Source organism: Sarcophilus harrisii, chromosome 3, assembly GCF_902635505.1.
Source record: "Sarcophilus harrisii chromosome 3, mSarHar1.11, whole genome shotgun sequence".
Classification (NCBI taxonomy): Eukaryota; Metazoa; Chordata; class Mammalia; order Dasyuromorphia; family Dasyuridae; genus Sarcophilus; species Sarcophilus harrisii.
Window position 1 is genome coordinate 293,517,967 of NC_045428.1, and position 487,436 is coordinate 294,005,402.

Here is a 487,436-nt window from a genome sequence, read left to right on the forward strand (position 1 = left end):
ATGCTAGATTAGAAGTCAGAAGAAAAGGCAGATCTCAGAATTATCTGCATTTAAAATGTAGAAAATATAGAAGCTGATGGTATCATGTTATTACTGGGGAAATCTAAAGGAAAGATATCAGTTCAAAATTCCGTTTCTAAAGATACATGAACCATTTAAAAAAAAATCTACTTCTGTTCCTCCAAATCTTAAGAAGAGCAAAGATATTTGTAGCCAGTGGTTATGTGAAATCTATGACATCACTTTTTTATGTTATATGCACAGTAATAATATGTATTACTGCTAGAGCCCCTTGTGTACATATATAAGGAAAATATCTATTACATTACCTACTACTGTGTGGCAGAACACTTTGCTAGGTGCTAGTTTAGCTAAATCATAAACTTTACTTTCCTGGAATAGAGATGGCTAAGAAAACACAAATAAAATGGAAAATATAAGTATACAATAAACAGAATCATTTTTACAGGAATTGTATAGAATTGAAAGCATACTAGTCTGGGTTTGGAGCCAGGCCTCCATCCCAGCCTTGTCTTCAAATAGCTAGTATGACCTCGGGCCAAACCCAGTAACTTTCCAGGCTTCTGTTTCTTTAGGAGAACAGGTAGACTAGATGGTCTTTTAAGTTTTACAACTGTAAAATTCTGTTAACAGAATATAATGTTGCTCTTAATTTACTACAGCATGTGGTTATCTTACCTTTGCTTTTATGACACGTTGTTGGCCTTATCTATGATATATTTGATGCCAGGCACACATGTTATACCATGGTCTACAACAGCTTCCAAGAACACAGTGTGATAAAATGCAGGACGTGCCTATAAGTAAACTTCAAGGACAATTTCAGTTTGGGAGACAAAAGTAATCAGAATCAAAGACACTTTACAATGCAAAAATGCAAAGTTTATTTTCTTAAATAAAATACTATATTCATATCTATACAAATAATTATTACAACCATTAAAGTGTTACATTTAACAATAAAAATTTCAAAACTTTAAACAAGAGCATGGTTTAGAATATTCACACCCTAATGCAATGTATCTATAAAAAGATGTCAAAATAAACAGGACACAATCTTATTTACAATTGTATGACGTTCCTGATATGATACATTTCTGTTCTGGATTCCATTACAAAAAGGAAACTAGAATTTCCATTAGAATTATAAATCAGGTAATTTACAATTATAAGACATGTTGCACAGCAGATTCTGCTGGCTTTGTATAGATACAAATAATTACACTATTGAAAGAAATGCATTTAATTTCTCTTCATGACTGCCATATAAGTAATCTTCTCAGGCAGTATATGTAAAAATCTGTGAAGATAATTGTTATTTCTACCTCACTGTCCTCCACCCTGTTATCAAAACGAAATATTTTATGTGTGAAAAGTGGAAGTCAAGCCATTCTCCTTCACACTAAAACAGCAGCAGCATCTTAAACAACACTGTATGGTCCCATCCTACTTGGAAAAGAAATAATTCAACTTCCCCTAAAGAGAATTCACCATAGTATAGTCCAGTGCCTCAATGACCCCACATAAGAAGAATGACTTATAAGACTTGAGGAAACAATGGGATCTTTAAAAGCAAAGTAGTGAAAACTTCAAGTTTCTAGGACAAAGTCAAAAGTGTCCCATTATATAGAACAAAAGGATCTAGAAAATAAAGGCCACCTGTTTTGGAGTATGTGTTAAAACTATAAATGGAGACAGCCCTCCAAATTCTCCATTTGTAAGATCACATCATCTACAATGATATATTAAACATTTTGCAGTAATCCAAAAATGACATTTCCATACTATACAATTAAAAAAAAAAAATCTGATTAGTTGGATAAGATGTATCTGACCATTCCCACCTTCTTTACATAGGATCCATGGGCCACAGAAAGAGGAAGATCAATGTTGATGGGGTTCTTTAAACCTAAAGCCACTAATTTGAAATGCCATCACAAACAAGTTCCCAGTTTAAAGTTTTGCTACTATTAACTGTTTCTGACAAGACCAGTATCAAAGATGGCTCAGTAAGATAAGGCAACAGTGAAAAACAAGAGCTGGACTTCTTTTGGTGAGGGGGAAAGCATTCAATGATATGATAGATATAACTTTGGCTGTTCCTTTGCTTTTTTTTTTTTTTTTTTTTTTTTTGGAATGACTGGGTGGGTGATATGTTCCAATATATAGGTCTAAGGACTAGAGGCACAGTTGCAGTTAAAGTGCAGTACTGTTGCAAGAGGATGCTGGTACAGAATTAGTCATTGGGAAGATCTTCACTTTCTATAAATTTAACTGGATTGCCTCAGATTGATTTTGGAATCACCCCTGCAAATAAACTCCAGTATTCTTCCAGGGTCCACATAAGTTTAGAAGACAGAAAAGAAGGCATCGAAAAAAAGAAAATGGCCGTTTTAACTTTGGACAGGAAAGGGAAAGCAACATTCAGCAAAACAGGTATCTTCAGAAAGGGTTGTAACCTTCATTTCAATGTCATAAAATCCGTCAAAAATATTAACTCCAGTAGTCTCAAATGGCCATTGGATGTCACTGTTGCCCCCCAGAGGTACAGAGCCCTAACGCATTTCAACTGGGGGCAAATATGAGATTTACCTGTGCTTGTAAATCAGTAAACTGGAAAAAAGATTCCTGAACTTTTGGAATTGCATTCAAAAGCTGCTACTGAGTTTGTGGCCTCCCTTCCCCACTTTTTCTAACCCTTGCTCTCCCTACTCAATTCTACCACCTCTAAAACAAATTTAATGCAAGGTGACACTTTTTAAAAAATGAAATCCATTTTAATTTGGTTTTGAGAATTTCTTTACAACCCTTTGTTATAAATAACTGAGTCAAGCTGGGTCAACAAAACCAGATACTGGAAATCACTGATCTAGGAATATAGCACACCAACTCTATAAACTATCAGGCCAATGGCCTTTTCATGACAAAAGAAAGCTTCATTCTGCTAAGAGAATGCCTAGGCTAATTGATTGCCATTCACATGACATGGAATGGTAAGGGAGGAAAACGTATGCATACCCATGTATCAGGACAGAAAGGGGAAAGATGGACAGAAACATTTTTGAAGTTCCTGTTTTTGACAATGTTTTAAACTGCACTCACATTCCATTACATTATCACATTATTAAAGCTGGGTTTTAGTCTTACCCCCTTTTAGAGAGACAGCTAAGAAGGCATATGTAAATAGTTAAAATATTGAAGACAAATAGTAATTGCCTTAAAATGCATAACTGTTTTGTATATTTCAAGTAAGATGACTTAAAGAGTTAATTTTGGTTCCAGTTCAGCGTAAGCATTGTTAGTTACATGAGTGAGATTTGTTGGTAAAGGAATGTTCTGCCTTTCCCCAAACCCAGCTTCCAATTCTCTTTTTTTTCACAGTTCAGTTATGTTACGTTTTACAAAGCAAATTCATCATTGATTTTTCACTCATTATTTTGAAAATTAGGGACAGGTCTCATACTTCCAAATATTCCAACAAAAAAGAAAAGCATAATCATCATAAAAGACCACCTTCCCTGCACCTTCATTAACTTGTGTGACAAAGCCAATGATGGTATCAAACACGAGTACTTTCATCTTTGACAATTACATAAAAATTACACACAAACCGAAATCTCAACTTTTCATTCCATTAAAAGGCAATTATACTTTAAAAAAATGAAATGCTTCAATGTTAATTTTTCCATAAGCAATTTCTAAACCAATACTGAAACAAAGACAAAAAAAAAAAAAAAAATCCATGAGTTAATGGATAATCATCTCCCTGGGCAACTATGGAGTTGGTTGTTAGTTGGAGTTAGTTGGAGTTAGTTAACCTTGAATAATAAAGAGATTATAAAATCATCTCCAGAACTGGGTTCAATCTCCGACTCTGAACTAATAAACCAATTGTTAGCTTAAAATTTTTTTTCCAGAAAAATAACCCATATGTGTTCCCTTGCCCAAAAATTTCAACAATTAGCTAATACCAAATCACTCATTATTATAGAATCAATTGCCAAGATTTGTATATCACATATTTAATACTGCTTCAATACATTACCATAGGCACTGATGTTTTAAATTCAAATAAGAACATGTACATTAATATATAAATTAAATACACAATTTACTTTTAGATTTAAGCCCTTAATCAGAATGTTCCCCATAGAATCGAGATAAATGTAAGCACATAAACATAAGTAAAACAGCTCATAACAGGGAAAACACCTCCCCTCCATTTGTGGTCACATCATTTTTGAGATAATTAGGGAAAGAATGGGCCTTGACCAAATAAAGAGATTTAGTCACTCAAAAATCAAAATAGCTACATACCTAAAGCTAAATGTAATGCAAATAAATAAGTGCCTCTGGCCAGACCTGAGCTGAATAAAGCAATAAGCTTGTTAGAAGGTACTTGGGAACATTTATGGATTTTGAGGACTTTTTAGGAAAAAAGCAGCTTAATTAGTTGCTACTTAAATTTATAGCTATTCTGCTTACCTTTCAGGCTTTGAATAGTCCTAAATGATTGTAGAGAAGTGCATATTCACATATGGTCTATATTTCAAAACCTGCTCAGTTTTTGAACTGGTAAATGGAAGCTGATAAATTTGATTTTAAGGATTTACATCTGAAAATAAGTTCAAAAACATAGCTTGTCCTCCTTCCTGTTACAGTTTACTATATTCATCATCTATCCATTGCCCTTAAGTTCACACATACCCCAATCCATCCCTGTATTATGGAGAAAATATAGGATTGAGGAGATTGAAAATAATAGCTTGCATTTAGGTAAGTTTACAAAAAGTTTCACAAACATTATCTCATTTAACCTTCACAACAACTACAACCTCCCCCATGTCTAGGAGGCTGCTTTCTACTGGTGACAAAAACAATTGAGTTTGGCCAGAGCAGCTAAAGAGGCACAAATGACCCTATTGATGAAAGAGTCTTTGGAAGAGATATTAACAGGGATGAACTGTCCTGACCAAAAACTTCAGAGAAACTACTAAGGGAAGAAAAATATTCTGTAGAAGCTGTGGTCCCTTGGGTTTACCCCATTACCATAGCAGTGGGAATAATTAACCACAAGCCCCTCCCCATCACCAATTCACTTGTAGCATTAAAATACCTGCTAAAAAAGCCAGGGAAATTATGAGGGAACATGGTAATTTCTTTGTTAATTAGCCATACTAAATTATGTTTCTGAAATAGGCATTTTTTTATCCAATAAACTTTTTAAAAGCTTTTTCTCATTCCTTTAGCAGGTTCCAATCAATAGATTTGTACAGAGGCAGACCTATTAATTATCCAGGTTCTGCATATAAGCCTGTGTGTGTATGTACATTTATATATATTTTCTTTCCAAATACAAAGATAATGGTCTTTCCAAATGCGGATTAAACTCCTTAACATCCACAGCAGAAAAAAAAAATAGTAAATTCCCAAAGAGAATTCTGTGTAGTTCTACTGTGAAGTGCATCATTTTTTAGAGAAACCAAAAGGGATAGGGGTAGGCTATGAATCAATAAGGACAGATTGGACCTGTGATTTTAATCATATAAGGTACAAAGAGATGAGGTAACTCCCTCTTCCAGTGAGGATCAGTAACTTCAACAACTTATAGTCTTAAGAGAGTTGCCTAGAATACTGAGAGGTTAAATGACTTGTCAATGGTCATATAGTATATGTCAGAGGCGAAACCTGAATCCAGATCCTCCTACTTTCAGAGCTGGCTCTCTATTTATTATGTAATGTGAAAATATTTCTCAGATGAGAAATGAAAAATTCAACCAATCTTATGAAATTCAATATATTATCATTAACAGGAACTAATGATCAACAAATACAAAGGAAATTAGTTCAAACAGAATGATGAGTCTAATTAATCAAGCATTTTACTGTGTATTTATGCCTTTATGAAATAGCACTACTTTACAAAAAGGAGGAAGAACAATTAGCAAATTCAATTATGGATTTTAAAAAAAATCTTGGAAAATTAGTGGCCCTTAGTCTCCTCTGGTGTAAATGAGAGGGTTGGTTTAGACATAAACTATAGGGTTCCTTCTAGCTCTAATTCTATTCTATTGCTGAGGCTAATAATATCTAAATAAAGGCTTTTGACTTTAGGAGTAAACATTTTTAAGTATCTATTGAATTTGGCTCCCTGTTTTGAAATGCAAGACTTATAAAATCCAAATGATTTTTAATTTCCTGTAGCTTTTATAAATCAAGGCAATAACTTTTTTCTTAAACCAATTATTGAGGGAGGAAGGAATTAAATAAGTACAATTCACATATTTGTTCATGGTTCTTTCATTATGGACATCAGCCAGAATTTGATCACTAGCCATAATGTTTTTACTACCTATGGATTATCTATAAAAATAGGTTTTGACAATGGGCTCTCTTTTACCCACTACTCAATACAAGGCTAAGCTATGTCTAATATCAGTTGATTTATACCCAAGAAATACAAAGCACTCTAACTGAAACTTGAGAAATCCACTGGGGGGAAAAGTCATAGTGCATTTCAAGATTAAGTGTAATTTCTTTCAATAAGTCACTTTTCTTTTTTGGATTATCTCTGTTGCTTCCCTATTGTGGATAACAGAAAATGAACTATACACACATGCACACATGAATATATATATATATATATACATATATATATATACATATAGATACATATAAACAAATATATAATCTCACCCATCACATTTAGTTTTTATCAGTGTTTAGACTGCTGAACTGCAATCATGACCTAGAATATGGCTTATGTTGTGGGCAGGTCTGTTTGAGGTCTGCTTGGAAGAGTCAGACGCTGAGGAATTTGCAATTGTAAGCAAAGGAGACATTGCTGAGCCATCAGGAAGAGCAGTGGCTATCTCTGGAAACAAAGATGTCATGTTAAAATTGGACAAGTGAGAGTTGGTCATGTGCATCGGTGGCATATCAGGGAGAAGAGGAAAACTTGGTTGAGCAAATCCAACAGGCCTGGGAGGAGATAATATTGTTCCAAATCGGTTATTTAAACCTCCACTGTTTACCTTTTCTGTGCTAGGATTTGAGAACATCTGATTGGAAAAATAAGGGATTGAAATATCATTGGACAGCGTAGGGTGAGCCGGTGAATAAGGTGGATAGAAAGAAGGCAATGTATTCTGGGGATCTACCGGGATGAGTGCTGGAGTCCTAGTGGCACTGGGCTGAGTAACCTGTGGAATGAAAGAAGTATTGGCATTTATTGGTGGATTCATACCACCCTCTGGAATAAATGGGAATCCAAAATTTTGGGACAAAGTGTGTTGGTCTGGGGCTGCACTCTCATTAGATACTTGGGGACTATCAGGCATAAAACGAACAATACTTCCTCTCTTCTCTGTAGAGGATTGCTGACGTCCAATAATCATACTGCCACTGGTAGATAGAGGGAGGTGGGGAAGACTAGGATCAAAGACATTATTATGTCTTTGGTTTCCAGAACGATTCCTTTCAGCTTGACGGATTTTGGAACCACCACTGCTGTCTTGTAGGGGATGCCTTGATCTCTGGGTAACTGAAGAATTAGGCTGGCGAACTGAAGGAGGTCCTTGATCAGCACTCCCATGAGACACAGCTGGATGAGGCAGACTTGGCCGTGCTACCCCATGAATATTACTAGTAACTGGGGGATTCATGTGGCCCTTGGTTCCATGACTTTCAGTCATTCTCATGGGATTAGACTTTTGTACAGAAACATTGGGGCTTGTGTTTCGACCCTGAATATCCCCTGAGGAAGAAGAGCTTGAAAAAGGGATAGTCAAAGAACTGTTTCTGGTATTAATAGCACCCAACGACATATCACAGCTTTCTCTATTTTGAGTTTCACTTTCTCTTCGAATATGGATGCTCTCATGGGCCGGGGGACAATTATATTCAATTGTAGAAGATGGGCCACACTGTGTATTCCTCTGATGTTCTGTGATTGATCGTTGGCTCCCAATGACTTGATCACCAAGGTGAGGGGCAAGCAAACTCTGCATAAAGCTCTGGTGACAAGCATTTTCATTGTCTCTTGGAGGAATGGTGTTTCCAGCTGGAAGGCTCTGAACTGGTGGATAAGGTAATCTCTTTTGTCGGTCAATAGGTGGCCCATTATTTTGACTAATTCGAAAGGCCTGGGATTGCATGCCTCTCAGTGATGACACAGGATTACCTATTTCATTATTTCTTGAAGACTGGACTTCAAAATTGCTCTGGGGCTGTTGGCTAGCTCCACTCGGCTTAAATGTCTGACAATCAGAAAGACGAACTTCTGAGGCAACTGTATGATCTACACGACTCTGCATATTATGAATGGCTAAACCCTTATTTCTTGGAACATCAAGGTAACTTCTCATTTCAAGCTGATCTGAAACCCTAGGACCCTGAACTGATATGCCCATTCTCTGCTCTGAATTAGATGAAGTTTTCCCAATGAGTGCCTCTGCAGAATAACTTGAAACTCTATTTCTTTCTGGCCTATGTGGCGTACAGGTCATATCTGAAGACCTCGTTACAATACTTGGCTGGGATACCATTTGTTGCTCTAACCCTCTAGGTGGCATAAGTCTTTGCATTGGATTGTGTGCAGTTACATGCTCAGAAGAAACTCCTGAACTTTGCTGCCTACTTCCAACATCCTGTTGCTGATGCATAATGTCTTGATTTAAATGGTTTTGTGGGTGGTTATGGTGAGTCCGGCTTGTTGAAGGGTTCTCGCAGCTTTTTTCTGATTGGGAATTTCCAAAATGCTGTTGCATCTGTTGCTGCATCTGCTGATGGTGGGGGTGAGGTTGCCCACCCTTGGGTCGTGACTGGTCACTTCCATGATGCTTCTGCTGTATGGAAAGTTGAGGGGCTTGAGTTCCCTGGACAAGATTCCTCTTCTTTTGCATTTGAACTTCCTGCTGTATAGTCCTCTGCTGATGCACACCATGAGACTGGGAATGAATGGAGCTGTCTGCATGAGGTACATGATGCTGCAGTTGGTATAAGTGATGTCTTTCTCTTAACTGTCCTGCTTGCTGTTGCTGCTTTAAATACGGATGATTATTATGAAGGTGAGATATGCCTTGAGCAGGAGGTACATGTTGCTGCTGCAAGGACTGCAGATGTTGACTTCCTGCCTGGCTTTGTTGTTGCTCAGTCATTGAAGGCTGTGAATTGCACTGAACTTCAGGTTGTCTCAAAGCAGATGTGACAAAGTTGTTGGGTGGGAATAACCGAGAAAGGTCATCCACATGCCCTGGGTTGCTAACAGGTACCACTGAGTTTGAAGAGTTAGGAGGGATTTGACCAACCATCATTTGAGTTTGATCAGCAATGTTGTCAGGTGTCCGGCTCATTAGAGACATACCTTCAAGTCTGAGGGGTGCTGGCTGACAATGTTTTTGCCTTTTAGCTGTAGAAAGTAAAAGATCATCTTGAACAGGACGTTTGGCAGGATCCTTACGACTTTCATGACTTGACTTTAAGTGTGATTCTTGAATTTGTGAATTTGGTATATTAGTCATGGTATTTAACTGGTCTTGAGAATATTCAGCCATTAGAGATGGTTCAGGAGGTTGAGTGACATAGGAACTAGATGAAACTGAGAGATTCACTGTTGCAGGAATAGCTGGTTGCTCTGAGCAGCTAACTAAAGGATGGTTGATACTACTCTGATGAATAAGATTATTAACACTTAAACTAGAAATGCTTGGTGACTGAGAAGTTGAAACCTGTATAGAGGCATGTGATGTTTCAGTTGATACTGAACAACTTGGTTTTTCAAGAGACCTATCCACATTTGCTTGAACGGAATCCTGGGAACTAAATTCATTTGCTGTTGCTTCTACCTGTCCTGTAGCATTTTCCTTTGCTGCCTGGGTTTTGAAAGGCTGCTCTCCCTCTAAAGATGAAGCTTCAGATGGCTTGGAAGTAGTTTCCTGTATATCAGTCTGGACACCAACTCTTCCCTTCTCAAGGTTCTCTTGATCAAAAATAGCTCTTGCTGCAAGTGCTACTATATCAGTTTGTTCTGCAAAGGTACAATTGTCGCATGTACTAGCTGATGTACTGTTGGTAACATCTTCTCTCGTGGTATCAGGAAGCATGGATGCAACTGAGAAACCACGACTACTGCCAGAGCTGGTTGACATGGGGGAATCTGTCTGCCTGCTGGCAAGCAAAGAGCTATTAATGGCCTCTTGATCAGGAATACAGGAATGATGCTGTGATAAATTCCCACCTTCACCATTCATTAGTAATAGTTCCTGTTTCTGAGGCAATTCAATACTTGATCCAACAATTTTAGAGTTTTCTGAAGGAAAGTTCGGATGGTCCACTTGAGCTGAAAGAGGGGTTTTCTGACCCTCTTTTTCCTTTGTAAGGTCAGAGAGCAATGCAGTCAAACCATGTCCTTTTAATAAACCTGTGGCTTGCACTGCAGCTGATGAATCCTGTCTACATGGCTCAGAAATAATTTCCACTCCTGAAGCACCACTGGTACTTGTGGTGCTTTGGGTGGATGAGGATCCAGGAATCTGAGAAACCAAAATATGTGGATCACTTGGAGAGGGAATCAAGAGACCAGATGAAATACAGGACCTGGAAGAGTCTGACACCTCAGGACTAGTTGCTGGCTTACTTTGAGATCTTCCTGATTGCAAAGTGGACACAGAATCTCGAGGATCCGGTGAGGTCAAAACAAAATGTTCACTTGTAATGGGTTCTTGGGAGGGTGAATGTGACACCTCTAATGAATGAGACTCTGACACTAAAGGTTCAGAACTGACACCCTCAAAGGAATGAGAATCAGAGGCATTCACACTGTTTGCTTGAGTTTCAGTAGCAGGAGTTAATGCCACAGGTAGGCTTTCTAGCAGCCCATCAGCACACGATTGTGGAGTTGATCCTTCTGTGTTGGCACAATCTAATTTCCCTGAATCCCTATTGGGATTTACTGGGCATGCTGATTTGTTAGCTACATGTTTTTTGGGGCCTGGCTTTTTGATCACTCTTTTTGATTTCACATTAGAAGGCAAACTAGCTAGAGCTTTCACTGGAGAAATGTTCATATGATTAGCAGTGTTGGATAGAACTGCTGTGTTATCAGTAGTTAGAGGAGATGCTGCAGTAGTTGGTAATGAAACACAGTTAACTGGGGTGACCCGACTAGTAGTAGCAGGTGGAGGATTGGCAGGCTGGCCGATAGCCAATTGTACACAGCTTTGCCCAGCCATCTGCGAAATGCTTTGATTGAGGCTGGCCAAAGCACCAAATGTATTCAGGGCAACATTGGTATTTGGATCTTCGCTGGTGGTGGGTTGAATGATTTGCATAGGGGTTTGATTCGTAGCTCCTGATGAGGACATTACAGGCTGCAAAGCAAATAACTGTCCATTTAAAGAAATAGTCTGAGGCTGCTGTTGATTTGACATTGTAACAGAAAAAGTTTGTGTAGAATTAGAAGATGATGACGATGATGAAGGCCTCGGTAATATATGGACGAGGTGTTTTCCTCCAAATGTCTGTGGAGCCGAAACATTTTGCACTGAATTATTAGACACTACTACAGGATTGGCTCCGTTAACAGAGACACGAACAGAACCAGGAGGTGGAGCAGAGAGAAGTGGCAAAGGATTCTGATTAGCTGCCTGTATAATCACTATCTGTTGACCAACTGTTTGATTGGGAACTTCGGCTCTCATAACTCCTGGGCACGGTGTGGTACTGGGTGGCTGAAGAATGATAACATTCTGATTAGCTGAACCTGCATTAACAGCTGACCCAACTGGCTGAGCCATCTGAATTACTTGCATTGTTGAATTATATGGAAGGATATTTGGGGGAGGCTGAGTTTTAATTGGTGGTTGAGCAATTAGTGGCTGCATAGGTAAAGATGGACAAGAAGGCAAAGTCACAACTACTTGCTCAACCTGCTGTCCATCTGAAGGATATGAGCCATTCAAGACACACGTAGCCATGTGTCTATTGTGGTTGGGAGCTGAAGTACTACTGCCCGGCTCATTTAATATTGGGGTTACAATAGTGGATGGTGTCTGGCTTAATGGCTGAACAGTGTTTCCTGCTAGTTGCAATGTAGTCCATGTTGTCTGCGTGTTTCCAGATGAGGGGATGCGAGTAAGGCTGTTTATGTTTTTCAAATCAGAAGCATTAACACTTGAAGAAGGCAAAGAGCAAGAAAGAGACCAACCACTGTCTAAATGGCTTGCAGAGACTGTGCTTATAGCAGTTGTAGCCTTGACTGCTAGAGCCACAGAAGGTGCCTCTACACCAGCACTGCTTGTTAAATCTGTGTTCTTACTAATGTTCACTGGAGAGGAATTCCTAGGGATTGAAGGTCTCAGAGGTTGGGAGCAAGCTGTATCAGCAACTGGTACCACAAAGTTGTCCTGACAATCACTTCTAAAATCCTGTAAGCTTAGACAGGATTTGTTTCCAGGTTGCACTTGAAAAGAAAGTACAGAAGTGCTGGGGGAAATGCTGGTAGCACAGGACATGGGTCTCTTGGGTAACTTGGGGCTCTCTTGTCCATTTTTGCTTTCAGAAGCATTATGCCCACTTAGTGGCATACTTGATGAACTTAGTTGGTTGGATTCAGATCCAGATGGAACAGTAATCTGCGAGCTGTTAGAACTAAGCACACTTGACTCATTTTCTGAGGTGGAAATTTCAAGAATGTTCTGAGCAGGAATGGCAGCAGGAAGACAAAGGGGAACAGACTGGTTAGCAGTCAAGGAGGAAACTGGAGTCTGATGCCATGGCTTATTTTCAGGGGGAAAAACTCCAGAAAGGGACACAGGAGTCACCAGATTGCAAGACCTTTGAACTGGCACAACATTAGCTGTCTGTTTTTGTAAATTATGACCAACATTAAATGTAATTCCCTGAACAGCTGTCGCTTGGTTGTTTCCACCAGGTTGACTTCCATTTGAATAGACAATGATGTTCTTCTGAATCTGGTCACTAGGAATAACGACAGAAACTTTGGCATTTTTGAGATTTCCTTTCCAGTGGATTGTAGGGTCATCATACAGGCAAATATCATTTGCTTTCAGTAATTCAATGTATCGACCATTTTCCCTTTGGGTTTCTTCAAGCTGTTTCCGCAGTTTTTTAATTTCTTCAGCTACAAAATTTTTAAAAAATTATAAGAATAAATTATGAATGTCAATTTAGGATAATCTTAGGAATACAAATTACAAGTTAGTGAAATTGCCAATGTGAATTGTTCTGAATTCCTCACTACAGTACTGGAAATCTTAAGTTCTCTTCTTATATAAATTAGAGGGCTAGATTTGGCCAGCAGAGGACTAGGATCCAACTCAGCCTCTGCCACTTATTACTTGCCATAGAACTTTTAGGAGCCTGTGTTTCTTCACCTATAAAATGAGGACATTAAATGAGATGAGTATATAAGGTTCCTTCCAGCTCTAACTCTATGTTCCTATGATCCTACCATGGGCAAGTACAAGATAAGTCACTTACCACTTCGGAAAAATGCCAATTTCTCTTAGTCTGTCTCTGTGAGGTTTAATTTTTGACAAGAAAACAACTTGACACAGTATAGAGGCTATCATTATGGCTTAATTTGCTCTAGGTTCAAATTCTGCTTAATACTTCATAACTGTATGATGAGGAACAAGTCGACCTCTCTGAGTTTCAGTACCTACATCTGAAAATAGGAATAATGATACTTCACTCATAGTTTTTAGGAAGCTAAAAGCAAACATTGATTACAAAGAATTCTGCAAACTTGAGAGGACTATAGATTAGCTATTATGTTTATATCGGCTCCATGAATTTTTTTTGTAATATTTTTCCCAATATATTTAAGGTAACTTTTAACACTCATTTTTACAAAATTATAAGTTCTGAAATTTTCTCTCTTCCTTCTTCCCCCCTTCTTGTAGGTTCTTTCCCCTGTTTTGTGATCTCCTTGGGACACAGAACTACTACTGGCATAGCTGTGTTCATTGGACTTCAATCCTCATTTCTACACCGATGATTCCTGAATCTCAATGTCTATCTGTCTCTTTCTTTCTATGTCTGTCTGTCTGTCTCTCCTTCATCTTTCTATCCCCAGCCCTAATCTCTCTCTTGAAGTGATCATCTATTTCATATATATGCAAATATTCCCAATTCTTTCTTCCCTCATCCTCCTTATCTAATCAATTACTAAGACTTAAAGCTTCTACTGCCCTCCTATCTCTTACAGTTGTCTCCATTTCTTTAACAAAATCTCAGTACTAGTTCAGGCTCTGACCATATCTTAGGCTGTTTAATAACCTCCTACTTGGTCTCTCTCTTTCTAATTTCCCTCTTCTTCAAACAATCTTCCATAAAGCTATTGTTCAAAGGAAGACATACAAATTCCTCAGCCTGGCATTTAAAGTTCTACCTCCTTTTCTCATCTTCTTTCACATAATTTCCCTTGACACAATCTAGAATCTAGTCAAATTAGACTAGGAATTGCTTCTTGACCAAAACCTTGATGTATCTGCACATACTAGGCACTGATTCCCCCACCACTACCTCCTTCCCTCTCTATTTCTCTCTCCATCTCTGTGTCTGTGTCTGTGTGTCTGTCTCTCTCTCTCTCTCTCTTCCTTGTCTTTGAGACAAAAATATTGTAGTCTCAGAGCCTAACCCAATACCTTATACACAACAGACATTTAGTAATCGCTTGCTTAACTGAATTTTCTGATTACTAAAGTAATGTTTTTGGCATTAAAAATAAAATTGTCCTTGTTACTGAAGTTTAATTCTTTAGGACTGGTGCAGTTAAGTAATACAAGGTCAATTGAGGAGTGAGAAAAAGAAATAACTTATAAGGAATACAGATAAGGCTCTTTTAAGGAAGTGGCACCTCAGCTGAATCTCAAAGACAAGGCTGGTAAAGTAGGTAATAGTACTTATTACTGTTAAATATCTACTGTAAATCAACTTGAAAACACTTATCTTTAGCAGTAACCAGCACAAAAGAAAGAAAGCTACATAGTATTAGAGAAATTTTCACTAACTGCCCATAAGGAGTCAATATATGGATATTTATGGAAGTTTAATTGGTTTCTGGCTGATAACATAGGTGTACATTAAGATATCATCTTAATCAAGGGCTTCTCTTCCTTGTTTCTACCTCTATCTGAGTCATATACTATACTAACTTTGATGGTTTTCCACCTTTGTATATACATAAAATGAAATTCCTAGAGTGTGTGTTGTATATATAGCTAAAAGGAGGTATCCCAGTGAAGGGATAATAGACAACCTAACTGCTGAACTGGTATACATGAAACAGTAAAAGAACCAAAAAAGTTATTCTAATATCCTAGTCCATTGCACAGATGCTATACAGAAGACTTACAAAAAGAAAGGAATAAATTGTTAATCAAATTAAAAATGGAATATGAAATATGGAATTGTGTACAAAATGTTTTGCTGGAAAGTAGAAAGAAAGGCACTTAAGAATTAAAGAATCTATTTTCACGTTTAAATTTCACTACAGTGCCTTCCTAGTTTGTAAAATGTACATAACTGTATTTACTATCTTACAGGATTGGTGCAAAGACAGCCACTTTGTAAGCTGAAAGGTTCCATGTAACTGCTACCTTTTATAGATGATTGATTTGCTGGAAGAACTAAAAAAAAAAAAAAAAAAAAAAAAAAAAGGCAATACCACCACTACATCTGATACTTCCTATTCACTACTTCACAACTGACCTCTTGTAAATTTGGGATTTGATCTCACTTTCCTATAGGAGAGTTACTAAAACTTGTTTAAAAGTCCAACATCACATTTACTACAGTGGATAAATTCTCCCTCCTGTTCCCACCTAAATCAATAGCTGGCTAACTGGACTGTTTGCAACCACAACAGGCTTCCTTTTTGTTCTCATCAAAGCTACAAATACAGATCCAATCTAAACTTGTCTGCCAGGTTAATCTTCCCATTCCTAGGCAAGTTGTTTTAGCAATCATTAAAAAAATTTTTTTTCTCTGTGGAAAAATTGAAATTGTTTTGTAATAGTAAAAATCACCTCTATTTCAAAAGCCAGAAAGTATCACATTTCTTATAAACGCAATAATTAAATCATTTAATAAGCTTCTTCCACTGACACAGATAGCAACATAACTTTTTTTATGCTCTTATAGATGGTTTCCATGAGTTACTATGACCCAAAAAAGACATTCCTTGTGGACATCCTTTTGATAAGGAGCCTAACCACACTTTGCGATGTTGGTCTTTTAACAATTACACAACCCAAGGTCAGGCTCAAATTTGAAGCTTTTACAAATTGTATAAGTATAAAAATGGGCAGGTAGAGCTTGGGCTCTGCTAGTGTGATCTCCAAAAACTGCTGGTCACTTCTATAGCATCATGAAGTATCAGTTATTTCTGTCCCTAAGAGTCATATGAGGAGATATGAGTAGGCAGTCATAATAACTGATCCTGGTTTCAATTTAAACTGAGCAGAATCTGCCCTACAACCTTCTGGAATTGCCCTAACTGGAAGATATACAATAACAAAAAGAAATAAGTATTCCTAGTTTATTATTATTTAAGAAAATTTGCAAAAACCTGGAGAATATTCACTACCCATCTGATTATATAAAAATGATGAAACCATGATAGGTGTAAAGTGGAAAAGAGGTGAAAATTATGGCTGAATGTATATACATTTGAAAGAAATGTATATATTTACCTTGTTCATGGTTGCCTCCATTGAGTAAGAGTTCATCATTTTGCCTTTTTAATTCTGTTATGTACTTAAAGGCTTGATCCAGGATCATGTTCTTGCTCTGCCAGAGAAACCCAAATTTTAAAAAATTGTCATAAAAAAAAAAATACCATTAAATGATAAGAAATAGTCACAAACTTCTAAAAGTAGGCTTACTAGGTTTACATTTGTTCTAAACAAGCATGTGAGAAAATGCAGTCTATTCATAGCTTTACAACAATGCTATCCTCAAACACATTTCATGTTGTTATATCTGTGTAACCACCATTATAAATTTATTATCCAGCATACTAAAAAAAAATTTTCTCTAAAGAAAGTTAGTGTCATACCCTAACTTTCTCTATGCCTAGATTATCTCAAGACAATTATGTCTTACATCAGCATATCTTGAAGTGTTGAGATATTCTGATATTCAACACCTCAAAGCCATTACAAAAACCTCTCCATAAGAATGACTGTCTTTTTTTTATCTTTATATCCCAAAGGCTTAACACAATATACAGTACATAGTAGGTGATTCGTAATTATTAAAGACATCACAATGTGGTGGAAAGAACACTGAGCACCATCAGATTGTAAAGTTTTAAGTTCTGACTCAGCTTCTTCCCAGATAAGTGATTTTGGACAAATTATCTAGCTTCACTGAGCTCCAATTTCATTATTTGTGAAAAAGAAAAAAAAAAGCAGTAATATCTGTAATATGGTCTCAGTTTTAAGTTTTTAACACTATTAAGCTTAAAAATGCACCAAGACTTTTGTGATACCCTCATTATTTATCTCTTTTTTTTTTTGGGGGGGGGGGGGGGAGAAGGTGAGGCAATTGGGATTAATTGACTTGCCCAGGGCCATATCTAGTGAGTGTTAAGTGTCTGAATCTGGATTTGAACTCAGGTCCACCTGAAAACAGGGCCAGCACTCTATCTACTGCACCATCTAGCTGCCTCCCCTATATTATTTATTTCAAAGTGATTGTGATGATCTAATGCAATGATATATTCAAATGTTACATAAATGAAAAGCACTTTCCTATTACTGCCCTAGCTCACTTATAGTTGAATCTTGGACTTTAGGAAAATGTATGGCACAGTAAGTACTCTTGGGCAAAGAGGGATTTTTCTAAATTCAAGCCAAGTAAACTAAAATTTTAATAATTAGCCCTAGCAGAGATTTGCTATATAATCCTAAGCAATTCTTTTAATATACAATGGGGAAAATCATGCTATTTTATCTTACAAGGCTGCTATACAAATAGGCACACAAACAATTAATGAAGTTTACCTGCCAATTCCCTCTGGTTGACTGCCCACAAGTTTCTACATCACAAATAAGTTTGCAAGAACTGTCTGCATGTAGCAGTAGTGGAGAGTCCAAAATGGAGAAAAGGAGTCATCTGGAAGGCATCTACAGCTCTTCTCCATAATGATTCCAGAATTTTATCCACTCTTGCTTTCAGGTGCCAAAGACTGGGTTCCATTTGGAATTTAGAGGAATGGGGGTGGGAAGGGAGAGAGAAGCGGGGTCATAGTTCCTCCCTTGCACCTGTCCTTGGGGACAGCCAAGAGGTGAATATCTAGACCAGGACCTGACAGGACAGAAACCATATGAGGGAGCTTCCAACAAATTCACTGTGTATTTTTTAGAAAAAAAAAAAGGAATAAGAGAACATATTGCTTTCTCTCAAACATATTTAGGGAGACAATATATACATCAAACAACTAAAACTAATTGTAAACAATGTGTACAAGTTCAAATTAATAGAAGACAAAGTATTTAGGTGGTGAAGAAAGGCACAGTCATGAATATTAGTTAATAAGACAAAATTCTGGGTGTTTTGTTTCTATAAATAGTAAAGAATAATCACAACTACTCAAATATCTCAAACATCATGAGCTTTAAGAGAGGAGAACCTATTCTAATTTTAAGAAATGGTCCAAAGTGTAAAGGAACAATTGAAGCATTTCCTGAACAATGAATGTAAGCATAAATGACTGTTTACCTGCTTCAGTGCAGGTGAACATGGTACAAGTTCTCCAATTCGGTTGATTCCCGCATTAATTTTCTTCTTTCGATGTCTCTCCACTAAACAGAAAGAAAGGTAACCACAGAACTAATGAACTGTCACATCTATTCAACATATAAGTGCTGTCTAACCTTATTTCCTATCTAGATAAGGAAATTTTGAAGAAATGACTATTAAGACATATTTGTACTAGTCAAAGGTTTACAAAGAGCTTTTCTGTCATTTCGAGCCTATGAAATAGGAAACAGTATGATTAACCCCAATTTTTTTTTTTACCTATGAGAAAACTGGGGCTTTGGGAGGTTAATTAGCAGAGCTGCCTAGAGCCACACAATTAGCATCAATCAAGATGCAAACTCAAGTCTCTGAAATTCAAGTCTGATATTCTTAATACTACCCACACAGAAGGCATTCTTGAACAGGCATTAATTGGGGTATAGAGTCTCTTTAAACTCTTTTAAAGAGTCTGTGTTGGATAAACAGAAGAACAGATACCCTTCTTTATGTGATCTTTAAGAAGTTTGTGCATATCAAGGCATAATAGAAAACTGACATGACAAATAAAAATTACAAAAAGAAAGAATGGTTGTGTTGATATTCTACATTCACTAGTCTATTTATTATGTGGCATTTTCTTTCAAAACTAACAATTAATAAACACCTTAACAAATGATGAATCTCAGGAGCTCATAATCAAAGTAAGACATCAGAAACTAACACAGCTTTAGGAAACGTGTAACTTTACACAAGGAACACAAATTTTAACTGTTAGCTGCCATGCTAGACATAACAACCTGGTTTAAAAAAAAAAAAGATATTTAACTAGATAGCCAATTAGGTGGAGAAATGCTTATTGCACATGGCTTAAAACAACCAAATGATTTCTGCTTCTAGACTTGTCCCTTCTCCATGAGATCAGTATTGCCTGCCCACTCTAGGCCTGTAGGATTCTCATCACTTCCATATAAAATTCTGTGATGTTATTTCTCTAATTGATTTAAGAAACCATTATATGAGAATACAGCAAAATCTGGCTGGCTGTCCAAGGTTGGAGGAAAATATATGATATTAATTTCCTATATGATAATGGAAACCCTGAATCTCTTTAATTGCATGAAAATTTAGATAAGTAACATCACAAATATCAGTTTTTGTCAACACCTTAAATAAAATCCATCTCTTTAGTAATAATGTTTCTAAGAACTTCTAAGTCTGAGAGGCTGCACCAGGAAAGCAGACACTAATCCAGCTGAACGGAAGGAAAAAGTCAATGAAGTCAGTGAAGTCAGGGAACTCTAACAATGAATCAAGAAAACATGGATCCTATCATAACAGGTAACTATGTCTGTTTTATAGTAGATATCTTTGTTGCCTCCTGATCTATAGTTGAGAACATCAAGTTATTAACTAGCCTCTAATTACTTTCCCAGAATAAGTTGCTGTTAGAGTAAGGCAGCTCCACAATATCCCTACCAACTGGAATAAATTTACATAGCTGGAAATCAAAGCAACACAGTATAAATGAAGCATTCTCTTGATTTTCCCCGAATTCCCTGGCATTGGATACACAGAAGATATTTAGGAAAAGATTTTTTTAAGGGATAAGAATAAGAACTAGACAACAATTTTGATGGCGCAGGGAACTCCCATTTGAGGAAAACTCCCTCTAAGAAAGTAGGTTGGCACCCAATCCTGACCTATCACTTGCAATTTCCTATTTCCAATTGCTTATTGGACATTCTGACCTAAAAACTCAACTGTTGAAAACTGAACTCATCAGGCTGATTTCAGAAAAGCCTAGAAAGACTTACATGAATTGATGCTAAGTGAGTTGAGAAGAACCAAAAAAACACTATACACAGCAACAAGAAGATTATGTGATGATAGATTCTGATGGATGTGCCTCTTTTCAACAATGGACTAACTTGGGCCAATTCCCACAGAATTATGATGGTGAAAGCCATCTGCATACTGAGAGCGGACTATGGAGATTGAATGTGGATCACAGAATAATATTTTCACCTTTTGTTGTTGTTTGCTTGTTTGTTTTTTTTCATTCTCATTTTTTTTCCCCTTTTGATCTGATTTTTCTTGCCCAGTATGATAAAGGTGGAAATATGTTTAGAAGAACTGTACATGTTTACCTTATACTGGGATTACTTGCTGTCCAGGGGAAGGGAGAAAAATTTGGAACACAAGATTTTGCAAGGGTGAATGTTGGAAACTATCTTTGCATGTACTTTGGAAAGATAAAAAGCTATTATTATTTTAAAAAGAAAGAAAAAAAAAGAAAACCGAACTAATTATCTTTCCCCCAAAACCCTCCTTTCTTCCAAACTTCCCTTTACCATCAAGGGTTCCACCCTGCCCCCAGTTACAAAGGCTCACAACTTGGCTGTTACCCTCAGCTCTTTACTCTCACCCCCTCATCATCAGTTACCAATTCAAAATCCTTTGAATTCTCTCCCCTGATGCTCCCACTATGCTGGCTCAGGATTTCATCCTCTCAAATAGCATGCTGGCTGCTCTTCTCACTTCAAGTCTCTCTTCATTCCATGCCATACTCCACTCAATTGGCAAGGTTATCTGCCACGTTGAGGATGCTTCTTCAACTCTGCTAGGTGGCACAGTGAGCAGAGTGCTAAGCAGGAGGAAGATCTGACTTTAAATCTGATCTCCAACACTAGCTATGTAACCCTGGGCAAGTCACTTAACGTGGTTACCTCAATTTCCTCAACTATAAAATGGGAATAATGACAAAATCTATCTCCCAGGGTAGTGGTGAGCATCAAATGGAACAATACTTGTAAATTGCTTAGCACAATGCCTGGTACACAGGAGATGCTTAGTTTCCAGAGATGCCCACACAGATTATGAATTTGACACGTACATTTTCAGAGCCACTTCAGTGTCTGGGAGGTCATAAATAGACGCATGGGAGATAAGAGCTATTAGGTGACCCACCAAACTGAAGTTCTACAGAGCCATGGGGCTGATCTCATTGTTGAATGGCTGGGAAACCTGGACAGTCTACCAGCACCATGCCAGGAAATGAGCTGCTTCTATCTAAAGTGTCTTCATATTCTGAAGCTCACCAGGCAAGATCAGGTGCAGATCCTGAGATCTCTCCTGAGCTGAACTGCCAAGCACTCAGCCCCTGCTACAGTGCGCACAACAGACATGGACTAGCCACAGCCCAAATGCCAAATGTACTTACAACTCAGACAATACCACAAAGAAAAGAAAAAATTGGACAAGGACCCTCCCAAGGTCTTTCTGAAGAAATTCAGTATCAATTCTAAGACATTGAAGATCCTGGCCCAGGACTGCCCAACATGACATGCCCAAAGAAGGTGCTGTGCTCTGTGAGCAAAACACAGAGGAAACATGAGGTGCGCAAACCTGGAGACATCTCCTTCCTATTTTTTAAGTAGACCACTTGGGCCAGACATGCAGGAGAGCCTTCTGAGCTTGTAATGGTCTGATCAACCACAGTTGAACACAAAGAATGCTGACTCCAACATCAGCACATTTTTGAGTACAAATGAAAAACAATTACAGATTATACAAGTGCTTATTCCTTCTCCCACTTCATAAGTACAGGTCTGACCCTATTTAAAAGATTCCAGTGGCTTCTTATGAGCTAGAAAATCCTTTATTTAGTGTTAATGTATGCATATATATATATATATATATATATATATATATATAGTTTGTACACAGTTGTTTTAATGTTACTTGCCCCCTTAAAGGCAGAGACTATCTTTGGCCTTTCTTTGTATTCACAGAGATTAGCATAGTGTTTGGCACACAGAAGGTGTTCAATAAATCCTTGCTGGCTCACTGATTAGAGATGCAGGAGGCACTAAAATATTAAGTCACAGAACTAGGAGAGGACTTAGACCCTGGTTTCCTGGTTTCAAGGTTGATTCTCTATCTACCACACATTCTTTTTTTTTTTTTTTTTTTTTGATGAAGATGAGGGGAAATAATGAGCAAACTTTATTTCTCTTCCTACCCCCTAGTTTCAAACATTGTTGTTGTTGTTTTTCAGCAATAACAGAATATATATAATTGAAGTCCAAAGTCTTTAACACTAAAGATATTTCTCTGCTTGGAGAGGAATAATCTCTTATTGGACTATTCACAAATTTCCCTATAACAGTAGGGTTTTCCTGGGTCTTTAATGGAATGATGAGAGGACCCTTAAGAAAAAAAAGTTTCTTCTGGCTCTGTACAATGATATAAATAAAAGGTTACTTAGCTTGAAACATTATAAGTCTAAGCACAATAAACTCAGAAATCTCCATTTAAGATCTAAAGAAATCTTTAAGGTATACATTTTGTAAAACTCCTTTTCCTATATATATATATATATATATATATATATATATATATGCCTTTCAATTACTGTGGGATTTTTCTCAATTGATGCTATTCATCTAAGTCATTGGAAATGAAAGATTGCAGGGCTTCATGAGCCTTCAGATTTTAGTATTTAAAGAAATAGTGAATCAGAAGTAGGTTGAGCACTTTAACACTTGACACTTTAAAGTCATTTATAATAATTGTTACAAAGGAACATCTTTTAATAATTTAATTATTATAAGGGGCTTATTATAGATCTCTCATAATAACTAAATACAGTAAAATTGTACTTTTTTATGACTAAATGAACAATTCTCCTAGATTTCAGAGTATAAAAACTTGCCTTCCAAAGTCAATAACTTGATTCAGAGGATGAAAATAACAAATATAAAAGTGAAACTCATATTCTTACCTGCATTGTGTGTCTCCCGGTTTTTCTTTCTGTAAGAAAAAAATATAAAATAGGTTGCATATAAATAATAGGCAAAGATTTTTACCAAATCACATAAATGAACATCTGATTTGTCAAGTAAGGAACAAGCCAAAATGAAGATAAATTTCTTTCCAAAGAGTAGATATTTCAAAATGAAATAGAAGTCACAATGTTGTGGGAAGGGGGAGGGATTCTCATGCCCCAAAAAATTCACAGGAAGAGAAACTTTTATTGAGGGATTTGTCATAAATTCATAATGTCTGTTCTTAGCGTAAGCCTTAGGCAAGAATGAGTGTATTCATGTGTGTTTAAGCATCTAACCTTTTGGGGGGCTGAGGTGGGAGGGGAATGAGGAGGAATAGGATGCACACAAGTGACAAGAGCACAATAGAAACAACCAATTTATGTGTCACTCATAAAAGATCCTTTTGTCTCCTCAACATGAATATCACAAGTTGCCATTCTATGTTTGAAGTCGAATAACTTAAAGACTGGATCCCTCCTTTTGCTATATAATATCTATATTATTATATTATAATATATAATGTTTTATATATATATATATATAAAACATTATATATTATAATATAATAATAACAAAATAAACACAGCTTGCTAGTTGATCAAAAAAGAGAAAAATAATAGTAACATCATCTCCACCTTAATTCTAGGTACAAAAATGGCACAGGGGGCTCAAAACCAAAAAAGGTCTAAGAAAAATATGCTAAAGAAGCAAAAATTGGCTGCAATAAGATAAAATATCTATATAAACTATTTAAATCAGCACATGTTGCCTCAGACCTAAAAAAGAAATCAGACAGTCAAACAGCTTGTTCTAAGCTTAAGTAAAGACTTAAATAAAAATTAAATATGAGATATAGTGCTGTTATACCAATGTTCATTATCATTTGATACAAAAACAAGGCTATGAATAAAAATAAAGTAGGTAAAAATATGGCCATCTATCCATTTTTGCTATTCTACTTGTGTTCATAAAAATTTCAAAAGAAAAATAATAATGGTTTTCATGTCATCAAAATTAACAGTTTCACGTTATAAAAATCAACATCTACATGAGAATTATAAAATAATCTATATTTCCCCTAAACTGGACTTTCCTGCTTTTCTGTCCCAAGTGATCTCATCTGATTCTAGGGATTCAATTATCACCCATATGTAGATGGCAATCAAATCAACAAATCAATTGTGATCTCCCTCTCAAATCCTAGTCCTGAAACTATTTTCGGGATATTTCCACCTAGAAATTTCATTGGCATCTCAAACTCAGCATGTTCAAAACTGAATCTATCATCTTCCTGAAAATTCCTTCCTTGAAATCAAAATCTCAGGGACAACCCCTAAACCCAATCTTGCCACGTGCTGCTGGTTCTATTGTCATACTTTTATCTTCTTTTTGTCACTCACATGGCCCCCTAAATAGGTCGGGCTCTTTGACTCCTTTGCCTGGGCTTGCTCAAGTTGCTCCGGGACTCAAAAACTTTCAGTGGCTCTCTATTTCTTTTAGAATAAAAACCAAACTCTCCTGTTTGATCTCTCAGGCTCTCTACAACCTATTTTTTTAGTCCATAAACTATATGGTACATCACTTTACAAATCTGTATTATGGTCAAACTGGACAATTGTTATGTTCCCTGAACTAGACCTTCCTTCTGTCTCTTCTCCTCCATGTATTTATACAAGCTATCTATCTCCCATGCTGGTGATGTGCTCTCTCCTAATCTCTCTCTGAAATCTTATCTTTAGTCAAAGTTTAGTTGAGGTGCAACCTGCTCTATGAAACTTTCTCTGCCATTTCTAAATGTTAGTATTCTCTATTATTTAATATTATTCTCCATTATTCAATATTTACTTATTTTTGTGCACATTATAAACCTTCTAAGAAAAGGTAAGTTCTTTCAATATGAGCTATCTTGCTTTTATCTTTGTCACTAGTACCTAGCACAGAGCTCTACAGAGCAAATTGAATTAATTAAAAAATTAAATGAAAACTTGAGCAAATATTTGCAATTAAGCAAACATTGATTTCTCAACACCTTCTATCTTTTGTTAGAGATGATAGGGATGTGAAGAACTATGGAGACAGAATGTGGTATATACTGTCAGATACAATTAGGTTGGCAGTTAGTTTTGCTTAAATATTTCTGTCACAAGCAAGAATTCAGCAGCTCAGAGAGGTAAATACAAAGTGAAAATGATTGGTACACAAACAAATAATAAGAATAAAAAAGAATTTGAAGAGAAAAATAAAATAAGTGGTTTATGAAAAGAACCAAATTGCTAGACTGGCTACCCAATATGTTGTCTCCATATTAGTTCCTTACCGGTGCTGCTTCTTTGTAGGAGTTTCATTTTCTGTCATCTCTGGCATGGTTACAGAGAGGAGGACCTGGAAGGATGTGAAAAGATATAATGACAATTAAAAACTTTCCAGAACTTTCCAACTCAGAAAACCAACTTGAATTGGAATAAACTGCATGTCTATTCTAGGGAAGGAACTATGCCAAGTGCTTCAAAAAGAGTCATAAGACAATAATATCTTTAAGGAGCTTATGCTTAGTTGAAAAAAATAGGATATAAACAGAAAAATACAAGGTAGCATATGCTAAGTGTGAAATGAAAAATAAAGGCAGCAAATACCAGAAGAGCTCAGAAGCAGAGACTTCTATAGGATAGATCAGTTGAATAAAGTTTCATAGAATGGGTGAAACTGAGCCTTGAAAGACAAGTAGTTTTAAGGAGAGACAGAGAGACAGACAGAGGAGACAGAGAAATAGAGAGAGGAGACAGAGAAAGACAGACACAGAGGCAGAGACAGAGAGACACACAGAGAGACAGAAATAGAGAGACAGAGAGACAAAAAAAGAGAGAGACAGAGACAACGACAGAGATAGAGACAGAGAGAAGCAGAGATAGAGAGAGAGAGACAGAGAAAGGAGACAGAAAGAGAGAGGAGACAGAGAAAGAGAGACAGAGACAGAGAGAGAGAGAGAGAGAAAGAGAGGGAGACAGAGAGACAGAGACAGAGAGTGAGAAGGCACTACATTCCTTGTGACATTTTTCTGGGTACTGCACAAATTAAAATAGCAGTCCCCTCTCCACTAAAGTTTAAATTTTCCAAGTATAGATAATAATAATAATAATAATAAACTTTTCTATGGTTCTCTGAAGACATTTCAAGTTGTACCTTAGATTTGTAGAATAAAACAAGAATAAAGTAGGATGTATTTAAAGGAGGAAAACAGTCATAAGAGCAAAAAAATGACTGAAGTTCTACTCTCCAATTAAGTATCCAGAATGAAGTACCATTAAGGGCATAGAAGAATTCAGAAAAGGACGAAATTTCTCTGAGTTGAAAACTTGAAGAAAGCTGGAAGGAGAGCCCTGCCTGAAGGCTAAATAGGGAAGCTAGTTGGTGCAGTGGATAGAGTGTTGGGTCGAGTGTGAGGAAAACTCATCTTCCTGAATTCAAATCTGGCCTCAGACATTTACTAGCTGTGTGACTCTGGGTACATCACTAAAACTCCATTTGCCTCAATTTCCTCATCTGTACAATGAGCCAGAGAAGGAAATGGCAAACCCACATATTTAAACCCATATCAGATTGCTTACTGTCTTGGAGAAGGGGAGGGGGGTAAGCAAAGGAGAGAGGGAGAAAAATTAACAACACAAAGTTATACAAAAATGTATGATGAAAACTATTTTTACATGTATTTGGAAAAACAAAATATTATTGGGAGAAAAGAAAACAGCAAGCTACTCTGATATCTTTGTCAAGAAAATCCCAAATGAGAGACTTACACGAACTGATGCTGAGTGAAATGAGCAGGACCAGGAGATCATTATATACTTCAACAATAATACTATATGATGACCAGTTCTGATGGACCTGGCCATCCTCAGCAACAAGATCAACCAAATCATTTCCAATGGAGCAGTAATGAACTGAACCAGCTATGCCCAGAAAAAGAACTCTGGGAGATGACTAAAAACCATTACATTGAATTCCCAATCCCTATATTTATGCACGCCAGCATTTTTTATTTCCTTCACACGCTAATTGTACAATATTTCAGAGTCTGATTCTTTTTGTACAGCAAAATAACATTTTGGTCATGTATACTTATTGTGTATCTAATTTATATTTTAATATATTTAACATCTACTGGTCATCCTGCCATTTAGGGGAAGGGGCGGGGGGGTAAGAGGTAAAAAATTGGAACAAGAGGTTTGGCAATTGTTAACGCTGTAAAGTTACCCATGCATATATCCTGTAAATAAAAGGCTATTAAAAAAAAAAAAAAAATCCCAAATGGGGCATGAAGAGTTGGACACAACTGAAAATGACTTAACAACAAAGTTAAACAAATAAATCAGACCCAAGGAAAAGGATGTGCTCAAGAATCATTTCCAGAAGCTTATTACAACTTCTGCCAGATATCTGTTAAGATAATAATCACCTAAAAACAATGCATCTGAGAATCATAATGCCTAGCATTTAAGGCTATTCGATCACCTTTCTCATCCAAAGGCTCACAGAATTTCTTCACTTTGGATTCCTGGTTTCCAACTTCTTACTTCTGTTTCTGATCCATATGTATCATCTTCTATCAGGAGATTATCTATATATTATAATTTCTTCTTACTATCAAGAGAAAAAAAAAATATTTACAATTCCTGGGTCTCTGAAGAGAAAATATAGGATAAGGATAAATACGGGTGTGCCAAGATGGCATGCAGGTTGCCAAGGCTTCTTCCTTACTATTTGGGAGACATTACTGCTCTTTGAGTAATATCATCCCTCTTCAGAAACAAGATCAAAATTCTCCTCAGGTGCTTATGCTACTAAAGAAATCTTTAGAAAACTCTCATTATATCCTTTCCATAATCCTTTTCTGAATGGCATTCTTTCCTGTTCCATAGGTACCTAGTATTCTCAAGACTTTCTAATCCCACTCACAATTTAAACTACCTCCTCAATGAAAATAAATTCAGGTGAAATGGTTGGAAGAAAAAAAAAAGACAAACAAAATTATATACTGTTCACAGTGAAGTTTCTTGAGGACAGGTCTACATCTTTTTTTTTCCTTTAAAGGAGCTAATATACCTAGCACAGAATATACACTGTACAGAATAGATATTAAATAAATGACTATTAAATCTCTAAATGAAAGTCTTCCCCAGAAACAGCTGCATTTTAAAAAGGCCTTTTGAAAATTCAATTCTCAAATTGGTGAGATTTTGGGCCGTACGGCAAAGAAAAAAAGAGAATTATAGGCAGACTAGGCTGTGAAACTTTCCAAAGACTTTCTCCCCACAAATCATATTTTTTCTATCTAGGGCTAAAACAGGACTTTAGCTCACCACTATACCGCCATTCCCTAATAACAGTTCGAAATATTACTCTACATTTTCTGGAAATTGGTATCTATTCATTGATATCTCCCAAACAAGCTGTAATAAAGAGTCAGAATCTTAATATGTCATTTGTGAAAGACTGATAAATTTCAATTAAGGATGTTGCAATTGTGACAGAAGTCCTAAGTTCTAACTTTATAAAACTTCAAAGTTAAACTAAAAGGTTGAAAAGGCCTACAGAGAAAAGAGGCATGTTATGCACTCACTAAACACCACAAAAGGAGTAAAGGAGTTGAGCTAAAGGATGAAATCACTTTGTAAACCCTGAAGTACTTATTACACTACTTATTATACCATTATCCAAACATTTTAATTAATACCATTTAATCTTCAGATTAATTCAATAAGGTAAAGACAAAATGATAAATCACAGAGATGTACCGTATTCTACAAAATACTGTGATTTTTCATTCGATCTATGATAGAGCTTATTATAGAAATTCCCTTCAAAATACAGCTCTTAAGTCATTCATGAAAATTCATCCAAAGATTCTGGCCCATGATATTCTCTACATCCATCACTGGGATCCCACTCAGATCCTTCCTCTAAGTCACTTGATAATATATGCACATCAAGCTATTATCTCATTCTTGCTATGTGACCCACTAACTTGCTTTTCTGATCATATAGCTTCTTTATGCAACTATTACCTCATGTCTTGTGAGCAATTCTCCACAGGTAATATACTGCTGCCTACTTAGATTCTGAATTACCATCCAGAAGACCCGCATTATGGTACTCAATAGTTCAAAGCCATGTAAAAATAAGTGCTTGTTGATATGGCATCGGAATATTGGTGCAGAAAAGATGGCTCTTTGTTTTAGAAAGAATCTTATAGTCATTAAAAGTACAGTATATAAAGCAATTCCATCCATTCTCTAACTTCTATTCAATCCTCAGTCCAGTTCATTCTCCTGCAGCATCTGTTCAGAAGCTTTGTAGTGACAGACCAGCTCTATGAGTTAATCTGGACAACAGGGTGTCTTCATCTGATTGGGATTCTTCCTGTGAAAATAGGCCAAACTCTTCTGAGTGCTAATTTGCTACTGACTAACTTGGTCAAGTTAGTTTCTCTTAGCCAGAATTCTACCACTTGGCTTTGGTACCTTTTTATATTTTCTCATTGACCATTAAGAACTGGTATGATAGCATTATTTGGAGAACTGCGCTGCGAATGATTGCTAACTAAACATAGTGCTGCTGGTGTACATACTTTTTTTAAAAAAAATTATATAAACCAGTACTGGATAAATGGGGGCAAGAGGCAGAAAAAATTTTAATTAACAAAAGATTCTTTCCTTTACAAAAAGAGCTCATTTAGTTAATCTGTGAAGTATCTAAATACAGATTATTGAGTACTACTTAAAATGAGGTGAGGATGTGGATATCTGAGATTTAGAGTGCAGAGAATTTGAAGTTGGAGTTCTTTACCTGGGGTCTCTGGACACATTTCAAGGAGGTCCATGAACTCGCATAAGGAAAAAAAAAAGTCCAGTTTATTTTCAATTACCCTAGGTTTCTTTTGTAATCCTATGTCTTTTATTTTATGCACTTAAAAATCTTATCTGGATATGGGCTTCATCAGACTCAAAAGCATCCATGACACAAAAAAAGGTTAAGAAGCCCTGGTCTAAACCTAATTTTACAGATGAGCAAACTGAAATTTAAATAAGGAAAGTAGTTGCCTAAAGTCAAGAAGAGGATGAACTCTTCTTCCCTTATGGTTTTTTGGTTTGAGCATATGGGAATTTTTCTTTTCTAAGACATTTCTAAGGATCACTGCTTTGTTATCTAAACATTAAGAGTCATAGTGGTACTTTGCTTCTAAATGTAAAGAACAAAAGCTGAGCTATCTTAGGCAGGGCAGTATATCTGTCAGAAGAACAATATAGATGTTAATTTGGCAAACCCTTAAAATCACAGGTACATACAGTTCAAGGTCCTCTCCACCACTCACCAGCCATGTGGCATAGAGCAAATCTCCTGCTGGCAGCACCATTCCTTCATTTAAAAATGAGGAAATTGCACCAAATAGTCTTGAATGTCCATTCCAACTTGAATAGTTGGTGATTCTACGACTTTAAAAAATTAACCTGATTATCTTTAATTTCAAATATCATATAGGCTGTTAATTTTACTTTACATGATTTTTTTCCCATAGCTTAAGGAAGGCTTTCTAATCTCATTATGCGTAATTTTTTTATTAGATGCTCATGAGGATTGTTTTTTGTAAAGTCTGAAATTTTCACAATTATTGGCAATAGCTTTATAAAAGAATGATGTTATTTTAGATTACATATATCTACCAGTTTTCTGTATTTGCTATTTCTTCATTAATAAACTTTAATGTACTACCAATCTTCCCAAAATTAATGGATCAATCAAGCATTTATTCAGGCCAACTATATTCTGGTTTTGTGGTAGACACTAGGAATACAAAGACAAAAATTAAACAGTCTCTCCCCTTAAGATGCTTATATTCTATTGAGGAAAAAAAGTACACATATGAGTAGTTATGAAATGCGTACAAAGCCAATTACAATGTAAATTCAAGGTTCTACTGCAAAATTAGGAAAGAACTGATCTAGAACCTTCAAGTATTTTTTTTGTTAAAACTCCTTAATGTCTCACATTCAGTCCATTAGCAAGTCCTGACACTAATTTCTCTGTAACATTTTTCAGGTCAGTTCTATTTTTAAAATCACAACCCAATCTATAACGCTAACTGATCAAGTAAATACTGAAATTATATCACAACTAAACTAAAAATTCCAGTCCAAGTTCAATCTAATTGCAAACATGCCACTGTTTCATGGCTGATTTTCCCACGTCCAATTTATCTTATACTTAGAAAATCATTTTGCTCAAAACATTTTGATCATATAATTTGCTTCTCAAAAGATCTCAAACATAATTGAAACTCTTAATTCTTGGTTGCAAGCCTCTTTACCACCAAGCTCCCCTTTTGCTTATGCCTTCCCCAGTTTCTACTACAATCCCAGTGCATATTCTGTTTCTAAGTCTTACAATCACCACAAATAATTGACTTGATTTTCCCTTGTGAAATTTTGGTCATTTTCCCATTAAAAATTCCCACTCTGACAAATCAAATCCCTCTTCTTTTGCAAAACACTAATCAAGTTTCCTTTCTATGAAACTCCATTTGGCTTATCACGATCACCTGGGCAATCCCAACACTTCTGCAGAGTTCTCCTTGGTTACATGTACCCAACCTGAGTAGTATTTGTCACTATAAAGCCATTCTTTTTTCCCCCCCTGAGACAACTGGGATTAAATGACTTGCCCAGGGTCACACAGCTAGGAAGTGTTGTGTCTGAGGCCACATTTGAACTCAGGTCTCCCGACTTCAGCACTGGTGCTCTATCCACTGCACCACCTACCAGCCCCTACAAAGTCAATCTTAAAAGTCTTAGCCAGAAGATTGCTACAAGTGAGCCCATAAAGTTAAAAGGGGGAGGAGGAGAGAAGACTCTTTCATTATACCTTTTAGTACAGAGCTAAGTCATGATAGAACTGGAAAAAAAGAACTTTAACTAAACCTGTAATTCTTTCTGATTCCAAACCTATATTATAATTCTTTCAAATTCAAAAAATACAACTCAAATAACATTGGATTTTTATGAATTTTTGCCCCCAGCAAAGTTTTTCTTTTTTAATAACTGAACAGACCTTCTGTTCAGTTATATGTACATATATATGTATCTGTAAGCATATAGCTATATACGATCCCTCTAAAGAACAAAAAATAAAAATTGGGCCTGTGATTTGATGGGTAAAAGAATCTTAAGATACTATGAAGTTTAAGCTCATCAATCTTGCAAAATTTATAACTACTACAGGCTGAATGGGCAAGTAGGTGCTAAGCCTTGTATCAGGAAGACCTATCAAAATCCAGCCTCTGACACTTACTAGTTGTATGACCTTAAGTCACTTAACCCTGTCGACCTTATCTGTAAAATGAGGAAAGGGCAAACCACTCTAGTATCTTTGCCAAGAAAATCCCAAACTAAACAGAAATGAGCTGTAAAATGCATATCATAAGCACTCAATGGAGCAGCTAGGTGGCCAGTAGACTGAGTGCTAGACCTGGAATAAAAAAAAGATTTAAGTTCAGATCCTGACATTTACTAGCTATATGATGCTGAGAAAATCATATTATCTAACTGCTTTAGCACCCTCATTTGTAAAATAAGGGGGTTACACTCACAACCCTCTAAGGTCCTTTACAGCTCTAAAGCTATGATCCTGTTAAATATTTGTTAACTAATTACATTGATTAAATCTATTAATCAACAAGTCTTTATTAAGCTCCTACTATGTGCTAGGTGCTATGTTAAACACTGGGGATACAGAGAAAAACAAAAACAGTCCCTGTACTCAAGAAAGATAATACATAATGGTGAAAGAGAACACAGATAAGCAGAAAAGAGATGAGAAGGAAGGGTATCCAGAACAAAGCCAAGAGGAAGACCCACAGAGAAAAAAAAAAAAAATGGCTGCACTAAGCCCTTCCTTAAATGGAAGGCCTGAAATGAGCTCTTCAATGTCCACCTGCCAACACCTCCAATCAAAGGAAGAGAAGGATCGCAGGGTCAGGGGATATCGAAGTGATGTCAATTTCAGAGTTGATATATTTTTGCAGGAAGATGAGTTACTGCAGACAATGATGAAGACCAGACCTTATTTTAGGTTCCACCAATCACATATATTAAATATGGTTATGGTTAAAGATAAAAGTCTCATAGAATCTGAATCAATTTTGTTAAAAGATGTATGCTGCTATCTTGTTTTTATATTGTCTTCATTTTCCAAAACAACCCCTTTTCCCCCAAGCAGATTTACATCCCATAAATAAAAGACAAAGAAGCAGTCCAGCAAAATCAAGCAATGCAACTATTGAATCCAGCAGCAATGTAGAGTTGTACACATCAACACTTCACCTCTGCAAAGAAGGGAGGTATGTTCTCATATCTCTTCTTCAGGGTCAAGCTTGGTCATTATAATTACATAGCATTCAGTTTCAATTGTGTTGTTGCTATATTTAATCTAGTATAGTCATTGTGTCCATCATTTATTGGTTTTGCTGCCCATATTCTTCATACTCATTATTTCTTACCACACAGTAATATTCCATTACAATTTCACTATTCCCCCCCCCTCCCAAATGATTATCTTTTCCATTTTTTGGCCACAAGTTGTTATGAATATTTTAGTTATCTATGAGATCTTTCCTTCTTTAATTTTCTTAGGATATATTCTTAACAATGTGACCAGTGGATTGAAAAGTGTAGACATCCTCACTTTCTTAACATAATTCCACATTGCTTTCCAAAACAGATGTTGCAATTCACAGTTCTCCCCAAAGAACATTAATATGGCTATCTTTCTATATAACCCTTTCAACATCATCATTTCTGACATCTTGGCTATTTTGCTGACCATGAAGGAAAACCTCAGAGTTATTCTAATTTGATTCTTTTTCTTATAAGGGATTAGAAGCAAACTTATATATGGCTGTTAACAGCCAGTCACTGTTCTTTCTTTTGACAAATATTTGTTCATATCCTTAAACCATACGTTGTACAATGGTATAGGATGTTTGATATTTATGAATATACAATATAGATAATTAACACATCATTCATACACGTATGTATATCCTGTGATTGCTAAAGATATGTCTAAGTTTCTTGGCATCAGCTCCTTATGAGAGATATTTGATATAAAGGTATTTTTCCCCCAATTAACCACTTCTCTTCTTAACCTAATTGTGTTGATTTTTTTAGTACAAAGCTTTTCAATTTCAAACATAGCTAATTTTAGTTCACATATACACATACACATGTGCAAATACTCACATGAGGTAACTAGGTGGCAGAATGGATGGAGTGCCAGGCCAGGAGTCAGAAGATTCCTCTTCCCAAGTCCAAATCTGACCTCAGACATTTATTAGCAGTGTAACCCTGAACAAGAACCCTGTTTGCCTCAGTTTTCCTCATCTATGAAATGAGCTGGAGAAGGAAATGGCAAGCTACTCTGGAATTATTTCCAAGAAAACCCCAAAGGGGTCACAAAGAATTGTACATGACTGAACACTGAACAACATACACACATACATATGTGTATGTATATATATATATATATATATATATATATAGTGCTAAAAGTTACCAAAAAAAGTAAAAAGAATATTTCTTTACCGTTAATGAATTTGAATTAAGTATCAGTAACTAAATGCTTATTTGTTTTGAAAATTGGCAGAACCAAATTCCATTGCAATAAATTGTGGTTTTGATTTCTTAGTTTCAACAAAAAGTCTAAAATCCCCCAAATGCACATAACAAAATGGGCAATAAATGACAAATGTTAACAAAGCCTTAGAAAGATGGTCTCAGCACAACCCTGGAATATTCTCTTGGTGACAGCTCAATTATACATCGTCTCCTAAATGGCATGGCTCTACAGGGAGCCACATTATTAGGAGGCACTTGTAAGAGATGTCTACCGTGATACTAACTTCTCTAACAATAACATCTTTCCCAGACCCATTTAAGAAGCTTTCTGCTTCAACCCTTCCTATCATTTCATTTATGACATCATAAATGTTTTCCTAGCTGTCCTAAGAGGATCATTTATCCTCATATTCACTTTTAACACATTTCTGCCTCTACACTTATTCTCTCATCTTCTTCAGTCTTAAATGAATAAACTTTTTTTTTTTTAAATACTAAATCCTCTCCTCTATAGTAATCTATTTCCCTTACCACCACCCTCAATTGCTTAGCAGGTTTTCATGCCACTCCTCATCCTTGGATCGCCTTCACCATCTTTTTCTTCTCAGGTTCTAGACTGTTGCTAGAACTATACAGATTTAGCCAACTATGATTTAAACAAGCCAACAAGTGGTTTAAACCATTAATTGGTAAGGCTGATTTGAGTATTAGCAAGGATTTGCTAATTTGATTACAGTATACTGAAAAGTACATTGGGCTTGAAGTTAGGAGGTTTAGATTATAATCCTTGTCCTGCCACTTATTATCTGTAGGAACATGGAGAAGTCAAATATCCAGCTGTCACATCTTTCATTTGTAAAATTAAAGCATATAACTAAATTATGTCTATGGTCCTTTTAAATCCCATGAACTTCTCACCCAAGAAACTTCATAAAATAACTGTTGTGCAGGCCCAGCAAGGTCCCTAATTTCTCTTCCTTCTCATTCTCAGAAGATGATCTGATGTCAAAGGGGGTTGTATGCCTTTCTGTTCATTTTTATACATCTGCTTCCATCTATTTCTTAATTCTTCCTTATAGTCTTAGAGTAAATGAATCCCTGCTACTTTCTAACATTTACCTCTCCACTTGTGCCCTCTGTCCCACATTTTTCTCCTCCCTCTCCAATAGCTCTCTTCTGTTCTCAAAATATACAGGCTTCTTCAAACCAGTAGTTAACTCAATTATCTTCTTCAGTTATCATCCTTTCTTCCTTACTGACAGATTTCTCAAAGGCATACTTTTTATATAAATATATAAATATAATGTGTGTATGTGTGTGTACCTCACAAAATCTATAAGATAGTTCTTATTTTTCTTTTCTACAAACACTTTTCTGCTAACCTTTTTTCAGTTCTGTTATCTATTACACAAAATTTTCTATATCTAACCACTCTATGATTCTGCTTTCTTCCATCTACTTCCATACATATTCAACATTTCCCTTAGAAATAGCATGATGAAGAAAAAAAGAGCACTAGATTTGGAGCCAAAGACCTAAATTTGAACCCTGGTTCACTGCTACCTGCGTAACCTTGAGCATATATAAGAAGTGGGTTGGATTTCTGTTGTTAAGGCAGGGCCTTAACAAGTAACTGCTGAATAAACACTGATATCTAATGGTCCCTCTTTGTCTTTTTCTTTCATTGGTCCCTTCTTCAAAGGCTCTACTCAGCATCTCCCTAACCTAGACCTCTTTCTCGTCTTACAGCCTGGCCTTGCAGTCCTAGAGCCTGGGCTCAAATCCCTATTTCTTATTAACTGTGTAGCCCTGGGCAAGTCACTTGATCTTACTTTTTCTTCATCTGAAAAATGAGACTGTCACCACTCCCCTAACTGAAGCCCATCTGCTTGGTCAATTAAAACCTAACTAGTCTTCCCTGCTTTCAGCCTACAACACTACCATAAACTTCCTGGAGCACACACTTTACCACATCACTCCTCTGCTCAAAAACCTCCCACAGTTCTCTTTTGTCTCCGGGATAAAACCCAAACTCCTTGGTTGGGCATCTAAGTCACCCATAATTTGGATCTTTGCCTATCTTTTTAGGTCTCCCAACCTTCCTAGGTACTCTATGGCTTAACTATATTTTACTCTTAACTGTTCTCTGGATTTGACTCTCCTCTGAACTCCTTCAAATCACTTTTCAGAATCCCTATCTTCCCTCAAGGGTTAGTTGAGGTGCTACTTCCTCTATGAAAACCTTTCCTCTCTTTCAATCTAAAGCTATTAGAATTCTCTCTCTTCTCAATTTATCTTATCTTATATTTATGCACACAACCCAGGAATAGTTTCATTTTTATCTTTTTCTCCCTAAAGTCTATCATGGTAGTTTTTAAATAGTATTTAAATAATATCTGTTTAACTGAATGACATCCAAATCTATATCTCTACTTCTGGTCTCATACAACTCAACTCAAGTCAATTTTGTCTCCAGCACATTTCCATTTGAACGTCATCCAATTGTTTCAAATTCAACATGCCCCAAACTGAGATTATTCTCCCTTCTAAACCAATCTCACTCTCAATTTCTCCATTTTAGTCAATACCCCCGTTTTCTGATTTACTGAGATAAGAATTAATCTTTCTGCTTCTCTCTCACCAATTCCTGACAATTCTTCCTTCCCAATCATCCTTAGGGTTCATCTTTTCCATCCAATTCCATTAAGTTAGTCCAGGCTCTATTCATTTCATGTCTAAATTATGAAAATACTTCAATGTCTCTGCTTCAGAAGTTTCTTCTCTCTTCCTTTCTTGAAAAAAAAAAAAAAATCCTAGACTCCATTGCCACAATTTTCCTAAAATACAATATCCCATCATTATGGTACCCTTGCTTTAAAAAAAAAAAAAAAAAAAAAAAAAAAAAATCTGTAATTTTTCCCTTCCTACTACCTGTTGGATAAAACCTGATGATACTCATCCTAGAGGGAAAAAATGCTACATCAACTGGCCCCTCATTCCCAATCTTATAACTGAAATTTCCCATTAAGTATCCTCTTCCTCACTAAGAGCAGTATCCTTATAAACCTGTTCTGTTCTTAAATTTGCTTTATGTTTCCCGATTAGAATGCTCTTTCTACTGCAGTTTATTCAAATCCTATTAAGAATCATCCCAAATTCCATCTCCTTACTAAGCTCTCCTTAACAACTCTAATTTATACTAATCTATTATTTCTCTCAATATCTATCATACCTTACTACACACTTGGGTGACTATTCTGTACAGATACATATTATTCTTTTTACTGTTTCATGCATATCTTATTTACCTCTGTGATAAGCTTGTAAATGCCTTGAAACACAGGGCGTCTTGCCTGCTTTTTTTCCCTGTCTACAGCAACTAACAGTTCTAAGTATGTGCTCCATAAATAATTGCTGAATTGAACTTAAAACATAACAATATATAGGCATTAATAGCAGCTACTTATCACAGCCTACCATTATAATTAGAAGATTAGGCCTTCTGAGGCAATGCAACTGCAACCATATGTAAAATTTAATGAGAAAAAGAATAATCATCCAACTGGACAGTTAATAGCCCTACTCTTAGGAGACATTTCACAAGCTCTTTATTGATTACAAGAACCAACCTTTGGAACTCTGGATGAAAGATTCAAGATGCACAAATAGGTAGAGTGGGAAAAGACAAGGTGAACCTAAGGGTGTCTGTCACTTTCCTAGGGCCCCTAATATGGCACAATTGGAAACAAGGGACATCATAAGATTATTTCATTGCCAAAGCCAGCTAACATTAAGCTATCTTCCTATTCTTCACTTATATCAGAGGGCAGGAATGTGGTTTGTTTGTTTTTCGAAGTCCTCTTTGTACACTTAGTTCAGCATATCTTACACTTCTGTGACCTACCAGGACCCTGGACTCCAGAGATCCCTTTCCTTTAAGAAGGAGCAGACAGCTCTGCCACTGGTTCATTCCTTATCTTCACCCTACAAATCTTTCTCAAGGATAATCAAATTAATATCATCACTACCCTTCTGTTACACTTGGACTTGTGTGAGTGGGGTACTAGACTGCCTCTGGCAAAATACTCTTCCCCTGCCACTACTCCCCATTCATTCATTTACAACTATCCATGTGAGTGTCACCCCTCCCATGTCCCAATTCTACTTTACTGTATCCTTCCATTGTGATGTCAGGTATGTACTTCCCTCTACCTCCTCACCTCCATTGTTAATAAACTGCCCTCAGTATTAGATATATGCCTTCTCCTTAAAAATTACTAAGTATTTCTTTTGTCTTCAACTTTCTTTGTACAAGTTGCTTCTGAATAGAATCTAAACTCCGTGAGGGTTGGTGCTGTTTTATTTGTTTTTTAATTCCCAAAATCTTGTACAGTGCCAAATATTTAGATGGCATGTGATACAGCTTTTCTTAATTGAATTCAAAACTAAAGAATTAAACAAAGAACTCTAAGGACACCTGAAATACACTAAGTCAAAAGTGTAATTTCAACCAAAACATCCCAATAATGGCAAATAGGTTCAAAATGAAACAAAATCCACGTATTGATAAAACTACTAAACCTGAACAGAAAAATAGAGTATCAAAAATATATTTAAACCAAACTGATTATTTCAAATAATCAAAAAAATAAGGACCAAGCATCATCAGCAAAGAATGTGCTAAAAGCTGTAGACGAACTGAAAAAATTTAGATGTGTTCCTTATTCTCTTTCAATGGAGTTATAGACTCATAATCTAGTTAGAGAATTAAAAAGTTACATACATGAAAAGTTAATAATGTTCAAGAAAAAAAATGGTACAGACAATGGCTAGATGAATACTTGTGGACTAAAAGTAATCTAGTTATAGACTCATAAATCTAGTTAGAGAATTAAAAAGTTACTAGAGAATTAAAAAGTTACATATATGAAGAGTTAAAAAATAATGTTCAAGAAAAAATAAGTACAGACAATGGCTAGAGAAATACTTGTGGACTAAAAGTCAAGAAAATTTAATTCTAATTCCAATTCTTCCAATAACTATCTGTGGGACACTTTACTTTTCAGAGTTTCAGCAGCCCTATTTGCAAAATTAGGGGGTTGCTCTTTATAATCTCTAAAATCTCTTTCAGCTCTAAAATTCTATTGTCTAAATTTTAAGAAGAAATGACTGTGGACTCCAGGAATCTAGGAGAATTTCTCAAAAGAAAAGGACGGATTTGAGGGACAAGCCTTTAAAGAAAAAGCATTCCAAAAAAAGGGAAATGATATAAACAAGGTTTAAAACAGTTTAAAAACCAATTTAGGAACTAAGTTTAAGCCCTCTATATTCAGTCGCTACTAAAATAGTTAACTTTAATAGTCTTCTCTTGTATGTAAAAGTTTTTTCTCTTTATCTAAATTATACTGCCTTTCAGTTCTGTGACAGACTACTAAACTAAACTAACCAAAGTTGTATTGGCCAATCACCAATCCATCTAATTAAACTTGAAAAAGTACATAGGTAGAAGGCTGGCTACCAGTTGATAAATTAGGGAAGGGGGGGGGGGGGGAAGAAGGAGGTATCTCAAGGGGAGCATCAACTCATGTCATCTCCTGTGTGTGAGGACTGTAATCATCATCATCTTTAGAAATATTTGAAATACAGAAAACAAAGCTAAGCTTTTGGAACAGGAAAAAAAAAAAAGTCAATTCTTTTTACATGATTGGTTCACTGATTGCATAGTGTACAATTTCAGAATTGCTATTTTCAAGGCATCTCTTTGACAAGTAAGAGAAAATTGCTATTTCAGAACTATGGTGAACACCATTTGTCAGTGATTTTCCTATACTGTAAACAAGCATGAGTCAGACATAACATAAAAGTCTAGTTTTTAACTGATTCCTTTAAACACTGAGAAAACTTAGTATTCAGGACGCATGTTCCTTGCGTAGAATATGGGATCTATAAATCCACTCCAATAAGCATTTAAAGTCATTCAACAAGCCTATTATTAAGAGGTGAACTATGATTTAAAAAAAATTTTAAAGCATTTTACAAAAATAAACAGATACTAAAATCAATGTGCTCTTGTTTGTGACCTCTCTCATTTTACAACTTCTCATTATATAAATCATGCAGTCTAGCTGAAAAAATTCAACAGGATATGTGGAATTCAAGTCACACTGCTGAATTTATCATTCAAGAAATGGGGAGTTTTTCTTCTTAACATAAAATTGTACTGACAGTTATTTCGGCTATGTTTTTAGTACAAAATTTAAATTCATTAACTCTGTATTCTTGTTCACCTACTGTACAAAAGAACCAATCCACTTTGTCATTCAGAGAGTATACTGGCCATGTCTGTCTGTCTTGAGTTCTACAGGGCACTTAGGAAGCTGGGGCTGCTTATTAATAATATGGCAAATAGATTAGGTTGGGTATAGGGAGTCCCAGAGGACAAGGTGACAGGAGCACGAGCCGAAAGAAAACATCCCCGTTTCCGAGATCAGAGATCCGTTTGAGTAGTGCAGGGGAATGAATGAGAATCCAATTTTGCAATTTTCCTTGTTTCGCCTTTCTTTGCATCTCCAAAACTCAGCTCAGTACCTGGCACACGCTAAGTGCTGCTTCATGAATGCCTGTGGACTGAGTTGCACAGGAGTCCCGTTTCGGGAGCTTGATAACTCTCGGGAGCGAGGGACCCCGGAGTGAAAGAGCAAACCCTAACGGCAAAGTCGGAGACAAGGAGGCGTGCAGGGAATTAGGAAATTGAGGAAAGACCGCAAAGTAGGATGCCAGAAAGGATGAGGCGGTTCACAGAGATCTCAAAGCGCCTGGGCAGGTTAGTGAAAGGGGGGAAGGAGGGAAGGGAAGCGGGAAGGGGGAAGGGGAGGGGGAGATGGAGCCAGCCCGTCTGAAAGAAAGGCAAGCTGGGTGCGGTAGGACCGAGAGATGGAGGGGGTGGGGGACGTCAACAGGGTGGCTGGAATTTATCATTCTCCAGGAAAGGAAAGCAAAGCAGGGATGGGGAGAAATGGGATGCAAAAAAAAGGAAGAGGGGCAGAAGAGGAAGAAAAAGGCGCCCCAGCGCTCTCCCCCTTCCCGCGCCCTCCCCCAGCCCCAGAAGCCGGGGGTCTCCTCCCCTGCCCCCGCCCCCACGCCCCGGGAAGGATCACACTTTCCTTCTCCCCTCCACACTCCGGCAGCGCTGGGAGGCTCTGGTCCCCAGTCCACCCCTCCCTCCCTCCCTCCCAGCGCTGCCCTGGGGGCGGCGGCAGCTGACAGCGGTGCCTCCCCTCGCACACTCACCGGCCGGCAGGGAGCTCCTGGCCGCAGCGGCAGCTGCCCCAGCCCCGGCCATGATCCCCGGCGGCGACGGGGTGAGGGGGTGTGTGTGTAGGGGGGGGGGTGTCCGGTCGCCGGGATGGGTCCGTCCGTTTGTCCTTTCCTTTGCCTCGGCCTCCTCCGGGGCTGGGGGAGCGCGGGCCCCGGCCCCTCTCCCCCCGCCCCCAGCCGCTTCTTCTAGCGGCCGCTAAGAGGCCCCAAGGCCGGAGACCCCGGCGGCAGCGCAGCCTCAACTCTCCCAGCCCCCCCTCCCCTTTTCCCTCCCCCCTCCCCTTTCCCCCCTCCCGCGGCAACCACTCGGCATGTGCGGAACCTAACTTGATGGTTTGGGTTCCCGTCCCCACCATCCAGTCGACCAACCCGCCGGCAGTGAATCAACTGTACTGACCAATAGGAGGCTAGAATACCTTGAGGAGGAGGTGGAGGGAAGACTGAGGAGTCAACGAACCCTAGTTGGCCCAATGAGGGAACCGAAGAGGCGGAGCCGCTCAAGTTGAGTTGCAGTACACAGGAAATATTCTAAAGACAAGGTGATTGGCAGAAAGCAGAGCCAGCGGGCAAACGGGGAAGAGGTGGGACCAAATCCTTTAAAGGGGACGCTCAAAGAATGTAGTGTAAGAAACTTCCCAGATTCTCTCTTTTTTTAAGCATCGTATATACACTAAAGAGTAATGCATTCATTAATGAAAATGGACCAGACTAGGGTGCAAGTGATAAGGAGAACATTAGGAAAGAGACGGTGGAAATAGTGTTTTCGTAAAGTTGGTTAGGGTTGGAGGCAGAGGCTGCTACCTTTCATCCCTATCCCGAAAGGAAAAGACTTCTGGGAAAATCTTTCGGCTACTTATGCTAGCATCCAGCTGTGGCCTCTGTCGTTGTCCTGTGTCTGAATCACTGCGAAAACTGACTTTGAGCCATGAGACCCCACCGAGTTCTGACGGGTCACATGTGGGAGATAACTCGTCCATGTCCTGAACCAGGTAGATTTGCCACAGCACGCATTTGGATCAAGGCAACCCATACAACAAGCATGCAAAACTTTTTTTCTTAAACTGGAAAATATATATATATAGATGCAGAACTTTTTTTCTTAAACTGGAAAAAATATATATATAGATGTGGGTGCGTGTGCGTGTGTATCAGCATCAACCATTCTGGGTCTGCCAATCCAGTGAGAGTACAATCGTCATGAGCAGAGAATCCAATTAATAAATGCCGATTGGATTAAATTGGGGAGAGAGGCGTGTCTTCGAGTAGTTGTGCAGGGACTAGAGATCATGAAAGACCCGAGTTTAAGTTCTGCCTCTGCTTACGTGGTGACCCTTGCCAAGTCATTTACTCTCTCTCTTCCATAGGCCCCACTAAAGTTTTAAAACTGCAGAAAAGGTGCAGAGGTTCGAACGGTGAGGCAATTTCTGCACATTAAACTCTCAGGTGCTAGACCTTTTTTGACTCATTTCGATGATGTCGGTCTAATTTGGAGAGGGAATTTGTTCATCTTGAAATAATGTAAACCAATGAAATCACAGGTCCAGTCCCTATTCCTTGTCCAGGTGTATATAGTTTAGTGTATTATACTCACTGTATAAGAGCAGATGGATGGATGTAGCTTGTGGATAGAGGAAAATTGTTATAAACGCAAGGTGGAGGGTTTGTTTCTTTATAATTTTAACTCTACTGCCCAATGAGTAGTAGCTTTAAATGTTTGAATGGAGACTTGAACCTTCAATAACTGCTTGCTAGCCCTGAAGTCTGAGGCAATTTACTAATCCTTCAGCCTAAATTTACAAATTCTCCATCTATAATCATGCAGTGCTGAATATTAAATGTCAGGATTCTAATTTTTTGCATTCTGTACATCTCATCTACATCTATGGGTATTATAGATCTTCCCCCAACCTACTAGGGTTACACTGGAACCTTGAGGGGTACAGTAGCCAGTTGCTATCAAATCCATCTCATATAAGAGTTGATTGGAAATTAAACACATGCTATAGGCACTTGGATATGGGATCTTAAGGAATATTTGATCTTTTTTTCCCCGTGAGGCAATTGGGGGTTAAGTGACTTGCCCAGGGTCACACAGCTAGTGTTAGGTATTTTTTTGAGCTTAAATTTGAACTCAAGTCCTCCTAACTTCAGGGCTGGCACTTTATCCATTGTGCCACCTAGCTGCCCCTGGGAATTTCATTTTTTCATGTCTTCATTGCCTGTTGAGTCAATGGTACATAGCATATGGTTCATACAATATTGACTGAAATCATGTTTGTGTGTATATTATATACACATGTAAATATATATGTACAAACACCAAAAAAAATCTCCATTCCTGTTCCCCTTCAAGTCTTTTACCTTATTTTACTACATTTTCATTCTAACTAGTATCTCTTATCTAGTATCTCAATCTCTAATCCTTCATACTGCTAAGATATTACTAATCCATGGTTTCCCCTTGCTCATAGGAAATCTTTTCTACCCAGTATTCAAGGCCTGTTGCATTTTGGGTGAACAGCTTTATTTCACTCTTCCCAGTCTAATAGGTTTGGTCTCTTCCTACCACTATCCCCTCCCATATAGGCAGGCTACCATTCCTTATAAATTGTTCCACGTTACAGATTTAAATCCAAATGCCTTTTTTCTTTTAAACAAATGAGGAACCAAGCCAGTGAAGTTACTTACTTCACAGGTGGGATTCACAGCCAGACTTTGAATGCAGCATCAGGTGCTAACCTCAATAAAAATCTTTTTTTTTTTTTTAAGAGCTCTTACTATACTAAGTACTTAGTAGAGGATAAAAGTACTGTGGTTTACTAGAACGCTGAATTTGAGAAAGGGAAGCAAGAGTTTGAATCTGGCCTCAGTTCTTCCCTGGTTGGGAAAGTCAGTTTTCAGCCTCAACATTCTTAATATATGAGAACAGCTAGATTTTATTGGATTAGGAAAATGCCAGATAAGACGACTTCCTCTCCCAATACAGGCTAACAACAAATGACTTGCCTAGTGATAGCTAGGATGTATTAGCACGGAAGAATTTGAGCATGGGTCTTCCAGAATTCAAGGGCAGCTACCTTTTGGTTTCAGGTTGTTACACTATATAATCTGCCAATTTAAGGAAAAAAAAAAAAATAGTGATAAAACCTTACTGCACATAACTGGTATGTGGGAGGGGAGGGATTTTTAATGGTCAGGGTCATTACCTCTAGGTGATTGTATTGATAGTTTACCAGTCAATCTCTTATTTCTGATTGAAACAAGAAATAGATTGATCTTTTCTCCTTACTTCCTTAAGCACAAACCTTTGTTAAGGACAGTTGCTCCTTTATGCCCAGAAAATGACTGACCAATCTTTGCACTGGTCTGAATTTCAGAGTAACATCATCTCTTCAAATTTTGTTAGCAGGGTTATGAAAACAATCTCAAGAAATGGTCTTTCTGGCTTTATCCAGAGAAAATGACATTTTGCTGAAATCATCTCCTGCACTTAGAAGTATAGAAATTATACTCTGGTGTAAGAGTCCCTTTGGAGATCCCAGGCCCTAATCCCAATTGTCAGATGTTAGCTGCGATATCTCAGGCCAAATCACAATTTCTCAGGGCACAATCATCTTTAAAATGAAGTAAAGTCAAATTTTGTTCCTTTTACATCTATTGGGTTTTTGATTCCCTTTTATTCTAAACAGGTAAGCATTCCTTTCCTTAAGGTTCCAAACAATCAGTTAACACAAATATTAGTCCTAGTGTTTAAATCTCAGCACCAGTCCCTTCAACAAACCATCATTCTAACAGGATGATTAATAATGCAGAAATATCAAGTCTCATCTTTTCTATTAAGGGCAATTTAATCAAATTAGACAACCTAACAAGCTCTGAATTCTATTCCAAATTGCACAAAAGATATCTAGGATTTGAATATTGAGCTATACAATTCAACAAAATTTTTAAGAGAATGGCAACAGGCAATAACAAAAAGACCTATCAACTTGGAAACATTCAATGTTTTATTAGTTGAGGTTCTGCCATTATAGAAGCAAACTGTAACTTCTAATCCACTTTTCTTAGCCAATGGCCTAAATTTCTTTTCTTACAATGTTAAGGAAGTAGTCTCTGCTTAGCATAGTGTAGACATGTAGTAAACACTTAGGGAATGCTTAAGAATTTGGTCTCTTTGTAATGTCAGGTAAAAATCAGGAAAGTCATGGAAGTTCTTCCAATTCTTAGGAAGACATCAATCGCGTCACTGCACAGCATTGAAAATTATGGCAAGTAGGTGGCTCAGTAGATAAAAGCACATGGCCTGGAGTCAGCAATACCTGGATTCAAGCTCTCATGCTGCATTTTTGTGACCCTGAACAAAGTGCATAATGTCTGCTTAGTCTACAGGAAAGAGAAATGGCAAATCACTTCAGTATCATTGTCAAGAAAACCCATATGGGATCACAAAGAGTTGCACTGACTGAAAAATAGCAATGCTTTTGCATATTCAAATCATCTACTTTAAACATCTACAGCAAATTGCTATCAAGTTGAATTTAGTTCATTATGGATTAAATTCTACAATGGTTTTAAAGGAGAGTCTATAAAAATAATTTCGTTCCGATGTTTAAAATAAGCAGGCAATTAACTGGGGATTTGAAAGTGTTTTTGCTTAAGTTTTATATTCTTGGGATTTAATATGTATTTATAGTTTCAGAAAAAATCAGTTGCCAAGTCTTCATTTGTGTAGTTAACGACTAGCAAACCTAGAGAGAAAAAATGAAGAACTATAAATTATAGGCATAGTTAAAAACTATGCTTTGATTTCTATTAACATCTCTAGTTTCCTTACATTTCAAAAGTGTGAGGAATAAAGAACCATTTTCCACACAATATTTAAAACATTCTAATTATTTCCGTAAAGTATCACTAAACTTAATTATCACTAAATTAATCTATTACTAAATTTAAGATGAAGCCTAGTCATAACTCAAGATGAAACCAGTGAACATTCCTATCCTGTGTATTAGTATCCCAAGACTAACAATTAAATTTCCACAAAAACTGATAGTCCATTATCTGATTCTTCAGGTTTTTTCCAGTGCCAACAACTTTTGGCTCTTAGCTAATTCTGTAACTCAAATCATTTCAGAGTGATGTAAAATCACATCAGTCACCCCAGAATTTCAAGTAAATTTAAATTTGTATAAGGCACACATTTCCAGGAAAAAAATACTTTGAACATAACTTTTGTGTATTAGACTTTCCCAGCAGATTTTGGTCTTTAACATGGTTATTCTAATTCTTTGAACTTCAGAGCAGGTCATTTTAAAACACCGAGACAGTATAAAATAAAACACATCAAGCAAAGGAGTCTTTTTCTCATCTTTGCTTAAGAGATTCAAGTATTAATAGCAAGTTGAGACTTTTAACCAATTATGCTCCATTTTTCAATATTTTAAACATCTTCCTCCTGTTCTACAATATCCATTCCTTTCCACATGGCTCACATATTTCATGGCATCATAAAAATGATTAAATTTGTCAAACCTAAACTTGCAGAGAAAAAGGACTGGACTTCCTGGCTATGTGATCTTAAGCAAGTCACCTCAGGGATGATACAAAATTGATCCTCAGGTCCCTTTCCCGATTACCTCAAACACCTTTCCTCCACAGCTCAAAATCCAGAATCTTTTTGCCAAACTGTTTAACTTTTTGAAAGCCAAATGCAATATAGATTCCTTAAGGAATGGCCATTTTAATAACTGAACTTGGAAATTTTCTTTTGGCTTTGAGAAGACACTAAATGGTATCTTGCATTCCTTTCTTGTGGTGATATTAAGTTCAGATTTTGCCTTGTAAACCTAAAAAGTAAAGTTAAATGTAGGATATTATTCTAGCCATCTATGAAGTGTAGTCAATAATGTGAAATTAGTACCTAATCCAAATTCTGTGCTGATAAAAATCAATTTTCTACCTAATTGTTAATCAAAGGGCCTATATTGTTAAGAGCCAAGTTTTATCTCTGAAAACACACAAAAAAACCTTTCTACAACAGTACTGTGACAACTTTTTTTCTTTTTACTGAGGTAATTGGAGTTAAGTGACTTGCCCAGGGTCACACAGCTAGGAAGTGTTAAGTGTCTGAGACCAAATTTGAACTGGGGTCCTCCTAACTTCAAGACTGGTGCTGTATCCACTGCAGCAACTAGCTGCCCCCTCCCCCTCCCCAGCTTCTTATAGTATTAACCACTTTCTTAACTCTTAGAGATCACATAAAAGTGCAAAAGTTCTAAGCAATGGCTCATATTTATATAGTGCATTATGATACTCACGTTAATTGAGGGACGCTAATACCAACCAATCAATAATCCATCCTTACTTTTTACTGCCTTTACAATTCTCAAATTATAATTTCTTGCTTATTTCATGAAATTTCTGAAAAAATAAGTACCTAAAATCACCTGGATAATTTGTCCATAAGAAATAGCAGACTATTTTAAATGGTCTACATTCCAAATTAAAAATTTTTTTTTAATCATTTTACTCCTCCTGAATATTTTCTAGTGAGTTCCTCCAGACCAAGAATTGTCTTTTCCTTTTGTGTTCCCAGGACTTAATAGGACACAGAAGGCATTTAATAAGTTGTATTGAGTTCCATTTTTTATTGTATAAAAAATGAGGTAGAATTCCAATTAGACTGACTTGAATACTACACTGGGTTATGAGAATGTGAGATTTTACTAACAATAGGTAGGAGGAACAAACTTTTTTTAAAAAAACCAGATATTTGAAAGTATTCTTTTTAAAGCAAAAAAAAAAAAAAAAAAAAATGTTACCTTCACATTTATTCATTAAACTAGAAGACCTGACTTTATCAAGTTTGGAATAAAACTGATGTTATCTAGAAGTAATTTTTTACTTCTTTAGAGATTTTTTTTTGCTTTTCATCTTTAGATCTGTACTTCTACATAAACAGTAACCCTGATCATTAAGTGCTTTAATAAGTCCCTGTACTCTCCCAACCTGAATATTTGTAATCACATTCATCATGACTAATTTGAATTCAATGAGAAAGTCCCAATGCAGAGTGAAAATTTCTAGTTAAGGGGCCACCTAAAAGCCAAAAAGCTTATTAGATAGAATAGCATAAAACTCCACAAGCAACATACTAGAGCTTAAATCAAATTTTTTTCACTGAAATTGCACATTGGGTAAATATTCTTTTAAAAAGTGGCATACTTGAAAAAGGAAAACATACAAATAGCAAAACATGCATAACTCAGAATGCATTTACTCTGACTTAAGTTTGGTGTTTTGAATTTCAAAGGGGGAGGAGCTATGAAAAACATGCTTGATGAAAAAATTTTATAGTAACTTGCAATATGGTGATCGTTTAATGTTTATCTCAACAAGATGTTCTAGATAATGATTTTATGTTATATGTACACTCCCTACCCAACTTTAAATTTTATATGTACATACACATATATTGTAATAAATCTGAGTTAGGAATTCACAATAAAATGAAGAGTAGTGTCTCTAGTTGAAATTTTAAAAGAACAAGAAAGTCAAGAAATTGTTTACAAAACACTTAATGGGCATACCTATGAACTTCAGAATGTAGTGGAAGAGTTTCAATTTAGTTTACCAGACATCACAGGGCACTACCAGAACAAAACATCACTTAAGTTTATTTCAGATGTAACAGCAATGTCATGTTAAAATTGACAGGTTTAATCCTTAACTGCACCAAGTAAACTCAGCCACTTAAGTATTTTTAAAAAGTTATTCCCTCCCCAAAAATGAGGGAGCTTTTCTTTCCCACTGCCCTGCAGCACAGTTTCCTGGTATTTGTGTGTATGGACAACATATTCTTTATTGTTTCAACTGGTGACTAAGTTGCTGGGAAAATTTGACAGCAATTTTCCTCACAATCTCTATCTGAATGAATGTTATTTGCATAGATTTTTCTTTGCATGCTCTTCCCCCTGGAAACTTTGATTAAGATCCTATATAAATTTGTAACTGTTAAAGCACTAATGGATGTTTTTTGGTGATTTTCCAATTAATGGGATTCCTCCTTTCTTACTAAATGCCAGAGGTAATATTTTATTACGTACCCAAATAATAGTTCCATACTGGACACTGCATTTCAGCCTTCTGTTGATCTCACTAAGAACCATTCTTTACTTCCTTTTCTCTCAAATTGGCCTCTCCCTCAGTGGACAAATTTGATATCAATACCAATTTCACGACCAATACTGCCTCTTTTACTTCCCCTCAAAATTTTCTATTATGAAAGCTTTCAAATTAAACTGGGGGGGGGGGGGGGGGGGAGGAAGAGGAAGCAGAGGGAAACTGTCCCTACAAGAGGTTACTTATATATTAAACTTGGGTTTTTTCTTTCCCCTTTATATATGTACTTGTGGTTCACAGTGAGACAACTCCTCTTTCATATAGTTTGTCAATAACCACTTTTAGGGACACATTCACAGAAGTAATGATGGTTCACTGTTTTAGAAATGAGGAGTAAAATTATCTCAGATTAGTCATATACATATTACAATCTATACTGAATTCTGGAAGCTTACAAAAAACCTGAAGTTCTGTGATCTGAATGTTTTACAGCTCAAACAGTCAGTTTTCTTAATAACCATAATCTGAATTTTATCTACATATGAATATTAGGGCCTCTTTTATGCACAACTTAGGCTTTAAGTTGCTGTAGACTGTGGATCAGGAACTCATTTGTAGATATCCAGTGTGTGGTCAATGACTAGAATCAGTACTCTCATTAAGGATCTTCCTTTTTGGTAGCATTTAATTATGGCACCCAAGATGATCCTAGGTGAATAAAGTTATGATTTCATACAGTATCTCTTGAACAGATGGCTATGAAATGTGTGACAAAGGACCTGTGGAATCTGTCACCTCTTCAAATGTGTAAAAACTTTACATAAAAGGACAAAAATATAATTCGACTGTATCCTTAAAAACAAAGGACAAACAGTTCAAACCCTATGTATTATATCTCCAAGAGTCTAAATAATAACATTTGCATTATTAAGCATCAACATTGGCAACTCAAAATTAAAATATATAGGGAGTAGGATCATGAGGGAAGCATGAAATCATGTGCAAATATTCTAATTTTCATAGACCTATTTCCCATAGCTCTTGGTTAGCACAAAAATAATGTATTATAGTCAACCAGTCAATATCCTCTTTTTACATGCCATAAAATGATATGGCATAAAACCAGTTCAGTGGGCAGAAGCAGTCACAGTGACATTTGCATTATTTAACACCTTCTAGGAGAACAATTTTCAAGAGTAGAAACATGTTTAACACCTCCATTCCCTAATGTCCTGTAACAAAAACAAGGCAGGCACATGGTGTAAGCAAATTTGGGATGTTTCCTGGTAGGTTATGGGTAAGCATAGGATTCCTGTGATATAATTCTCAGAACAATTATTTGCACACATTCTTTGCCCTGCACCTCAAATCCCAGTGGCCACAGGTTTAGGAGTTTGCATCAGCTGAATTTTAAGGGGGGGGGAAAGCTGACAAATGCACAGACCATCATGCATAAGCCCATCTAAACCTCACTTCAGATATTGTGAATAAATGATGAGCAGTCCCTTAATAACCCAAGTATCTGCACATCCAGATTAATTTAGGATTGACTTATATATAAGGGTGTTCGCTCAATTCCAAGGCTGGGACTGACCACTGTCAAGGATTCCAAAAGCAGACAAGGTGTTTGCAGAAAATAGGAAAGCGAGTCACACCAAACCTTTTAGGTCAATTAAGGAAAACATACTTAGCTGGGATGTAAGAACTTCATTCACATCTTACCAGCCCACATACACCAAAAATAATGCCACTAGTAACAATCAGCAGCAGGTAGGATAAGCCTGCAAGACAACCAGTCCACTCATCAGCAAAAGCAGAGAAGCTTAACTCAAAAATACTGAGACCAAAGGACTTAACACTTTTCACCCCCTTTCAAAGATTAGGGGGAAATATTTGCTTTAAAAAAAAAAAATGGATCAAGCTTAATATTTCTTACAGGGTTAACAATGCTCCAAACTCCTGAGAAATATCTCAGAAGGGTTGAAAGGTGGAGTGCAAGGCAATGTTTCAGGGGATTAAGTATCCCACAGATTTTTTTTTTTTTAAATCCCAAACACCACAAACACACAAAACTTGTCTGTGAATTAGAGGACAAGATATTGCTATTTTGGGAGGGGAGAAGGAGAAAAGAGAAATACACAAACAATTTGTTAATATCTGCCCTTCAATGTGAAAGCAGGACATAAAAATCACTCAAAAGTAAATCTGAAATTATGACATCCAATTTTTTTAGGACCATCTATCCCCTCCAACTGTAAAACTAAAAGAGATAAGATACCTCTTCCACCCTTTACCCACCCAACCCTCACAAAAAAAAAAAAAAAAAAGAAAGAAAGAAAAGAAAAAACCCAAACAAACAAAAAACCCAAACATGATTAATTTTACAGTCCTTGGAAGAAGTATTAAAATTTTGGAGGGAAAGGAACAAAGGAGAGAAAGAGAAATAAGGTTAAGAAGGGGGGGAAAAAAAGATTTTAAAAGGGGGAGGAGGGAAGAGAAATCAAAGGGCCTCTCTTTTATTTGGCGACAAGCAAGTGCAAGAAAGTTCATTCGTAATTTGTTCAGTTGTCGGTCTTTTGCACATCTGCATTCTGGCCAAGAGAAGGAACTTTGAGGTTTTTCTGTAGCACATGAGCATCCGCCGGTTCTATCCTCTTGTAATAGTTTTTCTTCGTCTCAATGATCTCAAAGCCAAATTTCCTGTAGAAGTCAATTGCTGACTCATTGCTGATCTGGACATGTCTAAAGTATAAAAAGATATCATGAAGAACATTCTTAAATATAGATTTCATGAGCAGCTAAATCTGCCAGCCCACAGGTGTCTACATAACTGTCTCAAAATCAAATGGGTAAAAATGGGACTTGGCACTTAACTAGAATCTTATAAATTAATAAGTATTTATACAATATTACACAATTAGTAAGGTTTAAGTTTACAATTTTTATGATAGTGATGGTAAAAATCTACACTTACCACCTTTACAGTTTTGCTGAGGTTATTAGGGGGTACAATAAAATTTCTCTATTCCCAAGTTACAAAAGTCAAGGAAATTTTGAGTTAAGAAGGGGACCTAAAATTCAGCCTGGACACAGACTTAAGGCAGCTACACCAATCTAACAGAGTCATAGTAGAGCTGTGATGACCAACCATTGTGGGAAGTACTTTGTAGTTGTGGGTTAAAAAAAAAAAAAAAAAAAAAAAAAAAAAAAAAAAAAAGATTATAATGTCCCAGAATACCCAACTGCTGAACATATAATTCAAAGAAGTCAAAAACAAAAAACATAATATCTAACAAAAATATCATATCAACACTTTTCATAGTACTAAGATACCCAATGACAAAAGAAATTACTAAAATTGGATACAGAACTATATAAGAATATTACTCAACTATTAAGAAAAGGTAATGATGAATTCAGAGAATTCTGGTTAAGATTTATATGAACTGATGCAAAGTGCCATAAGCAGAAGCAGGAAAACTGCATGTACCTCCAAACGAAAAACAAAAAACAAAATATAACTCCCTCACTTTGTGGCATACACTATCAGCTTTGGCCTGATAGCGTTTGCCTACTTTGCTTTTGAATATATATTTTTTAAATGATTTGGCTTATAGTGGATGGGAGAAGAATATATGCTAAAAATAAAGGTGATACAAAAAGCTTTAAAATGACATTTATAAAATCTTCATCACAAAGGAAGGGTATTGGGAAGTGACAGCAATTTTTTTCAAGAATGAATGAAAACACACACACACACACACACACACACACACACACACACACAACTAGATAGCTCACAAAAGAATAAGAACACTACAAGCTGGGAAAGAAGTAAACTGATTCCTCAAGCTCTTCAATCTTTATTCTTTGATAAATATCTATCTCTTCAGAAAAGCAGGAGGGACTGCAGGGGGTGGCTGGGGAACAAGGCAGGGGAAGCCCAACTATTTCCATTTTCTTTTCCCTATTGAATATACATTAAATAGCTTCACAATGAAAGAGTTGGAAGAGAGGAAATTTTTATTTCACCAATAGGCTTTGACAGGGCAAGTTTCATTTACACTTGATTTCCTTTAACATGTTAATAAGTAGTTCCATCCAGCCTTAACTTTCTAAAAAACATGATAACCCTTAAGAACAAAATATCCCATCAGCTGAATATGTTCAAATCTTTGATCATTAATATCTCCAAAGTCAGTGATAATCCTAAATGAAAAATACAATATGTCATTCTAGCATCTCAGTTTTCTCATCTATGAAAGAGTAATAAATAATCTATGTAAAGGAACTTTTAAGATATGAAAATCATTCCACAAATACTAAGCTATTATTTCCAACATGATGGTTCTTTAAACAAAGATATATAATTTACTTACAGATAGATGTTATCAAAAGTGCCATCTTTTTCACAGATGTTTAAGACATGATTCAACATTTTAGTTCCTGTAAACAAGTAAAATACATTTAAGAACTATATTGAAACAAAACCAATTTCAAACCTTGTACCTGTACCCTACACCTGGAGGCACAGAGCTTCATTTTGGGAAATTAGAAGTATGACTAATATTTATCCCAAACAAATTTTGAGAGCTCACAAGTTCCATTCTCAACTTTTCCTCTTAAATGTTTTAACTACCTCAAAAACTAACATTTTATTTTACAATCCCCAAACTTGAATAATATTAATTTTAAGAATTTCAAGAGATCAGTAAATGGTTCTCCAGTTTTTCTACTATAAAGGCATCTAACAAAATTGGCAAGACAAACACCTATATTCATTTACATTTCAGGATCTTAGATCTGTATTCATGGGGACTAAATAAATTAAAGAGCTGGGAGTATAACTTTCTACAGGTCGGAGAAGCTTCAGAAAAAGAAATAAAGGAAAAAGAAGTAACATAAGCCAACTGATGTTTACGATATTGTAGCCAATCCTCCAAAAGCAAAATTCCATTCAGGATTAAATGAAATGTGTAATCAACTGACCAATTAAGCCACAATTTCAAATGAGATCCTATGAATGTGAATTTTTAGAACATAAGAGAAATCAGTTAGCCTTAGTTATATATTAATACTAATTATACCTTACTCTGATCTACAACACTGGCCAGTATTCTCTTTGAAAATCTGTACAAAAGATCCCCAGGACCAGATGGATTCACATGTGAATTCTACCAAACATTTAAAGAACAATTAACTCCAATGCTATTTAAAACTATTTGAAAAAATAGGAGTTCTACCAAATTACTTTTATGACACAGACATGGTACTGATACTTAAGTCAGGTAGGTTGAAAACAGAGAAAGAAAATTATAGAGCAATCTCCCTAATGAATATTGAATCTTAAATAAATCTTAAATCTTAAATAAAATATTAGCAAAAAGATTACAGAAAATCATCTCCAAGATAATACACCATGACCAAGTAGGATTTATACCACGAATGCAAGACTGGCTCAATACTAGGAAAACTATTAGCATAATTGACTATATCAATAACCAAATTAACAAAAACCATATGATCATCAATAGATGCAGAAAAAGCATTTGATAAAATCCAACATCCATTCCTAATAAAAACACTTGCTTATGCTCTCAAGGAATAAATGGACTTTTCCTTAAAATAATCAGGAGCAGCTATTTAAAACCATCAGTAAGCATCATATGTAATGGGGATAAATTGGAACCATTCCCACTAAGACCAGGAGTGAAACAAGATTGCCCACTATATCACCATTACTATTCAATATTGTATTAAAAACGCTAGCTTTGGCAATAAGAGTTGAGAAAGATTAAAAGAATTGGAGTAGGTAATGAGGAAACAAAATTATTATTCTTTGCAGATGATATGATGATATACTTAGAGAACCCCAGAGATTCTACTAAAAAGCTATTAGAAATAATCCTTAACTTTAGCAAAGTTGCAGGATACAAAACAAATTCACATAAATACTTAGCATTTTTATACATCACCAACAAAATCCAATAACATGAGACACAAAGAGAAATTCCACTTAAAATAATTGTCGATAGCATAAAATATTTGGGAATCTATCTGCCAAAGGAAAGTCAGGAATTATATGAGCAAAACTACAAAACACTTTCCACCCAAATAAGTCAGATTTAAACAATTAGAAAAATAGTAAGTGCTCTTGGATAGGTCAAGTAGACATAATAAAGATGACAATACTCCCTAATTTATTTAGTGCTATACCAATCAGACTCCCAAGAAAATATTTTAATGATCTAGAAAAAATGACAACAAAATTCATCTGGAAGAACAAAAGGTCAAGAATTTCAAGGGAATTAATGAAGAGAAAAGCAAATGAAGGTGACCTAGCTATACCTGATCTAAAACTATATTATAAAGCAGTGGTGATAGACTAAATGATCAGTGGAATAGGTTAGGTTCACAGGACAAAATAGTCAATCTAATGTTTGACAGACCCAAAGATCCTAACTTTTGGGATAAGAATTCACTATTTGACAAAAACTGCTGGGAAAACTGGAAATCAGTATGGCAGAAACTAGACATGGACACACACTTAACACCGTACACCAAGATAAGATCCAAATGGGTTCATGATTCAGGCATAAAGAACGAGATTATAAATAAATTAGAGGAACATAGGATAGTTTACCTCTCAGACTTGTGGAAGAGAAAGGAATTTGTGACCAAAGAAGAATCATAGATCATTACTGATCACAAAATAGAAATTTTGATGATATCAAGTTAAAAAGTTTTATACAAACAAAACTAATGCAAACAAGATTAGAAGGGAAGCAATAATCTAGGAAAACATTTTCACAATTAGAGATTCTGATAAAGTCCTCATTTCTAAAATAAATAGAGAATTTACTCTAACTTATAAGAAATCAAGTCATTCTCTCCAATTGATAAATGGTCAAAGGATATGAACAGACAATTTTTAAACTATTTCTATTCATATGAAATGGGTGTCCTAAATCACTACTGATCAGAGAAATGCAACTTAAGACAACTCTGAGATACCACTACACATCTGTCAGATTGGCTAAGATGACAGGAAAAGATAGTGATGAACGTTGCAGGGATGCAAGAAAACTGGACACCGATACATTGTTGGTGGAGTTGTGAACAGCTCCAATCATTCTGGAGAGCAATTTGGAACTATGCTCAAAAAATTGTCAAACTGTGCATACCCTTTAATCCAGCAGTGTTACCACTGGGCTTTTATCCCAAAGAGATATTAAAAGAAGGGAAAGGGACCTGATGTGCCAAAATGTTTGTGGCAGCCTTTTTCACAGTGGCTAGAAACTGGAAACTGAATGGATGCCCATCAATTGGAGAATGGTTGGGTAAATTGTGATATATGAATGTTATACAATATTATTTTGTTCTGTAAGAAATGACCAGCAGGATGAATACAGAGAAGCTTGGAGAGACTTACATCAACTAATGCTAAGTGAAATGAGCAAAACCAGGAGATCATTATACACTTCAACAACAATACTGTATGAGGATGTATTCTGATGGAAGTGGATATCTTCGACAGAGAGAAGATTCAATTCAGTTCCAATTGATCAATGATGGACAGAATCAGCTACAGCCAGAGAAGGAACACTGGGAAATGAATGTGGACTACTTGTATTTTTCTTTTTCTTCCCAGGTTATTTTTACCTTCTGAATCCAATTTTTTTTTTTTGTTCAACAAGAGACCTGCACGGATCTGCACATATATATCTAAGATATACTTTAACATATTTAACATGTATGAGACTGCCAGACTGCCTGCCATCTAGGAGAGGGGGTGGAGGGAGAGAAGGGAAAAACTGGAACAGAAGTAAGTGCAAGTGAAAGAACAATGTTGAAAAATTACCATGCATCTTATGTTCTATGAAGAAAGGGAAGAAAGGGAAGAAAGGGAAGAAAGGGAAGAAAGAAAAGAAAGAAAAGAAAGAAAAGAAAGAAAAGAAAGAAAAGAAAGAAAAGAAAGAAAAGAAAGGAAGGAAGGAAGGAAGGAAGGAAGGAAGGAAGGAAGGAAGGAAGGAAGGAAGGAAGGAAGGAAGGAAGGAAGGAAGGAAGGGAGGGAAGAAAGGGAAGAAAGGGAAGAAAGGGAAGAAACGGAAGAAAGAAAGAAAAAAAGAAAGAAAGAGAGAAAGAGAGAAAGAGAGAGAGAGGAGGAGAGGAGAGAAGGAGAGAAAAAGAGAAAGAAAGAGGAAGGAAGGAAGGAAGGAAGGAAGGAAGGAAAGGGAGGGGAAGGGAGGGGAGGGAAGGAAGGAAGAGAGAGAGAGAGAGAGAGAGAGAGAGAGAGAGAGAGAAAGAAAGAAAATCTGTACAAAAGGGAAGAAAAAATGTATTTAAATATACCATACCATCCCCCTTACAAGATGTGTCAGCCAAAGAGGCAATATGTTCAAATTTCTTTCAGGAGAAGAAAAAAAAAATTTTTTTTTTTTTACCTATTCCTAGCCTTCGGTAAGGTGCCAGACATCCTAGTGTCATGATGTAAAGTCTTTTCTGATTCTGTGAATGATCCACCCTACAGCATACTGCGCCCACTGCAATATCATTGAAATAAGCTGCATGAAAGAATACAAAATAAAGGTATGAGGGTTCAACAGACAATTTTAAGTAAATATTAATTGGTCCCCTTCCTCCCATCAGTAGTTCTTCGGTTTTCTTGGTTAGAACAAAAAATTTCTTATCATTGTAGGGAAATTCCTGTGTGGGCAGGTGACATGTCCACAGTGACTAATGATATCAGAGAAGATCTGAAGCAAGGTTTTCTTTGATTCTTAAGATCCTCCCTACCTAATAAACCACATTGCCTCATTGTTATCAAAATTAATCTTTGCCAAACTAAATTACAATGGGTTTTATTTGTACAAAAGTACACAACTCTAATATTTCAATGTCAAAAACATGAATTAAACACAAACCACATACCAAGTTTTGCTAGTTCGCCAACCTCCAGCACATCCTTGTAGAATTTGTCATTGTAGCTGACTGGAAAGATGACCTGGTTTAACCTCTTCAACTGCTTAATGTTGTGTGGTGTCACGTCTCCCAGCTCGATCCGGCTACTGGAACAAACCAAAATGTGCTCAATACCCCACAATGACAGTTATTGGTACCATTTTAGTACCAAGCCAAATGAATTAATAGCTTCCATATGAATAATGAACTTATATTCCTATGTGAGAATTAAAAAATTCAACATAAACTTTTTTCAAGTAGTCATGGTAAGTAATAATTACAGAAAAGCATAATTATTTTATTGGCTATTATAAGACAAATATTGTTCAGAGCACATTGAATTAAAATGACAGCCTGGTAATAGTTTGTATTTAGTGAAACAACTTTTTCAACCTAATTTTAAATCCAAGATTAAACAATAAAATATTCATTTACTTTAAAAGGTTGCCATAGGACAACCCATCTAAAAGAAATGAACAAAATAATCAACAAAGTTGAAAACTTAAGGCAGAAGTTGCTGAATAAAGCTGCAGCTTTCAGGTATTAAGTGAACACAAAAGTTAGGGAAGCAGTATTTTAATATTTTATGGATGTGTAACACGGACTCTCCTAACACTTTTGATCATAATCTCTCTAAATTTAGCAGATCCAAATGTAAAAAAAAAAAAAAAAAAAAGTTACCTGGCCGTCAGTCAACCAGGTTAATTAGCCTAAGGAAAGAATATTACTGAAATACTGAATTTTGTTGTTTCACTGTCCAATTGACATTGACTTAACCCCCTTTGGGGGTTTTCTTGGAAAGTACTGGAGAGTGGTTTGTCCTTTCCTTCTCCAGTTCATTTTAGAGTTGAGGAAACCAAGGCAAACAGAGTTAGGTGACCCACTTAGGATCACAGAGCTAGTAAGTGTTTAAGGAGGGATTTGAACCTTGGTCTTTCTAACTCCAGACTTTGTACTCTACCCACTGTCATTTAGCTATTCTATATATCGATTTAAAATATGAATAAACAGGCACCAATATTGCAATATTTACCAATAGCCTTTACCAAAAATGTAAGATGACAACTCTTTTAAGGGCTTTTAGATTAGTGGACTTAGGCATCTAGAAGTACCAATGGATGATAAGTTCAGAAAAAATGTCAACTTCATGATAATCAGACCCACCTAATAGGGGATTGGACAAGAGACTGCTTAGCCACAGGCAAGACAGGACAGATGAACAAAGGCTGTGGTAAAAGAAATTCTTGAATTTGGAAGATTTGGTTTAGATGACCTCTCAGGTCCCTTCCACTCAAAGAGTTTATACTTTTTTGGTATCAAAAATTGCCTTTTATGGCAAATAATGCTTGGTGGTTATTCTTTGTTCTTGAAGAGAACAAAAATTATCTCACTATATTAAGAGTCAAGTTATAGTGTTTCTGACTATGGTTGATCAGATCAGTATGCTCTGAAATATTCTGTCACAGTTGGACACGAATAGTCCATATGAACATTTGGGATGGCTTCTCTAACTGGTGCATCTCACATTTCTTTTGTGCTACCTACTTCAGTTCTGGGTCACTCAGCTCCTTCTCTGATGAGGGCACGCCATGCTGGCTAGTCTTGTGCCATGTCTTTCATGTCACACAATCAATTCTAAAATTCTTAAGAAAGACCTTGAGAGTGCCCTTCTATCATTTTTTTTCTGAACACCAAGTGAATGCTTACCCCAAGTTCTCCATAAAATAGTCTTTTAGGCAAGCACTCGTTTGACATTTTAACAATGTGGCCAACCCAATGGAGTTTGAATGCTTGGCAGTTGAGTTTAAGAAAGGACCTCAGTGTCTAGGTATTTTCTCCTGCCAGACAATCTTCAGAATCTTCCTAAGACAATTCAAATGGAAGCAATTCAGTTTCCTGAGCCGGCATTGATATACTGTTCCTTCCGGTTTCATAGACAGCACAACAATGTTCACAAAAAAGTGAACATATTTCAAATTTCACAACGAAATAACCTTTCTAAGAAAATAAACTTTAGACAACTTTTAGCTCTACAAAAAATTCTGAATGGATCCCAAATGAAATATTTTAATTAAAAAAAATTCCTTTCACACACACACACACACACACACAAATAAAAATAAAAAACTCAATGGCCTAAGACTTATGATTAACCATTATCCCATCTCACCATCCCCATCTGACTTCAATGGTGGTACCATTACCCAAATTCCCAATACCTTAATATCAGCTTCTTAGTATTTCCTTTCCCCTCAATAATTTAAATATTACAAAAATGTTCTTATTCTACCTTTTCAAATATTTCATATCCTCAAATTCTTGACAATACTCTACTCTAGGCCCGTATTATAACTCTTCTGTATTACTGCAATTAACTTAAAAGGTCTTCACACTTTTATCCTTCAGTAATTTAACTTATCTAACTTATTATCATTCTTGTCCTCATAAATCTTTTAAAGGCTATCAATATTAGGTAATATTAAATAAATGAGGTGGCCAAATGTGGAAGATATCTATATGCTTAATAAACTTAGAAATCACATAACCTGTGTCTGATTCACCTATCATAAAATGTGACAAAGAGTTTGAACTAGATAACCTCTAAAATCCTTTCCTAGGATATTATACAACATCTAACACAAATTACAATAAAACATACTTTTAAAAAAAATCTAAGGATTGTATATTTTTGTTTCTCTTAAAACTGTTCAGTCAAACTTTAAACCTTTTATTTTTCTCTACTCCTCACTCCCACCGTTTATCCCTAAACAAATTACCTTTTACTTAGTTTTTAAACAGTAAGGATAAGGGGGGAGGGGGAGGGGAAGAAACCATCTTTCTTGAAGCAATTCAAAAAGACCAGCAAAAAGCATTTCAAAATAACAAATGACAATATGATATTAAATTCTTTTAAGATCAATATCATAAAATTTTATCAAGAAGCATAATAAGCCCAATATATTCAAAATGAGTTTCTTATATATTAATTCATTCAACCCATCATCATTGAAGAAACAATAATTGCACTGAATATGACAGTCTTTTTATAGTTTTTTAAGAGTATCATGGCCAAAAAATAAATCATCAAATGGTCTCTCCACACTTCACTAAGTTTTTCTAAAAGCAGAAAAAGGACTATTAGGATTATAATCAAAGCTTTTCTATTGTACAATAGAGCCTGCTAGAGCCAGTGATCCTCTGGCAAATACTCTGACAAACTGAAGGTCACCAAAGAGAATGACTTTGTTATGTACAGGCATAGCATAACAAAATGTTGCCTCATGCCAGTAACATGAACACACTGCAACAAATCCTTGTTGTACTCACCTTTTCTTTCTTCCCCCCCCATAACTTTCTTCAAGAGGCAAATCTGGTCAGAAAATGGTTGTTGGGCAAAAGTTAAGGGAGGAAGTGATTCCCTTCTCTTTCAGAAAAATAAAAATTTTTAACCTGATATTCCCCTATTTTTAAAGCATTTCTTCTGGTGGCTTCCAAATAGAATTTGATTTATAACACTGCTTTTATTAATCAAATACTGTGTTTTGAAGTAATCCATTCCACTTCTGAATAGTTCCAATTTAGTTATTCCTTTTACATTTCACCTTATGTCAAGATCTTAGATCTTGATTTTGTGAACTAATATTAATTATCTATCTAGTCTCGGACACTAGATATCCTGGGCAAGTCACTTAACTGTGTCTGCCTCAGTTTTCTAGGGTTGTGGCAAAACAAGATAACGATAAAGCACTTTGAAAAATTTAAAAGTGACATGTAAATGTTGGCCATTGTTTTTTTCTAATTTAGTATCTTCTAATAATTTGCTAACAATGTCATATTTATATCTTTATGTGGAATATTCTTTGACAGATCAATAGTCACTAAAGCAAGATGACTTTGTTTTGTATGGGTATGTCATACAATAATGTTGCCCCCACCAATATTGTACTCGCTGATAAAAACATTAAATATAACAGAGCCCTGAAAGAGCATTCCGAAGGCGATACCCATCTTCCAAGTTAACAGTAGCCCATTAATGACTACTCTTTCCTTGGCTCACTTTTCACTATTTTATTAAAAACATTTTTTTTAAACTTACATTTACATAGACTTGTAATCCTCTGAGTTTTGTATTTTACAGGACGAAATAAATTCAAAGATCACTTATGTGACTTGGTTCATGATCACCAAGCTAAGATAGCCCCTAGATTTCTTCTAATAAAAAATATATTATTTTGTTCCCGTAGTTTTCTTACCATTAAGATCCAAAATAAGCAAGTCATAGTCTAGTTTGTTAGGCTGATCGTTATACTCCTAACTAGTCTTTAAGTAGATGAAATATTACATAAAAGGAACAGACTTGCTATCCCTCATTTTTACTAAGAGAGATGGGGAAGGGTAAAGAGTTTATATTACAGCAAGAATATTTTAGTTTTAGAACTTCTTGACAAGGCAGCTTCAGTGTGATTAAAAACAGCAGTAGAGGCTAGCCAGGAAGTTGAGCAAAAAGGATATTGAAAATAAGACAATGTTTAACCACTGTAGAATAGATTTCTGTAGAAAGTAGACAGCATTAAAGCTTTATCATCACTAGAATACCAGAGATTGGATAGACATTCTTATTAAACAGAATCCTCATCAGCAAAATACTAACTTCAAATATAGTTCCCTTAGAGAGAGGTCTGATTGAAATAGATACTTCTGTAACTGATCATGGCTCAAATTTAAGCCTGTGGGTATTTTAAATATAGCAGAGCAGTATCATCAACTTGTAAAATATACCTTAGCAATCAGATCATGCTACATTAAAAGCACAAACCAGCACAAAGCATTAGATTATACCAGCAAATGTATCTTTGAAATGACTTTACATAAGCTTATCCTCTAAAGACGTTTATGAAAACACACAAGTCATTTTAGAAAACTGAAAATCTGTAAATAAAAAGTTCTAGATTAGGATTATCAAATTGTGTTTAAATTTACTGTATAGAGTTCAAAAGTCCAAGAAAGTGATAATGTCGCCATCCCCACTGAAAAGTAAATGAGAAAAATTAGAATGCATGGGTTGCCTCCCACTGGCTCTCTTCTCTTTCGGTTCTGCTGGAATTATGAACAGCAGATATAATCTAGTTAGAAACCTGACTCTCATAGTGAAGTCTGTTGAATTCAGGCTTACCATTTCCCCAAAGCTATTTATTTAGTATAGGTGTAAGTAACTGTGATAACTGAATGCTTCACAAAAATTCTATTCTGACGGTTTAAAGGATAGAGGTTGGTTGAGTTTTCTATAGCTATTATAAGTCAAATTCAAACACTGTTGAGTTCTACAACACTAGCAAAGTTTTATTTCAGTCTGAGAATTTTATCAACACATGGCAGATCAGTAAATATTGAATTCTTTGTGTATATATATGCATACACACACACACACACAGAGAGAGTGTGTGTATGTGTGTGTGTGTGAGTCTTTCATTCTGGATTAATCCTCATTCAAATCTGAAGTAACTGGTCAAGTTAAAGAAAAGGGGAAGTGCTTAAGAATCAGTTTTTAGACTATCACAAACATTTCCTTAACTGTTGGTACTTTTTATAAACCCCAAATCTTGAGCAATGACCAAGTGAACATTTTATTGGAGGAGCTAAAATCAATTGTGTCATTCATGCTATTAAGAAAAAGAAGTTGCAGCTAGAAAGTTTGCTGATTTTCCATGAAGAAATATGAAAGACGTCAGTTGGAATAGGTTTTAATATGCTTTCAAAGGCAATGAAAAACATTTCATGAGATTCTTTGCCACCTCATATTGAAGTACTACTCAAAATGTTCACTGCTTAAAAAACAAACAAACAAAAAAAAAAACCCACCATGAGGATAATTCTAGTTTATAATCAAGCATTTGTTATAGAGATAAAAGAGGTAAATAAATTCCAAAAATACTCCATTAAGACACTCCAAACAAAAATCCACAAAAACTTTGATTCTCAGTAACTGAAATGCTAAAGGTGGGCAAAGAGAGGAATAGCAAAAAATTATATACAGCTTAGGAAAAAGGAAAGCAAAGGTTTGAAAATTATGAATTTCAGCAAAATAAGCAACAAATAACATTGTACAAAATAAAAAAAACTGACACTAACTCAAGACAGAAATGCTAGGCTACTAATGTAAAATACTGATGTAGAACATACATACATCCTCTGCTAATTTGTTAAAATCAAGATTAGACAATATTAAACTAGAATGGAAAAAAAAAGATATGGTATATAATTGAAGCATTTTATAAATTGCTAGTGGAGAAAAATGGAAAATGGATAAAAGGAGATATACACCGACAAGGACTAGTACTATTTCCTAAAATGTGGGTGTTCTTTTCCCAAAACACAGCCAGGTGATAAAAGTTCAAATCTTTTATTATTTTCTCAATATAGCCCAAATAGCTCAGAGCCCTTCCTCCCAGAGTGCTCTGTCTCCGACCCCAATCGATGTTCCCCAGAAAACTCTCAAGTAAACTCTCTCAAGAAACTCTATGTATATGTGTATATATATATATATATATATATATATATATATATATATATATATATATATATATATATATGTGTATGTGGGTGTGTATATGATCTCCCAAAGGTTAACTCCGCCTTCTGGAGGGAGAGGGATTCTGGGTTATCTCCCAGAGTGATCTCTGACCCTAAGGGAGGTGAAGGTAGTATCTCATACTAAGCCTTCAATCTCCCAAACGTGTGAACTCCATTGAGTACTTCAATACTTATGAACTCTAAAGGAAACAAGCATTGTTTCCATCAGTTGTACTTAGTACCTGTTTCAGGTTCTGGCCCAAAATAACTCCTTCTAAGATCAAATCAATCATATTGAACCATGCCAAATTAGATAATTATTGTCTCTATCGACTCTAATGGCTTAACACTTTGTAAAGATAACAACAATAAAAAGTATCTAGAAACTTTCTGATAGCATAACACTTGATCCTTGCCAAGCATAAAGATCTGAAATCCAATGATACCACTGGCTTAGGATTTAAGCCTATTTTAGAATCTCATAGGAATTAATAACTGAATAATATCATCTTAAAATACTAATTGAAAAAACAAATTTGTAGGAAGTCTGTTTAGAGATCAGTAAGAGGATAGGAAAGAATAAAAGTGGCAGGAAAACAGACAAAAATGTCAATAACTTCCTTCTACTATCACATATGAATTTTTAAGGTCATATTTCCTGAAATGCTATCAATTAAACCAATAAATAAAGCACTAAGTTAAATGCTGGGGATACAAAGAAAAAAAGAAGGCAACTAGTCCCTACTCTTAAGGAATTCACATTCTAATGAGGAAAACACAGATGGAAGTTGTCAAGCAGCAAGTTCGACAGAAAGACTACAACAGTGGCAAAGCAGATGGTAATCTCTTCTTTGATGTCATTTCAACTAATAAAATAACATCAGTTGAACCATTAAATAGGGCTAAGGACTTTGGTGACAAAAACTGTCCTGAGTCTTTGATAACTCTGGCTGGAGCACCAACAAGAACAGCAGTTGCCAGGTTGCAGCTCCCCAGAGGTTGTTTCCCAAGATGATGGCTGAGCTAGAAGAACTGGTATTCCCAAGTCTCTTGGGGGTTTAGGTCTTTTGCTGTGTCCATCAGATTTCCAGAGGAGCAAGCAGTCAAGGTGGTTGTGGTGGCCTGAATTGCCTAAAATCTGCTGCCTCCAGTCTCTCTCAAGATATTCTAAAGCTTCATTGAGGCTGGCTTGCCTGTCTCATAAATGACAGTTGGTGAGGATGGCTGGTCCCTTCCCCTTAGGAGCTGACTCCCCGGGAGAATAACTGTGAAGGTTGGGTTGGAAGCAGGAGCAGTGATATGAATGTGCTGTCACTCCCAAAGCTCTTGTGCCTATTTACAAGGACAAATGGCATTCAAGAAAACCATTCAGGAAGAATGGTTGTCTTCAACCTTATATACAGAGAACTCTGCTAGAGAAGACAACTGGAAGGACAACGAAAGATCAATTTTCAGCATACCTAACTGAATGACATGTTTGGGAGGAAAATGATAATGTCCATCAAAACAGAAAAATAACAACTACCAATCAATAAAATGCACCTTTTCTGATTTTTATAAAATATTGGAGACTCTTAAATGAGTTCTATAATTACTCAAGACAAAAGTAATATACAAAGCTAGGAAGCCACAGGGGTAGTATTCTTGCCTATACATAGGAAGAACTAAATTCACCATATAAATAACCTGTTCAGGAAGTACAAAGAACATACCTATACTCCACAGTGGGGCAAGAATTATTTCTGCATGGAATTACCTACCACTTACCCCATTTTCTGATAAGGTATTTTCTTATTTCTTTTACATATTGCCTCCAACTCTCAAAGCTATTTATTTCTTCAATTTAAGAGATACAACAAGCCTTTTCACAAAGAACCATATGTTCGTAATGTCATATATATGGAAGTGTATAATACTCCTTGATCTTTTAAATTCTAGAATATGCTTAAGTATTTAAAGTGTTTACATAGGAGAAAGGAATCGGCTTTTAAAGTGTGTGGTTTATGCTTAAATTAAGAATATAATTCATTTGCTAACAATTACTTTTAGTAGGTTCTTCAATTTGCTCTATTCTTAACTAGCACTCGCACATTTGGGTTTTTTCCTGATGAAAGATTTCTACATACAATACTGTGTAGTGTCCAACCATATTATATCAGGAACCAAGAGAATGGTTCTAATTAGGCTCCATAATTAAGTTACTCTGTGACCTACTACATGGTACAACTTCTCTTTATTTCACTTTCCTTAGTATAATGGTCAGTCTCCTTTTAACTCAACATTCTATGGCATAAGAAAAACTGAGTTATAATAAAAGAGTAGCAGCAAAGAGAGCAGCCATAGTGATTTGGTTCTGAAACCCTAAGAATGTAAAAGTAGCATGCAGATTACAGAGGATCTGTTTTGTTTTTAGAAAACTTGGCTGTATTTATGGCAATTCCTGTCCTGAAGAGCAGTCTTATTATATCAAAGGTCAATCTTAGAAAAACATTATATATATATAGAATGTTGATTAATGAAATTATCAAAAACCAGAAACACAATTTACAGTTACAAGACTGTAAAATCTAACAACTTTGAAAGCACTCAGATGAATGCAATGTTCAACCATAAGACCGAAAAACTCATGGGATGAAAGCTATGCACTCTATATATCTCAGTGTTGGTACATGAATCAAAATGCAATTGTACATAAAATAGTATACAAATATCACTTGTTATCAATATTATTATTACTTAAGTAAACGAAGTGCCAGAAGTTAAGTAACTGGCCTAAGGTCACACAAAAGTCAGAAACAGAGTAAATATCCTAATAGCAGTGTACAGACTAGACTGAAAAGAGGTATGGAGAAGGGATGGGAATCAAGGTGATTAATTCTAAGTTGAGAAGTTGGAAAGTCCAATAGACAAGCAGTATCAAACCCAAATAGAACAGGGGGCCACTAAACTTCACACAAGGATCTCTGTGTGCTGCATATTGACAGGAAATTATACATTTATTTATTTCCCTTTCTTAATCACACTAACACATTAAAATCAGATTAACATCCATTTCACTTGGGAGTATTGTGGCCAGAATGCTCTTCCCGGCTACACATTTATCACTTCTGCAGCAGATCCAGAAAATAAGATCCGAATGCAGGGAGAGGCATAAAATATAGGGATTCAAGTTATCAGCAAAGATAAATATTGTTTTAGTGCCTACTGTGGTCTATTAGTTTTGAAGCCAAATATTGGGATATCTATCCACTATACCAGGGCTCATTTAGGAGTAAAGAATACTAGATGAGAGGTTGGGGGAAGGCTTAAAATTAATGCAAGTATCAAATGAAGAGTTTTAAATCAAATCCTTAATTTCTAAAGAGAAAAAGTAATTAAAATAGAAATGACTAAAGGTAAGGTTAGCCAAAATTCAACGATCTTCAGATATAAGGTGATGAGAACCTAGAAAAAAGCGCAATAGCACTTGCAATTCCTAGGAAAACTGAACAATTTTTGAAATTATAAAGGAAAAGCTGCCAGAAAAAAATTTGAAAATATATCAAAGGATGTCCATAATGAAAGAAAATAAGGGACAAATGTCTGCTCACACTTCCCAAAATGTCAGGGATTGTGACACAAAGGTAACTTGGTCAAAGTTGAAAGATAAATATAAGAAGATTCTGTTTTTTATGTTTCACAGTAACAATTCCAAGATAAACTTGGAAGCAAAATTTGGGCTCATTAAGCAAAAAAAGAAAAGCTATACAACATGCTGGATAGCCAGATAGTTTTAAATTTAAGCCTTGCTTTGGACAAATACTGGTAGCCAGATTGTAGGCAAGTCACTTAACATCTGTTTCACACAATCTCCCTAAAACTAAATTAGCAGAACTGTCAATCTGCATTACAGGAGTTTCCTAAACCAATAAAATCCCAGTCTGATTTAAAATAAAAACAAAAAACAAACTACATTGGTGTTGTTAACCACCTCCCCCAAAAAGATCCACTGAGCAGTATAATTGGAAAACAAATTAGTATTATCCATGTGTATTTTATTTTCATTTATTTTGGTTTGCATTTTTGTAATGGCCCAAGACCATGAGTTTGACACCTCTGCGTTACATAACTTACTATATAGTAATCATGTAACCCTGGAAATCTATTATATAATTCAGAAATTAGAACTTTCTTAGTGTTATAGATTATTTATGGAAAAGGATCTACAAAGATCTTAAAAGTTCTTAACTCAGGGTTACAGATGAGTATTGTACTTCACAATATCATTACTTCTCAGTAAATGGTGAACCTCATTACTCTTCATGGCAAATATTGATATATAAAATACCAATAAGTTAACATTACTACTTGGTAAATGGTGAATCAGATTGTTCTTCACAGTAAACATAGATGTATAAGTATCAAGTCCAAACAAAGTTCTTTATAAAGAAGAATGCTTTGTTATAGCTTGCATATATAATACTATAGACACTTAAGTTTGATGTAATCCACCTAAATAATCTGAAATGATAGACTAAAATGACTTATGAAAGCAATACAATTTTATTTTAATTCAAATTCAATTACAATTATGCAAACTAAGTTAGATTTATTTTAAAAAAGTAACAAGTAATTTTATCATTAGTTTTGTTTTTTTTACACTGGTAATATTAAGCAGAAATAACTTTTCTTTCTTTCTTTCTTTTTTTTTTTTTTTTTTGGCAGAGGCAATTGGGGTTAAACGAGTGGCCCAGGGTCACACAGCTAGGAAGTGGTGTCTGAGGTTATATTTGAACTCAGGTCCTCTTTTGACTTCAGGGCCAGTGCTCTAACCACTGTAGCATCTAGCTGCCCCTCAGAAATAACTTTTATAAGAAATTTTAGTTCTAAACTGAACTTGATGGAAAATTTTTCAGTCCCCTAAGATTGTAACAACACTCAAAGAATGATTCTGAAACTTTAAAATCTCTTACACACAAGGCTTTTCTTCAATATATACTATAGTTGACTACATTTCTATCTGAAAAAAGCCAATCAACATAAACATAACTTTTTTTTTGTATTCAAAAAAATTTTAAGTTTTTATAGAAGAGGCTGAGATCCTTTCCTTATTAACAAGGTCAACATACTCTATTTATCTGAATAATATTTTCCCAACTTTGTCCTTCTCCCTTGTCTACTCACTGGCAGATGGAAAAATAAAGTATTTGTCCTGCCTGATCCGATTTCACATTCCCTCGCTGTATCTACTATTCTGATAAAGGATGATAATCTGCAAGTCACTCAAAGGAGTTAAAATCATATTTCCTCATTTGGAGCTTAAACATTGAATGTTCAAGTTTTAACAACAATAAATTCCCTGACCTGAATTTAATTTGTTTTATAAATTATTAGGTGCACGTATGATGTACACTGTGCTAGGCACTAAATATACAAAGATAAATAAGAAAGGCTAGCCTCAAGAAGCTTATAATCTAATAAAGACAAAAAATACACATAGTAAGTTAAAAATATAAGTACACAGGATGATTCAAATATCACAGTATGCCATCTAAGAAGGCACAGATCAGAAATGAGTAACAAAGTCACCTGGGTCCAACAAAATCTCTTCCTCCAGATTAGAATCTCTGATTTGGCATAGATTCTCTTTCTTAAACTGGTTCTAGACGCTATATATGGTCTAATAACTGAATGTGTGTATTGGGGGGGAGGGGAGGAGAGAAGGGGAAGGGAAGAGAAAATGTCACAAAATTACAATTATCAGTGTTTTATTTGTATACCTATTTAACATTTATACACTCAGGATCACATAAAAATTTCTCAAGCAAAAAAGGGGTCACAAGTGGAAAAAGTTTAATAAGTCCTGGACTAGATGACCAAAACTATTTCAGACTCAATTCCTTTAATAGGCCTAAGAAAGCAATTTTGAGTTTTCCTTCTCCATCTTCTTAACTGCCTTTCTTTCTTCCCCTCTTTCTCCCTTTCCCTTGGCTCCCATTTAACAACTCCAGGTCTAAATTCAGTTCACCACATGAGGTTAAATAGGCAACAACATAGCTAGCTAGGTTTGAAACCTACCCATGCTGTTCAAGGAAAAAAAAAGATCTGATCCCCAGCAGATCAAAACCAGATTTGAGACTAGTTCTAAAAAGATGTTATAGAAATAAACATGCATTACCAATAATGGCTTCAAATCTATCACTAGAGTATCTAGCATAAGAAAAACAAGTGATTAGTTGCTATTGTGCTTGATACTCTATTAATAGCCATTCTTCAATCACTAGAATAGTATTTAAACAAGAGCTTACTATATATAGCTTAGTGTAGTTATCTAGAGTTTAAAAAAAAAAGTGGTACAAAAATGTTTAGAGGAGCTCTTTGTAGTGTCAAGGAATTGGAAATCAAGGGGATACCCATCAATTGGGGAACAGCTGAATAAGTTGTGATATATGAATGCAATTGAAAACTATTGTGCAATAAGAAATGATGAGCAGGCAAATTTCAGAAAAGCCTGGAAAGACTTACATAAACTCCTGTAAGGTGAAGTAAACAAAAGAGAAGAATACTAGAAGAAACCAGTAACAGCAATATTTTGACAGACTTTGTTCTTTTCAACAATTCCAAAAGACTCATGATCAAAAACACTATTCAGGTCCAGAGAAAGAACTATAATGTCTGAAAGCAGATAGAAGCATACATACTATTTTCACTTCATTTTTCTTTCCTGTGGTTTTTCTCCTTTGTTCAGATTCTTCTTTCACAACAAGATTAATGTGGTAATCTTTAATATGATTGTACATGTTTAACCTATATCAGATTACTTGCCATCTTTGACAGAGGCGGGTACAAGGAAGACAAAAATGGAAATCAAAAATTTATGAAAGTAAATGTTGAAAACTATCTCTACATGTAATTGGAACAAATAAAAGATTATTAAGTGAGGAAAATAAATGATTTAACATAATTTATATTTTTGTCTATGTTAGTAGCTGTACAATTTTGTCTTTTTTATTTTTGCTACTTGCATTTATACCTTCAACTAAGGACCAATTTAATTTCAATTTGCTTAAATCCATCTTCACTGAGATTGAAGGGCAAATCGGTGGCCATCTGCTTTTTGGTTTTGGCCAATCCACATTTTTCATCATCAAGGAATCACTTTTATGTTTACCTAATGCATATTCCCTTGCTTAAAATTAATTTAAAGTCATTTTAACACTAACAAAAAATATGTAAGAGTTAGTGTGACACAATGGGGGGAAAAATGGCTTTGGAGTCAGAGGACTCAACTTCTGCCTCTGACTTAGCTGTGTAGTCTTGGGCAAGTCACTTCTGGGCTCCAGTATTGTTACTGGCAAAATGAGAAGGCTGGACCAGATCTAGACCTGGGAGATCTCTTCTAGCTCTAGTTTTATGATCCTATGACAAAATTCAAGAATAGCATACACTGTCCAGGAAATAAGCTGCTCCATAAAGTGGAATATGATATAATAGTAAGACTGTATCCAAAGCAAACCCAATAGACCTTGGACAGAAATTGCCATCTGCATCCAGAAAAAGAACTATGGAGATTGAATGTAAATCAACATACACTATCTTCAGTTTTGTTTTATTTTTCCTCCTCTCCCATAGTTCCCTTTTGCTCTGATTTTTCTCTCTCAACATGATTCATGTATTCATATAAGCAATGTATATTAAAAATTAATTAAAAAACAAAAACAGTAAGACTGTAACATTTGTGGGTACTAAAGTATTAAACAAGCTAGTGATGTTCATGTATTTTACTTATAATATTCACCTTATCTACTTTGAATTTGTTTCAGTCACTTAAACTATTTGATCTGATTTGATCAATTTCAGTAGTCATACACTGTACACTGTCTCCTAAGAGACATTAGACTATTCAATCTTCAGGCAGCAGAAATAACAAAATCACAGTGGCAACAGCATAAATTGTCAGACTCTTAAGTGCTCAGCACTTCCAATTTTTCTCATGAGCAAAATCTGGATGTATCATTTAACAAATAATCTCCCCGATTATGCCAAAGGAATAGAATTAATTGAAATACTCTCCCACCTTACTTATCCAAGCATTTGTTATTTCTCTCCCTCACATGTCCCCTCCATAAAAATCAAAATAAAAAGTCACTTGCCTTTCACTAGTCTCATCTATAAACGACCTGGATTTCTAAGGTCTTTTCCACTCCAACTCCTACAATCCAATCCTTAAATTTAGTAGAGATGAAGCATAGTTTCAGTACCTCATTGGATGCCCCTAAAATTAGGGTAAAAAAACTCAAGCAAATAAGTTTTCTTAGAGACATCCAAGAAATATGCTTCTTCATATTTACTTTGCGATAAAACAAAAAGAACTTTGTACCTTTGCTCCTCTACACTAACTATGGATATTTCAAAAATTAAAGCTGAATGAGACAAGAAAATTAGTTCTTTCTGCATATGAAAAGTGACAAACATGAACATATGATAAAGCAGTTTCTTAGTTTTTGCTAACAATGTAAATTTTCTTTATTTGTCCAGTTTTCATTAGCCTATGTGAAAATTATAATCATATTCTTTTGAAATCTAACACGTAAATCTCTGCTTTAACTTGTTTTTAACAATTTTTCCCATAAAGAAGTTTTAGATTTCATACCATACTATTCTTAGATTTCAATGAAATGCAATAAGGGATAGAAGAAAAATTAATATTCTACTCTAACTTTTCCCACCATACCCCCTCTACCCAACTCTCAAAACTAAAATTTCCTGAGAATGATCCAGTTCTATATAGTAAAATAGATTTTCAGCCACACTAAGATAAGGAAAAGAAACTACAAGAGCTATATCTATTTATGAACACTAGAATGGACAAAAAATAAGTCATAAATATGTCCAAGAAAAAAATAAAGATAGCTAACCATACTAATGCACCTTAGTTAAATGAGTGCCAAATATTGAACTATTTATTATTCTCTCCAGTCTTTCCTGTTCATCTTTTTCTCAAATATCTATTTCGGAATATTTCCTAAAAGGGGAGAGGGAGAGAAAGAGGAAGACCTCTTTGACAAAACAAACATTTTCTTGAACTTCAACTGCAGGTTTTAGGCATATGGAGATCACATTTATGTCACTTCATATTTAGGAATTGTGGTCTGCACTGAATTAAATCATATATTTCAAAAAGTTTTTCTAGGATTTATTGAAAGTTATTGAAAAAGCAACATGAAGGTGGGGACACATGTATGCTGACCTGCATTCTGTATATTTTGTTTGGGGTGGTATTAGAAGGTGGCAACTATGTTTCAAAAAGTTTACCATTAAATCTGAGATTTTTTATTACAATTCACCAATATCAAGTTAACTCTCAATCTAGTCTTTCTCCCCTTAGCAAAAGTTTTATAAATGTTTTTGTAAAATAGACACAAACACAAGAACATGATGTCTAAGTGATAGAAAGGGGATACTCATTTAATTTTTCATGTTAAGAATCTGAAAATTCAGTCAAGCTTACTTTTCAAGAAGAAAGAGAAACACAGAACACAGTGAAGAGGACACAGAAGAATGCTGACTGGTTCTCAACTTTTCCACCAAGACCTACTTTAACATAACTCTTTTTGCTCTAGTAAAAAAGAAAGTATGTTCTGCTTGAAGAAGTCTCTGATGGCATTAAGGTTCTTTGATGAGGTGTGCTGAGGTGAAAATAACATTCTCCTTATTTTAGCCTCAAATAGCATAGGCAAAAGGGTTAGGCACAAAAATATGCAAACATGTGAATACTACAAAGAAACCCATTTCTTTTATTGTATCCAAAACAAAACATCTATTTAACAGCATATTTTAAAAATAAATAATACTGCTTCCCTAGTCATTAGGTAGGGCATAACATAAGGGGTTGGTTTGGATGAATTATACACACCCCTTTTCAATAAATGATATTATTTCAATTCCTTTTACTAGAATTATCACTGAAATTCCACAATTACTGAATCCCCAATATGCATATTGGCAGAAGCTATGCTATATAGATGTTATTTTACTCTTACTTCATAAATTAGTTAACACTAATAGCCAACTATGATCAGGTTTGAAAGTTCCAGAAGTGAAATACTAGCTTAGGAAAGAACTGACCTAAAGTGACTTAAGAGCTTTATGTATGAACTATTATTCTATATCAGGTTTGGGGCATTTATGTGGTGCAACGGATAGTTTTGGCCCTGGAGGACCTGAGTTCAAATCCACTCCCTAACTGATCCAACCCTGGGAAAGTCACTCAAACTTATTTGCCTCCATTTCCTTACCTGTAAAATGAGCTGGTGAAGGAAATGGCAAACCAACAGCTAGGTGACTCAGGGGATAGAGCACTGGGCCAAGAATCAGGAAGACTTGAGTTCAAATCAGGCTTCAAACACTCACCTTGGGCAAATCACTTAACTAACGAGCTTTTATCCAGTAGAGAAGAAAATGACAAACCACTCCAGTATGTTTGCCAAGAATACCCATATGGGGGCCATAAAGAGAAAGGATGGAAACAACGACAAAACAGATTTGCAGCACAGGTTGCATTCAGCATTTTTCCAGAACTAGGGTTGGGTGATAGGTTGCAAAGAAAGGGCACAGATGAAGTGGAAGAGAAAGGAAAGCATTAGAAAATGTATGCAGTATATGTTTATCAAGATTGAGCACAAATTTGACATGAAAAATCTAAGAATCTTGAAATACTTCTCCCATGTATTTATTTAATTGGAGACACTCTTATTAAAGACTGGATACTTCAGATATGTAAAGTCTTACTCTATGTAAAATTGTAGATATTATTCCTTTTAAGCAATTAAAAAAAATTTTTTTTGGCATTATTCCTAAGAAGTTCCTAAAAGAGCACATTTTGACACTGAATTTAGTGTCAAAGTACTTTGGTTCCCATCCCCACTGTCATTACTTGTTGGGCTCAAGTCACTTAAGGTCCATAGGGCCTTAGTTCAAGTGTTATCTCTTACAAGAGGCTTTTCCAGTTAGTACCCAATTACTACCTGAAAGCAGAAACTCTTTCATTTTTTTCTTTAATTCCCAATGCCTAGCACTGCAGGGTCATAACAAACATTTTTGAATTGAATGCCATCAATCAACAAGCATTTATTAAGTATCTACTATTCACCAGAAAGGTAGGTGATATTTGAGACCTGGACATACAGGTAATACTGAACCTAAAAGAGTTTATAAGAATGGAAAAGAGAACACAAACACATACACAAAAGCAGCACTGGCAGCTGGAAGAAATCCAGTAACCAAGGTGGACTAAATCAGGGCATCTTAAACTGGGATTCTACAAATAAATAGATCTATTTCAAAGGATCTGTGAACTTTGTTGGGTATAAAAAAAATCTTTATTTTTACTAACCTCTAAATTTAGGGTTTCCATCAATTATGTTTATGCAACAAACTTTATTCTGAAGGGGACCAAACTGCCAAAGAGGTCCATGACACACAAAAAATTTTAGAACATAAAGCAGGTGATTTTTCAGATTCCCCCTCTCCTGGTATAAATCTATGATCCTAAATGGAAAAACAAGAAAAATTTAAAGAGTGAAAGATTTGGAGTCAAGAGTTCATATCCTTTTTCTGAAAGACAACTTTTCTAGGTCTACCTGCTCATCTAAAAAATGAGAAAGTTGAACTAGAAAGCCAAGATCTGTTCCAGCTCTCAATCTATGATATTAATCAAAATAAGATTGATGATCATACATGGTTCCTTAGTCACTCAATGTAACGACTTAAAAGGAATTCAAGTGCCAAAGAATATACAAAGTTCACCACCTTTTCCACATTTTTCATGCTAATTAGTGGTTCCTAACTAAAAAAAATCTAAAAAACACCTTTTGGGATAAAAGACATTAATAGTCCCAATTTTACCTTCCAGTTCTACCGTTAAATTTTCATGGGCAACAATAAATATGCAGTTAAGCCAACTCAAAGACAAAGTTGCTAGATCAATCATAACAGTTAACAACTTTAAAGTCTGAAAAATGTTTTAAATCTATTTCACCTTATCTGACCTCTTGCTGAAGATACTGACAACAGCAGGAGGCAGGCGTAGATGGTGTAGAATACCCTAGGAAAAATTTCTGTCTGGACAAAAATTTTTTTTAACTTATAAAAAGTTGATTAGAAATCAATAAATTACCATCATAACCATAATTTTAGAATTAAAATTTTTAAAAAGAAAAAAGTGCAACAAAACTAAAGCTAAATCAAATGACCAAAACTTTTAATAATCCCACTTAAAGGTTGGTAACTCATTCCAACTATAAATTTTGACTAAGCTGCTTATATTACAAAAAAAGAAAGTTTAGTAACTGGTCTTAACCATAGATTGTGAACAATCTGCTTAATTACTATCCAAAAACCATAGGTGCACAACTTTAAACGGAAAAATGAGAACTTTCATTTTACTAAAGTCTATTTGAGGAGTTTATTTCCAAAGGACTTCACTCAACAATTTAAAATTTTAAATCTTTTCTAGATACAAGCATATTCTGGTTTATCTTGTTTTTTGAAATAACAGAGCAATCAGGATGCTTTAATCAGGATGAAGGAAAAAGAAGCAGTTTGTCCAAGTGCAATTACTGGAGCAATCGCAGGTCCGGACGCAAGAAACTCCCGAGTTCGAAGTTTGTTTCGTGCCCAGACAAAGCCGGTGTCCGGCCCGCGTCCAGTACGTGTCAGCTAAGTGGTCAGACCCAGCGAGAGGGAAGAGCTCCACCTACTGAAGCGCCCGCTCCACTTCCTCCAGCACTTGGCACTCCTCCTCCGGCTCCGGGCTCTCCTCCCCCCGCTCGCCTGACACCCGAATCTCCGGTCAAACCACGAGCTCCCCTTCCTGCCCAACTTCTTTACCGGGTGGGCCATTGCCCACAACTGCCTCTCGGCTCCCCGGAGTCTGGATACACACGGGGCGGCAACGCCGGCCGTTCCAGGGCCCCGCTTTGGTCACTCGTTCCCTCCTCCAGATGAACTCCCTCTGCTCCCGGGACGCCCCCTCAGCGCGTCCCCGAGGGCCTTATCCCAGGCCCAGGCCCTGCTCCCTGCCTCGGCCTCTAGTCTCCCTTCGCCCCGCGCCCGGGGTTTCTCTGGCCGCTGGGACCAGGCCTCCTTCCCCGCCATGGAGGCTGCCTCCCTCAGGCCGGAGGCAGAGCGAAGCATGTCTCGCACTCGCCACTTTCCTCTTCCTCCTGGCCGTCGTCCCACCCAAGGGTTGCCGGGTGCCCCTGCCTCACCCTTTCATCTTCCCCGCCTGCCGTGGCCGTCTTTACCGCCGATCCCGCCGCCGTCGCCGCCGCCGCGCCCCGAGCCCGGGAGCGACCCTACTCCACACACCGGCCTCCGCCTCCTCAGCCGTTGCCGCCACCGCCTCCGGGCTGGAGGCCGGGCACGATTCGCTAGGGACCACCGCGGCCTTAGAGGGCGTCTCAGGCCGCTGCCCTGGGGCTGGGGCTGCCGCCGCTCCTCCACATGTGCACACGGGGCCGCTCGCAGCGCTCCAGCCCGCCTGCCCGCCAGCCAGCCAAGACCCGCCGCCGCGCCGTCGTGACCTTTCACCCCGCCCCCTCCGCGCGCGCCGACGCGCACGCAGCTTCGCAGCTCCCTGCTCCTTTCGCTCGCTCGCTCTCGCACGCTCGCCTTCCTCTCCCCGCCCCTGCCTAGATCTCTTAGGAAACCGTCCACCTCCTGGACCGTACCATCTGTCATGCCACCTTCCTTTTACCCCCTCTCACGAATTTCATTGGATTGGCCCGCCGTGCCCAAAGCAGTAAAATCCGGATTTTTCTACCCTTCCCTCTACCGTTCCTTCTTTCAGCTCCTGAGACTGGATCCAGCCAGCCCACCCCTGCTTTTCTCGGGTTTTTGGATTATTCCGCCTGCTTCTAGGGTGACCTTCGAACTTTATAATACCGAATGACTTATTTGCCTCTGTTCTTCCATTATAAGGTTATAGATAACGCGAAATAATGACCTTTAAAAAAAGTTAATTAGAAACATTACATTCTGATACCTTGCCTACCCCCAACCCGAGCCTTTTCGGTCACGTGATCTGTGCACCCTCTAAGAACTAGGGTTATTAAAACCAGAATCAGCGGGATGGAATCCCCGTCTCCATTTCCGTTCATCGCAGAAAAACGTCATTTCCTTAGCAATACCCTTTAACCCCGTCCCCCATCGCGCTCAAATTGTATAAATGGAAAGCGGTTGTTTTCCTTTCCTCACAACGTGTATGTTTCTGAACGACTAAAAACAATAACAAGGGACCCATATACAAAGAGAATAACTTTCTAAAGACAATGCCAAATAAAAGAGAAATTCCCGAGATGCAATGCGCGGGGGGGGGGGGCGGATTGGTAGAAGGGGTGGGGCTTAGCGGAATCATTTGACTCGCGAGGCTCCGCCCCCTCTGCTGCTGCTCCTTGAGTCGCCTAGGTCCGCAGTGACAGAGCTGAAGGGCTTCTCTCCCCGGCCGCTCGCCCGCTTCTCGGCAGCTCGCGCCTCAGTAGGTGAGCACCAGACGGACGGACGGAGGGAGGGAGGGAGGGCGGACGGGTGTGCCGTACAGGGCCTCGGCGGCGTCGGCGGCACCGGAGGGAGATGCCGTTCCGCACCTGCTTAGGGCTTATCTCGTAGCTGCTCAGTGAGACCTCCCCGGGGCCGCCGCAGCCCCGTTCGGGCCGGTCACGGCGTCGGGCTCTCCCCAGGGGCGGAGGCGAGCGCGGCCGGCCGTTATGACTTCGTTGGGGACCCGCAGACCCCGCAGAGGGAGACTGGCCGGGACCCGGCCCTCCCGGGAGCTCCATTCCGGGCTGCAGCTCTGCGGCTGGGGCGGGGGTGGGGCGGGGGGAGGTCTCCTCGGCTTGGGGAGTCACCTGGCTCGGGGAGCGGCTGTCCTCGGCCTGCAGCCTGCATCCCAAAAGTATTTAGGTATTTTCAACTTCCCAAACTACAAGGAAAGGCTAAAAGTGGGGTCTTTTGAAATGCAAATCTTTTATTTCCCTGCCTTGAAAACAAGAGAATCATGTCACATTATATGTTTACGGACGTATGTATGTATACACATAACTACATATACGTACATATGCGACTACATGTGTGTATGTATATTTAAATAAACATTAAACTGCATCCTTAAATAGGAGATAGTGATGCGTCAGTCCAGATGGGATGGGGAGGAGTTGAAGAACATGGTATTGCAGCATCTTGGTCTGTAGGAGGCCCCATGAAGTGAGTTGCCATTGATTTATCTTGGATCATAAAAGAAAGACAATGTTAATTTGCTGGATCGAGGATTAGAATATAAACCAAATGTTTATTAAACAGTTCTCTATCTTAATTTTAGATTATATGCCTATGCTTCTTCCTATCTTGGACCTTTCTGGGGTGTTGGTCTGTTCTTAGATATTTTTTACTGGGTTGGTTTGTTGGGTTTTTTTTTTTAACCCTCCTCCCTGTATCCCCTCCCTATTTGATTTAGACCTTAGTAGCTGCTCTTAGCCACTAAGAAATAATGATAAAGGAATCAGGCTCATTTTTTTTTTTTTTTTTTTTTTTTGGTAATTTGTGGATAACCCCCGTCACCTTTCTTTTAAATTTCCTAGCTGTAAAATTCCAGATTACCTAGCTAGGTTGTCAGGAGTGGTATTTTATAAAGCTACAGAATTCAAAGCATTTTATTTACAAAACACAAGCCTCCGTCATTCCAGAACAGCTAGGCATTTTGTACTGCTGTAGGTACTTGCTGATACTTCAAATGGAATATGTGTTATTCCCCAAACAGCACTGCATTAGAGAGGGGTATATTTTAGTTTGGGGATAAACTATGTCCATTATGCAAAACAAACTTAAAACAATAACTTTAATTCTCCTCTCCCTTCCCTTCACAAGCTATGCTATGAAAATACTGATTTAATTTTCAAATTTAAGAAGATTCACTTTTCTTGCTATAACTATGATGATTGGATTAGTAAAGTCTATCAAATAAATGTAATTTAAGGACAGATGTTCAAGAAAACAAAAATTATATAAAATTTAGTTTGGGTAAATAATTGTATTAAATCCAAAAGAAGAAAAGACTTGCCATGTTGAATAATTGGGTTCCACAAGAAAGTTGAAAGGTCTGATTCAACTCCATTTTCCTCCTACTTCCCACAAGTTTTCATTCTTTGTATTCTCTGTGCTGACACATTGTTAGATTAGATCTATAATCTAGAAAGGACTCTTCCTTCACTACCAGGAGTAGACATTTCTCAGCCAGAAGTATGTTTCAGGCACCATGCTAAGCATTGAGGATACAAAAAAAGAAGCAAAAGACAGTCGCTATCCTCCAGAAACTCACAATGTAATGGAAGAGACGCCAAGCAAACAAATATATAGAAATAAGCTGTATACAAGATAAATAGGAAATAATTTGTGGAAGGTAAATACTAGAATTAAGAGAGTCTGGGAAATAAATACTTCCTATGGACGGTGGCATTTTAGTTGATTTAGTAGTGAAGGAAGTCAGGAGGCTGAAATGAGGGTGAGCACGAGCATACCAGGCATTTGAGGAAAGCTAGAGAAACTATTGGGGAACTGAGAGATGGAATGTTTTGAGGAACAGCTAAAAAACTATTCTTAATGGATCAGAGTTCATTCATGAGAAGTGGTTACAGTTTAAGACTAGAATGGTAGAGGGAGACTGGGTTTTGATGGGCTTAGAATGCCAAACATAGAATTTTTGTGTTTTAAACCTTGAAGTGAGTGGAGTCTGTTGATTAGGCAATGACATGGTCAACCTTTACTTGCCAAGATTTACTTGGAGAACAGATTGAATTGGGCAAAAACATGTGATAGCCAGATCCACCAGCAGGCCATTATTGCAGTTGTCAGGTCTGAGATGTCAGGAGATCAAGACCTGCATTAGATTGGTGGTAAAGTCAGAGAAGAGAAAGGAGGATAATAGATGTTGCAAAGGTGAAAACAACTGACTTTTGAGGAGTGACAAGAGAGAATGATGAGTCCAATATTTCACTTGGGTTATGAGCGGGGCTGCCTGACAATCATAGGGAAATTCGAAAGGAGGAGTGTTTAGGGGGAAAATGATGAGCTTAGTTCTGCTGGACATTCAGTTCAAGATGTCTGAAAGGTAATTGGAGATGATTCCACATCAGTGGAGGTCAGTTTAGATTAAAAAACATGCTGCTTAAATCCATGGGAGCAGAGATCATCAAAGGAAGCTAATATGGATGGGATTTTAGAGTTGCCTGGGATTCCAAAAGATTAAGTGATTTGACTGTACTCATATTGTCAAATAAGTGTTATGAATAGAACTTGAACACACAGGTGTTGTTCACTTTTAATAGCAGTCCCTCTATCCGTTATGGCAAGCTCCTTTTCAGCTTGTTGACTTGTACTGACAAGTGCCCTAACCTAACTTTTATAACTAAACTCCCGGAAGGTATGGAAAGAGCTCTTCTGATGTGTGTAAGAGATAGCACCTACCAATTAGAGGATCTCCTCTGACCTCTAAATAGAGGACAAAAAAAAATGCAGGAAAGTATTACTTCATTGCCCAGTTGAATATTCAAATAAGGATTATTTCCTCAAGGTTTCTGAAAGATCTGAGCCAGTCCCAGACTGAGACAAAAATAGTGTAATCAGGAAAGCCATTTCAATCTGGCTGATATCATTAGCATTATATATATAATGTTTGTTGTGTTAAATTTAGTTTAAGAAATAAGGGAAAGAATTTTAGTGTAAGAAACATGGCCGTAAAGAAAAGGGTGAATAATTATTCAATTTGATTTCTGGAGCATCCCCAAATTCCTAATTAAGGGATTCTCTACATAAAAGTGGAATTTACAGCAGATCCCTAATCTGATGATTAGCCCAACCTACATTTGAGAACTACTTTAGTTAAAGAGATCCACCACACTCGGCCTCCAGGCTAGCAGAGATTCCAGGTGTGCACCAGGTGTACACCACACACCAATTCATACAACTATTTTTATAAACCAGTATTTATGTTACCTGAGCCCCTGAGGATATGGATACCTAAACCCCATAGCTACAGGGTTTTGTATTGCTGACTGAAAGGTGCATTTCAGCTGATAAGCATTTTACTAGAAGTATTTAGATAGGTACATACAGGCACACACCAAAATCTCTTCCAGTGAAATTCGGACTAGCCCAATTGTGATCCACGTGAGTAGTTTTCTGTGAGCCAATTCTATAAGAAATATTTTATTTATTATTATTGAATGTATCTTGTATTTAGAGTTTGTTTTAGTTTAGTCAATTTGTTGGGTCTGAATCTTTGGGATTTAGAGTTTGAAGATACTTTCTTCCTCCTTGATTTACAGATGAAGTAATTAAGGAATTATCACTTGGTCACGTAGGTCATGTACTAAATGTCAGGGTAAAAGAATTTGTTTAATACTTATGAGATGAACAAGCAGGTATAGGATTAATATTAACTAGTGCTAAAGATTTCCTATGTAAAGTACAGCTGTGCTGACTATCGTTGGGTGGAGTAGGTAGCTTGACTTGATTTTCTAGAAATGTTCACTAGAGCCACCCACCTTTTGTCTCCTTGTAATAAATAGCTTGCTTTGTAAAATAATTCATTGGTATTAAGGGTGTGGTCTGAAAAACAACCTGAATTTTTCTTTGTGATAAGTTAACTGGGATGAAACTATGGCCCACCTAAATTAACTGGATTGTCCAAGTGCTTATAATTACCATACCTTTTCTAATTAAGATTCAAAACACTTTTATTATTCAGTTTCTTAAGTCTTCACTATATTTTTGCAAAGTTAATTGTATAAGAGAATCCAATTGGTTATTTCTAACAATAATGGTAATCATGTATGTGCTGTTTTTAAAAATTGGTTCCGAAAATGTATAGTAACTAAAACAATTGCACATTTAATTGGAGCATAAAACACCAAGAACTATTACCAGCTATTAGCTCACAAATATATAAGCTTCAACCTGAATATTTTAGGGGGAAAAAAATCTAACATATATTGGGTCAGAGTTATTAAAACTTTCTGGTGTTTTGCTATTGATTTTAATCCAGAATACTGTCAAATGTTGATTTGGCTATTCCACAAAACATTTTGAAAATCTACAATACTGTCTCTGCTACTGTTTGAAATAAGGTAAGGAAATTAATCAAAAAATGAAAATTTTTCTACATACTATTCAAACAATAATAACCTCAGCAAAATATTTCAAATTACCAAGCCATTTGTTTGAGAGAAGTAGATTGATAATCAGTGGAAAGAACACATAGGACTTAAAATCAAGAAACCCCAGCTTGAATCCCAGCCATACTTGCATGTGATATTAGACAATTCACTTTTAGCTCTGTAAGCATCATCTCTTCATCTGTAAAAGGGAGAATACTATATTTGGGAATCAAATCAAATAATGTGTGTGAAACATTTTGCAAACTTTGAAATGTTGTAGTAATGTTGGTTACTATTACTTGGAAGTAGTGAGACACCTATACTGAAGTATACTTGAAGCATTTTAGTGTTTTCTGAAGCCGAAAAATGGGCATGGTCTCCAAGGGAATTCATGGCCTTTAAGCTCTTATTAGTTTTAATCTTTTCTTTGAACACTGAGTGGAATTTGCATTAAACCACTGGGGAAGGTGGAGAAGATTCATATGTTCATACATTCAAATATATATGTTGATGTGTTTTAATTCCCTGGTATATGTTCATGCATTCATATGTATATTGCTATGTTTTTAAAATCTTTTTATACTCAAAACCACTATATGAGTTAGACACATGAGGAAAATGAACTACTTGAACCCAAGTAGATTTTTCCATTTCCTGAAAAGGGATGAGTCTTTTTGGGATTGGGGGAGAGAGAAAGGGTTAGAAAATTGTTGAATTTAGATCAAATGTTAGTTTGAACTGTCACATGTTTGTGTTTCACTGTACTCCTGAGGAAAGTGTTAGTAATTTATTCTCATAAAAGAATGATTTTGTTACTATTTTCTTTAGTGTTGGTACCTTTTCAACAAACATTTATTAAGCATCTACTCTGGTAGGCAAAAAAAAAAAAAAAAAGAGGGAGGAAGGGAACAACCTGCTCTTCAGGTGTTTACAGTAAGATAAGGAAATACATAATAATAGATTAAAATAATATATTGGAGGGGGGATCCTGACAACTGAGCCTCAGAAAAGGCATTGTGTAAAAATTGGCACCTAAATTGAGTCTTTCTGGAAACTGAGCAATTTAAAAATCTATTGGATAAGAACACTCCAGCTTTCTATGAGGGACAGGGAAAAGAAGGCTAGGTTTGGAGTCAGTTGATCTAGGTAGATGATCTTAGACACATCTCCATTCTTGTTAATTATTTTGTTAAACATTTCTTCATTACTTTTTAACCCAGCAGTTTTACAGCTTTAAGATTTCTCCCAGCTGTACATTGGATCCTGTGATATACTTAAGACATGTGTGTGGATACATATATGTTTATATGTATTCAGAATTTCTGGACACAGAGGCAGCGTATAGAATATATTTTCATAGTAATAAAATCTACCATTCATTGGCAGCTTCGAAAATTATGGTCAAATAAAGTATGATTAATAATCTCTAATCTTTTCTATAAATGCTTTGAAATGATCAGTAACTACTGTGGTGTATGTGTTGAAAATTTTTTTCTATGTAGAATTTAGTTCCTAACTTGGACATATTCATTCCTAATAATGGAACATTTCGAAATTACTCTTTAGCCTTGGGAATATGCCCCTTTTTCACTATAAACTAACTTTTATGAATAGCATTAAAATAAATATTGCAAGTACATCTAGATTTTTCCCAGCTTTTTCTCGAGTTCTGTATTTGAATCTCTGTTTTTTTTGTTTTTGTTTTTTTTGTTTTGTTTTGTTTTAATCTCTTTGGTCTCTCAGCTTTATATTATGCTTTTATGTTAGAACTCTGCCACCATCCTCAAGAAAGTATAAGCTCCTTAAAGGCAGAACAATCTTTTAAACATCTTTATTCCCCCCCGCCCCCAAGAATAACCCGTTGCATTTATGTTATGGGAACTTGAACTTTTATTGATTTAAATTATTCACATTCTAAAATGTTTTAAAATGACCAAGTCTTATTATTTTATAGTCATAACTTTTATGAAACCAATATGCAGCTGCTATCAGACTAACCCTATGTATCACTTTCATCATATCACTCCTCTTTTAGGATTTCTAAAATAATAGCTGGCATTTGGTGTTTTAAAGGTGACAAAATGTTTTTGTACAGTATCTCATTTGATCCTCAAAACAAAACCTTATCAGGTTAGTGCAAGTATTATACCCATTTTATACATGAAATAAGAGAGAGACAGGTAAAAAGCAGAGAATCTAGCATTCTTTTAATTGTACCAGGTATTTGATTTCCTAGATTTCCAGACTCTGTAATTTATTCCCAGAAAACTGATCTATTGCTACTCCCTTATATTTTCCAACATATAGCATCTTTGCCAATGACCTGCTCTGTTCACTTGTCCCTTGCCAGGCTGTAGGCCCAAGCTGTTGATTTAGTAATTCTATGTACCTCAAATGTCTTCTTTCTTTTCCTCTGCCTCCAAATTCTCTTCATTTTTCTAACAACAATTCTGCTTCATGTCCCCAAGAAGCATTTTGGCTACAGCAACCTTCTCTTTAATGAGTGCTGTACATTGAGAATTAGAAAATGTCCAAGTCAAAAGAGAATCTTAACCTGATTTTTTACACAGGAAGAAACTGAGCTACCCAGAGGCAGGTGGAGATCACAGTAGATAAAGGCACTGTCTTTGCTTCCAGAGGCAAAGGAGGTAGACCTTGTTTGATTCTTTTTTCAGATCCTTATTAACTGTGTGACCTCCGAAGTCATTGGACCCTGTCAGCTTCTTCTCCTTATCTATAAATTCAGGGCTTAGTCTCAATAGCCTCCAAGGCTTCTTCTAGCACTAAACAAGGCTTTTCAACTTGCTCTCTCTATTTTTCCCATTTATAAAAGAGAGATAATCATTCCATTGATGAAAATGCAGATTAATTGGGAATATTGAATAATGTTTGTTAAATTTCAATCTTTTTTTTGCCCCCAATAAATAATGTAATTATGTAAAAAAAAATTTAAACACTGCATATTGAGAGGCAAATAACTCTGGGGAGTTGCCCCTGATAGATAATGAGCTTATAATTTTGCCTTTCTCCTTGAGATTCCAAGTTGTAGGGAAGAGGTGAGGTGGACCTTCTTTAAGTGAGGGCATTTTCTCCTTGGATTGAACTCTATGTTATTATTTCTTAATTCCAGTTTTAGTCCTTCTCCATATTGGTACATCTCATTTAATTAATTTGGAATTATCTTTGGAATATCACATCAATGGCTGTATCTTAAGTTCCCATAACTTAGATAGAGTAGAATAAGAAAGCGTTTTTTTGCATCATGGAGCTTACTGTCTAGTTGGAGAGAAGACTGAAAAGATAGCTAATTAGGCTTAATCACTGTCCCCATCACATGTCATTCATTAGTTTTCACTGGCTTTTCAGAGTGTGGATTGCATTAGTGCCTTGTAGTTAGAAAGTGTGAGAGCTCTAGGCCTAGTTCATATCTGACTTTTACTGGCTGCATGACCATGGGTGAAACATTTAACTGTGGTCCACCTCAGTTTCCCCAACTCTAAAATAAGAAGAGCATCTCCTAGAGTTGTTGTGAAGATCAGATAAGCTATTTATAAAGCCTTTAGTGTGGTACCAGACACATTGTTGGTCCTTTATAAATGCTGTTATTATAATTATGAAACATAGTAAGTTAGTCTGGGAAAACAGGCACATAAATAGTGCTACAAAGTAACAGACACTATTTCCTACCTATGTGGCAGTGGGCAAGTGATGGAGTCTTCTTAAACCTCAATTACCTTTTCTGGAAAGTGTGGGGTTAGACTAGAGCAAAGATTCTTTTTTATTTATTTATTTATTTTTATTATAGCTTTTTATTTACAAAACACGTGCATGGGTAATTTTTCAACACTGACCCTTGCAAAATCCAATGTTCCAAATTTTCCCTCCTTCCCCTAGATGGCAGATAGTCCAATACATGTTAAATAGATTAAAATATGTTAAATCCAACATGTATACATATTTATATGCAGCAAGTTATCTTGCTGCACAAGAAAAATCAGCTCTAGAAAGAAAAAACAGAAGGAAAACAAAAATGCAAGTAAACAACAACAAAAAAAAAAACCAGAAAGAGTGAAAACGCTATGCTGTAGCCCGCACTCTGTTCCCATAGTCCTCTCTGAGCATATATCGCTCTCTTCATTACTGAACAATTGGAATTGGTTTGACATCTCATTGTTGAAGAGAGCCACGTCCATCAGAATTGGGTATTGTATAATCTTGTTGCCGTGTATAATGATCTCCTGGTTTTGTTCATTTAGCATCAGTTCATGTAGGTCTCTCCAAGCCTCTCTGACATCCTGCTGGTTGTTTCTTACAGAACAATAATATTCCATAATATTTATATACCACAATTTATTCAGCCATTCTCTAATTGATGGGCATTCATTCAGTTTCTAGTTTCTTGCCACTACAAAAAGGAGTGCCACAAACAATTTTGCACATGTGGGTCCTTTTCCCTCCTTTAAGATCTCTTTGGGATATAAGCCCAGTAGTAACACTGCTGGATCAAAAGGTATGCGCAGTTTGATAACTTTTTGAGCATAATTCCAAATTAGAGCAAAGATTCTTAAGCTTTTTTGTAACCCAAGGCAGTCAGATGAAGCCTGTGGGAACTCTTTCTCAGGAAAAAAAAAAATGTCTTTCACTGCATTAAATACTTAGAATTTATAAAGGAAACATTTGTTAAAGTGTAATTGTTAACAATATTTTAATTAAGTTCATGGACCCCTAGTTAAAGAACTCCTGGATTAGATATCTTCAAGGCCCCTCCCAAATCTAATTCTTTGCTGCTTCAGATTGCTAAAAGAATAGCACAGGCAATAAGTTTATTAAATAATATGTAAATCAATTTATTAGACAATAAGATACAGTTCAAAGCATTTGCTGAAGGGGCAGATAGATGATGCCGTGGATAGAGTGCCAGCCCTGAAGTCAGGAGGACCTGAGTTCAAATCCAGCCTCAGACATTTAATACTTCCTAGCTGTGTTAACCCCAATTGCCTCAGGTGGGGAAAAAAAAGCATTTGCTAAGTGACTTGTGTGCTATTCCCATTGAAAGCCTTAATGGAGATTACAAAGATTAATCATCATTTTTATGATTTAAGATTTGTCTTAATCATAGGATCATTTTAACCTTTCCTCAATGCTAGGAGCTAGGTACTAAATTCCCATTTTACTGATGAAGAAAGTAAAGCACTTGGGAGTTTAAGGGAGTTAGCCCCAAGTCACACAGCTAATACATATCTGAAGCATGATTTGAATTGAGGTCTGCCTGATTCCTGGTTCAGCATTGTGTGCATTGTGCCACTCAGCTAGGAGGAGGGACCAGCTACCACCTGATAATAGCATTTAATTCTAATTCTAAAAAAATTTTCCTTGGCATGAAGGTGAAATTTGCCCCAACTTCCAACCATTACTTGTAGTTCTGCTCAGTATGGACAGCATGAACAAATTCCTACTTCTATGTGATATTATTATTATGAACACATCTTTTCCCCCCCATAATTCTGATCCAAGGTGTAAATATCCCAATTTCTCTATATATGCTTCTCTGTCATGGCTGCTCTCCTCTATATGCACTCCTGGTACCTCATTATTTTCCTTAAAATTGTGCTGCCCAGAATAGAATATAATACTTGCTATGGAGTCTGACCAGGGCAAGGTACAAAGGGAGCATCACTTCTCTATTCCTGGAAACTTTTCCATTGAATACCTAAACAGGATTTTTGGTTGTGACATTACATTGCTAACTTGATTTGTGTACATTAAAAACCCTCAGATCTTTTTCTGAGAAACTAACAAATCCGTATCCATCCTATACTTGTGAAATCAGTTTTTTTGTTTTTGTGTTTGTTTTTTAGCCACATGTAAGACTTTATTTTATTAGGACCAACAGAGTGTTCTAAACTACTTAGATTCTTTTGGATCCTAGGTATGTCTTCCCAGGTATTAGCTGTTCCGAGCATTGCGTCCATCTGCAGATTTGTTGCACAGTCACCCTGTATATTATCTTTTTGGATATTGATAAATGTTAACCAGTTTAGATCCTGGAACATACAGCTGGAACTTTTCAATAGAGGTAACCTTGAAGCATTAAGGACAAATGAGACGAACCAATCAGTTTTGAATCTTTCTAATTGTATTATTATCTAGGCATTATCTGTCTGTTTTCTTTACAAGAATAGTATAAAGTTTTTTATCTAACTTGCTGAAATCAAAGTAAATCTCTATAGCGATCCTCTGATATATGATAGATTCTGAGAGAATTTAATGCCAATGTGAATGATTAAAGAAAATGCTTTGGAGTATATATTAAGAATTTGTGTTGATTCTGCCAGTAATTCACTCACATTACATTATACAAGTAATATTTCCTCACTGGATTTCATTTTCCTCTGGTAAGAAAAAAAAAATGAGGAATTGGATTAAATTCTCAGAAAACTATTTTTGGGAATGGTTAAAGAATGATAAGTTCATAAACTATATGGATTTTGTTTCTTTAAGTCTGGACCTATGGTTTCAGAATTCTTTTGTAACTTGATTTTAAAAAATTATTTTCCTGGGAAATGAACTGATTTACCTCACCTTGGTCAATTTCATCTCTAGCTTAGAAATTTTTGGCAAGTAAAATATTGTTTCATTTATTGTATTTATAATCACCCTCTGACATAGTAGATTAACAATAAATATTTGTTGATTGAATAATTTATTAGTAGCAAGACAAACTCAGATCTTTCTTTCATACTCCAAAATCAGCCTGGCCACATGCTTGAACATATAAAATTAGACACTTGAATCATCTCAGTTTTTACAGTTATTTGGTTATTCCAAGCTGGTGGGTTTTTTAAAAAGATCATCCAGATAATTATGTCGATTCTCTACTTCGTTTTGTGTAGTAAATACAAGCTTAGATTAGTAGGATATTAACATTTAAAAAAGTCAAAAGAAACTGAAATATAAACACCAGTGTGTTTGTTTTAAGTTGGTGGTTCTGGTAAACCATTGAGAAATGGTTTCTTGCCCTTGAAGCAAACTGTTGCACAAGTTTGGCTTGGGTCACATGACTCCTAATCATATGACAGCATTTACATCAGGAAATGTGAAGGTTTGGAATGAGTAACATTTCTATAAATTTTATAATTACATTATAAGTTTATTTCCCTCAAATTAAGTATTAAGCATAGTTTCCAATAGAAATGTATGTATAATATAAGAAAGGGAAATCAAAATTATTTAATACACAATTTTAAGCTTCTTTTAAAAGCATTGCATAATTAAGAGTTTAAGAGTAATAACTTTTTTTAGATTACTATTTACCATGCACCCTATGGAAGCCCAGTAAACATTAATTCATTCTGATATAATGATTTTGTTAAAAGATTATATTGGTAATTAATAGTTTCTGTTTATTCAGTGAAATCTACAGCTAAAGATCTTAAGACTCAGGAGTTTCTGCTTGCATTGAAATATATAGGATTTTTTGGATAGAATCCTTTTTTTGTATTGTCCTTTAATTTCCTTGCTAAATATCCTTTTAGAATTAAAAAAAATATATATCTTAAATTGATTGACTATGCCTCCCAAATATATGGCAGTCTCAACAGTAATATTTAGCCCATGAATTTCCTAATTCATTTTTCTTTCCCCACTTGAGAACTGCATTTTTTGAAGAGAAGTCTGAATTTTTTGGCATTTTTATTAATATTGAAAAGGTCTTTTTTTTTTTCTTTTTATAAATGTATTCTGTATGATCTATCATGATAAGTTCTGGTCTATTTGACATTACCTTTTGTTTTTTGGTAAAAATTAAAGCAGTCTACTTTAAGAAACAAAACCTTTTCTGTCAGAAAAACTTTTTTTTTTTCGGGGGTGAAGGGAGAGACTGGGTCTTAGCACCAAGTACACAGAAATAGCTCCATTTAGGCCTTGAGCCAATTCACCCCTTATTTGGAAGCAGCCTTCTCTTCATGTGACTGGCAATGATATATTTCCTCTTTAATATCTATTAGACTACTGACTGTTCCACAGATTGTTCCTGGAAATATTCTGCAGGCCACTTTGAGCCACCATTGACACCGCCCTGATTCCGTTATACTATTATTTGGACAATATTTGCATTTAAGAGATCTTTTTTGATGCAAGAATCATTAAAATCACTCCAAGGTTTCACAAATGCAATCCAGTCTGCTTTCTTTGATATTCCCTAAAGAAAAAAGCTAATTGTCAAGAAAATATCAATATGCTTTCAAGTACAGGCTATGAAGAGTAGTTGGATTTGGAACTGTGTGCCATAAAGGGACATAGTCTAAAAGCTAGAGGGAAAAAATCTGAATTCAAGCTCTCTTTTAAGACATATTATTTGTAGAACTCTGGACATAACACTTTAAGCTCTCAGTGCTCCGGGTAATAGAAACTCAGAAGGCTCTGAGTTACAGAGTCCAATATGGTAGTAGAGGAAGCTTCATCAGGAATTCACTTTGCCAGTAAAATCACAGATCCAGTTCTACTTTCTTTCCTCCCCTCTTTATCCTATATTTAGGACAGGCAATAAAAGTAGAGTGTGTTATTATTGTAGAAAATTAAAATATATTCTCTTTAAAACATTCATTAAGGGTGTCAGCATTGCTCTAAATCAGATTTTTAGATAATTGATAATCCTCAAAAATAAGTCATCTCAGAATTCCATGTGTTTAATTTATATCGGATTACTTGCTATTTAGGCTTTGGGAGAGGTTAGGAAGGGAGAAATTTGGGACACAAAGTTTTATAAGGGTGAATGTTAAAAATTATGTTTGCATGTATTTTGAAAAATAAAAAGCTATTATTTAAAAAATAAATCATCATAACTTGTTAAATTGTCAAGCTCCTGAGAATAGGAATTATTTATTACTTTTTTTTTACAAATGTGTATCCCCAACTCATGATGTGGTTGCTGGCCTATAGTAGACTTAAGAAATGTTTATTAAATTCAGTTACTTATAGAGAGTAGCCTTTACCTGAGCCAGGTGGCATCATCCATAACTTAACACAGTAAATGTTTGTCATAGTCTTGAAAGACTGTATAAAAGTATTTTTAAGCATAATTTTACCAAGAAGGTGGGGGTAAGATGATACTATGATAAAGAATCCAAGTAGCCTACAAATTAGGGGGTACTCACTGTAATTTAGTGAGTGTGTGGCCTGCTGCAGATTACAATGTATTGGGTAAATGTTTAAACAAAATAGATAAAAATTCAACACAGTGGAAATAATGTTATTTTGTGGTTTTCTAAGTCAACATGCCTAGATTTTAACACCATTGTCTTAAAGTATCTGGAATATGGACAAAGATTGGCTTTAGGTTATTATTATTATTATTATTATTAACTATTAGGTTAGGTTTCAAGGTAGGTATCAAAGACTTCTGAAGTGCTTATGATTTCTCCTCTCTCTTACCAACTTGGTAGTCTATATGTTAAATGATAATGCAAGTGGTATATTTAGTTTCCATAAAAGAGAGTTAATTAACTTTTAATACACAAAGATTCTAACAAGGGACTAAGACCATATCAGTCTATGTATAAATGTACATATATTCCCAAGGCAAACAATATTGAATCATTTATACTCCTCAAGGTGACAATAGCACTTGCAGTTACAGAATTTTTAAAAAGCAAAATTAAAACCTTAAAAATACATAAGAAGGAAAATCATAGAGACCACAAATCAAGACAATACAAAGGGAAATAAAACAAGCAGTCTTAACAGACCCCTACAACCTAAGTCTCCTGACTGGAGTCCAATTTGAATTTTTCTGTAGACGGTTTTTAATCATTTAAGTGATCCTTAGCAGATCACATTTCTAGCCTAAGCTTTCTGTAAAATACATCCTACTGCTTCTTTAGCTCCCAAGAATTTTAGATATCTAGAAAGCATTTTGAGTTATTTGTGATAAAGTACCATTATTGTTCATTTATTTTCTATAATTATATTTCCCTGAGTAATTTTTCTGATGCTCAACTTTTAACTGAAATATATATATTTATATTTTAAATCACTAAACACATATATATGGTAGGAGAAAGAGTATGTCCTTGTAATCAATCACTCACATATTCCTCTAGACTCAGAATTTTTATAGTTATTGAAAAAGGAAGTTCAGAGTTCGGAAATTCACCATCTGAATGACTTGAAATTTCTGTCTCTAGTCATGAGATTTTTCTTCCTGTTTTTCTTCAACTACTGCTGTAAGAGGGTTATAGATTTAGCTTGAGAAAGGGATCTTTAAGTCCTCTAGTCTACAGGCCTCAAACTAGAGGCCCACAAAACTCAGCAGCAGAGTTTTTACATTTTCTGAAGGGGAAAATAACTCTATTGAAAATAATTGGACTAATTGGAATCTAGATTGATTTTTTTTGTTGTTGGGTTTTGTTTGTTTGTTTTTCAAAACCGAATTAATTTTTTTCTCAGCAAAGCATTTTGCTGCTTGTTAGAGCAAAAGATTTTAAAGAGATAACAACTTGGTTTTTTTAAATTGAAAGTCTCAAGTAGCTGTCAATCAAATAGAAGTTATTCAGTACCATACATCTATACATGCGTGCGCACCAGAAGCTGTGCTAAGTGCATTACAAATATTATCTTTTTTTGATCCTCGAAACAACCTTGGAAGTTAGGTACTATTATCCCCATTTTATACTTGAGGAAACTGAGGAAGTTAGAGTTTTAAGGGACATCGCTACTGATGTCTGAGGCTACTATAGCTGCTGGTATCTTTCTCTGTTCTCCCTCCCTGCTGAAAGTACCTGGTATTTATTTGTTTATGCTGGTTATATAAATGTTACCATTCTTTTTTCCTCCTTCCCTTTTGGCACATGATAAGTACCTATTTGATATCACTTAATCGAAATACTTGATAATATTGAATAAATTGATTCAGAATAGATTTGAGTGAGGTATTTCAAAATTGTTCCTGTATAAAATTACCTTATAGATTTTTCAATGTTGTTGGTTATTTTGAAGCCTTATTTTTAGCAGCATACAAATCCTGAATTTAAATCTTTCTCTTTTTTGTTATGTCATCATCTGGATTAGCCAAAATAGCACCAGTGATCTGGGACTTGCTTATTTGTTTTGTTTTGTTTTGTTTTTTGAGGTCCCATGTTGTCAGGGAGTAGGTTAAACTCTGAAACTAAAGGATCCCCTGCATAAATAAATTTGAAGATTGTTTTGTAAATTGTCACATATATATAAGTGTGAGTTGAGAGCAGCAACTTGAACAATCAGGAAAGAAACAAATTGTGTAGATGGAATGGTTTCTTTTCCCATCTTTATGTTTGAGGGATTCTTGGGGAATTACCATGAAACTAGCCATTTATTCCTTGAAGTAAGGCTACAGCTATATAGGGAAGACTGGGAATAAGGGAAAAGAATATGATCCTTGTGATCCCTCTTTCTCTCTTCTGTATCCTAACTTCCCAGGTAATTGGTAAACCACATTATTGGATTTAGAGAAGGAAATAAGGCCAGAAATTGGATGACTCCCCTAAGAGAAGATGAAAGCGAATAAGTTAAGACAATGATTTAATAGTTTTAGTTAATAATTCAAAGACTTGAACCCTAGTGATGTGATCAATTTTGTGAAGGTGCCATGTCATCCTGAAAAAATATGTATTTTCTCAGATTCTAGCAAATAGGTCCTCATGTTTGTCTTGCCATTATTACTTCAAAGTCACTGTCTTAAGACCAAACTTCAACTTTATCAGTTCTTTTAACTGGTCATGCTTCCTTTGGTCTCTTCCCTTACCACCAACTACTGAATCCATCCATACATTACCAATCAACAACAAACATTAATTAGAATCACACTGTATACTAGAAACTCTGCTAAATACATATTGGGTGGTGACACAAATGGTAATGTCTTGAATAGAATAGAAGTACTTAGGAGAGGTACAATTAGGGGGAAAGATAATGAATTTTCTTTTGGACCTATTGAATTTGAAATGTATATGCAGCACAGAGGTAGAGATAGCTAGTTGGTAGTTTGAATTATGAAAATGAAGACCACAAGAAACCTAAGTGCTAGGGGTATACATTTTACACCTGTGAGACCTGATCAGATCATGTGGAGTAAAGTGAAGACCTAGAATGGAGCCCTGGGATACATATAATACTTTTAAGACCGAAATGAGGAATATTTACCCTCAACTATAAAATAGGGATAATAATAGCCCAGGTGATAAAAATCTCAAGGTTTTTATGAGGATCAAATGAAATGTTCATTAAAAATTCTAGCTAATTATTGTTACGTGACTCAGGAAAACTGTTGCCATATCCTAAATGCCTAAGATAGAGAAGTGGTCAATAATGTCAAGAATTTACAGAGAGATCATGAACACTGAGAAAGGGCCATTAGATTTATTAATACAGATAATTGGTGATTTCAAAAATAGAGAAGTTTGTTGCAATTCCTTGAGAAGTGATACAAGAAGGTGGAGATAGAAAGTTTTAGTTGTTGTTTTTAAGAAATTTGCTTGATTCTGAAATACTGCTTGAAAGGCTTATAAAGATAAATGTTTTTTAAGCAATGGTGAGAAGATGTGGGTAGGGTGGTAGACAATAGAAAAGGAACCAGTAAATAAAGAGAGAAAAAAGAGATGGGAGATCATAGATCCAAAGGAGGTAAGTTCGTCATTGAGATGCTTAAAGGGGGGAGGGGGGAAACCAGGGTTACAGCTAGAAGAATTGGTGTTGCAGGAGATGTGCCCACTGTACCCTTTGAAGAGCAGAACAAAGGAGAGAATAAGGTATGAAAAAGCATATAGTAGGATTAACCTCATATGGAAATTTAAAAAGGAATAAAACAGTGAGGCCAGAGATTTGAAGGTGGAAGGACAGTGTGTGGCTGAAATGGCTAACTGGCTACCTTAAAAATTCAGGATTATGAAGGGAGGAAAATGAGGCCAGGCCAGGGATGATGGCTTAGGAAACCATGGGGAAGGGCACAGGGTCTATTTGCTATAGAGTTAGCAGAGAGTTAGAACAGAACAGGAGGTTATGGCCCAAGGGAATTTTAAGGCTAGGCATTGTGACTGTGGAACCCAATTATTATCAATAAGTTTAGATAGAATGATGAGATGAGATGGAGTGATTAACTCAGGGAAAATCAAAATTACATGAAACAAGGAGAGGGGATCAAGAGAGTGGCGTCTCACTCTTTATCTTAAGTAGTCAAAGGAAGAAAGAATATAAAACATACATATACTGTTTCCATGCAGAAATACATTTTACATTAAATAGGATAGAAAAAAAAGAGAAAGAATCAAATAGATTTAAAAAGGATTAGTCCTAAACATAGCAAACTGCTAAGATTGTTCAAACAAGTTTAAAGCTCTTTTTCCAATGGAAATTGAGAGGCTGCCTATTAATTGAGGAATGACTGGACAAGTTATGGAATATAAATGTGATAGAATGCTACTGTACTCCCAGAGCATAAATGAAGAAAGTGGGAATAACTGAGTGAAGTGAACAGAATCAGGAAAACAGTTTGTACAATGACTACAATTTTGAAAGACTTAAGAATTCTGATGGATCAGTGACCAACCAGAAGACTCATGATGAAACAACATTCAGGCTACCTATTAATAGAGAATTGAAGAAATAAATGAAGAATGAGAAATATATCTAGATAGGGGAAAAACATTTTCTGTTTATAAACATGCATAGTTAAGCACAACTAATTTACACATTGATCAAAATTTGCATCCTTTTGGGTGGTGTTCTCTTATATAATATAAGATGGTTCTCTGTGAGAGCAGGTTTCTCTGGGAGGTTTTCAGGAGGCAGCCTTAGTTTCAGTTCCAAATAATAGTCACCTCAAATACAGCCAGCTGAATAAAATCCAAACGTTTTATTTCTTCTCTCTTTCCAAGCCTGGTTAGCTTTCTTAGAGACCTCTTGCTCTCCTTAGTTCTAAGAGCTCTTGCAGCTTTGTCCATTGCTTCTGCCTCTGCTTTCTTCAGTCTCCAGCCAGAAGAGTGGAAATTGGAATGAATCTGACTCCATCTCTGAGAGTGGGCTTGTGGGCTTCCTCCCAGAGCGCTCTGCTCTCTGACTCCTGGCAATGTTCGGGACTAACTCTTGACTGAGCCTCTGTCAGCTTCTTATATATGATCTCTCAAAATGTTGACTCCTCCTCTGAGGGAAGGATTAAGGGAGGTGTGAATTCACAAAGTTACAAAGTTAACTTTGTGAATCTCCCATACTTGTGAACTCCAATGAGTACTTAAATACATTAGTGAGTTAGAGAATTTGCTAAGTACCATGCTAAATTAGATAATTATTGTCTCTATCAACTCTAATGAGTTAACACTTTGTAAGGATTCCAACACCTTTGAGCAGAGCACCCACAGATAAGGGTAGGATTCATAGGATGTAGACAGAAGGGAAGGGAAAGAAGAAAAGAGCTGTGTTGCCCAATTAGTCATTTCCAGTCGAGTCCCCATTAGGGCATCTCCTACCCACAGAGGCTCTTGTTTGTCCTTAGTTTTCCAAGTGGAAAGGGAAAGGGAATACCATGACATTCAAGTGAATTGGGTTTAAATGAGGGACAGTTGTGCAAAGTCACTTGCCTCACTTTTTCCTCCAGAATTGTTTGAGTTCAGTGGCACAATATAGATTAGGACAACTGCAGATGGTCCTGTATGCAGTGGGAGACCTTGGCTTTTTTAAGCTAAAGTCTTTAACAGATTTCAGGTTAAAGCAGTGCCCAACCAATGATGAAATCTATCTAAGAAATGAGGCAGAGAATGTTCCCTTTTGCCCCCCCCCCAAAAAAAAAAAATCAGTCTAAAGGGGGGAGACCTTTATGGTTTCTGGCCAAAACGGCAATGATTGCTACTTAGATTCACTCTGAGCCAATTAAAGCCCAAACTATGACCAAGTGGGACTTGGCCTGGGATCTGGTAATTTGGATTTAAATGATAAGACCCTGGTCCCAGCCAGTCAACTTGAAGGTATCTTGTGAGTTTTATGAATAAGAATTTACAGATTTCTTTGGGCAGTACTACCACGTTGTATCTTTACTTCTCTGATGGTCTTGGGCCAAGTGACTTAACTTCTATGAGCTTTAATTTTCCATCTATGAAATGAGTTTATGAAATGGGTAGTATCCCAGAACCTTTCAACTCTAAATATTTGATTTTTTGCTTTGTTTCTGTATAGGTAAATTAGCAAGATGGATTTTTCCCGACTACCCAAAATCCGTGATGAAGAGCAAGAAAATATATTTGGCTATGTATATGGAGTCTCAGGACCTGGTAAGGATTGCTTCTTTATTTCATTGTTGAGTTTGTTCTTTTATTAGTATATAGACCACTCACAGGTAAGCCTATTTGGCATCCTCTCTACATATTCAAATTCCATCTGCCTTTCAAGAACCAGCTCAACTTTACTTTGTCAGTTTTTCCCTGACCACCTTATCCTTCAGTGACCTCTCCTTCCTCAGAACTTTTATATGTTATATATGCTCATGTGACCTTTTTCAATTGTCTTGAATTGTTCTTTAAATCTCTTAGCAGTTTATTTGCTCATTTAAATCTCTACTTCACAACAAAGTTGAAATTTTCTTGAATAGAAATCAAGGGTTTTTTTTTTCCCTCACAAAATTTTACATGTAAAGATGCTTAATAAGAATTTGGACCTAGGAGATCATTATATACTTCAACAACAATACTAGATGATGACCAGTTCTGATGGATCAGGCCATCCTCAGCAACAAGATCAACCAAATCATTTCTAATGGAGCAGTAATGAACTGAACTAGCTATACCCAGAAAAAGAACTCTGGAAGATGACTAAAAACCATTACATTGAATTCCCAATCCCTATATTTATGCACACCTGCATTTTTGATTTCCTTCACAAGCTAACTGTACAATATTTCAGAGTCTGATTCTTTTTGTACAGCAAAATAATGTTTTGGTCATGTATACTTATTGTGTATCTAAGTTATATTTTAATATATTTAACATCTACTGGTCATCCTGCCATTTAGGGGAGGGGGTGGGGGGGTAAGAGGTGAAAAATTGGAACAAGAGGTTTGGCAGTTGTTAATGCTGTAAAGTTACCCATGTATATATCCTGTAAATAAAAGGCTATTAAATAAAAAAGAAAAGAAAAGAAAAAAAAAAAAAAAAGAATTTGGACCTTCAAAATTACCATAGCAATTGACCCTCTGAATTTGAGAAGTTTTAAAATAAAAGAAATTTAAAAGTTTTTTTTCCCCCTACCTATTTTATTTTCTCCATCTGGTGACAGATCTCTCAGATTAATTGATTATGTGGTAACCCATATCCAATAGAGAGGATGAAAGGAAGAAGCTTATAAAAGACTTACATGGATAGTCAATCAAACAAGCATTTATTAGGCGCTTTCTCTATAGTTGCTGATCTAAGTACTAAGACTAGAGATAAAAAAGAATAAAACAGTCCTTAGAAGATTTACCTTACAACTAGATGGAAACCATAAGAAGATTCTTTTGGTCCTCTAATTTCTTTGTATTCAGATTGGATTACTTGGCAGTTATTTCCAAAGTTGACTTCCTAGCCTTCCATTTTGTATAGGAAAACTCTCATATCTGACATGTAGTAGAAATGTTCTCTTCTTTTTGGAGGTTCCAGAATGGTATTACTTTCTCTTCAAGATCTAAGTAAGTGTTTTAAATATATTATCTCATTTGACCCGCACACAGAGAGATAGGTGCTATTTTTATCCACATTTTACTGAAGAAGCAATTGAGACAAACCAAAGTGATTTACTTTCTCAAGGTGTCTCAGTGTCTGAACTCAGGTTTTCTCAACTCCAGGAAAGTATATCTGAAATCAGCCAAAATCCTTATTTTTCCCCATGGTCTCAAAATCCTTTTTCTTCCCCACGGTCTCTTTCCTATGAACCCACTATGAAGTCAGTATACTAAACTGTAGGACTTTGTTTTCCCTAGTTTATTATAAGTCTGCCTTACCATATGTTATTTAACCCACTTCTCTCAATCTTTTCCACAAGGGTTATAATGAGAAATTGTCAAATGCCATGATTATGTATTTTATCAATATATTGTACTAATTCACCTAGAATAAAAAACCCTCTTTAACAGCTTGTCTGCAATCTTTGGGCTTTCTTGTTTGTCCTCAGAGTGTCCCTAGGCTATGGTTTCTCTATATTTACTAGGTCTGGTCCATTTTAGCTAATTAAAAGGCAGGTTTTCAGTTTCCATTTCTAGATTTCCAGATCAGATCACAAAGGGACATGAGTTAATTATGTTGCAGGTCCTTCTAGGTCCCATGTCCAGAAGATCCTCTGTTTACTATTTCAGCCTGTTTAATTCAACAAGTTTGATATTTGAATCCTTGATACAATTTGTTAGTCTTTGTGTTATAAGAAAAACTTACCTTTCAGAATTGTTTTAATTAAAGAAATTGTCCCTTATAGGAAATTAAAAAACAAGGTTTTAAATTGGTTCCACTATAGATCTAACATGAATTCTTGCTCCATTGACTCGATATTTGACTTTGCTCATATTGCTTGGTTTTTGTTTCCAGTGCTTTCCCTTATTCTAAATCCTATGCATCTGGCTCCTCTAAATCCTCTCACTTCACCCTAAAAAGCCTAAAGATATATCACCAAAAACCAAATTTCTAAAAACAGCAATTCATTAGATATTGCAAATTTTTAAAAATTTAATTATGTAAATTAGAAACACAAACAGAAGACGCCATCATTCACATGATGAAACAGCACCAGTAATACAATATCCTCTTGTCTTTATAGATGTTTTAGAGAAAGTAAAAGAAAACTTAGTTTAGCCTTTAGATCTTTGGAGAAAATGGAAAATAATAGAATAAATAGTCTAGAACTAGAATCAGCACCCTATCCCTTCACGAACTGATAGCACTAGCATCTGTGGTAACGAAGATAAGAGTATGGTGTTTGAAGGACAACAAAGCAGGCCAGTATGGCTGGATCATGGAGTGTATAAAAAGAGGAGGTGAATGGCACAGTGATAGCAGATAGTTGAAAGAAAACAGCTATTCATTTCATAGTTTGCTTTTCTTCTTTGTTAAGAAGAAATGCCTTTGGACTCTAAAAGAGCAAAAGTAACTAGTTGTAGGTATCTGAGTGAGATAGAGTGGAAAGAACACTGGCCTTTTTGGTCAGAGAACCCAGATTCAAACCCAATTCTGGCACTTAGTTAACTACTGTCCTGATCTTGGGTGAATCATTGGGCCTCAGTTTTCTATTTTATACAATGAGGGAATTATACCAAATGACCTTAAAGGTTCCTTTCAGTTCTAAATTGTCATTTCTAGCTACATCTAAAAATAGAAGTTATTAGGTACAGTGTCATGTATATAATAGGCAATGTTAGAGGTAAACTGGAAAAGATAGCATTTCTTCCTTTCCCTTGTTTACTGACTAGGTGAAACATTGGCTTTAAATTTTTTCAAGTTCATTTTTTATAAATTTGATGATTTTGTTGAATGAATTTAAACTTTTTTGTATAATTACATCCATCCCTGGAAACTATTTTCCATTAATAGCTTTTCGTTTGTAAAATAACTTCTCTTCCACAATGTAATCATTGTGTTGATTTGTTTTGTTTCATAATATTTATTTATTGGGAAGTGGGCAGATTATATTGGTGGGATGTGTTGCTAGATAGTGATAGAGATGCCAAAAAGAACAAATCACATGAAAACAGTTCAGAAAGGTACAAACAATGGCAGTTTTATAACTATCTCATTAAATATAATATACACACTAACAAGTTCATATGTTCATGTAGTCTTTTTTTTTTTTTAATTATTAAAATTTGGGAGTTTGATTCATAGTTTAAAAAAAAAAAAGATGCTTCCTGTTCATAGTAATGAGTGTCCAAGTTACCAGATGCTGATATTTAATTTTTTTATTTCACACTTATTTTTAGACTGATTACCAGCACCTACGACTTTATAACTGACAATGTTCTATAATAACAGTTAATTAAAATGCTTATATTAAACCTAGGTTTTACTATAATTCTTCTTTAAACATTTGCTATTATGTATTAAAGCAGCAAATATTATAGGAGGCCTAATACTAGCAGACTTACTTCAGTTTACATCTGAAAAAAAGTAAATCTCTTCCGTCCTTCTACCCTAGCAACCCCAAAATCACAATAAGCAGCCTCTTATTTTGATTTACTTGGCATTGTTATCTTGCCTATGTATCTTAAATAGTGATTCAGAATTTGTCTGGGCATTTTTAGGGTCATTGTGATGAGATGCTGCTTTAATCGAAAGAAACTATTTCATATCAAATGTTGGTAATAGAATAGTCTAGCATCCTCAACTGGACCTCTGTTGAATAGCTTCAATTTCTGTTTTTATCATTCTAATTCTTTGAAAACTGGCTATCTTTGCATCTAATTCATCTCTATTAAGTAGATATACCATTAGAAGATGGTCATTATAATAATACTAATTATAATTACATAAATAAATATCATTTACTTTTTACTTTTCAAAGTATTCATTCTCATATGCATTATCTAAAAGATCTCAACAATATCTATTTGTCCCTTGTGTTTCTGAAAGTGAATTGTTATATCCACTTATTATAAATAAATGTTCCTTAGTCCACAGTTGCTACTTTGCTTTAAAACAAAAGGAATAAAATTTTTATCATGTTAACTTTAGTTTTAATTATAACTTTTAATTTTAGATAAAAGTATATGACAGTTTTTTTTTTTTTTTGTTACAGTGGTCACTGCCTGTAATATGGCTGGTGCAGCTATGTATGAACTGGTAAGAGTGGGTCATAGTGAACTGGTTGGAGAGATTATTCGGTTGGAAGGTGATATGGCCACTATCCAGGTGTATGAAGAAACCTGTATCCTTCTTCTTAATGGAAAAACATTGCCTTTTTGACAATATTAACATTTTTATATCAAAGGCAGAAGCAACATATATGTTTTTCAGATTTTAATTTACAGAATCGGAAGCATGGTATTTAAAATATACACAAATGTAAACACACAAAACCCTCTTCTGGTGTGTGACAAAATAGGTTGAGGAGACTGGAAAAGGGATATAAACTACTAGAAATATAATGATTTTTCTCCAGAAAGATTTGTAAGAAATATTTCTTAAAATGAAAAAAATTTGGTTTTAAGTTCTGTACTAACATGATAAGTCAAATTAAAAACCATGCAAATGAATGTTAATAATATACAATAATAACCTTTGAGAATCATAATTTTAACAACCTAAATATATGTTTGCAATTTTCAAATTGAAAAAAAGAAAGAAAGACTTAATAAGAAATTATTACTTATTTTTGCATGTAATTGTAAAAATGACTTCAAATTTTGCTTTATTATTTTATGTGGTTACATGGATTTGTACAAGATTTGTTTAGCATTGCTTTTTTTATAGTGCTAAGTTGCATATCAAGATATATGTTGACCCAATTTGAAGGATTTTATCAGATTCTTCGTCTCAATTTTTTCATATTTTTTTTCCCCCTGAGGCCATTGGGGTTAAGTGACTGACTTGCCCAGGGTCACACAGTTAGAAGTTTTAAGTGTCTGAGATCAGATTTGAACTCGGGTCCTCCTGACTTCAGAGCTGGTGTTCTGTCCACTGCACCATCTAGCTGCCCTAATTTTTTCATCTTCTTTAAGTTAGTTGGTATGTAAATGGTGGTCTGTTTGCATATACCTATAATAAGCACTTTAGGTTAGAGTCACCATAAAATGATGTTTCTCATTGCCTTGAGTCATCTCAAACTAAAATTTCACCTGGAACTTACTCCATTGCAGAGAGAGCAGCTTGGTAGCATAAAAGATGATGGAGTAAGGAGCAGTTTGGAGAACAGCAATGTAGAGACTGGTGGGAGGCAATGACAGTACAAAAAGTCCATTGGGAGGGAAGGACAGTCTTGTGGAACTAGGGACAGTACTCCATCAACGTGCCTGTTCTTCAAGATAGTTGTTCTCGCATCTCCAAAGGACTATGCAGCAAATTGTAGAAACAGCATTCACAGAAATCTTGGGAAGGAGATTATCCTCCCTTCCCTTTAAGTACCTATGGAAAAATCTCATTCATCCTGTGCTACTTCCTGCTATTGTTTGGTTATATGAAAAATTTAACTGTCAGTTTCTCTGCATCTTCTAACTCCATAATGAGATGTCCCCATTTCCTCACTACCCACTTATTCCACAGCCCTTTGCAATCTGGCTTCCTACCATAGCAATTCACAGAATCTATTCTCTTAAAATTTGCCATGGATCCAATTAATTGCTAAAAATGGTAGGCTTGTAAGAAATTTATTAAAAGTTGCTTGTCTTTTAAAAAGCAAATTATTCTTGCAAGACCTAGCTTATATTCTATATTTGTTTTGTCTTTGTAACCCTAGTGCACAAGTACTGGGCTTATAAGAAACTTATTAAAAAGCCTTGCAAATAGTCTACATTTAATAAATTTTTAGGAATTTTAGGAAACTATAGCTCAAAGTATTGTGATTCAGAAAATGTACCATAGGAAATAGCTATGAAACTAGGCGTTGTAAAGTCTATAAATTTTCTCATCATTTTTCACTCACTTTCTGAATTTTTTATCTCCTTAGCTCCATTTTTCTGTGGTTTTTATCTTTTCTCCTCATATAAATCATTTTCCAATTCTTAAGATTTTTCAGTATAATTTTAATTTGTGAGTTTTGAACTTATTACTATGAATTGGACTTAACTGCAGACCCTAATATTAAATATTAAAGTATATACTCATCATTCATGATTTTCTTTCTACTGTAATCTGGTACTTCTTCATTTCATAATATGTATGTATACAATGTGTAGTGCTTTTATTTCTGCTAAAACTTTTAAAATATCAAGTTTTTCCTTAGCTTATTGTTTTCAGCTGGTGTATCTGTTGGTGATCCAGTCCTCCGGACTGGCAAACCCCTCTCCGTGGAGCTAGGTCCTGGTATAATGGGAGCCATTTTTGATGGTATTCAGAGGCCTTTGTCAGACATCAGCCATCAGACACAAAGCATTTATATTCCCAGAGGAGTCAATGTATCTGCTCTTAGCAGAGATATCAAATGGGAATTTACACCTTCTAAAAACCTTCGGGTATGTTGTGGTTCAGTGACCAAGATCTTTTAATGTTTTGGCAAAGATGATCAAAGGTTTAGAGCTAGAAGGGGTGAGAGGTTAGATTGAAGGAAATGACACTAGAAAATTCCATATAATTATAATGTAATCCCAAATAAACTACAAAGCATCTTTCGAATTTTTTTGTGTTTTATATAGCAATCATATTAAGTAAAATGATAGCAGTAAAATTAAGATCACAGAATTATTCCACTGGAGGTGAACTAATTGCCATTTGTTTTACAACAACTATGTGTTCCCTAGGTTGGCAGTCATATCACTGGTGGAGATATTTATGGATTAGTAAATGAGAACTCCCTCATCAAACACAAATTAATGCTGCCACCCCGCAACCGAGGGACAGTGACATACATTGCTCCACCTGGCAACTATGATACCTCAGTAAGTATCTTCCAAATGTTTTGGACAATGTAATTCTTATCCTGATACTGTCTTTGTCTTTTGCTTCAATTAATACTCAATAAGTAAAACTTAACTTTGAAAAGAATTCTTGTAATTTTTATTTTAATCAGAATTATTTAACAGAGTAAGTCTTGGAAAGGGGGCTACAAAATCTTATTTGGCTTGGTTAAGAAACAGGAGAAATTTCTCATTCATTTTTCCCTCTTAAACTGTCTTTTTGAAGTTCTGCTCCTGTAGAAATCCAGCAGACCCTTTTCTTCTCTCATCTGTCTATATTTGTATACTTAAGTAATGATGATATACAAGTACAAATACAGGGATGAAACTTTTCCAAAAAATTATAGTTTAATATTGTTCAAATTATTCTTGGTTCTCATGTTGAGGTATATCACATACTTAGTTTAAAAGTTACAATTTATCATTTTGTTACAATTAGAATAAGAAACAATCGATTTGATAGCAAATATTGTCCTTTTATAGGATGTTGTCTTGGAACTTGAATTTGAGGGGATAAAAGAAAAGTTCACCATGATCCAAGTGTGGCCTGTCCGTCAAGTCCGACCTGTCACTGAGAAGTTACCTGCCAATCACCCTTTATTAACTGGCCAGCGAGTCCTTGATGCCCTTTTCCCGTAAGCACACCGGGTTTTATTTATTTGTTTGGTTGGTTGGTTTTTAATGCACATCGCTTTATGAATCATGTTGGGAAAGAAAAATTGGAGCAAAAGGGGAAAACCGTGGGAGAGATTAAAAAAAAAAAAGAAAAAGAGACATAGTGTTTTTTTACATTTAGTCTCCTTAGTTCATTTTCTGGATGCAGATAGCTTTTTCTATCCAAAGTTTATTTGGGATTGCCTTGGATCACTGAACCATTGAGAAGAACCAAGTCTTTCAAAGTTGATCATCACACAATTTTCTTGTTACTGTGTACAATATATACCTAGGTCTGTTTGTTTCACTCAGCATCAGTTCATGTAAATCTTTACAGGCCTTTCCAAAATCAGCTTGTTCTCCATTTTTTATAGAACAATGATATTTCATTACCTTCATATGCCACAACTTGTTTAGCCATTCCCCAATTGATAGGCCTCTACTCATTTTCCAATTCTTTGTTACCACAAAAAGAGCTACTACAAACATTTTTGCACATGTGGGTCCTTTTCCTGCTTTTATGATGTCCTTGGGATACAGAGCAGAACTTCTGGGTCAAAGGATATACACAGTTTTATAGCCTTTTGAGCATAGTTCCAAATAAGCATACTGTTGTTGATTAATGCTGAATTGTGGTTTGTGGTAATCTTGCCATAGATTATCCATATGCCATACTAACAAGAGTGCAGACCCTTAGGTAGCAATTTTAAGTTTTCTAAATGTTGTTTGTGTATTTTCATGTGATCCTCATATGTACTTAGGGAGGTGGATGATTATGAGGCTACCCATTTTACAGATTAGGGAACTGAGACTAAGAAAGAAAAACATTTAATATTTTGTCCTTGGTATTATAGCCAGTAATTCCGACTTGGAATTCCAAATCCAAGTCTCCTATCTAAATAGTAGAACTTGTTCTTACCTGTAGAAAAGTTTGCAATAATCTATAGGCAAATAAATACATTGTTTTTAAGATTCAAAAGAAGAGTATTTTATAAAATTTCCAGGAAAAAAAAGTTATTTGTCTGAAAAGCATTGCAATTCTCTTTTAAAAGTTCCTTCAAACTGTCTAGAAAATGTGATTTATTTATTTAATATTTTTGTTTTTTCTCAATTACATTTAAAACATTTTTTCAAAAACATTTTTTTTTTAAACTTTTGAGTTCTAGATTCTCTCCCTCTCCCAGCCCCCACTAAGAAACCACATGTGAAGTTAGGTAAAACATTTCCATAGAAATCATTTTATAAAAGAAAACACAGATCTCCCCCCTAAAATAAAAACCCTCAAGAAAAATAAAATGAGAGAGAATGCTTCAATCTGAATTGTTCAGAAACAATTGGTTCTTTCTCTGAGTATGGATAGGATTTTTCATCATAACTCTTTGAGAGTTGTATTGCTGAGAATAGCAAAGTCATTCACAGCTGATCATCTAAATCATTGCTGTTACTTTGCACATAGTACACATTTCACTTTGTTTGAGTTCGTGGAGGATTTTCCAGATTTTTTCTGAGAGCATTCTGCTCATTATTTCTCCTCACTCATCTCTTTCCCCCCCCCCCCCCCCCAAATTTATTCGGTTCTCTCTCTCCTTTCACTCTGTAAGTATTTTGCTACTGATCATTCCCTCCTCCAATATGCCCTCTCTTTTATCACTCTTCCCCATTCCCCTTCTGTTTTGCTTCAGGGTAAGATAGATTTCTATACCCATATTCTGCTTTGAACCAGTTTTAATGAGAGTAAGATTCACTCACTCACTCACCCTCTTTTCCCCCTTTTCTTCTCCACTATAAAACTTTTTCCTGCCTCATTTTATGGCAGATAATTTATAACATTCCACTTCTTACTTTTCCTTTATTCTAGTACATTCCTCTCACCTCTCAATTTCATTTTTTTAGATAATATCCCTTCATACTTAATTCATACTTGTGCCTCCTGCCTATATATACTTCTTCAAAGTGCCATGATAAATAAGTTACAAGTATCATCCATGTAGGAAAATCTTATTAAGTACCTTATAATAAAAAGTGATTTCTTTTATAAATATAGATTAAAAAAACAACAACAAAACATAGGCAATAGGCTTTCTTCATTATTTAGGTATTTTTAGTTTCTTAGGACTAGAAATGCTATATTGAAATATATGATTTTCTTATTTCACTAGAAACCAAAGCAAACAGTCTAAAAACCATTGTGATTTTTTGTTGTTGTTTGTTTTGTTTTGTTTTGTTTTGTTTTTGTCCAGGTGTGTACAAGGAGGAACTACTGCTATCCCTGGGGCCTTTGGCTGTGGAAAAACTGTGATATCACAGTCTTTATCAAAGTATTCCAACAGTGATGTAATCATCTATGTGGGTTGTGGAGAAAGAGGAAATGAAATGTCTGAAGTCCTCAGAGACTTCCCAGAGGTTAGTATCAACCAAGCAGAGCATCACATAGTGCTTGGGAGAAACCACACTGATGCATGGTCATTATGTGGCCACTAGGACCCCACAGACTAGAAATAACCTCTTACCTTTTAATGCAGTGAAGAATTTCCACTTAAGAAATAAGTTTAAATGAAAAATTATATTTTTTTCAAATCATTTATACAAAAAGAAAAACCATTGGAGTTTGATGGTTTTTAATTCTTAGGAAAAAAATAAAGGAAGTGAGCTGCAAATTTTTTACTTGTAATCTTGATGTTGAGTATTCTTTTAATATGTGACACTTAGTAGATTTATTTTCAAGTAAATAGTTCATTTTTAAAATTAAGTTGCATTTTTCACAGCAGTAGTGTGAAGAGGCTGTTGATATGACTGTACTGTGACTGGGTGGGTATAGGATGTTTTTAAGATTGAATCTTATGGGTAATTGCCAGTTCAATTCAGTAAACATTTATTAAGTGCAGACCGTCTGCCAGGCACTGTGCTAAGTGCTAGCGATAAAAATAAGAAAAAGAAACACATTTCCTACCCTTGAAGAATTTACAGTGGAATGGGAGAGGCAAAATAAGAAACTGAGAAGTAGGGATTTTCAGTAGAGTCAAATCAAGCAGAAATACTAATGGAAAATAGTTACCATAAAAGTTCTGAGCCCTCTATAAGGAAGGCTTTAGAAGCCATAGATATTCATCTCATTAATAAGATGACATTGTCAGCGTCCCCTTTGTCAGACTATGTTATAACAGAAGCTGTTGCAACTTCAGTTCTTCCAGCTTTCCAAGGACTGTAGTACCTTGTACCAGATCTATGACAGTCCTCTTAGGGCCTTATACCCAACACTCTTCTTGCCTCTCCAGTCATATCCTACAAAGTAAATATATTACTGCTTGCTGTTATTGCTGGACAACTTGAAAAGTCCATTAGCTTCTTGTTGACACAGCTGGTAGTATAGCATGTACTACTCCAGTATAGTATTTAATGGGTAATACTTTGTTGTGAAAATCACAGGATCTAGTTTAGAATAGGACTTAGAAGTCCTGCTTTTATAGAAGAGGAAGTTGAGGCTTAGGAGAGAGACTTGCCTAAGAATGCCCAGGTGGGAACAGTTGGAAATTTAAGTTCCAGAGCTATAAAGAGACATAAGTATTAGTGATTACAGTTTCTGGTTCATCCCTCTCATTTCACAGAGGGGGAAATTAGGACCCAAAAAGTTGCAAATAGCACTGTTCCATGTTCACCCAGGTTGGCAAGCTGGGATTGAAACCCAGGTCCTCAGAATGAGTGAATGATATTAATGTATGAAATTTTCTAAGATAAAACCTGTTTCAATGAGTGACTCAGTCTGACTTAGAAATTAGGAGAATTCTAAACAGATACTTTCTTTGTAGCTAACAATGGAAGTTGATGGGAAAGTGGAATCTATAATGAAAAGAACAGCTTTGGTGGCTAACACCTCCAACATGCCTGTAGCTGCTAGAGAAGCTTCTATTTACACTGGTGAGTCTAAAATTATTCTTTATCTGTTTTCAAAAGATTTTGTGCTAGGTTTTAACCTTACTTCTCTTTTTGATTTTTCTTTTGTCCCTCCAAATCTTAATTCTATTAACATGGTTTATTTGTTTTTGTTTTTTAATTTATAAAATTGAGCCTTTCACATTTTCATCCTGTGCATGATTTTATTTTTTGGCTTTATTTTTGGCTTATCGGCATACATGTAGCACACAACGTTGGTGACATATCATCAAAAGCCATATGTAAGTGCTCTCAGCAAATTGATAATTACTTTTTTTGTATGTATGTGTTTCTAATCATTTAAAACAGAATTTCTTAAATTGATTTACTTAAATTCAAGTTTTTTGACAATATATATTTGGTAACCAAAAGACATTTTTGCTATTCTAAAAAGCTATCAGTATCAAAATAAATATTAATGGGGTGAAAATTTAGAAGAGAGATAAATAACAGAGTAGCTAGCACTTTTTATCTTTTTGAGTTTTACTTTGAAACTTCATCCAAAATATTTGTGGTTGTTATTTTTTCCAAAAGTATCTAATTTAGTATACATACTGTTAGAAAGTGTTAGTGTATCTTAAATGTTAGTAGCTGAAATCCTTTTTGAGACATGTTTGAATAGCTTTTTTGAAAATAACTATATTGCCTTTTTTAATCATGTAATCGTTTGGTATTCAATCACTGATTGCTTTCAGATTTTTCTAGACTAATGAATATAATTTAATATTTGGGGGGAAATTTGTATGAACACTTGTCAGCTGTGATAGATGTTTTCATTTCTATCCATTTAGCTATTGAAATAATTTCTAAAAAATAAGCAAATCACAATTTTATTGTATGCCCTTCCTATTTAATTTAATTCATTTATTTATTTATTTTATTTGTTTGCTGAGGCAATTGGGGTTAAGTGACTTGCCCAAGGTCACACAGCTAGGAAGTGTTAAGTGTCTAAGGCTAGATTTGAACTCAGGTCCTCCTGACTTCAGGGCTGGTGCTCTATACACTGCACCACCTAGCTGCCCTCCCTGCCTATTTAATTTAGAAGTGAAACAAAAATAAAATTTCTTTGAGCTTTGGTTACCTTGTGTTTTAAAAAAAAAAAAAATCTTAGGAATTTAACTACCTTATGTTCAAAGATTTTAGGAACTTAACTGCCTTATATACAAAAATTCTACAAAATTAACTTAAAATTTTACATAGTGTTATAATAGGAAATATAATACATGACCTACTGTTTACTTTCTATAGAAACTTTGGTGCTTAGCACATAATGTTGAACATCTTGAATGGTCTTCCCTAAATTCCTCTTTGGGCCCTTTATAACATGCTGCCAGGATACAGTATTACCAAATTATTTTCCAAAATATAGTTTTCCTTGTTATTAGCTACCTGTACTTAGCCATGTATGGTTTTGAAGTCAGCCATTTGAGAGCATGCAAAAAGGATGTGTTTCCTTTAAGTTGAATTAACTATAGGGCATAATGGAGAGATTGGCTAAGTTCAAAGTCATCTAAGTTTGGTTTGATTTCTGACTCTAGTTTTGTGTCAGTTCACTCAGTTTCCTCATCTGTAAAATGGGAAAAATAATATTTAACTTTTGCAGGGTTTTTCGGAGGAAATCACTTTACCAGCTCCAAAGCATGCTATAAATGTGAGCTATTAATATTCTGAGTTATACCTCAATTTCCTCCTTCTGTATCAGCATAGGCATTCTTGAAGCCTTTCATTTTGTGTGTGTGTGTGTGTTTATAAGCAATTATAAAATGCAAGAATTAATTAAATGTCTACTGAACAAATTTTCAGTTATTTTATAGTACAGCCTATATAAATATACGAATTAGGATCATTCACAATCTTGATATTCAAAAATAAGGTTACCAAGTTCAAGCCTCCCACACAGTACAAAATATTAGTATGTAAACTGATAAACTGAGACTTTCTCATAGAAAGTTAGTCTCTTAGATGGTCTCTGAAGAAACAGCAGATTTTTATCATACTGTTATTGGTTTCATTTCATATAAACTCTCATATAATTCTCCCAGAATGCTGGCAAAAAAGAAAGAATTTGTATACCATCAATTATGTGCCAGATGCTAAGTGTCCTACAAATATTATCTCATTTGATACTCATAATAACCCTGAAAGGTAGGTGCTGTTATTATTCCCATTTTTACAGTTGAGGAAACTGAGATAGACAAGGGACATGCCCAAGATCACACAGTAAGTGTCTGAGATTGGATTTGAACTTCGATCTTCCTGACTCCAGACCCTGTCCTTTGTCCACTGAACTACCAACCTGTCTCTGGAAAGTATTACTTTTATCAGCATATACTCATTGTGGTAATAAAAGAATCATTGTATTATTTTTCAAGTACCTGACTCTGAAAGTCACTAACTCTGTGACCTTGAGTGAGTCAGTTTAATTGGAAGAGTCTCACATATATGAAGTGTAGATCCTCTCTGCTTTGCTTAAAATCAAGATGGTTCTGAAAGTCCTATAAAATAATATCTGGGAAAGTACTCCATCCATTTTAAAGTACAATACAGATTTAAGATGACATTTTTTTATAATTCCTATTTCATAGATAGGAAAACCAAAACTCATAAAAATTGATTTTTCTATGATGTGCAGATAATATGTGACAAAGCTAGTGGTTTCTGGCTCTTAGCTCACTATTCTTTCCATTAGTTTGTAATCTCATCCGAGCATTTAAATATATATAAATATATAGAAGAGTGACTATTACATAATAGAACTTACTCAAGTGAATGAGGTCAAGTGATAATTTAATAGTTGATAGGTTTCTCGTTAAGAGGAAAAAATGTTAATAGACAAGATTTGTATAGGAAATAGAACCTTTGGCCTTGAGTCAGGGAATCCTGAATTCAGATGTGGACTCATACACATAACTGTATTGCCTTGGCCAAGTCACTTAACCTATCTACCTCAGTTTCTTCAACTGTCAGTAAGGATAATAATAATAATACTTCTTTCACAAGGTTGTTGTAATAATCAAATGAGATAGTATTTGTTAGCAGCAATAGTGCCTAACACATCATAGATTTTTAATAAATGCTTGTTTCCTTCCTTCCTAAATAAAAATCATTTCAGATTCTCAATGAGTTTTATTGTAAAGAATATGGAAAAGTTTGACTTTGTTCTTAATCTGTATTTGTTGCTTTAAAATTTACACATCATAGATTTTTAATAAATGCTTGTTTCCTTCCTTCCTAAATAAAAATCATTTCAGATTCTCAATGAGTTTTATTGTAAAGAATATGGAAAAGTTTGACTTTGTTCTTAATCTGTATTTGTTGCTTTAAAATTTTTGTACTCTTCTGAATAAAAGGACTTTGGTTATATTTCATTAGCCTTACAATTTTTTTCTCCGTTATCCCCCAAATCCAGGAATTACTCTGTCTGAATACTTCCGTGACATGGGCTATAATGTCAGTATGATGGCTGACTCTACCTCTAGATGGGCTGAAGCCCTTAGAGAAATCTCAGGTCGCTTAGCTGAAATGCCTGCTGGTGAGTTTTCATATCATTTTTTAATCTAATCCAAGTACTTTGGTGTATGTGTTTCAGGGGGGGGGTTTGTTTGTTTTTTGTTTTTTTAACTGATCCTCTTTGCTGATTTTGCAGACAGTGGTTATCCTGCATATCTTGGTGCCCGTTTGGCCTCTTTTTATGAGCGAGCTGGGAGAGTAAAATGTCTTGGGAACCCAGAAAGGGAAGGAAGTGTCAGCATTGTAGGAGCGTAAGTGTACAAAAATCTGTTTTTCAATTGAAAAGGCTTTTTTTTTTTTTTAAATAATCATTAACATTTAAACTTTATGATGTTTTATTATTGCCTTATAATTTTTGGAACTTTTACATATCATGGGACTAATTACTGAAATAAAAATGTACTGAGTTTTTCAGCTTTTGGTTTTGTTTAAAATACTCAGCTAGTTGGTGCACTTGATAGAGCACTAGCCCTAAAGTCAGGAGGATTTGAGTTCAAAGTAGACCTCAGACACTTAACACTTATTAGCTGTGTGCCCCTGAGCAAGTTATTTGCTTCCCAGAAAATGAAATAAAAGAAAATGCTCTGTCTTAATCAGTTGGGTGTACATATTGTCCCATTCAATGTTTGTTTCATTCTGTTTTGATTCTCCTTTGTTAATACTCCAACACATACAAAGTAGGTGACCTATATAATGTTTTCCAGGATGCCCTTAGGGGAAAAACCATGAAATCTGAATATTATTATCTTTTCAAATATTTTAGATTTTCTAACTGTTGTCCTATATCTTTGTTTTAAGTAATTTTTCTGTCTTCAAAAAATACATGCATACATATTTGTACATATATCTCAGTAAAAATGTCAAATAAGGAATACAATTATAGGTAAAAACAATTTATCGGTTTCCAATGTGAAAAATAGACATTATTCATATGTATAGTCTTATCAGAATAATTACCATGAAATCATAATTGTTTTATAAAGTATTTTTTATCAGATTTTTGAGCCTTTGCTTTTATGTAGTTTGTGTTGTTTTCTTTCTATTATTCAGCCTGCCTTTTTGTATATGCCTTCATTTTTGTCATTTTTATGATACAGTAATATTCCCTTATAGTGATGCAGAACAATTTATCCATTCGCCAATCATTGAATATATAAACTATTTCTAGTTTTTCCAGAAAATAAAAATATTATTAATATTTTGGAACATAATTTTTTTCCTTTTAGTAATATTCTTAAGAAAGAATCCTAGTACCTACCATGATCTCAAAAGCATGCATCTAATATCCCTGCTTTTTTTGCATTTGTGAGGTTTTTATGGCCTAATATGTGGTTAGTTTTGGGGTAGGTGCCATGTACTGTAAAAAGATATCAAAATCAGCTTATATTCATATACGTTGAATCCTACCCTACAATAATGGTTCCATTTCTAATAGTATTTCTGGATTGTTTTTTCTGAGTGTGTGTGAATTCGTCCTCATGGGTGTTTGTAATAATTAGTTTTTCTCTTTGGTTTTTCCCCTTAGTGTTTCTCCTCCTGGTGGTGATTTCTCTGATCCTGTCACATCTGCCACTCTTGGTATTGTTCAGGTATGTTCTTCTTTGGTAGAATCAATATTTGAACATTTTCTTTAAGCTATTAATTTTGAGTGTTACTTAAATTCAGCTATAAAATATGAACATTAGTAAATAACCAGATTTGTTCTAAATATGCTTCAGAAGTATACCTTGTATTGAACATCATTAATATTCAGGATAAAATGTGTGTGTTGAAAAAATATATATCTGCTACCTAAAGGCCTTTAGAGTTGTATTTTATGAATATATGTAAAATGTTTGCAAAGAGTCTTCCTCCGTGTAGTGTAGCTAGTCGGCTAAATACTTTGACACCAGTGGGAATAACAATAATTACTGTTGCGAATGTCAACATCTCATGTGTCTACATCTAAGCCAACAGTAAACATATGGTGAGCTCATACAATAAAGCCTAGGAAGTCGATGAATGTTATTGCTCACACTATTCCCATATAACCTGCATAGTAAGTGACAATGTGGAGGTAATTCTGAAGCCTGGTAGAATTAGAATGTAGAATTGACTGCTCTTATCACATGGGTCTTGGTTATTGCCTAAATATGATTGGATATGATGGATATTCCCATCTACCAACAACTCAAAAATACAATGATACAGTAACTCAATACAAACTACTACACTAATTCCAACAGCTACAATTGTCTCAGCCATACTTCTTCCCCTAACCCCTATTCATCACACTCTCATAACTAAGAACTACAAGACTCTACCTTGCATCACTCGAACACAAATGGAACACTTTTTGAATGTTTTCAGATAGAGCAACTGATAATCTTATACAAATGTGACCATACTGTACAATTTATAATTCATGATGGAACCATTACTATAGGGTAGGATTCAATGTATATGAATATAAGCTGATTTTGATATCTTTTTTGTAGTACATGGCACCTACACAAAAACTAACCACATATTAGAGCTTAAAAACCTCACGAATGCAAAAAAAAAAAAAAAAAAAAAAAAAAAGGAGAAATATTAGATGCATGCTTTTTAGATCATGGTATAATAAAAATTATGTGTAATAAAGGGCCAAGGAAAAATAGACCAAAAATCAATTGGAGACTAATTATTCTAATCCTAAAGAATGGGTTGGGTAAGACAAGTCATAGGGGCATCTTTTTTAAAAAATGGTTTAAATATGGTTTGTTCTTCTGAACAGGTGTTTTGGGGCTTAGATAAGAAATTAGCTCAGCGAAAGCACTTCCCTTCAGTAAACTGGCTGATCAGCTATAGCAAGTACATGCGTGCCCTGGATGAATACTACGACAAGCATTTTACAGAGTTTGTCCCTCTGAGGACCAAGGCCAAGGAGATTCTGCAGGAAGAAGAGGATTTGGCAGAGATTGTACAGCTTGTGGGGAAGGTATGCTATTAACACCTAGGTTTAGAAAGTGGGTGAGATTTTGATAGTGATATTAGGTTAAGTGGGAATTAATATATCTCATTCATCATTTACCTGCTATAGATTTCCACATTGCCAGTTCACTTATTAATTCAGCACATAATTATTGAATGCTTGCCACTCTTCAAGAGATGACAAAATGTGGAATATAAATACACATGTTCTTACAATCTATACTGCTGTGAGACTCATGTTTTTTCTGCTTCTAAGAAAGGAAAAATGAAAGGGAAGAGGATTAGCAATAGGATTGCCAAAAAGAAAAGAAGATCATTGAATCCTAACAAAGGCAAGAAGGAACTCAAAGCAGAGCAGTTTTGAAAATTCTGTGTCAATTCATAACATATTTGAAAGGAAAAGCAAGCTGTACATAACAGAAATTCAGAATTTCATATAGACTCTTCAGTCTTTTATATGGAAATGCTTATTTTATTTGGCTTTTGTTAAACTCAGAATAAAAATAATCCAAAACTTTTCTTAGACAATTAGGAATCTGCTATATCAGTAAGTTTTTATTGAAAGGATAAGAACATGGTTAAAAGAAAAACTCAAATTGGTAGACTGTCATCACTATAATTTGGAACTTTCATTTGGGTACCTCTAAAATAGATAAATATTCCAGATTCAAAAAATGTTTACCTAATAAATAAGTATGCCAAGATATAGTGGTACTAAAGGATTTTTTTTTTTACCTCAATCTTAAAACATTTTTGAGTGCCTAATACCCATGTTGTTGTATTAACAGGTGTGAAGTTTCAGCTAAAATGATATCTTTATTTAGTTATCTGTTCTATAATTTAAAATATTATGGGCCTTCTATTTTATAGGCCTCTTTAGCAGAAACAGATAAAATTACCTTGGAGGTAGCAAAACTTATCAAAGATGACTTCCTGCAGCAAAATGGATATACTCCTTATGACAGGTGAGCCACTGTCATTTCTATTCTTTTGTTGTTATTTTAGAACAGTAAGGTTAAGAGCCTTTCTGTTCATCAGTTAACAAGTAACCAGTGGTAAAGTTTGCTATCACAGGAAGAGTAAAAAGAATACCTTCCTACTATTTAACTAGCATTTTTTAATTGCCCATTTGTCCAACCTCAAGGATCTTAGCTGCTCAGGGAATACTCACTGAGGAGATATTTCACAAACTTAAAAGATAATTTTGAAATCATTTACTGTTACCTTTCCTCCCCCTCTTTCCCAAAGACTTTTCCTCACCCTAAGCTAACTTACCTCTCTACTTATTAATTTAAAGGTCTTTGTTTTTCACCTTCCTTAGTCATAACAATTGAACAATAAAAAAAAAGAATTTACAAAAATCCTGTTACTCATTCTTCTTCTGTACCAAATATTCTTGGGAGCTTCAAACCTCTTATTCTTTCTATGCAACCATATAAGCATACATATACGTGAACACATGTACTCGTGTTTAAAGTCTTAAATTTGCCTTCCCTAATTCCAACCAACTATAAAACTAAAGAGGCTAGCCATAGAAAAATTGCTGGGCAAGAAAGTTGTTTTCAATGGCAAAAATAATAGAAAATCCAGCATATTATAGTGACCTCTTTGTGTAGTGTACATCAATATGTGACTCATAGATGTCAGAATGGGTTGATTATATGAATATTTTGTGCCAATCAGTGTGGCATAGGCCCTCCACCCATATAAGTCACAGCCCATAGATGTGATCTTAACCTGTGTATTTTTTGTTAATCTCATTCCATAGTTTCTATCAGCCACATAGTTATATCACATTTTACAATTTTTAAAGTTGCTTTTTTGAAACAACTAGCCCATAGGAGCTAGTTTTATTTTTTAAAAGCCTGAATTGCTTGTTTATTACTCATTAGGTTTTGTTCCGCTATCTCAAGGGAGTCCGTAATACTTATTATCCTTTGAATTGCTTCTTAAACATCAGAGCACCCGAACAAGACTCCAGAGAGTAATTAAATTTTACCAGTAATATTCCATCTCTCTTTCTATTTGACTCTCTAACTCTGAAAAATAAATATCTGTAAGTATGGTTCTACCATACTATATAGAAGACAAACAAAAGTCATTCGTTTTGAGTTTTTTGCCTTGAAAAGGCATTGGTCTAAATTCTGGGGTTTTTTTTTTTTTTCTAATTTACCTCATCATTGAAAAGAATGTACCTTTACTATTTTATAGATTTAAATGATGAAACTATAACTTTCTGATAGCTTTTGGATTAAGTTTCTTGCCGTACTAACTTTAAGCCCATCATCTTGGGATTTAAATTTTTTAAATCATGTTATTCCATTTGCCCTAGGTTCTGCCCATTCTACAAGACTGTAGGTATGCTCTCCAATATGATTGCTTTTTATGATATGGCACGCAGAGCAATCGAGACTACTGCCCAGAGTGATAATAAAATCACATGGTCCATTATCCGAGAACACATGGGGGAGGTTCTCTATAAACTTTCCTCCATGAAATTCAAGGTATGTTATATTGTTATATGGCATTCTTGAGAGTTTTCCCAGTATTCTTTACTAGGATTTTTTTTTTTTTTTTTTTTTTTTTTTTTTTTTTTTTTTTTTTTTTTTTTTTTGGTCTTAAGTCCTAAATACTGTGTCTGAGATATACAAATTTTCCCATATCTTTATACCCAAGTTCTGAAAAACTAGTCCAGGCCTAAAAATTATGCAGCAATTGGCATCTATGTTTGTACAAATTTAAGAATGTGCTTCCCATTTTGCCTTAGTAGGAAAAAGTTGAAGATCTGGACAAATACTTAGTATTTGGGTGGCTATGGGTAGATTACTTATCTACTCTATGCCCCAGGCAACGTTCTTAAGGTAAAGTGCAGCTAAATTACTGATCTATTTTTGGAGAGAGAAATTCCACACCCAGATCTCCTTGCACTGATAAAAATCACATGTCCAAATTTCTTAAAAATAGAATTTACTTAATTTTTATCAGAACTAACTTTAAGCCCAACATTTTGGGGTTTAAATTTATTAATTATGTTACTCCATTTGCTTTAGGTTCTGCCCATTCTATAAAACTATAGTCATACTGTCCAATACTCTATATCCCTATTACATAGTCTTTACTTCATTTTATACAATTGCAAGAGTAAGGGCATTCTCTCTGATTAAGTAAGATTCTTGTAAATCTTGCATAAATAAATGAAATAGATGTAAATTACTAGTAGGATTTTATATATAAAGACTTATCAGTGAAATATTTTTTAAAAACAAAGAAATTTGTTGTAGACAAACAGGACAATTTTGTTGTGTTGAATTGTGTGTGTGTGTGTGTGTTTTAAACCATCTTAAGTCCACTGTTACCTTTACAATCCTTTTTTTCTGTTCTTTATTATTGAAATATTCATAGGGATTTTCAAAGTTCATAATAAAATAATTATAGTTCATGATAAAAAGTAATCATAAAATATATAGTAATATAGAACATATATTAACTTATATTAAACATATAAATAAAATAATAGCATAATAATTTCAGTGTAAATCACTCTTAGAAATAAGGAATTGCATAATAGTTGACTAGCATCAATTGCTAAGTGCCTCTTGTATACAGAATTTCTTTTAAACTCTGATTGTATAGTTCTAGATTACAACATTTGTTGAAGAATCTATTTTACACCCCCATCTTTAAATTCATTACTGCTTTTTTGGTAGACATTGACACCCAGTGTTCCCTGCCCCTGTAATTAGCAATACTTTCCAGTAGTGTCAAGAATACGACTTCATAATTGTGTGTATATAGTTAGAAGCCAAGATCAAAATAAGGTGTTTTTCTTTCTCTTAAATTAAACACATTTCCTGTTATGTATCAATGGCAGTCAGCCACTGCAAATGATAATTATATGACTTTTGCTGACTTTATTCAAAATGTTATGAAATACATGTAACTTAGCAAGAAAATACAATGTTGTTTAAATTAATATATCTTATTTTCAGGATCCAGTAAAAGATGGAGAAGCCAAGATCAAGGCTGACTATGCTCAACTTTTTGAAGATATGCAGAATGCATTCCGAAGCCTAGAAGACTAAAACTGTACTTTTCTCCTCCTCTCCCTCGACCAGCTCTCATGTGTTCTCATCTCTTTAAATTCCACATCTCTTCCCCTTTGCTTCTTCATTGTGCATCATTGAGACCAATACGTGTGTGTGTGTGTGTGTGTGGTGTGTGAGATCATTTGTTTTCCTGTTCATATTTGATAGGTCTTACATAAAACAAAACATTCCTTGGTTTCAGTGTTTGAATGGGCTTCCTTGATTCTTTGTCTGAAGTGTCAAATATAATGACTGGACTATCTCTGGTACAAAGTGGGAACGACTACACGAAAATTAATTTGGATAGAGGATGATTTAATGACTTTTCCCCTTTCTCCTAATTTTTCCTTTTCCCCAAGTTCCAGACAGGAGTGATACAGGTTTTGGTTTTTTTTTTAAGTAAATGTTTTGGTATGAAAGGCCTTGCCCCTGTTACCTTTTGGCAGGGAGTCAGTACATGGAATGACTCATCGTTCTCTGTGGTGAGGGTGTTTGCAGCTTAGCTTTTTGCTAGGTGCCTTCTATGCAGAAAATTGTGGTTTCTGTTTTTTAGTAATGAGATTGATTAATGTATTGTTCCAATTATGGGTTGCTTCTACTAATAAAAAATCAGGAATATTTGTAGAAAATTGTGGAGAATTACTCTGTTTCTCCAGTTGTGCCTGAAGCAGGGTGAATGCATTAAAAAGGCAGTTGTGGGGCTCAGCAAAATATTTGAATCAGTACCAAAAAGGAGAGGGGAACCAGGTTGCCAGCTTTACCTTAACATATTTTGAAATAATATTGTTTTTCTGGAGGTAAATATATCATATCAAGAACTATTGTACTGTGCTGATGTTTTTTAAAAGTGTGCTTCAAATAATCATCAGGGTCATGTGTCACCCTTGCTCCCTTTCTTTCCTCAACAACCATTTTAGAGACCTAAGCTCTTTTTAAGTTTTGTAGAGTACATATGAGTAGTAAGATGCAGAGAGAATGGTGGATCAGTGGCTATTTGGGACCATTAAGGAAAAATTTGACTGTAAAAATTCTACCCTGGCCCCAAAAATCACGTTTTCTTTGGAATGGATTACCTGTTTACTACATTGTGTGCATGTGTTTTGTTTTTGGTTTTTTTTTTAATGTATTAAATTTGCCAGTTTGGGGGGGGGGGGGGAACTTATTTGAGAGCATTTTTTTTCTTGTGGCCAGTAATACTGGCTCTGGTTTTTCCCATTATTGGCACAAGAGATTCCCCAGAATGTCTGCTTATAGCCATAGAGACATGACTTTAAACGTTCGCCTCCATTTTGTAGGGCTGAGGGAAATAGTAGTTTCTTGTGTTTCCCTAAAGATGTTAGTGACAGTGGCCTTTACATTCCACTCTCTAGAGAAACAAGTCATCTTAAAAAGAAGGTGGTTTCATCCTGTCTCTTATTATACATTTTTAAATGTGCTTGTGGGGTACATAAGGAAGGAAAACTACAGAGCAACTCTTGAGAATAGCAGAATAGCATTCCCATTAATTATTACTTGCCAAAAGTTCTGGCACGAATACTTCAGAATGAATAAATTTTAGGAGGAAAGGGGGAAATTTCTTTGAAGGGAGCACTTGTAGCTATCTCAAGTAGTTGTAAAAGTCCAGATAAAGTAATACTTATTTCAGTGTCTTTTTGTTGGCCTATTAAGGGTAGGTGCAATCATTTGAAGTTTTACTTGCAGTTTTGTTTATCCATTAGATTGCATATTCTTGTGGTGGCCTACTGCTCAAGAAAGGTGTTCTTTTCATAAAACTTTTCTGAAACCTTTTCAGTGTACTGCCAGATAAAAGAAATTATGCATTGGATTGTTGTTGACCTGTCAACTTCATGGTGCTGCTTAATCAGTTTGCTTCCAATATGACCTCCTACCTATTGACCCTAAGACCAACAGAAATTTAAAAAAAAAAAATATATATTTCCACACATCAAAAATTCTTTCTTATTCCACCATAAACCAACAGGCAAACTGAAATTGTGCCAGTAATCAATGGTCTTATGAAGGAGAAGTGACCAAGATTGTACTGTTATTAAACTTCCAGTGTATGCATGCATCTCCTTTTAAGAGTGTTGATGTATGAGTATGAGAAGTTCTTGTGGAAACCATTCTCCTTCATGGCTTGGTGCCCCTTCACCACTGTACCATGTCATAGAATTTCAGATTAGGGAACTGGTCTTATTTCTTTAATAGGGTTGAGGTTAACTTAAAACAATCTTTTTTCAAAAAAGATGATGCAGTTCTATATTTATTGTGCTGTATGTGGCCCAGATGGAGCCAGTTTAACCAGTTTAATTTGTATTTTTTCCAGTGTTAAATCTCACATTGTGCCCATTAAGAAATTATCTCCCCACTTCAGGAATGAGGCAATATTGCCCCTTTTCTCCTTGAGATTTCACTACTTTTGTGTTGTAAGTTGTGTATAATTGTTCATCTATAAGAGAATTAAAAGTAGATTTAAAGTAATCTGGGTTTTCCTTTTTTTTTTGTGATCAGATCTACTAAAGTTATACTATACAGAATGTTTAAATTTATAGTCAATTTTTAATGATAATTTTTACAATTAGCTTACAGGTGAACTCTGTCTTTTGTTGTAAGAGAATAAGAATACAACTTGTTCCTTATGGCTAAGTATTAGAACAGTGGGCTCCAGAGTACCAAAATAGCTTCTCTTCTCCCCCCCCCCCCCCCCCCCCCCCCCCCCCCCCCCCCCCCCCCCCCCAGGGAAAAAAATGTGTTCCTTTGGTTTTAAAAATAGCACCTAAACCTGCCTAAATCTTAGCATTTGCTGTTCTCAGTGTTGTGTCTTAATGGAAAAATCTAAACAGTCTCTAAAACAGTACTTATATTTCAGAAGAGGTCTATGAGACAAGTAAAAAGTAAAACCTTATAAATAATTTAGTTTCTAAGTAATAAGGAAGCATAGGAAATTACATGGATGTTTATTTAAATACTATTTTGTTATTTATTCTTCCAATTACCAAACATCTCTTGGAAGAAAAATCTAAATTTTTCTAGAGAGTAAACATTAAATAAAAGTAACTCATGGGAAGAGATCTTTATAAAAGGCCCTTAACTTGGTCTCTTAGTCCTTTGAAAATACTTTGAGAACATTTGGTAATGCCATAGTATGAGAGCATCTTAGTCTAAACCTGCTAAAAGAAAGCATCTAAGATAAAGTCATGAAATAGGTTAGAGCAAGGCTTCTTAAAACTTTTTCTATTTGTCTTTTCACCTGAAACCTCGGGTATACAAAAATAGGCATATAAATGAAACACAGAAAATTTAGTTTTTCAACAATTTTAAAATTCAAAGCAGGAGGTACAAAAGTCAGATGTGAGATTGTGACACCTGTAGAATCAAACACTTTTAGAACTAGGAGAGATTTTACAAATCATCTTGCCAACAGCCTCATTTTGCAAACTACACACACACAGGCCCCAAAATATTTAATAACTTATCCAAGATTTCAGAGTTAGAATTGGAGAATAGAGGTCTGGACCTGGAGTCAGGAGAATCAGTTCAATTCAGATGCATTCTCACTTTGTGACCTTGGTAAAGTCATTTAACCTCTATCTGCCTCAGTTTCCTCTCTGTTAAATAAGAATAATAATATCACTCATCTCCCAGAATTATGAAGAGAAAATGAAATATTTAGAAATTACTTTGAAGTCTTAAGAGTTCTTTAATTATTTTAAACCACTTAATTCCAAGCCCCGTAGTTCTTCTATTCCTTTTTTAGTTTTTTAAAATTAGAAACCAAAGAAAACTCCTTGTCTGATAAATGAAGAAGGAAAGTAAAGAGGCAATTTCCAAAGAAAATCCACACAATAAACAGCTCTGTGGGGCAAAATATGTTCCAAGCACTCATTATTAAAAGAAATGCAAATTCAAGCAATTGTAAGATTCTACCTTACAGTTATCAGATTAAAAACAATGACAAAAAAAAAAAAAAATGAAAATGACAGGTTATGGAGGGGCTGTGGGGAAAAAAAAAAGTACATCATAGGGTTGGTGGAACTGAATTAATTCCAGCAATTCTGGACGATTTGGAAATGCGTTCCAAAACAGTCATTAAATGTGTGTGCCCTTTCACCCAAAAGTACCACTGCTAGACTTATGTCCCACAGAGATCTAAGAAAAAGGAAGAGATTCCATAAGTATAACAATTTATAGCACCTCTTTTTATAGTAACAACTAGAAGTTAAGGGAGAATGACTTAAGTTACAGCATATGAATGTAATGGAATATTTTTGTAATTACTATAAAAATTGACAAAAGGTTTCAGAGAATCCTGAAAAGACTTGTATGATGGAGTGTTGCAGAACAGTTTCTACAACAGCTGTAACATTGTAAAATAATAATTGAGGAACAGTGGTTAAAATAATGTCCAAGCATGATTCTGGAGGATTGCTGATTAAGTATGCTGCCCACCTCCTGAAATAGAAGTGATACAATCAAGGTACACAAGATGTATTAGTGTATTAGCACATAGCTAATGCAGGAATTTTTTTTTTTTTTTTTTTTTTTTTTTTTTTTGGCACAGGGAGAGGGAAGAGGAGATAGGACAGGGGGAAAAAAAATAAACTAAAGAAATTTGGGAAAAGAATTAAAACTAGTTTTCTCATGCTAATTATATAAGAATACTCAAGAGTGTCACCAAAATCATTCCCTCTGAAAAAAGTAAGACGTGGTGAGAAACTGCCATGAATTTGAAATCAAGTTAATGGCAGAATGATCTATAGATTGCTTTTCTCTATACAGGTATGTCTTAGTCTCAAATGTAAAAGATATATAAAATTTAATCACTGTGGATATTTTGTTATATTGTAACTTCGATGTGACTTATAAGATTTTTTTCAAGAGAGTTGCTATGGCTGAAAAATTAATCACGGTTTTCCATGAAATGACAAACATACTGGGCCTGTCATGTCACTCAAGGTCTTTTTAACTTAGCAGTACCTGCCAGTGAGAAGCCAGGGTCCCCTTAACACCCTGATAAAGTCCTGGAGTAGCTCTTTATTAGAGGTCTGAAGGAAAGATGGTATAGAGAAGAAACTGGGAGCCGAGTTAACCTAGCTTTACGTCCTCCCTCAAACTTGTGGTTTTACCTCTGCTGGACTGTTTTCTCTGTAAGAGATTTAAACAATGGTCATTGAGTTTAAGGTATTTTCCAGCTCTTAAGACTGAATGACATTTTTTAAAATGACGTAGGAAAGATACCTAAGCAGAGAATTTCTGTAATTTTAAAGATAATCTTATCTAATTGCTGGGCTTTTTTTTTTTTTAAATAGTTGGGATCTGTCCTGCCATTCAGTTATTGGAAAGAAACAAATAGTAACAGCAGCAAAAACCCCAGAGATGAGACACATTGAGAAAGCACATCGATCTTTGTAACAAACTCAGAATAGACAATTTAGATGGCTCCATTACTAGAGCCAAACTGACCTACATGGATGTCTTAATCCAGAATCTAGTTCTTAAAGGGTTCACAGGTGGCTGACAGTTTTAAGTATATGTATAATAAAATGATCACTGCAGACAGTATGATATTATTACAGAAGCCTAGAGAATTAATTATAAAACTAATTAAAGAAAACAACCTGCATGTAAAACCCATATAAATCACCAATATTTTTATACATTATTTAAAACCCAGTAGTAAAAAATAGAAATGGAAATTCTATAACATGATAATGTAATAGAAATTCCGAAACAAAACATTTAGGAGTCTACCTGCCGATTCAAACACAGAAACTATATAAATACAGTTACAAAATACTTTTTACACGAATATAGACATCTAAACAATTAAAGAAATATTAATTACTCATAGGTAGGTTGAGCAAATATAAAAAAATGAAAATTTTACCTAAATTAATTTGTTTACTTCTATATCAACTAAACTTATCAAAAAATTAAAGAGGGAGAAAAAAAATAAATCATCAGAACAAAAGAGCAAGAATTTCAAGAGAATTAGCAAAAATAAAATGAAGGAAGATAGTTTAGGAGTACCAGATTTCAAAGCAGTAATCATGAAATCTGATATTGGCTAAGAAACAGAGGGGTGGGTCAGTAAAAGAGATTAGGTACACAAAACAAAGATGTGAATGTTGGTAAGATGTCTAGTATCTGATAAACCCACATTTTGGGACAAGAACTCACTGATTTGACAAAAATTGCTGGAAAACTAGAAAGCAATTTGGTCGAAAAGTATAGAACAACATCTCATACTGTATAACAAATTAAGGGCAAAATGGGTTCGTGGTTTAGTCATAAAGGGTAATAAAGAAAAATATGAAAATATTTTCTGTTGTTTTTATGGATAAGGGAAGAATTTATGACCCAACAAAAGATTTAGAGGATCACAGGAAGGAAAACAGATTATTTTAATTACATTAAAAGGGTTTTACACAAACAGAATCAATGTAACAAAGATTGGAAAGAAAGCAGTAAACTGGGGAAAAATTTTTTTTAAGTAAGTTTCTATGATAAAGACCACATTTCTCAAATTTGGCCAGGGAAGTGAGCCAAATTTATAAAAATATGAGTTATTCCCCAGTGATAAATGGGCAAAGGATATGAGGGGGCAGTTTTCAGAAGATAAAGCTATCATCACATAAAAAAAAAAAAAGCTCCAAATCATTAGATAAATGCAGATTTTTTTTTTTTTTAAATTTAATAGCCTTTTATTTACAGGATATATACATGGGTAACTTTACAGCATTAACAATTGCCAAACCTCTTGTTCCAATTTTTCACCTCTTACCCCCCCCACCCCCTCCCCTAAATGTCAGGATGACCAGTAGATGTTAAATATATTAAAATATAACTTAGATACACAATAAGTATACATGACCAAAACATTATTTTGCTGTACAAAAAGAATCAGACTCTGAAATATTGTACAATTAGCTTGTGAAGGAAATCAAAAATGCAGGTGTGCATAAATATAGGGATTGGGAATTCAATGTAATGGTTTTTAGTCATCTCCCAGAGTTCTTTTTCTGGGCATAGCTAGTTCAGTTCATTACTGCTCCATTAGAAATGATTTGGTTGATCTCGTTGCTGAGGATGGCCTGGTCCATCAGAACTGGTCATCATATAGTATTGTTGTTGAAGTATATAATGATCTCCTGGTCCTGCTCATTTCACTCAGCATCAGTTCGTGTAAGTCTCTCCAGGCCTTTCTGAAATCATCCTGTTGGTCATTTCTTACAGAACAGTAATATTCCATAATATTCATATACCACAATTTATTCAGCCATTCTCCAACTGATGGACATCCATTCAGTTTCCAGTTTCTAGCCACTACAAAAAGGGCTGCCACAAACATTCGTGCACATACAGGTCCCTTTCCCTTCTTTATAATCTCTTTGGGATATAATCCCAGTAGTAACACTGCTGGATCAAAGGGTATGCACAGTTTGATAACTTTTTGAGCATAGTTCCAAACTACTCTCCAAAATGGTTGGATTCGTTCACAACTCCACCAACAATGCATCAATGTCCCAGTTTTCCCACATCCCCTCCAACAATCATCATTATTTTTTCCTGTCATCTTAGCCAATCTGACAGGTGTGTAGTGGTATCTTAGAGTTGTCTTAATTTGCATTTCTCTGATTAATAATGACTTGGAGCATCTTTTCATATGACTAGAAATAGTTTCAATTTCTTCATCTGAGAATTGTCTGTTCATATCCTTTGACCATTTTTCAATTGGAGAATGGCTTGATTTTTTATAAATTAGAGTTAATTCTCTATATATTTTGGAAATGAGGCCTTTATCAGAACCTTTGACTGTAAAAATATTTTCCCAGTTTATTGCTTCCCTTCTAATCTTGTCTGCATTAGTTTTGTTTGTACAAAAACTTTTCAGTTTGGTATAATCGAAATTTTCTTTTTTGTGATCAGTAATGATCTCTAGTTCTGCTTTGGTCATAAAGACCTTCCCCTTCCACAGGTCTGAGAGGTAAACTATCCTATGTTCCTCTAATTTATTAATAATTTCATTCTTTATGCCTAGGTCATGAACCCATTTTGACCTTATCTTGGTGTACGGCGTTAAGTATGGATCAATGCCTAGTTTCTGCCATATTAGTTTCCAATTTTCCCAGCAATTTTTATCAAACAGTAAGTTCTTATCCCAAAAGCTGGGATCTTTGGGTTTGTCAAAGACTAGGTTGCTATATTTGTTGACTGTTTTATCCCTTGAACCTAATCTATTCCACTGATCAACTAATCTATTCCTTAGCCAATACCAAATAGTTTTGGTAACTGCTGCTCTATAATATAATTTTAGATCTGGTACAGCTAAGCCACCATCATTTGATTTTTTTTTCATTAATTCCCTTGAAATTCTTGACCTTTTGTTTTTCCATATGAACTTTGTTGTTATTTTTTCTAGGTCATTAAAATAGTTTTTTGGGAGTCTGATTGGTATAGCGCTAAATAAATAGATTAGTTTAGGTAATATTGTCATCTTTATTATATTTGCTCGCCCTATCCAAGAGCATTTAATATTTTTCCAATTGGTTAGATCAGACTTAATTTGTGTGAAAAGTGGTCTGTAATTTTGCTCATAAAGTTTCTGATTTTCCCTTGGCAGATAGATTCCTAAATATTTTATATTATCAGTAGTTACTTTAAATGGAATTTCTCTTTGTAACTCTGACTGTTGGATTTTGTTAGTGATATATAAGAATGCTGATGACTTATGTGGGTTTATTTTATAACCAGCAACTTTGCTAAAGTTGTGGATTATTTCTAATAACTTTTTAGCAGAATCTCTGGGGTTCTCTAAGTATACCATCATGTCATCGGCAAAGAGTGATAATTTGGCTTCCTCATTGCCTATTCTTATTCCTTTAATCTCTTTCTCAGCTCTTATTGCTATAGCTAGCGTTTCTAATACAATATTAAATAGTAACGGTGATAGTGGGCAACCTTGTTTCACTCCAGATCTTATTGGGAATGGTTGCAGTTTGTCTCCATTACATATGATGCTTACTGATGGTTTTAAATAGATGCTGCTGATTATTTTAAGGAAAAGTCCATTTATTCCTATACTCTCAAGTGTTTTTAATAGGAATGGATGTTGGATTTTATCAAATGCTTTTTCTGCATCTATTTGAGATGATCATATGGTTTTTGTTAATTTGGTTATTAACATGGCCAAAGATAAATGCAGATTTAACTGAGATATACTACCTCATCTAGAATTAGATCGGCTAATATGACAGAAAAGGAATATGATAAAGGGGATACGAAAAAATCGGGACACTAATATATCTTAATGAATCACAAAGTTTTACTCAGTGGAAAAATTGTGTTGGAGTCTAGTTGGTGCTGGAGCAATGATGGGCAAAAATGTATAATGTAGCAAAATTTAAAGCTGGTGGCAATAAACATATCATTTTTACTCACTGCATGATATATCAAGAAGCACTCATAGCCAAAAATAACAATTCACCAGAATTAGATGTGCTTCTCAATGCTATCAAAATCATTGCTTTCATTAAAAGTTATGTTCTTAATAGTTGTTTGTTTTCACACCTTTGCAAAGACATGGATTCTGATTACAAAACCTTATCATTACATGCAGAGTCAAGATGGCTCTCAAGGGTGAAATTTAAACAGATTACTAGAACTGAAAGATGTAGTTGTTAATATTTTTGACTGAGCAGAAATCCAATTTTATCAATTTTTTAAATAATGGCTTATGGCTTTCAAACTTATTTGTCAGATATTTTTGAAAAACAATCATTTATCTATCATGTTGCTTCAAGGACAAAATTGTAATTATGTTATAATAAAATTGAAAGTTTTATGTTAAAAACATAGGAAATTTGCCTGGTCATATTTCTTAACATATGAAAGAATAAGATGGAAAATGATTCTTTAATTGAAATAACTTTCCCAAAACTTTAATTGTAAAAGTTATAATTGATCATTTGAAGTACTCAGAGACAAAGTTTCAAAAATATTTCCCTTCAAATTTTGATTTTAAAAAAACAAATTGGGTTACATAAACCAAAGTCGATTAAAATCAAAAAAATCAATTATCTGCCATTAAAAGCTCAAAAATTTTGCCAAGTTATCAAGTGACATAGGTTTAAAACTTGAGTTTCTTTTTAAAAAGTCATTAAATGAATTTTGGCTTAGGATAAGAACAGAATTTCCAACAATTTCTGAAATGGCCCTAAAAATATTTCTTCCATTTTGTACTACATATTTATGGAAAGTGGTGTTCTCAGTACTGATGATTATAAGATCAAAATATCAATCAACTTTGAAAAATGTTGAAGATGCTATGTCCTGCAGATCAAATATTCTGCCAAAATGTAATTATGTTTATAAAAATAAACAAGCACATCCATCTCAGTATGCAAATTTGCTTTCACCTTTAATAAATGGTTAAATTATATGTGTACTAAAGAATTGTTTTAAAATAAATTTCTTTATGATTTATTATTAGTAAATATTTGATTTGTATACCTGTATATCCAGGGTCTTATAAAAATTTCTCAGGCAAAGAAGAGTTGCAAATAGAAAAAGTTTAAGAAGCCTGATTTAGAGCATTTTTTGGTAAGACTGTATAATTTTGATTTCTTCATCAAAAATTTACCTGGTCATATTCCTTAACCATTTATCAATTGTAGAAATGACTTAAATTCTTAAAAACTTGACAAAGTTCTCTATATATTTGAAATACTAATCCTTTATCTGAGAATATCTGTTTATATTTTTTTTTCTCCCAGCTTCAAAGTTTTTATGTCCTAATTACAGGGGTCCTCAAACTTTTTAAATAGGGGGCCAGTTCACTGTCCCTCAGACTGTTGGAGGGCCAGAGTATAGTAAAAACAAAAACTTTGTTTTGTAGGTCTTTAAATAAAGAAACTTCATAGCCCTGGGTGAGGGGGATAATTGTCCTCAGCTGCCAAATCTGGCCCTCGGGCCGTAGTTTGAGGACCCCTGCGATATGGTCAGTTTTTATATAAGTATCATACTATTGAAAAAAAGATGTATATTTCTAGTTTCATTTAATCCTCTACATACATATATATATATATATATAGCTTGTCTAAGATTCTATTTACCTCCTTAACTTTTTTCTGATTTACTTTTTGGTTAGATTTATCTAGTTCTGAAAGAGGAAAGTACAAGTCCCCCACTATTATAGTATTAGTCTATTTCCACATGTTTTTTATTTATTCATTTCATCCATTTTCCTTTAAAAATGTAAGTGCTGTAGTATTTCATACATATAGATTTAGTTCCAATATTACTTCATTTTCTATCATCCATTTTATCATAATATAGTTTCCCTGTTTACTTCTTTTAATTGAATCTATTTTAGCTTTAACTTTGTCTGAGGTCATGATTGGTGTTTATGTGATTTTTTTTTTTTTTTACATCAGCTGAAGCATAATAAATTCTACTCCAGCCCTTTATTTTTACTTTATATATGTCTCTCAGTTTTAAATGTGTTTCTTGTAAACAACATATTGTCTGATTTTTAACCCATTCTGTTATCCATTTCCATTTCATGAGTGAGTTCATCTTATTCATTTTCAAAGTTATAATTACTAGTTTTGTATTTCTCTCCATCTTATTTAGGGTCTCTATTTTCCTTCTCACCTTTTTTTTTTTTTTTTTTTTTTTACTCTATCTTTCCTCATACACCTGATTTACTTCTAATCACTATCTCCAATCAACATCCTTTTTAAAAATCTCTCCTTTAGATATTAACAGACAATTTTCAGATGAAGAAATTAAAGCCATTTATACTCAGTCATGTGAAAAAATGCTCTAAATCACTTGATTAGAGAAATGCAAATTAAGACAACTCTGTGATACTAATTCACACCTCTCAGGTTGGTTAAGATATCAGGAAAAGAAAATAATGAATGTTGGAAGGCATGTGGTAAAACTAGGTCACTAATGCTTTGGTGGTGGAGTTGTGAAGGTATGCAACCATTCTGGAGAGCAATTTGAAACTATGCCCTAAGGGCTATGGAACTGTGTATACCCTTTGATCCAGCAGTGTCACTACTGCATCTGTATCCATCAAAGAGATCATAGAAGAGGGAAAAGGACCCATATGTGCAAGCTCTTTTTGTAGTGGCAAGATGTTGGGAATTAAGTGGATGCCCATCAGTTGGATACTGGCTGAATAAGTTCTGATATGTGAATGTAATATTGTTCTATAAGCAATGATGATTTCAGAAAAGCCTGGAAAGACTTTCATAAACTGATTTCGAGTGAGTCGAAGAGGACATTGTACACACCAATGGCAAAATTATGAGATGATCAACAGTGTTGGATTTGGCTCTTCTCAGCAATGTGGTTATTCAAGAGAATTCCAATAGATGTGGGATAGAGGGTCCATTTGCATCCAGAGAGAGAAGAACTATGAAGACTGGGTCTGAATTGAGGCATAGTATTCTCACCTTTTTATTTGTTTGCTTGCTTTTTCTTTCTTGTGTTTTTTTCCCCTTTTGGTCTGGTTTTTCTTGCACAACATGACCAATATGTTTAACTTATACTGGATTGTTTGCTGTCTTGGGGAGGAGAGAGATTGCAGAGGGAGAGAGAATTGGAGCATTAAGTCTTGTAAGGGGTGAATGTTAGACTGTTTTTACATTTGTTTGGAGGAGAGATAAAATACTATTTTTTTTTTTTGGTGTTTTTTAATTTTTAAAGCTTTTTATTTTCAAAATATATGCACGGATAATTTGACATTGACCCTTGTTTTTTTTTTTTTTTTTTTTGGTGTTTTTTAATTTTTAAAGCTTTTTATTTTCAAAATATATGCACGGATAATTTGACATTGACCCTTGCATAGCTTTGTGTTTCAGATTTTCTCCTCCCATCCCCTCCCCTAGATGGCAAGTAAATAAAATACTATTAAGAAAAAAATTCCTACTTTATTCTCTCTCCTTATCATCCTATTCTTTAACACCCCTCTAAGAATCCCTCCTATTTTTTTTTAAATGAATTTAGAAGACTTTTAAATCCTTTTAGATGTTTATATTATTTCCCCTTTAATACAGTTCCAATGAAAATAAGCTTCTAACATTACCAGCCTTCCATCCCTCTCTTCTTCCACTGTAACAATGCTTCATTTGTATGAGATGATTTCTTCATTTTAACTCTCCCTACCCAATTTTGCTTTTTAGAATCATTCTATCATACTCAGTCGCAAGCCTTTTGTCTTTTTATGTTCTTCGAAATTACCAAAGCAAGGATAGATAACATTCTTAAAAGTATAGAAGACATTTTCCCATATAAGAAGAGTATAAAAGAGTTTGGCCTTATTGAATGCCTTATAATCTTTAGTATTATATCTTAAGTTTTACCTTGAACTTATATGTAAAATTCTGGTGTTTTTTGTCACAAATACATGAAAAAAACTTTCAATTTATTAAATCTTTTTTTCCATTCAGGATTATATTCAGCTTTACTGGGCAAGTTATTCTTGGTTATAAACCCAGCTCCTTTGCTCTTTAAAATATAATCTTCCAAGCACTTCAGCCTTTTAATATAGAAGCTTTTAGATCTTATGTTATTCTAATTGTAGCACAATATTTAATTTTTTCCCTTTGTTACTTGTATTTTCTCCTTAATCCAGGAGATTCAAACTTGGGTATGATATTCCTATGACTTTTCATCTTGGGATCTCTTTCAGGTACTGATTGATAGATTTCTATTTCTATTTTACCCTCTCATTCTAGAACTTTGGGGCAGTTTTCCTTAATAATTGCTTATAACATCATATCTAAATTCTTTTTTTATCATAGCTTTTAGATAATCCAACAGTGTTGTGTATCCTTGATCTGCTCTTTTTCTAATGAGATGTTTAACTTCTATTTTTTATTCTTTTGATTTTGTTTTATTATAGTGTAGGGTATATTCAGGAAAGACTAGTACCTCAAATTTGAGGACTACTGAACCCTTTTCAGAGCTGCTTTCTACCTTTGGTGTCCAACTGATCCACCCAGTTTTCACCTGGATTCCAAGAAGCTGCAGTATGCATAATGGTCATACCCCAGATGAGCTAGACCAGGTTGAGGGAAACTGAAAGGGCTAAAATCCTTCAGTAATATAAGAAGGTGTACCCCAAGTATGGGAAGACTTCTTTAATGGAATGGATAAATGAGAGCAATTTGTTCCAGTGACCACAAAGGTAGTTAAGCATTTAGAACTTGGTTAGATATTGAAGACACCAAGGAAATGCACTGCATCCTGACTCATCACCAATCGTTTTGGCTTTGTCTTGCCACTGGAATGTGATGACTCTGGAAGAGAGAGTTAGGCCTAAACTTCACACAATTCTGTCTTACTTAAATCCAATTTATGCATGAGTCAAAAGATATCACTCCTACCATTTTACCATTTTTACCTATCTCAAATTCCTGTGGCAACAGGCAAATATTAAAATAACAGATGTAGATGCACTGAGATTTGTCGTCACAATTTTGCACATGGGTGACCTGGGCCATACAATCATCTCACTGGAAGCATCAGTGGGATTCAACTGTCCTTTGGGTATTGGAGAAGTCTTTTAAGGACCATTCTGCTCACCTCCTATTATAAGAAAGGGGCTAGAAAAGTTGCCCTAAAAATTATCTGCTTTCTTGCTGTCTTTGACCTGAGGCCCTGCCTGCTATTATTAGTGAGGGTGCTATTACTCTATGACTCATATTAAATAGTTACTTAAAAATCTCATTTGGAGTGGCCTGTATCCAGCTTTGAAAGTGAAAAATTTTAACAATCTAATATGTGAGAGTAAAGATGGTGTAAAGGGTTGCACTTATTCATCTGCATCAGAACAATTGCAAACATCAAGATTGGTTTGATAAAAATGATGAGGAAATACATTTAAGTCCATCAAAAGTAAAGTACAGAAAAATGCATGATTCAGTTTACACTGGTAGTAACAATCCAAAACATTTTTGTGATGTTCTGAGGGCATCTTAGTATGAAACTTTGCCTCTGATAACTAAATTGACTTTTGGTTTCTTAGTTACAAATGGAAATTGAGCTTTTCAGATTGGAATGAAGGTTTTACTGAGCTATAATACCATAAAATACCATATCCCAAATAGTTTTCTAATGTTAAAAAACATGAATATAAAGAAACTGTTATTAGTGAGGGTGCTATTACTCTATGACTCATATTAAATAGTTACTTAAAAATCTCATTTGGAGTGGCCTGTATCCAGCTTTGAAAGTGAAAAATTTTAACAATCTAATATGTGAGAGTAAAGATGGTGATTGTCAATAGAAAAAAAAGATTCAAGGTAGATAGTTGAAATAAAAATCAGAAAAGGTTACAATGGAAATACCAAAAAAGCAGTAAAACTAACAGGAATCCTCAAAAGGAATGTTTTAAAATTTCTGAGACTGAATAAACTAAGGATCAAAACAATTTCTAAAAACATTACTCTTTAGAAGAAGCCTACATAAAAATTTATTTCAGTACTTCAAGGTTTTGTAATTTCATCAATGTGAGAAAATTATAGTGATAAAATCTCACAAAGATTCTATCACAATCCCTCTTTAACTTAATAAAATGTCTGAGAGTTGCTGTGCCCCAAAAATTTATGCCAGCATTTCACATGATCCCTATATATATTCAATGATATAACCAAGATCAATTACTTATTTGTTCCCTTTCTACTCTTGCTCCCATACTGCCCTACTGAAGGGGGAGGGAAACTGTGTTCCCTTTAAAATTATCACTCTGAAACTGTGTTCCCTTTTAATCTCAAGCCCTCCTGGGGAAGACATAACCCGCCCCCCCTCCGATAAGTTAAAGCACTTCATTGATCTTTTTAGGATGCCAGACCCTTTGAATTTCTATTGGAGATCTAGGCCAGACCAATAAGCATCTAGGCCTGGGAACTTTGGGTTTCTTTCAACCTGAAATCTGAAGCCTCAAGACTCCTTTTAAAGGGCAATTTCTGAATGCACTCTTTGCAGACGGTCCAAAGCAACTTGCTCTGCTTCTAGGACCCTTCCCGCTGAGAAGGCATTCTCTTCTCAGTGCCAGCCTCCATTTCCCTAATAGGACTTTGCCACTAAAGAAGTCAGTCTCTTAGCAAAACTGGCTTCCTGTCCAACAATAAACTTTCATTTTTACCAATTAACATTTTGGGTTTCCATTTCATTGAATTCCCAATCCCTATATTTATGCCCACCTGCATTTCTGATTTCCTTCACAAGCTAATTGTACAATATTTCAGAGTCTGATTCTTTTTGTACAGCAAAATAACAGTTTGGTCATGTATACTTATTGTGTATCTAAGTTATATTTTAATATATTTAACATCTACTGGTCATCCTGCCATCTGGGGGAGGGGGTGGGAGGTAAGAGGTGAAAAATTGGAACAACAGGTTTGGCAATTGTTAATGCTGTAAAGTTACTCATACATATAACCTGTAAATAAAAGGCTATTAAATAAAATAAAAAAAAATATTTTGGATTTCATGAATTCTTTCATGAAGAACCTGTGCATCTACCAGAAGGGGATTTTAACAACTCTGACTGCCACTAACCTTATCACCACAAACCTCATCACTATGACTTGTACTTTCCAGAGGTTATTTTATGTAACCTTTGTAACCTGTAAATTTTACAGGTTATAAAGGCTATTAAATTAAAAAAAAATTGGGGGGGGGGGATTTCATGAATTCTTTCATGAAGAACCTGTGCATCTACCAAAAGGGGATTTTAACAACTCTCTGACTGCCACTAACCTTATCACCACAAACCTCATCACTATGACTTTATTGTATTTTCCCCCAAAATTCCCCAGAGCCCTCAGTTGCTGCCTGTTGAAATCCTGCTCATCCTTCAAAAGCCAGTTTGGTTGCTCCTATGTCATGAATACTTCAAAGAATTTGCTTTTCTGAATTTCTTCATCACTCTGTACTTCACATGTATATTTTGCATACAGCCTTACAAAGAATAGGTATTTACCTTTTTATCTCTTTTACTGCATACAATTCAATTCAACTAATGAAGCATTTTTACTTGCCTGTCATAATACAAAGACAAAAATTGTTTCTGCTTTCACATTCTTCGAAGGAGATAAAAGACCTTTGTAGATAATTTCTGTAGTGAAAAAGAATACTAACACATGGAAACAGAAAATTTCCTGGTAGAGAAAGTATCTGAACTGAGCCTGAGATAGGGCAGAAAGGAGGTGATAGAGGGCAGGGAAATAATTAGAGAATAGATCACCTGTTCCAAAGGAAGGATCACAGGGCTGTTCAAGTTCCTTTCCTTTGTGTCTACAGCTTTCCTGGGTATCGCCAGTTAATAAACTACATTACTTTCTCTCTAAGGCTTTCCCTTACTAAATAAAAGGGCCTATTTCATTTATTGTTGTTCAGTCATATCTGACTCTATATTATCCTATGGATAAAGTTCATGGCAAAGATGCTGACGTAGTTTGCTATTTCCTTCTCCAATGTGTCCCCATTGTACAAATGAAGAACTGTGGGGCAAATAGGGGTTAAGTGACTTGCCTGGAGTTACATAAGAAGTAAATGTCTGAATCTAATTTTTTTTTAGCATTGACTAATTTATCTAAATCCTTTGTGAAGCTCTATTGTAGTCCCAGCAGTGTATAGGCTCCTCAAAATGTTAGTGAAACACTGTCATAATATAGAAACCAATTATATAATTCAGCACATAAAAAAGAGAACTTAGTACAACATACTTTATCCATATAATAGGCATTTCACAAATGTTTATTGAATTTGTTAAATTTTAACCCTTCAGCCTTGTTCAAAAATGAATTTTGACCTTCGCTTGACCTTCCTATGTATTAAAAATCTCAAGTTGGCATTACATTGAACAAATATGAGTATACTTGGAACTTATTGCTTCTTAGAAAAACATCTGCCTCTTTGCCACATATCAACAATGCTCTTTTTGAGTCCAGTAATAATAATAATAATAATAATAATAAAAACTAGTTGAAGCAAATGAAAATTAGGTTGATTTTGGTTTTATTTTCATTTCATAACTTTGATGTATATTTATCCTCAAAATTACTCATTTGTAGAAAATCTGGATCATTTTAGTATGAAATAATGTGCCTTAACTGTAATGTCTCTGTTACTACCTCAAAGGATTGTTTTAAGATTAAATATATTTTTCTGGACATAAAGAACTTCCTGACATCAGACCCCCTAAATTACTATTGTCACTACCCTAATGATTTGTTAGTGGAGTTTCCTAATCAAAGAATCTTAGGCAGGAAGAAAGTACAGAAAGCAGATGTTCTGTATGATATCCTTTACCTACTAAGAAGTTACTTATGAAGGTTGTTAAGACATAATCTTGATATAATGAATATGCTCTTACTAATTCTTAGAGCCAAGCTAGCTATGTCACTCTCAGACTTCTAAGGGTACCCTGAAGAGTTTGGGGTTTATTTCTTCTCTTGTCATGGACCAAAGTCCCTATTGGCTATTTCTCCCACTCCTACCCCACTCACAGTTCCACTTACCTATTTTATAAAAATTATCTTTTTTTTAAGGGACATTTATTTTAAAGTTATAGAGATAACAAATGTACAAACATTTCCTCCCCAGAACCCCAGGGGGTATATTCTTCCCTATCTCACCTCAATCTTTGGGGAAAGTGAGCACAGTTTAGCTCATTGGTGCCCAAGTTCATGTACAGATGACATCCTCAGGATTGCACAGTCAGCATCTGTGTTCACATTTGAACCCAGGTCTTCCTAACACTAGACCTGCTGCTCTATCCACTGAACTACCTAGATGCCCAATTAATATCTCTCAAATGTCACTGACATTTAACATTCAATCATCAACTAAATCTAATTTTTCTTCAATATTAATTATCTAACTAACTGCAATAAGCTTTCATAAATATTTACTAAAAAGTCAGAGCAAGAATCCAAGTATAAAAACATCTCAAACAAGAGTGCTCTGAAACAATAAAGTGATTAATACAAATTTATCAAATTTTTTTCTGAATGTAGCATGGCCCAGGGAAGGAGTTTCTATTTGTGGGAAATGGTATCTCAGGTGGATCCAAAGTGGGGTTAAGTTAAGCAGATTGTTTCTCAAATGGATACATGACCTAATATAAAAGTTTCCATCATAAATAATTATTGGAGCAACAACAACAACAAAAATTACCTTTTGGATCTATGGATAAGAGTTCATGCCTAACAAGGAATTGTAAGATTCACTTAAGATAAGGTAGAACATTTTTGAATATATAAAATTTAAAACAAAACTAATATAAAAATTAGAAGGAAAACGAATTAACTAGAAAAAAAAATCTTTGCAACAGACTACTCATATCCAAGAAATGTAAGGAACTGACTCAAATTTATAATACTAAAAACAATTTCCCAATAGATAAATGGTCAAAAGGTATGAACTGTCAATTTACAAAAGAAGAGATATAAGGTATTAGTAATCATATAAAAATTATCTAAATCACTATTAATTGCAGAAATGTAAATTAAAACAAATCTGAAAATTAAAGTAAAATTAAGTATACATTAAAGCACTCACACCTAGCAGACTGGCAAAAGTGACAGGGAAAAAAAAAGACAAATAGAAGGACTATGACAAAACATACACTAGAGTATTGTTGTTAAATCTGTGAATTGATCCAACCACTCTTCAAATTAATTTGGACCTATGCCCAGAAAATTACTAAGTTGAATATGCCATTTGACCAAGCAATATCACTTTTTAAGCTTATAGCTCAAATAAATAAATGAAAGAAGAAAAGGAACTAATGTATAAAAATATTTATAGGAGTTCTTTTCATGGTAGCCCAAAATTGAAAAGTAAGGTTTTTCCTTACTTTGTTTTTCCTATTGGGGAATGGCTAAACAAACTATGGTATATTAATGTAATACAATATTACTGTGCCATAAGAAATTATCAAACACAGTTTTAGAGGAAATTAGACTTTTAACTGATGTAGATTGGAATAAGCAAAACTAAGAACGATTTACTAGTAGAGAGCATTTATATGGTGCTTTAGCTTCTTTTCACATGTTAGTAAACTCATTTGAGTCTCATAACAATCCTGTAAAATCCTCATTTTACAGATAAGAAAATTGAGTATACAGTTATACAGTGATTAAATAACTTGCTCAGGTCACAGAGATAAAAGGAGCAACTGAGGCAGTATTCAAATTCAAGTTTTCTAACTGAAGTCTTGCATTCTATCTACTGACCATCTAAAACTACTTTACTCACCTCCTGACAGAAAGACTTTAAAAAAAAAAAAAAAAAAAGTGAAGTGTATTTTTGTACTTTGCTATGTGGGAATTTTTTTTTGCTGGGCTTAGCAGCCATATATTGAGGGATTTATTTTGCAATTTTTTTTTTTATTTGCACAATGGAGGGGCTGAGGGTAGTGGTAGTGCAGGTTAATTTTTTAAATGCTTGTTATTTGAAAAAAAAAAAAATATTTAAAAAAACACAACTTGTTCCTTATTTCTGTTGCAGACACACCAGGCTCAGAAACAGGTAAACTCCAGTATATAGGTCTCAGCTGTTGAACCCCTGATGGCTCTATCAACCTTTCAAAGCCCACCATAGCTTGGTCATTTTGTCCCTTACATTTCTTTCCCTATGAGCAAGAAAGAACAGTTACCACATAATCAGAAGCACAGGATCATGTGTTCTTGTGCCAAAGCAGGGAGTATTAGCTGCTAATCCCTAGCTCTTTCTCCCCCCACTAAAAGGCTTACAGAAGTCCTTGTTCAGTCACCATTAGGAAAAGAGACTTCAGTTTGGCTTGATCAGGGCTTTTTCTACGAACAGTCAGTTCTGGCTCAGCAAGGGATAAAAAGACTTTTCTTCCCTCAGTAAGCAGATGGGTAACAGTCACTGTGACAAAATACCTTCTTGTGTTCTAAAGTGGAGAGCTGGGCCTCTATTTCAAATTTTCACAAACTTCCAGAAAGAAGCAAGCTCCTTAAGTATCCACACAGATTGCCTGAAAATAGAGCCTTTCATTTGCTTCTGGGATTGGGTTGCACAATTTATCTACTCTCAATTACATTATTATAATTTGTTATGCTAATTATTTCCCTAATATTAAACCATCTTAAATTAAATTTGGCAATTATGAAAATTTTTATATTGCTGTATTCTATTCAAAAGTATTTTATTTTTGCATCAGTAGTATCAATATTATATGTAATATTTAATAATTTTATAATATTTAAATTGACATTGAAGCAAGTTTTCAGGATAAAATAACATATTATTAACAATGACTTGCTATAATTATTATTGAAGTGGGTGAGTTCAACCACCTCAGCAAGACCAAGGACCTTATGTGATGGAAAAAATATTTTTTATTGAGACCTGAAAGGAATGAAGGTTTGGGACAGTTGGTAAACCTTATCAGCTGTAGAAAGTGGGTTCATCTTGAAGGATGACATCAGCCTTCTCTGACATTTAAGAAGTGTTCATTGATTTATGGGCCTCAACTGCTTCTAGTGATGTTGGCTAGAAAATTAAAATCATCCCAATCAGAATTGTGCCCATGAAAAGAGGAAACCACTTCTAATATTGACCAGGAGAGACAAGGCTAGGAAAGCTACCTGGGGAGAGGCCCAGATTAACCTGTTTTTTTTTGTTTACAGGTAAATAAAATAGGAGGCCCAGGTTAAACTGTTTAACAAAAAAGTTGGGGTGGGTGGGGGGAAGGCAGGGTGGGGTAGGCTAGTTGAAAGCTATAATAAATACTCCCTTTCATTTTTTTTTAATTAAAGCTTTTTATTTTCAAATCCTATATATGGCTAATAATGGTTTTGCAAACCATTTGCAAAAACTTGGTTCCTCCCCCATCCCTAGATGTCAAGTAATCCAATAAACATGTTAAAATATGTTAAATGTGTGTATATATATATATACACTTTTTCCTGCCCAAGAAAAATCAGATTAAAAAGGAAAAAAATGAGAAAGAAAACAAAATGCAAGCAAACAACAAAGAGTGAAAATGCTATGTGGTGATCCACACTCAGTTCCTACAGTCCTCTCTCTAGATGAAATACTCCCTTTAGATCATGCCTTTTAATCCAAATTCAGATAGTAGGGATACACAGCATTTTTAAGGCAGATGCTGATATTTCTAAAAATAAATGCAGCATACATACTAATTATATTATAAAATAAATACAGTAGAGGTCAGAAGTAATATTAATTTTTATCTCTAATAATACTTTATAGGAAGAATTGGGTCGAATATCTTTATTTTTGAAAGCTATTTACATAGCATCAAAATTATTTTTTTTAACTATTATGTAGAATTCATTCCTAAACACGTATGGTCCTAAACATGCTTTTTTTTTTTTTTAACAGTGGTTTATTGATAACGTGTTCCTTTTTTTTTCTGAAATAGCTTTATTTTTATCTATTTTTTATTTTGTCAGTTTGGATACTTTATATATAGATATGTATTTATGTGTATTCATATGTATTATATGCATTCATATTATTTTATATCTCTAGTTTTGTTGTTATATAACTGTGATATTACTGGGTTTAAAAATTTTTCATCACTATTCATTGTGATTGTCTATTTTAAATTTTTCAATTTTCAATTGGTTTTCCTAACTTTCCTTTTCAGTTCATTACTTTATAGGTTTTTTTAAAATAGCTCTTTATTTTGTGTATTAATTATATTTATCTTTGAACCCATTATTTTTCTCTTTTGAATTTCTTAATCTATTCTTTTATAACTATTTTGAGAATATTATTTATTTTTAGCTCCTTAAACTGCAAGCAACTCTTATTAACATATACATTTAGAGAAAAAGTTACATTTAAGAGTTTATTTAGTTGCATACTTTACATTTTGATATCAATTAATCAAGTGTTTTTATAAAGCACCTACTATGAACCAGGCATTGTACAAGGTACTAAAAATGCAAAAACAAAAATAAACAGCCTCAGCTTTCAAGGAACTTAGATTTGATCAGAAGAGAAAACTGTGGGGAAAAAACTTGGTTGCCATTGAACCTAGTCCTAAATGGTTGAAAAACCAGATCCCCTAGAAACCAGACAAGTTTAATGCTTAACTTAGATCCTGGGTCATGCTGCCCAGAAGCCCAGTTAGATCTGAAGATTGGTGCTTCAAGGAATGTAAGGAATTTTCATAAACATCTCAAGCAACTTAAGTCATCTGGAAACTGCCTCTGTGTTACCCAATAATTTACTATTTCCTTGTTCCTTTGGTTGAATCCTCTATCTTGTGTAACTTACAGTCACTGAAGTAGGCATCCTTTTTCTGACTCTTCTGGACTCTTTAATAAACATCTAAATTATGTCAGTTGTGGATTTTGTTCTCAGCTAACAGTTGGTGCCATTGTCTGAAGGATGATCCTAGAGTTGGACTTTGACCCAGATGAGATTACTCTGCAAAACGAGAAGTGGGTGAGTACCCCAGTGGTTCAGGTGGAACACAGTTGAACTGCCTCTAATTCCGGGCTAGGTTCAGGACTGACAACTTTTCATGTCCTGGGAAATTACTCAAGGAAGGTTACAACTAGCATGTCTATCCTTATAGGCAAATGAATAGTTCTCTTGGGCCCATCAACCAAGAGCCACCATTTGTTAACTGAGCCAGTCCTCCAGCATTTCTTTCTCTTTTCTCTCTCTTTCTTTTCCTCTTCCTGTACTTTTACCCATTTGTGACTATTAGAAAATAAGCTAAACATTGGGTCTGTAACTGTACTGGAGATAGCAAACACAAGGCCATCAACCAAACCACAGGATCTCTAGGGAGGGAATCTTTATCTGTTAAATTGATTGAGCAAACTAGAAGAGGTGGCCTAACATTAAGTAACACTCATTCACTCAGAATGACCCTAGGTTAATGAGATAAACTCCTTCTATTAGTTAAATGAACTGTTATCCAAAATGGAATCATTAGTGAACCTAATGCTCATATCCTAATAGTAGGGAATCTCTCTTTTCCCTTTTATATTCTCTTTACAAGCATCTCAGGAAAATCTTTGTCTTGTACTATGTCTAGTATTATTTGTAAATTATGCTATCTTGGAAGATTTTTAAGAGGAAAATGCAGCCAGCCCCAAAAGTTGCTGTAAAAAAAAAAAAATGCAGTGAGAGTTTAGAATACTGAGGAAGATTAATGAAGTTTCTTCTAGCATCTTCTGATGCTAAACTCTCTGTCCCAATAAGAATTTCAGTAGGAGATAAGTTTTTGGAAGAGAAAAAAAGAAAAGAAAAAACTTGTAAGATACTTTCTGTCACATCAGCTCTGAGGATTATGGAGATAAAATCAGACAAGCAAGGAAAGAAAACCCTTCCCTGGTTTGTAAAAATGTATGCCATTATAAACTAATTAGAGGGTAACTTTGTAATTGAAGTGTAATATCTCTGCTGCAAATTTCTAAATTATGGCTTGAAGATTTTTATAAATGCTGAAATATTTTAAGAAGGAGAATGTGAGACTCCCACTAGAAATCTTAGGAATAGAGCTAACTGAAAGCAGTGAGTAGGCTCTATAATTTGAGATGCTGACAGCTAATGGTCTTTGGGAAAATTGAGATTTTGAATGATACCATTTGTAATTGGAGGTCCAGATTGAAATTAATTGAGTTTGTCCTAAAACTAACTTATAAGGTAGTCCCATTTATAGTGAGATAATTATGGTGTTTGACCCTCTATTGGTAGATCAGACCTCAGACCTTAATGAAAAATACACTTGCTAACTGGCACTAAGATGATATGTATGAAATAAGAATTAAACATATAATTACTCTATACTAGTTTTTGAATGTGATTAGTATAGAATGCCAAATTAATAGCTGGATAAAGGGATTTACTTTGTGAAATGATTTGGACATGTATTCAACCAAATTAATGTTACTTAATAGGCTTCTAGGTGAGAAATGCCAACTCTGGAGTCAGACTCATTTTTATAAGTTCAAAATCTGGCTACAGACACTAGGTGTATGAACCTAGGCAAATCACTTTTCCCAACTGGCTTCTTTTTCTTCATGTGTAAAACGAACTGGAAAAAGAAATGGCAAACCACTTCAGTTTCTTTCCTAAGAAAACTTTAAAAGAGGTCCCAAAAGGTTAGACATGATTGAAAAACAACTAAACAACAAAAAACAATTGGCAAAAACTTCTATGGTATGTTTTAAAAATTCATAATATTTATGCTTTTGTTAGGCTTCTAATTTCTCTTGTATTATGATTTTGGGGAAATCATTGTATAAGAAATGCTGTTAATTTGAAAATTGATACTCAGAGGGTAGTACAATTGTGTTGCTGGAAAACTAACACCTTTTTGATAGAAACTATCATATTTTTTAAAAAGATTACTGTCAAGTACTTGTGTATATTTTCCTTAACATAAATAACAATCACTAAGATCTTGAGGAAGTACTATACAATTATGAATTATCTGAATTCTTTAGGGACTTTCCAGATTTTTTTTCCTCTGAATCTTCAGCTTTTTTAGAGTTACAGATTTTAATTAGCACTTTGAGAGAAGTTACTGAAAGAATATTGTGAAGTTCTGATGAGAACCAAGATCTCTCACAACTGAAGTAAGGGTGTTCACAAATCTATTTTATAAAGAATAAATTTTATCTGATAAATTGCTTGGCCATTGCTTATAAAATTTATGCAAATACACCTGGAATTGAAGTTTCTGCTATATATTGAAGTTACAATTTTGAAACAAATAAAGATTGATAGATCCAAGTTTTAAAGATCTTATTTTGGCCTTTTGGGGTCAATATGCAATACCATTAAATATGTATATCTGTCAGTTTCAAGACTTATTATAGCCAGTGTCTTTCTGGGTTTTGTATGAACTATCATGTATTTATTATATATGTGTAATCACAGAATATAATTATTTTCTTAATTTCTGATGAATAATGTTTGCTTTGAGATGGATTTAAACAAGAAAGCATATATAAAGGTTTTAGATATTTATTGTTAAGTTAGGACACAGTAGATAAAGCATAGGGCCTGGATTTAATCTGCCCTTAAACATTTATTTTTTTTTTCTTTTTTTTTTTTATTTTTTTTTTTATTTAATAGCCTTTAATTTACAGGATATATACATGGGTAACTTTACAGCATTAACAATTGCCAAACCTCTTGTTCCAATTTTTCACCTCTTACCCCCCCCCACCCCCTCCCCTAAATGGCAGGATGACCAGTAGATGTTAAATATATTAAAATATAACTTAGATACACAATAAGTATACATGACCAAAACATTATTTTGCTGTACAAAAAGAATCAGACTCTGAATTATTGTACAATTAGCTTGTGAAGGAAATCAAAGATGCAGGTGTGCATAAATATAGGGACTGGGAATTCAATGTAATGGTCCCTTAAACATTTATTGTCTCTGTCACTTAACCCTGTTTGCCTTGATTTCCTCATCTGTAAAATAAGTTGGAGAAGAAAATGTATATTTTACAGATGAGGAAATCAAGGCAAACAGGGTTAAGTGACAGAGCCAATAACAATAAATACCTAAAATCCTTATAAATGCTATATATAATAGATGTGGTTTCCCAGCCATGTTAGGCTCTAACAATGGAATAATTTTTTGTCATGATTTCCCTCTTTGGGGAGCTTAAAGCCCAACATCCTTATATTATAAATTGAAAACAACTGAACAACAATTGCAATAATCTGATTTTCTGATTTGAATTTCTAAAGGAAAATGTTTCTAACTATCTGATAGCTACATGGGACAGCTGAGACTCAAGATGAAATAAATTGATTAAATGTAGTTTAATTTATAACCTGAGTTAGTTTCCTTAGGGGATCAATGAAATTATGACTCTACTTAACTAAGTTCAATTTTTATGACACCAAACTAAGAATGGGGAAATGAGCAGTGAAGGAGACTCTTTTACTGACTCAGGTTATTTGAAATCTTAAATTAGCTATCCATTTCTGTAATTGTGCTTCTGCACAATATAAGAATATTTTTGAATAAGAATAGCCGTGCAAAGCGGGAAATCGTGGCAAAGCATTATTCCACTGTTAGAACCTAGCATGCCTGGGAAACCAGATCTATTATTTAGGGACCAATTGTGTTTAATATTTAACTCATGATCTAGCTTATTGACCAGATCTGAAGGCTGATTGAAGGAATCTAAGGAGTTTTCTCCTATTGTATCTCTCAAGTAATCCACCTATCTTATCTTGAAACTGCATTTTTGCAGGTCAGTCATCTATTGTTTCCTTATTCCTTTGAATCCTTAACTTACAGATATTCAGGGAGAGTGGGCCACTTTTTCGAGCTCTTTTCTCTGTTTTTTTTCTGAATTAATTTCAGTTCTGGATTTTTTTTTCTTATAAACATAATATTATATAAGTATACACAGAATAAATACAAAATATAAGGCAATTAATTAAGAAGGAAGGACATTAGTCATTGAAGCTCAGCTCACATCTCATTTCTCACCTGGATGCATTGGGACTTCTGACTTAATATTGGGAGTACCTCCCTTCCTACTTTTCAGCTTCTGCTATGTGTAGCCTTTCATTAAATTGTAAGCTTCTTGAAGGCAGAAGCTATTTTTCTTTTTTTTTTTTTTTAATTTGTATCCTCAGCACTTAGCATAGTGTCTGGCTTGTCGTATGTCACTTAAAAAATATTAAGTGACATATATAAATTAAATATTAAGTGATGAGGCTCAGGAGGGAGACTGGGAATAGATAGGTATTTCTGGGATATATCTGCACAAGAGACTTGATGATTAAACCCATGTGACAGTCATGAAGTGAGAGAGTATATAGTGAAAATAGAAGGGGATCAAGAATAGAACTTTAGGGTTCTATTACCTATGCATCTATACAGATGATGATCCAGCAAAAAAGACCATGGGGTAGTTAGATGGGTAGGAAGAGAACCAGAAGCAGCTGATAGAATCATCTAATAGAATTATCAGCCAAGAGGAAGAATGTATTTGTCATTTTCCTTTTTAGTTTAGCGCTCAGGGACCTAATACTGAGAGTTCTAGGAAGATAGACCCTTCAAAATATAAGAGTCAAATATAAGGGGAAACTTTTCAACTGCTTTTCTATCTATAAAAAGGAGAAATATGTCAGTTCTCAGATCACTGGATATGGCCAACTTTTTCTCTTCAGAAAAGTCATCATTTCTTGGCACTGATATGTTTTAGAACATAGAACAGTCAGCCAGATAATTAGCAGCCACTGGCATTTAATTTGTCTTTGGAACTTACTCCTTTTCACCATAAGGTATACCTCTTTGTCAAAGTCTTTATCTGACTTAGAAAGAAAAAGTCCTTGAAAATTAGTTACTTAGTTACATTATGGGGAATCTGTGCCCTAAAACATTTCAAGAGGAAGTCTACCAAAAAAAATCTCCACAAAAATTATAGGCATCTCAGGGTTCTCAGTTTTTCCTAAATCTGAAAATGATTTGCAACTCCCATGCAAAGGAATTGGAGAGAGATGGGGGGGGAACAAAAACCCTGGAACTCCCTTATCTTCTTTCATCTTAATCCTCTGTTCCAGGATTTTATTATGTGTCTATAGCCAGCAATAAACCTCCTCAACTTCGAGTCACATTACAAATATCTCTTATTAGATACATTCTATTCCTGACCTGTCATCTTGATCTTTTAATAAAAAAATAAAACAGTAGGAAATTACATTTATTTGTGGAACAAAATAAAACATCCAGGAATTTTTAAAAAATGTGTATGTATGTGTGTTGTCAACTGGGCAAAGTCCACTTTTCAGAATGCAGAGGAATTCAGCTGAATTGAAAGCAGAAAAATTTCATTAGGAGGAATATCAGACACAAATATCAAGGCACCCTAGTATAAAGTATGAGGGAACTCATAGTCTAGGAGAGGCAGAAGAAATTTATGCTTAAAAACCACAAAGGAGTTTGAGGAGTTGGGGAAAAGAATGGACAATCTTCTCTAAGAATAGGTGGGACACAGAAGCAAAATGTTTTGTAGGAATAGTGGACCACAAGTGGGCTACTTGTGGGGTACAAACTCAGATTAGTGAAAAAAACGCCAGCAAAGATATCTGTGAGTGAACAAGACTGACTCTGTAAGCTCCTGAGTAGCCCCTTTTGGCAAACCTGTATTCTGTCCAGACTACTTACTGTGGTAAGATAACTCATAGAAAATAGGCATATTAATCTAAAGAATATTTCCATATTTCTGGTTTTGGTCAAGATGGCTACAGAGTCCAGTGATGAATAAGGAGTCATGATCTGTTACCTTGTGTGGTTTCCGTCTGCACAGATCTATGGGTATGAGGTTCCCAATTTTTTCTAGGACTAGAAGCAGAGTATTGAGCAGTGTTGGGATTCCTCCCCTACCTTGTCAGTGAGGAAAGTAGAAAGGAAGAAAAAAACACAAGACAAGCAATAAGAATCAGGAACAAAAGAAAAATACAAAGTGACTGTTTGGTGGTCAGGTGTGCCATATACTCAACCCATGCTGGAATCTTAGGAAGGTAGAATCTTGAGGAATCTCCTCAAAATGTCACAAGCTTCAGGGCTCACTTGAAGTGGACCTTGAGGTCCTCAACAGGTTTGATGGTCCACTTAGGGACTGGAGGTTTATTTAGATGATCCAGGATTCTACATCCTCAAATTCTGCAGCTGTGGGAATAATCAGAAGAACCTGGTAGGGGTCCTTAGATTGAGGAGGAGTGGACAGTTGCAATTTCTTGAATTCAAAAAACTGTCTCACTCTCCAGATATCTGTAAGATGGTAACAATAATCAATTGATCAGTATGGGGCCAGATAAGATATGATTTGCTTAAGATGTACAATTGTGAAAAAAAACTCTTTGCATCAATCTTTGGATCTGACTAAAAGTTTCTGGTTAACATAATTTAGGTCTTTGGTTAAGACCTTCTAAACATCATATAGAGATGATTCAGTTTGCTAGCCACATAGGGCAAGATTCAAACAATGCAACAAAAATTTCCCTCAATTCCCAGTTGAATACAATTTTCTTCCAAGACAGAACTTGGATTAAACCTATAATTAAATAGATACTAAGCTAGTTCCAGGATTGAGTCACAAGATGAAGTAAGTGTGGTTCACTCAGTTTCCACTATTAACTACTTGATGTCCTAATCCTTTCAATTCATTCAATTTCCTCTTTTTTTTCTTTTTGGAGAAGTGGGCAACCCATTCCCTCCATGGATCACTTATTCTATATGCCAATTCTATAAGATTTATCATAAATTCATAATCATAATTACATTAAGCCAGGTTATATTAATGTCAGGTTATAGATCAAACTGCTTCGAAGGATCACAATGGACTAATTTTGAGAAGAGAGATTCACATATCGCCAAGGTAGCCAAGAAATCTGAAATACACACCTCATGAAACAAAAGAAAAAAGCAATACAATTACGATCAATGTTAATAATATCAAGTATCCTTATAGTCTAGTAACTCATTCTCAATGTCCATTTAGTCAACACATTTTGAGTTCCAGATGTCTCAAGTAATCAATCATCTGGTTTTTTCTTGGACTTCATTGGCTACATTCTGAGTACAGCTTTAAGGGGGGAGAGAAGGGAAGAGACTTATTGTTTGCTTTGTGCTTCATCTTTTCACACCTGTTTTTGTGGATCCTGCTACTTCTGTCATGGCTCTTTTTCCCCCCCTTTTTGCTTTACTCATTGACAAGGTAGGGGAGGGAATCCAAGTGCTCAGGACTCTTTCAAGTCCTAGAAAAAATTATAGAAGCTTTACACCTTGTTAGAGCTATGTGAAGGGAAATGGCATAGGGTAGCAACAGACTATGCAAATTGCCTCTCTGGTTCCAAATCTAGGGGTTCCTATATAATTCTACTAGTAACAAACCTTAATGCAATTTAGTACAATCATTTAAATCTGGTTCTCCAATCTTGAAACTTTGAGAATTTCAGTTTATATTATCATTTGTTGTTTCTATGCTTAGAAATTTCTTTTTCAGAAAAACAAAACAAAAAATAACGAAGAAGTAGAGTCAAGAAGATCCTACTTTAGGCTATGCCAAGGCTATTTCTAAAACTTTTCCCAGACACAGACATCCACTTTTAGTCAATCCCACATTGCAGCACATGTCTTTTATTGACTTCATGACAATTCAGATAATTGTCCCTATTATCAAAATTGAAAACAATAGTAAATTACAATTCCAGGAATTTTTGCCTCAAATAGCAAAATTTCACTAACCGCAATTTAGGGCTTGAATAACTTTACCTATGTTCCCCTAACACTTAACATTTCATTCATTCTTTATTTATAAATTAAAACTAATCATATTTTGGGGCTTCAGACATACAGCAAATACCTGATAATTGGCTTCTTTTTAATACATTGAAGCTAAATTTTTAAACTATCCTGAATATTTTCATAATAGCCAATTTTTTCCAAATAGAAATTTACTATGTAATAAAATTGTTTTTATGTTCAAAACAAAATATCTCATTGAATATTTAACATAACATTTTAAAAATATTTATTTTATCACATCCTTTAAAAAAAACATAATTTAACTGTATGAAGATTAAAAATGAAGTTGTTTTGTCTAATAGCATTTTCACAACATAAGAGAATTTATAAATAATAACATAATATCATGTATTTAAAACATGAAACAAAGCTTCATATGATATAAATTCAATTAATTACATTTCCAAATTATCCCACATAAAAATCATTAACCTTATTACCTTTTGCATTTTAAAACCACTTTAGAGATATCAGACATGGAACAATTACATTTAATGAAAGAAATAATAATATAGTGCTTACCATAGATCAATCATTATATTAAGAACTTTACAGTACATTATTTTGATCTTCACAACAATGGTGGGTAGGTACGTTATTATTTCTATCTATACAGATCAGGAAACTGAGACAAACAGAAGTAAGAAAATTCAAAATTCCACAGATAATAAATTTCTGCAACTGAAATGTGACTCGTTTGCCTGCATTTTTCCAACACCTTTATTTGGGAACCTGGTCTGGTTAACAGAGATAAGAGAAAGAGGATTCTGAATAGGGGAGTCACAGGATATCTTTGGTTTAAATACTCTTTTTTCTTTTGTGGTCAAGGAAGAGGCTATAAAGTGCAAACCTTATATCTTTGAAATCACTGCTTCATTTTGTTACCTTACTTCCTTATCCTAAAACAATGAGGCTATTAGTCTTCTGATGGCAATTAGTTAGGTGCCATTTATTATTATAGAAATTATTTTTCCTTAAATCAATTTCTACAGAGTAGTGCCCTAATACTCAGATATATCAGAATTTAAAAGTCAGTTTAATTACCCAAAGTCCAGGCATTTTCCCTTGAATTCTTAAAATGATTCTTCAAACCTGCAAAATTTGCTAAGATGTTTGTAGCAGTTCTACAATTTTGATTATCAGATTTTATTTCTGTAATTCCAAAGTGACTAAGGCATTTTTTTTTTCTTATAACTTCCATCACTCATGGAAAGTCTAAAATGGGAGTTTGTCTTGCTTGCTAGGACAATTGCTTCAGGTATTGAAAGTTCATTAACCTTTCTCAGTATTTTAAACTTTGCAGCCTCTTAACATTTTTTTTTCCCTTAGTGGCTAAATTTTCCCTTTTTAGAAATTTTTCAAGATAACAGAAATAAAAACATAATGCAATACAAAGATTTTCTTACATTTTACAAGGATACAAACACAGGCAAAACAAGACAGACACAGACAAGGACACAGAGGTCCCTACAATCTTGGGAGATTAATTTCTCTAAGTTTGTCCTTAAAGGAATCCAAATTTTAAAAAGCCTTCTGACTTGATGGTTTTGAATAGTCACTTATTAAAAATATCTCATTCATTCAGGGTATTTAATTTTCTTGTCATTAAAGCATTTCTTAAAAGTGATGTATTTTATCCTAATCAAATATGCTAGCCAACAATGATGAGGGCTGTCGATCTCTTAAAAGCCTTACTTCTCTCTTAGGACATTTCCCTTGCATTAACCTTCTTCCCATCTTGACTCCTTTATGTACCAATTTAACTTTATACTGCTCTCTCAAATTCCTAGCTGCCTTATCATTTTACTGATTATGCCCAACCACTCCTCTGTTTTGGATCACTTCCACCATTCATCAACTTCATGCCTACACATGTGCACCTACATGAAATGGGGAAAATCATACAACATTTTGATGTGGTCCACTCTAAATTATTACACACCTTTGATTGGGCCCCCTACTGCTGCTGTACAATTCTACTATATGTCCTTTATCAAATCACTATCCCACTGTCCAAGTAGCTCTTTCAAACTTTTTCATCTTCCCTTAAACCTCTCATGCTTCCCCTTCTTTTCACTGAGAACTCACTTTTTATAAAAAAAAAAAAAAAAATTGAGGTTCTTTGCAATGAACCCTCTCTTCAGTTTTTCCTATCACAAAGGTGCCTTCTACTCTTCTCTTTCACCCCTGTCTCACATGATAAAGTGGCCTTATTGCCTACCAGAACTAACCCCTCTACTTGTTCAAGTGAAGTACTTGATTAGGGGCATGGCATTCACAACCAGGAAAATCCAATTAAATTTTTTGACCCTCCCTTTCAGAGAAGTCTGAACTTCCTTTTTTTGTTGTTTGGGTTTTTTTGTTTTTTATCTTTATGAGATGTTTACAATATCTTATTAAAATTTGGATTGACATAATACAGTACTAAACATATATTTTATTCATTTCTGATTTTCTAAATTTTTTCTGTCATCTCTTGTGACAGCTTCACAAAATTCCCCCAAATCCCCACTGCATTTCTTATGCCGATCAGCAATATAGTGAAATTACAATAAGGAAAGTTGTGAGATAAAGGATAACTGTAGTTATTGATGCAGTGACATGGACTACTTCATGTTCCATAAACAGAACACTACATCTCTGGGCATTTTAACTGGCTGTTCTCCATTCCTGGAAAGCTCTCCTCCTCCTTTTAGACTACTGATCTCTCTACCTTCTTTAAGTCCCAACTAAATCCCACCTTCTACTTAATTTTGGTGTCTTTCTCTTTTAATTACTTCCTGCTTATCCTGTATATAGTTTATTTTGTATGTATTAAATTAAAAAAAAAAATTTTTTTAAATTATGTTTTCTTGACTATTAGAGACTTTCAGTTGTATCCTTTGAACACAGTGCCTGTTGCATGGTAGGCACTTATTGTGTAATGATTTAGTTCAAATTGCCTCAGATACTTAACTGCTGTGTGATCCTGGGCAAGTCATTTAAATTCTGTTTGCTTCAATTTCTTCAATTGTAAAAGTTTCTTCAACTGTTTAGATCTGACTTTATTTGTGTGGAAAGTGTTTTGTAGTTTTGCTCATATAGTTCCTGACTTTCCCTTGGCAGATCGATTCCCAAATATTTTATACTATCAACAGTTATTTTAAATGGAATTTCTTTTTGTATCTCTTGTCATTGGGTTTTATTAGTGATGTATAAAAATGCTGATGATTTATGTGTATTAGTCCCTTTTCTTTCACCTTTATCATACTTTTTCTGGGGAGAAAATCTTTTCTTCAAACTCATAGCACACAAAGTTTTATCCAATTCCTACAAACACACATACATACACATACACATACCGAAACCACATATATACGTATATATCCATACATAAATTTGTATATGTGAGGTTAGCATTTACTAACTCAAGAAGACAATTTTAAAAATTTCAATAGTATTTTATTTTTCCAATTACATGTAAAGATAATTTTCAACATTCCATTTTTGTAAGATTATGAAGTCTAAACTTTTTTCTCCTTTCCTCCTCTACCTCCCCCTTCCCCAAGACCAAAAAAAAAAAAAAAAAGGTGAAAATAGTATGTTCATTCTGCATTCATTCTCCATAATTCTCTCTGGGGATGCAGATGGCATCTTCTATTCCAAGTCTATTGGAATTGAAGAAAACAAATTTTGAAAGAAAGATCTTATCATCTGGTAAAAATTGTTGGAAAAACTAAAAAGTAGCATGATTAAAAATATGCTGAAGCTAATACATAATAAAATATATAACAACAAATGCCAACTTGATCAATGATCGATCATTTTTAAAAATAATAAAAAAGGTGTGTTTGTTATTTCATTGTTGGAAGGATTATAAAAAGGTGTAAGATATTGTGAGGACTATCTGTCAATGTATATCAATTACAGAACTCATTGTTCCCTTTAACATAATAATATTACTACTATATCTTTAGGTGGTTATTGAAAGGTCAAAAAGGACCTCTCTGTAAACAAATAAATAAATATTTTTATCTTTTATAGATAAATGAAAAATTGATAAAAAATTTTAATCCTTGTCTAATAACTAGGAAGTAGCTGAATAAATTATAATTAATATTATGCTGTCAAAAATGCCAAATTAGAAGAATATAAAGAACTATGGAAAGATCAGTATTTTTTTAAAACTAAAACAAAGATAGCAACATGTACACTGATTGAAATTATCAGCAGCAAAAAATAAAAACTTTATAGGCAATCTTATGGAAAAGAACAAAAAATTGGAAAAGAGAACCAATATATTGTTATTTGTCAAAATTTACATTGTAATATTCATATTTTTTGGTCTTTTTTTTTCATAATTATAACTTTTTATTGACAGAACATGCCTGAGTAATTTTTTACAACATTATCCCTTGTACTCACTTCTGTTCTGATTTTTCCCTTCTCTCCCTTCACCCCCTCCCCCAGATGGGAAGCAGTCCTATACATGTTAAATAGATTCCAGTAGATCTTGGATACAATATATATGTGCAGAACCGAACAGTTCTCTTGTTGCACAGGAAGAATTGGATTCAGAAAGTAAAAATAACCCGGGAAGAAAACAAAAATGCAAACAGTTTACATTCATTTCCCAGTGTTCTTTCTTTGGGTGTAACTGCTTCTGTCCATCATTGATCGATTGAAACTGAGTTAGATCTTCTCTTTGTTGAAGAAATCCACTTCCATCAGAATACAACCTCATACAGTATTGTTGTTGAGGTATATAATGATCTGGTTCTGCTCATTTCACTTAGCATCAGTTCATGTAAGTCTCTCCAATCCTCTCTGTATTCATCCTGCTGGTCATTTCTTACAGAACAATAATATTCCATAACATTCATATACCACAATTTACCTAACCATTCTCCAATTGATGGGCATCCATTCATTTTCCAGTTTCTAGCCACGACAAACAGGGCTGCCACAAACATTTTGGCGCATACAGGTCCCTTTCCCTTCTTTAGTATCTCTGGGATATAAGCCCAGTACTGCTGGATTAAAGGGTATGCACAGTTTAATAACTTTTTGAGCATAGTTTTTTTTGGTCTCTTTTAAAAATAAGGTAAATATTTCACATTTTATTGTTTTATTTGGTCAACATACTGCTGAATAACAGTAGTTCCCTCTCCTCCTCTTCATGTCTCCTAAATATGTCCCCCCTTCCTTGTCATGTACACCTTATTCAAATATGGTGGAAAACTTGTCCAATGGAGTAAGTTGGTTAATACACAATTGGTCTATTAAGCACGCTCATCCCCCATTTGCCTTTGCCATGTCTTTGACCCTGACTAGTTTGGGCTACATTGAGATCTATCATAAGATTGTGATTGTAGAGGATACATGGACCCATTTCTGATTGGTTGGATCCACTTATTAAACAACCTTGTTAATTATTATCATAATTCTCAGAATTGTAGCTCTCTATGGAAAACAAACTGTTTTGTTACCCCATCCTGGCATTCATCAATTATTACATTAGGAAGCATTTCCCCAGGGCTTCCTTTCTGGGATGATGGTGGGACACTGGGCTGAAGAACTGATCTTTCTTTTTGGGTTCAGGGTTCTGGGCTATTTCTTTCAAGATCTAAGGGGAGATGGAGCTCAAGGTGATTGTGGTGATTTGACTTCCCTGGCACATGCAGTCTGTCTCTGCTTCAGAACTAAGCTGGCTTTCCTGCCTACAAGTGGCAGTTATTTGGCAGTTGATGAGTTGGCTGTCTCCTCTACAGGAGGTGCTCCCTTGATTGAGGACTGTAAGTGTTAGGCTGGAAGCAGGTCTATATGGGTCTGATGAAGTACCTATCTGCCAATGGTCTAGCAGTTATTGCTGGTACTGATGAAGAGGATGTTGGGTCCCTTCTCCTTAAAGATGTCTGCCAATGATGATCCCCTTCAATGGGGCTGGAAGTAGGTCTGGTGGTTGTTAAACACTGCCATTCCCCAGGTTCTTGGATTCAGGGTCAACATCTTAAATTCAACATGTCTAAACTGAACTCATTATTTTCCCCCACAGAGCCTTCATTCTTCTTAACTTCCTTCATACTGTTCAAGATAGTACTGCCTCCCCATGTGGGACAATGGTCCTTACCTAAATTAAAATCAGAGACTTTCAAGGTAAAAAATTAAAAGAATTTATTATAATCTTGAGAGAAAGGGCAGCTCCCAACAACAGCAGTATCAGTATAGGAGTGCAAAACTTGCAAAACACAGGATTATAAAGACCCCGATGAGGAAGACCTCACTCCCTTCTGACCTTTTATCCCATTGTCTGGAAGTCCAGGCTTACATTCTAAAATGTGGAAATCTACTGAGAGATTAAAAATCTACCTAGAGACAAAGAATACTAGCCAATGACACACTCTACCGTATTATAAACTTATTGCTAATTGTGGCGCAAAGGGCAGGGGGAACAGTAGGGAAATTGTTTAAGATAAGTGACTGCAGCTTTTGGCTATAACACTATTATTGCAAAGTTTCAAGTTATAATTAGGTTATAGGTTGAGGACACATTCTTATGAGAGGTCTTTACTCAGTTTATCCTATTCATTCCTGGCCACCTAGACTCATATTAACTCCTCCTTCTCACCCCATCCCCATCCCTCTCCATAACTAATCTGTTGGCAACTTTGGCAGTATTCTTCATTCTATCCTTCCTGGTTTGAGATTTCTCTTTCTTATTTGTCTTACCATCTACCATGACATTAATTTTGTAATTCACTTATTTTTACATAAAATTAAAGTCATGTCTCAAATGAATGTTCTTATCAATCTTCAGGATTGTCCCGCCCTTTTGATTAAAATGAGGGAATTTTTATAATTATCAAGATATGTGTAATGAATATACTAATAATTTAGAATTCTCAGAGCTGCTTCTTCTGGTCTGGGAATCAAAGACTTATAGTTCTGCTTGAAATGATCAATCAATTCTTGACAATGTTGTCCTGTGTATGTTAAGTGAAGTGAATCAAAGATTGTAGAACCTGTTCCCATTATAGAACTCTGCTCCCCCTACCAAACAATAACCTCCATGATTTGAAATAATCACTTATGAACTGTTCCCACAAATTGGAGGACACTCATATTCTCTTGCATTATTCGGGGGCTTGTCATGAGAAATTACTCCACCTTCTTCTTACCTTCCCATTTATGATTTGTATATACAGTTTCTACCTTTCCTATAACAGAAGGAGGTCTCCTGCCCAGGAGAACTTCCAATGTGCAAACTATTCCTCACTCTGAAAGTGTTTTATTCAACTGCTACTTGATCTCTAAAACATGTCTTTGCTTTGTGCAGCTCCAGTTACCTACAATTTGGAAACCAACAGAGCAAAATTCAATTAACAATCCTCACAACAACATTGAGAAGCAGATATTGTTGAGACTGGGGAAGGGACCCCAAAAAAGGCTGGAGTCATAAACCAGTGCCTTGAAGTGTCTCAAAAGAATTTGCAGGCTTGAACCCATATCCAAGTCAAGGGGCAAAGTTTACTGTAATTGTAATCAATTGAAGTGAGCCAAAGTCCAGAAGATTTAGCAAGGAACCTGAAGCAAGGAGACACATTTATCTAATTCTTCATATTATTGATATGCTAATTTTATGGCCTAGGGGTACAAACAAGGAGTGGTATCAAGAATTTGATTATCACTGACCCACAGACAATAATGGCCAGAAGACTTGAAATTATTGACAGATTGTTGGAACAATAGTCTCAGGATTACTAATATATCTTACCTAAAGTCTAAAGAAAGAAATATTATTATATTCCTAGGCCAGAGGACTTTTATAATCATTGTCAGAATAGCATTCTTAAATCAGAGGTTCTCAGGATCACAGATTCAAAAGCCAGAATATTTAGAATAACAGATTGTTAGAACAGAAGCACCCTAAGGTCAGGGACCTTAAAATTATTGCTGTCTTCCCTAGAGGCTATCTTACATCAATACTGTTATTATAATACTCATTTTACAGATGAGGAAATGGAGGCTGAGGTTAAGGATGTTGTTTAGGTTTACACAGCTAGTAAGTATCTCAGAGTGAATTAGAATTTAGATCTTCTTGACTCTAGCTCTCTTTCTCTCTTCCTCCCTCCCTCTCAGTTCTCTCTCTCTTCCAATTCTATTTGCCAGCTAGTGAAGATATTGTGAAACTGTGTTCCCTTTAAAATTATGTCTGAAACTCTGTCTCCTTTGATTCCTCACCCCCAGGCTCCGAAGAGTCTATGAGAGCATATCCTCTTGGCTGGCCTTTTCTAAGGTAAATCACCCCCCATTGATATCCTGATAAGATTCCCCATTCAAATTCTTTTGAATTTGGGGCTGAATATTGATAAACATCTAGGCCTGGGGATTTTGGCTTTCTTTTCAACCTGAAACCTGAGCCTCAAGATTCCTTTTTAAAGGGCAATTTCTAAACTCATTCTTTGCAGAATGTCCAAAGCAGGACTATGTCTTGTCCCTTGGTAGAGCTGGCTGTCGGGTCCCTACCCACTGAGAAGGCATTCTCTTCTCAGTACCAACCTCCATTTCCTTAATAGGACTTTGCCACTGAAAAAGTCAGTTTTTCTAGCAAAGCTGACTTCTCATCCAACAATAAACTTCCATTTTTGCCACTTAATATTTTGGGTTCATGAATTCTTTCACAAAAGACCTGCATAGACCAAAAGGGGATTTCCACAACTCTCTGTCACTAACCTCATCACTAGTACGCAATGAGATCTCTATTCAGAGTTTAAGAGGATTCCAAACTACTAATGAATTATTCACTTGATTGATAACTTGAATTGGAAAATTTCATCTTTACATATTTTATTATGAGAAAGGAGGCATAAGTCTCTCTTTCATCCCTTTATTAAATCACAAGCACATTTTAATTTAGGATGACAATTTAGAACCAGCTCCATTAGACTTTGATTCAAACCTTGGAAAAAGGTTTTAAAAAATCTAAATAAAGTTTGTTGAGGTTTAAAAGGATCTCTTAAGAGGTTGGGGTTGCAGACCGGTGCCAGAGGTGTCTCAAAAGAATTTGCAAGCTTGAACTCACATCCAAGTCAAGGGACAAGGTTTATTATAATTATGACCCAAGTGAAGCAGGCTAAATTCCAAAAGGATTTAGGAAAGAATCAGGAGCAAAGAGACAAATTTATCCAGGTCTTCATATCACTTTTATGCTAATTTTATAGCCCAGAGATTGAATTGAGAAATGGACTGATTGGATGAAGTATTTCTCAGTATTGTGTCACAGATTCCTGTTCCCAGAACTGGGACCTTGGGGAGGTCATTTGATCTCTGGAGGGATGAACTTTGAACCTGGAGATACAGAAAGTTGTAGGAAGTGACATGACCTGTGGGAGGCAGCCAACACTGGTGACCATTGGTCAAGGATAGTCACGTCCTTTTACTCCATCCAATGAGAAGGCGCAAGTCTTTTGCTTTTAAACCCTGGACAAGCTAGAAGCTGGCCAGGTTCCAGGAGCACGAGTTGGGATGGCTCCCAGGTATGTCTGGGCCTCTCCCTGCAGGGATTAAAAAAATGCTTTCTCTTTGTATCTGATGTTGTTTCTGATCAGTTAATTGGGAAAGAGGTCTTGTACCTGACCTGTCCCACACACTACTGTCTCAGGAATTTGGTTATCACTAATTAGCAGATTATCTCTCTGACAGTCAGCCATGTTTGTAGAAATATCCTAAAGCCAGAAGACTTTATAATCATTGACAGATTATTAGAACAAAAGAATTCTAAGGTCAGGGGAGCTCATCAATGCTGTTTCCTCTAGAAGCTGTACCCCATCAAGTTTACTGGTAGTTACCCTTTCTACATACTTATTTACCTCCTTAAAGAATGACAGTTATGATTTCTCTTTCCTATTACAGAAACAAGGTTGATCTCTCCAAAATATATTACACCATTATTTATCTTTTTGGCAGTTTTGACATTTATTATACATGCCATTGGTTTGCCAGATTTTTAAATTAACTTATCTCTTACTTAGTTTGGATTGAATTTTGTAAATTATAAATTTGAAAATAACATGATATTGGACATCTCATTTTAAAAAATATGGTCCCTGAAGCTTAAAGAGGCAGCTAAATGGCTGAATGGATAGAGCTCTGGCTCTGAAGTCAGAAAAACTTGAATTTAAATTCAGCTTCAGAGACTTACTAGCCATGTGATTCAGAACCAGTCAGTTTCTGTTTGATTCAATTTCCTCAAATATAAAGTGGGAATAAAATTGTTGGTGTTCAAAGGAAACTCCAAAAATGTTGGGGTTCTAGATCAGTGTCATGAGGTGTCTCAAAAGAATTTGCAGGCTTGGAGCCATCTCCAAGTCAAGAAGCACAATTTATTATAATTGTGACATCAATTGAGGCAGGCTAAATTCTAAAGGAATTTAGCAAAAAGCTAGAAGCAAGAAGATAATTCTATAGGAAAGAGGAACAAAGATCAGGTTCAAGTAACTGATATGCTAAAATTTGCTTAGAGGTACAATTGTGGAGTGCTAGAAATGGGGTTGCACCTATTAACTGAATTCTATGGCTGGAAGAGTATTAAATAGAACTGGAGCAGCTCCCATCATTGAATTCTATGGCTTACTGACCAACTGATTGTTCTCTGACAGCCAGCATTATTTGTGTCACTCCCAAGGTCAGGTAGCCTCAGGGTTTCTCAGAAATTACTATGTTCTCCCTAGAACTATACCTCATCAATATGAGCATCTATCTCTCAGGGATGTTTTGAGGATCAAATAAGATATTTTTTAAAAGTTTTTTTTTTTTTTAAAGCACATGGTAGATGCTATGTAAATGTAAGCTATTATTATTATCACAAAAGCCCTAAATTCAAAAGACATTGTTTCAGATATCAAGGAAGAAATATAAATTAGAAATAATGAGAAGTGGGGTTGAGAAACAGTAGTCAGGAGCGATACTGTTGAGGTTAGGAAGAGGGACCCTCAAAGATTGGGATTACAGACTAGTGTCTCGAGGTATCTCAAAAGAATTTGCAAGGCTTGAACCCATTTCCTTGTCAAGGGGCAAAGTTTATTGTAATTATAATGCCAATTACAAGTGGACTAAACTCCAAAAGAAATTAGCAAGTCCTAAGAAAGAGGACACCCCTTTATCCAGCTTTTTATCCTTGAAGTGCTAGTTCTATGGCCAGGAATAGTCTCCAGTATTTGAATCTCATTGACCAGATTACCACTGATCAGATTATCATTCAGCAATGAATTGAGGAGTAGTCCATTCAGAATCAGACAGATTGGGCATGGAAGCTTCCTGAGGCAGATTCCAAAATCAGAAGATTTAGGATTTGCTGACATTATTAGAACAGAAGCCCCACCGGAATCAGGGGACTTCAAATGCTATATTACATCAGTACCACATGACAAGGGGGAGGAGGTAAGGAAAAAGACATACATAGGGGACTGACCCAAAGGAAGGCATTGAGTATGGCAGTGAGTATAGGGAAAATTTACTCTCAGGGACATAACTGGGATTTCTCAGTGATGTGGGGAATGACAGTGCTCGTAGGGAGGATGTAGTAATAACCACGCAGCCTTGGGAGTGCCAGAAATAATGCTGGCTATCAGATAACAATCTGTTGGTCAATAATAACAAAGTTTACAATCTGAGACATGAAATTCATTAATGGGGTGCAACTCCACCTCTAAGCCCTAGATTCGGTACTCCTCAATTCTCCCTCTGCAACCACTCCTCAATTCAATTATAGGTGCACCTCTACCACTCAATTCTACCTCTTAGGCTATACAATTAGCATATCAATGACTTGAAGAACCTCATCTTTTTATCTTTTTCTATAAATTTATCTTCTTCTTGGTCTTTGCTAAATTCTATTGGAAATTAACCCCATTAGCAACATAATAAATCTTTGCCTTTAACTTGGAGACAAACTGAATTTACAAAATCTTTCTTCATTTTGGGACCCTAACACTGCAGGGGTGTCTATCTCAACAACAAGACATGGAAAGGTGAGGCTGTCCAAGAAAGTGGGCCTTAGAGGTGTGACATAACAGGTTTCTGACTACGATTTCCCCAGAGAATGCAACCATTGAGCTACACTAATCTCTTTCAGTGCATTGCCTCATCAATCAAATTGGTAATCTGCATCAGTATAATGCCCATCACATAGTAAGCACGATAAATGTTAGCTTTTATCTGAATATTCAGACACGAGCTGTGTGACCTTAGGCAAGTCAGTTTCACCTCAGTTCTTTTATAAAACGGGGTTAATATCAGAGTTGTGAGGATGAAATGAGCTAACATGTAAAAGTGCTACATAATTGCGAGCTATTATTATATGGCTCTGCGGTCGTGGCTTTAACCTCAGTCCCATCATGATTCAAGTCATTGCTGTTACAAAAAAAATCACATCATCCCCGTCATATTTGTCTCTATGCAGAATGTTCCAAAAGTCTCAACGGTGCCGTTTTAAAAATTATTAAAACCTTTCATCGTGTCTCACTCCATCTTGTTCCTTGGCCTAACAGCTCTCTCTCCTTCTACTCCCTCTTTCAATGAACAAAAACCCCCCAACATCCTCAGAGCCAATTAAGTATAATCAGAGAATTAATTTCCCCCCGACGAACAAGTGTTTTCTCTTCTTCCCCTTGGAGGAGAAACACCAAACCAAATTCTTGTGATAGATACGCAGTCAAGGACTCCCTCCCCGCATGAACCTTTTCCCTTCTTTCCATCGGAGCGACGTCCCCCTCTCACAAAGTAACATCCCACCCCCGTGTACAAGCATGTATTTCTCTTGTCTTCTAAAGGGAGGAAACTCCTCCCCCCCCCCAAAAAAAATCCTCGTAACAAATATGCGGAGTCAAAAAGGGATTTCCCCCCCTAAGGACAAGCGCTTTATCTTCTCCGGGCGGGAAAAAGCCAAGCCAACCAAGTTCTTCTCACCAACGGGCAGTCCCGCAGACAAGTCCCTGCGGAGGGCGGCTTCCGTAAGGGGGACACCTCCGGGGCGGGCGTGGAACTCGGGGTCCGAGGCGGCCGGGCACGGAGCGGCAGCGACTCTCAGCCGGGGGAGGAAAACAGACCCCGGGAAGCCGCAAGAGCGGAAGGAAGGAAGTAGAAGCTCGGAGGCCGCACGTGCCGCCAGACTGGTTCTCAACCGCCGCCGCTAGGGGGAGCGCGAGCGCCCACGTGCTCCGCGAGGGGCAGTCAGGGGGCCCGGCTCTACGAGGCGAGCTGAGAAGGGAAGCGGTAGAGATGCGCGTGCGCACACGCTTTCCCAATTGGAGGGTCACCTATGGGGCTTGTGTGTGGTGCGAGGGCGCGGGAGGCAGGGAGGATGGTAGTAGCGGCGGGATGATTCTCAGGGCAGGGGCGCCTGCGCAGTGCCGCCCGGGCAGGAGGAGGGCCGAGATGGAGGGAGCTTTGACAGCTCAGCAGGTAAGCGCGGGCTCTGGCCCTCGGAGGAGCCCAAGGCGCGGAGCCGGTGGGGAGCAGGGGCTTATTACTCTCTGGCTTTGAGTGTCCCCTTTGCCCTTCTTTTTTTCTTGTGATTCCCCGACTCCGCGCCCGTCTCCCCCTAACTCCCCCTTCTGTTTTCCACGTTTTCGTTTTGAAGAAGTGATTTTCTGCCCCAACTGACTGCCTTCCTCCCCCTTCTCCGTCTGCCCTCCTACGTCGGGCCCGCTGCCCGGATCTGGTTCTGATGTGACCCTTGCACTATCTACACCGTGTTGTGGTTGAAGAAAAAGTTCTAATCCTGAAACACTTAGATTTCACTTAAAAAGCATTTATCTGAATGTCTGCCATGCGCCGAGGACTGGGCTAGGTGCCAGGAAGTGGTAAGAAATAAAACTGAACTGAAAAAGCATCCATGTGCCCGCGCTGTGCCGGCTGGTGTTCAAGGTGATGTGGGTTTTAAAAAGAGACTCCAAAAAATATCGCGTTTAAGTTCGCACCGTGTTAAGGGTAGATAGGTGTCGGAGATGAGTTCGACCCCAGTTACTTATAAGCTGTGAGGAGACTCTGGACTAATCAACCATTTTTGCCTCAGTTTCCTCATCTGTAAAATGAGTGAGACGGAAATGGCAAAAACACTCCAATATCTTCCAAGAAAAGCCCAAATGGAGTTATGAAAAGTCGAATTGGATTGAACAACAAGTGTGCTAGCTTGGGGCGGAAAGAACAATAAAAAACAAAATAGAATCCTCAAAGCATTTAAGTGCTATGCTATATCTAAAGTCTTATGTTAAATGTGTAGGGAACGGGTAGTTTTAAAAACGATTCAAAAAAAAAGTTTAAGTAGGTCAACAAATTCAATGTGTCCAGAAAAACAAGTTCTTCATCTTTTTACCACTGCTGGTGCTCCCTTTGGATTTTCTTCTGTCAAATAGTTCTCCATAATCCTCTCCGTTATCCAGAAGAAATGGGTCTACTACTACATTGATGAAATCCCAAAATCTGGACCATTAAGATTAATTGATAATGTCACATGTTCTTCCTTCGCTAGGGCTACAGCAGTACACTCTGAACTATTCTTTGTATCTAACATCTATCTAGATTCTGTCTGCTCTGTATATATACTGCTTTGCTGCCCATTGTCCAAAACTTCATGACTTGCCAATAATATGATTCATACTTCACACAAATCCTCTGTTTTAGAATAAAGCTTCTTAAACTGTGGGTCAGGACCCCATATGTGGAGTTGAATAGCTGAATGTGGGGATCCAGAAAAATTTGACAACAGTAAAAAGCTTCAAATATTCCCAGATGTAGTTAGTTCTTTGTGTAAAACTAAACAAGCACATTAATCTAATTAGTATGCAAATTTGTGTTAATCTTTAATAAATGGTAAAATTATAGGTATATCAAAGAATTGTATTAGAATAAATTTCTTTATTTTTTATTATCAGTAAACATTTGCTTTATATGCTCATTTTATATGCCTATACACCCTGAGGAGACATAAACATTTCTCTGGTAAACTGGAAAAAGTTTAAAAAAAAACCCTATTATATACAATTGTAGCATTCATTGAATATGTTTTGCTCTTTTCTAACTCCTTGACTTTATTTTGCTTTTCTGAATTACTCATCTATAAAGCTGTTCAGAGGCAGTTGGTGATACAGGTCTAGAGCAGAGGAGAATTATTATGATTAGCTAGATCAGTATGAGAATCATCTTCAGACGTATGATAATTGAGCCCATAGTAGTTGTTGGTGAGTTCACCAAGTAGGATAATATAGAGGGAAAAGAGAAAAGGGCCTAAAACAGAGCCTGGAGGAACACCTAGAGGATTGTGACCTAGATAAAAATCTAGCAAAATAGTCTGAGGAGTGGTCAGACAAATAGTTACATAGAGTATCTAAGAAAATATGTTTTAAGTGTGAAAGGTTGCTGTGACGTCAACAAAATCAGGATTTCATCAGTTGGTCAGTAAACATTTTATGCAATGCCAGTTATATGCCTGCCATTGTGCTAAGCACTGGCGATACAAAGAGAAGTCAGAGACAAAACCTGCTTTTAAAGAGTTCACAGTCCAGTGGTGGAGATAACATGTAAACAATTATTTACAAACAATTTATGGGATAAATTGGAATTAATCAACAAAGGAAAGACACTAGATTAAGTAAGAGGGATCAGATCCCTTTATATAGAAGATGGGATTTTAAACTAGCTGGGATTTAAAGGAAGCCAGGCAATCCCAAGAAAGCTGATTTGTTTTCCTTTGCTACAAACATGTGTAGTCAAACTAGATAAATTCCGCCATTGGCTATATCTAGGAACAAATATCATTCTGCAACTTGAGTTCATCATTTTTCTATTAAGAGATGGGTGGCTGGCCTCATCACCAGTCCTCTAGAATCATGCATTGATCAGGGTTCACAAGTCTTTCAGAAGTGTTTGTCTATTATAAATTGTATAAATTTGTTTTCCTGTTCTTACTTGATATTGACATCAGTTCATAAAGTCTTTTTAGGTTTCTCTGAAAACAACCCTAGTATCATTTCTTTCTTTCTTCCCCCCATCCCAAAGACAGAATAGGTAAAACCTTATTTGAAGATTAATAATCATTTAAGATATTAATCTGAATTAAAGAATCATAGAATTTACTGTAATCTATATCTAATTCAAAATGAACAAATTAGATTTCTAAATCTGACAGAAAAAAATTTGTAACGAAACATGTTACTTGTTTTTAAAATTATTTCTACTGTGTGTTTGAGAGTATAAAACCCTACAAATGATAGTTTCAGTTATCTTCCAAAGATTTCACTTTACACATTGCTCAAAATAAGAATTAACATCAACTTTTTTGAAAAGTTAGTTTATTGCTGAAGAAAAGAAACTCAAATCTACAAATGATAAAGGTTGTCCTCTTCAAAAAATATGCTTTCCAAATAGAAGATGTATCTATAGAAGATACTTGACAGATCATTTTTCTGGTCATTTTGCAACTTCTGATTTAGTTTACAGACTTTTTTACCCACATCGTCAACATTTTTCAACAAATCTTTGCAAACAGATATCCGTTTTTGGAAGGATCTCCATTCTAATACCATTTTATGAGAATTAACTATTAGCTGGTTAATTATGTTCTACATTATTGTAATAAAATGGCCACATTGTTTAATTTCAGCATAAAATTGAGAAACTCATCAGTCCTGATTTCCAAGTTTTACTTTAATCAACTCTCCAAATTTTATGGCCTCTGCCTATTCTTTATCAGCATCCAGAATTTTTTGTGGGTCTCTAACATTAATAATTTCATTTTCCATCGTCTTTCTTTTTCATCATCAAAAGTTGTAGGGTTATGATTCTTTCATTTAGTAATTCTGTCATAGGATAAAAATCCTTTAAAAATACTTCTAGATTGTGAAATGCTATATATGAATTAAATTTATGGTATTTTCCTGTATCGTCATACATTGTTAAAAGTCTATATGTAGCTTCCTCTCTGCAGCTTTCCTTGCAATAGATTCATAATAAAAAAAAGCTCTGAATGTTTATTTCCTTTAGCAGTCTTTTTAGTTTCTTTCCATTTGTGGTTTGTACTGTTTTATTAGTTCAAGCAACTTCAAATCTGGACTTGTATCATCTTGATGAGCTGCCCTCATTAAAGATATATAGCCATTTTCATCTTGAGTATTTATTTCTGCTCCATGAGCAACAAGGAGAACAACAACCTAAGGGATGGCCTTCTAAAGCTGCATACATGGTCATACATTTTCTGCAAGTAACATTTGGATTAGATTTTCTTGAAAGTAACAGTTGTACCGTCTTTAAAATCTGATCCTCTGAAGCATGTAAAGTACATGCAGCTATCAAATAGTATATTGGTCTTTATGAAATGTTACATTAGTCTCTCTGTCCAAGAAGATAGTCACACACTACTCCACATTAGCAACATTAGCATAATATGTAAGAAGAATCCAGCTAAAATTAAAATTGGATTTCACACATTCCATAATTTAGAGTTTCTTCAACCAGTGAAGCATATCTTGAAGTGAAAGGTTTCTTAAAGTTTCATCCTTTCCCCCTCCCCCCAATCACTAATGAACTTTCGTTGTCAAAGGTGCCTGATCCTTGTACCCAATATCTCAGTAGTCCTCTTCATTATCGCTGCTCTTACTTCTACTTGCTAGGATTAAGCAACCTAGAGAAACCCATCATCTTTGACTAACCCATGTGCCTCCTAGACCTTGCCTCTTCTGCCCAGCACAGCTTCTTTTATTGTTTCTTACAAAGCAATAATATTTCAATACCTTCATATAACATAATTTGTTCAACCACTTCCCAGTTAAATGGGCACATTCATTAGTTTCTAGCTCTTTGCTTTACTTTTTGTATATGTGAATCCTTTTCTTTCTTTGATCTTAATAGGATATGAATCTATTATTTAAATTTCTATTACAACTGATGAAGATCCAGAAAAGAAAATTCTTGTTATCAAAGTCGTTGGCACTGTTTAAATGATTTAACATCAGAAATTTTTATCAGTGGAAATGACATTAAAGAATAGTCATTACCATTTGCTTTGACCTTTTCATCTGACTTAGCTAAAACCTTTCATATTTAGAATGAGTTGCTTGAGAGTAGGAACTAGCTTGATTTTCTTTTTGTATCCCAGTGCTTTGCTTATAGTAAGCACTTAATAAATGCATTTCCATTCATTTATTCATTTCATTCTTTCATTCATTTCTAAGTCAAAGGAATTCCACAATTTGATGACTTTTTGGCTGTCCTTAGAAAATGTCAATTTGTAGTTTTATCTGCAGTATATCAGTGCACTTTCTTTTTTACCTTGGCCTTGTTTAGCAATCTGAGTTTTTATATTATCAATGTTTTTATATTATCTTTAGATTATTTAGAGTTTTTATATTATCAAAGTTGTCTATCTTCTTTCATCCTTTTCTATCCTTTGTTTGTTCCCTCCCCTCCCCAATCTATAACTGTGAAAGATATCTTCTTCTTTACCCTTTGATTTATTTGTAGTGGAGCTAGTAGAATGATGAAAATAATATTGGATATTATTTTAAAACGCCGTTGGTAATCCAAAGAGAGCCACTTTAATTGGAAGCCAAATTGCAAAGGTTTGAAAAATGAATGGGAGGTGAGAAATTGGAGGCATTGAATGGATCACTGAATCGTTTAGATCTGCATTTAGAGCTGGAAGGTATCTGGAAGATTATCTAGTCCAACTCCCTCATTTTACAAATGAGAAAAAGAACATTAATGTGCCCTTGATCCCATCCCCTCTTCTCTTCTCCAGTAGATTACTCCCTTAACCATCCTCTTTCCTTCTTTCTACTCTTCACTCTTTTCTACTTGTTCTTTCCCAACTGCTTACTAATGTTCCCAAGTCTCTAATACGCTTAAAAACTTCCAATAGACTCCACAATCCCTTTAACCTATCTTCCTATATCTCTTGTTTCTTTCTCAATTAGACTTCTAGAAAAAAACTACCTAAATATATTGCTTCCACTTCCTTTTCTCTTTCACCCTAGTCTATGATCCCATTACTTAACTGAAACTACTCTCTCCAGTGTTGCTAGTGATCATGCTAATTGCTACATCTGATGGTTTTTTTTTTTCCTCAGTGGTCATCCTTTTTTTTCCCCAATATCAATGAATTCTCATTGTCAAAGATGTTGACTGAAATGAATGAATATCTTTCAAAATGTAAAATACTCAGATTGATAGGATAAGAAATAGTGAATTTAAATAGTCCATTCTCAGGAAAAAAAAAATTTGAGATATAAATGACTTCCTAAAGAAAATACATTAGACTAGATGGATTTATAGGTAAATCCTATAAAACTTATAAAGAACAACTAGTTCAAGAATTATATAAGTTGTTTGCAAAAATAGAAAAAGAAAGAGCCTATCAAATTTTTTCTTATAGCAAATATGTTTTTATAATCTAAGCAAGGAAAGAAAAGCAGAGAAAGAAAACATTAGAATAATATCTCTAATGAATAGTTATATAATTTTTTTTAAATAGAAAAAGACAGCAGCAATGTATCAGTATAATAAATACATTAGCAATGTATTTATAATTATAAGTTATGACCAGATTAGATTTATTCTAGGAATTCAGGGTTGGTTTAGTGTTAGAAAAACTGTAAACATGATAGACCATATTGGTAATAAAGAATAATTGGTTTTATAATTGTATCAGTAGATGCAGAAAAAACTTCACAATATGTAACACTTCTTTCTTTTTCATTTATTTATTTTTATTAAATAACTTTTTATTGACAGAACCCATGCCAGCATAATTTTTTACAACATTATCCCTTGCACTCACTTCTGTTCCGATTTTTCCCCTCCCTCCCTTCACCCTCTCCCCAAGATGGCAAGCAGTCCTATACATGTTAAATAGATTACAGTAGATCTTGGATACAATATATATGTGCAGAACCAAACAGTTTTCTTGTGGCTCAGGGAGAATTGGATTTAGAAGGTATAAATAATGTGGGAAGAAGAACAAAAATGCAAGCAGTTTACATTCATTTCCTAGTGTTCTTTCTTTGGGTGTAGCTGCTTCTGTCCATCCTTGATCAATTGAAACTAAGTTAGATCTTGTCTTTGTTGAAGAAATCCACTTCCATCAGAATACATCCTCATACAGTATCGTTGTTGAGGTATATAATGATTTCCTGGTTCTGCTCATTTCGCTCAGCATCAGTTCATGTAAGTCTCGCCAATCCTCTCTGTATTCGTCCTGCTGGTCATTTCTTACAGAACAATAATATTCCATAACATTCATATACCACAATTTACTCAACCATTCTCCAATTGATGGGCATCCATTCATTTTCCAGCTTCTGGCCACTACAAACAGGGCTGCCACAAACATTTTGGCACATACAGGTCCCTTTCCCTTTTTTAGTATCTCTTTGGGGTATAAGCCCAGTAGAGACACTGCTGGATCAAAGGGTATGCACAGTTTGATAACTTTTTGGGCATAGTTCCAAATTGCTCTCCAGAATGGCTGGATGTGTTCACAATTCCACCAACAATGTATCAGTGTCCCTGTTTTCCCACATCCCCTCCAACATTCTGCATTATCTTTCCCTGTCATTCTGGCCAATCTGACAGGTGTATAGTGGTATCTCAGAGTTGTCTTAATTTGCATTTCTCTGATCAATAGTGATTTGGAACACTCTTTCATATGAGTAGTAATAGTTTTAATTTCATCATCTGAAAATTGTCTGTTCATATCCTTTGACCATTTATCAATTGGAGAATGGCTTGATTTCTTATAAATTAGAGTCAATTCTCTATATATTTTGGAAATGAGTCCTTTATCAGAACCTTTGACTGTAAAAATGTTTTCCCAGTTTATTGTTTCCCTTCTAATCTTGCCTGCATTAGTTTTGTTTGTACAAAAACTTTTCAATTTGATATAATCAAAATTTTCAATTTTGTAGTCAATAGTGATCTCTAGTTCTTCTTTGGTCATAAATTCCTTCCTCTTCCACAGGTCTGAGAGGTAAACTATCCTATGCTCTTCCAATTTATTTATGATCTCATTCTTTATGCCTAGATCATGAACCCATTTTGACCTTATCTTGGTGTACGGTGTTAAGTGTGGGTCAATGCCTAGTTTCTGCCATACTAATTTCCAATTTTCCCAGCAATTTTTGTCAAATAATGCATTCTTATCCCAAAACTGGGGTCTTTGGGTTTGTCAAACACTAGATAATTAAAGTTATTGGCTGTTTTGTCCTTTGAACCTAACCTATTCCATTGATCAACTAGTCTATTTCTTAGCCAATACCAGATAGTTTTAGTAACTGCTGCCTTATAATATAATTTTAGATCTGGTACAGCTAGGCCACCTTCATTTGATTTTTTTTCATTAATTCCCTTGAAATTCTTGATCTTTTGTTTTTCCATATGAACTTTGTTGTTATTTTTTCTAGGTCATCAAAATAGTTTTTGGGAAGTCTGATTGGTATACCGCTAAATAAATACATTAGTTTAGATAGTATTGTCATCTTTATTATATTTGCTCGCCCAATCCAAGAGCATTTGATATTTTTCCAGTTAGTTAGATCAGACTTAATTTGTGTGGCAAGTGTTTTGTAGTTTTGCTCATAAAGTTTCTGATTTTCCCTTGGCAGATAGATTCCTAAATATTTTATACTATCAATAGTTACTTTAAATGGGATTTCTCTTTGTAACTCTGACTGTTGGATTTTGTTAGTGATATATAAGAATGCTGATGACTTATGTGGGCTTATTTTATAACCAGCAACTTTGCTAAAATTGTGGATTATTTCTAATAACTTTTTTGTAGAATCTCTGGGGTTCTCTAAGTATACCATCATATCATCAGCAAAGAGTGATAATTTGGTTTCCTCATTGCCTATTCTTATTCCTTTAATATCTTTCTCAGCTTTTATTGCCATAGCTAGCATTTCTAATACAATATTAAATAGTAATGGTGATAGTGGGCAACCTTGTTTCACTCCTGATATTATTGGGAATGGTGGCAGTTTGTCCCCATTACATATGATGCTTACTGCTGGTTTTGTAACACTTATTTCTATTAAAAACATTACATAGCTTCAGAAGAATTGGATGTATTGATTGCTTAAGTTTAGATTTTTGAACTACAATGGGAATACAGCCAAGGGTCTGCACTAAGTTTGGCACCAATTTGATTTCACCATTCTCTGGGAATGACTATAAGGATATGTAAGATGAGGTAAACCGTCTCAGATTGGAAATGCTGCCAACCAAAACCTTTGTGTTGATCAATAATGAGATTAAAGCAATATGTGGCTGCTGCACCTTTAGCTTGGAGCTGAAATAGAGAGGCCTCCTCTCAAAATAAACAAACTCATTTCCCAAAACATAAGAATAATGAATTATTCCTTAATATGGTAAGTAGTGACCTATCCAAAACCAGGAATTAGCTAAAGTAGAGAAAAAGGTCTCTCCAATAAGATAAAAGATGGAATAAGGTTGTTTATTCTTGGCCTTATTATTTATAGTTCTAGAAATGCTAGATTAAATAATTAAATAAGGTATATTGAATATACCTTATATTTATTTACAAAAAAAACCTAAAGAACAAACAAAAACCAAAATCCAAAACCTCCCCAACAACAATAAATAGAAAACCAATTTCATTAAAAATAGTATGTTTGGGACTCTACTTTCCAAGACACATAGGAGTTAAAAAAAAGAATACAATTACAAAACAATCTTGATAGAAATAAATCAGACTTAGATAATTGGAGAGAAGTTAGTTACTTATAATTTTACCATGCCAATAATAACATTATCTAAATCCATTTACAAATTCAATTATATACTAATCATACCATCAAAAGGTTGTTTTACATAACTAGAAAAAATAATATACTTCATTTGAAAGAACAAACGATCTTGAAACTCAAGGGAAATGATGAAAACAATTAGAAAGTAAACAGGCCTACCACTGCCAAATCTTAAACTATGAAGCAGTAATTATTAAAACTGGTACTGTTTTAAAAAAACAGCAGAGTTTGTTAATAGAATGGAATAGGCATATCTTGGAGCAAAAGAGCATAGTAGCATAATTTTTGTTAAGCCTCAGATTAGGCTCACTAACAAAAAGTCTTAGACAGGCTGGAAAGTGTTCTGACAGAAATGAGCATTAGTTTAAAATCTCACATATTATACCACAGTAAGTTCCATGGATATTTGACCTGGATCTAAAGGATCATGTCATAAATAAGTTAGAGGAACAGGAAAGACAATACCTTTCTATATTATCCTTTATGGATCAAGGAAGAGTTCTTGATCAAAGGATAGCAAAAGTATGACCGGAGATAAAATGAAAATTGAAATATTTTTGTATTTATAAACTTTTATATAAGAACAGAAAGCATTTCTTAATAGTGAAATGGTGTAATACATAACTAGACAAAATAATACATTTCATAATATATTTGAGCACTTCTCAAAAGAAGAAAGATAGCTATCAAGAACCATATGAAAAAAATGCTACTATCAGATTAAAAGAACTCAATCTTATTCATCAGATTGACAAAAATCACAACAGAAAAAAATGTCAGTTGTTGGAGGGGTTGTGGGAACACTAAAATGATATGAATTGCTCCAGCCATTTTGAAAAGCAATTTAGAACTATACTCTAAATTTTACTAAACCATGTATAACTGAAACATAATAGGCTTTATATAAATGGTAACTATTATTATTAATTATTACTTGCTTTAACTTAATGATGCCATTGCTAGGGATTTACTCTAAGAGGTCAAAGAAAGTAAAAGATGTACAAAGCAAAAATGTACAAAATTTTCCATAATAATATTTTTAGTTGTAACAAAGAAATTGAAACAAAGTATCTGCCAATCACTTGGGAAATTACTGGACAAATTATGATATGTGAATCAGCTAGAATATTTATGAAATGAACAGCTTCATAGAAATATAGAAAGACTTATATAAATTAATTTAGAATGAAATGGACAAAACCAGAACAATATGTATGACAACAATTTGTATTTTTTAAAGAAAACAATTTTGAATGACTCAAGAATTAAGAGCAATACAATCTGACCACAATCCCAGAATACCAATAGTGAAATATCATCCTTCCTTGACAGTGAGGCAGTGGATTAGAGGTGCAGAAGAAAGCTTACATTTTCAGACATGGCCAATGTGGTACAATTCATTTTGTTTGTTCAATATACAGGAAAGCTTGTGTTTTTGTTTTTTTTTAATGTGAAGTTGAAAGGGGGGAGTTGGGAAATGAAGTGACTAGTTTTAGTGATGCCAAAAAGAGAAGAAAAGGAAAAAAAATAATTGAAACATTTTTAAAATTCACAGAAGAGAATAGAAAGTTCAGGGTAAGATGCAGATAAACAGGACTGCTTTGAACCTAAAGTATTCAACTTGTTATGTACTTTAATGTTTTTACTTAATAGTATTTTATTTTTTCCAATTATATATAAAGATAATTTTCAACATTCTCACTTGTAAGATTAAATTCTAATTTTTTTTCTCTTTCTCTTTCCTCCCTCCTCCCTTTTCTGTCCCCAAGATAGCAAGCAAACTGAAATAGGTTATATACATACAATCATTTTAAACATTTTTTCCATATTAGTCACGTTATGAAAGAAAAATTAAAACAAAAGAGAAAAACCATGAGAAAGAAAAAACAATACAAAAAGGAATGCTTTGATCCTCATTCAGTCGCCATAGTTCCCTATGTCGATGTGGATGGCATTTGTTCTATAAGAAAACATGTACAGGTTGATTTCAGAAAAGCCTGCAAAGATTTAAATGAACTGATGCTGAATGAAGTAAGCAGAAGCAGGAGAACATTGTAAATAATAACAGCAAAATTGTGTGATAATCTAGTATAACAGACTTAACTCTTTTCTGCAATATAGTGATCCAAGACAATTCCAATAGGCTTGGGATGGAAAAAGCCATCTATTGGCAAAAGGAGAAAAGGATGGGAAAAGATAAGAGATGGTATCATTGGAAGCAATAAATATAAGCATAGACAGACTTAATGAGATAGTGAAGGACAGAAGGGCTTAGAGTGCTATAATTCATTGAGGGCACAAAGAATTGAACATGACTGAACAACAACCCCTTAGAATTGTGAGGAAATATGAAATTTGTGTATTGTGCAAAATCATATAAATATGAGTATTATGAGCTGATGCTCATAGTGATGAATTTTGATACTAAGAATAGTTTACATGATACTTAGCATCTTTTCTTAAAAATGGTGGGGAGTAGTTACCTGTTTTTTGTTTTTTTTTTTTTAATGGTCACTATCACTTTATTTTTATTATTTTTTTTATTTATTTAATAGCCTTTTATTTATAGGATATATACATGGGTAACTTTACAGCATTAACAATTGCCAAACCTCTTGTTCCAATTCTTCACCTCTTACCCCCCCCCCACTCCCCTAGATGGCAGGATGACCTGTAGATGTTAAATATATTAAAATATAACTTAGATACACAATAAGTATACATGACCAAAACATTATTTTGCTGTACAAAAAGAACCAGACTCTGAATTATTGTACAATTAGCTTGTGAAGGAAATCAAAAATGCATGTTGCATAAATATAGGGATTGGGAATTTAATGTAATGGTTTTTAGTCATCTCCCAGAGTTGTTTTTCTGGCATAGCTAGTTCAGTTCATTACTGCTCCATTAGAAATGATTTGGTTGATCTCGTTGCCAAGGATGGCCTGATCCATCAGAACTGGTCATCATCCAGTACCGTTGTTGAAGTATATAACGATCTCCTGGTCCTGCTCATTTCACTCAGCATCAGTTCGTGTAAGTCTCTCCAGGCCTTTCTGAAATCATCCTGTTGGTCATTTCTTACAGAACAGTAATATTCCATAATTTTCATATACCACAACTTATTCAGCCATTCTCCAACTGATGGACATCCATTCAGTTTCCAGTTTCTAGCCATTACAAAAAGGGCTGCCACAAACATTCGTGCACATACAGGTCCCTTTCCCTTCTTTATAATCTCTTTGGGATATAATCCTAGTAGTAACACTGCTGGATCAAAGGGTATGCACAGTTTGATAACTTTTTGAGCATAGTTCCAAACTACTTCTCAAAATGGTTGGATTTGTTCACAACTCCACCAACAATGCATCAATGTCCCAGTTTTCCCGCATCCCTCCAACAATCATCATTATTTTTCCTGTCATCTTAGCCAATCTGACAGGTGTGTAGTGGTATCTTAGAGTTGTCTTAATTTGCATTTCTCTGATTAATAATGACTTGGAGCATCTTTTCATATGACTAGAAATAGTTCCAATTTCTTCATCTGAGAATTGTCTGTTCATATCCTTTGACCATTTTTCAATTGAGAATGGCTTGATTTTTTATAAATTAGAGTTAATTCTCTATATATTTTGGAAATGAGGCCTTTATCAGAACCTTTGACTGTAAAAATATTTTCCCAGTTTATTGCTTCCTTCTAATCTTGTCTGCATTAGTTTTGTTTGTACAAAAACTTTTCAGTTTGGTATAATCGAAATTTTCTATTTTGTGATCAGTAATGATCTCTAGTTCTGCTTTGGTCATAAAGACCTTCCCTTCCACAGGTCTGAGAGGTAAACTATCCTATGTTCCTCTAATTTATTAATAATTTCATTCTTTATGCCTAGGTCATGAACCCATTTTGACCTTATCTTGGTGTACATGCGTAAGTATGGATCAATGCCTAGTTTCTGCCATATTAGTTTCCAATTTTCCCAGCAATTTTATCAAACAGTAAGTTCTTATCCCAAAAGCTGGGATCTTTGGGTTTGTCAAAGACTAGGTTGCTATATTTGTTGACTGTTTTGTCCCTTGAACCTAATCTATTCCACTGATCAACTAATCTATTCCTTAGCCAATACAAAATAGTTTTGGTAACTGCTGCTCTATAATATAATTTTAGATCTGGTACAGCTAAGCCACCATTATTTGATTTTTTTCATTAATTCCCTTGAAATTCTTGACCTTTTGTTTTTCCATATGAACTTTGTTGTTATTTTTCTAGGTCATTAAAATAGTTTTTGGAGTCTGATTGGTATAGCGCTAAATAAATAGATTAGTTTAGGTAATATTGTCATCTTTATTATATTTGCTCACTATCCAAGAGCATTTAATATTTTTCCAATTGGTTAGATCAGACTTAATTTGTGTGAAAAGTGGTCTGTAATTTTGCTCATAAAGTTTCTGATTTTCCCTTGGCAGATAGATTCCTAAATATTTTATATTATCAGTAGTTACTTTAAATGGAATTTCTCTTTGTAACTCTGACTGTTGGATTTTGTTAGTGATATATAAGAATGCTGATGACTTATGTGGGTTTATTTTATAACCAGCAACTTTGCTAAAGTTGTGGATTATTTCTAATAACTTTTTAGCAGAATCTCTGGGGTTCTCTAAGTATACCATCATGTCATCGGCAAAGAGTGATAATTTGGCTTCAGTAGTTACCTGTTTTAAGAGTATCATAAAAATGTTTGAAATACAAATGTTGTTTGAAGGTAAGTATCTTCAAGTTTTAAGTTAATCAAGAGCATTCACTTATGTGAAGGGCCTTATTCTCTAATAGTGGATGAGCACTAGAATTTATGATGCTTAAATAAAAAGCATAATAGAAATTTAAATATACAGATTTTAATAATAGGTTTTCTAATTTAATGTGTTACTGACTCTACTTCAGTTTATTCTTTTCAAAGGACAGCAGCAAATATTCTGTATTCTGTATTCTGGTGGGAAAGTAGATAAAGAGTGGTGGTAGTGCCAGAACCCTTGCTTTTGTATACTATAAATGGACAGAATTTCTGGGGCTAGGGCACATAGCAGCACATGGTCTAAAAATTAATCCCTTCTGTTCTTAATCTTGAAGGAAAAGAGAAGCAATTCTTAAACAACTGTATTTTTGTTTTATTTTGGTAATACCTTTGTTGTTTTTTATTATAATGTTTTAAATTTTGTATTTTATCATCATAGGTAAATAGAATAAGTACAACAATGATATTGCTTTTAATTCTTAAGAATAAAGATATGGTATTCTTTTTAAATTAATTGTTTTCAATTAACCAAAATCTGTCTTTTCTCCTACCTACCACCCTCCAACAAGCAACTGAAAAAAAAATAACAAATCCTCATAACAAATATATATCAAGTAAAGCAAATTTCTACATTAGCAGTGTGATGGTGTCCTTCTGAAAGCAACTCGTTTTTGGAAATTGATTATTTTGTTTTTTAACACTAACATGAAATTAACTTTATTTTATTTTATTTTATTTTACTTTTGCTACATTACATTAAGTACTTATTTTTGGTTCCTGTTCACAGACGATACAAGAAGATACTGTCTTTATCAGTGAGCTACTGGAAGATGTGGAAGAAAAACTCAGTCCAGCTGTAGAAGAAAATAGTATAACGGCAATTAAGAAACAAGGCACTAATTTATACAATCGGAGCACTGACTGGAGCTTTTGGGTAACTCAGCAGGTTTTTCTCCATCTTATTATTAGTTTTTTCATAATTTGTTATCTTTAGACAGAAGTTTATTTAATATTCCTCTGTGGATATGGTGCCTTAATTTTATACTTAGGTTTTAAAGTAAATTGTATGTGGTTGCCAAGATAGTTCTCAGAATGATAATCTTTACTATTATTCTTTGGCCACTAGACTGTGCTGTTGTCTTCTTTGATGTTATGGGAAATCATCTGCTTAAATTTCCTCCCAAGGAAACTATATACCACAGACCAGTAATCTTGATATGCTGTCATTTTCTGCATATACCAGAAATGAAATTTATATACAAACTCTATTTCTCTGTAATATTAGTAAGAAACTTATTTTAAATAGTTCTTTTGATTTTAAAAGATTTCCTAAAAAAGAATGTGTAACTTTATAACATAAAAAATAAACTTGGGATTAGGCGTTTCAGATTCTATTTGTATGACACTGATGAAAATACATAACCTAGAAGTGCCTCTGGTTTCTTTCTCAGGGGTAAAATGAGAATATAGTCTGTTGGTCAGGTACATTGAAATCCTTCCCTATTTTGTGGGCCGGAATAAAACATGATTGCTATTCATATAACTTTTTGTTATAATGGAGTCATTACTTTTCTCTACCAGTATTTTTGGTGGTTGCAAAATAGTCTGTTAAAAACCTGTTTCAACACATTTCTTATGCCAAAACAAATTATATGTCATTATGAAGAAAACTTTTTTTGTGTGTGTTAAAGAATAAAGGGAACATTGTTGTTCAGTTTTTCAGTTGTCTCTGACTCTTCATGACCCCCTGGGCCAAAATGTGCCAGGCCTTCCATCTTTCATTGTCTCCCAAAATCTGTCCAAGCTTATCTTTGTTGCTTCCATTATACTACCTATCCATATCACCTGAAGTCTATCCAAGCTTATATTTGTTGTTTCCATTATACTACCTATCCATATCACCTTCTACCATCCCCTTTTCCTTTTGCCTTCAAACTTTCCCATCATCAGAGTCTTTTCCAATGAGTACTGTCTTCTCATTATGTGGCTAAAGTATTTCAGCTTTACTTTTTGTCCTTCCAGTGAATAATTAATTTCTATGCTGCTGTTAATTTTTTTTGTTGTTTTTTTGTATCTGCTTCTTAGAGGTGTACCTTGTACATTGTAGTCACTTAATAAATGTTGAATTGAGTCAAAGATAGTCTTTTAGGGGTAATGTATACTTAATGATATGATTTATTTTATAATTTGGAAAGATTAAGAAAGTGAAAATATTCATAATATGAATAGGACTAAGAAGTAAAGATTGGTTCATATCTATGCACAGTTGTAACTTCAATTTATTGAAGTATCATTATGATGTTTAACCTTTAAATGACTGTAAGCTTAACTCTTCCTTCCCCATGAGGCTTCCAATTATGAGGTAAAATTTTAAGATATATAAGTATGATGTAAAATAGTCACTGATCTTAAAAGTCATCTCAACTATCTTTTTAATTATATTTTTTGTTTTTAGAATAACTAGCTTACTATTTTGTCCCTTGTCTTGGGAATTGTTGATGCTTTTAATAGCCTTTATTTCATTTTAATTTTTTATAATTATATTTTACTTTAAAATTGATTTAAAAAATTTTGAGTTCCCAGTTCTGTCCTCCAGCTCTCCTCCCATCTATTGACAAGACAGGAAATATGATACCAGTTATTCATTTGAAGTCATCTAAAACATTTCCATATTAGTCACGTTGCAAAAACAACAACAACAACAACAACAAAAACATGACAATTTAAGTGAAAAAAATATGCTTTAACCTGTTCTCAGTGCATCAGTTCTCTCTCTGTATGAAGATAGCTTTTTTATGAGTCCTTTGGAATTTTCTTGGATCCTTGTATTGATTAAAGTGTCTTAAGTTCTTTGCAGTTGATCATCATTACACTATTTACAGCCTATATATATAGGCTGTAAATAGTGTAATATATATATATATATAGTGAGTTTTTGTGGTATTTTTATTTTTTAATAATAGTAATAATAATAATAATAGCTTTTTACTTTTCAAAATACATGCCCACATACACCCTTGTAAAACCTTGTGTTCTATCTTCCCATCTCTCCCCTCCCCAAGACAGCAAGTAATCCAATATAGGTTACATAGGTGCAGTTCTTCAAAATATATACACATTTATCATGTTGCACAAGAAAAATCAGATCAAAAAGAAAAAAAATGGGGAAAAAAGAAAAGTGAACAACTACAACAACAAAGGTGAAAGTACTATGTTCTGATGCACATTCAGTTCCCATAGTCCTCTCTCTGGATGAGGATGGCACTTTCTATCACAAGTCTTTTGGAATTGGCCTGAATCACCTCATTGTTGAAAAAATCCATGTCCATTACAGTTGATCATCACATAATCTTGTTGCTGTGTGCAATGTTCTCTTGATAGTACTCTTTTTTTGATTTACATTCCATTTCTTTTTTTCCTAGTAAATTTATTTATTTTTAATGCACATTATTTTATGAATCATATGGGAAAGGAAAATCAGAACAAAAAGGAAAAACCATGGGAAAGATAAAAAAAGAGAAAAAAAAGTAGACATAGCATGTGTTGATTTATATTCAATCTCTCAAAAAAGTTCTTTTTCTGGATGCAGATGGCATTTTCTGTCCAAAGTCTATTGGGATTGTTTTGTAGGTTCTATTGACTTCACTTAGCATCACTTCATGTAAGTCTCTTCAGGCCTTTCTGAAATCAACCTGTACAGCCTAATTTTTTTTTTTTTAAATGTGTAATAACAACTTGAATTTTGAGGGCTGCCAGCAGGATTAAGCTGTGTCTGTGGATGCTGCTACTGGAACTAAGCAAGAAGAAAAAAAAATATGGAAAGGAAGAAGCAAATGCCTGGCACATTGTTTTGTTGGGGAATTTCTTGGGAGATGCAGACTGGTCCTCAGGAGTCTGATAACTGTGAATGAATGATAGGAGATCAAATGGAAATTTTTAGCATACTAAAGAAGAGTGCTCTTAATAATAGCTTTAGCTTCCTAGGGTACAGATTTGTTTTTTATAACTTTTCATACTCATTTAGAGGCCATAGCCAATCAGAATTTAGCAATAACTTAGGATGGATAAATAAAACATTTCACAAGAGACATAGAGGTAGAGAAAGCAGGATCATTCAAGGGAGAGATTATCATCAGATTGAGAAAACATTCCCTGTTAAAGGGAAGATGACTAAACACTTTTAGAATTGTGAAAAAGTCCTTTAAGACAAAACTGTAGGTTGAGGTAGCCATTTACTTGAAGCTACAGGTATTTCTTTTTTTTGTTGTTTTTGTTTTTGCTGAGGCAATTGGGGCTGAGTGACTTGCCCAGGGTCACACAGCTGGGAAATGTTAAGTATCTGAGGCCAGATTTGAACTCAGGTCCTCCTGACTTCAGGGCTGGTGCTCTATCCACTGCAGCACCTAGCTGCCCCTGGAAATGTCTCTTCACCATTTAAATACAAGTATTTGTTACATCAATAGATTAATTTATCTGTTTTACTCTGTCCTCGTATGGTAAGATTCTATTTCTCCGGTAGTGCTCTGGTACTTTTCAATATTAGGCTGCCAGCTAGTTGGGAAATTTCTACATTGTTAATTAATCAAGATGATTGTATTTGTTTTCTGTGTTAGACACTTAATGAGCAAAAGGGGGAGAAGGAAAAAGAAAACATTCCTTTTGTTGGATAATAATTTAATTTTACCAATATTTTTCTTAGGTGCCACTCAGTTGTAATAATACCTTCAGTGATTATGCTTGTGTTTGTTTGTCTTTGGAGTAGCAGCATTTTGCTCCATTTTTGTATTCATTGTTATTGTTTTACTTTGACAAAATTCACATTTATTGTTGCATTTTGAGGTTCACACTTTTTTTTCCTACAGCTTCTGAGCAGGTAGTGCAAGTATTAACATCTGAAGTTTACTGATAGGAAACTGAGGCTCCAAGGAGTTAAATGATTTATCTAAGGTCATATAACTAGAAGTGTTGGAGCTAGAATCTAAGTTGTGGTCTGTTGATTGTGAAGTCTTTTCATTACTCCACCATGCTGGACAGAAACACTTGCACAGAGGTTGCTTATTTAGTAAACTCTTGTGTGGTATGTCGTTGGGAACTCTTGAAACAACTTTGTAAAGGTCTTTATCAGTTAAAGTAGATATTACAATTATCTGTTGATGTTCTTTGTTATTTACTCCTAGGAAAGCCTCTTAGAATCCATTTCCTCATATTTACATATGTTAATTATAATTTTAGATATTTTATTTCTTACCCTGTAGCAGAAGAAAAGCAAGTTACTGTTGGGAGGAGAAAGAAGAAACTGCTGGAAGCAGTTGCAGTGATGATAGCAACAAGAAACAACCATTTACAGCAAGGGAGAACATGCATACTAAACAATAAAAAAGCAGACATAACATAAAAAGAGCCACAACCTGAATTTGAGCTGGAATAGGAATTCAAAAGTAAATGAAGAGTACATTCTATGCATAGGAAGCAGTGTGAATAAAGCCAAGGAACTGTGAAAATGTGTTTGGGGAGAATGAGAATAATTCCATTTGGTTAGAATAGTTTATTTTTTTCCACATGATTTGAGTTGGAACGGTCCTGATAAGGCTATCAACCAATTGTCTAACCCAAAGAGGGGCACATGGAAGCAAGAAGCACTGAGAAGCACTGGGAAAATTGGATGGTACCAAATTGTTGAGGGCCTTGAATGCCAGACTGAAAAATTTTAATTTTACATGATAGGCAATGGTGGTGGTTCTTCATTCTTAAAGAGGACCAAAATTAAGTTACAGTGTGTCTGACTCTGCTTGATCAGACCAATACAAGTTTGGAATGCTCCACCACAGGTCAGGCTCAAATAGTATGTGTGAACAGTTCTCTAAATTTGCACATCTCAAGTTTCTTTGGAGCTACTTCAATTCTGCTTTGCTCATGAAGCACAACACCTTTGAAGAGGGTATGCTATGCTGGGCGATCCTGTGTCAGTGTTTCCCATATTGTACAATCAATTCCAGAGTTCTTCAGAGAGACTTTGAAAGTGTCCTTGAATTGCCTTTTCTGACCACCATGTGAGTGCTTGTCCTGTGTGAATTTTCTATAAAGTAGTTTTTTTGACAAATGCACAGTTAGCATTGACAACATGGCCTTCTCATCAAAGTCATACTTTGCAGTAGAGCTGGAATGCTTGGTAGTTTAGTTCAAGAAAGAACCTCAGTGTCTGTTACCTTCTCCTGCTAGATGATCTTCAGAATCTTCCTAAAACAATTCAAATGTAAGCAGTTCAGTTCCCTGGCATGGCACTGGTAGGCTGTTCAGGGTCCATAGTAATACAACAATGAGGTCAGAATAACAGATTTGTCAACCTTCAGTTTGGTAGGGAGTCTAATCCTTTTTCTTTCCCTCACTTGCCTTTGTAGTCTCCTAAATGCTAAGCTAGCTGTGTATTAATCTCATTATCAGTGTGTACATCCCTGGAAAGTATGCTGCCATGGTAAGTGAACTTATCTTCCACATTCAAAACTTCTACATTTTCTGTATCTGATGGTTTTACATAATGGATGATGTAGTGCTGACTGATGGAGCACCTGTGTTTTTAAAATTAGCATAAACAGTAGAGAATCAATCCCTATTTTGTTACATCTCAGCTTCACAGGCTGCATTTATTGCATAATCATTTGTAAACAAAAAATCATGCACCAACAACACTCCCTCCACTCTAGGCTTAGTTTATAACTTTTTTAAGTTAAAAAATTTATCATCAGTGCACTAGCTGACCTTGATGCTGTGCTCATTCTCATTGAAGGCATTTGACAACATGGCTGAAAATGGTCATACTAAAAAAAAAAGCATGGGAGCAAGCACACAGCTTTCTTTCACTCCATTGGTGACTGGGAAAGTGCAAGAGTATTGTCCATTATTTAGAATCCTGGGCAAGCATGCCATCATGAAATTGGTGTATAGTACTGATGAACTATTCTGGGCAATAAAATTTTGACATAATTTTCCATCAGTCTTTGCAATTTACATTTTCATAGGTAGGCAGTAAGAAACTAGTAAAGATTTTTTTGAGCAAAGGAGTTTGACATGATCAGATCTTTGCCTGAAACATTACTCTGGCAACACTCTAAAGTGGGCAGAGAATGAAGGTAGGGAATGTGAGGAGGCAGTTGTGATAGTAGGTAGTAAAAAAAACAATAAAGGATGGTCACAAACTGAAATAAAGTGGAGACATATGAGAGATGTTACAGAGATGGAATTGTCAGGACTTGATAAGGGATTAGATATAGGTTCTTTTGGATTTTTTTGTTTTTGTTTTAATATATTTTCCCTCCAGTTACATGTAAAAATAGTTTTTAATATTTGTTTTTTTTAAATTTTGAATTCTAAATTCTTTCCCTCCTTTCTTCTCCTTCCCGCTCATTGAAAAGGCAAGCATTTGATATAGGTTATATATGTATAGTCATGCAAAACATTACAAAGCAATGCTATGAAAGAAAATACAAACAAGTCACCTCAAGAAAAATAAAATTTAAAAAAAATATGCTTTGACCTGCTTTCAGAAACCATCAATTTTTTTCTCTGGAGATTTATAGTATTTTTCATCAAAAGTTCTTTAGAATTGTCTTGGATCCTTCTATTTGCAGAGAATAGCTGAATCATTCACACAATTGATCATTATGCAATATTTCTGTTATTGTGTTCAATGTTCTTCTGGTTTTACTCATTTCATTTTGCATCAGTCTATGTGATTTCTTTCCAGGCTTTTCTGAGAGCATCCTGCTCATTATTTCTTTTTCTTTCTTTTTTTATAGCTTTTTATTTACAAAACATTTATACATGGGTAATTTTTTCAACATTGACCCGTCTGTTCCAAATTTTCCCCTTCTTCCCCCATCCTCTTCTCTAGATGAGTGGTAGTCCAATACATGTTAAATATATATGTTAAATCCAATATACGTGTAAATATTTATACAGTTACCTTGCTGCACAAGAAAAATCAGATCAAGAAGGAAGGAAAAAAAACTGCGAAAGAAAACAAAATGCAAGCAAACAATAACAGAAAGAGTGAAAATGGGATGTTGTGATCCACATTCAGTTCCCATAGTCCTCTTTCTGGGTGTAAATGGCTCTCTTCATCACTCCACAATTGGAACTGGTTTGAATCATCTCATTGTTGAAGAGAACCGCGTCCATCAGAATTGATCATTGTATACAATCTTCTTGTTGCTGTGTATCAATGATCTCCTGGTCCTGCTCATTTCACTTAGCATTAGTTCATGTAAGTCTTTCCAGGCCTCTCTGAAATCATCTGATTGTTTCTTACTGAACAATAATATTCCATAACGTTTATATACCATAATTTATTCAGCCTTTCTCCAATTGATGGGCAGCCATTCATTTTCAGTTTCTTACCACTACAAAAAGGGCTGTCACAAACATTTTTGCACATATGGGTCCCTTTCCCTCCTTTAAAATCTCTTTGGGATGTAAGCCCAGTAACACTTTGGGGTCAAAGAGTATGCATAGTTTGATAACTTTTTGCTGCTCATCACTTGTTACAGTACAGTAATATTCCATTACAATCTTGTACCATAACTTGTTCAGCTATCCTCAAATTGCTGGACATTCCCTTAATTTCCAATTCTTTGGCACCATAAAAAGAGCTGAAATAAATATTTTTGGGGTACTTTTCCTTTTTGCTTTTTATAGATTATTATTAGATCTATGGGATACAGATTTAGTAATGGTCTATATTTCTGGGTGAAAGTATGGGATTTTTTTTTTAGCCCTTTGGGCATTGTTACAAATTATTTTTCAGAATAGTTGGATCAATTCTCAGCTCTACTAATGGTGCATTAGTGTCAATTTTCTCATAATCCCTCCAACATTTGTCATTTTCCTTTTCTATCATATTAGTCATTCTAATAGATGTGGGGCATTACCCCAGAGCTGTTTTAATTTGCTTTTCTCTAATCAATAGTAATTTAGAGCAGTCTTTCATAGGACTACAGATTGCTTTGATTACTTGGTCTGAAAACTGCCTGTTTATATCATTTAATTATTTATTACCGGGGTGGATTTTATTATTATAAATTTGACTTAGTTCTTGGCTTAGGAAGCCTTTATCAGAGAAACTTGGTGTAAATTTTTTTTCAGTTGGTTACTGTATATTTTCCTCCAGTCTATTTCTCCTTCATTTATTCTAATATCTTTCCTCTGTCTATCCTCAAAAGTGTTTTGAATCTGACTTTTACCTCTCCCAATCTGCCCTCCCATTTCTTAGCATTTTCTTCTTCTCTTATCCTTTCCCTACTTTCCTGTAGGGTAAGATAGAATTTTATACCCAATTGAGTGTATATGTTATTCCCTCTTTGAGCCAATTCCAATGAAAGTATTTTCAAGGTTCAAGCATTTCACCTCACTTTCTCCATCTTCCCCTTCATTATAAAAGTCCTTTTGTACTGTACCTCTTTTATGTGAGATAATTTATCCCATTCTACCTCTGTCTTTCCTCCTCTCCCAGTGCATTCCTCTTTTTTACAACTTAATTTAATTTTTTAAGACACTATCCCATCATATTCAACTCACACTCATGCTATTTATGTATGCTTTTTCTAATTGTCCTAAATAAAGAGGAAGTTCATAAGCATTACAAGTATGATCTTTCCATGTAGGAATGTAAATACTTTAACCTTATTGAATCCCTTATGATTTCTCTTTCCTGTTTACCTTTTTATGTATCTTTGAATCTTGTATTTGAAAGTCAAACTTTCTCTTCCGTTCTGGCCCTTTCATCATAAATTCTTGAAAGTCCTCTATTTCATTAAATATCTACCTTTTCCCCTGAAGAATTATACTCAGTTTTTCTGAATAAGTAATTATTGGTTATTATTTTTATTATATTATTATAGATAATATAATATGTTATATTATATTTTATTAAATAATCCTAGTTTCTTTGCTTTTCGGAATATTATATTCTAAGTTCTTCAGTCCTTTAATGTACAAACTGTTAAATCTTGTGTTATACTGACTGTGGTTCCGTGATAGTTGAATTTTTCTTTGTAGGTACTTGTAATGTTTTCTTCTTGATTTGGGGAGATCTAGAACTTGGCTATAATATTCCTAGGTGTTTTCGTTTTTGGATATTTTCAGATATCCATTTTATCCTCTGGTTCCAGAATAGTAGGGCAATTTTCCTTGATAATTTCTTGAAAGATGATGTCAAGCCTTTATTTTGATCATGATTTTCAGATAGACCATTAATTTTGAAATTACTTCTTTTTGATTTGTTTTCCAGGTCTATTATTTTTCCATTGAAGCATTTCATATTTTTTCAATTTTTTTTCATTCTTTTCATTTTATTTGAGTATTTCTTGATGTCTCATGGATTTATTAGCTTCCACTTGCCCAATTCTAATTTTTAAGGAATTATTTTTTAAAATGAGTTTTGTATCTTCTTTCCCATGTGGTTAACTCTACTTGTTAAGTCCTTCATGTTAGTGAATTTTTGAGCCTCTTTTACCATTTGGCCTGTTTTGCTTTTATTAAGATATCATTTTAAAAAATATTTTTGGTGCCTCCTTTATCAAATTGTTGGCTTATTTTCCATGATTTTCTTGCTTTACTCTCGTTTCTTTACTCAACTTTAACACTCTTTCTTATTTGACTTTTAAAATATCTTTTGAATTATTTCAAAATTCTTTTTTTAATGATCTGAGACCAGTTCACATTTTTCTTTGAGATTTTGGCTGTAGCAATTTTGACTTTGTCTTTTTTTGAATTTGTATTTTGATCTTCCCTATCACTATAACAACTTTCTATGACCAGTTTATTTTTTGTTGTTTGATCATTTTCCCAGTTTATTTTTTGATTTTCAACATTATGGTAAAGTTGGGTTCTGCTCCTGGGACAAAGGGGTCACTGACCCAAGCTTCAGGTTTTTTTGTGCGGTTGTTTTCTTTTTTCTTTCTTTTTCTTTTTTTAAAAATTTTAAATAGCTTTTTATTTACAAATTATATGTATGGGTAATTTTACAGCATTGACAATTGCCAAACCTTTTGTTCCAATTTTTCCCCTCCTTTCTCCCACCCCCTCCCCTAGATGGCAGGATGACCAGTAGATGTTAAATATATTAAAATATAAATTAGATACACAATAAGTATACATGACCAAACCATTATTTTGCTGTACAAAAAGAATCGGACTCTGAAATAATGTACAATTAGCCTGTGAAGGAAATCCAAAATGCAGGAAGACAAAAATATAGGGATTGGGAATTCAATGTAATGGTTCTTGGTCATCTCCCAGAGTTCTTTCGCTGGGTATAGCTGGTTCAGTTCATTACTGCTCCATTGGAACTGATTTTGTTCATCTCATTGCTGAAGATGGTCAGGTCCATCAGAATTGCTCATCATATAGTATTGTTGGTGAAGTATATAATGATCTCCTGGCCCTTGTGCAGTTGTTTTCAAACCTAGTTCTGGGGGTCTGTAAGTTTTCAGTTCTTCCAAATAGTGTGATCTAAAGATATGTGTGTTTATTATTCTTCTGATCTATGCTCTGGTCTGTAGGTGACTACAGACATTCTCTTCTGCTTTGGAATTGTAGCCAGGGTCTCCACTTCCCTGCAGTTGTAAATTATGGTGTACTGTTGCTCCTCCTCACCTTGGGACTGTGACCCAGGACAGGAATCTGAATCAGTGTATAGGCAATGGAAGTGAGTTCTACACTCAGTGCTACCAAAGCAACAGCTACACCCTATAATTTCCTTCTGACCAGTTCCCCAACCCCTTAAACCTGTGGATTGGGAGCTCCTGAACTCATTCAGTTGCCTTTTTAGGTCTGCTGCAGCATTGTCTATCCTGGACTGTGCTCCACTCTCACTCTGAAACGACAGACCTTTCCTGTCAGCCTTCCAAGTTGTCTTGGGCTAGAAAATTGTTTCACTCTATCTTTTTTTTTTTTTTTTTTTTTTTACTTGCTCCTCAGGAATTTGTTTTGAGGCATTATTTAAGATTGTTTGGAGGGAAATTTTGGAGATCTTAGGCTAATGCCTATTCTTTTTTCCCTGCCATATTCAGGGATTAGATATGTGAAATGATTGCTTTGGCAGTACATATACTAAAATTAGAACAATACAGAGAAAATTAGCATGGCCCCTGTGCAAGGATGATAATGCAGATTTGTGAAGCATTTCATATTTTTAGGGGAAGGAGAAAGATTTGGAACACAAAATTTTGCAAAGGTGAATCTTGAAAACTATCTTTGCATGTATTTGGAAAAATAAAATAATATTTAAAAATAAATGAAAGTATGATTCTTCTTTTTGAAACAATGAGATAATTCCAACCAGTTCCAATTGTTCAGTGTTGAAGAGAGCCATCTACACCCAGACAGAGGACTGTGAGAACTGATTGTGGAACACAACATAGCGTTCTCACTCTTCCTGTTGTTGTTTGCTTGCATTTTGTTTTCTTTCTCAGTTTTTTTTTCCCTTCTTGATCAGATTTTTCTTGCGCAGCAAGACAGCTGTATAAATTTGTATGCATATATTGGATTTAACATATATTTTAACATATTTAAAATGTATGGACTACCTGCCATCTAGGGGAGGGAGTGGGGGAAAGGAGGGGAAAATTTGGAACAGAAGGTTTTGCAAGGTCAATGTTGAAAAATTACCCATGCATATGTTTTGTAAATAAAAAGCTATAATAAAATTTTTTAAAACCACCTCTACAGATGATAGTAATAATAATAATAAAAAAGAAAGTGAGATAAGCAGGTTTAGATTTTGAATTTCAGTATTAGTGTTACACAAAAATCAGAAATATATTTCTTTCAAGTTTTTTCTTTTACATTTTCTCATATAATTAGTGAAGGATTTCTTTTTTAAAAAAATTTTTGGATCATTCTGAAACAACCAAGGAATTGTTTAGTTAGTTGAATGAAATTTTTTTTAGTAAAGTTTAAAAGCTTATACAATTTGGTTTCAATTATATAATCATGGATTATAGTCCTAGAGTTGGAAGGTAATTAAAAAGTCATCCAACTCCTCCAGCCCTCATTTAATTTGGTTAATAAAATTTACCACCCTTTTTTCTTTTAAAAGCAAAACAAAGACAATATCTCTTTTCCCCTGTTGAAATAGTTTATTCCAGGTGAGCTAAGGTCTCATGGGAGGACAGACAATAAACATTGATCTGTAGCAATATATTTGTACGATGTTACTTCTCTTAGTGACTAAGTTAGCAACTTAAGCAACTACTGGGAGTAGAAAAAGCCTTTGAGATTTTCAACCCTTGTGTTTAGATGTTACATTTAAGCCTGTTTTTTTGAATAGCATAATTTTATTTTGTTTAAAAGCTAATTATTTGAAAGTTTCATTTAAGATATCGAAAGGTACAGTATATCTTTTAAATTGGCTAGCTAAAGTTCACTTCTTTCAATTAGGGACTAGGGATTGGTTCCTTAACATGTTTTCTGGGTTAGTGTGTTTGAGAACCTCATCAGTGAAATAAATATAAAGAAACTGATAATTATAAAATCTTATATTGTGAATCTGGAAAGAAGAGAAAGAGGAAAATTATACATTTCTAGGAGAAGTTGAAGTTGAACTTTATATTCTGAAATTTTCTGTTAAAATGAAATTTTCTGTTTAATGTTTAAACATTATGAAAATGTTTAAAAATGAAATAGCCAAATTGCTATTAGAATATCTTCTCTCTGTACAAAATCAAAATTAACTGGTAGATATTTCTAGATAAGACATTTGGATCTAGATTTTTTTTTTTTGTGATATGAAAATTCTGGCTTTGTGCTGTGTCTTTGTCTTATTGTCTTACCTCACTACTTACTTTTTTTTTTTTATAGGTAAGTTCTTTGACTTTTAAATAGTGATGATAATACTTGCTATTAGCTTCATTTACAAGGATGTCATGAGGATTAATTAATGTTGGCCCTGCCAAATTTTAAAAAATAAACTCAGGAGTATTCATTAGTGAGTTTATAAGGTACATTGGCAATTTAAGATAAAAAGTTTTATATATTCATTATATTGTCTTTTAATATAAACATGAAAGGCATTTACATGTTTTCTTTGGACTCGAGCAAAAAGCAAACACATTTCAGATTAAAAGTTTATTTAGTTCATTTCTTTCATTTTTAAGCATTTTTATCTGATTATGTTTTCTCTTCTCTTCCTCCCTCTCCCCTATTTGGATTTAAAGTATTAAAATTTATGTCAGAAAAGAAATTAAGATTTAAGAATCAGAAAAGATGTTGGATACAATTCCACATGAATTATTTGCCCAGTTATTGACATATAATCTTCCTCTGTGAAATCTCACTGGTACTTACCAAAGAATAAATAATAATAATAAAAATTTTCTTTTTGAATTTTACCAGAAACAAGTCCAGAAAACTATAACATCACCAAGAAAATACAATTATGGGTTTTTTTTTTTTTGGTTTGTTTTGCAAAAGGCAATTGGGATTAATTGACTTGCCCAGGGTCACACAGCTAGGAAGTTTTAAATGTCAGAAGTTGGATTTGAAGTCAGGTACTCCTGAATCCAGGACTAGATAGAATATCCACTCTATCATCTTGCTGCTCTGAAGAATAATGATGATAGTGAAAAAAGGTGATCACAAAGATATGTAAAAATCATTTGAAAATAACATATCTAGAAAATCACTTAGAAGACCAACAATTAAAAAAAGTCTTTAGAAAAGATCTACTAAATTGTCATTTACTTCTGTAGTAAAAAAGAACTTATTTCCTTTTGTTTATCCACATTGATAGATAAATTGAGTACCATGGCTCATAAGATCACAGTTTGAGGGCTCCAGAGGCTTCCAAGATCACTCTGACTAAGCCCATTTATGACTAAGGAAAGTTAGGACTGTCTAAGGTTATACTCAGAGACAGATCTACACAGGATTCAAATCAAGAACCTCCAACTCCACAGCTGTAGTAGACTTTCTACTGTGTTATAATGGATGAATCAAGTGCAGGATGGTAATGGGTTCGTAACTAGAGAGTTTGATGCTGGACTTAGTGCAGCTACTTGGCTTAGTCCCTGAGTCAAGAGATCTGTCTGCTGACCTTAGATTTCTCAGTGTCAGGGATTATGGGAGTATGCTGCCACAGTTGGTCTCTCAATTCAATTCATCACCTACAAGTTAGTCACTGTAGTTGTCTGAAGATACAAAGATACAATTTAAATAGTCCCTGTCCTCAAGGAGCCTACATTCTACTTTTCGTATGTGTGTTATAGCATGTATGATGGATAAGTAAATATAAGGTGATTTGAGGAAAGAAAAAATATTAATCAGAGGCAACCAGGTAGCCCAGAAGATGGAATGCTGGAGTTAGTCAGAAAGACCTGTGTTCAAATGCTTTCTCAGCTACATATTAGCGGTTTGTCCCTGAGCCAAGCTTTTAACCTGGAGTCTTCTCTTTAGTCTTTACTTCCCTCTTTACATAGAAGAAGAAAGTGGGAGAAAGAAAAAGAATGTTATCAACGTCAATAATCTGTCATTGAAGTGTTTAGTTCCATTCTTCTATTTCTCCTTCTTGGCTAATCTGAGTCCTAATCTTTGTTCTTTTATAGGTTTGGTTTTTTTCTTTTTTGCTTTTGATCCCCCTCTTTGTGGTTGAAGTTTTTTTGCCTGTGACTATTCACTTTCTGATTTTGCTTTCCTTCTTAAATCCCTCATCCTAGCCTCGATCTTGTCAAATATAATGAGCTAGGGTTATAATGGACTCATAGGCTCATAATGAACTAGTAAGAAGTTATGTTAAAATATAGTTAGGATTTCAATTCCAAAACAGTCCTCACTACTCCTTGTAAAAAGGAGTAAGTAGTGCAAAGATTTCCTGTGATCAGTATCTTAACCTTGAATAGAAAAAAGAAAACTGTTTTTTTTTTTTTTTTGGATTTGTGGTACCTATACCTTCTGGCGGAGGTGGGGAAGAGGCAAAAATTTTACTTTTGTTCTACTAAAAAGAATAGTCTGGAAAGCATTTTAGGCTGGAGAAAATATTAATATTTTCAGTTGAGCTTGAAAAGCAGTATTTAATATGCTTCTATAGGGAAATAAAGTATAATTAACCTGGGAATATAGATTTGAAACTAGATCTTGAAGGGTTTTAAATTACAGAGGAATTGTATTTTATCTTCAGAGAGGGAGAATCCCTGAAGATTCTTGAACAAGGAAGTAACATAGGTAGACCTATGTTTTGGGAATATGGATAAATGGATAAATTTATGGATAAATCTGGTTAAGTAGAGAGACTTATGAATCTTTTAAATGTGGTGAGCTAGGAAACAGATGAACAAGTAGTATGTATGTCGGTCATAGGATTTAGGGAGGTAAGGGATCTTTATTTATTTTATTTTTTAAAAAATTTATTTATTTAATAGCCTTTAATTTCCAGGTTATATGCATGGGTAACTTTACAGCATTAACAATTGCCAAACCTCTTGTTCCAATTTTTCACCTCTTACCCCCCACCCCCTCCCCCAGATGGCAGGATGACCAGTAGATGTTAAATATATTAAAATATAAATTAGATACGCAATAAGTATACATGACCAAACCGTTATTTTGCTGTACAAAAAGAATCAGACTCTGAAATATTGTACAATTAGCTTGTGAAGGAAATCAAAAATGCAGGTGGGCATAAATATAGGGATTGGGAATTCAATGTAATGGTTTTTAGTCATCTCCCAGAGTTCTTTTTCTGGGTATAGCTAGTTCAGTTCATTACTGCTCCACTGGAAATGATTTGGTTGATCTCGTTGCTGAGGATGGCCAGGTCCATCAGCACTGGTCATCATATAGTATTGTTGTTGAAGTATATAATGATCTCCTGGTCCTGCTCATTTCACTCAGCATCAGTTCGTGTAAGTCTCTCCAGGCCTTTCTGAAATCATCCTGTTGGTCATTTCGGTAAGGGATCTTTAACTACACTATCTAATTTATGACATGTATTATGCTCCAGTAAATGTTGATTGGTATTTATCTTTATGTCATCTTACATACTTTGTGGTACTATATAAGAGAGCAAGGATTTGAGTTAAAAAAAAAAAAAGTTGATATTAAAAAAAAAAAAAAAACACTTAAAGATAAGGTGACAAAGTACTACCACTGATAGGAAAGTTCACAAGGAAGAGTATAGTGATTTTTTTTCTTTTCATTTGAGACTCATTGTTAAAATCATTGAAATTTCCTTTGAAAATACTTTAGAGGGGCAGCTAGGTGGCACAGTGGATAGAACACAAGCCCTGAAGTCAGAAGGACCAGTCTCAGACACTTAATATTTCCTAGCTGTGTGAACCTGGGCAGTCACTTAACCCCAACTGCCTCAGCAAAAAAGAGAGAGAATACCTTAAAGTGACTTTTATTTTGAAACACTTTATTTTCTGTCATACCTTTGCTCAGTAGCATTTCACAAAGACTTTTGTGGTATATATCTTAAATATAAGTGAAACAAACCTAATCATTAAATAAATAAGTAAAAAATAAAAATATCTTAGAATTATTTGTCTCACAGCCCTTTTTGTAGTTGCATGTTGCCCATCAGTTGGAGAATAGCTGAATAAATTATGGTATATGAATGTTATGGAATATTATTGTTCCATCAATCAGCACGATGTTTCAGAGAGGCCTGGAGAGACTTACTTACATGAACTGATGCTAAGTGAAAAGAGCAGAATCAGGAGATCATTATACATGGCAACAAGAAGATTATATGATGATCAATTCTGATAGGCGTGGCTCTTTTTAACTATGAGATTATTCAGTCTAGTTCTAATAATTTTGTAATGAAGAGAGCCATCTACACCCACAGAGAGGACTGTAAAACCTGAGGGTGGATCACAACATAGCATTTTCATTCTTTTAATGGTTGCTAGCTTGCATTTTATGCTCTTTCTCATTTTATTCCTTTTTGATCTGATTTTTCTTGTACAGCAAGAAAATTGTACAAATATAAGCATATATTGGATTTAACATATATATTTTTAACATGTTTACTACATATTGGATTACTTGCCATCTAGGAAAAGGATAAGGGGAAAGAGGGAAATAAACAAGGTTTTGCAAGGGCCAATGTTGAAAAATTATCCATGTATATATTTTGAAAATAAAAAACTTAAAAAAAATATTTACCTTAGTTTTAGTGGTTTCATGGTATTGGTGCTGGTGTTTCTCCTTAGTGAGAGCTCTCACTAAGGAGAAACACCAGCACCAAGATTGCATCTGAGCTTTTGAATTCATAAGAAATAAAAGGAAACTTTCTAGGTTATTGTTCAGTAAGTTCTGTTTCCGAAATTTGGCTACCTTAATGACAGCAATGAAGTTGAAGAGGAAAAACTTTCTCTAATATTGACAGTCTTTCATTAGTTCCTCTTTGATGTTAACAATGAAGTATATCAATTAGATTGTCATGGGGACAACCTTCACTTCCACTGCAATTTTTATTCTTGGTGACTTTTTAAAAAATAGCTTTTTATTTTTCAAAAACATGCAAAGATAATTTTAAACATTCACCCTTACAAAATTTCATGTCCCAAAATTTTCTCCCTTCCTCTTCACCTTGCCCCTCCCCTAGACAGCAAGTAATCTAATGAAGTTAAACATGTGCAATTCTTTTAAATATATTTCCACATTTATCATGATGCACAAGAAAAATCAGATCAAAAAGGAAAAAAAAATGAGAAAGAAAAAAAAAACAAGCAAACAACAACAAAAGGGGAAAATACTATGTTGTAATCCAGATTATTCAATTTTTATAGTCCCCTCTCTGTATGCAAATAGCTCTCTATATATCATAAATCTATTGGAATTGGCCTGAATCACTTCATTGCTAAAGAGAGTCAAGTCCATTTCATTTAATTATCACATAATTTTGTTGTTTCTGCATACAATGTTCTCATGGTTCTACTCACTTCACTTAGTATCAGTTCACATAAGCCTCTCTAGACTTTTCTGAAATCATCCTGCTGATCATTTCTTATAGAGCAATTATATTCATATTTCATAACTTATTCAGTCATTCCACAACTGATAGACCTCCATTCAGTTTCAGTTCCTTGCCACTACAAAAAGAGCTACTACAAACATTTTTGCACATGTGGGTCCTTTTCCTTTTGTTCAATGATCTCTTTGGGATACAGACCCAGTAGATAAGCTGCTGGATCAAAGGGCACAGTTTGATAACCCTTTGGGCATAGTTCCAGATTGCTCTCCAGAATGGTTGAATCAGTTTACAACTCCATCAGCAATGTATCACAGTTTTCTCACATCCCTTCAACATTTATCATTATTTTTTCCTGTCATTTTAGCCATTCTGAGAGGTACAGTATAGTAATACCTCAGGGATGTCTTAATTTTCATTTCTCTCATCAATAGTAATTTAGAGGATTTTTTCATATGACTAGAAATGACTTTAATTTTTTCATCTGAAAATTGTTCATATCCTTTGACCTTTTATCTACTGGAGAATAACTTGTATTATAAATTTGAGTCAGTGCTCTATATATTTTAGAAATTAGGCTTTTTTTAGAACTCTTGAATGTAAATTCTCCCCCTCCCTCCAGTTTTCTGCTTCCTTTCTAATCTTGGCTGCATTAGTTTTGTGTGCATAAAACCTTTTTAATTTAATATAATCAAAATTATCCATTTTGCATTTTATACTATACTATAATTATTCTTTGGCCATAAATTTCTTCCTTCTCCACAGATCTGAGAGGTTGACTATCCTTTGTTCTCTTAATGTGCTTAAAGTGTTAATTTTTTGGCAGTTTGATTGGTATGGCACTAAGTAAGTACATTAATTTATGTAGAATTGTCATTTATATTATATTAGCTTAGCCTACCCATGAGCATTTGATATTCTTTCAGTTGTTTAGATCTAACTTTATTTATGTGAAAAGTGTTTTGCAATTGTATTCATGTAGTTCATAGCTTTGTCTGTAATATTCTCCTCTAAAATGTAATGTTCTCTGGGAGCAGGTTTCTTGTGGGGGGGTGGGGGGGTGGGGGAAGGGAGAGGCTTCTGGAGGCAGCCTTTGTTTCAGTTCAGTAATCACAAATGCAGCCAGGGATTAAAGTCCAAATCCTTTATTGTCTCTTTCCAAGCCTTGTCTCCTTTCCTGGGGCCTGCTTAGTTTTCTTAGAGGCCTATCTCGCTCTTTGGTTCCGAGAGTTTAAGCTCCTGCTGCCAGTCCTTTGTCTTCTCTGCTTCTGCCAGCTTCTTGAGGTCCTCCTGAATGTGTCTTGGTTTCTGTGGGACAGGCAGGAAGACTGCCACCACTTCTCTGGTCTTCCCTAGTTCTCCTTTACTGAATCCTGGCTGAGGCTCCGAGAGCTTCTAGTGTGCTTTTTTCCCCTTCTGGCCCTGAGATCTTCTTGCTTATCTGCTGTACACTGAGTATACACCAATCATAATATCACTAGGAAACCATTATTTGTGATAGGATTAAATCAATGCCAAACTAAATTTAACCATTGTTTCTTCAATTCCCCTTAGTACCTTGTTTCAAGTTCTGGCCCATAACATCTCCTTGTAGGATTAAATCAATCATACTGAACCATGCTAAATTAGATAATTATTGTCTCTATCAATTCCAATGATTTAGCACCTTGTTTCAATCCTTTATTTCAGGTTCACAGTTCTGGCCCATAACATCAGTCTTGGCAGGTAGATTCCCAAATATATTATTATCTACAGTTAATTTAAATGGAATTGCTCTTTCTATCTCTTGCTGCTGGACTTTGTTGGTAGCATGTTGAAATGCCAATGATTTTTGTGGATGTATTTTGTATCTTGAAACTTTGTTAAAGTTATTGTTTCTAGGAGTTTTTTAGTTGGTCCTCTAGGATTCTTTAAGCATATCATCATATCATCTGCAAGAATATCTGCAAGAAATCTGCAATTTTGTTTCCTTATTACCTACTCTTATTTCTTCAATTTCTTTTTCTTCTCATTGATAAGATTAACATTTCTAATACAATCCCTTTTTATAGCCCTTCCCCTTTTCTTATCCCTTTCTCCTTCTACTTCTGTTCTCCTTTCTGCTACCTGCCCTTTTCCTTTCCCCTTTCTCCTCCTACTTCCTTACAGGATGAGACAGCTTTCTATATCAAACTAAATGTGTCTGATAATTTTTCTTTGAGCCAAATCCAATGAGATTAAAGTTCACACAATGCTTATCCCCCTCCTTTCTTTCCCTCAACTATAATAGGTCTTTTTTTGCCTCTTCATCTGATGTAATTCACTCCATTTTATCTTCCTTTTCCTCTTCCAGTACAATATCTTTTCTACTCCTAGTTTCTTTTTTATATCATCACAGTAAAGTCCAATTATACCTATATTCTCTAAGTATACTAATGAAGATATTCTTTTTTTTTTTTTTTAATTTAATAGCCTTTAATTTACAGGATATATACATGGGTAACTTTACAGCATTAACAATTGCCAAACCTCTTGTTCCAATTTTTCACCTCTTACCCCCCCCACCCCCTCCCCTAAATGGCAGGATGACCAGTAGATGTTAAATATATTAAAATATAGCTTAGATACACAATAAGTATACATGACCAAAACATTATTTTGCTGTACAAAAAGAATCAGACTCTGAATTATTGTACAATTAGCTTGTGAAGGAAATCAAAGATGCAGGTGTGCATAAATATAGGGACTGGGAATTCAATGTAATGGTTTTTAGTCATCTCCCAGAGTTCTTTTTAATGAAGATATTCTCAAAAAAACATATCATCTTCCCAAATAGGAATGTAAACATTTTAACCTTTAAAAAACATAATATTATTTTTTTCTTCCCTTTTTCCTTTTTTATGCTTCTCTTCTGTATTTTCTCTTCAGCTCTGGTCTTTTCACCAAAAAACAAAACAAAACAAAACAAAACAACAACAACAAAAAAAAAAACCAACCAAAAAAACCCCTAATTCCCTATTTCATTGAATGTCCGTTTTTTTTTTTTCCTGAAAAATAAAATGCTGGATAGTTGATTCTTGGCTGCAGTCCAAGTTCCTTTGTCCTCTGGAATATCATATTCTAGGCCATTTGATCCTTTAAAATGTAAGCTGCTAGGTCCTGGGCAATCCTCATTGTGGTTTCTTGATATATTGTTTCTTTCTTGCTGCTTGTAGTATTTTCTCCTTGATCTGATAATTCTGAAATTTAACTACAATATTCCTTGGAGTTTTCATTTTGGGGTCTCTTTCAGGAGATGATTGGTGAATTCTTTCAATGGCTGTTTTACCCTCTGGTTCTAGGACATCTGGACAGTTTTCCTTGATGATTTGTTTATTTGTTTGTTTTTACATCATTGGAATTATTCACCATATACATTCCTTTCCCCCATCAGAGAGCCATTACAATTAGCAAATAATTTCAGAGAAAAAAAGAAAAAATACATAAATATTTACATACTTATAATACATAAGTAAAACAAATCAAAATAGTGAAAAAGTTTGGAAATGGATACAATGTTTCACATTAATAGACCTTCCACTTCTCCAAAGGTGTGGTATGGGAATATCTTCTTGTATGCCTTCTTTTAGGCTATTGTCTTTTGTAAGTTTTAAGCAATTTTTTAAAAAATAAAAGTTTTTTTTTTATTTTCAAAATACATGGAAAGATAGTTTTCAATTTTCACCCTTGTAAAACCTTGTGTTTCAAATTTTTTCTCCCTCCTTCTCCCACTTCCTCCCCTAGATAGTAAGTAATCCAATATATGGATTACTTATGTATAATTCTATGCATATTTCTACATTTATCATGCTGCACAAGAAAAATCATATCAAAAGGGAACAAAATGAGAAAGAAAAACAAATAAGCAAACAACAACAACAACAAAAGATGAAAATACTATGTTGTGATCCATACTCAGTCCCCACAGTCCTCTCTGGGTGCAGATGACTGTCTCTATCACAGGCTTCATACAGGCCACAATGGCTTCATGCTACTCTGGGACTGGACCTGCTGACTTCCTTCTTGCACTAAGTTAAGTGTGGCTAAGTGCTACTTGTTTTGTTGGAATTCAGGGGCTTATTATTTGCCTTCTGTAACTGTGTTGAAGGTCTCACAACTAGTCTGCTGCTCCACTGGCTTCTGAATCAGGACAGAGTAGCAAATGCTGCTGTATTTTGGCAAAGAACCTTCCATTATCCCCACTCTGTGCCATAGTGGCTTTTATACCCTAGGTCTCCTTCACTGAGTCTGTGCTGGGCTGCACCCTCCACCCTTTTCTATCCATTGAGACACACTTTTTCTGAAGTTCTTCCTAAACATCTTCTGCTGGAAATTTGTTACACGCCAAATATTTGTGGGTTCTCTCATTCTAAAACCTGTTCAGAGGCTTGATATGGTATTGATCTGAGGAAAGACAGAAAGAGCTCAAAGACTTGTCTGCTTTCTGACATCTTGGCTCCACCTCCGATTGAGCCATTTTTAAACAAAATTTCTCAGACTTCTAATCCAACCTAGTTTTCCATCAAAGCATATTTCCCCCCAGTAGTAGCTTAGATTTATCAGTCTAATACTAGCATTCTCTCTATAGTACAAAATCATTATCTCTTAATATTGAAAGGTTATTAAGTTGAATTATTAACTTAAATATGAGTCCTCTCTACAATATGTGGGACAAATAGTTAGCTGGTCTCTATTTGACTATGCTCAGTATTGAGGTACTTCTTACTTCTTGAGACATTCTGTAAAGGGCTGAAACTCTTGAGTTGATGTACTGAGGTCAGACAACCAAGCACTTAAGGCTAATTACCAATTGGACAATACTCTATTAGCATATGCTTGGAAAATGGCCCTTCCCACTATTCTGTGATGGTTCAATCTTTTGGTGTATACAGAGAATTGTGGGAAGGATTAGGGGATAGAGTAAGACAAGCCAGTGTCACTTTTGGCAGTAGATGAAGAGAAGGAAGATCGTAGAAATCCTGTGTCCATCCTGTTCACTTCTGCCCCTAAAGACAAAGAATAAAGACCAAGGACTTTTGCTTATCCTGACTCTGGCTGATTCTAAGGCATCCAAGGTGCTAACTCAGTCTTTACATTTGGTGCCCAATGTTTGGACCAAGGATCCTAATTTCACTGAAGAAGTCCCTGGTGACCAGGAAATAGGGTGAGTATTTTAATAGACAAACAGGGAATTTACTTTGTTAAGGGCTAAACTAGTAGCCTTTTCTAGCTGAAATGGGCAGATATTAGGAAAAGATTCTCCCCCTTCCCCAGCCCCACCCTTACCCCTACACTGAGGGGGTGCTATAGAAAGCATACTTAAGTTGACCAAGGGACAAGGCTTAATTGTAACTTGGGAGCAGATCGCTAGATTCTTGGATACAATAGAACGAATGTCCCCTTGATTCTTAAAGGAGGAAGATATATAGGACCAGATAATTGGAAACTAGTAGGAAATCAACTATGTGAATACTACAATGATAAAGGTCCTGGTTCAATTTCCAAGGAAACATTCTATGTATACAACATAGTACAATGAGCCTTAAGAGAACCCTGAAAGTTATAGAAAAAAGAAAAGTTTTAAGAACAGCCAGATGAGGAAGTGTGAGGAAAAAGAGGAAGACAAAGGACAGATTAGTGGCAATATCGCCAGAGGTCATGAGGAGTTGGGTGAACCTGAAGGGCATGGTGATTCTGGCTCTCACAAGGCAGCTTCAACCCCACCTAAACCAGAACTGGTTCTTGACATGCTCCCATCAACTTCACCTTCCAGGATGGAGGGAGGAGGAAGAGAAGGAGGGGGAGTGATATCACTAGTACCTCCACCCCAGAAATCACCCCCTCCTATGACTAGATTGCAAAAGGCACTAATTAAAGCCACAGAAGAAGGGCAGGATATAGCTGATTTGAAAATAGGAATGTATCCTGTGACTCAACAGTTTAGCTGTTTAGGTCAAGAAAGTAGAAGATACACTCTTTTTGATATAGAAATCCTCAAAGACCTGAAAAAGGCTTGCACTCTTTATGGGGCTACATCAGCTTATGTTAAGATGTTATTACAGAATTTGGCTTATGAAGTCTTAACCCCTAAGACTAGAAATCTATAGCAAGGACATGCTTAGAACCTGGACAAAACTTGTAGTTTTCTGAATATAATGAGCTCTGTAGGATAGAAGCCCAACAAAATAATCATAGTGGAGTTAATCCTCCAATCACCTATGACCAACGAACAGGTGTAGGTTCTTATGCAGACATTTCAGTACAGATTAATTACCCCATAGCAGCATATGAGCAAATTGCTGCTGCTATCAAAGCATGGGCTTTTCTCTCCTGTAAAAACGGCAAGAGTGAAGCCTTCACAAAAATTGTACAAGGGCCAAATGAACCCTTTGCTGATTTTGTGGGACATTTGCAGACAGCTGTCATTTGAACTAATGATGAAAATGCAGTAACAGAAATTATGATAAGACAACTTGCTAAAGAAAATGCTAATGAGGTTTGTAGGAAGAATTATACTAGGACTACACAAGGATGCTCCTTTAGAGGAGATCATAACACCCTGTGCCTCAGTGGGTACAAATACCTTTTATAGCCAGGTTGTGATGCAGACTTCCCCAAATCCAAACATGGGAAGACAGAGTCCCTTTTGGCAAGGGACTTCCAGAGAGACTCGTTAATGCTTTCAATGTGGTAAAGTAGGGCATCTGAAAGCTCAATGTTGGCATAGAGACTGAGTGAGAAAACAAGGTGGGAGAACAAGACCCAATACCCCATGTCCAAAATGCAACAGAGGCTTCCATTGGGCCTCAGAATGTAGACTGATTCAGGGAAATGGGAGGAGGGGCCCAGCCACAGGGCCCAAGGCAAAAAACACTTGGGGCATGATGGCAGCCGATTCTACACCGAAAGAGTACCTAGAAGTTCAATACCCAGGCATGACTGATCAGCCAGGAAGCAATCTGATGGGAGAAAGGGATTACACAATCAATCAGCCAGTAAGGGAGGAAGGGATTAAAATTTGGGAGAATAGAGTTGTATGCAGCTTGGACAACTGAGATACCTCCTGGAGAGATACTTCCTCTCCAGCCTATGGATCTCTTGCCTCCAGGCACAGGAGGCTTGACCATTTCACCTCCTGAGAATACTTACAAAACAGTATCCATCCATACACTGATGTGGGAAACTGGGGAATGTGTAGATAATATCCCAGTCACTAATACAGGTAGACAATGTGTGACTTACCAACTAGGAGAAATAGTAGCATCAAGTTTAATAATACAGACTCTTAATAAGTATTCTGGTGATAGTCGCCCAGATTCTGACTCTAAGCAACAAAATCCAGGAATATACTGGACAGGACAGCTGACCGACCTATGCTCATTATCTATATAAATGGCATACCATTAGAAGGATTGGTAGACACTGGTGAAGATTGTACAGTCATTAGAGGTGCCAACTGGCCCAGTCACAGGCCAAAGATTAAGGCAGATACCTATATGTCTGGCATGGAAGGATCAATAGAGGCTGAAGTTAGTGCTACCCCTTTGAGATGGATATTTGAAGGTGAAACAGGAGTTTTTACTCCTTTTATAGTTGAAAAATTCCCCTTCAATCTGTGGGGAAGAGACATTTTTACAACAATTAGGATTACAAATGAGTATTTCGGTTTTTTAGGCAGGGCTGCTATTGAAGGCCTTCACCTGTTCCTATCCAATGGAAAACTGATACACCAGTATGGATAGAACAGTGGCCCTTAGCTAGCGATAAAATTCATGCCTTATTAGATATAGTACAGGAGCAACTTGACCAAAGATACTTACAACCTTCTCTAAGTTCTTGGAATTTCCCAGCATTTGTTGTAAGAAAGAAATCTAGAAAATGGAGGATATTGACTGGTTTAAGAAAGGTAAATGAACAGATGGAAACTATGGGAACTCTTCAGCTTGGGCTTTCATCTCCTACTCAGTTGCCTAGAGAATGGCCTCTTTGGGTTATAGACATTAAGGATTGTTTCTGTTCTATCCCTCTAGATATTAAGGAGGATACAAAAAGATTTGCCTTTTAAGTGCCCAGCGCTGAGCCTTATAAAAGATATGAATGGACAGTTTTACCACAGGGAATGAAAAACAGCCTTACTATCTGTCAAATGTATGTTGCTGCTGCTTTTACTCCAGTAAGAAAAGCATTTCCAAAAGTAATGTTATTACATTACATGCATGATATATTGGGATGTGCACCTGAGGAACAAATGTTAGAAGCATGTCTAGAGAAAACCATAGAAACACTAAGGAACTACAAATTGCACATAGCTCCAGAAAAAATTCAAAGATATGCTTCCTTTCAATATTTAGGATATGAAATATACCCTAAGGTGCTTACAGTACAAAAACTTTCCTTAAGACCAGAGAAGCCAAACACCTTATATTAACTTTCAGAAATTGATAGGAGATATCCAATGGATGTGCTCAGTGTTAGGCTTGACTACCTATCAATTGTAACCATCATATGACATTTTAAGGGGAGACAGCACTTTAAACTCACCTCGTCAGTTTACAAAAGAAGCTCAAGAGACTTTGCGATAAACTGTACTGGCTTTATCCAATGTGGTTGAAAGAGTCACTCAAAAACTCTTGGAAATATCAGTTTTTGCTACAGAAGAGGCACCCACAGCAGTCCTTCATCAAGGAGACAGTGTGATAGAGTAGGTGAACCTCCCAGTACAACTAGAACAAAGCCTTACTCCTTATCCAGTACTTGTGGCTAGAATTTTATTAAAGGCTATTAAGTGAGCAATACAATTATCTGGAATAAGATCTGACAAGATATACATGTTTTATACTAATGCACAAATTAATGTATGCTGTGAAACCATCCCAGAGTGACAAATTTTATTGACCACAGCTCCAAATTTTACACACGGGTCTCTATTAAAGATAACCAGACTATAACATAATTGGCAATGGATTCTTGAAGAAAAAGTTTCTAAAGTTTTTCTTAAAGGACCAACTATCTTTACAGATGCATCAAAACATAATATTTGTGTTATACACTCTCGTGACTTAACTATAAAGAGAGTAGTCAGAACTCCTCAGTCCACTCAGCAGAATGAATTGTATGCATTCATTTTAGCTCTTACTTATTATCCAGGAGATATAAATATAATATCTGATTCTGCCTATTTAGTAGATGTGGTACAAAGAATTGCCACAGCCCAAATAAAATTTGTAGCCTCTAATATATATCAGTTCTTTAAGGAACTTCAAGAGCAAGTGAGAAAGCATCCAGGTAAGATTTATATCTTGCATGTCCACTCTCATGGTGGACTTCCAGGTCCTATTTTTGATGGTAATTCAAAGGCAGATAGCCTTCTAGCTATGTTGGCTAATACTCCTTTATTTTAAGAAGCCCAAAAATCTCATTTTAAATATCATCAGGCTGCTCGAGCTTTACGTCTACAATTTGGAATAACAAGAGGAGCATAGCAAAAGCATGTACAGCTTGCCTTCCTTTCCATACTCCTACATTGCCTCCAGGGAAGATCCCTCATAGTTTGAGACCCATTGAAATTTGGCAAGTGGATGTGACTCATTACAAATCTTTTGGTTGTCTGTCTTTTATCCATGTTGTGATAGACACCTTTTCAGGATTCACTTTTGTAATACCAACAGCAAAAGAGACAGCCCAAGTGTTCACTAAATTCCTTATACAAGCATTTGCAATTATGGGTGTGCCACAAGAAATAAAAACAGATAATGGACCTATATATACTTCTAAACATTTTGAACACTTTTGTGCACACTATAAGATTTTACGCACTATTGGTATACCCTTTAATCCTCAAGGACAGGCAATAGTAGAGAGGAGAAACAGACATTAAGATGCTCCTCCAAAAACAAAAGAAAGGGGGAACCACAGGTAACCCTAGAGAACTTCTAAATCTAGCTCTTTATATTATTAAACTTCTTGATTTTTGACAGAGATGCACTAGTTCTGGCAGACATGTTTTATAACCCACTGGAAGGGCAGTGTCCAGTGCAAGCATCTCCACCATCTTTAGATAATCGCCAGGTGATGTGGAGAGACTCAGAAAGTGGTGAATGGAAGGGACCAGATAAGTTAACTGCTTGGGGGAGAGGGTTTGCTTGTATCTCTGCAGATGGAGAAGGAATCAGATGGATGCCAACAAGCTATATTAACCTTGTCCATCAGAGAAAGATGGAGCAGATCCTTGAAAAGAAGGAGAAGACCCAAGAAACATTGGGTGGTTCCATTGCTGACTGTGCCCACCACTGAAAGAGCATGGCAGTTATGGCATTTGACTCATGGACATCAAAAATTGTTGGACTTCCCCAAAAAGTTATCAAACTGTGCATATCCTTTGATATGTGCTACTACTGGGCTTATACCCCAAAGAGATACTAAAGAAGGGAAAGGGACTTGTATGTGCCAAAATGTTTGTGGCATCCCTGTTTGTAGTGGCTAGAAACTGGAAAATGAATGAATGCCCATCAATTGGAGAATAGTTGGGTAAATTGTGGTATATGAATGTTATGGAATATTATTATTCTGTAAGAAATGACCGGCAGGATGAATACAGAGAGGCCTGGGGAGACTTACATGAACTGATGCTAAGCAGAACCAGGAGATCATTATATACCTCAACAACAATACTGTATGAGGATGTATTCTGATGGAAGTGGATTTCTTCAACAAAGAGAAGATCTAACTCAGTTTCAATTGATCAATGATGGACAGAAGCAGCTACACCCAAAAAAAGAACACTGGGAAATGAATGCAAACTGTTTGCATTTAGGTTTTTATTCCTGGGTTATTTTTACCTTCTGAATCCATTTCTTCCTGTGAAACAAGAGAACTGTTTGGTTCTGCATACAAATATTGTATCTAGGATATACTGTGACATATTTAACATTTATAGGACTGCTTGCCATCTTGGGGAGGGGGTAGAGGGAGGGAAGGGAAAAGTCAGAACAGAAGTGAGTGCAAGGGATAATGTTGTAAAAATTACCCAGGCATGGGTTCTGTCAATAAAAAGTTATAATTATTTTTAAAAATAAATAAATAAATTGTTGGACTTCAAAACCTATTGTAGGACATCAAAACCCTCAGGAATCATTGGATTCTCTGAGACATGATATAACTGTTGTAGGACTTGAAAACCCTCAGGAATCATTGGATTTTCTGAAAAATGATAAGCCTGTTGCAGGACTTCAAAATCTGCAGGAATCATTGGATTCCCTAACACATAAAAAAGACTGTTGCAGGACTTCAAAAACTTGTGGGGATCATTGGATTCCATAACACGTGAAACAATAGACCACAGATTGGTTTTGGACTATCTCTTGGCTGCTGAAGAAGGCATATGTGTGACTGTTGTTTACATACAACATAGAGTCCTAGAAGGAGGTTTCTAGGACTTCTGGAAATCTTCTACACCACCATATGATTTATATTTTTTGTTATACCACTACTTGCATGTACAATTCATGTTTGTCACACCACATTGAGCCTGCACTGGCTATGGGGAGGGTCATCACTAATAGGCTGTGTGTTATTGCTATGTGCTTGTGTAATACCTTCCATGCTGATGGGTTTGTGCATACCTGTTTCTAGTAAGACCCTTCAGCCCAGAAACCCGCTAGCAATACCCACTTCCCTTTGGTCCTTTTCATCTCCCTTCCTAAGATGTCAGGGAGGGCTTGATCATCTCCTTTTTAGTGCTTTCACCTCCCTTCCTGAGAAGTCAGGGGTGGGGCGTGATCACCTCCTTTTTGGGCTTCTCATCTCCCTGAGAAGTCAGGAATGATGTGACCACCTGTGTTCTAAAACAAAAGAAAGTGGGAGATGTAAAGGACTGAAACTCTGAGTTGGTTCACTGAGGTCAGACAACCGAGCACTTAAGGCTAATTACCGATTAGACAATACTTTATTAGCATTTGCTTGGAAAATGACCCTTCCCATTATTCTGTGCTGGTTCAATCTTTTGGTGTATACAGAGAATTGTGGGAAGGATTAGGGGGTGGAGTAAGACAAGCCAGGATCACTTTGGCAGTAGAAGAAGAGAAGGAAGGTCCCGTGTCCATCCTGTTCACTTCTACCCCTAAAGACCAAGAATAAAGACCAAGGACTTTTGCTTATCCTAACTCCGGCTGATTCTAAGGCATCCAGGTGCTAACTTGGTCTTCACAACATTTCACTCCATTTTTGAACAGTCCTAATTATTAGGAAATTCTTCCTTTCAACAAACTAAAAATCCATTTCATATTGGTATTAATTATGTACTTGGGGACTTTTTAGAATAGTCCAGTGCTACTTCTGTGTGATAGCTCTGCAGATATTTTTAAAAAGCTAAAATCACTTCATATCTTTGGGAGAAGTCTGCCTTAAATCTTTTCCAGGTTTATATTTATATTGTATCCCAGGTTCCTTCAAGGGACTCTTCTGTGACTTAGTTACAAACCTTCTCATTCTCTTGGCCCCCTTAATCTGAATGCTTAAACTGGTTAATTTCTCTGTTAAGCTATAGTGCTCAGAACTAAACATGATATTCAGCAAATGGTCTGACAGTTATAAGAATACAGTTAAGATCCTTAGCTCACTGTTGAGGATTTTATATTTAGTAATAATAGCTATAACTGTTTTAATCATTTTAAAAAATAAATTAAAAATTTCTCAACTAAAGAAGAATATTTCTGTATATGCTTCAGAACACAAAAGGAGGATTAGATATAAAACTATGAATCCCATTTCATGTTACTTTTAAAAATAATTCTACATTTTAATCTATCTTTTATTGAACTTCCTTCTGTTCTCTTCCTTACATTTTAAGAAACATTTTTTACAATGGCTCTATTTTTTCTTTTTTTTAAAATTTTCTTTAAAAAATGTTTTTATATATATAGAAAAATTGCACATATTTAACATGTATTGGATTACTTGCCATCTGGAGCAGGGGGAAGGAAGAGAGAAAAAATATGGAACACAAGGTTTTGCAAGGGTGAATGTTGAAAATTATCTATGTATATGTTTTGAAAATTAAAAGCTTTAAATTTTATTTTTTGTTTTATTATTATTAAAGCTTTTTATTTTCAAAACAAATGCATGGTTTACAACATTCACCCTTGTAAAACCTTGTGTTCCAATTTTTTTTTCTCTTCCTTTCCTCCATCCTCTACCTTAGATGACAGTTAATCCAATATATGTTAAATGTGCAATTCATCTATACATATTTTCACAATTATGATGCCCAAGAAAATTATAAAAAGGAAAAAAAATGAGAAAGAAAACAAAATGCAAGCAAACAATAACAAAAAAGTGAAAATACTATGTTGAGATCCACATTCAATCCTCACAGTCTTTTCTCTATGTTCAGATGGCTCTCTCCATAACAAGACCATTGGAATTGGAATGGATCTATTTTTTTTTATTTATTTAATAGCCTTTTATTTACAGGATATATGCATGGGTAACTTTACAGCATTAACAACTGCCAACCCTCTTGTTCCAATTTTTCAACTCTTACCCCCCCCCCCACCCCCTCCACTAGATGGCAGGATGACCAGTAGATGTTAAATATATTAAAATATAAATTAGATACACAATAAGTATACCTGACCAAAACGTTATTTTGCTGTAGAAAAAGAATCAGACTCTGAAATATTGTACAATTAGCTTGTGAAGGAAATCAAAAATGCAGGTGTGCATAAATATAGGGATTGGGAATTCAATGTAATGGTTTTTAGTCATCTCCCAGAGTTCTTTTTCTGGGCATAGCTAGTTCAGTTCATTACTGCTCCATTAGAAATGATTTGGTTGATCTCGTTGCTGAGGATGGCCTGATCCATCAGCACTGGTCATCATATAGTATTGTTGTTGAAGTATATAATGATCTCCTGGTCCTGCTCATTTCACTCAGCATCAGTTCATGTAAGTCTCTCCAGGCCTTTCTGAAATTATCCTGTTGGTCATTTCTTACAGAACAGTAATATTCCATAATTTTCATATACCACAATTTATTCAACCATTCTCCAACTGATGGACATCCGGAATGGATCTATTTTTTTAAAAAATTATTATTAATTTTCCTCCCCCTAAGCTCTTTTCCACCACAATGAAAAATCAAGAGAAAGAGAGGAAGGAAGGAAGTAAAAAAGAATGCAATCTTGTAACAAAGAAGCAGAGTTAAACAAATTAAATCTGTAACAATGGAAATATCCAATAGAAATATCTTTCTATACCTTATTTCTATAGAGATTTAGTCATTGTATTGATTAGAATTTTTAAGTTTTTCATAGTAGTGTTTCTTTATAGTATTATTGTCATGATATGAATTATTTACCTAATTCTCATTTCATTCTGTAAAGGTTTATTCTGTTCAGGATTCTGTGAAATCATTTTTCATTATTTCAGTAATATTTTGATAACATTCCATTGTATTCATGTACTAGCATTTATTTAGTCATTTTATCTAAGAGGAAGTTGGGGAGGTTGCTCAGACATTGAAGATGCCAAAGTCATCCACTGCATCTTGTACCATGGCTAGTTGCCTTGACTTTTGTTTTGTCACTGGACTTTGATGATTCTGAAAGAGAGTGAGACTGATGACCTAGTGCAACTCTGTCTTAAAGCCAATTCACTTAGGAGCCAAGACATCATCTGTGATGTCATTACTTCTCTTTGAAAATGAAGGACAAACAAGAGACAATCAAGTATCCCCCTTAAATTCTAGTCCTTCTTCTCTGCTCCCACCCACTCATCCCACTGCCCCTGACTTTCCAAACAATTAAATCTCTTCTTCAAGATGAATATACTTGTTTTGCTAGTGACAATCCCAAAGTAAGGATAACTAAGTGGCACAGTGGATGGAGTGCCAGACCTGGAATCAGGAGGTCTTCTTTCTGAGTTTAAAGGGCCTCAGACCCTTACTAGCTGTATGATCCTAGGCAAGTCACCTAACCCTGTTTTGCCTCAGTGTCCTCATCTGTAAAATATATTAGAGAAGGAAATAGCAGTATCTTTGCAAGAAAATTGCAAATGAGTTCATGAAGAATTTCCATTACTGGAAAATAATTAAACAACAGTTCCAAACTTGGTATTATATATCCTTTAAAAATCCCATCTCTGATAGTAGTTTACTGAGTTGAATATATTTCTACACCAAGCTGTGTGTATGTGTATTCAGGTTTTTTTTGTTCACTTCAGAAAAGTATAAGTTTTATCTATTATCTATTTCTCCCACCACTTCTAGGTTTATCTGCTTTTCTTATATACCCCAGTTTTGAGAAATAGAAAGTTATTTCTCCTCCCCTAACTCTTTATACACTAACTAGAATATTCCTTTTACCTCTTTTATCTTCTCTATTCCAAACCTCCAGAATGAAATCATTCTAGCTGTAGGGATTCTTTTTCTTATTTAACTCCATTAATGCCCTCTGAAGACATTTAGGTTCTGAAGGGACACTTATTGCTTCTCTATTAGGAGAAAGGTAATGAATATTTACATAAAATTTGCTATGTGATCGACACAGTGCTAAGTGTTTTACAATATTATTTCATTTGAGTGTCAAAACAACACTGGAGTATGGGTGCTATTATTATCCCTATTTGACATATGAGGACTCTGAAGCAGGTTAAGTGTTAAATCACAAATTTGAACTCAGATCTTCTTGACTCCAGGTCCAGGATTTTATTCACTTTGCCACCCATCTACCTAGAATTATCAAAGTAACTATTATAATTATGTTATTAATATGTATTTGAAACTAGCACTGAATCATCATATAGTTCCTTCTAGTTCAAATAAATTTTCTTCTGGGTTTTATAAATTCTTTGTGTTTCTATTTCCCAACTTCTTATCCAGCTCTGATATTTGCAACAGAAATGTTTGCAAGTTTATAGTTCTATTAAAGGTTCATTATTCCTCAATTTGGGGGGCTAAGTTATTCTTAGTTGAAAAATTTTTATCTTTTCTCCTTTTAAAATGTCATACTTAAGATCTTCTTAGGTCTTCTTAGAACTACAAGCACTGGTGTTTCTTGATACTTGAATTACCTCTTTCTGGATGAGTGTAGCACGAGTGTAGCAAATTTTTCTTTGACATGAATGCTTTGGATTTTGGATAGGATATTTTTGGATAGGACTTCTTCTTTTGAGACTTAATCGGGAAATGATTGATGAATTCTATCTTTGCTCTCTGGCTCTCTCTTTGGACAGGTTTCATTTATGATTTCTTGAAATTTGTAGCCTCTTGGGGCAGCTAGGTGATGCAGTGAATAGAGTACCAAACCCTGAAGTCAGGAAGACCTGAGTTCAAATGTGACCTCAGACACTTAACACTTCTTAGCTGTGACCTTGGGCAAGTCACAACCAGGAAAAAAAAAAACAGAAAGAAAGAAATTTGTTGCCTCTTTAAGATAAATTTGCTTTATCATTGAAGAAATTGTGAGGGATAGAAGGATGGTGAAATAAAAGAAGCCCCTAAAATGCTTTGTTATGATCATTTGAAATTTTTGGCTTCTATATTGAGAATACTTGTTAAGGTCAAGCTTAATGACTTAGAGTTCTTAGAAAGCCAATACTGGAATGTTTACTGATTCCCAGGCCAAAGTACTTGCTAGAATGCCACGCTACTTCTACTGAGGAAAGAAAGATTTTGATTTAAATGGATATATAATTTTAGTCAGTAATCAAGAAAATGAGTTAATGTCTGCCTTGTTGACCAGAATACATTTTTGTTTGACATAATCTAACTAATATTCACAACTCAAATAGACAGAACATGCCTATATAAAGGATATATTCTAGATATTTAAAAAATATTTGATTTATTCATTTTGAAGCTATATCTGAAAGTTGAGAGGCATCCTGGTGTAGAGCACAGAGTCAGCCTTGGAATCAAAAAGACCTAGGTCATGTTCCATTTCTGATAGATACTTGCTATATAATCTTGGACAAAATCTTTGGCAAGATAGTTTTGTTTGTTTAATTTTTTAAAATGAGTTTTCATTGATGTCTTCTATTCTTTACATCATCATAGTTTTTCCCAGTATTCCTTCTTTTTCCCATCCCAGAGTGCCATTCTGTATAATAATAGTTAAGGTATTTTTAAAGACAGAAAAAAAGAGAGGAAGATGGAGAAAAATCAGGATAACCAATGAATACATAGGAAAAGTCTGAAAACATATGTAATATGGTATATCTGTGGATCTCCCCCTTCACAGAGGGGTGGATTAGAGACTGTCTTATTTTCTAAACTGAATCATTCTTGATTTTTATAATTTTGGTGCATTCACTTTTGATTTCTTTTGTGGAATTCTTTTCATTTGCTTTGGTATAATTTTGTAGATTGTTTTCTTGGCTCTGCTTGCTTCTTCCTACATTAATTTGCTTAGAGTTTCTATATGTCTCTATTTCTAATATTGGGTTGGTTGGTTATTTAAGGTTATATTTTTTCCCTTCTTCTGCTGTAAAAACAATACTAAATTCCTTCAATTATTTTACTCTGATTTTTTTAAAAGATGGCCCTACTCTCATTGGCTCTTTTCTCTGTACCACTTATCCCTGCTTCCCATTGGTAATCCCTTTCCTTTTGAAGTTTTATTAGTTCCTTCTCCCCTGAAACCCCCACCTCTGCCCTTGTTTTTGTCTAGTTATTTAATTCTTAGTCTTTCTTTTCCATTGTTAGTTGCCTTTTCCTTGCTTCTTCTTCAAGTAGTCCTATTTGTTAGTTTTTAAAATTTCTTTTTTTTTTCATCCCTTAACAGAAGAAATTTCTCTCCCTCTTAATTACCTTTCTTCTATTTATATCTACTCTAGACTCTCCTACCCTGGTTAATTTAATAATTTAGCCAGTTCTTCTCTATTCTCTTCATTGCTCATGGAATCAAAACTTCAAAGGTAGATATTGTAGGTGTTCCCCTCTATACTCTTTCTGCCATTGACTTGTAAAGCTTGCTTTTAGCTTGCCATTGTGTCTCACTTCCCAGAAAAATGCTAATTCTTATAAGTGAAGAAAGGATACCTTCCTGTCCTCCATCTCTTGTGTCTCCACTTATACAGCCCACCACTAATCTTTACTCTCCCCTGCCACCTTCTTTCTTTGTTAACCTTAAAAATCTCCTTCCTGGGTCCATGCCCTCTCACTCCGCTTGGTGTCAGTTGCTCTCTGGAGCTCTAATTATTCCCTTTCTAAGGCGGATAATGGGTCTTCTCAAGCACCAGATCTCCACACACAATAGCCAGTATAAGATCTCCATCTTCCTTCATGAAAGAGCTTTGCTCATAAAAACATTCTTCAGTAGAACTTTCTCCCACCACCAGAATAAGACTTTCCTTTTTTCTTTCTTTAAAAAAAAATATATTTACTTAAAACTTAAATGAATAATAAGAAAAAAACAAAATAGGAAAAAAAGAAAAAAAATTGTCATGTGCCCAACAGAACATCAGGGAAAATTCAAAATATGTAACAATAAATTTCCATTTCAAGAAAGTATATATAATAACAGAAGACATTGTATTCATAAATCTCTACCTTTGCTTCTTTGTAAGTTTTCTTTTGTTTTCTGCTGTGTACTTTTTACTTTATTCTTTTTTTTATATCTCACTCCCCACACCTATCCTAAGAAAGATACAATTAAGCATAGATATATTTAAGTATACACACATACATACATACATATGTAAATAACACACACATATATACACCTATATATATATCCATATACATATATACACACACATACATATACCTACCTACATACACACATATACGTAGACATGTATGATATGTATATAGAACACACATATAAAACAATATTAAAATCACTGACATAAGATAAATTTCTATCTTGATTGAATCTTTTTAAAGTTTGGCTTTGTGTGAGATCAATGTTTATTACCTCTACTTTTTTTTTTTCTAATAAGTTCTACCCTAGATCATTGTTGTGTTTTTGTCTATCTCTTTCTTGCTATTTCTGCTAACTCTTCTACTTTACTTCTGCCCATTAACTTGCCTTGCTGTCATTTAACCTCTTTCCCACCCTCAACCTTATCTTTGTCTTCTCCCCGCTCATCTTTCTCCTTCCTCTTTATCCCATTTCCATTAATCTACTCTCCTCTAGACCCCATCTTATCCTACTCTCTTATTTCTTTATAGAATGGATTGCCATTTTTTTCTCCAGTTCATTTTATAGATGAAAATATGGAGGCAAAATAGGATTAAGTTACTAGGATTATATAGATTCTAAGTTTCTGAGATCACATCTGAACTCAGGTCTTTCTGATTCCAAGCCTGGTGATCTATCTATTGTGTCCCAGGGCTGCCACAATATTTTTATATGATGTTAATTTTTTTCCCCTTATTTTTTGCTCATGTTTACTTTCTGACTCTCTCCCCTCTGATAGTGGGTTTCTCTGGGTATTGGATCTCAAGAGTGTCTGAGCCACCTCCTATTTGGGACAATTCACAATTCCTAGAGCTCTGCTTTAAGTGACTTGCTGGACAAGCCATTTAACCTCTTACTGCCTGACCTAAGTAACACTTTAAGATTGCATGTTATAGAATAATTCCTAGTCTTCACTGGGCAGAAGAAGTTCCTTACAAGGAGCTCCTTATTCTAGTAAAATTATAGGCCTTATTTTAAAAAAATAGTGATTTGTTTATTGATAGTATTTACCTAAAGTGATCAAAATAGGCATTTAAGTTGCTTTATTTAAATGAAATCAACAAAATTAAATATTTTGAACATTTTTCTTCAGGAACAAATGTATTTATTTTAATAAGCAAATGACTAGTTACAAATACAAAATATATGGTTGTGTTCATTAATTAGCTGACCAGTACATATAAGGAATTTAAAATATTAGGTTATGCATTAAATCTAGCCTATGCTTTCATTTTCATGGGATCATAAATTTAGAGCTGGAAAGCATCTTAGAGATACTCCCTTCCCATTATTATGCAGTTGAGGAGATTGAGGTTGACTGCCCAAAACCATACAAGTTACAAATATCTGAAACAAGATTTGAATTCAGGTCTTTCTAAATTCAACTCCAGTATCAACTTCTTTACATAAATACAAAAGAAAGATGACTTCTTATATTTTCTCCATTTTTTTCACTTCCCAAATGATTCTTATAAGGATTTGTCTGTAGAAAAGTATGATGTGAGACATCCTTCCATCAATAGCAGAGTAGTTTGTAACCAATTTAAAATAGCAAGTAAGACCTCAGACTGAGGGAAGACAAAGAAATTAGGGTGTTCACATGATGGAAAGAATGCTAGATTTTTAATCAGAGGATTCAGATTTAAATGTTTTTTTGATCATTACTATCTTTGAACTACATTTTGAACTAGTTGTAAATTGAAGTAGTTGGGCTAGATAATTTCAAAGGTCCTTTCCTTCTCTAACTCTAGACTCTTGAGAAGAGGATTGCTCATTTTCCCAGTTACTGTGTGTCAGAAATAGCACTTGAATTTAGGTGTTTCTTACTCCAAACCTAACCCCCTATCCATTACCCCACGTTGATTCTAAGGAAGTTGTTTAAAAATAAGTCATCTGTTTATTTTACTTTTTCTCATAATTTATGAATTTTCTTTTATATTTTATACACACACACACACACACACACACACACACATATTTCAATTAGTGTAACTGGAAAGCTTGACAGGTAAATTGTAAGGTCTAGATTGACAACAATAGGCCAAAGAAGGAAATAAGATATGGTTTATTCGAAGGGGGCTGTTAAAAGGTTAAAGTAGTGCTATATGAAAAAACAGACATAATGACCAGGGACAATAAAGTTTGCACTCTGTGTGTGTGTGTATGTGTGTGTGTGTGTGTGTGTGTGTGTATATTTATGATTTTATATGTAGTGCAGAGAGTAATACTGTCAGTGTGATAGTAAATGTTTAACTTTTACTAAAAATATTATCAAGATACTCAAAACTTCACAGTTATAAGATACCCAGAGTTTGAGGGGGTTCCTCAATATTTAAATATAATACTTAAAATACTTAAAAATAAGTATTTTTAGCATTCAGAAATTTATACTCATTTGGGGCAGTGTCATATGAAAATGAAGTAGTGAAAATATACAAATAATTTCATATTATGGCACTGCCAGATCTGCTGAAAGAGATTATTTTTATTGGTTCTAAATTTGTTTTCTCAGAGGCTCATAATTTAATACCTTTTAACAGATAGCATAGAAGAGGAAGACAGGTAACCATTATCACACAGTTTTCCTACTTCACCTGGGTATCTGCTGCGCTTACCTGGTTTGTTATTATCATTGTGATTTCATTTATCTTCGTTATTTCAGTGGCATTTTAATTTCTTTTGTTGAAACAGCTCTACAAAATTCTAGGTCTTCTACATAGATTAAAAAAATATATCTGAATTAGCTAAACACAATTTTATCATTCCTATTTTTAAAACATTTTATCTCTGGGGAAAAAAAAAAATGTGGCTCCTCTATTAATTACATGTTTCTTTATTTTCCCCTAGTCTTACCTAGACTCGGTGGTAGAAGTTAAAGGAGACACATTTCAATTCAGCCTAATAAGTAACTTCCTAATAGGGCTATTGAAAAATGCAACAGGGTGCATTGTTTGATAATGAATTTTCTATCATGAGAGTTGTCTGATGTTCTATGGAGAAATTATGGATAAGGGTCTTCAATTCTGTAACCTTCAAGGTCCTTCCCAACTTTAAGATACTATAATTCTGTGACCTCTGTGTAAATCTTCCTATCACTCATGGCCTGGTCAATGTTATCTCTTCCATAAAGCCTTCTCTAGTTGCCCTAGCTAAAAATGAATTCTATGGTAGACTTTACTTTTGGTGTCATTGTTGTGATGTTTATCACACTGTTTAATATCATTTTTATGTAGGTGCTTGCATTTTCTTTCTTACTAATTTGTAAGCTCCCAGAGTATGACACTTGGGTGCTTTATTAAAAATTCCTTTCCTTTTGTAGTACAATACATCACACATAGTGAGCATTCAACTCAACATTGTTGGGTGGGAGAATGAATGAATGAGTATATGAATGAATAGTTGGCCTATGTCTCTTTTCTTCTTAGCATACAAATGCCCATGAGAAATTAAGTGATGCTAAACAGATTGCTCATCAAGGGTATAGAGTGAAGGAGAACAAGAGAATGTAGATTTCTCAAGGGGATGTGTTTGTCAAGCTGTGACAGTAATGAGTCACTTCCCTTCTTGAGCAATACTATATTTTTCCCGATGAATAATTATTATTAAATTAATTGACAATGTATTATGATTCCTGACATATAGTAAGCGTTTAATAAATGCTTTAACTGTAATTATACAATTACTAATAGTTACTCATATAATACATTTAAATTTCTCACATATGAGTTTTTAAAAAATCATAGTACTAGATCCTTTGAAAGACATATATATGTATATATTTTTTCCTAAAAATGTTGCGAATTGGTATTTTTATACAAAGAGTTTTATTTCCTTGACTTCTCCTTTTCTAATCATTTCTCATTATCTTCTTTTTAAAGTCATCTGTCAGGTTAGATCCTTGTCACTTACACACAGTTAAACCCTTAATCAACCAGAAAAAAAGTGTTTATCTATCATATTTGTCCAAAATAGTTAATTAGTATTTCTATCATTATTTTGATATTTGTATTTAAATATAATTGTTCTCTTTGTAGTCAATTCCTTATAGCTTATATGTTTAAAAACACAATTCTGAGAAAGGGTCCATCGCCTTCTCCAGATTTCCAAAAATAGATTAATTACTTTTTAGAAGAAAAATTATCTGGGCTGAGCTAAACTCAGATAGTTCCATTCCTCTGTAAAAGTGGATATGACTAATTAGGGCATCCTAAAGGTTAACTTTTTCTATGTCGATTTATCTTTTAGTAAAGTCTCTGCCGCTCTTGATCGAGCCATAAACCAACTAGTTCAGTCATTCTAGAAAGCAATTGGAACTATATCCAAATAGCTATTCTACTGTGCATACTTTTTGACCCAGTGGCACTGGTTCAAAGTCTGTACCCCAAAGAAATTGAATAAAGACAAAAAGGACTGATAATTTGCAAAAATATTTATTGCAGGTTTTTTTTTTTTTTTTTTTTTAGTGTAGCAAAGAATTGGCAACTGAGGGAATGCCTACTGAGGAATGGCTGAATAAGTTATAGTACATGAATAGGATAGGGTACTATTGTGCTGTAAGAAATTATGAAGGGGATGGATAGTTTTAGGAAAGTCTGGGAAGATTTGTATAAACTGAAGCAAAGCAAAGGAAGCAAAACTAAAAAAAATAATTTACAAAATAATTACAATGCTGTAAAATATAATCAACTTTGAAAGATTGAGGAATATTGAACAACACAATGACTAGCCACATTCCAAAAGTCTTAGGGTGAAACATTGTTCACCTTCAGATAGAGAACTGATAAGATTCAGAATAAAGAGTGAAATATATTTTCTTTTCTTTTTTTTTCTTTTTTAGACACGACTAATACAGGGATTTGTTTTGCATGACCATACATATTTGAAATAGATTTTATTTTTTCTTGCCTTCTCAATAGGTGGTAGTAGGGAAGAAAATAAAATTCAGAACAGAAATGAATTAAATTTTAAAAACATGTAGCAAAAAAATTATACATGACAATTAAATATAAAGTCTCTGTTAGACAACTGACCATGGATATGCTGCATTATATCAAAGTGAAGGGATGCCTTGGGTCTAACACTGAGGCAGATCTTCCAGGGAACAAGCCAAGGCAGGTAGTGTTCCTTCTTTACAGGTATAAAATTAAATCTCAGAGAGATTAGAGGAGTTACCCAAAATCATAAAAATGCCATGTGTCAGATAGAGGGTGAGAATTCAGGTGTTGTAATGTCTAATCTAGAGCCCTTTCTTTGGACTATATCATTTGATAACAAATAAGAAATGGATTCTAAATAAATGCTTTAATGTCAATTACCACTTATTACTTTTCCATATATCTTCTGGAATAATGTCTCTGAAAACAATTAGTAATTGTATAACTGGTTATTTTACCTTCTGAGTCACTTAAATGTAGAATAAATGATAAGAAGCAGATGAATAATTTTTTTTTTTTAATTCACAAAGCATGTATATGTGGTTACTATTATTTGGAATGAAAGACTCCTGATAGAAATTACTATGATCTAGGTTTCTTTTTTTTTCTTTTTCTTTTTTTATTTGTGCACAAATTTTAAATTTAATATAATCAAAATTATCCAATTAATATCTTATAATGCTCTTTATCTCTTGTTTGGTCATAAATTCTTTCCTTATGCATAGATCTGATAGATAAAACTTCCATTCTCCCCTAATTTGTTTATGATATCACCCATTATTGTAATGTTCTCTGTTTTGGTTTTCTTGGGGTCTCTGGGAGCAGCCTTCATTTCAGTTCAGTAATCACCACAAGAGTAGCCAGGTGTTAAAGTCCAAATCCTTTATTGTCTCCTTCAAAATACTATCTCCTTCACTTGGAGTTTAGCTAGTTTTCTTAGAGGTCTACCTCTCTCCTTAGTTCCAAGAGCTTGAGCTCCCACCTGTCTTCTCTGCCTTCTGAATCTCTCCCAGTCCAAGGGATTGTGCTTCAGCCTCCAGCCACTACAAAGGTGGAAGATGGAATGAATCTGTCTTAGCCTCCGAGAGCTTCTAGTGCGCTTGTCTTCTCTGGCTCTGTGAATCTCTCTGAATCTACCTGGCTGAGTCTTCTAGCTTATATGCTCTACACTGAGTATAAACCAGTCATTCTACCACTAGGAAACCATTATTTGTGGTTAAGATTAAATCTATCATACTGAACTATACTAAACTAGATAACTATTGTCTCTATCAATTCCACTGATTTGGTACCTTGTAAGAATCCTGTTTCAAGTTCAGAGTTCTGGCCCATAACACATTATGTCTAAATCATGTATCAATTTTGACTATCTTGGTATATGATGTAATATGTTGGTCTATTCCTTGTTTCTGCCATACTGTTTTCCAGTTTTCTCAGTAATTTTATCATACAGTGAATTTTTCTCTCCCAAATTGGGTCTTTGGGATTATCAAATACTAGATTATTATGACCATTTTCTACTATGTAGTGTGCACCTAATCTGTGCCATGGACCACTTTATTTCTTTGTCAGTATCAGATTGTTTTATAACCTAGGCTTCTGGATGACTTTAGCACAGTAAGTTGTTTCCAAAGTAGTGGTTATGTATCTTAAATATTTTTGTATCTTTCTTTCCCTAATAATTGCACATAATAATTTGCAGATTTGTTGAATGATTGAATTTCAAAAAATCTGCCTTGAGTAGTCTGAGAGAACTATTAAGAATCCTAAGCAAAAGATATTTTAGAAACAAAGCATCCAGAAAGAATATACATATATTTTCTTTGTATTGGTATTTTTAGTATTATAGAGTTGGCTAATTTTTTTGTTTACCTAGTGAATTTAATGCTTTAATTCTGATGTTGACTAGTATTAGACTACTTTAATATGTTCTCCAATTGATGGGTATTCATTCAATTTCTAGTTTCTAGCCACTACAAAAAGGGCTGTCACAAACATTTTTGCACATATAGGTCTCGCTGGTTCCTTTCTTTAATAGCTCTTTGGGATATAAGCCCAGTAGTAACACTGCTGGATCAAAGGGTATGCACAGTTTAATAACTTTTTGAGCATAGTTCCAAATTGCTCTCCAGAATGGTTGGATCCGTTCACAATTCCACAAACAATTATTAGATACAGATACATGTTGACTCTTATGACGTAATTTTTTTTTAAAAAATCTTTTATAAACATTAGTATCACTTACTCATTTAAAGGATAGAATTGATAGTGCAATTTATCTTCCTGAAACCCTGATTTGTTTGGCTACTGACATATTTCTTTTTTCTTTTTCTTTCTCTCTCATTTTTTTTTCTTTTTACAAAATGACTATTTTATTAGGCATACTTAAGGGAATATTTGTAGCTTAATTAGAGACTCTTTAAGGCTAGCATCAAGGAAAAAGAGGCGATGATAGAAGGACTAGAGGGATTAATATCTCCTCCTGCCAAATCAAGGTAGTAGCTACCATTTCCTTTTTTTTCTTTTTTTTTTTTTATTATATCTTTTTATTTACAAAACATATGCATGGGTAATTTTTTCAATATTGACCCTTGCAAAATCTTCTGTTCCAAATTTTTTCCTCCTTCCCCCATTCCCTCCCCTAGATTGCAGATAGTCCAATACATGTTAAATATATTAAATTATAAGTCCAATATATGTATACATATTTATACAGTGCTGCACAAGGAAAAAAAAAAACTGAGAAGGAAAACAAAAATTCAAGCAAACAAAAACAGAAAGAGTGAAAATGCGATGTTGTGGTCCACAATCAGTTCCAACAGTCCTCTCTCTGGGTGTAGATGACTCTCTTCATTAAATCAACTCATTGTTGAAGAGAGCCACATCCATTAGAATTGATCATCATATAGTCTTGTTGTTGCCGAATATAATGATCTGGTTCTGCTCATTTCACTTTGCCTCAGTTCATGTAAGTCTCTCCAGGCCTCTCTGAAATCATCCTGTTGGTCATTTTTTACAGAACAATAATATGACATATTATTCAGCCATTCTCCAATTAATGGGCACCATTCAGTTTTCAGTTTCCAGTTTCTTGCCACTACGAAAAGGGCTGTCACAAACATTTTTGCACATGCCTACCGTTTTCTTCAAAAAAAAATTTTCTCCATTAGTATTTTATTTTTACAAATATATATAAAGATAGTTTTCAAAAAAATTTTTTTGACTAGTATAGAATTTTTTTTATTGAAGCTTTTTATTTTCAAAACATATGCAAGGATTCTTTTTCTTTTTTTTTTAAATTATTATAGTTTTTTATTTACAGAACATATGCATGGGTAATCTTTCAACATTGACCCTTGCAAACATTTCTGTTCTAACTTTTCCCTTCCTTCCCTCTATCCCCTCCCCTAGATGGCAGGCAATCTCATACATGTTAAAAACATGTTAAAGTATATCTTAAATACAATATATGTGTACATATTTATACAGTTCTCTCGTTGCACAAGAAAAAGATTTAGAAAGGTAAAAATAATCTGGAAAGAAAAACAAAAATATAAATAGCCCACACTCATTTCCCAGTGTTCTTTTGCTATGTGTAGCTGGTTCTGTTCATCACTGATCAATTGGAACTGAATTGGATCCTCTCATTGCCCAAGATAGCCACTTTAATCAGAATTGATCCTCATATAGTATTGTTGTTGAAGTGTACAAAGATCTCCAGGTTCTGCTCATTTCACTTAGCATTAGTTCATGTGAAGTCTCTCCAAGCCTCTCTGTTATAGAACAATAATATTCCATGACATTCATATACCATACTTTACTCAGCCATTCTCCAATTGATGGGTATTCATTCAATTTCTAGTTTCTAGCCACTACAAAAAGGGCTGTCACAAACACTTTTTTACATATAGGTCTCGTTCCTTTCTTTAATAGCTCTTTGGGATATAAGCCCAGTAGTAACACTGCTGGATCAAAGGGTATGCACAGTTTAATAACTTTTTGAGCATAGTTCCAAATTGCTCTCCAAAATGGTTCCGTTCACAATTCCAGAAACAATGCATCAGTGTCCCAGTTGTCCCACATCCCCTTCAATATTCATCATTATCTTTTCCTATCATCTCAGCCAATCTGAGAGGTGTGTAGTGGTATCTCGGAGTCTTAATTTGTATTTCTCAGATCAATAATGATTTGGAACACCTTTTCATATGAATACAAATAGTTTCAATTTCTTCATCTGAAAATTGTCTGTTCATATCCTTTGACATATCAATTGGAAAATGGCTTGATTTCTTATAAATTAGAGTCAATTCTCTATATATTTTGGAAATGAGGCCTTTATCAGAACCTTTAACTGTAAAATGTTTTCCCAATTTATTGCTTCCCTTCTAATCTTGTTTGCATTAGTTTTGTTTGTACAAAAGCTTTTTAACTTAATATAATCAAAATTTTCTATTTTATGATCAATGATGATCTCTAGTCACAATTCTTTGGTCACAAATTCCTTTCTCCTCCACAAGTCTGAGAGGTAAACTATCCTATGTTCTTCTAATTTATTTATAATCTCATTCTTTATGCCTAAATCTTGAACTCATTTTGATCTTAAATGGTGTATGATGTTAAGGGTGGGTTCATGCCTAGTTTCTGCCATACTAATTTCCAATTTTCCTAGCAGTTTTTGTCAAATAGTGAATTCTTATTCCAAAAGTTGGGGTCTTTAGGTTTGTCAAACATTAGATGCTATAGTTATTGACTATTTTGTCCTGTGAACCTAACCTATTCCACTGATCAACTAGTCTATTTCTTAGCCAATACCAAATGCTTTTGGTGACCGCTGCTTTATAATATAGTTTTTTATCAGGTACAGCTAGGCCACTTTCATTTGATTTTTTTTTTCATTAGTTCCCTTGAAATTCTTGATCTTTTGTTCTTCCATATGAATTTTGTTGTTATTTTTTCTAGGTCATTAAAATAGTTTGCAAGGATTATTTTTCAACACTGACCCTTGCAAAACTTTGTATTCCAATTCCCTCTCCCCCTCCCCCTTCATCCTATCCCCTCCTCTAGAGGGAAGTAATCCAATATATCAACATTCATTTTTGTAAAACTTTGTGTTCTAAATTTTTGTCCCTCCCTTTCTTACCTTCCCCCTCCCCAAGACAGCAAGCAATCTGATATAGGTTAAATATGTGCAATCTTTTTTAAACATATTTCCATATTTGTCTTACAAATAAAAAAAAAAAAAAACCAGAGCAAAAGGGAAAAAAAACATAAATAGCTGCCATTTTTAATCGTATCGGATGGGACAGGTAAAGATATAACAAAGAATGTTGTCTCTACTAATGTATTTCTTTGTGTTTTCCAAATATATACAAAAATCCATAAGTTTTTTCATATAAAGATATATTTCTCAGTGTATTAATTCAGTACTCAAATGGATTCTTGTTTTTTTCTTTTTGGGGGACATGAGAAAATATATGTAACAAAACTGTATTTTTGTATTCATGGCATTTAGGGAAAATTGACTAGGATTTTCATTCTTAAATTGTGACTTTTTAAATGTGTCTTCAGTAACAAATGTCTCTTTCAGAATCTACTATTTATGTGGCCGGTTCAGGCATTGAGTTGTTGCATTATCATTATAATACATTTTCATAGACCTCTAACTTTTACCTTCATTTAATAGAGATTGGGGTGCAAAGAGGTTAAGATTTGTCTCAGGTCACACAGAGGCTTAATGGCTGAACTCCAGATAAAATAGGTCTTCTGATCCCTAGCCCACTCCATTGTCTATGCTGCTCTTTGCTCTTTAAGAATGCCCTAAATATGTGTTAGGATTTCTTTCTCTCCACATTTTCTTAAAGGATACACTCTGTATTATGCTTATTTTCAAATGTCATCTCCCTCTGATCTTTCTTTATAGCCCCTTGGAGCACATGCCTTCCCCACCTACTTCCTCCAGAAAAACTCATGTAGGCTTGAATTACTCTTTGTAATTCATAAGACCTACCCACTCCTACCCACCACATATGTGCTTTTACTAGAACATCAAATCAAAGATCTTAATGAATTATCACAAATAAACAAGAAGATCCTCCCCTTGAACACTCTCACATATATAACTAGACTACCAGGTGAAGGCACACACTGAATTAGGACCATTTATTGCAGCAGTTTGAGTGTTTGCTGTTTCTGAGTTGGAAGATTTTCAAAATGAGGAAATTTCTTTAGTTTCTCCTACCTATTTCAGTGTCTACTTTTTGTGGCAAAGATTGATTGATTGTGTGGTAACTCAGTGTCAGTACTAGGGAAAGAAAAACCTATACATAAATTTTTTATATCTAAAATCTATTTATTGGGAAGTATTCTTTATAACTGACTGGAAAAAAAAATAGGGCTTGCAAACTTCCTGATTGTGACAGTAGTGTGGCAGCCTTTCTAAAAAATGGCCTTCTGTTTTTTTTTTTTTTTAAATAGGATAAGTTCCATCTCAAGAATGTATTAGAAATGTTCCCTGCTTTTTGGGAGTTCCAGGATTATGTTTTGTGAGAAACAAGCTATTGTCTCTTTCCTAGTTTTCAGTTATGTGCTTTGGTATCTTTGAACATAGTACTTGGCTGAAGAAAAGAATATGTGATTTTAATGTTTCCCAGCTTACTCAAGAGCAGCTAACAAGGGTGTTCTGTAGGATATCCATGATCCCAGCCACTTCGTCCTAGGTGAACATTTATGTATGAAGTTATAATTTAGGAAATAGTGGAGATAGCTTCCCAAATGCTTTCCTGGGTAAAAGCAAAAGAAAGCAAAGAAAATTAAAATTATGTAAGCATGTGGTACAGTAAGCCATTTAAGATAGATTTTTCCATGAATTTTTGTCAAATTTCCTAGATAAGTCCCAGGAAGATGGCCTAGGTTTATTTGAGTGAGTATCAGAGGACTTGCTGGAAATGCTTACAATATTGTTGGGTTTTTTTTTTTTTTTACTTGGGATTTCATTTGTCAATATTAACTAAGGTTCTATAAAGAAGGAAAAGATTAGACTTCCAAAAAAATCTTGCTTTTAACATGGGAAAAGACCTCAGTAATTAATAAAGTATGTATATGTATTCAAATATATACTCTCTAGCAAGAAATAACAATTGATTTGCATTCCTCAAATCAAGAATGATGTTTTTCTCTACAAGATGCTTATTTATCTTTATACTTAAATCATAAGAAAAGTCATTAAAAACCAGACACTATGAAATCATATGTTATAGTCTAATGGGGCAACATGGTGGTACAGTGGATAGAGTGCCAGGCCAGGAGTCAGAAAGACCAGAGTTAAAATCTGGCTTTAGATATTGTGTGAACCAGGGCAGGACATTTAATATCTGCTTACTTCAATTATTTCATCTTTAAAATGGAAATAATGATAATACCTACTTCTTAGATTGACGGTAAGGATCAAATGAACTAATTTATTATTATTATTATTTTTTTTTTTTTTGCTGAGGCAATTGGGGTTAAGTGACTTGCCCAGGGTCACACAGCTAGGAATGAGGCTAAATTTGAACTCAGGTTCTCCTGACTTCAGGGCTGGTGTTCTATCTACTGTACTATTGTGCTGCCCTTAACTAGGGGCACTAACATAATAATAATTTTATAATAATAATTATTAATAATATTTCATAATAATTTAAAAATGCTTAGCATGATGCATGGAGCATAGAAGGTAAGCACTTTATAAATGTTAGCTTTTAAGTTAACGGATCCTACAGCATATAAAAACAACATAGGTTGGACTCATGTATATACATAGAGAATATTTGTGACCAGGCACATTCCTGGTTAGGGAGATACATAGTTCTCATGCCAATAATGGTCTTTAGGAATATTATTGTGTTGCTTTCAGCTGCTGAGTATGTGTTTTTCATTCCTGACTATCTATTTCATCATAACTATTGGTTGTTATGGAGCACCTCCACTAGTCTCATCATCATTGAAATTCTATCTGCTGCCTTGGTGCAATGACTAAAAGAAAAAGAAAAAGCCTTTCTTTGATCCTTATCATTAGGTTTTAAATTCTTTGTTTATAGCTTAAGCTATGAACTATCATACCCAACCAAGGAGCTATTGAAACAAACAAACAAAAAAGCCAGGCAGCAAGACCCTAGGTTAAGATCAGGGTGGTGGTGGTTTTTTTTAAACTCGCTGTGGCTGTGATTGAATTTGAGTTCATTTCCCAGACAACACTTTGATTTAGAGTTAGAAATTCCTGAGATCATGAGTGGTATTGATATGGCATTAAAATAAATTTTAGCTATAACAGAATATAATGCCAGGCAATAGCATAGTCCTACACTCTCCTGGTTGAAATTCCAGCTTATTTTTCTGTCTTATCTGTCACTGTGGTTTTGGTGTTTTATTTTGGCCAGCAGAAAAAGTTGTCTTCATTATTATAGGCTCCTTGAAGTCAAGGACTCTCTTTAGTTTTTCAGCTTTGTAGCTCCAGCACCTAGAACATTGCATAATATGTAGTAAATCCTTAATAAATGTTTATTGAATTGAATTAATAAAATATTTATTCATCTGTATGCCACATTCAAATTTTCCTAACTAAATGGGGGAGAGAGAAAAGGAAACAATTAAAATGGTATATAATAGAAATGTAGAAAAATTATAGTTTTAAAGAAATTAAGCTTTACCTCCTTTTATATATATATATCTAATATATAAATCAAAATGGATTCACCAGGTGCTTCCCATGATCTATCTTGAGGGAATTGCTCTAATAGAAAAATAATTATGAGCTTTAATTAATATATCAGTGTTAAATGGAGATACCTACTGTGCTTGAGGGTCCTTAAAAATTGTTCACCTAAGTGTTTTCATTATTTCCCTAGGCAGTATGATCTAGAAGAAGAATATTAGTCATTATCTCATCTGCTTCTTTTCCTTTCATCATGTATATTAAAGACAAAGTGGACACATCTGTTTTCTCATGCTTCAGTGTAAGGGCTCTGGAGATTAGTTGGTCAACAAGGATTTACTAAATATTAATTATGTATCAGACACTGTATTAAGCACTAAGGAAAATAAAGAAAGGCTAAAACATGGTGCTTATCTTTAAAGGCATTCACATTCTTATGAAAGAGACGAAACAAAAAATTGTACACATAAAATACATAAATATATGCCTATGTGTAAACGTATTATAAATGGGAGTTAATCTCACTGGCAATTGGATATATTAGAAAAGACCTTAATTATGCCAATCCTCTTGTATTTTAGATTCAATATTGGAACAAAATAAGACACTTGGGAGATTATTCAACTAATAACAAAAAGGGTTTTATTTACCCATAGCAGGAAGATATTCAACAAGTTTAGGCACTGAGGAACATCTTAAACTGATAAGCTTCCTTGTCCGAGTTGTCCATTTTGATAATTACATAGATTATTTTTATAGAGATAAAAAAAATAGTCATAGTATCTGAGTTGGTAATCAATCATTTTTAAAAGTAGTAATGATGTTATGATGTCTGATTTCTCCTCCCCTCAGTTATTTTATATATTTCTCTTTTCAGCAGTCTTGAGAACTAGTCCCTCAACATGCTCAAAATGGTATCCTCTATGGTGACCTACTTTGATATTCTTGATCTTGTTCTTAGTTATTCTTCCCATTTTTTAAGAGTCATTCTCTGCTTCCTCATGAGATTCATTAAATATGATGATGGAGTCCAAATGTAGTGACATAACATAATTTCATATTTCAATATACATAATTTCATTATGGCAGTGTTGTATTGTATTAGTACTTTTGTATTTTAGTTGTATTTGCATTTTGAATCTTTAAAGTATTATCTCTTCCTTTTTCAGTTTTATTTGAGCTTTGCATGTTTTTTTCCCCCTTTGGTTAAGAAAATTGGCTAATGATCACATTATTTTTGCTTCTCACAAGGAAACCTAGCCATCAGATTTATTTGTAAATAAAGCACAAATTAAAATTTAAGGCATAAATTGAAATTGAAAAGTTTTTTCCCTCACAAATAAATCTAAAAAAGCTAATATTAAAAGCTAAACAGTTAATTGGGAAAACATTGTTATATCAAGTTTCTCTGATAAAGGTCTAAGTTTCTCTGATAAAGGTCTCCTTTCCAGAATATATATGGAATTAAACCAAATTTATGACAAAAAGACAATTGCTGATTTTTTTTCTTTTTCCTTTTTTATTAAAAAAAAAATCTATTTGTTTTATAGGATAGCTCTTTGGGATGGGGATAGTGCAGAAAACTATGATGATGTTTAAAAAAAAAAAGGCAAACTATTTAAATATAACCATTAAAAAATGAGAACCATTCTGCAGTTGATAAATGGCTTGCAGACATGAACAGACAGTTCTCAAAAGAAGAAACCTCTGTCATCTGTAGCCATATGAAATAATGTTCCAAAATCTCTTCTAATTAGAGAAATGCAAATTAAAACCACTCTTTAAAAAAAAAAAAAAAAAACTACTCTTAATTTCTATCACATAATCTATCTGAATAACAAAGATGACAAAAAAAAAAGAAAGAAAAGAAAATAGTAAATGCTAAAATGTCTGTGGAAAATCAGGCACATTTGTAGAGATATGATTGGGTATAAGCATTCCTGCAAGCAATTTGGAATTATACACAAAAAAGTTACTAAATATCATATCCTTTGGTACCTGGAGGCAAGTAGGTAGTGCAGTGAATAGAGAGAGTACTGGGGCTGAAGTTGGGAAGATCTGAGTACAAATGAGGCCTGAGGAATTTGCTAGCTGTGTGATCCTAGAAAAGTCATTTAATCCTTATTTACCTCAGTTCTTCATCTGAAAGTGAGGACACGCTAGAGAAAAGAAATAGCAAACTATCCCAGTATCTTTGCCAAGAAAACTTAATGGGGAAAGTTCATGGAGTCACGTAGATTTGGATTAAAAAGCAACAATAATTTAAAAAAAAAAGAAAGAAAAATATTTGCCCTTTGACCCAGCTGTCATGCCACACTGTTAGGCTCTATACTCAAAAGATATCAAAGAAAGAGGAAAAAGTCCTTCAGGAACATATTATGTATATATTGGTGATAGCTCTTTTTGTGGTAACAAAAAAACTGGAAATTAAGGAAATGCCCATGAGTTAATTAGTAGCTGATTAAAATGAAGTATTTGAATATAATCGAATGATGCTATGCTGTTAGAAATGAGGAAATTGATGGTTTAAAAAAAAATGGAGAGACTTATATGTAGTGATGTAGAGTGAAGTGAGCAAAACCAGGAAAACAGTTTATATAGTAACAACATTAAACAAACAAACATGTAAGAACTGTGATCAACATAATAACTATTTGTGATTCCAAAGTACTAATGTTGAAACATACTGTTCTTGACAGAGAGATGATGGATTTGGGTTGCAGAATAAGGCTTGTATGTATGTGTGTATGCACTCATGCATATGTGAAAGTATATGTATGTGTGTATGTACACATATGCATGTGCATGTATGTATGTGCATATATATGTATATACACACACATGTAATTTTTGTTTTGTATATAGCCAAAGAGGGAATTTATTTTTCTTATATGTTTTTCACAAGGAATTTGTTTCTATTTTTTCCCCAAGTTGGGAGGGAGAAAAATAGATTTCTGTTTATAAAGTAAAAAAAAAAAAATAGAGATGATAGTATAGATATGAAATGTTGCCTGTACTTTCAGAAGGCATCCCTGTGTTATAATTTTTACTTTGTTTTACTTTGTTGGAAGAGACTTCTTAGGGAATGGTACTAATCTATAGATGTTTGTAATGTGAAAATAAAGTAAAACACAAAATACAACAAAACAAAATTAAGACATAAGGACCTTGTTCCATTTTGTAAGCTAATTAAATGGATATTTATTGTATTTCATTTATCTCTCAGAATACAGATTCTTTTCCTGAGATCTTTAGCCCAGTTGGCATATATCTATAGCTGAAGGGTTGATAAGCTTCATACACAAAGAAATGCCCTTCCTTGTGTATTCCTAATGGAAATACATAACAAGGATATTCTACTTTCTTTAAGGAAAAGATTAACCATTGTCTGAACTTAGTACAGATATCTACTGTTTGTAGATAAAAAGATAAATAAAAATACTAATAATAAACATAAATGTGTACACAGAGCAATGAAAGAGGCAGAGTTTCATAGCAATAACATAGTAAAATTTTATTTTTTGACCTTGAGCTACTCTAACCCAACCTGTTTTTATTTAAATGTTATGTTATTTAGGGTAAGATATCTATGCCTATCAGTTTTATTAAAGAATTTGTTCTTAGCTCATAATTGATTTCTTGTGAGCAAAACTGATTAAAGCTGGGAAACTATGTTAACTAAGCTCTACACATTAAGTAGTCTCTTAAGAAGAAAAGTATATCCTGCTCCTCATTTAGCAGAACCAAAAGGCAGTTCATTGTACTGAATGCAATACTCCAGATTGTGATGTGATCTCATCAGGATAGAGTACCATGTTCTTTATCAGTCTATACACATGCATTTCTTTTCTTTTCTTTTTTTAATTTTCCAAATTTATTTTATTTGAAGAAATAGAATAAGCAAAAAAAACAAAAACAAAAATGGAAAAGCAATATAAAACAAATGAGAACATTATCATCTGCCCAGCAGAACATCAGAGAGGATTCAAAATATAAAACAAATACCAATTTAAAAAATTATATATATTAGTAGAAGAATTTATATTCATAAGTGTATTTTTTCTTTACCTCCTTGTAAATTATTCTTTTGTTCTCTTCTGTTACCTTACTTATTTTATTCTTTTTCTCCCCTTTCATCCCCCACCCCGACTCCCCAAGCAGGCCATTGTGCATTTCTTAATGGACCCTAAAAGTGAGTTAGCTTTTTGGGCCATGAAACAAAACAAGACAATAAATTTACAATCTAACACTTGGGATGTTTATGTAAGAAAAGTTTACAAATTTGTATGAGGCCTATGCTAAGATCATTTTTCACTTAAGGCATCATGGAAAATCTTCAAGGGGAAGGTAGCATTTGAGCTAGGTCTTGGTGGGTAGAATTTTTTTTTTTATTATGGCTTTTTATTTACAAGCTATATGCATGAGTAATTTTTCAGCATTGATAACTGCAAAACCTTTTGTTCCAATTTTTCCCCTCCTTCTCCCCACCCCCTCCCCCAGATGGCAGGTTGATCAATACATGTACAATATGTTAAAATATAAGTTAAATACAATATATGTATACATGTTCATACAGTTATTTTGCTGTACAAAAAGAATTGGACTTGGCAATAGCGTACAATTAACCTGTGAAGGAAATCAAAAATGCAGATGGACAAAAATAGAGGGATTGGGAATTTTATGTAGTGGTTCATAGTCATATCCCAGGGTTCTTTCAGAAAATTTTTTTTAATGTAGAGAAGAGGGGAAGGGCATAGATGTATAGGAAACAGTGAATGAAGAGTAGAAAATGCAAGAAACATTATATGGCTTGATGAGAAGATTCAGTTTTATTGGAGTACTGAGTTAATGGGGAATATTTTGAAATATAGCTGGAAAGTGGGGTAGTTGCAGATTATGAAATGACTTTGAATGTCACACTAGGAATTTTGGCTTTTATTTTGTAAACATTAGGAAGTGAGTGAACCAAAGAAATGGAGTGACTAGATCATAATATGTATGGGAATGATGGCAGAATAGAATAGAAAGTTAGGCATTGGGATTTCAATAAGTAGAGAAATGTAGCTTTGAGACAAGAGGTGATCAGATTGCATAATTTAAGCTTTATACTTGGTCTAAAGAGGAGAGATTTTTCCATAAGAAAAGATCTTTTTTTCATCTTTTGTTCTTTACCGTATAGTTTTTTTTTCTCCCTCCCAACCCTGTCTAGCTTAGCTTAGAGAAGCTAAGAGACTAGCTTAGATACAAATTCTATATAAATGTAAATCCATACTGTACATATTTCTATTTATCAGTTCTTTTTCTTGATGTGGATAGCATTTTTCTTTATAGGTCATTTGTAGTTTGAACATTTTTAATATTCAAAATAACTAGTCACTCAAAATTATTCTTATAATGATTTTCCTGTTACTATGCATGGCAATCTTGTTGTTTTGATCATTTTACTATTCATTATTTATGCAAGTTTTTCCATGTTTTTCTGAAATTCTGCCCTTATTTCTTATTGCACAGCAGTATTGCATTACAGTCATATACCACAACTTATTTAGCCATTCCCCAATTGATGGACATTCCTTCAATTTCCACTTCTTTACCACCATAAAGAAAGCTGTTATAAATATTTTTAAAACATATATGTTCTTTTCCTTTTCCTTTTCCTTCATCACTTTGGGAAATAGAGCTAACAGTGGTGTTGGTGGATCAAAGGGTATACACAGTTTTATAACTCTTTGGGATAATTCCAGATTGTCATCTAGAACTGTTAGATCAGTTCACAGTTTCACCAGCAGTGAATTAGTGTCCAATTTTTCCGTATCCCCTCTAACATTTGTCTCTCCTTCTATCCATTTTGGCCAATCTGATAGATATAAGGTGATATCTCAGTTATTTTAATTTGCATTTCTTTATTCAATACTGTTTAGAGTGCTTTTTTCATATGCCCATATAATGTTTTGTTTTTTTTTTCATCTAAAAGCTGCCTGTTCACAACATTTATCAGTTGGTAAAGGACATATATTCTTACAACTTTAGAAAAGTTTCTTATTTATTTGAGAAATAAAACCTTTATCTAAGAAATTGTCTATAAAATTTTCTCCTAATTTTCTGTTTTCCTTCTAATCTTGGCTATTAGAATAATTTGAGAATAAGCAGTCCAGAACCAATGTTCTCAAATTTTAATTATCTAGTTATTATTTATCTGGAATGTTGGATTATCTAAAGTCTTTCATCTTTTAAAAGTGTTTTCTCTTTTTAAAATTATGAACTTTACAAACATTAAGAATGAACAACTTCATATACACAGGATAAAAAAAGACAGTTGTGTTATATACAGTTTTCTATCTTTCCAATATGATTATCATTATTTAAATTCAGAATTGAACTGATATTTTGAGTTTTTCTTTAAGCATTTGAAATAATCAGATTGTCAATTAAGAGCATTAGAAATATATTGGATCATATAATATTAAGCTTAAAGAATTATGAATTTTAGATCTGGAAGGGGCTTTTATAGGACATCTTGTCTAATCTCATTTTAAAACTAAAGAAACTGAGGCCCATATAGGTTAAATGATGACACAAGGTCACCAAAGTCATACTCATTAGAGGTAACATCTGATCCCAGGTCTTCTGATAATAGAATAAATATTATGTTACTAATAACTCATATTTATAGAATCTTTTCTTGATTTTCTTATTTCTTACATTACATTGTAAAGGTAATATTTTATGGATCACTAATGATAATTAAATCTATTAAGCTGAAATTAATTTAACTTTTTTTTTTACTATTTTCAGATTTCAAGTTCCACCTATAAATATAGAAATGAAGAATTCAAAAGACAATTCTCCCATCTTCCTGAGTCAGAGAGGCTAGTAGTTGGTAAGAAGGTGAAAAGTTCTTGAAAAATTATATTTTTTGCTGATGTTGCTAAAACAGAACTGAAGAATATAAATAGATAATTTCAGCTTTTTTTCTAGATCACAAATATTTTTCAAATAAGTAGAATCCTAATGGTTTGAGATATTCTGAATCTGTATAAAAATGTGGGTTGAAGTATTTTATAAATTTTTAAGTATTAAATATTAGTTAAAAAAGGTGTTCAAGAGAAAAATGACCAAGCACTTTCTTACTCATTTCACTTTGTTTTGGAGAAAGAATTTAAACTTGATATCCAACATAGCTTCTTTTTGCCGTTTTTTTTTTATTTTTTAAGGAAAATATCCTCCTTTTAAGGAAATGACTGCTAACACATATGATACTGATGAAAATTTTTTTATTACTAAATTTAGAACAAATTCAAACCTTCCCCTATATAAAGGTTAAAAAAATGAAACCATGAATGCATATTACAGCTTATTTTAAACATTTAATTAAACTTAACAAGATAGTAACACCCTTCTGAACTTTTATTTTTTATTGGTTTGTTTATTTATTTATTTATTTAAAAAATTTTTTTTTAAATTTTTATTAAATAACTTTTTATTGACAGAACCCATGCCAGGGTAATTTTTTACAACATTATCCCTTGTACTCACTTCTGTTACGATTTTTCCCCTCCCTCCCTCTACCCTCTCCCCAAGATGGCAAGCAGTCCTATACATGTTAAATAGATTACAGTAGATCTTGGATACAATATATGTGTGCAGAACCGAACAGTTTTCTTGTTGCTCAGGGAGAATTGGATTTAGAAGGTATAAATAATGTGGGAAGAAGAACAAAAATGCAAGCAGTTTACATTCATTTCCTTGTGTTCTTTCTTTGGGTGTAGCTGCTTCTGTCCATCCTTGATCAATTGAAACTAAGTTAGATCTTGTCTTTGTTGAAGAAATCCACTTCCATCAGAATACATCCTCATACAGTATCGTTGTTGAGGTATATAATGATTTCCTGGTTCTGTTCATTTCGCTCAGCATCAGTTTATGTAGTTCTCGCCAATCCTCTCTGTATTCGTCCTGCTGGTCATTTCTTACAGAACAATAATATTCCATAACATTCATATACCACAATTTACTCAACCATTCTCCAATTGATGGGTATCCATTCATTTTCCAGCTTCTGGCCACTACAAACAGGGCTGCCACAAACATTTTGGCACATACAGGTCCCTTTCCCTTTTTTAGTATCTCTTTGGGGTATAAGCCCAGTAGAGACACTGCTGGATCAAAGGGTATGCACAGTTTGATAACTTTTTGGGCGTAGTTCCAAATTGCTCTCCAGAATGGCTGGATGTATTCACAACTGAACTTTTATTGATGTTCTTTTCTTTTTTTGGCGGAGTGAGGAGAAATAGGATGTTTGTTACTTCTTACTAATTTATCCTCCCAGATCCCCCCATAGAAGTCCTTGCTACAAGAAATAGGTATGTTAGGCAAAGCAAAATTATATAGTGCTCATGTCTGGAAATCTTTGCTTCATTCTGAATCTTCAGTCCATCACTTTTCTTCTAGGAGACATGTTTTTATCATAATTCTGAAGTCTTGATTGGATATTCCTAGTGACCCTGGGCAAGTCACTTAATCCCAGTTGCCTGAGGGGGGGGGGGAAGAAGGGGAGGGGAATCAATTTAAGCATATTTTTGTTCCTATAAAAATGTATTATGATATAATCTTTATACTATTTTATATATAATCTAGTACTATGGATATGATAACAAGAACATCTTTATTACTAAGAACCTACTACTTATAGTTACCACTTCAGTTAAGGCACTCATCACCTCTTGCTTAGATCATTACAACAAATCTTCTAACTGGTTTTACCTCAAGAATCTTCCTTCCAATTTGTAGCACATTGCTGCTACATTTGCACAAAGCATCTATCCTACTTCTTAGAAATAATTTATAATCAACCAATGAGTGTTAATTGAATGTCTATGATTATGGAGGTTACAGAAAAATTATGCTAAAAGAGACATCTAAAGCCATCTGAAGGCATTTGGGGATAGCTAAGTGGCCTAATGGATAGAGTGTCAGGCCTGGAGTTAGAAAAACCTAAGTTCAAATCCACACTTAGTGGCTATGTAAATCAGGGCAATTCATTTTACCTGCATTTGCTTCTGTTTGCTCTTCTATAAAATGGGAACAATAAAAGCACCTACTTCTGAAGGTTATTTTGAAGATCTAGTGAGGTAATAGTTGTAAAACACTTAGCACAATACCTGATACATAGTAGAAGTAATTATTTTTATTATTATTATTATGTTTGACTTGTACTTTAATAAGAATTCCATGATGCAGATCGCTGCATTATCCCCTCTCAGCTTATGCTATTCCTTATGTTTGGAATGCCTTTCTCTGAACATGCCCATTCCCACATCTCTTTTTAAAGTCTGACCTATCCTTTAAGGTCCTATCTCAAATGCCACCTCTTTCAGGGAGCTTTTCCTTGATCTTTTCTAGTTGTTCATGATCTTCCCTCCTTTAAACCCCATATAAAACTTCGGTTTTTGCTTGCATCTTTTATAAATTCTTAGTTGTTGAGTTTGAAAGAGCCTCTGATGTCATTTAGATTCTATAATATTCTAGAAAGATTTCCTCTGCCTACAAGGCATTCTACTCTAGTTTTGGGTTTTTTTCCTCCTATATTTAGCAAAAACCTAATTTTCTAGAAGGTCCACCTATTGTTTTTAATTCTCTTAGAACTTTAATCCCTCTTCCATATAACAACACTTTAAATTCTTGTATGTGATTATCATGACCCACTTCAGTTTTTTTTTTCCACATTGAACATTCTTTCTTCACTTTCATATGGCATGATTTAAAGTCCATTGACCATCCTGGTTGCCCCTTTCTACTTGGATCCCAGCTCGTCAATTTGTATAATATAGTAAACAAAGCAGAATTCAGCATGACTGACTTATTATCTTCCTTGCTATAGACTCTGTGTTCCTGTTAATATGAATTAAGATTACATTAATGTTTTTAGATATCACATTGTTGTCTCAAATTGAGCTTGCAAGACACTAAAATTCTTAGATTTTTTTCCCTACATGGTGTATTTGTCTAGTCATACTGCACTGATTCTATATTTGTACAGTTGATTTTTTTTTTTAGCTCAAATGGAGGGGTTTACATGTATTCCTTTTAAATTTAATCCTAGTGGATGAAACTAGTGAATGTTTTAGCTTATCAATTTTTAAATCTATTTTAGTTTTATGTGTCTGAAAATCTGATAAGCATCCCAATTGTTCTTTTGTTCAATCATTGATTTAAAAAAAAATATATATATGTATTTTCCATTGGAACTTATCTCTATCTAATGTTCAAATAATGCTTACTGTATGACAAGGACAGTGTTAAGTAAGCGCATTACAATTATTGTCTTATTTGATCCTCACAACCACCCTGGGAAGGTATTACTCCCCATTTTACAGATGAAGAGACTGATACAAACAGAGGTAAAATGATTTACTTAACAGTCACATAACAATTAAATTTCAATGCCAAATTTGAGTAAATTGATGCAACTTTTCCTAGGATGATAGAGTCTGAGTAGCCAAGCAGCTGGGGAAAAGATGGTAGGGAATAAAGTGAAACATGACAGGAGCTGGCCTGACAATTGCTAATCAAAACATTTGCAAGTCTATTTGGTTTCATGGTAATTTGTCAAGGGATGGCAACTTGTTTTTTGAAAAGAGAATGAGCTTCTATGGTAATGATGATTATCATATCATCTTTTCAGTTGCCTCTTAATTATTTTCATCTTGCATTTTCCTATTAGAAAATCATTTTCCATGGTAGAAAAAAAAGAGAAATAAAATAAGTTTTAAGTATCTAGTCCATTTATCTCAAGCAGAAATAGTATACCCCCCTTTTTTTCTTGTCATCAAAGCTGCTTTAAAGCACTCTTTTTTGTTGTCCTTTGAGTTGATTTACATCCTTAGCTTATTCTTGGACTTAGTATTACTGATGTTATTATCAGATTAAAAAAATTATCCTTATTTACCTTCTTTTATTTCCTTCTTCATTACTTAACTTTAAAATTTAAGTTGGTTGATGAGATTCTTCTTCACATTAATCTGTTTAGAAAGGTCCTAATTTTCTTTTTTATTAGAGCCATTTGTATTTATGTCATTAGAATTATTTTCATGAGAATCTTATTCTTCTTTTCTTCACATTTGCTATAGAATTTTAGGCCATGGGATACTAAATATTCTTTTCTATATTTCTCAAGAACTCAGCAATACCTTCCTTCCAAAGTTTAGGTTATTTCTATTTTGGTAACTATTTCTTCTTTGTTAGTAAAAAATCATGCCCAGGATAACATTGTCCTTATTGTTTTTGTCATCCCCTGAAAGATGAAATTAGTAAGAGAAGTCAATAATGTATCAGTTGCTTTGTTTTTTAACAGAAAAAAATAGTATTAACATACTAATGCCATAATATTTTTTCTGTTTCTCCCTCCATTCTCTATCACACTTTTCTTTGCTATAGTTCCTACCATTCCATGCAGAAATAGATTTTTGCATGTTTTGCTCTACTGGGCCTTTCTTTAGTCATTATTTTTAAAAATTTTTTTAAATGAATTATGTCCTCTCATTGACATAATCATGATAAAGCCATATTTATTCCTTTGTTTTTAGTTTATTGACCTCTGAGCAATTTTTAATCCTGATTAAGATTTCATCATTTCTGTTTCTTATACCCTGGTCCAGAAATTCAAGGCCTATATTCTAACATTTTCTTTACCAACTGTTTATTTCACACTTTTTTTTGCAGTTATTATGTGTCACTTTATATCTTAATGTCAGGGCACATCCATTTTAGTTGCTAAGGTTGAAGGTCTGGAATGATGAAGACAGAACCTTAGAATTGCAAAGGAAACATCTCATATCTTTGAACAAAACTAAGGGGAGAATAGCTTAAATGAATAAGAAATGGTCAGCCAAATAATGAACTTGATTCTATACCCAGACTATTTATGCCTTTCCCTATCCCTTTTTGCTACACCAGAAACAGCAAGAATCTGGGTTTATCATCATAAGTAAAGTTGTTTTCCCTCACTGAGGGAAGCCACTTTTATCCAGAAAGAGCTGTCAAACAGAAAGATCAGATCTATTCTATCTCCTACCTGGATGTGGTCAACTTCAGGCCCCATTAAAGAGGATTGACTTTGCCCAATTCTAGACCTTAAGAGATTCTGGTTCAGTTTTAAAAAAGAACAATAAAACTTTTCATGCCAGTATATGAGAGTGGCGAAACATGACTGACTGCCTAGTGATGAGCCCAGAGTCCCATTGATGGAACCCAGTGATCTGCTCTGTCTGGAAAGGGCTTCTCTTCTGATAACTTTGCCACATGCTGCAAAGAACATAGTGAGGACTGGTGAAAGAAAGGCCTTGGTATAGCATTTGTGAGTTTTGAGTTGCCTTTACCAGGTGTGTGTCCTCCACATGTGTCGAAGGACCATCATACTAGGAGTTTATTTCTCACCTCTGGACTCTGTGTCTATTAGTGGGGGAGAAATGCTATTAGTAGTAGCAACTATTGTTCTTATGAGGCTGTTTGAGTAAATAAATGCCTTTGTAAGTTCTAATTAAGAGAACAGAAATGACTCCTTCTCTAAGGAGCCTGGGTAAGGCTGAGGGAAATGAGCATAGAGGACAAAAAAGGAGTTGAACAATTTGTCATTGTTCACTTATTGGGCTGTACACTCTGTGAAGGCACAACTCATGTCTTGTCTAATGTTGTAATGTGTATACTTAATAGATGTTTTAAACATTAAATGTGTTGCTACATATAGAGATTTTCTAAAGATAAAATGAGAAAATGTATGCAGACCATTTATAGTATCTATACCCATTTAAAGGGTAAATAAATATCAGCTAATATTGTGTGACAAATCAAAGTAGTGAGAGTACAAAAAATTCATGCATACCAAATCAGTATTGTTATTAAAATTAAATACTTCTGAAGGGTAGATATTTATTCTATTAATGTTGTGATTGCTTAACATACTTCTAGAGTGCCTCTTGTGGAATTGTCTTTAAAGACAGAAGCATATTCTTTTAAATATGTGGAATGATTGATGGCAAATCATCATCTTATATGGATGAATTTGATTTTTTTTAAACAGCCAGAAGTTTTTTGGAACTAAGTCTGAGTGTATCATCAAGCTGAACAGTGCTATTTTTGGTTAAAATAAGATATGGTTAAAAAGTTAGGATACTTTTAAAATATGTGGATTCTAAGCCATATCTAAAAGCTATTTTAAAAGATAAACAAAAAATATTTTGTGCAATGATACTAACTTCATTATAAGTTTTCCAAAATGATTACTATCTTAGTTATGCCAATGATAATTTATACACATGTACACAGTGTGCAAATTGTTTTACATATATCATTTCATTTGATCCTCATAATATCTTGATGACCTAAAGATATTAAGTGATTCCAACACAGTTCTTATTTCAAGTCCAACACTCTATCCATTATACCTTTTGTATAATATATTTTGCTGGTTTTATTTATAAAAAGTGCCATTACCTTGTAAATGCAACTCAGATTGGTACACTTAAGTTGTTCAGTGAACAACTTACATATAAATGTTTAGTTTATCTAATTCATCCCTTCACATATTTAGTGGCTTAAAGTTTTAAAAAAATCCTTATCTATATATATATGTAGTGGGAAAATGGAGCTCAGTGCCATGTAAAAAATATAAAGCCATCAATGCCACAAGTTTCTCACTGCACTCAGAAGTATAATGTCTTCCTCATTCCTAGAGGTTTGGAAAACCAAAATCTCTTGAGAGGTAAGAAAAGAAATAAACATGAATAGGGGTGGGTGGAAGTAGGGGCACCTGGAGGCCAGGTGGCTACTGCTAGCTCTCCTGCTATCACTCTTCATCCTGGGCCCAGTGAAATTATGTCACATAAATTAGCAGAGGATCCAAGAAGAATAGTTTTCATGAAAGGGTAACTCCTTATTCTTTTCATAGGATAATTTCCTATTTCTAGAATGGTTTCTCTCTTTTCATCTTTCCTTCTAGGGGAATCTTCATCTCCTTTAAGACTCAACTCACATGTTCTATCTTTCAAGATATTCCTTATTGTTCCCTTCCACCTCAGTTCCCCAGTTGTAGGCGCTTATTTTGTGTATATATGCTCTTTATTGACTTCTCTGTGAGACAGTGTGTTATAGAAAAGAGAGCGCTTGGGAGACAGCAGTTTGGGGAGCACTTACTTGGTGACTCTAGGCTAGTCACTTAATATTTTTCAGTCCCAGTTCCTGGAGGAAGTTGGGTTAGATATTCTCCTAAATCTATGATTAAATTTGTGTTTGTGTCCCCTAAGTGTAATATAATACTTTGAATAGGCCTGTGATAAATTCTTCTTGATTGATTGATTAAAATAGCTTTTAAAAAACTTATTGATAATTGTGTTGGAAACTGACCAGTCAATAATAGCAAGGGATATTATTAGATTTTAATCTGTTGCATTTAATAGACAGTTCCTTCAGTAACTTCTGATATTTCTAATTCTGACTTTTATAAATACTTATTATAAAATGAAATGCTTTTAAAACTGTGAAATATATAGAACCTAGCCATTTATTTGATATACAATCTGTAAATGCTTGTTATGAAAAGCTTTTAAAACGGTGAAATGTGTAAATCATCTATTTATTTGATATCCACCCTTTTTCTAGGGCTTTTTTGATGAATCAAATGATATTGACATCAATTTCATCGAGAAACATAGAAATAATTCATTTCATTAGGTAATCTGTTATTAAAATGACTTTTCACATGGGAATCCCTTTGGTTCTTAAATGTTCTGCTAATTTTGTTACATATTTGTCTTTTGAAGGAAGTGTATAAGAATTGAAAATGAATGTTTTCCTAGCATTGATAAAATAAAGGTATTTAGTCTTTAAAACAAAATAATGTAACATTAAGGTTTTAGGTAAATACTGATTCATATGCTTGAGTACCCTGCATAAGTAAGCACTCAAAAAATATTTGTTGCATTGACTTGCTATATTATCTGACAAAGGATGCTTTAGCTGTAGTTGTAGTTGTTTAAAAAAACAATTGACCAATCATTTGAGAATAACTGAAAAGATTGTCAACCAAAATCATGTTGTTTAAATCAATGCTATGGAAATTCCAAATAATGTAAGCTAAATTAATGAAAAGTTCAATGTTTTGGATTAAAATTTCAGGAAGCTTCATTGTAGCCACCAATTTCATCATAGAAAGGTAGTTATGCATACTAAGTGAGTAACCTGTCTGCTTCATTATTTCATAGGACTATTTTTGTTTGAGGATTTAAAGACCTTCCCCTTGCAATCCATTTGCTATCATAATCAATATGAATAATTAGCTTTTTTGTGAAATATAGATTTTGCTTGATTACATACAGATTTCAGAGTATTTATTCAGAAATTTAATAAAATTTGATTTTTGCTTTTTAGGTACTTTTGGATTGGTAGAGCTGTTTTTTTTTTTAAATACATCTTTTTTATACTTAAAAATTCAGTGGTTAAGATAAGATTATTCATTCCAAACTATTATCTTGTCACTGTAGATAATCCAGGAATTAATTCTCACAGGGAGAAAAAAAAAAGGAGAAAAATCTTAGATTTTAAAGTAGAACAAATTTTTAAAAATATTATTGATTTGTTTGTTATCTCTGTTAGGACACATGGTGAAATTCTTGTGGGAATGTATCAAACTCTGATTCTTTGCCTCTTTAGTGAAAAGGTGGAGATTTGGAAGAGGAAAATCTGTTCATTTCTTTATAATTTTGAAATTAGATATTTTTTTTCCCTTTTGACAAGTGGCAGTAATGATTTTGTATTTTGAAATACCATACATTTTTTTCAAGTTGCTGCTAAATTTTTGGATCAACTCCTTCCCTGTCTTTGTGTGTTCAGATTATGCCTGTGCTCTTCAGAAGGACATTCTGCTTCAGGGACGCCTCTACCTTTCAGAAAACTGGCTCTGTTTCCATAGCAACATCTTTAGATGGGAAACTACTGTAAGACATATTATGATTTCAATGTATTAAAACAATTATCTGAGAAACTTCTTTGGTTTCATAATTTCAAATAGCAAATGAAAAGGTTGTTGATCACCTAGGTGGTACAATATTTATTTACTATGTTAATTATGTTAAATCTTATTATTTAAAACCATGCCAAGCCTCATACTGCTTGTCTCAACTTTGAGGAGTTTTCCCCAAAAACTACTTCATTCCACAATCTTAGCCAAAATCATCAGAGTTTTATATATGCTCATTGACTGGATAGCAGAATTTTTTACCCCAAAAAATATTGAGAATGGAATGACCTATATTGAATAGAAGAGAGAATGAGAGTTGATTTATTCTATTTCCATATGTTTATAGACATCCACAATCAACAGTTATCATTGACAGCCACTATTTGGAATTGACTTTAACATCATATTGACTCAGTAGTTCTGTGGCCAGGTCATATTTTCTCAGTTTGTTTTTCAATTTGCAAGACCTAATAAAACCTTGATCCAATCAAGATAGATTTTATGGATGAATTTTAAGGATTAACCCTATTTTTTATAACTTTCAACTGGAAAATATTAGTTAAAGGTCCCTTATGCTATATCAGAAATGTAACAACACTAACATAATCCTTACAGTGTCATAGTTTCTATGTCTAAAGATTTTTTTAGTTAATACCAATTTTATTTTGGAGGTGGACTATTCAAGGGAAATAAGATAGGCAATCTATAGCAACATATAGAATATAGAAAATTTTTCTCTATACTATGCTTTAGATTATAAAGTATTTTGGAATGTAAAGATACATTTGATCTGTAGAAATGTTGATTTGTGTATGCATGAACATGCATGCAGTTATAAAGACCAGCCTTTATGTTTAACATTTTCCTTTTTTATTTGACATTTTTTAGCTCAATTTGCATATTTAGTTGAGATTTGATAATAGGCTTCCAGTTAAAAAAAAGCTTATTGCATTTTTCTTGATGATATTGCTAGAAAGATGTTTTATGTGGTAGACTGTATTGGTCTGGTTATTTGTAAATTAATTCATTATTTAAACATCCATATGTCTTTTATATGTTGTCTGATGTCAGAAATAGAGAGCTGGTTAAGGAGAGAGATACTTGAAAGGATGCTTAATTGTCTACTCTGTTTCTCTCAGAGAATAATAATATGTTTTATTAATGCATTGTAAGTTTATTTTGCTTAAATATTAACTATTAGACTAATATTAAACTAAAATTTTAGTGTATATATTTTGTTGTACAATACATTTTAATATCTAATTTTTGTGTGTGTGTGTGTTTAGATTTCCATTGCTTTGAAGGACATAACCTTTATGACCAAGGAGAAGACTGCTCGACTCATTCCCAATGCCATTCAGATTGTTACAGAAAGTGAAAAGGTTCAAAAAATTCTGCAAATTCTTGTACTCACTCTCTCCTTTTTTCTTCTCCTTCTCTGAAAATGTTATTTATAATTTTATAAGTCAACTGCTGATTGATTTCTCTAAATTTAACCTTATAGTTTATTCAATAGCTCCTAATTAATGTTGACAATTAAGAGAACTGTATGCTGTTGGAAACAGAATTGGGCCCAGATTTGTGGTTTCATTCATGTGAGGAACTTCTGGTAAGGACTTATACCAATACAGATGTACAGCTGTTTTGTAGCTTATAATTTTAGAGAGCTGCCTGGAGTGCTGAAAGGATTAGCAACTTGCTACAGGTCACATATGAGGGTTCTGTTCCAGATGTGGGTCTTGAATCCAGATCTTCCTGCCATAATATTTAATGTAGCATAGTCTGAAAATAAATACTAGTTGGGATATTCATGTTATTGGCCTTATATTTGGGAGAGGCAATTTAGCATAACCATCCTCATAGGGAGACGGCCTGGGTTTATTATGTATAACATTTGAAGTAGCCTGGCTGTGTGACCTAAGATAAGTCACTTTCAATCTCAGTGATCCAGGCAATTCTCTAAGACTAGAAGTTGCTAAGAAGGCGCTGATATGCATTACTAGAGTGAGTTTCTTTCACAAAAATCCCCATACTAATGAAATCATAGGTCTAGTCTCTTTTCATACTTTTATGATCTTTTTTTCTTGTTGTATCATAAGTATTAAAAACAATGAATAATTTGCTTTGACTTTTCATAGGAGCACACCTAGATCATAGGTACCTCATCTCTTTCAGTGTCCTTTTCTTCAAGGCTTTGTTGCTCTTTCATCTAGGAAACTTTTTCTAATTCCCCATATCATATTAATGGTCTCCACTTGTCTGTATTCTGCCTCTTCACTTCATTATAGACATCTTGAGAGTAGGAAGGCTTGAAAGTTAAAAAGTATTAAAAAGAAAATTTGAAGTGCTATTAGGAGGCTAGACAGGAGAGTTTAGATGAGATTACAAGTTTTAGTAATATCAGCGACCCTACAACTTGTTTTTACAATTATTGTTAGAAAACAAAGCAAAGTTATCTGTGCTAAAAAAAAAAAAGCCTATTACTATTATTTTCTATATTATATAACTATATTCTATTCAGCCCATTTAGATAGGGATAAAGTACATAAATAAATTAGAAAAGGATTCTGGCTTAGTTTGAGAATAATTATTTGAGAATTTTGACTAAAAATATTTTATAAAACCATAGTATTATTATTTTGACAGAGCCATGATTAGGGAGAGGCAACTTGAGTGTAGATATTTAAGGGACATAGTCTAGAGACTACCACATTAAGAGTCCCTTCAATGTGGTATTCCTTTTCCTGGGGATACCACTTTACCCCCATTTCTGTCATAAGCATGGACTAGATGTCCTAGAGGAATAGCTGCTTCCTCTTCCAATGTGATTATCCCCATGGTTGCACTGTCCTACACTGCTGTCTCCTGCTCAATTGTTTTGTCTTAGGTATATAATTACTATTATATACCTTTATATTATATTATAACTTTGGATTTTGATATTTCATTTGATAAACTAAGAATTTAACAGGGCAGAAAAACTGAATTATTTCCTTATTCTTCAATATAACTTCCCTGTAATAATAAATGAGGCCATAGATTGTGAGATTTAAGATGAATTTGTATTGCCTGCTTTATATATAAATGAAGTATTATATTTCTAGTGCTATGATCTGTCACTTTTTATAACTGTAGTCTATTAAAATATTGCTTGGTAAATATTAATTGAATTCAAAGAAAAATTATCACTAGAAGCAAGCACATATTAGAAATAATAAAACATGAATAAAATCATGTTTGTAAACTTAAGAAAAACTACTCAATTATCTATTTGAAAAGATGCTTTTTTTCTTTATATGTAACCTCTTTACTTTTAATACAATAAAGAGTATAAATAAGGCATATTGTAAGTAGTAATGAATTCTAATAATAATATCCTTAGATCAGAGGAAGTCCCAATTTGCTTTTGTGACAATGATATCTTCCTTTTGTTTTCTATGTTACTAAAATTGTTCTATTATTTTCCATGCAGTTTTTCTTTACATCCTTTGGTGCCAGAGATAGAAGTTACCTCAGTATCTTTAGATTGTGGCAGAATGTATTACTAGACAAGGTAAGATTTCAGATGGATGGTGATTGTCAATTTTCTGGTTTTTAACTGGAGAGTGTTAGAATTGAAGAGATTTGTCTGATATGTCTGTGGACTTGCCCACAGAGATCAGGAAATCTTCAAACAAATTCAAACAAACTTAATTATAGTACTCCAGAACATTGTTATCAGTTCTATAAATCAGTAATTTTATTTTAATGTTTACATAAAATGTAAATTCTGAACATTATATTCATGATTATGGACAAATTATTATTAATGAAATTTCAATTTGCCTCAATATTTATCTCTTTGCATGAGAGTATTCTGAATACAGAAAGGTAAGATAATAAGAATTGATTGTAACCATGCAATTTGCATTTTTTAATATGACAAAAAAGTTAGTAAGGAGGGATTTAAAATGAAATCAACTATCAGGATATATACAAGGTTTATTAAAAATTTAATAATTTTTATTGTTGTATTTGTGGTATAAAAGGTATAATGAGAATTGATGTTCAGAATGACCAAGGTGATGCAAGATCCTTCCTTAGTCATCAAAGAAAAACTAAATGATATTCAATATACTCTATTTTCTAAAACAGAAAAGTATGCCAAATACTTTATAACTATTTTCAGTGAATTTTTTCAATCAAAAAAATTTTTTTTAAATCACTGGAGAATTCATTTAACCAATATGCTTCATTTTCTATGTGTTCTATGATTTTAATACTAGCTTAAACCATGTTCTCCAGAAGATTGCACTCTCAAATGATCTCTCTGTCTAAACTTCAGCCTTTCCCTGTCTACTGATTCCTGGTATATATCCTTAAACAATCTTGATTAGGCCCTACTTTCTCCTCAAGCTTTGTTCTATATTTGTTCTCCTTTTATCATCCACACTCTGAATAAACTATTTATTTTTGTTGCTCCATTCTTTTTCTCTCATTTCTCAATCCTTTACAGTTTGACTTACTCCAAAGTTATGAAAGATTTCTTAATTGTCAATCAGATGAACTTTCCTCATTGCTTATCCTTCTGGACTTCTCTTCTGCACTTGATACTGTTGAACATGTCTTTTGAATAGTCTGCTCTCTCTAGGTTTTGTGACACTTCTTCTTGTTTTCTTCTACCTGTGTGACTAACTTTCTCCACTTCCTTTGCTGGCCTCTCATCCAGATCTGTGTCTCTAACTGTAGGTGACCTACAGGTTCTGTATTGGGCCCTCTTCTTTTTTCTTTCTATATCTCATCAGCTCCTGTGGGTTTAACTATTATCTCTAAGAAGCTTTCTCAAAGATATATATGTCTATATGTACATATGTGTATAAATAGGTGGTTAGGTGGAGCAGTATATAGAGTCCCAGACTTTCCATCCAGATCAGGATGATTCATTTTCCTGAGTTCAAATTTGGCTTCAGACATTTGCTAGCTGTGTGGCTCTTGGAAAGTCACTTAAACTTTTTTACCTCAGTTTCCTTATCTGGAAAATGAGCTAGAAAAGGAAATGGCAAACCATTCCAGTATCTGTTGCCATGAAGTCACAAAGAGTCAGGAGTGACTAAAGATAACTGAACAAGAAAATTAAAATGTATATAAATGCTTGTCTCCACACACATACATAGGTATGTGTTCAGGAGGATGTATATGTAAAGATCAAAATATATGCAGCCTGTCTTTCCTCTTATCTTCAATTCTGCATCAATGACCCCTTGGAAATTTAAAAATGGATGTCCTAGAAACATATCAAATTTCTCATGTTTGTAACAGAACTTTATCTTTGCCTCCAACCAGTCATCTTCCAAACTTTCCTATTTCTTTCAAAGATATCACCATTCTTCAGGTTTATAACCTTAGTGACTTTTCGTTACTCTTTACCCTGAGAGTAATGAAAAGTCACTAAGGTTATAAATATTTTACCCTGAAATATTTTGTCACTTCCAGTATTAATGCCTTTTATTTTTTTTTTCTTTTCTCCCTTTTGAAAATTTGATTTTTTTTCAATAAATAAAATTTTTTCTTTCCCTTCTCCCTTCCTCTGCCGACTAACTCCCCATTGCAGAAAAAGAAAAGCAAAACCATTTTAACAAATATACATACTCAAACAAAATTAATTCCCACACTGACCATGTTAAAAAATATATACATATCTCAGTCTGCTCCTTGAGTCTGTCACATCTCTGTCAAGAGGTAGCTAGAATTTGTCCTAATGGGTTCCCAGAATGGTGGTTTGACATTGCATTGTTCAGAGTTGTTAAATCTTTCAAAGTCTTTTGTATTTATAATATTATTGTGGGGCAGCAAGATGGCACAATGGTTAGAGTATTTTGCTTTTCTACTGATCTTACTGGAAAGGCGCAGAAGTTGGAGCCACTGTCAGGGGTTAAATTTTCAGTGTAAGCATTCAGTATGTAAATGTCTCAGGATTCAGCAATCTGCAAAACAAGATTTGATATATTGCTTTGTTTTGTTTTTTAATCTAGACTTAAGTGTTAATAATAGAGATTAAACTTAAAGTTTATCTGCCTTTTTGGGGAACCAGTTGGTAAATAATTACCAATGTGCCACTCTGGAAAGGCTTTTAGTTTTATACTTATTGCAAATAACACTGCCCTTTAATTTTGTTAGATACCACTTATTATATTAAGGAAAGATCCATTTAATCCCATGCTTTCTTACATTTAGAAGGATAGAAGTTGTATCTTGTCCAAAGCTTTTTCTGTATCTGTTGATATAATCACATGATTTTTGTTGTTCTTGTTATTAATATAGTCTGTTATGTTAATAGGACAGCTTAGAGGCACAGCTAGCTCTGGAGTAAGACTCATCTTCATGAGTTCAAATATGGCTTCAAGTACTTACTAGCTTTGTGACTGTAGACAAGTCCTAGTATAGACCCCCATCATCTCACATCTGGATTTGATGGTGACACTATGTATGTGTTAAAATGATCTTTCTAAAGCTAAGTCTGAAAATATATCATACCCACTCCTACCAACCCTACCTTCCAACTTAGTAAACTCTACTGGCTCCCTATCATGTCTGGATAGAGCCAGTTTTCTACAAGTTGACTGGACCCTCTTTGTTTTCTAGTTCCTCTAAACTAAGAATGTTATCTCTAGTAATATGTTATTTTTACTATAAGTAAAAAAAAATATTGGATGGAAATCATTAAAGTGGGATCCTGGAGTCAGGAAGACCTGAATTCAAATTCAGGGTCTCATTTAATAACTAGTTAGTATGACAATGGGCAAGTCACATAACCCCAATTACCTTCAAAATAAAAAAGATGCTTAGCATACCGAGAGGTTAAGTGAGTTATCCCTGCTTACAGAGGTAGTATATGTCAGGGGCAGGATTTGAACTTGATCCACTATTCTGTGTTGCCTCAAATTATAAAATACAATTGACTTATTAAACCAGAAAGAACTTGTACCATTTTTCAAGGGACAGAATTCCTGACAGGATATATTATAATCTTTTTATTTGTTTAAACATTCTCAAGTACTTAAGTTATTGCCCTGTATTATTGTCCTGTATGGCCTGTTTTTCTGCAATCTTCTGACATTCCATTTACAGTTACTCAAGGTTTAGAAGTATGCACTAAGAATAAGAGTAAAAGGCATTCAATAGAATTTTGATGGCAACCTTTTGTTAGCACTAAAATAATACATAGTGATAACATAGTTTATATTGGGAATTATATTGGAAATATTTATTTTGGGATATAATTGGATGTTTTTATTTAGTTTGAATGGAAATGCTTGGTAGGAGAACCATGATTTACACAGTACAATCCAGAAGATTCTTAATTACAAAAATTAATTTAAAATGATATTAGAATAAATATTGTATATAAAGTGAAAGCAAGTTATTTGTTCCTTTGTAAACTAATAGTTTAATTTAACCAAAGAAAATAGGAACTGTGTCTTTAAAAAAACCCTGTTTACCTGTCCCTCTTCTAGTAGGAGTGGCTTAGGAACCAGTTGAGGGAGGTAAAGCCTCCAATTCAGTATACCAGCTACCTTGAGGAGAAAGCTGATCCTATAGCCAGGAAGTTAGAAATAAATAAGCTTCTAAGCCCACATTAGAATTCGTCTTTTCTAACTAAAAGCATCTCATGACAAAATAAGGAGATTGAAAATGGCAAATTTATACCTGTCATCAAATTTTTGGAGCCCTGTGTAATAACTGAAGTATTTTGTGACTTCTTTGGAATATAAAGCTTCCTAGGCCGAAAATTGATCTTCTGACTTTTGAAACTTATCTGATAACTTCACGCCTCGTCAAGACCCTTTGGGTGAAACATTGAGACTGTTCTTTGTTTAAAGGTAGATACTCTATTTTCTTTATAAATGTCATTTTTTTTCTAAGTTTATGCATATTAGTGCTAGATACAAAAATATCACTTCTGTTACTGTTTGTTTAAATATTTAGGAAATACATGCTGATAATATAATTGAAGTTTGAATTTGAAGCTAGCTTATAAATGACAAGTTTTTTGTGACTTCTGGACTACTTCATAGAAAAATTTACATTTTTGATGGAACAGGATACTTTGAGTTAAAGGAATAGTCTAAACCAGCCCCCAATTTTTTTTTAATCAGAGGAAGGAATTGAGGCATATAGATGTTAGTGATTTTTCTGAAATCATCTAAGTACAAGTCAATAGCAAATCCAGAATTTGAACTCAAATCCAGATATGAAAATACACATTGGATTTATATTTAGTTAAATGAAAGAATATTGGATTTATAATCACAAGACTTGGTTTTAAATCCTATTTTTTCTACTTATTACCTCTATGAATTTAGAAAGGTTGGGAGAAGATACAACTTTTTTTGGTCTGTAAAATTTGGAGTGGATGATTTCCAAGGCCATTCTAGATCTAAATCCAAGTTTATTTGTGTCACGAATCCCTTTGGTTGTCTAGAGAAGTCTATGGCTGGACCTCTTTTCAAAATTATATTTTTAAAAGCATAAAATAAAAGACATGAGCCTCACATTAAGAATTCTTAATTCCAGCTCTAAACCTTTTGTTCCTCTGCCTTCAAATCCAATTTCTTTCCATTAGCTAGAAGTGACCATGACTTACACACATCCTATTGGCTTAAAAAAAAATACTTAATACAAAAACTCCACAACCAAATATTCATTTTCTGGTAGCACGTTTTCATTTATATATTTATATTTATGTTTCCATTATTTTTTCGATAGATGAATACTTTTAGTATGAGCATTCTAATTCTAGTATAAATTTCAGTTCACTTATTTCAGTGAGTATTTTTTTTTTATTATTGTTTCGTGCCATTACTTAAGCCTATCTTTGTTTCATTTTGAAGCCCGACATTTTACAAAGTGCTGTCTGACATGTTAGCCTTAGGGAGATAAAGCTTGTTTTTATTTTAAGTCAACAGCCTTTTTGACTGTTAGGGCTCTGATAATGTTTCAAGAAAAATGTCTGGGGAGCATCAGCTTACTATAAAAATAAGAATTATAGCCTTATGTAATGAAAGCATTGTAAAGAAAATTCTATGAATAGTTCTAATGGATTAGAAGATTTGCTTTCACATGTGCTTGATTTTAGGTATAGGATAGAAGCTTGGGATAACTTGGAAAAAAGTGAAGGTTTCATCTTTTATAGGATAATTCAAAAAATACTTGACCTAAACCAGCCTGGGGTTAGTAAATGCTTTGTCTTGAGTGTCTGGAGTGCCCTTAGTGCCACTGATGGGCCTAAGCTGGATGAAGGCAGAAAGAAAGAAAAAAAGAAAGAAAAGAGGAGAAATAATGAAGAGAGAAGCACATTCTAGGGACTGGTATTCAAAGGATTTAAAGTCCTTTAATCTGCTGCAGTTTTAACTCTTATTATTTATTCTGCAGTAAAATTCCTCATTTCCAGGTAGGCTGGTTTCTTTCCTATTCCCATTTCATTCCTATTTTTCTTTTGTGGTATTGTTCCCTCTCATTCCTTTTATTTCCCTTCCCTTCTTGAAAAGATCTTCATTTTCCCCTTTTTAAACCCTATCCAGTTTTTAGGACCTTACTCTAATACCATTTCTTCCACAAACTTCCCCTAGTCACTCTGGCCCATAGGAATATTTTCACTTAGTCTGAATGCCTCATTTGGTGCATTAAGACTGACTTATTGTATTTAATTTTGTACACGTTTGAGTCATTTATCCCTCATGAGATAACAAACTCTTTGAAATTAGAAGACTGCATATTGTGGTGGAAAACACTGATATAAAAATGAAAGGTTTAATGATAGAATCCCTGCTTTACCATTTACTTCCTTTCTGACATTGAGCAGATCATTGTCCCTCATGGAGCCTCAGTTTCCTCATTTGTAAAATGAGAACTAGATAATTTTGCAGGTTACTTCTGATTGTATCTACTACTCTAGTAGAACCAATGCTTCTTTATATCCCCCATGGTACTGTGTACATAGGTGCTCAATATCTTTTGAACGAATGAATGAATGACGGAACCTTGCCAACAATGATGTCAGATGCCTTGGATTGCCTACCCCAACCTAAACTTTTCTTAATAGTTATAAATAAGACTACCAACCAAAATGTATTGTCTAAAATGATATCTGAAAGTTATTTTTTCAAGAATCCAGATTGCTAAAGACTCTATGAAGACATTTCTTTTTAAAGGAGATAATCAAAGTAAGAACACTTTGTAGCTGTAAAGTGCTACATAAATGGGCGCATAATGATTATGTTTTGCTGAGTAATGTAGCAGTTTCTTAATCTTCCTTATTTGACAATCTCAGACTACTAGTTTATCTAGACTATTCATTCTTCCATAGCAGAGGAAAGATGTTGAAGGGAAGAAATTGATAGTTTGTATTTCATGAAAGTAATAATAAGTTCATATTGTCAAGTTAAAGGAACCTTTCTGTTAATGACAAAAAAAATTTTTTTAGAGGAATGCACTTTGTAAATGGGTTTTCTTGTTGGTAAAATGTCTGTTGTGCCAAAACAAATTATGTCAGTAAATTTAAGATAAAAAACAAATAATAATGTAAGTTTATGTTGTTATGGAAAATTATTTTCAGTAATAATAATGCAATGTTTTATTTTAAGTTTCAGTGTACAGTGTGATTTTGTTGTTTCAGAGCTTGACCAAACAGGAATTCTGGCAGTTGGTCCAGCAGAGCTATGGCACTGAGCTTGGTTTGAATGCTGAAGAGATGGAAAACTTGTCATTGTCACTTGAAGATAATGAGCAGCCAAGGTACTTAACATTTAAAGGTGTCTACAGGTCTTTACATAATACAGCTAAACCTAATTAATTTGAATTCCACCAATTCAAAATGTATGATAATTTAGCATCTACTTCTGTTCAGTAATTGGAGTTGGAGGGCTGGGTGGGAATATGTTTAATTTTATACAAATTAAAACATGAAAAAAATGAAGAAATACCTCAATCATCAATTCAAGACTGATTTTAGTAAATAATGATTGAGAAGAGAAAATACCTAGTAAAATCTCCCAACTTTATAAATGATGTTAAGATTTACAAATAGAAAAAGATTTAAAACAGGGAAAAATGAAGGAAGAAATCACAAAACTCAGTAAGGGTGCATAAAAATGGCAAATGAGCTTTAATGCATACCAGTATAAAGTAATATAATTTTTAAAAAAGTAATTCAAACTATAGAGATAGAATTATGAGCTTTCCTCTGTCACTTTCAATCCAGTAAAAGAATTTGAAGTCAAAATAAACTGTTCCTCAGAAATGTTAGCCTAGCCTGTTTAAACAAACTAAAAGACCAGTATAATGCTGGTTATCTATTATCAAGAATAATATTGACAACAAAAAAGTAAAAACCATCATGTATGTATGCAGTAGTTGATATTGTATATTAATCAAGAGAAACATCATGAGAAAAGAGGATGAAAGTTGAGCTTGATAGAGTCGGGAGAAAACCTTGTGAAAAAGGTTCCCTTCCTAGTCATCACTGGGAAGTGGCATAAATTTCCTATAAATAAACTGAACTATTTAATCTTTAGCTCCTGTAGCTTGAACTAAGGGGAGAATGTGCTAAAATTTTATAAAATCATAAAATGAATCCAGACTAATTTATCCAATTGTTGAGTATTACAGCAAAAAGTCACCCTTAGGAGCTTGAAAGAGATAGCTTGAACCAATACAAGAAATTTAGTAAGTAATAAACTTATAGAACTTTTTACCTGACTGAGTGATAATTCACTACACATTGGAGACAGCTAGATAATGCAGTGGATAGACTGCTGGGCCTGGAGTCAGGAAGACTTGAGTTCAAATGCAGCTTCAGATACTTAATATCTGGGTGATGCTGGACAAGTCACTTATCTCTGTAATTGTCTTAATTTCCTCATTTGTAAAATGAGCTAGAGAAAGAAATGGCAAACCATTCCAGTATTTTTGCCAAGAAAACCCCAAATGAGGTCATGAACTGAAACGATTGAACAACATTGGCCAAATTCAAATATCTCTCCATTTCTCCTTTACACAAACGAAGTAATTTCTCACCTGTTTGAATGCTTTCAGTAATTTATGTATTTTTCTTGTGTTATTTTTACATTCTTCTTTGTGTTATGTTTGTTTTCATACATGTCTTATTTTCCATGTTATTATGTAAGCTCCTTATTGGCAGGTACTTTGCCTTATTTACATTTGTATCTTTCTCAGCTCTCAGAAGAGTGCCATGTACATTACTATACTCCAGACAGAATTTGATAAACTTTTGGAGGATAGATATATCTATTAAGGGTCACTAATGCTATCTTGAAGTATATTCCTTTCATAAGAACCTTTGAAGGTTGACATCATGGATTGTGGTTATACACTACCATATAATGTCACCTGGTTTCACAGGCTAGTTAATTATATGAACCATAGGTCTGATGTAGTATGCTTTCTAATACTTAGTTTACTAAATCATGAAGCTGCTTCATGAGACTGCTTCAGGAATATTTAGCTGCTAAAGTGGATGTTCTACAGGTTTTTCTATTTATTTATTTCAAGAACAGTAGATTTTTTAAGGTTTAGAATATTCTATAAGACATGAAGGGCTAGATACCTTTCTTACCAAACTTTTAATTGTTTTATTACTTTAAGTAATAAAGATATATTTCTTTGAAATGTTCTGACAGACTTTTTTTTTTTTTGTCAAAGTAATTTCCCCAGGTCACAGCAAATCTTAAGTTTTTAGTATACATCAATAATGAGATTGCTGTATAGATTATTCATAATCTAAAATTAAAAAGAAACTCTAGCTCCTTGGCAGAGATTAGTATTCTTTGAAAATGGGCAAGCAGGTATTTTTAGGGGCAGAGTTAATCTCCCATGAAACCTTAACCACCAGTGCTTATGTGACTGTCCTATTACTAGAAGGGCTTAACCATTGTCTTGTGACTATAGTGACACGGTGATTCATGCCTCTCCTACATACTTAGGCCTTGTAATGGTGAAAGAGTCTCAGAGAAAAGATGACTTTCCTCTGAAATGGGGAAATAATGCTATTGAGTGCTTGGAAATACCAGATCTTACCTTTCCTTAACTTTAGAGTGACTAGCTAAAGCATCTGCTATTCAGGGAATCTGAGAAGCTCCCTATAAAAATATTTGTCAGAAATTTCACTAGTATTTTCTAATAATTCCTTCCTGGTTTCATGATTAATTTAATATACATACATATATACATACATGTATATCTATACGTATATACACAGATACACATATATGTAAACAAGTTACAAATCATTTTTCTCTACTGAGTATAGTATATGTCAAAGAAGGATGCACAGTAAGATTTCTTTACGTTAAGGAAATCACAGGTTCAATTTTTATTTTTAAAGAATCATATTATTTATTTCTTTATTCCAAGGAAGTTTGGCAACAGAAGTCTGTACAGCTTTGAAAAGAGCAAGAACTCCAGGGTCTCTTAGAACCCAAATTCTTTGACTCAAGTGGACTCAGAACAGATAGTACTTATTCTATACACTGCTGAGCTCTGAACTGTATGCCCAGGACCTCTCTGAATATTCCTTGCTTATCTTCTCCCTATGGAGAGAGGTCATATTTAAGCCCCAGTGGCCTTATTATCATGAGCATTCAAAACTCTTGCCTAAATTTGACTCTTGAAGTTGGAGGTGATGAAAAAAGGGAACATGAGCTCAGAAATTTTGTCCTAGGACAACAAGACAGACTCCTCTTTTAAGGAGCAGCTAGTAGCAAACATTCTGATGTGGCTGACATTGTGAATAGGAACTTAAAATATACCTTTGTTGCTAATCAGTGCATAGTTCCACATTCTACCATATAATTTGACAAATTTAAAGCAAATTTTTAAGTGTACCTTTCATTTATTTGTTGGGTAATTTTATATTGTTTCTCTAAGGTTTAGAGAAATCTCTCAGAGAAATTATGTATTCTATACCAAACATTCATCAGATGCTTGCTGTGTATAAGGTAAAGTGCTAGTTAGATACTGGGCAAATAAACATGAAGAACAGTACAGCAACCTTGCTCAAAGAAATTATGTTTCATTTGGGGAATAATAAATGCACATAAGTGATACAACTCAGAATTTGATAAGGACAAGGGAAAGATCCAATTATGGTGCCAAAAGACAATTTAAGGAGGGGAGATCACTTTCTGCTGGGGAGAGGAGGGAAGGCTTCATGAAGGGGATGATACCTGAGCCAAAGCTTTAAAAGAAGAGAAGGGTTTCAACAGTCAGGGAAGAGGAGAGAATGCAGATTTGCAGGATGCCGTTTGTGGATGCAAGGAGGTGGGTGAGCGCAGGATTCTAGTAGGGAATAGTTAGTAATTGCTGAGCTGAAGCCTAATGAATGAATGTTAAAACAAGACCAAGAACATGTATTCATTCCAGACTGGAGGACTTCTTAAATACCTGCCCGAGGAATTTTTATTGTATCCTGTAGATTCTCACAGGGTGTAGGGAGCCATTGGAGTAGGGGAGGGACATATTCACATATCAGCCTTCTCACTGGGAAGATACATTTCAAAATTCCATAGGAGTTTGTAGGCAGGGGGACTAGTTAAGTACATGTTAACATTTCCAGAGAGAGATAAGTCCCTGAACTAAAGTGCTAGTGATCTGAATGGGGTGACAGGCAGACAGATTGGAGAAAGAGTCATAAAGTAGAATTTAAATCCGGCACCCAGTTGGATGTGAAGGATGGTGGAAAATGAGGGAAAGGGAAAAGTTGCAGATTGATTTTGGTATTGTGAACTTAGGTCATTGGAAGGATGATAGATAGCACCATCAACTAAAAATAGGGAGATCAGAATGAGAGGCAGCTTATTTGGGCAAGATGACAAGTTAAGATTGGCACATGCAGAGTATGAGGAAATGACAAGATCCTGAGATAGAGATGTCCAGTAGGAATCAAAAATCAAGGAGTGGAAGGACCTTTGTATTTGCAGTTGGAAGACCAAGGTTCAATTCTGGTTTTCTGCAACTTTAATCTGTACTGCTACAGAATCTTCCATTATGGTTCCTTTATAGTTAAATAGAGACTATTCTGTTTGGTTCTTAAAGCCTCCTGTGGTTTGGTTCCAGATTCCTTTTCCAGACTGTTATTATTATTTCTCACCAAAAACTTAATATCTCAGCCAACCCTGACCCTGTTGCCTGTAGCAAACATTCCAGTTCAGGATCCTGAGCCTTTGTGCAATCAGTTTCTATTTCTTATTCTCCTTCCTTCCTTCCTCTCTAACCCTTAAAATCTCTTGTTTACTTCAAGACTCAGTGAGGCTGAAACCTAGTGTGTGAGTATTAAGACAAACATGAGAATGGAGATTCAAGTGCCACTTACTTTGAGTCCTTTCCCAGTTTCCCCAGTTGTTTGTTCTCCCCTTCCACCCACTTCATATATATTCTGTGTTTATTTACCTGTGAACTTTAGAAAGTTCTTTGGAGACTATCTCTGAAGAACTTTGGAACTGATAGTGAAACAGGGAGACACTGGCACAGGATTACTCTCCATATGGAAGCCCATATCAAAGAAGGCACTGTGCTCTATCAGCAAAGAATAATTTAAAAACATTTATACTCCAAATGTTCATATTTGTGCCCAACCTTTGGTAGAGCCTTTTGAATTCATCTTGCTCTGATCAGCCACAGTTGTATACACTGTACCTTGACCTCAATGTAGTTATGCCATTTTGGTCTTCTGCAAGTACAAAGAACAACCACCAACCAATCTATGAACTATCTTAAGTGTTTTATCTACTTAGCAGAATATACGTTATATGAGGACAAGGATGGTCTTACTTTTGGAATCTTACTATTTAGTGCAGTACTTGGAACATTGTAGGCATTTCATAAATGCTTGTTCATTAATGCTCATTATTTGTGAGATTTTGTGTTAGTCATCTGATTTTAGTCTATTCACCACTCAAATAAGAGGGATTAGATGACATCAAAGGAATTTTTTAGTTTTAAAACCTATGATTTCATGAAATGATGGATTGTAGCTTATGGGGAAATTTAGGACTGGCTACATAGAATTGAAGGTCATCTGTATAGAGATAGTAACTGATGCTGGCAGAGTAATGTTGGAAGAGATAGAGGAGAAAAAGAATCTAGATGGAGAGAAGGAAAGAGAAAAGAGAGTATGAGAAGAGTGGTAAGGTCAGAGCTTTTTGGGATACCTACACTTGAGGATAATAGAGAGACAGTGAACCAGTGAAGGAGAATGGGAAAGGGCAGTATCACAAATAGAAGGGGAACTAAAGGAGATTTGTACTGTGGAAGCTAAGAGGGGAAAGATTCAGAAGAAGAATACTTTATTTTTTAAATCTCTTTTAAAATTTTTTATTTAATATTTTCCCCCAGATATATTCAAAACAATTTGTTTTTGAGATTTTTGAGTTCTAAGTTCTCTCCTTTATCCCTACTCACAATTAAGAAACCATATGTAAAGTTATGCAAAACTTTTCCCTAAAAGTGAAGTTGTAAAAGAAAACAGATATCTCACCTTAATGAAAATAAAAATCCTCAAGAAAAATTAAGTTAAAAATAGAGACAGAGAGAGAAATAGAGAATGCTTTGATCTGTATTCATACTTGATCAGTTCCGTCTCTAGATATGGATAGGATTTTTCATCATAAGTCCTTCAGTAGTTGTGGATGATTGTACTACTGAGAATCAACCTAGAACATTGCTATTGCTTTGTATACAGTATATTTCACTTTATTCATGGAAGACTTTCCAGGTGTTTTTTTTTTTTCCCTGAGAGCATCCTGCTCATCATTTCTCAGAGAACAGTAATATTCCATAAGAGAAACTTGCTTAGAAATTTTTTTTTTATAATTACTATTGCTAATTGTATTTACCTTCATTTATTCTCTCTCTCCTTTCACCTTGTCCCTCCTCAAGTGATTTGCTACTGACCACTCCCTCCCCCAATATGCCCTCTCTTTTATCATCTTTCCCCCTTCCCATACCTCATTCTCCTCCTATTTTCCTGCAGAGTAAGATAGAATTCTATATCCCTTTTGAGTATGTTCCTATTTAAGCCAATTCTGACAAAAGTAAGATTTACTCCTCACCCTCTCTTTCCCTTCTTCCCCTCCACTGTAAAAGCTTTTTTTTGATTCTTTTTTTTTTATTAAAGTTTTTTTTATTTTCAAAACATATGCATAACATTGACCCTTGAAAAACTTTGTATTCCAAATTTTTTCCTTCTCTTCTTCCCACCCCCTCCCCTAGACAGCAAGCAATGCAAAATATGTTAAATATGTGCAATTCTTCTATATATATTTCTACAAATTTTCTGCACAAGAAAAATCAGATAAAAAAGGAAAAAGAATGAAAGAGAAAGAAAAAATGCAAGTAAACAACAACAAAAAGAGTGAAAATACTATGTTGTGATCCATACTCAGCTCCCATAGTCCTCTCTCTGGATGTAGATGAATCTCTTAATCCCAAGACCATTGGAACTGTCCTGTCTCTTTTTAAAGTCAGATATGGCAGTACATTTCTCTTTCATCCCTTAGTTTCATCATTTAAAAAAAAAAGATATTATCCTTTCATATTCAACTCACACCAATGCCTTCTGTCCATGTGTACACACCTTCTAACTGCCATAATAATGACAACATTCTAATGAGTTACAAGTATCATCCTCCCATATAAGAATGTAAACAGATAAACCTTATTAAGTACCTTATGATATCACCTTCCTGATTACCTCCTTATGCTTCTCCTGAATCTTTTATTTGGAAATCAAATTTTCTATTCAGCTCTGGTCTTTTCATCATAAATGCTTGAAAATCCTTTATTTTATTGAATTTCCACCTTTTCCCCAAGAATAATATTCAGTTTTGTTGGGAAGGTAATTCTTGGTTGCAATCCTAGTTTCACTGCTCTTCAGAATATCATATTCCAAGGCTTCTAGTCCTTTAATGTAGAAGCTGCTAAATCTTGTGTAATCCTGATTATGTTTCCACTGTACTTGAATTGTTTCTTTCTGTAATGTAATGTTTTCTCTTTGAACTGGAATTTCCTGAAATTTGGCTATAATATTCCTGGAAGTTTTAATTTTGGAATCTCTTTAGAAGGTCATCAGTGCATTCTTTCAATTTCTGGTTTATTCTCCAGTTCTAGAATATCAGGACAGTTTTCTTTGATAATTTCTTGAAAGATGATGTCCAGACTCTTTTTTTGATCATGACTTTCAGGTAGACCAATCATTTTAAAATTCTCTCTTCTGGATTTGTTTTTCCAGGTCAGTTGTTTTTCCAATGAGATATTTCACTTTTTTTTCCTATTTTTTCATTTTTTGTTTTGCTTTATTGTATCTTGATTAAAGTCATTAGCTTCCATTTGCTCAATTCTATTTTTTAAGGAATTATTTTCCTCTGTGAGCTTTTTTATTTCCTTTCCCAATTGGCAAATTTTGCTTTTTAAGGCATTCTTTTCCTCATTTGCTTCTTCTATTTCCTTTTGCATTTCTCTCAATTCTTTCCCTAATTTTTTCTTCTATTTCTCTTATTTGATTTTCAAAGTCCCCTTTGAGCTCTTCCATGGCCTGAACCCAATTCTTATTTTTCTTGAAGATTTTGGTTATGGAAGCTTTCACTTAGTTATCATCTTCTGAGTGTGTTTTGATCTTCCTTGTTACCATAATAACTTTCAATGGTCAGAAACTTTTGTGTTTTCTGCTCATTTTCCTAGCTTGATTTTAACTCTTTGTTAAAGTAGGGTTCTGTTTCCAGGCAAAGGATGTACTGTCCCAAGTTTCAGGAGGTTGTGCATCTGTTTTCAGAAATCCTTCTTGGAATCTGACTATAAGCATTCTTTTCTGCCTTGGAGCTATTAGGTGTATTCCTGCCCCACAGTAGAGGTAAGATCTAGTGTGCTGGCCTGCATCTCTGCTGACTGGGACTGCCCTGGGACTGCATACCAGACTCCCACTTCATTGCCACAAACCCTCTCCATTGACCTTCTGAGTTCTCCCTGGTGTCCCTAGATTGAGAGGTCCAGAAGCCTCCAGCACTTTGCTGATTCAGAAATCCCACCTCGCTGAAGATAGGATTGGGGTGGAGCTGGGGTTGGGTGGAGCCAAGGTAGACCTGCACCAGGACTGAATGCTGGACTCCCACCCTGATGTCACAGATCTTTTCTGCTGAGCTTCTAGGTTGCCTTCAGCTAGAAAATGTTCTACTCTATTTTTGGAGGTGTTCTGATGTTCTAAACTTTGTTATTATTTAAAGGAATTTGGAGCAGTTTGGGGGGAAAGGTTGGCAAGTTCCTGCCTTTACACCACCATCTTGGCTCTGCCTCTACTAGAATACTCTTTTTGACATTTATTTAAATGGAAAAAGATTTCCATATAAGTGATACTTCTGAGAACCAATTTAAAAAAAAAAAAATTGCAGTTGTAATTGATGAAATGCCTCCTATGTGGTTTATTGTATCCGTGCAGCTCTTTCATCTCTGTTGTATTCTATTCTCCTCCTCACCACCTCTTCAGTGGTCTTGTCATGGAGGATTTAGATCTTGTATACCTGAAATTCCATAGTTCCAGATTGGTGGGTACCTCCTATAAATCCCACTTTATCAGGCTAACAGTTCATAAGCTCATAATTATAGGAAAAAGAGGCCTCAGCCATTTAATCCAATCCATTTTGTAGATGAAGAAACTTTAATCTAGAATTTCCAAGTCATTTGTCCAAGGTCACAGAGGTTGGGAGGGAGTGTCAGAGGTGAGATTTGAACCCAGGTCTTCCTGAATTAAAATAAGTACTCCATCTTCTCTCTTCCTCTCCTTTTTGTTTCCTATTTTCTCCATCCTTTTCCATTGTTAATGAGTGGAAGATATATTTTCTTACAGAAGTCCAGGAAGAAGCAGCTTGGAAGAATTTGGAGAAAGAGATGAAAAATTATCAAGATCAATCAGTTTTACTCATGAACCCATTTGTAGGGTTCCAGAGACAGAGTCATTTAATGGAAGTACACCTAAAATGGTTAGTATTGAACCTCTGTGTGCCCTGGAATGTTCTTCCTTATCTTCACCTCTTAGAGGTCTCTGCCCCAGGATTTGGCTTGAACAACACCTTCTACTACATGAAGCCTTTGCTAATGCCCCCCCCACCTTCCTCCCAGCTACTAGGGCACTCCCTTCTCAAATTACCTTTAATTGATTTTGTAGATTTTTTTGTTTATACTTACCATATGTGTACATTTCTCTCCAGTCAGAATATATACTCCTTGAGCATAGGGATTTTTTCATTTATCTTCAGAACATCACATAGCACTTTTCATTTTTTAATTTTTTGCTCCTTTCTAATATGGTTATCTTCTGTTGTCATGTGCTACAGCTATTGATATGTATCATACTTCTTTACTAGTATATAAATTCCATTTATTAATTTGTTCATTTATTAGAGAGATAAAGTACATATTAAGTGCTTATTGTGAACTAGGCACAGTGTTAAGTGCAAGCTAAAAGAATGAGCTTATATTTAGACAAAGGAAGACAATACACAAAAAGGATTTGAAAAAAAGGGTGAGGGAGACGTACCATTAGGCAAGATGGCAGTGTTGTCTGGGGAGATAGGTTAAGAATGAGCATGGTGGACATAAATATGGCCTCAAATGGAGCTTCCCAGGAATGCTTCACTTCCTAATAGAGGAAAAAAGTTGGTGCTTAACTCTCCAGCCCTCCAGTTTTTTGTCACCACTTGTGCCTTTTCATACTTGTTGTTAGTGACTTCCCATTACAAGCTGTTCTCTAAGTTCTGGAGCTGTCTTCCCACCTAGCACATCTGCCTAGGATTTGGGACAACTGAGGGGCTGTCCGTCATTTTCCTCTTCTTAAAAGAAGGGGCTGGTTTAGATAGAGAATTTAGGTTCCTCTTAACTCCTAACATTTATAATTCTATATGTGATTTATTGAGTAGATGAGAGAAAACTAGAAATAGTAGTTTTTGTTCCTAGTTTTATCATTGATATGCTGAGTAACTCTTTAGTTTAAAATTCTTTAATATTATTTGTAATGTGGGAGTGATTTATGGATTTCATTTATGAAGATTCATGAACCAGTTTATGTTAAGATCATAAGTTTTTAAGAAAATGATCCTTTTGTTATATTTTATCATTATTATTCTTCATTTCTTAATAAAATTCCTGATAAGAATCCTTTGGTGTAGTAGATAGAGTTCTGGACAAGAATTGAGACCTGTATTTAGAACCCGCTTCTGACCTTAACTGGGTGACTTCCTGAGCAAGTCACTTAACTTACTGTGCATGTCAGGCAATTTCCCAGAACTCATTTACTCAGCTAGAGGTAGAATAGTACAGTGAAGAGAGTTGAGTTTAGTGTCATAGGGCAAGAATTAGAATCCTTGTCCATTTTCTGCCTGTGTGCTCTTGGGTAAGTCACTTTACCTTTATGTACCTTAGTTTCTTCAACTGTAAAATGAGGGCTTTGGACTGGATGACTCCAGAGGGTCTTCAAACATCAAAAAAAAATTGTAAGGCTTAAAGTATTATGTAAATTTTAATTATTACTAGTAATATAAATCACAATCTTACTATCCTAGTGTTACAATCTGTGTTGTTGGAGAACATCCCCATACTGTTAATCCCCTATTCTGACAAAATGATGATCCCAGAATCTACAAGCTAGAAAGGACCCAAGAGTTTATCTAGCCTAACCCTTAACAGCACTTAGCACTGTACCTGGAGCATAGTAAGTGTTTAATAAATGTTTATTGATTGATTGATTTTTATTAGGACAAGAATTTCTTCTAAAACATCCCCAGAAAATTGTTAGTAGTAATTATTATTTGCTAAACAACCAGAAAATTACTATTATATTGCAAATAACAGGAATATTCCAACAAATCTCTATTGTCTCATTCTTAAGACTATTACTTGGTGCAAAACTTATTAAGAACTTAGGTACTTACTTACCAAGTATTCAAGTATATTGAAACTCAGTAAAAATGTTCTGTTTCTGCCTCTGGTAACATGATATAGTTGATAGAGAACTGGCCTTGAGATCAGAAAACTATTGCTGACTCTACCTTTGGTCAGTAGATGCTGACCCTCTCCCTTCTTTGGCCATTTTGCAGTGCTCTTCCACCAGTGAAACCACGGATGCTGTTTTCTCCATTGTAGACATGTTGTCAACAAGCATTAGAAACCATTTCATTCTAATATGAACAGCTTAGGAGTGTAAATCAAGAGCTAGAAGGGATGTTAGAGGTTATTTCTTCCAGTATACTCATTTTATAGATGAGGAAACTAAGGTACCCAAAGGATTAATGCCTTGGCCAAGGTAACATTTGTGGAAGAAATGGGAGTCAGACTCAGTTTTTTCAACTGGCAATTCAGTACCCTTTGCTCAGAGAATTCAACATCAGTGGTTGTGTACTTTTTTTCATGAATAACACTTTAAAAAAGGTAGGCTTATCCTTCATATAAGCCTGTGTTTGGTTCCATTTGTTGTCTCAAAGGAGAGTAAGCAATCATATACTTTACATATTAGTTTATCTCATTTTTTGAGCACTGATATTTTGTCAAATCAGAAAGTAATCATACTTTACATAGACTATTAAAATCTTCCCCCACCCTCAAATAAGAAATGGACTATGTCTAGAACTCTGTTAAGAGATTTTAATGTGATTGGATTACTTGTTGGTTAGGGGAGGAGAGTAAGTGAAGGGAGGGAGAAAAATTTGGAACACAAAGTTTTACAAGGATGAATGTTGAAAACTATCTTTGTATGAATTTTGAAAATAAAAAACTTGTTATTTAAAAAAGTGATTTTAATATGGAAAAATTATTTCTTATATGTTTTTGTTTTTAACATTTAGTTGTTCACTCTTCCTTTTAGGGATTACGTAAAGAAGATTCCCAAAGTCCAACACAGGACAAAAAAAACCCTTTACTGATTTCAGAAAGAAAACTAAATAGGTCTCCACCCAAGGCCCTGGACCTGAACAAGAATGAATACCTTTCTCTAGATAAAAGCAGTACTTCAGATTCTGTTGATGAAGGTAAAAAATATTTTGAATTTAAATAAAATTTCACCCACATCTTTGAATATTTATCTTTCCTGAGCTTATCTACAAGTTGAAAGGATAGAACATTTAAAATTAGACCCATAAAGAATCAGCCATCAAGGAAAATGAGAGCACAAAATAATGAGAGATTAAGTGAGGAGAGTTCACTGCCTTTTTTATTCTTATTCCTTTTCATTTTCATGATTCCTTCCTTTTTACATATGCCAAGGAAAAAAGAAGTATATATTTCAAATTAGGATTGTAGGAATGGAAAAGCTACCCTCAGGTTATTTTTTAAGTACCTTGATAGAGTGTAAGGATAGTAGAAGAAATATGTACTCATGAATTTCAAAACCTCCCTCAACTTTCCCAATTTAAAGTTTTAGAATAGTTTTGGGAAGCATTAGTAGGTGAGCAAATAAACAAATATTTATTAAATATCTTCTCTGGGCAGAGCAATTAAGGAAATATTGATTAAATACCTATTATGCACATACTTGAGCCCAGGTCTTCCTGGCTTGAAGGCCTTTGTCTATCCTCAATGTCATGCTGATGCTTAGGGCTCATTCTAGTCCACAGTAATAAAATTAATCTGTAGAGGAAGTGTTGACTTGCCTTGGTAGAAGAACTTTCCTCGCACAGTAGTTCCCCATATTGGTAAAGTTACAGGTACCCTAGCATATCCTTTTATGTAAGGATGCAAAAGCTAGGGTTCAGAAACTGTGCTGAAATGTCATGGTTTAGACAAAGAGACACACTACTTACTTCTGCAGACTCACCCTGTCTCGAATTCTTAAAACACCAACAAGATAAGAGATTTGTCAAGGCTTGAAAGCTAGCTCCCTCTCCTCCAGGCTCCACTACTTCTTGGGTATATGAAACTCCAAAAAATCCTGCCCATAGTCAAGAGGACATTTGTCCAGAGGTTTACATCATAACCATAGTATGCAAAGTGACTAGAAGAGAGTTTAAGGAAGGAGAAAAAATTTTGATAAAAGAAAGGGGTGAGATGGTTTTCTTCAGAAATGAATATGATAAAGAAGCAGAAGGAATCAATGCAAATAGTTGTTTTCTTGGTTTTTTTTTTAAAGTGTCAACACAGATTCAGCTCTGTTTCTGATGCCTTTTCCTATATAGAAAAGTAATGAAATCCTGAACTTGGAATCAAGTTCCAGTCCTATGTCAGATACTTCCTGAATGGGCACCCTTCATCTTGCTAGTCCTTGGCTTTTCATTTCCAAAGTAAGGGAGGGGTGCATTAATGGCTTTACTTTTACCAATAATATTTTCAGATCTTATCTGTCCATTCTTTAGAAGAAAAGTGAAATAGATGACCATCCAGACATCTGAATTTCTAGTTTTTCTATTTGTTGGCTTAATATATTGCAACAACAGTAATTATGATAATAATTGGATGGGAGATTTTAAAGCAATAACACCATGCACCATTAAAACTTAATAAGTTTTAAGGTCCCTACAATTCTAAAACTATTACTTTGTGATGCTCGGTTCAAACTCTTAGCCCTGAGGCACTTTTAGATCCCAAACTGTCTTTAAAATAAATATGTTTTTCAACATAGTTTCAGGATCACACACATTGTATTATATACTAATTCTTCGAAAATGAACTCATATTTTAGAAGATTCCCTTAATTAGAATATTCAGTTAACTAAAATATACCATTCCCAGATGGACTGTCCTAGATAAATTGAAATCTCCTATATTCATTTGATGTTCCCTTTCTAATTGTGAAGTTATTTCTTAAAAAAAAAAAAAAAAGCTTTTAGTATTAGTAAATGGATTGACTTTTTTGGATTTCAAGATTGATTAATTGTGTAGATCATTTTTCATTCCTTCATTTTAATAAAAACCAAGTTCATGCAACAGAAGTAAAAATGCCACATTTTGTGATCAGTCATAAAATTTTTGAAGAAAAATGATACTGAATTATTCTTCAAAAAGTAAAATGATTAAATTGGTTTATAGATAAGAATGTTTTTTTAAAAAGGGTCATATTGCATCAACAGTTAGAATTCTCATAGGTAGGAATTTAATTTATGAATCAGTATAGAGAAGGGTATGAACTAGTTATTCCAGTACAATGCCAAAACTAAAGTTATGACTTCAAGTAGATCTACTATGGCACCCAGTGGCCAAATAGGCAAGTGACAACAAAGTAAAGGATATTTTTGGCTTTATTTCCCATTTTTCTTTGGAAAAATAATTGATTATTAGTAAGTGGCAAAATAGATAGTAGTATGACATATTGGGAAATAGAAAATTATTATCAGTTTGGCACAAATCCAGAATTTGAGAAAGAGCAGTAGTCAGATGGGTTTGTGTATAGCTACCAATTGATTACTTTTTCTTGCTTCCTAGGATCACTTACTTCATAGAACTTTTCATTATAAACTAGCAAGAAATAAAATATTTCTGACCATCAGTATGACATAATAAAAACAGCACTACTTCTGAAATGGAAGTGTCTGAGTGAAAAAAGCCCATTTCATGTAATACCCGGCCTTGGACAGGTTATGTTATGTCCCTGAGCCTTAGTTTTTTTATCTATAAAATGAGAGGAGTGGACAAGATGAATTCTCAGGTCTCATTCAATTCTAGATCCTGAGTTGATTATTCCATTGTTAGAAGATGTTATACTTATAATGAAGTGAAACATATATATATATAGGCCAAATTTGTCAATTAATAGGAGACTTGGATAAATGTGTATAAATGAAGTAAAGTGGGTAGTCATGTCATTGATCTAAGAAGGATTTTTTTTTTAAATCTAAATGTCCATCCTTTTTTTCCCCTGAGGCAATTGGAATTAAGTTACTTGCCCAGGGTCACACAGCTTAGAAGTCTTAAGTGTCAGACCAGATTTAAATTCAAGTCCTCCTGATTTCAGGGCTGGTGCTCAATTCACTGTGCCATTTAGTGGCTCCTAAATGCCCATACCTTTAATCAACCATTGTGTAATAGGGACAGGAGTAAGGGAATAAGGGAGTGGGGGGGAAGCTGTTTTTTTTTTTCTCCATATGTTTCCTCCACTCTTATGCACTGCTTTAGTCTTAGTGGGAGAGACTTTAAGAAATCAACCTGGGTATTACCTGTGAGCAAGCCCCCCATCTTCCCTGAATTATATCAGCAAAACACTTGGAAGAAAGATCTTGTTATGGGCCATCTTATATTTTTTTTCTGAAAGAGAAAGAGATTCCAGCTGTTAATAAATTGTTAATAAACTATTAGGTGTTTTGTATTTTGTGTACTATTGTATTGCCTGTTCTAACAGCATTGGTAATCTACAGAGCAACTTGAGTCAAGTGGTCAGTCTGTAGCAGTCTGGGGATAGTATCTCCTCCTGCCTTATATTGCCTGATCAATTAAGGGGGAAAGAATGACCTTTTCCTGGAGTTGAGAGCATCTGGGGAAAATCTGTAAATCTTCTGGTAGATTAGGGAGTTGGCAAGTCTGATAAAAGCCCAAATGTGCAAGAAAAGAGTTGGCCCAATTTTAAAGAACATAATATGTCTTCTCTGCTGGCCCTGGCTTTGTTCCCCTATCAAGGGCAATTGATTGCCAGAATTGTCTGCTTTTCCCTCCTCTATATTATGAGCTGTTATTGGGGAATATCTGCCATAAGAAGCAAAGCTTAGGGTGTGAGACTTGACAAACTGGCTTTAGGAATGCTGTCCAAAGCTGTGTAAAAGCAAAAATTAAAATCAGGAGATGAAATTGAATATTAAGTTAGCAGCAAAATTGGGGATAGAAATAAGAGTCACTTGGTCACCAATTTAGAATTAGGAATGTAAAGAATGGGGCCTATATGTCTGAAGACATATTTGATAGGTAGCTAAAATATGGGCTTCATTTCCATAAGAAAGTTTCCGGGCTCTACTTTTACCAATAATATTTTCAGGTCTTATCTGTCCATTCTTTAGAAGAAAAGTGAAATAGATGACCATCCAGACATCTGAATTTCTAGTTTTTCTATTTGTAGGCTTAATATATTGCAACAACAGTAATTATGATAATAATTGGATGGGAGATTTTAAAGCAGTAACACCATGAAATTTTTAATGAGTAGTCTAATGTAGAAATCTTTCATAACCCTGTTGACTTCCTTTAAACTTACATAGCAAAGACATTTTCTTCCCTTCTTATTTACAAAGTCCCACAGCTACTTCTCCACAAATTAGTCTTGATATAGTCTTATCTTATAATTAAATACAGAGAAGAACATATTTCATACTTACAGTATTGGAAATAATTATATGAGAAAAATGCATCTGTTTTCTACAGCTTACTTTTGTTTATCCTTTAACTATGAAAAGAGAATTTTTGTTTTACCTTTAGGATTCTCATTTCTAAGTCCTCAAAATAAGTGAAAGTAAGTCCAATGCTTCCTAATCATTTTGGAAAATTTGACTATCTTTCTTCTCCCCCAAATCAATTTCATTCTAGATTGAAAAGAAATGTTCCTTCTATATATCTTCTAGAAGACTGGAATTACAATGATAACTGCATGCTCCAGTGAAGTATCTTTAAAGAGATAAGGCAGATGAATGTCTAGCTAAAAAAATAGTTTACTTAGTAAAGCTTATTTTCATAATGATAAAGCACTAGCCCTTTAAAAGGCAGCTGGTAAGGATGAATAGAAAAAAATCCAATATTCAGAAATTTAGAACCCATGAGAGAAAATAATTTACCCAGAAAATGATGGACATTTTAGGGAAAATTAAAATTATGCTGTATTAGATTTTTCATGTGTCCTTTATAGATGGATTAAAATTAATTTTGGTTTAGGCAAATAAACATGCTTTAATAAGATAATTTATTCAAATAGTAATTGGAAATTAATTGAATTTACATTTAAATGTTCAACTCTTATAAATGGAGCTAAACTGGTAAACTTTAAGGAATTTTATAATCTCTTAGATTTTTCCAGTTTATGAGACCAGAAAACTTGAGAAAAAAAATCTTTTATGACAAGTAGTTACTCACATTTTCTACACTTAGTGTTCTTCATCTATCATAAGACGTAGAGCTCTTTAAAAAGAAGCATTCCAAATAGTATTTACTTACAGAAAAGAAACTGAAGAAAGCCAAATTCGTTGAAAAGAACTTGTAGCTTTATAAAACTTTCTTCTATTGATCTTATTTTCTTAGTTCCCATTTTCTTCTATTTCAGCTTCATTTGATGCTTTGTTTTTTGGGTTTTTTTTTTTTCATCATTTTCATAAACTTCCAAAAGCTAAAGTTTTTCTCAGATTAAAACTAGATTTTCCCAGATTGAGACAAGGATTCTCTATGCTTTCATATGTTAGTTCATGTCTTAGTTTTTTATTTTTGAATTTCTGAACACAAACCAATTTCTTTCATATGCTGCAAAATTCTGTCAGAGAGATTTAAAATCAGAATTTTTGCTATGCAAAGTACTTTATGAACAAGGATTGACTGCATTGTTGTGATGAACATCTATTTGCAGTTCTTAAAGAAAGAGCAAAGGAGTGGTGAATAAGTGGGGGAGAGCATCAGGAAGGACTCTGAAGTACTCTCACACTGCTTACTTGATTTGCTGAATTTAGAGTCAAGAAGACTTGAGTTCAAATCCTGCATCAGACCATTTGTAAAATGGAGAAAATAAGAGCGTATACATAATGTTATTGTTAGGATCAGATGAAATAATGTATATTAGGTATTTTACAAACCTTAAAGCACTGTATAAAATTTGCTGTTGTTATTATTATCAAATTGGATATTTCTTAACTTATAAAGAATTAGTAGCCTCAGTCCTGACACTAATGCCAGTGATATCCTTTACAGTTTCACCTTTGATGAATTCAATTTGATCCCTGCTGAATAGCCTTAGAAGAATGCACAGACACTTGATCTTTGTGTTCTTTTGGGTGGGATAAGAGGCTCCTTATCCACTTGCCTATGTAGTTCTGTTAAAAAAAAAATTATTGGATACTTTTTGTCTTTATATCCCAGAGGGGAAATCATGTATTTCATATCCAGATTGAAATCTCCTTTATCACAAGGAACAATTAAGCAAAAAACAAAACAAAACAAAACAAACAAAAAAAAAACCATGGTGACTAGAAGGACAGAAATAGAGAAATCTGGGAGAGAACAGGATTGCTCAGGAAGAAGAAGATAATGAATTCTGTGTGGGATATTTTCAGTTTGAGAATCCTATGGAATATCCATTTTTAAATGCCTCATATGCAGAAATACCACTATTAAGCATATATTTTATAAAATAACTTGAAATTATACCTAAAAAGTCACCAAATTCCTCTTTCATGTAGCAATATCATTATTCTCTCCCCAAAGTAAAAAAAAAAAAAAATGAAAGGAAATAGGTATATATGTACAAAAATATAAAAGTATTTTTTTATTATAGTAAAGAATTGTAAAACATGGTGGTTGCCCATTAGTTGGAAAACGGGTAAACAAGTTATAATATAGAGGTAAGTAGAAAACACAGTGAGTAGATTATTGAGAATACAGTCATAATGGCCTAGGTTCATATCTGGCCTCAGATCTTTAGTAGCTACTGGATCTTGGGCAAGTCAACCTTAGTTTCCTCAGCTGTATAATGGGGAAATTATTATACTTATATATTTCATTAAATTGTAGTATAATTGCCATAAGAAATTATTAGAAAGAATGGGAAGACATAAACAGAGCTCCTGAAATTCTTTCCCTTTTTATCTGCATTTTCTGCCTTCTCTGTCTTCCTTCAGGCCTAGTGAAAATTCCAATAGGATTTTCTTTCTGATTTCACTTAATGCCATTGTCTTCCATCTTTTGATTATATCCAATTTATCTTGATGTTTTTCTTGGTTTTTTGTATGTTGTCTTCACCATTAGGTTGTGAGCTCCTTGAGAGCAAAGACCTCCTTTTTACCTTTGTTTGTATCTCTACTTCTTAGAGCAGTACTTTATTGTCTGACTTAACTGAAGTAAGTAGAACCAGGAAAATAGAATAGATAATAATTGCAACATTGTGAATGGAAGAAACTACAACAAAACTATCCTGAATGCTGTGTAATTGTAACAGCTGTGCTTGTCTCAAAAAGCAGAGATTAGAGAATGGCACCTGCTTGTCCTTTACTGGAGAAACATCACTCAGCATAGGTTTAGTACCTTACATCATTACACCAATGTATTAGCTTTGTTGAATTGCATTCTTCTCTCCTTTCCCCTCCCTTCTTTATTTGTTTGTTTATTATTACAGGGGAGAGTTCACAAGTTGAAGGGGAAGGCATACATTTGAAGATCTAAGCAATTAAACACAAAAGCTATCAGTAAAAATTAAAATATTTTTAAAAAGATATTACTTTGTAAATATTTTGTGTTTAGTTATCATTGTACATATTGTATCTCTATAGTAAATTACTTAAAGCTTTCTAGAATCTTTGGTTTTTATCTTTGTATCCCCAGAGATGTGTCTTGAACATGATAAGATCATAATAAATGTGTCTAGAATGGAATGGATTGAAATGACCAAAATATCTGCCAGAGGGACTACTTTGTGATTATGTCTTCAAAGTTAATGTTTTCTGAATTTCCCCACTTGTTACCTTCTCCTTTCACTCTCATAGGTGCTGTGAAACTTTCATGTAATAAAAATTAAGTTTTGTTGCTTATTTTATATTTTACAAAAAGGCAAATATTTGGGAAAGATAATAGTGTTTTGTATAATATTTAACTTTTAGGTCTTTTACTCTCTCTTTACAATTCTTGAATGCTAGTTAAGTTCTTGTTCTGATCATCCTTTCTCCTTTGTTAGGGTAAAGTCACCAAGTTGTACAGGAATCACTAAATTTTAGATGCCAGGTTCTCTCTACCATGGGCTTTAAGTATAGTATCTTGGGATCCATATTAATATTTACTGAGCACCCATTATGTTCTTAGATTTAAAAGAAGATCTTTTGGAAAAGTAGAATGGGCCTAGAAAAGAGAGAGGAAACAATTAAATAATCAGAAACACCTAGAAATGCATTCTAGACCTGGAAAGTAGTGTGAACAAATGTTTAAGAGAGAGAATTGATGAACATTCAATATCTGGTTATTCTAAGTTTTTAGCTGAGACCCTTTATATGCTGGGAGATAAGAAAAATTTAGGAATTATTTCCCAGAGGAAAATAATAATAAAACAATATGAGACAAGTATTTTCCCGGTAGTCTCTATCCAAAGATGCCAACTGCAGTGATGAGATACCCTAGAAAATTCATCTAATGGCCTTTTTGAGTGATGTATTATTGGGAGTTTAGTATTGACCAAGTTTAATATTCCCATAACTGTTGGCTTTAATTGATTGAAAATATGGACTTTGCTTAGTTTAGCAATCCAGTATTTTTCTGGTATACTGATATATACTGATCATTGTACTAGATTTAAAATATTTAACTATCTAATATCTATTAGACTTTTATTGTGGAAAACTTGAATTTGCTTTTCTTCATTCTTTTTCTTTTGTGTTTTCCCCCCCACAGTTGAAGAAAATATTCCTGAGAGAGACCTTAATGGAAGACTTTTTATAAATTGTGTTTTTCATATCAGTGCTGATAGAATGTTTGAATTGCTTTTCACCAGTTCACGCTTCATGCAGAGATTCACCAATTCCAGGAATATAATAGGTTTGTTCATTTGTCCTTACCTAATAGTAAATTTCAGGGAATTTCATTGTTAGGTTTAGTGAAATGAACTAGAATCATACTAGGATGAAAGCAATTGATGCATTCAGAGGGAAACACAATTGGACTTACTTTGGTCTTGAGGATTAGATAACAGCTAAATTGTTAATAGTTTCCATTAAATTCACAAATAGACTAATTGTTTGATCAGTCATATTCCACTTATTCATTCCTCCCTCTAAGTAAACAACTGCTTTGATGATCATTTAACCCATAAAGTTCAAAAGGATCCCATTTAGAAAGTTTACTGTAACATATAATTTACTTTTAAGGATTTCTTTGATTATATGTAATAGTTTCCTGCATTGTTAAAAGTCTCAAGTGACAGCATTGTAAGGCCATGAACTATGATACTGAAATGATGTTGTAATTTTACAAGCACTTGGTAAATTTATGACTAATAGGTAGCACAGAATTTTCCTTATTCAGTAAGTGGAAAAAACTAGAATGTAAAGAAGCCAAATGGTTTGTCTAAAATCAGGGGTTAGGTGAAGATGCCTTTCTATTTCATTTAATGAGATAGTAGCTCTTCTTCCATCCATGAATGAGTTTCACAAAAAGCAATTGTAATGCCTTTAAAAGTAATATTCAGTTGATCTGCTCTACTTATTTCTAGGAAGAGAAAGTCAGTGTGCTTTTCTCATTTCATCATTCAGCACAGAACTTAGCCAAGAAGTTTCCATTTCATTGCTACTAATTGAATTTTTTACTTATCTTAGAAAAGGTTTTGGATTTTAAAAACAGTAAATTCATACATATTTTGCCCATTATTGTATTTCTTTAGCTTAAGAATCATAGAATAATTGAAGACATATAGGATTTTTTTTCCTTTAAAATGATAAAATTAAACAGCCTTCAGTTTGAAAGACCCCTTAGAGATAGTAACAATGGAGTTCATATTTATGTGTAGCTTATAGTTTACAAACTGCTTTCCTTGAAAAAACTCTGTAAGGTAAGTAATAAAAGTACCAATATTCTGATTTCATAGAAAAGGAAATGAGGGCTTATGAGGTTAAGTTACTTGACAGTGTTTATCCAGTGAGTTAGAAGCAGAGCTGAAACTAGAACCTGACTGTCCTAATTTTCCCTGCATCATTTTCCTTTCCATCACACTATACTTTTTTCCCTTTGCTTCAAAATTTAACCTCTCAGTGTCCTAGCAGATAGATGGAGTTTACACAACAGAAATTCCCTGTACTGAAGGTATTATAGAGCTAAATTAAAATGAAAAAAAAATTTTTTTTAAATTTTCTGATTCCCCCCCCCACATTGTTTTATTATTACCCATTCTCAATTGGAAAACTTTTCTAAGAGTGTGTGTGTGTATATATATATATATATATATATATATATATATATATATATATATATATTAATGTGTGTATGTGTACATATATATAAATATATATATAATATATTCTTTTTAATTTTCTAAGACAGTGCTAATTGATAGTATATTACCACTTGATAGCAAAAGAGAAGAAAACTTCATATTGTCTAATGTATATCCTAAAAATTATATTTCAGGGGGTTTAGGGAAAATTTGGGTAAGATCCAATGACCCAGTACTTTGAAGAGATAAATAGATGAAGGTGGAGATGGGATATTCTCAAGAATTAAATTTTGGTGAGGATGAGAATGTTTCTGATTATGAAGAAAAAGATGAGTTATCTGAAAAGACCAATGGGACTACATAGAGAATTTATTCATCAGTTGATTTATTTTATTTTTTGTGGCAGTCAGGATTAAGTGACTCTCCACTTGGTTTTTAAGATGTACTGAAAATACAGAAGTAGTTTATACAAAATAATAATATGGTTCTGCATTAATGGTATCAGGAGTAGCCTAGAATGAGTTGAGGCTGGTGAGGAATGACAAATTAAGGAGAACAAAAAAAAAGGCTTATTTTTTTTTAAAACTTAGGGGCAAAAGGAAAACCAAAGAAGAGATGATAATGAAGAGATCTTGATAATGATGGAAGGCAAGATGATATCAGATCATGGTGGAAATAATGAATTATCCAACTCTGATTTTGTTTCCATTTTAGTTCTCAAGAAAAAATTTCTTTTAAATTGCAATGATAGTACACGAATGTGTAACAGGGAGTTAAGAGCCTAGATCAATAAAGAGATAATAAGAAAGTATCTCTTTGCTCTCAGTGAGTATAAATTATTGGAGATGAATGATCTACATCCTATAGCCTTAAATGACTTGGCAAATGTTGATTGCTGTCATTGTTCATGTGGGAGGTGTGCCACAGGACTGTGAAAAGCCAAATGTTCTGATTTTCTAAAGTGGAAAGATAGTGGAATCTTAAATTATCAAAGAATGTTTATTGAATATTTGTAAGGGGAAATAATGAGTTCTGAAAGCCAGCATGAATTTATCATGCTATTTTCTTTTTCTATAAGATAACTAGCCTCATTTGCATTGAACACTGTTATGTTTGTAAATAGGAGAGCAACTTAATAGATTGTTTTTGTTGTTTAGTTGTTTTTCAACCATGTTCAATTCTTCATAACTCCATTTGGAGTTTTTTGGGGTTTTTTTTTTTTTTTGGCAGAGTGTTTTCGTCATTTCCTTCTCCAGCTCATTTTATAAATGAGGAAAGCAAACAGGGTTAAGTCGCTTGTCTAGGGTCACACAATGAGTAAGTGTCTGAGGCCAGATTTAAATCCAGGAAGATTATTCTCAATACCAGGCTTGGTGTTATATCCACTGTGCCACCTGGCTGTCCTAAAGATAACATAATTGCCTTTAAATATCTGAAGGACTGCCCTGTAGAAATAGAATAAGGTATATTATGCCTGGCATCAGAATGCAAATCAGGAGCAATGGGTAGAAGTGTCAGAAAGACAGATTTTAATATGATATAAGGAAAAACTATTGGGATTATCCCCAAATAGAATAGTCTCCCTCAGTGGGTAGAGAATTTCCCCTCCTTGGAAGTCTTCAAGGAGAATTATTCTGATTGCTTCTCAAGGATGTTGTAGAGGGTTTTGGTGAGGTGTTGGACCAAATGGTTCCTTTTCACTCTGAAATTCTGTGATCTACTGTACTATGCTTATTCTGCAGTTATCCATGGTTATTTATGTCACTTTTTCAATAATAAATAGTTTTGATATGATAGGTTTTAATTTTTTAAATTTCTTTTTATTATTATGAGCCAGACATCAGCAATCATGAACACTTCCAAATACAAAGAAGAGAAAAAAATATCAAGCAAGAAGTTACAATTCTTTGCTATCTCACAGCCTTTTAAACTTAATGATATATTAAATTTAAGCTTGTAGTACCCTTTCATCTGCTTTTGTAATATTCCATTAATAATATTTTTTCTTTTTTTTCCATTATTTCTAATTACCTTATATGATTCTGCTATTTTCCTATTCCCCCATAATAATTTTTTTCCATCCTCCCCAAATTAGAGCCCTCTCTTTAATAAATAAGTCAATTGATGAAAAACAAATTCACAGATTGACTAAGTTTGAAAATGGTGTGTTGTTTTGGACTTTTACTCCATCACCTTTCTACTGAAGAGTGGAAAACAATTCATCAGGTATCTTCGGGGGTTGTGATTGGTCATTGCATTGATCAGAGTTCTTATGTCCTTCCAAATTGTTTTCCTTCACTATAGTGTAGTAGAAGAAATTGTATAATGGATTTTATTTACTTCACACTTCTTTAGGTCATACAGATCCTTCTAGAAATTTCTTTGAATCTATCCTCTTTCATAAAGTGCAATAATACCCCATTATGTTTATGTACCATAATTTATTCATCCATTCCCCAATTTATGAATACCCATTTTGTTTCCATTTCTTTTGCCTCAATGAAAAACTCCTGATTTTTTTTTCTGTGAGAGATACCTTTATTTTAGTCTTCCCAATAATACTTTTTTTTTTTAATTAAAGCTTTTTGTTTAGAAAACATGAGTAATTTTTCAACATTGACCTTGCAAAACCTTCTGTTCCAAGTTTTCCCCTTCTTTCCCCCACTCCCTCCCCTAGATGGCAAGTAGTCCAATACATGTTAAATATAAAATTGCTGATTTAAATTTTTTTGTATGTGTGGGTTTGTTCTTTCTTTGAAGGCTTGTATCTATAGTCTAGGTCTCTAGCAGCGGTATTGCTGGGAAACACTTTAATGAGTTTGATAGCATCCTCAGTTACTTCCTAGAATGGTTGAACCTCTTCAGACCTCTGCCATTAGTGTGTTTTTCTTCTTATACTCACTTCCCATACTTGTCATTTTTTCATCGTGGCAATTATCAGAGGTGAGGTATATCTTCAGAGTTGGTCTGATGGGCATTTATCTTGTTAGTGTTTTGGAACTTTTTCCAAATATGATTATTTACTTTTTGTCTCAACAATTCTCTGTTGATGTTGTTTGGCCATTTATCTGTTGCTTTTATGTATTTATATCAATTCCCTCTGCATCTTGAATATCAGAGATATCAGAGTATCAGAATATTGAGATATCAAATTTGTTTCAAGGTAAGTTCCTAGTTAAATGTTGCTTTTCTAGTAATTATTTCATTGATTTGTGTGTATACCTATGTTTGCAGAAGATTTTTAATTTTTTATAATCAAAATCGTTTACTTTATCTCCTGCGATCTTTTCTATCCTCTATTTGGTCAAGAATTCTTCTATCTGCAATTATAAAAGTCCTATAAAGGAGAAAGGAACTTTTTCCTTCTCTGGCCCTTATGTTTATGATATGAGCTTTTGTATGTAGATCATGTATTTCTTTGAGATGTGAAATGTTGGTCTAACTGTAATTTCTGCTCATTTATGTGAACTTATTTGGCTGCCATGGTGCATGTGGTACTTTTACCCACTGATTACAGATGTCCAATCATTTTTTTGGAGCTCTCCTTGGATTTGCTAGTGTGACCCATTTATCAGCCTCAGCTGGCTTTTTGTGCAGTTCTAGACTGGATTACTTATGTTTCTCTGTGCCTTTTTTTTTTTTTTTTTTTTTTTTTTTTTTTTTTTTTTTTTTTTTTTGTCTTGGCACTATTCAAGACCTTTCTCCAATATTTGCTAGGATGTGTGGGAGAGCAGAGTTCTTTTATAATTTTTCATGTTTCCAGAAGTTTGTTTGACTTTTTTTGCACATAATATTTCCTGGCATGATGTTAGTTACCTAATAAATTGTGAGGTTTTTCTAGGTATCCAAAATGTTATTTTCATATCATCTCTTATGTTGAATTATCAAACATGACGATATAGAAAATACTATGACAGGATTACATTTTATACTTGTGATGAAAGGAATAGGCTAGACAAGGTTTTATCCATTTTGATGTAACTAATTAAACTAGATAGAGAAGTTGATAAATTTATTGGAGTAGCCACTCTTACAGAGTAGATGTTAAAGGCATCAAATGTTTTTGCTTGATCACTTTATACAGAGCATGGTATTGTTCCCAAATATTTCTTTTATTTGAATTTTGAAAGAAACAAGGGAAGGCACTGAGTCAGTGCAAAAGTAAGTTATATGGTAGATGGAATGTTTGAGTTGCTATAAGTAAGTCAATATAGTTGGACCTTGGAGTGTGTGGAGGGAAGTAAAGTATAAGAGTACTGGAAAAGTAGGAAGGGATCAGATGATGAAGAGCTTTACAAGCCAAATAAAAGAGTTTATATTTGATCCTGGAAGTAGTAGAGCGCTACTGGACCTCATTGGGCAAGAGGTGTTGACATAGGCATATGCTTTAGAAAAATTAGCTTGGTATCTGAACAGAAGATGGATTGGAATAAGGACAACTTTTAGCAGGAAGACAAGTTAGCGAGTTATTGTATTAGTCAAGGCAAAGGGTGATTAATGAGGCCCTGAAGAAGGTTGGTGGCTATGTGAGTGGACTGAAAGGAATGCATATAGGAGATACTGAAGAGTGGAAAATGATGGAATGTGTGGATTGAGTGAGAATTAAGAAGAATGGAGGGTAACATTGAGATTATTTAGTGGGATAACTAAAAGAGATGGTGTCCTGGACTGCAGCAGGGAAATTCTGTATCATTTGGTTTCTCTCAATTGCTTTTATTTATTATATAGGAGGATAGTATTGGGTGAGACAGAGGGAGGGCTAGGACAAAGATTTTGTCATATGTCTGTTGTATTAAAAAAAAAAAACTTGCCTTTTTAGTTTGAGGCATCAATAAAAGTTTTTGTGTCTAATTTTTTTATTGGTTTCATTTTTTTGGTTATGTTTTCAGTTTTGAGTTGTCTCCTCTCTCCCTGCTCTTCCCAAATCCATGTTAGAAAAGGTCAACATTTGATAATTGATATATATGTAAAATGAATATGAATAATCATATTACTCAGAATTTCTAAGTCATTCACAGTTACTCTTTGAAAAATATTGCTACTTTGTATAACATTTTCTAGTTTTTTTCTCATTTCATTCTTTCATGCAAGGCTTCCCCTATTTTTCTAAAACCAATCTTATTATTTCTTATAGTATAGTAGTATTCTATCACAATCATAAACCACAACTTATTCAGTCATTCCCCAAAGTATAGATATCCTCTTTATTTTCCAGTTCTTTGATATCACAAAGAGAACTGATTTAAATATTTTAGAAGATATATGTTTTCCTTTTTCCCTGCAGACCTTGGGAAACAAACCTATGTTTTCTGGTCAAAAAATATACTCAGTTTTGTAACTCTTTGGCCATAATTCTCAATTGTTCTCCAAAATGGTTTAAATTTTCTTGTTTTTAAAGAAAGTCAGTGAGTCAGTAAGCAAGTTCCTGCTTTATCCCAGATAATTGTACTTTCATTAAATGCTATGCTTAAAAGCAAATAGAAAGTTAGTAAGAGCCTTTAGAATATTTTAAAACTGTAAAACAATTTTGATTCAGTTTTTAAAGTTTCATAATATATATTCCTGAATCTATCTAATTATGTATATTTTCTAAATTTAGATGTAGTTTCTACTCCTTGGAATATTGAAACTGGTGGTGATCAACTACGGACTATGACATACACTATAGTTCTCAACAATCCACTTACTGGAAAGTTCACTTCAGCCACTGAAAAGCAGGTATTGTATGGCTTAATATTCAGTATTTTGAGAGAATTGTAGGTGTAGAGGAGTGATAGGTATTGTGCTGTGAACATCTATGGTAAATCACCAACCTTTGGGACCATTTAACTCTAAGAATTCTCAACGCACCTTGAATATAGAATGTCATATTTGCTGTTAGATGCTGTTACCATCAATAGCTTTCCTTAATCCTTTTGTTTTTTCGATTGTGGTAAGAGGATAGTATTTAAAAAAATGTTTATCATGTAAAAACAAAAGGATTTTAATAATTGTTTGTTAATTAAGATTGAGTATTTAATTTGTAGAGTTTCAGGCTTCAACTTTAAAAATGAGATTGCTACAGTCTGTATCATATTGAATTTATATATAATCCTCAGATAAATATAAATTTGCTGACGTTAATTTTATAATTCTAGAATATATCAGGAGTACTCAAGAGATCCCAAGAGATGGTGATAATAGCAATAATAATAATGCTGCTACTCCTTTTTCTCCTCCTCTTACTATTACTACTACTAATTGTATTTATGTAACTGTAAGGTTTCCAAAGCATTTTACAAATGTTATATTATTTGATACAACAATCCTGAGTTGTTGTTCTTCAGTTGTTTCAATCACCCTTGATTCTTCACTCCATTTGGGGCTTTCTTGGCACAGTGGTTTGCAATTTCCTTCTCTAGTTCATTTTACAGATGAAGAAACTGAGGCAAATAGGGAGAGGTGTCTTGCCCAGGGTCACACAACCAGGAAAGGACCCCACAATCCTGGGAGGTGGGTGCTATTATTAACCCCATTTTACAGATGAGCAAAATAAGGCAGAAGAGTTTGAGTGACTTGACTAGGGTCACACAACTAGGAAGTGTCCCAGACTGACTTTGAACTCTTCCTTCTGACTCCAGGCCTGGTACTCCAACCTCTGTCATGTAATATTCTTCTCTAAAATGTAATAGTCTCTTGTTGGGGTTTTCTTGGGTTTCTCTGGGAGCAGCCTTCGTTTCAGTTCAGTACTTACCACAAGTGCAGCCAGGAGTTAAAGTCCAATCCTTTATTATCTCCTTCAGTCTTGTCTCCTTCACTTGGGGCTTGGTTAGTTTTTCTGGAGTCCTGTCTCTCTCCTTGGTTCCATGGGCTTGAGCTCCCACCTGCCTTCTCTGGCTTCTGAATTTCCCCAACTGACTCCTGCTGAGGCTCCAAGAGTTTCTAGTGTGCTTGTCCTTCTGGCCTTGAGAGCTTCTCCTTATATGTCCCAATATACACCAATAATTATATCACTAGGAAACCATTATTTGTTGTAGGATTAAATAAATGCTAAACTAGATTTAACCATTGTCTCCTCAATTCCACTTAGTACCTTGTTTCAAGTTCTGGCCCATAACATCTGCTTATAGGATCAGATCAATCATACTGAACCACGCTAAATTAGATAATTATTGTCTCTATCAATTCCACTGACTTAAGTTAGTACCTTGTAAGAATCCTTTGCTTCAAGTTCAGAGTTCTGGTCCATAACAGTCACCTCACTGTCTTTTAAGGATCATAGAATCTTAGAGTTGGAAGAAGCCTTAGAGGTTACCTATTCCAACCACTACCTGAAGTAGTAGCAGCTGCTAAAGGGGCCAAAACAAGAGGGTATTGAAAGTGGCATAGAGGGGGCTTTCAAGGAACCAGTTAGACAAATGCCTACAATAACCAGAATGAAAGGAGTTGACTTATCAATATTAGTTCTGTGTTCTTAAAAAAATGTATTTTCACTGTGGCTAGCAAGTGAGCCAGAGGCTTTCTAGTGGTATGAGTATACTTTGAACTCTCTATGCAGAATTAACTGTATAATGTGTGTATTATTTGCAAATATACATAAGAGAATTTTCCAAATTCAAATTAATTTCTGCCATCCTGTCACTAGTTTTATTTTTCAACAATTCTTTTTTATTAAGTGATTTATGTACTAGGCATTGTGGATACAATGAAAAACAATATGGATTTTACTCTCACATTTTGACAGTCTAGTCTTGGGTTATAAGATGTTCACAGAAAACTCTAATACAAGTTAGAATCTGATATATGCATTGGGGAGTCATGCATATTTTGATAAGTTCATCTTTCTGGGGTTTTTTTTTTTCATTGTTAACTATGGGATGTGGGAAAGAGAGCACTGGTTAGTGTAGAAGAGGTGTGGTTAAGTCTAGGAGAACTTGTCAAACAATTCTTTTCATGAGTTAAGAGTTTTGAAAACCTACACTTTCCAGGTTGAAGTCTATTTAGGGGGAAATATTTTTTCTTTTCTTTATTTCAGTCATCAGAAGGTTAAATTTTGAAAGTAAAGTGTTTTCTTAAATTGGCTTTTTTTTTTTTTTACTGTCATTGAAACATCTGAGATCATGTAAACAGTCATTTATGTAAAAGATAATTACAATTCAAACTTAGTATTTTGTAATGGGAGGTAGATATTATTGGTATCATGGTATACTTTACAATCAAGGAAACTGTGCTCCAGAGTTAAAGTAACTTACTCATGGTTACACAGTTAATGCAAAGTGAGAACCAGATTTTGAAAACAGTTATTCCCAATTTCAAGGCCAGTTCTCTGTGTAACTTACTATATTGCAACAGTTATATCATGAAAACACAATAAAATATTTCATGAGAAGTCAAGGCAAGTTATTTAGATGTGTCTTATTTTATGGAAATAAGTCTTCCTATTTGGAGAAAAGTTTGGGTAAGGTTTTTCTAACTGTAAATAGTTCCTTGTTGGCTTTCTCTGAAAGTGGATTATATAATAGATATTCAGTGATTCACGAGACCTGGAAAATGTCTTTTTCAGTCTTAATATTATGAGTATCTTTCTCAAAAGCTAATGTGGAATCCTTTGCTATCACTTGACAAATGATTGTTGGAACTAAAAGTTTGAGTATGAGTGTTTGTTCTAGAGTGAATAGTACTAAAGGATATATAGGTATATAGAAGATGTCCACTAATTTTATTTTGCTTTATTTTTATAGATATTATATAAAGAAAGTCAGGAAGCGCGATTTTATTTGGTAGATTCAGAAGTTCTGACACATGATGTTCCCTACCATGATTATTTCTACACTTTGAATAGATACTGTATCACTCGTTCTTCAAAACAGAAATGCAGACTACGGTAAGCCACAGCTGGGAAAAACTGAAAAATATTAGCACATTAAACACAGAGGACTAGGCCTTCATGTGCTTTGTCCTGTCATGCCCAATTACTGAATCTATTTTCAATTAATTTATTTCCATTAAGCTTTCTTTAAAAGTTTCTGAGAAATTTGTGTTTGATTTTTGTTTGTTTTAATGTGTTTTTTAACTTATGAAAAAGGCTAGTGAGATTGAGGAAGCAGTATAACTAGAAAAAGAAAATTGGTAAAAGAATAATTTTGTGTGTTTTTGAAAGTGATAACTCTTTGTCATTAGGTTTTCTTCATCTCAGTAATTCTCTTTGAATATCTATGATATGTATCTATAATGTAATAATTATGATATATAATTATTTATATATATGTAATTATAATGTATCTATAAGATGATGTGAATTCAAGGCACTTTTTAATAATAATGCTTATTTTTTAATAGTTATTATTTATAAATGATCATAACCCTCTCTATCATTCATCTAATTATCTTTTATTCCCATATTCTATATTAGAGTTTCTTCAGAGTTGAAATATAGAAAACAGCCATGGGGTCTTATAAAGACTTTAATTGAAAAGAACTCTTGGAGCTCCTTGGAAGATTATTTCAAACAACTTGGTTTGTATATAAAATTTTATTTTATTTAATTTCTAAAAGTAGTATTTATTGTTTATATTACAATCAACAGATTTCATTGAGGTGTGGTTTTCAGGGTAGAATATAAGATTTAGTGAAAATGGCTCCCATGGAATGCTGATATCTGTCACTGGTGCCCCGCATATCTTAGGTTCCTAAGGAAGAGTGCCATTCTCTTCAGATTCTATTGAATCATTTACCAATACTAATTGTACATGTGGATAGAGATCAGAGGACTGATGTGTTTGTGATGTTTACATGCTTTAAGTTCTCCTTTAAATATATTAGGAGATAATTCATTTAATCTTGATGATCACTCAGTTGAGGGTTATTTAAAAGTTTAATATCTAACTTGAGTATTATTTAGGTTCAGTTAACCTTTTGACATTTCAATAAGCAAAGCACTGTGTTAGGTGATTTATAAAAACCAACATATCACCTGGCCTTAAAGAGCTTACATTCTAGTAGAGCAGGGGTCCTCAAACTAAGGCCTGTGGGCCAGATGTGGCACCTGAGGACAATTATCCCCCTCACCCAGGGCTATGAAGTTTCTTTATTTAAAGGCCTACAAAACAAAACTTTACTATAGTCCGGCCCTCCAACAGTCTGAGGGACAGTGAACTGGCCCCCTATTTTAAAAGATTGAGGACCCCTGAAGGAAAATGTTTTATACAAAAGGTAGAGTGTGATAAAAGCAAAGAAGAGAACCAAACACTAACAAAATTTGAAGTGATAAAGAACACTTTTAGTTGAGGGGATTAGGGAACTATATGGTGGAGTGGCCTAAGAATTGAGTTTTTAAGGAAGGAGAAATTAGAGGAGGAGGAAGGAATGCATTTCAGAAATATGGGATTGCCTATAAATGCTTAGAGGTAGAATAAGTCTGAAAGGAATGGCTCTTATTCTTATACATTTGACTCGGTTCATTTTGGAAATACCTTTATCAGAGAAATTTACAGCAAAGATTTTTCCAAAATTTCTTGCTTTTCTTTTAATTTTAGCTGCATTGGTTTTAAATAATCCACTTTACTTCTTGTGGACCTCCTTATCTCTTGTTTAGTCTTAGATTTGACAAATAACTTTTTCTCTGCTAATTTGCTTATATCATCTTTTATTTCTAACTCCATGCCCATCTTAAACTTATGTTGGTATATGGTGTGACATGTGAGTCTATGCTTAGTTTCTGTCAAGATTATTTTCCAGGTTTCTGAACAGTTTTTGTCAAATAGAGTTTGTCTCAATATCTGGGTAGTAAAACATTTGCAATCTAATCAAGTGCCGTTACTTGAGAAAATTTTCTTTTCACTAGGATAAGTGGACAGTCTATTATTTCTATGGCTAACACAGCAATATGGTAAATATGAACTAGAGATCCTCATTATTTATTGATATAGATTATTCTTGTTAGAATGATGAAAGCTCATTGTGGAGTCATTGCACTCTCATATAGCTTTTTATACATAGGGAAGATTTAATCCATTACATGGATTTGAATTTGAGGAAAATTTAAGGAAGTTGCCATAGATGACTTAATATGCTCTGAATTGTACGTTAAGAAAGGACTTTCCATTTTTTTTCCAGGTCCCATCTCTTGAGTCATAGAATTGTCTTACCTACTTCTAAGTGCAAATAAAAAAAAAAAAAAACTCTAGGCTCTTTTTCTCTCTTTTCAGAATCAGATCTGTTAATGGAAGAATCTTTGCTAAAGCAGCCTGTTGAAGATACTGGAAAACCCAGTGGCTTACGGAGGAGAAGACGGACATGTAATCGAAATATGGCAGAAATGCTTCCTAAACATTCTTCTCCACGCCCTTCAGGGACCATAGGCCTGGACTCCAAAGGAGACATTAAAGGTAGGTATTCCCTGGTCAGAAATCTTGTATTTTATTATACAAGGCAAAAGGAACTTTTTGAATATGAGAGAAAAAACTAGACTATGAGTGGAAGGTACCGATTCTACCTTCTCTGTTATTCTCTGGCCTTTAAAAAGCCATTTAATGTCTTTGTTCTTAAATTTCTTCATTTATTACACATGTTTTTGTGCAATTTTACAAGGATTCACTTATATAATGGTAACAAAACTCTGGGAGTTCCTTATAAATAGCTCTTGTACAATTAAGTGCAGTTTAACCCTAGCAATAGATATTGTGAAGGGGGAAGTTATATTTTAATTCCTATTTTAAAAATGAGGGGGCAGCTGAGTGGCATGGTGGATAGAGCAACAGTCCTGGAGTAGAGTCGACTTTTGAGTTTAAATCTGACCTCAGACACTTACTAGTTGTGTGACTTTGGACATATCATTTAACTCTGCTTCCAAAAACCAAAATCAACTCTCCTGCCCTTCCCCCTCACCCCACAGAAAAAAATTACTGGCCCTGAACTTAGATAAAGTTCTAAATTTAACTTTAGAAAATACAAATTTCTCTTTCAAATACAAGTTTCAGCTTTCCCTGTTTGGACCTTGTCCTCTTGGTATCATCCCATCCTTATATCCTGGAAGCCTACTCCCTCATTTTCAAAACTTACTTTTAGTTTGAATGATTTTGTCAGTTATCTAATCTTACCACTCTTGGGGGTGTTATTTGCATTTTAATAAAAGACAAAAAAACTTAAGCCAAAGGAATGAATCTTATTATGGCATTTGGAAGTTCTGTCATCACATTACTGCAGGTAGAAGAGACATGAAAGGAAAAGGGAAAGAAGTGAAAACTAAGGCTTTTCCAGAATCCCCAGGAAACCTTAATATGTAGGCACTGCCTCTATGAATACCTTGTATATGTTATATTAGATAACATAAAACAAGGATTAAAAAAATTTTTTTGTCATTTTAGTGGTACATAAACATAGGCCATAGGTATTTTTGCTAATTGCTTATTTAAATATATATTATATATTACAAGACAGTAAATTTACAGAACTGATGTTGAGTTTTTCTAATGTGATCTTTCCTATGATCTATAGGAAGAAAAAGGGACAATGAAAGCCGTAACATTGCCATTATTGTGATGATGAGTGTCTTGTAAGTATTGATTGCTTGATCACAGATTAGATAATCAGCTACTTTATGCAAAGTACATTCCTAAATTAAGTCCTTTTCGGAGAAGACTTAAAACTGATTTGGGAGGTTATATCTACAAAATGAAATCACCTGACTTCCGTCACTCCTACTTGTATCATTAATTTTACCGCAGCTTTTAGACATTTCTGGAAATGCTGTTTTAGAAATCAGGTGGTAATATAACAAGTATTTCCTTAGAGACAGTGATAAAAAGCTCCCTATGCTTTAAGGGAGGTTTGTATATATAGGCTGGTGGATTAGTGATAATCCCATTTATACCTTTTCACACTCTGTTGCCTAGGCAGTCAGGCTAGATCAGGACATTCTACAAGAATATACTCAATCAGGTTCTATTTAACAATTTCTATGGCTTCATTTGTAAGAAGCATTAAGTGTGAGGTAGGCAATATTTTTGTCCATATTTTTCTTTAGCATACACTAAGAAAAAGTAAACATACTGTCAAAGCATCTTAAATATGCATATATGCAAGTGTGTGTATGTGTGTGTATGTGTGTGCATGTAACATAGTCTGGAATTAAGTATTCTTCCATCTGGCAGTCAGTATTTATAGGATGGATACCTTTGTCTAAATGAAATTAACTATAAATTATGTGACAATCAAAACTTATTTCACATGAAAAGTGACAAGATAAATATATCACTTTTATTTATCATCCCTAACCTGGTATAGAGACTTGTGAAGTGACTTGTTACTGTCTACTGTCTTCAATAGTAGGTTCCACAATTTAAAAGGCTTTTGAAGAGGTTAGATGATAATATCATAAATAAAGGATTAAAAAGTAGGATTGATGAAGAAAGGTAAATAAAAGATAAGAGTTACTATTAGATATGCTTATATTTTGTTTGTGTCATATAGAAGTTAGTAGTCCCCTATTTGCCATTTTAATCAAAAACCTAAAAGAAAATGTAATTAAATTGCATCAGGTTTAAATTTAGGATATATTTTTTTAAACCTACAATGCACAATCTTCTTATTGTAGAGTTGTTAAATAATACAAATGAATTAGTCGTTTAAACTTTTTGTTAAAAAAAGTCTTAGGAAAAGAACAGATTAATATAGTTGGAATTGATAAAAATCTGTCTAGAGTCAAGGAATCAGATTAAATGTATCCCTAAATTTATTTATAGTTTATACTTGTACAAACACTCTCTCTCTCTCTCTTTCACATACACACACATACACATACACCCACTCTCATATAGAATGATTGCAGAATGGTCTTAATGATTAAATAGCCCTAGAATTAAGTTATGTGTAGCATGAAGGAAACTTTTTTCTTTTTTTTTTCTCAGTGGTATTTTATTTTTTCCATATATATATGTAAAGAGATAATTTTCAACATTCCTAACCTCCCCTCCAAGGCAGCAAAACAGTTTGATATAGATTAGATATGTGTTATTCTTTTAAACATATTGAAATATTTGCCATGTTGTGCAAGAAAAATTAGATCAAAAAGGGAAAAAAAAAGCTTGAGAAAGAAAAAAATAAAAAAGGTGAAAATACTATGTTTTGATATACATTCACTCTCCATTGTTCTCTCTTTGAGTGAGATTCCATTTTCCATCTCAATGTTATACTGTGTAACAAGATTCTCAGTATCAGTTCATGTAGGTCTTTCCAGGCTTTTCTGAAATCAGCCTGCTCATCATTTCTCATAGAACAATAATATTCCTTTAGAAGGATAATTTTTTTTAAAGAATTAGAATATGGTAAAATATACTTAACATTTAGCCGAACAGAGCAATCTTGGATGGTTCATAAACCACAGAATTTAATAGCATCCCAGATTCACCAATGTTAACTTAAGATCATCTCATTAGACTACAAATGTGGGTACCATAAAGTTTAGAGATGAGGAAATTAGATTCAGAGAAATTAAGTATAGGCAATTAATAAATCTTCCCTGACTCTTTGATATACCGTAGAAATTGTTTCTTCTAATATATCTCTGAAGATTCACTTATGTCATTTGTCTGTTTTTCCATACAAGTAGAATTCATAAATCATTTGAAACATAAAAGACCTTTAGGGTTCAACTAATCTAGATTTCTCATTTTACAGATTTGGAAACTTAGGCCTAGAGAGGTTGTTATTTGTTCATTGTTAAATTATACTAGGATTGGGATTTGAATTCATGTCTTTTTCAAAATTCAGTGCTTTCCCCAACCATATGGCCACAGAGAATATATAAAAACAAAACCTACTGCACTCTTTTGTTTTTGAGCTGCTTTCTTTCTTTCTTTCTTTCTTTCTTTCTTTCTTTCTTTCTTTCTTTCTTTCTTTCTTTCTTTCTTTCTTTCTTTCTTTCTTTTTTGTAGTTTGGATTTCTTAGTAAATAGAAATCTACTATATTGAATTCATTTTCACAATTTTGAATAATAAGTACATTTGTGATCTGTTGAATCTCTTTGATATTTCAACCCAAATGCTTGTTGCTAGGTGGTCTTATTCTAGATCTTTTTTTGGTTAAAGAATATACTACAAAGGTTACTAAAAATGTAAGAAGGAGGAAACAAATGGGAGAAAAACAGCTTTTAGAAAGAAACAATACTAAATGTATTTTGTATGTGTTTTTAATGAGGTTACCATTCATTTGAAAGGTTGTTATAGAAACCAACATTATGAGGTTGTTTTAGCATACAAAATTTTAGATATGATGATACCATGACTGTATTTGGGATCATGCAAGCTGGACAAAAATTCTGTAGGTGATTTAATTTTTCTACTTAAATCTTGGTTTTCACAGGGATACTGAAACCTTATTCCTATTCTAAAGTGATTATATCTTGGTTACTCATTTAAAGCTAGTTTTTCCTCGATCTTGATTTGGTTTGAGTATAGTCATCCAATTAAATTCCTTATGATCTGGGTCCCTATGTTATGATTGTATTTAAAAGCTAAAGTTTTACTCAGTAGATCTCCAAGCCAGATGCCACTAACACATATGCTTCCCCATTATACACTCATTATGTCAACTGAAATGCCATTTTTGATTTATTATCAAGGTTATTTTATTCAAGTAATTATACTGGCATTACAAAGTGACTGAGTCATGTAGGCTGCTAGCTGGTACAGTGGATAGAGTGTCAAGACTTGGGAGTCAGGAAGACCTAAATTCAAATCCAATATTTGACTCTGGGCAAGTCACTTAATCTGTCTCAAACTGTTTCGTCAACTAAGATGGTACTAATAATGGCACTTCACTAAATTGTATGGATCAAATAATACATATAAAATGCTTTGCAAACTTTATAGTAATATATATGTATATGTATATATATTTATTAGCTATTTATTTTATTTTATTATTATTATTTTTTGCTGAGGCAATTGGGGTTAAGTGACTTGCCCAGGGTCACACAACTAGGAAGTGTTAAGTGTCGGAGATCAGATCTGAACTCAGATCCTCCTGACTTCAGGGCTGGTGCTCTATCCACTGTGCTACCTAGCTACCCCTCTAGCTATTATTATTACACAGGGATTGAATAAAGAGCTTGGATTTACCATGTTTAACTTGCTTTGTATCTAGTTTGCTGTTGCTAGTCTTGTTGAATGTGACCCTCTTTCTCAAGCTGTCCAAGATAGAGCATGCAGCTCAATCATTTTACCATCTCCATGTCCAGGAAGAAAAATTTGGGAAGTAAGTAAATTTCTTTCTTGATTACTTGCTCTTACTGGTTCTCATCAGATTATTTGTTATTTTTGAGTTGAAGAAAATTTTATTCATTCTCTTAAATATCATAACAATTGGTCTGCTAACTATTCTTTGTTCACAAGCCATTTTTGCAAATTCATGTGTCACACTGAAGAATTTTGGAAATAAAAGATCAGCTGATAATTGAACTCGTTTCAAAAATGGTATTGTTCTTTTAGTTCAGCCTCTGATGTGGTATCAAAAGGAGAAAATACTCAGAAGAACAAAGACCAGTCCTATCGATTGAAGGGAGTTCTTAGAGACTCTATAAACATGCTTGAACAGGTAGGGGAGTCTGCAGTACTTTTGTCTGTCTTAGTGTGAATTAGTTCTTGTTCTGATTACTAAGTAGATCATATAATTATATAATTATGTTTAAGAATTTGGCTAAAGAATGTACTAAAGAATGAATTTTAAGGAATCCAGAAGATTAAAACTAAATACATTTGTGATGATGCAGATATACATTTGGAAAAATAAATGTTTGCTGAATTTGAATAAAAAAAAAAACACTACTAAGGCAGAATAAATTTAATTAAGCTTCAAGCTACCCTTTAAGCAATAGGCAGAATACCATCCCAAGTTAGGTCCATTATGTGAAAGTCAGAATGAAGTTGAACATACAAAGAAATGAGAATAAAGGGATGGCTGGAGTAGAAGTTAAGAACTTCTTAAAAATATTCTGAATATTCCATATTTATATATTTAATAATAGTATCAAAATTTTGTGCAAATCTGTTTAATAATTTAAGACTTTAAAAAAGTAGTTATATGGATAAGACCTTTAATCCTAAGAGAACTATACTTTCTGAGACAATCTAAAGAACAAAGAAAGCTTTCAATTAATTCAACTTTTATTGAGCAACTGGGCAAGGAATGGGAAGCAGGGAGAGGGAAGATGATGTAGAAATCACAATCTTGCCTTCAGGAAGCTTATAATTCTGTTGGAGACCAGATACATACTGCAGAAATATTTGACTAAAAAGATAATAAAGTATACATGTAATACCAAATTGAATGATGGATATAAGTCTTACAGATGTTGAGAGAAGGGGTGAATGAGATGGAACAATAGTTGGGGGAAAAAAACAATTGGAGATGGCTGTAAGAATGATTTATTTGGAAAACAGTGAAGAAATCATTAAAACTGGCCTGATCTTAGAAATCATTTAGGAACATTATTCTCTTGGTTTATTTGATTAATAGAATAAAAATTTGGGAGGAGTAGAGTCAACAGGAACTAACAGCAAGAGACCCACTGTGGCCCAGAAAAAGGGGGAAAGATTTATACAGCAATCAGCTTGGCACAAATTATGGTCATGAAGGACAGATTAAAAATGGATGTGTAATGTTTGATTATAAATATTCCAACATTATATTCTCATTTTGGGGCTCAAGTAATGTGTAATATGTTATCCAATTATATATATTTTCGTAATTATATGAAAAATAAAAATTATCATTAGCACTCAAAATGGCCAAATTTGAAAAGTTATATCTGATTGTGAAAATAAATTTTATTTTTTTCTCTGGGAATTATATGTTTACAGCTGAAGAGTTCTCTCATTATGCTCCAGAGAACCTTTGATCTCCTGAATAAGAACAAGACTGGTGTTTCTGTGAAAAGCTAGCAATCTTAGGGTCTAAAAATCCTCTGAACTGAGACAATGAATGAAGAGATCTGGAAATTATCCAAAGAAGAAGGATTTTACTTGTCATGGCAACATCTGCATTGGGCTCTTTCTTCCCTCATTGATTTCTTGTGTTAATAAAAGGGATATTTTGAGTATTTATTTAATAATTATGTCACCTTTGACATTGAGAATATATCCTTTTGTTTCTTGCACATATTTTTAAGCTGTGAATTTCTAGGATGAACAGGTAGAACTGTTGTACCATTGAATTTCTGTGACTTAAACAAAAAATGCAAAGCACTTTCAATTGTGGCCCATTACTTTCTCTAGTGAGAGTTGAGTTTTAAGACTGAATTTAAATGTCATCACCAATTAAAAAGCTAATGTCAAATAATATGTTTTTCCATCAGAAATATTCCCAATATCAAGCAAAATTGGGGAAAATTTCTTTATTCTTTGTGTTAAAGGAAAAGTATAGGTCTTTTTGGTGAGTTATTTCTAAGTTTATTTACTATAAACATTTTTTATAATTCTTCCATTATTCAGTGTGGAAGTTCAGATAATTAAATCCTTTTGGGTTTGAGCCTGAGTACTAATTTTTCCAAAGGTCTGGCCAGTTCATCTGATGTGGCTAATAACTCTATAAAGAAATACTTGCTTTTTATAAAAATGGCTATTAGAGATAACAAAGCTCTTTATATGAATAATGGCAGAACATCCTTTCAGGCAAACTGAATAGAAAAGTAGATTAATAGAAAACAAAATGAAGATTCCTAATCTAAATTTCAAAAGTTGGCACACTTCTGCTATTAAAATCTAGGCATTTATTGATGGATAAGGAAGACTTGAACTAAGAGCTTAGCTTTATTTTAGCAGCTTTCCCTAACTGATGGAACTGAACCAACTGATTGCTAATGTCAGGCATTACTTTCAATGGCTCTGTATGTAGGTGCTTTGTTTTAGCAGATAAGATACAAGCTAGACACGTTTTGGCTTCTTTATATAGACTTTCTGTCTCAGTGTATGAATGCATTCTTATATAAGTGTGCTATGAACAGAATAAGAACCTAGAGTTTCTTCAGGAGTTACTGTATCGAAATAGAAAAGTCTAGGGGGAGAGGAGCTCTGCGTTTTTACACTAGAATGCTAGAAAAATACAGGATAAGAATTTGCTTTTATAAATTCTTATTCTAGTTGATGAGCTTTAGGTTTGAGTTAAACTTTTCATGATTTCCAGTCATAGAAATCCCATGGGATTATTACAACCTTTCCTTAAAAGGGAAAATTGTGGTTATAGTATGTTAATTCTATCTTTCCATTCTACAAGTTGTGTCTGAGTACCTGTAGTGAAGAATTCCCAAAGAGGGTAGGACTGAGGTTATAAATAGTTACTGAATTTTAAAAGGAGAGCTGGATGATTGGTGATGTTTGTTATGGGCACAAGAAAGACAAATGACAGACTAAACATTTTCTGTAGTGCTTCTTGAACCATAGAGATTGTCCTTATAATATACCTCAAAGCAAATGATCAAACCAAGTTCTTTTATAAATTCACACTAAATATTTATGTACAAGTTATGAAATTTCTAAGAAAATTTGAACTTGTCATGTAATTTGACTATCAATAAAACACTTAAAATTCTTGAATTTCATCTCTTGTCCTTTTTCAAAGAAAAAAAATCCATAAAAGCTGCAAAGAAAAAAAGAATCAAACCATCTATCTATCACACTAATGGTTACTTTTCAAAGATTTTATTCATCAATATTTTTAGTATTACATGGAAGCTTCTAAAAGCTTGACAAAATGTCATGTTTTTTGTTAGTATATCAGTTATTTCTGGGGGGCAGTGGGAAACCCCACAGATTGAATCCTATGTAACAAAGATAACTAAGCAAGAATATCCACTATAGTCACTGCATCTATCAGTGATTATAAAGTTCTTGTTTAAACGTTCTGTCCTTGGGACCATGATCAATTTTTAATTTACTTTTTAAAAATTCTTGTTTAATAATTAAATCAAACTTAAGGCATCTCCTTCAGGAAAGATTCCTGGATTCATGGATAAAGGTGGGGTTCACAATACTCTCCTGCAGCCATTCCCCACTTTCAATTCTGGCTTAAGGCCAGAAGAGAACTGCAAAAATAAGGGAAAACATAGATGGGTTATCCTCCCCTCATCCCTCCAATCCTCTTTTCTTACCAGAATCTGTGTTCTAAATCCTGTTAAACTACTGAAAGAATCTAGGTATGAATTCCTAAGGATTAAATTAGGATGCGGAAAGGAGGATATTAAACCTATTGTATTTTAGAGGATCAACATCAAAACTGAGGAATTCCAAACGTGGGTGACTTGGGAAATGGCACCACTACCGTAAAGAAGGGGAATAAATTGTTATATGTGAGGCTCAAAAATAAAGTGCCATCTCAGGAAACCTTCCCTCATGCTCTGTAGACAGTAATCATCATCATGTCTGTCTCCCTCATCAAATTTCTTCTAATGCATCTCGAATTATAGCATGACAGAGATAGAAGCTTTTTATTTTACAAATGAGGAAAAACATACCAGTTTTTATTCTAGTCTTGTGAGTATGCTCAAAAGCAGTATTACTTTTTTTAATTCACCTTTTTTTTTTTAAACATAGGGTTTAAAAACCCTATGGAAAAAAGAAAGGTGGTGAGATGCACAGAAATAAACCTTCCATAATTAAAAATCCTCTCAAAAATAAGATTAAGGAGATTTGCTTCGACTAGTTGGACTGCTGGGGGCCAGGGAAGTAGAAAAGCTGAATGCAGAAGTAACACTTCTCTGTGAAATGAGAAAAGGGGGAGGCAAAGAGGGTCTGTTCGGGAGCTTTTCCACTAACCTCGAATTTTCTTCCGTTGACTTTTCACCACTCCCACTACCATGAACGGTAGCATAAATACCACCAGTAGGTGAGACCTGAGGCGAACCCGGTCCCACACTCTGGCAAGAGAAAGGAAAGAGGGGAAAAGCTTACCCTCTTGATCGTACCTCCACCATATGGGGGAGATGCGTTTCTGTCTATAATCACTAGCTTATTTTCACACAGAAACATTACACGCTGTGGTAAGGCTCCATAGCACTTTAATATGGCCCAGCGTTTTAGATACATTAATTATTAAGTAAGGTTTTATAGGTGGTCCGAGAACCATTTAATCGGCATTAAAAAAAAAAAAAAAAAAAAAAAAAGGGAATTTCACCGGGAGAATGAATTGGGGAAACGATCCCTTTTTTGTGTGTGCGCGCGCGCGCGCGTGTGTACTAAGGTTTATCTTTTTTTTTTCGGCCTCTAAGAATAAGGTATTGATTGCTCACTCAAAAGCTACGTAGACTTAAGGAATTAGATGGACTACAAACCCTTAACAGATTATCAAGAGAATGGTGAGGATGCATCTCTAACATTTCTGTGCTTGAAATCAGAAGGGGTGCGCACTTAGATCTCACAAGTCCCTATGGTCAACCAATAAACACTGACTAAAGTTCCTACTGTGTGCCAACGCTGGGAACACAAAAACGGGCAAAAGGCGGTCTCCGTAGTCTAGAAGCCTCTGGCAGGGGCATTGACCTTCAGCGATCCACGGATCCGATCTGGTGTTGGAAGTTCGTGTTTGTGACATAAGGGTGTCCAGTGGCTTAACGGGATTTCCTCTCCTACAAAATCCTTCGTGCCGGAGGAAGCCGGAGTTCTTCAGTTCTTCCCTTCACCGTGAACAGCTTCAAGGCATCATGAGGATTTCCTCAAGTTCCGTGGCGGGGGGCGCCCCTGGCTGCACTGCCCTCGGCTCCTGCCCCCACGCCGGTCGGCTCTTTCCAGCCTCCGCCCCCAGCCCCGCCGCCAGCTCTCCTCCTCCTCGGTCCCCAGCCCCCGCCCCATCCTCCCCTCAACGCCTGCCCCGCCCCTTCCCGCAGCCCCCACCCCCACCAGCGCAGGCCCGACGGCGGGAAAACCCCGTGGCTTTCGCTAGACGGGGAGGGGTCCGCCAGCTGCTCTGAGCCCGGGAAAGCCTCACACGTGGGGATTTTTCCGCAAGGCGGGGAAGGAGCAGGAGGAAGAAAAGGAGGTGGTGGGGGGGGGGGGGGGGGATTCCCGACGTCAGGGGGCGGGGCACCCGGAAGCTCCGAGGGCCGCGGAGGAGACGGCGGGGGCGGGGGCGCCGGCTCGGGCCAGGCTGGAGGAGGAGGAGGAGGCAGAGGCGGCAAAGTCCGGGGCAAACGTCGGAAGCCGCCGCCGCCGCCGCCGCCGCCGCCCGAGGGCTGCGCTTGAGTTTGAGCTTGAAACTGAACCTGAGCGTGGGCCGCCTGTGGCTGCCAGGTGAGCGGCGGCGGCGGCGGCGGGGCGGCGGGGCACCGGCTCCCGGACTGCCGCTTCCGCGGGTCCGCAGCCCGGGGGAACCGCGCCGCCGCCTCCGCTTGCTGCTTCTCTCCAGAAAGGTAACTACAACTCGGCGTCCAAGGTCAAGGGCGCATCGGGGCGGGGCCGCAGCCCGGGGGAGCTAGGTTTGCGGGGGAGGGCCGGTCCTGGGCTGCTTCCCCGCACCTCCACTCCCCCTACCCCACGCCCACGCTCTGTGGCTCTGCGGGGAGGGAGAACGGGGTTCGAATCCTGATGTGCTTTGGCGCTGTGTATGTGACCTTGGGCGAGTCACCGCCCCTTTTCTGAGCCTCAGCTTTATCGTCTGTGAAATGGGAATAGTGATTGCACCCTCTCTTCTCTTCCACCCTCCCTCGGGATGTCGCGAGCGTCAAATTCGGTTAGGTGCAGAAAGCCCTCTCTGAGCCTCTATACAGCAACGACAGTCGTCATTATGTCCTGACATCCAGAAAACCCAATCGGGAAGGTGTCTTTCCAATACCCCCCACCCCGGGCTTGAGCTGTGTGCCAGCAAGGTGACCTCCTCACCCTTTTTCAGAAGAGCGTGACTTTTCCCCCTCCGCGGGATTTCCCGGCCCGGGCCGTCACGCCCTTCTCGCCCCGCCCACTCCCTTACCTTTTCTGGACGTCAGGTGTGTTGGGGCCGCTTCTGCCCTGGCTCTCGGCTTCCTCCCGGGCCTGGCTTCTGGGAGCGTGGTCCGCTGTCGCCATGGGAACAGTAAGCATCCCTGGACCAGAGGGAGGGGGGAGCGCTGGAGGCAGTAGATGAATAAATAGTAAAGGCCTGACAAGCCCCTCTCTCTCTCTCTCTCTCTCTCTTACCAGGCTTAAAAGAGAAACCCTAAACCTGGGAGAAGGTGATTTCCCTCTCTCCTCTTTTATGCTGGAGTGTATTTAGGTGTTGACTGTGTCAGTTATGGTTGCTAAAAGTAACCAGAGATAGCTAGGATAGTGATTGTTTTGACTAGAAGGTGTACTCAGTTGTACTCTTTCCTCTTAGAGGGCCCTTCTCCTCATGCTGACAGGGCCTGGTCATGGCACCAAAGGTGAATAGGAAAACTGTAAAGAAAAAGAAAACGGAAGAGCCTGAGTTGGAACCCCTTTGCTGCTGTGAATACATAGATCGAAATGGGGAAAAGAACCATCTGGTGGCTAGTTTTTGTGATTGCCAAGACCTTGACGAAGGTTGTGAAAGGTAAGAGTCCATTTCTTTCCCCCTCTATACCTGTGCCTTCACCCCTGGGAAGGCTATTCTCTTCCCCAATCCAGATCACTGAATCTTCTGCCCTTTACAATTCCAGATGTACAGCCACACTTGAATCTAAAGCTTTCTGATTCAGAGGCCAACTCTACCCATTACCTCTTTGAGTTGTTATTTCATATTTTAGCCATTTAGACTCTGAGAATTTACCTTTGTACTACTTTTGAGACATCTGAGGGCTTTCCTAGTATTTTAACTCCTTATATCAAATAATGTATTTGTGGGAAGTAAATTGCTCATTCCATTATTGCATAACTATATGATTAGGTGAGATTAGCAGTTAGCATTTATAAAAGGTTTGTAAAACACTTTGCAAATGTTATCTTATTTGATCCTGACACTAACCCTGGGAAGTAAGTGCTGTTGTATCCATTTTGACAAATGAGGAAACTGAGATAAGGGTTAAATGATTTACTCGGGGCCACACATCTACTAAGTGTCAGGCTGGATTTGAACTCAGATTTTCCTGCCTCTATGTCCAGTGTTCCATCCGTTTTGATACCTTGGAATAGGGATAAGGATGATAAATTGGCTGAGGCAAAATGAATGCATAAACAAAATGTGAGTAAGCTTTGTCTGTTAGGTCAGGTTTGATAGATCTGGCTCTGGCCCTTGAGCAGATTTTTATGTTCACACATATACCCCAGGAAACTCACTCAGAGTTTTCTTTATTGGAGAGGCTAGCTGTATGATGAATGCATAGCTTTCACAAAGAGCCCTGTGGTACTCTGCAGACATCATTTTCAATTTTGAAACATGATTCCAGAGAACCAGTGATGAAACATGCTTTCATTACAGAGAAATAATGGATGCAGAATGAGATACACATACAAATTTTGTGTATATGTATTATGTATGCACTGTCATTGGGCTAATTTGTTTTCCTTGATTGCATATTTGTTATAAGAAATTCCTGTTTTTTCCCTACTTTTTTCAATGGGATGAGGGTGGTGTGTAGGAGAGAAAATATTTCTGTCAATTTAAAAAATGGCTGGGAAGTGGAAAGAAGAGAGGACTAGGCTTCAGATATAGAATATTACATATATTTTCAAATGAAGTCATCATATAGTTTTGCTTAACTGTTTGCTTTGTACAAGAGGTCTCTCACAGAGTGGGAATATATAAATGTTGGAAAGGGAAAATTGAAACACATCAATAAAACTTAAAACAATGGAGACCCCAATTATTTTCCTGTCAGTCAAACTTGGGGCAAGTATTTAGTGCAGTGTAGGGGAAGGAGCATTGGGCCTGAATTTCAGAAGACCTGAGTTCAAATATTGCCTCAGATACTCTGGGAAAGTCATTTAACTTCTGCCTCAGTTTTCTCATCTATAAAATGTAGATAATAACACTTAGCTCCCAAGGTTGTTATGAGGATGAAATAATAATTGTAAATAGCTTAGCACAGTAGATAGTAGGCACTATACTGCTGATTCCTTTTCCTTTGGCTTACCTTAGTTTCCTCAGTGGTAAAAAGAGGTAAAAATAGCACCTACCCTGTTGGAGGAACAATGAAAGAAGGTGCTTAATAAATGCTTGTTCATTCCCTTCCTCCCCCTCAAGTAGGCTGGATGATGTTAGGGTAAGCAAGCAACATTGCAGAGTATTATAATATCACTTTGCTTTCAATTTTTTTGATGCTCTAGACCCTGAGATGGAATGTACTTTTTAAAAAGGTAACCATTAAAAACCATTTAGAAATAGCTTTTTGTACTCAGCAGTAATAATATGGGTTAGATCCACTCTTCACATAATTATAAATGTTTTAAAATTGCTCCCATGTGGGAGACATAAGGTGAGAAGAGTAGCGATGTTGAAAACCTATTTTTTTTTCCTTATATAACTCTTTTGAGGTGAAGAAGTCATGCAGTTGCAAATTGCTGAATTGATAGAACCTGTGATGATTTGAGGAGAAAAAAATTAAATAGCTGTAGTTTCTAGGTACATTTGGTACATTCATGTAGCCATTTTGGACAATCTTTTAAGCTCAACATGCTCTTCTTTTATTTTCAGACAGGTACCATTCTAGTTCAGATCACTTATCACGTCTTCCTTGGGTTATTGTAATTCTCTCTTAATTGATCTCTGCCTCAGTTCTCCCTCCTCTGTAGTCCTTATACACTGTTCTGGTGAAGTAATTTTTCTGAAGCTCTGCATTGATCACAGCACTCCTCTCCTCCATCAACTTCAGTTACTCTCTCATACAGTCTTTAGGATAAAATATCAGCTCCTCTTTTAGCTTTTAATGCCCTTCACAATTGTGCTCATACTTATCCTTATCTTTGTAGCCTCATTGAATGAGATTCCCAGTCTAATCAAATCATCTTTCTCTCTGTTCCTCACTTCATGCCCCATCTCTTTGCATTAGCTCTTTCCCATTACCTCTGTCTCATAGGATCTCTCTCCCTTCAAGATACAGTGCAAGTACCATCTTCTATGTGGGTTTTTCCCCCCCCTTAATTATTAGCACTCCCCTTTTTGAACAACTTAATCTTTAGCTACCTTTTATATTTTCTGTATATTCTTTTCATGTTTGGTCTCTCTCTCTCCCTCTGTAAATTTTATATATACACACTCACACATATAAAATTGTTTTCTATTTTAAAATATTAAACTATTAATTTATCTAATTTAATTTATTAAAAAAACAATTTACAGAAATCTATTTTCTCTCCTTTCCCCTCATCCCCATTAAAGAGAAAAAAAAATCCAGAACAGATTTCTTGTAATAAATATGTAAAGTTAGGTATTAAAACATAAGCTATTTGTGAGTAGGAATTATTTCACTCACTGTATTTGTATCCTCTGTACTTAATGTATTTGCATATGGTAGGTATTTAAAAAAATACTTGTTGATTATTATAGTAATTGCAGTGACCCATGCTTGAAAATAAACCAACATTTAAAAAAAAAAAAATGCTGTTTTTGAGAGGTGGTTTAATATAGGTTCTGTCTAGTTGATGGTTCAAAATCTGTATTAAATAATGTAAGTAATTAGTAAGTTTGATTGTTCTTTCTCCCTACTTAGGTTTAGTGACTTGAGACAATACTTGTTCAATAGCCTGAAAGCTCAGATTTCATTTTTTTTTTTAAGCTCTTCTACATGTATATTGACTTTCCCTTGACTGAAAGCTTTTTGACAACAGGGATCCATGTTTTTTTAGGCATCTTTCCCGGTCTCCAGCTTTGTTCTGCCTTGTGACATTTTCCCCTCTCCCAGTAATTTCATTTCTGTAGGCGAGAGCTCCCTGATGAAAAAATTCCCTTTACCAATGAAGACAAGACTCTTCTGAAACTTAAAGGTGTATGATCTGTATGATCTGTCTGGGTCCTATACCCTGAGAGCACACAGCCAATATATGTCAGAAGATGACCTCGACCCCAGGAAATTCCAACTCCTAAGCTGCATCTCATCAACTACAACATACCACCTCTCACTTTGCACAGTCAGTTCTTTTATTGTTCTTTCTTCCCTTCTTTGGTCTTGGAAAACTCTTTTCTTAGTGGAGCATATCACTGCTATGTTGAGAATTCCCAAATCAGCTACTCCAGCTCTCTCTTGAGTTACAGTTTTATAGTACTAGTTGCTTATGTATTTTTCACTTAGCTGTCTCAGACTTAATGTCTACATATGTTTTCATCTTTTTCTACAAATTGTTTCTCCTTTCAAGCTTCCTTTTTATACTTCTGACTACAGCCTCTCTCAATCTGCCTTCCCTTCTATTAGTCCCTTCTCTCTATTTTCTTTTCTCTGCTTTTTATCAATACTATCATTTTCAACACTTTGGAGCCACATTAGCTCTTCTTTTCTTCCTTTTCCTTCTGCTTCTATATCTGATAACTCATGTTTTGACTTTTTCTTGATGGTATTACCTCTATCAATTCTTTTCTGTTTCTTTTGGCAGGCCCACACACAACTTCATACCTAAATTGCAATACCTTCCTATTTGGTATGTCCACTTTAATTTACTCTAATTTGTCTTTAGTTACTACTTCAGATTAATCTTCTTAAAAATTTATTATTATTCTTATTCCCTAAAACCTCTTAGTGGTCCTCTTTTCATTAAAATGGTGAGGGACTATGGGCCTAGAGTATTTTAAAATTATAATTTGTTTTTAACATTCATTATCTAAAACTTTTGAGTTACAAATTCTCTGCATCCTTTCCTCCTCTCCCTCACTTATGAAAAGGTAAGCAATATGTCCATTAAACATGTGAAATCATGGAGAAAATATTTCCATATTAGCCATGTTTCTTTAAAAAAGGGGGGGGCAAAAAAATAAAGTGGAAAAAATTATATACTTCAATCTGCTTTCAGAAGTTCATCAGTTTGTTTTTTTTGGAGATGGATAGCATTTTTCATCAAGAATCCTTTAGAAATTGTTTTGAATCATTGGCTTAATCATAATAACTTAATCTTTCACAGTTGATCATCATACACTATTGCTGTATGATGATCTCCTGGTTCTTCTCACTTCACTTTGAATCAGTTCATATAAGTCTTCTCAGATTTTTTCTGAAACCATCTCCCTGATCTTTTTTTATAGACCAATAATTTTTCATCACAATTGCATATCTCAAGACTATTCAGTAAAAATCATAGTTATTGACGGTCTTTGTAGCTGAGTGGTGCAGTGAATAGAGTGTTGAATTCTGATACTTATTAGCTCTGTGATCCTGGGCAAATCAGTTATTTAACCTCTGCCTTAATTTTTTTTTCATCTGTAAAATGGGACTAATAGTAGCCCCTGCCTACCAGGGTTGTTAGGATAAGCTATGTAAGTGCTATAAAAACTTGTGATGGAAAAAGCCATCTGCATAGAGAATAAGGACTATGGAGACTGAATGTGGATCACGATATGTAGATCACAAAAATATGAAAATATTTGTTGTTGTTTACTTGCTTTTTCTTTCTCATTTTTTTCTTTTTGATTCAATTTTTCTTGTGCAGCATGATAAATGTAGAAATAAGTTTAGAAGAAATACAAAATAAAAGTGCTATTTAAAAATCTAGCTGTTATTGGAGGAAGCTAGGTTCTGAATTTGATGTCAGGAAAATCTGAGTTCAAATCCCACCTTAGATACTCTGTATTTTTGGGCAAGTCATTCTTATCTGTAAAGTTGAGATGATAATAATAATAATAAATATCTGCTTCACAGTATTGTTGTGTGGATCAAATGAAGCTACAGGTAGGTCCATTGCCTTGCAAATCTTTTTTTTTTTTTTTAATTAAAGCTTTTTATTTATAAAACATATGCATGTGTAATTTTTCAACATTGACCCATGCAAAATCTTTTGTCCAAATTTTCCCCTCCTCCCTACCCTTCTGTAGCTGGAAGTCCAATACATGTTAAATGTGTTAAAATATATGTTAAATCCAATATATGTATACATATTTATACAGTTATTTTGCTGCACAAGAAAAAACAGATCAAAAAAGAAGGGAAAAAAACTGAGAAAAATGCAAGCAAACAACAATAGGAAGAGTGAGAATGCTATGTTGTATTCCACACTCAGTTCCCACAGTTCTCTCTCTGGGTGTAGATGGCTCATTACTGAACAAGTAGAACTGGTTTGAATCATCTCAATGTTGAAGAGAGCCACATTCATCAGAATTGATCATCATATAATCTTGTTGCCGCGTATAATGATTTCCTGGTTCTGCTCCTTTCACTTAGCATCAGTTCATGGAAGTCTCCTCAAATCTTTTTGAAATCATCCTGCTGGTCATTTCTTACAGAACAATAACATTCCCTAACATTCACATGCCACAGTTTATTCAACTATTCTCTAATTGATGGGCATCCACTCAGTTTCCAGTTTCTGGCCACTACAAAGAGGGCTGCCACAAACATTTTTGTACATAAGGGTCCCTTTCCCTCCTTTAAGATCTCTTTGGGATATAAGCCCAGTAGTAACATTGATGGATCAAAGGGTATGTACAGTTTGATAATTTTTTAAGCATAGTTCCAAACTGCTATCTAGAATGGTTGGATCCATTCATAAGTTCCACCAACAATGTATCAGTATCCCAGTTTTCCCACATCCCCTCCAACATTTGTCATTATCTTTTCCTGTCATCTTAGCCAATCTGACATTGCTTTGCAAATCTTAAAACTCTTTGCATTGTTTAAAGGTTGACTATTATTATGCATTATTCTGTCTTTGTAATGTTCTATCTCTGCAAGCCATCAAGCCATCTGATTCTGCTTCCTCTAGGATTAATAAATGTTCATATAGCTTTTTTCTCTCCTTTGTTAACTATTCTGGTCTCCTTGATGTTTCCCCATATATTCTACCTCTCATTTTCATGTTGTCTTCAAAATTTACCCCAATTACTACCTCCTACAAGAAGCCTTTCCCGATTTCCCCAATTAGTGGTCTCCTCATTTTTAATATTTCCTTACCTGTATATGTATATCTCCCTCGATTAAAAGTCTTCTGTAAGGGGACTTTTTTTTTTTTTTTAAGTATGTATTCCTTGTACCTAACTCACTGCCTCTAATACAGTAGGTACTTAATAAATAGTAGTCATAAATATTATTTAGCTTTCCATGCATCTTGTCTTTATGGGCCTTAATGTTTTAAAACTGCACTAAGACTTTTGGATCACTCAGCACATAATTGCAGATCCCTTATGTTATCTGGTTGTGTACATTATGCACCGCAAACGTGGCTTCCGTTTGTTAATTAGAAGAATAGCCTTTTTCATATAGCTCTTGCAAATATTTTCCCTTCATCAGAAATAAGTACTACCTGAACCAAAAAATTGTTTCAAGATTGTGTGTGACCCAGGTTAGTTTCTAGTCTCCTCATGCCTTACTCCTCTCTCTCCCAGCCCCCAGTTTATTGTTCCTCAGATAAGATACTTTCTCTCCTGATTTCATCATGCTTGGAGTTCTTTTCTACCTCCTGACTTCTCTGGCTCCCTTCAAGTTCTATTTAAAACGCTCCCTTTATAAGATGACTTCCCCAGTCCCCCTTTATGGAGTGCCTTCTCTTGTTGATATGATACTTGGTTGTTTTCATGTGGTCTTCTGCTTTATAGACTGAGCTTCTCCAAGCAGAGATTTTTTTTTTTTTTGTTTAGTTTTGCTTTGTTTTGTTTTGTTTTTGTATCTCCAGAGCTTAACTCAGTACCTGGCAGATAATAGGCACTTAATAAATGTTTATTGACTATCATAGTAGGTGCTTAATAAATGCTTATTGACTTGACCTAGCCTTCAGTTTTTTGTGTTTTTGATTTTCTTTTTGAGAGAGGACATATGTTCTTTTTCCTTACAGGTGGATTACATGCAAATCCTTGCAACCAGAGACTTTTGAGAGAATTATGGACACAATATCAGATCGATTCCGAATTCCCTGGCTTAGGGGGGCCAAAAAGGTCAATATTAGCATTATCCCACCGCTTATTCTCCTGCCACTTTTTCTCCATGTAGCTTCTTGGCATCTTCTGTTGGGCATTATCATCTTGACCTCCCTTCCTGCCCTGACACTGGGGTATTACTACCTCACCCACAGGAGGAAAGACCGGACCCTGTTTTTTCTGAGCTTGGGGTTATTCTCCTTGGGCTACATGTACTACGTGTTCCTTAAAGAAGTGGCCCCTAAAGGCCGGGTGGGACAAGGGCAGCTGGTTATTCTCACTTGTGGATTATTTCTAATACTCATAGCCCTACGTCAAGCCAAGAAGAATCCTGGCTACCTCAAAAGTCCAGTACAAAATGGCAGCCTTCCAAACAACGGCCCAGTTGAATTATTAAACAGGAAAGGGCAGGAGAAAGTAAAAGGATATCCTGGAGATTCACTGGGCAATGTCAACAATCGAATAGTAAAGGATGACCCCAAGACCTATTCTAGGACATCGGTTGAGAGCCCCAACAAAGTGAAGGAAGACTGGTGTGCCAAATGCCAGTTGGTAAGGCCTGCCCGTGCATGGCATTGTCGGATATGTGGAGTGTGTGTGAGAAGAATGGATCATCATTGCATCTGGTAAGTTCTGGGAGCTTGGAATGAGGCTTTAAATTAAGCTTCATGAAATTGAATTAAAGTTAAATTAAGTTTTAACCAAGGGTTTGTGAACTTTTTTTTTTTTTAAAGCATTTTTATAGCAATGTGATTGATTTTCTTTCTTAATTCTGTGCTTTTTTATGCATTTAAAAACATTTTAAGAATGTGTAGACAGATTCTACCAGATTACCAAAGGGATCCATGGAACAGAAAGGGTTAAGAACCCCTGCTTTAAGCTAAAATGGGTTGTAAGACTCTGAACTACATTTGTTCTTTCCCTTCCTTAGTCTTTAGCTTCCTGCCTTTTACACCTCTCAGATATTTGTAGATTGTTACATGTTCCCACTTAGTCATCACAGAGTTGTACAGATTTAGCTCTTCAGTCATTTGCCTTAAGTCAGTCCTTTGATTCCTGGGATTGTCATTTTAGCGACTCTCCCTGAATCTGCTCCCAATTTGTCAGCAGCTTTTTGAGGAGACCCAGAGTTAAATCCACTTTCAAAATTGGCTCTGTATGAATCTGTGGAGTGTGATTCCTTCTGAATATGTAGGCTTTGGTAGCTTGCTCTCCTCCTTTACTCCTTCCCTTTTCTCTTCTCTTCCTCTTCTCTTCTCTTCTCTTCTCTTCTCTTCTCTTCTCTTCTCTTCTCTTCTCTTCTCTTCTCTTCTCTTCTCTTCTCTTCTCTTCTCTTCTCTTCTCTTCTCTTCTCCCTTTTTCTTACCTTTTCTACCCCTTTCTCCTCTTTCCCCCCTCTCCTTTTCTCCCCTCTTCTTCCCTCCTACCCATCTTCATTTTAACTGGGCCTTTTGTATCAACAGTGCATTAAAATACTTTACTAACCATTTTCTTCACCCCAAGCTAGCATAATTACTTTGGCTGCTCCATGCTGATTTCAACAGCTGATAAAAAAGCTGCAAGCTAAAGCTCTTTAGATTTACCACTGATTTGGAGCAGTGGTCCCCTTTGGTACTACTACTGTTTTATCAGTACTACTGATAAAACAAGAGGGAAGGCACATGTAACTTTGCAATCTTTTATAAATGATTGAGGTTTCTTGAACAGATTAGAGCACAGATTTGCTACCTTTTCTGAATACACATACATGTTAAAAGACAAACTTATATAAGTATAGATTCAAATTTTTTTTTTTTCAGGTCTAAATGTTACATACTATTCATTGTGCAATCAGACTGCTTAAGAGTGACACTTTCAATGAAAGAGTGAACTAAACCTGAATATTCTATTGGTGTTGGGTTTTTTCTCCATTGTGATATAAACTTAAATTTTACATACACACACACACACAAAACGGAAGGGAAAAAAACACCATCATTATAAATAAATTATTATTTACTAATTCTAGAAGTTATCTGAGTAGCTTTTTCATTGAGTAGTTTTTCACTGAGTAGTTTTTCATTGGATATAGGGATGTTATTTTTGTTTTTGTATCTCCATTGTATAGCATGATACCTGGTACATAGTTGGCACTTAATAAGTATTAGTTGATTGATTAATTGGTTACTTAATCATTTAGAGGAATCTGAATGAACTTGGGTTTGAGAATAGCTGTGTTTCTTTCTTCCAAGCTTGCTATGGGAGATACATATACATATACATATACATACATACATGTGTGTGTGTGTATATATGTATATATGTATATATATAAAGTGAAAATTCTTGTGCTGCTGGCATTTACTTTCAGGTGCAACCATACTTTTAGGGGGCATGTTTTCCCCAAAGAGTTTTCAGGTTTTTCTCTCTTGACACTTATATTTTAGTACTATTCTGTCATTGATTATATGTATATACAGCAAGGGTGTTTCTATATGAAAAAGTAGATGTGATTTACATGCATGTTCTATTTTGGACAAGGGGTTATTTGTAGATGGGCAGAAGCCCTGCATATACATTGAAAGAAGATCTTTTTAATGCTTGAGTCTGCCTATTTACAAATGGACAAAGGGGACCAGCAAAAATAGGCTTCACTATAAATGACATGTAAATTTTTTTCATGATTATCCTCAGATTATGTATTTGCAAGTTTTAAGTCCTATTTTCTATTCTTGTTTTTGTTTTTGAACCTTTCTGGATCTGTTATATTTTTTTTTTACTGATGTTGAAAGCACCTCTTAATTTAGTATTTGCACATTTTCATTAAGGTGATATTTATTTTCCCTTTCTTATGATGTTAATAATGTTAAAATTATAAACAGGTTTGGGAGCCATGTTCTACTTCTCATTTGAACTAATGGTGTAAATAATGGTAACAGAACATTAATAAGGAACCATATTCCTAAGTCTCTAAATATTTTTGTTAGTCTGTGATATTGACAGATAAGGCACATACTTATTTCTGGCATGTTTTGCCTCTATGACCCAGACAGTTCTCTTAGATTCTCAAATATGCATTGCTGTTTGTGATAAGGGACTTATCTGGATAGTTTTTAAAAATATGTTTTTCCCCCTTCACCTCTTTTGAGGATAAATAGTTGTGTTGGAGAATCCAATCATCAAGCATTCATCCTTGCACTGTCAATCTTCTTAGTCACCTCTGTGTATGGGATTACCCTGGCCTTGGACACCATCTGTAGAGACAGAAGCATCTTCACAGCTCTTTTCTACTGTCCAGGAGTTTACACAAACTACAGGTGAGAAATGGGTACTAGGGGAGAGGCTATGGGAAGGGAGAATGGGTTTTGTCCTTTAAGAGGACAAAAGAATACCTTTGGACTTAGAATTTTCTGCATAAAACAATCAAAGCCATCTAATCTGGTCATTTGACATATGGAGTTTCTAAGCATGATAATAATAACTGACATAGTGCTTTAAAGTAAATAACTTTCAACTTGTGCTTTCTAACCTAAGATTAATTTCCTATTATCCTTTCAAGTCCTGGTGGTAGAGTTTCCCATGACTGTCTTTTCTTCTTTATAGTCTCATTGGAGGCTATAGCCTAAGACTTTGACCTGGGTCCTCAATACCTCTGTCATCTTACCAGCTCTCAGGAGTTCAGGGTTATCATCTTTATACAGATGGCCATTGAGATTTCTCTCTCCATCCCCAGTCTCTCTTTCTTTCTTTCTTTTTTTTTTTTTTAATTTAATAGCCTTTTATTTACAAGATATATGCATGGGTAACTTTATAGCATTAACAATTGCCAAACCTCTTGTTCCAATTTTTCACCTCTTACCCCTCACCCCCTCCCCCAGATGGCAGGATGACCAGTAGATGTTAAATACATTAAAATATAAATTAGATACACAATAAGTATACATGACCAAAACGTTATTTTGCTGTACAAAAAGAATCAGACTCTGAAATATTGTACAATTAGCTTGTGAAGGAAACCCAGTCTCTCTTTCTATGCTTCAGTGCTGTTTCAGCAGTTTTCTGTTGGGCATTTCCTATTGGATGTCCAACAGGCATCTCTCACTCTCAGCTTCATTCAAACACAAGTTGTCATGTTCCCCAAACTACATCTCCTCCTAACTTCAGAGTGTCTCTTGAGGATACCACCATTTTTCCAGTTAACCTCTATTTGCAAGCTTGGTGTCATTACAGTGCTTTCTCTTTCATCATTTCCATATCCAGTCAGCTGCCAAATTCTTCTTCCTAACTTCTCAGTGTCTCTGGAGGGTACCATTATTTTTCCTGTTAACCTCCACTTGCGAGCTTGGAGTCATTACAGTGCTTCTCCTTTCATCTCTTCCATATCCAGTCATTTGCCAAGTCTTGTGGATTCTTCCTCCCCAGTGTCTTTAATATCCAGTTATTTTAATAATCCATCTGTTTCTTTCTATTCATATAGCTACTCCCTTGATTCCTGTCCTCTGTACTTCTTATGTGGACTATTGCAATAGTTTATTGCAAAATTGTTTCTCCTCTAAGATCAAACCCAAACTATTGTTTTGCTTTAAACTCCTCACAATTTGGTTTCAGCTGAACTTTCTGGGTTTATTATACATCATTCCTTTATATACACTACATTCTACCCAAACTGTTTTACTATTTATTTATTTGTTTATTTTTTAATACACATTGCTTTATGAATCATGTTTGGAGAGAAAAATCAGAACAAAAGGGAAAAGCCATGGGAGAGGAAAAAAAAAAAGCAGAAAAAAGAAGTGAACATAGCATGTATTGATTTACATTCGGTCTCCTTGGTTCTTTTTCTGGATGCAGATGGTATTTTCTTTTCAAAGTCTATTGGGACTGCTTTTGATCGCTGAATCACTGAGAAGAACCAAGTCTTTCATCGCACATTCTTGCTGTTACTGTGTACAATGTTTTCCTGATTCTCCTTGTTTCCCTCAGCATCAGTTCATGTAAATCTTTCCAGGCCTTTAAAAAATGAGCTTATTCATCATTTTTTATAGAGCAATAATATTCCATTACCTTCATGTACCACAACTTATTCAGCCATTCCCCAATTTGACCATTCTCCAGTTGATGGGCATCTACTAATTTTTCAATTCTTTGCTTCCACAGAAAGCTGCTACAAAACATTTTTGCACATGTGGGTCATTTTCCCTTCCTTATGATTTCCTTGGGATACAGACCCTGTAATGGCACTGCTGGGTCGAAGGGTATGCACACAAAGTTTTACTTTGAGAGAAATTATTATTGTATTGTTGTATTAATAACCAATTGTTAAATTGGGATCCATTTCTCCTCCATTTCCTCATTAAGGCCCAGCTCTTGTTAAAGTCAGTCTCTGAAAGACATTACTCTTAGCCCTGAAGAGCCCTTAGCTCTTCAATATTGGGTGGGACCTCATCCAACTAGGACATCTAACTTTTGTTTAGCATATAAACAGAATCCAGACTGGGTTATTCCTTACCTGGACTCCTCATTTAGAGTTTAGGGTAACCCAGTTCATGATGGAGAAAACCAACCCAGAGTAGTCTTGGTAGAAAAGGACTTCCTGCTGGAGGCAGCTGACTCTCATGATGAAATCAGCAAGAGGAGCTGAAGATTTTCATCCTGCTTCCCCATTAAATATCTATCGGTCAGGATTGATTGTTCACTTGTCAAAGGAATTCCCTTTCAGAAGTGTTATTTAAGGCTTTCAGGGTCTCCACTGGGGTCTTTGATTATGAAGAGAAACCACTGTCATCAATATATTATCAGCTAGCTTAATTAATAAATTGATTATTCCTGGATTATTGCCCAGAAACTTTGTCTCTTGAGGTTTTCATTTGTCATGACTTATTACTATTCCTTACTCACAAGAGTCCATCTCCCATTTTGGGGTCTTTACTTGGAATATACCCCTTTGCTTACCTCTTCCTTTTTTATACCTCTCTAGCTTCCTTCAAAGTTTGGCTCAGGCTCTACTTCCTACAAGAAACTTTTCCTGATTCCCTCCACCCCTCTAGTGCTAGTTGCTAGTGTCCTTCCACCTCCACTCCCAGTTCTGCCCTTAACAAGTAAAATAACCCTAATCCCTTTTTTTAGGTAAGGAGACTCCAAAAAATTTGAAGATGTTTATTTTTCTAGACTCAATATCCCCAGGTCCTTTGAAAATCTAGAAGAGGATTACAGATGAACTAGGTGGTTCAGTGGCTAGAGAATGGAGTTTGGAGTCAGGAAGACTCATCTAAGTAAATTCAATTCTGGTCTCAGACACACTATCTGTGAGACCCTGGGCATGTCACTTAGCTCTGTTTGTCTCAATTTCCTCATATTTAAGATTAACTGAAAAAGGAAGTGGCAAAGCACTCCAGTGTCTCTGTCAGGAAAACCTGAAGTGGGGTTGTGAAAAGTCATGCAAGATTGAAATGATTCAATAATAACAAAGAGGGATCATATTTTAAGGTCACCAACTTATGCTATTGACTCATATTGATCTTTCATTACAGATCTTCTCTCACTCCTTTTCTGCTATCCTATACTAGTACAATTGAAACTCAGTTTTATGACTTAACATTTATCCTTATTTAAATTTCATGATATTGGAGGTGGCCCATTATTTCACTTATTACAGTGTTTTTGGATCTTGATTCTGTCATACATTATATTAGTCATTCCTCATAGCCACAAGCTGGCCATAAATTTGGTCAACTAACCCTTCCAAGGAACTGATAAAAATGTTGGGAAGATCAGAGTCTTTCAAGACTTATGTGTCTTTTACCTATAGGTATTCCTTAGCATTATTATACTATAGAGAAATAATAGACATTTAATTAATGATATTGGCTGAATGGATTTATTCCTTGGTTTCCTTTCTAGAGTGTGCTTGAATCTACAGCGGGGTTTTAGTGAAGAAACCAAGCACTTATTAAGCACCTGTTATATGCCGGGCATTGTGATAAGCACTGGCATTTTAAATAATGGCAAAAGACAGCTTCAGGGAGCTCACAATCTAGTGGGGGGGGATGGGACAGCGTACTGACAATGTTGCACAAACAAGATATCTGTATGTGGTAAATTGGAGAGAATCCCAGAGGGAAGATGCTAGCTTTAAGGGAAGATAGGGAAAGGTGAAAGTGTAGAAGATGCAGTCTTATAGGAACTTGGAAGAAGTCCAGGGGAGCCCATTTATGGAGATAGGTAGGGAGAGAATTCCTCCCAGTGTCTTAGCTTTCTTATCTATGAAATGGGTAACAGTATTTCTTGCTTGCCTTTGGAATCCCCCACTGAAGAACACCCAATACATTGTATTAGAAGGTTAGGATAATTTGTGGCAAATGACAATGCTAAATGCTCTTTTTTTTCCTTCTACCAGCACTGCTCTCTCCTTTACCTGTGTATGGTACTCTGTGATCATAACAGCAGGCATGGCCTATATTTTCCTGATCCAACTGATAAACATCAGTTACAATGTGACTGAGAGGGAGGTTCAGCAAGCCCTCCGGGAGAAGACTGGGCGCCGACTCCTCTGTGGGCTGATCGTGGACACAGGCCAGTATAACCGGGGCTTCCTACGGAACTGGCATCAGTTTTCCACCCTGGGCACACGCACACTCCACCCCCCTGCCGAGGACATTGTCTGAAATGCCTTCTGTGCCAGTCTCAGGCATGGATGGTGCCTCTGGGATCGCACTTAACTCTTTGGTGTCCTTTGCAGGCTTCTCATTCTAACACCAGTTTCCTAAAAGGCACTTGGAGGCTGAGTTCAGGTTTTTGAGAGTATAACACAAAGAAGTTAAATACCTTCTTAACCTCACAATTTAGAGATTTTTATATTCAAATAGTGAAAGAGCCATTCATTTCCAAGCACCTCCCTAATGAATTCTCCATCGCCAGGAACTGAAAATGATAGAGATTGAGGAGTACAGCCAAGAAAATTAAATTTTCACCCAGTAAAATGAAAACTATTTCATAATCCGGGGTGATGTATTGACAAATCCTAAGAATTAAGGGTGAGCCAATGGAGGATGATTTGTATATAGTGAATATGCAAGAATTTATTTGCATAGGGACAAAAGTTAAAAAGTGACCACTAATTTTCACATTTCTGAGTGGAAAGTGGATTGCAAATTTATCTCCTGGTATTCAGAGAGCACAGTTTTCTAGGGATAATTATATAGTAATTATCACTTTATAAAGTACAAGGCATTAGAAAGCAGGGTAGAGACTTAAATGAACCAAGGGCTTAATCTAAATGCTACACATCTAATTGAGAAGGAAGGACAATCAAATATAATTATAAAGACAATTAATACAGTCAATATTCTGTATAGCAGTAATTTTTAAGTAAAATTTTAATTTAAGAATTTTAATGTATGTGTGTGTATGTATGTGTGTATGTGTGTGTGTGTGTGTATTTTTCTAGCTAAGAATGTATTTGTTTAATATAAATAACAATAATAGGAATTCAAGATTTCCATGGTTCACCTTGTAAGGTGTTAGTACAAGATTGTCATGATTTCCGCAAAAGGAGAAGTACTTGCTTCTGTCTGTGGGGTGACTAATACCAAGAGCTTAAATTTTTTTCCAATCTAAGTATTTAAAAAGTTAACAATTTTTAGCACTACATTACAGAACCCATGCATTAATACTCCACCTGTTATTCCAGCATGACTCTCTTTTTGGGAAGTTAGTTCCACTTTTAATGTTGTTTTCCATTTACCCTTTTTACATCTTTTCCATATCTAGAGAAGAGAAGAAAACAGGGTATATACTATTTCCTCTAATGAGTGAATCATTGCTTTTTTCCTGGTTGTTTCCCAAAACGCCACTTATTTGCACTTAAGAAAATTAAGATGGTTAAAAGAAATAGCATTTCTGCGGAAGGGATTATTCAGTATTAGAAATATGATGTAGAAATCGGATGATTCAATTCGGGGGAGGGAATAATACTCTTGGGAATATTTGATGTCATGGATACAACCTTTTTGTAAGCCCAAAGATAACCAGTAACTCCTTAAAGATGTTTACAGCCAGTGAAGGGAAAATACTGCCACCTTTTTTAGTCTTTCTATGAATGTTATTTTAGAGAGTTTTTATTATATCTATCTCCATAAACTGTACATAAGTCATTACTTCCTATAACTTTCATCTGCAACTATGTCTGTCCCTGGTCTCTCGGTGTTAGCTGACAGTTTTTAGCTCATTAAAACGACCAGATTTCACACAGGCCTGTAACTTGACTCCTGGTGAGAAATTGCTTCCTGTGGCAACTGACTATAGTTGTTTATTTAACAGTGGTAAAAGAGAAGTCCCATTGGGATAAGTACAGGAAGGCAACATTGGGAACTTAGCTGCAGCTATAATTCTCAAATACATAGTCTCTTTCTTGGTCAAGTGTGCCAGGGAGGGAAAAGATATTTTATACATCTTAGAAACTTTTAAGATTTGAAGCCAGTTATTGTCTGTACAAATTTTTTTTTTTGATAAAGAAAAATGGATTTTGTTATTTACCACTTCTCTTGAGTGCCAGATATATGGTATAGTTCCTTATTTTAGACTATGAATTATATTTTCTTACTAGTTATCTTATTGGAACTGTTAATGGGCAAGTTTTCCCTTATTATAGTCTTGCAAAGGTGAAAATGAACTGCAATATGACTAAAGGCAGTTGTAATTCAAAAGGTATGGATCAGTCCTTAAGACCAGAAACTGACATTCAAATATTTAAAAAATATAGTTTCATTTTCTATAAAGTAACAAAAAACCAGGAACTGACATTCAAATATTTAAAAAATATAGTTTCATCTTCTATAAAGTAACAATCCTTCCACTTGGGAAGGAGCTGATTCCTTGATGTTACTCTGTCTTTTTGGCATTCACTAAGTAGAGGTGTGGCATTTCACCCCCTCCCATAGATAATTGTTTATTGGCATTCGAGGATTTGGGAGTTTTGGATCAGCAATTTCTAAAAAAAAAAAAAATCAGCAAAAAATATAAAAATCTATTCAAATTTGAGCTAAAATGTTGACATGTCTGTTTATTCCTATTAATCAGCCATTCAGGAGGGTGTCCAGTAATCATAGTATTTACATTAATTCATAAGCAGGCGTATACAGGGATCCCTTTTTGGTCTACAGCTGTATATAGGGAATTTTCTGTTTTAAGTTTAGATGAGAAGTTCTTCTATAGCAGTTTCCTAGTTGTATTTTTAGCAGTCCTAAGAGCCAAGTAGCTACTATCTGCAGTAATAACCCCATTTAATAGATGAAGATACTGGGACTCTTTTAGAAGTTGTGACTTCTCTATTAGACACTCAGCTGAAATTGCAATTGAAACCACGACTTTCAACGTCCAGTGCTCTTTCCACTAAATAACACTGCCTCTCACCACCATGATTGCCTAAGGAAAATTGCAGAAATTTGAAAACCACATGATACAAAAATGAACTTTGGGTCCTCCTTATAGTTTTATCAAGAACCCATAGAGTATTTTTCCCATATGGGAAAAATCCACTTATTCTAAGGCACTCTAGACTGAGGCCTTGAACCTCCTATGTAGTCCCAGACTAGAAAAGGTCACGTCTCACTTTAATCCAGAGCCAAAATCAGTGATAGTCCCATGGTTCAATGACTATAAGTAATAGATACGAAGCATAATTAATAATTTCCTTTCCTTTTTTAACTTTTAAGGAAAATAATGCCATGTAAATGTGCCCTTAAAAGTCTCATGTAGTCATGCTGCTGTCCCAGAGAAAGGAAGAGAAAAACAAAATCAGCTAGGATTCAGAGGAGCAATTTAGTAAAGAACTGTGAAAAGCCCAGTAAAATAATATAAATGTGATGCACGGGAAGCACTTTGTGCTTTATTAAGGGCCTACTCTAATAATGCACTATTAGCAACATAATTTCTTTCTATTTTCTGGGTACCCTTGATGAGAAAGTATAACCACGGGTATGTTTGTTGGAGATATTTTGCCTTTAACTATGCTGATTGTTTTTTCTTAACTGTGATATTTGTATTTTTTTGGTAGAAAATTCAGTGTTTTATAAATCTGGATCCTACTTCATGAACACCATTTTATTTTTCCTACCATACTGTATGTAACAGTGGTGCTTTCTCATTGTGATCTGATTAAGGTCTCTTTGACCAAATGCAAAAAAGAAAAATTGTGTCTTTTTTTACTTCTGTAGTCCCAAGGACAGTAATATTGCTTGCAAGGAAGAATATTCCATTGGGAGCGGGGGGAAGGGGAGGGAGAGGGTAGAGACGGTTCAGTGCCAGAAAATGCAAAGCCAGTGATCTGTTAACAGATCACTCTGGGGAGGCAGGGAGCTCACCTTCTCTTGTGTTTGTATGTGCAATTTATAAAAGTAGAAAATGTGATCTAGAAGCACATTTTCTAATAGAATATTTTTTCTTCTGTGAGGTTTCCAGGCTTCTTGAGTTTAGACAAATTAAATAGGTTTACATGGTCTTAATTCACTTTTAGCCATAAGTTACTACTTAAGAGTCAGAGAACTGGATAATTTCACAAGACAAGCAATGGATTATAAAAAGCCTTTCACTTCAGGTTACTGTTTGAAATCCAGTTTGCCTTTTTATGTGTTTCTGTATAATGCCTATTCTTGTAGAGTATAAGCAGCTTATTAACAAGTGTGCCATTTTATTTAAAAAAAAAAAAAAAACACAAAGGGGGTGGGGGAAAAGGAAGATAGCCATGTCTAGCTTATTGCTGATTGAAATGCACTCCTACCTTGTAAATGTTTGCTGTGACTGATGTGAAACGAGCTGCTGGATTCATCTTTATTCCCCATGGATAGTTGTCACTATTTGCAACCCGGCTCCTAGTGGACAACTATCCACATTACAGTGGGTACTATGAGTTTTAGCAGTATTCAGTCAACAAACATTTACTAAGCGCTCACTATGTGCCCAGCACTGTGCTAAGCACTACTGTTGTATCCACAAGAGGCCAAAGACTAAATGGCTAATGGGGTAGCTTTCTTTGAGAGCTGGTACCTACCAGTCAGGCTTGAGGCATATTATGCGAGTTTTTTTTTCCCCTTAAGTCTAACAAGCATTTATTAAGCGCCTACTCTATGCAAGGCCCTCCCCTTGCATATCCTAAACCTGTACTGTGGTACCTTTCACCTATAACCATTTCATGTTGTAAAGGAAAAAAAATAAAAGCTTTACAACCAGAGATAGAGCCTATTGTGGGAAGTAAAATTGTATGGTCTTCAAAGAAAAAAATGTCTGACCATCCTTTGAAGCCACTGAAAGATGTAATATCACATAGCTTGCAAATGCCATCAGTTGTGATCTGGTAAAGTGGGTGTCGGACTGCTTTAGTTGGTGTGACTGTTGAGCCCTTTCATATAAAATTTACCTTCCTGGTTCTAATCGTTGACTTCAGACTGAAGGAAAGCCAGGAATTTTCCATTTTAACAAACAGATGAACATATGCAGAATTAAGCCTCACTTGCTCATGCTGTGGAAGTGTGTACTATGTACAATTTGCACTGTTTTTTGTTTTTTTTTAATATTTCTTGTATTGATATGATTTTATCACCTCAGATACAGAGCCTTTAAATGATGATTTCAAAATAACTGCCATTTATGTAAAATACTGTTGTGTTGTGACCAAATTGTTTAAGTGGAAATAAAGTTTTCTTAAAAGGAAAAGAGCTGTATTCTGATTTATATTAAAAGAACATATTGCATTATGTTTAGAATTTTCTTTTGTGTTTGTGTGTTGTGCTCTAAAAAAAATAGATACAATGCTGTACCCATGCTGCTTTTATAGATTATAGGCCCAAAGCTCTGGAGATAAAAAGGATTTAATTTAGTGATGATCTTCTTCATTTTGTAGAGGAGAAAACTGAGGTCAGCGTAGTTCAATTTCAGCATTGTCTTCATTGTGCCACACTTCCCATTTCAAAGTATTATCAATGAACTATCTACTAGTCTTGCAAGTAAAAAGTAAGTCTTAGAAGCTCCACCTTAAGTTGTTTTTCTGCAACACTAGTATTCTTTTCTGCAGTTCTTTTATTCATTAACTAAACTGGTGAGGCAGCCCAAACAAAATGGATTTTACCCTTGCAGGGATAAAGACTAAACTCCAGTTGATGATTGTGATGAGAGGGGGGGAAAAAATCTATAAATTTATTCCTTATTTTGTTTAGCCCTCTGTAAGACCTGTATTTGAATTTTTTCCCTGACAGGTGGCCAGAACAAATGAAGATAATATTTTCTTTGCTTGTCTTCAAACTTTGATATACAATAATAGTGATACCTGATAAATTTAAGATTTACAGAGTGCTTTACAAATATTATTCTATTTTATCCTCAAAGCAACCTTCAGAGTTAAGTACCGATATCATCCCCATTTTACAAAGTTTGAGGAAACACAAACAGATTTTGTTAGGTGACTTGCCTAGGGTCACACAGCTAGTAAGTTTCCAAAACCAGATTTCTAGTCAGGTCTTTTTGATTCCAGGGCTATCTATCATGCCATCTAGCTGCTTCGGTTAGTTAAGAGTTCTTAACCTCTCTGTGTTTGTCACAGAGCCTTTTTGTAATCTGGTAAAATCTTTTGCATTTTTACTTTTTAAATAAAAGAAAATGCTAAATTTCAGTGAAAAGTTAGTAAAAATAAAAATGTAAATTTTTTTTTTCCCTATCCAGGTTCATGGGCCCTTTTGAAATCTAAAACTCCAGGTTAAGAAACCCTGATCTAGAGGATATAATGACAGAAAAGTAGAAGAAAAACCAAATGTACTTCTAGGTATAGCAGATATATATATATTTTTTAATTCAAGAGTTAGCATTTGGCTAGCTAATGTAGGAGAGGCATTTCTCTTTTATAGCTAGGGAAGAAATCTAGTCCCACTGATGCCTAAAAGCAAACGTCTTTACATCTCCATTAAGTGGTCATCCAGCCTTTGGAAGCCAACCAAAGACTCCTGTCAGGACCACGAGTCCTGAGAATAATGTATTCTAGGAATTATGTGAGAAGGCAAGCCAGGGTACTTAGAGTGATGCTATTACTCTTTCATCAGTCTTCAGAGTATTAGTTACACTTGTCAAGTTGCACTGAAGGTAGTTGTTTCATGCTTCCTTTTTCACTGTGAGATGGAAAGAGAACCTTCACAGACACTGTTTTTACCTTGCTACGAATAACACTTTTTCATGATCGCCTATTATCGGGCATTTTTAAAGGATGTGGGAAAGTGTTGTCCCTTCTCTTGACACTAATCAGCCACAAGAGTAAATGTCAATCTCTAAAGAGAGTATTCAGTGCTGCCATTCCAGAAATATTTTATTTATAGGTAGGGTTATATTACAGCATACTTTGTCAGATTATCAAGACTCATTTTTCCCCCATATGTCACATTGATGTCATAAAATCAGGCAGTCTGCATGTAAAGAGTGGTTCCAAGTGATAATGGGAAGTATTTATATTTATACGTGTATATATATATATATTTGTCAATTTATGAAATTCTTTTGCAATGGAGTGACCCCTTTGAGGTAAAGGTCCTGGAAAGCTCCTTTGATTCAAAGTAATGCAGCAGAAATCAAGGAGGAAAATTTAAGATCGCAGAATGTTTCCTAGTTGTACTTTGTTTCAAATAATTTCTGGCAAACAAATTAAGTAATAAGAACTAAACAGACCTTAGGGGCCAATGATACTTCTCCCAAAGGCCCCACACTTATTGATGTTTTTTCTCTGGCACTGAGAGGTCATTCATCTACAAGATGACTGAGCCTAACATTTCTTATTTCACTCATCTTCACACAGAGCTTGTAGTCCTGAAGTCTGGAAGGATTTCAGCTACTTTCTTGCGCAATTCTTCCCTCCTTTCCTCCTTTAATTTTTCTTCTTTCATAAGTTTTGGAAATTTTTTCCATGTCTGAAATGTGGTTAAAAGAATCTTCCTTTAGGAAACAGAAAAAGCAAAACACAAAGGAAAAGGTTACATTCTACTTTGCAAACTTTAAAAATACAATATTGTGAATGAGACTTGCATAGCAAACTTTGTTGACAGAACATCTCCCTCTAATTGTCCAGTACCTTGCTTTGGGCCAAGCACTATTCTAGAGGATGTAGAAGAGCTTAGACAAGATACTCTCTTCTCTCCTGAAACTTGTAGCGTGATCAGGACAGAAAACATGCAAAATAGACAGATTTAGAAGAACCTGGAGTAATTTAATGATCTATACAGATCAAATGAACAGAAACAGGATTTATACAATATACCTATTGTAAAGAAAAACCATAAGAACCTTTGAAACTTTGATCAATGCAATGATTAATCATGATTCCAGACAACTGATGAGGAAGCATATTCCCTTCTTGGTGGAGAGATGATGGGAAAGAAGAGCATAATTAGACATACAACTTTTAGTATATGGTCTACACAGAAATTTGTTGTGCAAAACTATCTTATTTGTTACTAGGTAAAGTTTTTTTGTTTTTTTTTTTTTAAAGGTATGGCTGGGTAGTGATGATACTAAAAAAGAAAGAAAAAAGTAACAATGAAACATAAAAATACACAAAAGAGAGCTGAATAAAGTTCAAATGGAACCCAAGAAGCAAGTCAATGCTGGGAATACTATATTAAACTATTTATAAAAACAAAACAAAAAAAAAAAACCTCCTAAGATATACATAGTGGGGGAAAAAACTTCATAACATAAATATGAAGTTTCATACACATTTCATACAAATGTGGAGTTTCATCCTTTTTTTTTCTTTATATGCTGAGATGCTTATATTTGTTGATGTTTAAGTACATAATCAAAAAGAATTTTTATTTACTTTTTAGTTCTTAGTTAAATTCTTGACCCATCCATCCCTCATCAAAAATGTCAGAAAAGATCCAATCAATTTAGGACCAAGCCACGATTATTCCAGCATTTCTGATCTTGAACTAGCAAGCTCACTCACCTCAAAGGTAACTGACACAAAGTAGAAGATTTAGAAAGAGAAAAGATTGTCTTTTCTTGTTTTATATTTCTTTTAAGCTTTCTTCTAATGCTGTAACTTTTACTTGATCCTCCCTTGTTCCTTTTGTTCTCTCTCTTCTGTGTAGGTGTAGATTTAAAGTTCAAATCCCTTCATTTTGCAGATAAGAACACTTAGGGTGAGGATTATAAATAACTTGCCCCAAGTCACTAAGTAGTAATTGGCAAAACTGAAACCGAGATTGTAACACCAAAAAAAAAAAGGGTCAATATTTATTATGTGCCTAGGTATGCAAAAAAGGTCAAAAAGTCCCTATCCACAAGCTTATAACCTAATGGGGAAGACAACATGTAAAAAAACCCACACAAAGCAAGCTATATATGGAATAAAAAAGGAAATAAGTAATAGAGGGACGGAATTAAGAAGTGTTGGTGAAAACTTTCAGTAAAAGAAGAGATTTTTAGTTGGGATTTAAACGAAGCTAGAGTGTAATTGGAACAGAACAGGGGGAACATCCCAGGAATGGGGGACAGTCAGAGAAAATGCCTGGAGTCATGGGATGGAGTGTCTTGTTTGGGAAACAGCCAGGAAGCCAGTGTCACTCAATTGAAGGGAGTACGGTAAGAAGGAAGGCTGATGAAGACTGGAAAGATAGGAGGAGGGTAAGTTATGAAGAACATTTTGTACGGAAACAATAGGAAGCCACTGGAGTTTATTGAGTAGGGAGAGGACATGATTGAACTTCAATTCCAATGCTTTTTTCACTGTCCTTGTGCTGACTGTCCTTTTCTATTATAATCTTCTCTATGTCACTTCCAAAGGGATGAAGAAGAGATTGAATTTTCAGGAAGTCTGTAAAAATTGGTTAGGGACAAAGCCAGAAAAACCAAATAAAGTGAAGTTTGTCTCTGGTAATTGTAATTAGCCTTGAGCTCAGTTTTTTTTTTTTTTTTTTTTTTTTTTTTAATAGCTTTTTATGCATGGGTAATTTCACAGCATTGACAATTGCCAAACCTTTTGTCCCAACTTTTCCCCTCCTTCCCCCCATCCCCACCCCACGATGGCAGGTTGACCAATACATGTTAAATATGTTAAAGTATAAATTAAATACAATATAAGTATACATGTCCTAACATATTTTGTTGTACAAAAAAAATTGGACTTTGAAATGGTGTACAATTAGCCTGTGAAGGAAATAAAAAATGCAGGCGGACAAAAATAGAGGGATTGGGAATTCTAAGTAGTGGTTCATAGTCATCTCCCAAAATTTTTCGCTGCTTATAGCTGATTCAGTTCATTACTGCTCTATTGGAAGTGATTTGTTTCATCTCATTGTTGAGGTATATAATGATTTCCTGGTCCTGCCCATTTCACTCAGCATCAGTTCACGTAAGACTCTCCAGGCCTTTCTGAAATCATCCTGTTGGTCATTTCTTACCAAACAATAATATTCCATAATATTCATATACCACAATTTATTCAGCCATTCTCCAACTGATGGGCATCCACTCAGTTTCCAGTTTCTAGCCACTACAAAGAGAGCTGCCACAAACATTCGTGCACATACAGGTCCCTTTCCCTTCTTTATGATCTCTTTGGGATATAAGCCCAGTAGTAACACTGCTGGACCAAAGGGTATGCACAGTTTGATAACTTTTTGGAGTTCAGTTTTTTTGTGGGGATTTCAGGTTTGTTTTTGTTTTTTTTTTAAATTGCTGATTGCTTGTTGTCTCTTTTGTTAAAGTGTCTTTTGCTCATTTGTGTATCCCTAATTGCTTACTTAGCACAGTGCCTGGAGCTTAAGAAATGGTTTGGATTTTGTTGTTATTGTTTTTGTTGTTTTTGAGTGGGTTGACCCTCTTTATTTGCTCTGATAAGGGGAATTTCTACTCAGGGAATTTTTTAAACTAATGAAATCACAGGCCCAATCCAAAAGAAAAAAAAAATGTAATATGGGGAATATAAAATCTTTAAATGACAATCTCCTATTTCTAGGAGCTTGAAATCTGGGACAGAGGATGAGACAAGTATGTGGTTCCTATTCCTGACTTCTTTATTTCTGTTAATGATGCTATGATTTAATTAAACACCTTAGTTCTAAATCTCAGTCAGAATTTCTGATTCTATCTCTCTCATCTTACCATATTTACTGATATCAGGTCCTGTCAAATCTTTTATTTATTTTCTGTTTCTGCCAAAGAAAACATTGCTATAACCTTCTCTTTGCATTTTGCATCCAGATTGTTGCAATGATTTAAGTGATCCCCCTGAACACCTCCTACTCACTACCACCACCTGATCAGACTCCTCCAAACTTTTCCTGGTTGCCTAACACTTAGGGGAAAAAGTCCAAACCTCTTGTGTGGGATTTTAAAGCCTTATACAAAGTGTTCCTTCCCAACTTTATCTTTATATGCTCCCCTATATAATCTCTTCATTCCAGCAAAACAAGGTTTTACTGAATCTCAAACCAACCTAGCGTTTGGCTCCCTCTACATCTATGTGTGGATGCTTTCTCCCTGCCAGAAATAACCCTCCTTTCTCCTCTCTACTTATTATGGGATTTCTACTTATTCTTTAATAGCATCTCCATTAAACCTACTTTGACTACTTAGATGAAAGTGATTTTTTTTTTCCTCCTCTGAACCCATGACACTCTTATTTATCTGGCATTTAGCCCCAGACAGCTATTAAATTGTGTATACATGCAGTTTTACTACACGTCTTTCTCTAATGAAACTTCGATTTTTTGGAGGGATGCGTCCATGTCCTAGACTTTTATTTTCTCTACAATGTCTAAAACAGTGCCTTACATTAAATAAGATATGCTTATTTTTCTTATTTAGAGTGTGGGTTTCTGGTTTCTCTATTAATGTCCATGTATTATTTTATGAGCCAAGTTAAATAGAATCAAACTGGAGTCTCAGTTCTGATTATAGAACTTCAAAATAATGGTGTTGATATTATGAGAGAAATGTTCCCCTGCCCTCTGGTTCCAGCATGTAAAAATAGAAGATATATAGAATGCTTTGGAAGAGATGTAAATTCCAGATTATTATCAACCTACACATTCTTGCAGATTAAAAACTCAATTCTGAGAATATTCAATCCTTGGTACTATTGCACATTGTTCTATTGCAATGAGACTGGGAAAAATGAGATTATCAATGGCCTCTATAGAATAATGAAACACTGCAGAATGTCAATATTATTGTTTGATTATTTTATAATTCCTCTTTTAAGTGTAACAAACCTATTAAAGCTGCACTTTTGCAAATGACACACCTGAAAGGACACCTGTGCCCACAGTGGTAGACTGTCCTGAGTTAGTACTTCACAATCTCTTCGGGCTGTTCCTCTACAGACCAAATGGATGTACTTGTGTGAATTCATCCCCACCCTATACTGAAGACCTAGATTCTAGGGGGGTCCTCAAACTATGCTCGAGGGCCAGATGCAGCAGCTGAGGATGATTATCCCCCTCACCCTATGGGCTATGAAGTTTCTTTATTTAAAGGCCCACAAAACAAAGTTTTTGTTTTTACTATAGTCTGGCCCTCCAATAGTCTGAGGGACGGTGAACTGGCCCCCTATTTAAAAAGTTTGAGGATTCCTGACCAGAAGGTGGCTCTGAAACACTCCAGTATCCTCCAGCTGTGGGAGTGTGCAGGAGTATGTATGGAAGCCTTGAGGAACAATCACAAAGCTGGAGATTAGAGCATCCAATCCTATCATTTGACAAATGAGAGGGAAGTGAGACCAGAAAGATGAAGAACCTTCTCAATCAAAATCTCAGTACTATCTATGTCTAGTGCTATTGAATCCTCATTCTGTGCAGTTTTCACTCTGCTAAACTGACGAAATGGGATTAAGGGAAAAAATGGGAGATGGAGAATTTGGTGATGTGCCAAAGAGATACTTTCTGTTACCTTTCCAGTTTGGTGTAAGCAAACATTTCCCCAGAAAAATAGTCCTGTGATTAAATAAAGTGCTCTATCAATTGTTATACCAAACATCTCAGGGGACATTTATCTGGTAATCTCATTACCTAGAAAGTAGCTTTTCTATAACTAGAAGAAGAAAAAAAAAAGTTGCTAAAATAGCTAAAACAGATATTCAAAAGTCTTTTTATTTTTTTCTTTTAAATTTAATATATAGCTGGTTACTTGGCTTCTCAGCCCAAAGCAGATTAGAAACTACACAGATGGAGAGGCCATCCTCTCCTCACTCTACATCCACTCTAATCAACATCCTCAGATTTTCATCCTCCCTGCCCTACATTCACATTGGACTATATCCTGGGGCCCCCTGACTCTGATAGGTGACCTTTTGTCTCCTTTTGCCCAGAAACAAGTGCTAATAATGTACAGTAAAATAATGTTCATAATAATGATCCTGAGTTATCTAAGAAATATAAAGTTATGTCCAGAATCTTCTATGTAAGGAGATGAGGAAATTGTTTACTCCATTTAAAAAAGATTTTCGCCAAGGATGGTTAAAATAAAATTTTTTGCCATTTAAAGGTAGACTTCAGTTCTAAAGATTTTATTCCTTCCACGATGGGATAGGGACAGGACCTGTGATGTCATTGGTATAAGGAACCTCCAGGTAAGGTCATTTCCTCCATCAATGCAAATTGGCACTTTCCCTGCCTGGAACATAACAGATGCTTAATAAATGTTTACTGATTGTTAGAAAGCACTAGGTTAGGTGGCTTGCCCAGGATTACAAAGCCACTAGGTATTAACTGGTCCCACTTGAACCTGGGCCTTCCTGGCTCTGTGATCAGCTGTTTATCTACTGTACCACATTTATATTTTCATTATCTCATGAAGTAGGATAAAGGTGTTTCTTTATAATAAATAGTATTATAACAACAATAACAATAAATAGCACCTGCTTATACTTGGATAAGCTTCTTCCTTTTTCATTTATATTAACACATTATCCTATTACCATCTCCTATGGAATAGAGAAATCCATTTTGCAGATGGGGAAATGAGTCCAAAATTTAAATGCTGAGGTCTAAAACCAGAATCCTAACGCCACTATAGTGGCAGTTTCTTTGCTTCTCTATTTCTTTCTGCTCCTCTTGCAATCAATGGTTGGGATGCATTCCAGTTCAATACATTCCCGTCTGTACAGCAAAGTGCAAGGTTATCGACCGTTTTTAGAATGCTGGACAGGCTTACCTTGTATTATGCTCCATGGCAATCTGAAGCTTCTTCTGAGCAGCAATCTTCTCCTCCCGGACTAAATTAAGCCATGACATAAAAATGTTCTTCTGAAGAAATGCAGCACTAAGTTTTCTTGCTTTTTCTTCTGCAATACTTAGAAAATCTTTGTACTACAAAGAGGAGAAAAGAACAGAGGTGAGAAATGTGACTTAACCCCTTGTTGCTTTAGGCAATTCTCTAAAAGAATAAATTTGAGAGAAGATATTACTCCTTCATTAGTACACAACTGTAGTTCTCAAAGCATGATCTAGGGACTTCCAGGGTTCTTGAGACCCTTTGGAGAGGGCATAAGTTAAAATGTTTTATTAAGACTTTTCAATTTCTACCGTGGTAAGTTGCCATTAATTGTATCTGACTCTTCATGTCCCCATTTGGGATTTTCTTGGCAAAGGTACTGGAGTGGTTTGCCATTTCCTTCTCCAGCTCATTTTACAGATGAAGAAACTGAGGCAAAAAAGTGACTTGTACAGGGTCACACATCTAGTAAGTGTCTGAGGCCATATTTGAATTCATACAGATGAATCTTCCTGACTATAGGTCTGATATTCTTAGCTGCCCTAACATGGTATCACCATATACAAAAACTCCTTGGAGCAGGGGGAGATTCTCAACAATGAAGAGTCTATAGTGGTCCTGAGACTGAAAAGAGAACCGCTAGTATAGTGAAGGTCTGCATGAGGGAATTCTCCACCAATACAATCCTTTTTATTAGAGAAGAAAAATCCATTGAAGAAAATAAATGCATTTGTAAAGAATTAGAGAAAATAAAAATTGTGGTGTCTCAGGGAAGAAAATCTCTGCAAAGGCTATGGAAACCTAGAGAGTATGAACTCTCTAAACCAGGAGTCCTCAAACTTTTTAAATAGGGGGCCAGTTCACTGTCCCTCAGACTGTTGATGGCTGGACTATAGTAAAAACAAAAACTTTGTTTTGTGAGCCTGTAAATAAAGAAACTTCATAGTCCTGGGCGAGGGGGCTAAATGTCCTCAGCTGCTGCATCTGACCCACGGGACCCCCTACATTAAAAGCCAGAATGAAAGAATAGCCACATATAAAGATAACAGGAAAAGATTACATTAAGGATGTGTTCAGAGATATGGAGTGAGAAACAAAAATGACCTAAGAATGAGGACTAAACTGACTTAAAAAAAAAAAATTTATATATATATTTAAATATTTGTTTTATTTTAAATATTTAATTTATTAATTTAAATATTTAAATTTTATTTTAAATATTTCCATATTTATCATGTTGTAAAAGAAAAATCAGAACAATAGGGGAAAAAGCCTCAAGAAAGAAAAAGCAGGCAAACAAAAAAAAAGGTGAAAATAGTATATTTCGATCTTTCTTCACTGCAGTTTGTAGTATATATTTTTTGATCTAAAGGTTCTTAGGAGTTTTAAGAAGTTTTTTTTTTTTTAATATTTTCATTTTTCTTTTTATCTCTCCCTGTAATAGAGTGTCTTGAAAGTAAACGCATGTTGCTCAATTAGTTTTTAAAAAAAGAAAGAAAAAAGTATTCTTCAATCCACATTCTGTCTCCACAGTTCTCCCTCTAGATGTGAAAGGTATTTCCATCTCAAGTCTGTTGAAATTGTTTTGGATCAAGGCACTGCTGAGAAGAGTTAAGTCTATCATAGTTAACAAAAGTGAGGATAATTTTAAAGCAATCTTAATTAGAAGGATTTCCATTTTTTATGCAAAAAGAATATTATGCTCCAGTTGATATATAAAAGTACTATCTGCAATTGGATATTATCTTCCTGAACTGTCTGGATCATTTCTATCTGTAAAAAATTCCTAGTACATGATGAATTAGAGACAAACTAGGTTCAGTTTGCTTTTCATTTCATTAAACAGCAATCAAACCCTCTGATTTATTTTTCTTTTGGCCTTACCTCTAACCAGTTCCTAAAGGCTTTCTTAAGCAGGTTCTTGGAATAAAGCTTATCTGCTTGGGCCTTCTTCTCAGCCAGGCTTTCTTGGTTATAATGGAACCAGGTTAATAGATATTTCCTCTTAATTGTGGAACAATAATGATTTTCTGCCATCTGGACATTTTTGGAAAGTAAGAAAAGGAAGTTATTTTTAGAAACACACATTGTCAAAATAAATAAATAGATAAATAAATAAAAGGGGACAGCTAGATGGCTCAATGGACAGAGCACCAATCCTGAAATCTAGCTATATATATTTGGCTGAGGCAATTGGGGTAAAGTGACTTGCCCACGGTCACACAACTAAGAAGTGTTAAGTAAATGTTAAGGAAGTGTCAAATCTGAGACCAGATTTGAACAAAGGTCTTCCTGACTTCAGGGCTGGTACTCTATCCACTGCACCATCTAGCTGCCCCAGCCATAGATATTTAATTCTAACTAGCTGTGGCTAGTTACTGGGCAAGTCACTTAATTGCAATTGCCTTGGGGGAAAAAAAAGAACTCAAATTGTCTTTGCAAATTTCTCCACAACTTTATTAGCTATGTATAGATGCTAGTAAGATAATTCAGGTGGTATTCAAAGGGCTTCCTTGGTCATACTTTTCAGTTAAGAATTATATTCTGACCTTGAAATGCCAATTCAAATCAATAGACATTTATTAAAACCTACTATGTGCAAAAATGCTGGTGACAGAAAAACAAAAAAAAAAGTCTTCCTTCAAGGAGCTCACAGTCTAATAAAGAGGGGAAAAATAAAGGGTTTATTGTCCCCAAGTCTGATTGTTTATTAACGATTTTGACTAAGTAGCTGTCAGTTAGTTACACTCTTTCAATGATTAGAGGTCAAGATATAAGAAGCTGGGATCATCTGAGTCTCCTTCTTTGGGGGCATCAACTCCAAATGAGTTTACATTTCTTATGAACTTACATACCTTACCTCCACCTAAGAGAGCGCTTCTTTTCCTTTGAGGTGCAGCTCAGGAATGATCTTCTGCATAAAGTTTTTGTTGCTCTCCTAGGCTATTGCTATTGCTATCCCTATTGCTACTGCCTCTATGGCAAACTACATTGTCTTTAACTACTGTCTATATGTGTGTATTTATCAACTTTATGCTTTATGTATTTAATTTTTGCTTATAATCTCTCCCATCACAATATTAGTTCATTGACAATAGAGACTGTATTCTTTGTATTTGTACTCTTTAGCATATAGGACAGTTCCTAGAATATAAAAGGTTATTTGTTGATTACAGTGACACAACTGAAAAAAAAAAACCCAATTATTCAAACATACACTTTGTAATTTAAATGTTATTATTGAAATGACAATTTTAGAGTTGGAAGGAACTTTAGCAACCATATATATGATTCAGAGACATTCTCTCCATTCTGCATAATTCACATGCTACTTGTAGATTGATGACCTCTAATGGCTAGAAGCCCACAACTTCCTAAGATAGTCCATCACACTTTTGGGACAGATCTTCCTTTTTTAAGACTCCCCCCCACTCCTTGCTAAATCCCAAGCCTAAATCTTCCTTTTGGCAACTTACACCTGGTTCTACCCTCAGAACCAATTGAAGAAGTCTAATTCTCTTCCACATGAGGATTCTTAAAATAAGTGAAGATAGCTATCACTAGGCTAAAAATATCTCCAGTTTCTTTGGTTTGGGCTTGTGGCATAATCTCAAGATCCTTCATTCACTATGTGGCTTAATAACGAATGTCTTTCCTAACACATGGGGCTCAGAATTACCCAGAACAACCATGCATGGCCATTTGATGGGGATATTAGACTGTCTACAAACAATAATTTAACTCTTAGCAATCTAAATATGAGATTTTTCACTACTGAAGGAACTGAAAAATATCAGTATTGAAACCAAAAGGAAAAATGAAGTTATAGCTTAACAGAATCAGGGAATAACAAGTCCAGAGTTTTATTTCCAGATATTTTCTGGTTGGTAGAGATAGCTAATAGATGAAAAACTCAGGCTCTGAGAAGAAAGATAGAGTCTTTTAAAAATAAATTATAAGCCACTTTTCTGCATGTTAAATATAAATACAAAGCTCACTAGAAAGAGAAAGAAAAAGAAATTCTGTTCAAGATAACTTTTGAATATATTAAGTATCTTTCAAGATAACAAAATTCTACGAATATGACTACAAAATCTTTATAGAAAAAAGAAAGATTTAAATAATTGGAAAAATATAAATTGCTCATGCTTGGATTGTGCCAATGTAACAAAAATAAAATCAGGATCTGATTTAGTTTAGAGAGCCAATGTCACACAATCAGAATACCAAAGGGTTATTTACAGACGTAGTAAGAATAATAACAAATAATAACAAAAAAAATAATAACCTGGAGAAACAAAAGGTCAAAAATCTCAAAGTAAGGGGGATAAAAGTGGTAAAGGCTGCTTCTAAAAGGACTGGATCTCAAATTATATTACAAAACTATTATTATCACCAGTATCATAGCCAGCAGTTATATATCTCTTTAAGGTGGGCAAAACATATTACAATCATTATCTCATTTGATTCTCAGAAAACCCTGGGAGGCAGGTGCTATTATCCACCCCCATTTTACAGAGAAGGCAACTGAAGCAGAGTTTAATTGATATGCCCAGTAATTGAGGCGGGATTTGAACTCAGATTTCCTGACTCCAAGTTCAGAGCATTATCAACTGCACCACACACCTGCAGTTAGAATTAGAAGCATAGTGGATAATTACACTTGGAATAGAAAAGATATGAGTCTGAGTCCTTCCTCTGTACTGACTTATTCTCTATTTCTCTACTGACTACAAACATGCATGCTCATGACATCCTTTAAAAAACTCATTCTATCCAAGCAATCCACCTATCAGGGGTCCTCAAACTATGGCCCGTGGGCCAGATGCAGCAGCTGAGGATGTTTATCCCTCTCACCCAGGGCTATGAAGCTTCTTTATTTAAAAGCCCACAAAACAAAGTTTTTGTTTTTACTATAGTCTGGCCCTCCAACAGTCTTAAGGACAATGAACTTTGAGGACCGCTGCATATTACCCCATATTTCTCATCCCTTCTGTGGCAAAACTCCTTGAGAAGATCATCTACAATAGGTGCCTTTACTTTCTCTCTCTTCTTAACTCTTTGACTTCTGAGTTTATCATTTAACCAAAACTGCTCTCTCCAAAGTTACCAGTAATCTCTCCACTGCCAAATCCAATGAATTTTTCTCAGTCTCCACTCTTCTTGAACTCACTGCAGCCTTTGACATTGTCAGTCACCCTTTTCTCTTTCCTGATTCTCCTTCTATTAATCTGACTGCTCTTTCTCACTCTTTCCATAATGTCTGCTAATCTAGGGTTCTAGCCAGGGCCCCTTTCTCTTTCTCTCTGTTATTTCTCCTGGTGATTTCCTCAGCTCCCTTGGATTCAACTATCTCTATGCTGATGATTCTCAAATCTACTTAACTACCCCAAACTTTTCAGATAACCTTCAGTCTTGCACTGCCAATTGCCAAGTGGATGCCTTAGAGACATCTTAAACTCAATATATTCTTTTTTAAAACTTTATTTTCCCTAGTTAATGTAGAAAACAATTTTTTTGGTTATACATGTACATTTTTTTTTAACATACTTCCTTATGAATCATGTTGGGAGAAAAAAATCAGAAGAAAAGGAAAAAATCACAAGAGAAAGAAGAGAAAAAAAAAACTGAACATATCATGTATTTACATTCAGTCTCCATTGTTCTCTTTTTGGATGCAGGTGGCATTTTTCCATCTGAGTTTATTAGGATTGCCTTGGATCTCCGAAATGCTGAGAAGAACCAAGTTTGTTATAGTTGATCATTCCACATTCTTGCTGTTGCTGTGTACAGTGTTTTCCTGGTTCTACTTGTTTTGCTCAGTCCTTTCCAGGACTTTCTAAAATCAACCTGTTCAACATTTTTTCAGAACAATAATATTCCATTATGTTCATATACTGTAACTTATTCAACCCAATTGATGGGCATCCACTAATTTTCCAACTCTTTGCTGCTACAAATATTTTTGCACATTTGGGTCCTTTTCCCTCTTTTATGATTTCTTTGGGATACAGACCCAGTAATGGCACTGCTGGGTCAAAGGATATGTATTGTTTTATAACTCTTTGGGCATAGTTTGAAATTACTTTCCAGAATGGTTAGATCAGTTCACAACTCCACTAACAATGCATTAGTCCCTCAGTTTTCCCCCATCCCCTCTGAACATTTATCATTACTTTTTCCCACCATTTTAGCCAATGTGAGAGATATGAAGTGGTACCTCAGAATTGTTTCAATTTGTATTTCTCTAAGCAATAGTGATTTAGAGCATTTTCCCACAGGATTATAGATGGCTTTAATTTCTTCATCTGAAAATTGTCTGCTTATAATCTTTGACCATTTCTCAATTGTATTTTTATAAATTTGATTCAGTTCTTTATATATCTTAGAAATGAGACCTTTATTGGAAACAGTGGCTATAAATTTTTTTCCCCAGCTTTCTGTTCTCTTTTAATTTTAGCTGTGTTGGTTTTGTTTGTGCAAAACCTTTTTAATTTAATGGAATCAAAGTTGTTCATTTTGTATTTCATATGCTCTCTAGTTCTTCTTTGGCCATAAATTCCTCCCTTCTCTGAAGATGTGATAAGTAAACTATCCCTTGCTCTCCTAATTTGCTTATAGTACAAATCATGGAACCATTATGACTTTATTTTGGTATTGGGTATGAGAGGTAGGTCTATGCCAAGTTTCTGACATTATTTTCCAGTTTTCCTAGCAATTTTTGTGAAATAGTATTAAACTCAACAATATTCAAAACTGAACTCCAAATTCTCTCCCCTTCTAAACTGTCAAAGACATCAAAATAGTCTCAATCATCTAGATTTGCAAACTCAATATCATCTTCCACCTTCATATGTTTTCATCTCATATATCCAATCTGTTGCCAAGTTTAGTCATTTTTACTTTAACAACATATCTCAAATATGGCTCCTCTCTCCAATCATACTTACCATGCTCTTGCTCAGCAGCCCCTCATACTAGAGTAATATTCTGCTACTGTTACAAGTCTCTCCCCAGTCCATTCTTCCACTCAGCGGGTAAAGTAATTTTTCTAAAGTGTAGAGCTCACCTTGTCACCCCTCTTAACAAATTTCAGTGGCTTCTCATAACTTCTAGGACCAAACTGAAAATCCTCTGTTTCATGTTCAAAGCCCTTTATAAGTTTAGACAGCCAACCTCCCCTTCCCCTCCATGCTTTTTCAGTCTTCTTATACCTAACTCCATCATACTCTGATCCAGTAACACTATTCTTTTAGCCATTACTTGAACCAGACCCTCCATCTTTCTTGCTCAGGGCATTTTCCCTGGCTGTCCCTCATACCTGGAATGTTCTTCTTTCTCATTTCCATCTTCAGGTTTACCTGATCTCCTCCTTCAAGTCCTCATTAAAATCCTACCTTCTATAGAAGTTTTTCCCAATTCTCTTTAATTCTTGGGTCTTCCCTCTATTGATTATTTCCAATTAATTCTCTATATAGCTTGTTTGTACATAGTGGTTGGCATATTGTCTCCCCCAGGTGAGCTCCTCAAGAGGAGAGACTGTCTTTTGCCTTTCTTTGTATGCCCAACACATTGTGGGTATTTAACAAATGTTTACCGACTGAATGACTAATCAATTTAATGAGAATCTGCCCAAATTGATCAAGAAGAATGTCAATTGGGTCCACATTACAGGTCTCTTTTATAGAGTCCCACATGGTTAATTTTCAAGATCAATTTTGAGCAACTTAGTTTTTTCATTGACTATTATGTTGCTCAACTCTAACTTGATGTAAGAATCTGAAGAATACCAGTAGCTTCTATTTCATATGAATTCATATATGTCCATTATGTCTTTTCTTTACCTTGCAAAAAAGATACTCTCAACCAGGGGAGCTTATGCTTTTTTTGTGTCATGAATTCCTCTGGCAATCTGGTGAAACATATGGACCCTTTCTCAGAATAATAGTTTTTTTAAAAATTTATAATGGGAAGGAAATGCTAAATTTCCATGAAGAGGTTAGTGAAAAGTAAGGCTATTATCTATGTGTATATTTTTATATCTGTGTGTGTGTGTGTGTGTGTGTGTGTTTAACTGAAATTCTCCACAATGGAAATATATATGTATATATATGTGTGTATAAATATATAAATTTCAGTTAGAGGTTATTGAAAATAAAAATATATCTCTATACATATATATAAATTTCAGTTAGAAGTTGGTGAAAATAAAGGTATACTTAAATAAATTTCAGTTAGAGGTAAGCAAATAAAGATATGTATAAATATATCAAATAAAGGTACATAAATAAATATCAATGTAGAGATAGCTGTGTGTACATATATATATGAAGTGTCACACACAGAACTATAACTTCATTTGTGTATAGCATAAACACAGAGAGATATTTTTAATTTCAGTAACCTCTAACTGAAATTTATCATTTTCTTTAATTCTGAATTTAAAAAAAATATTATTCCAAAAAGGGCTCCATATGCTTCATCAGTCTGCCAAAGGAGTGAGTCCATGACACAAAAAAAGCACAAGCTTCTTTGATCAAAAGTTTATATGGATCCATGTAAAAAGATTCTAGATCAGGACTGATTAATCCTTTTTAATGTGTCATAGATGGGAACTCTGATGAGAAATATATGTATATATATAAAATCTATATTTATCATCTATAATTTATATATTTCTATCAATCTGTCTGTATTTGTTATCCATCTGTTATCTGTCTACCTATCTGTATATATGTCTCTCTATCAATCTATTATGTCTGTTTCTCTATCTGTGGGTATGTTGGTTATCTATCTACATTATGTGTCATCTATTTATGTATCTACCTGTCTGTCTACTTAACTCTGTCTCTTATCATCTATCTGTTTGACTTCTATTTGTCTCTATCAATCATGTCTATCTCTGTATCTATCTTTTTATCTGTATTCACCTGATTAATCTGTCATCTATATCTATCTTTACCATCTATCTGTCTGCCTATCTGCTTGCCTGTTTATTTTTCTATCTAATCTATCTATATCTGTCTCTATCAATATATTCATCTATATCTGTCTTTTTATCTGTTGCTATTATCCATCCATCCATCCATTCATCCATCCATCGATAGATTTTTGCTATCATCCATCCTTCTATCTATTATCTGTATCTGTCTTTACCATCTATGTCTGCCTATCTGTTTATCTGTCTGTATCTAATCTATCTGTCTTTCTTTCTATATATATCTATCTATCTCTGTTACTACCACCCATCCATTCATCTATCTCTGTCTCTACTATCCATCCATCCATCCATCTCTCTGTATCTCTCTGTCTCTGTGTGTGTGTCTCTCTCTCTGTTTCCTTCATTCCCTCCCCCCTTCTTCCTCTCCCCTTTGTATCTCTGCATCTATCTATGGGTTTTCCCCATCCAGGTTCTCAGCCCTTGTGACAATGACCTCCAGACCCACAGGATAACCCCTGTCCCAGACAGAGAAGTCCTCTCACCTCCATGTGGTACTTGGTTTGACTCAGAAGTCTCTTCCATGGCTCTAGGCCCTTCCTCTGCAGCAGGATCCGCTCGTAATGGTCCTTAGCCATTGCCTGGAGTTGTTGGCTCCTCTCAGCTCTCCTCTGCTTCTCCAGCTCTCTCTGGAGAAAGAAGGAACCCCAAGACTTTTTGGTGGCCATGGTGGGGTGGGCTGGCCCCAGCAGAGAGGAGGTCTGGGTATCCCGGCTTAGACCACTGCTCTAAGTAGTAGAGCCCAGGGGTGGGCTTACTTCCTCCTCCCCCTTCCAAGGCCTCCTGCCCGTTTGCCCCACCAAAAGGCAGGAGGCCTTGGAAGGGGGAAGGTCCAGGCTTGACCTGTTTGGCCACAGCAGAGACAGGGGAGAGGAGTCCCTGATCAGTTGGGAAGCAGCTCTGGATGGGCCCACCTCCCTTCTTTTCTTCCCCCCTCTTTCCCCAGCAGTTTCTTCAGAGCCAGGAACAGGTAGGCAGGAGGAAAGGGGAGGAGGGGAGGGGAAAGGGGGGGTCACACTGGCCCCATCCTCCCTGACCACAGGGCACAGGCCTGTCTTTTATTGGAGCACTAGCGAGCAAGTGCACGTACACACAGACACACACACAGACATACATGCACATATGGACACCGACATCTAGGCTCAGAGACATGCACAGATATACATGCGCCTGAGGAACAAGAGACCCAGACACACACACACACACACACACACACACACACACACACACCCCACCCCCGTAGATGAGCAGGGCACGTGGCACAGTGGGCCTTCCCAGGCCAGAGTGATCCTTTTGACAGGCAGCAATGGCAGTGTGTGATCATTCCTGGTAAAGGGCCTGCAGGCAGACAATCAGATGGCACCCCGAGGGCCTTTGGGGAGACCGGCCCTTTTTTCTATTCTTCCTCTATGAAAACAGCCTCTGAAAAAATCTTAAGGACAGAAATTGTCCATAGTGAATAATACAAGCCAGCCAGTGTCCTGAGCCCCTGGGATGCCCCCAGGTACAGTGCCAGCCGAGGCAAGAACAAAAGCCTCCCTGGAGATTGAGCCTGTGGCCAAAGAACAACAATCAGAGGGTTGCTGTTTCCCACTATCTTGTCTCTCACACTTGGCCTTAGTGAGGGAGGGCTGGCAGGTAAGGGGCCCTCCTAAGTCCTCTCCTCTGCATCTGAGCGATAAAAGGGGATTGAAGAGCACGACTCCCTGTAGGGGACGGGAGAACAAAAAAGCCAGGCCAGAACCACTGTGGCCACGCTCTGAAAACAGTGGGAGGGAAGACTGTGCATGGGGAGGGGGAGAAAGGGGGGGATTCTGCCTCTGTGAGGCTGTGAGATGAAAGAAACCTCGCCGAGCCCGCTGGGAGCACGGAACCCCTCTCGGACTCTGAGAACCTACGAGGCGCCACTTGTTAGACTGAAACAGGCAGGAGTCAGACCCCATCAGAAAGGGGTTTACAATGGTTTCTCCTTTTAAACACGAAGATGGAGTGAAGTGAGGAGGGATGGGGCATGTTGGATAAACTTAAGTTTCTCAGTCTAGCAAGATAAAACAACAAAAGGAGAATCTGATGAGAAAATAAGCTCTTCTGGGGAAGGAGGAGTTTCAGTGACAAAATCAAATATGTCCCAATGCTTGTGAGTGGGTCTCCTCAAAGTCTGTCTGTGTAACTTATTCTCTGGAAAGAGTTAAGTGATGATCGTAATGCTGTGGGCACCAAATGGAAAAGCAGCCTTTGTTCAAATGAATAGTTCCCTTCTTAATAAAGCTGGTATAATAACAGTTATAATGGTGTTGATGATAATAATAACAATAGTAGTGGTAATAAAAAATAGATAGCATTTACATAGCAGTTTAAAGTTTGCCAAATGCTTTAAATATATTATCTAATTTAATTCCCACAACAACCTCAGGAGCAGGGGTTTGCTGGCAAAATGTTCAATTGGTTCCCTAGGGGAGAAAATGTACTCTTGGCACACTTTTAAGTTTAAAATACGTTATTAACATTTTCTCTGTCACTTTCTTAGGTCTCCACAGTTAACAAAACAATAAATCAGCCCTGATTTGTAGTGTTTTCTGATCTCTGAGGTGTAAATGCTCATAATGAATATGCAATAATCAGTTCACTAACTGATAAAAGCTGGTTCCAGCACATTCTTGCTTGGGTGGCAGGTGTTATTATTACCCTCAATATACAGGTGAAAAAACTCAGACAGACAATGGTTAAAGGGGCCCAGAGGCAAAGCTAATTAGTGACTGCAGCAGGACTTCTGACTCCAAGTCCATAACGCTATCTATTGTACCACCTAACTAATTTTTAAGTGTATCACTCTACATAGAGATGTTTCTGAATTAAGTGTAGTACACAGAAATACTTGTACTGTATGATTTTGGGGATAGGGTGAGGATGGGAGGGGTATATGAAGAATCTTATGCCTACATGCTTATCATGAAAGTAATATATATCCAAAAGAATCACCACTGATGTGAATTTTAAGTCGCAGAATTGAATTAATTATGGCTTGAGGCTTTTAACCTGTCCATCTGGCACAAGCTGTTGACTAGGATCCCATGAGAAAAGGTTAGCAGCTGTAACAATGCTGTATATTTATTTATTTATATAGTACGTGACAGAAAAGTTGGAAGCATTTTAGTCCCAAACTTAACTTAGCTGGATTGCTTGGGAATAGGATGTTCTGATTAAGTTTTATGGTTATCTGAGGGTCAATTAAAATTTCTGATTAGCTAAAGGTTAAGAAAAAATGTCCATCTTATTTTGCTTCTTGAGAGAAAATGAGACAAGAAAGTTAGACCAAAGCAGAGGTGATAGAATGAAAGAATAGTCAGGAAAGGAAGGACTAGAGCCCACAATGAGAAGAAATAAGGCAGAGACAAAGACAGAAGCATAAGAGAATAGAATAGAAGGGATTTTTTTTAATAGTTTAAAATTATAGAAGTATCGATTATGGCTAATGGTGAGTTCAAAAGTAAGCTATAGGCAGAAAAGTGCCCGTAAATGTTTAACAATTGTCCCTTCCCCCCCCAAAAAAAGTGTGCCCAACATAGTGTAATCTGCAATTATTAACATTAGACAATCAACAAAACAATAAACCAAGCCCCGATTTGTTGTTTGCTATTTCTGAGTGTAACTGCTCACACTGAAAATTGTTAAAATTGGCAGAATCCTGAAACACCCCAGATGTAGTCCATAGAAATAAAAGGTCAGGATGTTTCAGGGGATGTATTGTGGAGAGGAAGACTGTGACCAAAGGGATTGAACTCATTGAAAAAGAAAAGTGTCATGAAGGCAAATAAATTGCTGCAACAGGATTAATAAATCAGGTCATTACACAGAAGGATAGAATGAACCATAAGGGAGAAGTTACTGAGTGTCAAAAAGCTCTCAACGTAAGATCTAGAGATGGCCAAGTGGAGTAAGGAGTATGATGATGCCTCCTCCTGGGGACATCACAAGAGAAAGAATATCCAGCCCAGAACTGGAAAAGTAGCCAGGGACAATGATTTTCACCTGGGCAGATGGTAATTAGGACACTGATTACAGAAGCATTTTGAGGCTTTTTCCTTCACTTTATAATATTCATTTAATTCTAAAAGGCACTAAAGGTAATAGAAAAAAAAATTTCTCCTCCTCCATTAAGGCACCAGAATCTGAATTTGTTCATTTGATGTCTCCCAAATTACAACTGATATTGCTCTGCCAAAATGAACTTCATGGATTCCAGTCAAAGCAGTGTTATGCCAGGATAGGAAGGTAAAGAGGTTTTTTGTACTAAGGTCATAGATCTAAGGAATACTCACAGAACATAAGTTGGTTTGGGCAAAAAGCTATATGGAGTTTTCTCTAGTCTCAATTGTCAAGTAAGCATTATAAGCAAATGAAAACTTTTTTTGCATATTTCTCTTTGACAGATCTCACTGTTTTTTTTGTTTGTTTGTTTGTTTTGTTTTTTGGTGGGGGCCAGTCAAAAATAATTTGGGGCACAAAATTTGGTTCTACTACAGTGGTGTTTTGAAAAACATAAGTACTGGGCTAGGATCAATGTGATTAAACCCATTTGCTTTGCAAATACTTTATCTATCAATCATCCATTAAGCAAAGAAAGTTTCTTTACAACCCATGCATGTAAGTGAAAAAGTGTTATCAGTAGCAAAGTATTCAAAGACATATCATTATAAAGTTAAAGATGATTCAGCAAAAATTGTAGGATATAAAATTAACCCACAAAAATCATTAGCATTTCTCTACATATTACCCCCCCCCCCAAAGTCCAACAGGAAAAGATATAAAGAGAATTCCATTTAAAATAACTATAAACAATATAAAATACTTGGGAGTCTACCTGCCAAGAAAAAAATCCAGGAACTATATAAACACAACTAAAAATACTTTTTATAGAAATAAAGTCAAATCTAAATAACTGAAGAATCATTTAATTGCTCATGGGTAGGCTGACCCAATATAATAAAAATGTTAATTCTACCTAAATTAATTTATTCAGTGAATAATTTATTTATTCAGAGAAATATGAAAAATAATGACAAAATTTATCTGGAAGAACAACAGGTAAAAACTATCAGAGGGAACAATGGAAAAAAAAAAGTGAAGGAAGGTGGCTTAGCAGTACCAAATCTTAAACTACTGAAAAGAAGTAATAATGAAAACAATCTAGTAATAGCAAAGAAATGAGTGGTGGCTCAATAAAGTAGATTAGATACACAATACAAAGTAATAAATAGTCATCTAGTGTTTGATAAACCCAAAGATCCAAGATTTGGGGAGAGGAACTTAATATTTGACAAAAATTGCTGTGAAACTGGAAAATAATTTGACAGAAACCAGGTGTAGACCAACACCTCACATCATATACCAATACAAGGTTAAAATGGATATATAATTTAGACATAAAGCAAATCATAAGCAAATTAGGGGAGAACAGAAAATTTAACCTGTTAGATCTTTGGATATGGGAAGAATTTATAATTAAAGTACAGAGCACATTACAGGATGTAAAATAGCTAATTCAGATTACATTAAATTAGAAAGATTTTGTACAAACAAAAGCAATGTAACCAAGACTGGAAAAAAAAAAGTTAAAAATAGGAAAATGGGAAAAAAGTTTTTACAGCAATTTTTTTAATAAAGGTCTCATTTCTCAAATATATAGAGAACTGAGTCAAATTTATAAGAATATGAATCATTTCCCAAATGATAAATGGTCAAAGGATATGAACAGGCCATTTTCAGAAGAAGCAATCAAAGCTATCATATTAAAAAATGCTCTAACTATTGATTAGAGCTGTGCAAATTAAAACAACTCTGAGTTACTACCTCATATTTATCAGATTGTCCAATATGACAGAAAAGGAAAATGACAAATGGAGGAGGGAATGTGGAAAAATTGGTGGAGCTGTGAACTGATCTAACCATTCTAGAGAACAATTTGGAACTATGCTCAAAGGGCTTTAAAATTGTTAATACCTATTGGTCAAGCAATATCATTACTAGGTCTGTATCACAAAGACATATAAGAAAAGTGAATAGGACATTTATGTACAAAAATATTAATAGTAGTATTTATATGATGGCAAATGGGATCCATCAATTGGAGAATGACTGAACAAGTTGTGGTATATAATCGTAATGAAATACTATTGTGCTATAAGAAATGATGAGCAGGATTGTTTCAGAAAAATCTGGGAAGGCTTATATGATACAAAATGAAATGAGCAGAACCAGGAGAATATTGTACACAAAAATTGTATGATGCAGTATTGCATGTGATCAAATATGGATAACTTAGCTACTATGAACATACAATGATCCAAAATAATTCTAAAGGACTTCTAATGAAAAATGCTATTCATCTCCAGAGGGAAAAAAACTGACAGAGTCTGAACGCAGATTGAAGCATAGTTTTTTCATTTTCTTTATTTTTCTAATATTTTGACTAATATCAAAATATATTTTGCAGACTTCAAAAATATAATCTATCTCAAATTGCTTGTCTTTTCAAAGAGGGGAGAGAAGAGGAAGAGAGAGAAAGAGAGAATTTGGAACTCAACATTGTTTAAAACAAATATTAAAAATATATTTTATGTGTAATTGAGAAAAAATAAAATGAGAGGAAAAAAGTTAAATTTGGGTTGGTTTTATTTAAAGTGATTTCTGTACTACTAAAAAGTGCTAGACAAAAGGCTAAATTTAAATTTTAAAAACCCAGGTTTTGATAAAAAGATTTGCAGGAAATATAACAGCTACAAATCTGATAAAAAAAAAAAAAAACTCTACAGAACTCACACTTCTCTATAAGAATAATAATATGGACTTCCCAATCCAGTTTAATTCAGCAATTTATTAAGATGCTACTATGTTCCAGGGCATTGTTGCTAGGCACTGCAAATGCAAAGACAAAAATGAAAAGTCTCTGTTCTCAAGCAGTTTATATGGTGCTGGGGGGTTTAACACACACACACACACACACACACACACACACACACACACACACAAAAGCTAGAAATGCATTTTTTTCAACTCTGATGGGCTGGTCAAGTTGTTCAAATGCCAAATGTATGCTTGCTTAAAAGACTATTTTATGGAGCATTCGCCCAAGGCAAGTGTTCACATGGCGGTCAGAAGAAGTAATACAAGGATCCTCTCAAGGTCTCTCTGAAGAACTTTAGAACTGATTGCATGACATGGGAGACGGTGACACAGGACCGGCCAATATGGCGTGCCCTCAGCAGAGAAGGTGCTGTGCTCTAAAATAGCTCAAAAGAAACATGGGATGCACAAATTTAAAGAATCCTGGACTACTTGTGCCTGACCTATGGCAGAGCACTCTGAGCTCGTGTAAGCTGGCCAGCCACAGTCAGACACACTGAGATGTGACTAACATAGTTATGTCACTTTGCTGTTCTTCAAAAACAAGGATAACCAACCAACCATAAGTGAGTAAATAGTACTCTCAATACTTCAATGGCTTGCTGATTTCACTGATGCTGTTGAGACTCCATTGACTCAAATGGGAATACATCTTTTCCTGCTTATCCTATTCTACTCTTGTCCAAGTTTCCCCTAAATCTGCTGCAGGTGTTCCACCCAGGATGCGGGAAGCCTTCTCCTACATTTTTGGAAATTGTGTGGAAATCAATGAAGCTTGTAAACTCTCTATGGTTTATGCCTTCACTCTTGTTACTTGATCAACTCTTTTTTTTTGGTTATATATTTCTTTATGCACTTTTCCTGAATGATCCTTTGTTTCCTCCTAACATTATGAGAACAGCAATGAAATACTCTGGCTGGCTGTTCACCACTTACCCTTCACCCTTGCCATAGAACCAGCCCTCTTCTCTTCCTATTATATCTTTCCTTAATGACATCTTTTATTCCTGTTCTTCTTTGAAGTTCCTCATTGAAGTTCCTCATTACTTATATATAACATTGGTTATTTAAAGGCACTGTACTCAATAAATATTTACTGCTTAATAGGTATGTTATACTTACCATTTTTTTCAGTCTCTTTTCTTCTCGCTTCTTTTCAATTTGGAGCTCTTTTTCTTCTGCTTCTTTTCTCTGACGTGCTTCCTCTTGAGCCTTCAACTGAGCCTATTTAAAAAGAAAATCTATAGAAGAACCCAGATTCCCCAATTTTTCACCTGTGACCTTTGCAATGAAACTGGATTTATTAGACTGGAAAAAATTAGACTGCTTCTTCCACACGAAGATATCTACTGTCTCTGAGAGAAGCCCCTATTTATAAAATTATAATAATATATATAATATAATATATATATAATAATATAGAATTAAAACAAAAAGAGACCTGAGAGACCTACTTAATACAAAAGGAGCAAAAAAGTGATATATTTAATGTCATGATGGGGGTGAAAGTGGATTTCTTTCAGAAAGAGTCAGTTTATGTTCTTGATATGTGAAAATGAACATGGATGGACAATTTTTAGTCATAAACTAAATTGCTTTCTCCCTGTGACTTTCAGAATCTGACTTAGGTGCTGTATAAAAACTGTTTTCCTTTATTTAACCAGAATCATTGTGTCATCCATATGGCAATTCCTCCAACATAAATCTAGTGGTTGGAAGCCAGAGATCATTAGCACTGCACAGAGGTCAATTATACATTCAGGATTTCCCTCCGTTGGAACTGTGACTCTCAGTAAGATGTTCCTTTTTGGTTACTTATTCCTCTGATGACATCTTTTAGACATCTTTATTTCCACAATTCTTCATGATGGGCTGCAATCTCTTCATGCCCGCCATGCCCCCTGTCCATTGTCAGTGACTGACAACCTTAATTTTTTGGAGGCTGTGGTTTTCAATGATGTGTAGTTATTACTTACTCTAAATTTGTCAGCCTATCATTATCATTTCATTTTACCAAGAAACTTGTCTGTAATTGTAGTTCTTTTTTTCTTGGCACATACATAGGTTTTCTTATTACAGGCGTCCCTTGACTCACAGCACCAAGATATGTCTGGTAATCACCCTTATACTAGGATTGTAGTAAAAGAAATCCCTAATATCAGGGGTTCTTAGCTGGAATATGCTAACTAATGCAATCTTATAAATTACATTCCTCAAATTTCCTAAAAATTCTTTTAGTAGTTTCCTCCTACCCAAAGTATATTTTATTATTAATGAAATTAATAATATTTTCCATTTGGCCAGTATGTTGTTACCTTGTCTAAGCAAGGTTTTATTTCCATAGGTAGCCTAAATATCATTGTCCCAAAAAGCTTGATAAGCAAAGCCGTTTTTAATTAAAAAAAACTGCAACACCCCACAAACTCCATTTCTGGTCTCAAGTAAACTTCCATTTTTATTACCAATTTCTCCTCTTCTTGTTTTTTCTTGATCTCTGCTAAGATTTTCTTACGTTCACTCCTCTGAAGAGCTCTCTCCTCCATGGCTGGAAAATAGTAACAAGGAAATTCAGTACTTCATACCAGAAGGATAATATAAAAGAAAGGCCTGCACTTTATGGTATAAGAGATGTTTCTCTCTTGGAAATTTATTAAATATTGAGTATAAATATATTCATATATAATATATGCATTATATATTTATCATGTAAGATATATGTAATACATAATTATATAAAATATATAATATATAATATATGTGTATATGTATTACGAACACACATTGTATACATTTCTGTAGACATTTGTGCTAGGTAAGAACAGTTAGAAAAATGTATTGTTTTCCTGTTTAAACTTCATTAATGGTTAAAGTAAAAGTCTGCGATTTGATTATAGGTCCTGCATAAAATAAAATCTGTGTTTTCACAAGTACTTTTGATTTTTACTGGCTTTTTTCTCATACTGGATAATTTTCACTAGATGTGGAAATACCTATGATTGAGAAATAGATTCAATTAAACAAAATGACTATAGTACATAGAAACAACTAGAAGTCTATACCCCACCTTCATCCCTCAAATACCCAACTAGAGTTTGCTAACTGTTCTTTTCAATATGTACATAGTTGTAGTGACTGTGTCCATGTATGCATAGCAAAAAATGATATATCTAATTTATCAGTGATTTCTGGGAAGACAAAGGATTACTAGAACTCATCATCTAGTGCTATGATACTAAAACATGTGTTTATATATGTATGTGAGGAGAGAGAAAGAGAGGGATTGTAAGAGAGAGAGAGAAGGAAAGGAGAGGAGAGAACTTTAGGGTCATGATAAATATATTTTAATCCAACTTTACGTTTCAGATTACCCAGATGGGTACAGGGGATGGAATTGTACCAGACATTTAGAAAACTGGCATCTGAAAAATGTTGACTGTTGGTCTCATCTTCTTGCCAGTCTACTAAATATCTAGCCAAAAAGTAAAATGTGTAAGATGCTTTGCTAACAGAAATCTGTCATCAATTAGGCTTTCATGGTGTGAGGGGGGTGGGTTTCCAGATACTTTTCACCTCTGCCAGTTGACAGCAGATTTCAGTTTTTTTTGGCCATGCCACCAACAAATGAGTATTAGAAATGAGGTTCTGCCATAAGTTTGGTGGAATAAATCCCAGTACCAGTTAAAAATAAGCAAAAAACAAAAAATAAAAAATAAAAAAACCCTCACCTGGAACACAGAGCATTTCTGGTTCTGCCCTTAAGGATGATCAAAAATTTAAATCTTTTCTATATGGTGGGAAGATTTACAGGTCAATACCACACTGATATAGTGGGGGAAAATAAGTGTCAAGTGAGCACCTATTTTTCTAAAGGAGGAATAAGTATACTGCTGCAGTCTGAGTTAAATAATTTTTTTTGAGTAAGCAAATACATGACATGACAAAAGTGAACCATTAAGAAGCATTATGTCTCTAATAATGGTTCTCTTTTCCCTTCTATCTTGAATTAAAAATAGAGGGCTACTCTTAAAAAGCTTCTCTGGTCCAAAAATACTAAAAATAGATATGAACTCTAGAAACAATACTTCAAAAAAAATCCATATTAGAGTTTTTGTACTCCCAAAGTGCTCAATCAGATGCTTCTTAATTACTCAAAAGTAAAATGGGAAGACAGTGGCAATGGAAAGACTGCCCACCACTCCTGTCATGGTTTTAATTCTATAGCAATGTTTAAAAATCAGTAGTCTGATGACTACATAATTGCAGAAAGCCCATTGGAAGCCTCAGAATTTTATGGAACACAAAATCCTATAAGACCCTAATTTTGATAACTATAATAACTTGATTGATAGGTTGATTCTGGTGTAGTGCTAATCTTGCCCACTTTTTAATTTGTGCAAGTTCTAAGGTTATTCTCATCTGTATAAATGTACCATTTTTGCAGAGCCATAAACTTGTTATAAAAATAGGGTTTTGGCCAAAAATTGATATATATCAAATTTAGTAGTGGTTTCTGCTAAATAGTTTAGCAGTATGGTCTTAGCTAAATACTACGTGATTTCTGCAGGAGAATCAAGGATTACCAGAACCAGTGTGATGAGATTCTACACATTCTTGAACTCTAGGGGAAAATTATGTGACTTGTGGAGAATCACACAGCTAATAAGTGAAGGAGGTAAGATCCATCAAATCTAGGTGTTTTGATTACAAACAGAGCAGTTCTTCTATGATACAATTCTCAGCTTTGTGTTATCTATAGAGCTGTCTTTTTCCATCTTAAGTATCCTAATTTCTGGCCCTTTCCATGGAGAAGCGTGTTTAAGATCTTCAAGGCCTTTGGTGTGGTGAAAGGGGACAAGAGAACCAAATTAAGTTAAAATTCTCATAGATCTAGAGCTGGAAGAAACCTAAGAGACTCTCTATAGTTTAATCTTATCATTTTAGAGATGAAGAAACAGAGGCAAGACAGGTTAAGATACTTGCTCAAGGTAACACAGGAAGTAAAGGAGCAAAGGTAGGATGCATACTAAGGACCTCTGACTCCAAAAGCAGTGAATATCCCTTCCAATCTACTATAATCTCTCTTGAAATCTTATATTTTTGCCTCAAGACTCTTCTAAGGTGGTATTTAGGAAACAGTCAAGAGAACAGTTAATGTGAACACAGCATGAATACAAAGAATTTAGTGACACATAGGAAGACTTGTGTGAAGTAATATGGAGCAAAGTTAAGAGAGCAATATATCACAATAATTACAACAATGGAAATAAAGTCAACTCTCCTTTAGCTAAAAAAGCCAAAAAGGTCCTAAAAGTCTTAGTTAACATATTCTATGTAGAAAAAAGACTCCTGCCTTTTAAAATAGGGTGTGGTGTTACCAATTGCTTTGACTTCTTTTTGGATGCATAAGGGGAACTTTGAGAATCAATCTTAGGGCTGTTAATCACAGAGGATGGACCAGATGAGCTGTAAAAAAAAAAAAATAATCAAGATTTAGTCATTAGGCCTCCAAGAATTCTTTGGCAGATGATCCCAAAGCATTAGGTAAACTTTAGTTAATCTTTACTCCAAAAAGTAATGAAATTATTATGAGGTCCATTCTATAAACTGGTGTAATGAGGGATATTGATGCTGATGACCCCATTTTAATGCTCTGGTCATGACCATTTCCTAAATGTTCCATGTATAACTACAAGCCCAAATAAAGTTTTTAATGGTTATTAAAGTGATTTTATGGAGTCACTGTATACTTCAACAGGATGAGAAGTTTCTATAGTTATTGTAAATGAGTTATTCTGGATCTCAGTCCACAGGCTGGGGTTCGGGGATTATGCCATTTAGAATACATTCTGGAGACAGCTAGCAGGTGCAGTGGACAGAAATCTGGCCCTGATAAAATTTCAAATCTCACCTCAGAAACTCATTGTGTAATCCTGGGTAAGTCACTTAACCTCCCCCCTACCCCCAAAAAAGAATACATTCTGCTCTACTTTTTTTTTTTCAGTCTCTAAAAAGAAACAATTAGAGCAGATTGTGATTTTTCTCTTTCACAGTATATTAACTGGGCAAATTCATTATAAGAAAGTATGTCAGAGAAGCTAACTGGGGTACAGATTCATCTTGGAGACATACCTGTCTCCAACTATACCTGTGCCTCGATATACCCTTCTGTTACTTAGTCTAACTGGACTTCTCAAAGTGGATGCTGGTCTAAGCAGAAAGGAGCGACAGAAAGATGCAAGAAAAAAAAAGGCAGAGAAGGAATTGTGAATTTGGAGGTTTTGTGAAAAGACAAGGGCATCTATTTCTTCTGAAAGACTGAAGACAAAGGAGATTTCCCAGACAGAAATATCACAAAGTGAAACCAGTCTCCAGCCCAGTTCGGTGGTGCTCTAATGACCTGACATACATTGACATCATCTGGCGCCCCTTCTTGGACTTCTCCTCTCTGGGGTTTGACTTCAGCCGGGTGAGAGCTGCCGTCACTGCCGTAGCCCACTTCGCCTCGTCTCTTGCCTCCCTTAGTCTCTGGTTTTCTTGCAGCTCAAGGATTATTTTCTGTTGTTCCTGGAGTTTCTTCTTTTGTTCTTCAATCACTTGTTTCTGGAAAATGTGGCGGTTGTGGAAGTGGTTCATGTAAGGGGACATGGGTTTCTGGTTGGCAGTCCTGATTGGCTGACTGCTACAAATCTGATGCAAGGACTCACAACTTGGGTTCTTGGCCTGAGAAAGCTCTGGTGAGTTCGGAGGGACTTGGAAGACAGACTTGGGGTTTTTGCATAAAGGAGGACTGGCTATGTAACCATCACTCCCCGAAGGCTTCTCCTGGGAAAAGGCCACTCCTGGCATCTGAAAGGGAAAAGTTCATTACAATTCACTGGATGCAAAGGAGATAATACATTTAGGCTAGTGGGGCTTTGAGCATTTGCCTTTAACTCCATTCCACTATATGCCACGGGGTACCACTGACTCCACTGACCCCCCTGACCCCGGTCAACTTTCTCTATATCCCTAATCCTGTGCAGGCCATTGTTAAGATAACAATTACAAAAGGGATACAGGAAAATATAGATAGATCATTGAAAGTATGTCCCCAGGTCAGTTGTAGTGTCATCTTCACATGTGAAAAAGGATGCTTTCAATCAAAACCAACACTTGAAATTATTTGTTTTAGCATGGGACACAAAAGAATGAGATTAACTCCAGATACGAAGTCCAAGGACTTTTATTATGCACATTATGCCAAGTATGGTTACTGATCTTTGGTAGTAAATTGGTCATCTAATATTTTTTCCTTTAAAATATCTTAAAGCTAAATAATATCTTAGCAAATCAAATATCACTTTGCTTTTTGGTTCTAAAATTTATTCATTCAACAGATATTTGCTTAAAAAAAAAACCCTTGTGTACACTGCAGAATTTAAAAAGCTTAGCTAAAACACCATCCCTACTCTTTAAGGATTTTGTAGTCTAGGGAAATAAGATAAAAATACAGAATACTATTATGACATAATACCTGTACAACACAAGTGCATTAGGGAATTATAGAATTATGTTGGGTTACAGGAGAAGGCTATTATCAACCCGGGGGAAGAATGGAAGCCTTCAGAGATGATGGCATTTGAATTAATACTTTAAAAGATGGAAAATAATTACTGCAGGCGTTGAGAGCAATGTGATGGAAGGCATGGAGGCAAGAGAGTGAATGGTGTCTTTGGTGGCTGAGAGTACTTCAGTTAGGTTGGGGAAGAGAATATATGGAATAGAGCAAAAGAATCAATTCTGGGTGGTGCCTGATTGGCCAGGACATTGAATATCAGACAAATGATTGTAAACTTTGACCAGGGATCCTTGATAGGAAGGCACCGAAAAATTTTGAGTTGAAAAGTGACAAGAACTATGTTTAATAAAATTTATCCTGACAGCAGCCTGAAAGACAGATTAGAGGGGAAGGGGAAAAAATGAAGGCAGAAGATGTTAGGAGGTAGTTATAGTATTGGTGGTTGGTAACAAGGAACTGTATCAGGGGAATAGCTGTGGAAATGGAAGGGAGAGCAATCGAGACCAATGTGTATAGGCAGTAGGGAAGCAGCCAATAAACAGGGAGAGACTGAAGATAAGAGAATAGGGATGACGGGGAAATCTAGATAAAATGCTATGGAATGGGATTGCTTGGTCAGGTACAAAAGGTTAACTTCAGCCAAGAGAGGGACCATTCATTTTGTGAGACAAAGGTGAAGAAGGAGAAAGTGGCAAGAATGGAAAACAGACTGGTGTAGGGAGAGATCTGTGGCAGACAGAACAACCAGACAGAACAACAAACAGGAGATGAGGGTCTATACCAGAGTAGTGACGATATTAGAGGAATTAAAAGGTTTTTTTGAGAGAAGCTGCAAAGGTAAAATTAATGGACCTTGGCAACAATTGAGTATAGGGATTAAGAGAGTGAGGAGCTGAGGATGATACCAAAGTTGCAATCCTGGAGTACTAGATAGTGCTGCTTTTGACAGTATCAGGGAAGTTGGAAAGTGAGGTTATTTTGGGGGGAAAGTTAATGAATTCTGTTTTGGACGTGTTGTCCATACGATATTTAAAACTGGTTAGTTCGAAATGTCCAAAAGGTAGCTGACGACTGAGAGTGGAGATCAGCACAGGATTTAGGGATGGATAAGTAGATGTGAGAGTCGTCAGCACAAAGATGATCATTAAATCCATGGGAGCTGATGAGATCATTAAGTGAAATAGCATAAAGGGAAAAGAGGATCCAGGATAGGGTCCTGTTGAATGCCCAGGATTAATAGGCACGCCTTGGATGAAAAGCTAGCAAAGGAGAACAAGAAGAAGTGGTCAAATAGGTAGGAGGAAAATCAAGAGAGAATGGTGTCATAAAACAAAGGACCAAGGAGAAGAGAGTGACAGTATTAGATGGCTTAAAGAAGTCAAGATGGATGAGGATTAAGAAAAGGCCAATAGATTTGATAATTAAGAGACCATTGGCAACTTAAGAAGGTGAAGTTTCAGTTGAATAATGAAGTCAGAAGTTATATTGCAGAGTTAAAAAGAGAGAAGAGAAAAAATGAAGGCATCTATGGTGACAGCCTTTTCAGTTTTAACCATTCAGGAGAGATATAGAACAACAGTGGATCAACTGAGAGATTTTTTTTTTTGAAGATTGGGGAGCAATAGACAAGCTGCCAGTATACAAGGAAAGACTGAAAATAAGAGAATAGGGATGACAGAAAGGGAAATCTGGATAAGATGCTCTGGAATGGCATCACTTGTATAGGTAGGAAGGTTAACTCCAGAAAAAAGAAAGACCATTTATTTTGTAAGAAAAAGGTGAAGGAGAAAATGGCAAGAAGAACCTGAGTGATGATATGAGATGAAGAGAAGGGAAGAAAAGGGAGCTCTTGGTGAGTGGCCCTAATTTTTTCACTAAAATATGAGTCAAGAATATTGTGAGATAATCAACTCTGATTGACTTAGCTCTTCATAGCAATAAAATGATCCAAGACAAGACAAAAACTTAGGATGAAAAACACTATATTCAGAGAAAGAACAGATAATATTAATGTATATCAAAGCATACTATTTTCACTTTTTTTGGTGGATTTTCTTTTTGTTTGGTTTTTTCTTTTATAACATGACTAATTTGGATATATGTTTCAAATGATTACACATATATAATCTATATCAAATTATTTGCCATTTTATGAAAGAGGAAGGAGAATTGATAGAGAAAATTTGAAACTCAAAATTTTATTTAAAAATGTTTTAAATTGTATTTCCATGTAATTAAAAAAAAACTATTTAAAATATGGGAAAAGGTTCCCAAATGAGTATGGGAAGAGTAGCTGTGGGATGTTCTGGGCGGGATAGAAGGGTTTGTAAGAGCTACTGTGGTTAATGGAATAGTGAGAGAATACCAGAGGAGCAGAAATTCCTAGCAACAGTGTGGGTCTAATTGATGTTATGTAACATTACTTTTGTAATGGACCCAGGTAGAATAGTTGCATGATTTTTTCTTCATTCAGCAGCACCTGTGTGGGAGTGAAGGCAGTGAATGGGAGTAATTAAGGCTGAGGCTAGACATTGATGATATGATAAGGGGGTAAGGGATTTAAAAGATGTGTTGAACTTATTCACCCAGGTGTCACCATGGGGAAAGGAAGAATGTGTGGCTAGTGTAGGAATGATGGCAGGAGAGAGAACTGAGGTTTTGAGGAACAGAGGAAAAAAGGAGGTTTTGAGGTTCTGCCGTGCAGAAGAAAAGCTGAGTTTAGTATGAGAAGGCATAGCTTTGGTAGAAAAGCTAATAGATTGGGATCAGATAAGGGAACTGCAGAACCCATAAACACAGAGGAGGTGCATTTGTGGGTGATGGAAAAATCAAAAGTATGGTCAACTTGTTGGCTGTTTGAGGTGAGGTGAAATAGCTTGGAGGAAATCAGCAGGTTGAGGAACTTGGAAGTTTGGCTGTTTGAAGATATATCAATATATATGCTGAAATCCCCTTGTATGAGAGGAGAGAAAGATTGTGAACCAGGCACTGAATTCTTCAAGAAGGAAGGGGAATGTCTTAGAGTTCTGAAGACAACAGTTACCAGGATTCTGATTGGGTAATAGATGTAAATTGTATGAATTTCAAAGGAGGAAAGGTTACTGAGTGATGGTGATAAAGGGGAAAAACTGTAAGTGGCAGTGGGGAACTAGGAAAATTCCAATTCTCTTACCTCAACCAATGAACTGAGGAGAATGAGTGAAAGTGCATCTAGTCCTGGAAAGAATCAGGAAGGCTATGTCATTAGGAGCAATCCTGATCTTAGTGAGAGGCAAAAGATGGAAGGAATGAGAAAGGGAAGAGATTTATGAGGATTGAAATCAAGAGTTGGAACAGAAGGAATAGTGATAACTTCCTGCCTCAGGGCAGGAAGCCAGGTTGGAAACTTGATAGAATGGTACCCTTTCCCCATACCTTGACAATGGGTATCTGGTAAAATGGAATGGCGCTTTTCCCTTTGCCACAGAAGGCTGGAGAGACCAGACAGGAGAAAAATGGGATATGAAGGTGGCCACTTCTCCAAGTCATAATTCCTCTCCCCTAACCTGCCTAGGGCCTTAAATGTATAATCTTATTTAAGTCTCACTGTGAGCTAGAAAGGATACTACAATATATAATATCGTAATGTATTGTAATACAAAATATACTCCTCTATTACAGATAAGGGAACTGAGGTTTACAGAGATGAAGTGACTTTCTTGGGGTCACACAGCTAGTAAGTACTGGAGTTGGCATTCAAATGCAGATTTCTCTTGAATCTAAGTTTAGCATTCTTAACACTTCATCAGGGTGCCTTTCAAAATTCATCAGTTTTAAAAGCTGCCAAGAGGTTGAGGTGTTTGAGAACTGAAAAAAGGTCATTGAACTTGGTGATTAGGGTGTCTTCAGTGAAAGCAGCTTCAACAGAGTGAGGGGTGCAAGATGCCAGAAAAAGTAAGTGATGAAGAAGTTGATATATTCAGCAGATACAATTTTTTTTTCAAGAAGTTTAGCTGTGAGAAGAAAAATGGAACAATGGTTGATGAGGCTAAAAAGGGTCAAAGGAAGACTTTTGTAAGTTTGGGAAACCCTAAACATGTTAGTAAGCACAGCCAGTGTTTAAAGAAATGCTGAAGATCCATGAAAGAGAGGATGGATATAACTTGTGGAAAATAAAGTTGGGAAGGAAGGGGCTTAAAGGATTAATACAAATTCCCCCCTTCCCCCAATTTTTTTTCTTTCTATGACTAAAGGATAAAAAGGACTGTGATGACTGAGAAGTTCTGAGGACTGGAGGAGGTGGTCATCTCACTTTTCTCAGTGAAGTTGTCTACTCTAAGTGTGAGAGATGGGGAGGAGAGACTCAGGATGGAAGAAGAGAAAAGAAGGATTTTGGGATGCAAAGTGTGAGGAATGAGAAGTCACAAAGGCAAAGTAAGATTGAAGAGTAGTAGGAAGGACCTAGATGAAGTTCTGTGACATGAGGCTGTAGCAGGTGAAGTCACCTTCCTTTTGCAGTCCTCCCTATTGATTCTCAGCAATCTTGGAACAGAATAAAGAAATCATTTGGTGGGAAGAACACAAAAAAAGAAGATTCATAGGTTGGGAAAGACTTAAGTTTAATGGAGCAAGGGATTCTAAAGAATTAGTGAATCATCAAAGTGTAATAAATAGTGTAATGCCAAAACTGGGGATGGGGGCAATTGAAATTATTAAAAAATTACAAGTTTACCATAAAGTAGCCTGACATGCCTGGGGTCCTCTGGAATAAAATGTGTTTCTAAAGCTTGGGATCACTGGGATCTGCCAACTTAAGATGGCAGATTTAGTAAATGAGGCTTAGACAGGTTGAGCGATTTGCTCAAAGACATGCAGGTAGCCAGTGACAAAACCAAAATTTTAGCTCAGGTTCTCTAACTCCAAATCTAGAATTCTTTTCATTATATCACTCTGCCTTCCCATTTTCTTCAATCATCAGTCAGAAGTGGCTAACTCTGAACAGCTATCATGTAACCATGGTATTTAATAGTATGCTTCCACAGGGCTCTGTACATGTCAAATATCTTTATATGTATTATGCCATTCAAAAGCTTGAGGCTTTCAGATTTAGTTCCAGGAAGAGGGTGGAAAGGAAGGAAAGAAAATCTCCCTAGTGAACTTATCTACTGCCAAAACAATCTTGTAATTAAAATTGTCCTTCTCAAATCCTTTGATTCCACATAGTCCAAGGTCTGACCAGCTTTTGTGTCTACCATCTGTGGCAGTGGGAGGGCAGGAGACAATAAACTGATTTACATTGAGTTTCTAAGTCATTCTGTTGCTAGAATAGTGCCATGCACCATGCTTAAAAATAATTTTGAAGTCTTTTCTAAAGATCCAAATGAGGTAAAAAGATGTGCTATATGGAAGTTTACCATGTGATTCAGACCTTTGCATGTAACTTTTCATTTCAGAAATGTCAGAGGACAGCTATTCCTAGGAATGGTGACACCTGTTCACATAATTTAGCAACAAGCTGAGTTTGTGTTTTAGGGTTCTTTTAAACTTTGTGGTAATAATATATTATTAAGTCAGCAAGACTGAGTAAAAGCTCGGAGTACAGCCACAAGATTTCTTTTGAATTATGGTGACTTTTTTATTTGTAAAGCTAAAAATTAAAAAAAAACCTATAATGGTACAGATTGTTCTTAATAATACAAGGCCAAGCAATCTGGCTTAATTAGAGAAAATCACCCACCATCCAACTGATAATTTTGAACATTTTCAAGGCACAATATTCTTAGTATACTTAACTGTTCTTAGTAAACCAGTTCCTATAATTACATAATCAGAGAACGTCTAAAGATTCCACATTCTCATTGGTATGTATTATATTTTTCATCTAAGAGAATATCATGGTTTTTTTGATTACCAGTTTTGGATATGATAACCTTTTATTTTCATTTGCCTTATTTTTTGAGAGCATTATCCTTTGTTGATGAAATTTTCTCTTCTTGGTCACAGTTTTTTGGAGATGATTAAATCTAAGAAATTAACACTTTAACAAGGTTTTCATGAACTAAAATATCTTAAACAAATTAACATCTTAAACAAGACTGCTTTCATTTTTAAGAGAACTAGACAACGCAATACGGAATCTTTTGTTAAGTGTTGAAAGGATTTCCTAGAGTAACCATACCTGTCACATCAAGGCAAAATTTAAATATAAAAAAAATAGAATAAGCAAAAAAAAAATACCTCTTCTTTTTTGATAGATGAATTTTGGGATTTCTGCTTTTCCCCATTTCTTATGTCACAAGATTCATTTGAACTTAGTTTCCCCAGGGATGCTGCCTTTAGCAACTCATCCATTTTCTTCCGAGTTTCTTCCTTTTTCAATTCTTGCTGTTTCCTTCCATATTCTTTTCTATGTAAGTGTTGCCACTGCAGAAAATAGTGTCCTACAATTCTCCTCCAGTTGAAATCTGTTGCCAGTTGTTGTTTTCTAGATAATAAGACATAAGGGTGCTGAAACTCAGTTTTATGCTCATAAAAAGATCACATAAAACACATGTCCATCCTGATTCCAACACATTTTTTCATACTGTACTATCCTGGATCATCTTATATATTCCCTCAGCTTAAGTCTCTTGCTGCAAGAATAGAGCCATTAAGATATTCACTGTATGGAAAAAGGTGATTGTTTTATTAGAATAAACCATAAAAATGTATTTAAAAGTTGTTTGAGATTACTGTGAATAACTTGTAATACACGACAGAGAGGTAGAATAATAAATAGAAATTTTGGTGCTCCTTAAAATATGCCGAGGCAAGTAGTATAAAAGGCATATTCAAATCAACTTTTGAAGATAAATTCAAGAGTAAAAGTGGGTGCTAGGTAGAGAGAGCTGACTTTGCAAAGGTTGGAAAGAGAAAACAAGCCTAGGATACTGTCCCCATAATGGTGTTTAGAGGAGAGACAGAAATCTGGGTCACTAAGTGGTTAAGGGAAGGGAAGGGAATAAGGTAAGGCAAGACTAAGTGCCTTTGTATGTATAGCAGCAGAAGGAGAAAGTATACCACATGCCAATTTCTTATTTTTACTAATTATTTTTGCTAACTACATACTAAAATCTGTTGTTTCTACTTGTTGAAAGAGTATAAATGCTATCCATACCTTCTACCTTTCAAAATCTTTAATCAAAATTCCAATTGCCCTATTTTAGTTATGACAGGAGAGGAATAGGGTAAGAGTTCTATGATCAACTCATCTAAACATTTTAAAAAGTGAGGTAAAAAGAGATGTTCAGATATAATAAGAAAATTGAATATAAATGCTTAGAGAAAAAGAAAAACAACTACACTATTAATATATTTTAAAATAAGTAAAAGAGGAAAGCAGCCATTTGGTTAAAGTTTTACAAAGGAAATAGATCTCACTTTCCTTTCAATATGAGTAACACTCTTACAACTTGGCACATTTGCTTAGGTTATTCCTTATCCTTGGGAACAGCTTTTCTCTTTATTTGTTGACTTCCTATAAAGCCCAAGTCCTTTATGAAACCTTTCCTGGGCTTTCTAATTGATAACAAAATTCCTTAAAGAGTGGGGCCATTTATAACATAAATTTTACATACCTCATTTTTTAGTTTTATACTTAATAAATATTTATCATATCATCAAATTATAATTGCCTTGAGCTTTGCCAGAAAAAGAAAATTTCTTTAACGGTAAATAGGCTCTATTAGAGTTATCCTGTACTATACACCAGTCCACAAAGTCTCCAAACGCTTTGCTCGTGCACTCCTATCATTACAGCATTTCAGAATATGCTACATATTTAAATTTATCATTGTTCAATTGTTTTTCAGTGTCGTCTGATTCTTTGTGACCATACTTGGAGTTTTCTTGGCAAAGATGTTGGAGTGGTTTACCATTTCCTTCTCTAGCTCATTTTATTAAAGAGGAAAATGAGGCAGACAGGGTTAAGTGACTTGCTCAGGGATACACAACTAATAAGTGTCTGAGATGTATATTTGAACTCAGTAAGATGAGTCTTCCTGACTCCACACCCTAGTATATTTAAATACAGCATACTTATGCGAATGCATAAGTCAATATGTACATTTTTATTACTTATATATGAGACATACATACTACTGTACCAATAATTATTTTCACCATATAATTTATACAAAACAATTTTAAAGGATGAGATAAAGATTAAATAGCATTTGATTCTAGAGTCAACAGGGAGCTATGAAGTTTGTCATTTAACTCAATCCATAGCTACAACCCAATTAAAATCTTGATAGCTGTTTGTCCACAGATATCTAGAATACGCCCCTTTTTTCCTTAATGAATTCAGCTCCTGGTTCATAATTTTTCTCTCCTCCTTATAACTTCTTCCTTCAAATTAGGGAACTTCAAGATATCTATATTTATATATTCTCCTTCAAATACCCAAGTATCACCTTTCTTCAGCTTAATCACTTCCCATGCACTATTCCTCCACCCTTTTTAGACACATGGTTATGCCCTTGATCTTGCAACCACCTATAAATGCAACACTTTTATGTTCTTGAACACTGAAATTCTCTTATCTGATCACAATCTATTATCATTCCCTTTCTCCATCCGCTTGGCAATCCCTAACCCTGTTCTTCATCCTCAATGTGACCTTCACACCCTTCAATTCTTTCCCAGGCCATCTCTCTAGTATTTTCTATTCCCTTCTACATCTTGACTCCTTGTTGACTCCAGCCCAACTATACTTTCCTCTTCTTGGTAGTGATGAGAGATAATCCATTTTACCTTGCCAAGGCTCAGTCTTGGATGACCCCCAAAACATTGTCTGTTTTGATACATGTATTGTAGAACTAAACTGAAGAAAATCACAAAACTATGCTGACTGATTCACTACAAATTTATGTTCCAAAACCTCAAATGGTTCCTCTTTGCTGTAAGGCCATCCTTTTATACCTTCCTAATAAACCCACTATCGCATTCACCACTGTGATTCTTCCAAACCTTTTCACTTCTCCTCAAATCTACCCCTGACTCTCCTTTCCTCTGTTCACTCAACTTTGCCTCATATTTTATTTATTTAAAAAATTTTATATAAAGTTTTTTATTTTAAAAATATATGCATAGATAATTTTCAACTTTCACTCTTGCAAAAGTTTGTATTCCAATTTTTTCCTTCCCTTCCTCCCATTTTCTCCCCAGATAACAAATAATCCAATATATGTTAAACATATGCAATTCTTCTATACATATTTTCACAATTATCATGCTACACAAGAAAAATCAGATCAAAAAGGAAAGAAAATAAAGAAAACAAAAAGCAAGCAAAACAACAACAACAAAGTGAAAATACTATGTTGCAATCCACACTCGGTCTCTACAGTTCTCTCTCTGGGTGCAGATGGCTCTCTCCATCACAAAACCATTAGAACTTTGTCTCAGATTTTATTGAAAAATTTTAAGCCATTCTGCAAGAGCTCTCTCTTTCCCTACCTCATGATCCCACATCATCCAGATATCTTGTTATTATCTTTCTTCCTGTCCCACACGGTCCTTTTCCTTGCCAAGGAAAATGCCTCTACCTGCATAGGTGATGCTCTTTCATTCCATCATCTTCTGCAAATTGCCTCCTATCTCACCCCTACTCCCTCATTTCCATCTTTCTCTGCCTAATGGTTGCTTCTCTACTGCTTATGAACATATCCTTGACTCTCCTATTCCTTCACTTGATCCTTTCTTCCTCACTAGCAATGATCTCTCCTCCCTTTTGTGGCTCAACTTTTTGAGAAAGCTGTCTGCAACAGGGGGCCTCCATTTTCTTTCCTATCATTCTCTTCTTGACTCTATATAGTCTGGCTTTTGACATCATTCAATCAAAACTATTCTCTCTAGAGATGTTAATATCTATTAATTGCCAAACTCACTGTTCTTTTTTCAGTTCTTATTATTTTAGACATCTCCCACTAGCCTTTGGCTCTGTTATCTGCTCCTAATTTCTCTTCTGACCCAGATTCCCAAATCCAACTGCTGATCTGATAGAAGTTCCATAACCATCTTAAACTTCATTTATCCAAAACTGAACTCATTATCTTTCCTCTCAGACCCTCCCCTTTTCCTAAATTCCTTATTATTGCTGCAGGGAGCACCATCTTCCCAGTCCCTCATGTTTACAATTTAGATTAATTTTTGACTCCTCATTTTTTTTTTTTTTTACCCCTCACTCCAATCTGTTGCTAAAACCTGTTGATTTCATCTTCAATGCATCTCTTACATACTCTCCCTTTTAATTAGGTACTGCTCTCATCAGTTGGTCTTCTTGTCACCAGTGTTTCTTCCAAACCATTCCCCACTGAAGTGACAAAGTGATCTTCCCAGAGTGCAAGTCTGACCATGGGATGACCCTTCACCCACCATTCAACAAGTTCCTTATCACCTTCAGGACCAGGTAGAAAATTATTCAGAGGTCTTCTTTACCTGGTCCATTCTACCTTTCCAGATTTCTTACATGGTACCTCCCCCCCTATACTCTATGATACAGTAAACTAGTCAACAGTCTTCCTCAATAGTCAACAAGCTAGACACAGCATTCCCATTTGGGCTATTTTTCCGAGTCAGCCCCCATGCATGGAATATTTTCTTTTCTCATCTCTACCTCAGATTTCCCTGACTTCTTTAATGTCCCAGCTAAAATCCCACTTTTTACAGGAAGCTTTTCCCAATCCCATTTAATTCAATTACCTCCTCTCTTTTGATTGTTCCCAGTTTATCCTATGTATAGCTTGCTTGAAAATAGTTGTTTATATTTCTCTCCCATTATATTGTGAGCTTCTAGAAAATGAGGGACTTTCCTTTATCTTTCTTCAACTCCCCATCCCTTAGCACAGCACCTGGAACAGGTGCTTAATGTTTGTTTATTGACTGACAACAATTTGCATTAGAGGTAGGAGGAGTTCTATCTTGGGAAATCTTCTGCTGATGAAATGACTGGTCTACTTTTTAAAAAATCTTTTATGCCACTTATTAAATGTAATGTAAATTTCATTAATACTATGCTATATCTTTGCATTTGCCATACAGTTCCCTATTCTCCTTTGGGGAATCTGTGGTTTCCATTCTTTTGAGATTTTGATGTTCCACATTTTACTAATATATAGTGGAAGGATATGGTTGTTAAAAAAAAAAATTGGGATTGTGTGTCAAGGAACAGCTTGGAATCATTAAAAGCACTGTGAAGGATTGAAGACCAGCCAATAAAGAAAAGAAAGGAAAAAGTACAGTCTGGTACAGCCCAGCTTCCCCAAAAGCCACAGCAAGAATGGACCAAGATAAATACTAGGCCATTGATAGTAATCAAAGGAGAAGAAATCAAATTAGAACTTAATCCCTGAGTTTCAGACTTGTTTCTCCCTAGGCTATTGTATAAGGTTTTCCAGAGAGAGCAAAATCTCAGAGACAGCCCTCAGACCTCCCAAAGAGACCAGAAGCACCAATGCTGCCCAGAAAAAATCACCAAAAGAATGACTAAATGAGAAAAAGATGAAGACTTATTGTGAAGTCTGGGATGCCCAAGTCCCAAACCCAAAAACAGAGATTAACTCCAAAAATCTAGAAGAAAAGCCTCAAAGGAAAACACAGTTGTTCTTAAGACCAATTAGAATTCCTAGAAGAAATTATTCAGGAGTTTAAAAATGAATTTTTAAATGATCTTATAAATGATAATGATAGATTAAGGAATTAAAAAAGAAATGAGAGCTATGGAGAAAACACATGGAAAGAGAATTAACAGCCTAGCATAAAAAGTTACAAAATTGTATCCAGGGGCAGCTAAGTGGCGCAGTGGATAGGGTACCAGCCCTGAGTCAGGAGGACCTGAGTTCAAATCTGACCTCAGACACTTAATACTTCCTAGCTGTGTGACCCTGGCCAAGTCACTTAACCCCAATTGCCTCAGGAAAAATAATTGTATCCAAATAACAGACTTTCTGAAAATTAAAATGAAGCAAATTAAATTCAATGACTCCATGAAACAAGAAATGTTAAAGTAAAAAAAAAAAATGAAAAAAATAGAAGAAAATGTAAGGTGTCTCATGTAAAAAACAATATCTGAAAAACACATTAAAGAGAAATACTTTAAGAATCACTCCACTGGAGTACATTAAAATAATAACCAAAAAATCTGCATATTGTACTTCAAGAAATCATTATAGAAATCTATAATTAGATTTCTTAGAACTTAGAACCAGAGAGGTCAAATTAAAATAGAAAGATTCCACTGGTCCTCTCTGGAAAGAAACTCTAAAATGAAAACTCCCAGGAATGTCATAGCCAAAATCTTTAAGGCCAAAGAAAAAATACTGCAAGCAGTCAGAAAAAATTAATTCAGGTAGTAAGAAGACAAGTAGAATCACACACAATTTAGCAGCTACTATGATAAAGGAAGACAAAGCATGGAATACAATATTCTAAAAGGCAGAAAATTTAGAGGTTTTTCAACCAAGAATAACTTACCCAGAAGTATTTTTTTGGTATACATATATTACTATTTATTAAAGATGAAAGCAAATTTGCATACTAAGGAGATGAATGTGCTTGCTTATTTTTACATAAAGAATTAAATCTTGGGGAATCAACTAGGTGGGGCAGTGGATAGAACACTAGCCTTGAAGTCCAGGAGGATCTGAGTCACTTAATCCCTCCCCCCCCTCAAAAAGAATTAAATTTTAGGAGAATATTTGATATCTTTTCACAACCCTCATATTCAGTTATATGGCCTTATATGGGGTCGTGATCCAATTTTTTAATTTTAATAATAGCTTTTTATTTTCAAAATACTTGCAAAGATGGTTTCAAACATTTACCCTTGAAAAACCATGTGTTCCAATTTTTTCTCCCTCCTTTCTCTCTCTCCCCCTCCCTAGATAGCAAATTTGACCAATATAGGTCAAACATGTACATTTTTTCCAAACACATTTCTACATTTATCATATTGCACAAGAAGAATCAGATCAAAAAGGGAAAAGGAAGGAAGCAAATAACAACAAAAAAGGTTTAACAACTATGCTGTGATCCACATTCAGTTCTCATAGTTCTCTTTCTGGATGCAGATGGCTCTCTTCATCACAAGTCTATTGGAATTGACCCCAGAAGTAATTTTAATGAAAAGGTTAGAGTTGAGTATCATTTTCTTGGGTTTGCTAATTTCATATATATATATATATTGCTGAAGCAGTTGGGGTTGGCTTACCTAGGGTCACACAACTAGAAGGTGTTAAGTGTTTGAGGCCAAATTTGAATTCAGTTCTTCCTGACTTCAGGGCTGGTACTAGCTGCCCCTGGTTTTGCTAATTTTATGTTGCAATAGTTCATTTATGTTTTCTTGTGTTTCCTATATTCTTCATATTAATTGTTTCTTAAAGCATAATAATATTTCATTACAATTACTTATTTATTTAGTCATTCCCCATATATTTTGTTTACAAGTTTTTTTTTTTTGCCACTGCAAAAAGTGTATTATAAATAATTATTTTGATGTATAGAGGATCTTTATCTTTGACCTTGGTATATAGAAATATATATATATATATATATATATATATATATATATATACAGAAGCTCTGGGTCAAAATGTAAACACATTTTAATCACTTTCTTAGCAAAATTACAAATTGCCTTTTAGCTTTCACAGTTCTACCAATAGTCTACTAATGAGCTTGTTATTTCTACAACCCTCTAACAATGATTATTCATCTTTGCCAATTTGCTTCCTGGGTGTTGAAACCTCAGAGTTTTGATTTGCATTTATCTTACTAGTTATTTGGAGCAATTTTTCATATGATTGTTAGTAGTCTGCAATTCCTCTTTGGAGGACTTTTCATTCACATTTTTTGGTCAAAATTTACCCATTGGAGAAGGTCTTGCTAAATCTTCTGCAGACTCATTTTTCCCTCCATTGCCTTTTGCAATGACGATTCACTATCTGATGAGAAGAAAGTGTTTATATCTTCTGCTATCTTTCTTCTGTAACATTTTGTAAATGAGTTTGTATTCTACATAGTGCTATATGTGGCTTTTTAGACTCTCCATTTGGTAAGGAGATCATGTATTTGTTTACTGATGTGGTTTCTGGGTTCTTTGGCATCCTTTTGATGGATTTTGCTTCTATCAGTTAAATTTCTATAGAAAAGGATGACAGTTTTCAGTATCTTTTATTTTTCCCATTTCTCAGAGTCTCTCACTTGCTTTATTAGGACAGGTTGAAGCTATTGTCACTTCTTTAAGGTTCTTCTTACCTTGACCTTTTTCATTAGTTTGGTATTGCTTTAGATCAGGGGTCCTCAAACTTTTTAAATAGGGGGCCAGTTCACTGTCCCTCAGACTGTTGGTGGAGGGCCAGACTGTAGTAAAAACAAAAACTTTGTTTTGTGGGCCTTTAAATAAAGAAGCTTCATAGCCCTGGGTGAGGGGGATAATCATCCTCAGCTGCCGCATCTGGCCCTCGGGCAGTAGTTTGAGGACCCTTGCTCTAGATTATGGTCTAACCAGTCAGTGGTGTGACTGCATACAGACAACTAATTTGAAAACAACTTCCACATATATAACCAATTGTTTCCTGTCTGTTAAATAAGATTCAATTTCTTTTCCTACCTTTTTTTTCTTTTCTTTTTTTGTGGTGATGGCATCTGGAGCTCAGCCTGCCCAGTACCTTCTAACTCCTTTCTAGAAGAAAGTATTTATGATATACTTACTCTGAGAAGTCTACCAGTCCTTGGCTTCTTTTTAATTTATTAATGCTGACCTCTATTTTCCAAAGTGTTTTTTTTTTTAAATTCTCCTTTATGTTTCCCTTCATAGTGAAATCAATGCCTGTGCATTGGAGTGTATGCTACACTAGTTGGAGGGTAATGTCAAGTGCTTCATAGAATTATTTTGTCTCTTCATTTTTTATAACCGATGTTCATGAATGTTATAATTCTCTTCACGGTCATTTTTAAACTTAGGCTCATCATTAATATTATAAGGCAAATATGACCAAGCATCCCACAAGATGATGTTTCTTATTGGCTTTGAGAGCATAATTAAATCAATTCCACCAATTCTGTCATTTGATTCTCCAAGAGATATCTGCAAAATATCCTTCCATTTGGCTGCACTTTCTGTATGACTTTTGGTTTCATTTATAGCAATACTGTGAATCGATATTGATAGTTATTTACATGATATTGTCAGTTTTATTTGTTTAGTTCCTTCAGTAATATATTGAGCCATTGGACAAGGATATCACAGAGTGTTAATAGTTAATGTTTACAGGAGGGCTAAAAATTGTGTGATTTTTGTCATCTTCGCCCCTTACTCTGCCACAGAATAGGAGGCGGCCACCTAGGATTCAAGGTAAATTTGGAGTTTTTTTGTTTGTTTAGTGGGTTGCCATGATTCAATAAGTCATCAAGCCACTTTGGACTCCGGCTGGTCTCCATGATGGTCTCCAAAGCTTTCCGGACAAGTAGAAGTTCCTAGCTAGAGCTTGTGCTCTGCTCCTCAGTAGCCTTAAGGACTTCCTAAGTAGCCTTCAAGAATTCAGCCTTCAAGTTGTATTGTGAAAATTCAAGTAGCCCCCAAAAGTGAGGCCCCGAAGTAGGACTTTTGTGGAGAAAACCTACAAGTCATTATAAATACAGAGTGTTACAAAGATCACTTATCTTATCCCAGTGAGGGAAAATCATCCATTTCCACAGTATAGTAGCTGTAAGTTTCTCTCTGATTAATGTGAAATTTAATTTACATCAATCTGGCTTGGGAAGGGGGAGTGTGAAATTCACCTGATGTGTTAATTTCTTATTTTTTTACAGTAGGAATTGCTGAAAGCAATCTTGGCCATCAGAAGAGGGATCATGTGGACTGTATGAAAAGCAAAAATATTTCTGTAAATAAAAAAGACTAAGTTAAACAGCAAGGGAAACAGATAGAAGGTCCACTCAGTAAAAAGGATTGCAGCTCATTTAATGATGGTTATCTATGATATTGGAACATCCAAATATATCCACATATTTCCCTTAGGTAGAAGAAGAAACACGGAGGCTGGAAACCCAGAATAAAGCTGTATTCCTATCCATTTCTAGGTAACATCGGATGCCTTCTGAACGTATTATTTCCCATCGGCAAAGCAACGACTCTCCCGACTAGCCCCTGGAAAAGGCTGTTGTTGAAACTACAATTAATTCAAAGCAGGTAGGCTAAAAGTAAAAGGTATCCTGAAGATTAATAATTACTCAGGGATAGACTATTTCTTCCCCAAATACCCTGATCCAGTGCTTTTCAAAAGCCAGTACTGGGTAACCACAGACAAAAATAACTCAGCTGATCACAAACGTCATGAAAATATAGAGAAGAAAAGAGAAAAGAAAAGAGGGCAGTGGCAACAAATATACATACAGAAACATAATTTGTAACAGAAACAGGTTGAAAAGAACTTGGTGGTATCCACGTGAAAATGCTGAAATAGATAGTAGAGCACAGTGTTTTTACACATAGTAGGTGCCTGATGAATATTTGTGGAAGGAATAAGTAAATAGATGTCTATGACCATAAATGGGTTCAGGAACAATTCAACCCCAACCTACCTTTTAATTTAACTTGACCTTTATTCTAGTGCCGATCATATTCAAGGCCATCTTGCTAGGGCCTGGGATACAACAATAAAAGCAACTTTTAATCTTCTCTCCAGTCAAACTAGCTTTCTCATTTTCCTCCAAAAATATCATGTCCATTTCTGAGTTTAAGCTTTTGCTCTACATGTGAGTTTCCTTTTGTCTCTCCTCCTCAAGTAATTTTGGATAATACCTATGCAATTCTACCTATCCCTCTGGGGTCTAGGCCTTGAACTAAAAAAAATGCAATAATATTGCAAATCATAATTACCTCTCCAGTTCTGAACTCCCCCAGCTCTTGCTGCTACTGGCACTCAAATGTCACTTAGCCCACAAAGCCTCCTATTGTTAGTTAACTTTTCCAGTATTCTAGTCTTATCTCTGCTACCAGACTGTAAACTCCACAAGGGGAGGCACCTTGCATGAAACTTCCTGTGTCTTCCATAGTAGTGAACAGGAAAAATTTACACATAGAAGATGATCGATATCTTTGGATTGGCAGAATCCAAATGTTCCCAAGATAACATCTGATTTTCTTTCAAAAACAGGTAACAAAAATTAAATAGTGAATTGAGACTGAAGGTCATTGAGCTCACTGATTAAAAAAAAAAACACAACAAAACATCTTTTAGGGGCATGTCAATTAAAAACCACCTCATTAATTCATTCATTCAACCAGCCTACAAACATTTACTAGAATTTATTAAAAACTAGTTAAAAATAAAACCTGTGCCGCTGATTTCTTTTTCCCTCTAATAAAGGAAGCTAGCAGGTAGAAATAATGAGCATCTGGGAGACCTGGCTTCCTGTTGTTCCTTTTTGTCTAGGTAAATTGGTCCTTATATCTCCGCAGCTACTATAGACCTTATTCCCCATAATTATCTTCACTTTCTCCAACATCTTCCAACTTTCTCTTCCCAATAGCTTTTTATCCTTGGGTCTCAAAATATGCATAGACCTTTTCTAACTTAAAAAGAAAAAACTGAACCTTTCACTTGACCCTGTAGCACCTAGGTTCTAGAGATCTTCTTTTAGTCAATATTCTCAGTGATATTCTCTATACCTGATGCTTCTGTTTCCTTCCCTACACTCTTTCATCCTTTTTGTTGTTCAATCATTTCAATTCCATCCAGATTTCTGTAATGCCATTTGGGGTTTTCTTGGCAAAAATACTGGAATGGGTTTTGTCATTTTCTTCTTCAGCTTACTTTATGGATGAGGCATTCTAGCAAACAGGATTAAATGACTTTCCCAGGATGACACAGCTGGTAAGTATCTAAAGCTGGATTTGAATTCAGGAAAATGAGTCTTTTTGACTCTTGCCTTGCACTTTATCCACTGTGCTACCCAGTTACCCCCTATAATCTGGCTTCTGTCCCTTGTACTCTAAGACAACTCTTTCAAAAGTCAAGAACGTTCTAATCATCTAATTTAAAGATTTTTTCTCAGTTTTCATTTCCCTCCACTTTTCTACAGCATTTGATTCTGTTTGCCATTTCAGTAGCTCCCAAATTTGTCTGTTTCTAGTCTCTTCCCTCTCCCATCTATCTTCCACACAATTGTCATGTTGATGTTCTTAAGTGCTGGTCTTCTCATGTAGTGTTAGTAACTCCCCATTGCCTTTATGAAAAAAAATACAAACTGCTCTTTCTTTACAGTGGGGTCCCTAAATTATCTCCATAGATTGATAGCATATCACTCCCACTTAGCACTCTGAATTCTAGCCAAATTGTCCCACTGACTATAGGAACACTTCCATTTCTTGGCACCCCTCCCTTGAGCTGTTGCTCTTCCCCTTCTCTATCCCTTCTCATATCTACCTCTTAGAATCTTGAGCTTCCCTCAAAACACAGCTCAGTACTACCTTCAACATGAAATCATTCTTGACATCCTGTCATCTTACCTTCTTTCCTCTCCATGCTTCCTACTTCCAAGAAGTCATCAAATTAGCTTGTATATTCTTTAACAGTGTGGTTCAAATTCAGCCCATCTGCTCCATTCTCACAGCCACCCCTATTATACAGATAGTTACCACTTATTACCTTATACCTGAACCATCATAAGAGCCTCCTTACTAGTTTCCTGCCTCCAGTCCTTTTTCCCTCCTGTCTCTCCTCAATGATATTCCAGGTTAATTTTCCTACAGCACTTTAGTTTTATGACTTGCATGCTCCAAACTCTTTCAACAGCTCTCAGCTACCTAGAGGATAAAAACTAAATTCCAAAGCTAAGCATGTATGGGACAAACCAAACTTTTTGACACTATTTCTTCCTTATCTAAATCCAGTTCCAATCTAATTGGCCTGCCTTTGTCCCTCTTAAAACCCTTTCCTCTTTTCCACTTCTGTGTTTTTGGTCTTGCTATTGTCTTCCCCCATCTGAAATGAATTTGAACCTAATGAACTCCTACCTTATTCTTGAAGGCCTTTCTCCAAGCTTACTTCCCTCATGAAGTTTTTCATTGAAGAAATGTTTCCCTTTCCTCTATCCTCCTATAGTATTTTAACTGATATTATTCATATGGTTGGTATAATTGTTCAGTTGTTTTTCAGTCAAATCTAGTTCTTCTTCACCCCATTTGAAGTTTTGAGGATACTGGAATGGCTTGCCATTTTCTTCTCCAGCTCATTTTACAGATGAGGAAACTAAGGCAGAGTTAAATGACTTGCCCAGAGTTACACATCAAGTAAGCATCCAAGGCCAGATTCTAACACAGGAAAAGAAGTCTTCCTGACTCCAAATCCAGCACTTTATCTACCACACCACCTAGTTGCCTCAATTCATATGGTACTTATTAATCAATCATTGAGCATTTATCAAGTGCCTACCATATATAAGGCAATATTTCAGGAGCTGGAGGTGCAGAGATAAAAATGAAACTGTCCCTGCTCAAAGAGTTTATGCTGTGGAGGAGATGTATATGAATGTATATATGAACATATATTAAATGAATACTTAAAATATAATTTGGAGAAGGCACTAGTAACTAGAAGGATCCAGAAAAGGCTCTCACAGCAGGTAGCTCTTTAGCTAAACTTTGAAGGACCTCCATATAAAAATAGAATATTAGAAGCATGGGGGACAGCTGGTACAAAGGTCCAGCGCCGGGAAATGGTCTGAGAAGGGAAATTATATATAATAAATCTGAGTAAGTAGCTGAGTTGTTAAGGGATTTCAACATAAAACAGAGGTGTCTGACTTTGTTCCTAATGGTCAGAGGGAGCTAGCTAGAGCTAATAAAGTTCTAGAGGACTGGACTGGAAATGATAGAGATTTGACGCAGGGATGCTGCAAATACAATATGCCTTGAATACTTCAAATCAAGTAGATTACAAGCTCCTGAAGGACAGGAGAGTATTTACTACTTCTTTACATTTCTTTCTGAGAATCTAGCATGGTGCTTTGCATGTAGCAGATACTCAAGTGATATTTGTTGAGCAAATGAATGATATGATTTGAAAGATTTCCAAAGTTCTAGTTGGCCCCAAACTTGTTCCTCAGTTTGTTAGTAAATGGAATCCCATTTATTAACCTTTAGTTAAGGCACTGCCTCCAGAAAAAAAAACCTATTAAGCTGCAAATATATTCCTGGGAAGGGGGTGACACATCAAATACAATGCTTACATTAGCAAAGCAACAAACCATGAAGCACTCAAGATAAATTAACTTTGATGGGAGTGGTATGGAAGTGGTACCTACTTGGTGTCAGGGACTGGTGATGATGGCGAGGAAGAAGTAAACATAAATATCTAGAACCACTAACTTGGGAAAGCAGGCTATGCAAAGAGATGATTAATATTAAGAACCAGCTTTGTTTTTTCATTATTTTGTCTAGGATTGGCTGTCACACTAGAATGGGAGAGGACATATCTAAAACATTTACACTATCAAGGGTCCTAAGAGATCCTAAAATAGAATACTAATACTTTGGTTATACTAGAATTTATTGTTTGAGCACTACTTGCAATAAACCTTTTGTTAAAAACAAAAAGTTTTATTTCACAAGTCTCATCGCCATGAATACTCTTAGAACAAAAAGTTCAATTCACTTAAAAATGTCTCAGTTTAATTTTTACAGTCAAAGGTTCTGATAAAGGACTCATTTCCAAACTATATAGAGAATTGACTCTAATTTATAAGAAATCAAGCCATTCTCCAACTGATAAATGGTCAAAGGATATGAACAGACAATTTTCAGATGATGAAATTAAAACTATTACTATTCATATGAAAGAGTGTTCCAAATCACTATTGATCAGAGAAATGCAAATTAAGACAACTCTGAGATACCACTACACACCTGTCAGATTGGCTAGAATGACAGGGAACGATAACACGGAATTAGGGGATGCGGGAAAACAGGGACACTGATACATTGTTACAGGTGGAATTGTGAATACATCCAGCCATTCTGGAGAGCAATTTGGAACTCTGCTCAAAAAGTTATCAAACTGTGCATACCCTTTGATCCAGCAGTGTCTCTACTGGGCTTATACTCCAAAGAGATACTAAAAAAGGGAAAGGGACCTGTATGTGCCAAAATGTTTGTGGCAGCCCTGTTTGTAGTGGCCAGAAGCTGGAAAATGAATGGATACCCATCAATTGGAGAATGGTTGAGTAAATTGTGGTATATGAATGTTATGGAATATTATTGTTCTGTAAGAAATGACCAGCAGGACGAATACAGAGAGGATTGGTGAGACTTACATGAACTGATGCTGAGCGAAATGAGCAGAACCAGGAAATCATTATATACTTCAACAACAATACTGTATGAGGATGTATTCTGATGGAAGTGGATTTCTTCAACAAAGACAAGATCTAACTTAGTTTCAATTGATCAAGGATGGACAGAAGCAGCTACGCCCAAAGAAAGAACACTGGGAAATGAATGTAAACTGCTTGCATTTTTGTTCTTCTTCCCAGGTTATTTATACCTTCTAAATCCAATTCTCCCTGAGCAACAAGAAAACTTCGGTTCTGCACACATATATTGTATCCAAGATCTACTGTAACCTATTTAACATGTATAGGACTGTTTGCCATCTTGGGGAGAGGGTGGAGGGAAGGAGGGGAAAAATCGGAACAGAAGTGAGTGCAAGGGATAATGTTGTAAAAAATTACCCTGGCATGGGTTCTGTCAATAAAAAGTTATTTAATAAAAAAAAGTCTCAGTTTAAATTACTATTCAAGTATATGAACTAGGTACTGGATATATATATATATATATATATATATATATATATATATATATATATGAGAGAGAGAGAGAGAGAGAGAGAGAGAGAGAGAGAGAGAGAGAATCAAAGAATTTACAATCTAGAAAGGGAAAATGACAATAGTAATGATGTTGATACATTCCAGAATATGATTACATCAAAGGGTAAGGCATTTAAGAAAGAAAGGCTCACTCTTAGCCTGGAGGTGGGTAAGGTCAAGGAAAACTTCATGGAGGAGATGGTACCTGAACTGGATCTTGAACAAAAAGAAGGAAGGAAACACACTTTGTTCTTGCCATACCCTTCCATTTGCCATTTTGAAATGATCTTCCCTTCTCCACCCAATAAAACCTTATACCATTCTTGGAGGTTTCCAACCCCACCTCTTTCAAGAAATTTTGTAGTTTCATGGAATCAAGTGAAGACATAACAAAATAAGAGAAGAATAAGCAGTCTTGACTTCTGAGTAGAATTCCTAAAGGTGAATGGTGAGATAGAAGGCTCAAAAGATAGGAAGGAGCCAGACTGTAAAAAGCTTTAAACACCATATTCAGTATCATAGAATTATTATAGAGTTGGAAAGGAAATCATCTAAACAGAAATCCTCTCTAAATATTCTGGTGAAGCATCTCTCAACCTCTGCTAGTGAAGGGTATTTGAGGCAATTCCTGCTTTTGGAAGGCTTTAACTGTTAGTTTCATCACACCCAAAAAGGCATTTTCCCTTTCAAGTCTACCATTTAGATTCCTTTTGTTCCTTCAGTGGTCAACTGAACTTCCACGTCTGTGGAAAGCTTTCTTTGAAACCCCCAGAGGTTAGTGTCTACTACATATAGCCTTAGATGACCTTTTTTTTTCTTTATTTGTATTTATCAGGCATTCTCTCTATAAAATGTTAAGGTCCCTGAAGAAAAAGGCCATTTTTCATTTTCATTTATATCTAGCACCTATCACAATGGTAAAGATTTTGTTTGTTAAAGTGAACCACTGAATTTGTCCATTTGACCTACAGTCAGGAAAACTGGGTTCCAATTACTACCTGTGTGACCACTATACCTTTATGCACTTTTGAAATCTCATGTCAAAATCTATGATCTTCCAGAAAAAGTCTGAAGATTTTGTACCTGACTTGTTCCTTTATGGAAGCCTCCATGGATTGAGTCTCTCGTGCCAACTTCTGAATTCTTGTGTAGTCCCTCCAAGCTTTTAGGAACTTCATCTGACATTTCCAATCTGCTAGTACTTCAGCTTTCCTCATCTTAAGTTTTTGTTCAAAAATGACCTTCTTCCAGGCAGAGAAATGCTTTTGTAGGCACTGCATTGTAAACATTCCAAAAATCACCACATTTCAGAGTTAAGGAGAATTTTTAAAAAACTTTGTGTATATGTATGTGTACACACCACACACCACCACACACAAATACACACACACACACACACACACACACACACACACACGCATACACTGTGCCCATTCAATATTCTCTCTAGACTTTTTTTTTCTAATCATTTTCATGTAACACCTTCCTGCTAGAAGGTAGAGGAAAAACAATCATATACCAAAATTTATCCCCCAATTGAGATAGTTTTTTTCATGAATTACACTGTAATTTCTAATTCTCACTGAGACAGATAGGTAGACAGATGCTTATGGAATGTTCTCAGGGGCACTAAAAAGTCTGCCTCTCATAAACTAGTTTCCTTATGAGCAGCTTTAAGGTTTGAGATTTCTATTACTAGATTCATATTGTGGAGAGAGGATTAGATTTAGAATTGGAAATAAATTCTGGTCTTGGCTTTTCCAATTACTAGCTGTGTGATCTTGAATAAATCACTTAACTATTGTGAACTTCAGTTTATTCATCAGCAAAAAAGATGATAATGTAGTTCTCTTGTAGGATTGTGGGGGAAAGGCTTTATGAACTGTAAAGCACTGTATGTGTTATAATCCAATGTGTTACAACAGAAGTAGTATGTGATTTGGACTCAGAGCAACTCTGTCCTATATTCTGTAACTCTGTGACTTGGGTAAGATATTGCAAGTCTAAGTTGGGTTTGTCTAAGAATGCTCAATTTGTGTAACATACTGGCCTATTAGGTGGGTGTGGGCAAACCCCTTTGGTTGACTGCTTGCATCTTTAAAATGAGTGAGACTTATCCAATTCTAGTAGTTTTTCCTCCTCTTTCTTCTCCCCTCTTTGGAACTTCTTGCTATCTACAGTGTAGGCACTGAACTGGTGCGAAGGAAGGACTTCTTTCCCTCTTTTACCCCAGCTCTGAGAAATGGGGCCATTTGCTTTGGCTCTGTGTAGCTCCTCCTGCTCAGTTTCAGGCACTAGAGGTGATTCTCACAGGGCTGAGGAATTTGATTCATGGTGATGACCTTGGAGCCAGGATTGCAAGCAAGATAGTGCAGTCAGCTTGCCCACCATAAAACCTCTGAGAATCTTGGTTGCCTAGATCTTGAGTCCAAGAAGGTCTTGGATTTGGAACTGGCCTATGCTCTGGAGGAAGCAAGCTGAAATATGAACCTAATCACCATCCCTTCCCTCAGAGACTGAGGAAGCATGAAGGGAAGAGGATTATGCCTTTTATGTGGTAGTGGGGAAATAAATTTATATATTTGTGGTTATGCTGTTGAAGCAAATGTTTCTGTGTGAAAGCTAATTTCTTTCTTTCTTTCTTTTTTTGCTGAGGCAATTGGGTTAAGTGACTTGCCCAGGGTCACGCAACTAAGCCATGTTAAGTGTCTGAGGCCAGATTTGAAATCGGGTCCTCCTGACTTCAGGACTGGTGCTCTATCCACTGCACTACCTACCTGCCCTGAAAGCTAACTTATGAATGATGAAATGGAACTGGGATACAGAAGACCATACCCAAAGGTTAGTAGATGGGCAGTAGATAAAACACCAGCCCTGAATTCAGAGGACCCTCTCCTACAATTGAAGGAATATCATCAATGGGGACAAGAGCCATTTGCATCCCCCCAAAAGCCTTAATGGAGAACCCTGAGGGAGTGGTGAAATTCAATCCATCTGGCTTGCAGGTAGTGGAGGCCAGGTGGTCACAAGTATTATCTTCATATTCTGGGTGAGGAAATTGAGGCTCAGCTAAATTATGCAATGTGCCTCTGATAAATATAGGAACTGGATTCAGACCCGAGTTTTAGAATCCAAGTTAAGCTCATGCTTTATTATTATTATTGTTTTTCAATAAGCAAGACTCACCAAAAATGAAAGAAAAGTATTTTCTTGATTTCTTAAAGTCATTAAATTATTTTTGGATAACATTTTTTTCAGGTTATCTGAGTTTAAATGCCTTTAGAAGAAAAGAAAATGGAAGGATTTAGGGTTCCCTCCCTTAATCCCTTTTCCAAGAAACAAAGAAGGATAGGTCTATGTTCTATTGAGGAAAGAGGAAAGGATGTGGAATAGACATACTTTCATAGCCATTCTCTTTTTCTTCTTCCAAAAATTAGTTTATGAGACACTTTCCTATTTATTTCTCTCCCTCAGGTTTCCTTTTCAGAATTTGCAATATATGATGCTTTATTCTGTGTGTTTGCCTTGACTCACTTAGATGCCTCCTTCATGTTTTTTTTTTTTAGAACAAGAGGTCTCCTTTGGTGGGTACTGCTTCACCCAAGAGCAAAAATCGAAAACTTGATTTACAAAGCAAATAGTTATGTCTACTCTTTCATTCAGTTCTTTGATTCTCTTGGCTTTAAACAAGATTTCTTTTAAAAAAATTTTTTCCCAGTAGCCATCATCTCTGTAACATCACAGCTGTGCAAATGATTATGCTTCATATGTGTGAATAAAGAGCAAACAAACTTGTGGGAAGAAATGTTTCTAAGTTTATGACCACGGTATTTAAAAGGAAGAAAAGAAATAGCAATAAGAGGTCTGTTCGGATGAAGAATGATTTCCAAGTGGGATGTTTTTCCCCCCTTTTGAGATCTTCCATGAGACATCATTTGGTCTTTTAAAGATTCTACTCAAGAGAACATATGACAGCTTACCCTGCTAAATTTATTACATGCACTGGAGTTGCCCTCATTCTGTTGGCAAGAGAAGCTCTTTCCTGAAGTGTAATCACACTGCTGTCACTGGAAATGATTGACGTGAGATAGAACAGCAATTTGCCATCTAATCTGTGTGGTAATTCTAACCCTGTCACTAGAGATGCTTAGTCTGATTAATGAAGTGGGTAACTCATCAGAATTCCTTAGCTATTTCCCTTTTGTCTCAAAGCTCAGTCGTAATTGCATCAAAATTCTCAGTCATGGAAAGATAAACAATGAATTGTAAAGAGGACAAAAATGTCAACAAGTTTATAACATATTTTTGCCAAACAGAACTATCTGTGGTGCAACTGGTGGTCTTATAAGGCTGGAAAAGGTTTCTCTCTCTCTCTCTCTCTGTCTCTCAATATCTCTCTGTCTCTGTCTCTCTCTCTCAATATCTCTCTCTCTGTCTCTTTCTCTCTCTCCTCTCTCTCTCTGTCTCTTCTCTCTTTCTCTCTCTCTCTCAATCTCTCTCTCTCTCTCTCTCTCTCTCTCCTCTCTCTCTCTCTCTCCTCTCTCTCTCTCTCTCTCTCTCTCTCTCTCTCTCTCTCTCTCTCTCTCTCTCTCTCTCTCTCTCTCTCTCTCTCTCTCTCTCTCTCTCTCTCTCTCTCTCGTAGTTTGGACCTTCCCTGCAGCTTGTAAATATGCCCAGATCTTCCTGATCCTTAAGAAGCCCTTTCTGGTTATCATGTTATGTCTCCTTCCATTCTCAACAAAATTCCCAGAAGAAGCTGTCTGCTGATTTCACTTTCTCTCCTTTTACTTCTCAACTTTTTATAATACAGCTTCAAACTTCACTGAAACTAAAACTGAGTTCTCCGAAGTTTCCAATGATTCCAATTCTCAACCTGAATGGCCTTTTCTCAGTCCTCTTCCTTTTTAACATTTATGTGGGTGCCTTGAGAACCATGTGGGTAAAGAACTCGGATACCATCCACCTGCCCGACTAATATTGTTAGATGATGCTGTCCCAGAGGCTAACTAGGCATCTGTATGACTCTTATTGGGGGGTATTGCAATTTTTCTTTTTTTTTTTTGGTAAGATTTGAACAATGGGGAAGGCACCTAATTTGTAGGAAGAAGATGGATACTTTTCTGTAAAATTTTAGAGAACAGACTCCATTTATGATGATTTTTGAAATGTAGAATCTCATCAGGACTATTTAAGAAGCTGATGACAAGGAGAAAAATATCTAGGGATGTGTGATCATAAAAACCCACATGATATTCTGAAGAAAAGTAACAGCTATACTGGAGCCCAACAAAGAAAAAATCCAGGGAAGCTGTCTTACTTTTCTATTAAGCACAGTCACAGGTTGTCATTGAGCAAAAATAAAATAAACAAAGAACATACCTAACAGCAATAAGAAACTGAAAATAGAAGGCTCTCCATTACCATTTGAAACCTTTTAACATGTTACACATAAGAAAACACTATAGCTGTATGGACTCAAGGCATTTTCTACATGGTCTATTTGACATTTCTCTGTAGTATGATTTGTAAAGCATTTCTTGCATTTTCTTGCTAAGTGTGAGATAATATTACTCACTAAAGGATTACTCTCAAGTTCCTTTTCAGAAATGGTTTTGTTTCAGTGGTAGGAGGATGAAAGGTAATTGAAAAATCTGGGAATGAAGTTTGCCATGTAACTGGAGGAGGGGGGAATATTACTACAGTTATCATGGTCTCATAAGAAAGAAAAATAATCGAGGCTTTCTTTCTATATGCTCTTGTATTCCTACAGTTCACCTCAATGTCCTTTAAGTAAGCTCTGTGCAATGCTAACAATGATGCTCTGGGAACAATTATTTCCTTACCCTCTGACTTCGGCAAATGGCTCTCTTACCTTTCATTATTTTTTTCTAATTTCAGAAGTAGGATCAGAGGCTTTTTAGAAATTTTAAAGAAAACATAAAAACTCCATTCCAGAGTTGGGTGAGAATTAAGAAGGCCACATTTTAAATAGCTTAAGACTTTTCATGCACAGTCCCTTGTTGTTTTGCTAATTAGTAATGGCACTTCTGTGTGGATTTCTGGATCTCCCAGGGAGATTTCACTGTATGATCAAAAAAAGATGAGATAGGCTCAAAGTAGAATTCTTCTAACAGACATTTCTAATGAAAAAAAAAATCTGCAAATATATGTGTGGGAGAGATGCATAAATAGTATTGCACCTGGATCTATGTTTCAATAAGATATCTTGCACTGTCTTCCTCAGAGTGAGTCTCATTTAACAACCTGGTCCAGATTAGAGACTGTTTGGGGACCAACAGAGAGAAAGCAGGCTAGGCCATAAACAAATCTGCAAAAACAAGTAAACTACAAATGTGCCTCAGCGTCTCCTAGAAACAACTTCTTGCAAATGCTATTGGTTTGGGGGTTGTTAGAAAACCAGTTTATTTGGGTTGACAATTTTTGGCCATCCTTGCTGTCAGCTGCCTAGGCATTATGCAAGACATCTAGTATCTAGTATGACTAAAGTCCACGCTGCTGTGAATCTATATTCTGAGATCTAAACTGTAGGCCAAGGGCAGGAAGGTCCAGTCCAAAGGTATAAGCTGAAGCAAAATTAATACAGATGTCCTGTTTACCCTTGGGGCTATTCCAGAGTATTGGTTTTTGTCTCAGGAGTGTTCTGAGGGCTGAAATAATCTTGATGGGAGATATGTGCACATTTTATAACTGTCCTGGGAACTTCTAGGCCATTCTTGGCAACAGAAACATGTTGCAGGGGATATAGAGAGTTGGAAACCTGGGTTCCCATCCTGCCTTAGATGTTTCCTACCCTGGATATGGTTTAGGCCTCTATTTCCTCATCTGTTAACTGAGGGATAAAATGACCCCTCTGAGGTACTTTCTAATTCTAAATCTATGATTGCCTGATCTATGAACCCATGGGCATAAAGGAATTTGAACCAAACAAGATACCCAGCAAAGTATAGGGACAGTATATGGTAGAAAGAATACATGGCCATAAAAATAGTCCAGGATTTAGAATCAAGATTTGAATTTATATCCCAGCTATAAAATGAAGATTAGACTAGATTATATTGAAGGTTCCTGTTACAAGCTGTTACATCCTATGATAATATTTCTTTTCAAAACATGAATACACTGAGTGGCTGCTTGCTTTATGCAATAGTTGTCTGTTGTATAAGCTGATTTTGGAGATTTATTTGCTTTTATTATATCTCTGAAAAAGAATGAGCTAACTTCCTCATCTGCATCAATATTTGCCACCATTAAAATAGAGCTTCCTTCTTCCTTCCTTCTACTAAGGAAAGAAAATTAAAGTGGGCAAAGACACAAGGAAAATATTTTAGAATCCTTGGCCAGTGGTTACAAATTTCCAGATGTAAAATGACTGTTTCTTATTGGATATATTTATATTCATATTTATTCACATGTTATCCCCCTCATCATAATGTTAATTCCTTGAGAACAGAGACCATGTTTTTGCCTTTCTTTGCAATCCTACCGTGGCATACAGTGATCCTTAATAAATGCTTGCTCACTCACTGACTGAATGATCTTTTCACTTATATCATTATGGTCCTTATGATGCTCTTTTAGTTCTGCTTATTTTGCTCTGTATGAGTGTGTCTTTCCTTGTTTCTCTGAGTTCATATTCATCAATTCTTAATATAAAACAATATTCCATTACATTCACATACGGTATCTTTTTCAGCCATTCACCAATTGATGGATATCAATCTTTACTTCCACAAAGTATTACTGTGACTGTTTTTATATATATTGGACTTTTGTTTCTGTTTTTGACTTTCTTGGCAATATATTCCTAGTAGTTTAATCACTACTGTTACTATGAGATATGTTTAAATGTATGTCACAAAATAATTGAAAAAACTGTAAATAACCTATATGTCCCATTAAATTATGTTTTGCTAATTTATTAGAATATATTGATGTCAGAAAAAATGATGATTACGAATTCAAGAAAATACGGGGGGAAATCTATGTGAAGCTATAAGAAGCAAGACTGGTAGAGCTATACAATGATTACAAGTATGTGTACAATGCATACTCATAATATATGTATATATAAACTTGCATAATACACACAATATGCATATACATACATATATATACATACATGCATTATATATACATACATACATAAGCAGAATAAACAAAAAATTAAAGGCCACAAAACTCACCTTGCTACTATACTTTGTTTGCAAATTGTCACATCAACTCTGTGAATGTTACCACTCCAATTTCACAAATGAGGAAGCTGAGATTTAAATAATTTTCTCAAGATGGCATAACAATAATAATCAGCCTGAATTGAATCTAGGTCTGTCCCCAAGGTCAATATTTCTTTCCACTAAATCACAATAGCCTCTCAGCATAACTTCAGACAGACTTGGAAAGTGAGACAAAGAAATGTGGCTTTTTAAATTTTAGTTTCGTTCGACTTGGTTAAATGCTAAGAATCTTCTTTGAGAAGATTCTTGGTCTTAATCCTGACTTAATCCTCACTATATAAAGTTGATAAATGGCATTATGGATGAAAAGCTGGCCTTGGTGTTAGGAAAATGAGGGTTTAAATCCTGCCTCTGACACATACTGGCTACATGACCCTGGCTGGACAAGCTATTGTTGTCTTCTTCTAAGCAACTATCTTAAGACTCTAAGTGGTAAAGAGATGCTAATCTTCTTCGGTAGAGAGAAGGGTTCACTGTACCAATAAAAACAAAGGTTCAGACCTCATTTATTGTTTTTGTTAATGATTTTTTTTGTCTTGAAGATTTAAGTCTTTCTCTATTCTGTTACTTTACCAAAGTGATTTTCTCTAAGAGCAGGTCTGTCAACATCACTTCCTTTTCAATAAACTCCAGAAGCTCAAAATTGCCTCTAGGATAAAATAAAAACTTTTTTGGCTTTTAAAGCCCTTTACAGGGGTTATGTTCACATGACTCTGGCTCCAAAGGAACCATCAATATAGTATGAAGGAAAGAGCACTGGTTTTAGGGTCAGAAAATTTCACTTCAATCTTGCCTTTCATAATTTTCATTTTCCCTTCTGACCCTTTTTCTGATGAGAAAATGAATCTGAAAACCATATTTCATCTTGAACCCTCCTTTAGCATCCAAGGCTTCTTTGCCTTAGAACTCCAATCATCTCTGGGCCCTTCTCAATCCTCCCATCAGGCCTGCCCCCTTGTCCAAATGATGAATTTCTTCTGGGACTTCCATTTTGAAGAGGGCCCTAAACCAGTCTTCATTTCTCTTCTAACCCCATTTCTGACTTCAAAAACAAGTTCTTCCCTCTTCCTCCACATTTTTCAGCTCCCTTGTGTGTATTGTTTTCCCTTATTAGAAGGTAAACTCCTGAGGTCTGAGACAATCTGTCCTTTTTCTTTGTATTAGTAAGAGTCTGCCTGCCACATACTAAATGCTTAATAACTGCTTATTTCCTATACACTTATTTGTATGTCCTTGAATAAGGGACTTAATCTCTCTGCCCTCATCTGTAAAAGGAAGGGGCTAGACTAGGGGTCTCTCAAGTGCTTCTAGTTCTAAATCTTTGGTTGGTCTGTCCCTGAATTGATCAGCTCCCTCATTTTCTTAATGTCTCAAAACTCTGGTTATATATTGTGTATCTAATTTATATTTTAATATATTTAACATCTATTGGTCATCCTACCATCTGGGAGAGGGGGAAGGAGGTGAAAAATTGGAACAAGAGGTTTGGCAATTGTTAATACTGTAAAGTTACCCATACATATAACCTGTAAATAAAAAGCTATTAAAATAAAAACAAACAAATAAAAAAAAAAACAAATTCTAGTTATAATAACCTGTTCATACTGACTTCCATATCCTTCACATCATCCCATTCTTCTGGAATTTCCCATTAACCCCTAAACCATACATTTTCCTTTACAACTTAGCATGTTTACTAAGGAGACTGCTCACCCGGTGGTTTTCCATGTTAATCCTGAGTAATAGATCCTGCTGTTTTTTCTTTTTTTCTTTTGCTACTTTTTCTTCATTCAGCAAAACTTGAGCATTTTGGAAGGAGACTTTTTCTAGAAGTTTCTGAGATTTCTCTTCTTGCTTTTTTCTCTCCCTGGAAACAAAACAACAACAACAACCAACACCACCACCAACAGTAACTAGGGATGCTCATAGTCTCAGTAGTGGAAACATCACTGAACCTTGAAATAGGGAAATGAAGGTTTTTAGCTCTGACTCTGTCACTGACTGGAATGATTTTGGGCAGGTCACTTCATCTCAGTTCTCTCACTCATGAGATATGATAATTGCCTAAATCACAGGTTTGTTGTGATGATCAAATATCATAGATATGCAAGTGTTTTGAAAAGTACAAAATGTCACATAAATCTAATGTATTCTATTATTGATGGGAATCCTTTATTGATAGATGCTGGTCACCTAATGTTTAAAATAAATGACTCCATATTTATTTTTACTCTAAAACAAACAAAAAGAATATATTTCTTTAGTAAGAAAGGAATAACATTTATCAAAGGACTTTTGCAAGGTTATCAGGTAGAGTGAAATAACAGAAAGAAAACAAGGTGTTAATAAGTGAGGAAAAGATAGAATCCAGGAATGTTCTGAAACAGCCAGGCTTTTGAACCACAACAAAAAAGAAAAATCAGATCTTAATAGGAACTCAGAAAAGTCCTGTAGGCAATCTCAAGAAGTAACTAGCATGCTGTGATTGATTTGCTCTCCACTCCCCACTCATCCCTCCTACCTATGCCCTTTCCCATTGTTTCTTTTCATCCTTCTGACCTAACCTTTATCACTGGCTCTCCTGTTTACCAGGAACACGGATACCACATCTTCCCCAGTCCACCATATTCATCTTTATTTTTCAACATTTCTGAGTGTATGCATTAATTTAGATGGGGTGGGGTGAGGTGTGTGTGTACTTATCTAGGTGAGTGTGTAATGAACGTGTTGGAGAAGTCCTTTCTAGTTCTAAATTTGTGATGGTATCATTCTATTTGAGGGGTTTTGAAGGTTATTTGTAATGGGAAGTGCATGCTCTATATGCATGCTTGTGTGTCTTTATCTGTGGATAAGAGAGGATGTATGTGTAGAGAACAAAAAGAGGACTAACTCATTAATCTGTGAATAGAAATTATAGAATAGTGGGCAGATGGGATAATATAGATTGACTAGATTGCTAGTCCCTAACCAAATAATATAAAAATCTTAGAACAACACAGATACTTTAAGGATTGCAAAGTGCTTTACAAATATTATTTCATTTTATCCTCACAAATACTCTGGGAGGGAGATGTGTTAGACTCATTTTACAGATGAGGAAACTGAGGCACAAAAAAGTAAAGAGCCACAAAGTCTGATTAGGATACAAGAGATGGTTAAACTGTTTTTTTTTTGAACTCTGTTTCCTAAATTTCTATATTTCTATCACATTGGTCTAAATCACTTGCAATTCCTTTAGCTAGTCTAGATGCTTTGTAAAATGCATCATCTCTCATATATTGCACTCATTTTTCATGGATCATGGAAACTAATAAAAGATCACAATTAGAGCTCGACATTTATAAAGCAGTGTGCTCACAACACTGTGTGGTAGCTAACAAAATACTTCTTTTCGTATTTTGCAGATGAGAAAATTGAGGATTACAGAGTTGAAGTGACTTTCCCATTATCACATAACAAGGACTTGAAGTCTGACTTCTCATTTGGGATTCTTTCCATTTTAGAGATTAAAAACTTTTAAAAAAGGATGTAAGAGATAATCAAAGTCAGTCCCAATGTCACAGATCTGGAATATGAAATAGAGAAGTCAATGTGTCTTGCCTAAGGTTATTCAACTAGTCAATGTTTGGATAATGCTACTCATGTCTTATAAACATTCTTGATTTGTCCTCTCTTCATGCTGGAGATCTTTTCCTTTTATCAATGATAGTAAGAACAGTGAATGCTCCATATTCATACTTACTCTGATACCTCAAGGAGCTGTAATTTCATGAGTGTGATTCATAAATGATCCCTCCATCAAAGCAGATCACAACCCCTCCATACCTTAATGGGTGGTCTTCATGCATGACTAGGGCTGAAAAAAATTCATCTAGTGATCAAACTTCTGGAAAATCACTACTTGCAAACTTAGCCTAGGCTGAGCCTTGGATAATAAAAACACACAGTCTTTTTTACCTGCCCCACACTCAAGTCTTCCCAGCCAGCATTTTTTACACTGTAGCCTCAAGCAATCTGGATCACCATCACACTAGGACGAAGCATTGCCCTGGATATGCCAAATATTAGAAACTAAGGCACCCAAAGCCTTAGAACAACTGTAAAAGGAAAAGCTTAAACTGAGATCCAGTTCCATCCTTTCCCACCACCAAGATCTTACATTTTCCATGCTTCCTGAACAGTGCGTCTTCTTTCAACCATTCGTTTCCGCAACCTTATCATCTCCTTTTGAATTTCTTCTTCCTCTTTCTTCACCTTCAGAGCATTCTTTTTTTTCTCTTCTTGTACTAGATACTGAGCTTCCAAGAGGGCTGATTTTTTTAGGGCCTTCTCTGCCCTCTGACGCTCTAACTCCTTCTGTCGTCTTAAACGATTTTCCTTTACCTGCAAGGGAAGAATGCAACGGGAGTGGAAGTATTTGGTGGGGCACATTTTTAGGGTCATTTTAGACAAGTGGAAGTGAACAGGCAAGAGCTTTCATTCACCTTTTGAAATAAAGGTACAACAGAGTAGGGATTATGACATGTAAGTGGAAAAAAATGTGATGTTAACATGTAATGTATCAAATTCTAAAAGTTCTGGCATAAGATGCCATTGTAAAAGTCAACAGTAGGATTTTAGAGATCACCTGTACTATAGAAGAGGGAGTTTGTTAATGGTTTAAGGAAGCCTCATTTGAAATCTCCTAATTTCTGACTTATTCTAGTGCTCTTTCTTTTTTTTTCCAATAGTATTTTATTTTTCCAAATTCATGTAATGATAATTTTCAACATTCATTTTTATAAAATTTTGTGTTCAAAATTTTTATTCTTCCCTCCTTCATCCTCTTCCCTGCCCAAGATAATAAGCAATCTGATATAGTTTAAGTATGTGCAATCCTTTTAAACATATTTCCATATTTGTCATGTTGTGAAAGAAAAATCAGATCAATAGGGAAAAAAAAAAACATGAGAAAAAAAGAAACACAAACAAAAAGTTGAAATAGTATGTTTCAGTCCACATTCAGTGTACATAGTTCTCTCTCTGGATGTGGATGGCATTTTTCCATCCCAAGTCTATTGGAATTGCCTTGAATGACCACATTGTTGAGAAGAGCCAAGTCCATTACAGTTGAACATCCCAGTACTCTTTCTAAATGAAACAGGAAATTTTATAAAGGGATCTCAAAATATTTGGGAAGCATCCATATATTTAATGGATCATATCAAAAGTCCTGAATTCTAAAAGTTCCTTATTCTTCCTTCTCCCCTTTCTTCTTCCTTCATTTTTTTAAGTCAACAAGCATTTATAATATGTATTGTCCTTATTTGGGTTATCTACATGCTTTGGCACAGAGAAAGGGAATAAGATTCCAGGTAGCTATATGACATCATGAAGGATAATTATTTGTAGCTTAAGTTATTCTATGTTCTCTTTACAATTATATGTAGTTATAATTATATTATACATGCTGTCATTTTTGTGAAAATGCCTCTGAATCTGGGTATACCAAGCAGCCAAAGATATGAGATTTCCCCTTTGTTGTTGACAGCACAATTTCTCTCTAATAACAATAAGGAAATGAGTGGACCTTAGTTCAAACATATAATTAGTATTAACTGATTAAAGTATATAAAATATAAAAATACATTCCTACTTAATGCATTTCCTCTACTTTCTGGGCCCATCTCATTTTTCCAAAAATTTTGAGGAAGAAAAAGATTTTCCCTTCCCCCTCCCCACCTCTGCTGCATAATTTCCCTTTTGGCAGAAGCAACAGTCTTAAACCTCTGAGGCTCAGTAAAAGCAATAGAAGATCTGTGGACTGTGTTTAATTAAGTCCTGTTTCTAGAAATGAAATGGGAGAGTTTGTTAATAATCTTCAGCTGCTCTTATCAAACTTTCAGAAGCTCTGAAGGGAATTGCTGCTGCTGCTGCTGTTAGTTAGACAAGAAGACACGACAGAAATTATGCTATGGACAGCAATACTTTGAAGGCTTGTCCTGCTGGGCAATTCTTGCTTGCATAATTCTCTCTCCTTAACATTCCCTCTTTTATTTTCATGGTAAAATACTTGAGGGGAATGGTTTAATTCATCACCCAAAATATGCTAAACCTCCTGTTTTTAAGTATTCTCTAGCACTTAGCACAGTGCCTGGCACATAACAGGTGCTTAATAAATCTATATTGACAGATATATTAAGTACCCTTTGCATGCTAGTAGGCACAATACTCATGAAAAAAAATTTTTTAAGACATGTTATCTTTGCGTAGTTTATGATTTAGAAGGGCAGATAAGATATGTACATAAATACTCTACTCTACTATGCAATGCTATGCAAGAGGAATCTCAAATTCAACATGTCCAAAATAGAATCTATTATAATGACGATAATAGCTAGCATTATAGGGTATTTTAAAGTTTGCAAAGTGCTTTACAAGTTATTTTATTTGATCTTCCTAAGAAGAAGGTGTTATTATTATTATTATAGGAAACTGAAGCTTAGAAGTTAAATGATTTGTCCATGGGTCACATAGCTAGCAAGTATGGCAAGATTTGGATTCTGACTTCCCTCCTAAACTCACCCTTCTTCTAAATTTTCCTCTTGCTGCTGAGGGCACCATCTTTGTTTAAGTCATCCAGGTTCACCAGATTCTTCCTTCTTCCTTCCCACGCCTATATCCAAGCAGTTGCTAGTCTTGGTCAATTTCAACTTTGTGACATTTTTTTGTATGTCTTTTTCTTTCCATTCACATAGTTCCTAAACTAATCCATTTTTCCGTCTATTTTCTAGGCCATTACTCCTTTCCAAAGAGTTTGAGAAAGAAGATTTTAGTTCAAGACTTCATCTCTCACTTGGACTACAATCACCTCCTAAATAGACCTCCAGTTTGTAGACTCTCTTCAATCCATCCTCCACATAGATACCAAAATAATCTTCCTAATGCTCAAGTGTGACCATGTTACTGCCCTAGTCAAGAACCTTGTCATTTGCCTCTAGGATAAAAATCAAGTTCCTCAGATTGCTTTGAACACCATTTTAAAGTCCTTTAGAACCTGACTCCAGTCTACATTTCCAGATGTACTACAAATCACTTCCCTTCACAATTCTATGCTCCAGTCAAATTGCCTATTTACAATTCTTCAAACTCAGTCCATCATTTCACTTATAACGATCCTTTCCCTTTCACATCTTAGAACCTCCAGCTTCTTTCAAGGTTCATCTCATGTGCCATGTTGTAAAGAAAGGCTTTCATTAATTGTTAGTGTTTGCTGCTTCTTCAAATGATCTCGTATAGAATTATTGGTTTATATATGGTATGGGCCCAGTGCAATGAGAATTCAAGGCTAAAGATTTTTTTTTATTAATTTTTAAAATTATTTTTATTCCTAGCACCAAATGTAGTGGCTTGTATCTAGTAGGTGCCTAATAAATGCTTTTTATATTAGACTGGAACAGGACAAAAGGTAACAGTATATGACAACATGAAAAAGAGTGTTATGGTTCTTGAGAAGAATAAAGGACGAGGATCACCTAGGACTTAGTCCAGTGGAATGAGCACTGAACTTGGAGCGAGGACACCTAGGTTAGAATTTTGGTTTTGTTGCTTAGGACCTGGATAAGTCAATTAGCCCCTTTCAGTCTTTATTTCTCCATCTTTAAAATGGAGATAATAATAGCACCTGCCTCCCAGGATTGCTGTGTGGATCAAAAGAGAGAACATATGCTTTGTAAACTTTTAAGTGCTAAATAAATATTAGTTGTTATTATTGTTGTTATTAATTCCCTTTGTTTCCTAGTTTCCTTTATAAAATGAAGGAGTAGTTGTTATTATTGTTGTTATTAATTCCCTTTGTTTCCTAGTTTCCTTTATAAAATGAAGGAGTAAGTTTAGATAATCTCTACAATCCCTTCCAATTCTAATAGCCTACCAGTCTATAAGAATTGACACTAGTTGGACTCACAGAAGCCTAGGAATGAATTGGCAATCACATAGGACATGAAGATTAAATAAGTAACTGATATATGATCAACTGCTTTGAAAATCTTAACACTATGTAAAAGTTAACTGTTATTAACTATATAAATGCTAGTTATAGCACCAAAATACTAATAAAAGCTAACATTTACAAGATTTGTAAAGTGATTTATCATTTTATCCTTTTATGATGATGAAAGAATCTAGTGTACAACTCTATCCAAAGAAGACTAAATAGGTTTCCTTTAGACAAAACTATAAAGTCCCCAGTTTTTTCTGACATCAAGCTTGTGTCATGCTTTGTCACCTACAACAAAAGTGTAAAGGGCCTGATGTCATCCACAAATGCACTCATCCCTCAGCATCACAGAATGTCAACATCCTAAAGCAAAGGTATCAAATTCTCTTCCTCATACCCAAACCAGATTAAAATGTTGATGGAGAAATGTTTAACAAAATAAATAAAAAATAACACACTTGAAAATGTTAATTTGTTTCTAATCTGTTTCTATTTGAGTTTGACACCACTGTTGTAAAGGAACTCAGAGACCATCTAATTTAAATTCTAATACATACCAGTTTATCAACTGCCAGGTTTTTACTAAGTTCTTAAGCCTTTTGACACTAATTGTAGAATGAGAAATGATCTTTAGATAAAGAGACTTCAGGCAATCTACAACAGGTAATTGATTCTAGGGAGGAGGATTAGTGGTTATTCTGGCAATGATGTGATAGTAACTAAAGTTGCTCTGAATTCAGGTAAACTTATTTCAGTCATTTTAAGTTGTTTTGGTAGGAGAGAGGAGGGAAAGAGAAAAGAAAGGTATAATCATTCCAGAAGTAGAAGGTCACATGAGCAAAACATTTGTGATAACCACCATTTGTGGAAAGGAAGTCTTAGGTTCATTTTTATTGAACATGGCTGAATAAACTTAAGGTGCAATGTGAACTTTTTACCTTTTCAAAAAAGAATCATGCAATTATTAAATTGAGTAGACTTGTCACTCACAAGAACCTTTATGCTATTCTGGCATGACTATCATAACTCAAATCACTTGAAATAAAAGCCTAGAATGTATATTTATGATAAGGAATGCCATACATCAAAGTTAATTCTATCCATCTAGATGACTCCATCTATCCAGTCTGTTTTCCCATCTCTGAAAGAAATCAGGATCATTTATTCTTTCTTTTCTGTTATTCTTAAAATGTTGGGGGTGAACAACTCCCTGCCTTCAGCCCATCCTTCTCCTTAGTTCTTAATTTGGCTTTCATTCTAACACAATCACAGATGGTACCCTTATTCATAACAAAGTCTAAATCTTTATTGAAGCTTATTAAATGTGTTACACAAAGAATGCTTCCTGTTATCCATTTCAATTTTGTTGTTTTTTTCCCTCCCACCTGCTTATGTCTCATCTCCATGGTAAGACGGGGATCCTTCTGCTTTTTCTTTTCTTGATTTTCTTTCATTCCAAGGTCTTCCAATATCCCAGAATCCACTACATCTTTATGAAGAAGATGGTCCATAAATTTTTTAACCGTGGTACTTTCTTCTTCTTCTTCCAAATGGCCACACAAATCTGAAAGAAACTCAGAGTTGTTATAATTCTAAAATTAGATCAAGTCACTGTGTGGATTGCACTAGCTCCTCCCAGTATCCTTGACCACTTCAGGATGTATCCGCTCTGAGACATCCTCTCCTCATGGGTGGATTCTGGCCAGGATTATCACCTCTCAAGGGAGCTCAAACAAGCTCACTTCATAGCTAGCTCAACTCACTCTCCAGATCACTCCATTTTTTCACCAACAGCCTTGCCTCAGAGATACTTCCTTCCTCCCTCCTTCCCCACCAATTTTCCTTTAAAGTTTATCTTTCCCTACTAGAATGTAGGCTCTTTAAGAGTAGGAACCGTTTTGTTTTCTTTGTAAATACAAGACCTCTATCCTTATCACTTAGTACAGTGCTTAGTCACAGTAAACACTTAATAAATTCTTTATTTATCTATATATTTAATAATTATGAATTGATTCCTAGTAAAAAAAAATAAAAGCATACCTATAAATTTTCAGTACAGCCCTTCATTTGTTATCTACAACTACAATGAAACAGAGCAATCTTCATTCACTAGAAACTGCACTTATTGATGCCAACAACCTGTTCTAATCTTTCTGGAAATCCCCATTTCTTTGAACACTGGGAGACAGCATTTTTTTCTAAACTTGGCCTCTAGTTTTACATTCTGACTCTTGATTTATTTGTTGCCTCGCTGACTGTGAGAAGCCAGAGTAGGCTTAGGATCTGCTGTTGTCCCTCATGGAAAACAGGAACTGGGGCATTTGTTTGGTTTGATTTTTCTTTGCCTATGGTGACTTAGGAAAAAGAGGCGACCCACATGGCAGGTGGTGGAGGGGGTACACCATATGGTATATATATTTCTAGAACCCTAATGGGTCCAACTCTCTAAGAATAGTTCTGTAGTCTATGAATCAAAGCAGGTTCCCAAGAGAGTGTCTAAAGTGGTTTAGAATCTCTGATTCTAAGGGAAAAGAACCAAATCGCTCTGTCTTCCTTGGTATTCCTTGGAAGCCACCGTGGGAATCATAGGAATACTGACAACCATATTTTTATGGACAAAGCAAATAAATACAAGGTGTGGAGAGCAATATGGAACTATGCCCAAAGAACTATCAAACTGTGCATACCCCATGATCCAGTAGTGTTTCTACTGGGTCTGTATCCCAAAGAGTTCTTAAAGGAGGGAAAGGGACTCACATGTGCAAAAATGTTTGTAGTGGCAGGAAACTGGGAACTGAGGGGATGCCCAGCAATTGGGGAATGGATGAATAAGTTATGGCATCTGAATATAATGGAATATTATTATTCTATAAGAAATGATCAGCAGGATGATTTCAGAGAGACCTGGAGAGACTTATATAAACTGATGCTGAATGAAATGAGCAGAACCAAGAGAACATTGTACATAGCAACAAGAAGATTATATGATGATCAATTCTGATGTATTTGGCTCTTTTCAACAATGAGGTGATTCGGACCAATTCCAATAGTCTTGTGATGAAAAGAGCCATGTAGATGAGAGAGAGGTCTGGGGGGGCTGAATGTGGATCACAACACAGTATTTTCACCTTTTCTGTTGTTGTTTGCTTGATTTTTTTTCTTTCTCAATTTTTTTTCCCTTTTTGATCTGATTTTTCTTGTGCAGCATATTTGTGAAAATATATATAGAAGAATTGCACATGTTTAACCTATATTGGATTACTTGCTGTCCAGGGGAGGGAAGTGGGGAGAAAGAAGGGAGAAAAATTTGGAACACAGGGTTTTGCAAGGATGAATGCTGAAAACTATCTTTGCATGTATTTTGAAAATAAAAAGCTATTACTTTTAAAAAAATACAGGTTGTGTGACAGTTCAGTTTTCAGATGGCTTCAAAGCTCACTGGACTACCATGTCCAAGAAATGCTGATTAATTAACGAATCAATGTAAAGTGGAACAGGAAGTTAGGAGTCATTTTGAACATTTTTAATAGTAATATATTTGAAGGAAAAAGGGCATTCTTTTTAAATTTTCAGTTGGCATCCTAGGGATAGCTAATACATCTGAAGACAAAATTTTGATTTTTAAAAAATAGGAATAATAGGTTGGAATCAACAGAAAAATTTGTTAAAGAACTAAATGTAACTCATATAATTATGTTCAAAAATCAAGAGGAGAAAAACCAGCCTGACAATATAAATATGACAACATAAACGTGAAAAAGATCTAAGATCTTTGCTCATGAGTTTAATCTAATAATGTGACACAGTTGCATACATATATACATATACATACATACATACACACACATATGTATGTATACCCAAACACACATACATATTTATATCTCAACTTTGAGCTGTACATTAAGAGAAGCACAGCACTGAAATCAAGAGAATTTGTGGTCTCACTGTACTCTGTGAACTACATCTAGAGTACCACAGTTTGGCTTAAGATAAACAACAAACTGGAAGGATCTCAATGTGTCCAGAAGCTAAGAACAACTGGAGAACTAGGCACATTTAGCCTGGAGAAGAGAAGATTTGGGAGTGAATTTGGTGCCTTCAAATGACTAAAGGGCTGTGATGTTAAAGTTTTAAAGGGTTGAACTAGAATCCATGAGTAGAACTTATAAGAAAGCAGTTTTTGGCTCACTATGCATATGGATAGAACTTTTTTTACTCTTTGAAGCTGACGATGGAACCAGTTGCCCTGAAAAAGCACAAAGTTTTAAATTTATCACTAGATTTATTCAATTAGTGCCTGGAATATTACTCGTTAGGGATATTGTAACTATCAAGTAGGGAAAAAAACTCTGGTCTATATGAACTTTAAGGTTCTATGGCCTCTATGAAATCCAGGCCTTTGACCTGGATCTTACAGGATTATGGATCAAGGGGTTCTTTTAAACTCTGTATACTGTACTTCAGAGAATACCCAGCAGTGGTCACCATCATCATTCATTGAAAAAAAAAAAAAACAAAAAAAGGATCTCTGAGGGAGATATTTGATAGTCATTCTAATCGTTTAATTAGCTTTTATGAAACCTAGCTTGGCAGTAAGGTTTACAAATTAAATGATTTTTGGTGATGTTTCCTGAAATGATACTTAGTATCAATCACTTAGGAAAAGTGAAAAAAGACTTTCATTTATTATAAGCAATGATTAATAAAACATGAGAAGATAGTTTAGAGAATAACTATTATGATTATAAGCAGAATTTTAAACAATATAATTTTAATTATAGCTGGAACTAAAATATGATTTTTTGATCTCTTGTCTCCCGAAGTATCATTAATATATTCAGGTTATAGTACAAGGAATTTAAATAGAATTAGAATAAATATGACCACTAAAACCAAAAATAAAACTAAGTTTGACTATTTAAGACAAAATTAAATTATACTTCAAAAAATTCCCAATAATTCAAAAATTATTCAGAGAACTAATTTAGAACTTAAAGCTTAGGCTTTTCATATATGTTCTTACCATCAAATTTTTCAAACTTCCTACTTTCATCAACACCATTCTCTCCTGGTAAAGAAGTAACATTGGGCACAGGAGATGTAACATTGGGCACAACATCCCCATCATCTTCTTTATCACTTGTTAATTCCATTTTAAGTTTTGAGTCCATCCAGTCATTAAGCAGTTCCTGAGCTAATAAGAAAACAAAAATAATTCCTTGTTACTATTAGAAGTTATTTTAGATGCAATAAAAACAGCAAGCCTATTTTGGAACTTATTTTGAACTTGACAAATATCAACAAATATAAGCATTTCCATATACTTATGGATTGAAAAATTCAAATCTACCTCAGACATTTACTGAGAAAATCACTTTAATCTCTCTTTGCCTCAGTTTCCTCATTTGGAAAACAGGGATCATAACAGCATCTATAAAATGGGGATTATAATAGCACATCCCAAGGTTGTTTTGAGGATCAGTTACAATACTAATTGTAAATTATTTAGCCTACTGCCTAGCACATGGGAAACACTATATGTTAGTTACTATTATTATATTAAACTACAAAACTATTAGTTACTGAAACTTTCGTTTCATGACTGTCCTACTTGTTCATGTCTCCTGAACCTCTACCGTATTGTGTATTTAAAAAAAAAAATTCAAGGACTCTCTCACTACCAAATTCCCCTCCCAATTTAATAAGGAAAAAAATCAAACAAACAAACCTCTTTCAACGAGTATAATAAAGGAAAACAAATCCACTCTTTGGCTATGTCTGAAAATATATCTCAATTTGTTCTTTGAATTCCTCACCTCAGTCAGTGCTGGGTAGTGTGCCACTTAAGTTCTGATTGGTCATTATATCAAGAGTTCTTAAGTCTTTCAAATTGTTTTTCTTCATAATGTTGCTATTGTATGTATTGTTATCTTGGTTTTATTCACTTCATTCCACATCAATTCATACAAGTCTTTTGAGGTTTCTCTGAATATGTACCTATTGTCATTTCTTATTTTTTCAAATAATAGTTTTTTATTTTCAAACTATATGCACAGTTTTCCACATTTACTCTTGTAAAATCTTGTTCCAAATTTTTCTCCCTTCTATCCACCTCCTCCCTAGGTAGTAAGTAATCCAAATACATTAAACACTTCAATTCTTTATACATATTTCTACATTTATCATATTGCATAAGAAAAACCAGATCAAAAAGGAAAAAAAATAAGAAAAAAACCAAGCAGACAACAACAAAAAAGTAAAAATACTTTTTTTGTGATTCATAAGTCCCGACAATCCTCTTTCTGGATGGAGAAGGCTCTTTCCATACAAGTCTTTTGGAATTGCCATTTCTTGCAATACAATAATATTTCATCCGATTCATATACCATAGGACCATTTCCAAATTAATGGGCACCTTTTAGTTTCCAATTTTTTGCTATAAAAATTGCTTCTATGAATATTTTTATTCAGGTGGGTCCTTTCTTTGATCTCCTTGGGGTACAGTTCTACATCCATTTCCATTTAGATTACTTTCTTAGTTACTTAAATGCCTCCCTAAATTTTAACTATAATTTTTCAGATATGAGTATCAATTTTTTATTACCATTAACTATATATGTATGTATCACACACACACATACATACATACACACAAAGCTGATGGTAATAAAAAACTGAAATTATTTTTCCATACATATACATACACATACATATATAAGCTACTATGAAAAGGATGCTATAATAGATAACAGATATAAGCAGATAAAAGAAATAGTCCTTCATTTTAGAGGACTTCAATGAAATTGAGATGCAAGATACGAGAATCAGCATAGTTAGTACAAGGGGAACAGCAACTATAATTATACCACTTAGAATCTTATTGGATGTGCACTCAGGCACTTGAATTGAAATCTTGTTCATGACACTGACTTCCTTTATTACCTGTAGTGAGTCACCTAACTTCCCCTGAATTAGAAGTATTTTTTATTTTATATTTTAGAAGGGTATGTATATATTTTCATTATTATTAAAGTTTTTTATTTTCAAAATATAAACATAGATGATTTTCAAGAGTCACCCGTGCAAAGCCTTGTGTTCCAAATTCCACCCCCCCTTCCTCTACTCCTTTCCTTATTCACCAAGTAATCCAATATATGTTAAACATGTGCAATTCTTCTATACATATTTCCACAATTATCATGATGCACAAGAAAAATCAGACCAAAAAGGGAAAAATGAGAAAGAAAACAAAATGTGAGCAAACAACAACAAAAAGAGTGAAAATTCTATGTTGTGATCCACACACAATCCTCTCTCTGGGTGCAGATGGGTCTAGAATTATTTTTAAAAGGGGAAGAGGCTTATTAAAGATATGTTAGTCCTGCCACAGATTTCTACCTCAGAGAATTATAAAGCTAGTGCAACCATTATCTAAATTAATTATTGAACTACCTATATCACAAGCTGTTTGTAACCAGCTTGTTGTACAAATGTATACAATGAATACAAATTGTAGGTGGTTATTAAGAAGATTATATTGATACTTTCTTAATAGATCCAAGAGAGGACAGAAGTGTGTCCTCCATCTGATCCACGACTCCTATAAATCTGGCACAAAGGGGTTGATCCAATGAGCTGGGGGTCTTCCTCTAGATCTCTTGGCATTGTAGGGATAACAATAGAAACATGGATGCTCTCCATTTGTTCTCTCCTACTCTTATTGTTGTTGTTTGTCCTTTATTCTTGAAAGGAGTGACGCCATGACAAATAAGTATACTGGATTTAAGGTTCCTAGACCTCTTAGATGTCTTTGGAGAGAAGTGGGGTCAGGACAGAGCAGATGCTAAGATATCTAAGCTCGTCATGCCCTGGCTTCCTAGTGGAGGGCTGCCTGGGATGTGAAACATTTCTTATCTTTCTCATCTTTTTTCTCTTTTTAGCCACTGCTTCCTTTTTTGTTTTTGTCTGTAACCATATCCCAAACTTTTTTCAATCTTTAAAAACCCTGCACTTAAACCTCAAGTTCTCTCTCTCCTCCTTTTCATGGCTGAATTCCTGGAAAAGCTGTCCATGTTTGTTGCCTATATTCCTCACCTCCCTTCTTTTCTACTCAAACCCTTGGAATTTGACTTTTATGCCATTCCTTTACCAAAAAAATGTTCCAATCCAAGGTTAACAGTGAACTCTCACATCTAGTATCCTTGTTCAGAGACTTCATTCTTCTTGACCTCTCTTCAGTGTCTCTGTTGACTACCTCTCCTTCCCAGATGCTCTATTTCCTTTGGGTGTCTGTCCCAGGATGCTGTTGTGGGACTTCCTACCTATCTGACCACTGCTCCTTGGTCACCTTTGAAGGATCTCTATCCATCTCCTACTTCCTATGGAGCAGTGTGTTTCAGGGTTCTCTCCCTATATTATTTTGAGATACTAACTTCTCTGAGGCAGTTTCCTTCTGTGTAAGATGGAGGTAATAATACTGGCCAGAGAGTGTTCTAGAAGAACTCAGACTTGGAGTCTGCAGGGAAAATGAATAAGGTACAATTAGATGGGCTCATATTGACAAAGAGAAAGATTAGCCCTTCAAAAGGGGGAGAATAAAGAGATAAAACCTACATGACTAAATTAGGGCTATTCACTTCAACAACTGGAATTAGGGGCTCTCTGAATTAAAGTAATTTTTTAAAAAAGGAGGCAGTTTGGACCCTCTTTTCCTCTCCATACACTCTCTCAATGATCTCATCATTTTCATGGTTTTTAATTATCATCATTAGGCACACAGATTTCCAAATCTACATATTCATCCTTGTCTCTTTCCTGAGCTTCATTCTTTCATTACCAACTGCCAAATGGACAATTCCACTTGGATGCCCATAGGCATCTCGAACTTAGCACATGTGAAAAAGAACTCCTTATCTTTCCCTTATAACCACTCCTCTTCCTAATTCCCCATTTCCGTCAAAAGTATGTTCTACATGCCTAGGTCTGCAAACTTGGAGTCAGTTCATTCTTGACTCTACTCTTCTCTCTCAACCCCTAATACAATCAATCAAGTGCTGAGTCTTATTAATTCTAGTTCCACGATATCTTTCATATGCATCCCATTTTTTCCAATCATGGGATGATTACCCTAGTTTGGACCCTTATAACCTCTGGTCTGGATAATCAAAATGACTTCCTAATTGGACTTGTTGCCTCCAATCTCTCCCTTTTCCCTTCTCCAAGCCACTTAATTGATATTCCTAAAGTACAGAGTTGGCCCCATTCACTCCCATTGCTCAAGAAACTTCAATGGTTCTTTTTTTGTCTTTTAGGTTAAAGTAAACATTCTTCTGTTTGGCATTTAAAATCTATGATAAATCTGGCTCCAGCTAATCTTTCCAAATGGAAAAGTTTCACACTTTTTATCCCCATTGTCCCCTGCTCTGAATTCTACAGTCTAGCCAAACCGGCTTCCTTTATGTGTTCCCCAAAACCCCACTTTATTCCATCTCATTTGTAAACAGGCTGTCGACAATGCTAGATGTTTCTCCTGCTTTACCTCTACATCTTGCAGAACCTTGTTCTATTCAAGGCTGAATTCACATGCCACCTCCTAGATGTATGTTCTTTTTCTTGTTTTTCTCTTTGTATCCCTAGTATCAGTATCAGTATTGAATATAGTATACAATTAAAAAGTCTTTTCATTCATTCATTCAAATTAAAATACTTTATTTTATATGTATTTTACATTTACTTATCTGTGCATATGTTTCCCTCAGTAGACATTATTTTTATTTTTTTTCCCTTAGCCAAGGGGCAGAGTTTATTGTAATTTTAATGGAATTACAAGCTAACTGAATTCTAAAAAAATTCAGCAGAAAAACAGGAGACACATTTATCCAATTTTCTATTATAGATATGCTAATTCTATGGCTCATAGGTAGGAAGGAGGAGTGGTCTCCGAAATGTATTTCTCACTGAAAAGATTATCAGTCCTCAATGAATTGAGGAGAGGTCTCCAGAATCCCTCAGCAAACTTTAAAACTCCTTGAGGGCAAGGATTATTTTGATCTCTAGTATGTAGCACAATCCTTGGCATATAGTGAGTATATAATAAATGCTTATTGAATCCTAATGAGATAGAAAGCTACTAGAATGGCCTCTCAGAACAATCTTAAAAGGCTCTATTATGCTAGTAGAATGTAAGCTTCTACAAAATAAAAGAAAATAAAAGATGTCATATGAGAAATGCTAAGTGAATGGTAAAGAAAGTGCCACCAAGAGTTCACAGAAGGGAAATCCATCTGTCAGGGGTCAGAGAAGGTTTGCACTTCAGTCTTAAAAAACATGACAAAGCAAGAATCACACTGCTGAGTAGTTTCTCTCTCTAGTGAATTGGCTCCAGACTGACAAGAGCAGGAGGAAGAACTAGAGAAGGGAATTCAAGAAAGTGGTGGCAGGATTTCTCTAAAGACTTCATCTTTAAGGTCTAAAGACATAAGGTTTTTATCCTTAAAGAGTGGCAACCCCTATTTGCTCAACCATAGACCTATTAAATCCTTTTCAATGGCAAGAAAATATATTACATAAATAGACAATTTAAATTTAAATTAAATCCAGACAGAATTTTAATAGGAACCACACCCAGAAAAGCTATACAAGGTCAGCCTCTGATTTCAAGATGAACATCTCTCAAAAACAGACCAAAAAGTCCCCTTCTCCAGAATGTCCCTGACATATCTCCAACTGCTCTATCATGATATGGCCAAGTTGGGCCAAATTAATGCAGAGTCAATATGGAGAAGAACGAGATAAGATAAAATAAATAATACTATTAAACTATTCTTATGATAGAAAAGTAGGGAGTACTGGTGATATTAGTACTTATTTCAGTTTCAAAAAATATATATAAAACTGAAAAGCAAAGGGATATATTTTCATTTTAGAGAATTCCATCCTTCCCCCTATTTATAAAAGAGTTGACAGAATACTTGTTCTCTTGCTCTTCTTGAAAGTATCTCAGAAAGTCTATCTATATTGTTTTCCTCTTTTCTTTTCCTATTTCCCAAAAGAGTGTAGAGTAAGCTATTGTTAACAGGTTAAAAGACACTTTTGGTTCCTTTACCTACTCAGAACTTTCAATATACAAGTATTATCCAAAGTGACTATAAGAAAGATGAATTTTTTAAAAAGAGGATATATTCCCTTTTCTGTTAACAATTTTCTAGATATCCCTGAGCATCTTCTCATCCCAATGTATGTTTTATTCTCTTCTGTGTATGTACTTTTTCTGACTATGGGTCAGCTAGAAGCTGATGAAAGTAAGGTTGTCAAGCAAAGCAGTAATTTCATTGAGCTAATTGTAATTTTGATGAATAGGAATTAAAATATTTGCTTACAAGTGTGTATGTATATATGTATAAATCTGTATATATCCACATATATATTTTTACATAAATTTAATACATTTTCACTCTCATTTTCAAAGAAGGATCTGTGTGAAAGTAAGTTGTTAGATATAATTTGCCAAAATATACTCGTGAGAAAGCTCAAAGATCCAAGATTCCCTAAGATTAAGAGGCTCACTGACAATGGAGAAGGAAAAGCTAGGCCTATGAAGAAACAGCAGAATTTAGATAAACAATACAGTGAAGCAGCATGCACAATGGCAGGAAGAGGACAAGGAGGAAAAGTGGGGGTCCGTATTAGAGATTTTCACAAGATAAAGTTAGAAAAGAATATAAGGATCAGTTTGGGAAGGGACATATACGTGGCAGATTAAAGACTTGGGATTTTTTTCCTATAGGCTGCAATTTGAGATAGATCATGTGTAAAATGATTGGGCCCTGGAAAACAATAGTGGAATTGGAAGTGGAAAAGGACAGAATTAATAAACTATTCTGATTGTACATAAGGAAAAATCTAGAACAGCTTCAATGTTCTGAGCCATGGTGGTCCTAACAAAAACAGAAAAGTCCAAAGAGGAATTTAATTTTGGAGAACATACATAATTTTGGTTTTAGGCTTTTTTTACATATAGCAGAAACTCCTTTATGGTACTACTGATTAGTACTACAGTTCTAGTGATTAGAATAAATATTGATGCCAAAATCTATGTTCTAGAATTAACATCCTATATTAGAGGTTAATTCTGTTATATAAGAATTTAATTTAATTTTTAAGGTACATAAACTGATCTATTAAAATTCAAATCCATAGAGTATAATGAAATGATGCAGTATCATGTTTTAATTAGCATAGAAAAAACTTAGACAAAGGGATTCAAAGAAAGCAAAATTAAGTACAAGAGAAATAAAAGCTTCCATTCTGAACTTTTAAGTAGCTGAGTGAATTAGACCTTTTAAACATAGCTCCAAAATAGTTTTAATATCTTGAATACTTCACCTTCTTCATAAGCTTCATCATGGTCCACAAGCTGCTCTGTTGTTTCTAAATCTATGACTTTGCTCCATGGTCTTCTAGGAACATCTGAATTTCTTGGAGAAAATACTTCAGAAACTGCAAACTCTGAGGCTTTCTCAACCCTCTTTAAATGAAAATTAAAAAAAATTAAGAATGACAAGTATTTTGTTTAACAGAATTCTTAGTCTACATAATAATCTGATTCTCTGCTGATGGCTAAAATACTTTCACATTTAGTTTCAGAGAATTTCTAGTTTGTGAAAGTTACCTCCTAGAGTTTAAATAATTTATCCCAGGGGAAAAAATCCTTGGTCATTTTTCATCATCAATATTAAACTCTGATATTTTATCTAATTTTATTCAGTGTCTATGTTCTTATATTTTCACATAATGAGATTAATTAAACATTGTAGTAATGCTCACTTAAATACTATTGGTAGAACTAATGAAACCTGGACTTTAACTTAATTCCATAATATTAATTATAATATTATTCATAATATAATTATAAAATCCATAATATTAAATATATCTTCAGGAGGGAGAAAAGAAAATTTATTGCGGGTTGCTACTTGTGAATAAGAACCAATATTCTTTAACATACATTATTTTAGAGTTTGAAGTAACCTCAGTTTAACATTCTTATTTTACAAATGAAGAGACTAGCACTTAAACCAAGGTTTTACCTCCCAGGATAGTGCTCTTTCCACTAAATCAATATGCTTGATACCACTAGTTCTGGTATCAGAGTTATGTGGTGCAGCTTCTAAGAAAGATGTGACAATAACTCTAAGGCCATGTGACCTTGGGAGTGATGTACTTGGAAATGATGTATTTCTTCTCTTAGGTTATCCTGCCTCGGTTTACTCTCTCTGACCAGGATGCTATGGCTATAAATATTGTTAACTCAGACAAACAGCCTATTGTTGGTCAGTGAAATAGTGTTTTTGAGACTAATTGAGAAACAATAATGAAGTGCCTAAAAACAGGCACAGAACAAAATTGGGTGTTCCCCACTTAATCTTGTGATGTTTCAGGCCTAAAAACATACCTCCAGCAGGTTCTCTCTTCCTACCCCAACCTGTGAGCTCTACCCAGAAAATTATGGAGATTAGACCTGCATAAAAAGTCAGAATCAGATCACTCCTGAACTCTACCTCTAAGCCATAAAATCAGCATATCAGTGACATGAAACACCTGATTTCTCTAATTTTTTTCCTATACATTTATCTCCTTGTTTCTGGTTTTGTGCTAACTTCTTTTGGAAATTAGTCCACTGTAATTGGTGTTAACAATTATCATAAACTTTACCTCTTGATTTGGAAATGGGTCTGAGCCTGCAAATTTTTTTGAGACCAGTACCTCAAGATACTGGTCTGGAACCCCAACCTTTTTGGGATCCCCTTGAACCTAACAAGAGGAGCTGGATTCAAACCTTGCTTCTGATGCTTACTATCTGACATTTTAAGCTAGTCACTTTACTTGCCTCAGCCTTAATTTCCTGAAATGTAAAAATAAAGGGGTTAAAGAAAATGGGACTCCAAGGTCTATTCTGACTCACTATTCTAGGGAATATGTGATTCTAGAATGAGTGGGGAAGACAAATTCATAGTTTGGCCTTCACTCTTCTCCAATGTATTTTATACCTCATAAACACAAAAAGATAAAGCTTTAGAAGTTTTATGCAGGGGAAGTCCTAAGATACCACTTTATTCCTCTCATGATTAATATCCTATCATATCTAGTGGACATTATAGTTACATATTTATATTTCCAGGATTGCAACCCTTCTCTCTCAGCCCCTATATTCAATTGGTTTAAGGCTTGCCAATTTTATCTCTGTAATTATTTCTCACATGTGCCCCCTTCTTTTGACACTACCATTGTCTTAGGGCAGACCCTTATCATCTCATGCCTGCTCTACTGCAATAGCCTTCTTTTTGGTCTCCCTAACTAAGATTTCTCTAACTGTAGTGCAACTCCACTCAATTGTCAAAGTGATCTTCCTAATTCAAAGGTATAACATGTTGTTATTGTTGAGTTTTTTCAGGTACATCTGATTCTTCAGGATCCCAATTGGGATTTTCTTGGCAGATTTACTGGAATGATTTGCCATTTCCTTCTCCAACTCATTTTATAGATGAGGAAACTGAGGCAAGTGTTAAGTGATGTGTCTGAAGTAAAATCTAAAGATATGACATGCCATGCCACTATTCAGTAAAATCCAGTGGCTTCCAGTGATTACCTACAGGATCAAACACAAAATCCTCTATCTGACATTCAAAGCTCTTGATCCACTCCCTCCTTGAATCCCTCTCATACTTAGACATGTACTCTGAGATCCGGTGACACTGGCATTCTTAGTTTCTCTTTAACAAGACAATTTATTTTACAACTCTGGACATTTATACTCATTCCTGAAATGTTCTACCTTCTCATTTCTGCCTCTTGGACTCTCTGGCTTTGTCCAAGTCCCAACTAAAATCCCATCTTCTATAGCGAGCTTTTCCGGATCTCTCTTAATGCTAGTGCCTTCCTTTTGCTGATTATTTCTAATTTATCCTGTCTGTAGCTTGTATGTATTTGTCTGCATGTGTCTCCATTAGACTGTGAACTACTAGGCTCTATGAGCAGGGACTATCTTTTTTGCCTTTCTTTATATTCTCAAACACAGTGTCTGGCACATAATAAGTACTAAGGATGAAGATAGGAGAGCAACAAAGAAAAGAAAAATGGTTTCTGGAAACTCTTTTAATTACCACCCTTGGAATTTAGCTTCATAGTCCTAGGTGTATTTATAAAAGAGAAAATGATTAAAGAGATAAAAAAAAACCCAGACAGAAAATGCAGCTGGATTAGATCACATGTACATAAAGGAGATTCATAAAGGAGGTAATACAATTATGAGGGCACTTAATAATTGATTTATAGGGTAGCTGAATAAAAAGATACCAGTCATGGGAAAAAATCTTGGTCCTTATTAATAGTGAAAAAACAATAACCTAGAAATTATCAATGATTACTGCTTCTCTTCTACATAAAATTTTTATCAAAAATTATGTCGAGTACATTCTTGATGAGGTTATTTGTAGTGTTATTTTCTCTAAAATATAATGTTCTCTCGGACCTGGTTTCTTGGGGCTTCTGGAGGCAGCCTTAGTTTCAGTTCAAAGTAATAACTACTCAAATTCAGTCAGCTGTTAAAAGTCCAGTCCTTCATTGTCTCTTCCAAAATAGCTCAGTTAGCTTTCCTAGAGGCCTATCTCTCTCCTTGGTTCCAAGAGCTCCTGTTGCTTGTCCTTTGCCTCTGTCAACTTCAGCCTCTAGCTTTCTCTGACTCCTGGCTTCTCAATCTCCCCAGCTGACTCCTGACTGAGGCTCTTCCTTTTATATGCTCTTTTAGAAGTGTGAACTCCTCTGAGAGAGTGGGATTGTGGGTTCCTGACTTGTGAATCTCCCTTGTGAATCTTAAATGCTAATGTATGAACTAATGTGTGAACTCTTAAAGATGTGAACTTAAGTACATAAACATTGTTTCTATCAATTCCAGTGAGTTGGCATCTTGTTTCAAGTTCTGGCCCATAACAGTTATTAGTAAGGAATAATTTACACATGATATTTCACAATACACCACACCTTTATCATCACACAATTGACTGAAAAATATGGAGAATACATTCCACTGCACTTATTATCAGATAACAAAAGGTATTTGATATGTTAGAGAAAAATATTGCCTTAAAGACTTTTTTCAACAAGCTGTTTCCTATTCATACATCAAAATCACTCAATATTACTTGAAATATAAACCACGAGAGACAACTTTGCTAGATGAAATTCAACAAATTTCTCCTAGAAACAAAGCCTATTTTAAAAATACCAATGCTCCAGCAATGTTGTACTGCTTGCAACTAGTCATGAAAGACAACACTCTTCAAAGAACTAAAAATCAGTATTGCTCAAAAGGAAATGGAGTTATTGATTCTTTGTGAGTGAGGAGACTAAAATACATAATAAGGAAATTTTAAAAAGAGCACAGTTGTATCAAAATCAAATGGAAATGGCCAGGAATCCCTGTCTCATTTTAAGAAATATTAAGATGAGATTATGGAGCTGAGTTTAAATATCATGTCTCACTCACTAGATTGCAAATTTTGTATACCACTAATTACTATTACAGTCTGCCACTAAGTTCAGCTTACTTGAATTTATTATCTGGTCAGGGTAATAGATACTTTAGGGGAGAATTCTTTTGAAGTTGATTTTGAAAATGAACTTTCTGGAGCAGCCCTACTAATGATACTGGTTAATTGTTAACAAATCAAAGCTAAGTTTTAGTTGGTGATGACAATAATATGCAGAAAATCTCTTTAAATATTTAAAGAAGGAGAAGGAAAGAAATTCTCCCTCTCCTCTGGGCAATTAAAAAAATAATAAGTGAATTGTTTCTAATACAACATTCAGGGAGATACCTTTGAAGATTAATGAAAAGTTTAAGATATAACTTAATCTGACTCAAAAACTTCTCTACTGACTAGAATACTTGCTACTTAGGGCTGCTAAGGCTGTTTATCCTAAGTTGTATACCTTAAAAATATGTTTTATTTTTATGAATTTGAAAAGCATGAGTGTTTCTATATCTTCCTTCCCATTTTTCTTTGTTGTTGTTGTGATTACTGTTGCTATCATTTTATTCTTGGTAAGTGCCTCTCTTGCCCCCACATCCACCTTTATGAAAAACATTACCATCAAGAAAAAGAAAAACCACATATAGATTAGGTCCAAAAATGTCAGTCTCAATGTGAATTTTAAGTTCCCAAAGTTTTAGATATGAGAACTTTTTCAGAAATATCTCCAGAGATTTCCCCTTTCTCCCCCCATCTCTCACTTCAAATTACATATTTTCCTCTATGGGCACTGATTTTTATTTATTTATTTTTTTGGTACAAAACATTTCAAAATCTATGTGATTATCTATTTTATCTCTGTGGCCCTTTCTACCCTTGTTCAGACAATAACTCTTCCTCTTTCCTTGGCTATGAAAAGTATCTGAACTGATACTATGCCCTAAAAGACTTACAACTTTACTAAAACTATTTCTGATATCCTAGAACTATCAAATAATAATGGTGACCATGGAAGTCTTTGATTTATTCTTGATCTTTCTAGAAAGGTCATTCCATTATTTCTAGATAACTATCAGAACTAAATAATCCCATTTCTTAGTTTTAGATGCTTTTTATTATATTGAAGGAAAGGCCATTTATTCCTGTACTTTTAACATAAGGGATAATACATTTTTCTTTTTTTATTTTTTAATCATTATAACTTTTTATTGATAGAACCCATGCCTGGGTAATTTTTTACAACATTATCCCTTGCACTCACTTCTCTTCCAACTTTTCCCCTCTCTCCCTCCACCCCCTTCCCCAGATGGCAAGCAGACCTATACATGTTAAATATGTCACAGTATATCCTAGATACAATATATGTATGCAGAACCGAACAGTTCTTTTGTTGCACAGGAAGAATTGGATTCAGAAGGTAAAAATTCTGAAGAATTTCTCCTCTGAGAGAGTGGGATTGTGGGTTCTTGACTTGTGAATCTCCCTACTGAATCCTGACTTGTGAATCTCGAATGCTAATGTATGAATTAATGTGTGAACTCTTAAAGATGTGAACTTAAGTACATAAGCATTGTACTTAAGGAAGAAAAACAAAAATGCAAACAGTTTGCATTCATTTCCCAGTGTTCTTTTTTTGGGTGAAGCTGCTTCTCTCCATCACTGATCAATTGAAACTGAGTTAAATCTTCTCTTTGTTGAAGAAATCCACTTCCATCAGAATACATCCTCATACAGTATCGTTGTTGAGGTATATAATGATCTCCTGGTTCTGCTCATTTCACTTAGCATCAGTTCATGTAAGTCTCCCCAAGCCTCTCTGTATTCATCCTGCTGGTCATTTCTTACAGAACAACAATATTCCATAACATTCATATACCAGAATTTACTCAACCATTCTCCAATTGATGGGTACCATTCATTTTCCAGCTTCTAGTCACTACAAACAGGGCTGCCACAAACATTTTGACACATACAGGTCCCTTTCCCTTTAGTATCTCTTTGGGATATAAGACCAGTAGTAGCACTGCTGGATCAAAGGGTATGCACAGTTTGATAACTTTTTGGGCACAGTTCCAGATTGCTCTCCAGAACGGTTGGATTCATTCACAACTCCACCAACAATGCATCAATGTCCCAGTTTTCCCGCATCCCCTCCAACATTCATCATTATTTTTTCCTGTCATCTTAGCCAATCTGACAGGTGTGTAGTGGTATCTCAGAGTTGTCTTAATTTGCATTTCTCTGATCAATAGTGATTTGGAACACTCTTTCATATGAGTGCAAATAGTTTCAATTTCATCATCTGAAAATCGTTCATATCCTTTGACCATTTATCAATTGGAGAATGGCTTGATTTCTTATAAATTAGAGTCAATTCTCTATATATTTTGGAAATGAGGCCTTTATTAGAACCTTTAATTGTGAAGATGTTTTCCCAGTTTGTTGCTTCCTTCTAATCTTGTTTGCATTAATTTTGTTTGTACAAAGGCTTTTTAATTTGATGTAATCAAAATTTTCTACTTTGTGACCAATAATGGTCTCTAGTAGGATGATACATTTTTCAGAAGTTTTTAAAATTTATATTGATTTTGTAATTAATATGACCTATTATGTTTATAGTTTTCATAAAATTAAATCAACCCAATATTTCTGCTATAAAAATGTTGTTATATAATTTTTAATACATAGCTGCAGCCTCTTTACTAATATTTTATTCAATTTATTTTTGTAAACCAATTAGAGAAATTGGTTTTCTTTTTTTTGCTTTATTTTTCAATAATTTGTTATCAGGATTAGAGGATTGTATCTGTCTTATAGGAAGAGTTTGGTAGTCCCTATTTTTCCAGAACTGTGTATTGTTGGAGTTAATTGTTCTTTGAACATGTGATAGAAGTCACTTTAAAATCTGTCTGGTCCTGAAAATTTTTTCATTGAAAGTTCTTTTTGGTTCAATTTGTTTTTTTTCTGAGAATAGGTTATTTAAAATTTCTATTTCTTATTCTATTAATTTGGATATTTTATACCTTCAGAACTATTCAATCATTCCATTTAAGTTTTTAGTTTTGTGGACATATAACTGGGCAAAATAGTTTACAATTTCATTTTTTTTGTTATTTATATTGAATTTTCCTGATTATTTTTCTCAATGTCATTTCAATTTCTTTTCAATTTTGTGTATGTTTATTTTCAGAGCTTTTTTTTCTCTATTCAGTTGAAGTTTTTTGATTTGTTGTTCTTTCTATCATTTTGAAATGGTATTCCTAATTCATTAATCTCTTCTATCTTTTGATGATTAAAGGGGTGGAAATATAAATTTCCCTCTAATGACTATTTCCTCTTTATCCCAAAAGTTCTGGTATATTTTTATCCTATTGTTATCATTTTCTTTGATCAAAATATTTAGTTTCTATTATTTTATTCTCTGATCTATATATTCTTTAAGATTGGATTGTTTAGTGCTACTACTGGGTTTATACCCCAAAGAGATACTAAAGAAGGGAAAGGAACCTATATGTGCTAAAATGTTTGTGGCCGTCCTGTTTGTAGTGGCTAGAAGCTAGAAAATGAATTGATGCCCATCAATTGGAGAATGGTTGGGTAAATTCTGGTATATGAATGTTATGGAATATTATTGTTCTGTAAGAAATGACCAGCAGGATGAATACAGAGAGGCTTCGAGAGACTTACATGAACTGATGCTAAGTGAAATGAGCAGGACCAGGAGATCATTATATACTTCAACAATGAGGATATATTCTGATGGAAGTGGATTTCTTTGACAAAGAGAAGATCTAACTCAGTTTCAATTGATCAATGATGGAGAGAAGCAGGTACACCCAAAAAAAGAACACTGGGAAATGAATGTAAACTGCATTTTTGTTTTTCTTCCCAGGTTATTTTCACCTTCTGAATCCAATTCTTCCTGTGCAACAAGAGAACTGTTTGGTTCTGCACATATATATTGTATCTAGGATATACTGTGACATATTTAACATGTATAGGACTGCTTGCCATCTGGGGGAGGGGATGGAGGGAGGGAGGGGAAAAGTTGGAAGAGAAGTGAGTGCAAGGAATAATGTTGTAAAAAATTACCCAGGCATGGGTTCTGTCAATAAAAAGTTCTAATTATTTTAAAAAAAAAAAGATTGGATTGCTTAGTCCCCATCTAAGTCTGAATCCTTTTTCAAATGCCCTTTATTCATCATTGTTTTTAATTAACAAATGGTGTTTAATATTTGTTTTTTCTGCATTTATAAGGCTTTTTGTGCTCTAGTATGAAGCATTTCTAAAATGCCTTGCATATGTGAAAAACAAGTATTTCCTTTTCTTGCCCATTCCCATTCCCAATCACCTGAGATCTATCATAGCTAAGTTTTCTAAAAAATATTTTAAATTCTTTTGTTTAGCTTTTTGTTAGTTATCTAAGTTGGAAAGGGGTATATTGAAGTTCCCAGTGATTATGGTTTTGCTATGGCTTTCTTTCTGTAACATGACTTTTACTTTAAATATTTAGATCCTATGCCATTCAGCATATTACTTCATGATGATGTTCCTTTAAGCATAATGTAGTTTCCTATTTATCTCTTTTGATCACATCTGTTTTACTGTTGTCTTGCTTGAGATAATGAATGCCACCCCTGCTTTTTTTGAATCTGCTTATGCAATAATAAATTCTGTTGTACCTTTTCTTTTTAATTTCTATGTACATATTTATTTCAAGTTCTTTATAAAAACCATTGATTTTGTTTTCTAGTCAATTTTCCTACTCTTCAGTTTTATTGGTGAGTTCATCATATTCATGTTCTCAATTATTGGAATACACAGTGGGAAAAAAATGAGAAAATGTATTTCCTTCCACTATATCCACAGATATTTATTCTCTTATCACTAGATACTTAACAAAAAAGTAAATAAAGAGGAGAAATCTCATTAATACTTGTAATTTATAATTGTTCCTTCCCTCTTTACCAAGTCAAAAAGTGCATCATCAGTTAGAATGCACATCAGTTAGAATAAATAGTAATCTTCCTCCTTCTTTCTCTCCCCTTCCCCTTTTTCTTCTTTTAAAGCCAACAAAACCAAGTCATACCCATGCCTTGTAGTTGTCTTCTTTAATTTTCTTGAAAACAGTGGGATACTGAAGGGACTTTTGTTTCTCTTCCTCCTCCTAAATGGAAGCATGTCTTCATTCTTTAGCTACTTCCAATTTGTATTTACAAGTTTTTCTCTACTACATTTCAAAGTTTCTAAGTGCTAATCTTTTAATCAAGAATGCTAAAAAATCCATTTCATTAAAGATCTTTTTATGCTGTTTTTCAGGGTAAGTTATTCTTGATTAAAGTCTTTATCTTTTGGGGGGTTTTGGGGAATCTATCATTCCATTATTTTCTGTCCCTGAATAAACTTGCTGCCACGTCTTGTGTACTTAGTACTTGAACTCTTTATTTCTGGATGCTTGCAATATGTTTTTTTCTTTGTTATGGAAGTTTTGGGTTTTGCTTATGACCTCCTTGGATATTTTAAATTTGGGGTTTCTTTTGGGAGGTGATTGGTATATTCTTTTTATTTTCACTTTACTTTCTCTAATACTAATAGATTTGGACAGTTTTCTTTGTTGATTTCTTGAGATATGATGTCCAAATTTTTTGTTTGGTTATAGTTCTCAGAACCCCATCTGTTTTTCCCATCTCCCTCTCTTTCCCTATTTTGGTTTGTAGTTCTACATTAACTCTGTGTGTTCAGTCCTCACTTGTTTCAGATAAGATTAGCTAATTACTAAATTATCTCTTAATCTGTTTTCCCCATTAGTAGTTTTTTTTTTTTTAGCAGATAGATGACACATTTTCTCCTATTTTTTCAATCTTTTACTTTTCTTCTAATATTTTTTGATGCTTTACTAAATCATTGAGTTGTCTGCCTTATTCTGTTTTTCAGGCTATCCAACAAATGGGTCACTTTCAATCTTTTGATCTATTCTAAGCTTTATATTTTCTATTTCTCCCTTCCAGAGATCTTATTTCAATTTTAATTTCATTTCTTCCAAATATTTTTGTAGTTTTTGCAGCCATTTTTTTCTCTGAAGTTTTATTTATATTTTCTTTAGTTATTCTCTTCTTCTGAGTTTACTTCTTGGGTTTCTTTTAACCTATACTATTTCTTCATTATGTTTGGAATTATGTTCAGTTTATTCCTATTTCTAATAATGGGTCCCAAATTGGGACTTTGTGCCAAGTTCTGGATGTGCTTCCTCTCAAACTCAGAATGAATTAAATAGTATCTCTTTTGGTTATTATCCTTTCTGTAGTCTAGATACCACCACTGATATTATTCTGAAGGAGTGTCTGATATTATATACAGCCTCTGCTTCAGACTTTTGGTGGTCCACTGTGAATGTTATTCATCTATCTCCTGCTTGCACATTCCTAATCAACAGCTGGTTTTATCCCATACTGTGTATTGGATAGGCCCCAGTCAGAAGGAGATTGTGCTAGTTCTAGGCTTCCGCAAGTCATCTTATGCCACTTGTCTTGGGTTTTTAGTTGACCTTGTTTTCTACTGTGGTGCTTAGTGCACTGAAGGAGCAAAACTGGGTATGGTTTCCCTGTACAATGACCTATTGGGGCTGGCTCTGCTCTGACAAGATAGAACTAATATCATCTTAGTTTCAATCAATTAACAAGCACTTATTAACACTATGTGCCAAGCCTTACATACACTAAGAGCTGAGGATACAAAAATAGGAAAAATTATTAAGAAGATCCCTAAGGGACTTTACATATGAATAAGGGAAACAATATGTAATAAGTATATACAATATAAAGACAGAGTATAAGGAAAGTTATCAGAACTCATATTGTCTTTTATTAACCTTCCCCCCATCCCAAATTCTTTTACTAGAGTTTAAATTAACTTCCCTAGAGCAATTTTTCTTTAGTGTACATTGTGTTGTACATTTCTGTACTGGATGAAAGAATTTACTGCTATTTTTCTTCAGTTTTCTTGATCATGGCTTTGTCTAGTACTCTTTTAATGATGTTTGCAGAGGTACATGTAGAGGAACTTTCATATTACCATCTTAATTGGAAGTCCCTAACAACTTTCATGAGAAGGTAGAGAATAATAAGAAAGCATAGTTTACTAAGAAGATAGCACAAGTTATCAAATGTAGAAACCAAGGAATAAGAATAATATGTAACCAAGGGATGCATTAATGGAACTCTAGATTGAGAATTTTTTCAATCTTAATTTTGAAATGTTCTTACCTTTGTCCAGTACTCCAAATTCTCTGAGTCAAAACCATGCTGCAAATAACATATTCAGAATATTAATATACAGATATTTCATTTTAAATTAACTTTACAATTTCAAATTACCTTTCCAAAGTGAGTGTAGTAAAAGGTAATTACTTTTCTTCCCCAAATCATCAAAAAGATCAATAAAAAATTATTGATATAATAGTAAATGATGGATGGCGAGTAGAAACAAAGATAGAGAGAAGATGGTTTCTGAATCCCCCAGAAGCTAGTACAGGTTCCTGGCAGGTAGTAAGTGGTCACTTAAATACTTATTGATTGAAAGATTACATATAAATATTATTGGGAAACTTTGTTTTAGAATAACATTTTCTTTTAAAATTTGGTCTGTTTGTTTTCTTCAGTCTTTTTGATTCAGTTATACCTAATGCTGGATTGAGGAAAACAGAATGCTGTAACCATAACATAAAGAATAAACATGGGCTCTTTAGAAAACCAAGTTAAAAGGTTACAAATAGTAATATACACAATCTAAAGGACAAAATTTGCTGGGATAGGAAACAGATCAGTTTTCTCATTTCAGTACTGCTACAATGAATTTCAAGATGCCATACAAAAGTAACTTCTTTATGTTTGTATGTATTTTGTTTCTGGACAATTAAGAGTGAAGGATTAGACCAACTGAGTTTCTGTTTTGTTTTTGCAAAACAGAGAAAACTAAGGTAGAAATTAAGTAATTAAAGTTAAGCATTTATTATACTGAAACAACTGACACTCTCAAAACAAACCCTTTCCTATATATCTCTATTCACAGTTTTGAGAAATGTAGAATTACTGCTTATGATCACATAAGTTGATAAGAGAATAAGATGATCCTGTTTAAGCCAGCAATTTTATCGACACACAGATGTGAGAAAGATAGGACTTTTTTACTTCAAAGCATTTGGAAAATACCAAACAATACGGCTACACCACTCAATTTTTCACTGTCTTCAAAGAAATAGCTAATCCTATGACAGTTAAATTATATTACAAGGTATTCTTGTTCTTCAATTATCTTTTTATTCTCTATAGAGAAAGAAATGATTTTATTGAGACTCATTCTGGAGACTTAGAAGCCTTTCCCCAAACAATTTTCTTTTTGATCAACGTCTCTGTGCCTGTGTTCCATTTCAGACTGAGGTCACATAAGAGCAAGAAAGGCTAGTATTACTCTTATCTTATACTATGCAAAGTAAAAGTTTCATGGGGGACCCTAACAGGGTACCCCAGTAAGGGGGGATCCTAGCTAACAAGCTACCCCAGTAAGAGCTGACTTTTCTACCTTCTCTTCCATGTTTAAATATTCAACTTCAAAACTTACAGAAATATTTTAAACTAGTGGAAGGGTATTTTACCTTGATCCTTTAAACTATTAACACATCCACTGCATTGCCCAAGTGGGTGATTTAATAATTTATACAAATTATGATAGCATTAATACATTATGAGTTTAGTTGGAGAAAATATTATATGAATCCTCAAGTTAAAGGTTAAGAAGTCTCTCTTACAACTTTGACTTGCTGCTTTAGAATTGCTCAAAGTATGGTGGACTAAAAACACATAGGCAATATGTGGTTTTGTACATATCATTCTAACTTTGAGCCTTGGTTTCTCCTGGTCTAAGATGAGGATTATATTAACTTTTTTATCTTCTTGTGGATACTGGGAGATCAAATATCAGATGTAAAAGTACTATATGATTTAGTATTATTTAATTCATTGGCTTGTTTCAATGTTTGAACCAAATGTTAGTAAAGCTTACTATCCACTGGACATTCCTTAACATACTTAGGGTAGTTCATAGAAATGATTTATGGACGTTCATTTTATGTAAATATCATAAATAGAAATTGAGCAAGGATTATTTAAAAAGATAATTTCCCTTTAATTGATTCCCAATGTTTCAAAAGTTAGGATCAAATAGAAATAAAAGAACAAGTCAATTCACACTTCTAGACCTCAACCACCTCATTGAGGTAAAATGAGAAGACTGGATTAGACTCTCTATAGTCCCTTCTATCCCTAAATCCTAAATAAGCTAAGAATTCCTCCTAACAACACTGAAGGAACAAGTCAATTCACACCTCTGGACCTCAGCCACCTCATTTGTAAAACGAGAAGATTGATAGATTATCTCTATGGTCCCTTCTACCCCTAAATCCCATGTAAATTGAGAATTCCTTCCATGGGAAGTGATCTCCCTATTAGGGAGAGGGAAGTCTTGAAGATGAGACAGAAGGGAGAAAACTTCTTTGAAAATACATATTCTGATATCTCATTTTAAAAATAAAATCAGATCCGTTTTTAGATGTAATTGGGTAATATTTAATGAAATAAAATTAAAAAAAATTTTTAAAACAGACCTCCATGAAACATGTATAAAAGAAAGGAAAAAAAAACAAACAACTGGAGTCTGTAACAAGTCTCCATTATGTGCCCACTTTATGGAAGGCCAATTCTGAAGGGTTCTCAGAATGAAGTAAAGCTTTTAGAACAAGTTTTCTACGCCACAAAAGAACACTCTGAAGAGCCCGAGCTCCTGGACTTGGGGGAGGGAGGAAAACTTTTCCAAGATTGGATGTGGCTGACTCTAGGACTCATACATAGCTGGAGCCCCATTGGCCCGGGTGCCATCTTCAATTCATTTCGATAAATATTTATCAAGCGCTTTCCGTGCATCAGGCACTATTGCTAAGCAGTGGGAATATAAAAAGAGGCAAAAGTTCCTGCCCTTTAGGAGCTTACAGTCTAATGGGGAAAGCAAAGTGCAAACAAATATAAGCAAAGCAAGCTATATACAGGATAAAAAGGATATAATTAATAGGGGAAAAGCACTGGAATGAAGAGTTTGGGAAAGGCTTTTTAGAGGAGGTGATGGGGGCGGGGGCAGGAGGGGACAGTGATCGGAGTGGAGGTGGGGGGGAGGGGGAGATGTTCCAACACAGGGAGAGAGCTGGGGCTGGGGCTGTCAGTGGGACAGGGAATGAGGACTGGGCGGGAGTTGGTTCCGGGAACGGCCAGTATCAAAGCCAACCTCCACTTGGAATCGAGCCCCAGGGACCCCAAGACTGTCTCTTGCAATCACCTTGGGATTCGGTTTCTTGGTGAACCGTTTCCAGCGATAAAGATCCGTCCTTTTCCCCGAAGAAGCCGGTTCCCGAGTTCCCACTGGCATCTTTGCCGGGTCCCCCACTAGAGAACTTATTTCTCAAGCTCAGCCTCGGGAGGCCGACCGTACCCGCATCTGCACGGGCTAGGTGAGTTTTCAAATGAAGCTTTTCCGATGCACACTGGGAAGTGTAGTTCTTCTCTCTAGCAAGAAGCGCCTTCTCAAGCGCGACTGAACCACAATTCCCGGGAGGTTCTGCGCACAAGGATAACGCGTCCGCACTGTTGCCTTTAGCAACGTCTAAAGCTCTGTTTCCATTATTCTCCACCCCCAGCCAGATCCCGGGAATTTGCGTGAGCCTTCCATCGCGCAGGATGATGACGAATTTCATTCCAATTGGCTAGACTCGGAGGCGGGGCTAAGAGAATATTCTGCGACCTGGAACACGTGTGAGAGAGTCGGTAAATCGGGAACGGCGGGAGAGGGGTTTGGGACTTTGGAAAGGGTGAACTTTTCCTGGCTGGATTTGGGCAAACTTTTATGTAGGCTCTCGATGCCGGTGTGCAGGAGCTATGGCCGCCTCTCTTTCGTCCCCTGAAAGGGTTTTCCTTTTCCCAGAGCCCTGCTCGGGTCATCTTCCCCTGTCCCATAGAGCAGAGGACAGACTCCTTGCGAGACCTCCTTGTCCGGAGGCTGGTTTCGTGTCTGGGAGCATGATATTCAAAGTATACTGGCGGGAATCTTAGCGATGATCGTCGAGCTGCAGTGCACAAACTGCACAGGGCTACAGTCACAGTTGCACAGTGCACAGCAATCGTGGGAGTAATTTTGCATCTGAAGAAATTGATGGGTGCGTGAATTTCAGGGCGGTTGCTAGAATCCGGGATTTGAACCTCCGACTTCCGATTCCAAATTTAGGCTTTCCCTCCACTCCCCCGAACCACCCTTTATAGTGTGTCCAGATCCTCCCCACTACCGGAAAGATGCTTTACTGTGGTTTTATCACCCGATGGCATTGTCTGAGGTCTGGAGACAGATTACTCCTAAGGGCCTGACTACCGAATTACAATGTGGAGTAAGAGAGAGAATGTGATGGAGAGAATTTGGAACTCAGTGGAAGAGGTGTGTCGACAGTGTGATTTTGGATTAAGTATAAGGTTACCCTTAGTGCCTAGGGCCTTTATAAATTCTATACGAGTATTATACTTTATAATATACTATATTAGTTATATATATATAACTATATAATATACTATATAGTATATTTACTATATAATATAATAAATTATAATTTATAATGTTTGTTATACATTATAATAATGTCTCATATATACATATTATGTAATTATATAAATTCAGCTCCTTAGTAAGGAGTTGAAAATGTAGTTTTTCTGTTGAGTAGACTAGATTGAGACCCCTCCACTTTACTATGTAAATATAGCTGTGTTTCCTTCCTAACATCCCACTCCCTGTCGATATAACTTTAAATATGGGACAATTCTCGCTTATGCACTGGAATATTCAGGTCAGACATGGAATCACTTGCTTTAAAATTCCTAGTGGTTTTTAATAATAAATAAGCTTAATAATAGTCTTTAATCCGTTTTAATTCACGTAGATGAAAATTAGCATAGATATCTTTATATTAAGATGTATGTGATTAAATCATGATATTTGTATTTTTCTAATTTTTGGTGCTACTCATAGGATTGTCGTTTTTTCTGTTTTCAGTAGTAGTAATTTAGGCAGTATAATAGACAGCAGTGTAAATTACTTGGGCAGAGTTTTTTGTTGTTGTTGTTTTGTTTTTTTTAATAACTTTTTATTGACAGAACCCATGCCAGGGTAATTTTTTACAACATTATCCCTTGCATTCACTTCTGTTCCTATTTTCCCCTCCCTTCCTCCACTCTCTCCCCCAGATGGCAAGCAGTCCTATACATGTTAAATAGATTACAGTAGATCTTGGATACAATATATGTGTGCAGAACTGAACAGTTTTCTTGTTGCTCAGGGAGAATTGTATTTAGAAGGTATAAATAACCTGGGAAGAAGAACAAAAATGCCAGCAGTTTACATTCATTTCCTAGGGTTCTTTCTTTGGGTGTAGTTGCTTCTGTCCATCCTTGATCAATTGAAACTAAGTTAGATCTTGTCTTTGTTGAAGAAATCCACTTCCATCAGAATACATCCTCATACAGTATCGTTGTTGAGGTATATAATGATTTGCTGGTTCTGCTCATTTCGCTCAGCATCCAGTTCATGTAATTCTCGTTGGGCAGAGTTTTTTAAAAAAGGACAGAGTTTTTTAAAAAGTGCTTCCTAAACTTTAATAAATAGGAGCTTTTGTTATTGGGAAGATTGAAGTGCATTAGAAATCTTTACCAAGTAACATTTTAAGAAATACTTTTATTTCTTGATGTCTTCAGGTTTTTCATTTTCAGTGAATTTACATTTTAATTATATTCTTAGAAAAGAACAGCAAAGAATATTTTTAAAAAATCACTTTATTATCAGTTGATCAGTGACTAAGAGGAATATAATTCTTGTTCCTGGATAAATTCAAAACATTGTATGTTGCTTTCTGAAAAACATTTTACTTCTGTTGTCATAATATGTTTTAACGATTTATTTTTTTATTGTTCTCAATGGTGGATTTATTGACATTACAACAAAAACCTAAAATATCAAACAGAAGTTTTTCTAGTTCATTACTTACCAATTCTTACAAAATTCATTAATTCCTGGTTCTTTTCACTAATTGTTATTATTTTTATTCTTTTAAGTGATGTGGTTAGATCACATCATCCTTAAGAAATCTTTCATTTACTTGACCATCCTTATCTAGCTATATAATCTTATATCTCATTCTATTAAACTCCTAAGAGCATTCACTTTTCCATAGCATTTGACTGCTTTCTCCTCTCTGTAATTCTGTGAGATTTATCTTTTCTGAATTTTAACTATTTATTTGACCCTTGTTCATCTTGTTCATCTCTTTCATTTTCTGTGCATTAGTTGGGACATCCCTCAGTCATGTCCTTGATTTTATCTATTAGGGCTTTCACTTTTACTTCCCAGAGAGGGAAATGACTCTCCTACCTTAAAATGTTCTCTTTGTGATATCAAAAAAAAAAAGGGGGGGGGGTTAGAAAGAGAGGAAAGGAAAACTTGACTTTATTGATATATACCTAGATTTGGAGAAAGCATATTTCAAATTGTTTAGAGAAGGGAAAGGAAGTAATTAAATGTTTATATTTTGTTATTCTATGCCAGGCATTGAGCTAAACTGATCATAATAACAACAGCCTGAAAGGAAAGTGCTATTGTTATCTCCATTTTACATTTGAGGAAATAGGATAAATGACTTACCCAGGATCACACACTTAGTAAAGATCTGGTCTGAAGTTGAATTTAGGGTCTTTCTAAGTCCAGGCTCAGAGTTGCCTTAGAAAAGCTCCTATGGATTAAAATCCTATGGATTCTAATCATACAAAGAAAGTAAGCCTAGAAAAGATAAATAGTTCTAGATTTGGAAAAAATAACAGAGGCTGACTATTGGCATATTAAGTTTGTCTTTCTAGCAGGATGTGAAGAATGTGCTTATCTTCAGTTCTCTGAAATCATGGTTTATCATTGTTTTGAGCAGAGTTCTAAAATCTTGCAAAGAAGTTTTTCTTTATGATGTTGATGCTGTTTGAGTGGTCTAGATTCCTGGTGATGTAGAGGGTAATGGCTGTAAGAGAGTTGTTAAGAATCCCCTTTGTATCAGCTCCAGGTTCTAGGAGTGAAAGAATTCACTCATTCCCGAATATTAGTTGCAAAATTAAAGTTTATTGTTAGATGAAATCAGTTTACCAAGAGACTGACTTCTATAGTGGCAGATCTATGGGAAAATGGAGTTTTTCACTGAGAATGCAGTTTCCAGTGAACAGAAAATCCTGGCAGCTGAGTGAGTCACCGACGTCCATCTGCAAAAGACCTTCATTGAAGGAAGCTCTTATGTTGGGCCTTAGTGGGGGCTGGGACAGCCTGGATCTCCTGTTGAAATCAGCAACACTTCAAAGGGTGCTTTTTGACCAGAATTTCTAATTGAATCAAAGGCCCTGGCATCCTGGAAAAATAACTTATTTTAAGTTATTTTAAGGAGGATATGCCTTCCCCAGAAATGGTTGAGACTTTGAAAGGGATTACAGATCAAAAGGAAATAGTTTCTTAAAGGGACCACAACTGCTTTAATGTCATTGTATAAATAGTTCTAGTTCTATTAGTTCAATCTGCAACAGTTCTTAGAGTTCTTTTCAGTTTCCCCTGAAACTGTCCATTTTGATATTCTTGTTAAAGCAATAATGCAATAATATTCCATTACGTTCACATAATTACCATAATTTGTTTAGGCATTCCCCAATAAGTAAGCACTTAGCTAGTTTCCACATTTTTTTTTTTGCTAGTATTAAAAAGTTGCCATATTTTCATACATATATGCCATTTTTCCCCTTTAACCTTTTTGTGGATATTCACTTTACAGTGTTTTGCCTCAGTCCAAGAGTGTGTAAAATGTGCATTGTTCCAAATTGTTTTTCGGAATGGTCAAACCAATTCACAGATTCACCAACAGTTCCTTAATGTGTTTCTCATAGCTCCTCTAACTTTTGTTATTTTTTTCTTTAGTCATCTTTCCCAAAATTTTCGTGATCCTTCTGAAACAAGCAAACAAATCAAAACCTCAATGATTTAGTAATTATACCTTACAATTCTTTTCATACTTTGAATGTACAGTATGTTCATCTGTGTGTGATAACTTGGACTCATCAGAGGCAGCCAGTTGCTCTTCCACTATCTCTTTATTTATTTACATTGATTAGCCATTTTCTTATTTTTAGCCATTTTTCTTATTTTTCAGTGTAGGGTTCATTTTCTTTGTCAGAAATTCTACACAGAATCAAAATAAGTTGAGCAATTTCATTTTCTCATTATTTATTATTGTTGTTCCATCTATTTGAAGAAGGCTTCTCCCTTCTGTCATGCTCTTTTCCCCTCTCCCCAAATAGACTAAAAATGTTTCTTTTTAAGTTCTTAGAATCCTTCATTAGGCTTTACTTATTTTGAGCTTTAGCATTCCTGAAATTATTGCCAGTGCTTTAGTATGTACTCTTCATTATTTGCCCTTAAGTCACTTAACTTCTTGGCACTATAGGTAGTACTTAAAAACTATAAGTTGCAGAAAAGGTACCTATTTGCAGTGGCAGATGGAATTTCCTCACCTGCAAGCTTCTTGTACCAATGAAATCACAGGTCTCTTTTCTAATTTATCCTTAATTGCCTTTGCTTCCATCTTCTGTCTTTTAAAAATGTTTATTCCCTGTAAATTCACATGGATAACTTTCTTCCTCATTGTAGTTGTTGCTGTTTGTTTTTAGAATTTTAGTTTTTAAGGCTTTACCAACCTTTGGAAAACAGAATGGGTCTGGAGAGCAATTTGGAACTATGCTCAAAAAGTTATCAAACTGTGCATACCCTTTGATCCAGCAGTGTTACTACTGGGCTTATATCCCAAAGAGATCATAAAGGACAGAAAGGGACCTGTATGTGCACGAATGTTTGTGGCAGCCCTCTTTGTAGTGGCTAGAAACTGGAAACTGAGTGGATGCCCATCAGTTGGAGAATGGCTGAATAAATTGTGGTATATGAATATTATGGAATATTATTGTTCTGTTAGAAATGACCAATAGGATGATTTCAGAAAGGCCTGGAGAGACTTACACGAACTGATGCTGAGTGAAATGAGCAGGGCCAAGAGATCATTATATACTTCAACAATAATACTAGATGATGACCAGTTCTGATGAACCTGGCCATCCTCAGCAATGAGATCAACCAAATCATTTCCAATGGAGCAGTAATGAACTGAACCAGCTACACCCAGAGAAAGAACTCTGGGAGATGACTAAAAACCATTACATTGAATTCCCAATCCCTATATTTATGCACACCTGCATTTTTGATTTCCTTCACAAGCTAATTGTACAATATTTCAGTCTGATTCTATTTGTACAGCAAAATAATGGTTTGGCCATGAATACTTATTGTGTCTCTAATTTATATTTTAATATATTTAACATCTACTGGTCATCTTGCCATCTGGGGGAGGTGAGGGGAGTAAGAGGGGAAAAATTGGAACAAGAGGTTTGGCAATTGTCAATGCTGTAAAGTTACCCATACATATAACCTGTAAATAAAAGGCTATTAAATTAAAAAAAAAAAAAAAAAAAAAAAAAAAAACAACAGAATGGTACAATAGAAAGAATGCTGGTCCTGAAATCAGAATACCTAAGTTTTAGTTGGAATAACACCTGTATCTCAGTTTCCTCACTTATAAAATCAGGAGGCTATCTTAGATTGGTTAATCAGGAGAATAAGTGTGCTGTGTGTGTATATGTGTGTATTTATTAGCATAGTTTCCCAGAACATTTTATAAAGTTTTTTTCTTGTTGTCGTGTTTGCTGTTCTTGTGGACAAAATTGAGAGATCTGTTGGCTCAAGATTAGTATAGCGAGGTTAATTTGGTATTTGAATGGCCAAACACAAAATGTAGTCAGTAATTTGATGTGATCTCCAAGGATATGTGCTGTTGTAATCTGTTTTATCAATGATATGGATATGCTTAACAAAATTGTGGAGGACACCAAATTAGCAGGGATAGTAAGTACCTTGGATAAAAAAAGGCTGGGTTCCACAAGATTTTGATGGGCAAGAACACTGATTTGTTAGGGATAAATGTGAAGTTTCATACTTGAGTTTAAAAAGTCAATTTTACAAATATAAAAGAAGGTTAAGTAGGGCTAGATAGCAGTTTGTCTTAAAAAAAAAAAAAATCCTGTAGTTCATGCAGTTAGGTGTTACAATGGATAGAGCATAGATGAGAGAAATGATTATTTCTCTTTTGAATTAATAGATAGTTATTGAATTAGGACCCAGGTTTTTCTCCCTTCTATTTCCTTATTCATAAATTAATCCCTGTCTGGGGGAAAAAAAAAAAAAAAAAAAGGTAAAGAAATTCCAGTTTAGTTGAATTGGTAGATTTTGGCCCATTGTGTTTTAATCAGACAGATCTTAGTGGAAGTGGATTCCCTCTTTTGTCTTGATTGCCCTAGACTGCAGTAATCTGGTAAGAGAAGAGAAGTCTTTGTTCAAGACTGAATTATCAACCATGGGTAACCTTCATTGAACAAACCCACTTCTCATTATACTCATTCTCTCTTTACTTGTTAAACAATCAGTTGATTTCCCCTCTAAGGAACACTCACTCTTCCAAGGGTATATAAATGAGTGAGTTCTATAAGGGGTCCTTGATTTAGGAAAGATAGCCAAATGGCCTTTTTATTATGCATTAACCATAATTAATAAAATGATCAATTACCAGAAACTATGTCAAACTTTTTATGGGTCACAAATCATTGGAGTCAGGAGGACCCGAATTCAAACCCAGCCTCTGATCCTTATTAGCTGTATGACCCTGGGCAAGTCATTTAATCCTTATTGTCTCCCAACACCTCCTCCCCTCACTCCTGAGAGCTCTACAGGTTTTAGTTGGACGTAAATTCTGTGCAAATCAACAATATAACGTGGCATCCATAAATAGTATGTTTAGGATTAGGAAGATGATGGCCTTTTTGTATTTCCTGCCCCTTTTTAGACTGCTGGTAATAATATGGCTATCACATACTAGAGTTATCTGTAAGAAATAAGCTCCTCCGTGCATAGATTGCACAGTTCTGTGAGATTTCTATGTCTAGTGGTACTCCCTTTTTTTGGACAGTATTCCTTTGTTTCCTTTTTCTGACTAGAAACCAATCTTTCACCTCAGTGTCCAGCTGGCCCCTCAAAAGAAACATGTCCCAAACAGAATTCATCATCTTTTGGCTATAATCTGCCTTTATTATTTCCTCTTTCTGGTGCCTTATGTCCAATTAGTTGCTCAATCTTGTCAATTTTACCTGGATAGTATTTCTTTGATTTGTTCTCTACTTTCAACTCCAACTGCCACCACCTTCAGGCAGACCCTTGGTATTACATATTTGGACTATTGTAATCAACTCCTATTGTTTTCTCTCAGATTCTAGTTTATCATTTTACATTATTCTCTCTCATATAGTCTGTGTTCTGTTCCCTTCTCCATTGTCTGTGTTCACTCCTGCAGATTGCCCTTCATTCCTGGAATATACTTTGTCCTCACTTCTACCTTGAAATCCTTCAAGATTCAGCTCTACTTGTAACTTTTCCATGAAATCTTCCTAGACTGTCTCCCTATACAAATATGTATAAGGTTTCCTATTTCCCATTATTACATTAGATTTTATAAGTTACCTTCAAGGTAGGATCTTCATTCATTCATTTTTTTTCTAATACCTAATATAGTGAAGGGTTATTTTAGATGATTTTAAGGGCTTTTCTAACTTATTTTATGATTAATAGAACTGAGCTAAATGAATATTTCTTTGGGGGAAAGGAATAAGGGAACAAGCATTATTAAGCACCTTTTATGTGCCAGGTGTTATGCTAAGTACTTTGCACACATTGTTATCCCATTTGATTCTCACAACAACCCTGTGAGTTAGATGCTATTATATTCTTCATTTATCAAGTGATGAAAGTTTTGGAATTTTAGCCAAATTTACTTTTTTCTTCTTAAGTAGTTCAGTCTCTTTCCAAGACATTGACCACAGCATCCCTGTATCTAAAATGTACATTTTTGATGTACAATTGCACACAATGTGCAATATTTTTCTCTTACCAAGGACTGTTTCCCATGGTAAATGTTCTTCCAAGAAACAGAAGGGTTTAACTTAATTGACATTGTATTCTGGAAAATCATCTTTTTCATTTAATTGAACAATAGAGGTATGTTGCAAGAACTTAATATAAGTAAACACCATTAGAATGTGAAAGAATACCTTTGTAACATGTTCAGTTTCTTTCTCATTACTTATCCCCCCTTCTCTCCCTAATAACCCACATTTATTTTTTGAAATATATTAACAATCCCTTGGGCTTGTGCTTCATATTACTTTTATATGAATTTCATTAAGAACAGGCATCTTCTATTACTACAGCTCATAGTCTGAAGTAAAAGATAAAATTTGTGTATTTAGGTTAAGCATGCTTTACAACTATTTGACAAGATGAGGCAATATTTTTAGACTATTATAAGGGAAAAAAGGGTTTTTTTGAAGCTGACCTTGATTGTCTTAAGCAGTGGTTCTCAAACTTTTGTTCCTAGTATCTTTACACTATTAAAAATTCTTGAGAATCTGTCCAAAGAGTTTTTGTTTATGTGGGTTATATTAATAGATATTTACACATTAGAAATAAAAGCTAACTTTGAATTTGTACACCCTCTGAAAGGGTTTCAGAGACCACTAGGATTCTCTGGATCCTACTTTGAGAATCACTGGTCTTAAGGTTGCTACCAATGACATGTTGTTTCTCATGGTATTCTTCCATTCTCTTATTTAATTTTTTACTTCAGTTCCATATTTTTTCGCTTCCTCCTCTACCCATTGAGAAAGCAAGCATTATGATATCTAATAAACATATGAAGTCCTGCAAAACATATCCTATTCTCAAATATGACTGAGGGTGGGCTCTTTCATTAACTAGTGCCTTATTTTGATTGCTTTGACCCACTTTGTGATTTGAAGTACTTACTAACTTAAAAAAATATATCTTTCAATTATCAAAAATTCATTTTTTTCCACTCTTCTACCTCCTTCTATCCACTGAAAAAGAAATATAGAAGTACAAAAAACTGTATCATATAAGCACATTTCTGCAAAATATACAAGGTACAAAATATATACAATATATAAATATATAAAATATATACAAAATATATGAATTTCCACCTTTAGAAATAAGACTGAGTGATCAATGAAGCCAACATTATTATTTTTGCTGTTATTGTTTCTTTCAACTTCAGGGAAACCCTATTTAGAGAAACTCCTAAGTTAAAGAAACATATTAAGTACAGTTTTATTTTTCCTTTTTCCTTTCATGTTAATACCTATATTGGACATCACCTCATAGATAGAGCCTATTAAATATAGGCTGAAAGATACTCATCAAAAGTGTAGAAGGTTCCCCCTCCTCTTTTTCCTTTATTTAAACCATAAGATTTTGCCCTCTCTTTCCCTATGATAAAGATGCTTTTTTCAAGGTTGTTCTCAGGATATTGCTTTTCTAGCTGAGCACTCGCTTCATCCTGAGGTTAACTGTTACTTTCCAATGCTGCTGACTACTGATTACATATTATCTTCAGGTGAATTATTAGAAACAGAGCATAGAGATTTCTCCCCAGGTCAATGAGTATTTATGTCTAAATATGCCAAGGGTCTCAAATGTGTGTCTTTTAACTGGACCTGAGCTCTTTGGCCAGTTAGCTTTCTTAAACCTTCAAGGGGAAAAGGGAGATTGTGACTTGATAACAGCTGAGCCAGCAATGCTTCTGCTTTATGTAAACAGCAGGGACCCAACCTCAAATTGCAGAGTTTACTGTATGTGTCCTTCAACCCTGACCTAGATTCTAACACTTGCATCAGGATGGAGAAGGTTGATGGAGCAACAGAAATTTGACAGACTTTGAGAGAGCCTAGCAGGCTTTCATACCTTTTGTGCTCAACTAATCTAGCTCCCTCAATAATTACATCTGGAGAAAGAGAGAGAGAAAAAGAGAGAGACACACAGAGAGAATGGGAATGTTTGCTTTTATCTTTTAATGGAATGGAACTAAAGTTTACCACATAATTATTCATTAGGAGAGCATGTGCTACTAAGTCTTGGAGAAGGGGCAGGAGAATGTACTTACTACCTCTCCTAACCTTGATATCTTTGAAATTAACCTTCCACGCTTAGGACATCTGATAATAAGGATGGAAATATTTGTGGTAACTTGCCCCACCCCGGGGTAAAAGGCAAGTTGAATTTGGTAACAGGACTACTTTTTCAGAATTTTGATAGGCATATTAAATATGTCTTTGTCAAAAAGCCTGTTACTGGAAAGGTGTTCATGAGCTGATAGAAACCTTTAGGAAAAAAAACCAAGGCAGAGTATAGCACTTCCCTTACCTGTCTTAATTCAGCTTAAGGCTGATACTGCTTTTTGACTGCCATATCACATTTTTGATTCACATTTATCTTCCAGTCCATTAAGAGCTCCATATCTTTCACACAAATTGGGATCTAGCCAAGACTCCTATTTTGTTCTTGTAAAATTTATTTTTTGAACCCAAACTTTCTTTCCATGCTAATACAGAGGTTTTTCTATTAAATTTCTTCTTATTAGACTCAGTCTTTTAGTCTAGCTAGCATTTCTTTTTTAGATTCTGATTCTATTATCTGACATGTTCAGTTGCATGTCATCTACAAATATGATAAATATCACATATATACTTTCATTCAGATTCACTTTCTTGGGAAATTTTGTGGTGAGAATTTTTAAAAAAGAAAAGGGGTAAAAAAAAAGACAGAGTTAGGGTCTCAATTTTCTGAGTTAGTTTCTCCACTAACAGGGTGAATAGTATTAAACTTAAAATTTTATAGAATCAGTGATCCTAAATATTGAACTGGAAGGGACACCTTCAGAGGTTATCTTATGCTACATAAAAATGTGGATAACACAGGATCCAGGACAGATTTCTTGGGACAAATTTCACTAACAACTTCCCTCATGTTTATGTAGAGCTATCAACGATTATTCTCTGGTTCTGATTGTTTGTCAATTCTGTATCCATCTGCCCTTTAGCCCGTAAATTGCCCATAAGGATAACCCAAAAGCTTTGGTCAGATATTTTGTCAGAGTGTAAATCAGTGATTCTGAAAGACCAGAATCTAGGTTTGAATAGTATTTCCCGTTGTTCCTACCTTAAAGAAATAGGGCCACATGTTTTGTAGATTCCTCAGAATTCAGTTAGTATATGTATTGATTCATTTTCTTCCCCCTGCTTTTAGTGTTCTGGAACACAGGTTTTAAAAGTAGAACTTTTGCCACAAATGGACTCAGACCTTTGTGGGCATGATTTTTATTACTTGCAATCAATAACTGTCTGTACTGAGCCAATAAATAGAAAAGAAACATCCTCTTAAAAAAAAAACAAAACATAATGCAGCATTATGTTAGTAAACTTTGAACATAATTCAGCAAGTATTTATTAAACTTATAATATGTACAAGGGACTGCTCTGAATGCTGAAGATCCAAAGATAAAACCAAAAATAATTCCTGTACTTAAGGAGCTAAGTGATTCCTTTTTTTTTTTTTTTTTTTTGCATCATATGATATAGTGTAATTTTTTTTCTTTGATTTTATATTTTTTCACAACTTCTAGGGGCATAAACATTCTTGCTTTATCTTAACTGATTTCATTTCATGAAATTTTGAATTTAATTTTTATTTTATAGTTGTTATTATTAAGTAAGCTAAAACAAACCCAATTTCTTCATTTCTTTATATTTTATTGACTAATATTTATGGCTGTTTCTCTCTGAGTACTTGAAACAAGGCTTCTAGTTTAATTTGTAAGAAAATAAGAAGACTTCTTGCATTTTCAGTTTCTTTATACTGTGTATATTGATTACACAAAATGACAAAGTTCTTTTATTGAGCCAAAACAATAACAACAACATAAAGCTTAGTTTTAAAAATTTCAAACGGTATGTTGGGCATTAGGTTTAAATGTAAATGCTTTTAATCCTTGAGGGAATAAGGTTCATTTTCCTGGGGAATTTTCTTTGTGAGAATTTTTTTTAAAAGCTGGCAATTAGGGCCTTCCAATCTTCTGAGTTAATTTCTCCACTTACAAAGTGGATATTATTAAACTTAAGATTTTGTAGAATCAATGGTAAAAGATCTTGAACTGTAAGGGACTATTAAGAATAAAATCTTCATTTCACAGGTAAGAATTTTGTTGGAAAAAACTTCAAAGAATGTGGTACTTAAATGAATCCATAAGATCAAGAATTATTTGAAGAACTATAGACACGTGAAAATAACTTGCCATGCCTTAGCAGAAAATCTCATGCTACATTTAAAATTATGTCCCAGGTGATTCTAGAGGAAATGATTAAAATAGGAATATGGTTTGTTTTTTTCTATTCTTGATCTGCAAGCTAATATAGGCCAGAAATATGTCAATTAAATGACTGAACTATATTGGGAATCACTGGAATTTACTAATAATATTCATCATGCTATGCATGAAAAATCAGATTCAAAGGGAAGAAAACATGAAAAAGAAAAAAAAAAGCAAGCAAACAACAACAAAGAGAAAATACTATGCTTTGATCCATATTCTGTCTCTGTAATTCTTTCTATGGATGTGGATGGGCACTTTGTATCATAAGACTTTATTATCCTAAGAAAATTCCAACAGATTCATGTGATTTTTAAAAAAAATTTCTACTTTTTCATTTGTTCCATTTTAATTTGTACTAAAAAAAAATACCATTGTAGCTATTTTATGGATTAAGGAAGGTCTGAAAACTTGAGTTCTGGATTTGTCATTGAGTTATTTGCGACCTTGAGGAAGGCATTTTAAGTCCAATTCCTCTCTAATTCCTCTAGTGATAATAGCTAGCATTTATCTAGTCTTAAGTTTAATAAATGCTTTACATATAATATCTCATTTCATCTTTAAAACAACTCTGTGACAAGAGTGCTATTATTCTTCCTGTTTTTATAGGTACAGAAATAGGTACAGATAGAACCTTTGCCCTGGACTCTGACAGCTAGTAAATGTCTGAGATAGCATTCAAACTCATTTTTTTTTCCTGATTGGCTATTGTTTTATGTTACCTCATTGATGCAAGATGGATCTAAAAATATTAATACCTGGGACCTAATGTGATTTGACTTTCATGTATCCAAGATTTCCTTCTAACAAATGCTTTTTTTTTCTATCAGGAACCAGTGAATAACTTCAGGATGAAATTGAATCTTTCCAGAGTGGTTCGGGGCTGTCGCCTTGGAACATTAAATAACCTGGGAAAGAAAGGGGACCGTACCATGGAGTTTCCAGGTTGCCTGCTGTATACTAGAACTGGATCAGCTCCACATCTGACTCATGACACATTACAAGTCATCAGTGGGATTCCAGTCATGACTCAACTCACCTTGTCTTCATTGTAAATATTGGGCCTCATTACATCTGTTATTATAAATAACAAGCTTAAAGTAATCATTGCAGGCTGTTTGGTATCTAAGACCTGTATTCTTTATGCAGATATGTAGACGTGAGGTTTGTTCAACAGGTATTTATGAAGGGTCCACTGTATGTGAGGTTTGAGCTAGGTGCTGGGTATACAGCAACTCCTCTCTTCAAAGGCATTCCCTTCTATTGGAGAATCATGTCCTTTATAGAACAAGATAATAAAAATCCACATTTATATAGTGCCTTAAGGTTTGCAAAAGTTATTTATATGTATTGTTTTATGGCTCTTTGCAACAAATGAGAAAGCTCAGCCTCAGAGAATTGAAGTGACTTGCTAAAGCTTCCATAGTTAGGAAGTATCAGAGGCAAAATAAAACAACCTCAGTTCATTTTTTTTTCTTCAAGAAATTTTTTTAAGCTTTTTATTTTCAAAACATGCACAGTTAATTTTTTAACATTGACCCTTGCATAACCTTGTGTCTCAAATTTTCCCTTCCTTCCCCTATTCCCTCCCCTAGATGGCAAGCAATCCAATATATGTTATATGTGTTAAAATATATGTTAAATCCAATATGTATAAATATATTTATATAATTCTCTTTCTTCACAAGAAAAATCAGATCAGAAAGGAAAGAAAATGAGTAAGAAAACAAAATACAAGCGAACAACAAAAAGTGAAAATGCTATGTTGTGATCCACACTCAGTTCCCACAGTCCTCTCTCTGCATGTAGATGGCTCTTTTCATCACAAGATCATTGGAACTGGCATCAGTCATCTCATTACAACTTCATTTCTTAACTTTAAGTTCAGCATATTACATGTATGATTTGAAGAAAAAGATAGCAGTGAAAATAAGAGATTGGGAAAACTTTGCAAAGGGTATGGCACCTAAATTGAACTTTGATGATAAAGATTCTGAGAGGTAGTAATGTAGAAGGAATGTACCTTAGAGATAATGGACAGTTTATGGCAAGATATAGAGGTGGGAGTACAAAGGTATGAGTAAGAATCAGATAGAACAGAGAGGTGCTGGCAAAACTGGTCTAGTTCATCCAGGATAATTGGGAAATGTTAAATATAAATAAAAATACAGTTTGTTCAGTAGTTTCGGTTCTGGCCAATTCTTTGCGACCCTCTTTGGGGTTTTCTTGGCAAAGATGCTGGAGTGGTTTGCTATTTCCTTCTCTGGCTCATTTAACAGATGGAGAAACTTAGGCAACTGACCCAGGGTCAGCTAGGAAGTATCTGAGGCCAGATGAACTTAGGGCTTCTTGTCCAGGACTGGCATTCTATCCACTGTGCCACTGTACAAGATAGATAATATTAATTTGAAGCTAAGTCAATATGTTGCCACCAGAATCTACTTCTATTTGAATTTGACACCTGTGGGCCAGAACATTAGTGAAAGGATGACAAGTAGGTGGTACAATGGATAGAATGCTAGATCTGGAGTCAGGAAAGCTTAATTCCTCCCTAGCCTCCCACAGTTATTAGCTGTGTGATTGTTTTGGTTTCCTCATCTGTAAAATGTAGATAGTATCTCACTCCCACAGTTATTGTGAGGAACCAGTGTGATGATATTTGTAAAGCATTTCATACAATGCCTGGCGTATGCTAGGGAACATTATAAAAATATTATAAATATTATTAAAATTAATATTATTAAAACATCATTATTAAATATATAGCTGAATATGTAATATAATATGCAAATCAATATATGTAATGTAATACAAAATGTTAGAATGACAGATCCTATAATAATCTTATAATATATGTAATATATATGTATAATAATGATAATAATATTAATAGCTAGCATTTACATTGTACCTACTATATTCCAGGAACTTTACTGAGAATTATGGAGATAAGAAATATCTGGAAAGGTAGACCAAACTGTGAAGAGTTTTAAGTACTGGGTTGGTACTTAAATATTTTAGTCTATAGGCAAATAGGAAGACACTGAATGTTAATTATAATTAAGGTGTCATAAAATTTTCACCTCTGGGGTACAAAAATAGTTTCAAGATATTGACACTGATCTAATAATAAATAATAGCATTATTACTTGGTGATTCAAGGTAAGAGTGAGGAAGAATTATAAACGCAAGGCAAGCAATACACCTCTTTCCAACCCAGCAAGTACAGCTGTTTTGGAGTTTATCAAAATTCCCTTGACAAGCTATAAGTCATGTTTGGTTACCTCTGAAGCAAGAAAACTTCACTGGTACCAAGTTTGAGCTGTAAGAACTATATCTGACTTCCCATTTGACCCTGTCCTAGATTATTGTTTTAGGATATGTCTGTAGTATCAAAAGAAAGATAATAAGGGCCAAGGTCTGAGTTACACTGTACCCTCTGTTCCTATATATGTTGACCTAGTAGAGAACTGAAGAGCCAGTCTCAGAATTCTAGGTCCCTGACAAGTTTTGAGATGGTTCAAACTTGAGCTCAGAGCTGATGCCCCAGGGAAGTTGAAAACCAGCAGAGTAGTTGCCACCACTCACACTGCTTGAAGTTTTTTTCTGCCAATTACTGGCCACGAAACTGAAAATTATGTTACAAACTATCTGTCTCTCACCTGTGGTTTTCTATCCATTCTGTGTCATTTTCATCCCATCACTTTTATATTTATTGAACTACTTGACGAATGATCAATTAATTCTCTAGTCTTGTATGAAAATAACGATTTTCTAAGGGTGGGAGATGAGAGAAAAGGAAATCCAACTGTCTTAAATCAAAGGGTCTTTGTCTCTTCTGTTTTTACCAAATATGTTGTTTTTGTTTTCATTCACTGGGGATAGCAAAACTAAGACTTTTAAATGGGGCTGACTTTTGTTGCTAAAAGACCAGTTTTGCTGTGACATGATTTTGTGTTTGTGTGCTTTTTCTGCCTCATCAAAAACTTGAGCAGATTTTTCTCTAGCTCTTATGTCACCTTTTTTTTCTTTTTCTTTTTTTTTTTCTTTTGGTCACAGAGCGGAACACTATGAAATCTTGGAGGAATATAAGGAAGGAATTGGAAAATTTATAGGTAAAAATTATATATTTAGTATGAGTTTGTTGATATCCTAATTTTAGAGTTTGGTAATGCAGGGACAGCTATTCATTTCTGAATATGTGGTAGTGTCTTAGCAATAATTCCTTCATTACAGGAATCATTTTGTACTTATGACAATTTCCATTTGTGGATATGTCCTCTTCCTTCCAGGAAAAAACTTAACAGAGACGGTTATTGTCCTAACTTACCTTCTGTAGGTCTCTCCTTTCATTAACAATTCCTGCTCTGAGAGGAAAGTACTACTTATGTGAAAAGTTTCTGAGGCACAAACATCTATGTGTTGCTTTTTGTTGCTCAGTTTTCTTCTTTCACCAAAAAATAATTGGACACCAATAGCCTTTGTATTTCAATGAAAGGCTTTGTATGTTTTTTCCAAATCTCAACCCAACTTAGGAATCAGCAGCAATTTTTGTTATTTTTAATATGTGATATCATCAAGCTGCTGTATTCTGGAACTGCCTTCAAAAAAGACAACACATGGCAGTTGAATTTCTTAGCTTCTGGTTTTTCTTCTTCTAATTTTCTTCTAATTATTCCCAGAACAATTCCTTTCCCACCCTCTTTTTTTTTTGTGTGTGTGTTTTTTTTTTTTTTTTAATTAAACTGAAGTAGAAAAAAATGTAGCAGAGTGTCAAAGTTTTAGAGTTGATATTGTCCATGGGTAACCTAGGTCAAGTGATCCACCTTCTTGCTACCAGATGATTTTTCTTATTTTTTCTTATCTTAGGTTCATAGGTAATCAACATGCATGTTCTGTTAATTTTTTAATCAATTAATACAGTTACAACATATTTCAAATTAACTAATTAGTTTAAGTCCCCAGTTTAATGAGTTGTTGTTTAATCATTTAATAAGTAATACTTATTAAGTAGGGCATCTAGGTGGCACAGTGGAATGTTGGCCTGGAGTCAGGAAGACTTATCTCCCTGAGTTCAAATCCAGTCTTAAACATGTCCTAGATGTGTGATCCTAGGCAAATCACTTAACTCTACCTCAATTCCTCATCTGTAAAATGAGCTGGAAAAAAAAAGGCAAATCACTCTAGTATCTTTGCCAAGAAAACTCCAAATGGGATCACAGAAAGTTGGTTACAACTGAAAACAATTGAGCAACAACAACAACAAATTTATTAAATAAGTAATTTTTATTGAAATTTATTAAGTGAACAATACTTAGTAAACTGGAGAAACCTCTTTTCTCATGAACATTTCATTATCTGTCTGTATCAGCTCCTTTAATTTCTTAGGTTCAATAACTATCAAAACTAGTGATAAATTATAAATAATTATTTAAATCTATGTTTTTAAACATATTTAAAAAAATAAAGCAAAGACTTGGATAATTACACATACAGTATGTCAGCTGTGAGAAAGAGCAGTGTCAGTCACTTTTACTCATCATTTCAGCAAATCAGCATTTTGATTTCTCTTACAAATAGAGTTCCACCCTTCAGTTTTCTTGGGATATAGATTAGAGTCTTTTCTCAAGAATTCTCTGTGTTCCTTTGTGAGATAAAGCTTAAATTCAGTTCTCTTTAGAAATAAGTTATCTTTGTCTTTTTTTTTTCTATGTCTTCTCTTTAGCCATCTTAGGTATAGTAGTCTCTCCAAAATGATGATAAGCTCTCATTTTCTTCACAGATTCATTCTAGGCAGTTCAGCTGTCACTCCAAGATTCCATTCCTTTTAAAGCTACAGTAATACTTTTTGATAGAAACTTTTGAAACTGTGTTGTATTTGTATAAATTACATACAAATACAGAATGGAATATTATTTTTTAGAACATCTTGGTAGAACTCTGATGTTTATTTTCTTAATTATCCTTACATAAGAAATGGAAGAATGGTATGGATAATTTAAAACTATTTATAAAGCAAAAAATAATATATCTGGCTTTTGAAGATACTATACACTTTTTATTTTCTTGGAGAGAGATTTCCAATTTACATTTTGCTTTTTAAAGATTTTTATTTAATTTTAATTTTAAAATGAGTTTGTTTTCCTTAAACATGTAACTAAATGAAAAAATGGGATGGAAGCCCAGAAGTTTGCTTAGTGGTAGAGGAAATGCATCTGTATATATTTCACTTTCAGTTCTATTCATATGAGTAGAGGAGAATAATAGACTGGATAAAGTAGAACTATTGGAAGAATTATACAAGTTTCTAGTTAGAAGGTTCTTTAAAGGTTATCTAGTACAACCCTCTTAATTTTATAGATGAAGATCAGATTTGCACACTTGCAAAGGCATAATCACATCTCCTAACTCTCAAGTCTAGTATTCTTTATACTAATTTTCCTTTGTGTTTTATTCTGAAGTTTTTTTCTTCTCCTTATGTTGGAACATGGGTGTTTCAAATGTTTGGGAAAATCATTGCAAACAAAATAGTGAAGCCACACTATGCAGACCTGATTCAGTTGGAGCTAAAAGGCTGAAAATCGGCCTTCATCTGCTTGTTTCCTGCCTGAACTCACTTGCTTAATGTTGGGAATTGACAAATATCATCTTTAGAGTAGAATCACAATTGGAACTTAAAACAACTTACTAGATATAAGATTTCTGGTTCCTGCTTTCTTTAGGAAGGTAATCAAGTACTCTGGCTTAAAAGGGTATTCTCATCTACCTCTTTTTGGTTTAGAGTAAACATAGATTTTTATTTATATCAATAAAGTGTAGATTAATAAGTTATTGAAAACAAGAGGTCTATAGTTGCTTTGAACAAATCCAAGCATTGAATCTAAGATGGCAAAACTGTAAAGCTTTATTTAATGTTTCAGTAAAACAATTTTGCTCAAGTTTTATTGGCTATTTTAGGAAATTTTTCGTTCTAATTTTAGGTTATTTAAAGTATTTTAAATAGGAATATTTTAGGTTTGGTTTTCCAAAATTGTTTTATTCCTCCAACTCAAGAATTTTAAACTTTTTTTTGGTCTGTGCTGGGTCTCTTTGGCAGTCTGGTGAAATCCATGGATTTCTTCCCAGAATATTGTTTTTAAATTCATGAAATAAAACATAGGATTGTAAACTTTATTGAAATTAGATAGTTTAAAAAAAAACCCAAAACCTAAGATCATAAATCTTAGGTTAAGAACCCTTGCTGTCATAGAAAGATTGTAAGTATCCCAGTGAGCCATTTTTTTTCCCCTTAAATAAGTGAGTGATACATCCTTTTATCAAATTCCATGTGTAGTCTAGTTGGAGTGGTCCACCTTCCTGCTCCTAGTTCATTTTTTGTACTTATTCCCATCCTGAATTTATAACTAATCAACATGTATGTTTTGGTGTTTCTTCACTGGTTAATAAAATTATAGCATCTTTCTAATTAATTAATTAGGTTTTTTTCTTTTTTTTATTATAGATTTTTATTTACAAGATATATGCATGGATAATTTTTTAGCATTGACAGTTGCAAAACCTTTAGTTCCAACTTTTCCCCTCCTTTCCCCCACCCCTTTCCCCAGATAGTAGGTTGACCAATACATGTTAAATACGTTGAAGTATAAGTTAAATACAATATATGTATACATGTCCAAACAGTTGTTTTGCTGTACAAAAAGAATCGGACTTTGAAATAGTGTACAATTACACTGTGAAGGAAATTAAAAGTGCAGGCAGACAAAAATAGAGGGATTGACAATTCTATGTAGTGGTTCATAGTCATCTCCCAGAATTCTTTCTCTGGGTGTATATGGTTCAGTTCATTACTGTTCTATTGGAACTGATTTGATTCATCTCATTGTTGAAGAGAGCCACGTTCATCAGAACTGGTCATCATATAGTATTGTTGTTGAAGTATATAATGATCTCCTGGTCCTGCTCATTTTACTCAGCATCAGTTCATGTAGGGCTCTCCAGACCTTTCTGAAATCCTCCTGTTCGTCATTTCTTACAGAACAATAATATTCCATAATATTCATATACCACGATTTCTTCAGCCATTCTCCAATTGATGGGCGTCCACTCAGTTTCCAGTTTTTAGCCACTACAGAGAGGGCTGCCACAAACATTCATGCACATACAGGTCCTTTTCCCTTCTTTAAAATCTCTTTGGGATATAAGCCCAGTAGTAACACTGCTGGATCAAAGGGTATGCACAATTTGATAACTTTTTGAGCATAGTTTCAAATCACTCTCCAGAATGGTTGGATGTATTCACAATTCCACCAACAATGTATCAGTGCCCCAGTTTTCCCACATCCCCTCCAACATTCCTCATTATCTTTCCCTGTCATTCTAGCCAATCTCAGAGGTGTGTAGTAGTATCTCAGAGTTGTCTTAATTTGCATTTCTCTGATTAATAATGACTTAGAGCATCTTTTCATATGGCTAGAAATAGTTTCAATTTCTTGGACTGAGAATTGTCTGTTCATATCCTTTGACCATTTATCAATTCTTGCCTTTCCTCTCTCAATTGCCAGTACCTCTCTTTCAGACTTCCCTGTGTTTAATTACTTTATATTTATTTGTATCTTTTTAAAAATATTTATTTCATGTATACTTATCTATGCACTTATTTCCTCCATTAGAATTTAAGCTCCTTGAGAGAAAGGATTGTTTCATTCATTATATCCCTGGCACCTACTATTGTGCTTGGTTCACAGGAACTAATAAACATTTGCTGATTGATTAATTGAAAATTCTAGGTGTTGTGTGTCTGAATTTTAACCACATTTAGATTTATTTCTGATTGATGAGATCTCATCTATGTCTGAGTTTTTGTTTATTTTTTTCTCCTTTGCATTCATTAATAGAAAATACTATATTTGCAACATTGTAAAATCATTGACCTAAAACCTTTCGATTTCTTATTTCTCGTTTGGACAGGAATGCCAGAATCAGTTTTCTATTGTTCCCTCCATGATCCTGTCAATACCTGTCCACCTGGCTATGTAACTAATAAGGTATGCTTTTGTAAGGACCCTGTGAAACTTGGTTTGTACTTGGAAATCTAGACTTCTGTAGTCCTAAGATATTAAAGGATTAGATGGAAAAGAAAAAAAAGTAATAAAGTGTTAGACTTTAAAACTCTGGTCTGTTTTTTCCACTTTTTAGAGCCCCTGGCTTTTTGCTACAAATATAAACAAAGTAGTTTATAATAGGGAATGATAATGTTTATTGGGTGAGAAGGATAAGATTGGGCTTTGGCTGGTAAAATACATCTTCCTCCCTCCACCCCCTCGAGGGAATTGGTGTTAAGTGACTTACCCAAGATTACACAGCTAGGACATGTTAAGTGTCTGCAATAGCCAGATGTAAAGTTACTTGCTCCCGAGAAATCCTTTTTTTTTACCCTTTGATCTTACATACTTAATTCTCAATAGATTTAGTAATCTCAAAAAAATATAGGTAAAATCAGATTATGTCATGTGCAACCGTACACTGTAGAGCTGTGGGTTTCCATTTCCTATGTTTGGTGTCTCTGGACATTGTCGAAATTTGAAAAGTATTTAAATTAAAGGAATTGTTATCCCTTGAAATGGGGCCTTACATCAGCAATGTATTGAAGTGTTCCATATGAAAACACATTGACTTTTCTTGAAGCCATATATTCAGTATGCTAATAGTAGCATCTCCTAAAAGTATCTTGTATTTAATATTAACTAAGATTAGCTAAAACCAACGAAATTTGTTTTTTTTTTTTGTTTTTTGTTTTTTGTTTTTTGTTTTTTGTTTTTTTTTTTTTGGTTAAATGGATCCAGGATTTCTTTGCTCCCTCTTCCACCAATGCAAATCACAAGTTCCTTACCTCACTCTTGCCCTATTTTTAAATGTGTTATCCTTTAAATCCTGCATATGGGATGTGCCCATTATGCTGGAGTCATTTCTATTATTCTATTATTATCTTGGAGATACTGATACATCCCTTGGACTATCTGTGTATTTTTTCTGTCTTATTTTTGTTCCACTTAACCAACCTTGCACCTTTGCCGATTGCAAGGGAAGGAAAGGAAGCAAGGATTATTAAGTCTTTACCATATATGCCAGCTCCTGTGCTAAATGCTCTTACAAGTAATTATCTCCTTTTATTCTCAAAACACCTTAGGAAGTAGGTACTGTTATCATCCTCATTTTATATTTGAGGAAACTGAGGCAGGCAGAGGTGAAGTGACTTGGCCAAATGCACACAGCTTGTAAATGTCTGAGGCCAGTTTTGAACTCAAAGCCACCTTGATTCCAGGTCCAATGTTCTATTCTCTACCCCATCAGGTGGCTACCTTCATCCAGGGCCATCCCCAGTTGTCCTAACCTCTATCTGGCCCCTGGACCCAGATGGCTCTGGAGGGGAAGGTGAGGCAGATGACCTTGCCCAGCCTCCCTCACTCAAATCCAACTCACTTACATCCCATGACATCGCCTCCCTGAGGTCATGGTCCTCTTGGAGAATGAAGGACCAACAATAACGGCCACAGGTGGCTACCTCTGTGGTGTGGGAGGGAAGAGAAAGTATAGGAGGCTGTTCTTCTGCTTCATCTGTTCAGGAGATTGTACTGTTATTATCATCTCAAAGGTGAAGGAGGTTTAAGTTCAGTATTATGGCATAATGTCACAGGATTTTTATTTAGGGTGGTTGCTTGTTAGTCGTCAGCTGTGCTCTCTGAGACTTTGTACTTTCTTCCTGACAGTCTGTGTCTGTGTGGGGTGTTGGAGGGCGCCTAGAAATGACTGCGGCCAAGTTCATGACAATTCAGCAGGCCCTTCAGCCAGACTGGTTTCAGTGCCTGTCAGATGGAGAGGCTTTGTGTGGGGAGGTCTTCTCTGCCAAAAGGGCCCGGAAGTCTGTGGATCGATCCCTAGCTTTCCTTGATGAGTGTCTGAAGCTCCAGGAACAGTCTGAGGTAAGGCTAAATCCAGGTGTACCTCATGGAGGGGAATTGTTTTCTTGCTCTCCCGTCGAAGAGCTTAGGCAGCAACTCAGGGTATCTCCTGTGGAAAAAAGAAGATATCACAGGAGACTGGTTGCTTTGTAATTGTTTGCTGCCTCTGCAAATTATCAGCAGTCTTCCCATCTGCATCATCAAAGTACTTCTAGGGCAGTTTAGTAGGAAAGCGCTGAATCTGGAAGTCAAAGGAAGTGCATTGGAATTCTGACTCTGCCCCTTATGAACTCTTTCTAGTTCTCAGTTTCTTCACCTGTAAAATGAGATCTTGATAATGGGTTCTGAATCCTGTCCATTGTCTCTGCATTGAGCTCAAGGGTTTTGTTAATTTGAATAGAGAAAAAAATTTTTTTATTAATTTTACTAACCTTTGGCTTCCTTTATATTCCTTTGTACTCTATTTTAGGCATTTAAAAATACTATTCTGAGAAGGGACCCATAGCCTTCAGCAGACTGCCAAAAGGTCTGTGATACAAAATAGATTAAGAACCCCTGATTTAGAGGATTCAAGAACCCTGCTAAGTGTGATACTTTATTGTAAAGTATAAGATGCCCCTGAATTCAGTGAGTTTTATATTCTAATTGGACAGACAAATCTTAATAGTCATGAAATATTTAATTGTTTGGAGATGACACAGCATAGTGAAAAGAATAAAGAGTATACTACGAGTTCTCTAATCTCCAGATTTTCTGAATCTCATTTTTTTCCCCTTGAATATGAGAGGAATTGACAAGATAATCTTTAAGATACCTTCTACCCCTTTAGTGTGGCATATGCATTATGGCATAATGTCATGGGATTTTTATTTAGGGTGGTTGCTTGTTAGTAGATTGTACTGTTATTATCATCTCAAAGGTGAAGCTCTCTCTACTAGATAGGGAATTCAAGCAGAGGGGAAGAAGGTGGGCCTTTTATATAGGGAGAGGAGCAGAACTGAAAATGTGAATGTCACGATGAAACATAACTTCTTTATTCTGTATCTCTGACCCTACTCCTCCAAAATCCATGTTTTTCCTTCCATATGTCATTCTAGGGCTGGTCATTGGTCTATCCATTCTCATTGTCTGCAATAATTATCTATGGGAAATATCCCATATGCTATAGTACTAGATACGGGGACAGGCCAGTGCAAATGTTGTGTACTTCTATAGATATGGCATTTCACCCGTTAATCAACTTCTAAATTTTTAGGGTGATTTTTCAGTGATTTTTTTTAAAACTAGGCCAGAACAGATACTAAAATGCCTCTCTATTTCTTCTAGGATCTAAAGTTGACTATTGATATCTCAGAAGAAGGGAGGGGGATGTGTATGTTAACTATTGTTCATTTTTTTCTTTTTCTCCTTGGCTTTCTACTGCTTTCACCCTCCATTCTCAACCTAGGTTCTTCGAAGTTGTGTGATGATTGGAGTAATTGAAGGTGGTGATATTCGAGAGGAAAGGCTGAGATCAGCAAGGGAGACAGCAAAACGGCCAGTGGGTGGCTTCCTCCTGGATGGTTTTCATGGAGATGCCATGACAAAGGAGACGAAATTGCAGCTGATGTCATCTGTCACTGCTGAGCTGCCAGAGGACAAACCAAGGCTAGTGTTAAATTAAGGGGAAAGTTGGGAATGGGATGGAATAGATGGATATTAGCATATTGTGTATCACTGAAGACAACTTTCACTTATTCAAAGGTCTTAGCCAAAAGGCTTATTATCTGGGTGTAGTATTTTCTTCCTTTTTTGGCTAACTTGGCTCTTGGAATCAAAAGCTGAAATCAAGGCTAGTAATTTTGATGAAATCTTATATAGAATGTAGGATTTATGTGATGATTCTTGGCTTCAAGGATCTCCAACGTTGATAATGTGAATTATGATAATGTAAAATCATAATAAAGGGGAAGCCAAGATGGCAGGTTAGAGACAGCAACTCAGATAAACTCTTTCAACACTCCCCTCCACATAACTTTAAAATAACACCTCAAATCAAATTTTGCTGTGACAAAACCAACAAAAAGGGCAGGATGAGATTTTTTTCCTCAGACCAAGAAAATTTAGGAGAGCTTTGTAACACCCAGATGAATGCTATAGTCTGGAGCACATAATAGGAAAACACCAGTGATGACCTTGCCCATGGCCAGCAACAGCAACAACTTGGGGAACTGTCAGTCTAGAGACAGTAAGGGGCTTAAACAACTGGTCAGAAAAAAATTACAAGAGACCCTTTGCTGGTACAATGTACAGCAGGTACTGATTGGCAGTGCTATTTCCTATACATAGTTCTGGGTTGCACTTCCAAGGCAGAGAGGAACACTGGTGATTGGTCACAAGGAATTAGAGACTTTAGTCTCAGAAGGAAAAGAGTGCTAATGTTTGCAGCTGCAGAGGACCAGAGACTCTTCTGAATAAAGAGTACAGACCAGGAGAACAGTGACCATATCTCTCCCAGGATCACATCTTTCTCTCTCTTGGAACACTAAAAATTTGCATGCTTCTAGAACTGACTCTGAAAACAGCAGCATGAAAAAGCCTAAAGATTGAGACAGTGCCACTCCACTCTCAGGTGAACAGAGCTGAATTTTAATATATTAAAGTTCAAAGTCAAGAAATAGACTAGAAAAATGAAGAAATAACTCCAGTAACCAAAACCAAAACAAAAAACCCTTGACCATAAAAAAAGTATGATAGTTGCAGGAAAGACCAAGACATAAGCTCAGAAGAAATCAACAAAAAATGCCAATTGGATTCAAGCCTAATAAGAATTCTTGGAAGAGTTAAAGAAAGATAAGTGTAGTAAAGGAAAAATGAGAGTGATACAAAAAATTTAGGAAAAGGGAATTTATAGCTTGGTAAAAGAGGAACAAAAATTTTCTGAAGAAAATAACATTTTTAAAATTAGAATTGGCCTAAGGTAAAAGTGGAATAAAAATTTAAAAAAAAAAAAAACAACTCCTTAATAAGCAGAATTGGCTAATGGGAAAAAGAGATATGAAATCTCACTGAAGAAAATAATTCTTTAAAAATTAGTGGGCAAGTGGAAACTAATGACTGCATGAGACATTTACGAAACAAATAAAAATCAAAAGAATGAGGGGGAAAATAGAAGAAAATATGAACTATACTCATTCCCAACTGACTTGGGAAAATAAATCTAGGAAAGATAATTTAAGAATTTTTGAATGCTATGATCAAAGAAAAAGGATAGATTTCATATTTAAGAAATTATTAAGGAAAACTGCCCCAGTATCTTAGGATCTAGATAACATAGAAATTAAAAGAATCCTGAAATAGATCTTCAAATGGAAACTCCCAAGAATATTATAACAAATTCAAAAGTTTTCAGCTCAAAAAGAAAATACTTAAAGCAGCCAGAAAAACAACAATTCAGATATTGTGAAGCCATGGTCAGGATCATAGAAGATTTAGTGGTTTCTACATTAAAAGAGCTGAGGGCTTGGTATATGCCTTATGGAAAGCAAAGAAGTTAGGATTACTACTAAGAAAAACCTACTCATCACGTTAAGTATAATCCTTCAGAGGAAAAAATTTGGATATTTAATGAAATAGAAGACTTTCAAATACTCCTAATGAATTGGTATATATGCACATACAAAGGCACACTCACTCACTCACTCACTCACTCTGTTGTATATGGAAATCTAACTTGCCAATAGTGAAGTAAGAGGGGAAGAGGAGAAGAGTTGGTGGGGAGGGGGATAGAATAATAAAAGTTAGGGTAGATTAAGAGAGGCAGTGAATAGAAGCAAAATAGATTGAGGACAGGATAAAAAAGAAGAAATTGAAGAAAACTAGATGGAGAGAAATATACAGTTAGTAATCTTAATTGTAAATGTGAATGGGATGAATTCACCCATAAAATGGAAACACATAGATAGGATTAGAAACCAGAATCCAATAATATATCATATAACAAGAGACACACTTGAAACAGAAAGACACATATAGTGAAAAATACAGAGCTAGGGCAGAATCTAGTGTTTCAGATGAAGTTGATAAAGTGGGGGAAGGTATTGTAACCATGATCTCAGACAAAGAAAAATAAAAAATAGACCTAATTAAAAGAGATAATCAGATATACATTATGTTAACATATACCATAAATCATGAAGTAATATCAAAAATTTTCATAGCAAGTTTCTCTGATAAAGGAATTCTTTCTCATATATAATGAGCATAGGAAAGAGCTGATTGAGTCAAATTTATAAAAATAAGAGGCATTTCCCAATTGATAAAAGATCAAAGAATATATACAGGTAGTTTTCAGAAGAAAAAATCAAAACTCTCTATAGTCATATGAAAAAATGCTCTAAATAACTATTAATTAGAGAAATACAAATTAAACAGCTCTGAGGTGCCACCTCACTTCAATCAAAAATGATAAGTGCTTGAGGGAAGGACGGAAAAAATAGGGACGCTAATAAATTGTTGGTAGAGTAGAGAACTGGTCTGGCCAATCTGGTTTGGAGCTGTGTCCATAGGGCCATAAAACTGTGCCTATCCTTTGATCCAGCTGTACTACTACTAGATCTATATTCCAAAGACATCAAAGAAAAAGGAAAAGGACTTATATGTATAAAAGTATTTATAGTAGCTCTTTTTGTGGTGGCAAAGATTTGCAAATTGAGAGGATGCTTATCAATTGGGGAATGGCTAAACAAGTTGTAGCATATAATTATGGGGATACTATTATGCTATAAGAAGTAAAAAGGAGGGTAGTTTCAGAAAAACATGGCAAGACCTAAATGAACTGAAGCAAAGTAAAATAAGAACAGGGAGATTGTTGTGCCCAGTAATAGCAATGTTGTGAAAGATTTGACTACTTTAATCATTACAATGATCTCTACCTCCAGAAAGAGAAGTGATAAGTCTTGAGTGCAAATGAAAGTATATTTTCCCCACTTTCTTTATTTCTCTTCTTTTTTTGGGGGGAATATGGCTACTATGGAAATAGGTTTTACATGATTTCACATGGATAATTGATGTCATGTTGCTTACCTTTTCAATGGGTGGGTAAGACAGTGCAAGGGAGAGAGACAATTTGGAAATAAAAATTTAAAAAGAAAGTTATCTTTATAATACAGTAAAAAACTTTTTAAAAATCATAATGTAAAATTTTAATAGGGCTTTCCCCCAAAACAGATATGTTATAGATTGCCAAATATAATATTAGTGGGCACATGTATAGTATACTTATTTTGAACTGCTTTCACAGTTGACCTTCACAATAACCTAATGAAACCATAGTTTAACTTGAAAATTTTAAAAGTACAAAGCATTGTTGTATTTAATATTCTACTATTGTTCTAGCTTACTAGAAGACAATGTAGAATTGTATAGATAAATAAACATGGGGGAAAGAGGTGGTGGAAAGAGGGGGAAAATGGAACAAAAGGTTTTGCAATTGTCAATGCTGAAAAATTATCCATACATATATCTTGTAAATTAAAAGCTATAATTAAAAAAATAAACAAACAAACAAACGTGAGCTAATTTGAAGTCAGAGAGATAATCAAATGGGAAAATGGGTGAGAAAAGAAACAATATACTTCATTCTTTGTCTTGTTCCCACTTATATTTCTCTTCTTCCCCATACCATGCCAAAATAGTCACTTATATAGATTCAGTTATGTAGAGTTCAGTTAAGTTGATGACCTGTGATGAGGGTTCTTTAAAGACCTGGTGAGTCGTGGGAAAAGAATCAGTTAAGAACCACTTAATGATCTTCAAATTCAAGCAAATATTGAACTTAGTTGTTTATTAAAGTAAAAGACCATGATGTGGTTAGAATAAAGGTTGAGATTGTTTTCTTAGAGGACTTTTGTTAGGGGCTGGTGAACACAGATCATATGTAAGATTCTGAACTACTGTTTGCACCATGATTTTTCACTTGTCATCCTATATTTTTTTCATTACTCTAGTTTCTGACCACATAGTTCATTGGTTTCTGTTTTTTTCTGGCTTCCAAAGTCCTGATGACTTCTTGTGATGGATGAGCCTATGTTTGACAGAGGTTCAGTTCACAGGAATTCTGTTTAAAATTTGGTTGGTGTGGTTATGTTCTGGTTTTTAAAAACTTGTACAATTTTGAGATGCAATGCTTTGCTCTTTGTTTCCATTTATATGCTGCTGCAATCTTGAGTCCTATTTGGATTCTTGGATATATTGTATCATATATCCGTCATGTCACTTGACATAAAGAAATTGCAGTCAGAGAAAAAAACAAGTTCTGTCTTTTGTGTTCTGATAGAATGTTAAACAATCTTTTCCAGAACTTCTCTTCTTTCTCATCTATCTTTTCCAGAACTTTATAGGCTTATCTTCTGATTTTTCCCCTATCTGGACATTTAAAAAATAGTTGAGCATTGTGTTTAAAAAAACAAAAAACCCCTAAACTAAAAAAACAAAACAAAACCAAAAAACAACAACAAAAAAACCCCAACCCAACAACAAATTATAAAAATGATAACCAGCACAATTTTCTCATTCTTTTGATTTATTTTACTGACATATCATTAAGCATGTGAGGATACTTTGTGCATCAAGAAGCTCACTGTCACTGATCAGTTTGTAGGCATAGATTTTATCACTTGTTATGGTATAGGGAAAATAAAGCCAATTGGATTCTTAATTTCCAAAGCAGAGCTGTAATTCTGATTGCAAAAACTGATTTTTCAGATTAACGAGTTTTCAACCTGTCATTGGAGTATAAGTAAAACAATTGATAAATTCTGTTTCTGAGCCAGTGTATAAAACATTTCAGATTAAGAAGTCAGAATATGGGTTGTAAATGAGTCAGAAGGAAAGATATATATCTGTATTGTTCTTAATAGACAGAAGAGATGTTCACCCCAAGATTCACCCCTACTATGTAGGATTTTGCCATTTTTCTTCTTGATTTACTGCAATGAAATAGCTCTTTTGTTGCTATTTTAAGTGGAACCAAACCAACATGGGGGACATGAAGTACTATGACACTATGACTTCTTTTTTATTTTATTTTTTTTTGGTGAGGCCATTGGTGTTGAGCAATTTGCCCAGGGGTCACACAACTAATAAGTGTAAAGTGCCAAAGGCCAGATTTGAACTTAGGTCCTCCTGACTCCAGGCCTGATGTTCTATGTACTGTGCCATCTAGCTGCCCTCTACACTATGACTTTTTAGAATCAAGAAAATCTGTGTTCAAATCCTGCCTTAATCATTTATTAACTGTGTATGACCCTGGGTGAATCATTATACATTTCTCAATCTCAGTTTCTTCATCTGAAAAAAAGGAATAAAAATAGCCCCTATTTCATAGGGTTGTGGTGAGAATCAAAGGAGATATAAGTGCTTCATAAACTTGAAAGGACTGTATAAGTATTCGTTATTATTCTCATTGTTATTATTAGTATCTTGTTTCTGGAAAAAAGACATTGCAGTTGAGTAGTTTTGTTTCTTACATCATTTTTGAGTTATTGTTTTTGTGTTTTACTCTATAGGCTTATCTTTGGTATTGGCCAACCAGATGAAGTCTTGGAGTGTATTGAGGCAGGTGTGGATCTGTTTGAGAGTTTTTTCCCTTACCAAGTGACTGAACGGGGTTGTGCTCTGACATTCAGCTTTGATTACCAGCCTAATCCTGAAGATACAGGTGAGCCTGTTAAAGATGCTATGAGTACATCATGGGAACTTTATAGTTAAGTTCACAGCCCATGGAGTTGTCTATGTTTTCTCTACTCCCATTATTAATTCTTGGCTTAATTATTTCAATATCTGACAATTTGGTCCAATGGGTCTATAATTTCAATTATGTGGGTACTTCTTTGAGTTGTGCAAATCATAGCTGCTCATATGGCTGAACATACATTTATCTTTGTCTTCCCATAAATCCTCAAAAGGTTCACCAGTTATACTGTGAGGGTCTTTCTCTAGTTCTCTTGACATTGTATAAATACTTTTAGCCACTTGTCAATTATAACCTGCTATGGAAATGGCCCAGTTTCTTTTCTCCTCAATGTTTCCCTGATCACTTTCCCATTGTTTATAGAATGTAGTCCTTTACAGATGATGTGCTGTAGCTTCCTCATGCTATGATCTTGCCATTGTTCTTTCCATAATTCACAATTTTGAACACTGTGGTATTCTATAACTAACACTGATACAGTCTCACTAAAACTCTAGGGAGCAGAGTTGGGTTTTTCAAAACCCAATTATGCAACTTGTTCTCCTTGTCTGATTATCCATTTCAAGGCTCAGGTCTTGTCCATCTGCAGAAACTACTTGAGATATGTAGATATGTGCACGCGTGCACACACACACACACACATGTTGATAATTCAGCTCCATAAGTTGTCCATCCACCTGTATTATATTGATTGAACAATAATCTTTCTACATCTTCTTGCTTCTCCCTAGATGAGTAGTCAGAATTCTTTTGAATGATCATAGTTCATGTTTAAAACAGAGATTCTTAATCTTTTGTTGTTGTAACTCTTTTGACAGATGAAGTCATGTTAAAATTTTTTTCAGAATGTTTTAAACATAAAATAACATGATTATAGAGGAAATCAGTTATATTAAATAGTTATCAAAATATTTAAAAAATAAGTTCATGACCCCAGTTTAAGAAACCCTGCAATGTTCCAAGGCGTGATATAATTAGCACAATATTCCTCACAAAGGGCATATGGAGGTCCTCCCATCAATAGAAAATTTCTCTTCTCTTTGGATTGTTTTTAAAATACCTCTGTGACCATGACAGATATCTTTTGGTAAGCGTCTTTTTCTCTTTTGTAACTTGCTTGATATTAGTAACCAGAGTCATAGAACAAAATTTTCTCTTGTTAAATCTTTCAAAGAGTGACTTCTGTGACTTTGATATGTGCATTGAAAGCACCTTGTTGGAGTCAATTGCTTTTATATAGCTAATAATAAGCATGCCAGGTAGGATCCCATATTCTCTACTTTTAAGTTGATTGATTGAATGTAAAAAAACAAAAAATGCCTTCTGCAAAATATGACTTGGGAGAGCCTGATTAATCTATTCCTTTTTCACGCCTTTATCAAACAGTTCCTTAATGAGTATGTGGATCAATTGTATAAAGATTTTAAAGATGAAAAGGTGATTCAACAAACACTTTTTTTTTAATGTGCAAAGCATACTTTATTCCCCACCCTGCACTCCAGTGAACTCTGGCCTCTTCTCCATCTCTGGACTCTGGCCATTTGATTTCATAGTTGCTCTACCATACCTAGAATTCTCTCCTTTCTCATCTCTGCTTCCTGACTTCCTTCAAGTTTCTGCAAAAGTCCTATCTTCTGCAAAGGCCTTTCCCTAGTTTTCCTTAATTTAATGCTTTTCCTCTGAGCTTATTTCCAATTTATCCTGTCTATATCTTATTTATTTGTGGATAATTTCAGGTTATTTTCCTCATAAGACTGGGAACAGGAGAGTTTTTTTTTGTTTGTTTGTTTTTATTTTAAGCTTTTTGATCTTTTTTTTTTGTATGCTCAGTTAATCCCACTTATGTGCCTGGCACATAATAAATAATTAAGTTTATTGACTTGACTGTGCTGGATGCTAAAGATAGAAAGATGGGGGAAAAACAGTTTCTGACCTGAATGAAATTCCATTCTACTAGGAAATCACCACATTTACTTAGATAAGTAGATACAAGACAATTTAAGGAAGAAGAGAACATGAATAACTAAGCATACTAGGAGAAATCTCTCATAAGAGAAGGTATCTAAGAGGAACTTTGAAGAGAAGCTAAGAATTCTAAGAAATGGATTGGAGGAGGGAACGTGTTTCTTGATTAGGAGATAACTTATGTAAAGTCTCTAAGTATTCTGGCTGTTGTATCTGTAGTTATGGATGTTTCTTTATTTACTTTTTCTCAGTAGTTTTAAGGGCCATAGTTTTTTCCAAGCATTTGATATCCTTCTTTCTTTCAAAAATCTTGAGAACTGACACTTCAGTTGTGTTACCTCCTTTATAAACATCCTTATTGTATACTCAGGGTCTAAGCAATGCAAAAGAAGCACCCAGAGGACCTCACCACATGCTCTTTCCATCTTTGTTTCTTTAGTGCCATTTCTACTTCTGGAGTTGAGTCCCAGTGTAATGGCTTTACTCTTTTGGATAGAGAAAAACTGTTGGTACCCAGACTGCAATGATTTTCAAAAGTTTTTTGTTTGTTTGTTTTGCAAATGCATATTATGGACTTTGCAATATATGATGATCGGGTATCCCATGAAATGTTTTTGTTATCTTGGTTTGTTTTGACTTTGCTTTAAGCAGATGAGGTAAAGAGTTGATTTTTTATTTAAATGGTAGGACAGAACTGATTCAGTGACCAGGACCTCTAACTAGTGAATACTGAATTCAATCTGTCAAACTAGAACAGGACTTCTTATTCCAGTCTGGCACCTGTGAACTTTTACTTTTAATGCTTTGATCAGTCAGTCAGGGTCTTTATCTAAGCTCTTATGGTATGCCAGGTGCTATGTTAAGTGCCAGGAAGAAGCTGAAATGGGCATGGGTTCTGATGAAAAATGGAGAGGGCTGGTTAGACTACCTTCTTTAAAGGGAGATTCTGGGACAAGGAGTCCAATCGAGTTTGGGACCACAAATATTGAAGATATGAATTCCAGAGGTGAACTGATCTTCTAGGATGGAGACATTTTCGTGGCATAGTCTAGAATATAGCATGGTGAGAAATAAAAAGAAATTTGGGTTACCATATTTCACTATAATTGATTTCCTTTTGTAATCCTAGGTATTTTATTTTGTGCATTTAAAAATATTATTCCAAGAAGTGTGTCCAAGCTTTATCAGATAGCCAAAGGGGTCCATAACACTAAGAAGGTTAAGATCCTTGGGTGAGATCTTTCTTAAAAAATGATGTAAAAAGACATCACTTCAGGATTTTGTTTGGGAATTGAGAATGAAAGACTTGATAAAGGACTTTCATTCAGGTTAGACCAATGACTTGAAGCTATCCTAATTCTGTTTTATAAGTTTTAGTTTAAAGGGATGATGGGGTGGTTTGGGAGGAGATGGTGTCACAGTGCTTTTATATTCTCAGTAATGTTTCTAAAAATGTAAAATCTTCAAGAGTTTATACTCTCCTGGCATAATAATCTTTGACAACCCAGGGATAACTCCTTACCATAATGAGGCCTTGTTGAGATATCCTGATTAACAAAAGAAAAACATCCTGAATGTTATTTGAAATCAGTCTTGTTCTATGTCTTTAATACTGTTTCTTTAAGCACTGGCATGTTAGCAAAAACCGTTCACAGAACAAATCATCTAGTTCTTCCTATTATATTAATCCTATCTAGTATTAATATTCATAGTATTAGTACTATGAAATAATTTTCTTTTCCCTGGATAGCTATCCTTATGTGTCATTGTAGGATGGAGGTAACAATGAGTTGTAGAAAAGTTGTGAAAAGGTATTTAATGTTTGACTGACCTTACCAGCTTGAAAGATTTGAATATGGACTCTGATGGAATTATATATCTGTTGTCCAAGGACTAATCTTGCTAAGTTTGGAGAGATTCATTATATGAAAGTCAGCTTTAAATGGATTGTTTGGCCACAGTAACTCACAAAGAATTTTCTTCTAAGGTATGAGAGCTTCTTAGAAGCATTGAATTTTGAAGCATAAAACCATTTCTATAGTAAGTAGAATTTAAAAACATTAAACTGCTTCTATTCACATCTTAGAAAGAAACATTCTGAACCAAGTGACCATAATTATGAACGAGAAGAAGAGAGCTTTTGAACTCTTTGATAAAAGTTAATTCACCTTTTTCTTTAAGAATCTTTTTCTCTTTGCATGCCCTAATGCTTTTAAATTATGGCTTCTTTTCCATTCTCAAGGTTCTGTTATTACAATTAGAATACTCTAACACTTTCTGTGAAAACACTTTAATTTTTCCAAGCTGTTTTCCCTTTTAGAAACTTCTGTGTGCTATAGAAGGGGACTCTTTTGGACCCAGATGGCTAAGTAGAAGAAACAGTATATCTCAGTTCTGTCCCACAATTAATCTGATTAATAAACAGCTCACCCTATAAATATTATCCAGATTCCTTTAGGGATAAAAGTGAAACAAATCTAGGCTTTAAGTGACATTTGAGATCTTAAGAGACTGATGAGAAACTGACAGACTTCTAAGATTAAAAAAAATTTTTTTAAAGAAAATCAAAACACAGGAACAATTAGAATTCTTCAAAGAAATGATATGAGTTTGAAGGAGGTTATAGAAGAAGTTAGAACTATAGAACGGGAAAAGGTACAGCACTGTAACAGAAGTTATATAAAGCTTTAGTAACCAACTTCCCCAAAATCAAAATGGACTAAGTTGAAATTAATGATGATAAGAGACAATAAGAATTCTTAGGATGACATATAAAAAAATGACTGACTTGGAAATTAGTTCTAAGAGAGATAACTTAGGAATAATAGGCTTACCTGAATTCTATGATCAAAAAAGTAAAAAAGAACCTGGATGTTATATTTCAAGAAATCTTTCAGAAAAATTGCCTAAACATATTAAAACAAGAGGGAAATCTGAAAATAGAAAGAATCCACTACTCACTTTTCTTAACATCTCAAAATGAAAACTCCCAGGAATGTCATTGTCAAAATCCAGAACTTCCAGACAAAGGAAAAAACACTTCAAACTGCTAGAAAGACAGAATTCAAATACTGAAGAATCACAATCAGGATTGCACAGTATTTATCTGCTACCACTCTTAAGAAGGGGAGAGCATGGAATAAGTATTCCAAAATGCAAAAAAAAAAAAAAAAAAAAAAAAAAAGGCTACGGTTAAGAATAACTTACATAGAAAAATTAAGTTCCATCTTACATGAGTAAAAAAAACACATCTTCAATAAAATAGAGGATTCTAAAATATTAATAATAAAAAAAAACAAAAAAAGAACTTTGAAATAAAAATTTTGAATGACAAGAAAAAATTAAAAAGTAGCCACAAATGAATAATTGGAATGAACTTATAAAGAAAAACTGTTAGCATACTAATAGAGAGTATAGATATTAAAAGAATTATTTCAGAATCTTAATATCACAGTGGGGTTAATGTAGTAGTCATTTGAAACAGAATAATTTTATAATGTTTTGAAGATGCTGTATGAAAAAAGAAAAGGGAGGAAGGAAGAAGATACCTTAAGAGGAAATGGGAGAAAAGATGGGGGGGGGGGGGAGATTTGTTAACATACATAATCAAGCTATGCAAGTAGAACTATATGCAAACATAGAAGAAATAAGAGGAACAAGTTGTCACTTCAATTTCATTTCATCTAAGCTAGTCAAAGGAGGGTAGAACATAGAAAGAGTGTGTTATGGAAATAATATTAAACTCAACAGGTATACAAGTAGAATCAGGAAAAAGGGAAAAGGGGATATAAGAGGGAAGTTAGATCAGGGGAGGGAGTAATTATTAAAAAAACAAATAAACAACTCAAGCTTGGAGAGGAATAGTTAAGAAAAGATTAATAGGGGTAAAAGGAGAGAAAAGAGTGATAGCCTGAACTAAACAGAAAGACAAAAATATAGAGAAAAAAAGGCATATGTGAATAGGAAATAATTAACTAGTATGACTATGAATGAAAACTTACCCATGAAGTGGAAGAGATTATAACAGTGACTGAAAGCAAAATCCAACAATGTATTGTACAGAAAAAATACTTGAAACATAAAAACACAGAGTTAAAATTAAAGGGTTAGAGCAAAGTCTATTATGTCTCAGCTGAACACAAAAAAATCAGGATTAGCTATTATGATTTTAGACATAGCAACAGAAAAAATTAAAAAAGATAAAAGCAAAAAGATGCATTTTGGTGAAAGATAACAAATGATGAATTTACTTTAACATATTCAGCCTAGGTTACAAATACTTAAAGCAGAAACATAAATGAATTACAAGGAGAATTAGCCAGTAAAACTATAAGAATTGAAGAGCCATTGGAAAGAGTGTTAAAAATCTTGTTCAGATGTGCCACCATTTGGGATTTTTTTGCAAAGATATGGAATAGTTTGCCATTTCCTTCTCCAGCTCATTTTATAAATAAGGAAACTCAGGCAAGCAGTATTGAGTGACTTGCTCACACCACACAACTAGTTAGTATCTGAGGCCAGATTTGAACTCAGGAAAATGAGTTTTTCTGGCTTTAGGCCTGGGACTTTCCATCTACTGCATCACCTTAACTGTCCATTAAAAATCTGTTGGAGACTAAATAGCTTAATCCTTAAGAATCACTGGGCCAAAGAACAAATCATGAAAATGATAGGAAATTTTATTTAAGATAATAACTATAACAATACTTTAAAATTTGGAGATTAGAAATTTTATATCTAAACAGTTATTAACAAAAAAGAGGGAAAAAAAAACAAAGCAATGAATTAAGATAGAACTAAGAACACTCAAAAATCAGGATATTAATAACCTCAATTGAATACCAAAATTAAAATCTTAAAAATGAAAGAAGAAATTGAGAAAATTAAAAACAACAGTAGCATTATATATAAAAGTAGAATCTGGATTTTTTTTTCAGGAGGGAAACCAATACAATAGATAAAACAACTTGATTTTTTAAAAAAGCAGAAAAACAAATAATTAGTATAAAAATGAAAAAAAATGAGAATTTACAACAAATGAAGAAATAAATACTAGTTTGAAAAACTTTTGCATAGCAGTATGTTAACAAAATGACCTTAATTTAAATGAAATAAATAAATATTTACAGTGTTAAAACACCCAAATTAACAGAATAAGAAGCAGGAAATTTACAAAAGAAAATTTCAGAGGAAGAAATTGAATAAGCCATACACGAACTTCTAAAAAAGGTAGATTCACTTATGAATTTGATCAAATATTCAAAGGTATGTTAATTCCAATGTTACATAGTTTGCAAAAATAGCTAAGGAAGGATCCTGCAAAATTCCTTCTGTAACACAGACATGATGTTGATTCATTAACTAATGAGTGTTAAGGGACAGGTCAATTGGAGAGCCTCCATAGCTGTGGATCATAACATCTGAAGGAGTTGCAGGGCAGCCTTTGCTGACACAGGTGTTGCGGACTGGGAATAAGATAAATTGGAGGCAGAGGGAAGAGGTGGGAAGTCAGACAATGCAACGGCCTCTCAGGCAGAGAGTCTCCTTGTATCATCCTCTCACAAGAGGAGATCCATTCTGGGTTGGATCTCCAGCAGCCATGTCAGGTGGCTCCCGTGTATTCCAACAGCACTCCTGTGTATTCCAACAAATGAGAATCAAAACAGAAAAAGAAAACTATAGACCAATTGTATCTAGTAAATTAAGGTATATAAAATTTTAAATAAAATATTAGCAAGGGAGATAATATCCAAAGAATTATTCATTGTAAATTACATTGTGATTAACTAACATATTATAAAACAACCTCATTAATAGCAAAATTAATTTAAAATCATTATATCAATATATTTCAGAAAAAGCTTTTGGCAGATTGTATTACTAATCACTGTTGTTATTGATGCTCTGCTCTTACATTTCTTTTTTCTGCCTAGTCTGATTCTGTCTCTTCTCTCAGATGTCTAAGTGGGTGGAGACAAGTGCATCTCTGTAAGTGCTTTATAGAATTTCCATGGACACTTTGAGCAGGGCTCTAGTGCTTCAGATTTATAAAAGAATGTTGCTTCTCCAGGCTTTCTATTGAATTTTTTGTTATTTCATTTTCTATTTCTCTTCTGTCTTCTAAACTCATCTTAAAACCAGAACTGAACCAGAAACTTGTCGGTACTTTTAGTCCTTTTAATTTGACACTTCATCAAGTTTTTTTTTTTTTTTTAAGAGACTGCCACCTCTTCACAAAGGAACTCAAATCTTTAATCTAGATGAAAAGACATCTAAGCTCTAAGGAATTCAGATGAACTAAATTCTGAGAGGATGAGTGTTTTGTTTGGTCTTTAATACAGAGCAGAACATTCTTTTTGTTCATATATTATAGATATTCTACAAACACTTAAGTTTTTATTACTCTATTTCCAGTCTAAATTGTTTCTGCCAGTACATTTAGGACATAAATATTCTAAAGATTTCATATTAAGCTTTTGTTGAATTCTTTGGGATAAACTGTTGCTTGATTGAAAAAAAAAAAGTCTACCTTTTTTTCATACATGAAAAAACTCATTAATCAAAGTCTTCAAATTTTGTTGATTTTTCCCATTTTTATATGTAGCCATTTCTTTTGAAGGTACATATAAAATAATTTATTAGTTGATTTCCAAAGGAAAGCATGAAATAAAATTCTATTTTAGAGTATATTTTATTTATGGTAACTAGGTGGCTGAGTAGATAGACTGCCAAGCCTAGAGTCAAAGATTGATTCCTAAGTGTCTGATTCTTTGTGACCTACTTTGGGGTTTTCTTGGCAAAGATACAGGAGTGGTTTGCCATTTCCTTCTCCAGCTCATTTTACAAATGGGGAAACTGAGGCAAAAAGTGTTAAGTGTCTTGCCCAGGGTCACACAGCTCACTAGCTCAAATCTGAGACCAGATTTGAACTCAGGAAGATAAGGCTTCCTGACTCTTAAACCTAGCATTCTGTGTGCTATGGCACCACCTAGCTGTCCAGTAACAGATTCATATAAATAAAAAAGGTAAATCAGGAAAAAAAAAAGTTAAGAACAATAGAGTGCTAAAAAGAACAAAAACAACTGAATCTGATAGATAGATAGATATATGAAGAAAACTGAATAGGACAAAGATGGAAGTATGCTTTTTGCTCGTACATAATAGAATGTTCATAGAAATTGATTATTCTCCAGAATAAGAAGAAATGTTCAATAAATTCAGAAAATTAGACATTGGAAACATTATGCTTGCAGACTGTTAGAAATAGTATTCTGATCCCCCAAAAGGGTCCAGGAAATAAACAACCTCAGGATGAATGAAGCAATTTAAACTTTTTAATATGCTCCTACCCATGTGGGTGTGTGTAGACACATACATACAGAAGAGAAAACAAGCCTTTATACTGTCAAGTTTAGTCCTACTCCTCTCTTCACAGTTCTGATTGTCCCAAGCCCTTCAGGTTTACAGTCTTCCTCATCCATCTTCTTACATATTGCTCCTAGACATGTTCCCCCTTCCTGGTCTTACATCCCTTGTTCAAAAATGGCAACTATCTTCTCCCTTGTGGTGTGATAGATAATATGCAATGAGATTATTAAACAAGCACAATGAAGAAGTCTTCATTGACCAGGCTGGTTTAGACTAGTTTGGAGCCTGGCCCCTTTTATCAGGAACTTTGAGGTTAGACTAGTTTCTTCATCTGAAAGCTGAGTGGTCAGTGATACTTGTTATTTTACATCATGTTGATATTGTAATATCATGTGGAGACCTAACTTTTAGTATTTTTCACATAGATGATAACATAATAAAAGTAATTTGGATCAAAAGATGCAGGCCTACATGAAGGTATAAAATAAATTGTTGAGTGATGCTTAGATCAAAGATCAAAGTATAGTACCAGTAAAAAAATAAAATTATATTTAGGGTTAAAATTAAGTACATGTGTCAAATTTATGCAATTTAGCCAATATAGTTCTCTGAGGCAAATGTTTATCTCTGAATACTTATCGTGATAAAAGAGTTAGAAATTATTGTATTGAATTTGGAGTTGGAAAAACTTAGAAAATGGACAAATGAATACAGCAGAAACATGCATAAAAAGTCATTAGAACTAATATATAAAACAAGAGAACGATCACATTAATAAATAAAACAAAACTTATTTTTTAAAAAGCAATACAATCGATAGACTTATATTTAATTTTTTAAAAAGTAACACATTTGGAAAAAATCCTCAGACATCTAACCCATGTCTGCTGAACATTTTGCAATCCCCCAGAAAAGCAATTCTCTCACTTCTTTTTGAGGACCTTGAAGGAAGATGAACTCTTTACATTCCTCCCCAAAACCAATCTACTTCTGGACAATTTTAATCCTTGGGAAGTTTTTCCATACATCTTACCTAAATTTGCTTCTTTGCAATTTATAAATATTGCTTCTGATTCTTTTGGACAGATCAGCCTTTTAGGGAACAAGAAAACAATTCTAATCCTTCTTCTATAGGCTAGCCCTTCAAGTATTTGAAAACACCTCTCCTATTCCCCTAAACCCTTTTGCTTCCCACTTAAATATTCTTCTTTTACCAGCTTATTATATAATATGGTGTGCAGACCCTTTATTATCCCTATCACTTTTCTCTGAACACATTCCTCCTTGTTCTTTCTATAATATTGTATTCAGACTGAACACAGTGTTCCAGATGTCATCTGTTACTTCATTAACTTCATTGAGTTTAATGTATTTCTATGCCAAACTCTTTGTGTATGTGTGGACGTTTTTTCAATTCTTTTGTCCAGTTTACATAAAAGGGCATGTGTTGCCTCAACACATGTCTCCTCAACCCTTCTTTCACATTTGCAAATTATTCTCTTTGCGCACTCCACCTATGAATCCCATCTTCTCATTTTTAAAAACCTAATGTATTTCATTTCCTCTTCTATTCCCCCTTTTCTCTTAAAACTATCAAGGCAAAAACCACTCAGAGCTGTTTCTGTTTTATTTAACTCTCAGTATAATCCTTAAAAATATTAAGGTTTTGAAAAGACACTGGCCTCTTCATCTATATGTATTTAATCATTATTGCATCTCTTCCAGTTATTTAAATGTATTTACTTTTCCAGGTTTCTCTTGACTCCTGTGTTTGAATTTCAGAGTATATACTTAGTGCTGATCTTCTCATCAGGAATTTTTGAAAGTTCTTTATGCCATTGAAGGTCATTTTCCCCATGTAGAGTTATACTCAGATTCTGCAGAATGTTTTACCTTTTCGAATATCACACTCAGGTTTTCTCTCCTTTATAGTAGTGTGCTAGATCAAATAAATTAAGATATATAAAGTGATTAAGATATTATGTAAATGTTAGCTAACAGTATTACTGACAGTGGTCAACTGGTAGTAATAGCTGCTAAATCTTCTGTAATCTTGACTGTGTTTCCTTGATACGAATGTTTGTTTTTTTTAAAATAATTTTTATGTACTATACTAAGACTTTTAGGACACCCTATACATATATATAAAAATGTATATGTGTGTATATGTAGATAGATAGATAGATAAACAGGTGTGTGTGTGTGTGTGTGTAGGTGTGTAGGTGTGTGTAAGGTGTCTAAAAATCTTAGTATAGGTAGTCATAAAAAAACCATTCATTCCAAGGAAACACAGTCAAAATTATATGTGTACACACACACACACACACACATACATTATATATACATATATATTTCTGTTATATAAGAAATTTTTTCTAATTAATTAAATAATAAATTACAAATAACTGCTGTTTGTAATTAATTAAACAAAGTCTGTCCTGGCCTTCAAGGAATTTATAATCTAAATGGGGAGACTATACACTAAAGGAGACAAGAAAGAGGAATGGAGAAATGGGACACCAGGGGTACCTGGAACCAAGGGCATCTTGTTTAAGGGAGTTGAAACAAGGCAGAGTAGCAGGTCCAAAGTGGAGTGGAGTCCAGGTTCTGCCTGCTATATAGGAAAGCATTTGGAGGAATTTGACTTTTTATCCTTCAGGTTCCACCTCTGTCCTTTGGACTCCTCTCTAGTTAGAGGGAAGAAGAGACTGAGGAGGTGGAGTCAAGACTTGAATTCACCCCTGCTAGGTGAGGAGATAAGAGGTAATGTGCTTAACTGGGGAGGGACATTTTGTGGTGTGAGGATCTCCTCTTTTAAAAATATTTTTAATACTATCTTATTTTTCCAAATATATGCGAAGTTAGTTTTCAACATTCACGTTTGCAAAATCATATTGTTCCAAAATTTTCTCCCTCTCTCCTCCCCCCTTCCTCAAAACAACAAGTAATCTGATATAGGTTAAATGTGCAATTCTTCTAAACAATTTTTATATTCATCATGTTGTGCAAAAGAAATCAGATCAAAGGGGGGAGGGGAAATCACATAAGGAGCTCCTCTTCTAAAACGAATGAACAATAACCCCAAGATATCTGTGGTGAATTAATTCCCTGTTCTCCTGAATGAAGGTGTAAAAGTATAGGAATAGTCTGAGATAAAGCCAAATCCAGGTTCAAAAGTGAGTCAAGTTGTGTCTAGTGTAGAAAATGAGAATTGTGCTTCTGCGTCATCACTAGTCATTTTGAAAAGTAGAGCTGCAGAAATACTGCGTAAATCGGTTGATAATCAGTCTATAAGCATTTATTAAGTAGCTACTCTGTGCCATGTGTTAATATTAGGGAACAAAAGAAAAACAATCCCTGCCCCGAAGGAAATTAACATTTGAACAAGAAACATCATATGTGTGTGTGCACACATGTGTAAAGAAACATATAGAAACATATACAGGAGGGGAGAGGACTGGCAGCTTGAGGGTAAAGAAAGACTTAATGCAGAAAGAGGGGCTTGGTCTGAGGATTTTGAAGGAAGTTAGGAATTTTGAGGTAGAGGTGAAGAGAGAGAACATTCCCAGCATAGGGGACCAAGACCTACATAAAATGACTTTTTAAAATATTTTAGAATAATCTTTATTAATATCTTGATATTTAAAAAATAATAACATTTCTTTACAGAAATAGAGGGAAAATTAAATAATTGAAGAGATGTAGTGCCATATGAGTGGGCTGAACTATTAAAATAAAAAAAAATTATGGCTCAAATTAAATGTAGATTCAATTCAATACTAATTGAAATTCCAGGGAATTCTTTGTAGAATTAAATGAGGGAAAAGTTCTTTGCTAAGAAGATAATTTTTTTTTTTTAAGGGAAGGTGGACTTGCTTTGCCAGATCTTAAATTATACAATAAAGCAGTAATTATCAAAACTATATAGTGCCAAGTAGGTTGGGTTTTTTTTTGTTTTTTTTTTTAAGATCTGTGGAACAAATTAGACAACTGAACTTGAATCAGATGAATCCAGCAGGCTGGTATTTAATAAAATCTAAGTTTATATAATACTGGAGAAGCAAATCATTATTCAGTAAAAGCTGTTGGGATTATTGCATAGCAATTTGGTGGGAAAAGTGCTTAGAATCTAAATTTCAGAACCACAATTGAAATTTAGTATTACAGTGTCTAAATGAATCAACTTTCTAAACATTTTAAAGTTTTTAAATGAGAAAATAATGAAATGATGTCTTCTGCAGTGGTAGAGAAGTGAAAAATGCTTAGCTGTTCATTGAATAGAGAAGTAACAAAAGACAAACTAGACATACTTGAGTATATGAAAAGAAGTTTTGTATAATCAAAAACAAGCTGAATAAGAAATAGAGAAACAGATTGGGGAAGATTCCTTGCTAGAAACATTTCTAAGTCTTGCATCCCAAATCTGTGAAGAATTTATACACATCTCTGAGTAAGATCCATTCCCTAATAGATAAGCAGTCAAAGGAACAGAGCAGACTTTTTTGCAAAGCACATTGCCAGATTAGTTGTTTGCATTAGTGGTCTATGTTAAAAGTTTTGATTAAAAAGAAAAATTGGTCTAGATTACGAATTCTTTGGTGTAGGAAACTCCCATTAAGGAAGTCCTCCATTGATCCAAATCAGAAACTGTCCTTCAATTTAGAGTCTAGAGGTTGGCTTGGTGTACAAGAGATCAAATGATTTAGCACAGTTCAGGACACATAATGGGTACTTAATAAATGTTTATTGTATTATATTTATTGTAAATATGGGAATCCTTATATAAAAAGATGCAAAATGGAGAAAATAAGACTAACAGAATAATAAGAATATTGGATAGACAGTAAACAGAAAACTTCGTTACTATGTTGTTAAGGTTATTATATACACACTTTTTAAAGCAAATAATAGAATGTTAATGATTCATGTACATAATTATTTCTTTTGTTCATGTTTTTCTATTTGAATATGTCTCTGTTTTTATAGACACAAGATGCCTGTATCTATATCTAAATCTATATTTGAAGATTGTTGAGTGTTTAAAAAATGATCATTAAAGCTTAATTGATTTAAAATGCTGACCATATGACCTTTGTCATGAGGAATAATCAAGGAAAATATGTCAGGAGACTAGAGCACACAAATCTTCTCTGTACTGTCATCTTTGATCTTTTGTTACTGTTTTGCCCTATAGTTTTACAACAAAATGGGAAGAAGAAAGAAGGAGGAGACAACAGGGATCATATAGATAAAGTTACAACAATCAAATGCATTCCAGAAACAGCTTTTGAAATAAATCTGAAAGAAAAAAAGTGAGTGACTTTTTTTTGTTGTTGTTGATGACTGAGTTTTCCTTTTCAGTGTGTGCTTTTTCTTCCTTTTTTGAAATAGTGTGTGCAACTAAAGTCATCTCGTGTCAATATTATTTCTGAAGTCATTCTGACTGACTGTTTTTTGTGTATACTTGTGAGGGCCCAGTAACATTTTTTCTCTTTAAATTCAAATATATACTTTTTTCTTTTAGAAAGTACTTATTATATAACTCCCAATCTTTTCCTTTTTGCTTTAGAAAAGTTACCATAAATCTTAGGCACAAAATTGCCCTTTTGTGGTACCTAAGATCAGGGGTTCTGAAATTTTATTTTGTGTTATTTTATGTTTGTGGTTTACTCCTGGGGACTATCCCTTCTCAGAAAAAGCATTTTTAAATGTACAAAATAAAGTACTTAGGATTATGAGGGAAACAAATTATATTGAAATGGTTATTTAAAAAAATTTTTTTAAAGCAGGCTTATAGACTCATCATTTAGAATCCCTGCCTTAAAAAAGATCTTGGTCTGTTTTACCTTTAATTTATTGTATTTTTTAAAAAATTGTTTTTCAACCTATAAATTGTCCAAAGTCCTTTTAGTTGTGTGAATCTTGAATCATATATTTAACCCTGATAAATAAGAAGCTAAGGAGAACTATTAGGATACCCTTTATGGAGGCACAGTGTTTTTATAAATAAGATATTTAAAATTAAAGATCTCCATTAATGTTATTTTTATTTTTACAGTGTTATTAATAACATAATACCGATAACATTTAATAATAGCATTATTGATAGCAAGTTATATCATTAAAGAGGATTTCTAATATTTTTTATGATCAATAACAGCATAATTGATTGTGGCATTATTAATAGCAATAATAAAAATACACAGTCATGTAATTAAAGATCATCTTTAATGATGTTTTTATTGTTTTATTTAATAGTAACACAGTATTATTAATAACAACATTAATGTCATTTAAGAGTCTATCATGTGCCTTGTGTGTATGTTTGAGAACACCAGTGTCATCACATATTATTAGAGGTTATTCAGCAATATCTGTTTTAGCTTTCCATTTCAATCAGTTTCAAACTGTCAGTCTTGTCATTGTAATTTTTTTCTCAGGTACCGTGATGATTTTGGTCCTTTGGTTGAGGGCTGTTCCTGTTATTGCTGTAAGAATCACAGTCGGGCTTATGTCCACCACCTCCTAGTGACTAATGAGCTGCTAGCTGGAGTTCTCCTCATGATGCACAATTTTCAGCACTATTTTGGCTTCTTCTGTGCTATTAGAGAAGCTCTGAGAAAGGACAGGCTGGGACAGCTAAAGGAACTCATCTGCAAGCAAGCAACATCTTGAGACATTTAATTTGTGCTCAGTGGAACAAATGAAGAAACTCACATTATTTAACAGACCCAGTTTTGATTTCTGGGCTTTGGGACCAATAATAATAGCAGTGTTTAACATTTATATACTGTTTTAAGGTTTCCAAAGGGCTTTTCTTTTTTTATATATTTATCATCATCACCAGCTTTATTATCATTTTGGTTACATTTTGAGTTTCAGGTTGTTTCCTTCTGTCTCAACCCTGCATTAGAAAAGGTCAATATTTGAGAGAGATATATATACATATTTCCATGTTCCATTTTTTTCCTCTGAATTTGGATAGTATCTTCTCTTGTAAGTCCTTCATGGTTGATATGAATGATCATTTTATTCAGTATAATCACAAATTCTTCTTTTATCCATAAATCTGATATGTAATGTGTTTCATGCTTTTCTAATTTACTTAGAATATCTCCTTTATCTTAGTAAATGGTGTAAGATAATTGTCTATACCTAGTTTCTGCCAGACTGCTTTCCAATTTTCTCAACATTTTTTACCAAATAGTGATTTGTCTCCAAAGCTTAGATTTTTGCATTTATTAAACACAAGATTATTATAATCATTAACTATTGTATGTGTATACCTATTCTAATCCACTGATTGACCATTCTGTTTCTTAGCCAGTACCAGATAATTTTGATAATTACTACCAACTGGAGTTGCTAGACACTTACTTCTTTTACTTTTCCCCCTTCATTCTTTTGATAATCCTGACCTTTTATTCTTCCAAATGAATTTTGTTTTTGTTTCTTTTAGCTCAACAAAATAAAATTTTTGGTAGTTTAATTGGAATGCTACTGAATATGTAAAATTACTTTATGTGGAATTATTATTTTTATCATTTTGGGCTTTTTCCATTCATAATCAATTAATCTTTCTCCAGTTATTCAAATCTGATTTTATTTGTATAAAAATGTTTTATAATTATGCTCATATAGTTCCTAGATTTGTTCTGGCAGGCATACTCCCAGGTATTTTATATTGTCTATAATTATTTTAAACAAAATATCTCCCACTTTCTTTCCTTGCAGGAGAGATTGTTGATAATATATAAAAATGTTGATGATTTATGTGTTTATTTTATATCCTGCTATTTTGTGAAAATTATTTCAACTAATTTTTAATTGAATCTCTAAGATTTTCCAAGTATACCATCATATCATCTGTGAAAAGAAATAGTATTATTTCCTCATTACCTATTTTGACTTCTTTTTCTTTTCTTACTGCTCTTTCTAGCATTTCTGATATAATATTAAATAATAGTGGTGATAATGATCATCTTTGCTTCATTCCTCATCTTATTGGGAAGACTTCTAACTTATTCTTGCTGTAAATAATGTTTGCTGATGGTTTTAGGTAGATACTTATCATTTTAAGGAAAAATTCACTTATACCTACCTATTCTTTCAAGTATTTTTTAAAATAGGAATGAATGTTATATTTTGTCAAAAGCCTTTTCTTTATCTGTTGATATTAGCATTTAATTGTTGATTTTGTTATTGTTATGATTTTTCTTATATTGAAATAGCCCTGCATTTTTAGTATAAATCCACTTGGTCACAATGTATAATATTTGTGATATGCTATTGTAGTCTCCCAGCTAGTAATTTATTTGGGACTTTTGCATCAATATTAATTAGTGAAATTGAACAATAATTTTTTTCTTTATTTTTGCTTTTTTTTTGGTTTAAGTATTAGCACCATATTTGTTTCATAAAAAAAGTTTGGTAGGATTGATTCTTTGCAAGTTATTCCAAATAATTTTTTTAAATATTGGAATTAGTTGGTATTTAAATATGTGATAGAATTTAATTATAAACCTATCTAGTCCTAATGTTTTTTTACTGAGGAAATTCATTTGCTCAATTTCTTTTCTTTTTCTTTTTTTTTGGTTTGTTTATTTGTGGAGGGTTTTGAGGCAATTTGGGTTAAGTGACTTGCCCCAAGGTCACACAGCTAGGAAGTGTTAAAGGTTAAGTGTCAGGTGTCAGAGGTTGGCTTTGAACTCCGGTCCTCCTGAATTCAGGGTTAATTCTATATCTACTGTGCCATCCAGCTGCCCCTCAATTTCTTTTTCTAAAATAAATATATGTAGATATTCTTTTTCTTCTGCAGGCAAAAGAAATGGATTTTAATTTGATGTTTTTCTAGGTTTTTTAAAATTTCTTTTTAAATTCATTGATCTGCTCTTTCTCTGTTTTATTGATATAAGCATAGCAAGTTTTAAATTTTCCTTTGATTACAGCTTTTTCTGTATACCATAAGTTTTGGTATATTATCTCATTATTATCATTTTCTTTAATTGGTATTTCCATGGTCCTTTGTTAAATGTATTTTTTATTGCATTATGATCTAAAAAGAATGTATTTAATATTTTTTGCTTTTTTCCATTTAAGTATAATTTTTTTATGCCCTAATATAGTCAGTTTTTGAAAAGATGCCATGTACCAGGTATGTTCCTTTCCATTCCTATCTAGTTCTCTACACATATTTCTCATCTTCATTGAATTCTGGACATGTACGAGATTTTTTACTGAAGATATTTTAGTGAACTGGATTGAAAGAGAAAGCATTAGAACTCTGCTATAATTTTTTTTTTCATTTTAATAGTATTTTATTTTTCTGATTACATGTAAAGATAGTTTTCAACACTGATTTTTGTAAGATTTTGAATTCCAATTTTTTTATCTCTCTTTTTTATATCTTCTCCCTCCCCAACATAGGAAGCAATGTATAATCATTTTAAACAATTTCCATATTAGCTATGTTAGGAAAGAAAAATCAGAACAAAAGGGAGAAATCATGAGAAAAAAACAAAAAAGTGAAAATAGGATGCTTTGATTTGCATTCAGTCTTGATAGTTCTTTCTTTTAATGTGTATGGCATTTTCTATGCTAAGACTATAAAAGTATCTTGGATCTCCACATTGCTGAGATGAGCTAAGTCTATCACAGTTCATCATCAGTCTTGCTGCTATTGTGTACAATGCTTTGTTGGTTCTGTTCACTTCACTCAGCATCAGTTTGTGTAAGTCTTTCCAGACTTTTCTGAAATCATCATTTCTTATAGAACAATAGCATTCCATTACATTCATATACCATAATTTATTCAGTCATTCTTCAACTGGTGGGCTTCTATTCAATTTCAATTCCTTATCATCACCAAAAAAAGAGCTGCTATAAACATTTTTGCACATTGTTGGTCCTTTCCTTTCTCTTATGATTGCATTGGGATACAGACCTCGTAATGGCACCCACTGCTGGATAAAAGTTTTATAGCCCTTTGGACATTTTTCCGAATTGTTCTCCAGAATGGGTGGATCATTTCATAGCTACCAGCTGCACTAGTGTCCCAGTTTTCCCATTTCCCCTCCAATATTTATCATTTTCCTTTCTTGTCATCTTAATCAATCTGATAGGTGTGAGGTGGTACTTCAGAGTTGTTTTAATTTGCATTTTTCTAATCAATAGCGATTTAGAGTATTTTTTCATGTGACTATAGATGGTTTAAAATCTTTATCTGAAAATAGTCTGTTCATGTCCTTTGACCATTTATCAATTGGGGAATGACTTGTATTCTTACAAATTTGACTCAATTCTCTATATATTTTAGAAATGAGACCTTTATCAGACACACTGACTGCAAAAAATGGTTTCCCAGCTTTCTGTTTCCCTTCCGATCTAATCTTGATTTCATTTGTGCAAAACCTTCTTAATTTAATGTAATCAAAATGATTTATTTTGCATTTCTGATACAACTTAAAAGCCATCTCTGACACTTTCATTTTAGTCGGTGTAGATTCATTGAAGACAGAAAGCTTGGAAACTATCAAAATCAACTCTCCCTTTTTAAAGATGGAGGAAAGAGAGGTTCTGACTTGAACTAAAGAATAGACATCTTGAGCTTTCAGGCACTAAGAAGTAGTGCTAACACCTAAACTTGGTTTCTTCCTCTATAGTGGAAAATTGTCAGACTTCCAGTGTATTATAAGAGATTAATAAGAGTGCCTCTAAGCTCATTTTAAATCTAAGATTTACCAATACCTGAATCATGTTAGGTCAGAAGAACATTATCTAACAATTTGCTGTCATTTTTGGTTATTGATATTTGGTTGTTTATCTGTTCTCAGAATCCTTTGCTATTTTTTTCCCTTTATTTTATGTATTCTGCTTTGCAACCAAGCCAGCCTCTTTGTGGAATTCAGCATGCCATCTGTCTGTCCATCCCCATGACTGGTATCCTTAGAGGCCATCTGGAGCAATCCTCTCATTTTATACATGAGGACTCTACTTTAGGGAACTTGTGACTTGCCCTCATTTGTAATAAAAATCAGTTTTGCTTAGCTGAACACCACACTGTCCATATATGAAGATATATATTTATTCCATACCTAATATCTACCATCCCTCTGGTCACTGGGTTGATTAGAATTCTGAGATCCTTCAGGTCTGTTGGAGGAAAACTTTCCAACCCTTCTGGGGTTGTATATTTAGTTTTCTTTGTTCTTCTCATTTCTATTTCTTATTAAGCGTTCTTAAGTTTTTTTGAATTCTTCATTTTTTTTGTTTCTTATGATGCCATAATATTTCAATGTTTACATACCATAATTTGTTTTAAGCTATTCTCTTTTCAGTTTTTGCCCCCACAAATATGTTTATATATACCTTTCCCTCTGCATTTGAGTAGGCCCTATTTTCATTTTTGGCTTTATTTTTTCAATTCCTAGCATAGAGCAATGAAAAAAAGGCACATAATAGTTGTTTATCAAATTGCATTGATATTGCAACCAGACTTTTGTTAGAAACATGATTATGAGAGTGAATGTATTTGTGTGGGTATCATCTTTGTCTTTGAAAAAATAAACAATATTTTGGGAGAACATTTTTCCCTGTCTCCACTTTCATGTGGTGTGCGTGAAGATTAGGAAACATCAGTGACTGGCAAGATCAAACAATTATTAGTCCAGGAATTCTTTCCTACAAAAAGCAGCTTGGAATTGGCTAAGAATGCAACCAAATTAAATGATGAGTCTGCTTCTTCCTGATTAGAAACAAGCTGCTTTTTGTATTTTGATTAGTCTCACTTTTAGCCAGGGGATTCAGCCTTATTAAAACTAACAGTGGTATATAAGGGCATCAGGCCAGGAAGGTCAAAACTCATGTAGCCAAGTGACCATCAGGATGACTGTACTTATCAAAAGCTTTGGTATATGTACAGAAATTACCTTCAAATTCCTTGGTGAATTCTTCTAATTCAAGTCCTATATTCCTGTCTCAACATTATGAGGATGAATAGAGATAAGGTACCTATATACAGAATAGACTGCTTGATTTGTGATCATGTGATCCAAGAAGTGAGCACAGTAACTTGAAAGGACATTGTCTCCCTACTGCCCACAGCTGATAATATCATTCCCTCTAAAATTATCTTCCAGCTACTCTCTATTGATCTTGTATTTTCTGATTTATGTTGTACTAAAATGTACTTTGAAGGAACTGATTTTGCTTTTTCTTTGTTTTTCTAGTGTTTAGTGTAATGCTTGGCACATAGTGCTTTAAGAGGCCTATGGTTGGTTGTAGTTTTCAGGGTGTCCTAAAAGTCTCAGTTGCATATTTAATTTAAATCTTTAACAAGCTTTGACTGCACTAAGATTTTTGGGAATGCCTTGTATTTCCACTGGTGACTTTTGTGCAGGAAGTAGTACAAAAGATATTACTAAAAGATTAAAGCAAGTGGATTTACCTTATATCCAAAGGTAAAAATAATAGACAACTCAAGAGCCATACTGATACTCACAGCATATTAACAAGTCCTAAAGAAAGGCTTCCAACATGACAGGTAGAAAGAACCTTTATGGAGAATCTGTTAGAGAACATATACCAGAATCTTATAGGATGAGAAGATGGGATAGGTTGGAAATTGTGCTGATGGAAAGAATATCTATAGTGAATATCTATTATGAACTAATTATGTACTACTTCACATGGTTTGCTCATTTTTCCAAGTATGTGGGTTTCATCCCTTTCGATGGTTTCATCTTCAGGCAAGGAGTTCTGATTGTAGTTTTATGGAATAAAGGGATAGTTTATCCTCCTATTGTAGATTCTTTGTACTGTGAAACAACAAGGACCTATATCTCACCGCTTGCTTTTCCACCCCTCCACCTGCAGCTTATGACATCACTCAATTCAGTTACTGAAAATACTGAATGTAAAAATAAATCCCTCACCTATTGTTATGAAGCACACCTGCTCTTTAACAAAGCCCTTTGGTAGGCAGAAGCAGAGAAATGAAGAAGGCAAAAGTCTCTATGCTAAACCAAGTATGTCTTATACAGAGATCTATTGTGTTTCTCCCTTTCTTCTCCTCCTCCTTCTTCTTCTCTTTCTCTTTCTCCCTTCTCCCATCTCCCTCCTTCCCCCTTCTCCTTTCTCCCTTCTCCCTTCTCCCTTCTCCCTTCTCCCTTCTTCCTTTTTCCTTCTCCCCTATCCTGCCTGCCTGCCCTCTTGGAAAGAGAAAAGAAAAGAACCCCCTGACTTGGGTTCAGGAAAGATCTAAATTTTAGTGCCATATTCGATATATAGTAGCTATAGGGACAATCATTATATGGTTCAGTTTCCTAATCTGTAAAATGTGGATGATAAGATCCATAGTACCCATTTTATAGGGTTGATAAAAACTCCAAATGAGATAATGTATGTAATTTTGTCACAATAAATAGTTGATTATTATTAAATTTCCCCCCTCCAATTCTTAAGTACATCACTATTTGGGGAGTTCTACTGTTGAGGTTTTGATCCTCTTTCTGTCCCTGATATCTGCAGTTTGCATTGCAATAAGAGAGGAGTGAGGAGCTGTCCTGAGATACTAATTTATGTTTTTGCATTTAAATATAAATGAAAAGCAAGAAGACATTCACATTAGAGGAAGGTGGAAATTTTAGCTTTACTTCTTTCCTTGATAAAGGATTTTTTTGAGGATCTAAAAATTAAACTGGAAAGGAATGTTGAGGACATTTATGCTATTCTCTGATTTTACAGATGAAGAAACTAAAGAAGACCTGAAGAGGCTGTCATTTCCAAGGTTAGTACGTAGGAGTGGAATAGGACCCATAATGTTTGGTTCCAATTTGTTATCTCTCCTCTGCCCCCCAGTTTCAATTCAGCCAACTTTTAAGTGTCCACTAGGTGCATGGGATAAAAAGATCAAAATTAACAAGTCACTACCCTCAAGGAATTTCCACTTTACTAAAGCTCATAGACCACACTACACTATGTTCCTTCCTAGCCCAGCTAAAACCTACAGGTAATAAGAACTTGTCATGAAAGGAGATTAGCCACTTCTTGCCAAAGAGGCAGGTTTGTATGTATATAAGTTGTGAGAAATATTTAGCTCCTGGGTGATGACTAATCTTGGTGCCAAAAAAAAGAAGGAAGAAAGCATAGAGCTAAGATGTAATAGAGAATGACAGAAAGATACGAGAGATATAGAGAAATATGAGCTGATGATCCTAAGCTTCCAATTCTTGAGAAGCAAGAACCTCTAGAGTTGGAATTTCCATGATCCTATTTAGATCTCATTGATATTGGTGAGAATATGGACCAGGGTTTTATAATCATTGGTTCCTATCTTAAGAAATTTAATGCACCTAATGTTGCTGCTGTGAAAGCCTCCTGACATCCTACTAGCTGTATTAATGTCGCAGGCAGAGAACAAAAACATACCATCTCAACTTTCCAGGGCAAGGGGTGCAAGAGAAAGCAGTTTTAGGAAATGGGTGGACAGAAAGCTTTCTGCTTAAAATCACTTATGTTACTTCTTTATTTTTTTTAAATAAATTTTTAACAAACAAAATTTTATTTTCTCTCTTCCACCTTCCTCTCCCATTGAAAAAACAAAAAACAGAAACAAAATCCTTCTTAAAATACTTGTAAAAAATTCAGCATAACAAATGCCGCCATTAGCCATATTCATATATATCTATATCTCTCCTAAAAGTTTATCACCTTTCTGGTAGATACATACAGACATACATAAACATACATATACACATATGCACACATATCCATATACACACATACATATATACAAGAGTTTAAATCTAGTTTCAGGTACTTGCTAGCTGTATAACCCTGGCCAAGTCACTTACTCCTGTTTGCCTCAGTTTTCTCATCTGCAAAATGATCTGAAGAAAAAAAATAGCAAACCACTCCAATATCTTTGCCAAGAAAACCCAAGTGGGATTACATACAGTTGGATGTGACTGAGAAATACACACATACATATATATAAAACATACATATATATATATTATTTGTATATATACATATGTTTATATGTATATGTGTAATTATTTACATACATATTCATATGCACAGATATTCAAAGTGTAGGAAATAAGGCAGACAAACATTCTAACACAAGGGGGCAAATTTGTTCTAATATACTCATTGAGATTAGTGGGAGAGAATCTCTCATAAATTATTATATTTCTTTTTTAAATTAATTTTTTTAATTAGCAAAAATTTTCTTTCCCTCATCCTCCTCTGCCATTGGAAAAAAACCCCACAAAAAACCAAAACCCTTGTAAAAAATACATGTTGCATCCAAATAAATGTATCAATCTGTCCCCTGAATCCATTCCTTTTCAGGTAGGAAGAAATTTCTCTGTTTTTTACACACACACACACACACAGTGTTGGAAACAAGCTGTACAAACTAGAGATTCTAATACAATGGGGTAAATTTGATCGGTGAGAATTTCACAATGCTTGTATCTTAAAAGGTATCAAATAAGAAGTGGAAATAGTAACATATTAAATAGATATTGTTTATGCATTTTGTATGTGTACCCTGAATCATCAAAAGAGATTAAATAAGGAGTGGGAATAGTAACATATTAAATAGATACTATTTATACATTTTGTATGTGTAGCCTGAATCTTGTTCCTAAACTCTAATCATTTATCACAAACTGCTTATTGAACATTTTAAACTGGATATCCCAAAAGTATCTTAAACCTAGAGTCTCTCAAATAAAACTCATTACTCCACCCCCCAAAATTCACTCATCTTCCAGACTTTCCTGTTTTTAAAGAGAGTATCATTATTTGTCCAGTCCTAGGCTTATAACTTTTGATGTCATGCTTGACCCTCACTCTTACAACCCCTGCATGCTTAGTTACCAAATCTTGTCATTTCTTCCTCTCCATCTCTCACATCTATCCCTTTCTCTTCATTCATGCAGCCATCATGTAGGACAGGACCTCAACCCTTCTCAATTCAAATCTCTGCCTAATTTAGTTCATCTTCCACAAGGTTGCCAAAATGATTTCTTTGTGATACCCTATTCAGTAAATTTAACCCCTGAGAGCAAATAAATATACACTCTTCTGTTTGACATTTAAAGCCCTTCAATCATAGCTCTAATCTATCTTTGGAGCCTGATTATACATTATTCCCCTTGATTTTCTTTTTGGTGTGGGCAAAGTGGTCTTTTTGCCAGTACCCTCTTAATTCAAATATGATATTGGAATAAAATGAGGTACATTTAACACAAGAAGTTTTATTTTGCCTTAACAAAGCACGATTACATGCAACAAAGATAAAAATGGCACTTAGCTTCTCTAGCCCTCTCCCTCCATCTCTATATCCATCAATCAATAAATATCTATTAAGTGCCTACTATGTGCCAGACATGAGGGATACAAAAAGAGGGAAAAGACAGTTTCTGCCTCGTAGAGCTTACACTCTAACGGGGTAGCCAACATGCAAATATATGCAAAGCAAGTTATATGCAGAATTAATAGCAAATAAATTAATTGAGGGAAGGTCCTAGAATTAAGAGGGGTTGGTGAAGGATTTCTGAATTAAATTCCAAATTGTGAATGTATTTTAGATTAGAATTTGTTGTCTCTGGTGGGGTGTATGGGGTGTTCAGAGAGGAATAGCACATCTGGTATGAAGATTTGCTGAGCCCTTTTCAGGGCTGTTCATCTACCTTTGGTATCCAACTTTACCCAACTCTCATCTGTGGCTTAAGTTAACTGTGGTCTGTGCATAGACCATACTTGGCAGATGATCCAAATCAGGTTGAGAATATCCAATAGGCTGCAAATCCATTGGGAATTAGGGGAATGTTTCTTCCATGCATGTAAAGATTTTTGCTGGCAGAATAGGTGGATGAGAATAATTTGTTCCAATGGCCATGAAGGTGGCTGAAGCAGGTGCTGTGGAGTTATTAGTCGAGCTTATTTAGACAACAAGATAATCTACTGAATCCTGGATATTGCAAGTTTTAACTTTTGTCTTGCTACTGGACTTCTCTGGAAGAGAGAGTGACTTTATGCAACTCTGCTTCATTTAAATCCAATTCATGTACCAATCAAGACATCACCCAGTGATATCATCAATCCTTTTTGAAAACAGGATGAATAACAACACTTTATATGGTTTGTCTTCCCTTGCTCATCTTGAAACTAGGAACTTGTAAATTAGCTCCTAAATAATCAATCATAGTGTTAATAGAAACCAACAAAAAAAGAACATTGAAATAGAAAAATATTTAATTGGGTCTTAAACAAAAAAGTGAAATGTCAAGGAAGCAATCTCTCATTGCAGAGAGGCAGTAACAATCAAGCAAAGTTACACAATTGCTTAATAAATGTTGATTGGTTGATGTGAATTCAGAAATGACTGGCCTACAAGTTACATAGCATATTCCAAAATTGCTTCTTTCTTCTCCATTTGCAAGATGGTGAATGGAAAGGAAGATACTCCTGTTTATTGACCAACCCTGTAGTGTCTGCTCCCTTCTGGATTTCTCGTTTTCTGAAATATGCTGCCCAGATATAGTCAGTAATCACACTGGGACATTGGGAGGAGGTGAACTAAAGGTATATTGATTAAGTGCCTGGTACACTGCCAGACACCACACTAATTAATCAGCTATTTAGCAAGTATTTAACAGTGTAGTGGAGGTAACACTGGGTTTGAAAACAGAAGACCAGTGTTTGCATTCCAGCTCTATGACTGCAGTTTTGGACAAGTTATTTAGCTTTTTGAGGTCCATTTCATCTTCCACAAAAGGTTCGAGTTCTATTAGATGACTTTAAAGATCCTTAAATCTCTTAAGATCTATCTTATGATTTGGAGGCAATATGGTGGAAAGAACAATGGATTTTGAAGAACTTGAATTCTATCTTAGATACTGTTGTACCATAGTTCCCTTTTATTGTCCTGACTCAGTTTCCCTAAATTGGTTCTGCCTCAGTTTCTCTAATTGTTCTGTTTCAATCCTCTTAGTTGCAAACCCCCCCCCCCCCCGGTTCAATAAGACTGATATAACTCAGGGCTACTTGTTCTAAGGTTATAAATTGTCAATGTAAGACTCAAAATAAGGGGGAGTTCAGGCTCCTAACTCCTGTCATCAAGAATTAATGGTCCTACCCCCTATCCTGTCATTGTTCTTCTTTATCCCAATTAACCAGATTGTCTGGTGCCTCTCACTACCCTGTCAGAACCGGATTGATAGTACATTTCCACTCTTAATTCTCTGACTCCGCCTCTGCCTTGGTCTACCCCTGTAGTTGAGCCAAGTGTGTATATATATGTCATTGAGAACTCACATTGCTTGCTAGATGCTTTGGACATCAGCCTGGGGGCAGCATGCCCCCAGAACAATCTCCCTCGCAGAAATCCAAATAAAATATTAAAAACTCTAATCTCTATCTTGCCTCAGTTTCTCTGGCATTACAATACAATCAATGTGATCAAGGACAACTCTACCTTTCTAAGCCTTAGTTTTATCTAAAATTGGGCAAAGCCCAAAGTGGAGTATCGAGGGGGGCACAGTATATAAAGTATTAAGTCTCAGAAGCAGTTAAATGGTGCAGTGATTAGCATACTAGCCCTGGAATCAGGAAGACCTGAGTTTAAATCTGGCCTCAGATATGTGACTCTAAGCAAGTCACTTAACTCCAATTGCTGGCTCCCCCAAAATAAATAAAGTCAGGCCAAAGTCAGGAAGACTCCTCTTTGAATTCCAATCCAGCCTCAGGCAATAGCTATGTGACTCTGGGCACTTAATCCTGTTTGCCTCAGTTTACTCATTTGTAAAATGAGCTAGAGAAACAAACTACTTCAATATTTTTTGCCAAAATCCCCCCACAAAAAAAAAAAAACAAAAACCAAGTGGAGTCATCAAGAATCAGACCCAATTGAAAAGTGACTGAATAGCAACAACAAAAAGACCCAAAGTTCTTCCTGTACAAGGTTGTTGTATGGGTCAATTGAAAGAATATTATGCAAAGTGCTTAGAAACTATATATGTGTGTGTTTATATACATAGTATCATTATAATAAAATTTTTTTCAAATTCCTATTCTCTGTCAGATGATCCATTGATTCAATTCATTCATACTGAAGAATTCCAATAACCTACATTTGTAGAGCTATCAATTTTCTAAGAGCTTTCAAAACCATTTCCCATTTGATCCTTGCTCGAATCTTGTGACTTGGGTAGCAGGTTTATTTCTTCCATTTACTGAGGTAGAGACATGAAGTGATGTGATCTGAAATCACACCATTGGAAAGTGCCAGAATCCTTGTGCCAAGTAACTTTGGTCTTCTGTCCTGCCCCACTCCTGATTCATTTTGTGTGCCATCTTCTCCCATTAGATTGTAAGCTCCTTGAAGACTCCTTATCTTTTATTTTTATTTATATCCCAGACTTAGTACAATGCCTAGCACATAGTAGGTGTTTGATGAATGTTTATTGAATTGAATTGAGGTTTATGGATTTAAAAAGTTCCTCGGGGCAGCTAAGTGGTGCAGTGGTTAGAGCATCAGCCCTGAAGTCAGAAGGACCTGAGTTCAAATGTGATCTCAGACACTTAACAATTCCTAGCTATATGTGTGACCTTGGGCAAGTCACTTAACCCCAATTGCCTCAACCCCCCCCCAAAAAAAAAAAAAGTTCCTTCATGCTTTTTCTTATTATGCTTTAATTCTCTTTACTTTTTCTTAATTCCAAAGAATTTTGGCAATAATTTTAGTCAAAATAGTTTTACCACAACATATCACTAGGTCCTTTCTTTTCTTGCTGACCCCAGGACCCTCTAATCTTTGCTCAGTCCACAGAAGTTTCTCAAAAAATTTCCCATTCCTCCTCCTGACCAGAATGTCTACACTCTTTTCTTGCCTTCATTTTGATATATAAATTTCGTTCCTTAACTCTACTGTTACTCTGACAGAAAAAGAAAAACTTTCAAATTGAGAAGACAGCCTTTCATTAAAAATAATGTTCTTTAGGGGGAAAAAAACTTTTTTGAAGAACAAAATAGTTATAGATTTACTCTAATTAAAAAAAAATAAAATAAAGTCTTCCAAAATGGTGTTCAAGAAACCTGCAAAGATTTGTATGAATTGATACAGAATGAATTCAGTAGAATCAGAGCAACTATATAGGAAAACAACAACATAATAAAAAAAATCTTTGAAAGATTTAAAAATTTTGATCAATGCAATAATCAATCATGATTCCAGAGAACTAGTGAAAAAGCATACTGCCCATTTCTTGAATGAGGGGCAATAGATTCAACTTGCAAAATAATATTTTCAGACTGGGCCAAAGTGGGAATACTTTGTTTTGCTTCCTTATTGTGAGGATTTGCTTGTTCTTTTTTCTCCCAGTGTAGGTGTAGTGGTGGTGGAAGGGAGATAAGGGATAGAAATACAGTAACCAAAAAGAAAAAAGGAAGAAAAGAGAGTCATTGAAGTATTTGGTGTGTGTATGGGGGTGGGGGGAGGCAATTAGAGTTAAATGACTTATTTAGGGTCACACAGCTGGTAATCTGATGCTGAATTTGAAGTCAGATTCTTCTGATTCCAGGGCTGGTGCCCTGTCCATTGTGACACCTGCCTGCCTCCATTTTTTAAAATGTTCACAAAATTATGAATAGAAAGAAGATCAGAAAGAATTTCAGACAGGATGTTTTTGAATGGCATACATCTTGCAAGCTTAAGGAAAAATGTGTTTAAAAAGAAAAGCAAACTATATATGATAGAGCTTTTAGTTTAATATACAATCCTCTATTTTATACTTATAGAAATGTTATTTTTTTCTGATATCTGTTAAGTTCAGAATTTTTTAAAAATCTTAAAAACAAGAAAAAAATAAATAAAAGTCCTCCCAAATCTTGCCAGATATTTGATTTGATAGAGCATTTCCCACCATTCTGCTGCAGGCTTGTCACTTAAAGGTTACAACCCTTAGGAAATTGTGACAGGAATTTTAATTTATGTTTTTATTTTCTTTAATTTTTCTTAATTAAAGGGTAATGATTTTAGTATTGTATAAATTTTTATGCTGAACTATCACCTATAAAATTTGAAAGTAATTGGTTATAATCAAGAAGGATTGCAGGCATATCTTATGAGGGGTTATAACAAATGAGTCTCATTTTGTTTGTGGAACAGAATAGAAAGCTATTTTCTCTGGCTTATTTCTCAAGAAAAATAATCAGAAAATTGCTTAAAATAAGCAGTCTTTTAGAAGACCACATTAAAACAGGCATTAAGATTCCCTTGGAGAATGCTAAAATTTTGATCATTATGGATTTCTTTCTTGGCATTCCAAGTGTTTCTGTCAAGTGAATGTGTCACACTTCTGCTACTCATTGGGCCCTTGTCTTTTCTCCTGAAGTGACCTCAGAGAGACTATAAATACAGACAACAATTTTTTGGTCTCCCTTTAAAAAATTATTTCTTTTTTTGATCTTTTTCCATTAACTTCTCTCTGACCCAATTCCCTCTACACTTCTGACTGTCACATGACTTCAGAATGAAAATTGGAGAACTTTGGAATTTCTACTAGAGGGTGAAGTGGAAATAAAGGGGGAACCAACTATTCTTTCTTTCCTTTATTCTTTAAAAATAAGAAATTCCTCTTTACCATCCATTAATATTTTTTAAGTTTCTTAGAGTATAGTTAAAACTCAAGTCCTATCTGGATTGGGTATCTCCTTCAGGCTCTAGCCAGTGGTCTGTATGTCTTTGGTAGGTGCTTAAAAAATGTTTGTTGAAATGAATTGAATTCCCCTTTTCTACCCTAACAATTATATTTTTTCTTTCCTAAAATTGAATTATATCTGAAGCCCTCATCTAATGAAGTCATTATTCTTCCTGATACAAAAGTCACTCCCCTTTCCCAATTTCTCACTCCTCAGAAATTGGATAACTATCTCTGTACTATCACAGAATAACTCATCGTATTGAAGAATTTGTGCCCTTTATCCCAGCTCCCTCCCCTTTTAATTCCCCAAAGCCTTACAGGTTCTCATCTCTCTTCTCTCCACAGAAATCATCTGTCTCCTATGAATATTCACTCTCTTTATTCTGTCTCTCTCCTATGGCCACTTTTCTTGATTTATCTAGCTAAGTGAAAGTGTGATTAATCCATCCTCCTCAGATGGAAACTAATTTTTTTTAATTTTTTTATTTACAAAGCATATGCATGGGTAATTTTTCCAATATTGACCCTTGCAAAACCTTTTGTTCCAAATTTTCCCCTCCTTCCCCCCAACTCCCCTTAGTTGGCAGGTAGTCCAATACATGTTAAATATGTTGAAATACATGTTAAATCCAATATATGTATGCATATTTATACAGTTATCTTGCTGCACAAGAAAAATCAGATCAAGAAGAAGAAAAACTGAAAAAAGAAAACAAAATGCAAGCAAATAACAACAGAGAGAGTAAGAATCCTATGGTGTGTTCCACACTCAGTTCCCACAGTCCTGTCTCTGGGTGTAGATGGCTCTCTATCACTGAACAAGTAGAACTGGTTTGAATCATCTCATTGTTGAAGAGAGCCATCAGAATTGATCGTCGTTGTTGTTGCTGTGTATAATAATCTCCTGGTTCTGCTCATTTCACTCAGCATCAGTTCATATAAGTCTCTCCAGGCCTTTCTGAAATCATCCTGCTGGTCTTTTCTTACCGAACAATAATATTCCATAACATTCATATACCACAATTTATTCAGCCATTCTCCAACTGATGGGAGTTTCCAGTTTCTTGCTATAACAAAAAGGCCTGCCACAAATATTTTTGCACATGTGGGTCCCTTTCCCTCCCCTTTAAGATCTCTTTTGGGATATAATCCCAGTAGAAACACTGCAGAGTCCCAGTTTTCCCACTTCCCCTCCAAAAGATTTGTTATCTTTTTCTGTCATCTTAGTCAATCTGATAGGTGTGTAGTAATATCTCAGAGTTGTCTTAATTTGCATTTCTCAGATCAATAGTGATTTGGAGCACTTTTTTATTTGACTATAAATGGTTTCAATTTCTTCATCTGAAAATTGTCTGTTCATATCCTGTGACCATTTATCAATTGGAGAATGGCTT

The 487,436-nt window shown here is 34.8% G+C and overlaps 7 protein-coding genes and 1 non-coding gene across 17 annotated transcripts; 5 read left to right on the forward strand and 3 right to left on the reverse strand.

Moving 5' to 3' along the window:
• Positions 1-2,129: 2,129 nt before the first annotated feature.
• On the reverse strand, positions 2,130-42,899 carry USF3 (upstream transcription factor family member 3). Of its 2 annotated transcripts, XM_031959676.1 has the most exons (7): positions 42,578-42,899; positions 28,131-28,259; positions 25,939-26,003; positions 23,576-23,604; positions 18,772-18,854; positions 16,740-16,836; positions 2,130-13,162 (listed from the first exon to the last, which is right to left on the reverse strand). In XM_031959676.1, exons 2-7 carry the CDS (start codon positions 28,137-28,139, stop codon positions 6,744-6,746), a joined length of 6,702 nt encoding a protein of 2,233 aa, XP_031815536.1. In that variant the 5' UTR covers positions 28,140-28,259; positions 42,578-42,899; the 3' UTR covers positions 2,130-6,743. The 2 variants fall into 2 exon arrangements, with proteins under 2 accessions (XP_031815536.1, XP_031815537.1); XM_031959677.1 differs by lacking the exon at positions 28,131-28,259.
• A 7,355-nt stretch (positions 42,900-50,254) lies between these two features.
• NAA50 (N-alpha-acetyltransferase 50, NatE catalytic subunit) lies at positions 50,255-79,771 on the reverse strand. 2 transcript variants are annotated; one of them, XM_012544521.2, is made up of 5 exons: positions 79,507-79,771; positions 59,657-59,790; positions 59,170-59,289; positions 55,105-55,171; positions 50,255-53,467 (listed from the first exon to the last, which is right to left on the reverse strand). In XM_012544521.2, exons 1-5 carry the CDS (start codon positions 79,512-79,514, stop codon positions 53,287-53,289), a joined length of 510 nt encoding a protein of 169 aa, XP_012399975.1. In that variant the 5' UTR covers positions 79,515-79,771; the 3' UTR covers positions 50,255-53,286. The 2 variants fall into 2 exon arrangements, with proteins under 2 accessions (XP_012399975.1, XP_031815539.1); XM_031959679.1 differs by having other exon boundaries at positions 59,657-59,793; positions 79,507-79,770.
• An 885-nt stretch (positions 79,772-80,656) lies between these two features.
• ATP6V1A (ATPase H+ transporting V1 subunit A) lies at positions 80,657-125,643 on the forward strand. The gene is made up of 15 exons (XM_003763591.4): positions 80,657-80,778; positions 100,645-100,739; positions 105,220-105,348; positions 107,376-107,590; positions 107,876-108,013; positions 108,515-108,666; positions 110,926-111,088; positions 112,492-112,600; positions 116,025-116,147; positions 116,262-116,376; positions 117,651-117,714; positions 118,881-119,084; positions 119,948-120,042; positions 121,410-121,581; positions 123,067-125,643. The coding sequence occupies exons 2-15, from the start codon at positions 100,658-100,660 to the stop codon at positions 123,157-123,159; spliced, it is 1,854 nt and encodes a 617-aa protein (XP_003763639.1). The 5' UTR covers positions 80,657-80,778; positions 100,645-100,657; the 3' UTR covers positions 123,160-125,643.
• Positions 125,644-146,473: 20,830 nt separating this feature from the next.
• On the forward strand, positions 146,474-302,053 carry GRAMD1C (GRAM domain containing 1C). 4 transcript variants are annotated; one of them, XM_031959681.1, is made up of 18 exons: positions 146,474-146,637; positions 182,869-183,015; positions 240,165-240,249; positions 249,252-249,355; positions 250,665-250,760; positions 252,851-252,931; positions 260,033-260,151; positions 269,270-269,402; positions 272,279-272,441; positions 280,957-281,100; positions 288,090-288,208; positions 291,211-291,353; positions 291,882-291,985; positions 293,677-293,856; positions 294,965-295,022; positions 298,614-298,724; positions 298,958-299,063; positions 300,329-302,053. In XM_031959681.1, exons 1-18 carry the CDS (start codon positions 146,581-146,583, stop codon positions 300,407-300,409), a joined length of 2,031 nt encoding a protein of 676 aa, XP_031815541.1. In that variant the 5' UTR covers positions 146,474-146,580; the 3' UTR covers positions 300,410-302,053. The 4 variants fall into 4 exon arrangements, with proteins under 4 accessions (XP_031815541.1, XP_031815540.1, XP_031815542.1 ...); XM_031959680.1 differs by lacking the exon at positions 146,474-146,637 and adding an exon at positions 167,737-167,938; XM_031959682.1 differs by lacking the exons at positions 146,474-146,637; positions 182,869-183,015 and adding an exon at positions 248,022-248,093 and having other exon boundaries at positions 240,210-240,249.
• Positions 194,167-194,270, forward strand: LOC111720254. The gene has a single exon (XR_002770019.1). It is a non-coding gene; the product is annotated as a U6 spliceosomal RNA (small nuclear RNA).
• A 2,557-nt stretch (positions 302,054-304,610) lies between the features above and the next one.
• Positions 304,611-326,151, forward strand: ZDHHC23 (zinc finger DHHC-type palmitoyltransferase 23). 3 transcript variants are annotated; one of them, XM_023499037.2, is made up of 5 exons: positions 304,611-304,866; positions 305,808-306,002; positions 313,355-314,062; positions 316,574-316,732; positions 320,812-326,151. In XM_023499037.2, exons 2-5 carry the CDS (start codon positions 305,842-305,844, stop codon positions 321,077-321,079), a joined length of 1,296 nt encoding a protein of 431 aa, XP_023354805.1. In that variant the 5' UTR covers positions 304,611-304,866; positions 305,808-305,841; the 3' UTR covers positions 321,080-326,151. The 3 variants fall into 3 exon arrangements, with proteins under 3 accessions (XP_023354805.1, XP_023354803.1, XP_003763642.1); XM_023499035.2 differs by having other exon boundaries at positions 304,612-304,866; positions 316,565-316,732; XM_003763594.3 differs by lacking the exon at positions 304,611-304,866 and having other exon boundaries at positions 304,900-306,002; positions 316,565-316,732.
• A 1,072-nt stretch (positions 326,152-327,223) lies between these two features.
• CCDC191 (coiled-coil domain containing 191) lies at positions 327,224-423,611 on the reverse strand. Its single transcript, XM_031959684.1, has 17 exons — positions 423,154-423,611; positions 420,036-420,074; positions 408,629-408,770; positions 401,268-401,438; positions 397,627-397,805; positions 392,423-392,646; positions 389,977-390,130; positions 381,092-381,282; positions 364,337-364,583; positions 356,969-357,408; positions 355,913-356,025; positions 353,025-353,107; positions 351,685-351,786; positions 344,145-344,288; positions 336,546-336,698; positions 334,602-334,756; positions 327,224-328,379 (listed from the first exon to the last, which is right to left on the reverse strand). Exons 1-17 carry the CDS (start codon positions 423,241-423,243, stop codon positions 328,235-328,237), a joined length of 2,772 nt encoding a protein of 923 aa, XP_031815544.1. The 5' UTR covers positions 423,244-423,611; the 3' UTR covers positions 327,224-328,234.
• QTRT2 (queuine tRNA-ribosyltransferase accessory subunit 2) lies at positions 423,545-472,043 on the forward strand. Of its 3 annotated transcripts, none has more exons than XM_003763601.4 (9): positions 423,545-423,638; positions 437,134-437,354; positions 440,363-440,418; positions 445,271-445,347; positions 447,070-447,282; positions 448,709-448,908; positions 454,809-454,960; positions 469,521-469,638; positions 470,767-472,043. In XM_003763601.4, exons 2-9 carry the CDS (start codon positions 437,155-437,157, stop codon positions 470,999-471,001), a joined length of 1,251 nt encoding a protein of 416 aa, XP_003763649.1. In that variant the 5' UTR covers positions 423,545-423,638; positions 437,134-437,154; the 3' UTR covers positions 471,002-472,043. The 3 variants fall into 3 exon arrangements, with proteins under 3 accessions (XP_003763649.1, XP_031815545.1, XP_031815546.1); XM_031959685.1 differs by lacking the exon at positions 423,545-423,638 and adding an exon at positions 423,650-424,027; XM_031959686.1 differs by lacking the exons at positions 423,545-423,638; positions 437,134-437,354 and adding an exon at positions 438,140-438,260.
• Positions 472,044-487,436: the final 15,393 nt, after the last annotated feature.

Bases quoted from the DNA above. Each gene is read 5' to 3' on its own strand.
- USF3 (XM_031959676.1), bottom strand. The intron at 23,605-25,938 runs GTAAGGAACTAA...TTTTTCTTACAG, and splicing joins CCTACAAAGAAGCAGCACCG to AAAGAAAAACCGGGAGACAC. The intron at 16,837-18,771 runs GTAAACAGTCAT...TTTCTCTGGCAG, and splicing joins GTTCACCTGCACTGAAGCAG to AGCAAGAACATGATCCTGGA.
- NAA50 (XM_031959679.1), bottom strand. The intron at 59,290-59,656 runs GTATGTGGTTTG...TCTTTCATGCAG, and splicing joins TGGCGAACTAGCAAAACTTG to CTTATTTCAATGATATTGCA. The intron at 53,468-55,104 runs GTAAGTAAATTA...TTTATACTTTAG, and splicing joins ACTTTTGATAACATCTATCT to ACATGTCCAGATCAGCAATG.
- ATP6V1A (XM_003763591.4), top strand. From the start codon at position 100,658: ATGGATTTTTCCCGACTACCCAAAATCCGTGATGAAGAGCAAGAAAAT. The intron at 117,715-118,880 runs GTATGTTCTTCT...TCTTCTGAACAG, and splicing joins CCACTCTTGGTATTGTTCAG to GTGTTTTGGGGCTTAGATAA. The intron at 119,085-119,947 runs GTATGCTATTAA...TCTATTTTATAG, and splicing joins TTGTACAGCTTGTGGGGAAG to GCCTCTTTAGCAGAAACAGA.
- GRAMD1C (XM_031959680.1), top strand. From the start codon at position 167,756: ATGCGCGTGCGCACACGCTTTCCCAATTGGAGGGTCACCTATGGGGCT. The intron at 249,356-250,664 runs GTAAGACATATT...GTGTGTGTTTAG, and splicing joins TCTTTAGATGGGAAACTACT to ATTTCCATTGCTTTGAAGGA. The intron at 250,761-252,850 runs GTTCAAAAAATT...TTTTCCATGCAG, and splicing joins TTGTTACAGAAAGTGAAAAG to TTTTTCTTTACATCCTTTGG.
- ZDHHC23 (XM_023499035.2), top strand. From the start codon at position 305,842: ATGGCACCAAAGGTGAATAGGAAAACTGTAAAGAAAAAGAAAACGGAA. The intron at 314,063-316,564 runs GTAAGTTCTGGG...ACCTCTTTTGAG, and splicing joins ATGGATCATCATTGCATCTG to GATAAATAGTTGTGTTGGAG. The intron at 316,733-320,811 runs GTGAGAAATGGG...TCCTTCTACCAG, and splicing joins GGAGTTTACACAAACTACAG to CACTGCTCTCTCCTTTACCT.
- CCDC191 (XM_031959684.1), bottom strand. From the start codon at position 423,243: ATGCCAGTGGGAACTCGGGAACCGGCTTCTTCGGGGAAAAGGACGGAT. The intron at 397,806-401,267 runs GTAAGAACATAT...AGTTTCTTTCAG, and splicing joins GAAGTTTGAAAAATTTGATG to ATTTGTGTGGCCATTTGGAA. The intron at 390,131-392,422 runs GTAAGATCTTGG...TTTTGTTTCCAG, and splicing joins GTTCAGGAAGCATGGAAAAT to GGAGAGAAAAAAGCAAGAAG.
- QTRT2 (XM_003763601.4), top strand. From the start codon at position 437,155: ATGAAATTGAATCTTTCCAGAGTGGTTCGGGGCTGTCGCCTTGGAACA. The intron at 454,961-469,520 runs GTGAGCCTGTTA...TTTGCCCTATAG, and splicing joins GCCTAATCCTGAAGATACAG to TTTTACAACAAAATGGGAAG. The intron at 469,639-470,766 runs GTGAGTGACTTT...TTTTTTTCTCAG, and splicing joins ATAAATCTGAAAGAAAAAAA to GTACCGTGATGATTTTGGTC.